The sequence below is a fragment of the Colias philodice genome, chromosome 3 (assembly GCF_061535455.1).
Source record: "Colias philodice isolate Cphi_HAF_F1 chromosome 3, ilColPhil1 Martin Lab GWU primary, whole genome shotgun sequence".
NCBI lineage: Eukaryota > Metazoa > Arthropoda > Insecta > Lepidoptera > Pieridae > Colias > Colias philodice.
Window position 1 is genome coordinate 5,815,382 of NC_143088.1, and position 470,917 is coordinate 6,286,298.

Consider the following 470,917-nt stretch of genomic DNA (forward strand, 5'->3'; position numbering starts at 1 on the left):
TCACGTATTTTTTTTAAACGACGAATGACGAAAAACGACCGAATCGCGGACGAAGTCGCGGGCAACAGCTAGTATAGAATAAACATCATGGCGGAAAATTGTTCATTGAGCTTATACGCGGATTAAACGCAAAAGCAGAACACAGCTAATTACAAGGCTTAAACCTGATTAAACATAGCCTGTTTGTAATTGTTTGTTACATAGAGATTATGAGAATTAAGCTTATTTGGTAATGAAAAAATTTTCCCTATTTGTTTGGGATGAAATATTTTTCGTCATAAAGCGGAGCAATTAGCGGAATTATAACGAACCCTGTTAGCTCTATTGTTTAGGGTTGATGAAAGATTTTATGTCGAGCAATCTGATTTTTAATTAACCCTTTTAATATTCTATATTCAGTGAACCTTTATGCTAGGATCCATAAAAATCAAAATTCAAATTTGATGTCGAGTCTATAACGCCTACGACCTATACATCCATTGTTCTTGATTGAAGCCACGTTGATACGTGTTGATATACTCCAATTAAGAATGGAAGCTATTAAGTAATTTTACTTAATAGCTTCCTCTTCATCTTTCACATGAATGTATTAAAAGACGTAGTATAATTTTATGAACACTCATACATTTCATTATAGTGCGTGTTTTATGGCGCTGGTACTTTAAGTACGAAATAGCTAATTTGTACGGTGAATTAGCTTTTTATTAGGGTTTTTACTGCTATTTTAGTATTGTTGATTTACAAGAACAAAATTTACAACAATATACATAATATATGTAATTAAATAAATGATGTGTTACAATTATTGTTTGCTGAAATAATAATTAGTACTTGAGACACATGACAATTAACAGAGTAATTTGTCACACACACATGACAATTATCTATCATTGAGATCGTTTATAAACATAATTAACAATATTTTTTATGATAAAATACGTTACAGGAGAATATGTGGACACTAGATACCAGTTTAGTAAAGAATAATAATAGATTACATTTTATCATCTATTAACATACAAAACAAAAGAAAATGCAATAAAACATGCATCTAGATCACGCCTTGATGACAGATAAGTGTTTTTAAGAACACCTCATTTCAATATCAAAAAGTAAATTTCCATAGAAAAGCTTTCGCAAGTCTATCTAGACGTAAGGTAAGAAATGTTAATATTATTTATGACATCTGAATAATATAAAGTATTGACTCGCCAAACTATTGAATAAAATATAAAGCAAAGAGAATAATGAATTAACTTTATAAAATCTTTTGTACATAATATATTCGCAATGTTCATTTTGAAGTCTACGTTATTTCATTTGATAAGGACATCACTTGGATACTTTATGTCTTCAATGTTATTTCCACATTTGCAATTTCGATTTGTATTCATTTTTCATCACAGTGCAAGCTTCGACCTCAACAATGAAGCGTTCCGCTTATGCTCCACTTGTTTTTGTTTTTATTTTATATTTCAATATCAGACGATGCGGTCGGTATTACGATACAGAGCTTCGGAGATGATTTATTTCCCAAAATATTTGCATACATTTGAATGGAATAAATTATTTATTAACGTTGTTGATGTCTTCATATATGTATACCCATAACCCAAGTCAAGTGAATGGATTCGGATATGGATAATGAAAAGTTATTTAAAAAATAATGCTCTAGCTTTTATCTGCTTGTTAATTAAATTCAGTTGCTTCTGTAGGAAATGTGCTATGAAGAATAGGTACTTCATTAATTTTTTTAAATCGTTAGTGTTAAACCGCGTTTTTGGCATATAATGCTTACGATAAAAAAATATATGAAATGTAATCTCAGTAAGAATACAATGGCATGCGAATATAATGTGGGTCTTTGGGGCATGTGGGTAGAGGTCGTTTATTTTAATGGTGTTTCATGTCAATTCGTTTTGAAGGAGGGAAAAATGAAACTCGTGATGTACGACTAGAATTAAATTATTTATTTAAAATTATCTATTTACACACATGGTACACACAATAATTTTGAGTTTGGGTAAAAATAAGAATATACAAACCAAAATACCGTTTAAATAATATTTTTAATAATTTTTAACATTATATCACAAATTTATGTTTAAGTGGTTCGGTCAGTATTGATTCAATATTTTATTAACCTGAAGGATTTGGTTAAATTTCAAGTCATCATTAATAATAAAAAACCTCCCCGTCATCAAAGCTCATTACAAGAACTGAAATTAAACTGAAACTCCCTTTTTGTTTCGAACCGTACTCCAGTTACTTAATCATTTAAAGTTCGTTAGCGGTAGGTTAGCTTATTCAAACAAAACTTTTCTTTGTAGTGACTGTACGCTATCGGGGACATTGATCATGAGGCATTGTTAAAGTCGACACACAGAAATATATATATATATATATATATATATATATATATTACTTGTATATACAATAGCTACTTATCCTAATGGTAACATTTATATAATCTTGATTCTATAGACAATTATTATACATTACTGACATATAAAACAAACTTCTCCATTAACACAGTATGGATAAAGTAAAAGATTGAAAACAGGTCATGATGTTGGCACATGATTGAACGGTAAACTTTCTATGTACATACCTACAATCTATATACATATTACCTATACATTAACCCTTTGGAAAGTTATTATGACACGAAGACTTGTAAATATATACTAATAAAATCGTGTAAACAACTTACTATCAATTATTTAAATGGTAACATTGCGATATCGTATCCGACATCTTATCAAGCAATTTATTATCGGAATGCTGTAATTCAAATTCAAGAGTGAGCTGAAGGCGCTTTTGAATTTGAATATATTACCGTTCCAACCTTCCATTGACAGTAAATTATACTACCTAATAATGATATTTCACAATGAGCTTGCTTACGCGCTATCGGTTATGATTCGAATGAGGTCGCCTTAAAATCACAAAGCAAAATTTAGAGAACGACTCGACGCGGATAGTTTAAATTATTAAGTATTGCCTTAAATTAAATAAAGCTCTTGTATGGAGGCACAGTTGAAACATTTCTCAATGTTAAACTTGTTAACGCTACAAATAAGTGCAACGTGAGATAAATTCGAGGCGTAACATTAACTCCATCCCCAAGGTACGGTTCGTGTAATCAGCGAGCTTTTTTGCCCTTATCTTCTCCACCAGCGATCTTGATAAGCCTCACAGCTGGAGCTTCGAAGGCGAGCGAGATGGCGAACGAAGCTAAAAACGCGAGAACTGCATATCCAGCGTATATTGTTATCTGTAACGAGATAAAAATTTGTTACTTGTTTGTCTTGTGAGAACGCGTTTGAGTTTTATTAGGTGTAGCGCGCTATAATAACATCTAGAAAGCTCACTTAGTGGATACTCATCTAATTCTTGCACAAACAAGAACATAATATAATATCTTAACACAATTCTAATTCTTTGTAAGTTTAAGTTGTGTGTATTTAAAATAATTTATGTATGCTTCATAATTAAAGATTCCCGCTTCCTAATTTTATTGTTCTAACTACCTCATTTGTTTTAAAATATAAAATGATGTATAATAATTTACTTCAAAGTGTCAAATAGGTTATCAGAAACATAATCAGCATGGGGTGAGCCGACCCCAAATGGTGATAAACTGGAGTACTTAAATTGGACAACGGTACACTTGTCGCCGTGTATTGCGAGCCCGCAGCCGCCCACAGATAGAATTGATTTCGCACATCAACATAATCTCAATTTTCAATTCAACTCCCTGTTCCAACGGTGCTGAAATTCTTTGATAACAAATCCAATTTCAGTTGATATGATTGTTACGGAAATTAAACGTGCAGTTTAGTTATTTGATACCTTCCTAAAATCTATTGCTATCATAAAATTTATTAATATAGTAAAATATATTGATAAGCTTGCCACATTTTTTATGTAAAGTTGCCGTCGCGAATCTGTTGTAGCTTAAAATATTCCGGAAATTTATTCGAAATTGAGATTTGCAATTAATTTATGGCTATTAACGAGCCAGTCCGCGATTCTTGACGGCGCTCGTAAAACTTAAGACGAGCCTGAGAAATGAGTTTAATTGTAAGTTTTAAATTGCTTTTATAAAAAGTTATCTCACTTGTTTTGAAAATGTTCTAGCAAAGAATAATATTTTAATTTAATTCTTGATAGTTTTAGTATAATCTCCGTATGTTACGGTAGATAGGAATTAGAAGGGGCTTAAATCCTGGGTCTACATTAACATAGTCTTAAGATAACATTTGCCCCACATATTGCGAGGCGAGGAGAGTTTATCGCGTTACGTTCATCTTGTTTATTATGAAAACGGTACTTTAAGCACTTCTTAAATTATTTTCGGAAAGTGTTTTCAGGCTTGCGGTTATTTACTTAGGAAGTCGTTGTAACCTCACTAGTCACTAGGCTATTGCGGGATAGAGATATCAATTATGTACAGATTTAGAAATTTCTGAATATACAATAAGAGAGAATATCTAACGTATTTTTATTTTAATAATATTTGAATAAATATGCATCACATATCCTTTATTACTTATTTTTAAAACATTTCTTACGTGATAGGAATGTGTAGTTTATTTTTTGTATACTATCAACACTTACCACTATAGAGTTTTGCAAGTGCAAAGGTCCATCTAGGAGGAAGGTCGTATACATCATGATGGTCGGGTGCACCAGGTACGCGCAGTAGGTGAGGCGGCTGAGCGGCAGGAAGCCGTTATAGGAGAGGAGCGAGTTGGCCAGGCCCCCGTACCCGCAGCAGCACGCTATTGACACCCAGGCGAGCGCTACTCCCCATCCTGAGAAAGTAAGAGTTTTATACTTATAGCGTTTATCAATGAATCATCAAAAATTCTTTATTGTGCACCATAGACTCATAGAGACAAGCACAAGTAAATATTATATTAAAGGACTTGAAATACACACTCTCCTTCACTCTCTTTGTATAGGTATATTTTAGAGGAAAATGCATAATTTATAAATGTAGAGTTTATTAGGTTAAATTTTTAAATATACTACTTATGTATTTTAAATTAATTAAATTCTAAATATAATATGTTATTTCTCAATCGGTATTAGGTTATCATTAAAACATAAGTTGTTTTAATGATAACCTAATAAAAGAAAAAAAAAAGTTCAAGATTTTAAATATTTTTATGACTTTTATAAAAAGTTATCGTGTTGTTACTCGTTTGTCTTGTGAGAACGCGTTTGATACATACATACATATAATGGATTAGACTGCTCGACACGTCATAATATTCGTATATATTAGGTAGGTATATCTTTGAGTAATATCAAATAACATTTGTGTATTATGTTTACCTTGAAGTGTCTAAACTGCATTATGAAACTTTTAACGCTTTCGCGATATTTCCTGTTCTTGTAGAGCTTTCAGTAACTAACTACAAATTAATGTAATGCGTTAATTCGCAGTTAGTCATTTAATATGACGTTTATTTAAAATTTATACCATTTATACTGTGTTATAGAATACAGTGCAATTCTATTAAACTTCACCGAATGTTAAACATAACTTGAATTTAGATTTGAGCTCGCGCCAACTGGGCATTGGCTAACCGTTTACGAAAATCGATAAACTTAACATTCTTTGTGATATCATCTATAGAAAAATGTTCTAACAAAAAATACATTTGTTTATTTTACTTAGCTTATATATTAAGGACATAAAGTAAATTAACCAACGTTGTAGGTGTTAAATAAGTGCTGAGTGAAAAGAAAATATAATTCTGGCCACGAAAAATATTAATTTATGTTCTCTGGCTTAGCTTTTATGTTCACGTTGGGAATACAAAATTAGCGAAAGAATTTTGTTATCCGTACTATTTCTAAATAAACATGAACATACATATATTTTTTGTTAACATTGGAACATTTTATTTACGTAGATACATAGAAGTAGATAGGTTTTAGCAGTTTTTGATTGGATAACAACTTATATGATTATTATCTATTCATTCACATACGTATGTAGTTTATTAAATATTTAATTAAAATAATGCTCATAAACTTGCAACCATAAAAGCAAATATTCTTCTTTAAAAGTGGAAAAGCTTAAAAATTTAATATTTAAATTTTATTTAAAAACTTCGCCTAATACACACCTGTATGTCCCACGCTGACGTAAAAAGCAGTGGGCCAAACTTCAAAGTATCCGTCAACCATGCCGAATATGAGGGAGGCGATGATTAGCAGCGACACCGGCCAGCCGATGGCAACCAGCCAATATGGTATCTTCACTTGACATTTCGTCCTATGTAAATACCAACCCACCATCATACCTAAGTGACAAATAATCCTTAAGTTCACTCTGACCTTTAGAACATTTTCGTAACTGACCTAATTTATTTCATTAACTCCATTTTATTTTACGGATTAATTAACATCTTCCAATCTTACGTTATAGGCACATATTTTTGTGATAGAAAATGCATAAAATATCATAAAATCTGTTTTACGAGCAATGAACCGGCGCGGCGCGCTCCGCTTATTGCTTCGTATGAAATTCTACTTTATCTTTGCCTTAGGTTTATGTTCTCCGGGTTCGTTTCTAATACATTTAAGTGCAATAATTTTTTCAAAATTTTAATCGTACTCAGTGTTTCTAACTTTATATTTATATTCAAACCACATTTTTATACAACAATAATTATGAGTTCTGGTTTTGAAAATATATATGTAGTTACCTATTAGTATATTCAAACGTAGTAATTATAAGGTGAAAAATTGCAGAGGAAAATGCGCAACAAATCGGAATTTATGTAGTTATTTTTAAACCTTTGTTATAGATGGTTATAGCAAAGACGGTATGAGATGAATATTTTAAATATTTAATACATAACACAAGTATTACAAGACCGACATTTCTGTTTTATGTCCACATAAAACTGAAAGTACTCGTATAAACTTACCAACTAAGTAGGGACCGATTCTTGACCACGGCTTGTCATAAAGCGGGTCAAACATCTCAAAAGGTTCCTGTATTCGGGCTTTGTACGCGTGCCACACTGATATGTAGATTGTGGTTACCCATGAGCTCACCAACAATAAAATTAGCGAAATCGTTGCGAATTTCACATGCCTGTCGAAATAAATATTACATTAGATAAATTATTCACAAGGGATAGATTAAAATGTCAGGTCAGGTGCAACGCAACACGCCGCAGCTGACATGGAAATTTACTGCACATTTGCACATTTACAAATACTTACTTAACTGATATTAATAATAGTATAATGCCGACGACGTAAAACTGCGTGTCGTTCGCCATATACCAAGACCAGACCATGCACATGTCTTTTTGTGGAAACAAATTGTTTATGTAGAGAACGTTTCTCCACCAATAGTGGTCACACGTGATGTGGTCAAAGATGGCCGGTTCGAAAACGGTGTTATTGTACGTGTATCGCAACGCGAGCTCGTTTATCCCGATAACAAAAGCGTACGCCGGAGTCAATCTAACCAAGCGATATGAAAGTAGGACTAGGAAAGATCTTATTGTTCTAGAAACTTCTTTCTTAGTATACGCGTTTGATTTCGGCTTATCGAGAATATCCTCGTAGAAGGATTGCTGGCTTATGGCGGATACTGATAGCGCGGAGTTGGTGTAGCCGTTGATGTTCTTGTTGAGGTCCTTATCGACAGCCTGCGCCATTTTATCATTTTTTCTTTTAGTTTTCTTATCTTCACTCCTCAGAAAGAGCACTGTTACTAATAAGCCACTGCAAAATATAAGAATGAGAAGCATGACAACATATAAAAAAAGACTTAAAATATATTAAAAAAGAAACCTCAAAATATTGTTTGTTTTCTCACCTTATAAAGAAGAATGTGTCCACACAATACGAAGCATTGCCGACTGACTGATATAAAAAGTTCCTTTCCGTTACTACTCTCATTTGCTTATTATCAGCTATGTAAAATATTGTAAGGTAAGTGTGGACCATGATTACCCACAATACTGACAAAAATCTGGAAAAGAATAACATCATTGTCATTAAATCTTTTTTGTTTCCATTGCAGAAGTATAAGCCGCATATTAGGGTCAAGATCATAACACCAAGCTGGCCAATTGCGGGTTGGCAAATGTCGTGTGTGGCCGTAAACAATTTGCAGATATACATATACATATATTAAACCATACGGATGTATGGATTTTCAATAAAAGTTACCTCATGCCATGCAGACAGGTGAGTGCTCCATCATTTGGCCGACGTGTACTCAAGATAGCCCGACCGTTCGATAAAATTGAAAACGAAAGTAATACTTCTGCCCATACACCTAGAAACAAAATATTATAATATTTCCTCATGGTTCAAGAAACACATTTTCCTTGATATGAATTATAACAAAAACTGTTTGTGAAAGGCTATTCTGAAGTTTACTTAAGGGGGAGATATTACGTATAACAATTTTGTAGTACCTATTTTTTTATTTCGGACAGGTTAATAAAAATATAATGATAATTACGGTAAATAAAGTCACCATTCTTACCACATCTTTCGCGTTTTAAGTCGCGGTCTTTATTTTCCTCTTCAATTGAGTCATTGCAGTCTGTTGTTTTTGCCTGTAAATTTCACAAAGAAGAGCATAACTTTAGTTAAATATTACAAATATATTATTCGAGAAATTTGAGAATATTTATTTTAAAAAAGTTGTAGACCGTATGCAAGGCTACATTCTAAGAACAATGGATATTAATAATATTACTTAGGGTATGTAATAATAAGCAAAAAGTATCACATAGATGTAACGACTTTATCAAATTAAGCGTTCCATAAATCGTACATATTTAACAAATAAATATATATATTTTTTTTATAATACACGCATTGTCTTACCCTTAACATTATTCTCTTTCTATTTACTTAATGGACAAAAGCTGCTTTGAGAAAACCTTTCATAGAAAGCATCTTTTAGTGCATATTTGTACAGTCTATAGTGTTTAGTTCTTGAAATATGCGATTTTACGCAACATAGCTGCTATATGAATTCATTAAAAATAACTATTGTGCACGCATAAAGTTTTCAGTATATAAATCTTCGTTTACAAAGTTATCATTCTGCATTTGTGTAAACTGCAATGCACACTTCGCACAAATCATTATGTTCGAATGTTGTTACCCGGCTTTATGTTTTGTAACTTGTTTTATTTTTATATAATATCATGTCTACATCTCATTTTTTACACCATAAACTAAAAGAAGGAAAGTCTCGCTTAATATATATATTTATTCATTAAGGAAAGCCGAAAGAAAGCGAAATTACGTCAAAATGCAAAGACCATTAAAAAACTGTTAATTGTCCCGTGTTATAAAGCTTGATCTGTGTCTTTACTATAAATGAGCAAAATGTGTTTAGCCGCTTTGGCGTAAAACTTGAAACATTCAAAAACATTATACGTATAGTGTACGTACGCTTTAGAAATAAGCGACTCTAATCTTCAATGAAGAGTCGAGGTTTTCGTGTAAATCGATAGACTTAACGAGCAGTATTCATCGCTTTGCACGTAGCGTGTCCCAACTTATCGTATCCGCCCTTTAATGCCATCCAGCGGACCAGTCTATACCCATATGCATGTAAAAAGCTTCAGTATATCAAATAAGAGTAATTTGATTTCCACATTAAACACGTTAGAAATCTTTGCTTGCAATAAATATTTATTTCTACACCCAACTAATTCTGAGCGGTGTGTTTACGCTCTTATAGATATCAAATATGTCACTAAATAAGATTATAAACAGTCTTCTTATTCTCTTTATAAATAACTTACCGGCTTTTGATTATTGTTAGCTTGCTCTAGATCTTGGCGTTGCGTGGATCGGTAGCGGCGTTCGAGGCGGCCTTCATACAGGGAAGCTATCATCATCCATAATGCCACCGCAAGTGTGACAGCCCTGTGTATGAGCATTTATTATTAGCGGTGTAATTAGTACGGCTGTAATCTGGCAATTACTATAGCTGCTATGGGCAGCTAGGTATGGGTAATCTAGTTTGTAATATTCAGACTATGACTAATTAAACTTTATTTATGCTTATGGTACAGGTATTGAAGCAATTTTTTTTCACTCTGTTCTCAATTAATAACGCGATAGAATTGAAAACTATATAAAGCTATATATTACAAAGTTTTTGTGAGAAATTTTTAGCAAGAATATTTGCATATTGCCTACAGCTATGATGCCTCCGTTAAAAAAGGTCTCTATGAAAATTTTGTTATTTTTTGGTAAAAATATATCTTGTTATAATAATTTACGATTGAATAATATTAGAAATCTTATCCCAAATATTATTATCTGTGGCATGTCAGATTATACCGCGACTGGATTGCTCAGATTCCATGAAAAGGTTGTAAGCGGTATGGTAATTGGGAAAAATTGGAGCATAGTTGTAGCGTTATGAGGAAAAGGGAATGTGTTATACACGTGTGCTTTTTACCTTGAAGCTTCACATTTTTGTTTGAAACGTAGAAAGAATTTATCGGTATACCTTTTACTTCAAAACAAAACTTATGTCGTGTAAAATTGTCACTATTTTGTTGTATAAAGGGTTATTGAAAACTTTACAACTGACAGCTTGATATAGTTCACTGCTGAGTCTGCCAAGTTCATAAAAGCCACGAAGCAAGTTTTCCGTAAATTAGTTTATCAAATATTATTAAACGTTGTGGTTTCGTGACTTACCCAATTTCGCTTAATTAAAGCTCTATATAATAATAGGAAATATGTATAAGCCTTTTTTCATCGCAATTCGCATCAGTCAACCGGATAATGCAAAAATATTGTAAATGTTCGGCTAATATACCAACAATAGCAAAAAGGTTGGTATTTAATTTATTTCACAATCTTCACAAGGCTAAAGGATATGTGTTCTAGAATTTAGAATCCCACAAGGTTAACATTAAATAATTAAATGGTGATCTAGATTCTAGATTATGACCTATACAAGAAGGCTATTAAATAAGTTATTATTAAACTAGTTCAATGTGTTTTTCTTGTCAATCACAAGATTTCAAAAGTTGTTCTAAGTATTTCAAGTGTTATTAAGAATTCTTTGTGAGAAGATAATTGTTTTCATTATGTTAACGTAGAGAACACTTAGTAAGAACGAAGTTTTGACATTTTTATTTCGCAAGTCAAACTTTTATAAACGATTAAATTAAACATTAATCAGATTTTATTAAGGTGTATTTATAATTCTTTCGTTTTTTATTATTTTTTATTTTACTTTTACATTTGTATACGTATAAAACAAACGATTTGTAAATCGATTGATAGGTATGAAAATCCATTACGCAGTTTAATTATTATCGAAAACTGGACGCAAACTGTGATCGATTAGTTTCCACAATGGGTTGGTCTATAGGTATAATGTATTGTGAGCATGTTCCGAACAGCGCTGTCGAATATTGACAAGATAGTTCCATTGAAATAGTCTTTTTATTTACTGACATTCTTGTACCAGACATGTGTTACCGAAAAAGAGAAATTCTATACAATTGCTAACGACATACGGTACATAACGAAAGGAGAAATACTTTCCAATAGATAGAATAATGCTTTAATAGTACATATTATATGAAATTGTGCAATATAATATGATATAATGTAATAATTCACGAGAGAGTTATTTGTTTTCAATAAATATTCTCTTCTTTCATGTGTTGAATAAAATGTACACTTAACAAAATTCTTTATTTATATATTTTCCTAAATAGTTATGATTTCTACAAGAGTAAGCTATACTAGTATTATAACTCATTATGCAAATTTCTCACAAATCATATCAATTCTCCATGTCTTCGTTAGATAGTCGAATCTAAGTTTCAAAATATCTAAGGATGAAAATTATCTAATTCAAATTTAGCTAATTATTTTACATTTTCCTCATATAGAAATGTTTTATATGAAATTACCATTTTAATATGAGCTTATTAGTACGTAAATGTGTAGAATGCGTGTCGTAGCCGAGATTCGCAAAGCAAGCTACGTAGGCTCGTAGATCGCGTCTGTAGATAGCGGAATTTTTTTGCGGATTGGCGTGCAATGAGGTCAATGACTGCTTACGTAAAAGATTTATGAATATCTTTAGATATACAAATAATATTAACAGTCTTATATTATAGGCATTCTTCTATTTAGCATACTATTTAAATTATTATATAAATAACTTGACGTAAACATTTCATTACTCTTTCTTACTTAACCTTTGCTAGAATGTATTGTATCCTTTACCAGAATAATCTGATTGCAACTAACCCCAAAATATGCGTCTTAAAGTCCATATAAACATTATACGGGCCAGGCACGGCTCGAACGTAGAGCGTGTGCGCGCTAGCCGCAATGCCGGCCGCCTGCGCACGGCCCGCCGCCGCCCTCTCTGCAGCAAGCAAGATGACGTGCGTCGCACTGCTGTTGCACGATAGCGGCATGCATTGTCCCACCAGCATTGACCTTGTCTGCAACACAATTGATTTCATCAGCTTTTTATAGCTAGCATCGGTTATTCGGTTTTTTTGGGCATGAATAGGCACGTGCATGAATTTTTTGGCATCGGTGGCGGTAATACTTCCTATAATATGATCATAAACTTTTTTGTGATCTTTGGTAATAAAATAAAAACGAACAATATTATACTTGATTAATTACAGTTCATTTAATCTACTTTGTTGCTCATAAACGTATCCATTACCTAAGAAATGAGGCATACTGTTCAAGTGTGCGGTAATCAGAACTGCGAACGCACATTAGGTTAGCGAATAAAGTAATAAAAGTCCCCTCGATAGCGTTATATAGCCTCCATGAGGTCATAATGAGGTAATTAAGGGAAATCACTTTTCTATTTGTGTATCACTTATGGCAGGTATTGAAAATCGGTAATCGATATATGTCATGTATAGCAACTTTTCTTTTTATAGTGTTTTCAAGTATACCTATCTATACTGATCATGATGATGATTATAATGTTAGATACAGAGAATTAATTATAGTATATCGACCGTAATTTTTATTACATTGTAACAAATTAATCTATAGACTGCTGTCAATAAATGAAACATATTTTCAGTATGTTTGATCATGAATTTATTCACGTACGTACTATTAGACCTAACTAAACAAACATCCAACTCTCGTTATAACAAATACCCGTAGAGATCATGCAAATATAATAAAAGGAAGTAACACGAACCCGCGACAGTTTGGGATCACTACAAGTTACATAAAAGGTTCGCGTTCATACGCTTTCGCGGCAATTTGCAAGCGAGTAGCTTCCCAAAACTTTTATATTAAAAGTTCTATGACATCGCCGCTATGAGTGCGACCGTCTAGAGCCGGGCCAAAATGTCACAGCCTTAACTTTGTGAGCAAGTTTGTTCGTAAATGGCCTGATGTCAGCTGTTTTAAATATTTTATTATCCGGCAATAACAATAACGATATACATAACGTTTGAGCCCGACGCAACGGTTTAATAAAACCGACGCTAAAGATATATTTGTTTCAGCTTATGTAGTTTAAACTTTAATGTAGCGATGTTTAATAATATGATTGTTTGTATCAAATTGTAATATAGGATATATTAGATTATATAACGATATTGTTTATTTAGCTCTACCATAGAACGATGGATTTTATACAAGTAAATTTTTAAGTAGCATTTTTAACCCGAGGCTTTCATATAGCCAAGGCATCTGATGTTAAAAACATAACAAAGAAATATCATAAATTATTGTGCTTTACAAATATTTTATGTTCGAGTAAATGTTGCTTACATAGTAGATTCTCGTGTAGAAAGGATGACATGAAACTTTTAGTAGTAGCTATGTGACCTTTACATCTGATAATCCTACGTTTTTTCCCTTCGTTTAATCGTAAATTCGCCGGGGAGATCGTGATATTTCCCTATTTTAAATTAAATTTCAAACCATTTAAACAATTACTTTTCTGGAAAACTTATTTTCTAATGGAAAAAGTTTTATTACTAATCCCTGATAAACATTATAAAACGAAAACAGAGTGGTTCGTCTTCTTGAACGTTTTTACTGACTACCTACAGTATTCCCTCCACGTATCGCAACGATACAAGTACCTTTGTTTTCGTATTGTAAATGCAGATTGTCAAATATATGTTTAACTGCAATATCTGCTATGGAGAGTCGTTTGAAGGTCAAATATTGATCACCAGCCGATTCTAGTATGAAATCGATAATATGCGAGTTTAAAACATTAGATTGTTTAGAATTTTGCAACATTAAATAACACTTATATATTAATTAGTATTAGGTATTAAGTAATAAAGCTGAAATTAACAAGGCGTAGGATTCAAGATTAACGTTCATATAACATGAGCTCGTCTCATATCACTAACCAGTAACAAGCCTGGTGCGAACTGCGAGGGAATTGTAGTTTCCGTAACGAGCTCTCAGCTCTAGATGCTTTGCAGTTAAACTCGGCCACAACTTTACTATTTTTAGAGACAAAAAATAGACCGGAGGTCTCTGTCCCTATTCGTGTATTGAGGTTATTTCGTTGAATTATTTTGTTTTTTTTTTTATGATTTATATTGGTTTAAATTTCCAGAGGATTTTCCTCATTTAATAATAATTAATTGATTGTGGTGCGTTTCGTGTTTTTGCTCAGACTTCAAGAACCTTGCTTTACAATGTAGGTGTTTTTTTCTTGAGAGAAAAACTTGGAAGTTGACTCCAATAGGATTTAACAATAATTGTATTTTATACCTTTTGGGTAGCCAATCGATATGTCGTAATGATTGATTACAATAAATTAAATATTTAAAAAAATATTTAAAAAGCGCTTACAATTGGTATGTGATCACCATCCACAGTTAGGTTGATTCTAGCAACGTAGAATGTGGTGGGAAAGGGCGGCACTTGGTCGTAATACTGCTTCAGTTGAAGGTCCTTGCAGGCGTTTATCGAACCCATCCAGTAATCGTTGCCGAACAAAATGTTTGGACTGTATTGACCGGACGCGTCGTAAACTGAAATATAAAATAATATAGATTAGTATTAGTGTATTGAGAGGTGATTGAAAGTAAATAAAAAGAGAGACTAATTTCAAATTGCTTTTTTAGGAAACTATTTTCGAAGATTGGCACTGCTTATATGCAGTCAGAATAAGTTAATCTGTATTTGGTTTTCGAATTTTTTTGATAATGGTCTAAATATCATAAAAATACAATGATTTATATGAAATAAGTATACTTTAAATATATCCTTCAAATGACAGTCTCAATATCAGATAGCGTGGGCTTACAATAAAATGATGACAGAAAACGCTTGGAAATAAATTCTTTAATATGAAGATTAAAGCATTCAAACTTACTTAATACCAGGTATTCAATCCGCTTGCTGAGGATTCCATTTCGAAGAAAGATTTAAAAGGAAGCTAGAATTATTCCATTTACGTATACGTAAGCGTTGGTTAGACATATGACAGTCGCATATTTTGCTGGATAAAATCTATGCAAAGCTTTCATTTGAATCATAGATGGATTTGTAGCAGCTAAAACTCATGATCAACATATTTAGAAACTTTGATCTGTTTTGTATAAAGTTAATGTCTTTCGAACCAAAAGTTTTGCCATTTGCAAACCGAATGTTGCTGATGTGGCTATAAAAACTAGCGCTCGAAAACGAATCAACCTAGAAAAGTTTTAATACTAGTTTAGTACTCAACCGCAGTAGTCCAAGGTGTATTCAGAGGTAACTAAGGACATTCTTAGAGATAACCATCCACATTTGCCTTACGTAAATGTAGACGACCTCGACATCGATAAACAAGCACTAAATAGTAAATATAGCCAATTACATAAGACCTAAGTTATTCATAATTGCAAACGAACGTACGGTATTGAGTTCCAAAACAAAAATTAAACAGCGCAGCTGGAGTCACACTATTTAAATAGGCAGAAGTTTACCTTCGCTCAGTAACTACTAACCACAGACATGTATATTTAAGTAGACAACGCAAGTACCGCGATCTGTATGAAAACCAAGCGTGTCATATTTTTTGTACTGACCTTGACGCGTTATGACGTCACGAGCGCTTTTTAGTGATGTTAATTTCATTTTACGCTAAATCGATTAGGCCGCCACTCGCGCGGCGATTCTAGTATCGTCCTATCCCATCGAAGTAAATCGAAAGAAATCAGATCAAACTAGATCTATGTCTAAGAGGTAGTCAAATAAATGAATCGTAATCGATTACTAAATCGATTCAAGACAGAAAAATGATAATTACCATAGACAGAGGGATGATAAAATAAAGTTATAAACCTTTTAATATTCTAACAAGTAAACTAATGTGTTTTAGCTTTTTCTTACATATGCCCATTGAGTTACCATGTACTACGTACTAGAGAGGCCATCGAAAGAAAGTAATGAAACTGTCAATCAATCAATCTTTATGTCCCGTTGCATCGATCCATTTTCCTTTTATGTTCGGGTTACTTGGAAAACTGAAAAAACAAACATAGTCTAAGCAATAAGGAGTTTTCTTAAAAAACTCCCAAGATGACACTTTAACTAATGGCGTCCATGTCGTAATATTTATTTTTAGTACCTTTGTATTAAAATACTTAAAAGTTCTAGGTCAAGTCGTATTAAATGACAAAAAAAATCTATGCCTTTTTTTCTGAAAAATTGCTCCTACAAATTATCATTTTTCTGTTCGATTATAAAATCGATTAGAATCGAGAACTGTTGCATCAAATGAACATCACTAACCACAAAATTGGACAGAAAAATGAGAACAGAAAAATGAGAAGACGCTATTCATTGCTTGTTATCATACGACGCGATCTTTACCGTGCCAAGTAAAAGCCGCAATGTATTCCGAATCATTTCGTATGATTTGGTATCCGTGTTTATCACGATCGTTTTCCACAAATATTCTTTATTTGATTTTAAAATAAATAGTGCATATTCTGATTAGAAAATTACTTACCGGTGGAAGGAAACATCTCTGCTAACTTGGCCACTCACAGCTGTGGAGTTTCTACAGTTTATAACGGCGCAATTCGGCATTTTACTTTATTCAGCTTCACGTCTTTCCTTGGCGAACTGCAAGCGCGGACTGAGTGTAGGCCAGCGTCAAGTAAGTTTCAATAACGTAGTTTGGACACGGGAAGTACATACACTCGCTTAGTCTATCTTGATACATGTCCGTGCTACTAACCCTATAAAAGCAGTGTAATGTATTAGGTATATGCTGGAAACTTCTTTAGTAGGTTAGTCAAGTTTCCACAACATCACTACATTAGTACATTATTAACTAACTGTTTTGTACTGAATATGTAAAGTAACGTAGCAAGCGTTGTTATGAAATATGAAAATATGCCGAGCAATAATTTCATTATGAAATATCAATATGAGAACATAAATAAATTTATTGAGTAATATTAATAGCTGTCCTTGGTGAAATTTCGTATTTTAATAGAAGTATAATTTGTCATAATTTATGAACAATAACGAATAAATAGCATAGTCGGTTTTGTATGCATAGGCAAGGATACTCAACACAATAATTAAGCTCAACTAATCTGAATTGTACCTGTTCATTCCTCATAATTCATGGTATATTCATAAAGGCAAATAAATGGAAGTGTCTCATATAAAATTCTGATGGACCACTCAGAGCAACAAGGATACAACGGATTACAAATCCAATCTTGTTTCCAGGGAGAATACTTAATAAATAATGCAATTGAACGAATGCTACATGCAAATAGCTATAGTTCGTCAGTTGTAAAAAGAAGGTTCGAGAACATTGTTAACATTAATGAAAGGAATGAAAGGTTTAATGGCAAAGTAAAACAAAAAGAAGGATACACGCACAGTTTTTATTGCGAACGTTTCCACGCTAGCCATTGAATCGAACGAACCCTATTGGAACCCTAATACAATGAAAAATGTGGAAAGTTACGACTATTGTGTTTGCTGCAATATAGTTACTTGAGATGAGTTAAATTTTACGTTTTTCTATTTATTTTTCGCACGTGAAATATTGCAATATTGCAAAAATTCATACGAGCTTTATTTGATAGAGCTCTACAATCACGAATATTGTAAAGTCGTTTAAAAAAATTGACGGATTTTCATTGTTTTTCTAGTTTTATAATAATACAAGTCAAGTGGTTAATCTTCACTAGGTAAATACAAAGCTGTTGTTCACAAAATAAATAACGTAAAAGCTTTCAAACTTCCGTTGTGAAATTTCAAATTTATTAATTAAAGCGTAAGTGTCAAGCGCGTCACACACGGTGAAGATACTATGTATAATATTTTATCTTAAGATACTGTAATATTTTATATTTTATATATTTTTAAAAATATCTTATTCACAGTTCTTAGTTCCATATAAATTACGTTTTTTTATATACTTGTAGACCTTCACTAGGTTACCTTTAAAACGTCATTATGTAATAATTACTCATCGCATTTAAATTCGTTACATTTTCTGAATACAAATCCGGAACGTACCTACTTTTTAATTACTTTCATATTTATGTATAAATAATAATGTTTAATATTTACGAAACTCATTCCAACTGGGTCGCCACGTTGTTTTATACTAAAAGATAAAAAATAGTTGTACTTAATTAAATTACAGTTGCAGTCTTTTATTTATTACTTCAATAAATTTTTCCCAATTAGTCCATTTCGAATATCTATTTCTAGACAAGGGTTTTATGCGATTTTTGAGGCAAACACATAAAATTTTAGGTAGTTTTGTTTGTATCACAAAGAGGCTAGACAGGCTTTTAAAACGCAGGACTTTTTGAATCAAACGTTGAGTGCTTGTACGAAACTATTGTTTTCACAAAAAAATGGTTTCCGTTCCTGTAGTATGCGTGTGAACAATGTATTAGACACCCGAGGCAATTGCCTCGGGTGTCTAATAATTAATTAATTAACTCAACCGATAAGTTTCTACTAACGCCTTGGACGACATTTTGTGAAATTTATTGTTAGGTATAATGTTTCTGTAATAATTAGCGACATAATTTCATGGCAATATTATCCTTTATACCTGTAGAGTTTAATTAACATAACAAAATATAAAAAGCTAAAAGAGTAAAAGTGTCTTATTTTAAGATAGGTATAATATTTTATTATGTCCAAATAGACAGTGTGTCTAGAAGTACATGCCATTCATTCATATTTCTTTACTTTAATTTTCAACACATATTTTTGACCTTTGTCTATATTCAATACTTCTAAAAACAAATCAACATTGTAACTGACATTTTCAAATGATACTGAAATAGTGAGGTTTTCAGTTAATTTAATTACCGAGTGGCAGTGCGATTCAATCGATAAAACATACGTGCAACGCAAACTATTCAGCCCGGCTTGTTCGCTGCAGCTGTCAGCAAAACTCGTGGAACATGTATTAATCTGTTATTTTGCCACGTGTAATTCGTTTTAATACATATATATTTTAAAATGTACATTGATGTATTATTATTGTCCTTAATAGTGTTTAAATAATACATTAAAATTTAAAGAGAAAAATCGGTCCAATGAATAGCCGAGTATTGCGAAACAGCTTATTAATATAAGGTAATTTAATCGGAACTCACGCTCCAACACACTCACCAAAATTTATTAGAACTCGCATTTATTAAATTTTATGAAATGCTCACTGAGGAAGTCTCTGCGATCACCCCTTATGGTTCAGGGGAATGAAAAATGTTTTAAGAATCTTCATTTTAATAAGAACGTCAGATATTTCTCATAATTTTCATTGATCTACATCAAAGCTTCGTCCGGTTGTATCTTACCACTTGAACAAAATAATATCAGCTAAAGCTAAAGAGACATTTAATGAGTTATTGCAAAGCAATCGACAAACTTAATTACGTTTTGCGGAGATATTCCTTTTAACCGATATCAAAAGAAGAGGTCATCAATTTAAGTGTATTTAGATACTCTATTGCATTGCAATGAAGATTTTTATCATCTGTGCAATGTTTCTGTATGACCACAACATGATGTAGCATATTTTTACCTCAGGGGACTTGCAGACGTGTCAAGGTTTCCAGTTATGAAATATAATAAAGCGCAAACATTTATATTCACTTGATATCTGGAAGCCCTTAGCATATTTTATAAACCCTTGTCAATGTCGCGGCAAGGAATGACGTTAGTCATAGGATTAAAGCCAAACAGATTTCTTTGAGGTGCGAATAATTTGTGGTCAATGTTTTTAGACATTCACCGCGCTGTGGAGGTGCGTCAGTCATGGCCGGTCGGTGACCCACTTCTTGCAATTAATTATTGCCCGTAAACGAATGTGGAAAATAACAAAATTATCCTTCGAATAGCATGCAAAAAGCTGAAGTAGAGAGAGATAAAGAACTTAATGATGTTATAAAATCTGAAAATGCTACTTGAATGCTTTTCAATACAGTAAATGATTTCCCTTAAAATTTTCTGCAGAAAACATCTTGTAGAGAATTCTTTAGAAAGTATTTCAAGTATTAAATAAGAAGTCAGAATTCAATGTGCAATCTGTCCGAATAAAGTAAATGGAATTCAATACAACCATGAACCAATGAAGGTATAATAATTACTAATTAGTGCAATATAAAATTTTGAAAGAACGCAATTATTAGCGAGCAACTTTGTTTGGTTACAAAACAGTAGCGTTTCCTTTTACAACACATATCCGCATCTGCACGTGTTTAATATTTACAGTTAATCGCGTATTTATACAAGTCAAAACACAAAAAGATGTATGCGTTTTTGTGGGGATAACTTTATTAATCATTTTCACATTGTTATTCTTCCATGTCACATGAAGGCATGTAAGCAGATGTGACACTATCCATTAGCGTTCACAACTAGGTATTTATTATTGTTAAGTTTTAAGGGCTTGGTCTAGTAGTGCAAACAAATGCATCTTGTCATCCTATATGTAAATAATACAAATGTACTAAGGGAAAGTTGCTCCACTTAATTTTTAAAAATTAAATCATTCGTATGCATAATTTAATATTCGTAATAAGTACCAAAAATGACAATTTGAAACAATTTTCGTGAAAATTACACCGGGTGATTTTTTTTTATCAGTACACAAAATTTGCGAATACTTTCTATTGATATCTTCAACTTCATGTTTATATAACTGATCAACTTTTACAAAGAAATTTGGACGAAATATAAAAAAAATAAGCTTTCCATACAAAATGCATAACTCTATACATTTTTTCCGACCTAAGTTTCTTAGTGAAAGTTGTTCAGTTTAACTAATAAAACGGATAAACAAATTTTGTATATAATAAAAAAAATGTAATGTTTGTGTTAAAAAATTATAAAATAGAAAAATACGCAAATGAAAACAAAAGATAATTATTTCTGACTAGTTTCCGCCCGCGACTCCGTCCGCGCGGATGTCAGTCTTCGCGTCTTCTACAGATTTATTATATTATGTGTAATATATAGATTTATATTGATAAACCTAATAAATCCTTTGCTAGCATTCTGATGCTTTATCGGTTGCACTGGATTTATCTCTTTTTTTCAATCGCTTGAATGATATAGGATGGGTCCTTGATGGGCATCGAATGCTGAAGTCTCGAATCAATCAATTCTGACAGTAGGCAATTTATGGCAAATGTATTCACTCCAGTCCAAACAGCAAATAAGCAGACTTCTGCTTCTGCAACGTTTAGTTGTCCCTGAATTTAGAAAAATAGTCATGATTCTTATCTATGACAAAAGTGTTATTTTTTGCATTGTATTTCAAATATTAAATTATTTTTTTTAACCGCATCTTCTGCATTCATGTCTTTTGCCGGAATTAGACATTTAACTTCTACTAGTCCCATTTTCCCTTTTTGATATGGGAGTGTATAAAGTAAATTTTTTAGATATTTCTCGTTATACTTTTAAAAAGTTATTATTGTCATTTTGCTCATTAGGTAAAGTAATTTCGATATCAGTTTTAAGTTTTTTGATACCTGCAATAATAACGTCAAAATCGCCTGCACATACTTATCGTTTACACCCTGTATACAATCCACCATCCACATTCATAATGTTTTCCTGTCCTCCTCTCCTTTACGCTGTTCACCGATACATTTGAAATGAGGAAATCTGCTACCACTGAAGGATGTTTCATTGTGATCAGCAAATTTTCACCACTGTTGTCGATTATTTGTTTTTCATTTTTAATCAGCAATTGGGAATCATCAGTTTTGTTTTTTGCAGATTGGTGATGTACCCTAACAATACGTCGAAAAGGGAAAGCATCAACGAATTATCGTTTTCGTCCTCTTTTTTTATTCTTCGCGTCTCTGTTACTTCTGTTTGTTTAGTTCTCAACACCCACTGAATTTTCTATGTTATTGTGATCTTCCATTACATCTGAGTTTTGATGATGTGATAATAATCCATTCGTTTTAATATTGGTACTTAGAGTTGGTAGACTAAACTAGAAATGGCGGACTAAATTTGTCAGCGCGTCTGTAAGATCAGAATATAAAACCAACATCCTGTATTTAAGTTACAAAATTAATAATCAAACAACATGCCGCTACGTTGAAAATGACTAGAAGAAAAAATTAAAACACCTCGGATCAATTTTGGAGTAAACAAATCATTTTCCCCGTATGGGGATTTCCCCGGATGAACTTGGGAAGTTCAAGTTCTCAATACAAGTTTATATTATATTTCGTATTTCTCAAACGAAAAATAAACATTTTTGGAACTTCAAAAAAATTATATGTATTATAAGAAAATTTATGAGCTTACTTTAGTTTTAAAGAAATATACATCCCCTTACTGACACCCCGTAAAATAAAGAAATTGTTGCCAATCACCTTTGCAATCTATTTGGTTTCATTAACTTTATGTTCGAAGATAATTTTTTTTCTAGTAGTTACACGCGTATTTTTTTCGTTTATTTTCCATATCGAAATCAAATGTTTAAAAATACGAATATTTGCACAAAACTAAGATAAAAATAATCAATTAACAAAAATATTAAATTTAATGAAGTAGAGCAACTTTCACTTCGGTATGAAGGAAAATCGAGCGTAGAGCACACGTCAGAACGCTCCGGCCCAAGGAGCGCGACTAAAGAAATTCGCTAGGATTTTTCATAATTATTTTAAATATTTTTTTAATATTTAAAGAATTATCAAAATTCAAAAAAAAAATTTTTTAAAGGATTAATATTCATTGGTCTTCAACCAACTCGAATAAATTAATGGAAAAAATAACTTTTAGCAGTATTTATCAATAGATTTTGTAAGGCAAAAAATGGGAAATTTAATGAATTTATAACGTTCTAATTAAGAAAATCATAAGTTTTTCGGCAATTGTATTCAGCAGTTTTTAATAACGACTATATAAGGATAATAATGCGCTGATCAGATTGTGTAAATTGTAATCGGTTGCAACGTAGTGAGTGCACAAACTTAGCTCGAAATGTCTTTGGGGGAAAGAGACTTATCTTGAAGGCCTGATTAAGGTAACATAAAGTAACTTTATAAATGTGAAAAAATTCACGCGCATTGCGTATATAACACTTATTGATAAACAAGAAAAAAAAATTCAGTTTATCATTTCATTAGCCGGGAAAAAATTGTCAAATAACTTGTTGAAAACGCAATTTTGCTAGACTGCAGCCTTAATGAAATTTCCAATCTGTGACTGAAAATATGTAACATTTTAATACGTATGATTCACGAATATTTATATGGAAATCAAATACTGTAACGAGATTTATTCAATTGTGTTATTTAACTCTACATTTCTACTACTTTTCAGAGAGCGTGATTGTAATCTTGTTATATCTCATGTTTTATAATAACATTACAAGGTTGTGTATGATTTAATAATAATAATATGTTTCTTTTTATAAATGTATATAATATTGTCCTTGTATAAAAAAATAGTACCTAAATTAATTGTATTAAACCTATTATTTTCATCGATTATATTGTACATCTCATCATATTATTAAAAATAAATATAATATCTATATTTATCTTAACTATCAGTTTTATTTTTTATAGATTTATCTTTTAACCTGTATAAAAATACTATACAAGAAAGAAAACATAGCAGAAAGCTTGATCTGAAACAAATTCTAAATATGCGGACTAAAATATTACGCCAGCCTTTGCATTGTTTGAATTGGCAATGTAAGCATGTGAAAACTCTAGAAAAGTCTTTTTAATCTGAGTCGTGCCGTCTAGAATATGCAGTGGGACTTTCTGTATAATTGCAAGATCACTTGCTCGTTTGTTGTTAATTCAATATTTACTATAGGTACTGTCTTTATAAAGGGATGCTCACTAGAAGTTGTCAAAGTAGGTCAGTTTCACAATGGACAAATTGAAATCAAAGTTACAGGTAGTTCAGAAGCTTTCTCTTCCGCTGTATTTAGATATAAATGAGCATTGTTCTACGAAGTGGACGGGATCGGTGGTATGTTTGCATTTGATGTTCTAATGAAAGATGAGATGAAGTTGTTGTTTGAATTAAAGGTTTCAGATGTGCTAATTGAGATGACTCGATAATAAAATCGTAGTTTTTTTAGGTGTTTCTGTTTGTTGAGATGAATTGTTTCTATTATAATACCTAAATATCTACTTATGTGTTATTCGATTCGATTCTTTAGACTCCTTCAAACTAGTTATATGCAGATACAGATAGAAAAACAGTTACCTGCTCGATTTGATAGAATTAATACATTTTATAAATTTAAATAATATATTGCATTGTAAGTTTTTTAAACACTGGCAACATATCAAACAACAAGATAAAAAGTAAAACAACTAAAACCCAACTACGACAAAAAACGACGCTGAAAAAGTATAAAACAAAAGTTAAATTGATGAACTAATAAAGAAGCTATGAACGAAAAGATGTGAATTATATGCAATCAGCCCATGAATACAGGTAAAGTCACAAGCAAATGCTAGTAATATATATATATTCAAAATGTGCAAGTAAAAAGCTTTCAAATGATACCAAACACGGCATATTTATCTTAACTTTATTTTTTTACTCTGTATGTTTTGTCCGCTAGAGGGCGCCACATTAGATTTTGTGAAACCCCATATAGCCTATAACCAGCGGACAATTAAGACGCTTCTAATGATATGTCATTTGTCGAATTCTGATAAGTAGTTTAGAAGTTACGAGGGAACAGATGAACATACATACATACATACATACATACATACATACATACATACATACATACATAGCCTGTCAAAATCATAACCCTCCTTTTGCTTTGCCGTAGTCGGGTAAAAAATCGTTAGAACTGATCTACTACACAAGTTTATTCTTATCGTACCATCACCCATAAAAACATTGTTTAACAAAAAGGAAATAGTTATGGTAATTTGTAAATTGCAATAAAGTACGTAAGGTCAGAAATATTTTAAACATATTCATGCAAATTTACTCTTTGTGGTAATATTTGTTATAAACGTAATCTCTAGCTAAACTGGCATATTTAAGAGGTTTTTATGAGCGAGTAGCCTTGACTTTCTAATTTACACATAGATATGTGTTTCACTTATGAGATTTAGTAATAGTTGCGTAATTGTTGTAAAATATCAATTTACAAATTGATTGTTGAATCACAATTGGTATCATATGATCGGACAGTTCAACGGAATCACATCAGTGTCTGTGACATCTAAGGCCACGTGATATGATCAAATTACTGTATGTCAGTATGTAGCAAGCCCATTATTGTAATAAATTGAACAAGATTTCGCTATCCATTAATAGCTTTGATACAGTACAATATAAATTATGGGTACCTAATAGATTTCTATGAAAAATTTATCCTAACACTAGAGCGCACTAATTAGATGTAAATGAATTATTATGTCTTGATATTATATCATAATTGACCTAGTTTCTTTAAACAATGTTTGTAGAGCGTTTTGCGTCTAGTCGACTAATAAAATAATAACATGTTTTTACGCAAACTCTTAATAACAAGAAGGTAAGTCCATCAAGCCATGTAATTGTCTCTTAAAACAAGGACCTTGATGTTTTAAAGAGCGTATAACATGGTTAGCGTAAACGAACAAAATATTCCGTTGAAATTAGGTCATCTATGTCAGGTTACGGGGCTTCATGAAAAAAAAAGCACGAAAAATATAGCAGAAAGGTAGAAGGGAGTTGACCGTATTGATGTCTCTTTTACTGCTATTTTAGTATTCACAGTCTCGATTAATTAAACTTTGGTCGTAACGCTAACAATCTTCGATATTTGTTGGGAATTGTAGATTTGTGGAAAAATATTTCGGCGTTTTAAACGCGCTACAATCTATAATGCTATGAAGTTTCATATCTGTGATTCTAATTTATACTAGAGAAAAATATCAAGTTTTCATTAATAATAGCGATCAATAATATAGTTATAAATAGGTACATGGATATCGATTTAATTCAATGTGATGAATTATCTAATACTAGGTTTCAAAGGTATGGTAAAACCAGGTAATATTGCATGAAAACGTGTAAAAATTATAAATTAAAACTAAAAGAATTATAATTATTAAACTTTATTGAATACATTCCAATCTATACCTTAATATTTCAGAATTCTCTCGGTTTCATTTTAATTTGTACGAAATCGAATCTTATCTACTAATTGGATTTGCCACACCCCGATGTTCAATTGAACTAAAATTTGCATATACATGCATGTTGGACGACAATGCACTAATATTATCTACATCTACCTCCTACATCTGTAGGTAGATCCCGGCAAGATGGCTACTAGTAAGAACACGATATACCCTAACAAACGATGAATTTCAAATAATAGTTAAAACAGTGTAACGATCTAAGTAAAGTTTACTAGTGTTTCCTCAATTTCAGGCGCAAATACATAATGATACGTTTGTAATATTTGCAAGAATTTTTCTTTGTATAAATACGCAAGAGAATTCGCGCTCGCAAAAATTAGGAGCGGAACTAGAAGTTGACGAATTACGGAAGCTCGTTATGTACACCGTATAATTTCACGAGCATCTCAAACGAGCACCGTAAAACTGCAATTGATGACATAATTTCTCATAAAAAGGTATTACATAAAAATAGACGTAGAGTTAACGGCGAATTTATATAAGGCATCATTGCTGGAAATTCTCGTTTGACTAGGCTATGTGTTCGGTGTCAACACGGAGTCGGCGTACGGTGCGTGTGAGTGAAATGAATCGCTTACTTTCACGGATTACTTATGAAATTTGCGATTTACACATTATGAGGGTTTGCGCAAGTGCCTGCTGCAGCTAGCCGCGTGTGTGTCTCACGAGCGCGGGTCGCCGCCGCGTTATATCACAGGCCACCGAGCGCGCAATTGCCCAATGCCCGACGCACCTGTAAGGTTCATCTCTTTGGATCATTATTTTTTAATTAAAATATTGTGCAAGTCACTTCTCTTTCACAGTTACCGCGCTCTATTTTAAACGTTAAAACGGTTATTTTTTTGCTTCATGGTAGAGTACTCATTCGAAAAACGTAACATTGTAGGAAGCGTAACGATATAGATATTTAAATACAATGGAATGTGTGTTAGGCAAGATAAGTGTTAATTCATACTACTAAACGTTTCTTTAATGAACAGATAATCTTGATAAATAAGCTCTATTATCTTATCTGTCCAATAGATGCAAAAATTGCTGAAAATGTTTTTATTTGGTGGATTTATTTTACGGATAGATTTTTAGCTCAGAATAACACGTCACATGAGTAGACGTGTTAGAGTCTTGTGTTTGATTTCGTGCAATATAGTTATAGCGCGATTTTTTAGGTACTTTATCGCTCCGAATATGTACTTTCAAGTGAACTATGGTCACGAGTAGTAAGTCTGCAAGCTTTGTGTCTAACCATTAGACCCTCTTACAAATACAAGGAAACTAAAACAATGTGGGTGTTTGCATAATTTAAGTGCTAACAGGCGGCGATGCTTGTAGCGTAGGAGCGGAAACGAAGCTCACCGACTTTGGGTTACCTAGTTCATAGAACTATGCACTAGTACCTATACCTACCTACATTGTAAGCGACACGGGAGCGTCTTACTATAGACACTCAATTACTTTCATCACAAAAGTAGGCCGTCACTGCGATTATTTCATTCATAAGCGAATAAACTAGTTTGATTTAATCAGCTCCGCTGGTTACGTAATAATTACCGCTTCAACCATAGAGATTCTATTCGAAAGCGCATTAGAAAATTCTGTTATGTGACACTAAATATGTAAAACGATGTAAATTACGTTTTTTTTGCGGATAAATTTTTGAGCAAACACGTCTGGGGAATTTTTGAGTCATTCATTCTATACGGTTTTGTAAGTTTCGAATGAAGAATGGGCAATAACATGACAGTAACCCACAAACGTTTTGCGTTTACTCAAAAAGCAAGATAATGAAGCAAGCGTATATACAAATCTATGTATGTATCTATATATATTCGCGATTGTAGCAATAACACGTTGACGGCTGTTGTATATCGAAATATGCTCGAATTACAACGGGTTGTGTTCAATACACACATACACCTTTAATGAACCGAGCCGATGTGCAACACGTCCTAATAAATGTCGTATAAACAATATATAGTGTAAATGCATCGCGGTGAAAAGGTTAACGTATGAGTCGACATTTTATATGAAGAAAATAATTCTTCTTGGAGGACGTTAAGGTCAATAATATGTCACATGTATGTAATAGGTCTGACGAAGAATTACAAATAAAATATTTTCTTAACTTGAAAGTGAAACGCATTCTCTGCAAAATTGTTATTACAATTAGTGCCCTTAGTACAAAATAGTAAATACTGAATAATAATATTATAATATGTATATAGATAGATAGTATGAAATAGCCCTAATGATCGCCAACCTCCCAAAGGAGAAGGCACTTTAAGAAGAAGAAGATATAGATAGATATATACAATTTAGCTTTAGTACTCTACATGAATTTCTATAATAATACCTACCTACGAATGATCTTGGCTGTCAATCTGTGTGTCTATTAAGATTACATCAAATCCGTTGAATCGATTACTAAATAGTTCGGAAATTGAGTAGATTCTGAATAGAGAATATTGATAAAGAAAACAAAACTTAATTTAAAAGTTCACAAAACGTTACAACTTACAACGTAATCGTAGATAATTAAAAATATATAAAAAAAGAGTTTAAACGGATCAGATCGTATCGAATAATAGGATAAGCCCTGCTCCTGACGTTGATGATATAAAAGGTTTTTTACATAATATATAAATGCTGAATTTATATCGACTTCAAGATCTAGGTCCTTCGCTTTTGTCACAGGTTTAAGCTGAAATTCAAAATTAGTTGTATGTAATATTTTTATGTAACCTTTTGTTTATATTTATTTAAATACTAGATATTATTCTGACCAATTATTTCTGTAATATTTCATCAGAAGCGTATCGCTATGGCTATAGGCGGGCCGCGGGTCACAATGATATCTTTGATATTCCGGTCAAAAGGTAATTGACAACATTCTTGAGTATATAATATTGTTTAGAATTAGATCTATTCGAATTCTGGTATAAGTATTTTATTAAAGTTCAAGTAAGTAATAAAATATAAGAAAGGTTATCGCGATCATTAGAATAAAAATAATTTATATTACTATGACTATAAATGCGGCACTTAGATATTATGGTAAAACTATTATAGACTCGAGTTTTATGTATAAGGTGTATATGCACTTATATCAGAAAACGGCAGCGATGTAATCATAGCATTAGAAAATTATGTTTATGTGTACAATTTATATACCTAGTTATTAAAAATAATTACCAACTAGGAACAAAGTATAAGCCATACACTACTTACCCAGGGAAAGTATGAAAGTTTTATTACGTTAGCTAATAAGTATACAAAATCCATAAGTTTTATGTTTGTGTAACATTCTTTCAAAGATGTTCCGCGATCGTAATATTTTAATCAAATATTAAACAACCATACCATTTTTCATAGAGCATTAAACACGAATGGATTGTATTCAACTTTGGCTTTGTAATAAGAAAATATTATCTTTGTGCCAGCTACATAAAATAGGTTAGTAATCTATTTTCTTGAGTTATGTATATGTACATATTTTGTATATCTATTATTACGTCTATATTTTAAGTATTAGTTGAAATGTGTCAAGTTCATTATTAACATTAATGAAACTTATATAAAAATTTAGACGAGGGCACCCATTATTAACAGTCAGACTTATTGATTGTTTTCACAGCAGGCAGCTACCCATCGAGCAAAGGGAAATCTTATCTCGGCCAGTAATAACGCGCAGGCTAAGAAACAAAACGACCTGATAAGGCTTAAACGGATAATTTATCGGATGTATCCTATGCGAAGCGTGTTTATTTCCTCGGCTAGGTTAACATTGCTCGAACAAGCAGAATGATAGTGATTTTGCAGGCGCTAATCTAATGCTTTTTGCTGGCGTTTTCCGTAAAGTACTTCAATTTGCCTTTTCATCCGAATGCAACAGCACAAATTGCTTACCAATACCTTTCGCTTGTATAAATATTCTTTATCTGAGTTAACTTCTTTGCTGCATGATTTTAAACAAAATATTTAATAAATATTGAAAAAAAGAATTGTCTTGATCAATTTTACTTTAATTTTGCTATATGTAACTGAGCAAAAAGTAAATTTTCCAAGAAAGCTATATAAAGAGATTGTAACATATTCATATTGTTTTCATTTTGTTACTTTTAATACAATTATTAACTCAAAGTGTAAGGATGTAAACGTGTTTCACATTTCGTCGAAATTTCTTCAAGCGTCTAATTCTCTCATTGTTCACAAAGAATTCAGAGAGGCTCTTGACATACAAAACGATGTATCAACGCCCTACGGCCTGTATTTTATTTTCATATCCGAAATATTATAATATTGAAATATGAAAATATATTCCCTATATATATATATTTTTATTATTTACTTTACAGGATTTTATTTTGTATACAGAGTAAACAGTAAGGTACATTGTATATTTACTGACGTAAAAAAATACCTCAGCATACGAGAATGTGACTTTCCTTATTAAACCTCACATTCTATTATAAGATTCTTTGTGACAAACGAATTAAGTGTAATGTAGATAATATCGTATAAAAGACGGTTGCAAAAAGCTTTTTGTAGAATGATGAATGTGTTCTGTCGGATGTGTTTGTTTTATGGCTTTCTGTTTATGTTCCTCTTCCACTAAGTAAATACCGAAAAATACGCTTTTTATAAACACAGTTCAGATTTATTTCCTAGCTCTTAAGTCTGAACTAACTAAAGCACACAATTAATGCTTGAAAGTGGTGAATACTAATGTCATAGATTCAGTCCTATGAAATAGGTATAATTTATGGGAGGGATCTCAGAGCAATGAATGAGAACGTGATAAAATGGAAGTGAAGCAATGTAATTTAAAAGTAATTTGGAGACGTCTTTAGTTTGTCGGCCGCAAACATTAATTATGATTAACGATATCTCATTTGTTGAAAGCGCTGGATAAGAATTATGGGCTCAACAAATATACCTAATAGGATTTCTCTATATCAGAAAGCGTTAGGATTGCTACAATGTTTATTTTGATATTGTGTGATTTGCCCTCTGTTGGATGCCGGTTTAATAAGCTTCGTGCGTGCGGCTCATAATATTAAATGGGTCAACAGTCTCTTTACGTTATTTATAGCGCTTAAATCATGCATTTATAAAATATTGCATTAATCAACTTATATTATTTTTGCACGCCTCATAAGCGAAGCGTTGAGGTGGGTACTACTGTCACTTCGCGCAAAACATCTGATTTTTCAAACTTAAAATGTCTTTATGTATCATACATTGCACTTGTAAGATAATACATACACACACATATTAAGAAAAAACACTATTTTTAACGTTCATGATATTTTTGATGTCATTTTTGTTACTTAAACTAGTTAAAAAACAGTTTAAAAAAGTTCTGTCTTGGACGTCCGTGTGTCTGTATGTGCGGATCCTTTTTCTTGTTAACACGATAGCGACCGAAATACTTTACTAATCGAGTCTTTATTTTTCTCTTACGCTTGAGTATGCTCAGAAATAGAACCCTTTCATTTTTCAGGGTCTGATTCGATGTGGTTTAATTGTTATTAAATAAACAAAAATAATAATTAATAAATATTTATTAAAAAAAATTATGAGGCGTGCACTTTTGGATTTTCCAAATTATTTAATTTTATTAGGTTCGACAGTGACACATTACAATAGTGAAGATACGTTAGATACTTTAAGAAGATACCATGTATGATGTAGCATTATTTTGTTGTCATATATTATCTATTATTGAACACGACTACCTACTTACAAATTCCAAAACTATTCAATTAATATTATTTTTAAGTCTCTTCAAAATAATCCATTTTTGAATCATAGTCACTATTGAATGTCATATTTTCTAGGTACCTTTAAATGTATCGTATTTTTCATGGTAATTAAATAAACAATTAAGTTCAAATTTCTAAAAGGCTAACTTCGGACAGAAAGTAATTAGAACTCTAGTTAAATTTTAATGAATCTTTTTAAATTGGTTTTACAAATTCTTATTAAACGTCCCAATAAAATTAGTATAACAAGAGTCAATTAATTCTATACATTGTAATTATTCTTATATATTGTAATTATTAAGAACATAAGAAAATATTTCCTTGGCATTATTCTTTCCCTTGCGGTTGCGATTGCAATCAGTATAAAATTCAACTGAACTTCATTATGTTGATACTTCATAAGTACTGAAATCTCCAGTGTATTAGATATAAGCTTCTTAAATATGTATAATGTGGCTCTTGTCTGTAGAAACAGAAGAAAGTATGAATTTATAGCGATTCTAAAAGAAGTTTGGTCGAATGAATTTATTGTGCATATGAACACACACAAAAGGAACATAATGCAGTGTACCATGCGGCATAAGTACTTGCAAAGAATACATACCTAATATAATGACGTTCTCGATTGTTTGTTATGTATGGTTTGATAAATCTTCGTTAATTTGTTTGTACATACAATTAACGAAGGAACAAATGAAGAATTGGCATCAGCATTCATTTTTTAATTATCATAAATTGATATTGTAATATTTTTATGGAAGTTATTTTGCATAATTAGCAGCAATATTATGAAAGAACGTCAATGTCAAATAAACAGGGAAATATTATAGTGGTTTAATTACGAAATGCATAGGTCAGCTTTTCTGGAGTTGCTCTAAGTTTTATAGATGTTGTTATTACTAAATCAATACGTAATTCTTGATAAGTTAGTTTTTTGTGATATATAATAACGTTACTACAAATTGATGTCACAATAATTATACGCCTCATTATTTTTATATTTCACAATCGACTTAAATATTGCATAGTACGTACTTCAATCATACGTGTGGCTCTTTGTAGCCGTTTATAGTGTTAGACATAAAACAAACATTTACGAAAACAATAACATATGAAACTTACTCTTGGAGGCCCAGAGTTGCCCTTCGTTCAGTGCCTCGACATACGTCTTCATGTCAGCAGCACACTCGGCGGACACAGTGCTGTTGTCGCTTTGCATATACTCGAGCCAGTCATGATGATCAAAGAGGTTTTTCATCCAGGCCATTCGCGAGGCAGTCAATACCGCGGTATTGTTCGCTGTAGCACCCACAGCACTCACTAACACTAAGACTGTCACTAGCATCATTGTCTGCATTGTGTAGTACATATCGACACAGATTTCTAATTGAACATATCCGAATTGTCCGTTTAATTGCTATGACGACGGCCTTTAAATCTTCTCACGCATGTTGCCGGCCTCTGTAACAAAAAATATGTTTAGTAAAATTAAATTGTACGTTTATGCAATCTTTTATCTATTGTTGTAAGAGGATCTTTTGTTGAGCCTTATGCCTATACTTGTTTGAAAATAATATAATAAGAAAATCACAACATAAGAAAATAGACTAAGGAAATTTAACGTCTTTTGTAGCCGATATCGGAGAAGGTTTATAATTTTTTATTTACAGTGAACGACATTTAAGCGAGCAACACAAAGCTTTTAACTGAAATTTTCCATGTAAAAATGCATGATGTATTATAACTTATAGAGCTTCTATTCAGAATTTTTCGCTTTATGCTTTCAAAGCCTTTTATTAAAGTTTTTCGTACCTGTGTATAAGATTTACTCTTAAGGGGTCAACGTCAAGTAACATTATTAACTCGAACCGAAAATGACTATGTAACTAAGTATTCTAAGTAATGACAAAGAAATCGTGATTTAATTGTTGGAAAATTCAGTAAATTAGCAAAATAATGTAGAAATATAAATTGAATGTGTCATAAAAGATGTTTTGCTTTTAATATTATAAATCATGGTATCTAACTAGGTCAATCTATAATTATTTCAAGGTGAGCGTGCCATTAAATATACCTATGTATTACAATTAATACATTATATTCTTTGGAAAATAATTACGAATATTGTTGTAGTAAAAGGAGAACAATATAAAGAGTAAAGAACCAAGATATTTAAAACCAATCAGTTATTAGTGAGTGTATGTATTTATGTAATAATCATATTACAGGCACTTTGTACGCATATTGTTGTTAAAGAAAGAGCCTGGCATACAAATGCGTAATCATTTAAGTAAGAGTTCAAATGGTATATAGCGTTAAAAATGGGTTTGTGTTCTCGTTGTTGCGAATTTATGTAATACTTGATTTTCTTATTAACATAATACTGACATAACACCAATACCTACAGGTGATTGACCTGATTTTAAAGAGAAATCAAGTATGGTTAATGATATTTACCTACATACACAGTCCATGTTACTACGTGAATAATAGAATATTATTTCGGCTTTCGAACATAATGAGCTCAGCAAATATCCAAGTATTTCATCATCATCAGCCTTTCGATGTCCACTGCTGGACGTAGGCCTCTCCTAATGCATCCCACTGAGCCCGGTCGTTGGCTCTTTGCCGCCGGTTATGGCCAGCAACCTTGCGGACGTCGTCACTCCACCTGCACCGTGTAGCAGGGCGTCCTACGCTACGTTTGCCGAGTCGCGGTCTCCACTCTAAGACATGTGTTCCCCAGCGGTTGTCCGTTCTGCGGCACATATGATCGGCCCACTGCCACTTCAGCTTGCTAATTCGTTGAGCTATGTCGGTTACTTTTGTTCTCTGGCGAATTACTTCGTTTCGGACTTGGTCCCTCAGAGAAATACCGAGCATAGCTCTCTCCATAGCTCGCTGAGCGACTTTGAGTTGGTGGACCAGTCGCACTGTCAGTGTCCACGTCTCGGCTCCGTAGGTCATGACTGGTAGGACGCACTGATTGAATACCTTTGTCTTGAGGCATTGTGGTAGTGACGACGAGAAGACTCGACGCAGTTTACCAAAAGCTGCCCAACCCAGCTGTATCCTCCTGTTGATTTCTCTCTCGAAATTGTTCCCACCTAGTTGGAGCGTTTGTCCTAGGTAGACATACTCTTGAACAATCTCGAGAGAGACTCCTTGGATGTTTATCGGCTCCGGTAAGATATGAGCGTTAATCATAACCTTGTTTTCTCTGCGTTCATGCGGAGTCCGATGCGTGAGGAAGATTCAACTAGGTCGTTCAACATTTGCTTCAGCTCTTGCAGCGATTCAGCCATAATGACAATGTCATCGGCAAATCGTAAGTGTGAGATGCACTGACCGTTGATATTGATGCCTCGTCCTTTCCAATCCAGCGTCCGAAACATATCCTCTAACGCGTTGGTGAACAATTTCGGCTAGATTACGTCACCTTGTCTCACGCCTCGCTGTAGATGGATACTTATGTACGCTGGTTCTGGATTTGGACGGACATGGTTGCGGCCTCATACAGTGATCTCAGCACTTCGATATATCGCCAGTCAACCTGGCAGCGCTGCAAAGACTCCAGAACAGACCAGGTTTCAATGCAGTCGAAGGCTTTCTCATAGTCCACAAAAGCAATGCACAGGGGCTGATTATACTCTTGGGTTTTCTGTACAATCTGCCGCACTGTGTGGATGTGGTCTATGGTACTGTATCCACTGCGAAACCCGGCCTGTTCAGGGGGTTGAAATTCATCGAGTCTCCGTTGAAGACTATTTGTAATAACCCTGGAAAACAACTTGTAGATGTGGCTCAAAAGCGATATGGGCCTGTAATTCTTTAAAAGGGTTTTATCGCCTTTCCCAATCCAAGTATTTAAATGTCTAAATTATAATTCAGAGTTTTTTCGTTAATTCTATAAAATCCTTTCCAATTAGTGTTGAGAAATATGAAAGGGATAAAGCGTAGTCGGTAAATTCCGACCCTGGAGCGGCTTTGTTCTTATTAGTACAATATCTTGGACAGGAGAACAATGTGTTTCTGACCTAATAAGCTGGCAACAAATGGCCGTACACGAGCTTAAAAGAACCTAATCTGCGCAACTACTAACGCCTATTTACCACACATATACCTATACGCAATATTTAATGGAGCATGTTCAGATTTCTAGCTTTAGTGTAACTCAACCTTGATTTTATCGTCTGCTATTTCATTTATTTGTTATACAGCATATTTTAATATAAATTATAAAAAGTTTCGAAGGAAATTGTTAAATCCATAAAGTTTACAAAGTAAAATAGTTTGCTTAATTTTCTTTTTTTTGTTTTACATTCCTAACTTCGTAACAAGATACTGGAATCCAAAATGTATTTAAAATTAATAAAAAAACCATTCGCCTTTACAAAGTTACGAAAACAATTCGAACTGCTGGCTCAGTTAGGTATCTTAAAATTTCTAATTATTGACCTTTCGTAAATCAAAAAACCACAGAACAGAAGACCAATCTGTAGATAAATTCAATAATTTGGAAAATCCAAAAGTGCACGCCTCATAATTTTTTTTTAATAAATATTTATTAATTATTATTTTTGTTTATTTAATAACAATTAAACCACATCGAATCAGACCCTGAAAAATGAAAGGGTTCTATTCCTGAGCATACTCAAGCGTAAGAGAAAAAAAAAAGACTCGATTAGTAAAGTATTTCGGTCGCTATCGTGTTAACAAGAAAAAGGATCCGCACATACAGACACACGGACGTCCAAGACAGAACTTTTTTAAACTGTTTTTTAACTAGTTTAAATAACAAAAATGACATCAAAAATATCATGAACGTTAAAAATAGTGTTTTTTCTTAATATGTGTGCGTATGTATTATCTTACAAGTGCAATGTATGATACATAAAGACATTTTAAGTTTGAAAAATCAGATGTTTTGCGCGAAGTGACAGTAGTACCCACCTCAACGCTTCGCTTATGAGGCGTGCAATACAAATAAAACTTATCTATATTACAACTAGCGGTACGCCCCGGCTTCGCTCGTGATACCTACATGTTTAAACTATCCTATCTCTCAAGTTGGATCGAACTGCACATGTTTTGCGAATTTTATTATAATCGGCTAAGTGGTTTAGGAGTCCATTGAGGACAAACATTGTGACACGAGATTTATATATATTAAGATATGCACTTAGGTACAATATTATGTATAATGTACTTGCGCGTTTCAAACATTTTATATAATTTTATGAATTTAATTGTAAAGTACGGGATATGGTAGGTATCTACTTATTATAATTTCACCGTAATATTCAAATGTAAGAAAACGAAAACGTATTTAAATATTCCTTGTAAATGAGTCAATAAAACTCTATTTATAACTTCAATGGAAAGAAATAAATTCAATTGAAACAAATATTTTCTCAACCGTACCTACAGACCTACTATAAAAGAAATTCAATATTTGGAAAGTAAGATTGAAGCAATTTCTATTCACTCAATTTAAGTACTAGGTTTTTATTAGAAGTAGGTACTCTCATCTAATTGATTTTGCCATTTTGCAAATTGCAATTCTTATAGAAATGTATCCTTTATTGGTTTGTGCTTAAGAGGCGTTAAGAGGGTTTTCTCTAATTTATGACTTTTAGGTTCATTTGCAATTGCAAAGTAAATTGAGTATGTATAAAAAATGATGCAATTTAGTTCAAAACTTTATAAACGTGAATACTATTCCAAAAAACGTGGATTTTCGTTAAAATTTAGTATAAACTTATTATAACTTGCCATCCGCCCGCGGTTTCACCCGCGTAGACAAAATATGGGAATGAAATATTGGAACGAGACAATTTACCAACGTAGAAAGTAGCCTGTGTCGTCATTCTCTAGTTTCCTAAATATCTTCTGAAATTAAATCATAACATAAAATCGCTTAATTGGGACCTGAAAGAAAGACTAACAAACAAACAATACAATTTCACGTTTATGACATTAGTATAAAGATTCATTGATATATTTCATTTAAAAATACAAGAAAAATAATTATAACTGACTTTGATATCAAAACAATAAAAGCAATTCGTATCATCACTGTTCGTTTTGCGAACAAATTGCTTTTCTCATATAGGTATACGTGTCTGAGTGAAAATAACAGCTTCCAGGCTTTTATTTGGGAAGTAAGATAAAAGCTATTTTAGAGATAAATTCTATTAAACCTAGATATTACAAATATTCCTATATTGATGTCAAATCTTTTGATTGTACCTATTGACCATACCTACACTAATTAGGCGACGCTCACATACATTTTCATGAAAACAAAAACAAAAGCAAATTGCCTAACTCATAATTTATTTAAATTAGGGCCGGTCAGAGACAATAGAGAAGTCACGTCTACTCTTTGTCTGGTTAAATAAAGGGTCTGAAAATTATTTTTTATTGCGAGAAATTTAGGCGATCTTGTTTGAATATATGTATAAACTGACACCTAAAATCGATATTTAATGAGATTAGTTATTAAATTGGCCATTACTTTATTTATCGTTGATAATAACATACGATCGAAGTTAAATTTACGGTTCCACAACGCATTAAAACAAACCCCGCGATGCTGGTAGTAATACCAACGAAAAGATTAAAATGAGCTCCCATTGTCTTGCTGTTGTTTAGCATCACAATAGAGACTTCAAACGAACACCAATTAGGAACCATTGGGAAAGGCTTTCGAGTTTTAGATGAACGTGGTTTTGTGTCGCGAATACAAGATGAGGGATCAAACGGTTTATTTTTGCCAATTTTTCTTATTCTCTGTAAATGTCCCTTATTTGTTCATGAACAATACGCTTTATTGTTATATTGACGCTTTTCATATTTGACTTATTAAATCACATAAAAATAAATATTATTAGCTATCAAATCTTCTACATTACAAACAGAACAGTCATATTAGCAAGCATAACATTTTACTATAATAATTTAAACATGCCTTGCCTGGCCGTGCCTATCATATCTCGGCTAATTCAACTATGCGGTTAGTCGTTATTACGTGGTATTTTGCATTTGTCCGCCACATCTCCTATGGAATTATGTGTTACCTAAATATTTCATACAGCATTCGTGTTTGTTTATAAAATTACTAATTTGAGATTGAGAATTCTACTGGGAACCACCGCCCGAAAGTACCTTTCCTAGCGTTTTTAATTTACTACAATATCTACAATTATTTTCTTAATTTCTGCTTAACACTTAGACTAAATTCACAATTTTTAATAATGAAAATAAATTGAAAGGGGTCGTAAGTTAATCAGTCTCCTACTTTGAATTCCGAACCTCTATATTCTATAACATGATAATTGATTTTTGCTTCAAGTCAATGATAGATAGATTGGTTCTAAAATTCGTGACTGAAAAAAAGTCAATTTGACTAAATACTTTTAAATTGTTATAGACTAGAGTAGATAATTTTTATTTATTATTTATTTATTTTTTACATACATAGATTCCTTACAGCTATTTGTATTACAATTTTTATAATTAACTTTAACAAAACAATACGCCAATAAAAAGGAATACCAATAATAAGACAATTAATGTGACAGTAGTTTAACATTAATTATAACAATGACAAAGTGGAAAAAATTAATATATATATATTATTTTTTTTTTTTTTTTTTGGACATGGTATTCAAAAAAGAGGAAAACGTACCCATTATAGAATGTTTGGCATGGATGTGTGAGTGTGTGTACTGTGTGTGTAGTGTATAATGGTGTAGTGTGGTGAGATTGTGTATGGTAAACTAAGAAATTATTGAATTGGTGATGTCTGTTACTGCTTTTTTAAAACTGTTACGGGAGAGATGAAATTTTTTTTGAAACAAAAAAAAATCGCAGTCGGATGAAACCCATTAGAAAAGGAGGGGAATATGATAAAAATGTAAGGAAAAATAAATTACGGTCAATCCGAGTTCGGGAAGCGAGAGGGGGGAGCTTTTAAGAGAAAAAAATGGTTTCTCTCGATTTCCGACAAAACTACAAGTCCTATAGAAAAAAGTTCAATGGCAAAGTTGTAGGTAATTAAAAGTTCTACAACTTTTGTATTCACAATTTTTCACATAACCTAAAAATTTAGGTGAAAAATTCAAAAAACCAAGTTTTTGGTCTTTTATTTCTATCTACTTCAAAATTATTTTTTTTTTCTACGAAATTTGGTGGAAACTTACTTTATTATGTCCCAAATACACTGTAATTTATTTGATTGAAAATATTTATTTTTTCGCCTTATTTTGAATTAATACCAAAAAAACAACCTAATTTTCAATCGAAAAGTCACCCGTCAAAATATCAGCTTTTTTCAAAAACTTGGGGTGCCTTTTATTCATTGAAATCTCTACTTTCATATGGTGTAAAAAAAATAAACACCACCATAGTAAATGTTCTCAGGAAATGCATACAAACAGTGTGAAAATTAGCTTTTACTAAATCAGGCACACTTATCGAACTACCTGAAATGTTTTTATCGACATCATTTTGCTTTTGAATATGCTGTAAAATATTAAACTTAGAACAGATAATTATTATTCTTTTGAAATATTACCGAAAAGCCGATACAAGAGAAGATATAGAGTTCAAGAAGTGTGCCTGATTTAGTAAAAGCTAATTTTCAGACTGTTTGTATGCATTTCCTGAGAACATTTACTATGGTGGTGTTTATTTTTTTTACACCATATGAAAGTAGAGATTTCAATGAATAAAAGGCACCCCAAGTTTTTGAAAAAAGCTGATATTTTGACGGGTGACTTTTCGATTGAAAATTAGGTTGTTTTTTTGGTATTAATTCAAAATAAGGCGAAAAAATAAATATTTTCAATCAAATAAATTACAGTGTATTTGGGACATAATAAAGTAAGTTTCCACCAAATTTCGTAGAAAAAAAAAAAAAGTTTTAAGTAGATAGAAATAAAAGACCAAAAACTTGGTTTTTTGAATTTTTCACCTAAATTTTTAGGTTATGTGAAAAAATTGTGAATACAAAAGTTGTAGAATTTTTAATTACCTACAACTTTGCCATTGAACTTTTTTCTATAGGACTTGTAGTTTTGTCGGAAATCGAGAGAAACCATTTTTTTCTCTTAAAAGCTCCCCCCTCCAGCTTCCCGAACTCGGATTGACCGTAATTTATTTTTCCTTACATTTTTATCATATTCCCCTCCTTTACTAATGGGTTTCATCCGACTGCGATTTTTTTTATCTTTTCATTATTTTCAAAGGCTTCTTCCCCAGTCTATTATTGCATTTGCAATTTATTTTATCTCATCTTTGTTCAACGCTTCATTGAAAATAGAATTTAATTTACTTACACGTACTTTAAATGCATAACAGTATTAGAATAAAATGAAATCTTTTGTAATAAACATGAATCGTTTATGAATAGCCTAAAATTTTAAGGGTCTGCAGAATATTTGCCCGAGGATACAATTTTGTATACTTTACGGTTTTAGCTTCTGTGAAAACATTTATATATCCTCTGGATACAGTAAATGGGTGTTTGAAATCCTTTCGTTTTACTCTATTATAACTTTTTAAAGACTCCCTCGGAGCCCATTTCAAAAAACAGGCAGAATTTTGCTTCAACTTAAAGTTCTATCTGTTTGTAAATATGCTGCCATAAATTATGTAATGCAAAAATAAAACAAAAATATAGTAAATTTTCGTTAATGTGTGCCGAATAAATTGCGAGAGTTTTTCTTTTTTACGATCATAAACAGTTCAATAGGGAATTATATTAAAAGCCCTATTATTAAAACTAAAAAACACTAGCATTTTCATATTTCCGCTGGGAAATAAATAAATGTGTTCAATGAAGCAAGCGACGGTCCCAAAGCAGTGGAGGGTTATTGTAGAACTGGCACAAGGGGACGGAAAAGATCCTTATAGGAAATTTATGATTGTTTTGCCTTTGTAAAGTAGTTTTGTTTATTACACAGGGTTGCCATGTTCAACTTATTTAAGATTTATGATCCCATATTAATAACAATGGAATTAAATGCCTTTACATATAAGACAAAAGACTCATATTATAACTACAATTTAAATTATAGGTTTGATTGATACCTACATTACTGAGATCCCAAATTATTTAAGCACATGTAGAAACCTTTATTATCTAATAATTACAAACTGTGCCTTTACCTGTATAACTAAATGTAGTGAAAAAGTTTATTTGTCGAAAATTTTATCTTTATCTTTCTCATAAGTATTCTAGTGTCGATTTATTTTCCTCAAAACCGATGAATCGAGATCATAAAGAGGGTTCTTGTGCGTGAGCTGAAAGCCACGTGGACAGGACTCGCCGGCGCGGAGTGTCGAATGTGTAAAATTACGATCCATCGACCAGTCGCATAATGGGCTGATTCATTGAACCTCTCTGCGATCGCGCCTTAATGGCTAATGGCTGTCATCCTTCATTGTGTTCTATAGCCCATTGTTTGTATTGTCCGAATAATTGCTGTATGGAATAGGGCACATGCTTGTTATAAAGTAAAGGTTTAGTGCGACAATTCCACGATTCCTAAAAACAGGTTTATGGCGCGTATGATGTAACAAAACGTGACATACCCGATGCGCAAAGCTAACAAACGGTGAAAGTTCATCTCTGTAAGCGTCGTGACACGTGACCTCTGTGAAGAGATAGCTTCGTTTGCCAATGCTTTATGGGTTTGAATGTCAATGAACAAACCGTTCGATATATCTCGCGTGCAGAATATGCAACTAATCAAGCTAACTGGGAATTGGTGGATGTGTATTTCACGATGATAATTCCCGATGTTTTTTTATTGTTTACTTTAAGGACATTCGTTATCCTATCTTACCTAGTATAATATTCAATTTGATACTCTAACTCTACCTTTAATGGATCTGATTAATAAAATATGTCTACATCATCCGGTGTTTCCTCTTTCGTAGCAATAAAAAATATGCCATCACTGCGGCACACATAAATATTTCCTCATAATTGGTAAATATCGTTTTGCATCTGGTCCTTTCGATATTTCTCCACTTTCCACGAATACTTAAGTATATAAATAAACATATAGGCAGAAATGGAGCGGCAACTCTGTAGGACCTGTTCTTTTTGTGTTACTTTACGCAACTCATTCGATGCAATGTTTTTACGTCGGTTCCGTGGTACTGATTAATTCGGTTATGATAGAATTACTTTTCATTGCAGACACACAATACTATGAAATACAGACGGTTTGATGCAACGTTTAATCAAGTGCTCGTAATCTATATAGTATCTATACAATTTTGAAATATCCGCTCTAGAAAACTTAGGTTTTCAGAATTCTAAGTAATGATGACAATGTTTTTTCTAACTTCAACCTACTTATCGTTAAAACTTGTACGTGACATTTAGTTTTTATTGGTAGTGAGAGAGTTACTTAGTAAATGGATATTGAAAATTTTCAGATAAACATTTTTCATTATAAATGCCAAGATTATACCAATTTATGGACCAATTAAAATCATTGTAATAACGTTTCGCTTCATTAGTTGTAATTGTTTTAGTGTATTAGACAAACAATTATTTTCAGATTAATGTTGTAATTTAGCGAAAAATACTGAACTACGTGAAAACACGTTATTTATACAGGCTTGAAAATTTTGAAAAGCGAAAATTTAATTTAGAGCCCTAAAGAATTTTATAAAAATTGATAATATTATCTGCCAATTTACTAAATAACTTTTTTACCATTTTTAAAACTCTGTAAAAGGTAGCACTAAGGCTTAAGGAAAACCAATTTGTCTTTTATACTTTAGAAGATTAATGGGATTAATTCTTATCTGTATTATAAAAACGCTTCAAAGCTTTTCCGATAACTCGGTGTCTTGTTTCATTATAAGCTCTTCAGCTTATTGAAATTAAAAGCTTTTATACAATTTTTTTCTCAGTACATTTTTATATTAATATCTTTAATAAAAATTATCATACGAACCTTAATAATTTTGTCAAAGAGTTCAATGCACGCGGAAAACACTTCCTCCTAAACGAGCTCTTATTAGGAAAACGTTACGTTTGCGATGTAAACATAAAATATACGCGGAATGCTGTTACCAGCTGGCACAGAGTTGCGCCGGAGTCGACGGTCGTGCGGCCACTGCGGCTACCACCAGCCACCACCACCTGCGAACCGGTATGAAAGTATGCTACATCAAATTAATTTCATTTACTCTGCGTTGCCCTAACATTTGCCACCTATTATGACAACAACGGATTTGCGCAAGCCTTACCCATCTTGAGCGGTTTCGTAGTACAGAGTACTCACTACAAACGAACGTTAGACATGAATTGAACTCACTGTCATTTATTTAGTGTACCGACATTCATTAATTTATCAATTTGCGTAAGACGTTATGTGATATCTGATACTCACTTTAATATTGCTGGTAAGTACCTACTCAAAAGTAAAAGTCACCAATTTTTATTGCTTCGTGGGAAATCTTTTTTTTTACAAAATATAATATATACCATGTAAGAAAGAAGGTATATTAAACGAATTATACCTAATTATGTAATTTAAAGAGTTGAAATAATTGTGTAACTATTGGTAATATTTCGTTCTAACATTTCTTTCTACTTTATCTCATTACAGCTATACAATATTATTATAATAAGCCTTTGGTCTGATGAATAATAAATTTTGCATAAAATTAATTAATTAAGGAAATGTTTTGCATAATACATTCGTACTTATACCCAGACTCTTGAACAAAATCACGATTGTCATACATTTCATATCGTATAGATATATGTATTTCAAGCAGGTGAATTCCTGAACATGTGGACGAGTTATGCCCGAGGCTGATAATTGAAATCCAATTTTTCAATGTACTTTCGTATCTGAGAGGCACCTGTTTGTGTTCAGGAAACAAATTAAAACAGAAGTATACCTATATGTGCTGTGATTAAAACATGGACCTATGCAATCTAAACTTATGTTACATCTCTTGGGTCTCTACCTTACAAACAGTTCGCCCATCCGAGTAATTCGCACGCATTTAATCATCAATTTAATAACATTCCCAGCGTTTCCTTTACGGATTAACAAATAGAATCACACAAAGATGTGCTGAGGGACGCGTGGGGTGTGACAAATTATACGCCCTTATTGCCTTCGAAGCGCTGGGCACGTATATTGAACGTCACAAAACCAAATTTACAAAAACTGTGTCATGTTCCCATTCACCTTATCACTTCACCTTCACCGCCGCTCATTATTTCACCGGGAGAATTTCATTAGGCAGCTGTTATTTAATTTTATTACCAGGCCGTTAATACACTTTCATTTCATCATTCGTCTAAATTTAAACTTAGCATTAAGCTAATTGGTGTCGAATATTAGAGACGACAATTTATGTGGCACACCTAATACATAACAGCACATTTTGAGCGATAACAATACCGGAAAGGCATAAAATCTTCGAAATATGCTGACTGTTAAATATAAACGTACAATCCGAACGCGTAATGGTGCCTAATTAACGAGAAAATAACCATTGAATTGCAAATTTTCAAATTCTACTCGAACAAGCTCAAATGATTTTACCCTATTTTAATTGCTACTTAGGTTACCTACCTACTAGCTGACATTTAAATATTATGCTATGTCATACAGCATACTGAAATAATTAAGCTTTCTTCTAGTAGGTAAATAATGTTTAAGAGCTGTAGATACCTATTTGAGTTACAAAAATATATTTGATCATGTCCAATCTCCACAAATGAATTTTTCAACAATCTGACCGAAACAGTGTCATTATTAAAAGTAGATTAAATACAATGACACTATTTTGAAATGTCTCGCAGTGAACCAACAACAAGCATTTACATGTTATAAAGATAAACGGCGACAGAAAGTCCTTGATGTGAATTCTGTAACACAGAAGGTAACGCAATATTGTACTGCCTGCACGATGCAACAATTATTTAAATGTATAATTAGTAATTACTACAAATGATTGCATAAGTTAAACAAACACGTCAGGTTAAGTCACTGAAATGAGTTCGTTGTTCGTTATTAATAAACCACGGGTTTTAATATTATGAACTAATTTACTAGATTCATAGCGGAGTATTTTAATTAGGGATGCTTCTACGATTTTCATTACATCAGAAAGCTTATTTACTCATCTCAATTTATATTTGCTAGCATTTTAGTAAGAGTCATTTAGCTACTAATTTAATATAACGTTAAAAGTAAATATATTTAATTTGCATATTATACCCAGGTTGCCGTAACCTAGTAGGTAATTTAAAAAGTTTTAAATTCAAATTATTCCAATTTAACATTCTTAAATAACCTACCTATCTAATTCTCATTAAAAGCTCTATTTTCCTAGCGCGAGTCAGATCGTTAATACTAACATGATTTAATTAAATATAAACACAATTTGGAATGCTAGCGCCTGCTTCAATCCTCAGCAGCTGTAACTAGGATGATTATTGATTATGCTTTACGGGTAGAAGTTAAGACATACATAAATATATGAAATATCAATAGAATATTATAGTATCTATAGATAAGTTTGGATTTTCCAACTTATCGCATGATGGACAAGGGCTAATATTATGATACAATGTATGTATCCACTTATGCTTGAGTAACTTATTACAGATAATTATTTTTATTAGTGTTAATTATTTGAAGTGTATATTAACCGACAATTTGGCTTAATAAGAGATTAGTTCTGCGTTAGTAAGAGGAAGCTAGAACAGACAGCTTAATAGAATATCTATAGCCTACTAAAAGAAGACGTCATATAGGTACCTACTTAAGTTGATGAGGTAATATGATTTACATTTTGAAATAATAAATAGAAAGAAATTATTCCGTCTTAATATATTATTTTTGTCTAGCAAATTAAATCTAGGAGACAGTAATTTGAAATCGGTGTTTGTATCACAAACTATATTCTCAAACAAACATTGACTTTAACTAACTAATCATTCAAACAAATTAAATCAGAAGTCTATGTTTATTTCAATCAAGTAATAAAACATTGAATGCATCATGTATGTAACTAATGTTCCTCATAGTTTTTTGCCAAGCACTGTTACCGTCGTTTCATGTAGTCATATTTCATTAGAAAGCTATAGATAACTTGACTAAGTAGCTTTTAAAAGTTCCACAGACGCATGTCATAGATATAACCTAATTGCAACTTTTCCATTATCAAATGGCAAAGTTGTAACATAGGCTTACTATCAATAAAGTTTAAAGGTCAAAGTCTGCGACACTGGGAGCATTTTAATGTAAGACCGTAGTTACACGCTTTCCCACTTATGGGTAATTAATTACTGTTCCTTCCGATAGTTACTTTTCGTATAATTGCCCACTCATCGTGCGAAGCGTAAATTGCTTACTTAACAATAGATAATTACAGCACGTAGGTACTTGCTTACGAGATGACTTTATAACTACTACCACCTTACTTTTGGGCATTGTCTCTCGTATATTCCCACCATTGTTACGTCAGCTAATTTTGTATTGACATCGTTTGATAGATATATTATTAGAAACAAAATTTTATGTTGCGAAGATATTTTTGTTTTCTTCTGCAAAGGCTGTAAACGTAACTAGTTACTCGTAAGACAAATCGAATTCAAAATAGGAAAAATTTTGAACTTTTATCTATTTTAGGTTCCTCAAGGGCAAGCTGACTATTACCTGCCTTCAGCCTTCTTATGTTCCTACTAAAATGTTCAGAAGAATGTAGCCGGTTTTACGGCCTAAGTACACATAGACAATATTATATTATGCGAACGCTCAGTCTCTATAATCTATATTTTCAGTAATTTTAATATAATAGTAAAGTTGTAAATTAAAGACCCATAAATAAGTATTTATGTAGATATTTACTGTTGGTATCGTACCAATGATATTTCGAAGAAAAGGAGTATTATCATTTAACTGGTCTTCTACCTACTAACTACTAGAAATTGCAACTTTACTTATTTTTTTACAAATTCAAGAAAAACGAGGGCGGGTCGCCTTCTTAAATACGGAGACACTCCCTCACAAAGCAGGAAAACTATTAATATACGCAACCAGCGACCTCGGGATGGTGTAATTCCCGTGTAACTTGTTTTGTCAAAGGAATTGCCAATCGCGTTCAATATGCTTGCATACCTACCTTTTAGTGTCCAGTAATTCAAAGCCCTTTGCTTAGTAGTGTGGGCGTTCTGTAGCGTATACGAAATATATCCAGTTTTATAATAAAAAAAATACAAAAATATCTTCGAATTGAAGCCGTTTAAGAGAATGTTGTTAAAAATTATGAATAAAGAGCCTGAAATAATGTCTAAAATATTATGACTTCATTGCTAAAATAGGACAACGCGCTGTGTTCTAGACATACATGCTTAAATCTGTTTGGACTTTAGTTTCAAATAAAATCGTTTCGAGCCAGAGAAATTGAGCGGTCAATATCCCGATGTGGACATAGTTTAGCTAAATATCTATTGAATCAAGGTTTAAGTTATGTTTAGTTCGATATTTAGTGTTTATGCGGTTTTGTTATGCAACGTTGCGTGGCAAGACGCGGAAGGCGCAGTCGGGCAATGGAGCAGCCAGCAAGCGCAACGTAAACACGTTTACATGCTATCTTGAATTATTGTTTTTTATTGGAACTCATTATGTGTAATAGCATATAATTTCAATGCTATTTAGATATTGTTATAGGCAGATTGTAATTTAATGTTATATTATTACGATTACATAAATCAATAACGATTCCAAAATTTAGTATACATAATCGTAATTTTTTACGATTTCAAAATAGTGGTGTTAAGAAACTATGGTAGAAAGGTCATGAATAAATCAATTTTAAATTTTCTTGACCTATGTATTGCCTTCATAAGCCGGATATTATATGCCAATATTTCCAATAATGTCATACAATACATTTTAAACGAAATTATATAATTCGTTTTAAATATACAATAATTTCCTACAATAATAATGCATATATTTTCTGCTATTATAACAATATTTTCATAATATTTTATTCCCAAGCATACATTTTTCTACTGCTATGAATCTGCTGCAATCTAATCAAACATAGCTATACTCAAGGAAATCATTAATCGGGGTCAAAAAGAAACGCATGAGGTTCTGTCATCATATATTTTATTTTATATAAAAATCAAATGCACTCATTCATCCATCATCTCACTATATATAAATACATTGATATTTCTTGCATACGGCAAATATTCATAAAGTAGCATTGGCTAGTTACGAAATTTAGCTAGCATTATAACTAAGTAAGATTCATTTAACATTAGCATTTATAATACATTTGATAACGGATACAGCGTTACATTTACTCATTAATGCATATACGTCAGTGAAATGAGTACTCTCTTAATAGAAATACATTAAAGTTTACATATATTACACGTGAAAAATTAATTAAATTAAACTTATTTTTGCTATAATTTCGAATAGACAATGGCGGAATCACATAAAAGCAAAGTTATTTCTATACCATAAGTACGAAAAATACCTTAACACATAAACATCTGGCACAACGAAGATGACGCGTTACAAAAATATTACATTTTAAATTACACCCTAACGTTACACGAACATACATGAAAAATATGTACGCCACATAACAAAAAATAATAAAAAAAATAATATACACAATAAATAAGATCATGGAATGTTATTATGATTTCCCCGTTCTTCTCGGCGACCTAAGGCGATATAAGGCATGCTCGAAAACGACAAATTATAGCAAAAATATCATTATATTATGTAGGCCACAAAGAACGTTTACGCAAAGCGCGGCACTTGGGGTTCCGGAGCGGCGTCACGCGTGCGACCTGCCGCCTGCTCTAGCGACGGAGATCGGGCGTTGGCTGGCTGGAACATTAAAAATATCTTAATAAAAAAATCAATTTACAGTAAGTTTACAACTGTTACCTAATACTGACAATATATTTTGTATAACATTGTTAAATTGTTTTATTGAAACGTACGTGTGGACATTGGCAGAATCCGTCTCTATTGGAATCGGGAATGCCATAGACAAAAAAGAATGAGAAATTGAATTTGGAAGCGTCATAAAAAATAGTGTAGTACGTTCATATAGAATTGTCGTTCCGCTTTTTATATTTCACTTGATAATTAATTCAAAACGAATTAATTAGATTACTAATGAATTTCAAGTAAAATTGTCCGTATTTATGCAAAATGGAACCACTCGACAAATTTCGTTTTTTGCTTTTATTGAAGAATACTCATCCAAAAGTGGTCTAAATTCTTATACAAACAAGAACCACATGATTTTTACGTTGGAAACAAGGTATACTAAAAGCAGAAAGGAACCACCAGCAACAACGAATAATACCATATTAAGCAAAACCGAACCACAGCACCACGGGACTGCTTTGTTCAAACAAATAAACGATATTACTATCATGTCATTTTATACAAAACAGATCCACACCTACTTGGTACCATTATACATTACACATATTTCTATTAATAACAATTATTTTTAATACACAAAATGGAACCAGGTTTCTGTGGTATGGTTATGCGTAAAATAAATACATAATTTAATTGTAATTTTTTATTGCAAAATAAAACCACAAGCATTCGGTTCTATTATGCATAAATAAATATTGTAAAACATTCTGAAACCCATCATCGCTATATGGAACCAAATGCCTTGACTTGTTACAATGCTTCTCATCTTTAAACAACGTATTTCATTACTTAAATAGCTCAAAGTACAAAACTCTGTGACAAAACTCCAATTTTTAAAGTAAAACGTCGAACACCTGTCAATATAGGTGACATTCAGCGAAGTAGTTCGAATACGTGACGGTGTTTTTTTCCTCCACGAAGTAAGTTCTATTGTTTTTGTTAATTACCTTTAAAATTAAATGTGAAAATGTTTAGTAATAAATAAATAAGCAAGCAATGGGTAAGAAAAGCATTGGAGACGAACACCGAAGATAATAATGAAGATACAACGGGTAAGTAGTTTTATTTAATGCATTTAAGTACTTATTGAATCTGAGATGCAGGTACGCTTTATCCACTTTTGATTCATTCCCGATTGTGGTGTGATTTTAAGAAAGTTTGAAAGTTCATTAAGTAAGTACAAGAGGAATCCTCTGTGGATTTACGTATTTTAACGACAATGTCGTTGTTCACGAAGGCGCGGCGAGTCGAATTAAGAGATCATTTTGTTACGATTCATCTGTCATTGTGAGATGAAACTACTAAAGTCTAAACCCTGTTTTAAAAATAACTGTCGATGATCTAGGTACCTACCTACTATTTTGGTAAAATACGTTTAGATGTATTTCTGATGCCGCTGTAACAACAAATACTAAAAAACAGAATAAAAAAAGACGTGTGGCACTCGGGGACTGCCGCGGTAAAGCTATTGCATAGCATGCCTTCAAGCCACACCTCCGAGCCCGTCGGAGTGAGGTTTTTTCGTTACGGAATTTCTCGATTCAGTCCCCGCGCTCAAGGCCCGCGATAGAAGCTATGCAATAGCTTAATAAATATTTAAGAAACTCCCATACAATAAGCCGTGATTTTTTTTGCCGGTACGGAACTCTTCGTTGCGCGAGTCCGACTCCCACTTAGCCAGTTTTTTGTACATGGCGCATGTACATACAACATACTTAGTCGTCTAGTAGGGACACGGCTTTATAAGAACTAATAATATTTTGCTGTCGCCATATTATACCTACGTATAAAAGCCACGTAGCTTTATTGTTTTGATTTAAAGCTTTTTTTCTTTTTATTACAGAAGATAACGAAGAACCTTATACGTCGCTGCCTCTGGAGAAGCTTTCTTCACCTTCTAGCGATATTCAGTCCATATTACATCTCATTCCACAAGATGCACAGTTTTTATAACGGTCTCATTAGTGATGATGCAATAGAAAACCACATAGATGGACTAGACACGGTGGATTTCGAAATCCAATTTGATGATAACGTCGAATAAACGTCCTATATAAGTATTATTTTATATATTTTATTAATTAAAGCTTTAATTACGATATTATAAATACATAGTTTCATTTATATCATTAAATCCCTGGGATGTGGTTCCTTTTTGTATAAGAGAAAACCTATCAATGGATAAATGTTAAAAGGAACCACATGCACATTTTCTTAATTATCTAGAAAGTTTAAGAATATTCAGAGCAAATTTATATACACATACTTAAATAAGTAATTTATCAATGAATTTAAATGAAATAAATTTTAATTTTACTTCATCTGACAGAGCTGCAAATGTTTTTGTAAATCCTTTAATATCTCAGAAGTGCGTTTTTGCTGGGTGGTTCCTTTTTGCTTAAATACGGACAATTATGTAATAGGAAGTACATACATATTTTATTCTAGTTTAACAATTACGAAATGGACGATATTTATGTATCTGTACTTCGTAATCCTTCTCCTAATATTATAAATGCGAAAGTTTGTGAGAATGGATGTATTTGTATGTATGTTTGTTACTGTTTCACGCAAATACTACTTAACCGATTACAATGAAATTTAGCACACATAATAAAAGTGGGAGGGTAACTTGAATTAATGAATGTAATCCCATGAGAACGGGAACTATGCGGGTTTTTCTTTGAAACGCGGGCGAAGCCGCGGGCGGAAAGGTAGTATTTAAATAAGAGTGTAAGTACTAAAAAAATCAAACCAACCAATCCCCCGTAAAAATGGAATCCATAATGAAGAATATATTTAGTCCAAAATGATGATGATGATGACATCAAAATTGAATTAAATTATAGAGTAAGGTCAATGTCAGTTGACATTAAAATATAATCAGATTCTGAAAGTGTCCATGACCAACGCAATAACATTTTTTATCCACAAATTGAATAATGAATGTGAATGAAATTATATGGGACAATTTGTAATTAAGTTGACTCAACTTGACCTTAAATAAACGTCATATTTGGAGTAATTCTTTTAGGGAAATTATTATATTATCCGTATTGTGTAATCATTAATTTATTCATAGATAGATAAGATCAAATTGCATTTAATGGATAATAAAAACTCATCAAATTTCTATTTTGTAATATTACTTGAGCATAAAATTACAATGCTCATTCTTAGTTGAATATTAGAAGTATTCTAAAAACCTCATTACACAAAGACATGTTTGTGTAGTACGCCTCCAAATATTCACAAGAGGCTATGATAATAAGGTGTTAATCAAAACAACACGTACGAGTAAGAGAAAGTAATGTTACTATCTAGGTTTGTTTGCTTGCTACGATTTAGCTCAAATGATGTTGATTGATTTTAAACATTATTTTACGTAGAAATCACAATAAAAAAATATACGTAATATACGTAAAAATAAAAAATAGGTTTTATGTATTTATTTTTCAATGGGGTTTAGACTAGAGTAGATAATTTTTGAAACAAAAAAAAATCGCAGTCGGATGAAACCCATTAGAAAAGGAGGGGAATATGATGAAAATAAAAGGAAAAATAAATTACGGTCAATCCGAGTTCGGGAAGTGGGAGGGGGGGAGCTTTTTAGAGAAAAAAATGGTTTCTCTCGATTTCCGACAAAACTACAAGTCCTACGGAAAAAAGTTCAATGGCAAAGTTGTAGGTAATAAAAAGTTCTACAACTTTTGTATTCACAATTTTTTCACATAACCTCAAAATTTAGGTGAAAAATTCAAAAAACCAAGTTTTTGGTCTTTTATTTTTATCTACTTCAAAATTTATTTATTTTCTACGAAATTTGGTGGAAACTTACTTTATTATGTCCCAAATACACTGTAATTTATTTGATTGAAAATATTTATTTTTTGGCCTTATTTTGAATTAATACCAAAAAAACAACATAATTTTCAATCGAAAAGTCACCCGTCAAAATATCAGCTTTTTTCAAAAACTTGGGGAGCTTTTTGTTCATTGAAATCTCTACTTTCATATGGTGTAAAAAAAATAAACATTACCATAGTAAATGTTCTCAGGAAACGCATACAAACAGTGTGATAATGAGCTTTTACTAAATCTAGTCTAGTTTATGGGTCAAGGTTTATGTAGTTATCCTTAACTTACACGGTAAAGAAACTTTGTTATAGTATGTGACGGCACTGGTAGTTTGTGTGTGATAATAGTGCAGCGCGTTCGTGCTTGCATGTGTGTACAAATGACCCACAAAATTTCGGGTCATTTGTAACAGGATGGCGGTTCTACAGGGGTCTTAGTACGCAATGACAATAAGAAAAATGATGGTCAGAACGCTGATACCGGATACCTTAAGATACTGTGATATAAAATATTACAGTATCTTAAGATAAAATATTATAGTATCTTCACCGTGTGTGACGCACTTTAGCGTTCGGTTGTAAGAGCGTGTGCCTATGTCTGTGTGTGAGTTTAGCACCGGACTGAGCGTTAGCGTTATTGTGTTTTGTGTAAGTGTGTAGGTGATTACGTGCGTTTCTTTTTGCACAGTTAGCGGCTAGAGTATTAGTGCGCGAGTGTGCATGTCCGTTATTGTAGAGAAACTTCTTTAAGGGCGTTGAGAGTAAAATTTCAAGTTCGCGTTATGGCAATACCGTCACGTCATGGAGTAGGGTGACGATTTTGGTATCTTTGAATCTTGCCAAAGAAGTTCCACTTCTGACACGTGTGCTCTTCACACACGCTCTTTTATATTATACGTCCGTTTGTTGTTACATGCGTGCGCGCTCGTATTCGTATGTGTTATTTTACTGTATTTTGTTATGTGTGTCAACACATAACAAAATACGTGAGAGTACGTGAGTGAGGGCGTGCTCGTATACTCATTATAGGCACGTGCAGGTACGCGAATGTGTGTGTGCATTATTGTATTGTAGCTTGTCATGTGTGAGTGCCTTGATGCGTCATTGTGTGTGTGAATGCGTGTGTGGGTGCGTGTCTACGTGTCTACGTGTATAGGTGGGTAGTTACCGGCTAGTGCGCATGCACGTGCGCGTTCGGGTACAGCGTGGTGCATGCATTGTAGTTTCTTACGTGTGTGCGTGTCTATGTGTGTATGTGGAGGTGGCTAGTTACCGGCTAATGTGCGTGTACATTACAGTGTATTGTAGTTTGTCACATATGTGCATGAGTACATGTGTGAGGTGGGTAGTTACCGGCTAGTGCGCATGCGCGTGCGCGTCGGCGTACAGCGTGGTGGCGATGTATGTGGTGGGCACGAAGCCCTCCTCGCGCGTGTGGTGGCGGCGCACGCGCGTCCAGCCGTCGCCCGCGTCCGTCTCCAGCACCAGCAGCCGCTCGCCGCACTCCATGCGCATCGTGGAGCCCGTGCCGTTCGCTGCGAGTGGTATACGATTAGTAGATGACACTTTTGGTCTTTAGTTTGGTCAAATTTAATTGGGCAAAATGTATAGACATATAAAAAAAAAGAAAGTTGTAAACGTTTACGATTAAAATTATATAGTCCGTGATTATCACATTAAAGTTGAAATATGCAGGTTATTATAACAATTAGGATAATGTCTATATTATATATTATGTATACCAACTTAGAGGGGTAACATTTGTTGCCTCAGTTTCATTCAATATTTATGTTACAGCCAGTGAAAGCATTATAATTTAACTAAAAATCAATAATTAGAGCATAAATGGACATAAAATCAATAATTGGTACAAACCTTCAAACGCATACAACGCTTTGCAGTACCCGAGGGGCTGCAGATCCGGCTCGTAGTAGTAATCAAAGTCCGACTCGTGATCGTGATCGTGATCGTGGTCGTGGTCGTGGTCGTCGTGGTGGTCGTCCGCGTGGTGGTCCTGGTGGGCGGCGGCGAGTTCCCCGCCGAGACCGGACTCCGGCGAGCCACCTGCCGCTCGGCCGACCGTGGCCGTGCCCGCGGTGCCCGCGCACCCGCCCGTGCTGACGGACGACTCGGACGCGGACCGCGATAGGGACTCGCTGTTTGAACCGATACTGTGTAGAAATATGATATTTTAGTATAAATCGATAGATTAAACACGTTAATACCACAAAATTTGACCTTCATCTGCGTTCTATTTCAGATATTGAGATGAAACATACATTTGATAAATTTACAGGGCACACAATAGCAACAAATGTAGCACATGTATTATGTAGCAATTATAATACCCGATAAAAAGGATATGAAGATTAAAGACGCAACACTTAAAATCTGCTGACTACTTTAATGAATTGTTTATAAACAATTTAAATGTGATACAGGTAAATTAGCTTGGAGAAATTTTTGCGTTTGTAGTAGTGTATGGTCAGCAAATAAAATAAAACAACATTTTATTTTATACAGGGTTACTTGTAAAACACCAGCAACCTCGCAGGACAAGATAGCTAACATCATAAGTAACAACATTTGTTCTACGACTTTTGGCATAACGCAATAAATTATTTTTAAATGATTTTTTAAACTTTTATTGTACTCTCCTTACATTTGTAAGTCTATGTTCTATTAATTATCGGATGGACGACGCGACGCCCCCTTCCCCCTCTCGTTCGCTTTTTGTTTACGTAATTTTTGGGAGGCGTAGAGTTTATAATATTCAGACGGAAAATTAAATGAATATTTATTTTTGTATGAAAATAAAATCTAACAAATTATCAAAAGTCGAAATGTTGTTACTTATGATGTTAGCTATCTTGTCCTGCGAGGTTGCCGGTGTTTTACAAGTAACCCTGTATATATAAGGGATTTTAAATTAAACTATATGTGTTTCTCCTCTGAAAAAGATGAGACTTTATTTTAATATTTGCACATTTAACATACATATAACTTTTACATTAACAATGTTACTAAAATGAAAAATTTACTAACCTGAAAAAGAAACGACATTTAAAGTTTAATTCTTTAGTTTGAGAAGTCAAAGGCTTGCCTCGACCATGTTTTAACACTGGAGCCATATTGAATTAACAATATAAAGTTACAACACTTACACACAAATTAAACACTAGTTATGGCCCTGCCTTCATACAAAACTGCTGAATACGCCGTTCGCACGGGAATAGAATGTGGATGCGATTTCCCTTAGTTAGCATCCAAGCTTACGTCTTTATAATTATTAAACTGTATAAATTCATTCTTTAACTCCGGTCTGCATCGTGCAGACATGGGTGTAAAAGTCTCATTTTAGCTATTAAATGTAGTTTTTAAGTACATCTGAGTTTTCATTTGGGGCCTCCGGCTGCGGGACATGTAATTCACTTCAACAAATATTATAACAATAATAAAAAATAATAACAACAATCAACAAATACAAAATTTATCAATTAAACTACGTACATAATAATTATAATTTTTGAATGAAATGTGCTTTATGTTCTAACGGTACCAAACGACTGCACGTGGCACCTGCGGACAGCGTAAACTGGTTTATTCTGGTTTTGTGCGTGTTTCCACTTTCCACTATCAAATGACGATTTATTTATTTGTTTTGTTTCGTAATTATTATGGTCAAATATTAATTATGAAACAAATTATTATGGACACGATATTTTATTGTTTCACGGTAGTCGCCTTGTCGTTTGCTCAAGGACGTAAAATTGAATGATATATTTTTTTTTATAAAGTCAAAACCATTTTCTTTCAAATAAAAACTTGTTTTTATTGAAAACAAAAGTGTTGCTAGGAATAAGTATAAAATTAAATAGTAATGTTAGGATATCGAAACATTTTTGTATAGGCCAGAACGATATAGTGGAAACGCGCTCTAAGATCTGAGTAATATACACACCACTACATATGCAAAAATTTCTCCAAGCTAATTTACCTGTAGATATTTTAGTTTTATAGCAATCAAAATGCTTTATAAATATAAATTTTTGAGTATGTATTAGGAAAATTGCTACAAAAGTAACGTTCATATCAATTTAAACAGAAAGTATTACATTAGAAAGCAACTCATCTATTATGTTATCACCCAGACTTTTCTTTTATTTTTCTTCACATTATTGATAATGCTAAATAAAAACCGTACCTAGTCGCCTGATTAGGCGCCGATCCGTTAGTTCTAGCGGTGGGGTGTAGGGGCGGCGCGCACACTTGGTTGTTCGCTTCTGCGAGCAACTCTTCGTATTTGCTCAGTTGTGCTTTTAACTTCTTTAATTTATCGCAGCACTCATTGAGTTGAACTAAAATACAAATATACATCATATTATATGATAATATATCAATCATTTTCGTTGAGATTTATAGAACACCTTTCAGAGAATATTTCTTAATAGATATGGAAAACTTTGTAGAAAAGTCAAAATTATATGCAATTCAGTTCTCTTTTTATTATTGTCCAGTAAATAATATTACAATACCTTCTACTGTCATAGCATTTCCTAAACTTGGGTTTGTTTCATATACTCCTTTCATTTTCATTAGACCTTCCATAGCGGCTTGTTCTTGTGCAACCTAGTTAAGTAAAAAAAAAAAATATTATTATGTTATTTTATATTTATATCACAATCTACACTAATATTATAAAGAGGAAAACTTTGTTTGTTTGTTTGTTTGATTGTAATGAATAGGCTCATAAACTACTGGACCGATTTTAAAAATTCTTTCACCATTCGAAAGCTACATTATCCACGAGTAATATAGGATAGGTTTTATCCCGGAAATTCCACGGGAACGGGAACTATGCGAGTTTTTCTTTGAAACCGCGGGCGGAGCCGCCGGCGGAAAGCTAGTATATTATATTTCAAGACTAAGTTAGTTTACCAGCTATTGTTTCAGTAAAAATAATAAAAATGATCGTCTGAATCTTGTAAATTACATGTTCAAAAATATTTCGATCATATTATGTGTAACATACTAACTTGTTTAGTTAATTCTGATACTTTTGCTTGAAGCTTCTTTTTCTTCTGATTCGGCGGCAAATCTGAATAATCCTCCTTTCCATCCATCGACATGTTATTCTGTTAAATATTGATAAAATACAATTAGATAATTTAAAACATGACATTATATTATTACTTACAAAAAATCTTATTAATTACACGATAAAATATATAAAATTAACTCATACATCTAAATTATTTTTTGTGGATCAAACTTGACAAGATTTCGTTTATTAGCGGTGATACTGTGAATGGATAAAATTAAAGAAACCAAATTAGTAATAGCATTAGTAGCATAAGTAGCAAATAAGGCTAAGTAAGTACTTAAAACTAAATAAATCGGCAAGGTTTAGCGACACAAATACAGAATGAAAGTAAATAGATGCTACATAAATGGCTACAGAAGAATTTTACATGTTTCATGGTAACCAAGCCATATTTACTGATGTCATTACGTATTACAATGAACGATAGCAATATGCTTCAACATTGCTTACTAAAAATTTTCCAATCTTCATATTCGGGATTCCGGAAGATGAAAAATAAAAATAATTTTAGTTACGTAAAAAAACTGCACAAAAAGAAATACATTTTGAAATATAACCTAGTTAATTTTAGTGATTTCAGTAATTAACAATATTTATTTATAATTTAGTTTCTTCTTCAATTAAAAATCAAGTATTTGTTATTGGCTACGTGACCTCATGTGCAATACCTACGAACAATAACAATATAATCAAGTGAAAAGTGAATGTTATCAAACATTTGTACTGCCACGCCGACTGACCTTGATCGAGTTGCACGCCTCAATAATCTTCTGTAGCCGAAACGTACGGGAGCGAAACAAAAGCAAACAAATAATATTAAACAAAAATTCAAATAAAGAGAAATGAAAATGTGGACTGATCGCCATATTTAGAGTCCAGATGTAAGCACAAATAAAACATTAAAGTGAGGTGATGAATTGTCTTAGTAATTTCGACTCGCTGGTGACAGGACAGTTTTAGTGATTAGGATTAGTGAGCTGGAGACTTGAAACGAGTTTAAATTATTTAATTAGCTCATTTGTACCATATCTTATAGTACATCTATAATAGGAAAATAATATAATTAAACTTATGATCAATCAGAAACAATAAAAACTAGAGTCAATAGTTTTGCTTCGTGTATTAGGGCTGCCTTTAAAATTATCAAAAAAAACCTTATTTGAAGCGTAAATTCTAGCGACATTCTTCAGTCGCTTTAATTGGCATTGACTTAAGATTAACTTTTTCTTAGAAACAGAAAAAGACTATTAGTATTAAATTCATGTAGAAGTAGTTGTAGTCATGGTTTCTCCTTTCTTACTATTTCTTAATGTCTCCAGCAAATTTGTGACAATGACGATAGGAAAGGTTCAAAGGTTAGGAAACGACGAAGCCTCATGCTTACAACTTACGTCCCACCACCGCGGGTCGACTTACTTTTTCCATGAAAACACCGGCCGCCGTCAGCCAATTATATCAATTGGTTGTATATATACCCGTGTTAGGTAGGGATCATAGGGAATAACAGATAAAATCATATTAGTACCTCCAACTTATACCATACACAAATAATAAACAACAAAAGTATTGAACAATGAACATTAAAGAAACGGGAGATGTAATACAATCATAATGTGTAAAACATGCAATCTAAATAGACAAACATAGCATCTATCTAACTATCTATAAATAAAATATTAAGTTTCTGAAAGTATAAAATTCTCTATAAAATAAATTGGCTATAAATTTTGCAGCTGAAGTAAACATTCAGGTCAATCATAAATCAAAACTATAAGAGCAGAACGCGACCCAATTGGCAAGCGGATTTCCTGGCGAACTTTTAGCTTAAGCCAGATATTGTATAATACTTTGCTTAGCCCAAAATAACTGTTATAAATATAATTAAGAAGAATAAACATTGCACCAATACCCACTTAATAATATAAAGCATTTTTAGTAACCCACAACAGGCAAAAATATATTATATTCACAGTCCAATTCATTGTAAAAAAGAAAATTATTAATATTTTCATTGATCAAGAAAATTGTAATAATAATAATCATTGAGTTCCACTAATACTTTAAAAAATATTCGTCAGCACTGTCGCATTCCACAACACTGCCAACCATTACTAACATCAGTCCCCCCTCTAACAGCTACATGCTTAAAATACCCCTTATCAACGTCTCAGACACCTAAATTAACCACAGAACATATAAAAGAGGTTAGAATGGCAATAATTCGCCGTTCCTATAAGAACTGGTGTCGCCTGTGGGTGTGGCCAAGTCCACGCAAGTCCGCTTACGCACATATTTGCAATTTCAAATCTAGCCAATCATAGCGCCGCGCGATCACGCGATTTAAAATGGAACGAATCATACGCATGATGATGATGTGAGCAGTGCTCATATCCTTGGCGCGTCTGTCCCGCCTACAATGCCTTTCTAACCTCTTTTATATGTTCTGTGAAATTAACCAACTACCCTCCATTCTTAAACTCCTCCCTATTAAAACCTCACCTTATTGGAACTGAATATGGACAGTAGCCCGCCCCTCTTCTTGATCCTGTTCCCTGACACCGTCCCCCTTGCTGCTGTGAGGTGGTTATGAGTTGGATGCGGTATCGCAGAGTCTGTAGCGTCCGCACCGGTGGCCGCTTCGAAACGGTAGTCGTCGGGCGGCATAAAGCCGGATTTATACCTCTCTATTACTAGCTGTGTGTCCTGGAATCATAAAATAAATTATTAAAATTCTCTTTTGCTTATTGGATTTTAAAACAATCTCATAATTTCTGTGAGTAATTTTCATTTGTGGTAGTAGGCGCTTCTTTTACGTGGCAATAACATTTAATTTGGAATAAATTCAGTTCACTTGTGTTAGGAGACGTAAAAAATTACGTGGCAATAAAAGGAGAATGACCACGGGTGGTATCGGTAAAATTTTAGTTGTGCCACGTATTCGTGATATTGTTAATTCCTATCTGTATTTATAATGATCATATGTATCACTATTAAGTCTTAATTATACCGGATATATTGAAATAATAGTAAAAGTTTGTGTTTTGAAACATGTATGACCACGTATGGAACCGGTAAAATACTAGTTGTGTCACATGTTTGTGATATTGTTAATTCCTATTTGTATTTATAATGATCATATTTATCACTATTAAGTTGTAATTATACCGAATAAATAGAAATAAAAGTAAAAGTTTTTGTTTTGACACATATATCTATCTCTCTTGCAAGCGTCCTGCGTCATCTGTCATTGTGTTCGACGCATTGTTCGATGTTATTTATTTTGAAATAATGTTTATTACGATTTACTTTTCACATTTGTCTTGTAAATTAAAATATTACCTATGTAATAAATGTAAAACTTAACGTTCATCGTTAGTTTAAACTCGATAAACTATTTTTTTAAAGTGTTGAATAACACTATTGTTTTATTTTTATTGTCGCGAACTGCGGCTTATTTACATAAAAACTTTAATCGTTTCTAAAAGTACTAACATCAAGCTTTAAATTGAGCTATATTTCATCTTGACACAATAAGTTTGATTGCGATACCAAGTGCCATAGTAACTTGGGCAATCTCCTTTGGAAGAAATAAATAATGATTATTGCAACAACTGGATTTATCACCTTTTTTATTTATGCGCACGTACTCATTTCTCATTTAATTTGGAAGAGATAAGACACGCAATTGGAATAATTATGTAATTTATTGTAATAACCGTAATAAAAAATTAAATAAACATGAACATCAGCACCAAGAATGTATGTATTTAACTATTTAGTTTAAATTTTAACGAGAGCATATTTTTGCACGCCTCATAAGCGAAGCGTTGAGGTGGGTACTACTGTCACTTCGCGCAAAACATCTGATTTTTCAAACTTAAAATGTCTTTATGTATCATACATTGCACTTGTAAGATAATACATACACACACATAATATTAAGAAAAAACACTATTTTTAACGTTCATGATATTTTTGATGTCATTTTTGTTATTTAAACTAGTTAAAAAACAGTTTAAAAAAGTTCTGTCTTGGACGTCCGTGTGTCTGTATGTGCGGATCCTTTTTCTTGTTAACACGATAGCGACCGAAATACTTTACTAATCGAGTCTTTTTTTTTCTCTTACGCTTGAGTATGCTCAGGAATAGAACCCTTTCATTTTTCAGGGTCTGATTCGATGTGGTTTAATTGTTATTAAATAAACAAAAATAATAATTAATAAATATTTATTAAAAAAAAAATTATGAGGCGTGCACTTTTGGATTTTCCAAATTATTTTTTAAATACCCTCGATTCGGAAAAGTAATTCTAAAAGTAAAAGGAGTGCAATAATAATATTCTATGTGAGCACCGAACAAACATACTATGTAAACCATTGTAAACATTCACGGTCATTTATGATAATGAAATTGCAAATTTGGATGCATAAGGAATTATATTATAAGTCACGTTAATTTTTAAATTAATAGATATTCATAAGCATGTGATACAAAATGGAAAATAGGAAAACCTTCCTACATATCATACTGGTATCATAAAATACTCAGTTCAATATGCTATATAAAAAAAGAGTATTTGTGCCGAGCACGCGTGTCAGAAGTGAAACTTCTCAGGCAAGATTCAAAGGTTCCAAAATCGTCGCCTTACTCCATGACGTGACGGCATTGCCATGGCGCGACCTTGAAATTTTATTCTCAGCGCTCCTAAAAAAAGTTTCACTTCAAAATCAATATCTGGTTATCACTCTTAACTTAGTTGAAGACATCTATTGATTCATTTTAGGTGACAATAAGCGCCATTCGCATTGGGTCAGCGATTGTTTATGCGCTATTGTCATGTATATAGTACATAGTTACTTCGCGTCAACAAATGTATTGTACAAAATATGCTACAATATGCGTTTTATAATGGCCATTTAACAATTGTATTAATTGGCAAAACATAGGCGTTAAAACAAGGTTAAATGTTTGAAACATAACTACACTCATGTTTAATTAGCTATCCTAAATATTTATGATAAGTCTAAAAACTCTATTTACATATTTTAAACGGTTATGAGTTCATGGCGTCATCTAATATTAATATGTATTTTTTAAGTTATAATATACGAGAATCTCGTCTCGTCGTATATATCTGATATAAGTCTCTGTCAAAAAGTTATCTAACTATTAATATGGAGATTAATATATTGCAAAATTACAACACTAATGCTTGCTTACAATGGCTTAAAGGAAGATTTGCGGCATTTAGGTGACCTTGAAAAACTCGTATGGCTTGATGAATGTCGGTTATCCGATTATCCTTAATCAGTTAAGCTTCTAAACAAACGCGATACTAAAAGAAGGCACTATCTTGGCGTATTTAAATTTTAAGGTCATACAAATACAAAAAAGTGAAACGACAAAAGGTCATACGTGTAGGTCAGAAATAGTTGCTTTTTTATACATAAAAAGTGAAATTAAATTACTTATAAGATAAAATCAATTTAAAAAGTAGAACGCTTGTATATTTTTCGTTCCGTTTAAAACGAACATTGCATTACATAATATCATTTGTTACGGATAAAAAGGTATATTGGATAGACGTATGCTAAACACATTATTGTTGTGAATACACATTGTATTTCGATACTAACCTCCTTCTCGTTAATACTGTTGGCAGCATGTTCCATACCGTCTAAACATTGCATTATAATTGGAAATACTTTTCTCTCGACGTCGACTGAACTTAACATGAAATTTTTGATATTTTTTATTCTCTTCTCGTCTAGGTCCTGTAACAAAAGGTTGTTTTAAAGCTCGCGTTGTCGGCTAGTTTATTTGTGTACAAAAATAGAGTTGTTTTACAATTTGTGGCTTTCCACGCGACCTAGTTGGCGACGTGCCGAAGTGCATGGCGCCTACACTTGAACGTTATTTTAATAAGGAACAAGTTGGAATTATTCGCATACTTCAACTGCTAATAGCAATGGTTAATTGAATAATTAAACGTGTAATAACAAATCATATCAGTTACTTTGTTTGTTCTTGTTAAGAAGTAAGTTACGTGCTTTGCATTCTACAACTATAAGTTAATACTATAATATCTCACGGGAGTTAAACATTTCAAATACATAATGTAGTTACCTGTAACTGTTTAAATACATGAGGCAGCCTCTGTTCGTAGTGTTGTCTCTGTGCTTCATTTGTCTTTCGTAATTGGTCCATATATTCTTGTTTCGCATCTTCGCACGCTTGGCTTCTTAATTTCATATTTGTCTTCTGTTTTTCAACCTCTGCCCGACTGTAATTTAAAAACAGAAACATTACTAACCATTACATAATTTTCAATTAACATGGTTAAGAAGTCTTGTTTACATGTTGCAGAAACGTTATCGCAAAAATGTGAATATATAACGGTACAATAAATATGAAACGTCGGCCTATAAAACGCTGCACATTTAGTGGCGTTCACAAAAATGCCGTGATGTTACATAGTCAACAAAAAAACGCTCTCTTTTTACGCAACTCCAGTTAGGCGCTTTTCAAAATTCAAAACTGCACGTTCCGATGCATTTGTTAACAATCCAACAATGAGATAGTGACTTGTGGGTGAATAAACCAACGCAGCGCTAAGCCATTGTAATATTGTATCGTGTAACGTGTCAGACGGCCTAGATTTTCTTTAATGGTAGCTAAACGAACCGAAGACGGGCATACTAAATACTTAATTGAATGTCTCGAATTTGTAAACATTTCGGCCGTGATGTCATGCTGTTAAGGAAATAACCGTTTTCGAGATGATATTTCATGTCCATTGCGGCCAATATTCGATACTAATTGACGTATATAATAATAATCAATATCCACCCACATAACCGTATTGGAAAAAAATTATGGCTATTGTTCTCAGAGCTCTGATCATGGTATATGTCGACTAGTACCTATATTTTTTGTGCTTGTGTTGTAATCAAATCAACTAACGCTATAAAGATGCCGTATTTGGTTTGAACCATAATATCAGAACATAAAAATAGCTCTAAAGCTTTTAGGTAGTACTGACGAGTAATGGAGAACAGTAGTTAAAATGCTGGTTTTTAAATGGGCAACATAAATGTATGAAAACATGTAGGCATATAGCATATAACATATCAAAATAACTGTTGCTACGTCGTTACTACACGCTGGTGGAGTGCAGACATGAAACGATTAAAAAAACAGCTTTAATTCACCTGGGGTTGGAGTCATCGTCCGCCCTCTGGGAATCCGCGAGATTCACAATGTTTACTCGTCAAGTGCCAGTGCGATATAAATAAAAAGGACTCGATTTTTCGCACTCAGTATTTTTTTGTCAATGATCGATAAAAACAAATATAACATCGCTGTTACGATAACGATCTGAAATATTTTCGAATATTCGTTTGGCGCTATTGTAAATAAAAAAAAAAGTGGCGAAATCGAGACAAGCGAGAAGTCCATAATTTTGTGCGACGTGAAAATATAACAGTTTTAATATGTTTATTATTATAACACCTATGGTGTATATTTTAAGTAATAAGAGTGTTGTGCATGTAAATAACGTCAATCGATGAATGAGTTGCTTCATTGCGTATAAAATTTTTCCATATATTATAACTGTTTACAACGCAATAGTAGATAACATTCAATCTACCTGTTTCCACTCATACCCACTGCCCAGAAATAAAACACACCACCATAGACCAACAAACAAAGGTACCTAATCTATAACATAGTGTAACATAGTATAGTGACAGATTAGTGAAACCACCGCTACAGCACATTACCTGAGGTTGAAGTCAGCGTCCGCCTTCTGGAACGCGTCGAGCGCCCGCTCCGACTCCCTCGCGGCGCGCTCGTACGCTCGCCGCGCGCGCTCCAGCGCGCCCGCCGCCGTGTTCAACACGGCCATTTGTTTCGCACCTTCGTTCAAGTGTTGCTGGAACGCGCCAGTACATAGGTTTACACTTTTATACGATTAACTGTGGGGTACATTAATACTGTAATGCGTTTACAGATGTGTTAGGTTGGGATAATCTCGACCTACGTAATTTGTTTATATAACTACTGCCCATTGCGCACGTATGGAATCAATCAAATCATCCTTTACTCATGAAACAAAGCAACGAATAGCGTTGATGATGATATTTCACGTTTGGGTGACCTTCCAACGCTAAAAGGATTAAATGTGTAAACTCACAAAATGTACCAACTTTAATATTTTCAATAAATAATATTATGTAACAATTTTTAATTTGGCTACCACATAACCTATATATCTAGTTAAGTTCGTAATGTTTTCAATTTTTACGTAATGCTGCGTTTACCTTCAAATCCCATTGACTCAAAATTTTAGGTTACATTAATTAATGAAGCTATAAATGTTGCTATTAGCGAATTCCTAATAAACGTTGCAATGAATGCCAAGGTTGAATAACAATCGTTTCTGCTTTGTTCGAATGGTTTCCTTTTCACAATATTGACGTAAGAAAACCAACCGCAGATTTCCAATCCTGAACTTAGTCATCGTATCCAGAAAAACAGGCGTAAGCGGTATATTTGACTCTTATTTTTTAGCAATTTATTCTATACAATAGTAGGTACATTACATAAAATACTTAGATTAAAGGAGCACCAGCTAATATAATTAAAGGGATAATTATATACTAAACGTTGATCAGATTTAGAGATTAAACTTGCACTCGGAGTAAGACAGAGTTTATACCAAAAAAAGTAACGTATTCATCAATCAGACGTCTTAATTATACGAGGAATGATTAATTATTTGCAGTATGCACGAATGAGTAATGCAACTAAATGTTGTGCCGGTGCCTCGTGGAATGTCGACCCGTAGAGCTGTAGCGTGAAACTTTTAAGTATTGTGATAAATGTACATAAAAACTCGGTTTAGTTGCACCATTCATTTAAGAACGACTTATCCAATAAATAAATTACGCATTCTGCTTGTACAATTTTCCAATATATAAACAGCTCATATAGTAAGCGGTAAGAAACACGCCCGATCAGGCAGTCCTATTCTATCCTACTGCTGCCTTATCTATTCTTCGAAACTTTACTTGACACAGATATAGATTGCGATCTCCAGCAGTTTAGCCTATTTATATCGCGATAAAAAGAACCACTGCTTGTAGCTAGTTTATAACAAGCAACAAACCTTTCGTTCCTCGCGCAACTCTTTGGCGAGCAAGTGCAACTCCCGCACCACGTTCGACTGCAAGTTTTCCGCCACAACTTCGCGCTGACCCGCGAAGTCGCCTAACTCTTGGAGCAGCTTTTTAAATGCCTTACATGGTGTGTATCTATAAAATAAACGTATGATTGTACATAATTTATTGTTATTGATAATCAAAACTCAGAAGTGTAATCTTCTTTACATATATTTTGATTTCGGAAATAAGTGTGTTTGTCTGTTGGTACTTGCTTAGTTAATTATTAAATGAGTCTGTATAGAGAATTAGTTTGCAAAACTTACTGATACTCATCCTCTTCTTTTCTTTTAGGTTGATAGTTTTTGACCAGCCTCCTGTAGGTAAACAAGGACACGTTTATAAAAACAGAAATAGTCATACTAAAATTTCCATTAAAAAAATCATATTAATAATCGTCACATTTTTATTGTTGCTAATTTTACTAACAGAAGCAAATAATACGCATCCTTAAACAGCTTGTAAATAAAAAAAATATGGGCTTATAAAAAGTTAATATCATAGCTTCTTGATCATCCGTTCTGTAAAATTGATAGCGCATCATAAAACATCGTTATCTATACATATAATAAAATCGTAGGAAAGTCAAAACTGTACATTGAATATTTTTTTAAAAGAATACTTGGGCCGTGATCTATAATCGATATAGAAGCCAAAAACATAGTTTTTAGAATTTTTGTCTGTTTGTCTGTTTGTCTGTTTGTCTGTATGGTTGTCCAGGCTAATCTCGAAAAGTACTGCATAGATTGACTTCAAATTTTGCATGAATATTACTAACAGGTCGGGTGAGGCTATAGGCTACATATTATCAAGCTATCACCTACGCGGGAGGAGCTTTGAACCTTTATTTTTCTTACGTATTCCGTGTATTACGACAGCGTACAATCTAAAGACTCATGTTTAAATGTTGTTTTTGAGTAAGCCACGCTATTATCTAGCTTTACACTATAAAAACTACGTCATTTACGTAATTTTGGCAGAGAAACAGTTTAATGAATCTTAGTAATATAAAGACAAATTTGAAACAGCGCCATCTATGAATTGTTATAAAAATCAAACACACGTTAACTATTGGAAATTAATAATCAAATGACGCATATATAAATGTTGTTTGACAATATCTAGATTGACACTATAAAAATTATGCCATTTAAGTAACTTGGGAAGAGAAACATAGTTTAAAGAATGTAAGTTGTATAATGTTAATTTTGTAACAGCGCCATCTATGAGATTTCATTAAAATCAAATAAATATACACATTAACACATATTGGAAAATGATAATTTAAATATTTTTTATTTATTTAACTCTTACAAAAATACAGTATATGTATTAGGCCACGTAATTAGTTTGTTGTTAGTTATTTGTATGCATTTTGCATTGCATAAAAATTTTAATGTAACACTTAGTTTTGACGATTGCAAGTTCCAATAAAACCCTCATAATCTTGAGCAGATTTGAGCAAAATAATTTAAAAAATATGCCGTCTTATATTATTGTATCATAGAAAAGGTAAGTTTTTTAAATGATAGTTATCATTTCTTCATCAATTACATGTCGTTAAGTACGAAATAAACATTGACTTTTGTTAAGTATTTATTATCTGTATGATTATTGCATGGTAATTAATATATTTTCATGTTGCTAGCTTGATTTATTTTTACACACCCACAGCTATATTCTATTATAAATCATAATAATATTTTATCACCATATAAAAATGTTTCCTTTTACCTAACTAGATAGCGTTAGTATCGAATTAGAATTATCGAAACGCGCTATCGTTTCGTTTGCAAAAGGTGATATTATAAAGACCGATGGAGCCACTTCTACTTACGGAAACGCGAGTAAAACCTACGTTATCTGTTAGTTGAATGCTCATTGCTCAGTTGAATATAACATTACTTCTCTTATCTCTATCTCATCATCATCTCATAAAGTTATTTGTCTTTAGTAATTAATTCCAGTTTTGAGTTTATTCATTATTCTTATTTAGGTGTAATTTATTTATTGTTTTGGTTTATTTGTTTTCATTTTAGGATTTTTTTTGGTATATTCGGTTTTTTTTAGTAATTTATTTTTCTTTTATATTTATTTCTTTAGTCTATTTTTCTGTTATTTTTTTCTTCACTATTTTATCATCATCTCATCAAATTATTTGTCTTTAGTTTATTTTGTGCAATTATTTTTTTGCAATATTTGTTTTCATTTTAGGATCTTTTTGGTTTTTTTTAGTCTTAAGTCTTTTACTTTATTCATATTTAGGTATACTTTGCCTAATTCGTGTGTAATTTATTTTTCTGTTATCTTTGTTTGCTTAGTAAAAACAATCAAAATGCCCAGAAAACGGTCTAACCTATCTCGATCCTCAAATGATTCCCGAAGGAAGAGATTGGCTCGATCTGTTGAAACCGCCGTTGAGCGTGAGGCAAGGTTGACTGTTCAGCGAGAACGCAATGCTGAAAATCGACATGGAGAAAGTAGTACATCGCGCCAGTCGCGATTAGATACTATGCGCACTCAAAATGCATTGTCACGTTCGCTTGAAAGTGTAGGAGCATACGAGATGCGGCTATTAAATGATCGGGAGCGCCATGCTGAGTCTCGCGCGTCAGAGACGTACACGCAACGAGAAACAAGATTGAGTACACAGCGCAGCCGCACTTATACTGCTCGATCGTGCGAGAGTGCTGAAGCGCGAGAAGCTCGACTTGAAAGCGATCGGGAGCGCCATGCTGAGTCTCGCGCGTCAGAAACGTACACTCAATATGAGACAAGATTGAGTACTCAGCGCAGCCGCACTTATACCGCTCGATCGTGCGAGAGTGTTGAAGCGCGAGAAGCTAGGCTTGAAAGCGATCGGGAGCGCCATGCTGAGTCTCGCGCGTCAGAGACATACACTCAGCGAGAGGTGAGGTTATTTTCGCAGCGGAGTCGTACTTCTTTTGCTCGGTCACTCGAAAATCAAGAAGAGCGCGAAACTCGCTTGGTAGCAGATCGCTCTCAGCATGCTCTGTCACGTTCGTTGGAGACAGACGAGCAGCGTGAAGAACGTCAAGCAGCTGCTCGGCATCGGTACCACGAAATGCGTGGTGATGTTGAAGCTCATTTATCGCAAGAACGTAACAGAATCCAAGAGATTCGGGGAACTTGGTCGGAAGAACAGCGTGCGGCACAGGTAGATCAAGATCGCCTTCGTCGTGACGTAAATCAACTTTTGACGTCTGATGATGAATCCATGGTTTACAATATCCAAGAGCAACCGTGGCTAAATAAAGAAGGGAGTGGGTTTCACTACAATGTCGCGATTAACTACGCCGCCCATGGAGATATTGGTGCCTTAGAAGAAGTGTGTGCCTACTGCCAAGCACGCAAATGGAAAGGGGAGCCCAAAGGGATGTGTTGTGCATCTGGTAAGGTACGCTTGGAATCTCTGCAAGACCCGCCAGAACTGTTAAGAGTGTTACTAAATGGTGAGCATCTGAAATCCAGCCATTTTTTGAAAAACATTCGTGCTTATAACAGTGCCTTCCAGATGACATCGTTTGGTGCAAATCAAATCATAGAAGCAGGGTTCATGCCGACATTCAAAGTCCAGGGGCAAGTTTACCATAGGATCGGTTCCCTGCTACCTACAGACGTTCCCAAATTTTTGCAAATTTATTTCGTAAGCGATTTTGAAGAACAAGCAAGCTTGCGAAGTAGACACATCCCCAATTTGGACTCTGGTCTGGTCAGAGGATTGCAGAGTATGTTGCATAATGTTAATCCACACATTAGCAACTTCAAAGCCGCCCTAGCATCGGTGCCTGAAAACGAGCGCAATCGCTTTAAGTTTATAATCAGTGCAGATAGAAGGCCGATCGCAGCCCATCCAGGGCGGTATAATGCGCCAACAACGAACGAGGTAGCCGTAGTCTTAGTCGATCAGGAGTGTGATAAAAGAGACATCGTTTTGCGCACGCATGATGACCGGCTTCAAAGAATCAGCGAGACTCACCGCGCGTACGATTCTCTGCAATATCCGCTCCTGTTCTGTCGCGGAGAGGATGGCTACCATTTCGCCCACTATAATGTAGACCCCCAGACAGGCTCCCCAAATTACAACAAAAAAACATCCGCCATGCAGTTCTACAGCTTCCTGATCCAGCTAAGGGTAAACAACGTTTCTTATCTCCACTATTATCGTACGCTCTTAAGTCAGTTTCTGGTGGACATGTACGCCAAAATCGAAACAGAGCGTTTGGTATTTATAAGGTCCAACCAAAGGAAGCTGAGAGCTGAGAATTACGTCCATCTTAGAGATGCCATGCAAAATGATGTAAATGCGCAAGATGTAGGAAGGATGGTCATTCTCCCCTCCACCTTCACAGGAGGTCCGCGGTACATGCACGAGAGGACCCAAGATGCTTTTTGTTACGTGCGAAAGTTTGGTCGCCCGGACCTCTTCATTACCATCACTACCAACCCAAAGTGGCCTGAAATAACAGCTGAACTCCTTGCAGGACAGGCTTCGTACGACAGGCATGACTTGATCTCTCGCGTATTCCACCTGAAGTTGAAGTGCCTTATGGATCTTCTCACAAAAGCAAAAGTGTTTGGTGCAGTACGATGCCACATGTACTCCGTGGAGTGGCAAAAACGCGGCTTGCCCCACGCACACTTGCTTTTGTGGTTGGAAGAGAAGATCAGGCCCAACCAGATTGATCAAGTCATAAGTGCTGAGCTTCCGGACCCTGACGTCGATCCTGTTCTGCATCAGATTGTGAAAAGTCACATGGTGCATGGCCCCTGTGGCACGTTAAATCCAAGTTCCCCGTGCATGAAAGATGGACGATGTACAAAGAGATTCCCGAAAAAATTTACCATTGAAACCATTACTGGTGAGGATGGATATCCATCATACCGGCGCCGATCACCAGCAGAGGGCGGGCATTCCACTGAGCTGAGCGTGCATGGCCAGGCACAACCGGTCGATAATAGATGGATTGTTCCTTACTCACCAGTACTGTCCAGGACCTTCCAGACACACATCAACGTCGAGTCGTGCACGAGCGTTGAGTCGATTAAATACATCTGCAAATACGTCAACAAAGGAAGTGATCAGGCGACGTTTGCTTTACAGAGCTCTGATAAGGACGAGGTCACCAAGTATCAATCTGGTCGCTACATCAGCACGTCTGAAGCGGTTTGGCGGATACTGGCGTTCTCTATACATGACAGGCATCCAACCGTCATGCATTTAGATGTCCATCTAGAGAACGGCCAGCGCATATATTTTGATCCTGACAACGTTGCTGACCGCTTGGAAAATCCACGCCAAACATCTCTTTTGGCATTTTTCAGGCTCTGTGAAGTCGACCAGTTTGCAAGGTCCCTTACGTATGACCAGGTGCCTTCGTATTACACATACGACAGACAAAGGGGTGTATTTAATCGACGTCAACGAGGAAGTGCTGTGGAAGGATTTCCGGGAATCTTCAAAGACACCGCACTGGGTAGGGTTTATACCGTGCATCCGAATAATGGCGAATGCTATTTTCTGCGGTTATTACTTCACACGGTCCGAGGCCCAACGTCGTTCGCCTTTCTGAGGACATATGATGGCGTGGAGTATCCCACTTACCGCGCAGCCTGCGTAGCACGTCACCTTCTTGACGACGACCAAAACTGGGATGACACCCTCGCAGAGGCGAGTGTCAGTGACAGTCCGAGCCGCATGCGACATCTGTTTGCCGTCATCTTGGTGTTTTGTGGAGTAGCGAACCCGGTTACTTTGTGGGAGAAGTATCGCCATCATCTGTCTGAAGATTTTCTACGAGCTTTGAGGCGTGCTACTGGAGATGAAATCGATGTAACAGATGAACGCGTGCTGAACACCTGTCTCAGTTCACTTCAAGATGTGGTCATTTCTATCGGCGGCAATCCACTGATCGAATATGGGTTACCAGCTCCCCAATCATCAGAGCATCAAGACCGTGGAAATCGAGAGTATAACACTGAGACAAATTACGATCCGGGCGAAATGACCACCATACGAAATGACCATGTCGCTTTGTTCTCTTCAGAGCAAAAACAAATTTACGACACCGTTCTTGAAAGCGTTGGGCAAAACCAGGGTAAAATGTTTTTCTTGGATGCTCCTGGTGGAACAGGAAAAACATTTGTTACCACTGGCATACTTGCAGAAGTTAGGAGGCAAGGAAAAATTGCTATTGCTGTAGCGTCGTCGGGAATCGCTGCCACACTGCTTCCGGGTGGTAAAACAGCACATTCCATGTTTAAAATTCCCATCGATTTAGAGAGAGCCGAAACGCCTGTTTGCGGTGTGTCACGTAACAGTGATAAAGGACACGTGCTCAAGGATTGCTCTCTGATCGTATGGGATGAGTGTACGATGGCCAATAGGAAGGCAGTTGAGGCCGTGGACAGAACCCTGCAGGACATCCGCAGGAACGAAAATTTGATGGGTGGTATCACAGTTCTGTTCAGTGGCGATTTCCGACAAACGCTTCCCGTGGTGACGCGAGGATCGAGGGCTGATGAGGTGAATGCTTCTTTGAAACGATCTTCGTTGTGGTCACGAGTTCATACGCTGCGCTTGACCATTAATATGAGAGCTCGGCTTGGTGGCAATGCACGTGCTCAAGAATTCTCCGATGTCCTTCTAAGTCTTGGCGAAGGCACTCTACCAGAACAGATAGATGGGCAGGTGGTGCTTCCTGAGTCTCTCGGTAGAGTGGTAGCCAGCTTAGAGGAACTCATTCGCTGTGTGTACGGGGACATCAGTCGTATACAACACCAGCAGAATTCTTGGGTGTGTGAGCGGGCCATTTTGACGCCCAAAAATGATCAGGCTGCAGCAATAAACGAATGCATTCTCTCTAAAATTGAGGGTAATGAAGTGGTCTACACCTCTATAAACACTGTCGTCGAGCAAGATGACGCCACACACTATCCCGTTGAATTTCTAAACTCCCTGTCAGCAAGCGGACTTCCAGCGCATACCATCAAGCTGAAGGTCGGTGTCCCGATTATGCTTCTTCGGAACCTATCTCCCCCGAAGTTATGTAACGGGACCCGCCTTAAAGTTATCTCGCTCCACAGACACACCATTGAGGCGGAAATTCTTACGGGTTGTGGAGTTGGCGAAGCAGTATTTATACCACGCATTCCCCTCATACCTCATAACTTCCCGTTCCAGTTCAAGCGTGTACAGTTTCCCGTGAGTGTTTGCTTCGCGATGACCATCAATAAGTCGCAGGGGCAGACACTGAGGGTAGGGGGTGTCGACCTCAGGACGAGCTGTTTCTCACACGGGCAACTGTACGTCGCTTGCTCCCGCATCACCAGTCCTGACTCTCTGTACATTTTGGCTCCTGGCAGCATTACTACTAACGTAGTTTATAGGGAAGTATTTTAGTATATAATACCTTTGTACTTTTTTATGTTTTTGTGTCCTGGAATATATTTCTGCATAATTTTCTCTATTTTCTTCAGTCACAAAATCTTATTATAACTAAACTGAGCAGGATTCTCATATATCTCTCTTCACTTCCTTCGCTTGCAAAAAAAGAGCGTGTGTGCCGAGCACACGTGTCAGAAGTGAAACTTCTTTGGCAATTTTAAAAGATACCAAAATCGCGTCGCCTTACTCCTTGAAATTTTACTCTCAACGTGCCTAAAGAAGTTTTACTTCAAGAACATATACTTATATTTTAATGCTATTTAAAAGTTGTTTCCTTATAAGTAATGCTATAGCGACACTGTCATCTTTAGATATGTTTGGTACGTTTCTGTGATCTGTGTTTGGTACTGACACGCCGTGGTGGTGCAACATCGCGGGCAGTGGTAGAAAATAATATGCTAAGAAAGGGCATAGGGTACTTTTTACCATGGGAAAACTATCCAGTCACTTTTCCACGCGGACGAAGTCGCGGGCACAGCTAGTTATTGATATACTAGCAATGCCCTGCGGTTTCACCCGCATAGATAGCGATATCGTGACAGTGAAAAGTCTACTATAGGTCGGACTATAGGTTTAATTTTTAATCACATGAAAATCACCTTCACCCCGTCCCGCACTACGCCTGCTCATTATACCTACTATTTTCTGTATTTTGACACTTTTAAAAATTCGTTATATCTTTTGAATGGAATATCCAATTTTTTTTTATTTAAAAAGTATTTTGCTGGTATTGAAACAGTCTATAATAAAACATCATTTAATGGTATAAGGATTAATATATTATGTGTATGGATAACATGGTTTGATTACTGTCGGCACTTCTATTTACTTTGAAAACGTAAAAAAGTTGTTGTAGTAACATAACTACTGAAGATGGACATATGGTATCGCAGACTTTCTTGTAGATATTGATCCATTCTATAATACCGTAGAACATTTTTTTGTTCTATCTTCAATAGATTCCGCAGCGCACGCGATGACAGCATTTTTATTAAGGAATTTTTTACATCTTGGGTTACATTATTGCATTTTTGGTAAGGATCTCTAATTTTTTTGAAAATGCAATATAGCCTATGTTGCTCAGTGAAGATGCAGCTTTCTAATGGTGAAAGAATTTTTGAAATCGGTCCAGTAGTTTATGCGTGAAAACCATACATACATACATACATACATACTTACATAATTACAAACTTTTCCTCTTTATAATATTAGTATAGAAAACCATACATACATACTTACATAATTACAAACTTTTCCTCTTTATAATATTAGTATAGATGAACATCGAACATCTCATTTGGGAAAAGCACATTAATAAAACGAACATGTAGAGATATGATATAGATTCGGTAAGCGATAATATATTTAGTGAAAGTGGACATTCTAGACATTAGTTAATATATACAAACATAGCCATACAGGTTCTTGTGACTTTAACTTATCCTTACCGATTCATTATATAAGACTGTTTAACATTTAATTTTATGTTTAACACACATCACTCTCTCACCGTGTGCTTGAGTGAAAGGCTCTGCATGCTTTCTACTGATTTGGAAAACATAAAAATATATATTTTGTAAACAAGTCAACAGCCACTCCGTATTTTTCACGTATCAATATCGACACCGAATCATTTATCGTGAGAAACAACTCATAAATACTTTCTTTTTTTAAAGACAAATACAAATTACATTTTACGGTATTCGATGCAGTGAAAATTGAAATTGAAAAAAACTATCAATTAAAAGCAGTGTTATATATAATTAAAAATAAAGTAAAATTTCTTACCTGAGTTTGCCAGCGTATTCTAATTCTATCGCGCATCTCTCCTTAACAAAATTACCGTATTTATCTAGGAACTCTATCCCTTTGTGTGTGTGGGCGGCTAAGTTATCATATTGATCCTGTGGACAAGGCAAATAATACACATTACAGCGAGCTCTCGGTCATCACACAACAGGAGGAAGTTGATCGCGATAGTTAATGTCGACGGAAACTGACGCAAAACTGGCGATAAACGAAACGATCACAATATGCGTTTGCAGACTTGTATTTATCATGTTGCTTAATAATAAATAATGGACCCTAAAAATACACTATCTTTGAATAGAAAATCTCGATTGAACCATTAATAAACTTGGTAACATTTAACTTAAACTAAAAATTTTTTGTTTCCCGTTAATGTATTGCCTTAATTAATTTGTTATCTTTAACCTATTAAATTCTATAAAAACATCATATTTGTCACGAATATGCAACATTTAATAACTACAAATTAAAGGAATTCCAATATAAAATGTGTCTTCAAAGTATTACTTTCACGTATCATATTAAAAAAAAATCATTCCCACAAGACGTAAAAGATTGCGTGCAAAGATGCGCACGCGACTTTGACGTCTCCGTCAACGCATCGAAACGACGCGACGCGGCCGCCCTTGACTCTCGCGCGATTCAACGGGTGCAACGACACCTATGAGACCGCTATCCTTGCTTGACAATATTATCAGTAGAACCTTTAGGAACACCTCATAAGTGCTCCGATTAGCCTTACTTCTAAACACGAAGTGTAATTTTAGTATAATTACGGTTTAATAACAAATATTAAGCAGACGCCTTTCATAGTTTACAAAACGCCTGCATTCGATCAATATCAAGGGCTAGTCTACTAAACAAGTGGCCACAAATAGCACGGAAACGTGCGCTAGAATTATAAGCAAAGCACTTCTCTTCCCAGCGCGAACGGCGGACGACGAAGTGTTTGTAACTGTTAATTAATCGTGGGCCAAACAATGCTTCACCCTGCGCCTTATACCATCAGTTACTTGAAATAAATTTGTCATAACAAAAAATAATAAAAAATATAAAAAAAATATCTTAAAACCTTATAATAATTCCGTAGAAGCAGAAACCTAATTAAAAATTTACGGTGACTTAAAATTGGGCTTTGTAAAATTTTTATCCATGCGTGCATCGCGTGTTGATTGGTCGATAGTAAAATATGGCTGTCAGCAAACACAATGCCAGTATTGTTAAGTGATTACTATACAGAGTCCTTTATGCATCCTGACTGTAATGTAGTGACATTTCGTGTAATAGCGCCCTGTTAAGGATACTGCACACAATTTTAATGCATGCATGTATTCATGTCGATAACCATCATCATATTGCTAGAATTATTATTTCTAATGTTATAAATTCTCTATAATTTTGACATGATAACATTACAGGTTAAGATCAAGTGAAGTTATGTAATGAATATAATATCTAATCTAATAGCATGTAGGTAATTATATTTATTTATGCCATTTTAAGTTGATCACCTAGAACACATAACAGTTATTTAATTTTCTGCAATTAATAATTATTATAGCCATCTGTCTTTAGATATAGGCTGCGACAAGCGTTCATTATCTATACTGGATGTACCGTTGGCTCACTCGCCTCTAGAATCCCGTCTAACGAGGTTTCGTTCTGTCATAATTGCGAGTCAGCTTGTACGCATCATCAACGGCAAACCATAAAAAAATAAATTGCTTCTCATTATGTTTTTATTTAAAATTGACTTACGACCATAGCCAAATAGGTAACTAACTATTATCCATTTACAATTGTGATTCTTGTGTGAATTTGCGTATTGATGTCATGAAGAGTGAAAGGTTCGTTTACTCATTTGTTAAATTCTTTAATATAGACATGACACGGTTCATTGGCCATGTTGTGGCAATATCGACTCTGTGGGAGTTTCTCGGCTGGACGTGGGAGAACTGGAACGACAACTATGATCATTTTCCGAGATACGGCAGCGCAACATGATCCGAGTGCGAATACTTAGCAGATAATATTTAAAACACCATTCGAGACATCAATGATTTAGTCCGTTCAAATGGAACAATTCCTTAGAGGAACATAACCACCATACCGCTATAAAGTTGTATTCGATTCAAACTTCTGACGATGTGTTTATGTTCGAATATAAAGTTTTAAAATTATTGAAAGATGATCGGTACCATTTTTTACATTTCTAATCAATTCGTTGCGATCTTACGATTCCACTACACCCGTTTTATAATTCACATCACGACCCGTTTTTGAGACATCAAAACTATGTTCAAACATATTTGAATACCTCCATTAGTTACAAAATTAGCTATAGGCTATAGCGCCACAACCTCGGAATGCGTTCACAGTACGTTAGAATATCATCAGTATGCTGGACACATCACAGGCGGTTACCGACACGTGTACTGCCTCCCGGCTACCTTGGCTAATTATTGGAATACCAAATATATTGACCGCTAATACGTGACGGATTGTAGTTTTTATCTCACTTTCCGCAAGTCAGTTTAACGAACGGCTGTAATGTGGGACACATCACACAGGCTTAACAAACTGACAGTAATTAAATAACCTGTTCCAAATGTTTACATAGAAACGCCGCAGGTTGTCCGATGTTGTTAAACCAAAACGCACAAACACATACCTAGACATTGATGTGGCGTGTCTATTGTTTAGTGTCTAAGATAATGGTGTTGTTAACGATACTGTTGACTATGATTACATCGCGGCTCTCGAGCAATGGCCTTGCTATCTATGTTTAATAATATGTATATGCATTAGTACCTATGTTCACGCCTCAGTTGAATGTCAATGCCATATCTAAATATTGCGATATTAACATGGACGGCTAAATTATTTTTAACCTACTAAAGATTAAGATACTCCGTAACACAATCGTTTCAAGCGCTGAATTCAGCAAGATATGTTCTCCTTCCGGCTCCGATTTCCTACTTATTATAGAATGTTTCCACTTATTTGCATTGATATTAAACTTACGTAAATGGTAGCGCAGAGTTCATGCGCCAGCGATTCGCTTAGCATAACCTCTCTCATGTTATGCACACAAGAACAAAACAGAAATTACATAGCATTAAAGTTTCTTTGTCTGCAATCGGCAACCTTTCACACGCTGTTCAACGTTTATTTCCGTTTCATCTTGAATGCGCCGACATCGATGCGGAGTCACACCGGAACCTGGTGCGACCAATCGCTTTTATAATAATGAGTCACGCAAGAGGAACGCCCTAGCCCCGGCCTTAGAAAATTAAATCTCATTACTCATCCATACTTTATCGCAGAACAATACAATCGGCCTGATAAGATTGTCCTGTGTTCACGGAATCAATAATAGCCTGTAACGACTTTGTGATACGGTGTTTTATGATAATACTTTTATTGTACGACAAATATGAATGAGTTTCTTGAATGGGACAGGACTTTTTAATATTAAACTTATATGATTCAAAGACAAAATTATTTTTTTAACATTATATACGCTAAATGGTGATGTAATCATGTACGCAACATGAAACATTGGTTAAGATGATTTAAGGCTTAAGATGCCAACAATGCAAGAATACCACGATACAATTCCTACGCAAAGGTCCATGTTTTAGCCCAATTTGATCAACCGGTCAAACTGTATAATACTTTTAAATATGCACGTATTAATTAACATAATTTATATGATATAGACTCGGTATGGAAAAATATGGACAAGACGCAAATATAGATATATCTTATTTTAAAATATTATGATAATTTTATGTATAAAAATAATCGATACAAAGATTGAATGTATTCGCATTTGAAATTGTACTGTAAACAAGATAAAAAGTAAAACAACTAAAACCCAACTACGACAAAATACGACGCTGAAAAAGTATAAAACAAAAGTTAAATTGATGAACTAATAAAGAAGCTATGAACGAAAAGATGTGAATTATATGCAATCAGCCCATGAATACAGGTAAAGTCACAAGCAAATGCTAGTAATATATATATATATATTCAAAATGTGCAAGTAAAAAGCTTTCAAATGATACCAAACACGGCATATTTATCTTAACTTTATTTTTTTACTCTGTATATTTTGTCCGCTAGAGGGCGCCACATTAGATTTTGTGAAACCCCATATAGCCTATAACCAGCGGACAATTAAGACGCTTCTAATGATATGTCATTTGTCGAATTCTGATAAGTAGTTTAGAAGTTACGAGGGAACAGATGAACATACATACATACATACATACATACATATATACATACATACATACATACATACATACATAGCCTGTCAAAATCATAACCCTCCTTTTGCTTTGCCGTAGTCGGGTAATAAAGTTGTATTTTTGGATACTATGAGATCAGAGATAAATGTAGAACTTTGATAGATTATTACTTAAAAGTACAATTCCGACTTCTCGAGATGAAAGAAACAATGTCCTCAAACAATGATCCGTTCTGTGTCAAATGGGCTCTCTAAAGCCCTACAAGTAAGTGTACAAGGCGACGAGCACTCTTGTTTCACTACGACACGCACTCGACCCAGCTACAGGTGACATAATTGTATCTAAAACCGGTAAGCACCGAATGTTTTGCAATATAATATTTATTAACCAGTAAATTGAGATACGAGATACTTTTCTGGTGGCGATTATTCATCAATAATGAATCAGCGCAGCGCCGCTAATTATTATTATTCAGTTCAACTGATAATAATTACTTTTATGTTATAATGTAAATGTATATGTTCTGCTACGTTTATGAGGAACAAATACTATATTACTCAGTTGCAACAAATAACTTTTCCTTTTTGTATAGGTAGGTATTGTGTATTTGTTACGCGCGTAATTATTATGTAGGACTCATGCGTACCCTTTATCATACTTCGTAATAGGAAAAATAATTTAACGTCAACATATTACTGTTCCGTAAATGAGCTTGGAACCATTAGCTGGCCCCTGACTAGGTACGTATTTATTCTCTGCTCTTACGTTACAATATTGATACCAATTCGAACAGCACTCGTGCTCTACAAAGGTTTATTCTATGGATGTATTTAAACTGTGTATTAAACGATCGTTTATGCCAGTGATACAATTATTAATTACGTTTGTACTGTATAACATAACTTCACGTTTTATATAATTAATGGAATCCTTTATGGAAGTACATAATAGAGGTTGTTAACTGTTACATTAGTGTAAATATCGTCACGCTTAATTGAGTAAGATTACAGAAAACTTTTCATAATACATACATACTTTTACTCTTTTTAAGATAAACTCTTATGGAAATAATCTTTTTACAAAACGTTATTCCAAAACAATAACAATTGAAAAATACAAAATTTAAGACTTCCTAAAAATTACTATAAAGTATAAACAGTTTCATATTTAATATCACTTTGCAAAATGCAGCAGGTAAACAGACTAATTCTTTGTGTAAACTACAATGCGACATTGTATGATAGCATACCAAATATTGCCATTGTCACGTCTTTTAAGTACAAAATAAGGTGAGATCGTGTAAACTGTAAACATTAGCTGTCGTCTATTCTGGCACAGACAGACGTGAGTCACGGTGACGTCACAGGGCGTCGGGGTCGAGCGGCGGGGTGGAACGCACCCCGGTCACCCTTCGTGACTCAATGCCTTACCTAGCTGTTTTCGATCAAACTATATAAACAATTGATTGATTTCAAATACACTTTAGAGCCCCCGCAGACCACAGACTTTTTATCGGCCGATAGTTTAGTCGGGTTGGCCTGCTAGTACGCACACCGAGCCAACTAAACAGTTCAGTCGGTTATGAGTGCGCAAACTATCCAACAGTCTGCCGACTATTTGCTAGTTTCTAACCAACTGTTGAAAAGAGTGGTCACACCGCACAATGAAAATTAATAAAACATTGTATAGAATTGTTATTATTGCTCTCATACACCGGAGGAGGAAAATTAAAAAGAGAGCCCGAGAGTATTGGGTGCATCCTATCTTTAGTGATAGATTAAAATGGAAAATTTTACACTATGCATTCCAAATTACTCCATTACCCGAAAAAATTTTCGCCTTTTATCGAATGAGCATAACTAGCTTCAACCAACTTGTCAAATACAGAGTACCTACTCTTTTAAGTCTTTCTTATAAAGTGGAGGGCGTTTTTCGACTTCCTCGATCAAAGTTACGATCGAAAATTCCGAAATAAGCGACTGAGAATTGAGCGACGCCATTTTACAAAACATGCGCGGCCGACCATTCGCTGTCAAAGCTCGGAGCGAACTGAACTATTGGCCTAGTCGGCCGACTAAAAAATCGTCGTGTTTGCGCGTGTGGTAGGGAGCCAATACTGATTATACAGTCGGCCGATAGTTTGCCGACAGTATAGTTTGAATTGAATCGGGAAGCCCATCAAACTTGTTTATCGGCCGATACCTAATCGTCATAGTGTGCGCATTTGCTTATATCTGCGTACTGATTAAGAGCCCGACCAAACTATCTGCCGATAAAAAGTCTGTGGTCTGCGGGGGCTCTTAATGGCAGTGATAAACCTACTTTGATGGAGGTGTTAGTTTTTACCGGCAAGAACATGTAAATGATGAACTATAAGAGCCCCCGCAGACCACAGACTTTTTATCGGCCGATAGTTTAGTCGGGTTGGCCTGCTAGTACGCACACCGAGCCAACTAAACAGTTCAGTCGGTTATGAGTGCGCAAACTATCCAACAGTCTGCCGACTATTTGCTAGTTTCTAACCAACTGTTGAAAAGAGTGGTCACACCGCACAATGAAAATTAATAAAACATTGTATAGAATTGTTATTATTGCTCTCATACACCGGAGGAGGAAAATTAAAAAGAGAGCCCGAGAGTATTGGGTGCATCCTATCTTTAGTGATAGATTAAAATGGAAAATTTTACACTATGCATTCCAAATTACTCCATTACCCGAAAAAATTTTCGCCTTTTATCGAATGAGCATAACTAGCTTCAACCAACTTGTCAAATACAGAGTACCTACTCTTTTAAGTCTTTCTTATAAAGTGGAGGGCGTTTTTCGACTTCCTCGATCAAAGTTACGATCGAAAATTCCGAAATAAGCGACTGAGAATTGAGCGACGCCATTTTACAAAACATGCGCGGCCGACCATTCGCTGTCAAAGCTCGGAGCGAACTGAACTATTGGCCTAGTCGGCCGACTAAAAAATCGTCGTGTTTGCGCGTGTGGTAGGGAGCCAATACTGATTATACAGTCGGCCGATAGTTTGCCGACAGTATAGTTTGAATTGAATCGGGAAGCCCATCAAACTTGTTTATCGGCCGATACCTAATCGTCATAGTGTGCGCATTTGCTTATATCTGCGTACTGATTAAGAGCCCGACCAAACTATCTGCCGATAAAAAGTCTGTGGTCTGCGGGGGCTCTTAGATTGATATAGGTATCAATATTTTATGCAATACCTATGTTTGGTGTTTATGTAAATCGCAATGAATAATAATCAAAATTTGTTATTTCATCTTCTTTTTTATTTATTCGGCATTGATCATTCTGTAATTATGATTATTTTTAATCTGTATTTTTATTTTATAAAACATATTGTATTAATTTTTAACACGAGGTACTAATACACTTAAATTAAGAGTGACAAAATGAGATACCGACACGTTTTGTAGATAAATGTTGCGTGCAAATGGCTTGGACGTGTTAATGTCCATTGGAGATAATTTAAAAGCACAATACGAATCGATGAATAAAAGCAATCAATATTAAATGGTGACATTCAGTCCAAGGCAAATTATACTGTTTTGTCATTATTTGCAATACATCATAGTTTTCACTTAATGACGTAAATACCTGCAGCTTGATTAAACGATATACTCGTGAAGAGATTAAGGAGAAATCATGATCTTAATCTATTTAATAATCGAAAGTAGCGTCACTCCAATAAATTCGATTTTCATTCACATAACATGTGATATAAATACTATTTGATGATAATATTATCGTGATGATACATGCATATCATCACGATAATTTTGTTTAGTTTGTTAAATATTTATTTACATATTATATAGTCAGATATTCGACATTAACTTCTTAATGTTCAATATCTAAATGGCAATATTATAGCAAGTATTGCATTTGACGAGACATATAAGCAAGAGCATTATGATTTGATGAGATACAAAGGCGTATTATTTCATTGCGCTTTTAGTATATGATAATCTCATTCAAAACGCTGTCTTACAATTATAGCAACAGAATATATTTAAATATATTTGACGACTTATTTATATGTATACTCAATACTCTGATACATTACACAATACACCTTTCTATTTAAATGTTACAGGAATATTAAATAACGCAATATAAAAATTCAAAATCGTTCATTGTATATAAACAAACAGTGGTTTCTGCGCGTTGCATGGATATGGATAATTACAATTTAAATTCTGCAGACAGGTAGAGTTGTGAAAGTGGCGCACCACGAGATATCCATACTAAAACTGTGTTACAGTGAAATGTTACATAAGGTATGATCGATTGGTTGCTCAATTAATAATTTAAGAATTGAACGACCCAGCTTCATTGCTTCGATTACATCTATCAATGAAGGCTTAGACCATTTACTATTCTCGTTCACGTCATATACTCCTCTCATGTTCGGTCTCGCGCAGACATATTTTATTATAATAACACGCAAGAATGAACTCACGCTCATTTCTATTCTAGGCCAGCTGGAGAAAACGTTGAGTCGTTATTTCATACTCTCCTATGTAGCCCATATGGGCATATACAGCAGCGACATCTTAAAATTCACGTAAACCGATATAAAGTAAAATGCACGTGCTCCTTTAAATGTCTGTCATGCTCGAAAGTATGAAAGTGAAAGCAATGTTAAACGATGTAACTGTGTATGTTATTACGTTTCGATTGTATATAATTTGCCATTAAAGTATTAGAAGATATCTCTATCGTAAATTTGCTTTTTGTACTACTATTTTTGCCAATTCATTATTCTTGTTATTCGTTAATAGGAGTTTGTGTGTAACTGTGTAGCTTAGGCCCTGCGCAGACGGCACACTTTTTGTGCGATCGAGTCTGCGGCGCACAAAAAGTCTGCATGGCGCGCAAAAAGTCGGTCGCGGATTTTTCACAGACTCAACGCACACGACGCACATCTTCGATCATTTTGTCGGCAGAGCTGTAGGGACGTAGACGCTATGGAAATCGTGTAAAGTGTGCGCCGTCTGCGTTAGCGCGCGTTGAAGCAAACGTTCAATTCTTTTCACACACTTTTGTGCGGAGCGGCGCGGTGCGGTCTGCCCGAATTACACGGATTTTTTGTGCGCCGGACTTTTTGCGCGTCGTGTGCGTTACTGCATATAATTTCATAGGTTCTATTTTCACGGACTAAAAAGTGCGTCACGGATAGTCTGTCGTCTGCGCAGGGCCTTATCGTAGCAAACGCATGAATGGGGCCGAGTCAATCGAAGAATAAACTAAGCGTCAATATTACATGTTCCAATTTACATATTTATACTTCAACCTGAATATATATCTGAAACTACTTCTAAAATAGTAGTGTTATACAGAATGTTATGAAAACTTTGAGAAGTCGTTATATGTATGAGTAAGAACTACTACATGATCGTAAATAAATAAATTAATGACGAGCAAACTTACTATTGGTATTATTTTAATTCCCTATGATTAAAACAAAATTGAATTGAAAGGCAAAATTATTTAAGAATAATTTTGTGTTTTAAAATAAATTAAAAGCGCCTTCAAATTGTCAGTACTATTATAGACAAATTTTAAATAGGATCAAGCTAAAGGCTGTCAAATAAAATAAAGAATCATCAAAATCGTTTCACTTTTAGTCTAAAGTTCTGAGGTATCAAACCCGAACAGTCGATTTGAGAACTTCCTCCTTTTGTAGAATTCGGTTGAAAAAAAAGGATTATTATTGTCTTCTGTTTACATAATAACTTAACAAATGAAACGCAAGAAGTCATTACTTCATTAGGTGTTTAAAATTGTTTATTAGCAAACGACTAACACATTCAGTTCTCACAATTTCCAAAGTAACCACTTTGGAAATTTCCTTGGAGAAGTTTGTTTGTGATTCACGAAATACAAGTTTAGTTATAAGTAAAATAATGACAGTTTTTACTTTATACAGTTAGCTTATGCAGCTTTTGTGTTCAATTATAACCCAGACAGGTTTTTGTTTAGCAACTAGGTGAAGATATTCTCAGGGACTTTATTGAAATTATTTGAAGTACAGGTTCAGACTCATTAATTGTAGTTTTTTTATATAAATAGCAGTCAGAATTGTTATTTAGATGCACATTAAGCTGTTCATTTAATAGCTAGTATAGGTACGTGGGAAGTTAGCGAAGGCGCGGGCGTATTGTGTTGAACCTGGATCATGAATAAAAACTTTTTTGTCATTTACTGCCCATTGTAAGCTCGGAGAGGGGCTTGTATCCTGTCATCGTTTCATCCGCACTACAATTTTTAAATGTACAAAAGTTTCATTTTCTATATCACGAAAGTACCTACTTTATAAAACAATAAAGGTTTATATTTTATGTTTGTTCTGAGTTGTAAATACCTTTTAATATTCTTAACAGCCATTGGAATTCAAGAAATCGATACGATCACCCTCGTGTGAGGGATACCTACCTACGATTGGATTATTTTTCCCAAGCTTCCCCATGAAACACACGCCCTATGGGATTTGTCTAGAAGATTTACACGCAGAAAACGGATGCAGTTTTGCTAAATTGCCCATCGACGTCAGATTGGGAATACTGGAATAGTAATAACACTCCACCTGCATGCCGGCACTTATCGGTGATTCTGAGAATAATATACAATAGCAACGTAGAATGTGGCTCAGCTCGGTCTCCAGCCATTGTTGAGACACGCGCGTTTCCGCTTTCTCGTGGAAAAATGCAAGCGCGTTGTTGGAAAGTAAACGCATAAAACGATTTCGAGAATATTACACATTATAATTACACGCTTATTTTAAACTGCTCTCGTTCGCTTAATTTGTAACTTATTCGCTTTGTCATCGTTAAAATATTACCTACTACATTTCAAACGTCGTCAATGGGGAAATCCTACGGTTTTGATTCATCTTGGTGTGCATCGTAGGCGGCGTGTCATACCAATAAATGACAACTAAAATAACAACGAGTGAATACATTAGCAAAGGCGAAGCACGACCACAATTTAATCACGATTTCAAGGCAACGCATTTGGAATCAATGGTGAGTTTCGTGCGTGCTATGCTGACATTTTGAAAGCATGCATATTGCATATCATACAGCCTACCAAGTTATTTTCCAATTATGTAATTTAATCTATTCAAGAAAATACATCAACCGATTTGGAGAAATTAGATAACTAATCTAAACTATGCAATATGCATACACTAAGTGTAACTGTAATAGTATGATACAATATGTTAATGATAGTATAATTTTAATAAAAAATCATAAAGCACAAACACAGATTACAAAAAATATGTTCCTTATTATGATTGGGCATTTGGCAACGACAGCTAAGGCGTCAGACTGGCGCCATACAGAACACAAGAGCTCACTGTTCTTCTGACTTCTCGATATAAACAATAAGTTCCCTAGTACCTATAGACCGAACATTAACTACACACAATAAATATGTATAACAAACTGCGTCCGATTCACTACTACTAAAATTCAAGCGACGTCAAAAAATCATGCAAAAATACCTCACGTTACGGCTTCTTCCACGAAACCAGAACAGGTTTGACGGTATTCGATAATCAGAATCTTTATCGTAGGAATTATTGTATCAATAACGAAGACTCGGAATCGACTATTGAGACAATGGGTGAACAGATGTGTATAATTTCACCGTTGAGTGGATTCAGCAGTCGCCGGTCAGAGGGCCGACCGCAACAGGTGAAGCGTGGCGAGTTTGACGGGCCCCGACGGTACTTATCAGCCATCTTTCGCTACCGGCTTTCATTTACAACTTATAGAACGTCCTAGAACCGGATGGCATGGTTGTACATTAATAATTATGAAATTGAAATGTAAAGTGATTGTCTCTACATGGACTTTACCCATGTACAGATTTAGTTCAAATTTCCGATTGCAAAATAAAGTATATCCTGCATTTTAATAAGCAGAATTACGTGCAAACCGTAAGAGAAAGGTAAATAAAAAATGACATAACCAGATGTGGGCGGCTGTCAGATACGGGATGTAGAGGTAGTTTCCTTCCTACCTAAGTTGCATTCAGAATATTTTTAATAGAAAAAAACGTAATCAAAGCTATTTTAATTTTTAAATAAATAGTTTTGCAAGAACATCATAGTGCTGAATCTTTATAAATAACAACACACACACATAAAACTATTTGTGTTTTTACATTTGTAACTTCTTCACATCAAAACACCTGGCTGAACTTGAACTACATTTAGCACATGAATGGGTAATATTACTTATATTATGTGTACCTCTATAATTTATTTTTATTTTTTACTGATAGAATATTTTTATTGTAGCTCAATACCCCCTCGGCGTTTGATCAAATAAGCAACGTAATGTAATGATAAGGTAATAGTAATAAAATTGCCAAATTAACAGGTCAGTTAGATGTAAACTTTGAACATTGGGTAAAATTATTTATTTAGGCACTTTTCGTTTGAACACACTATAAACCATAATATAAAATCATATGTTCATAACACCATTGTGTTTATGAGTTCTCCACTGGTTATAGTGGTTTTACTTATGTACGTATAGGTATATATGTGTAAGAAATAATACCTCGTATGTGCGAGTAGGTACGTATTGAATGGCTTGCTACCGGGAGATATCGTATAACATTTTCTATATCAATGGTTCTGAGTAATATAAGAAAACACATTACGATGTACAAATATAAAATATTTGTACAAACTATTCCGGTGAATATCATCAAAATAAGTAAAAGCGTATAAAGATTTTATTAATTTAGTAAATTGATTGAAGTTTTGTATCATTATAAATAGAAAGAAGCAAACAATTATATTAGAGAAAGTGTGTTCATTAGTAGAAATGCATGACGTAAACTTCGCTAAGCTCATTCAGCTATTTTAGTTTCCTACATCGCTCACTATACGATGACTGAACTAGCAAAATCGCTCGGTATTCGAGTGGAATCTGAGAATAGAACTTTGAACAACAAAAATCGTATCAAACGATTTCAATATATAGGCCACGACTTGAGATTACGGCCACAATTCCGTAGCAACCCGTGGAAATGTTTAAAGTTTTCTCGATATTTACCAAACATTATTGTCAAATGTTTAATATGTTACACGCTTAAGCGCGACGTTGAGCTAGGTAATCTACTTAGAAGCTATACGTCAATGGACATAAAGAGATTTATATAATCTGTTTACCACTTACAATGAAATCTGAAGAACATAAGGCAATTTAGTGAACAAGAGTGCATTAACCCAACCTCGAGTCGAGCTCGTTACTCACAGTACCTGAGACTAAATGCGTACCACGCGAGTTCCCGGACGACCAGACTCTTGACAGATGCATGAGTAAACAAACCAATTTAAAAATTTATTCAACAAATCGATTAAATTGAATAAAATTTCAACATGTAGCATTTGCATTAAAAACGCAAATTACTAATTCTTCTGCTGTGGCTGAACTTTCTTTCTTCTCTTCTTCTTTTAACTTCTCTTCATTACTTTCTAATGTAGTTGTATCTAGATTTGTTGCATCATTAATAGATGTTTTTATGTGTGCATACAAATGCGTATTAATATACTGCTTATAGTTAATCATGGTTCAATTAATGAGTTAAAAGTTAAAACAAAACTCAATCAATCATCATTCGAAAAGTTCGATCACGAACATGGAATGCCTCTACGTGAAGTTATGCACACTTTAAACAAACGATTAAGTCATACTTCCACTTCAATACGTAATTAATTATTACATTGCTTACCTAGGCACCTAGCAAAGGACAACCACTTGAACTGTGAATTTGAGGTAGGTATGCGCATATATACATGCATATTATAAAACGTTATTTGCGTACCAGCTCCACCCATATTATTTAGGTTCATCTGTGTGAGTGAAACCTAAATAATGTTATTAACGACACAAAGGGCTTCCTTTTAGACGCGTCTAAAGATGAATAAAGCAGGGTGTCGTCAAAATATACCACGAAATAATTCATATTCGAGTCTGAATCATAAAACGAAGCACATGCACTTGTGCAGTTAACAGGTGACGCATTCAATAGGAGTACAACTTGCGAGTTGCGCGAGGGGAGCGCCGCTCGTTTCTTATATTGCAGGTTTACTTTAAGGGGACGAATTGGCTATGTCTAATGTAGCTCCGCTACTACTACTGCATATTTCATGTTTCAGAAAAATAGGGAAAACAAATACATACAGAACACGTATAATTATCAAAAAGAGTTGTTTATTTTACACAATTTTCAATATGATGAAAAATAAAATGCACTAATGCAAGCGTATGATATTCAGAATGTACCTAAAGATCTTAAATCCTTTCGCGAGGAAACCTTGACTCGATAATATCGTTTAATAACAGCATAATATAAATATTTAGCAAACAGTTGCGCAATACCAAATTATTCTCACGAAAATACTTCCACTGAAGAACTTGTTATTTAAGGATTCTGTATATTTCAAAAGTCGTACAGAGAAAGAGTACTTAATTGTGACTTTGGAAACATGTCAATTTGTCGCAAATAAGAATTTACGATGGTAGAAACTTGGCAAGGCCGCAAATGACTACTCTTTATTCTAAGAAAGTGGTCATATCCGAGAAAAAGCGAGTGGAGCGCGACATATTACCCACTTGCTATGGACCCGCGAAGGTCCGGTCCGTCGACTCTGTCGAGCAAAACGCAACGACACTTTCGCTGCACAATGTGTGCGAAACCATACAATAATCATTACGTTCGGGTAAAACTTTTGATTTACGCTTACGGTGAGGATGTAAGTTTCTTTCATAATATAAACGCCTACAAGATAAAAACGAAAGCCTGAACACAATAATGTAAATGACGATTCGTTAACAATACGAACGTTTCACGAATCTTTACAATATGCCATATTATGAAATGCAAATTGGCAAAAAGACATCAGGAAGAATAATATGATAATAAAATACGTATAATATTAAGTCAGTAACTTGTTTCATGCTTTAAAAATAAATCAACGTTCATGTTGGAGGTGCACAAAACGAAATGCAGCGCTTCGAAAATTCAAGTTATCAGATACACTCAGCATGAATTTAAAGTGCAGTATTTTTTGTAGAAACATATTTAAATATTTTTTATGTTAAAATTACGTGAATTTTGGAGTGTTGGCAGGTGGTAAATATTAACAATTAATTATAAACATTAATATGGGCGGCCATACACAATCAAAATATTTAAATTGCATTTACTTTTACCAGGAACAGTTTATTAAAATTGTATTTTAAATTGGATCTAAGTACGTCATCGTAAGATACACCTGCATTTTTTTAATTCAGTGTACTTAATACATACCTACTGATATGAATTACAAAAGCACTTGTAATGATGTTATCTTTATAGCCCATGCTTGCGCAAATACCAATGAAATCAGCCATCAAAACAACCAGATGTGTAGCTACACAACTAGCTAGTCAACTTCAAGGACTTTTAGACATTTAGATCTTTCGGAATGTTCTGCTCATTAGAAGTCTGATTGAACGGAAAAATTAGCACAAAGAGTCATCATGATTACTATTGCTCATGGCTTCTGAACGCCAAAAAGTATATGACGTGATTCATATTACAGTATCCTTATTTGGTTTCTAGGTAGACAGGTCACCAGACCTTTTGACGTATAAAATTTGAATCAAGCAACATTTGCAGTTATTAAAAATAAAAACATGATTACTGTGTACTCTTTTGGACCTATCTTAATTCCCTTTCATAAATGTATACTAATATTATAAAGCTGAAGAGTTTGTTTGAACGCGCTAATCTCAGGAGTCAGGAACTACTGGTCCGATTTCAAAAATTCTTTTATCATCACACTAAGACATAGGAGCGGAGCACTGCGGGTAAAACCACGGGGCACAGCTAGCAAATAATAAAATAAGTTGAAAAACTAAGTACATAGGTATATGAAAGATAATATGATAATAAATGCATGTAATGCATAACATAATCGACACTGAATTATTTCAAGACAGTTAAGATAAACAAACGTATGTTATCAGTTATTATTGAAGTTTTATCTTATCTATGCAGAGCTAATCAAACGTAGCTAAGGATTCTCACGATTCAAAATGATATGACTGTGATACTTAACATTAAGTTATCAATTAATCTAAAATAATTTTATAACAAATTTAACTTTCGTTTTTGACCGATAAAATTATATCTACGAAATGTATAGAAAGCAAGGGCGTCAGTTAATAAAGGTCATGGTAATTTTTTTTTGCAACGTTTTTAAATACATAGTTAAACTTTTTTTTTGTTTAGGTGAAACCTCACAAGTTTGAAATCCTCACAAGGGTTATCAAAGATTTAATCTATTATCTTATTAGTAAATACTCCCATGTAAAACAACGTATTATAGACGTATAACTGAGAAATTAATTAATTTCTATTACGGTATAAAATATCTTTAGCACTAAATACTATTAGGCCTAATGTAGTCTGAGTATGACCGTAAAAGTTAAAACGACATAGTAAGTATACTAAAATTGATTCTGTACTGGTATCTGTACATGTGAATGACCTCGAACTTGAAGAAGCATTAACGATTGTATGTAAACAGATGCGATCTGGCAAATGAAATTTCTAATGAATCTTACGCTTCCGCCTCACTACGTCGATGACCAACAGGCGGGCGGAGAAAATCTGAATGTAGTTACACATTATAAGTTCATACATGCAACTTAACGATATTTACATATCATATTCAATATTTAATATCTTTATTTGATGAACATTATTTCTCATAAAACGGTAACAAATTCCAGATCAAATACTTATACAGGGTGTCCCAAGAAGTATGGATATACTGAAGCCAGGAGGTAGAGGACCTAGAGGGCTATCCGAATCACCCACATGTACCTATGTTATGCGATTTTTCGTATTTTCAGAGTTATGACGTTTTTTTTTTTAATTTTCACATATTGCCGAGTACGATGAGATTTTTATTTATGGTGACGTGACTTATGCGGTAGATGCTTGATTTTTTTTGTGTGCTCTTATATATATCTTATAAAAATATTCAGATCTATAGATAGGAACTTTCTACACACGACGAATACGTCTAGATTTGATTAAAAATATAAATAAAGATATACAAATGAGGCATAGAAATATACGGTAAAATGAAACCACAAAGACGCTAGCCACGAATGTAGGTGTAATTTGAGCGGTGTTGCAAGACGTCGATCGGCGTTTCGAGAGGGTAAAATAAATCTATACGTATTTATAATGCTAACATGATTAACCTATCTTGTTAACTCACGTGCCTATTGACGATTTCCTGTTTTAGCATCATGTTATTAGCCTATAAAGCACAAGTAAGTACTATTAATAATGCTTTTCCACACAACATAGTCTGCAGTCGGCCAGGATAGGGAATATTTATTATTTAATACGAGTGTAACTATATACATGTTTAATACTTTATAAAAAAAATGAGCAATTAAAATTGGTACAGTACGATTAAGCACATAAGTATTTAAAACTTTATCACACATGTTTATTCCGAGTATATTTTTTAACCAAGATAGCGTTGGCGGTAAATAAAGTTGACTTGGCTATGGCATCCATTTATGGAGCATGGAATTTTGGATTAACTAGTAAGCAATAACATATTATTATAATTTATAATATTATATGTGGGCAGTGATGGCATATTATAGACTTGTTTTTTAATGTGTTGTTACATATTTTTTGTGCAATTTGCTGTAATGTGCGCCTCGGTTTTATCTTTGACGACAAGGGTATTTAAAAGTTGAAATTCTTTGTGGAAATTAAAGCAGGTTTGCATGTTAAGAGTTACGTAGGCGTGCGACGGTGGTGGCAGGACTGCAAAGCAGAGTTCCATTAAACACGCATTTAGGGATACTCAAAAATAGCCCAAAGAGATACTTTAATAACGCTTATGAATTGCGTACATTTCCGAGAATTTGCAACCTTAATTTCATGAGGGAAAGGTCGAGTTTGCTTTACACAGTTGAAGTGTCGACGCCATTTTATTTGGTGTAGCTCCGCGTATTCTGGTCAAACCGGTTACACGCTGGAGTCCGCGAATGGACCTGCTGCCAATCGCCATATGAGGCGCACGCCTGCATTGCAAATAATGACAACTCGTACTGGCTAAGCGCCAAGATCCAGCAAACATGCATATATTTCGTCACTCAATTATACGACAATTTTCGAAAGAGAATCATCAATTTATTCATTTTTCAGAGTACAGACTAACCTAGGTAGTTTAGAGTTCTAGTTAAACAATAATGTTTAGCTTACTCATAGATGCAAATGTAAAATTATAATCTTCTTCTTCTTCTTCTTCTTCTTATATATAAAAATGAATCGCAAAATGTGTTGGTAAGCGCATAACTCGAGAACGGCTGAACCGATTTCGATAATTCTTTTTTTATTATATTCCTTGAAGTACGAGGATGGTTTTTATGTAGAGAAAACGTAAATATGTACCACGGGCGAAGCCGGGGTGGACCGCTAGTCTTATATATAAAAATGAATCGCAAAATGTGTTGGTAAGCGCATAACTCGAGAACGGCTGAACCGATTTCGATAATTCTTTTTTTATTATATTCCTTGAAGCACGAGGATGGTTCATATGTAGAGAAAACGTAAACATGTACCACGGGCGAAGCCGGGGCGGACCGCTAGTATTTAATATTTATTGATTCGATATTATAACATAGAATCAAATTTTTCTCACGTAAGTAAATATGTAATTACATTTCAATTTACGTTCGTTCTAGAAGAAATATTAAGACTGAATTAACTATACAATTTACCTCATGTATAAAAATTAAATTTAAATACATGATTATTTATTAACAGGAAAATGTAATATTGACCTGTTTTATCATTGTATTGGCTTATTTTTAACGCATGTAAACCATACTAGGTAGGTATGTGTCTACCTACCTACCAAGTACATTTATAAATTTTGTCTATAGAATTAGGAAGTAAGGCTTGGATTTGTTTTTGCTTGATACATATACAATTATGTACCAACTGCTTCAATGGCACTTAGACAATCTTTAGTTTAATGATCTCTGTATCTATTGAAGTATGGCGGGTATCCAGGTCGCGATTACAAAACGCTTAGCGAACTAGTTCACGGACAGCTGAAGATAATTCAATTGTTTGCTACCTGCCTTTTTAATATCTGATACCTGCTTTTTGCAACAGTCAATTAGCTGTATCTATACATAACGATAACAACATATAAAACAATAATAATAATCTACGATTTTCCTCATGTTCATGCAATTTCCGTTCTTATTTATATTACGCGATATGCGATATTTCTGCGCGTTAGGTTTATCCCCACAACATTTACGCGACTGCTCAAAACAACCTCCCGCGACCACTTCATATCCGATGAGTGTTTAAACCCTTCGTTTTCCCTTTTCCGTTTCGAAATTAAAAAGCGCTTCAACGCATCACGCGTGTATGTTAGAAACAGTTAAAAACCGAGTTACGGCATGGTAATTGCACATAAGTAATAAACTCATTTCACAACAAGTACCTACATAGACTACGGAATGTAAACCGGCCGCAGCTATCGGCCTTGCATCTTGCCAACTGACCACTCACACTCCTAGATTTAAAATGAACGCAACACTATCGTACGCGATTAGTATGATAGCAGCAAAATATTTGTACATTCAACACAGCAGAGGTTAAAGACCTTATAATTGAGCCGTTTAGCTAAAAAATGTTCTTAGTGTGTCCTGAATTGAACCCTAAAATAGAACCATCTAACATGTGGCAGACATTAGTATTAGGCTGATTAAACACTATCAAAACATGGCATACAATAATTATATAAAGAGTTTTATAATTTTTTGTATTAATTAAACTATCATTAACCTATAAATTTTAATTGTAATTATCATTCATTTTACTTTAGTGGGCATGTATAATAATTAGTTAATGAGAAATCATTTACTAGATATTCATAATTTAATAAGATCTTTAGTAAATTGTGCACCAAGTAATATTTCTGAAATCAGTTAAGAGTTATTTATTGATTATTTCTCTATATATTTTTTTGCAATATGTAGTACATATCCCACAGCTCAAATTAATTTCCAACAAAAGCATTTGGTGATGTGAGTACAGCAAGGTATACAAAAAACAAAGCCTAATTTGATAAATCTCCACCAAAATATTTAAAATTATCAGGAAATAGGTACTAAGTATTGTAATCATCTATACTAATATTATAAAGCTGAAGAATTTGTTTGTTTGAACATGCTGTTCTCAAGAACTAACTACTGGTCCGATTTGAAAAATTCTTTCAGTGTTGGATAGCCAATTTATCGAGGAAGGCTATATACAACAGAAGCAGAGCCACGCAAGTGAAACAGCGGAGCGCAGTTAGTTAGAGATAATTTTAAAATTCTGAAACATGTCTTTGACTTCAAGCTTTCCCATTGGAAATAACTTAACATTACTTAACATTAGATAACCTATTCAATTGAAGAATTTGAAGTTCAAATTTTGAGGCCTCAATTCTCTAGATAATATAATTTTAATAATGTTATTTTTCTAATTGTGAACAGGGGTAATTGGAAATACTCCACTTACATTTTGCACGCCTCATAAGCGAAGCGTTGAGGTGGGTACTACTGTCACTTCGCGCAAAACATCTGATTTTTCATGTCTTTATGTATCATACATTGCACTTGTAAGATAATACATTAACACACATATTAAGAAAAAACACTATTTTTAACATTCATGATATTTTTGATGTCATTTTTGTTATTTAAACTAGTTAAAAAACAGTTTAAAAAAGTTCTGTCTTGGACGTCCGTGTGTCTGTATGTGCGGAGGATTTTCTTGTTAACACGATAGCGACCGAAATACTTTACTAATCGAGTTTTTTTTTTTTCTCTTACGCTTGAGTATGCTCAGGAATAGAACCCTTTCATTTTTCAGGGTCTGATTCGATGTGGTTTAATTGTTATTAAATAAACAAAAATAATAATTGATAAATAATTATTAAAAAAAAATTATGAGGCGTGCACTTTTGGATTTTCCAAATTATTTAATATCTATTCTAAATAAGTCTTTTTTTACAACCATTAACAATATTTCATTTTGGAGATCCAATTCCAGTTGTTCGTTTGGAAAATGATCTGACTGATAATAGAAAAGTAAAAAATGGTATCTAAACATGTTTCTATACATTTTAACTTTCTCAATATCTCAACGTCTTTTTATTGTTTATATATTCATCTAACTGCATGAATAGTCCGGGATACATCGCCCATTTTTGCAAGTGATTACTATCAAGCTAATTTTTCGTGAGTAGCTTTATTTTGATGAGATGCCCAATAATTTCATGTACGAAACTCTCGATTGTGGTAGCTTACAGAGGTAACAAGGATAAAAATTTTTGATTTGACGGTTCTCAAATATTTATTACGCAATTTGTAGGACAATATGTCTGTTGAATTATATAAATATTAAATAAGTGAAAATAGAAAAATCAGCTGGTTAGTAATCATTTATGATGACTTCGTTATCGATACACATTGGAAAGGGGGACTCTTTGATCAAACCATAGATTTTGTAGGACAAATATTTTTTCGAATAATTTAGATAATTATCTTGAGATTGAACAAAAAAAAACATTCAGTTAGTAATTAATATTTGAGAACCATCAAATCACAATATTTTATCTTTGTTTCCTCTGGTAGCTACCACAATCGAGAGTTTCGTACATGAAATTATTGGGCATCTCATCAAAATAAAGCTACTCACGAAAAATTAGCTTGATAGTAATCACTTGCAAAAATGGGCGATGTATCCCGGAATAGAATATCAAATATTATCTTTTATTTGCTTAAGTTATCATCATTTTTAGCTTTGATGTTACAAGTTAGAGATAAAAATCCACATCCTATTCAAAATTGGGTCATATACTTTATTTGTTTAGCGTCATGTAAAAACTTGTACTTATTGATACAATTGTGAAAGGCATAATTCATATAATAACATACTCAATTTATTAATTCTGTATTTACAATAATAACACTCATAAATATTTGTATTACGTATGATATGAAAGTACCACATTGCTTCATACAATATATATTATATTTTTAACATATTTTAAAGATTAAATTATTAATGTGAGTACATCTAGAGCTTATCCTAAATTCCCAAGGCAAAAAATACTGTTTCAACAAACTTTATTTTCAATTAAAAATCTTGACTCAGTATCCTCAATATTCGTCATCAATGATCGAGTACAAATATTATTAAGTATAATTTCTAGACTCATTCAAATCTTAAGATTATGGAGAATCGGTTACGTTAATTACAAATACGTACCCAAAGCTCAGTTCCCCAATTCATTTTTACAGCAATATCACACAACTTTCACAAAAAACATTGAAAACTCACTAGCACTTGTTTAACAGTATATAATTAAGATTATTTCCTTAGATACATTAATTTCATCACAATAATAATTGTACAAATAACACCACTTTATACACAAAACATGGCTGACTGAAGTCTGAACCAAACCACAGATTACTTGAGACTAGATTTTGACAATTGACAATCGGTAGTATCGACAACTGTCAAGAAAGAGAAACTTTGAGAAAGTGAAATAATTTGTTTGTTTATGGTTTGTATTGCCAGTTATAATATTTTGCTAGTATTTGAGGAAATTAAGAATTATGGTAGAAGAAGAACAGAAATATGTCTAATGATCTGGATCTGGAGAACAATAATCAGATGAATAACCAAAGAATGTATTCTTACATTGAATATTTCAAAAAATATTTCGTTCATAACTATATTCTTTCTATAATCCAAATAAAACAAACTATTGATATTCAATTCAAGTATATTTTTGTTCTGTTAATTGTTATGTTCATGTGATACAAATATTTTGATGTGTTGAGATACGTCACTAGCTAATGTTTGAAGAGAGCCATCTGATTTTCGGCGTTTTAATTTAGCATACTGCAGTTCCTGTAAATATAGGGTGTAAATATTATGACACATACTAAAAGAATTTAATTGTGAATTTGACTGTATCAAAATTATTAAAAAAAATTAACTTAAATATTTTTTGCTCTATCACTATAACGACATAAGAACCTTGTTCCTCACCATTAATCACTACTTTATTTTCTATTACATATTAAGATATAACATTTCATTATAATGACGTAATGTTAATTAAAATACAACTATTTTATTATTCTTAACCTGTTCAGGTTCTAAAATCAAAATATGGTGACTTAATCTTCTTGATGTTGAAGGGCCAGAAAACGATGCATCGTAAGATGAAGGCAGTGGACTCTGTTTAATAAAATTGAATAATTTAATATATTAATGACCAAAACTCACTATAAATAATAAATAATTAGTTGGATAATGTACCTTTATAGCAGGAACAAATCCAAAATGCCTAGGTAATGGCTGTGTTTGTATATTGTAAATACCATCTTCTGAAGCCACCGATACAATCGATGGCCGTGCTGAGAGTTGTTGGGCGAATAAAATTGGGTCCGCATCTAAAAAAAATATAAACAAATTTAACGGGAACTACTATTTAATTTTCACTTATAACTTTTGTGAGATTCTGTCCTGCTCTTTTGTGTTTCTGTACTCTATATACCAGGTTCCAGTCAATAGTAATACGTTAAGACCATTAGTGATATTGCAAATGTAACTAAAACTAGTTTTTTTTTTCGGGAAAGAGTAACAACTAACAACCCACACAAAAATTCTAAAGAAAATAATAGCTGAAAAGCTCTCGTGTATATGCTGAATAAATATTTGGCCACCCTCTGCTTCTGTGTATATTCCTGTGAAAGGGAGAACTATTTAAGACGAGATGTCGCTACTTTAAAAAAGATAAAAATATTAAACAAAATCAAGAAGAATAATTTTTACATACCATTTTCCCCGACCGTTCTTTAAAATTTTAGGACGTAACATGCAAAAAATAAGTATTACTTGCCTATATTCATTCCTTTAACTACTCTGTGAGCTTGAACTACTCTTCCAGCACTTCGTCTGAATCGGATACCCTTTTCGGATTCTCTTCTCAGCCGTTGCGCCGCTGCTGCAGATTCAGCAATGGCCATTGCAATAGATCCCATGCCAGATCTCTTAAGATTTATATCAATAAGATAACTGAGGCATATAGCGTTGGACAATACCATATCACTCGTCTTAAAAACAAAAGCACAACCAACTTCTAAATTTAAACAATAGATTTTTTTAAATGTGGTGGGTAATTAAACGTAAAGTCGTTTAAAGACGACAACACGTATAAAAAAAAGTTATTACCGATCCCAAATTATTAACACTTATATCAATAGACCGTAACGGTGTTTTCACTAATCCAATAGCTCTTGCTAACAGATCACCACATGTAGGTGGATTTGCAGCATTAATAGCTGACCATACACCAGCTGGTGGCTTCTCCAGTGGATCTGGTGTTATCCCACATCCAGAAATATTCAAGCTTAAATAAAAAAATATTTAGAAGAAAATCCGTTATAAATTTTGATTTATGAAGCATCAATACTTACGAGGTCAGGTTACATCCTCTTGCCAAAGAGACGGCAATATGAGCAATACCTTCAGATCCTAATTTATTATTCAATCTTAAATCTAATGTACGTATTTTACAGCTTGTATAATTCAATACTTGTGATATTGCCTCAATGCCAGTTGGACCTAACGATAAAACAATATTTCGTTCAGTCAGATGACGTTTGTATTCGATATTTTCTTAACAATTTATTAGTTTATAAATATTGTATCCTTATCCGTATAAACATTTATTAGACACAAATCATTTTTTTTATGGAAATAGATTTCACACTTACCAAAAATATTATCGGCTAGAATAACATTCCGTAACTTATCATGCTTCGTTATAAATTTAGCTATGTAACTAGTACCATCGTTACCAATCTTACAGTGACTGAAGTCTAACGTCTCCAATTTCTGGCTATCTGATATTCCACGAAGAATATATTTTACTTTTTGACAATTCATATCGGTTCGTGTTATTCTACAGGAACATTTCAAGAATACAAAAATATATTAACAAAACTTATATATAAACACTTGTTAAATTAAAGCAACATCTATTGTTTATAAATTGTAAAATACCTTAAGATTTTTAGCTGTATACATTTTTCAAGACCTCTAGCTAAATTTTTTGCATCATTAAGAGTAAACTGAAATTGATCTCTACGATAGTCAACACCAGTATAACGCAATTGGTAAGTAACATGTAATTCTACTAAATTATGTAAACTGCTTAATGCTGCATGTAGCGATATGTGATCTGAAATATATACATATTAATATATATCTATTGCTCGTACTGCGTACATACACACACACACATGTTATAGAAAATGTGAAGAGAAATTAAGATTTTTTGTAAAGGCTACTATTTTTTAACATAGTTAAGTAGAAATATAAAGTTATTAAAATAATAGAAAAAGTGTTTAGAAGTTTTTGAAGCCTGAATCATGAAGCATGAAACATTTTCATATTCATGTCTTTAAAATGAAAATAACGAGGTACAAATAAGTATGCACTGAATATATATGTAATTTTAATTACAACCTCTAGTAATAATTTCTCCGCGCTTGGAAGATAGCTTGCTTTCATTTGGTTTGTATGATGTTATTAAGTCAGCCATCTCTGGGGAAGTTATCCTTTGTGTAATTATATCAGCTGGTACTAAGCTCCGTATCGACAACGAATGTATATATGGCCCGCACAATTTTACCAAGTGTTGAATCTGCAATAAAATATTAATAGACTTTTAATTTACATTCTACGATTATTTGGTAAGTTTGTTAACATGCGTAACCTTTTCTGGGTCGTATTGACGTGGATTCATATTTTCAAGAATATCAGCATAATATCGCTCCATAAATATATTTATCCAAGGCTTATTCTCCATACTTTCAATATAATCGGACCATTTTGAATAATAGCATCGTTTCCAAAAAATATCATTCTTTATATTGTCTACTAATATTTGCAGTGGAATATTAGTGTCTAATATTTCCAAAAAATATTCACGATCCTTCGGAATGAATGTTTCTAATTTTGGGGTGCCTGCAGAAAAAAATAATATTTTTCGTTAAAAATATTATAAATATATTATACTAGCTGTTGCCCGCGACTTCGTCCGCGATTACGTCGTTTTAGGTCATTCGTCGTTTAAAAAAAATACGTGACACTTTATTTTTGAATGTTCTTAATTGTCTCTTATAAAATTTAACTACATTAAAATTGAACACTCTGAAAATCTTAAAATCGGAGAAAATTGAAAATCTGAGGAAAACATGAAGGAATGTGATTTAAATTCTACATTACTTAGTATTTCAAATAATAATCTAAATTAAATGTAGATTAACAGTTTGAGCGCACCGTTATAGAATATGTACCTAAGTATTAAATTACGTTAGTTTACATAGTAACAAAACAAAAACACGATGACTTTCTTTCGCGCTCGGTACCACAAACTAAGCATGTTAATGGTACGTGGCCCGCGTCACTTGACCCCCCGCGAGTTCCCCTCCTTTGCTATGCGAAAATACATTCGTCGCCCTGCTGTAGGAAAAATTGTAATACTGTGGCCTGGGCGTTATACACGCCCAGGGAGTTCCTGAGTGCCGATAGACATTTATAACAATCTTATATTAATATAACCATCTTGAGGAAAAGCTTCTAATGTCGATTTAAAACTGCATACATACGAATTAACCTGATGAAACATGTTCTAAAATTGTGAAATGAGTTCAGTTTTAAATTCGAGAAATATTGATAATTCTTGTATTCGACTATTCGTTGTAGTCGAATACAAAATATATTTAAAGAAACTTAGGTTGGCCTTCAGGCAAAAGGGATCCTATCAAATGGTAAACTTGACCTTGTATCTTAAAAGTAAGCATGAAAGGACCTTCTGATAATTGTTGAGCACCAAAGGATCATTTGAAACGCACTACTATAAGAGCGAATATTGTCTAAGAACTGTTTAGATTGCACGTCATGTTCCTCTAAAAGTAGTGATTTCAAAGGTTCCGGTGTATCTTCAAACGAAAGCCGACTCCTTACTCCACTTTAACCTCCTGAGACCCAGGATTATTTTTTCTTTCTTTTTTAATAAAAATTAGCTGTATCTGTTCTAATGCAATTATAGATATTAAAAAAAATGAAAAAAAAAATCTTTCGTGGAAAACTTGGATTTTCTTTATGTCATTTATATATTACAGGGGGTCCCAGTTCCAAGTGTAATAAGTTTATGAAAATGAAGAAAAACTACATGTTTTTTTAGTTATTATATATTTTTAAACTTGAATCTAAATATTTATTATTGTATCCATTACTCTGTGTCTATTTTTTGCACCTTGGTTCAAAGTTAGGTATTTTTAAGGGTGAGAAACGACCAGTTCAAGTATTTTGCACCGGCGCGGCGGTGTATTTATATTGTCACGTCCACCCCTAGGTCTAATTTCTAATCCATCTTCTTAGTCAGCCTCCTCTAATGCTTGGTCCACGTCATGTGCGTCCCCGAGATGGTCTGCCAACAACAGAATATCACATACATAGTGACGATTCTGTTCTGAAATGACTCAATCTCATTGGACAAATGGAAGAAGAATAATTTTCTGGAATTTGGGCGGCTTCATCGGTATCATTTGGGGGATTATCTTCATCTCAAACATTTATTTATTCAATTAGACTTCTTCTAAAAGCAATTTTGAATCGTCCCAACAGTATTAACATTTACCATCGATTCGGAAAGCAGTATCTATGGAGAAGAACCGGCAATAAACTCCATAGGTCCATCATATTGGTCAATATTTGACTCATCCAGGTGTTGGTAGATCTCAGTATCTTATAATCCTTGAAAATTATAATAAAATCCGTAACATAAACTAAATAATGTCATATAGGTAATACATGGGGCCCTTGTAACCAATAACAATTTGGCAAGAATTGAGACCAAATGTCTTACCAGTATGACATAAAAGAAAACATTCTTATTTTTCACAAGTTTTAGATTTATCTTACAAAATAACTATTGCTGTTCCTGAAATAATATCTATTATCATTAGATATACAAAGATATACTGCATTAAACGAATGGTTCCACTAGAAATGTAAGATTACTGACCACGTGTTTGCCGTCGCACAGCCACCGTCAACTTCTAAATGAGAATACTTCAAATCACTGTCACTTATAAGAACAAAAACCGATTAGTATAGTGGCTGACATACCACTACATCGATTTGAGGTATTATTCCCGCATATACGCAAAAGATGGCGTTGAAATATTTTTTTATTGTTTATGTAATATATATATGACCGCAGGCTCCAGGAGGTTAAAGCATTACAAAAATAACATACTACGTTAATATCGCCTATACAGAAGATGATCTGTAATCAATTGTGAGGTTATAAGAAAACCCACTTTTATATTTGTCGGACCCCACCACCGAATTCGTAGATTGATCTTCTATGTTTACCTCTAAGTCATTAAGACTATGCGAAATCTGTCTGCAGTAAGAGGGGCCTCTCGCTATTCGTCCGTTTCCAGAGACCGAATAGTTTCAATTCTTAATCTTTCATAATCGTTTTTGTCTCAATTAATTGTAATATTCGCGTCCCTACTCTAGTCATTGCTTATGCTCATGTTCATCTTCAAGAGATCGAATAATATTATGGTGCACCCTATCATTTGTCAAACGGTCTTCATATTGAGTAAAAGTTTCAGATTCTCGAGATAAAATGTGACGGCCGTGATCAGCTGTGAGACGTTATACCCTCTCAGTGAAGGTTTCGGTCTCACGGGATAGTACATGCCGTTCGCGGTCAGCTGTGAGCCGCAATTCTCGTTGTGAAGCGGTTTCAGGTTCTCGGCATAACACGTGTTGTTTTCGGCCTAGAGTATACCTCTAACGATTCTTGAGAACTCTTATTTCTCATTTTCTTAGCTTTGCTCGAATTTCGAGATAAAGATTTTTTAGGTGGCACTGATGCATGAAAATAAAAATTGAGTTAAAACGGACTGAGAGTGTTATAGACAAATATAATCAGAAAGCTTCGAACTCCTAAGCTATCGGAAGTTACACGTGTTATTGTGAGTCAACCATAAAAGATAGACATTTATGATGTCGGGAGATATTTTTTATATAATAAGGAGAACATTTCTTTCTGAATACATGATTTCTGTGTAGCTTTAACCATTAAGGTTGCACACGCGACGAAAGCTTAAAAAATGGAGTTACTGCTCTGCTCAGGAATATGAAAAATAATTGTACCAAGTTTCGTTTAAATCCGTCGAGTAGTTTTTGTTTCTATACCGGTTATACGGACAAAAATTTTACTGTTTGCTTCTTTGGCATCAGTGTCGATCCCTAATCACCCCGTGATAGTTATTTAGGAAATATATTTCATGTACAGATTTAATATACCTAAGTATACATAATATATTTAGATTCCAATTTCCATGTAACGTTAAATTCGACTATACAATAACTAACAGACAACGCAGGTTACTCTCGTTTCCGTAAGTTGAGGTGGCTACATATTCGGTCCTCATAACATCACTTTTAGTGAACGAAACGACAGCGCGGTTTAATTCGATGCCAACACCATCAGAAAAAAGGAAATATTTTTAATTGTGAAAAAATATTATGATTTACACTATTTTAATATAAAATATATGGCTGTGAGTGTGTAAAAATAAATCCAGCTAGTTTCACATCACACTTATGTTTATAATTAGCTATACGACATGAAAATATACATATTAATTACCAAGCAATAATCATACAGGTACTGAACAAAAGTATTAACAGTCAAAGTTTATTTTTACTAACATTTAACAACACCCATGTAAATGATGAAGAAATGATAATTATCAACGAACTAACCTTTTCTATAATACTTAACACAGCACATTTTTTAAATTATCTTGCTCAACTCTGCTCAAAAATTTGAGGGTTTTGTTGGAACTGTAATGTGTCAAAACTATGATATATCTAAACTACGATACAACTTGCATGCGGAAATGCTCATTACAATCAGTGAATTTAAAGAATAACTAACAACAACTATTCAATTTTATTGAGCTGATGAATATCTTTTGCCTGGAAGAGATCACCGCCGCCTAATAAATATACTGTGTTTTCTTATAAAATCGTAACATAATTTCTTTTATCTACTAAATTTTAATAAATAAGTTCTTTTTGTTATTTTTATCTAAAAATGATCTTGAGCTTATATTAGGCAAAAGTATACATTAACTTTTTATAATTTCAGGACCGCACCTTAAATGGGGTGCTCGGAAAATATGCCTACGGATTATTAATAGAGAAATGATACCTACGTAACAAAGTTATGTTGGTTCCATTTTATTTATAAAATATAATGAAAATGGGCAAATATAAAACATATTATGTAAAATGATTAAAAATAAATAAATGAAGCAACTACGATTCAAAGAAAACATCTTTTTCAGTGTGAAAATGCTCTAAGCAATCCTGGATGATGAGTAGGTATAATATCATGTACTCTCATCCCAGTACGGTCGGTACCTCGATAGCCATAACGATAAATATTATAATCAGATAACAGCAAAGTCAGAATAAAAATCATAACTTGTACAGTTGTGAGTGCAAAATTTATGTTTCATTTGGCAATAACATTTTTTTCGGTACTAAAACGTAGTAGTTTGATATGTGGTTGGCTGCCCCTCCTCTCCTTCCTGAAAAATATCCTCCAAAATTACCCGAGATACTTCCAATGATTGAACCATTGGACGTTGGACATTAACTTCAGTCAAAAATTGACGAAGCGGATGATTACTAATTTCCACTTAATCCTTGCTGCCACTATCTTCATCATCAAATCATCAATTTTCAAGTGTTGTTGTAAAATTGTCAGCAGAAATAGTCTTCCAAAGGCGATATAATTTTATGAACATTGAATCTGTAAATAAAAAATCAAACGTTAATAATTGTAAATCAATAAAAAAAGCTACTTACATATAAAATTTTATCAACAAACTACTGTTCCCAACGCACCTCAAAATCTTGTAAAAGTCAAAAAGAATTCATCATTTTAGTATTTCATTCTAAAAGTGTAATATAAAACCATTATAAAACTAATAAAAAACATGAATTGCTATCATTATAAAAATAAATACCTATAAAAGTAACAACTTACCTTTTGTGGGAACGCATGGTGAAAATTCACAAAACACGAAGATTGAATTTGATATTTTTGGTTTTATGACATTTATTTTAATTTTATTTATTTATTTATTCAAATGCTTTATAAATATAAATTTATAAATAATAAATTTATAAAGAATAGAAACATTCGATCACGAAATTATGTGGGTTCGAGTCCCGCCTCGTGATCGAATTTTTTCTATTCTTTATAAATTTATAAAACACGAAGATTAAAAATGTAACCAATGAACACAATCAATATTAGATTAATTGTAATGGTGTCTAGTTTGACTTAAAATAATAAACATCTACCCTCACTTTTAAAAATGTAGTATATTCACACGAAATATAAGCGCACCTTATAGGGAAGGGAAGATATGGGTTAAAGAGTTAAATAAATAACATGATTATATTTAAATTATTAATTTTCAACAGTTGTTCAGTAGTGATAACATGTAAATTGATTTGATTTTTACGAAATCTCATAGATGGCGCTGTTTCAAATTTGTCTTTATACTACTAAATTCATTAAACTGTTTCTCTGCCCAAATTACGTAAATGACATAGTTTTTATTTTGTAAAGCTAGATAATAGCATGGCTTACTCGAAACCAACATTTAAACATGAGTCTTTAGATTGTACGCTGTCGTAGTACACGGAATATGTAAGAAAAATAAAGGTTCACAGCTCCTCCCGCGAAGGTGATATCATGATAATATGTTTAAACTATCCTCACCCGACCTCTTAGGAATATTCATGCAAAATTTGAAGTAAATCTATGCAGTACTTTCTGAGATTAGCCCGGAAATACATACAGACAAACAGACAAACAGACAAACCGACAAACAGACAAAAATTCTAAAAACTATATTTTTGGCTTCTATATCGATTATAGATCATGGATCAAGTATTCTTTTAAAAAAATATTCAATGTACAGTTTTGACTTTCTTACGATTTAATTATATGTATAGATAAACTTTTATAGGAATCTACTCACCAGACCAATTAGTATTTAATCTTTCAATACATATTGTAACAAGGGATTTTGGATGTTTAATATCCCAATCAAAATCCTCGGCTTTTAATACACGTTCCTTTTCTAGTCTTGCAGTATTTTTATACGTTGAATAAATTTTTTTATTAATACTTTCCGGTAATTTCATAGTTACCAATTAAGTAGGTAAGTATTTTATCAATAATTGCCGTTTACATTGTTACTATAACAACGTCTATCGTTTAATTGATCGAGTTTAATTGATAACAATTTGAACGCAAAAGTGCGTTCTGCTCTTAATTTCATTTTTATGTGCACTTATAATTTCGTCAAAATATTTAATGTCATATTTTAATTCTGAAAATCTACCATATTTGTCATTAAATATGAAAAAAGTTATACAGCTTAATAAAATGGGAAATTAGGAAATGTATATCAACATCGTGGCAACCTCAGAGGAATAATCCTATAGAGTTCTTATATTGAGACAGAACAAAATACATATTTTCTAATCTACTTACTCTTAGTCAATAACAGCATAAGTCAGATTGAGATAGCGATAGAGTATCTGCACTGTCTTCAAACGTAGCGCGCCGGCAGTCAGTTTGTTTTCCAACCAGCTGGTGGGCTCAGTGCGTCAAGTGTTTTTAACGAAATATTTAGAAAATATAAAGTGTATAGTGTTTCTTTTTATTTGTCAGTGTGCTAAAATGACTATTGTATGTTTAACTACCGGCTATTACTAGTCGAATGGGAGTTTTGGATGAAAACAATGAAAAAATATCTTTCCATCGGTAAGTGATTTTCAGCAAATTGATAAATATTTATGTTCTAACCCTATTTGAAGGTTATATCAAGCGCTTTTTTATAAGTTTATGTTGTAACTGTAACATTTACCCACTTTATGGGGTTGTGGAATACAAAAGAATTAAATAATTTTTAAAAAATGTCACAATATTATCAAGTTTGGCATTTTGTTTACCACCGTAGTGTTGTAACACATCTAGCGTATATTATCGATTTATGACAAAAAATCTATTTCATATTAACGTTGATTTATTTATTTTGTTTCTTATATCAGATTTATATGTAGTTGTTGTAGCAAATAATTGATGTATATTTTCTACAGCAGGAAAATAAAAAATACCACGTGGTTGTTTTATTTTACTTATCTGTTTAGTTTGTTGTTTCTCTTTTAGATTATTAATAAATTCATTTTGTTTTAGATTTCCAGAGCTAAATAAGAAATGGGTATAAAACATGAGACGTGTAGATTGGACGCCGTCGAAATTTGCTAGATTGTGTTCACTGCATTTCCAGCCTGCGTGTTATCAAGATGGATACTCTAGAAGAATTGTGCAATCTTACGCTTACGTTTTTTTGTTCCTTTAGATAATAAATACATTTGTGTGTGAGTGAATTTTTATTTGGAAATTTTTTTACACATTTACTATAAATGTGTAACTATGTGAAAATTAAACGGTTGATTAAATGACAGTTCTCATAGATGAGAAACTACTATTGAAATACATACTTAATTGCGTTTTCAAAGAAAAACCCGCATAGTTCCCATTCCTGTGGGATTTACGGGATCAAAAGTAATTTTTCCAAATTTCATTGTAATCGGTTTAGTAGTATTCGCGTGAAAGAGTAACAAACATCCATCCTCACAAACTTTCGCTTTATTAGTAGGATGTAAGGAAAATGTTTTCTTTAAAACTGTCCTTTTATGAACTTGTTAAAATTCATGCTGACTGTGCCTTTCTCCTCACTCCTTTAACTTTATTGATCTTTATTTTAAATTATGTAGTTATATTTCAAGTTTTATTTTAAAATATACTAGCTTTCCGCCCGCGTTTTTAAAGAAAATCCCGCACAGTTCCCGTTCACGTGGGATTTCCGGTATAAAACCTATCCTATGTGTGTATGTACAAAATTTCATTGTAATCGGTTCAGCAGTGAAAGAGAAAGTTATCCATTCTCGCATAATTTCGCATTTATTATATTCGTAGGATTAAACAAATAATGTATTCAACTGAAATTTATGATTAATTTTGTTTTTTTTTTTATTATTTCACGAAACCGTAAATGCAAAATGCATTCACGATTTTATCTATTGAAGCACATCCCATCACTATCACCTTCTATCTATCTAAATACGTACCTATAGTAAAAATGGTGCCATGACTATGTTGAAACGTAGCTTGTAGTCTATAGCTATCTCATTCTTTCTTACGACGTTTTCTTTAGATAGAAAGAAACAAATATATGTAAATTGTATACGCTCGATACAAGTACTCTATAGGCTCAGAGGAATAAACCTATAGAGTTCTTATATTGAGACAGAACAAAATACATATTTTCTAATCTACTTACTCTTAGTCAATAACAGCATAAGTCAGATTGAGATAGCGATAGAGTATCTGCACTGTCTTCAAACGTAGCGCGCCGGCAGTCAGTTTGTTTTCCAACCAGCTGGTGGGCTCAGTGCATCAAGTGTTTTTAACGAAATATTTAGAAAATATAAAGTGTATAGTGTTTCTTTTTATTTGTCAGTGTGCTAAATAGACTATTGTATGTTTAGCTACCGGCTATTACTAGTCGAATGGGAGTTTTGGATGAAAACAATGAAAAAATATCTTTCCATCGGTAAGTGATTTTCAGCAAATTGATAAATATTTATGTTCTAACCCTATTTGAAGGTTATATCAAGCGCTTTTTTATAAGTTTATGTTGTAACTGTAACATTTACCCACTTTATGGGGTTGTGGAATACAAAAGAATTAAATAATTTTTAAAAAATGTCACAATATTATCAAGTTTGGCATTTTGTTTACCACCGTAGTGTTGTAACACATCTAGCGTATATTATCGATTTATGACAAAAAATCTATTTCATATTAACGTTGATTTATTTATTTTGTTTCTTATCTGTTTAGTTTGTTGTTTCTCTTTTAGATTATTAATAAATTCATTTTGTTTTAGATTTCCAGAGCTAAATAAGAAATGGGTATAAAACATGAGACGTGTAGATTGGACGCCGTCGAAATTTGCTAGATTGTGTTCACTGCATTTCGAGCCTGCGTGTTATCAAGATGGATACTCTAGAAGAATTGTGCAATCTTACGCTTACGTTTTTTTTTGTTCCTTTAGATAATAAATACATTTGTGTGTGAGTGAATTTTTATTTGGAATTTTTTTTACACATTTACTATAAATGTGTAACTATGTGAAAATTAAACGGTTGATTAAATGACAGTTCTCATAGATGAGAAACTACTATTGAAATACATACTTAATTGCGTTTTCAAAGAAAAACCCGCATAGTTCCCATTCCTGTGGGATTTACGGGATCAAAAGTAATTTTTCCAAATTTCATTGTAATCGGTTTAGTAGTATTCGCGTGAAAGAGTAACAAACATCCATCCTCACAAACTTTCGCTTTATTAGTAGGATGTAAGGAAAATGTTTTCTTTAAAACTGTCCTTTTATGAACTTGTTAAAATTCATGCTGACTGTGCCTTTCTCCTCACTCCTTTAACTTTATTGATCTTTATTTTAAATTATGTAGTTATATTTCAAGTTTTAAAATTTATTTTAAAATATACTAGCTTTCCGCCCGCGTTTTTAAAGAAAATCCCGCACAGTTCCCGTTCACGTGGGATTTCCGGTATAAAACCTATCCTATGTGTGTATGTACAAAATTTCATTGTAATCGGTTCAGCAGTGAAAGAGAAAGTTATCCATTCTCGCATAATTTCGCATTTATTATATTCGTAGGATTAAACAAATAATGTATTCAACTGAAATTTATGATTAATTTTGTTTTTTTTTATTATTTATTATTTCACGAAACCGTAAATGCAAAATGCATTCACGATTTTATCGATTGAAGCACATCCCATCACTATCACCTTCTATCTATCTAAATACGTACCTATAGTAAAAATGGTGCCATGACTATGTTGAAACGTAGCTTGTAGTCTATAGCTATCTCATTCTTTCTTACGACGTTTTCTTTAGATAGAAAGAAACAAATATATGTAAATTGTATACGCTCGATACAAGTACTCTATAGGTTTATTCCTCTGAGGTGGCAACATTATAATGATTGTCTATACTCTATAATCTATAGCATGACTTCTGAAATCCGAGTCTAAAATTAATTTATTATGAAGCATTGGTGTTTTGTGTTTATTTACATAGAATAGAAGTAATACATTTCATTGATTTAGAAATTATTAGAAAACGATGGATACATTAAATACTATAAATATATTTTAATAAAGAATTAATTAATATGAATGCAATAAAAATTTTGACGTACCAAATTACTTAAAGATTGTCAAAAAATATTTGTGTCTTTTGTCAATGTCAGTTGCAGATTTCCAATTTCTTGTTTATATAAAATATTTATCAAATGTTGATAACATTATCTTAAAGAAGAACATTTTAAATCATTTTGTAACTTGAATTAAACGCGTTCTTACAATGGATAAACATAATAGTTCTGAATTATTAAATTCTGATTTTTCGCTGTCCAAAAATGCTAGTTCCGATTCATTGGATTCGGACTCCAAATCTAGTTCATTGAATTCCAAACACGGACAGGAATCCGTAAGTTTCCTAATAGGCCTAATTTATTCTTAAGACTGTTATTTATGCTTTGCTTCCACTTCCTGGATTCATTAAAATTAAGGTCCAAAGTGGAAACATTGCCAGTATCCTTATAGTCTTTCATTCTGCAACAATGAGTAAATCTATGCATGTTTGTTTGTTTATAAATCGTATACGCAGTCAAAGGCAGCACAAGGAATTTTCTAAGGCTTGTAATCTGCCAGCACTTCTGATAGAAATTAATCTTTATATAATATGTGTGTATATTCAACTGTTTTTTTCTTTACAGGCTCATGTCCTGGGAGATATTCAGCTTTTGGATGGAGAGAAAGTGATGGGAGTTGCTCGCGATGTAACATATCTTTGTCCATATAGTGGTCCGTCTAGAGGAGTTCTCAAAGTAACAAACTATCAACTGCATTTCCGACCCACTGATGCTACATCCTTGCAGAGTACATTGAGTGTACCCCTTGGTGTGGTCAGTATAAATAAAATATATATATATTTGTTTTATTTAATAGAATTTCATATGAATTTGAATGTTATAATCATATTATTAACGTTTATCTCTTTACAAAACATTCATAAATAAATAAATTACTGTTTTCATAGTAGTTACAGACTGTCTTAGAGTTATACAAAGGAATATACTCAAAAACTTCATTTTTTATTGGTACAAAACATGTGATACTATGATAATATGATTTAATTGTCTTTGCAGGTATCTCGGATTGAGAAGGTTGGTGGGGCATCATCTAAGGGTGAAAACTCATATGGCATTGAAGTATTTTGTAAGGTAATAGAATAATGGTAATGTTTCAGCATTTTATTATTATTGCAATACACTTACGTATGCATGACATTAATCAGCTCCAGAAGGCTGTAGGAACCCCTGTATAGACAGGAAATATTAGTTAAGGTGTTCTGTTGTTATCTAAGATCAATTATTATAATAAAATTAATTTGGTTTCTATTCTATTATGTATTAGGTGTATCAACCACATAGCTTGTTAACAGGAATTAAATTGTAATATTAAAACTTAGAATAATTTATATGAATCCATACATATTCATTGTCTTGTGTGGAGCAGCAATTTATATGCTTATAAACTTATTTTAATGTTTCATATTATTTAATTAATTTTTAGGACATGCGTAATTTGCGCTTTGCCCACAAACAAGAAAATCATTCTCGACGCGGCATTTTTGAGAAACTACAGCAGCTTGCATTCCCTTTGTCGCACAGACTGCCAATGTTTGCATTTAGCTACTCTGAGAGTTTTCCTGAAGATGGATGGCATGTTTATGAACCAGTTGCAGAGTTGAGAAGAATGGTAAGCATAAGTAGTGATGTAGCCTATTGTTCAAGTTCAATAAGTTTTGAATAAATGTTTATTTGAGTTTCTTGCTGGTTCTTCTCCGTAGATACTGCTTTCCGAATTGGTGGTTAATGTTAAAATATGTAGTTAATGATGTTTCAAAGGTGCTTCTAGAAGAAGTCTAATTGAATAAATAAATTATTAAGTTTGAGTTTGTTATTACTTAAAAGATTTATTGCTCTATTTCTATAGCAATGTAAAGCATCAATATCCATCAAATAATTCATTCAATTTATAAAAGTACAAAACCTTATAAAGGTATGATTCTCAATAGCTTAAACAATACTACTACCATTTTATACAAATATTTGCAGTCACAAAAAATAAAGTTTATTAATACTATCTATACTAATAATAAGCTGAAGAGTTTGTTTGTTTGAATGCGCTTATCTCAGGAACTACTGGTCCGATTCGAAAATTTATTTTGGTGTTAGATAACCCATTTATCGAGGAAGGTTATAGGCTATATATCATTACGCTAAGACCAACAGGAGTGGAGCACTGCGGGTAAAACCGCAGAGTACAGCTAGTTTCTTATAAGAATATACCTTGCTGTATTTCTATTCATCAGTATCCATCAAATAATTTATTTAATTTTATTTAAATACAAAACATTATAAAAGTATGATTGACTAAAGCTTCTACATTAATTTTATATTACCATTTTATACAAGTACTAGCTGTGCCCCGCGGTTACAGTTACAGTCCCAATTTTTTTTAATTTCCTACGATTTTATTATCTATACTTCTATACTAATATTATAAAGAGGAAAGGTTTGTATGTATGTATGTATGGTTTTCACGCATAAGCTACTGGACCGATTTTGATGAAATTTGGCACAGATAATCTTTAGATCCTGAGAAAGAACATAGGCTACCTTTTATTGCGAAATATGTACCACGGGCGAAGCCGGGGCGGACCGCTAGTATTAAATAGATTTGCAGCAATAAAGCTAATTATTTCAGGGGGTAAACAACGACATGTGGCGTATAACACGCATAAACGACAAGTACGAGATATGCGACAGCTACCCGTCCGTGTGGGCGGTGCCCGCGGCGGCGAACGACGACCTGTTGCGGTCTGTCGCCGCGTTCAGATCGCGCGGACGTATACCCGTGTTGGCGTGGATACATCCCAGCTCGCAAGCTACTATAACGAGATGCAGTCAGCCGCTCGTTGGGGTATGTAAACATAAATTCTGAGTTGGACTAAGAAAAGGGAGGGTAGTTTGTTTTCTATAATTTTACTGCTCTTTTAAATTGGTGGTGATGTATTTAGTTACAGTTCATTTTTGTTTGATGTATCAATTTTTAAATATATGTATTAAGGGCTGATTTTTCAATCCTTGGTTAAAACTTATTCATCGAATAACATATTAAACTACCATTTGAAAAATATATTACATTTGTCCGTATTTGACAGTATACAGGTGACATTTTAAAATGTTCGTGTAATACTTTATATTGGACGGATAAATTTTACCCAACGATTGAAAAATCTACCCATAAAAGATAAAAAGTAATAACATTTTTTACCATTACATGATACATTTATATTTTATTCATATACAAATATTAATAAAGGTGCATTTACACATTCGTGTTCACTATTCGCCTTGTGACTCGACGATAATTTGCATAAGTCCTACTACTGTTTAGACATTCGCAAGTAGAACAGTAAGTTCGTGCTTTTTGATTACGTCCGAAAAACCGCTACCTATTAACGCGACTACACTAATCTCAAGGCGAATTATAGCGCGTGCACTGTTTACTTATGCGTGTTCGTTATTAGCACGAATGTGTGCAAATTACAATTTTTTTGAGGGTTAATTAAGAATCTACATTTTAGGTGAGTGGCAAGCGCAGCAGAGAAGACGAACGCTACATACAGTTAATAATGGATGCCAATGCACAAGCTCATAAACTGTTTATCATGGATGCAAGGCCCAGTGCTAATGCTATCGCTAACAAGGCGAAAGGAGGCGGGTAAGTTGTATAAACTTATTGTGAATGTATTTTGAAAAGGTTAATTTAAAGAAAAGTTATATGATCAAAAATGTTAATGAACATCAATTAATCTGCTCCAGTATAATTATTAATTATATAAACAACGAGTTATGTATAAAGCTATACTTTTTTTGTTACTTATATATTATTTCAAATAATTTCGCACTTATTTCTAAAGCGTACATATATTTGGCTGAGATGAAATTGAGATGAAATATATAATAATATATTTTTTTTAATTATATTATATTTGAATGCTTTAAAACTAAAAATAAATTGATATGATATATTTTATACAACAGTTATGAATCAGAAGACGCGTACCAGAATGCAGAACTAGTGTTTCTCGATATACACAATATCCATGTCATGAGGGAGAGTTTACGTAAGCTGAAAGAACTGTGCTTCCCGCAAATTGATCAAACTAGGTAAGTGAAGGAAATACGTGTATAGTAACTTTAAAATAAAAGCAACTTATATGGTATGATAATGACAAATAACTCGTACCTATTGTGATCTATACTCAGAATAATGTACATATGTATGAACAAAATAATTATACTAAATATTTTTCTGAGTCAATGTGAGTGTTATAAAGCTCACAGTTAATAGTATTTTGAGTTCCTAATTTTAAATTTATATACCTATTTGAAAACAAAATGTTATCGATACATTATTTATATTTTTAAAACAGGTGGTTTAGTGGAATCGAGGCAACCTGTTGGCTAAAGCATATAAAGTGCATATTAGCGGGCGCCGTTCGTATCGTTGATAAGGTTAGTTCATTGTCTTTTTTATCTAGTTTGAAGGTGACTGGTTAAAATATATAAATATATTATATTAATATACATATAGAACAGATATTTCCAATATTATATTTCTGTACTTAACATAATATTTGTGCAGTAAAAATATTTGTTTTGATAATGGATGTTTGTATTATGCCATTGGATATTATTTCAAAATTCAACTGTTTTTTACAATCAAATAATTCTTTTCTTTTTCAATTTGGAAGAGCGAATTGAGCTCGAAATATTTTCAAAATCAACATGTTCACGACGTAATAAGAATAGGTATTTTTGTGAACTGGTAAAAGCATTTTCGCTTCTATGTATGTAATTACTAATTATTTAAATAGTGAATAGTCAAGGAAAGGTATAATGGCTCCAAAGCTAAACAATAAGAATGCAATTGAATTCGCATGATTACTCTATAATTATTTATATTTAGCACTCCTGATAATGCAAATATAATTTTAGGTGGAGAATCACAAAACATCAGTATTAGTGCATTGTTCTGACGGTTGGGACAGAACTGCACAGCTCACGGCATTGGCAATGCTGATGCTTGATCCATACTACCGCACGCTTAGAGGATTCCAAGTTCTTATTGAAAAGGAGTGGCTATCGTTTGGTCACAAATTCCAGTTGGTAAGATATTATACATTTTTTGGTTCCATTCTGTTTATCTTACTTCCTAAAAAGACAAGTGTATGAAAATATATGTATTATATAAATTTGTAATCAGGCTATATCATCAAAATAGCTATTATTATTGTGTAATTTTTAAGATATTTTATTCTCCTACACATGAGCCGAAGTATGTAGGGAAGGATAAACAGTAATGTAAGAGTTCCGCAATAAGGTTTTGGTCACTGTTAAGCATTCCATAAGTCATTTTTTGTCATTGTAAGCTTCGTATTCAAAATTCAAGATGTATTACAGAATATTTATTATTGTATAGCTTTTATAGCTGATTAGGATTGTACTTATATTTTATTTTTATATTTATATATAATTATACTTATCGCGGGCACCAGTCTCTCACAAATGTTAGTGTTAAGATATTATATAGATTAACAATGTATATAGATAACAATATTGTGCATTTGTGATGAGAAAAATAAATAAATTTAATTCCAGCGTATAGGCCACGGTGACGAACGTCACTCCGACGCAGACAGATCACCCGTATTCGTCCAATGGGTGGATTGCGTGTGGCAATTACAGCAACAGTTTCCCACGGCGTTTGAATTTACTGAGAGACTTTTGATAACAATAGTAGATCATCTGTATTCCTGTAGATTTGGGACGTTCCTGTTCAATACTGAAAGAGAGAGGGCGAAGGAAGGTAGGAGTTTAAGTGTTCTTGGTTAGATATTGTTACATATCTATACTAATATAAAAAGGAAAAGTTTGTAATTATGTATGTATGTATTGTTTTCACGCATAAACCTCTCAACCAATTTTGATGAAATTTGGCACAGACAATCTTTAGACCTAGAACATAGGCTACCTTTTATTGCGAAATATGTACCACGGGCTAAGCCGGGGCTGACCGCTAGTCCTTTATAAAAAGAGATAATTGAATCAATCAATCAATTCCGTATTGTATTGAGTATTTTAATGAGTTTCTATCGATATAAATTTTCAGTCTTTAAAGACTGAAACTATTTTATTCCTGAAAGTTTTAGATGATTATTTACTTGCAAAATAAGACCCTGAAATGAATAATGTCCTTATCCTTAATAATAATTTAAAAAACAATGGTGATGACAGTCTGTGTTACATTGTTAGTTTGTATTCCTCCTAGTACCATAAAACATCTCAACCCTTATCTATTTTTACAGAAGTCAAAACCAAGACAGTATCACTGTGGTCTTATATAAACAGCCGTCAAGATTTGTACCTTAATCCCTTGTATTGGGGTCCATCTTCCTTTGGACCCAACACACCGCTGTCGCCATATTCTAGGCCACAAACTGTTTTGGTACCTGTAGCTTCTTTGAGAATCATCAAGTTGTGGAAAGCGCTATATTGCAGATGGAATCCAACAATGAGGCAACAAGTAAGATTTTGCTTAATAATGATTTCCTGAAGTGAAGAACTTGATGCAGATATTATAACCTCTAAAAAGAAAGAAAATTAAAAACATTTATCACATATTATTATAATAAAATAGATACAAAATCCATTATTATTAACTTATAATATATGAAATATTTGTCAAATAAGTCATACGCATTTATTAAATAAGTATAACATCAATAATACATAATATTTTGTCAGCTTCATTTTCACTTTTTACTTTTGAGTAAGGTACGCGTCACGTAAAAAGAACGCTGGATGAAAGTGATGGGGTGTGTTTGCGCATGGATCGAGTTTTGCACGAAAGCTATGTGCCGATTATTTTATTTTTGAACTAGGCTCGTGAATCGTGGCTTCGCAACTACCTATTTGTTATTCTTATACCACCTCAGAACACCAAATAGACCGATAAATCGCCAATGCGCGGCTTCCGTCAGCGTTCTTTTTACTTGACACGACCTGTAGTCTCCGATTTTGATAAATAATTATATTATAATATGTAATATATTCGCCAGGATCCTATATTCCAACGTACACGTGAGTTGGTAGCGCTCCGTGCGCAGTTGGAAGCAGCCGCGGCCGCTGCGGCGGGGGACCACGCGGCGCGGCAACACCGCCTCGCGCTCACACCGCCACGCGTTGCCAGTCCGCACCACGTTTGAATGAGGTACGCAATTTTTTTACTAAAGAATTTGCGGTGGCATATGCGGGTGGCCACGCGGCGCGGCAACACCGCCTCGCTCTCTCAGACAGACTAATTAGCCACATTTAAGCCTTTCTTCTTATAATTATTTTTTTCATCATATACCTACATTTTTTTATATTGTTTCAGATTATTATGAATATAAAACAGAAACGAAATGGGAGTAACACTAAATGTAAGCAGCACATATAAAAATTTAATTATGTATCTAAAGTAATTAATAAGGATTTTTTTAAAGATTTAGTACAAAAAATATGATAGAAAAGTGGTAAGAAAATTCTTTAATAAAAACTGCCATTGATTAAGTATTATTTTATATGTTTACCGTAAGATATTTAAATATATTGTGTTTTTTAAGTAATCCAACTTTCTTCAAAAACTTCGTCAAAATTATTTTATCCTTATATTTATGTTGTAGTTTCTTAATTGACTTGGAGAAAATGTCATATTGTATTACGCACGTCTGTCATCCATTGAAAAGGTATCTATTAAAATCGGCTCTTTTTTTCCAAAGCTTAAGGGGACAGGACTAGATAACCAAAAAATTCCAAGAGAGTATTTATGTCTTGGTATAATATAAATAATTTGAGAAAAATAGTTTTTTGAAAACACCAACAAATTTCACTTTTTTTATATGTGTGAATCAGATGCAGAAATGGCGAGGCTTTATTTTTACCATTAAGGTGTTGCCTCTAGTTAGAAACTAGGATAAATATAAAAAAATTGCCTTTAGATAGAATAGGTTAAGGACTTCTTAATTTAATTCACGAGGTGATAGGTTATGAGGTATATTAAAGTTCCCTTTTTTAGTTTTACCACACCCCGGACACTCCATACAAAATTATCGTTTTGACAGTCACACTGTAGAGACTGCAAATGTGTGTGTTAACGCTTTATGGTTGGCACATTTGTGACTAGCGTAAAAAAAAATCGCGTTTTTCTGATGAAATACATCCGTAAACAGCACAATATCTAACCATTTTCTACGAAAAACGATAATCACAAATCCAAAATAATAAAATTACTTTAAGTCAATTTGATTAATGTTGTCAATCTTCGTTGCGTATCGTCCTTGTAGAAAAATGTGGACCATTTTTAGGCTGATCGCGCGGGGTGAGGTAAATGTTTAATTTGGGCGGGAGGCGGAGAGTGTCCGTTCCGTAGCGTTTAGCTACTATTATGTATTCTGTGGTTTTACTATAAACCTTTGTATTAAATTGTCCTCACTACAGAATCAATACACATAGATAGTTGTATGTCGGCTATAAATATCCAAACTACATTTTTTTTCTCAAGTATGACAATAGTAGAAATAAATTTTAGCGCATTGCAATTTGAATGAGTAAGATTTTTTACTTATTATGGCGACTATCGACTCTTGTTATCTTGAGTTAGACCTAGTAAAACTATTTTCTTTTGTTATTAGAACTCGTAGAATTGTATTAGATTTAACTTTTCTATACGTCATTCCTGGAACAAATTTAATCAGTTTTTAGTTTTTTATTGTATTGATAAATGATAATTCCAAAGAAACAATAACGCTTGAGCGTCAGAAAGGAGACATTATTGTATTTCTTCATTATTGTGTTTAAAACTTTATTTCAGTGGGTATTTGAAATTTAAATAAGGTGCTTTACTTTACCTTATTTATTAATGTATTTTTATTACATAGTTTTAAGGTCGCGTATGAAAGAAAATATAGTTTGAAAATTGTTTAAAAAGATTTGGCATGTTATTATTGTAAAATTATTATTTTAAACGCGACTTGTTGTTTAAGAATGAAATATAATTTAGAGTCGACTATATGTAGCTTTATAAGAAATGTATTATACGGCATCATTTATTTTGTACGCAAAACGTTATAATTATTGTAAATAAAATAATAAAAGATTGGCGGTTATCTAAGTGTGTTTCTTTATGTATTTTGTTTACATGCTCAAATTACTCGTAATTGGGATGAATGAACAATGATTTATGGTTTCTTTATACTAAGTAATTCTTGCAACTATGAATGAAAATCTGGTGGTCTTCATTATTTTCAATCTGTTTTTACTATAATTCATAGTATTTAAATACCTATATATTTCTCTGTCACTTTCGATTTAAAATCTTGCCAATAGGTTTAATGTAATCAAAATCTTTATATATTTTCCTCTACAAAATATGCATGACGACTTAGTCGAACTTTGACTCGTAAGCTAACATCTGATAAATGTGGGCCGCTATTATTATGTTGTTTACTTCTTGTTACTATCGGTTCAAGTTTGCTCACACGTCAACAATACGTAAAACGAGCAATTAAAAATCATTGTGATAACGTAAGGTTGTTTAACTTTAAGCTGTAGAGAAACTGGAGATTTAATTTCATAATTCAGCGGATCAAAATAAGATCTTATTGACTAGTGTCGAATGCAGCTTTCCTTGAGGACTTTAAATTTTCAGAATTTTTAGAAAATACGTACCTATATAATAACATCCGAACAATTTCATATTTCTATACCTTTAGTATCTAGGACCAGGCAAACGTTGTTGGGCCCGGAAACCCTTATTAGGTACCTACATATGGATATAAAATAGTTTTGTAACGTATCCTCCAACCTACCGAATGCACACAAAATTGTCATATATTACTATACTAACTAGTCTTTCGTAAATCGTAGCTTTGAAATGCTCGAAAAGATACATAATGTTTTCATCTTAATATCTGCATATAAACAGTATTTATCAACTTGAGAATGATAGGAGAGCTCGTTATTAAATATTCAATAGATAAACTGAGTGTCAATCTGTACGGTCATCTCCAAACGAAAATGATTAATTAACATAATTAAATTATTTAATAAATAATTTTACGAATAGAAAGACGCGTATAGGTACATATAATAAAAGTTTTTGAGCTTAACCGGGAATTCCATTAAGTTGGTAATTAATAAAGAAATATGTTTAAAGTGGTAAAACATGGTTATTTAAATCCAAAAAGTAGATATTTAAAATCGGTGAACCTCCGAAAGAACTATACGACGAAAGGGGAAGTAGTGACGTCGGCTGATGTTGTAGTGATTGGTGAGTACGTGATATAAAACACATACCTATGTTTATTATCATAATATTTAAAATTTGTGCAGTATCTATGATTTATCGCATCTAAATCTGTTGTCCTCAGATCTGTGTTAATGGAGGAAGTTTGCTTTACTTCAAGTTTATTATATTTTTAAATGTGGTGTAGTATAGAGAAATGGGATATTTAAATGTAGAATTGTTTTATCCTGTTAGTTAAAATTTAAATAATAAGTTTATATTTATGTTTAACTTTGAATGACCTTAATGAGTCACTCTAAATACCAAATTTAATTGTCTTTTCCTGATGTTAAATAGGTGGTGGAATAGCAGGATGTAACACACTATATCAGCTATCTAAAAGAGGAGTCAATGCTGTACTCTTGGAAAGAGCTAAAGTTACCAGTGGCACAACATGGCACTCTGCAGGTAAAAAGACGTTAAAATATATAATGGAAGTTAATTGAATATCAATTATTGAATGATATGAAGCGGCGGTTACGGTTTAAAAACACTTTTACTTGTGCTTTATGCTAGTTAAGTCATTATTTATGTAGGTAATTTGATGTAAATACAGGTCTGGTATGGTCTCTAAGGCCTTGCGATTTGGAGATAAAACTGTTGCAAGATTCAAAGAGTGTGTACAGAGGCCTCGAGAAGGAAACAGGCGAATATGCTGGATGGATTAATAATGGTGGCATGCTAATTTCGCGGAGTGAGGTAAAACATAAAAAATATTATAAATGCAAAGAAAAACTAAGTTGGAATAAATACCTATGCCTTAAATTGGCACGACTCAAAAAGTTCTTCGGAGCAAGTGGATTACCTTAATATAACTAATTATCTTCTTTCAGATCCGCACTCAAGAATATTATCGTCTACAAACCCTGGGAAAAGCTATGGGAATTAATAGTGAAATCCTTGACCCAAAAGAGGCTCAGAAAATATTTCCTCTTCTGAATCCTTCTGTGTTTCAATCAGCTCTTTATTCTCCACAAGATGGCGTCGTTGATCCAACAATGGCTTGCAATGCTCTTCTTAAAGCTGCAACTATGAATGGCGGGAAAGTAAGACATCATCACATTAAAATTATCTAAATGTTTTATTTTACTAATCAAAATTGTGCTTGGTCTGCTAATATCATACTGTATTTTACAAAATCTTGTGGTATATATCTACCTATATTAATCTTAGTTTCTTTATAGGTATACGATGATTGCCCTATCCTTGATGTGCATTACAAACACAACTTGTTGGGAAACAAAGAAGTAACAGGCGTTCATACTGAAAAGGGATTTATCAAAACCAAGTGTGTTGTTAATTGCGGAGGTAATTATGAGTTTTAAAAATAAGTTCATAATAACAATATCTTATATCTTCAAAACTTCTGCTACGCAGGATTTATAACTCCTTCTTCTTTTTGTTGTTATATTCATAACTATCTTACGAGTGGAAAGATCTTAGGATAATAAATAAATATGTCGTAATTTTTTTCAGGTGCCTGGGGCCCTCGTATAGCTCGTTTTGCAGGCATTCCAGCATTACCCATAGTACCATTTAAACATGCCTACGTCGTATCTGAAAGTATACCTGAAATTCGGAATTGTCCCAATATAAGAGACCATGATGCGAACCTCTATATAAGAATACAGGGCGAATCCTGCCAAATCGGTGGATATGAGCATAATCCATTAATATTAGATCAAGTAAGTTCTAAAAAATTTAAACAATAAACTGTTGCTAGTGTTAAATATTTATTATGATTATTATTTGAAAGGTCAAGGCAAAGATAAATCGCGATATATTTATCGTTTCTTTTAAACAAACAGAGATGCACTCAAATTCTGATTCGTATCTAAAGTCTTGAAGTTGATTTAATTGTAAATACTAAAACTAATGATTGTCGAGATTACTAATAGTACTTTTCAAATATGTTTTCAAGGGCCGATCGTTTTTTCTCAAAATGTTTTTTTCCCGCTCTTAGCTCCCTGACAATCTCCAATTCCATCTATACGACTTGAATTGGGATATATTTAATGTGCACATGGAAAGCGCTGCTTCCCTTTGTCCTAAGCTCGCTAATATCGGTATAAAGAGCACAGTATGTGGGCCAGAGTCGTTTACACCAGACCATAAACCTTTGCTTGGAGAAGATCCCAATCTTTTTGGTAAGGCTTTTTACTTCATTTTACTCTAGAAGAAGCAATTTCACCTTTTATTGACATGATTTTAAAAGAGAATTATGGAGTTTCTTGCCGGTTCTTCTCCATAGATACTGCTTTCCGAATCGGTGGTAATCGTTAAAATATGTAATGACGATTCGAAAGTGCTTCTAAAAGAAGTCTAATTGAATAAATAAATGTTTGAGTTTAAGACTTTAGATTTTTTTTAAAACTCCCTAGAATTTGACAAATTTTTTTAATGTTGTATTTTTTCCCGATAGGTTTATATCATAATTGCGGTTATAACTCTGCTGGTATGATGTTTTCTGCTGGATGTGGAATACAAATGGCTGAATGGATAATTAAGGGAAGGTCAGTAGAGTTCATTGAAACGTTTTCTCGTGACAATTTTTAATCATAGTCAGGGATACATCGCCCATTTTTGCAAGTGATTACTATCAAGCTAATTTTTCGTGAGTAGCTTTATTTTGATGAGATGCCCAATAATTTCATGTACAAAACTCTCGATTGTGGTAGCTACCAGAGGAAACAAGGATAAAATATTTTGATTTGATGGTTCTCAAATATTAATTACTAACTGAATGTTTTTTTTTGTTCAATCTCAAGATAATTATCTAAATTATTCGAAAAAATATTTGTCCTACAAAATCTATGGTTTGATCAAAGAGTCCACCTTTCCAATGTGTATCGATAACGAAGTCATTATAAATGATTACTAACCAGCTGATTTTTTTATTTTCACTTATTTAATACTTATATAATTCAACAGACATATTGTCCTACAAATTGCGTAATAAATATTTGAGAACCGTCAAATCAAAAATTTTTATCCTTGTTACCTCTGTAAGCTACCACAATCGAGAGTTTCGTACATGAAATTATTGGGCATCTCATCAAAATAAAGCTACTCACGAAAAATTAGCTTGATAGTAATCACTTGCAAAAATGGGCGATGTATCCCGGACTATCATTAATACACAACCATTACAAATTATGAGTCCTTAAGTTTTAATGTCAATTTCTGTTATTAACTTGGATAAACAAGATATTTTCTTAAATTCTTATTAATAGTTATATACGCGTAATCTTACAGCAAAAGTTAGCAGTTAGCAGTACATATATTCAACAACTTCTTTTCAGACCAAACTACAACATGTTCTCTTTCGACATCCGTCGTTTCACTCCATCCCAAATGTCCCGAGCGCATTGGGCTCGTGAGAGTAGTTTCGAGGCATATGTTAAGAACTATTGCGTAGTTTTTCCCAATGATGAGCATCTTGCCGGTCGTGATTCAAGTCACGATGCGTTACATCAAGAGCTGGTGGAGGATGGAGCTATTATGCAAGCTAGGGCTGGATGGGAGCGTCCGGCGTTTTTCATGCCAGGGGAAAAGGTTAGTCTTATGGTCTATTTAAAGCCATTCTGTTGTGAATATAAGTAAGGAATAAATGTAGAGTTGGATAGCATTTTTCTCTATCGTATCATCGATGATCGCACAATTTACTGAAATGATATTCAAGTCATAAGAATAGCAATATTTATTAAATTTTCATATTATATATTTGCCATTTCATAAGAACTATATTAGTATTTGTTTTCAGATAAGAGTTCAACAATATGACTGGGGCGGTGCTCATGATTACCCAAAGAACACTGACACCCGTTACGAAGAAATTCTTAAAGGAGAATACACTTTCGGATTCTCTAAATATCACGATCTGGTAAGATATATCGATATCTTATATATAAAAATGAATCGCAAAATGTGTTGGTAAGCGCATAACTCGAGAACGGCTGAACCGATTTCGATAATTCTTTTTTTATTATATTCCTTGAAGTACAAGGATGGTTCTTATGTAGAGAAAACGTAAATATTATGTACCACGGGCGAAGCCGGGGCGGACCGCTAGTATTTAATGAAATTAACATTCCGTTATTCTCAGTACTAGTACATAATATGATACCTAACTATCAAATATATATAATATATTTATTATTTCTAGATTGCTAAAGAGGCACTGGCATGCAGAAACGCAGCAGCTCTATTTAATATGTCCTACTATGGCAAGTTCTACCTGACTGGACCGGATGCACAACGTACTGCTGACTTGGCATTCACTGCTGATCTAACGAAAAAGGAAAATAGGTATACATAATAATAAAATATATTAAGGCACTGGGCACATAAAAATACATGTATGTCTATTTTGTTGAGTACAATTTATCGTATTTAAAGTGTCGGATCTGGGGTTGATTCTCTTTCACTTAATATGCATAAAGTTCATATTATTTATATACATAAATGCAAATGAGTGTTTATTTTGATTTCTAGTGTCGTGTATTCTTTGCTATTAAATGAAAAAGGAGGAGTAGAAGCTGACTTGACCGTTAGTGTTCTTGATGGTGGGAGTGGTCAATTGCACGAACCCATCTTTAAAGTGAGTATTATAATCGATACTAAAGCTTTATATTCCTACTTCAAAAAATGATGAAGTTCTGATTAATCCAGCGTTTATTTATTTTTTATGTATGTTCACTTTTCAGTCAATTGTAATCTCATTTTCATTTTTTTTTATGTAATACTTCATAGGGTCGTGGCTACTATGTGGTGACGAGTGGATTCAGTGCTAACCACACTCTGGCGCATCTACGACGCATTATACAAAAGCACAAGCTTCGTGCAACTATCACGGATGTAACTAAGCAACTCTGCGTGTTGGGCATCCAGGGACCTGACAGGTAATTTAATTATACATAAATTAATATAATTGCAGCTAGTTTAAATACTTCCTTTAATTTAAATTTTATACAAATAACAATCCTTTTATTTCTTTCCACGAACTTCTTGTAAGATTACAATATATAAATGTGGTATTAATATTTAATTTCAGCCAGCGTATCCTTCAACGCTACACTGACGCAGGGCTCTCCAACGACGCTTTCCCAATGAACACACACCGCAGCATGCACGTATCAAAAGCACCTTATTCCGCACAGAATAAGGCCTATACTTGCAGAGCGTTGCGTGTAGCCTGGTCTGGGGAACTTGGTTGGGAGTTACATGTACCTTCATCTTCCGCTATTGAAGTATATAAGGCTTTGCAATCTGCTTCTGGATTGACTAATGCTGGTTGGAGAGCATTGACTTCTTTGAGTCTTGAAAAAGGTAAGTGCAATTAAATCTTACATTAATAAGATTTAAATGGTATAGTTTAATGTATTCAAAAGTTATTGCACATAAAAAGAGACAATAATTTTTTGAAAAAAAAATGTGTAGGGACTTTGGAAATCTGGTACAACTTAAATTTAAAAATTAAAATGTTTATTCATATTTTAATAATAATTTATAGGGTCGAGCACTTTTAAAGAATTTTTTTTTATTTCTTTCCTAGGTTATCATTTATGGAACGCGGATTTGCGCAATGACGACAACCCAATAGAAGCGAACCTAGGCTTCACGTGTCGTAAAGGTGGTGATTACATCGGAAACGATGTTGTCGCAAAAGTGAAGGACCGAGGAGTCACTAAGAAATATGCTTACTTTACCCTTGATGAAAAGGTAAATTTTGAGATTTGTAGATAGGATCTTATCAAGTATTCGTAAGCCTACAATTTATATAATAATTAGATTATTACCCTATCGATGGTAACTAGAAATAAACAATAGATTTAAATTAAAAACATGCCAACAGGAGTTCCTAGAAGTTTTTGTGATTCCTAGTTAGTATTTGAATGAACACCTTTCAAAAGTATGTTGTAATTTTCAGGTTGCTTTGTTTGGCATGGAAGCGATATATAGAAATGGTGAGGTTGTTGGCTACTTAAGACGAGGGGACTATGCATTCTACTTAGATAAACCAGTTGGTGTTGGCTACATCACGAACAAGGGGGATCAGGTTACGAAAGATTATTTGAAAGACGGAAAATATGAAATAGAAGTTATGGGAAAACGGTATAATGCGAATTTCCACTTCAAATCACCATTTGACCCAACCGGTCAAAGATTATTGGGTAATTATGGAGAAATGGGCATGGACGAAAATACTCATGAACCACATGCTGGTCAGAATGAAAGAGCAGGTGGTGTTGAATAAAAAGAAGTTGAAGTATTTGGTTGCTTGGAGAATTGAGTTATTAAGAAAATACCTGTTATCCAACATGTAGTTTTGGTTATGTATTAAAATAAAGTATTTAATGTGTAATATTTGTTTTATTTTGGACTCTATTACTCCACTACTCTATATTTGTACGATTAGAAATATGAATTTATTTGTAACTAACTGCTCGCTTCTTATCCGCCAGACTTGAATCGAGTTCCAAAAAACACTGGCTGATTTGAGCTCATAGACTAGCTATTGTATATGAATAATAAATAATAATACAAATGCAAAGTAAACAATCTGTAGAACAAAAAATATGTAACCACCTGTTGGTTACATATTTTAATATGTAAGGAAAGCAAGACGAGATACTGATATATTCGTTTAAACCACATCTACAGGTTTAAACTGTGGGTTTAAACTAAGGTTTAAAATTTAAACTGATGTTGGCAAAAAGACGCACACCATATCAATAAAAAAAGAAAATGAATCTGATATTTTGACACATGACATTGACATATTATTAAGTTTGAAAAGTGCACCTACAGCGAGCATAAGCATAAAGTTTTTAAATTATAATACTGAAGAAAATGTCTGTTACTTTACACACGGATGTAGGCGACATCAAAATTGAATTATTTTGTGAGCAGTGTCCAAAAGCATGTGAAAATTTTCTAGCCCTGTGTGCCAGTGATTACTATAATGGTTGTCTTTTCCACAGAAATATAAAGGTAAAAACAACAAAAATCCAAACATAATATGTTTGCAATTTGTAACTACTATTAAATATTAATTATTTTTCATTGAAGGGCTTTATAGTACAAACTGGAGATCCTACTGGTACAGGTAAAGGTGGGACATCAATATGGGGCAGGAAATTTGAAGATGAATTCAAAGAAGAATTAAAGGCAAGTTTTTTTTTTAATTCTATACATATAACATTTAAATATTTAAAGTGAAGAATTTTATTTAAAATGTTTCATTAATTTTGCAGCATAATGCTAGAGGAATATTGAGTATGGCTAATAATGGACCAAACACAAATGGAAGCCAGTTCTTCTTTACATATGGAGAACAACCACATTTAGATTTAAAATATACAATTTTTGGAAGGTAATTAAAGGATATTACTCAACTTTGTAATAAAACATTCTTAGTATTTATTGAAGCTAATAATCAAGTAGTTTATATACAGTACCTACATATTTCTTTCATAATAAAATCTCAATGAATAGGTCCCCAGATTCTAAAGACTTAGATCTTCTCAAATGCAAACTGTTGAAAAATTTTGTTTCATAACTTTAATTTTTTTTTCCTAGAGATCTTAATATTTTAATAACTATTTACTTAAAGAAATTAAAAAAATAACTATATTATTTCAGAATCATTGACGGCTTTGAAGCACTTGATGATCTAGAAAGGATGGCCGTCAATCCAAAGACATTTAAACCAATAACTGAAGCAAGAATAACATCAGTAACTATACATGCAAATCCATTAGCAGGTTAATAAAGAGACAATTATATGTTTCTGTGTTTTATTCCTTGCAGGTCACTTTACATAACATTAAATTTATTTATTGCGCACTTTTACTTTGGTTCAGTATATTTTAAAATATAATTTATTAAACAATTATAAATTACATGATTATAGATTTCTGTAAGTTTCAATGTTTACATGTTAAAATCTTGATAATAAAGATAAAATATTTTGAATTATCTATTCAAGTCAATGTGTAATTTAATTATGGGCAGTTGTGAGATATATTAAAATTTTAGAGCAAACAGGATTTCATCAATTTACATAAAATTATTTTCAAGCGTCATTATAGCATTGTTAAAATTGGTGCCATTACAAACAGTTGTATAACTATGATTCTAAAATAATAATTGAAATTCAACAGTTGTTCTTGACAAACATTAATTCTATATCCTCAAAATATTATATTGTACTATTTATTATTGCAAATATTACATTTTCCTATTTTTAAACACTGCATGAGTTAAGTACATACATTCATAAAAATGGACATTAATAAAAGTTTTAAACTAAGCAATAATAATATATCCTTATTAAAGTTAACAATAGGTACTCAAGTTGCAAAACATAAATATTGTGTACATACGAAATTCTATTTTAATAAATACATGTGATAATTATGTATTGATATAATACATCTTAGGTTTCTAGGTCATAATAATTGTCATCAATAGGAAAATCTGGTTCTTGCTCCTTTTTTATTTTTGGTTCAGTCATTTTATCATCAAAATTGTCAGTGAAATGAGACTTAATATGGGCAACTAAATCAGGTTTTTTCTCAAATGTTGCACCACACTCGATGCATGGCATATTAACCACAAGACATTCATGAGTTTGTTCGTGCTTATCAAGTTTGTCTTTTCTCATGAATTTCTTATCACACTGACTACAGTCAAATGATTTTGATGCAGCGTGTACAGTGGCATGCCGATCCAGTTCTCTCTTGCGTGCAAATTTCTTAAAGCATACTTTGCACTGGAATACCCTGGATCCCATGTGTGCTATTGACACATGTGTCTTGTATGCATCAAGTGAGGAAAATCTTTTAGGACATTGATGACATTTTATATTTTTTGGTTTGTTTTTGTTTATAAGTGGAGATTTCTGTTTAGGAGGTGAATTAAGTGTTTGCTTACTGGATGTAGATGGTGCTTTTTGTAAGTGATTCAAAAAACTACCTTCACCAGAAATGTGATCAGGTACTCTCGGGAGATCATATTCATTGGGGTTCATATTGTCCGTCGGTGGGGACATCAAACTGCTAAAAGGATTGACATTAACAACCATATCATGTGATTCTTGATCATGCTCAAAATCTTTGTTAGGTGAAGTTATTCCATGTTTCAGTTCATGCTTGACCAATTTATCTTTTCTACCAAATGATAATGGACATTTACGACACACATATGGCTTCATTCCAGAGTGTATTAAAACATGACGTTGAAGGTCGCCTTTAGCAACAAAGCTGCGAGGGCACATTGGGCACACATGAGGCTTGTGGCCAGCATGTATTCTTAAATGTTTACTTAAATTGGTATTACGAGAGAAGCTTTTTAAACAAAAATGACACTGATAAGGTCTTATACCTGTATGAACTATAGAATGTTTTCTTAAATCTGAGCGACGACCAAAGCATTTATCACATTCTGGACATTGGTATGGCTTATCATTACCATGTACGGCTTTAGTATGGCCAATGAATAAATTTCTTTCTGCAAATACTATACTACATTCAACACATTTGTATGGTAAATTGGGATCATGAACATTTTGTTCATGTTCATTACATTTTTCATGAGATATAAATGCTTGATCACAATACTGACACATAAATACATTTTTTAAGTATGATTCTGAGACTGGTTCTGTATCTGGAATATTGTCCTGCTCTGCATTCTCAACTTCAGCCTGTTCAACATTTTCAGAATCTTCAGATGAATCATAGTCAAGGCTTGGGTCAACTACCATCACAACACTGTCTTCTACTATGTAATTGTCTGTTTTAGGTTTCTGCTCTATGTTATTATAATTAAATTCTGAAGAATTGGAATTATCAAGTTCATTGACGCGATTGGTGATTTGTCTTAATCTAGCTTCACTTTGAATACATAGTGATCTAAATTTGGAGCATTTGTTTACTTTAAATAAGCACTTATAGCAAATCCTATTAGGGAGGCCATCGTTTGGATCCATCTGCAATTAACAATTTAAATGTAAATATTTTTTTCTTTCTTCATAATTCATATAAACTGAGTAACAGGAAAATATATACTGACCTGCAATTCAAAGCATTCAGCGATTTTTGAGGTTAGTGATCCATTTTCTTCATCATCAGGAACATTACAAAAAATTGAAATAGTTAGACCACTCTTACTTAAACACAAACGACACAACGTATGGAAATTCGCAATAATATACGAATCATCCATTTTTGTTGTGATATGACATCAAAACAGTACAATAGACAGCGATCAAAATGTTTTAGAATTATTTTATATTTGACACTATTAATCCTGTTATTTCATGATTTGGAATAAAAACGGTTCTACCACACTCATTTACAAAAAATTTGTTTGAATTAAATTTTAATTTAATATTCACACCATTTCTTCATTCCATCAACATTACTACGTTCTACGGCGGACTAGGCAGGGCTGCGCTAAATGATCGTCGCGCCGCCCCTATCTGTCTCATAAAACATTACACATAATTTTACAAAGTTAAATGAAATTATCATAAAAATTACAGAGCAAATCGACTCAAATTAATATCATTATCGCAAAGGTAAATAGAAGCAAAGCAACATCAGGTTTTGAATTCGAAATTTTAAAAATAATGAAAATCGCGCTCGTATTTATCGTCATCGACTAAGGGTGCATACTCACTAATAAACAAACACATTTTATGTATTGTTAATTTGGTCTTCACTAAATTTAGGATAGTGTAATCACATTTAGCGAGTAATGCGCCTAAAACAATAATAATTAAAAACTTCTACTATTAGTCCAATATTTTAAGAGATATCACAAACATAATATTATGGCTGGCGTCCACTAGGCGGATCGGGCCGGGCCGCATCGCAACGCAAAAATACGCCGGCCTATGTTTTGTATGAAACATCGTCCATTAGCGACGGATCGGGTCGGGGCGGGCCGCAACGCATTGGCGGATATGGCTTCGCAGGCGGATTTCTGCCAGCGGTGCGCTGCGGCCCGGCCCGCCCCGACCCGTCTAGTGGACGCAGGCAGGCGGATGTAAGCGGCGAGCGTCTGTTAGATAAAATCCGCCTAGGCGGTCCGCCGCGCCCCGTACAGGTGGACGCAGGAGCAAACAGCGCGTCCATTAGAGACGGCCCGTTGCGATGCGGCCCGGCCCGATCCGCCTCTAATGGACGCCTAGCATAAGAGGAAGTTGTATGTCTGTGGGAAATAATAATTATGTAGTTTTTGTTGGGGGTTGGGTAAGAACTGAAATATAAATCACAGATTAGACGACCTATCTCTTTGAATAAATAGGATTCTAGGAACTATTTGACTTCCTCGTAGGATACAAATATCTTGCTTTTGAAATAACGATGTCATGATATTTTAACAATATGTAAAACGATGTTGAATTAAATCGTAGATAATTATCTCATAATCTAACTGATTTATTTATTAAATTTACGATAGTGTGAACAAAATCTTATAATTATTAAATGAATGCGCTAGTCATTCAATAATATTGTGTATCTTGTAGAGGCTAGAGCGATAAATCTGCTCTGTTCAAAGAGCTGTGTTACAATCCGCTAACAATGGGTGTCTTCCGATATGCACTGCGACCACTGTAAGAGCGTTTTCACATTATCCGATCCGATATCGGATATCGGAAGCCGATAGCCGATATCCGATATCGGAGGGAAGTAAAATGTATGAAATATGTACCTGTCTTTCACATTGTCCGATCCGATATTGGATATCGGAGCCGACACCGATATTCCCAGTGGCTATCGGACGATAATGTTCAGTGTTGCCAACTCAATTTTCGAAAAGGCAGTATACCAACAGCAAAAAAGCACTAGTTTGTGTATTTTCAGTCTTATATAGCGCTAAATCTTTAAAAAAATTCTTTGCTTTAACCTAAAATCCTTTCTATTAAAAGAAACCTTTTTTTATTAAGAAAACACACATTTAAGTATTTATAGGCATTAAAAATACGATTTATACGGCAGCTATTTTAATTACCGTATTAAAATATACGGCAATTGGCTGAACTGAAGTAAACAAAAATATATTGCGTTCTTAAATTCAAATATCTATCTTCGAAAATATTAGTGTCTATCATCTTTATTTTAACTCATTCTGCCTCGCTCCTCCTCCTACTCGGATGTTGGTTGTGCTGTTTATTGTATTGTTGTCATTGAGTACTTTGTTTTTAACCGACTTCAAAAAAAGGAGGAGATTTCACACCGATTTTATTTTTATTTTGAATTAAAAGAATATTTGAAAACTCTTAATTCTAAAATAATTGCTTATGACAATAAAATAATTTATGTATCTTTACTTACAGGAAATTACAACAATCATATTATAAAATATATATTTGAACGGGTGACAATATTATTTACAGTGTAATAAGAAAAAGAATAGAAAATGTGAACAAAGATTGTATCACTTAATAAATTTATCATAGGTACTACATGAACTTTTATAAATGTATATAGTGAAAAAATGACTAAATGGCTAGGTACGTCTTGTTAAAAATACATTTAATAGATTTTGAAAGGTATTTACTGATACATAATATGTATTACTAAAACTATTAACTAATACTAGGTTGTAGTAGGTATTGATATAAATTTACTTAATTTATAATGTGTTAACATATACTTTACAAATGACCGATATCAAAATTCAAAACTATTTAGTAAATAGCACATCTAAATAATATGCAGTAATTAAATATCAAATCTTTTTTACATTTTACTTTTCTTTTTTTGAAGTTGTTTTTTTTACGTAGTTATTTTTAATAATAATAAATAAATAATAATAAAGACAACACTGATGATCATATCGGAAGAATTTTATCGGACAATGTGAAAGGGAAAATTGTATCCGATATCGGATATCGGCTATCGGCGTCCGATATCCGATATCGGATCGGATAATGTGAAAACGCTCTAAGGTGTGACGTCAATTCAGTATACTGTGAAGCCGTTCCTTTATAGCCAGTTATACTGGTTACGATTTAAAACGGAACGCAATCCAGTATACTGTCAGCCGCATTTTTTGACGCAGCATTCAAATGAGTGTATTAAAGTTTTCTAGAACATAAAAATAAACTGTTTTGGAGTACTGTCCAATTAAAAATATTTTAATTAATATTAATTGTAAATTGAATTTATAATATAATAAAAGTAAGTACTTTTTCATAAAAAAGAATAAAAAAGAACTTTCAGCTCGTATTGAACATTTTCAACACAGTCTATTATAGTTAATTTTTGCAATTCTTCCATTGTTTTATTTATTAATCCAAACTAATTACAGATCTTTAAAATTTTCTGATTATACTGTAGCTTTGTTTATAAGACGTTAGGCACTCGAGTGGTTTTGACTGATCATATTACTTGCTCTGTGGACTGATCACGTGATCAAAGTACTGCGAGTACCTTACCTCGAAAACGCCAGTGCTCACAGTAGAATATGGCGGCGATTAATGACGTCATAAATTTCCCTAGGGTACTGCGGCAGTATACTGGCAGTCCATAACGGAACGAATTTTTCTACAGTGATAGCACTGTGCAGTGGTTGCAGTGCATATCGGAAGACACCCAATGTACCTAGTTGGACGTCGACTGTTGAGTGACGCTTGTTAAATCAACGTTCGGCCTAGTCATTCGATTGAATGTCGTCATTAAATCGAATGATAACGGCGACATGGATACTATTGCACGCCTCATAAGCGAAGCGTTGAGGTGGGTACTACTGTCACTTCGCGCAAAACATCTGATTTTTCAAACTTAAAATGTCTTTATGTATCATACATTGCACTTGTAAGATAATACATACACACACATATTAAGAAAAAACACTATTTTTAACGTTCATGATATTTTCGATGTCATTTTTGTTATTTAAACTAGTTAAAAAACAGTTTAAAAAAGTTCTGTCTTGGACGTCCGTGTGTCTGTATGTGCGGATCCTTTTTCTTGTTAACACGATAGCGACCGAAATACTTTACTAATCGAGTCTTTTTTTTTCTCTTACGCTTGAGTATGCTCAGGAATAGAACCCTTTCATTTTTCAGGGTCTGATTCGATGTGGTTTAATTGTTATTAAATAAACAAAAATAATAATTAATAAATATTTATTAAAAAAAATTATGAGGCGTGCACTTTTGGATTTTCCAAATATTTTGCTTTATAATTTGTTTAATATTATTACGTCATGGCCATATCGTAGATTTGCTCATTTCATGAAATGCGCTCGATATGGCCAACTAAACGCGCGGTTTTTTCATGAAATGATCAAAATTATTTGATCACTAGCTGTTGCCCGCGACTTCGTCCGCGATTACGTCGTTTTAGGTCATTCGTCGTTTAAAAAAAATACGTGACACTTTATTTTTGAATGTTCTTAATTGTCTCTTATAAAATTTAACTACATTAAAATTGAACACTCTGAAAATCTTAAAATCGGAGAAAATTGAAAATCTGAGGAAAACATGAAGGAATGTGATTTAAATTCTACATTACTTAGTATTTCAAATAATAATCTAAATTAAATGTAGATTAACAGTTTGAGCGCACCGTTATAGAATATGTACCTAAGTATTAAATTACGTTAGTTTACATAGTAACAAAACAAAAACACGATGACTTTCTTTCGCGCTCGGTACCACAAACTAAGCATGTTAATGGTACGTGGCCCGCGTCACTTGACCCCCCGCGAGTTCCCCTCCTTTGCTATGCGAAAATACATTCGTCGCCCTGCTGTAGGAAAAATTGTAATACTGTGGCCTGGGCGTTATACGGGAGTTCCTGAGTGCCGATAGACGTCCGTCTATCGGCATTTATAACAATCTTATATTAATATCACCATCTTGAGGAAAAGCTTCTAATGTCGATTTAAAACTGCATACATACGAATTAACCTGATGAAACATGTTCTAAAATTGTGAAATGAGTTCAGTTTTAAATTCGAGAAATATTGATAATTCTTGTATTCGACTATTCGTTGTAGTCGAATACAAAATATATTTAAAGAAACTTAGGTTGGCCTTCAGGCAAAAGGGATCCTATCAAATGGTAAACTTGACCTTGTATCTTAAAAGTAAGCATGAAAGGACCTTCTGATAATTGTTGAGCACCAAAGGATCATTTGAAACGCACTACTATAAGAGCGAATATTGTCTAAGAACTGTTTAGATTGCACGTCATGTTCCTCTAAAAGTAGTGATTTCAAAGGTTCCGGTGTATCTTCAAACGAAAGCCGACTCCTTACTCCACTTTAAAGCATTACAAAAATAACATACTACGTTAATATCGCCTATACAGAAGATGATCTGTAATCAATTGTGAGGTTATAAGAAAACCCACTTTTATATTTGTCGGACCCCACCACCGAATTCGTAGATTGATCTTCTATGTTTACCTCTAAGTCATTAAGACTATGCGAAATCTGTCTGCAGTAAGAGGGGCCTCTCGCTATTCGTCCGTTTCCAGAGACCGAATAGTTTCAATTCTTAATCTTTCATTAAACAAACTTAATAATCGTTTTTGTCTCAATTAATTGTAATATTCGCGTCTCTACTCTAGTCATTGCTTATGCTCATGTTCATCTTCAAGAGATCGAATAATATTATGGTGCACCCTATCATTTGTCAAACGGTCTTCATATTGAGTAAAAGTTTCAGATTCTCGAGATAAAATGTGACGGCCGTGATCAGCTGTGAGACGTTATACCCTCTCAGTGAAGGTTTCGGTCTCACGGGATAGTACATGCCGTTCGCGGTCAGTCAGCGGTCAGTCGCGGTCAGCAGTGAGCCGCAATTCTCGTTGTGAAGCGGTTTCAGGTTCTCGGCATAACACGTGTTGTTTTCGGCCTAGAGTATACCTCTAACGATTCTTGAGAACTCTTATTTCTCATTTTCTTAGCTTTGCTCGAATTTCGAGTTAAAGATTTTTTAGGTGGCACTGATGCATGAAAATAAAAATTGAGTTAAAACGGACTGAGAGTGTTATAGACAAATATAATCAGAAAGCTTCGAACTCCTAAGCTATCGGAAGTTACACGTGTTATTGTGAGTCAACCATAAAAGATAGACATTTATGATGTCGGGAGATATTTTTTATATAATAAGGAGAACATTTCTTTCATACATGATCTCTGTGTAGCTTTAACCATTAAGGTTGCACACGCGACGAAAGCTTAAAAATGGAGTTACTGCTCTGCTCAGGAATATGAAAAATAATTGTACCAAGTTTCGTTTAAATCCGTCGAGTAGTTTTTGTTTCTATACCGGTTATACGGACAAAAATTTTACTGTTTGCTTCTTTGGCATCAGTGTCGATCCCTAATCACCCCGTGATAGTTATTTAGGAAATATATTTCATGTACAGATTTAATATACCTAAGTATACATAATATATTTAGATTCCAATTTCCATGTAACGTTAAATTCGACTATACAATAACTAACAGACAACGCAGGTTACTCTCGTTTCCGTAAGTTGAGGCGGCTACATATTCGGTCCTCATAACATCACTTTTAATGAACGAAACGTCAGCGCGGTTTAATTCGATGCCAACACCATCAGAAAAAAGGAAATATTTTTAATTGTGAAAAAATATTATGATTTACACTATTTTAATATAAAATATATGGCTGTGAGTGTGTAAAAATAAATCCAGCTAGTTTCACATCACACTTATGTTTATAATTAGCTATACGACATGAAAATATACATATTAATTACCAAGCAATAATCATACAGGTAAATACTGAACAAAAGTATTAACAGTCAAAGTTTATTTTTACTAACATTTAACAACACCCATGTAAATGATGAAGAAATGATAATTATCAACGAACTAACCTTTTCTATAATATCTATATATATCTATATCTTAACACAGCACATTTTTTAAATTATCTTGCTCAACTCTGCTCAAAAATTTGAGGGTTTTGTTGGAACTGTAATGTGTCAAAACTATGATATATCTAAACTACGATACAACTTGCATGCGGAAATGCTCATTACAATCAGTGAATTTAAAGAATAACTAACAACAACTATTCAATTTTATTGAGCTGATGAATATCTTTTGCCTGGAAGAGATCACCGCCGCCTAATAAATATACTGTGTTTTCTTATAAAATCGTAACATAATTTCTTTTATCTACTAAATTTTAATAAATAAGTTCTTTTTGTTATTTTTATCTAAAAATGATCTTGAGCTTATATTAGGCAAAAGTATACATTAACTTTTTATAATTTCAGGACCGCACCTTAAATGGGGTGCTCGGAAAATATGCCTACGGATTATTAATAGAGAAATTATACCTACACAACAAAGTTATGTTGGTTCCATTTTATTTATAAAATATAATGAAAATGGGCAAATATAAAACATATTATGTAAAATGATTAAAAATAAATAAATGAAGCAACTACGATTCAAAGAAAACATCTTTTTCAGTGTGAAAATGCTCTAAGCAATCCTGGATGATGAGTAGGTATAATATCATGTACTCTCATCCCAGTACGGTCGGTACCTCGATAGCCATAACGATAAATATTATAATCAGATAACAGCAAAGTCAGAATAAAAATCATAACTTGTACAATTGTGAGTGCAAAATTTATGTTTCATTTGGCAATAACATTTTTTTCGGTACTAAAACGTAGTAGTTTGATATGTGGTTGGCTGCCCCTCCTCTCCTTCCTGAAAAATATCCTCCAAAATTACCCGAGATACTTCCAATGATTGAACCATACGTTGGACATTAACTTCAGTCAAAAATTGACGAAGCGGATGATTACTAATTTCCACTTAATCCTTGCTGCCACTATCTTCATCATCAAATCATCAATTTTCAAGTGGTGTTGTAAAATTGTCAGCAGAAATAGTCTTCCAAAGGCGATATAATTTTATGAACATTGTATCTGTAAATAAAAAATCAAACGTTAATAATTGTAAATCAATAAAAAAAGCTACTTACAAATAAAATTTTATCAACAAACTACTGTTCCCAACGCACCTCAAAATCTTGTAAAAGTCAAAAAGAATTCATCATTTTATTATTTCATTCTAAAAGTGTAATATAAAACCATTATAAAACCAATAAAAAACATGAATTGCTTTCATTATAAAAATAAATACCTATAAAAGTAACAACTTACCTTTTGTGGGAACGCATGGTGAAAATTCACAAAACACGAAGATTGAATTTGATATTTTTGGTTTTATGACATTTATTTTAATTTTATTTATTTATTTATTTATTTATTCAAATGCTTTATAAATATAAATTTATAAATAATAAATTTATAAAGAATAGACACATTCGATCACGAAATTATGTGGGTTCGAGTCCCGCCTCGTGATCGAATTTTTTCTATTCTTTATATAAATTTATAAAACACGAAGATTAAAAATGTAACCAATGAACACAATCAATATTAGATTAATTGTAATGGTGTCTAGTTTGACTTAAAATAATAAACATCTACCCTCACTTTTAAAAATGTAGTATATTCACACGAAATATAAGCGCACCTTATAGGGAAGGGAAGATATGGGTTAAAGAGTTAAATAAATAACATGATTAAAAAAAATAAAAATAAAATAAAAATCATTTATTGAACAAGGTTCCTTACATCAAAATATAGACCCCAGACTCCCAATATAGCTTTCGCTGTGTTTCAGGAGTCTGTGCCTTCCCGATACAATACATTAGAATAGTTCAATAAAATACATTAAAATAGTAATTAGTTACAAAGAAAATTTTACTTAAAGTTGACACAAGAAGAAAATTTATAAATCATAATATTTAAAAAAAAATTAATAAATTAAAATATTTAAAACAATTTACATTTCATAACATAATATTTAGTTCCACAATATTTACTGTTTAGCAATTAAATAATTAATAAAATTAAAATAATTAATACAATTAAAATAATTATTTGATTAGTATCATTTATAATAAACGAAGTAATTAAAGATTAAAAAAAAGTGTATTTTGAAGACGTAGTGCAAGTAGTGTGTATGTGTGTGTGTGTGTGTGTGTGTTTGTATGTGCGTATGTATGTGTGTGAATGTGTTCCAATGTCGTTTTTAAAACATAAAAGAAAGCTGATATAGTTAAAAAAACATATTTTAAACTTATCATTATAGGTAGATAAATAAAATTAAAGAAAATAAAAAAATAAAATAAAATAATTTATAGGTATATTTGGTAATTATTTTGTATATGTGGGCATTAAAAGGTGCTCTATTTCAGAATAATCGAGTGGTAAAAGCCATTCTTTTAGTTTTTGTAATATTTTATGATTAGTGAGAGCAAAAGCATTTTTAATATATAAACTGAAACGATTATAAAGAATGGGTGCTAGATAATAAAACTGCCTTTGTGCAAAACGAGTCTTAGTGTAAGGTACTGGTACACGATAGGTTCTTTTAGTATTCAAGGGATTATTATTTTTCGGTACCTCAGTGCGGTGAAACCGTTTAATTATTTGAAGCACAAAAATCTTACGAACACTCAATACATTAGCCCTCTTGAATAGCAGCGATGTTGGAAATTGGAACGGTAGTTTGAACGATACTTTGAGCAGAGCTCTAAGCGCACGTTCTACTTGTATCATGTATGTTTTCGCAGCTCCACCCCAGTTAACAATACAATATGAGATCACACATTCACCCAGTGCTTTGTATGTTCTAATAATTAACTCTTGGGTTGCAATGTCTCTTAGGGTTTTAAAAATAACTATAAGTTGTCTGAGCCTGCTCGACGTGCTAATAATTTGTTCTTTCCAGTTTAGTTTCTCATCAATCCAGATACCCAGGTATTTCATATTGACGGTCCTATTCAGTATTGGGCAAGAGCATACGCTAGATTTGTTATGGCGGTTACATGGAAAGATATGTAATTTAACATTGACGTTCCCCCTTGGCTTCATAGATGAGGTTTTGCTAAAGCAAATATAATTAGTTTTCCCCGTATTTAAAGTCAATAGACTGTTTTCTAACCATTTGCTTATGCATCGAAGTCCATTTTCAGTTCTATCAATGGCTTCAGACCAAGTCTTTGCATTAAAGAGAACAACAGTGTCATCAGCAAACATAGTAACTTGTCCACATCCAATATTGAGTTTACATAATTCGTTGACATAAATCAAGAACAGAGTAGGTCCTAACGTACTGCCCTGCGGTACTCCGTACGTACACTTAATTATATTTAAATTATTAATTTTCAACAGTTGTTCAGTAGTGATAACATGTAAATTGATTTGATTTTTACGAAATCTCATGGATGGCGCTGTTTCAAATTTGTCTTTATACTACTAAATTCATTAAACTGTTTCTCTGCCCAAATTACGTAAATGACATAGTTTTTATTTTGTAAAGCTAGATAATAGCATGGCTTACTCGAAACCAACATTTAAACATGAGTCTTTAGATTGTACGCTGTCGTAGTACACGGAATATGTAAGAAAAATAAAGGTTCACAGCTCCTCCCGCGAAGGTGATATCATGATAATATGTTTAAACTATCCTCACCCGACCTCTTAGGAATATTCATGCAAAATTTGAAGTAAATCTATGCAGTACTTTCTGAGATTAGCCCGGAAATACATACAGACAAACAGACAAACAGACAAACCGACAAACAGACAAAAATTCTAAAAACTATATTTTTGGCTTCTATATCGATTATAGATCATGGATCAAGTATTCTTTTAAAAAAATATTCAATGTACAGTTTTGACTTTCCTACGATTTTATTATATGTATAGATAACATTTTTTTCGGTACTAAAACGTAGTAGTTTGATATGTGGTTGGCTGCCCCTCTTCTCCTTCCTGAAAAATATCCTCCAAAATTACCCGAGATACTTCCAATGATTGAACCATACGTTGGACATTAACTTCAGTCAAAAATTGACGAAGCGGATGATTACTAATTTCCACTTAATCCTTGCTGCCACTATCTTCATCATCAAATCATCAATTTTCAAGTGGTGTTGTAAAATTGTCAGCAGAAATAGTCTTCCAAAGGCGATATAATTTTATGAACATTGTATCTGTAAATAAAAAATCAAACGTTAATAATTGTAAATCAATAAAAAAAGCTACTTACAAATAAAATTTTATCAACAAACTACTGTTCCCAACGCACCTCAAAATCTTGTAAAAGTCAAAAAGAATTCATCATTTTATTATTTCATTCTAAAAGTGTAATATAAAACCATTATAAAACCAATAAAAAACATGAATTGCTTTCATTATAAAAATAAATACCTATAAAAGTAACAACTTACCTTTTGTGGGAACGCATGGTGAAAATTCACAAAACACGAAGATTGAATTTGATATTTTTGGTTTTATGACATTTATTTTAATTTTATTTATTTATTTATTTATTTATTCAAATGCTTTATAAATATAAATTTATAAATAATAAATTTATAAAGAATAGACACATTCGATCACGAAATTATGTGGGTTCGAGTCCCGCCTCGTGATCGAATTTTTTCTATTCTTTATAAATTTATAAAACACGAAGATTAAAAATGTAACCAATGAACACAATCAATATTAGATTAATTGTAATGGTGTCTAGTTTGACTTAAAATAATAAACATCTACCCTCACTTTTAAAAATGTAGTAAGTATATTCACACGAAATATAAGCGCACCTTATAGGGAAGGGAAGATATGGGTTAAAGAGTTAAATAAATAACATGATTATATTTAAATTATTAATTTTCAACAGTTGTTCAGTAGTGATAACATGTAAATTGATTTGATTTTTACGAAATCTCATAGATGGCGCTGTTTCAAATTTGTCTTTATACTACTAAATTCATTAAACTGTTTCTCTGCCCAAATTACGTAAATGACATAGTTTTTATTTTGTAAAGCTAGATAATAGCATGGCTTACTCGAAACCAACATTTAAACATGAGTCTTTAGATTGTACGCTGTCGTAGTACACGGAATATGTAAGAAAAATAAAGGTTCACAGCTCCTCCCGCGAAGGTGATATCATGATAATATGTTTAAACTATCCTCACCCGACCTCTTAGGAATATTCATGCAAAATTTGAAGTAAATCTATGCAGTACTTTCTGAGATTAGCCCGGAAATACATACAGACAAACAGACAAACAGACAAACCGACAAACAGACAAAAATTCTAAAAACTATATTTTTGGCTTCTATATCGATTATAGATCATGGATCAAGTATTCTTTTAAAAAAATATTCAATGTACAGTTTTGACTTTCCTACGATTTTATTATATGTATAGATAACATTTTTTTCGGTACTAAAACGTAGTAGTTTGATATGTGGTTGGCTGCCCCTCCTCTCCTTCCTGAAAAATATCCTCCAAAATTACCCGAGATACTTCCAATGATTGAACCATACGTTGGACATTAACTTCAGTCAAAAATTGACGAAGCGGATGATTACTAATTTCCACTTAATCCTTGCTGCCACTATCTTCATCATCAAATCATCAATTTTCAAGTGGTGTTGTAAAATTGTCAGCAGAAATAGTCTTCCAAAGGCGATATAATTTTATGAACATTGTATCTGTAAATAAAAAATCAAACGTTAATAATTGTAAATCAATAAAAAAAGCTACTTACAAATAAAATTTTATCAACAAACTACTGTTCCCAACGCACCTCAAAATCTTGTAAAAGTCAAAAAGAATTCATCATTTTATTATTTCATTCTAAAAGTGTAATATAAAACCATTATAAAACCAATAAAAAACATGAATTGCTTTCATTATAAAAATAAATACCTATAAAAGTAACAACTTACCTTTTGTGGGAACGCATGGTGAAAATTCACAAAACACGAAGATTGAATTTGATATTTTTGGTTTTATGACATTTATTTTAATTTTATTTATTTATTTATTTATTTATTCAAATGCTTTATAAATATAAATTTATAAATAATAAATTTATAAAGAATAGACACATTCGATCACGAAATTATGTGGGTTCGAGTCCCGCCTCGTGATCGAATTTTTTCTATTCTTTATAAATTTATAAAACACGAAGATTAAAAATGTAACCAATGAACACAATCAATATTAGATTAATTGTAATGGTGTCTAGTTTGACTTAAAATAATAAACATCTACCCTCACTTTTAAAAATGTAGTATATTCACACGAAATATAAGCGCACCTTATAGGGAAGGGAAGATATGGGTTAAAGAGTTAAATAAATAACATGATTATATTTAAATTATTAATTTTCAACAGTTGTTCAGTAGTGATAACATGTAAATTGATTTGATTTTTACGAAATCTCATAGATGGCGCTGTTTCAAATTTGTCTTTATACTACTAAATTCATTAAACTGTTTCTCTGCCCAAATTACGTAAATGACATAGTTTTTATTTTGTAAAGCTAGATAATAGCATGGCTTACTCGAAACCAACATTTAAACATGAGTCTTTAGATTGTACGCTGTCGTAGTACACGGAATATGTAAGAAAAATAAAGGTTCACAGCTCCTCCCGCGAAGGTGATATCATGATAATATGTTTAAACTATCCTCACCCGACCTCTTAGGAATATTCATGCAAAATTTGAAGTAAATCTATGCAGTACTTTCTGAGATTAGCCCGGAAATACATACAGACAAACAGACAAACAGACAAACCGACAAACAGACAAAAATTCTAAAAACTATATTTTTGGCTTCTATATCGATTATAGATCATGGATCAAGTATTCTTTTAAAAAAATATTCAATGTACAGTTTTGACTTTCCTACGATTTTATTATATGTATAGATATCGTAAAATAGTTACATTAATATTATTGCGCTGCAAGCGCTGTATTAATTATATGATAAGATGGCGGACGCTGGCGAACATTTAATTATTCGCAGTTAAAAACTTCATAATTTATAACGAAGAGGTCTTATATTGAAAAAAAATGCGTCTAAAATCCTATAACTAAGTATATTTATATATCCTACTAGACTATATTATTATAATTGTTTCTTTTTTAAAAAGCGATTCGCTTCTGGCACTCGCCGGCCGCTGCCGCGGCACGCTCGCTTTGCTCGCTTGGGTCGTGCGTTGTTTATCAAAGTCTAACCTATTACCTAACCTAACCTAACTGTTTTCTATTGCAAAAACCATTCGCTTCTGGCATTCGCCGGCCGCTGCCGAGGCACTAACTTAAATGACAATAAACAAGTTCTTAAAATATTCTGAATTTTTTAAATATTTTATGGACTCTCTATATTTTATACGATCTGGCCAAATGTGGATGACCAAATCGTGAAACATTGACGATTTAACGATCTGATCAAACTGTTGGCAATTTCATGAAATGCGACCATTTCGTGAAATGACCAATCATTTCATGAAATGAGCAAATCTACGATATGGCCATGACAATTAGGTATACTTCTTAGGACATCGACGAGGCACGGAAAAAAAGAAGTTAATTGTTTTTCATGTATTTTAATAAGAGTGTTAACATAATAATGGTATTTATTTATGTACAATTTGTGACCAAATCTGAGTCAATGCAACTCTGGGTAGCATCATCGTAAGAGAATCCATCATCACAACTGAGCAGACTTTGCTTCCCTTGTTGACACGCGATGTAACGTTTGCAGCTTTTGCCTTGTCTAGAAAAAGGTTTAATCGAATTAGATGTGAAATTATTACTTTTACATACCAAAATGTTGTGGCGTACCTAACAATATAAATTCATTATATTAAAGTAAAAAACTACCTGAATTTGTAAATGAAGTCTGAAGCTTTTCCGTTTTCATCAATTTCTGGTGCAGGACATATAACTCCATGGAAATCTGTAATAAGAATATAACGTATTAGTTTATACTTATTTAATTACCTACCTAGTAGCCGTAAAAAGTATGAATTACTTTTTATTAATAAGTAGTATAAAATAATAAATACCATCTGGATTGCAGGAAGGAACGTTAGCTGGCCAATCACATACATCGGTTACGGGGTTAAATGCGAGGCCAGCTGGACAAGTCATTTCTGTAGCTTTGCCTTTTTGGCAATTGATATAATTTCTGCAATCGCTAGAAGGCGATGGGAAGTGACCATATTGTCTAGGGCAATCAGCTGTAGGCGCAGGTACCTCTGAAAGAGAAATATAAACATAAAAAATTGTAAACTCGTTTCTTGATGTCAATTGTATGTAACTCGTAATGTTATACTTAATGGGCTTGAATTACTCCAACCAGTATTTTGAGCATTCCTTGTAAAAAAGACTCGGTGGTAAATAACAAAAATATATGTTGTTTATATCAGTTTAAAACTCACGTATAAAACTTACCGAATGCAAGCAGTGGTAGCAGTTGCAGTGCTAGCAATAATAATTTAGTTCCCATCATGATAATAAATTATAATTGGACCTATGCAAGGCGCAAAGATTCTCAACTGATTGACATTGCTTTACGAAATACTATTTTTATATTCCATTTATTATCAAACTTAACCACAATAAGATTATTTATTAATAATTACAGTCATCAGCAAATGACCGATAATACAGAGTAGGTATCACTGAAATAGGCCATTAACAAACCGCACACTCACCATACGTCATAAACAGTTGACGACATAATATTACTATCCCACCAAAAATATAAATGTAATAAAAAAGGGGAGCCAAGTTCAATCGTCGACTTAATTGCCGAAAAAAGAAATGAGATCTAAATGTGTGCCAAGTTCTGTAGACAGTCCAGAAATTTATTTACAAAGATGTATTAAATTCTGAGGTGAACTGAAAACTCAATTTTTTTATTTTCCCTTATAGAACAAAATATGACTTTTTTAATTTGAATAATAGAATTATTTTCACAAAGCAAACAACTAATGGCTTATTGAACCCCATAATTTGATCAGGCTAGTTTTTACCTACTATTTATATATATCTTCTCAAATTGATGTTATTGAACGTTATTATTTGTAGTAGCCGTAAAAAGTATTAATTACTTTTTATTAATAAGTAGTATACTTAAATAATAAATACCATCTGGATTGCAGGAAGGAACGTTAGCTGGCCAATCACATATAGCGGTTACGGGGTTAAATGCGAGGCCAGCTGGACAAGTCGTTTCTGTAGCTTTGCCTTTTTGACACTTGATATATTTTCCGCAATCGCTAGAAGGCGATGGGAAGTAACCATATGGTCTAGGGCAATCAGCTGTAGGCTCAGGTACCACTGAAAGAGAAATATAAACATAAAAAATTGTAAACTCGTTACTTGATTTCAATTGTATGTAACTCGTAATTGTATGTAACTTAATGGGCTTGAATTACTCCAACCAGTATTTTGAGCATTCCCTGTAAAAAAGACTCGGTGGTAAATAACAAAAATATATGTTGTTTATATCAGTTTAAAACTCACGTATAAAACTTACCGAATGCAAGCAGTGGTAGCAGTTGCAGTGCTAGCAATAATTTAGTTCCCATCATGATAATAAATTATAATTGGACCTATGCAAGGCGCAAAGATTCTCAACTGATTGACATTGCTTTACGAAATACTATTTTTATATTCCATTTATTATCAAACTTAACCACCATAAGATTATTTAATAATTAGTCATCAGCAAATGACCGATAATACAGAGTATCACTGAAATAGGCCATTAACAAACCGCACACTCACCATACGGTATAATACATACAATCAGCGATAACGGCTCCCCGGAGGAAATATTAATTAATGAGCAAATAGTAGTGATTATCTACGTGAATACCTCGGTGAGCAATTTATAAAGTACATCAAATAATTTCTTTAACGTAAGGCATATTCATTTTAAATCATCATCCTAAATAATGTTTCTTGCAAAAAGTCAAAGCAATTTTTTTTGGTTTACGTAGTTACGAAGGCATTGAATTATGCATATTCTTAGTTTATGTCGTAGCCGATTAGCTTTAATCAGCCAATGCTATTTATTAAACGGCCCCGTTTAATTAACTGCCTGAATTGTTGAAATTGATATTTTGGTTTTATGGCATTCAATATGCCTTTATAAATATAAATTCATAAAGAATAGAAAAAACTGCCTGATTGATATTTAGCGATTCAGTCAAACAGCTACTTACTAACGTTCGTACATTCATAAATTGAATGAATCTTTGCACGCAAATGAGTGACCCGGGTTAGTGAATGACAAAACATAATATATTATAATAATGATATTTGGAAATTTGAAGTGAATTTTCTTTTTGAAAAGTAGGTAAACGAAAAATGCTTAGGGAGCGATTCTTTAAAAAAATATTTTTAAATGATTTAAATCAATTTTATATTTTACCCCAAAGCAAAAAATGCTGCCATCTGCCATGTTATGGACGATCAAAAACGGGTCAAGAAAAATTTTTCATCACGCGCCTTAAGGGCAAATTAGATAATAAATCTTACGGTTTTTTTACTATCTTGGCGAAATAAGAATAGGTAAAGATAAACTACGATAACATGGCGCGCCCCTCCAAATTACTGTTTCAATGTGTGTAGTGACATCCTTACGAAGGAGTTTGTATGTAGTTGTACGTATTCGTCTTTAGTAATTAGTAGCAGGCCGGCAGCGGTCTGAGACAGTCAAGTTATTAATTCTACGTCGCTCAGTAATACGAAACTACTGATTGCAAAACAAGTTAGTAATGGAATATTCAAGAAAAAAAATGAGCAAGAATTTATTATTCACGTAGGAGAATCCGATTCTGAAAATGACACATCAAGCTTCTATGACAGTGATGAAGAAAATTTTAGTTCCAGTGCCAATAGAGATCAATAAGATTTAAGTTTGTTTGATTTATGTTTTATTAAATAAATAAATAAATAATAAATAAAATATCCTTTATTGAATTATTATGTAGTCTAGTATTATGTAGTTGTGTAGTAATTATTATGTGTATTAATGGACGACTAAGATCCGTTAGGCAAAAATAAAAAATACAAGAGTTACACAGCTATTGAAATAATACAAAAACATATCAATTTAGTTCATTATTAATGTTGTGGGCCAAGTGATTAATGAGGATATTATTATTAATGCCCAGGCAGTATGAATAATGCCTTTGTTATCACTTGGCTCGTAACATAATATTATAAACTTTCTTATAATAAAAAATAAATGATGATTACGTATTTTTGTAAATGATTTTGATGTCTTAACTAGTCACTAAAAATAAATGTGTTATAAATATATACCTAATAAAGATTTCATTTTATTGAAAACATTAAACATGCAAGATATAGAGTAAATAATAAAATTACATTTCAGTATTTGAGCACAATAAAATTATCATAGTTCTTTTGCAATCAGTACTCGTAATATCTCACTTATTACCAGATTTGTTGGTCAACTAATCATAAGTTGCCGAGCGCCCAAGACAACGCACGTGTCGTTTTCATAGAATACGTCAGTGCAGCGCCATTACTAATAATAATGAGCGATTCGAGCGTGACTAGTCGAGCAACAAATATGTAGGTGTAGGTATTTATTGATTTAACTGTATTTTATGTGATTTATTGTATTGTAGCTATATTGATGTGATATTTATTTGTACTATGATTTAGATTCAATGTATTTAATGACATGTATGTTAGCGCGTTTAAATTAAAGATAAAATTATATTTTAAAAGTAAATCAATTGATGAACTTAATTCAATTATTTTAATAATAATCAAATGGATAAAAGTATTAATAATCATTTAATTATCAAATAATAATAATATTACATGTCATATTCAAAATAACGATCAAAACAACACAAATAACACCTGCGCTGACTCACACAGTCACGCCACTCGAATAATCGTCCTATAAATGACGGTCGTCTGCAGTTGCGAGTCATTCTTGTCTTGACTTTGGTCGAGTAAAGATGTCTAAGAAATATTATATCAGTATTTAATTACGTAATACAACCACGCTTTAACATCAGAAGTAGAAGATGAACCAGCCCTTACTCGGAATCCTGGCAGGCTGGCACAAATTCTTCCATCATACTACGTGACAGTATGCAACTGTCACTGTCACCATCATGACAGTATACCACTGTGGACTTCAATCTACGAAAAATTGGATTGAATTGACTTCAAGTAAACAAGGATGAAGGAACTCGCACATTGTGTGTTTTCTTGTGCGTTGTGTGAAGTAAATGTTTGTGGTGTGGAATATTGTAACGGTAATGTAGTTCATCAATATTATAATGTGATGTGCAATCCGGGCGGTTGTCCAGGATATTTGAGCCTTTAATTGTGGTAAGCGAACGACGTGCTTATGTCACAAATAATAAGTTTTTGATCCCATGGAATTTGGATCCAATGTGGTGCCTTCGATGGCGCCCAGTGTAAGCTATTGTGGTGGTAAATTATTATTTTTCTGTATTTTGACGATTGAAAAACGCTTCTAAGCGAATTCCAGTTGAATAAATCAATATTTGAGTTTGAGTTCATCATGTGGATATGATGGTGTTCTATAAGGTCAGTTTGGCCGAGCGGTTATGTTTGTGTTATAATACATTGTGTTTTGACATCACGAGATAATTAATTACCGTACTCATTTCAAATGAACGTACGAGGACGTTATTGTGTTATTGTTTTACTATGGCCAAGCCGGATATAACTTATGTTTTAACTTTTAATTATGTTCCAGGACTTATGGTTATCATTTGAGAGTTGAGATACAGATGAGATACAGAAGCCGCTGTTCGCAGCTGGAAAAACTCGTGGAGCTATCGAATCCTATGTAAATCACAATAATACTCGACAATGATTGCTATGAAGCGAAAAGTACAAGCAATTGCTAGACTACTATTGTGTCCTATGTACGTGTAAGAATAGTACCAAAGCCAAATTTAGATGACCGTGTTAGCGGTAATGGAAACTAATTATGATAATCGACTGCCACTTGTCTGTACGGGTCTTCTATGACTTAGTCTGACAACTGGGCAGATAATAATACAATCGAATGCCACTTGTCTGTACGGGTCTTCTGTGACTTAGTCTGACAACTGGGCAGATAATAATACAATCGAATGCCACTTGTCTGTTCGGGTCTTCTGTGACTTAGGCTGGCATCTGGGCAGATAATAATAGAATTGAATGCCACTTGTCTGTACGGGTTTTCTGTGACTTAGTCTTACAACTGGGCGGAAAATAATAATAACCTGATTGTCACTTGTCAGTATGGATCCAGACAGTGGTTTAGCCTGACAACTGGACAAAGAAACAAATAATTTGAATATAATGTACTACTTAAAACAAGTCGGAATGTCACCAGCTGAAGTGAATTATATCATTGATATTTTGAGTTTTGAATTACCGCTCAGAGCACGAGCTTTTTTCAGAATGGCCGTGTTAGCGCGTTTAAATTAAAGATAAAATTATATTTTAAAAGTAAATCAATTGATGAACTTAATTCAATTATTTTAATAATAATCAAATGGATAAAAGTATTAATAATCATTTAATTATCAAATAATAATAATATTACATGTCATATTCAAAATAACGATCAAAACAACACAAATAACACCTGCGCTGACTCACACAGTCACGCCACTCGAATAATCGTCCTATAAATGACGGTCGTCTGCAGTTGCGAGTCATTCTTGTCTTGACTTTGGTCGAGTAAAGATGTCTAAGAAATATTATATCAGTATTTAATTACGTAATACAACCACGCTTTAACATGTATATTTTAAAAAGAAATATTTTACTTGATCTATGAATTGTTTGAATGAATTGTTGATAATTTAATCTTTGACTTCCATAGTTCTTAGATACTTTACTGATTGTTAGACATAATTTATTGTTATACTGTGATGGAATGTAATGAATTTTATTTTATGTGATTGAATGTAACATAGGTATTTATTGATTTAACTGTATTTTATGTAATTTAATGTATTGTAGCTATAGTGATGTGATATTTATCTGTACTATGATTTAGATTCAATTTATTTTATGACATGTATTTAAAAAAATATTTTACTTGATCTATGAATTGTGCTAAATAAAGTAATTTTTAATAATTTTTTTTTAACCTCAATTGTGCTGTGTACATACAATTTGGCTGGCATTTTACCGTAACATGTGATTAAATTTGTGTATAATTAGTCAAAATTGTCAGCTGTGATGTGTACCTATTTAAATAAATAAATAAATAAATAAATAAATCCGTGGATTTGTTTTTGTTTGACGGCCGTCTCATTACGCACATGTCGTGGCCATATCGTAGATTTGCTATGGCCAAATGGCCAACATAGTTTGATCAGATCGTTAAATCGTCAACGTTTCACGATTTGGCCATCTACAGTTGGCCAGATCGTATAAAATATAAAGAGTCCATAAAATATTAAAAAAATTCAGAATATTCTAAAAGTCATTTAAGTTAGTGCCGCGGCAGCGGCCGGCGAATGTTAGAAGCGAATCGTTTTTGCAATAGAAAACAGTTAGGTTAGGTTAGAGTTTAGACTTTGATAAACAATGCACGAGCCGAGCGAGCAAAGCGAGCGTGCCGCGGCAGCGGCCGGCGAGTGCCAGAAGCGGACACATAATCCACATTTTCCATAGTACTCGAACCTAACTTCGTCGTAAATTCTTTGCTATGACTTTCTTCATAATGTTATTAAACGAATTATGAAGTTTTTAACAGCGAATAATTAAATTTTCGCTAGCGGCCGCCATCTTATCACATAAACACAGAGCTTGCAGCGCCTATACCAATGATAAATGAAACTATTTTACGATATGATCAAATCATTTTGATCATTTCATGAAAAATCCGCGCGTTTAGTTGGCCATATCGTGAAATGATTTCTTATCATTGATCTGCTCAAGCCACATCATGATGTGGCTAAACTAAATTGGCCATTTCACGAAATGCGACCATTTCGTGAAATGGCCAATCATATCATGAAATGAGCAAATTTAAGATATGGCCACGACACACACATGCGTTGTGAATCTTGGTGGTGCATTGTAAATACTTTCACAAATACTTTCAAACGTTTTGAATTTTGGAGGGGCGCGCCATGTTATCTTAGTTTATCTCTAGGTCTATGTAAAAAGTTCATGATTATAAATGACAACTAATGTAAATGCTGACTACTCTGATTATTAATAATTAGATTGTATATTAACTACGGATCAATAACTTTACGAACACTTCCAATGAACACAGGACCTCATATTAATTGGAATAATAGAATTATTTTCACAAAGCAAACAACTAATGGCCTATTGAACCCCATAATTTGATCAGGCTAGTTTTTACCTACTATTTATATATATCTTCTCAACTTGATGTTATTGAACGTTATTATTTGTGAGGTACATATTATATGTATTCAATAATATACATTAACTATACACTACACGTAGAAAAGGAGATCACTAAATTAATAAATATTATGATAAGTTTGTATCTGAAGGAGCAACGTAACACGTCCTAATCCCTAAAGCGTGGAGCGCGGTCTGCCGTAACAGTTTGCGCTCTCGTATATAATCGAAAATTCTAGAGAACTTTAAATGAACGCGCTAGTCATTCAATAAAATTTTGTATCTTGTAGAGGCTAGAGCGATATCTCCGCTCTGTTCAAAGAGCTGTGTTACAAACTAGTTGGACGTTGACTGTTGAGTGACACTTGTTAAATCAACGTTCGGCCTAGTCATTCAATTAAATGGCGACATGGATACTATTTTGCTTTATAATTTGTATAATATTATTATACCTACCTGTTAGGACATCGACGAGCCACGGAAAAAAAGAAGTTAATAATATTGTTTTCATGTATTTTAATAAGAGTGTTATCATAATATTGGTATTTATTTATGTACAATCTGTGACCAAATCTGAGTCAATGCAACTCTGGGTAGCATCATCGTAAGAGAATCCATCATCACAACTGAGCAGACGTGGCTTCCCTTGATGACACGCGATGTAACGTTTGCAGCTTTTGCCTTGTCTAGAAAAAGGTTTAATGGAATTAGATGTGAAATTATTACTTTTACATACCAAAATGTTGTGGCGTACCTAACAATGTAAATTCATTATATTTAAGTAAAAAACTACCTGAATTTGGAAATTAAGTCTGAAGGTTTTCCGTTTTCATCCATGTCTGGTGCAGGACATGTAAATCCTTGGAATACTGTAATAAGAATATTACGTATTAGTTTATACTTATTTAATTAGTAGCCGTAAAAAGTATGAATTACTTTTTATTAATAAGTAGTATAAATAATAAATACCATCTGGATTGCAGGAAGGAACATTAGCTGGCCAATCACATATAGCAGTTACGGAGTTAAATGCGAGGCCAGCTGGACAAGTCATTTCTGTAGCTTTGCCTACTTGACACATGATATACTTTCCGCAATCACCAGAAGGCGATGGGAAGTAACCATATTGTCTAGGGCAATCAGCTGTAGGCTCAGGTACCTCTGAAGAAGAAATATAAACATAAAAAATTGTAAACTTTGTTACTTGATGTCAATTGTATGTAACTCTTAATTTATACTTACGTTTAGCGAGGTTGGCACCACAATTTACTCGTGAAGGATAATCACACGGATATTCAGGCCACACTGCATTAGGATTGAAATGCAGGCCATCAGGGCATTCAACTTGTATAGCTGTATTACCCTGTAGAAAAGAGAGATTGCATTATAGAGAGAGTTGTATTATAAATTATTTTTATGTAGTATTAAATTTAGTGGTGAATAATTACCTTGCATTCTATGAAGGCATCGCATTGATTAGGTACAGAGAAATAGCCATTTGGTTTTGCGCATTGATAGTCCATTAACCCCGTTAATTGTCCAGAATTAACGGGACGTTTTGGAACGGGTGCCATCGTAGGAATTACAATGATTCCTGACGGTTTTGGTGTAGCGATTGTTCTAGAGGGTAATGGAATAGGCTTAGCGGTTGTTGGCATCCAGGGATATGGATGATTGGGAATCGTAGATGGTTTTGTGTATTGAGGCCAACTTGGCTTAGACCAAGATGATCCGGGTAGATACCTAGGTCGTACATCAGTCGGACTGGATAAATGTACAGGTTGTGCTTGTTGGATTTGAGGTAAAACAGCTTTTGGCACCGGTTGAGGGGATGGTTCAACTTGCGGTGCTTCATCTTTTGGTTCTAATTGAGGAGATAGTAGAAATTGTGGTGCCACAGCTTCGGGTTCTGGTTGAGGTGGTGGTGGATATTGTGGTGAAGCAGCTGCGGGCTCTGGTTGAGATGACAATGGAACTTGCGGAGCTACAATTTCTGGCTCAGGTTTAGGAGATGATGGAACTTGTGGTGCAACATCTTCTTGCACAGGTTCAGGAGATGGTGGAACTTGCGGTGCTACAGCTTCAGGCTCTGGTTGAGGAGATAGTGAAGCTTGCTGTGGTACAGCTTCTGGCTGTTCTTCAAACGAGGGTTGAGATGATGCTTGAATTTGAGGAGGTTCAACAACATCTGGCTTTGGTTGAACCGAAGATTGCGCTGGCTCCATATCTATTTGCTGTGGTGCAGGTGATGGTTGAATTTTACGTGGAACAAATTCTGGCTCTGGCTGAGGCGATGGTTGCGCTGGCTCTGGTTCTGGTTGATTTTGGTCAAGTATTAGTGCTGGTTGTGATGGAGTCGCTGGTTCAGATTCTTGAGGCTGGTACCCTGGCTGGGGCTGAGGTTCTGAACTTGGAGATGGTTGTTCAATTGAAGATTCCTTTGCGAGTTCATCTCCAGGATTTTTATGATTTGAGGGATATACAATTGTAAAACTAGGTTTTGGCGTATTCGGTAAAGAGTGATCACCGGGAAGAACTATGATGGTAGGTTTTTGAGCTGGTGATGCCGTAGAAAATTCAGGTGGACTTTGTGTATATGGTCTTGGCCTAAAGAATGTTGGTAATCTTTCGGCTGGTTCAAACGAAGATGGGATCAGTGGGCTACGCGTCGAAGGATATAAATCCCTGGGTTGTGGTTGCTTTGTGATTTCAATCCTAGGTGTAGCAGGTTGTGTTACTGTTGGAGGTAATGTTGTTTGCACAATTGTAGGTTGATGGTAGACAGGTCTAGGAATATATCGAGGAGGGAATCTTGCAAAGGGGCTTGAATAACTCCAACCAGTATTTTGAGCATTCCCTGTAAAAAAGACCCGGTGGTAAATAACAAAAATATATGATGTTTATATCAGTTTAAAACTCACGTATAAAACTTACCGAATGCAAGCAGTGTTAGCAGTGCTAGCAATAATTTAGTTCCTATCATGATAATAATTTATAATTGAACCTATGCAAGGCGCAAAGATTCTCAACTGATTGACATTGCTTTAAGTAATACTATTTTTATATTCCATTTATTATCAAACTTAACCACCATAAGATTATTTATTAATAATTACAGTCATCAGCAAATGACCGATAATACAGAGTATCACTGAAATAGGCCATTAACAAACCGCACACTCACCATACCTACGTATAATACATACAATGAGCAATTACTTAAGCTCCCCGGATGAAATATTAATTAATGAGCAAATAGTAGTGATTATCTATGTGAATACCTCGGTGAGCAATTTTTAAAGTATATCAAATAAGTTGTTTAAAACGTAAGGCATATTCATTTTAAATCATCATCTTAAAATAATGTTTATTGCAAAAAGTGAAAGCCATTTTTAATTGGTTTACGTATGAAGGCATTGAATTATGCATATATGTACTTAGTTTATGTCGTAGCCGATTAGCTTAATCAGCCAATGCTATTTATTAAACGACCCCGTTTAATTAACTGCCTGAATTGTTGAAATTGATATTTTGGTTTTATGGCATTCAAATGCTTTATAAATATAAATTTATAAAGAATAGAAAAAACTGCCTGAATGATATTTAGCGATTCAATCAAACAGCTACTTACTAACTTTTGTTCATTGAACATTCATAAATTGAATGAATCTTTGCACGCAAACGAGTGACCCGGGTTCGTAGAGAATGACAATCTTCTTCTTATATATAAAAATGAATCCCAAAATGTGTTGGTAAGCGCATAACTTGAGAACGGCTGAACCGATTTCGTTAATTCTTTTTTTATTATATTCCTTGAAGTACGAGGATGGTTCTTATGTAGAGAAAACGTAAATATGTACCACGGGCGAAGCCGGGGCGGACTGCTAGTATAATATAATAATGATATTTGGAAATCTGAAGTGAATTTTCTTTTTGAAAAGTAGGTAAACGATAAATACTTAGGGAGCGATTCTTTTAAAAAAATATTTTTAAATGATTTAATTCAATTTAATATTTTACCCCAAGGCAAAAAATGCTGCCATTTGTGGACGAAAGCGTCAAAACGGGTAAAGAAAAATTTTTCATCACGCGTCTTAAGACGATACACAAAAAAAATCCACTGCTTGGCGGGCGGAGTCTAATAGTTCGCTTACGCGAACGCGGGTGTGCGCGAAGTCATTCTTGCAAACTCGCCGCGCTGCCGCTGGCCGACTCGGGACAAACATGTATGGAGTCGTCATACAGTTATAATATTGTTATACATTTATTTAATTGTTGATTTATTGGTTTTATTTTCTTGCTTATAAACAAATAATCTTCTTTTTAACAACTACTTAGACATTATTAATAATTATTATTATTTCGTAATGTTTACTTTATTACAAAATAATACAGGTTATAAAATATAATCTTTAAAATAACAAAAAATATTATTACTCTGAAAAAATGAAATGGTACTCAATAACGCGGACTACTGAATTGATTTAGATAGAATTTGATGCTGACGTAGATATTCATCACATCATGCCCAGAAATGAAAGGTACTATTTCTGAAAGAAGTTATAAACCCTAATTCTTCTCAGTCAAAGTCAAGAGTGCAAGTGCGAAACTTTGGATGTTAATTTGTATATTTTTTTGTTAGTTGTTACTTAATCACGTCAAGACTACATTACCAATTTTGATAAAATATAGCTAATTGCCTGGATTTACACATGGGATACTTTTTATCCGAACTGAACACTTCTGTGGGATAAAACAGGATTCACGATATAACCTAATTCCACGCGGGCAAAGCCGCGGTCGGAATGATATTTTTTTAAATAAAAAAATTGTTTTAAAAAAAACACAAAATATTATATTGACGCATGTATTTATTTTTTGCACTCTATTATAATTGTAATTATTCATTACAAACAATCAAAATAAAATAGCCAGAACAAAGTTAGGCCCTGGTAGGGTAGGTAGGCAGGTACAGCAATGTGAGACGAACACTGGCTTATTTATACCAATAATAATGTATTATAAACATTAAGTTTACAACAAAAATACATAATATTAGCTAATGTGAAAACGAATCAACCAATCATCCCACAACAATGAAATGTGCACACAAATATTCATCCAAATCGGTTCATGTGATTAGGAGGAGTGACTGCAGCGCCATCTTCCAGGCCCAATTGTGTTTCCAGATCACCCAGGAACTCAATTTAATATACTTACACAAAATTTTTCGAAATGAAAACTCACATTACTGTAAATATGAATATAAACCTGTTTTAGTACTAAGCAATTTCCCGCACAGGTGTAGTAAGTATAAATGAAATAAATATCAACATCAAATTCTTTATACAACATACTTATCTATCACCTACTAAGAAATGTAATTCTTGAAATTTTTTCGTATTTTTTTAAATATAATACTACTCCAATGAGCTCCTGTTCCATATTACATCCACCATACTTCCACTAAGTTCACCATGATTTTTTATTTCTTTGCACTTTGTTGCTTTTTGCTAAAAATGGAATCATGCGATAAAAAAAAGTAGAGCGTTGATAACATACATTTTTGACTGAATAAAGGTACTTACGAAGGAGTGGGTTCACATTGTGAACAATCAGTGGGTTTATTTTCCTTCTGGATTCCGGATTTCTGAAAAGATTATCTATGCTATAAATGAAAAAATCTTACACATTCGTTATGTACTTAAAACAGGGGTACATATCAAACATCGTCTATAATACAATTATCATCAAATTTAAAATAAAACCAACTTACTTCATTAATTTGTTCCAATTGTAAGCATTCTTTTTCCTCCAACCTTTATGTTTCTTCTTCTTATTTTCTTTATTGTCCCCATTTGTCTCATTTTGTCTTATCGTGTGGTCACCCTTTGTTACCCTTTGCGCGAGCGACACAAGTTCCCCGTGTGACGGCCGTAGCGGGAATGACTCGTGCAGCGATCGGGGTAGGAAGGTACAGGGCGGCTCTCGCTATATTGGCTGGTCGCGCGCTAATTTCAAGTATTTCTTGTTTATTTCAAAACCATCGCATATTTCAAAATTCTAAATCGGTAGACGTATAGGTTGTATATTTTATAGTTAATATCCAAAAACTCGTAACTTTACGTTTGTTATTTTGAAGATGCCAGAGATTAAAAAAAAAATAACAATGACAACTTTGTATTTTTTTTCTATCGAGAAAATATCATGGAATCATGTTTCTAAAACGGTAGACGTATTGAGTTACTATTGAACTTTCTTGTCAAGAATTTTCATCACGACAACTTTAATAATATAAAAATTACGAAGGTTTAAAAAGGGCCGTAAATGTTAGAAAAATTAATTCATCACCTTAAGGGAATATAGGTTCGGGAAAGTAAATTCTAGGAATTCGGTGTTCGCATTTCTGTAGTGAAAAAAGGATATTCTGTTAAATTGCAAGTATTCCGGATCATAAATTGTCGACAGATTACAATCTCGCAAATTAGATAATAAATCTTACGGTTTTTACCACAGTTTTTACTATCATGGCGAAATAAGAATAGGTCTAGGTATGTAAAAAGTTACATTGACATGATTATAAAATGACAACTAATGTAAATGCTGACAACTCTGATTATTGTTAATAATAAGATTTTTGAAAAAAAATGTTGTGTGGTTTTATTAAACCACGGTAAAAGTGAAACTGTTCGAACGGTTCCGAACACTGCTTTGTGTAGCGCATGTCGCGTGACGGTCGGCTGCCGAGTAGGTATACCTACTCGGCAGCCGCGATACACGCGACATGCGCTACACAGACCAAAAAGTTTGAGACGATGTAATAAAAGTTTCACTTTAAAAACTTCCTAATTTTAGTCAATATTTATAGTTTTCTAACAAGAAATGAATATCCTTATCATCCAAGATTCCACCTCGGGGAGAACATGCTTAATTAGAATAAAAGAATACTGAATATGGTTAAATGTTTTTATTTTCATAGATTTTGTTGATGTGGTTATTGGCTAGATTTTTGGCTAATGCGGACTCTATTTCCTAGGTAAATAGGATTCAGAAGAAAATTTGAAATCTATGTACTACATATCTTTAATAAAATACTAACTACTAGTTGTATACGTAGTATATTATATATCACGACTCGACAAAAAAGTTTTTGTTCTTTGTCCTAAAGTTTATACTATTATTTTCCAGTTAGTTATGCACAAAAACGAAAAGAAAATACCTTTTTTCGGTATAAAGTTTGCTTTTGTGATAGTTATAATAATAATACTTTAAAAAGACCGCACGGTGAGAGTGGGGTATTAACGTTTACACTGTGCCGATAGATAGATAGATAGATGGCACCCGAGTGATAAACAACCATCAGGTGTTATTTACAAGCCTAGAATAACTTAAAATGTCGTCACGAAAGTGCAAATACGATGCTGATGCATTTTGTTTTATATGTGGTCAATTTATTAAAGTTCGAGACGTGAAATATGAACTAAAGACATCTCACGTTCTCTGTGAAGCCTATGAAGCATATTTTGACTGTCCTGTACGAATCAAGATAAGCCATGGGCTCCACATGTTGCTTGTAGATATAGTAAAAGGTGTTTGGAAGGTAAGGCAAATTACAAATTACAACTTTTAAGGCCATGGGCTGCAGGATGTCATTAAAAGTACATAATATGCTGCATGCTCATTTGGATAAATTTAAAAACAATATGGGAGTCTATTCCGAAGAGCAAGGAGAATGTTTCCATCAGGACATCATGAATTTTGAACAACGCTATCAAGGCCAATACAATGAAAACATGCGGCTATATTTGGGGTTTATTGAGAGAAAGTAGCTATGAACATAAAAGAAAAAGTAAAAGTGTGCACTTTTAAGGTATTTTCCACTTTTCTGTAAGTTAATTTGATAGTAAAACTTAATAAAAATAATACTTAAACATTTTTATTTCAATAGTTTTATTTTCAATCAAAAATTAAAATCCGAGATTTTTAAAAATTTCGTTCAATCAGTCTTCTAAGCACAAAAGCAAAGTTTTTCATGCCATATATTTTTTTTCCGTCTAATTACGACCTAAACTACCGAAATTTAATGCTTTGCAACGAAGTCAAATTTCATGGTGACCCGTTGTTATTATTAGTCTGTGCTACTAGTGATACCAATACTAGTGATACTTTTTTTTTAAGTAATTTTGAGAGGTGGTGAATAATAAATTCGCAAATATTTAATTAGCTGAGCTGTTATTGAAAAAGTTGTAACGGACATTTCTAATGTCTTTTTTAAAAATTGAATAGAGTAATTACAAAATAGGTTTTTTGCTAAAATAAACAGTTGACGACATATTACTATACGCAGTAAAAATCGTAAAAAAATGTAATACTTTTACCTCTTCTTATTCACTAAGCACAATATTTTGTGCATAGCCGTAGGCGGAATGCTAGTAGCTCAATAAAGTCATACATGGTAAGCAATACCCAGTTACTGTGGTGTTAGAGTACCTATATCATAATTCATAATGTACTTATTCATTATATACTAGGATTCTTTTTATCGTGAAAATCAGAAGATTGCAAGATTGCTTCCCAAATGTTAGCAAAGTGTATTCGTAATTTGAGCATTCCTGTGACCTAATAATATATTTTAAATATTACGTCTTAACATATACAGGCTGAGTAATTCCTAATTGTATAATATATTATCTAGTTCATATTTAAATTCGACTTACTACGTAAGTACCTACGTACTTCCATAATCCGTATACGAAAAATAATAATAGTTTAAAAAAACTAAAAAACACGCTTTTTATAGAAACCCGAACTAAAAAATAGAAAATTTTATCAAATTAGTGTATTGTCATCGGTCCTCAATAAATCTACAAAGTTTGAACGAAATCTGACCGTTTAAAGTGGGTCAAAATCGCGCCCAAAGAAGTCGGTTACAAACATACAAACATACAGGTGAAGCTAATATAAAGCGTGTAATAATAAATTTCATGAAAGGAAAAATTCAATGTCATTAGATATAAGTAAATGTTGAGACATACAAACAACTTACATAATGATCTAAGCAAACAACGCATACAAAATATATGATACATTACCTAATAATAATAATATTGGTTTGGGCTCAATGCTCATATTTAAAAGATAATAAACTTTCACGATTTAAAGTGATTAAAACAGGAGATGGAGTTGGGAAATGGAATTATTTTTACGAATATGCAAGGTGGAGCAATAATTATTTGTTTTTAATTTATACCTAATTGAATGTTTAAATATTAGGCAACCGATATCTTACAAAATAATCTCGTAATGTTTTCTCGTCTGTTTTGGGAAGGTTGACAAAACTCTTTAATCCAAGGTAGAGAAACATACCTATTAATTGTTTTCTATTAAATTTTATTTAATCGATTATATAAGTCGTTAAAAATGTCAATAAAAAGACCGTTTCATGCAAAATATTTTATTTAATTAGTACTTAAAAGAAACTTATATAATATTATAATAAATTCTTAATTGACTTATTGCGGTACAGCTTGAGCATTGTCATTGCAGGCAACCTTGTCAGCGTCTATGCACTCGCCAGAAGCGGGGTCGAAGGCAAACCCACTGTCACAGGACAACAGGCGAGGCTTACCGCTCAGGCAGGAATAGAAAGCGTAGCAGTTGTTCGCAAACCTGTGACACAAATACATTATTATGAAATGTTAAAAGATACGAACGTATGTTCAGTCAACCAAATTTTAAGTAGACATATTCTTACTTGTGGTTGGTTTTAATTGGGTTGCCACTCTCGTCGAAACTGGCCGCGGGGCATTGGTAGCCCAGGTACTCTGGAACAGAATTATTGTAGTATTTATTATAATTAAACAAATTGTAGGAGATAAGATGATAATGTAGCTCTACATAGTTGCACCTGTGGTTGCACCCAATATTGTGAAGCCTATTGTGTCATTTTTTTTACTCTTTTATTCTACTCTTTATTTTATGCTTTACATTACGAAATAATAATTTTAATAATATAGATAAAGTAACAAAAAACTTACTCTCAGCGTTGCAGCTAGCCACTAGGTCAGGCCAGTTACAGCGGTTGTTTGAGAAGTCAAAAGCAAGGCCAGTTGAGCAGGTCATCTCATAAGGTTTCCCAGAGATGCACATGCGGTATTGTCCGCAATCATTGGGCGCAGCAATTGGTGAGGGGAAGTAGCCGAATTGATGAGGGCAATCTTTCGTTGCTTGCGCAGGTTCTGGAAAAAAACAATTAAAAACTCATTTTAAACTGACGCTCCACTTAATGACAAGCTTAATGTCGCTTACGCAGAATAGCGCGCACAATGAATGGAAGATTATCATGATATTGGAGGAAAAATAGAAAGGATCACCAACGTAAGGTGTTTCGTAAACCTGGCAACGTTTGGGTGCAACTTTTAGGAGTCAACTATTTGAGGTAAAGAGCATTGTCGTATATATGCCTAAACGTTTTTTCAAGCTTTTGTTTCGCGTAGGTACTCTTGCAAGTTACAGCCGAGGGGTATCCACAGGGATAGTTGGGCCATGCAACTGTCGGGTCGTAGTGGAGACCGTCAGGACATAACTTCTGTGATGGCACGTAATCCTAAAAAGAAAATAGGTCATCAAAGGGAATTGTCATGAGCGAATTACATACACAAAAAAATCGCACTCTAATTTTAAAAAGCAAAGAATATCACAAGAAAATAAATTCTAAATTAAATTTTGATCGACCATAAGATTATATTTATGTGTTTATTGTGTATAACTCACGGTACATTCCACGTAAGCGTCGCACTGTCCATCTACAGGTAAGTAGCTATTTCTCCGCGCACACGCGTTGCTTTGAGCACTTTGTGGAGCTGGAGCATTAGCAGCAAAGCCTATCCAAAAGCACTGTTTAATTACATATTCGTTAAATAATTTGTAACTCTTAGGTCATTTTCGATACTTACTTGAAGCTACGAGAATTGTCGCGAGAACGGCGAAAAAATACATTTTTGGTGCTTTCCTAGCTCTACCCACTGTAAAATGTGATTGATAAATGATAGATATGTCGTCGAAAATTTTTCTTTTATATTTAAAAGACGTAATTGTTTATTGGCTATAACGTTATTCGTCTCGTTTTTAATGAGGATTGTAATTAATGTGGTTGTGGTTTTATTCTAACCAGAAAATTTTCAATGAAGATGTTAATATTATATCGACTTCAGTCTTCATTGAAATTAACAAATAGGGTAAACCACCCTATTATTGGCACTCTACCAATTTATTGGCATGCTCCAGTTTTTTAAGAAAATTAAGATTTTTTTGTAGCCAGTATAAATTTTGTAGTAGAAATTAATAGGTAGCGTATCATTCTTTACTCAACTAGCAAACAATGTTTTTTATTTCTTAAAACATTGCGGCGTATCAACCATCTGTTTGACAAGCCGGGACTTGTGTGGCAAAAATATTCAAAATATTCGTTTTTTTACTAAGGTAAGAGCTATCATGAACTTAAAAGAAATTGCAATTCCGTTGTGTTTTTCTTATGCATATTTATTTTGTCTTATTATTGAATGTATGAACTGCCTTTTTTAAACATTATTTTAAAATTTAATCGCCAACTTTTAGTTATTTGTGGTATGCCAACAATTGGGCTGTTTAAAATCCGTTTATCCATTTTATTGGCACACAAAAATGTTAATTGAAACTTAAAAATTACTTATGATCTCATTCAATCAGAGCTGTGATTTAATTAAATGTAAGATAAACGTAAGCTAAAATTGTTCTATGTTTTATTTAAGTAGGGTTTTTGGTTGTCTAAAACCATATTTAAAAATAAGCGTTCCAACTAAAATGGTATGTTCCTCTACAAATAAATGTGACATTTCTTTTAACAAAGTCTTTTATTTTGTTTATTTCAAAATTAATTTCTGTTAATTTATGAATGGTACAAATTAACTTTAAAATGTCATAGTACACACTTTGAAAGCCCTTTTTAAGATCTAGTAAATATTTTTCAGTCTTGAATAGTGACAATAATAGGTAACAATCACTGCCAATAAAAGGTTTGACTATGCCAGCAACTGGTATTTTAGGTTTTTCTTTTAAAGGTTCACTATATTAAATAAAGCGATTTAATTTAAAATTGAAAAGTACTTTATAATATTCTCCATAGATTAGAATACCAGTATAAATGTTTTTTTCTTAATTAAAACATAATTGTACAGGCAAATTTCACCGGTTTTGTGAAGTAGCTGCTTAAAGTGCCAATAATTGGGTGGTTTACCCTACATAATATAACATTCGAAATAGATGTCAATGTTTATACAGTTTTTATGTAACTAGTAATGAATATTCGTATGGTCATTAGACTTTAAACTCAAACTCAAACTCAAACATTTATTTATTCAATTAGACTTCTTCGAGAAGCACTTTTGAAACGTCAATACATATTTTTAAAATTTACCACCGATTCGGAAAGCAGTATCTATGGAGAAGAATCGGCAAGAAACTCCATAGTTGCTCTTTTAAATAATTTCAGTATTACAATTTTAATTTTACAAAATATGTAAGTAACTGTACAGTGTACGTATATATTATCATAATATGCCAAAGAACTGTCCTGTGGTTTTTACGCGACAACCCTCCATGGGTTTTTATCTTCCATATATTCCTTAATGCTGTAATAGGCTCTCTGAACTAATACGTTTTTTACATTATTTTTTAAATTTAGCACTACTAAACTCTTTAATACTATGAGGAATTCTGTTGTATAAAAGTATACCTTGGCCCATAAATGAATTTTTAACTTTAGCTAACCGGTAAAATGGCATTTCAATTTTATTTCTGTTCCTTGTGCCATATCGGTGTCTATCTCCTACTCTTGTGTGTAAGTCTGCATTTTTGTGTACATATAAAATATTATTAAATATATACTGTGATGGTACAGTGAGGATACCAGTATTCTTAAAGAGATCTCTTAGTGAGTCCCTAGCACGTAAATTATATATAGAGCGTATGGCATACCTCTTTTCAAATTATGTAATAATTGATATTCTTATCCTGTTGACGCTGATGTGCCGAAACTGAAATCCGCGACTTACCGACTTACCGAGTAAAATTTGTTTAGCTTGGAGAAATATTTTAGTATCTAATTGTTTTGTTTTAAATTTGAGTATCGATTGTCTTTGGTATGCATATTAATAGTCAATTCATATGTATGACTATAGGTATATTATGTAAGTACTATGTTCAATACGTAATTATTATTATGGTACCTAATGCTTATTTAATAGGACTATGTAATACTTTCATTTGAAAAATAAATGATATTAATTGAGACTAAATTTATGAAATGTTCTTTGAACTTCCTTGTTGATTTCTCCTGTAATACAAAAAATATATTGTCATAAATTAGGTTATCGATTTTGCATCCATTTTTTCTACAACCTATATACGTATTATAAAACACATACCTGCCATGATATCTAATTTATGATTATAAGAATAGTATTCTGTGCCGTTTTGTGACTTCATAGGTAGGTGTTAAATTTTTCATAAATACATTTCATTTCATTTCATTATAAAGATAAAAAAAAAAACGATCACGAGGCGGGATTCGAGACCGCCGCGTCTTTCGCCATTCCGGGGCGACCGACGCACCGACGCGGACGCACGCCTTACCACAAAATAACAGGGACTTAACGGAACGAATTTAACGATAACTCGGAGTGCGTCAAGTAGCCCTGAAAGCGAATCCTAACTGATTTTAATTATAATTATATATTATATAAATTATAAAAAATATAATTTTCATTTTTGTGCAGTCTTTACTGTGTGAGTATAACAGCGATAGAGAGTGAACGAGAATGCATGCGAGCGGACGCCATATATAGATCTACGGCCTTACTAACATAATGTTAAACAATGGATAAATTTCTACCATTTTCTACCATAGCAAGAGCTCACATGAAACGTCAATCATAAAAACAAGACAGATTATTGCAATAACTAATTCATTGCAAAGCGAATGGTTAACATTTTATTAGTAAGACCGTTATTCTCTATCTGTTCGGGTAATAGCTAATTTTATCTGGGTATTTGGGGGTGTTAAATAAAGCGTATTAATAAGTAAGACATGGATTAACATTTCAAATAGGTATGCCTATATTTTAAAACACAAAAAAAAGGTAGGCATATTTTACTTACTGTGCTGAAAGTAAGAACTGATTTAAGGATACAATTATTTTCAAGGGATTAATTTAAAAACATAAGGATAAAGATTGATAAAATCCACATAAAATCTTTTGATTAAAACTTTGAACATACTTTTATATACATTTTTTATTAGAATCTTAAGAATATAATAATATGTAGAGGCTGTGGTAGAGCCGCTTAATGAATGATTTATGAGAAGTTTGTTGTAAGTAGTATTTAGATAATATTTGCAAATGTTTCATTATAACAAAATAAATATGAATAAAACATTATATATTTGAAAGGAACTATTTATTTATATATTACTAGGTATATTACATTAAAGAAATATCTATTATGACGCATTAATAGGTTGATTTGCAGCACTTTGTTGTTGTGCGTTTGAGGCACAAGACACGGTGTCGGCGTCAACGCATTCTCCAGAAGCGGGGTCGAAGGCAAACCCAGAATCACAAGACAACAGGCGCGGATTCCCGCCCAAACAAGAATAGAACGCGTAGCAGTTGCCTTGGTAACTGAAAAAAAGAAAATCATGTTGTAATTCCCTTCATATGAAGAAATTATTATCCGTTATTATCTTTATCCTCAGACACATGGTTATTTTTTGTAGGTTATTTTTTTTTTGTATATGATGAAAGTAAAGTGACTGTTTTACCTGTGGTTTGTTTTAATTGCGTTTCCACTTTCATCAAAACTGGCAGGTGGGCACTGGAATCCGAGGTATTCTGAAAAAAAAAATAGTCGTCAATCAATCAGCATTATTTTCTTGATAATAATAAGTAGTAGATACGTAGTATATTATTATTAGTCTGTGGTAGTAGTAAGTAGTAATAGTAAGTACTAGTATTTGCAGGAAAAATCTATAAGTACATATAATAAATCTGTAGAAGGGTCAATTCTGTACATTGAAAATATTGAAAAAATAAATAGCAGGGGGTGTATATATTTGGGTTTGGTATCGATCCAGTAGATCGATACCAAACCCAAATATGTGATTAAAAAAATTTTTGTCTGTCTGTCTGTCTGTCTGTCTGTCTGTATGTGAAGACATCACGTGAAAACTAATGGTTCGATTTTGATGAAACTTGGTATAATTATACCTTATTATCCTGGGCGTAAAATAGGATACTTTTTATGCTGGAAATTCGTAGAAAAAAAACAATCTTAATTTTTCAGTTTTATCCATAGACGTTGTTCTGTAGAACCGCGAACACACGTTGGGTATTATTATAGGCATAGCCGTATTTGGGTCCAATAGATATTCATAAGATGTTATTGTCAGAGTTACTCAAAATGGAGAAATAAACCATCCACGCGAAGACCGACATCCGCGCGGACGGAGTCGCGGGCGGAAGCTAGTATGATATAAAATTCCTTACTTTCTGCGTTACAAGTAGGTACTAGATCGGGCCAATCACAGCGGTCAGATACAAAGTTGAAAGCAAGGCCGACGGGGCACACCATATCGTAGGGTTTGCCCAGGATACACATGCGGTATTGTCCACAGTCGTTCGGTGCGGCTACCGGAGACGGGAAGTAGCCGTATTGATGTGGGCAATCGGGTGTAGACTTTACAGGCTCTATTAACAGAAAAACAGAAACATTAGTCTAGATTTTGAGCTTTCCTACGCTTCAAAGAGAAGGTTGCGAAAAAGCTTCCTTCGATAGTATCTATTAATATAAAAACTATTATGGATAAATACAAATACGTACGAATAGCACTGTGATCAGCGCAAGTAACATCGGATGGGTATCCACATGGATAGATTGGCCAAGCCGCTGATGGGTCGTAATGGAGGCCCTCGGGGCACAGCTTTTGAACAGGCACATAATCCTTAAAAGAAACAATCGTTACAATTTTGGGCTATTTGTCGTTTGCTTCGTATTATACCTATTTGAATAATGACTGCTGTGCTATAATAAATATGTAGTAAGCTTTAATTTTTATAGAAATAGACGTTTACTTTTATAGTTAGGTACTTACTTTACATTCTATATATGCGTCGCACTGTCCATTTATTTTGATGTATTCATTTCTGCGAATGCAAGTATTTTGGTTTGCTGCGGCCGCTTGTTGTCCGATGGGAGCGTCATATGCATAGCCTAAAACAAAAAGCTGTTAGTATTTTGTAATTTTCTTCCGAAATATGTTATTCCACATTTTTTCTGACTTACTTATGCCTATGAATGCTGTCGCGACAATGATAATAAGATTCATCTTAGCCGTTGTGTGTTCGAATGTGATGAACAACTGATGAAAGTAATAACTACAGCTTCGTTTTTATATATTAAATGTAACAGCTGTTAGTTTGGCTCATTAGTGATCAATGAGGAGATAGGTGCGGTTTTCTGATAAGAGAATGAAAGTTTTTAATGATGTAATTATATCAATTTTATTAGTGTGAAATTACATTTTTCATTTTATAAAAGTTATAATGATGGCAACGCTAAGAATGCTAGATTTTATATAGATTTAAAATAGGTAATAAAAATATCTAATCGTATTTAATGAATATTATCACTTTAATCATATTATACATGAGAGCTTTCATGATTAATATATATGCCATCAAAACATCTTGTAAAAAAGTCAAGTCTCGCAGCTCAGTTTTTTTTCGGAAAAAGTTGTGAGATCCATGACATGATCATTTGAATACCAAGATGACATTGTAATACCAAGCATTCGGTTATATTATTTTGTCCCTATTTAAGGGACCTTCCGTCTTAAGTTATTCCGTAAATAATTATCATATAAATATTAAAAATATTTTACGTTTTAAATAAACAAATCGACTAAACCATCAAACCCATCGCTTGGAAAAGTTATACTATATTCGTTTTGGAGAACAGTTTCAATCGCTTGGAGCGCAATGTTTTCATGCGATGGCCAAGTCGTTCTACCTATTTAAACGTTTAAAGATTTTAAATCCTAAGTTATAGCGGGTTCAAAAAGGGCCTGAATTGTTTCGAGAAAAGGATGGTCGGCCGTGCCGCTTTTTTGCTCGACTTGGCGGGGCACTGCCGTGCCCCCAGATAAAACGACAATTTAAAAGTGAAAAAATAAGTCTGTGATTGTGGGATAAACAACAGAAGGCTAAACAGACGTGAAATAGTGTACCCAATACAAAATAAATCAAAAGGGTATAGGGGATATCCATTTTCCTTTTCCGATATTATTCAAATGACTGTAATTTGGTCAAGCATATCAGATTAAAAAAATAATACTAAAACCATGGACGTATAAAAAAAGACGGACGGTATATCGCCTAAACATTGAGTGAAGCCTAGTAATGGCGGCGAAACATCCATGTTTGTGTGCCATGTTGCCATGGCAACAGCTGTCCTGTTGACAATGGCGGCTGTATTTTTTTCTATAAATTTTGCCGTAATAATTTTGGCATTAAAACATAAAAGAAATAACTTGCTTCCCTATGGAATGTAATCCCTCGTGTTTTGTTATTTAAAATTGTACTGTTGCGACACCATTTAACCACGCAAGACGGCATTTTAAATATTTTTTGTGAAACAGTGACGCAGTTAATCAGTCGGTAGTTCACGACGTAATGGCGTCCGACTAGCTTACTATGGTGAGAGTGTGTGCGTGTTTATTGTCTTTACACGATCGCTAGCTTACTATGGTGGCTTCACGTTGTTTGTTCGTAATACGGCGTCCGTCTTTTTTTATACGTCCATGACTAAAACTATATAGTGTTTTTAGCTATCGTTGCTCTTAAAAATCTTTGCTTCTTTGTTTTTTAGTCGGGTGACATGTTCAGAAACTTGTGTCACACCAAAACCTCACGAACGCGATCGCAGGTATAACGAGAGAGAGACGGACCGATCTCCCGTCTCATCTCGAGCGCTGCCACTGCAATAAGTTATCACGTAAACATCTCGATCGTAAACCTACTTTACAAACAACCAATTTTTTGTTATCTATGAGTAGACACTTCAAGGCAATGTAGAAAAAATATTTGCTACATCGATCCCGATTAAAGAATCGTATATCCATACGATTTTTTTTATTTCATCTAAATTCTAATATCTAAATCTATCTAAAAATAAATTTAGCAAATTACTTAAATAATATCTTACTATAATAAGATATTTGATGAAATATAAAATATCTCTAGATTGTGTTGTACCTTCGAGTATAAATGTTTTTGTCTTATGATTTTAGTCTGCAGAGAATTATCGTTACAAGTATCTTCGAACAAAGGTACCTACATCGCGCCGTTTGTACTATGTACGGAGCGCTTCGCGATGTGTAACAGTATGGCGGTTCTTCAGGGGTCTTTAGTATGCAATGACAAAAAGAAAAATGATGATCAGAAGACTGGAACCGGGGGACCAGTCGCTTGGGCGTTAGTCGAACTCGTCGGGTAAATTACGATTTGTACCATAAAAATTTTAGAATTTACCGATAGTCCATAAAAAAGAAGTAGGCGGTAGTGTCATGCCATACTTCTCCGGTGTGACATACAGCCCGCCATACCGATGTGAATGCATTAATTTAAAAACAAAATTCAAACATTTGTATCAGACTAATTTTTGCACAGTTACCTAATCATCGTCCTGCAGCAATGTTTGAAAATCGACATGCAATACTTTTCAGACAGTTCCAAATGGTTGCCATACCGCCAAAAGAATTAGTGAATGATCTTATTATTTAATTGTATTACGATTACGCTAAAGATTAAATCTTAAGAATGTACAATCTGGATTAAATGGACCAAAATTTAAAAAAAAAATGCTTGTTATTTTAAATAACAGTGCTCACGTTACTCGATTTCAGCAACGCCTTTAGCTCTGTAGACTTCGACTTACTGCTGGGTTTGCTACGCTCGCTTAACCTATCTCCATCTGCGTGTAATTGGTTCCATAGTTATTTACATGGACGCCGGCAGCGAATTTCGCTTGATGACATTTCCTCGTCTTGGCGCAATATCAATGCCGGCGTGCCACAAGGATGCGTCTTGTCACCTCTCCTTTTTGCAATTTTTATTAATACCTTAACTCAATCTTTAACTTCTCTCTACCACATGTATGCTGACGATGTCCAAATCTACACCCAAGCGACTCTGGAAGACTTGCCCAATGCAATCAGTAAGGTCAACAATGATTTGTCTACCATTGTAAACTGGAGCAGGAATTTTGGACTATTATTAAATCCAGCTAAAACACAGACAATCATCATTGGGAGTGCGTCATACGTGTCAAGGATTGATTGGGCAGCTCTTCCGGATGTTTTGTTGGACGGCATACAGATCGGTTACAGTACCCACGTTAAAAACTTGGGTATTTTAATGGATCAAACCCTGTCGTGGGATGTTCACCTGAAGGAGGTCAGCAGGAGGATGTTTGCTTCCGCTGGCTCACTTCGGCGCCTGCGCAACTTTCTGCCTATCCCTACAAAAATAATGCTAGCTCATTCCCTTCTCCTTTCCCATCTTGATTATGCAGATACCTCCTACCTTGACCTTTCCGAAGCCCAGTTGAGTCGACTTGAACGCCTTCAGAATTTTTGCATTCGCTTCATCTTTGGCTTGCGTAAGTTTGACCACGTGTCAGACTATCGCAAAAAACTCAACTGGCTTCCCATCCGCTTCCGTCGTAACTCCCACATCCTTCATCTTCTCTTCTCCGTCCTGTTTGATCCTAAAGCTCCTCACTATCTCAAAGATAAATTTGATTACTTTACCTCTCCTTTCCCTCGCCCTTCCAAAACTTTACTTTTGCGTGTCCCTGTCACGAACACCAAATTTTATGGTCATTCCTTTGCTGTTCGTGCTGCCAAACTCTGGAATGAACTTCCACTAGAAGTACGTCAAGCGCAATCCTTAAGGAGTTTTAAACACCTTCTTAAGTCACACTATCTTTCTCTTGCTTAGCTTCTTCCTCTATTTCCTTACTGTTACCTTATTTTCTTCTTTGTTATATACCTACTACTATATTATATTTGTTCTTTATGATATACTTATTAAATATTTATAATTATGTTTTCTCTTGCTATTTACTACTATATAGTTGTTGTATATGATATTATACATATATTTATAATATATATTGAATATTTATAATTATATTTTTCTTTTTTCCTAAAGCCTTATTTTTTGCTCACCCACCTCCTTTTAACGTCTCTCCTTACTTATTACATACGGTGGCCTGGAAGAGATCGCTACTTAGCGATAAGGCCACCGTTTGTACACTTTTTTTCCTATTAGCTGTACTTTGTGTGTCTCTATGTCTTTTGTGTGTGCAATAAATAATAAAATAAAAAAATAAAAAATAAATAACATTGCGTTATATTTTCCGAGCCCCCCCCCCCCCCAAACGTAAGATAAGATTGAGATTTGACTCGACCCCCTGCTTCCTTTAAGCATCTCACGTTATTTATGGTCTGAAGGGATATTCTGGTTTTACCAGACTGCATCAGAAGGAGTATAATTTTTGTTGATCATAGGGATCTAGGCTGTATGCAGCAAAGTATTATTTAGCGCTGCCTGCAGCTTCACAGAGTGTTTAGTTTGATTAATTTGAAAAAAGGTAAGCAGATGCATTCTCTAGATTTTCTTGACTTCCTCTTTTTAGTTAATTAGTTAATGTTTGTAAGTTTGTAATTGTTGTAATATAGATTTTTTGTAACAATAGTTTCAGTCGATTGTTTATTAGTATTAACGTATAAAGCGCGTTACACACGGTGAAGATACTTATATATTTTATCTTAAGATAATGTTATATTTTATATTACAGTATCTTAACGCATCCGGTATCAGCGTTCGGACCATCATTTTTCTTTTTGTCATTGCGTACTGACTCTTGTAGAACCGCCATCCTGTTACAAATGACGCGAAATTTTGTGGGTTATCTTCACCGTGTGTCACGCGCTTTAACCATACGTAATATTATGGGAACGCTGTTGAAACATTTAAGTATTTAAAAATATTTAATTCGTAGCTGTTAGTAACCTACTTCTTTTTAAATAAAGAAGTAGGTACGTTAATCGTGTAGAAATAAATAAAATGTAATTGTATATTTTTTTATTTAACAAATATCTATAACATCTACATATTAATGCTATTATGGGGGAGTAAGAGCATCGTTATTGCAAGAAACCTTGTCAGCATCTTCACAGCGACCAGAGAAATCATTGAAAGCAGTTCCAGGGTCGCAAGACAGCAGGCGAGGAAGATCATCACCCGCTTGACACGAGTAGAAGGAGTCACAGCTGCTGGGGAACCTATAATAGTAAAATATTTTATTATAATTTGTTGATAAGAATAACAAAACCTTTATGTTGATACGCAGCGGGTAGTATTCTGGTACATATTTTGTAGTATATTATGGTTGGAAATTTATCGATTTTAGTAAATCCAAGAGAAATAATTTAGATAGTGAGCAATTTATTTACGACTAGTTAAGACTAGTAATCAATATTGCAAGTGTAATAAAAAATAAACAATAGAATGCTTAAATCGTAACTACTGTGGTTAAAAAAAGTATCTGCTCTAATGCCTATCACACTATCGACGAAAACCAAGTTTTGATTGAATTAATATGAAATGTCTTACTTGTGACTTGTCACGATTGCGTTACCGTCCTCGTCGTAGGTGACAGGAGGGCACTTGAATCCGAGGAAAGCTGGAAATGTTTAGATTTTTAATAATAAGACAGAAATCAGGTATGTTTTTATTGTGGAATTAAGGTAATAAGGTTCCTCAATTTTTCTTTGATATAATTATTATGGGACTCAAATTTATTACCTTCAACGTTGCAAGTAGGCACTAGGTCAGCCCAGTCGCATCGGCTGGTGGCTGGGTTAAAAGCAAGGCCAGTTGGACATTTCATCGCGATGGCTTTTCCATCCATACATAACTGAAATTTTCCGCAATCATTGGATGAAGCCGTAGGAGACGGGAAATATCCATACTGGTGTGGGCAGTCAGGTGTTGGATTCGGAGCCTCTGTTGATTTGTAAGAATTTATTATCTAGTATTTCAAATGCATACATACCTACCAGATTATTTCTTCTATAATATCCTCTTTTTTTACTTACGAGTTACGCCTGTGCATGTTTCGTCCATTGGATATTGACAAGGATAGTTAGGCCATTTAATATCCGGGTTGTAGTGAAGACCATCGGGACATGACATTTGGACAGCGATATAGTTCTAGATAAGAGGAAGAAGTTATAAATGAGTATTTAACTTCTATATTATATCATTATTACACGTGCTATATATATATATATATATATATATATATATATATATATAAACTTACTTTGCATTCTATGTAAGTATCACATTGGCCATCCTGTTTAATGTAGGCATTTCTATGAATACAAGTTCCTGGACCTACCGGGGCAACGACGTCCTCTATGGAGTCAGCGCCATTGCCTGAAATATACCTATGTATGTTAAGGATTTGTTCTTACTGGATTAGGTACAAAAGTAATATACATTTTTATACTTACAAGAAGCAATCCAGACGCTTGTCAAAGCCACGAATAAAAACATTTTGAATTGTCTTTCACCTTCTTTTGATTAGACTTGCAGAAGGCGAATGATGTCAATAGCATGGACAGCTTTGTTTTTATAATAAAGTAGGTACTAATTATTTTCCAACATCTTAAGATTTAAAACTGTTGATTTTATCTTTATCATAAATATAGAGGTCTTGTAGTTAATTAGTAATAATTGAGTAACTATTAATATTGGTAAAAATTGAAACACACATTTTGTTGGAATGTTATAATTATAAAAGTCATTAGATTATGTTTGACTGCTGTACAGACATTAGTAACATAGTAACATACTTAACAATATTGTAATACTTAGAGCTGTGCTGTACAGTAACTTAAGAAGTTTATTTACAAAGAAACTACACGAGGTGAGTTAGAAAAATATTTTATTGAGGTATTTCCTGCTCTTGTTCTGCTTCCGTTACATTCTCAATGTCTTGTTTTGGTTCGCTTTCATAATTATATTCTTGTTCCTGTAACTCTTCTTTACGGTCATCGTCATAGTTTGGATTAACTGTAGTAAAATCTCCAAGACGTAGTTTCTCGAATTTGTTTTGAGCGGATTGTCGTTTTGTCTCAGCTTTTCTGGATGTTTCCGCGCGGTTCCTTAATTCAAGAGGGCATGAGGAAACTTCGTCGGCCGCAACACAAGATTCGCTGAGATCATCAAAAGCGGTATATCCACCGCAGGCGAGGCGACGAGGCCTACCGTCGATACATATGAAGTATTTTTGACAATCTTCTTGTGATCTGTAAATAAAAATCAAATAATAAAGTTCAACAATAAACAAATACCTAACGTATACATAGTATTATTTAAGTCCGTCATAAAAATGTTATCGTACATATGTAGGTACTAATTTTCTAATTTAAATAATAAATCGATAAGTGAAACGGTGCATTTATGTAGTAAAAAAACTGGACTTTTGTTATTGCACTTTGACCGTTAATATGAGGGATAAAAAATTGTTTTTTGCAAACTATTTACTGCAGTAATCACATCTGGGTACTAATTAAGTATAGTTTTAAATTACCTCTGAGTTTCAGGGAATGAGTATCTTATTATGACCAAACAAAATTTTCCAAAACGATAATTGGATGCGAAAGTTCAGCACATTATTATCTAGGTATTTGCCTAAATTAATGCACGATAATTATTGATAGCTTTTCACACAAATCCATCGCATAATTTTCGAATTAGCACGAAAACTTGTTATGCTAACAGTTTTGGTATTTCTAATTATAATTACATAACGTCAAGGCCGGCGCTAATCGTTGACATTTAAATAAGAGACGACCAGTGACCGGCGCGGCGATACTAAAAGGTAAGTTATCCTATAAGGCATAGGTATCTTATACGATAGACAATTTACACTAATATTATAGTAATAATAGTAAAAAGACTGAAGTATTAAATGATAAATAAAGCTAGGGATTAGTAGGTAGGTATTTATTTGCATAAAAACGTACCATTGGATCCAAAATTCCAAAGCTAGATTCGAATATGGTAATTACCATAATAAGCACATAAAAATTCATACTGTTGGTGACATTGTACGTCAATAATTCAAGTTTTATTAATTTCATTAATTAATTATAATATATCGATGTGTTTATCATTTGAGATGATATGGTCATAATTATTATAATACTTAGGGATCGAAGTTTTTTGTCTTCTAATGCCAATAATCACAACATACATTATGATCTACAAAATATATAAAAGTCATCTTGACTCTGACCATTTTCGTACTAATCATATAATACAAAAAATCATACCGATAGAATCTGAATCCAGCGGGTGGTCCAAGTTCCTTGGAAATGGGGACCTCAGGACAACGGAATCCAAGGAAAGCTGGAAATAAAATTAACATGATGTTAATGAAAAGGCATCATAAATATTATCCGTAAATAGATACATTAAAAAATTTACATTTTTCATCCATTAATAGGAAATGTGATAATCTACGAAGTCTAGAAGAAGAAGTCTAGTCTCGAAGATTTTTGCTTTACATAAGTAGACATAGAGCTGTAGAGTTTGATTTTTTTTTATATTTCTACAATATTTTCAATATTAAAACTTACATAGAGTCATCGTAAATAAAAAATAGGGTTACCTTCAGCATCACAATCGGAAACTAGATCAGGCCATTCACAACGGTATGTATCAGAACTGAAGGCAAGACCCTCAGGGCAATTGAATTCGTAGGCGACTCCATTCACGCAGTTTTTAAATTTTCCACAGTTGCTCCTATCTCCAATTTTGAAGTATCCAAATTGGTGTGGACATTCATCTGTGGGTTGTGCTGGTTCTGAAATAATATGTGTTTACAAATTATAAACAAATGTATCATACGACTACGACATTTAAACTGTATTGGTGCTACATGCACCAATATAGCTTTAGGACAAACTTCTTCAAAACATTTTCAATTTAAGGATATATTTAAAAATCATGGTTACAAAAACATTTAATTAAATTATCATAAGCTTCATAAGCAATACATTAGCAATACAAATCCTTCAAAATATTTTTTGAAAATAGAAAACTAAAAAAACAGCTATGGTGTCAAGGCTTTTCTGATTACCAATTTTACAAATAAAATAAAAATTCCCCTTGCGAGGACATTTTATTTATCTAGTAAAATAAAAAAAATGTGCGTTTTTGATTAAATCTACAATAAAATTAGAGGTATTTCGAATCATAAGAAGGCGATATGGTTAAAACTATCTACTTATACTGTTTACATGAGATAAGATTCAATACTTACGAAGGGCTGATCGACCAAGACACGGCACGTCAATGGGGTATTGGCAAGGGTCAACATTGAATTTCACATTTGGGTTGTAACGAAGACCATCTGGACACGTCTTTTCCTCTGCGGTGCCATTCTGAAGAGAACAATTGTTATGCAATATGTTTTTGTAAAGAATATTACATTTTAATGTTAATAGATGACCCGGCAAAGGTTGTTATGACAAAGCACTTCTCATATAACTTAGGTGCATATTTGCAGACCAACCGAATATGAATTAAATTTCAAAAAGGTCAGACGTTTCAGAGACTTTTGGTTACAGAATTGGATATTTTTTATTATATGAACATACATAATAGATGATGTATTACATAAGTTTACTAGTGCATGTGTAGGGCAGGCGGTTTAATACCTATACCCAATGCATTGCGGAAGCTTTACCTTTCTAAAGGTTTAAATGTTAAATAAGATAAAGTCAAATACGAAAGACATTTATTGTAAGTGAAATGAACTGAACGATGAACTGCTATTCGTGCAGCTTCTAATAGAAAATAACGTACACATATAAAAATATAATCATGTATTTTGGCTATCATGTATTATCTAAAGTTTAATTAACAGATAATCGTTTTAAAACAAAACCTAATCTTATCATCAATAACATGTTAATGAGTGTAAAAATTAGCGCTAGGTCTTTATAGTTTGAATTATCTAATCTTTTTAATTGCCGATTGTTGAAGGTGAAGTTCAAGATTTCAAGAAGATTATCATTATTCAAGATAATTTTTTAATTTTGTCTGGATTATAACAAGACGATAATATTATTAATAAAAAGCACACTTACCAAGCATTCAATGTACCTATCACAGCTTCCAGGAATGGAGTAACGTTCGTTTTTCTCAATACAAGTTTTGCTGCTTAAAGATATTGGCGCAGATTGCTCCTCGTATTGATCAGCTGGCGCCCCACCATTCACGTCACCTTTGTCAGATATTTGTCTTCCTTCAGCAACATCACCGGAATTGGAACCATATTCGATACCGACGTCACTTGACTCTCTTAAGTTTGCAGAATCTTGACTAGCATCTCCGATGTCACTTGACTCTCTTAAGTTTGCAGAATCTTGACTAGCATCTCCGATGTCGCTTGACTCTCTTAAGTTTGCAGAATCTTGACTAGCATCTCCGATGTCGCTTGACTCTCTTAAGTTTGCAGAATCTTGACTAGCATCTCCGATGTCGCTTGACTCTCTTAAGTTTGCAGAATCTTGACTAGCATCTCCGATGTCGCTTGACTCTCTTAACTTTGCAGAATCTTGACTAGCATCTCCGATGTCGCTTGACTCTCTTAAGTTTGCAGAATCTTGACTAGCATTTCCGATGTCGCTTGACTCTCTTAAGTTTGCAGAATCTTGACTAGCATCTCCGATGTCGCTTGACTCTCTTAAGTTTGCAGAATCTTGACTAGCATCTCCGATGTCGCTTGACTCTCTTAACTTTGCAGAATCTTGACTAGCATCGCCAATGTCACTTGACTCTCTCAAATTCGCAGTATCTTGACTTGCGTCACCGACATCAGCGCTTTCTTGTAGTTCAGCGACATTATCCTGGTTTGCAGCGCCCACATCACCTGCTTCTTGAAGCTTTGCACTACTAAAATCATTGTTTTCCATCGCATCGGCTATATCTTCAATACTGAACTCATCATCCTGATTAGCATTTAATGAATCGTCAGTGAGAATTTGGCCATAAGCTGTTAAAATACAAATTACAATTTATATGTATGTTTTTTATAACTCAGACCATATATAAGCTTGCGCATAAAACATAAATCGGTAGACTGCTTATTTTTTTCAGTAATAACACTCACAATATTTTGATGTGCCCTACAAAGATGTCGTGAAAATATAAAACAAGACAAGAAATTAGAATACTCGATAGCAGAAACAAGGTTTGAATAAAGGAGCTCGAATTTAGTTTTCCAAATAAAATCAAGTTCTTTAATATTTATGAGTATTTGTGATCTTTACTTTGATTATTAAGTACTTCGCGGTTTTAATGTGCCATTAGGTTATAGGTACCTGTCTAAGTTGTACCCTTTGTAAATTACTATAAACGCTACATCGGTTAGGTAGTTACCTACTTAGTCACTAACACATTATTTAATTTATTTTGTTCATTAAGAATTGTCTCAAAATTTAGTGTATTCTCAGCACAAGCTTAATAAATTGGCTTCTTAATAACAATATCAAGGTCCATCAAATAAATTAAGTTTCTTGATTTATGATGACTGACATTGAGGCGTTAATTACTTATTTAAAAAAATGAGCCAGTTTTAAGGTGGAATTTATACGGATATTTGTCGAAGAGGATAGGTCACATTGAATATTAATTTGTAATCTTAAAGCAAAGATGACAATTTAATGCTGATTCCGTGCTGTTGTCCTTTAAATTGAATGTTCGGAGGTCAGTTAATATGACTATTGCATTGACTTATAAAATCACAGTATAAAATACACAATATGTATTTAGACGAAGGCACGAGAAAATTTGAAGTATGCAAATGTTTAAAGTGAATTTTAACAATAATTAATTATTAATTTATGCTTATTGTATAAAGAGGAAGCTAGGTACTATTATTACACGCTTTATATTAGCTTCACCTGTATGTTTATTTGTTTGTAACCGACTTCTTTGGGCGCGATTTTGACCCACTTTAAACGGCCAGATTTCGTTCAAACTTTGTAGATTTATTGAGGCCCGATGACAATACACTAATTTGATAAAATTTTCTATTTTTTAGTTCGGTTTTCTATAAAAAGCGTGTTTTTTAGTTTTTTTAAACTATTATTATTTTTATAATATATAGTTCCCAAAATGTTTTCATAAATTGTAATTAAATAGTAGATAACTTGTACATATGGGGCTTATATGTTATTGTTAGGAGTGAGATGTTGTAATGATCTGATATGATAAGTACGTATAAGTTTATAATAAAAGTTTATTATATTATGTAATATTTGTCATCGAGCAATTATGAACGGCAATAATAATTGCAACATGATGAATGCAATTATGTACTTATCCATGTATGGACATTACAATCAATATAAATTTTATTTACCTACGCATAATGTATTTATTTTCATTATGTTGAATTATTTTATAATAAAAATTATATTACGTATATAAAATTATTATGTAACTACCTACCATTAATTAATTAAATAATAATAAATTCCATACAAATATAAAAACGACAATTGAAAATATTAATTTGGTATAAATTTTTATTACTTATAGATAAATTATATAAGTAAATAGAAAAATTATATTTAAATTACATTATTTCCCTATCTATGAAAGATGTTTGATTTTAAAGTTAGAAAAAGCCGAAACTCACCCACGGCGCAGATACACGCCAAAAACACAAACACCCTCATTGTATGAACTGCCTGAAACCACACGTTCGTTCGAGCTTCGCACGACCAATGAATGACCGGTCAGAGGATGAGCATCTTGCGACCTTGGGGACAGACCGCGTTGCGAAACCTGGTCCCATCTCAACCACTCCTCGTCTTACAACAGGATACGCTAACAAGAAGCGCGACTCACGAGGTGAGATGCGAAGGAGCCATGCAACATTTGGTATTGGGCAATCGCAGTAAACATATTTACGATTTACATACATTGCATATTTCACTCGTTATGTATGTTTTGGGAACGCAATGGTGCATTGTTTGAGCGTCTCTAAATTTGAGATTTTGTCGTGTTTTCGATTTTAGTAGATTGTATAATGTGCAAGCAAAACCGATGCAATGAAATGATTGTGTAGACTGTAGACTGTATCGACTCGATGGTGCAATGGTTGATGTACCGCTTCTATTGTTCCAGAATGCTCTATAAGTTTGATACTCGTTCATGGGTTGGAAATCCAGTGTCTTGGTGTTCATATAATTATGTATATGTATATAGTAAATGTGCATACTAGGACTTTACAAAAACAATACGTTCAATGTTAATTGTTCTATACTTTTCCTTACTTTCCATTGCTTTGCTAAGTTTGGTACTAGATGGCGTTGCGTAGTGTAAAATGTGCATTGTTATATTATTACTAGCGGTCCGCCCCGGCTTCGCCCGTGGTACATGTTTACTTTTTCTCTACATAAGAACCATCCTCGTACTTCAAGGAATATAATAAAAAAAGAATTATCGAAATCGGTTCAGCCGGTCTCGAGTTATGCGCTTACCAACACATTTTGCGATTCATTTTTATATATAAGATTATTTTATCTTTTTATAAAAAGTAAAAGCTTGCTCCTTGCTTGTTCATTCTAATAGGTTGTGTCCATAGAAATCTAAATAACAAGACACATAGAAGTGCTAAAATGTCATAATTCGTATGAAAACCGCTGTCGCCAAAATCAACACATTCAAACCGAAAGCTAAACAGTACACACAAGTAAACTATGCCTTTTATTGGACAGCTTGATTTTAGTGAAAACTAACTTATCTATTAAATTAAGCTTTTGAATATGTATCCTAACGCACGAATTTACGGTTTATTTTAGAATAACATCCCTAAGTATATGAGACTTTTTGCTCCAATACGAACAAACGTGATAATAAGAATGGTCGACTGTGTCATTCATTGTTATTTCGATTACTATGGTGACGCTCGTAATACTTGTAAATATTCTATAATTTTAAGGAAAAACGGCATTATTTCTAAAAAAAAATATTTTCCGATGAAATATTATTCCTTTATAAGTATAATTACAACTTGTGGAAGAATTTCCGCATTGGGAATTGCTGAAACACACCATGTATACACTCATACGTCTCCAGAGCAACTGAACAGTGACGAATGCACTGGTGTTGTGCAAATCACCTGAGTGGCGACAAGGTCACGCACGCTTACGACTTCTAGTGTCTTGTTATTTAGATTTCTATGGTTGTGTCAGTGTGTTTTATTTATTAGTGTGTTATTTGTGAAGGTATGTTTTTTTTTTGTAAATTATGTAACAGTATGTAACTAGGTAGTTAGGTACCTAATAAATCATACGAACGAAGAATAGCGTTCGCGAATAACGTTTTAGTTTTAAAGAACTAAGCATAGGGTCATTGCGCCTGTTCGCGTCCACTTAGTGCAGTTGGAAAGTTTGAAGGAGAAAATAAAAATGTTCCAGAACAAATTTCAACGCAAAATTTATGTAACGTGTTCAATACTTAGTATATTTTAAGATTTACTTTCAATTGTGTTGGAAATATCATGTGGTTTTTATTTATCTAGACAAATAGCAGAATTAGGCGTTTTACCCAGTTCGCGTCCAAAAATTCCAGTTTGCGTCCACCCGTGGACCAGTTCGCGTCCACCAGCTTAGAAAAGGAATTGAGAGTGTATTGGGTGATATTTTATCAGATAAATGCAAATAAAAATTAGATTTTAATAAATTATTTATTTACGAATATAGTATTTAATAAAAATCGGCCAAATTCGAGTGGGACTCGCACACCAAGGGTTCCGTATTAACCTGTTTTTTTTCATATGTTTTAACTGTAAATGATTATTTTTTCAATGTTTCCCTTATTTGTGCTATAAGACGTTGCTTCGTACCAAACTTCAAGTGTCTGTGTTCACGTAAAGTACCCTGTAGGTTTTGATTCCCTTGCGAATGTCGAAATTTGCGAAAATTTGCAGCATAAACGGCTGTATCTTTTGATTGCTTTGGCTTATAAGTTTGATTTTTTCACTGCTTCAAGGGACCGTAGATTTGAGTATTCAATATAAATTTCAGCTTTATACCTCCACGTGTTACTGAGAAAAAGGGTCTTGACAGAAAGACAGACCGGCAGACGGACATACAGACGGACGGATATCAAAGTGATCCTTCAAGGATTCCGGATTTTCCTTTTGAGAGATTTTCTAATGAATTAAATTTCTTTTTTGTTCATATTATTTTCTTAACCACCGACTCTCATTCTCAAAGATACTAGTCTCATTCTTAGAATACCCATTTTAAAATGAAAAAATAGCATAAAAATTTGCTAATATAAATGAAAATTTAAATTATCAACTTGTAGTCTTAGTCAAAAATTTACAATCTATTTTAAATTACATATTTTAACAAACAATTCATTGCTAAGTAATGAAAAACAATGTGGACGCAATATGTTCTATTGTTATGCACTATAGGTATAGTTTGCGCCCACCGTGGACGCAAAATGGAAGTTGTACAAATTCGGTGTAGTAATTCGCGTCCACCTTATTTTAGCTATTAATTGTAAAAGAAATAAGCTGATTTATAATCCATACTATTCCATGTTTTGTTAGCAAAGTAAAGAAACAGTTACATATTCAAAAATTCACATTTAACAATAAGATACTTACCGTCAAACGCGACGCTACGCACTATTTTTTTCTCAAAATCCCGCGCGTTTTAGCTCTCTCGTTTAATAACCAAAATTAAATATTTTTTTTAAATAGTATAGGCAGTGTTCAGGCATATTTTGAATATGTGTGCATGTCTCTTATACATTGAGGTATTATCGGAAATTTTTCTTATTACAATTTTACTTAAAATATACTTATTTTCGTGAATTTTCTAAAAGATATCCGCAAAATGGACGCGAATAGGCATGTGGACGCGAACAGGCGCAATGACCCTACATACCTACAGACAAATGCGGGAAGCGACTTTGCTTCATACTATATAGTGATGTAAAGCAATCAAAAGCAATGACTAACCATAATACGTACTTTAACATTATTCTCCATTCAACCATTGTATTTATGTACAAACATGATACTTTATAAAATACTTTACAATGGAGATTGGAATGATAAGACACCTTGATATTCAGGCGCGACCAACATACAGATTTAAGCTTTGTATCGCAATTCATTTAGATCATAAGAGTAAATATAATCTCAATGACTATATTCTATGTATCCTAGATAATACTTAATAGGTATCGGTCACAGTGCAAGTAATATACGTATCGGTATGAATTCAGTGAAGAAACTGATCCTGCAAACTTTGCTATGCCTGGAAACCTTGGTCATCGCACGCCTCACATCTTCATAGTTTGGGGCCTATATTTTAACGACTTTTGTAGAGGGATAAGTTGTTCAGGTAATAAAAAATTGGTCAATCGAGTTCGAAGGCGTTTGGATGTGTTTTTTTTTTCATAAAATACCTACCTATCTGAATAGAATTTCAAATACGAATATTTAAATGTTGGCAAGATTTAAAAACTAATAATATTAAACAATAAACCTGTTTCAAGTCGTGCTTAGGCTAGTCATACTGCGTACAAAATATGTTGATAAACTATTTAGAATAGTGACTCAGTACAGAAGCTGTTCTCAATAGAATATGTATTACAGTTAAAAGATTGATACCAATATATTATATTTTAGTGTAGATGGAAAAACCGTTCGGTGGGTATAATGTAATGCACGTAGTTTAGGATCAACTTCCTTATCTCATCTGTTCGTTGAGCCGCTAACTCATCAGTATTCTGCAAGCGAAGCGTCTGGAATGTCAAAGTAATTTGGGATTTCGCGTTATTTGATTTCTCATTTTGTTAAAGGAAGGCACTGGAATTATTTTAGCATATTGTTTCTTTGTTATTTTTTTAGGTATATTTTATGTTAATATGTTTTATGACCGCGCTGCGCGCGCGTGTTTGAATTTACCTAAAAGTTTTTTCCTTAATGTTTTATGGTGGACATACAGAGTCTGTATTACAGACATATGTCGCAGGAAAACGACGAAATCATTAAATTTGCCTACGACATATTATCATACCCATATCATACCAATAATAAAATTGGAATGTCTGTTTTTAATGTTGAAATAACAAATTTTTACTCAATGCATATTACAATTTTTGTCTGTCTGTCTGTTTGTTCCAGCTAATTTCAAGAACGGCTGGACCGATTTTGACGGGAGTTTCACTGACAGATAGCTGGTGTTGTTATAAGAAGTAACTTAGGCTATTTTCTATACCGATATTCCCAGAGGAACGTTAGGATTAAAAGGAAAAACTCATTCACGCACGCGGGTGAAACCGCGGGGCGCAGCTAGTAGGTACATATATTAATAAAGCAAAACTTAAAAGAGTAGACGAGTATTTTTTTTCGGTATAGTTTGTCCGCTTTTTGTCCGTATGCAGTTCATTTTCTTTTATTTGGTGGCAATAGCATTAACATAAGATATGTAAATCTGTGTGTAAATCGTTTATGTATTATGAGCTTAAGAGGCATTTGCGATGGTTTGGATTATTATTTGTCTGTGTATCTTTTTCAAATTTAATTAAAGTTTAAAAAAATAGTTTTTTGATTTTTTGATGCTAAGTAGTTACTATTTTTTTTAATGATTTTCACCTGTGATTCTCACCTTAAGAGCGAGCGCGCACGAGCAACTTTGTCTCCGCAACTATTTTGTCTCTCCCACCTATGGGCTAGTATGAAAGTGCGCGCACGTAGCGACGCAACTCCCCATACAAATTGATGGGAGAGACAAAATAGTTGCGGAGACAAAGTTGCTCGTGTGCGCTAGCTCTTAAACCTTCATAGATACAGAAATATACATTCCTTTCATTGTGCAACAAGAACGTTATTATCTTGGTTATTAGGTATATAAATTGTTTATTATAACTGCAGTAAAATGCCAACTTAACATGACAAGTAAACGGTGTGTTGTTCCACATTTTTATCTACTTTCTTACTATAATATTTTTTCCTAAACATTTAGGAAATCTTTTAAATATAAGTCTTATCATAAGTCTCAAAAGAACCACCTAGAATCTGATCATTCGTCAGATGTACCTTCTCAAGAAGAACATAAGGACCAAAGTGAATTATCACCAGAACAAGATAATCCTGTCGAGTTTTCAACTCGTACTCGAAGCCGCATCGAGACCTACGACGAATTTGCTAGATTAAGGAACTCAAGCCGTCCACCAGACAGCCATTATCCACCAGGCCCAACGTATAGACGATCAAATGGGATATATCTTACAACAACTAACTTTATTATAATTTTTCCAGCGTACTTGAAGTGCATTTCATAGATAAAGTCATGGAAATTAGAGGATGCATCATAATTTGGTGCATTGCGTGCTACTTTCTTGACTTCAAGCATAAAAGCAATTTTATGTTGATTTAATTAATGCAAATCAATATATATATTTTATTCCTAAGTCCTTCATGCAGCAGCACAATATGTAAAAGAAGAAAATAAAATAACCAATAACTTTTGATTTTCTTTATTTCAGATTACAAGATACCTGTTAAATTTTAATGAAATGTCCGAAATTATGATCACATGATTAAAATTATACATTACTGATAAATACATTTTTAATGATCACATTGCAAGACTTTATATGTTGCTTAATCTAAAGAGGCACTTCGCCTAAAGTGAAAACTCACCACATGCATATACCGTTACCAAAACCCAGAGCGTAAAACTAAAGTAAGCATAAATAATTATATAAGAAATTGGCATAACGCTAAATCGTAACAAATACTTCAATCTTAATATGTATTGTTCTAAATTAATGTTCCAATACACAATAAGAGCATTACAAAATGATTTCAAGAAACCGATAGCAAAGAAGAAAAAAGATCTTAAACTAACTTAAATCCTAAGTCGAACGTGGTGAGTTTAAACACTTATACCAGTACCATAAGGCCCATTTTAAATATACAACTTATCTAATAGAATATAATTTTTGAACATGAATACCAAAGTCGATGCTTTATTTAATATTTATACATAAAATAGGCATTTTAATGGAAAACGGACTCGCACTTATGACTATATTTTCTAAGCAAAATAGTGACTTATTCGTATTATATTCTACGATTACAATAGCGTATCTATTAATTATTAATATTCATAATATAATAATATACCGTATAAAATGCGTATCAGGAATTTACCATGAAAATTTACGATTGACTTTGTGCATCGCATTATAAAATATCTACAAAATAATTTAGATTTTTCTGAGTTACATATACTGGAATCACATTATGCTATGTAAAGCAAGAACTTAAAAATATTAAGCAATATAATCATTAATTATTATTAAGATTAATAAAACTTATTCTGTAGTAAAGAAGCACTTAAATATCTCGGTCAAGTTGCTCCTTTACTTAAACAAAATGTAGTAGCGCAAGAATACTTATTTACAATAGCGATATATATTTTTTTTCTACTTAGACAAAAGAAATGACTTAAGGCCTTTAATATATTATACGAATAGCTTAGCAATTCCCTGGACTCGGTTTTGGGCTATCTGAATTTTCAGACCAGCGCGTTTATAAATTAGGCAATGTAAGACGTCAATTCAAAAACTAATCATATGAGTAACGACACGGATTGTTCACTGGATATTGTCTACGTTAAAATCATCGAATTAACAATATGATATGTTTCGTTTCAACTCCTCACCGCATTGTATAAAAGTGTATAAAAGGCAGGCGGAAAATCGCACCCTGTAGTCACAGATTATCTAAAAAAAAGTTAACGTGGCTCCACCAAAGCGTTCACACTCTATATATAATCATTTAAAATCGATTTAATGTAGCATCGTCGTTACGGTAATATGCCGATGCCAAGTTAGTATGTCAAGTATTCGAAGCGATTCCAATTAGCAACAAAAAATTGGCGACTGAAATTAATTACATCGTTCCACTGCGAAACAATTTAGTTTTATAGAGCTCAATTTAGAGTGCACATTCATGTATAATGTTTTAGAATCATTAACGATCGGTATAAGCCCGATAATGCTATAAATTGTTTTTTTTTTATGATTAGTCATTACGCTTTGGGGGATCAACACATCATAGCGTTGTGCATTCAAATTCTAGAGGTACTTTTCGCCTTCAAATATTTTCGTCACAGCGCGCAACCGTTTCTAGTTCCGAAAAGCTTCTTTAACTCGGGCATTATAACGTTTTTTACGAATGCGGACTGCCGGCCCGCTATGGCGTCTCTTTTCGCATTCTTCACGTAATGTTTGATACCGGGCTTGTGTATCAGGAAAGCGTTGTTTAATATCATAAAATCGTAGTCTTTCACACATAGCACGTAGCCCTGTAAACAAAACAATGATGATTAATAAGATTAATACTATTAAAAGTAATTTATATTTTGTAAGGTATGTCAAAAGCTACGGTATAATACCTGGGTCATTTTGTCTTTCTTCCCCTCCCAGCTGAGACGCTCATCATAGTAGGGATCTTGATGGGTTCCTATGAAGATTGGTTCCCAATGAACAAATTTTCCTCTGCGTTTTCCCACGTGAAATACATCCATTTCTGAAAATAACAATCAGAATAATCTTTACTCATGCCTTATCAAAATGATTAAATCAAAATTTACAACTAGAATTAACAGGTACTACAAATCGTTCAATAAATTTAAATGTGCAAACATAGACATATTCACATTGAACAAGCGTGAAAGTAATGACTCGTCGAGATTATCAAAACCCATGCAAATCGATCGGTTGCGTCAGAAAATCTTGCGCAAGGCTGCGGTAGCGAAGTTTGCGATTTTGCAAATTAGCGTAAGAATGGAGCCAACCGTCTGGGAACGACGGGCACTGCGGTCGTTGAACCATAATACACAATTAGAATGCCCCATACGCAGTCCACGCCATACTATTTACGGCATAAATAGCTCACGATACTTATGCCGTATGCCGATAGTGCTGAGATTAATTGCTTTTGTATTGCAATTACACGGGAAACGGTACTAATTGTGTTCCTAGGGACATTATTTTCCATAATTTTCATAATGTCCCCTTATAACCGCAAATGCATGCTCCGAGTGAATATGAGAATTAAGCTCTCGACGAGCGTCGTTGAGTAAGTAATTATTTAAGATTGTTGTAATAAAGTTATATTTAAACATTTATGATATCTATTAAAAATAAGTCCTCTGTGTATTTAATTACACACAATCTAAACAGGTATTTCCGTTGTATATGTTTGCTTATTATTCAAACCAAAGGCTTTAAAGTTTAAACGTAATCATGCGCAGTTCCTTTTAATGATGTTATTACGGTAATTAAAAGATAAAAACACTTTAATGTAGGTATAAAAATATATTTGACGTTTATCCTCTACCCGTTTTATCCTATTTATTATCATTATTTAAATGATTATGATAGAATTATGCAGTTTATAGACACTACAGATATTTTTAACTCTGAGAGGCAGTGTACCCACCCTACATAATCTTGCCATGGTTGCATCGAATCATCAAATTACGTGAAATATGAAGTAAAGGTGAACTTGAATAAGCTTAAGACGATACACAAAAAAAAATCTACTGCTTGGCGGGCGGAGTCTAATAGTTCGCTATCGCGAACGCGGGTGTGCGCGAAGTCATTCTTGCAAACTCGCCGCGCTGCCGCTGGCCGACTCGGGACAAACATGTATGGAGTCGTCATACAGTTATAATATTCTTATACATATATTTAATTGTTGATTTATTGGTTTTATTTTCTTGCTTATAAACAAATAATCTTCTTTTTAACAACTACTTAGACATTATTAATAATTATTATTATTTCGTAATGTTTACTTTATTACAAAATAATACAGGTTATAAATAATCTTTAAAATAACAAAAAATATTGTTACTCTGAAAAAATGAAATGGTACTGAAATGGATTTAGATAGAATTTGATGCTGACTAGATATTACATCATGCCCAGAAATGAAAGGTAATATTTCTGAAAGAAGTTATAAACCCTAATTCTTCTCAGTCAAAGTCAAGAGTGGAAGATATCACTAATACTTACAGTAAAACTGATGCGAAACTTTGGATGTTAATTTGTATATTTTTTTGTTAGTTGTTACTTAATCACGTCAAGACTACATTACCAATTTTGATAAAATATAGCTAATTGCCTGGATTTACACATAGGATACTTTTTATCCGAACTGAACACTTCTGTGGGATAAGACAGGATTCACGATATAATCTAATTCCACGCGGGCAAAGCCGCGGTCGGAATGATATTTTTTTAAATAAAAAAATTGTTTAAAAAAAACACAAAATATATTGACGCATGTATTTATTTTTTGCACTCTATTATAATTGTAATTATTCATTACAAATAATCAAAATAAAATAGCCAGAACAAAGTTAGGCCCTGGTAGGGTAGATAGGCAGGTACAGCAATGTGAGACGAACACTGGCTTATTTATACCAATAATAATGTATTATAAACATTAAATTAAGTTTACTTTCTAACAACAAAAATACATAATATTAGCTAATGTGAAAGCGAATCAACCAATCATCCCACAAAAATGAAATGTGCACACAAATATTCATCCAAATCGGTTCATGTCATTAGGAGGAGTGACTGCAGCGCCATCTTCCGGGCCCAATTGTGTTTCCAGATCACCCAGGAACTCAATTTAATATACTTACACAAAATTTTTCGAAATGAAAACTCACATTACTATGTAAATATGAATATAAACCTGTTTTATTACTAAGCAATTTCCCGCACAGGTGTAGTAAGTATAAATGAAATAAATATCAACATCAAATTCTTTATACAACATACTTATCTACCACCTTCTAAGAAATGTAATTCTTGAAATTATTTCGTATTTTTTTAAAATATAATACTACTCCAATGAGCTCCTGTTCCATATTATGTCCGCCATACTTCCACTAAGTTCACCATGATTTTTTATTTCTTTGCACTTTGTTGCTTTTTGCTAAAAATGGAATCATGCGATAAAACCAGTAGAGCTTTGATAACATACATTTTTGACTGAATAAAGGTACTTACGAAGGAGTGGATTCACATTGTGAACAATCAGTGGGTTTATTTTCCTTCTGGATTCCGGATTTCTGAACAGATTATTTATGCTATAAATGAAAAAATCTTACACATTCGTTATGTACTTAAAACAGGGGTACATATCAAACATCGTCTATAATACAATTATCATCAAATTTAAAATAAAACCAACTTACTTCATTAATTTGTTCCAATTGTAAGCATTCTTTTTCCTCCAACCTTTATGTTTCTTCTTCTTATTTTCTTTATTGTCCCCATTTGTCTCATTTTGTCTTATCGTGTTGTCACCCTTTTTTACGATTGCGCGAGCGACACAAGTTCCCCGTGTGACGGCCGTAGCGGGAATGACTCGTGCAGCGATCGGGGTAGGAAGGTACAGGGCGGCTCTCGCTATATTGGCTGGTCGCGCGCTAATTTCAAGTATTTCTTGTTTATTTCAAAACCATCGCATATTTCAAAATTCTAACACGGTAGACGTATAGGTTGTATATTTTAAAGTTAATATCCAAAAAGTCGTAACTTTACGTTTGTTATTTTGAAGATGCCAGAGATTAAAAAAAAATAACAATGATAACTTTGTATTTTTTTTCTATCGAGAAAATATCATGGAATCATGTTTCTAAAACGGTAGACGTATTGTGTTACTATTGAACTTTCTTGTCAAGAATTTTCATCACGACAACTTTAATAATATAAAAATTACAAAGGTTTGAAAAGGGCCGTAAATGTTAGAAAAATTAATTCATCACCTTAAATACTTGTTCTCTTAAATTTTAATTACGCCAAGTTGCCCAGTCTCTTTGAATATTGGCTGACGTCGCCAAACCTCAAGCAAGAGAAAATTGTTTGTATCAGTTTAATTATGTATGTATTATGGACACAGACTCTGGTGGAAGGCCCGTGTCCCTGCAGTGGGAATGAAATTGGCTGATGGTGAATGAATTTTAATACTAAGGGATATACATTGAAACGGTAAGTGATACGTACGATTGGTTTCAGCTGCATTCATCCACTGCTGGCCTTGGGGAATATTGTGACAGTTAGGGCATACGAATTTGTGAAATGGAATGGCAGTTTTGTTGGCCAACATCGCCCGCAGCTCCGTTTTAGTCGATGGCACCTGAAAGTTTAATATATTGATTAAGGTTCATAGTTTTCATTTGATTCACGAGTAAATAAGTTACCCATTAATATATAAAACATTTATGTCGAAATTTAATACATATATATGTTAAGGCACAGTGTTAAGGTATGCGACTTTAGCAGTTCATTAAACGTATCAAGTATGCTCATTTTCTGGCTCCAAACTCCTATGAAAGATAGAGAGAAACAGATCTGATAAATAAATTGAATAAAACTTACTTGAACTTTGGCATCCACTTCAAATATGCTTATCGGAAACACTCTGGGTTTAGTGGACGTGCTCAGTGGCTTAGCATTACGCGCAATCATATTCAAAAATCTTGGTATTAAATTCGGACTAGGATATAGCTCTATATCAGATGGCAGTATGAAGTGTGTTACAGCGGCGTCCCTGGCTATATTTCTCGCAACATTCACTGGATATAACAAATTCTTTTCCTTCATGTATGTTGTAGTCACATTTGCATATGGAGGCTTTCCGGTACAATTATAAGGTGTCTGTATAAGGACATCTGGATCAGGTATCTGTAAAGAAAATGGAATTTTAAGTTATATCTCTGGCCATTTCTTCTATGGTTAGCTCCTTGCTTTGGCAATAAGTCCTGATTTCTATATCTTAACTGCTAAAGATCACCATTCTGGCAGGGTACGGATTACTTATAACCATAAAGATAATATAGCATTAAACCAGATGCATCCAACTACTACAGATTATCATAAATAAAACAGGATATCGTCATCCTAAAATTTATAGTTCATTTCTGAGCTTGAAATAGACTGTAGCAGACTGACCTCTTTTTATATGACTCAGCTTTGCATGTTTAAATAATGTAATTTTTAGTCATGACAGACTAGGTTAAGATAACTTTTTCCTATAAATAAAAAACAACGAACCGACTCGTAATAGACGGGTTCACGTTCTACGTTTTTCATTTACTAGATTTTCTTTGTTATTCATTTTTACCAATATAACCTCTTCACAGATGCATAGGCTACGCCTATTGTTATCATTTTAATAAAGAGCCATAGAAAGAAGGTGACGACACTATTAACAATAAATGTTACAAGTAACATTGCCAAGATTTCAGAGGCCGATCTAACCTTGGCCTTGTTCGCCAATGACTTTAAAGAAAAAGGTGACAATGTATTATGGTCGTGTCTTATTTCAGTGAAAAGCTCTGTTACATTGCGGTTTATATCATACTGAAGTGACATCTCTTCCGCACAAAATAAAGGATAATACCAATGTTTCAAAAAGTACTTATTTTCCTGGTTTAAGCATAAAAGTTTCATCTTTATAAACATCTAGTTATTGATTAAAATTTAATGAATGCTGCTTATGTTACACTTGAGAGTTTGAGACCTTCTCATTGAATGAATGAAGTCACATTACACTTATGTCTGCAACGTATGTTATTACCTTAATTATTACACCATATAGCCATTTTAAATTACTAACCTTACTGGGTATATGTTTGTGGGAAAAAAATACGTGAAAGGTGACGAACTGCTTAACGAGCTCGTTACTAAGGCAATCTCGTAAGTATCTGATGCTGTTCACTGTAGGAGTCAGGTCAGCGCCCGGCGCGTGAATAGCCAGACTCACTGGTGCCATCCATCTGTAAGCAATTAAGATTATAACTAATTAGATATTTAATGACAGGACAAGCTTTACATTTTAAGACTTATAGTGCTGGAAAGATTTATTCATAGGATTTAGGGGTGATTATTTGTTTTTATATATAATATTATTTGGAATGAAGGAAATACCCAGATAATTATTATGATGGTAAATATATTCGAAAGTAAACATACGATTATTTTTTACCACTAGGTACATATTCCGAAAAAACGAGGTACATATTCACGAAATCTATCAACAGCTATCATTTTGGCGGAACCAAAGATTAGATAATAAATACTGCCGAATATAATATCTTATCGTAAACCAATTTACAAATCCAACCCAAACATTGGCATCGAAATGATGCATCCTCTGTATTATGATCCTATAGTCTGTCACTATGTATAATGTATATATCTATTCTAATATTATAAAGCTGAAGAGTTTGTTTGTTTATTTTTTTGAACGCGCTAATCTCAGGAACTACTGGTCCGATTTGAAAAATTCTTTTAGTGTTAGAGAGGATATTTATCGAGGAAGGCTATAGGCTATATATCATTACGCTAAGACCAACAGGAGCGGAGCCACGCGGGTGAAACCGCAAAGCGCTTCCCTATCACACAATAAAAAAAAAAAAAATCGCAGCATCATAATGTCCAATATAAATACATCGTAAAATTACTGCAAGCCTTCCTAGACTGTAAAGTATGCCGTGACTTCAAGAGACAATTTTATTTTAATCAATATAATGTTGTCAAGTCTCTGTGGGACCACTCGCGTGACCGGAGACATTTACGCCTGCTGGAGCTCTATCGAACATCAGAGGACTAACTAAGCTCCACTGTGCGACACTGATCGCTAACTAAAGAGCTTCGTTAGGAAAATAGGTTACGTACTAAAATAACCTACTAATTAAGCCGCATTTACGCTATAAAGCTTTTTAGAAAAAATAGATAATTGGATTGACTGTTGGCGCAATGAAAATTGGAGTTTGGCCAATAAAATAAATGTACTAAACACGCATTCTATGCGGTAAAGAACGCCTCACCGCATAATGGTTCGTTTATATAATATTTTAACGATTACAGAAGAAGTTATAATGTCGTTATTATTAAATACTAGCGGTCCGCCCCGGCTTCGCCCGTGGTACATATTTCGCAATAAAAGTTAGCCTATGTTCTTTCTCAGGGTCTAAAGATTATCTGTGCCGAATTTCATCAAAATCGGTCCAGTAGTTTATGCGTGAAAACCATACATACATACATACATACATACAAACCTTTCCTCTTTATAATATTAGTATAGATAATTTTTATATTATGCCTTTAAAGGCCCTAGGAAACCTTTATATAGTTAAAAGTTAGGAAGCAAGTCAACAGGATAAAGCTGTGGAGTGTGGATATTATGCTGTCGAGTTTAAAAGAGTAAAGACTGACTGATAAGAATCGACGGATATAAGGAAAATTGAAAACGGTCGTTAGAACTTAGAACCTCTTGCTCTATCTATAGTAATATTATAAAGCTGAAGAGTTTGTTTGTTTGTTTGAACGCGCTAATCTCGGGAACTACTGGTCCGATTTGAAAAATTCTTTCGGTGTTAGATAGCTCATTTATCGAGGAAGGCTATAGGCCACGCATCATCACGCTACGACCAAAAGGAGAGGAGCCACGGGGGTGAAACCGCGCGGAGCGGCTAGTTTTGTAATAACAATAATTTGTAACAATAAAAATTTATCAACTATTTGTACACTAAATATATATTTTGCGATTAAATTTTAAATTATCGGAGTTTTAATTATTTTTTAATGATTTAGATATTGGGTTACAATCAGTAACATGAAACGTACCTACTTGTATCGTATTGTGATAGTAAAAATGTTATCAGCATCTTAATTAACAAGCGTTTTGCATTTATTTTAATAATGAAAATTGGCTATTATAATCAACTCTATTATTTGGAAATGTCGGTTCAGAAAAAGCTGACAGAGTTATTGATGGTGCCAAAGGCATATATGTACAAATAAGGAATGACTTATTTTGGGTCACGGAGCGCTCGTGCAGCTCGAAATTTTATCCTTGACTTTACGTTTTTGGAGCGTGTAACCGATGACACCTGCTAATTATGACTTCATCGAAGCTCAACGAAGTGAATTGACCTATTTTAAATATTCTTTAACGTTTTCAATTGCCACAAAATATTTTAGGGAATACGCGATATTAAATGCAATGTAAGCATAGCCTCCTGCCTCGTTTTACATTTTTAGTATTGTTAAAAAGGATTCAAACTCTATCAATACTTACGCTACGTTTAATCTAATACAAAAATATAAACAAGGCGTGATATCGCATAAATAATAATTATATTTAGTTAATTAAATATATTTAAAAGGACGTTACGGAAATATTTGAAGAGCTTTCAATTTAATTGAAAACTAGAGCGCAATCAAAAACTTTGACGAGCAGTTTTTGATTGCGCACTTCTATGTTCTACAAAGTATACAGCATTTCTATTTACTTTGTGTCGTATAACATTATATTGATTTTGCGTAACGAAGTAAATTGCGTGAACAAATATCAAATGATGGTATTTGAAAAAGTGAGAATTGCCGTCGGCACGATATTTTGCTTTATGTAATATTCATGAAGGTATTCATAATTACGCAATGAATTTGCTTTTATAATATCATATCTATCGTAAATAAGAGTATTTTCTTTAAATAAAGTGTAAATAAACTGTATCAGATTGAAATATACCTATATCATATTTTATTTATCACACAAAGACTTCCGATAACATTATCAAACACAATATAAATCGGATTATCCATTGGATTGTCCAATACAATATATAAGTATTGGATAATCGTGATTTTTATGATTGCCATATCGGCTTCAACGTAATCGCTTACAACGTGTAATAAAAACAGCGGAAGTTTACAGTTCACTGGTAGCGTAGGGTAAATCCATATAACCATAGCCAGTCTCCTCCGTCGAGGTAATTAGTACGCGGAAACAGTAACTAAACGCATAATTTCATTGGCGGTAAATTATGGAGGGTAGACGCGGCGCATGTACCTGTGTTACGGGGGTTCCTAGTCTGGCCAAAGCTGTTAGATCAATAACGCTCGCCTTGTTTGTAAACTTATTTCACACCGAACCCAAACGTCTGTCTGAATGGAGTTGATCATAATAAGTTCACACGACACCGAGTGCGCTGAAGAGCCGTGAGAGCTAATATAAGTCAACACAAGGCCACTCACAAAGGGTTTAGTTTGCTTGAGTGTTATAGAGAAATGCATCCTTTGTATGCATTATTGCATATGAGCATGCATGGCTTGACTAGACTCGACTAAGTAATTCTGTTACGTGAATAGTAGCGTGGATATTGAATATGAATAATGAATATTGATTAAAGTACAATTTTGGCTTAATATCTTGTTATTATTAAAATTCATGTATATCATACTTTAATTAAAGACATTTAACATGAGAAACAATTTTTAAACTCAATCCAAATCACATTTAAAAACGGTTGGAAAGTACTTTATAATTTATATCTTGAAGGAAACATAAATATTCAAAGGTAAATAACAAAGCTAACATCATTACGCTTAGCAAATTAGCGGATATTTACATCCAAATGCGTTTTTTCCAACATCTTTATCAGTGGAAGATTTCACCTAAATCAATATTAAAACATCGCCCGCATTTCGTTATCAACATTTTACACAAGTGAGATTCAAATATTGTCATTGACTTAATTTTGTGGCGCTATAGGTACATATTTACAATCAGAGAGATAAAAATTTGAGTGGTTTTATCGTCTTCTTTATCATCATGCAATCTTTGCTAATATGTACCTATACGTCTGTTTAAATTGTCTGTAAAGGTATTTTGATATTTTTATGAATTCTTCATTTCGAAATACAAATAAAACCGGAATTATAAACCAAATTTCCATTTATAATGAAGAAATGTTACAATTTTATAGGGTTACCATTAGTAATATGAATAAAGATAAACTAAATACAACTCGAAACATCCAACATTTTTAATATCTTTCTGAGGAATAGAGCAAAAATGTGAAAATTTATTGATCACACCGATCCATAAAGGAATTAGTGCGACAAGATGATAGATGGGGACCGTCCCCTTCGGCAGCCTGTCGAAGTCTGCGAGTATTGCGCATTTTAGCATTTATTGACTAGAGTGCGTGTTTTTAATATTTATGTTTGCCTCATGAACATGGCTGCAAATTTATCAACAATGGATAGTTTTTGTCGTGGAAAATTTGCAGGGATGTTATTCAAATTTTATGAGTTATGTTAGGAAAGTGGACATTAAACAATCTAATGTAATAGTCGGTAATGATCAATATTTTAATGAAGTATAAAAAAATAAACGTTACGTTATGCAAGAGCGGGCATAGTGAAACATTTGGAATTATAAATAAAAGAGATAAAAAAGCACAAATATTTGTACATGCAATTGTTAGTCACTAAGCCACTTCACACCGAACAATAATGAATTAATGCTTTCAATGCTAATGCTCAAATTATGTTCCATATACGTGACTCGAGAAAGATGCATGCGATAAACATTCCGCTATCACGGCGAGCATCATCATCAAGCACTCTAATAACAAAGCACACGAAAATCAAAATTGCTCCACGGTCGCAGTTAACGTGTTCTCACAAACGATAGATTTAATTTTACGTACAAGTGTTCGACCCACATCTATGACCGCAGTCGCTATGCGGATAACTGTACAGGCATACTGAGATGGTGATTCCGTAATGGGAGACTGCACTTGGCTGCGACTCATCTGGGTTGACCGCAAGGCCACCCCCTGCCCGCGCTTGCACCTGCGACGCTACGTGCGTCTCAAGAGACTGCTAAATATTTATCAATCACGTATTTCCTGTCGTGAAACTTGACTGCTCACTTCACCTGAACTATCCTGCGATTGGTAGAAGTCGAGCCTTATTGCGCAGTCAGGCCGTGCAACTGTGATTAGAATTGACTCAACGTGTTTCAATCAGACATATGACTATGTAGAGAACTAGAGACTATACCTATATTTCTTGAATATGTCTGCTTTATATCCTAATACAACCTATTTTTATACATGTATTGCATAAAACTAATTGCTAGTTAATTGATACTATACCATGTTTAATTATTGTTAATTGTACACGGGACCTTTACTGGGTCTATACGACAGGTACAATGTACATATATTTTAATAGGGAACGCAGCAAGAACATTCGATATAAAACATATCCAATTGTATAAAAGTAATTATCTAGCTATTAATAGATTGGTAGTTAACAGTTATTCCATCCTGCGGTATATAAATCATACATATAATATTATGTAATTGAGTCATATACTCTATTATTATGAATATAACTTCAGGATATAAAACATAACAGACAAACGGAAATTACCTATCCCTAGACGATCAATAAATTTAAACTGCACAGCATATTTAATTAATTAAAATTTTATAGCAATCCAAGGATGTAACATAAAGGTTGGGATTTTGCAATAAAACAAGTTGGGAATAAGTATAGAAAAGTCTAACTTTACGACCCATCAACTCTCCGCCAATCTGAATTATAGGATCTATGTATATCTACGCAGAATTTTCTGTGGGAAATATGTGCATGTCTGCTTTCCAATAACTCATTCGATTAGCGAACAGGCAATAAACGTTTTCATGAGTGTAGGTAATGGGTTTCCGCATTCTAAAATCAATCAAGTTTCAGGCAAGGTTTCATCATTTGTAATAGAATATCCAACGGTTGGCCCACATCGTGTGTTGTGGGTTCATTAAAATAAAACATACTTCAATTTCGTGGCATCTCACGGCGTCTCATTACTCAATGTCAGAGCTCACGCGAACCGCTCCTTAGTTTTCCCTGGGTGTTACTATTGGATTATTCATCCATTTCTGTCAATGCCATATGAAATGGTGCAAAAACTCTTTATCAATTATACACAAACGAAAAGTAAACAAACGACTCTTTAATTTTTGTTCACTTCGTAATCCTCGTTATCGCATCTCTATATTTAAGTTTATGGCCGACGGTTACATTGAAGGTTTTGAAGAATTCGTGAGGCCATTATGCTGGCACTATGATAATAATGCACGGGTTTCGCAATGAATTTTCCAACCTTTTTATTTACACCTTATCAGATTTATTCGTACTACTTTCTTATCTGAATCGATTGAATTATCTCGTACTTATTTCTGCAAGATTATAACTTTTTGGCTATTATTATTACTTATTATGTTAACTAGCGCTACACATAATTTGGTTGAACATCGTAATAAATCAGAGTATGTTTTAATATAGAACTATTCGTCAACCATATATTTTGATGCGTATAATATACCGCATGGATAATCTCAAGCTCTTTAGTAGCTATAGGTCTTTGTTAACCCTCGTATGTGGTCTTCATTCTTCGCCTCAGCACAATGACTGAATAGAGCATTAGAATCAAGAGCAAATAATGCAGCACGTGGCTATGCCGTGTACGAAACAGGTTTAACCTCTATTGCCACCTCCACGTGGTAGCCATGATTAAAATCTTTCTTTGGAAGCTGGTTTTGTATCGGACATCATTTTCGCTCTAAATATATGATGTGATTGATGTATGCTGTTCATATGCTTCCTAATCTAGTTTAAGAGAAATGAGGACCCACATTTATTGATCAGTTGCAAGGTCAATTTGAATTTAAATTATTCATTTGTTTTTCAATTGCTTATACCTATCACAAATCCAAATAAATTTATTTTTCTATTCTAATCATCAAATATAACGAGTAACTCATTAAAATAGACGCCAGTACATGTTTCATAAAGATATTCTTTCTGGGATTATAATATAATACTAGCGGTCCGCCCCGGCTTCGCCCGTGGTACATATTTCGCAATAAAAGGTAGCCTATGTTCTTTCTCAGGATCTAAAGATTATCTGTGCCAAATTTCATCAAAATCGGTCCAGTAGTTTATGCGTGAAAACCATACATACATACATACAAACCTTTCCTCTTTATAATATTAGTATAGATTGATGTAATCACTCTTTGTACGAAGAATTTTAATAATCAATAGTACTCGTAAGAGCAGTAATCTAAAATTAATAAGCGTTAAGTACGGTTAGAAAAAATTCATTTATTAATGGATGAATTGGAAGTAATTCATATTTATTTTTATTTATATATTTCTATATTGATCAATTGATATTCAAATAATAATAAAGTACATTAATTATTCTAAATTATTGTACAGACATTTATTAACCAACATTACGATTTGTATATAATTATATGCCCAACATATCAAAGATTTTAAAAAGTTTTACAGATTAAAAAGTGGGTTTGATGTTTATCAAATATCATCATACTCGTAATTAAATAATTTGAGTAACATAGTTTTAACCACGTAAAAGCTTTTTACATAATTATATTTAGTTTATTATTACATTGCAGAACGTTTTGTCAATTGTGTACAAGTTAGTTACTTATATCACGAATAAATGATGGTGATCTCAAAAGTATTGCATTATTTGATTCAGATTGCATCGTTGAACGTTTCAAAATTACATCACTTAAGTTGCATCCGACAAAGCTTTGGATTATGAAATCGAAAGCTATAGCTGGTATCTTCCTACTCTTAGATACTGTTACTCTTAATGCTGAATTGATCGTTATGTAAACGGAAACAATGGACTATCTAATTATGGAAATTTAATAAGGTAACATTTATTTTAGTTACAGGGCAGACGTTTACGTCAGGGCAGACGTCGAACAGGAGTTCCTACCTACAGGCTCAAAATAACAAAATATAAACTACTAGAGGTCCGCCCCGGCTTCGCCCGTGGTACATATTTCGCAGTAAAAGGTAACCTATGTCCTTTCTCGGATATCAAAATATCTCCATACCAAATTTCATTCAAATTGGTTCAGTGGTTTAGGCGTGATTGAGTAACAGACAGACAGACAGAGTTACTTTCGCATTTATAATATTAGTATGGATAATATTTTATAACGCCAAGTCGAAATCACTGCTGTAGGTAATATAAATTTCTTATTAATAAGCCTCGTGTAGTTAGGGTAATTAAGAACCTCTTGTCATTTCCGAAACGATAATTTAAGATACCTACATGTTCGATATGAAAACATAATAAATTAAACAATGATCATTTAATAATTTATTTTTGGATTCTTTTAAAATTTATGCTTAATGGCTTTTCATTGTTTGATATTGATTTAAACAATTTCCTAGTAGTTTATCAGATAAATTATGCAGATAAATTTGAAAAGAAAATTATGTTTTACATTGCTATAAAATAGAGAGATATCGATAGATAAAAGAATTTTATATTTTGGTTAAATCACTATTTGATTATTATCTGATAGTATAGGTACCTAATAAAATACCTATAACATTAAAATCTATCGCACTGTTTATATTCATTTTAATTCGGTTATTTTTATTCAGTCCTACAACTAAACTAATGATTATTATAAGTATCACATATGCTATGCTAGAGTACCGATCTAACTACGGCTCTCACAATAGGTCAGTCAAGACACCATTAATGTTACTGAGTTTTGTTCAGTGAGTGGCAATTGTTGCGCTGAGGCAAAGGTCACATTCTCAAATACCATATACTATAATTCTACCTCAATAACTTATTCATCTGTACAATATAAAGATTAAAGACTACATACATACTCCTAGAATCATCGGGAAAATAACGGTTTGTCATCGTAATCGATAAATAGTCCGCACAACGCCTATTTTCACTTTTCGTCGCGGAATTATAAGAATGCGTATAATAGAGACCGGTTCGACGAATATAGGTAACTATAGTTATTCGATTAATTTGCCTGCAATCGACCGCATTGACGAGACCGTGCAGAAAATTAATGGCTTCGGGTCGAAACTAATTTACTTAAATGGTGTTGTACGTCGCTTTCATTAGCTTTTCCTCGTGTCTTCACATTATTGCGATGAACTATAATAGTACCTGTGATACTATCGCTAATAATTAATCTAATGTAATACTGAAAAATCACTAATATTTTCTTTCAATTTATAAAATTCCTTTTCAATGTATTATTAAAATGGAATTAGTATGCAAAAATAGCGTGCAACATAATACTCGTTTAGTAGAAGTGAAATAATGATTACGACAACAGAAACCTCAAAGTATGGGAATGTTTTAATACAATAATAATAGTTAATATTGTATTGGAGTTTATTCAACCATAAATCCGTTGTATACTTGCGTGCTCAGTGCAGCATTGAAAGGGGGCCGGAGTTGTGCACGCGCATAATTATTATTAATACAACCGGTGAGAGTTTCGGCTTCGTGGCAAATTATACAAGGCTGATACATGCTGATACGTTTTCAAACGATCCATTTTATTAACCGAGATTCTGCCCCGAAGCAATGATATGACCACTGATTATTATCTATCATTCGAAATTCTACATTGAAATCAATCTATACATTACCGGGTTAACATATTTTTCATTGAAATATGATTCCTCGTAATGTTTTTTTTAGGTACGTATTTAAAAGCATTTTGTTATTTACTACTTATACATATATCAATTACTACTTAAATAAAATAACAAGTATTGATTCTCAAAAGCGATACCTAATCACATTCAATTTTTTCAATATTGTAAATATCTATTAAGTACCTATTCAAATATTCATGTAAGGATATATCATATAATTAATAACTAGCTATCAACTCGAGTCGCTCTGAAAATTAGTCACATCAACATTCACTTCATTTTTACATCGATAAAACATTAATGGTCATTACTCAGTGCTTACAGTGTTATTTTTAAAGATAACGGTTATCAACCTGTTATATAGATGCTTACAAGAAATAACCATTAGCGAGGGCATCTAAAAGTTACAAAGTAGAGGAGCAACAAAATAGTTAACACTCTCGTACGCCTGACGCAAAATCAATAACCTGCAATATGACATTGTTCATAAATCACTTCTGCTTCACTTAAGTTCAGACAGTGTGATATATTACAGTAATGTGTGGAGTTAAATTGGTGTACAACGCAACGTCCGCCGGATTGGTGATATCAATCAACGACCACTCCACTGGCCGTCTATCGCCTCTACAATGAAATAATTAGATAGCTATTCTATGACCATTAGCACGTAGTTCGACCTTTTGTATGACAGCGTTGGCTTTGTTTATACTTGGTCAGATTTTTAATTCGTAATTAGTGAGTAGTGACCCTAGTGGGTCATTGAAAACAATAATCTGATGTCCCAAACTTTATTTTCGAAATGGATTGTACATTACATTTTTGAATATTATGATTATATATATTCATGTCTCTTTATTGAGCAGTAAGTTGCGACAAAATTTGACTTTTCTGCTTACAAAACTATATTTCTTTAAATGAAGGTTCCATAAAAAAAAATATTGCGCCGTTTACAGAACCAGTGAACAGATTAAGTTGTCACAAGCAAGGGCATCGCTACAACTAAAATAGGTGCATCCAAGAATAACATTGAAAATGAATGGTAAATTAACTCGGCATTTTTCATCCTATTAATAAAAGGTACAAGTTGGTAACATGATGTGAGAGGACAACCGATCACGGCAATTTATTTTCAATACGACGATAATTAAGCATGACATTGGGCATGTAACAGAATCATAATGACAGCAAAAAATTATATATTTGTCTACTACGCTGGACGGTTTGGTCAACAACTCGCTAGATGATAGATATTTTTAAGGAATTCAATAAAATTGCGAAATATCCTAGGTAATTGAATAATATTACAATTTTAAATCCCGTGGGGGCATATAATTCGATAATTCGATCGCTTGGTAGTGAATTGGATGTGTTTAAACATATCAAATTATTTTGCTCTAAAAATTAATTGGATTTGAACGAGATAAATGTATTTTAGCTCCTACAAATGCATCTTAATTATTAGACGAACATTTCACATCTTTCACATTTTCATATAATTAAGAGTTCATTAAACATAATATGAAAGTTTTTGATACAATCAGATACCTAATCCTCCTAAATGAATTGTTACAAACAGTACTTACTATGTTACTACTTCATACATGTATACGCGCCTACGCATGACTGTTGGCAATTGTATTCTAATAAATTACGAAATATTACATTTATTTAGATATCTAACTACTATCGCACACATGCTTCATGACTCTTTATGGGCCATGTCCTGATAACATTATAGTAACGATCCTTGTCCATTGAATGTCGTAGGCGAGATATTTCTAGGTACATATATTTGCATAACGTGTTTTACATTTTTCCTTATTTTTCATTATCTTCATAGTTTTATTGCACCAATTAAAAACAGAGTAAAAAAATTGTCAACAAAACTGGCAGGATGCTAGTTATTCCATCTATTACCGATGTACTAATACGATGAAGACGCCAAATAATTGCATAAATTTTTAAAGAAGTTCTATTCAGCGTTAGAAGTAAGACAACACCTAATTAGAAGATTCTTTGAATCACAGTTTGCGGTTGCAGGCGAGTGTTGCAATGGAAACAAAGGCCGGCAATTTACAATCAGATGGCTATGATTTCAAAGGTGTTATTAAGTGCATCAAGATTATTTGATGCGATGGATACACAAGAAACATAGATTAACTATCCTATGTAGCTTAGATTGGTTTCATAAATTTCAAATTTGTGAAAATTCAGGGTATAAATATAGGTCAACGTAATAAATGATGACTCGGATATAAAAGGAATCGTGAAAGACAATGGATACAATTAACCTCTAGTGGACGTAGATTTTCTAGAATTAAAATCAGGTTATATAATATTATGTATTTGTTAAACCAATTTTGATGGTGCGACAAGGATATTAATTTATAATATCAATATACAGCCTTCTCTTTAGACTAGTTTTCTAATGAATGACATACATAACCTTTGAAACGAAAAATGTGGTTATATTATACAAGTTTGATGATAAATGTAATGTTTAATATTGAAATAATAAATGTTGACTTCCGCAACTAATTCATTAATTCATTTAAATATAAACAGTTGTGCTTTTAAATATTTAAGAAGCAGCATTCAATCAGGTTTATCATGATTAATTAAGATTAATTTAACTTAAAAACTATTTTTATTAACGTCGGTATACCTAATTATAATACGGAAACAAATTAATGCTACCAATAAATTTGGACACATCAAGAAGAATGCTCCAGAAAATCTTAATATCATTGACTAGTAATTAGTATCACAGTATAGAAAATCTAGTATCGTAATTCATTCTTCATTTCGGTCTGATGATACTCACGTCTTGCGAAAGATCAGCGACAATGCATTCTCGATACTCATATTAAACGGTTAACCACCTATTGTGGTTGTTCTTCACTGACGTCTGATATCCTCACTCGGTGTGTAATTTGAGACCGATTGTTACACAATTTCACTGTCAACATATGGACGTGTATGCAATTACCGTAATTATCACTTATTGTTTTTTGTTTGAATAACTCGTTGGTGAGTACGTACGTATGTAACGTAAGTATTGAAAACATTATTAAATAATATTTAGGTACAATCATTATAGGCCTTATTTGTGAATAGTAAATTTAATTCTATAAATAATATTAATAAGTTGGATACAATACAGCAGCATCTCGGGTTAAGGGGATTCCAGGGCCCGAAGATGCCTTTCTAATTGAAATCCTCGTTTAGTTCAGCAAGAAAATATGCCACACGTGAAATTCAGAACGAAAATATTCCCCGCATAATTCAAGCAGAAAAGCTAGTTAATTGTAGTACTTAGTATCGATTTATGTTAATTAGACTGTTTGTCTAGCAATTTATTGTCCCTCATAGCACTTTGAATGTCAACACGCATATACTTTAGTGTTCTAGAAAGAGTTTTGTCAGCTCATTGTATTCTAGTGATAGGTGATGATAGGTCTCGTTTAAATGTGACCGCCATTCGCAGCTAATTTCTAGTTATTTACCACACTATCTCAGTACATATAGCGTATGATGTCATTGCACACTTGGAACCACGTCCTGTGATTTATCATCATAACCTACATTAGATTTCAGTAACGACGTAAGAATTTAATCAGAATTTTAGATTGCAGTATAAAATGACTGAAATAATGGAATGGTAACAGAGAAAATATAAGAGCATTCTAATTACAATATATATTAAACATCTTATAAGGAATTTAAAAACAAGAATCCCTTGAGGCCTTGTGATAATATTATGTTGATTGCACTGACCCACTGGCTTATATGATTTCGTACCGACTCCACCTTAATACAGAAATGATGACAAAACTAGTTTATAAGAGGTCAATCATAGTCACGTTGGATGCAATTTTCTTTTACAGAACGTGTGTAAGTCGGACAGCCGGAGTTCCGCGTGTATCATTGATATTAATATAAACCATAGATCTTGTGCTAGCTGGTACCCATTAATCGTATCCGAGATGCATCTAACTTATCATTACCAGCGAGTAATGTTTATTTGATATGCAATCGTCCGATATCCACTCAACATTTACATGAGTAGGGAACCGGACTTTCTATTTATTATGTTTACTTACTATTTCCGAGCTCTTCGGTATAAAATTATAGAAAAGAAATATTTTTGGATACATTAGCATAAGTAAAAGCAAGTTTACCTACAGAAGAATATATCACACGGTTTAATGCATTGCTAATTGCTATTGTTTTCTTTTTAATATTAAAAAAATTGGATTCTATTCTAACCTAGTTGGCATACCTAAATCATAACAAAATAAATGTGAGAAACATAGCATAAAAATTAGAGGCCTCTTTGTATTTTTTGTTACATTTCGGACAATTAGATATAAATTTAAATCAGAAATGTGCCAAAATAATTTAAAGCCAAGGTTAAGATAATTCTTCTATTTTAAATAGCGTTTGAAAGATCAAGAATACTGCAATTTAAAACATTGATTCAAAAGAAATGTAGTTGCTCAAACTATGTTGAAGTGAAAATTTTTGATATGTGGAGCGATTTTACTTTAAACTTGCTTGACAAGATGATCGAAGAAAGTTGTTTGTCTTTTCACATAATATGTATGTTTTGAGATCGGTATATATTTTCTATGATTATATTTTTGGTTATTGCACTGTTATGTTTATAACAATTACGTAATATTTAATCTTCACTATCAATCAATTTTCTTTAAAAACTTATAAAGTATCATTCGCGCTGATCATAAACAGACAGGTACATTGTATACTACGATAATATTACTACGTATGGAGGAGACACCACGAACAAAATCTGTGCGCCATTTTTTTGCTCTAACTAAGTTTTAAAAATTATTATCTAGTTAGGTACTTACCGATGAAAGTTATTCCTTTGCACTTTTCCGTATTATTTGTATTACTAGATTTCCGCCCGCGGCTTCGCCCGCGTTTTCAAAGGAAAACCCGCATAGTTCCCGTTCCCGTGGGATTTCCGGGATAAAACCTATCCTATGTGTTAATCCAAGTTACCCTCTATATGTGTACTAAATTTCATTGTAATCGGTTCAGTAGTTTTTACGTGAAAGAGTAACAAACATCCATACATCCATACATCCATACATCCTTACATCCATACATCCTTACAAACTTTCGCCTTTATAATAGTATTAAGAAAGATTTGTGCAATATCGTAACACACACGAAGGCATATTTGATGCGTTTCACTTTAAAACCATTAAAAAAACCGCTCAACATACGCCATATGGCGTATGTTGAGCGGAACATAAGTGATGTAGGCGGTGTCGTCTCCATATTAATATTATCTCAATGGACAGGTACGACTTAATAATATACCAATTTATTGCATGTATGAAACACCTAATAATAACAGCACTTTGCATACACTTTTACAACAATAAAAGTAAGTCGTACGTTGTGAAAACCATTGTTACAATGAAGGTAAGCCAGTCACTAATGATAAAGAATAAGAGAAGTGATATGACGACACATGAGATTAACGAAACTAAAAGTCAGTGTTGGCACATTACTTTAAGCGCCTACAATATTGTATTGGATATCAAATAAGTAATGACTTACCGTTCTACTAAAGGTTGCACGTTATCGAGGAACTCGTAGCCCGCGTGAGTTGTATATGTGACAGATTCGTGACACAATATAGTACCATGATCTGCTCGAATAAAATTCTTTAGCACCCAAAATTCTCCTCGTTGTTCCGTACGTGGCAGCATATCTCTATCATTGCAACCTAAAAGCGTCCTCAGATACGCTTGCGTCGTCGGCGACAGGTTGTCTTCATCATCGATATCAAGGCTTGATGCGTTAGACGCTTCAGCATCTGGTACTGCGCTCATCACTTTTCTTTCTGCTTCTGGTATAGTGGCCGTACTCGATGCAGTTTTATTCGTTGTCGCCATCGTGGATGGCGTCTTTTGAGACGTAGATTCTTCAAAGTTTCTTGCACTAGCACTAGAATCCAACGATCTCGTTTCAGTTTCATTTCGAATATCTTGGTTAATGTATCTATATTCAGCACTCCTCTCCGAACCGTCGACGGTCATGGGAACCCAGACGACACCCGGTGCCGTGTTCCCTGATAGTTGCATAGCCGCGTAAAGGAGCACAGCTATGTTTATCACAATACTCACTCTAAAGATAAAATTACGACGGTTAGCCACCATTTTGTAGCAATTTAGGCACTTGCTCTTACAATACTAGTGTTTGATTTGTTAGAACGTCCTCCGTCGTCCTCTAGGACGTAGTCTTCTATAAGGTCCTGTGCGTGTCAGCATCACAATTTATTGTGTCATCAGCAGGCGTGTGGAGGTAGGCGCCACGGTGGCGCCTCGCACTATTCCAGCTCCTGCAATAAGCAATAACATAGTTAATTAACATATCAGTACTCAACGATATCGATACGTGGATAAAAAGTTTAATAATAAACCCGTATTCACATTTTTACTGCTGAATATTACTAAAAATATTTAGACATGTCACGCAGGAGCGTGTTAGATAGTTATCTAAAATGTTTTCTAGAGACTTTCATGCGCGCATATTAGAAGACGTAATTAACCCAGTCGCAGATATTTTCATCACACAGGCCTATCCAACATTCCTGCACAGCTCCGCGATTAGCATTTCTTGTCACTCCTTAATTAGCAAGTCTTGTTCTGATCCACGCTTATCAGTGCAAGATCGTTGCTATTCCGATATTATCTCGCTGGAAAGGCGAGGATGGAATAATTAATCTCATACGAAGACTTGAGTAGTTGATGCGACTAGCGATTAATATTAAATGCGTAACTCTTGAAACTATGTACTCTGCTCAATCTTATAAGACGCGCGGATTAATGCTCCGCAGGAGTATTAAATCATACTGTTATCGCCATAAAAATGTGTCCCTTGGCTCGCGATAAACTTCGCGTTTATCCCGTTGCGATCTATAGCGTAGGTATTGACTAGAACGTATGTCATCCGTACATGGTTGTTACCGGAGTACATTTACAATCGAACGTTTTTATATAGCTGTTTTCTTATATACGACACGACACGAAGGTACCTTAGCTGCCTTAACACACTATCTTAGATTCTCAACAAGGGAATGTTATGTGAGGACGAACAGACGTTATACGGCCGTATATAGTTATTGTCGAGCCAATTTAATAGGCAACATTTGACGTCTATCAATTTTATCTTCATAGGGTGGTAACCTGCTTAAAAACGTCGATTAAAGTGAATTAATCGATACGGACTTGAAACATTTGTCAATCGAACTTGAAACACATGTCAATAATTTATGATCATTTTTTCGATTCTTATTCCCAAGTAATCAATGCATTCGATTCTAGATGTCAGATTACGATTTTTAGAGTAACGTCTCTGGTATTTAAAAAGAAAAAAGGTTTATTGACACAAAATTGTAGCGACGTCAGTTCTTTAAATCATAAGTTGTTTATTATGTTTAGAATGGTTTATCAGTAAAATCAAATCCTAAAATTACTTGTATCGGTCATTATTATTATAAATATGTAATCGTAATTGAAAAAAGTTAAGCAAATGTGCAGTTCTAACAAAACGAAATATCATGTTATTCAATGACGTCGTTACTAGGTTACGTTGTTGAATTTTGTTGAACTGTCAAATGTTGCCTATTAAAATGGCTCTACTATAAGACATGTGTTTACATGTTTATTGATATGTCTCTGAAAATAAAAAAACTGAACAGTAGTTTTGTGAAATCTCGAAACCTTATTGAAATACTATTAAAGTATCCAAAAAGGAGTACAAAATTGTATAAGACGTATTATTTAAAATTTAAATCAATTTGGATAAATTATTTTGTACTTAATTGAATAACATATTTATTACTTACCAGCTTCAAATGTATTTACTACTGATAATGTAATAATAGCAATGTGGAACCAATAGCGATTAATATTGCAATAAATGCACTATTTTCCTTCCTATTTCGTTTTCCTTGCCATTGAAATATACGAGGATAATCAACAACTTTATAATCGACGAGATTACTATTAAAAAAAGACGGGTTGCACTCCGGGAGTGCCGGCAGAAGTGAAAACTTGATTATTAACGTTCAGCGTGTTTGATATTTTGGAATGGTATCCGTCTTACGCATGAAATATAAGGGCTTAAAAAAAAAACATCCGTCTTACGCTTTTTCAATCAGGTTATTCAGGCCACGTGTCGTGACGCGAGTTTAGAGATTTTATACCCAACGCCGCTAAAGAAGTTTTCACTTCAAAAAATTGTAATTCGATAACCTTCTTCAAATCACGAGCTCTTGAATATTTCCGGAATATACTAATCAAATAAGTATTTAATCATAGAACATGATATTTTACTTAACTAATTGCTATCTTTAAATAAAATCATCACAAAATTGTGTAAAGGCTGTAATCGTTGATTGGTACATGGCTATTATCATTGCAATTAAGTTATCAAGGATATAGATTCAATTTTAAGATAAATTCAAGTTTTTACACCAATATTTAATTTGCGCACGTCGCATTCGTGCTAAAACAGGAATAAAGTCAAAGTACGAGAATCAAGAAGACGCTTTAAGAAGGATAAATGATACATGGTAAATAAAATAAACTATGACCCTGAGGGTAAACGCAACCAAGCGTGGAGCTGGCCTAGCTACCGTTGACGATGTAATAGCTCTTAGATAGGGTGACGGCAGACCGGTTAAGTTACGATACTATATTACTTAGTACTAAGTAATTCGCACAAAATGGACACGGATGGCTAGCGGGCAGCGGCTGCATAAGTGCAACAAAAACTGCACAAAAATACAGATAAAAGTATTAGAGCTGATGGAATAAATTTTTTTACAAACTGGTGCTTTCTGGATTATTAATTATAAGAGATACCTCACATGTAGATTGTAGAGTTTTTGATATACCTAATCCCAGAAATTATTGAAACAATTCTATTAAAATAACAGACCTCACGTGTAAATAATTTCTTGGATTGAAATAACTCATAGGTTGTTGTATTGTAGTAGTACCCCATCAAATCATAGGCGTCTATGGACCTTCCGTACTTACTTTGTCACAGTGGTCAGGACAATGGGTCGTAAGTCGTCGACCAAGAATGCCCCTACAGTGAATTTAAGTATTTAGTTTTCTCAGCAACGCAAATATATGTGAACGTTTGCGGTTGACGGCTCGACAATTGAAGTAGCTGTATTGGAAACTGTGGAACGATCGGAATTTCTACCTACGTGACTGTTTCAAATTTCCTTCGCATAACGAACGAACGGCATCTCGATAGTAATTCAAAGAAATAGTAACTTCTATTATGGATAATGCTAGAAACGACTCATTCAAACAACGCAATCTGCAAGTTATTACGTTTTGACGATCGATTTGTATTAACGATGTGCTTGTTCACTGTGTGTACGTATGGAATACGTGATTTATGTCACCGTGTTCATCTCATTATGACGGAATTGTCTCATGTTGATCGTAACCGCTTAGCAGTTAGTGAACACGCGCTGACAATATTCAAGGCACGGTGCCGACCTCCACTAGGGAAAGTGTTTCACTTTAATCACATTACGCTATTTTTGACACACATTCGATATACCAAAACATGTGGATATTTTTACCATAGACAGCGAATTAGTGTGATGTTATGCAATTTTTAAATCAAGTATTGTACATACTGTTATTTATTATTATCTCAGAGTATTTGTACCTATTATGTAATCAATTAAAGTAAACATAATTGAGGTAAACGTTTTTACAAAATAAATCGATACTAAACGCGTAGGTATAACTAAAATTGTCGCCCGATAGAAAATAATTATTGATGAGTGACAATGTAATTAGACAAATAATAAAAGACTTTTATTTTCAGGTAGATATTTTGTAGTTATAAAATAATCATCATTTGACTTGACCGGTAGAGAATACTGTTAAATATGCAAGTTTAACAACCAGCGGAATGTTCAAAATCATTCTAATTATGCAACTATCGTCGCATATGTAATTCTGTTAGACTAGAAAGTGAATTTAATTATGCATTTTTAAGGTAATTAAGTGGATATTTCCTACAAGATGTTTTGCTTACGTATTATGTCCATTCAATGCTATTGAAAGTCGTTTAATCAGGAACTTATTTAAGGTAAAGTAACTCATAATTAACTTCTTGTTGCTTTGGATTTGTTGTTGTTACATTTAGATTTTCTGCGTAGTCTTTTATTTGATTTTAAAATCTATAAAAATTGTAAGTAATGTTATTGTTACATGATTCATCTTATTACACGTGTTTGCTATGGAATTTAGAAATGTAATAATATTATCTAAATATAATGCCTATGTGAAACTTTCATTAATCGGTACCGCGATAACTTAATTAGTACCTAATACCACTGACTAATAATAATATACTGCTAATACCTACTACCTATACAAAATATAGCGAATAGTAGGTAATTATAATTTAGTTGTAACTTGATAAAATCTAATTTCCTTTATCTTTTAATGATTTCCGAAAACACAATTAAGGAAGAAAACCGATAAAATATTTTGTTTATCTTATTCGTCGAAGTGCATATTTTATTTTATCAAGATTGGAAAAACAGAACAGAAATTTTAAGAGCTCTTACAGCCGAAATTACGATTCACAATAACAAAGTAACGTATTTTCGAAAGGAAAATCACTTAACTGTTTGTAGGAAGAATGAACGTAATTCATTTAGGTATAGGGCGTAATAAACTAGACAGACAAGTCGTCCATTAACAGGAAGCATACGACGCGAGGCGCATACGCAATCACGTAACTAGCCATGTGGAAGCCACGAGTCACGACTCACGACGACCTAGCTTCGTAGTTCGTACTTCGCTTGAAGGTAAAAGGTAAAGGTGATGTGCCGTATGCGAACATCTTTATAGCAACGCATAATCACCATAAACCATTCTAGAAATGTATTGAAAGTAATAAAGATAAATTGGACATTTGAAACGAAGAAAATAATTAAAACTTAAATTTAATTAAGATAGAAATGAAATAAGTATAAAATGTAATCTATATATATAAAACTCAAAGGTGACTGATATAGTGATCTATCAACGCACAGCCCAAACCACTTTACGTATCGGACTGAAATTTGGCATGCAGGTAGATGTCATAACGTAGGCGTCCCCTAAGAAAGGATTTTAGAAAATTCATCCCCTAAAGGGGTAAAATAGGGGATGAAAAATTATACCATGAAAATTTATCTTTTCCACGCAAGCGAAGCTGCGGGCAACAGCTAGTAAATAATATAATCACTATCACCTGCGTTGTTTCTCACTGAGATGAATTTAAATAGCTGTACTCTGTAGGCAGGAGAGCTATTATAATACTCGTACGTACAGTGATGCAGGAGCTAAATCGAATAATTACAATAGTTGCACGAAAAGGAATACAAGTCACGTTCGCGAGGAACTCCATTGTCTCGCGAAGGATGCGCTTTGTTGATTTATTTTAATAAAACGATTAATGCGAAATACAAGATGTAGACTTTACGTCATAAGTTCAAAGACCTGTCATCCTCATCTAGTGCTTATAAAAGTGGGTCTAGAGATATGGTATTAAAATTAATCATGTAGTCGTGAGCCATCAATCACTAGGAAAGGTTCCATTACAGAAGCGTTACGACTTCCGACAATTCAGCTTTGATATTTAGCATTCGTCTTTCGACATGGCGTCATAGAAACTGTGTTGTTCTAATAAATAATAATCTATCGTAATATTAATAGTAAAGATTTTTATGCCAAAATGAACACAAATGTAAAAAATAAATGCTGAATGTAGTTGCGGTTCTCAGCATGGTTAATTTTTAAATGAATAATTATAATCATTTTCCTATAAAACATGCTTACCAACAACGTAAATTTAAACACGCATCATTACATTTATACCTTACTAGCGACCCGCCCCGGCTTCGCACGGGTGCAATGCTGATACTAAATACCACACTAAATACACTACAGAAAAATTGTGAACGTTGTATAGGTATAAAAATATAGCGGCCTGCTCCGGCATCGCACGGGTATAAAATACCTACAAAGCCGGGCGGCCGCAAACGCTACGTCCCGCAATTTTTAAATCTGTAATATCTTCGAAAATATTCACTTAAATCATACGGTGTAAAGGGCCATATAGATCTATATTAAATGAACAATGTATTGAAGGTATTTAATTGGTTAAGGATTAATGCTGTATTGGTTAAAATCGCATCGAAAATTAGCCATTATTTGTCGTAAAAAGTAAATGACAAAAAAAAGTTATTGTGGGTTATCCATAAGAGATAGACATATACCATCGCGGACTTTTCTGTAGACCTTTTCAATGTGTATAATACTTAGTACATTATTTTGATAAAACTCGTAGGGTTCAGCCTGCGTTTGCAATGTAAGCGGAATAAATGTAATTTTTTACGACATCACATTAGAAACCTCAAAAATAACAGTACTTCTCCACTACTTAATGGATCTTATTATACATATAAACCTTCCTCTTGAATCACTCTATCTATTAAAAAAAACCGCATCAAAATCCATTGCGTAGTTTCAAAGATTTAAGCGTACAAAGGGACATAGGGACATAGGGAAATAGGGACAGAGAATGCGACTTTGTTTTATACTATGTAGTGATGATACACATACATATATCTACTACGCACGTAAAGATTGAGTAATAATGCGGAAATTCACAAACCAACAAAATTTAAAAATTAAATAAATACAAATTTACTCACAATATAGTAGGAAAACTTGTTTTTAAAATTAAATTAAAATCATGCAATATAGTATAATAGTCATAACTTCATAAGTATGTCATAACAACATGTCAAACATTAATTGTCATTTGCACACAATATAATGAAGTCTTTATTACAAGTTGAGATGAACTGTTTTCATATATTATAATCATAATATCTAACGCGAACTGCTTTTTATCAATTATTATATAAATAGACGGTACATAAATCAATGCAACATCGATAAATTTTTAATAATTTAGTAAAAAAAATATGAATGACCCTTGAAGGTATAGCACGCTTAAGAAGGAGTATAAAGCAAAATTACCAATCTTCTATTAGATAATACGTGTAATATTCAAGACCAAATCTAAAAAATAAAATATATATCAAACTAGATGATATGTTCAACGATTCTGTTTAATCAAAAACATAAAATATTAAAATTGACTCGATAAAAAAAAATCACCAAGTTAGCTCTAATTTTCACACTTTTAAGTTTTCTACTTGACATGGTAATACTTATTATGATTTTTTTTTCATAAACAATTATATTAAAACATTTGCAAGATATTTGTCAGAGCATTTTGTGTAATTACTTTTAGTTTTGGTTTTATCTGCGATAAACCACTTTTATCGTGACAAAACCAAACGTTTTATCTCGAGAAAAAAAGAGCGCCAAAAGTGGTTTATCGCAGATAAAACCAAAACTAAAAGTAATTACACAAAATGCTCTGACAAATATCTTGCAAATGTTTTAATATAATTATTTATGAAAAAAAAATCATAATAAGTATTACCATGTCAAGTAGAAAACGTAAAAGTGTGAAAATTAGAGCTAACTTGGTGATTTTTTTTTATCGAGTCAATTTTAATATTTTATGTTTTTGATTAAACAGAATCGTTGAACATATCATCTAGTTTGATATATATTTTATTTTTTAGATTTGGTCTTGAATATTACACGTATCATCTAATAGAAGATTGGTTATTTTGCTTTATGCCCCCTCTTAATAGGAGTTGATGAAATTATTTAATTTTTAAATAGTATTTATAATTTACACAAATATTTTAAATTTCGGTCCTTTCCACATGTCTGTTGTACTAATTGACCATAGAGCATTAGAGTTGCATTTTATCGAGTTGTAAATAAATAACATTATGAATATAAGATGAATATGAAGAATGTTATAGTGAGTATAATTATTTATATATTAAAGTATATAAAATTATGTTGGGCTTTGTACATGAGAAGTAAATATAAGAATGAATGAAATGCAAACATTATTGTATCTAATTTATAAAATTTTAACTTTTCATTCCCACAATCCCACCACTGAATCCAATAAAATATCTGTGTAAATGTAGAGGTATGACATTAAACACGGCAGGATAAGCCATTTTGGTTTGGAAACTGGAAGGCATTGGAAGGCATTTTGAAATTATCATGATTACTTTAATTGGAAAGGGAAATAGGACTAATTATAAGTATTTTTAAATTGAAAATTAATCGTCATTACACAATTACACATTGTATCTTATTCAAAAAGTGAAATATTTACCGGCATATTATTTATATGTAATTACACCAAACTGTAACGCCGACAGTTTATGTAGCTGTAGTTATTTATACTTAACTTACAGTTATAATTTACCATAAAGTATAAAAATGATATACCTACTTACTAATAAAATTCAACCGTTTATTTAAATAATTCACGCTTGGCTATTAACGAAACGTTATATGAACCACGACAGAAAGGTACAACGTACTTTCCTAGGACCACTGGGATTTGTGCGAATTCAAAACATTATTTGAAAAATTAAAAGTTATTTGTGGTAATGAAATAATTAGAGGACATATAATTACAAAATTTGACTGACGCAAAAACGCACATAGCTTTATATTAAAACTAGCGACCCGCCCCGGCTTCGCACGGGTGCAATGCTGATACAGTTTTTCTGTAGTGTATTTAACACTACAGAAAAACTGTGAACGTTGTATATAAAAACATAGCGGCCCGCTCCGACTTCGTATAGATAGCCTGGCGGCCGGCCGGTACCGCCGCAAACGCTACGTCCCGCAATTTTTAAATCTGTAATATCTTCGAAAATATTCACTTAAATCATACGGTGTAAAGGGCCATATAGATCTATATTAAACGAACAATGTATTCAAGGTATTTAATTGGTTAAGGATTAATGCTGTATTGGTTAAAATCGCATCGAAAATTAGCCATTATTTTTCGTAAAAAGTAAATGACAAAAAAATGTTATTGTGGGTTATCCATAAGAGATAGACATATACCATCGCGGACTTTTCTATAGACCTTTTTAATGTGTATAATACTTAGTACATTATTTTGATAAAACTCGTAGGGTTCAGCCTGCGTTTATTGCAAACAGCGGAAAAAATGTAATTTTTTACGACATCACTTTAGAAACCTCAAAAATAACAGTACTTCTCCACTATTTAATGGATGTTATTATACATATAAACCTTCCTCTTGAATCACTCTATCTATTAAAAAAAACCGCATCAAAATCCGTTGCGTAGTTTCAAAGATTTAAGCGTACAAAGGGACATAGGGACATAAGGACATAGGGACATAGGGACAGGGAAATCGACTTTGTTTTATACTATGTAGTGACAATAAAACATTCAGTCTTTTATAAAGGCTTGTCCGCCTCGTCCGGTCACCCATGTTGGTACAATATAATACAATAGTTAAATGTTTATTTTGAACCTCGTGATAACCAGATGGTTTCGAGATGGATGAACAGAGGATGAACAATTAAAATAATTATAATTTGCATAGCATATTCCATACAAATTATGCAATATTTTTATGGTTTTCTATCATGATTTGTCACAAAGTAAGTTTGTTAGTATTTTCATTAAATTGTGCCTTCGATTTCGGATTGTGTTCATAAATATTTGTAATTTGTACTATTAATGCAAATTAAAAACGTAATGTCTACCTACAACAAAATATGTATAACTCTGTTAAATTAATATTGAGACCTGCCTCCTACCTACTGACCAAACAACTGAAATTTTATTGTATCTAACACGTATTTGACCCAAATACATTTCGAGGAATGGATAAGATACGGGAGAAGTGCCTATTCATAGATAGACTTTGAGGTTCAGAGAACAATGTCAGACCAGAGACAAAAAATAACCTTGAAAGTGCGCTTGAAACAGTTTAAAGACGATTTAGATTATCACCGCCATAATCACTATTCTTGCGTGTCGGCGTAATAAAAGTAATGGCCAGGTTAATGCCTAAGTAAATTTTGGAGCATTTCCACTTAAAAACCATGAAATGCATACTTTCGATGTGGGTCCGTAACCTTAGGCAATGTCAAAAACATAGACTAGTGAACGGAACAAAAGTTTTTTTTAAAACAGAAAGCGTGTGCCAGTTAATAAAGGTCGCAGGCGCAATTTATCTCCACACTGCAATCTGGTCGTCTGTTAGTGCAACTGGGTTTATACACAATCATTATATTTGAGTAAATATAATATTGTTTGAAGAATATTGAAATTGTTTATGTATATGATAAGTAAATAAATTAAGTGTAAGTTTAAACATCGTAAAATTACACATATTACCGATTTGATACAAGATTGTTACTTTCCAAATAAACAGTGATGATAGAGTTTAATTAAGAAAACGTGTGCTTAATCAATCGATATTGAAATGATTAAAAGTAGGTAACTAGTGCTAAACCGTTTATGCGCAATACATTTATGATTTATTTAATTTACTAAATAATTATAAAACTTTTGTTAGCGTTGATATTGTTGGCATTACGATACCGGAATAATTTTGCTAGCTATTACATCTGTGTTATTACTGAGATCTTTCAACAGCTTCGGATGTGTTTTTTCTGACGATTATTACGTTAAAACAGTGTAAATTATGATTGGATTCGTGTTGTTGGCGCGGGTTTTTTCGTAACTCGCAGTGGGTCTGGCACTTCCTGTAAGAAGCATCAATTTGCCGTGATATCGCTTCAAACGAACTGGGGCCGACGACCTTCAAGACTGAGTCATTTTTACGATCATTCAAAATTCTCAGAATCCAACCAAAAGATAATAGGAGAGCGGCTGGCCATTTTCTTAACGGTTGAATTAATACCCCCGTGTAGTGGATACTTTACAACTAATTAATGTTTAATTAATTTTCAACATGAACCTAAATTTTCGAAACCGCGTTACCTCAAACATAGAATTATTTTCGAGCGTAGTAAAACGCATACAACACAGATAATATACTATGAACATATAAACTTGATCGTACCTAAAATTAACATCAACGATGTATCTGTCATAGGATACAAGTGTTGTTGTTTTGTTGAAGCTGAAAGTAAACGACCTCAGTGAAATATTAAGCAAATTATAAATGACGGTTCCATGAAATCAAGTGAACGGTAGCTTATTGTAATTTGATACGATGCTTGTTGCCTTGCCTACTGGATCTCGTTCAATATCAGACTCATTGAGTCTGTAATTGATATAGCACTTGTAGATACAATACATTTATATGTCACCAATTAAATGAAATCATCTAACAAAGCCAAACAAATAATGCCATGACTCTCAAACTATATAAAACGTATTTTCGCATTCATTGTGTTAAATTTCGTTTCTATCTTGTAGTACCAAATGTCCCAGTTATGTCGATTGAAAATGGATGCTCAATAAATAATAGCATCGTAAAATTGTATTAATTCCGCATACAAGGCTCGTTCGATACATGACAACACTGAAACTTAATGTTGCAAATATTTATTGTAACACATGCGTCGAATGCACAATGTGCATGATACAAAATAATGTGAGGGCAATTGTGTCAATTGAAACACATTTACAACGAAATCCATGCTAATGTTGCCAAGGACATTTTTCTCAGAGTAAACGGACACACGGTCATATGTGTTAGGCATCTAAATGCCACAATTACAATGTTTTAAAGGAAGAGTGAATATGCAGTAACTTCTCAAGTGGAGAGCCGGGCGTCATTAATATAAACGTAGCCGCCCCCTATACGGGTAAGGATGTACAAAGATATCATAAATGCTGGTGGATAAGAGCTGACGAGTCGCTTAACAAGATGACGACTATGAAATTACGGGCCTACCTCAAATCTTAACCCTGTATGTGAGCGCCTACTTCAGGTTCAATGTGAACCTCCAAGACAATTATAACGGACTGAGTTGGACGCTTATTGTAAGAAGGGCTTTAATACGGTGTCCTTATACTTACCGTTAAAATTTAATGATGTAAGTTAAGGGATTGGAATTTTTCACTGGTATCTCGGACGCTTCCGTCGCCATTTTAAGCATGTTTTTATTTACATTAATAGTCTCATTAATATGGCCAACGGATTTTAAACAACAATTTTTGTTGATACTACTACGAAGTTCTTTTATATAAATAAAATCAAATATCTAATTTCGAAACGATGTAAGTGCATCAAAAGGACAATTGTAAATATTTCTGCATTCTATTTCTGCTTCTGGACGATAAATTGTTAAGACGTAAAGGAAATTTGGAAAACCCCTGTTTCATTGAAATATTAATGCATGATTAACCGGCCTCTTCAGTATGCACGGCGTTGCGTACTTCAGCCATTATTTCTCATCGTTGAAAATTGTTTTAAAGCAATTTCGTTTCCGTAGAGTACAGTTTTGTAAACATTCACGCTTGGATCGAATCCAAGTATGCCTTACCTGTATTCATGTTCTTTACGTGTGGCATTCTGCATACCTATACTCGTAATGCTAAGTGCAGAATATGTCTCAATAGCCTAACGATTTAACCTTTGTGGATTACAAACCCATTCCACGTTTTATGGCATTGCTCGGGAAATATAACGCTATGGCGTTTCTTGGAGTGGAATTGAGGACGCATTTATAGCTTGCTTGAGATGAATGAGATGTAAACGGGGATATTTGCAATATAATATACACTTTTCACGGAAATTATCTAAAAATATGCGATTAAAAACTAAAGAAGTGTTTTATATTTATTTTATTGAATTTATGGAAGATTGGCCTACAATTACCGGCATACCTATGCCTTAATTTTATAAACACGTTTTTATATTTTTGATCGACCAATAACATGATATTCAAACATCTCTATGTATGTAAAATACAACAACATTTTCAACAAATATTACATTATCACATCTTGAATTACAAGTGCAAACAACACAATAATAGGTTCTTTACTCAAGATTAGCCTTTAAAATGATCTAGTAACTCAACGCCCTTGCAGGGACGCTTCAGTAGACACATTGAATGTCATTGCCTAGAGTTGTATCAATTTATATCACAATTGGAATAGTTATACGGCCGAGTTCCTCGTCATGCAATTGGATATTAATTGAATAAGCGCTTGCAACTTCATTATAAGTAATTTAATTTGTCGCTTACGTTTCAATCGTTATGTAATGGATAGTTTTACATTAATTGTATTTTTAGTTTGGTTTGGTTTTACAAGATAAGTATCTAATATCACCATTAGCCAATTTTGTTGATTGCAATTTACACTAGTAGTACTGCATTTATTGGAAATCAAACTTTACTGCTAGAACTTACCTAAATTAAAAAACTGACATCCTTGCATAAAAGCCGTTAAACTTTACCTTATACGACACCTTCATTTCTAAAGATTACGTACACATTCTCATCTAAACCAATAATGTGTGAAACAAGATGCAAATTTCATTCTTATAGCCGTTAGTTTATGAACCATAGCAGCTTGGGAAGTAATGGCGGATAATTTTACCTGTACAAGCCTCTAGCTGCATGACGCACGGCCTAAGCAATGCATTAAGAATAAAGGATTACATATGATTCATGCTTTTTCCCTTTTTCAATACTCTGGGAATTCCCACGGCTGCGGGTTCAATAAAATGTTTGCGGAGGTCATATTTTGTTCTGAATATGCGTCAAATAATATTAAATAGTATAGAGCAGACACAGGAAATGTAGCGACGGCCCTCTGAGTTATCTGTGGCGGAGTTAGCTGATAAAGCATTGAGTAAAGCACGCATATGCCGCGCATATGGCTAAAATTAAAATTTTGATACCAGCTTTGGTGTTTGCGATTAATTCCAATAACACAATATGTTAAAACCTATTTTTAATTTACACTATTGCAAATTAAAAACATTGAAAAATCGTTTTAGGTATTTGAATTAAAATATTTATCAATAAACAATATATCAAACAACGTTACTAATAATTTAATAAAATATTCAAACATTTATAAAGCGACCGTGGTCACGGCCACGAGTCTGTGGGTAATCTGAGTTACCATAGGTTATGACCATAGCATAGTAATGACGATGATTCAAAATAAAAACTAGCAAAACTATCTCTGCCTACTTTGCGGTAGTGGATATATACAGGGTGGAATTTTGAAACGCCCCCTGAAGGGAAAATACAGGTTAGGAAATATGTTATTGTAAAAGAAGACGATCCATTATTATTGTTATTTTTATAAAGTTTGTTAGAAAGATTTCAATCTACCAATTCAATCTATTCGTGTCTTCTATTTTTGACATGCTTGATACGCTTTTAAGTTTGATTTTCTCTCTCTTTTTGATTTCAAGTTCCGCACGCATATAATATTCTATCTGATAATTAATATTATTTACTCTGGCAAATGCCTGTTTTTGAGCACTGAAACGAAACTTTATATTTCTCGTAAAGTGAGCTATCCAAATGTATAACGGTCTACAATAATCCGTACTCAATTTATGAATGCGTTTTATGTGAATCAATTTGCCGAAAGAAGCGCAGTTGCAGTAAAGTGCCGTTGAACCTTAAGGAAACGAACGGGACTGCTGTAAAATTCGATGGTCGTCTGGCGCCGGGCCAACATTTGCTCAGTTAGGATCCTCAGAAATATCCATCTATCGTCTCTTGTTTTAAAATGGTGCTTGTTTAAAAGTATAAATTTAGAACTCTACTACGATGTGCTTCGAAAATTCTTTGATGGTATCTGATGAGTTATTTAATAGCTTTATTTTATACTTGATTTGGAAGTCAGACTCTATTTCATCTGGTACTCGTTTATAATATAACGTCAATTTAAAACAGTCATATTCCAAATAGTGCGATGTTTTTTTGGCTACCGAAAGGTGAATAAATTAAAATACGTATATAGAGATGGTGTACTTGTGCGTGTAGGATTTCTCACGAAAAGTCAATTTCCAACAGTAAATTTTGCGCTTTTCAAGATTAAACAAACAACTAAGCGTTTGCGAATTCATCACTTGAACTTCGTTCCTTGTAATGCTTTGTGGAAGACAATTCACAGTTCATTCACATCCTCTTAAACAAGCCAAGTATTAGACATTAAAATCGAACGGGAAACACGTAAAAACATTAAGTAATTAGCGCGGAGTGGCCACTTACGCCACGTAGTGTAATTGGAGACTTAGCAAAGCTCATTCACTTTCAAATTAACTATTGCACTATTGTAAATTAAAATTTTCTACTTTCTTGGGACTCAAAACATTATTTTGCTCTACAGTATATTTTACAATAAGACCATGCAGCTAACAAAACTGAATACAGCATGTTAGCTACTGGAATTGTAAGTACTTGCCAGGATATTTTTAAATTTTATACAAGTGGATACATTATTATAGATAGATGACGTCATTAAACGCAAACATTTCGATCTATCATTGTTATCCTTTATTTTGTACACACGACATAGGTATGTGTGTCTCAATTCTCATGTTCAAGCCGTAATACCACATAATACCGCACCGTAGGTACAGCTTAATTTATTTTTAATGTATGCCTCATCATACTGTTTATTATGGAAAGTGTGTAATCATTATATTTTCATAATAATTTCATCCTTGACCTAATGAGCCTCTCATTTAAGATTTTTCAAATCTATTTCATGTCTACGATTGAATCTATTTGCATTAAATATTAAGATTTGCGTAATAGATCAAATCGTGGCCTTTGAAAACTAATATAAAAATATGTTATACATTAGGTAGGTATATGCCTGAATAATAAATTAGTTACAATAATTTTGTCACATATACCAGAAAACGACAATAATTATGCTTATTAGCTAATTAGTCACCGTTTAATTAAAAAAAAGATAAATTGATAAAAAAGGTAAAGCTGAAGAATGCCCATTAGCTATTAAAAACATCAGATCTGAATTTGATATTTTATGGCATTCTAATTCTTAAATTTATATGTACATCAGATCTGGATACATACATTATGCGTACGTATAATCATGATACCCATTGAGGTGTGGGGTCAAGGATTTCACTTAGTAACAAGGGGAAGTTCTGGAGTTTTAAGTAAGCCCCTTTACAAAACAAATATGAATTCGAGTTAAAAATGTAACTGCCATGTTTTCGAGCGTATGTATGAATTACCATATTCTTGCTAATAATAAAAGTGCTAGAAGAGTCGTCTTATGACAGGTAATTGACAGTAAAATCAGTTGCAAATTTTTAGTACAATCATACAAAGGAACAGCCAAGGCCGAAACGTTAATAGCTAATTTTCTCGAGGTTGAACATTGAGTACCTAAAACATTATACGATTTAGTTACAGAACATATATTTGTCATCAAAACAAAACGTGCACGTAATATTTTACCTGCATCTAGATTAATATTTATGGCTATCTTCGTGTACATGATATCATTAAAACTCTTAAGGAGTTTGAATTTTGAATAAAAATGTAATGTGAATTGAGGTACTCCAAATTTTTTGGGAATATCAGCTTGAAAAGCCAAATTGTAGAGTACCTATACAACATTTTAAAATTTCTATTATACTATAAGATTGGTATAAAAAAAGCAATTAAAATTTTTCCTTAAAGTTCAATGAGCTAACAGGTATTTATAAAACCCTTTTAACATAAAAAGAGCCTTTAAAAATAAATCGTATAGTACCTATCTCAGCACTTTGTATGGTGTAGGTAAGATACGCTATGTTTTGTGGAATCCGAGGTTTTAAAATAAAATATGGATATTTCTCAGAGATACGGGGGGTATCGTGGAATGCAGTCGTTGCAGGCGCATTGTTCAGTTATCTAAACACTACAAAACCAGTACTAAATAGTAAATACTATCGAGTATTGACTCTAGGAATCTTTCTCAATCTATGCAAGTCAGTCGACTAACCAGTACCAGAATGAGCGTTTCAATTATGGATATTCATTTCCAATGAGCAATGAGCATTTATATGGGGAATGCAACCTTGCAATTTATTCATCAATTATACAATCATTTAAAGGTTAATATCATTGTATAAGACTGCTCATAAAATAAAAGTTCTATCTGATTAATGCGTGTGACTTAACTTTATCAATTCATTTGTTTGTTATTTAAGGGCCGATTTTTCAATGCTTGGATAAAACTTATCCGTCCAATAAAGTATTACACGATAATATTAAAATGTCACGTAAACTGTCAAATACGGGCAATTAGAATACGTTTTTAAAATGGTAGTTTTATACATTATTCGACGAATAAGTTTTAACCAAGGATTGAAAAATCAGCCCTAAAAGTTATTGTTCTCGTATTTAATATGTATAATTGTAATATGTATACATGAACTAATTGAAGCATAGATCTTTGTAATATGTAATAATAATTTTCGGGTGGTCTTTATTATGGATTAACTTTTCCTTAGATATGTATTTGTTTTATTACTGGCATATTGGTTATAAATTCAACTAAGCTTAAACCCCTCGACACTTAAACGTGGCTTAAAAAGCCTGTGACGATGTTTAGAAAAAATGTAATACCAATATTTATTGGCCATAAAATAAGACAATCAACTCTAATTAAACACTTAAAAACCGTCATTACATATCCAGTTCTCTTATTCTACAATTGAGTTTACCGTTCTAAAACCTTGAGTAACTCATAAATGGTATTATACATTTTAAAGGTTTGATGTATGCCTGGTGCTTACAACTTGTCGAATGACGTTGTTGTCAAGGGGAAAGGGTTCAGCGACCAGGGTAACGTGATCTTAAATTTATTTAAATTGCAATTTATTGACGTGAATTAGATTACATACTGTGGCTCATGCTAAACTGGTCTTTTAGCGAGGAAACTTTTGAGTGGCCGTTCCATACTTTAAAATCCCTCAGGCGTACTCTATAGAGTGGAATTTTAAATTACATATAAAAGATCACCGAAGATATAAATATTTTATATTACTTCTGAAATAGTTAAGTGCCATTTATTACAAGCATTTATTGATAAACGTATTGGATTTTTTGCTTAGTATAAGAGTTACCGAAAAAAAATTGGTTCGTTAGTTTAGGGAAACTTATTAGGGAAAATTATTAGGGAATAATAAGTATACATTTAGTCCGTCTGTTCCGAGTACCTACACCAGTACTGGACTATTGATTTGAAACTGCGACAGAGGGGGCGTGATTCGACCGTAACGATAGGTATACCTACTAGTTATTGTTGTGCGAGGTATGTTGAAACATTTTTTGCTAAATTGTAACCTGCTTTACGAGTATCGTCTGCTTGCTATTACAATTAGTATGTGTGCCTGAACATTATGTAGTATCAGTTAATTTTTGGAATGTTACCGATCTGCTTATAAGTTATTTAATATTTAGCCTGTTGTAATTATTATTAATTTAAAAATTTGTGTTATTGCTTATAAGTTATAAGTACTCAAGCGTGCGTAATAATTAAATACTATGTCTGATGGTAAAAAAGTAGCTGGAGCTTGGTGATAGAAGAAAACCATAATATGGTATTGTATGAGAAATATAAAAGGTGGTAAAACAGAAACATATACACATACCATATATGATGTAAAACTGCAAACAGCTGTAGTTGATACTATTTGGAGTACCTACAATACCGGCAGTGACAGTCTTTCGTGAACGGACATTAGGGTATGTTGTAATGTTTCCATTTGAGATTAGTTCCATAAAAACTAAGAATAAAGGACACTAGTTAACTATACAGATGGTAAAAGTAAGTTTTAACCAAAATTAAACTGAGAATTGAATGTGTTAGGTAGGCAGGTATGACATAATGTCCCTGTTTAAAATTTAAATATTCAATTTAGGACACCAATATGTTATAAAGGTTAGTACCCATTTAGTACCTTTATATTGTCGCTATTCTTTGTATCACAAAAGTTACTCGATATCTATGATGCAAATGTTATGTTGAAAGCATTGTGGAGCAAACGTGTTGGGTCAAGAATTATAGATGTCTCACAAAGATTATTGCATTATGTCTTCAATATAAAATTCCGAGATTATCAGGGTAAATTACATTCTTATGTAGATGGCCAAGGATAATTTTGATAACTGCTACAGAAGTTTTATATTAATGCATATTTAAAAAACCACCAAAAAGTGGTGCCTTACGATCGCTCGCGACTCGCGAAGTCATCTACCTATTTTGTTAATGTGGACAAAATTATATTTTTATGATTGCTACAGCGTTCCCAACCGTACGATAATTATCGTACAAACACGATAATTTGGTGCCTACGTACGATGTACGATAGCATGTTATTATCGTACGCTGATTTTACGATAATTTCTATCAGGCAAAATTCGAGAATTTATATTATTTCACCCATACAAATATGAAATTTTGACGTGTTTCATATCGAACTTTCATGAGAACAGTGAAATTTTGTCAGATTGAATTTTAAACTTGGCGCGTTTATTGAAAATAAAGTGGAAATGGAATCGGTTCAGGTCTGTAGTCTGTACCACGCGTAAAACCAAAGAGTATAATGAATATAAAACGTTTGGGTTTCAGTGTCCCGTTGATTTGACAGCGGTAGTTAAACAAAGATTAACTATAGAGAACTTGCATACTTATCAATATTACAATTTATATGATTTATTTATTTATAATTGACTTTATTCTAAAAAGTACGATAATTTTGAACCAAAAACGCCTAATGTACGATAATTTTACGCCCCTGGTACGATAATCAGCTCACTTCAGGTTGCTAACACTGGATTGCTAACACATCTAGACATGAATAGAAAATTTAATGACAGCCGAAACCTCTAAGTGTTATAGTTTCTCTGCTAAGTGTACCCTCAAAATGCAAATGGGATAGCATAAGGCTTACATTGCCCTGATAAATTAAAGTTAAATTTTGAAGTAGATTAGTCTTGTTTCGCTGTAAAGACGACAAAGATCTCTGATAATAAATAATTATTTTCATTTTAATTCTAATTTCTAAACAACTAGGTACTCAGTTAAAGCTAAGTTCTCGACTTGGCGGGATTAACCCATTGAGCCCCGAACGGCCCGATCGGTCCACGACACAATAGATTTTCTATTGTGTCTGTGATTCCGGGGCCTGAGTTATTCAGGAACAAATAAGTATGTAAAAATTAATTTCTAGATTTAAATAAATAAAGTGGTTTCATACATAGGACAGAATGTTCTTAATCGTAGCCTATTCATTGGATTTTAGAATTTAGAGAAAAGTTGTTGGTAATTTGCATTTATTGAAGTCTAATAGGTATGTCCCAAAATTTCAGCCAAAACTGCCTAATAGGAACTTGGGCATGATTTGAACTAGGATATGATAACTTTTTAAGAAAATAAAATGCACATGGACATAGTAGACATGAAGTAGGTACGAACACTCAGCACTAAATAGACTTCGATTCGATCGTAAATATCATCCGTAATTTCGCTTTCACCTGCTTTTTTCTCCGAACGCTCAGACATTAAACATCGTTTAACATAAATAATTGGTATGCTTTAGAAATTTTCACGTCCTTCTATGTTACTGCAAAATACACTCGACTGACTTCTTTTATACTCAAGATAAAATCAAGAATAATAATGACATTAGACATCGAACGGATAACTTACCGGAGTGTTATGTTTATTTTTCTTTCTAAGGATGGTTCAAACACGCATGAAAAAATGATTCGTTTGGATAAGCGCTTTTGTTCCAGGACGCTTTATTTATAGTGGCACTGCATGTAATATACACGTAATAGTGATGTTGGTCACTTTTGTGCGAAATACAATGTCACGGCGATTGTGACACAATCGTATCGTGTGTTCAACACAGGCGCACCGGTTGGTGGCGCGCGGTGTACTGCCGTCTCTATAATATAGATACAAATGTATAGGTCGGAAGCAACGCGTCGCGCTCCGGAGTCCGGGACGAGGGACTTTGAAAGAAGGGCCACAAGCCCGCCGGCAATGTTTTTTGTCCCATCTAATATTAGCAACAAACACCCGTCTGGTTCTCCGAAGGGATTGAATTGCACTTTGTTGTCTATCGGATCGAGATTATTCTGAGACTCGGGAGAAGGCACATTGGCGGTGATAGTGAATGAAAGTAAAACTGGGTTTGAGTTTAAACTACCTACTATGGATTAAGAGTATTTTGACAAGCTCTCAATAGTTTATGAGGCCTGTAAAAGTTATTGAATATCAAAGCTTTTGGAAGTTAATAATTAATTGTTTTTCTTTTTTTGTAATCTCTTTAAGAGAAAGAGTAGACCTACTGTGCCTATGTATCTTTTACAACTTCTTATATTAATAAAGTACATTTTTTTTATCAAATAGGTATTAAATTGTCTAATCCCGTTTTATTTAAAAAATAAATTATAGTTTTTATTTTATCTTTGCTATAAATCATAAATTTTACTTTCTTTGTCAACTCAATTAACTGTTGGTTGTGACTTGTGACTGGGTTATTCACAATCAATAATAATTAAATATTTGTCTAAAACTTTAAATTGACGCATGATGATATAATTTACATTTATGCTCTCGTGGGCCGTGAACAAATCATGTACCCATTCGATATCGTGGTGCTTGCCATTTTTCGGTGGTCTATTCGAGCTGAATACTGGTGCTGAAAATAAGAATTTTCTACATTAAACCAATTCTTATATTTTGCTACACGCCCTTTAATATACCAAAATATGTACCTATTCCTGTTGGTGTCTCTTTGTTCTAATATCAAATACCTAAATATTGGGAAAGCGAAGCATGCAGCCATGCAGACAGCTAGGTATAATAAGTACTCTTTGTGACCCTTAGCATCGTCATTGCGACCACTGATCGCTTTAGATAGAATATTAAGAATAAGCCTGAGAAATGATACTTGATGTCGACATTTTCCAACTAGCTTTCTTCAAAGTATACACCATCAATTTGTTTGAAATAGCACGCGTAAATTTTAGTTATCTTTGCATTATGGATCGCGCACATAGGTCGACTGCCCGACTTCCTGGAGTAGATTATTACTACAAGGAAGCAACCCAATGTAATATAAGACGAATTGCATAATCTCCTCATCTGGTATTGTAACGGTTTTCCATATTGTTCATCATAATATTGCTTTGTGTTATTTGTTTAATTCAGACGACGCATGTTTATTGTTTGTAATTAGATAGAGACGTAGTGAAAGTCGCATAAAAGTATTTAAACATTCGTCCTGACATTGTCATTCATCGTTGTAAACAAGATAAAAGTTCCGCATTATGAAGCGTTTATTTGACCAAAATATTCTGATAAATAATTTAATCCTATATAGTGCACACTTGTTTAATAAAACAATCAGTAAAATCAGTCAGATTTTTGTTCATTACATTAATTAAAGTAGCTCGACCTGCTCGATGGACTTGGTCGATTTAACAATTTTTACCAGAAAATATCCTTATCGATGATAATACTTTTTAACTTTTTTTAATCGAACGCCTTTGTTTTGATTAGGATGACGTAAATTTTTTGACAGGACGGAATAGTCGTTTGTTTGGAACAAGAGTTTGGAAAAGGAAAGGTTGTAGTATATTGTCTCAATAAACACCTTCCTTGTGTAGAAACTAAATTAAAAAAAAATAAACATTGCTGAATTGGTAGAGCCTGAGCCTGAGAAGCCTTCTCGAGTATAACGCCAACAACAGAACTTTAAAGCGATTCATTATTTTTTTATTTATGAAAATAGAATAGGAGTGATTCTCCTTTCAATATTAAACTGAAAGTATTATAAAATGAGACACTGAATATGTCAATTTTTTTACTCATCACATTATATGTGAAAATCTACTTTCATGGATATCCAAAGATTTTTGCTATCGCACAATTGACATATCAATAGATAGGCATTTGATACGCCATAGATACATTTTGTATGTAATGTGGTAATACGAAGGTAATACGAAGGTAATCATCAGTACACCGCCCGCTCCTTTGTCGGTTGTTGTATAAAAAAAAAAATACTATTATGTTATCTGTGGTAGTACGCATGTAACGTGTTTATTTGGCATTTCAAGAATTTGAAGACCACATATTAATGCGTATGTTAGTATTAACTAACATACGCATCATATACACATTATATATGTCTTTTATATTTCTTACACTGCAATGTATAGGAACTTATAGTATATTAACAGTAGGTAAATTATTACTGTAACATCGGAAGAGACTATTTTCCCACAACTCAGAGGATGAAGGATCCTAGTGTGGGAGCTAGTGTATCTTTATAAAGTGCCCATTAGTATAATATGCAAAAATATTTGTATTCAAATCTTATTGTGCACTGGGTTATGAGGCTAAATAAACGAAAGAAGACCATTTCTAGTGATTCATTTTATCTCCCTAGCACTATAGGTATTCCTCTAAGGGTATTCCATTGAACTTCTCAATCAGTCTTACAAAAGTTTCATTATACACAGCATGGATTTTTCTACATGCATTGTATCCACGAAAAAAGACATCTGACAAAATTAAGTTTGGCATAATATTTGATCTTCTGTAAAATGAATAATAAAAGATTATATTAAGCATTTATACTACATTGTGTGTAATGTAATGTGTTATTTACAAATTAACACGATTAGCCCATTCATAACCAACACGTACCTATCTACCTATGCGGTTGATTTTACTACAAGATCCATGAGCCTAATTAGCAGAATCGCACGTGATTATTTTTTTTTAATAAATGCGTAATCGCTTAAGAATTTTATACCCTTGCATGATGTGAGATCATCTGAAGATTCTAAAGAATACTCATTTTTAATATAGAATCATATTATGTGATGCGTGACTGGATAGGTCGTTAGTAGCACGATTTCTGTTTCTTTTTAACAAACATGACTGTAGTTTTGTTTTTCTTCTAACACGATATTGTATTTAAACATACAAAACAAACAATTAAAATATAAGTACTGTAGTGATAAAACTATATCTTACAATTTAATTATTTTTGTGGGTACCTACGCATTATGGCATTGTTTTATTTTTTCAGAAATGTCTGATTTACTTGAAATTTAAAAAAGATAAATATTCATATCTTCTTATTATTGACATCTACCTATCATGATATATAAAATACATTCTTTTGAGTCTCTAAGAAGAGAAAAATCTGTACATATCTAGCCTTTAATAAAACCTACACTTAAAATGAATTGTGAGTTAAAACCACCAGGAAAAAAAAGTTTGACGTGATACACAACTAAGGTCGTAAAATTATCATAGTGCAATACTACTCTTTTTGGAAAATGCGCGAAGTGCGAAGTTTTTAGTGTGGTTTTTAGTCCACGCAAAGCCGCAGGCGGAAAGCTCTTGTATTAAATAAGTGACTAATATCACGCTAAAAAGTGTAAAAAAATGTAATAATTATACCTACCTCGCACTTAATATCGACATAAACTAACTTAATACGCCTGTTATAAAATACCTACGCGTAAGTATACAGAAAATTTTAAACTCTAGACTTAAAGCAAAGAAGTACAGTAACATGAAACCCGTTATGTCATTAAAACGCGGCTGAAATTCCGCGGTCAGAATTGTATCAAATTAAATTGCACCAATATTCTTCTCATATAATATATAGTACAATAATTTGTATGCAACGCTCGTCTCCTCGTCCGCAAATGAGAATGTATTTCTTCTATACCCACACATTTGTACAAAAACTATGATGAGAGCCGGCAAACGTACCATCATCACCCACACTTGTGTACATAAATTAGTGCATAAAAAAATGACAGCGCCGTAGCCGCTATGTCATATTATTAAAGAGATCGTGGGCAAAAAACTGTCCAGTTAGACGACGAAGGCAACGAACCTGTAATCTGGGACAAGGCACAAAAACATTCGGGAGTGGTAAATGATGTCGAACGCATCTAGGTTACTTCAAAAGTTTAATTATTGGCTCACGCACGTGTAATTGAATTTGTACGTGGAGTTCTTTTAAACAATTATCTCAAACTACGCTTTCGCGTTCAAAAAACGCAAGCTCACTGATCTAGATATTGTTTTGTATTTGATAGAGTTCAATTAGAAATTATTAATCGATTTTTTTTACTCAATGATTGAAATAAAAATGGGATTAAACATATGTAATTAGATATCAACAAATTAGAACTATGCGCTTTTTATTTTCTTTTATTGACGCCATTGCAGTAGGTATACCTATTTATTTGGAAGCCAGAAATACCTAATAGTAGCATGCAGGTAGAGCCAATCATTAGTTTATTATAATGACATTACACGCTCTTATTAGGTACCCATGTTTGTTATTTTTCCGCACTAATTCCTACCGTAATTCCTTTTCCTCTATTAGGTATATAGTTTCTTAGTTAATCTGTACCTATCTCACATATTTCACAAAATACATGTAAAAACAATATCTATCTACTAGATGTAGATTGCGTAGTAGGTTTTCAAATTTGTTCACTTTTATAGAGTAGGTACTTAATTAAGTTCACATTAATGTCGTAATTTCTAAAATATTTTCAGTTTTTATTCTTGAAATTTTCTTTTATTCCTATCGCTTCAATCTTCGATCCAATATTAAGAAGTATGGATTGTCTTTTACTACAGTTCAGAGAGACCTTCAGGTGCCTATATACTCTATTGTTTATTATGTGCATGTATTGTTTCATTCGCACTTGCGCGCTAACACTCAGTTAGGACACATGACGTAAAACTTGCTAACCATAGTTAAAAATTTAAGCAGTATGTCGTAAGTCGTAACGCGGGTGAGGACAACAAACATTAGCGAACGAACGAAAGCGAAGAAAACATTGTGACGTGAAAATTTAGATATACCACAGTAAAGTATTACCAGTATGTAATACTTAGAAGTTGGATACAAAAATATACGAAAAGAGAGCAAAGAAAATTTAAAACCGAAATCTACTCATCAATCAGTTAACTAGGTATTAGTTGATACGTAGGTACTTACTGATTCATAATATGTATTTAAGTCGTTGAGAAGACGAAAAGAAAATAGTAAACGAAGTATTATAAAAACACACACACAGCATCGCTTCAATGAAAAAGGCTAGTGTCCGTCTTTGGTTTATATAGAAGTATTTATAGAAGAACGTCCACACTCCACGGTCTAACAAGACAGTCCAAAAATACCTCCGTTAAGTTTAATTTTGATCATCACAAATTCCGCTGAAGAATATTACGTCATAATCACTTCATAAACTTAAATTTATTGTCAAATATGTACATAACAATAATATTCGATTTAGGTCAGCGATTCAATGCAATGCAAATGATTGCTTTGTTTATAACGCAAATATCACTCTAGTCGAGAACATTTTCTTACGAAGTGAATCTAATTTGAACTTTTGGATTTAATCAGTTCTTCATTGTTGATGGGCCCTATACAGCTTGTTACAATTAAATAAACGCATTCATAAGTAGGTACATTTGTATGGGTGTTATTATAACTGAAGTTTGTGCACCGAGGTCAAGACATAATTCTAGATCTATTTGCGTTGTCTAGGCCTATTTGCATATCTATTAAGACGACAACGGTTCAAGAACCGGTATACGTTTTATACTGAAATATGAATATTTATTTTATCACACAAGAACTTGCTATACCTATTTCATAATTTTGATTGCAATTTATTTTTGTGTTTGGGATAGTTAGTCAATGTATGGTTGCAAAACACACTTTGATGCTAATAATACTAATCTAGTTTTTAAATCAATATCAATAGAGGCTCAAAATAAAATAATTATTAATTACATACATAAAAAAGGATGTACATTAAATAAAATATAATGTTAAAAGAGATCTGATAAGGAAAAGTATGCATCGTGATTTCATCAATCAAAAATAAAATGATGTATGTGACTTATGTCACAATATCCTTACCATAAATTAACCTTACAATAAATTATTGCAAAATCACATTGCAATATAAATAATAATCTTTTATGGCGCGCGTTACCAGGATGGCTTTGGATGTAGCGCTTTGTAAGTTCAACATAACATTATATGTAGAAACAGTCCAAATCTCAAAGAAACTTTAGCAAAACAGATTATATAATAAAGGCAATTTTTTATATTATGATAATCAATAATAAACTAAATAAAAAATGATTTAATTTACATGTTTGTTTTGCAGTTTCTCTGAGAAAAGTTGGGCCTGTGGTAACAAAAGTTTGGTCTAGCACAAGAAATTACATCGCAAAAACGAAAGCTAAACCTATAGTTTGTAACCCGATTGTGAGGAAAACTGAAAACATACTGGATAAAATAAATGAAAAAGTCATTTCAAAATTTGAAGAAGCACGCGTTCGTTTACTTCCTAAAGAAATTGAATATTTAGAAAAAGAAATAGAGAGAGTAAAAAAAGAATTAGAGGACAAAACAAAATAAAAGAGAAACTACATTATTTTAAATAAATTATAATTGGTTTTTGTCGTGTTAGTTATACACAGCTTTTTTTTTATATTTTAGCAACAAGTAAAGCTTTAAAACCGGCTATTGGAACTGCTTGGCAATATGCAAAAGTTGAGATGATTCCTCCAATGACGTCACAAATTTTTCAAGGGCCATTCGGAAAACGTCTTGAAAACGCTGCTTCTAGTGTGGCTGATAATTTCATTGCAAATGTCAGTCAAAAAATAAAAGATATTGAAGAAGAAAAGGCCCGCATAATTAGAGAAAAAGAAGCTGCCATTAAAGCTGCTGCCGAAAAAGCTAAGGCAGCAGCTATCGAGAAAGCTGAGGAAAATAAGCGACTTGAGGCAGACAAAGCAGCAGCAGCAGCAAAGAAGGCTAAAAAACAAGTGGATCAGAAAAATGTTAAAACTGAGGCACCTAAAGAAAAAGTTGAAGTAAAGGCTGCAACTCAGACTAAAACAGAATCCAAAAAGAAAACAAACAGAGTGGAAGCAAAGACAAAAAAGGTTAAAAAGAAGACAAGACGCGAGGTTAAAAAGGGTTCTGCACCTAAACCTAAAAAGTAATACCTATTAATGATGTTGATGCTGTTCAAATGTTTTAACGAGTAAAACATTATATCTATACCTACAGAAAATGTATGAACAGTTACAAGATTTTTTTATAGTAATTTTTGTATAGTATGAGTTAGTAAAATGATTGTTATTATGATTCTATTGGCCAATAAATCATTTAAGAAAAAATTGTTGGATCTCTCCTTTTTTTTTAAAAATGATGCATTCATTCCTCATACTTAACAATAAGTCAGGATTTTATGGTAAACATTTTCAACATTCAATGAAAACTCTAAGAAAAAATTATTTAATCTCATTTTGCATGCAATGCAATTAATATTATTTTGAAAATTATTGTGCACCTATGGGATTATTCATCTATAATATACAATCATATGAATAAAATAAGGTACATAAGTACATGTACTTATAATGTACTAGCTTTGCCCCGCGGCTCTACCAGCATTGCTCCGAACCCCTAGATATAATAATATAGCATGCCCTATAGCATTCCGTTCCATGCATAATTTTTCAAATCGGGCCCATGGTTAAAATATACAAACTCACCCCCTTTAAAATATAAACAAAGATTTGTCTCATTCAGTTATCTACCATCAAGCAATGTGCTTATAACAACTCAAATAATTAATATACAGAGGATAGCTTTCTTTTATGTTTTTAATAAAACCTTGGAAAAGAGACAAAACTTGGACAAAACATTATGTGTGACAATTTTGACACATTATAGAAGCATTATAGATATGTTTTAGGTTATTTGCTGATTGTAACAGGAAACAAAAAGATTTTAACTTGATTTTAATTAATAATAAATAATTTCAACAAAAAGAAATACTTAATCTAGGATTGATAATGGTTGCTGGAACGAATGTGTTAAAATTAGCTATAAATTTATTACGTAAGTATACTTCTTTTTATCACTAATTAACTGAACATCGTTTCTACGTTTTTCTGTGAGAATTTTTTCTTATTTTATTCCATAGCTGAATATTGGAATGAAAATTTTTAATATTCATTATTTACCTAACCTACTATTTATAAATTATAAACATATAAATACGAAAGTGCGTTTTGTAGGAGTGGGATGAAGCTTTTGAACTAAGCTTTTGAAAAAGGGTTGAAATAGAAATTTAAATTTAATTGCATGTATAAATAATTAATCAGTTGAATGATAAAATATATGATAAGTGCTATAATCCTAACATAGTTCATTACTTTGATCATATTTTTCTTTTGCATTTTTACGTTAGGTATACGGACACATTTTACTGTAATTGATAGCATACCGGAACTACATAAACCATACTTTGGCAGAAGAAAGGAAGACATTCTTAAAAACATAAATGATTTATCTAATCGCATATCAAAATCAGAACTAGCACGCAAAATGAGAATTGCGAAGGGATATTATACTTTGGAAATGTCACCGCCTAAAAGTGATGAAATTGCGGTAGGTTGATATTAATTTAAAATATTGCAATGAAAATATATTGGAGTCACAAATAAGTACCTACATCTGCACGTTTTTTTTTGTCTTATGGCATGAACCTTGTGACTTTCGACTAAAAAGTATAAGTAAAGAGCTTCTTAGTTCTTACGATTTCAGGGATTAGTTCACTTTCATTCTGGTGTCAGATGCATAAAGCTAAGCTGGGAAAATGCACTGTTTGCTTGTCCTATAAAATTGTATGTTCAACTGTACATAGTTAAGTGTATACTGATAAAACAAAAATGAATAAGAAATTATGTTAAAAATAATTATTCTACCCCTTTTCTTGAAGAAAACGATTACATAGGAGCTCGTAATGCATTTGAATCATATTTACATTGGTTATTTTTTTTTGCTTAATTTACGTTGAATTTTTTTTATAGCAAATGAAAGACGACCTCAAACTCCTACAAGATTTCTTTAAAACTGGATCTTATAAGCATCTAACTGTAAAGCAAGCTTGGCTACTATTCTTAGTCTCTACTGAAGTCGGTTTATGGTTTTTCTTGGGAGAAACAATAGGCAAGATGCATATTGTTGGATATAAAGTGTAATAGTTAAAACTGTTGTGATATTTGGAGCATAAAATAGGTAACACAAATTCCATTGAAACACGATTTTGTTTGATATTAACGAAAAAAAATTATGAATTAAAGATATACTTATTTCGAAACCTGTATTTTTATCTGACCTACTTATCTGACTACCAAAAACTTTTTATTAAGATAAATTCGAAAAACTTACTGAATTTCAGGAACTGAAAATTGGGGTTCAGGTAGGTACTGGTAGGCACTCTCAGTCTTATTATGATGTCAGTCAGCATCATTATAATGAAAAAGGTATAATGAGGTGATACTGTAATAGCTCATCATAAACCTGTTTAGATACTTCTTGGAACAGCAAGCTTTTTTTTAAGCTTCGGGCATGGCGAGTTAGTTTCCAAAAATCTTTAAAATATGTAATAGGTTAAGAGCCCACGACGGCCAGACTTTCCTTATTTTAGGAAAGTTGAAAGTTTCTCTGTATATGTCTCCTATACAGATAAGAACGACCAGCGACTATCAAGTTTGGGTTGTGTCAATCAACTTTGGCAGGAAACAGGTAGTAAAGGTGTATAAAATAGTACCTTTTTTACCTAACTTTCATTTTTTTTACCTAACTTTCATTATAGTTTAAAAGCTAAATTTTATATATGTTACTTGGGGACCTATAAAAAGATGGTACCTAAGGAGCCGGACAGTTTTCATGGTTCTTACATCTTGCCAGACACATTTAAAAATAACTATCATATCATCAAATTCACATAACTACCTAAAAGTGTAACAAATATGAAATAACCCACTAAAAACATTAGTTAACTATAATTATTAAAAAAATAATAGTATAATATAATATAAGTAATAAAGTTATTACTTATCTTTTACGCGGACTTATGTTGATGGAATTTCACGTATCTCGATGACACAATAAGTAACTAAAAACTCATCGAGATACGTGGAATTCCATCAACATAAGTCCCCGTAAAAGATAAGTAATAACTTTATTACTTATACTAAAATAAGGAAAGACTGGCCGTCGTGGGCTCTTGATCTATAAGATTCTATTTCTTTTGATAAATAGAGAAATGTCTCCTTTCAGTAGGTACAATTTTCTGTCTCTAGTATTTTAAGTACTTTTCCTCCTGTTCCTGTTTGCATTTAAACTTTCCACCCTGTATAAATTCATAATGTTGTTTTCAATCTTAATTCTTTCATCTTAAACAAAATGAAATTATGTCGCCTGTAATTCTGAAAGATTTTTATTTACGGTGGGGACGTTTCAATATTAGAATGTTCTTGGTGCCCAACATTATTTTTATTGTGATATAATTAATATATTAAAATTATTAAGTACCTACATAAGTACATAGAAACATATATCTATTCAAGGAATATCAATTAATAAACATAAAAAATTTAAAAGAATATCAAACACATTATTTAGGTACGTTTTCATATATATGTCGCAGTCGGATTGTATAATCCGCCGTATTACAAACGGTCGGCATTTTAATTTTTAATATATGCCGAAAATTCGTCTTCTTCCAAAATTCTACAAAAAGACGGTCGCGAGCCGACAGAGCCCCACTACGTGGGGCTCCTATTTCTGTGGAGTTTTAAAAAACACGAACCTAACCTGACCCACCCCCTTATCCAAACCAAAAATTTCTGATTACGAATTTCTGGCATATTACAAAATGCCGACCGTTTGTAATACGGCGGATTATACAATCCGACTGCAACATATAAACGAGTTAACAACAAGTGCTTGCCAGTTACCTACCGTTAATTACAGTACAAAATCCAAATCACAAATCGCCGACAGTGCAAAGCTGCAGACGTGTAACTTGTTGTGCCTAAAATATGGTGAAAATATGTGTGTCTAGTGCCTGCATTTAAAATAATTATAGAAAAAAAGTTGAAACTGGCAATATTGACTAACTCTGTCAGCTGCCATTTGTCATTAATTTAAAAATTTGTGTCATTTGTTGTCAGTCGCTCCAACTCTCAAATGGCACAGAGCAAGTAATATGTCAAATGGCGTTAGAGGTGCAATGCGGTGTTTCTACGGAAACGCAAAGACGAGAATCATGATTAAAATGTACAAAAAAACTTTAAAAAAATGATTACAACTGTGAGTTTGTAGTGATCGATAAAACTAATTATTCTATTTGGAGTGTAATAGGAATTGGTTTATACTATTTTTAAATAGTAATGTTGCGTCGAGTTAACTTTTATTCAATATGTATAGCGTTCGGTCTCAGCGTACTGTTAATTCTTGCTGGAAGTCGATATACAGATAATACTTACTATCGTCCGTCCCCTGAAAGTCGTCGAATTATTGAAATAAATATACCGCAACAAATTCCTACTAATCCATATGATGGTTTACCGAATATCGACAATATATTGGAAAAAACACGATTAAAAATTAAACTTGAGTTACAAAACTATAATTTCACTGGTTCTGGTGTGGAAAAGTTAGAAGACTTGATTATAGAATCAGGTGGGCAACCAATTAGAAGCATTATAATATCTACTTGGAGATCAGGTACCACTTTTCTTGGTGAAGTCCTTAATTCAGTACCTGGAAATTACTATCACTATGAACCTCTCCTAAATTATGAAATAATTCAAATACGAGGTGCCCCACATGCTGAAAGAGCATTAAAAATGATAACAAAAATGCTAAAATGTGATTATGACGGAATGGAAGACTATTTTGAATATGGGAAAGGGCATCTACATCAATTCAGTCACAATACAAGATTGTGGGACCATTGTAAATATAAGAAAGAGCTGTGTTTTGATGCAGACTTCACATCAAAGTTTTGTAGACTCTTTCCCTTTCAAAGTATGAAAGTGGTACGAGTCAGATTACGTCTTATTAAACAGTTATTGGAGAATAAAGAGTAAGTATTTCTGTGTTTAATGTATCTAGAACTAAGGTTGACTGACCAGTGTCCTACTTTGAAATTAATTATTTTGAATGTAAACTCATATCAACTGAGCACCATCAATTATATCAACCTTAAACTTAATTGGGGTTTGGACCTAAATATTCATGTTATATTTTTGTCTGCATTATTATATAAATCTGAGATACTCTGTAATAACAATGGAATTCAAATTTATTCAATAATTTATATTCCAACAGAATGGAAAGTCATGTGACAGATATCTCATATCTGCTTTGAAATTTATATCATACTTGAAAACATTGCAATACATGAAAGAAAACATTTTATTATTGAAACATCAGTTTATTTATCAAATGTATATGTTTCAGGCTTAATATTAAAGTGGTATTATTGATACGAGATCCTCGTGGAGTAATGCAGTCGAGACAACATCGCAACTTCTGCCAGCCTTCACCAGACTGTTGGAAGCCAGAACTACTGTGTGCTGATATGATCAGCGATTATGTTGCTGCTGGCCGACTGCTACAGACCTACCCTGATCGACTCATGTAAGCACTTTATTTTAAACTTTTAGTTGTTGGGCACAATACTATCCTATTTTATAATTTTATGTGGATCTTATTCTTTTTTTTATATTAAGTAATACAAAATGTGGTCTGAATAAGATAAAGATTATTGTTATTTTATTGTTATTTATAATTTTAATTTTAATTTTACAAAATTCTGTCATGTGAAAACTTATAATGATGTAATATTTTGTTTATATTATTGATTAATACATCAAGAAGCAGATGAACTCATTTATTAGTTTTAATAGGCCTAACATGATTTTAATATAGTTATCACATTTCTCAGGTAGAAAAAATAGATGGGAAAAATATTTTTAATGTTACTTTGGCTTTTATCCAATAATCAATATACATATTACATTTCCTGTGTTTTAATTGCTATGCACTGTTTTAATATAAGTTAAAAAGCTCAGTGCTTTGATCACTTTTAAAAAGGTCTTTTTCTAAAAATACAAAATTTAATACCATTGATTGTCTTTGAAATCATTGAAATAATAATAGAATATTTTTTAATTTCTCTTACATTGAGATTTTTCCTGTGTATTGTAATATCTATAAGATGGGTAAAACTATTTACTAAAGATGTTTTTGGGCCAGGGCCATAACCACTGCATGCTATAAAGACTAGCTTAACCTTTGGTTAAACTGACAAAAGTCATTTAACCTTCTTAATAAAAATTTGTATACATCATCATGAACTTGCATGTGTTGTTAAACATTAGATATAGCTTTTATTTGTTACAAGGTTAAATAAAAAACAAATTATATAGATGCGGTAACTTTTTATTAGCCTTCCAATTTATATAAATTGAGGGAGAAAAGGGTACTACAGTAGAACTCCAATTATCCGAACTCCGACTATCCGAATCGCCGATTATCCGAATCCAAAAAAAGTCTGTGCGCTATTATTCTTCCCCCCGCGAAGCCAGTGTTGACTTTACTTGTCTTAACTTGCCGTTGTGCCTACACTGACTTGAGATGTTTAAAAAACAATGATTTTTATTTCTAAACTTGTACATAAGTACATTTTATTTATATTTAAAACATGTGAAAATTTCATGTTTCTTTCATTTAATTCAATAAAAAAATAGTTCAATATCAAAACATAGCTTTTATTCTCTCCAATGGCAATTTTTTTTTTAAATCCGATTATCCGAATATTTGATTATCCGAATGGGTCCCGGTCCCCATTAATTCGGATAATTGGAGTTCTACTGTATAAAGATTGTACTTCTGTTCTGTTTAACTGTTTGTTTTATGCAGGCCTTTTTTTTAAAGTGCGGAAATCTTCCAAAGATACCCACTGCCCCTGGGGAAGGAGCCGTGGGTTATGGCTGATTCTTACCGACTAAAACCCTACTGTGTTCCGTCGAGCCGCTTTAATGATGCGGTATTGGTTGGAATTCTTCCGCGACCTGTTTTACGCAGGCCTGTGATATTTGTATATCTCTTTTTTTATCACAATTAATATATATATACACACCGGCACAATTAGCGGAACAGAAAAAAAAGTGAGACTATGAGATAATAACGCATATATTTGACGAAAATGTAATTAGATACAAAATAACAAGTTGATTAACATCTTTTAACAACGACTTTGAAAAGTCTTCGTTGTTTTTTATTGAAAAATAAAGAAATTTGAAATAAGTGAAATTTTTAGATGATAATGAACCATCACAAAAAAATAAAAAAAGTAAGCATTAAATGATTTGGCAATAAAATTAAAGCAAAATTAATAACGAGTGTTTCCCCCTCTTGCTCTGATTACGGTTTCCATTCGTCTGGGCTTGCTACAGATTATGTTATCGATGATTTCTTGAGGCAACCGCTCCCACTTCTCAAGTAATGCGTTTCCAAGTTCATTCAGATTGTTGGGGGGTGGCATTCTGGATTTAACCCTTCTTTTTAGCAAGTCCCAGACATGCTTTATCGGATTCATATCGGGGGAATTTGCTGGCAACTGCATCACCGGTATACCTACGTCGCTCAGATATGCCTGTAACGATTGTGCACTATGAGCACGAGCATTATCTTCCATTAGAATAAAGTCGTCACCAATAAATGGGGCAAATGGTACAAAATGTTCTTCTTAAATGTCTCTGATGTATCTATCTGCTGTCATGGTCCCTCCTGTGACTATCGCTAACTCCGTGCGAGCTCTCAAACATATCCCTCCCCAAACCATAATCGAGCCGCCACCATAAGCCACTGTGTGTTCAAAATTAGACTATATTTGGCGTTCTCCTCTGTGTCTCCATATTCGCTGTCTCCCATTGATCTGTTTTAAAAGAACTCTGCACTCATCAGTAAAGAGATCCTGCTGCCATTCGTTCAAATCCCAGACGATGTTCTCGCGTATCGGTTTCTGTTCCGCTAATTGTGCCGGTGTGTGTATAAGGAATACAAGGAACACTTGATATGTCTCTTGTCTTGAATCAAACATCCTTAATGAATTATGATACCTACTTTTTGTACCTGTGTACCATATTTTTACCATTTTATTTTATACTTGGGTGCTCATGCATTAAAATTACGCGAGGTTTATGGAAATACTAATTTTACGTAAACTATTATTCTAATATAATGTTTAGTTAGTAGTTATTTAAGTACATAGTTAAATTTTCAAGGTATTAATTAAAAATTAGGGACATACCTACTTAATCTCTCTTTGCACTGTTAAATAGGGAATTTAATATTTGCATTTCAATTATAGTTTTCATTACGTTGTTGTTCTCAAAGGGAGTTATGCAAAAAATATGGCATACCCTCGTTTCTCTGATATTCATCAAGATAAAGTTTTAATTTTGTCAAACCAAAAGTGTTTTACCAAAGCCCTAAAGAAATCTCTATTCATGATTAAAGTTTCTGAATAAAAGAGGTATTGAATTTGGCTTTTTGCCAGCTCACAGTGAATGGTGAATTTCTCGGCCGCCTCAGTGTGCAGAAGTGCAATGCACAGATATACCTACCAAGTATCAACCGAGAAAGTAGTGCAAACATTTAATGCACAAGAGTGTATTTATAACCATTGTGCATTTGGCCTTGCCACGAATGCTACAATTACAGCGATGGCTTGCTAGATGTATTAATTATTAAATATCGCGCCATGTTTACTGTTAAAGGAATTATAACTTGTTTTGCGTCGTATTTTTTTTTGTACAGCTTATTTTAGTTCACAGTTGACAAAAAATATGCTTACGCTGTATATACAAGATAACGCTAACAATCCTGTGATAATGTTGGTCTAGAAGCATTTTTAGGTACCTATTACCTTAGCTTATATTATTATTACTAATCTTAGCTAATATTATTTGAATATACCAATCCGTTGTTCTCAATTCTTAACAAATTAATGTATTCGGCTTTATTTTTCCGCTAGTAAAGGATGTTTGAAGTACATTTTTTGTTGAAGCTAAAATCTTAATCCATTCCGGATTATAATAGAGCGGTAAATGTTCCGCTAGAAGTTTCAGCCAATGCTATTCGTACCTATCACGAATGTTTATGTATTTAACAGTCTATTTGTACCTTTAGCCAGATCTTAGGCAAAGCCAAGAGGCACGCACATCACACTGTATCGGGGAGATGGGAATGCTAACGGTTTTATTTAATTAGATAGGTACTAGCTTTCCACCCACTTTGTCTAAAACCTAGTCAATTATATGCTAAAAACGTTCCCTTGAATCACACTATCTATTAAAGTAAACATCAAAATCTGTTGCGAAATTTTAAAGATCGGAGCAAACAAACACACAGACAGCGGAAAGCGACTTTGCTTCATACTATGTAGTGATATGTTTTATATGCATTGTTTTTCAGAGTGCAGCGTTACGAAGAATTAGCATTAGATCCGAACAACACAACGCCCCGGCTTCTAAAGTTCCTAGGAATAAACCCAACGACGTCAGTCGAGGAGTTCCTCGTCTCTCACACGAATGTCGAAGTGTCCGGCGTCAGTTCCACATTCAGGGTCTCCCGCGAAGTGCCTTTCAAATGGAGGAATGTGCTAGATTACAATTATGTAGAAGAAATACAGGTTGGTTTTCAGATCGCTTTTGGCAGTGGATTTTAATGCATTCGTCCGACCTTTCGAGTATCATAGGAAGATACTTATATAATTTTTTATGCCTGGTACTGGTATAAATTTCACAAATCAACTTTATCAATAAAATAGATGTGGAGTATACTTGCTGCATACCTCACAAGGGGATAATGTACCTACTTCTTATTCACTGCCACCTTAACCCTCATAATAATGTACATATATGTATTATGCCTATACATTCAAAGAATTCTTAGCAAGTGTAGGTATCGGTAGTGTCGGTAGTTACCTGGTGCGTAATAAAATATCTATAAGGTAAAATAATGGAGATACAAGTATTACAAGCATAGAAATCTAAATAACAAGACACATAGAAGTGCTATAATGTCATAATTCATATGAAAACCGCTGTCGCCAAAATCAACACATTAAATAATAAATAAATAAAAAACACTTTATTTGCACACACAAAACATAACAAAATCAAACAATAATAATATACACTGGAGCGGTACAAATAGGCGGCCTTATCGCTAAAAAGCGATATCTTCCAGGCAACCTTAGGATATAGGAAAAGTTAGAAGAAAATGAACAATTGGATAGTAGAAGGAGCATAGCGAAGCATTATAAAAAGTGCAAATAAAAGTAGGAAATAGTTACATAAATACAAATATTAATACATATAATATATATTATATATATAGCGAATAAAGAAAAATAAAGAAAATAACAGGATATAAGTAAGTAAGATAGATAAGAACGTATGAAACATTTAAACGTTAGTTGTGAAGATAATGCTGTTTGACCAGATACTTGAAAGAGCTGATAGATTGAGCTTTCCTGATGTTTAACGGGAGCGAGTTCCACAACCTTACAGCTTGCACGGTAAAGGAAGCATCGTAAAAACGAGTTTTGTGAGCGGGCATGCGAAGCGTAAGGTTGTCCAAGGAGCGTAGATCGAGTTCATGGGAAGAGCCCAAGAACACGAATCTATTTTTAAGGTAGGATGGGGATCTAGGATCAAAAAGGATATTGTACAGGAGGGAAAGGATGTGAGTATTCCGGCGAAGTCGGATGGGCAGCCAATTGAGTTTCGAGCGATATTCTGAGATATGATCATATTTGCGCAAGCCAAAGATGAATCTGATAGCAAAATTTTGAAGTCGTTCTAATTTGTTAAGTAGCTCCTCTTAAGGTCTGGAAAGCATGCATCACCATAATCAAGGATAGAAAACAACAAAGACTGCGCCAAAACAGTTTTCGTAGGAACAGGTAAAAAGTTGCGCAATCGACGTAAAGATGACGTAACGCCAAAAACCTTACGGCTTACTTGTTTTATGTGTTCGGTCCAGGATAGGGTTTGATCGATATAAATACCAAGGTTTTTAACCGATGTACTATATGGAACTGGGACTCCATCGATCGAAATAAGAGTTAAATCCGGAAAAGAAATCTTAGAAAGCAAATAAGAACTGCCTAAAATAATAACTTGAGTCTTTCCAGGATTTAATGTGAGACCATAAGCATGAGTCCAGTCGACAATGGATTGAAGGTCAGTGTTGATGCGAGTAATCGCTTCTTCAAGATTTTCCATTGACGAATGGGTGTAAATTTGTAGATCGTCTGCGTACAGATGGTAGAGAGAGGAAAGTTTAGAAGAAATAGAGTTAATGAAAATACTAAAAAGGAGGGGTGACAACACGCCGCCTTGAGGGACGCCAGCAGAAACATCACACCATGAGGAATAGGATTCATCCACCCGGACGCGCTGCCGACGACCCTGCAAGTAACTACGAAACCAACCAACCACCGCAGGAGATACGTTAAGAGAACTAAGCAAAGCTAACAGGATATCAAAGTCAACGGTGTTGAAGGCATTGGAAAAATCAAGGAGAGCAAGGATAGTTAGCTGCTTATTGTCCATTGCCATACGAATATCCTCTGTAACTTTGACAAGAGCAGTGACCGTGCTATGGCCCGTACGAAAACCAGATTGTAAAGGATCTAGAAGGGAATTATAGTTAAGAAAGGAGCACAGCTGTTGTTGCACTAGCCTTTCAAGAACTTTAGATAGGAATGGTAGGATGGAAATAGGGCGATAATCGGAGAAATTGGATGGATTGTTTTTTTTAGGGAGTGGAATGATGAATGCATCTTTCCAGATCTGGGGAAAAGAACTCGAAGATAGGGAGAAATTAAGGATGTGTGTGAGGATGGGAAGGATAATATCAAGAATGGGCAGAATCATAGCACGGCCTATACCATCACAGCCGAGAGCATTCGAAGCGATGGCCAATGTATTCTTCTTAACGTCACTGGCAGTGAAAGGTACAAGAATGAACGGAGGAGAGACAGGAGTTTGCATGGTAGAAAGAAGAGAAATGGTATCAGTTTTAGTGTTACAGTCCAGAGTAGACTTAGACGAGGAGAAATGTTTGTTAATAAGATCTAAATTAATATTTACAGGAAAGGAGATATTCTGAGATTTACCAACTCCAAGTGTTTTTAAAAATTTCCAAGTGTCTGCAGTGTTGCCGCTCTCAACGGATTTGTGAATGTGGCGTCGTTGTGCATCTCTACACATCGTATTGCAGCGATTGCGAATTGCTTTATATTTTTCACGATTGGAGTCCGAGTTATTCAGTTTAAATTTGGCTTTCGCCAGATTTTTTTTGTGAACAATAGATCTAAGTTCATCTGTCAACCAAGGAGCTGGAACATGCTTCATTTTAACTGCTTTAATTGGCGCATGAGTATCGTACAGTTTAGTAAGTAGTAAATTAAAGGCTGCAACTTTGGAGTCTATACAATTGGCAGATGTGACAGGTGACCAATCGATTTTTTGAGCATCATCACACAGACGCTCAACGTCCATTCCACGGAAACTGCGCTGTAACAATACTTTGTGCTTTCTTTTGGGAGGACGAACACGGTAAGAAAGGAAGACAAGGTCGTGGTATGAAAAGGCATCGGCAGTGCACTGACCGTGCTTAGAGACAAGATTAGGAGAGGAAACAATAATCAAATCTAGGAGAGAAGGACAACAGCCAGGAGAGAAGTGAGTAGGATTAAGGGGAAGGATATTGAGGTTACAGGAGGATACGATTGTTGAAAGCTTGTCACTCCGGATGTCATTTTTAAGAAGACAGGTGTTAAAGTCTCCCATAAGAATGACATGGTCATAGAGAGGACGTAAATTCTCTAACGTTTTTTCAAACGCCGGAAAATAGTTAATAAGAAGGGAGGGGACATAGAAAACACCTAAAAGAAGTTTAGTGCAGGAAATCATGACTTCAATTAGCAAGTGTTCGGCCTCGTCGGCAGGTGGCGGTTGTGGAGATGTGCTGATAACGGTGAAAGGTAAGTCGGAGCGTAAGTATATAGCAACTCCACCACCCACCCGACCGGTACGGTCGTTACGTACCAAATTGAAGCCAGGTAAGGAGTAAGAGGTAGAGGAAAGACAAGGCTTGAGCCAGGTTTCGGAAATAAGGATAGCGTGAATGGAGTTAGAATTAAATGATGCATGCATATCGGTAAAGTGTGCCGGAATACTCTGTGCGTTGATGTGGATAACGTTAAAATTTTTTAAAACATCAGAAAAGGTAGAAGTCAAACATATATCAAGAGGTGGGCTGTCAAAACTCTGAAAACTATCATCACAACTATGAGCGCTTACGAAGGAATCACAGTCACTATCATTCGAAAACGAAATGGTGGACTAAATGTAATACTTATATATTAAATATTAATATATGAAACACATTCAAACCGAAAGCTAAACAGTACACACAAGTAAACTGTGCCTTTTATTGGACAGCTTGATTTTAGTGAAAACTAACTTAAATATTAAATGAAGCTTTTTAATATGTATCCTAACGCACGAATTTACGGTTTATTTTAGAATAACATCCCTAAGTATATGAGACGTTTTGTTTCTTTTTGTTCCAATACGAAAAAATTCGGCTTTTCTACAACAGAAGTTGTCAATTTTCAATAGATATAACTTAGAACATAAACTCATAGAAATAAGGTTGAAATTTGTGTTAAACGTGATAATAAGAATGGTAGACTGTGTCATTCATTGTTATTTCGATTACTATGGTGACACTCGTAATACTTGTAAATATTCTATAATTTTAAGGAAAAACGGCATTATTTCTAAAAAAGAAATGTTTACCGATGAAATATTATTCCTTTATTAGTATAATTACAACTTGTGGAAGAATTTCCGCAATGGGATATGCTGAAACACACCATGTTTATACACATACGTCTCCAGAGCAACTGAACAGTGACGAACACGCTGGTGTTGTGAAAGTCACCTGAGTGGCGACAAGGTCACGCGCGCTTACGACTTCTAGTGTCTTGTTATTTAGATTTCTATGATTACAAGCAACAAGGTACAAATGTATACCTACGGGGTTTTTTAATATACGTCATATTTTCGGTGAAATGTTTCATCTCCATATCTAGACAAGCTATTTACAAACAAGAAAAGATAAGATTCTATTATTATTAATTATCATAAACATGTATTTATTGTGCTTCTTATCTCTTATCACGTTTGTTAATTTAACATTTATCTATGACAACAATCAAATACTTATCATACAAATTCCCTGATTTAGTTTACATCTATACAATTAATGTCAAGTACTTTTATGTCAATTGCTTGTGCATTGTACGCATATCACTATCAATAGGATTGCGTAGTAAACATAGAAACTACTAATATATACGTCATGTTTATCTGTACTTTACGATTTACGATATTCTATATAATTTAAACGTAGTATTTTTTAAGCCTATTCAATACAAACATACAAAAATACAAATGTTTCCTGTTTATAATATTAGTATAGATCAATAAAATATTAAATCATGCATATAAGAAAGGATTGCATTTCTAAGATCGTCAATCGTTTCTAATTTATATGAATCATTGAGTAAGAAATTTTCCACAATGATTCTATAATTGTATGTATATCTTTAATAATGACTATTATGATAAATTACGTCTATCTTCTATATCAAATCAAAAAGAAATCGTCATAAAATATGGTGATCTGTGTACATATTTGATTATAGGGAATGACCTGAATTTTTAATTATTTTAATTGTGATTTTTATTTCAGATGGCTTGCAAGGAAGCATTAAACTTGTGGGGATATAAACTTGTCCAGAATGCAACACATATGACCAGCAAGGATTTTTATCCTCTAGACAATTACACCCTCACTCAGTGACTTATATTAACTAAGAAAGGAATAGGTACAATATTGTATGTGAAGATTGTAATACGTTTTTTATAAGGTAAGCTTCCTCTTCTTTGTATTCTTAAATATGTTCCTGTTATCAAATACAAGTAGTCTAATAATAATTTGTGAAGCTGTAAATTGAATTAAAGGTTAAAGGAAATGATAATTTTGGTCTAGGAATAAAGGCCTATTCAAAGTAGAGTGGTTACCGCTCTAGTTTGATTAAGCCTTTACCATGTTATGTATACTTTGTGTCAAAATAGTGGTTTCTAATAAGAACTGTTATAGTATAGTTCCCGTTCCCGTGGGATTTCCGGGATAAAACCTATCCTATGTCATATGTGTTAATCCAAGTTACCCTCTATATGTGTGCTTAATTTCATTGTAATCGGTTCAGTAGTATTTGCGTGAAAGAGTAACAAACACACACACATCCTCACAAACTTTCGCATTTATAATAATATTATAGTAGGAAACATTCCTCTATAAAAGATAAGCTTAAGTGTGTAGCATGTTTGTTGTAAATTAAATTTGTTTAAGTACCTATTTGTTAATGTATGTATATTATCGAAATACGATATATTTTATTTGGTACATTATAATGTATATTTTAACACTAGCTGTGCCCCGCGATTTTACCCACATTCCGCTCCTATTTGTCTTAGCATGAATCATCATGCTGAGACGAACACCTGCGGCGCCTACGGCGGCTAAAGGCCTGTATCAATAGGATAATTAATCTATATATATAAAAGAAAGTCGTGTAAGGGCGCGTTCCCACTCTGTCGTAACGACTAATTTATCGTTCGACGACTGTCGTCTCTACCTGTTCCCATTATAACGATTGTTTGTCGTCAACATTTTTTTATCGTGTAGCGACTGTCGTATCTAGCTGTTCCCATTGGATCGCGACGACATTTTATCGTTTCCTGGCAGTCGCTTTGTCGTTTACACATCATCAGCAAGCTACAAATCTAGTCGCCTCTGCGTTCGCTTGGTGATTACCAGTGCGTTTACTCTCCTGAGTTCAATGGACGTCATAGAGTTGCCGTCCACAATTTTTTATCGTTTTACGACTGTCGTGCTTGCCGTTCCCACTGTCACGACAAAGTGTCGTCACTGCAAAAACTGTCGTAGACGACAGTAAATTGTGTCGTTCTAAATGTGAACACCTCCATTTAAACATATAAGCCACGACACTTAAAACTACACGATTATCTGTCGTCACGACACGGTGGGAACGCGCCCTTAGTTACTCCACTTATAACTCAAGAACGGCTGAACCGATTTAGCTGAAAATTGGCAGGGAGGTAGTTTAGAGCCAGGAGAAGGACATAGGATACTAAATATGTACAACGGGCGACGCCGGGGCGGACCACTAGTACTCTATATACCACTGAAAGAATTTTTCAAATTGTTCTCTCAAATGGAATGTGTTTGTTGATGCTTCACTCCTATTGGCCAATGAAAGGACTAACATACACATATTTTTAATTTTATGGCTAATATATTATTTATTTTGTTTGTTACAGATCAACTTCATTATTTATCTGTCATGCAAGTTTATAAGGATAATAATCAAGGAATTTTAAATTCAACTTTATTTTATGAGACTAAAGGTACACATTAAAAGCATTTACTATATTCATTTATTTCTGAATATGGCTAATCATATCAGTATTAAATTGATTTCTGTGTTAACATTTCGACATTAAAAAAGTAGTGAAATTATTTATTTTTATTATAAACACATTGCAAAATGACTCTAATTGTATTTGTAGTTAATTTTTAGTGTAAATTATTTGGTATGTTGGTCTGAACAACCATAAGGTGTGTCTGCATTTTAAATTATTTCTTTATCTGTTACAGTGATATATTTTATTTAGATATAATTGTAACGTATTGTACTATTGAAAATGTGATTTTCTTAACAATTATTTTCTTCAAGAAAGTTTGAATGTAACAGTGATTCTCTTTTACCTATTTATCATGTTATTGTTCAAGGATTTATAATAGTTCTTATATTTAGTTTGTAATATAAATCGACGATACTTCAAATAATAGGGAATAAGGGAATATTCTAAGCAATTTTTAAGAATGTAAATGAATGCATTAGGACACTTATATATGTTAGGTTCAACACTAATAATTGTTTGTACCTATTGACTACATTATACTATATCTTAAATAAGGATTGTTGCTGTGGTATACTATGACTGTGTGGGTCTTGTATAAATTTTTATAATGTAAAATGAACAAGCGTTGGTTCTGCTAGCGATCATCCAACTTAAAACAATATGCACTCTTTGAACAAATTAAATTTATAGAAGATCCATTGATATTTAATAACTGAAACGTGTTAAAAGTATTAGTGCCTTTACCCACAATAATAACTTCGCGACTTTGCTTTTAAACAGTTTTACATATTTGCACACATTAATGCAAAAAGAACAATGCAATCGACTTCGAACATACACAAGGGGGGTAGTTTGATTATTTAGACATGCGGCAAACAATTGTTTATAGAACGGTAGGATATAGTTGTTTTTTCAAACATAGGTACTTAGAATTTATCGAACAAATTGTTTTAAAAAACAAAAGTCCTGGTTGTGTGAAACGCCGTAGGTGTTGAATATCAAAACGTAAAAGATGGACCATGCATTAGAGGTTAAAATTGCTTGATCAATAAAGTGTAGATACGATAAATTAGTGAGATTTTAAAAACAAACAATTTTTACCTCTTACACTTTCACATTGTTAAATTAAGGCTTAGTCGACTATCAATAATTTTAGCACTCACGGAATTGAATTGTATGCTTCCATTATAGTTGTCTTATTGTAGTTTAGATAGATATCGACATCTTACAATGTGGACTGAGATATTATAATGTCACGATTGAAACTCGGTTAGGCGCTACATCGGTGTGTTTATTGTACATATTTTAGTACTGTTCGAATAAAATAAAATATTGAAAATCGTATTCAAACGGACAATCCTGGCGTTATATTATAAAAGTGTGGTATTTTTGCACGATTATACACGACTTTTGATCATGGGTTTTGTGCGTCAATACGCTTGCAAAGCACAAAGATCTGAATTGTTATTGCATATCGTGAATAAGCTTAAATTTTAATAATGCTATACAAACACATTGCAAGTAGGGACACGAACAACTGCATTATATTATATGCTTGTTAAAACATTTGATGCGCATTGGAAGGGGAACGTTTATGAGAAAATGTGATCTCCGTCCAGATAAATCAATTGTGTTGTAATTATATGACAGTTCCTGCTGTGAAATGTATGAATGCAAATGCATAATGCCAAACATATACATTTTAGCTTTTATAGGATATAGAATTACTCTTAGGCGCTGACTCCACGAGCGAGAGAATCGCGACGATTCCGCCCTTATATCGTCGGATAATCTCCACGAACGAGCGATAATTCCGCCGCGTATCGTCGCGACTCGTAACGGTATCGCCACGTTTCCTTGAAGAGAACTACGAGAAGACCAGAGGCAACGCTGAAATGACGCTGCGTTTGACAGCGCGCCCGCTGCTAGTCGCGGCGGGCTAGCGACGATGTAATGACGTTTCGCACGCTCATTGCCACTCGTCGCATCGCGGCGATAATATCGCCGTGTGGAGACGGTTCCATAGAGAGTGTATAGAAATACGTGGCACGACGATAATATCGCCGCGATTCTCTCGCTCGTGGAGTCAGCCATACAGAATTGACAATATAGCTAACGATTTACTCACCGTTTATTATTTTAATTGATTTCATTTTTGGTATTCTTTAATGCAAAGTAATGAATTATTACGGCTATATTATGCCTTATTATCAATCGATCTGTTGTAACAGTGATGAACTTATTGTATGAAGATTGTAGGTGTCCTTAAGATAAATATTAAGCACTGTTGTAATTCAATGATCGTCCAATGTAACATTGATTTATCAATAAAAAAATTATTAACAATGGCGGCGGTTTGGTATAAATAGAATTGCGAATAAATGAGTGAAGTACAGTCGAGAAATTATTAGTCATTGTAATTTTTAAAAGTGTGCTCAGATATCATATCGGTAAAATATTAAACGCCTACAAGCGTATACGTTTACCTTTTAGTGTGTGTAGCTATTCGATACGAATAGACCACTTAGGTCACAATTTTGCTAGACTTAAGCGGTATAGACATTGTAACGAAACGACGTCATACCTGTAGTGAGATTTATTAAGTGCACTTGATTTTAAGGCAATTATCATTAAATCGTTTGGATCAAATAATTTTAGGCAAATCGTGAAGTAAGGCAACATTTCATGGACTAATGTGTCATCGAATATTACGTTAGATAGGTATTCATGTATTTGCAAATATACTACTATACAGCGTTGATAACTCGATATTATGTGACGATTATTATAAATGCATATAAAATTCCAGATGACATAAATCAGTTCCTAAAGTACGGCAACACCAAATTATTAAAAATATCATAAAAGTACATATTTAATATCTATAACAAATGTATGATATTATCTTTAGTGTAATAAAAATTAGTTTAGTTTAATATTTATAAGCTTAGAGTCAATTTGATTACATTTCTCTATACAAGGAAGTCGATCGAGTGCACTAGTTAACATGCAACGCATCAAAAGCTTTTATGTATTTTGTCAAATTATATTCTAAAATATTGTAGGATATGGAAAAATATCATGTAAAACGTTAGTTATTTTATAAACGAAAATATATATTAGTTTTTAAACGAATACGTAATCTTTTAAATTATTATTTTGTTTGAGTAAAATATTTTATTTTGTAGTCATTTATATTAGTTGTAGGTTTGATATTTATCAAAGGATTTTAGTCTTATTTCGTAGTACATACGATCTTTTATCGTTTGTGCTGGCGATGTACGCCCATATAATAATGTAATGACCAATAAATATACGTATTGTTTTATTTTCACTAGGTTTTGTTTATATTTTAAGAATTAGCTGTTTTAGTTTAAGTAACAAGGCAATAATGATGTGCTATCTTTTATTGTTAATTTGTTTAATTTACTTCTTCCAATTATTATTGTATGTTTACGTTTACTCTAGTTTAAACAGACTTCATTTTACTATGATCGTTGTGAATAATGGATATTATATCAAATCGAATAAACTATATAAACTATTAATATTGTAATCGAACCATTCGGCATCTTTACACGGACTGCATAACATAAGAATGCACGATTGTGTGTAATATACATCGGTATCTTGCCTGCGTAAATAAGTATATGTTATATTATGGTAAATATACATTTCATTTTAAAATAGATTTCACATTGAATTCATTCCTATAATGTGATGTTAATGAATATACTAGCGACGACGTTTCTAATTTCTCTTTTCTACGTAGGCTCGCTAATTTATAAGATATGAAAATAAATAATTGATTAAATTTAAAATTTTAATGTAATTAATAAAAGTACTGAGACTTAATGACATTTGAAATGGATTTTCTCAGTTTTGGTTCCTATCATAACCGCTAGATGTAATAAGATATAATAATACCATACAAGCATGGAACGTCGTCGCTAGTGTGTTCTCGAGAAAATGTAAGCCTCTGAAAGTTATCTCATTGTTAAGACACGGTTTTAGCCGAGCTGTGTATACTTAATACTGCAGTTATTATATTAAACCACTGATGCTTATGTAATAAAACTTTATACGAGTCAATGAAAATCATCAATTACTATTTAAGGTGACATGCTTCCTGATAGATTTGACAATATATTCGGTTATGCCTTTACATATTGTAGTGATATAGGGTAATGTATTGCATGATAGCGGTAAGATACTCATTGTTGGCTCTGTATCATAAAAATTACAAAATGCCACGTGACATACATACGCACAATTTACATTGTGAGGGGAAGTAGGGGATTGTTGGCGTTATCTTAGTGTTAGAGAGTAGTCGGAGGGGTTAATGTGATAATAGATACGCTTTGTTCTGCTTTTAGTTGTCACAAATACCTATTGAGTGCAATAATTGATATCAAGTACATGGCTCAGTATAGCAGCTGTAGTAATTGGTGCATTACTTTTTCAGTAACATAATCAATGTACTTAATAATCTCAACTATCATGGCATCGTAAACAGCTAAATAAATATTGATTCATATTTTATCAAACGATTATAAACATTCAACTTTAACATTTTACATTTAAAATTTCCATTAATGTTTTTGTTGTTTTTATGAACGGAGCCACTGTGACTGGCTGGAACCAGTGTAAATTTTATATCATATCATTAGCATATTGTTGTAAGGTTTAAATATGTTTTAAGAAAATTCTAAATATGTATTATAATTTTATGTTGACTATAATATGCACGTTGGCTTGAGCTTATCAATCGAAAAGGGTTTCAAATTAAAATGCTCGTATTTTAATATTATTATTTGTGTCGTTAATTTTTTTATGTTGAAATTATCTGTACTCGAATTGAAATTATATTCCAAAAATTATTAGTTATTAGACAGAATTTGCATTATAGTTAAAATGATATTTTATATGGTTCAATTAATATATTATGTCAATTTTGTTAGCGAAATCGAAAGCAATAATAAAATTAAAGTTAAGGATATTAATCCGAGGAAGTGTGAACTCGTAGGTTATAAGGGTAGCCTTATTAGAAGTAAGAAATACGAATGATTCATACAAGATGTTAAAATTTTATTCTGTAGTATTGGATTAGCACGGCCAGCGTTGTCGCATACAAATTACAATGTAATGTTTTTATTTAAATAAAGTTATAGGATCAGACTGAAATTTTGTTTTAATTTACAATATAGTATATTATAAAACCTTATAGAATTACCATATGTAATTATATTCCTATCGATTACATAAATATGGACGAGGACATGAATATTCAAACCATAATAAAGTTTACACGAATATTAATTTTCAATAGAAAAAACAAGATACCGGAAAGTGTTGTCTCCACAGTATAATAATAAATATCTCCTTTTTCACATAATTATATTTATTCACTTTCAGTGGGCACATTGATTTTATAACAAATTACTAAATACATCATAACGACTTTTAATTCTAATAGTTTCATTCTTATAAGGTTTTGATAAATTATCTAAATAATTTCTCATTAGATATGCCGTGTTCGGTTCTGGAAAAATTATGTCTGAAACAAGCAATAAGAATTATAGTGTGTCGAGGGAATGAGAACAATATTATCCTAAGCAGTAAATAACAATTTAAGAACCCTCCCACAGCGCTAACATCGAAAAGCGGTATGAAATAAATTTAGCTGTTGTAGGCGGAGTGAAGTATGCTGTATTGAAAAATTTGCTACCAAATAATTACGTAGCGCAAAATAATGCGTAAGGCAATTTACGTTTATACAAGTAAAGTAGGTTTAACCATGTGTAGGTTTCTTATAGAAAATACATTATTGTTTCTGAGAATTCTCACTTGAATATAAAGATCGCTATTTAATATACTCACTTAGGGCCCATAAACTCATGAACACTACGAGGAAGCAGCAAGTAATGACTCCGAAAATATTGAGTGTCAGCAGAAGTTTGGTGTGCCTGTCTAGCTCCCCATCGCTGTATAAAAGTAAGTTAAGTATTTAATACTTACTGAAAATATAATAAAAATCCTTTAGTACCTACCTACAAAGGTTTCCCAGAAACTTGTGTCTACATACCAATAAAATACCCATAAAAGGTAAAAATAAAATATGTAAGATAGTTCACTTAAAAAAACTAATACCTAACGTGTGAGACGCTATTCTATAAAATCAGCACATTATAATAATAACAATTAACAAACTTTTGATAATGATGATGGACTAATGGTGGTGGTAAGTGTTGTAGGTAATAAATTATACCAACAAATTATTACTCTGTGTCTATAGAAGGGTGATATTATTTGTTCATAAAGAAAATTAAAAAATGTATCAAATGAGCCTGTACCATAATTCTATTATTCTAATTAGTTATGAATAAAAACCAATTCCACGTGTGTTTAACAATACGATTACGATAAAAGGTTTGGCGAAAATAAGAAAACTCCACATTTTTTTCATGATCAGAATTTAATTCTATTTATGTGGCCGTTTGTAGAGTAAAACCACAGAGTAAAACACATGAAGAAGGTAGTAGACTTAGATAAAAAGGATGTATAGACCTTAGTATAGTAGGTACTACTTCTATAATTTAACGTTTCGAAAAGTTACCTGTCAACCGTAAAATGACAGATTTTAAAAAATGATTCTCAAGCTGTGTTCTCAACAGAGGCGGCTCGCCCTAAGGAGCGCTGGTGCAGTGAACTCCCATAAATAATTATAATAAAATCATACTCCTTAATTTAATTATTACCATTAATTAATACTATTTAAAATCAATCGTAATCTTTAAAACTACTGTTAATACCAATGAATATATCCATCATTCCATCATCCCATACACCTGTATAATACCTACTGTATTATGTAACGCGCGAAGCGGAGCGCTCACGATTGCGCTCCAATGAAAAAAGATTTAGTACATTTCCTAATACGAAATCCAATAGGAGTGAAAGAGAGGGTTTTGCCAGAGCCCTGCGCGTGAAACAAAAGATTTTCTATGGAAAAGTAGCAAAATTCGGAGCGCCGCACCCGCAAACGTTGCCGGTTCGTTTTTACCGCCAGGCAGGACAGCGATTGCGCGCGAGGTCGCCAGTTACCACTTCTATAATATAAACAAACACTCGAGTCAACTTCAATGCACGCGCGCGATTCATGCAATTTTCTAAGTAATTGGCTGCTATCTAATTCGTTGACTCTTAATTCTGATAAAACCAAATACTTAACTTTTGGCATAAACAAAAATTCTATAAGACATTCAAGTAACTTAACACTTAAAGCTCATTTCTGCCCTGATAAACTATCTTGTACATGTATAACTCTTCAAAATGTTGATTCCATTAAGTATCTAGGTGTTATTGTTGATTGCTATCTAAATTTTAATAAACATGCAACACTTCTGGCTGCCCGCATTCGTAAATTGATAATTATTTTTAAAAATCTCCGTCACATCATGAACTTCAACCTCATTAAACGGATATACTTTACATTATGCCAGTCCTTAATAAATTATGGAATATCTGCTTGGGGTGGCATGGCTAAGAGTAACATGCTTACCATTGAGAGAGCACAAAGATCAGTTTTAAAAGTCATGACCTTTCGGCCAATTGATTATCCGACCAAAGATTTATATAAAAAATGCCAAGTCCTAACAGTGCGACAATTGTTTTTGCTGCAACTTATTTTAAGAAAACACCAGGAACTTGAATTTGACTTAAACAGCACTGATAAACGTAGATCCTACATGGTATGTGAGGTTAAACGTTCTCAACACTATTTTCCTATGAAGTTTTATGCTATATTAGGAGATTATATTTACAATAAAGCAAATAAAATCTTAAACATATATTCTATGAATAACTATAAATGTAAAAAAACAGTCACAGAATGGTTACAGGAGTTGTCTTATGAATCCACCGAAAACTTACTAAAGAAAAAACTATAAAACTATAAATCTTGTTTCACATATAAATATTATAAAATATATATAATTTGTTTAGTATTTAATCAATTACATATAGACCGGGAGATACTGACACAAAATTTCGAGTCATTTGTAACAAGGATGGCGGTTCTACAGGGGTCTTAGTACGCAATGACAAAAAGAAAAATGATGGTGTGAACGCTGGTACCGGTGGCTTAGTCGCGTGGGCGTTTGTCGAACTCGTCGGAAAAATAGCGAAAGTCAAACGATTTGTAACACAAAAATTTTAGAATTTACCGATAGCCCATAAAAAAGTAGTAGGCGGTAGTGTCATGCCATACTTTTCCGGTGTGACTTACAGCCCGCCATACCGATGCGAATGTGTTGATTTAAATAAAACAATCATTCAACCATTTGTACCAGGCTAACTTTTGCACAGGTAACTATCGTCGTGCAGCCATTAACGAAAATCGCCATGCCATACTTTTCGGACGATTCCAAATGGTCGCCATACCGCCGAAAATCTGCAAAAAATTTTTATTTCGCCAAACTTTTTGTACCAGTATTGCATTTGGATTTTTGGAGAGTATTTGATAAAATGTGACCATTATTATATTTGCCATACTTCTAGTAGGGGGAAAAAGTGCTGTCATACTTGAAAACTTAATTAATTATTAATTTATATAAGTGAAGATTTCCAACACATAGATCTTTGAAATTTTGTATTTATATTTTTTGATCCTCAAACTTACAGGAAAAATAAGTGCCATACTGTTACAAATCGTTTGACTTTCGCTATTTTCCGACGAGTTCGACTAACGCCCACGCGACTAAGCCGCCGGTACCAGCGTTCACGCCATCGTTTTTCTTTTTGTCATTGCGTACTAAGACCCCTGTAGAACCGCCATCCTGTTACAAATGACTCGAAATTTTGTGTCAGTATCTCCCGGTCTAATACTAAATTTATTAAAATTATAAATCAATATTTGTTTATTTTACCTATTTTTTGTATTTTTATTTATTCTCTTATTTATTTATAATTTACTTGATATATTTACTTTATTTTGACACACATATACACGCCAACACACACACACACACACACACACACACACACACACATTACTCATAAATTTAAAATTTTATATTTATTTAGTAATCATATTTGTATAATATGCTTGCACATACCATTTATATAACTAGCTCACTTTTCAAGTTTTTTTTTTTTGTTTTATTTAAGTTCAAATGACTCAGGGAGAAGCTGGTGCCTGTATATACAGGCTAGTTCTTCGAACTAAGCCTAAAACGGGTGCCACTTATACTTTTTACTTGTGAACAAAACTATATTGAATATGTCCATGTTTATGTCTATGAAAAGAATAAGAAATAAACGATATATTATATTATTATAAAATACGTGTTGAAATAGCCTGTAGTTATCAGTATTACTTGTGAGTGTTAAAATGAACAATAATTATAATGTGGCGTTCATTAAAAAGTGTGATAAAACGTTACAAATTCGGCTTGAATGTAAAGCTAAGGGACCGCCACGGCCTGAACTTGATCTTACGCAAAAATGTACGACAAAAACGAAAACATATACGCGTGTGTTTAAATCTGAACAATATGTGAAAACACCGTGGTTGTGTGGTTGTGATGAAAGCAACAAACTATTTTGTTTTCCGTGTCTTTTATTTAAAGCGGGCGCGGCCGGCGGAGGTGAGAGTGCTTGGACTGAAACGGGCGTTGACGACTTAGCTCATCTTTCAATCAAGATGAAAAAACATTCACAATCTCGGTACCATTTGTTGAATGAACTGCAATTGGCGTCTATCGGTCTTGTCGCTTTAAGTTATAGATATTTTTGCACACCAAAAAGAAAGACGTATCACGTATGCATTTTCTTTATAAGTAATTTTTTTGATAAATTGTACTGCTTTACACCATGTATTTTCAGTGTTTTATTTCAAGTGAACACCCATAAAATTTTGTCACGAGCCGCCTCTGGTTCTCAAGAAATTTAATACTTATCATATGTGCACAGAAACATTCCATCATCTAATATAATATATAAGCTACTTGAAAGTTATCTAATACCTTGAAACAAAAGCATGCTCCATCTTGAGTTAAATAATATGTAATAAATAGTATTTCTTTAATTTCTGGATGTCCTCGAAAATTTCATAGAAGGTTTAGGTTGTTGTCACATGGAATCCATAGAAAAAAGGTTAAAAAAAACTTGAAAATGAGTTGAGTGAGAGTAAAAATGAGACTTTTTATTCGACCAAAATTAAAAATAACTTTCTTCGAAACAAACAATCATCTTGTATTTTTTGGCATCGACGCGACTTCACGTCACACGTGGCGTAAAAAAAAAAGATGGGTTGCACTCCGGGAGTGCCGGCAGAAGTGAAAACTTGATTATTAACGTTCAGCATGTTTGATATTTTGGAATGGTATCCGTCTTACGCATGGAATATAAGGGCTAAAAATAAAAATAAAAAAAATCCGTCTTACGCTTTTTCGATCAGGCCTGTCCTGACGCGAGTTTAAGATTTCATACCCAACGCCGCTAAAGAAGTTTTCACTTCAAAAATAAATTATTTTTAAAATAAATCTTATAATATAGTAATCGTAGGTAATTTTAACGTCATTGATTGTTGGTGCAAAAAATATACTGTTTTTTTACTGTATAAATAAACAATCATAACTAGTAGATATGTTTATTTATTATTAAAAATAAAAAATCTACAAGGCCATGTTGGATGTTAATATAAACAAAAATGTTAGGCAAGCAAAGTACCTACTTAATGATTATTAATTATTATGTAACCTTAGTTATAACTTATAAACTGAACATATAAACTGAAAGCAAAATAAGTAGATATGTACTTACCTAGCAATCCTTAAATCCTTCTAACTTCTTACTATTATATTAGTCTGTGCTATTATTGTATCGTCAGTGTTTAGTAATAAAAATTGTTTGTAACTATATTTCTTCACGTGATTCCGACGAGCATATTATGCATAGGAAATGATACCCTATCTATCATGCTAAAATTCGTGACGATCAAATATAGAGTAACAAACACTACCACAATTTTCGATAAATTATTTGCAAAAAATATGCCTTAATAATATAAAGATTATACGATACAATTTTCTAAGACGAAATAACCAATAACTGAATAATACCTAGATCACTGATGACTGTAATCAAAATTACGGAATCCCTCAGCGTTAATTTCGAAATAAAATTGCTTTTCCTCAAGAACTCATTTCAATCACCTTGTTGATATTTTAAAAGTAAATTCAAATAATATATTTTTCCAAAAAGAGCTTTGAGCGAAAGCTTCAGTTTGGTGAACTTTGGTAAAATGGAGAACAAATTAAATTTGTTTAAATTTAATTTGTTCTCCATACGCATAATATCTTAATGTATATTATGTATCTACTTATGCAGGCATAGGTTTATAAAATAAAACGGTTGGTTATCGAAAATAGTACTTAATTTATTTATTTTAAAAAATACACACAAAACTGTATGCTGTAATAATAATGTGCAATATTATTCTGTCTCGCCATTTAATTGTCTCGCTAAATATTTCGTAATCGTAATCAGTCTTTGTAGAAGTTATGACCCTTGTCAACATTATTAAATATCCTTGTCAAGTTCATACTGGTAGGTCGTGTTATATATTCACAGCTTTATAATGTTCCTAGAAATTTTATTTCGCACGTTGTTGTAAATGTAGCTTTTAAATAGCAAAATGCTTTCTAGGTCAGATAAATTTCAAAGTTACCGGTTGTTTCATATTGGAAATGCATTTTCCGTATCTTATGAGGCGTATAAACAATCCATATATTATTTGCACATGTAACTGAAATAGAATTGCAAGCATAGAAATTTATATTTTACCTCCAGTAGTGCCTTATATACAATTTGACTTATATTTAATAAATAATAAATGCATAGTTGCATCTGTGTTTTTAGATTAATACATTACGTATATTCAATCTGGTGTTGTATTGACTTTACAGCTCCTTATGCCCACAAAAATCACCCATGAAATAATTACAAAGTACATATTATGTCTGATGTGTTCTATAAAGAATTGAAGTCGACGATGTACAATTATTATTCAGCACTAACATAAGCCCTAATACATGTTTATACTTATTGCGTGGAACATAAAAAAGCCAATCGATGCTGAAAACATTTCTCTACGTGACGCTCGTTCAGACTGATTGTTAAAACGTATTCTATTCGTAATTTTTATTCGTAGAATTCACTGCAGAATAACGAATTGGATAATAAACAGTAATCATGTCGTGTGCGATGTGCCTCTATCAAAAGTAGGTATGTTAAGATTATACATTTTGCATAATATACTGAATATTGATTGACAAGTACTCAAAGTTGTTAAAACAAACACGTATATAGAATACTAGGTTTCCGCCCGTGGCTTCGCCCGCGGCCGCGTAGTCAAAGAAAAACCCGCATAGTTCCCGTTCCCGGGGGATTTCCGGGATTGCGTCATTTTCCCGGGATAAAAAGTAGCCTATGTCCTTTCTCGGGTATCAAAATATCTTCATACCAAATTTCATGAAAATTGGTTTAGTAGTTTAGGCGTGATTGAGTAACAGACAGACAGACAGAGTTACTTTCGCATTTATAATATTAGTATGGACTATGGATACATTCAGGATATGGAGACAATAGCTAATTAATTAAAGCATGAAATGGTTAATGGACCCAAGTATGTCCGTGCCATAAATTAGTACGAATATCTACTACCTACTTACGATGAGTGGGTATACGTAAAATATAATATAGTAACAAGAATCATTATTATGATGAAAACAAAAAACCCGACGGTTAATTTAAATAGCCCAGTCACTATATTCTAATTTCTAATGATGACACCTCATAAGTCAAAATCATCCAGACGTGTTTTGGGCTGAAGTAGGACGTGCCAAATTAATATCGCTAATTAAAGTCGCTTTCTCTGTCCCTATGTATTCTTAAATCTTTAAAACAACGCACCGGATTTTAATAAGTTTTTTTTTTAATAGATAGAGTGATTCAAAAGGAATAATAAAAGGAGGAAAAAATTTAGCAGGTATACCATTTGATAGGTTAGGTTAGGTTAGCGGGTGAATCCGCGGGTAAAAACTAAAAAGCTAGTATATAATATAATTATAATAGAAGTACCTAATAGGTATTTATTTACTAATGCAATGTATGAGATGGAAAGTAAGTATGTACTCTACGAAGCAACAATGTATAATTATTATTGTGAGAACTGAACCTAGATTCTACAATAATTCCAACTTGAATGTCTATTGTATTAGAACTATTGTATTTTAATCATTGTAAAAAGTTAAAATCAATTTTAAATTTTACCGGGTAATTTCACAGCTTTTTGTTTTATCTGCGATAAACCACTTTTGGCGCTCTTTTTTTCTCGAGATAAACGTTTGGTTTTGTCACGATAAAAGTGGTTTATCGCAGATAAAACCAAAACTAAAAGTAATTACACAAAATGCTCTGACAAATATCTTGCAAATGTTTTAATATAATTGTTTATGAAAAAAAAAATCATAATAAGTATTACCATGTCAAGTAGAAAACGTAAAAGTGTGAAAATTAGAGCCAACTTGGTGATTTTTTTTTATCGAGTCAATTTTAATATTTTATGTTTTTGATTGAACAGAATCGTTGAACATATCATCTAGTTTGATATATATTTTATTTTTTAGATTTGGTCTTGAATATTACACGTATCATCTAATAGAAGATTGGTAATTTTGCTTTATACGCACCCTTAAATGACCTTTGAAGAACAAAATATGCAAATGTGTTATATTCATTGAATCAGATTTACATCAATAAAATATAAATTCAATTAGAATTTTATGCGCAGCTTACTTTGGTTCGGTCCTCATTAAATAATATCGCAATTTATGAATGGAAATTCCAAAAACGTGTTCATAATATCATTCAATAAAATCATAGATATTGTCTGTTTATAGTAGTTGCGTTAGAGTATAATAATAAGTTTCATAGTTGTAGGAGCACATATACTTATAAGTAAGAATAGCTTACACATTATCGTAGGCGCAATTGTTTTATGAAACTTGTGGTGGAATAAAGCAACAGTTATCTCACAGCAACTGTCAGTATATGCGTGTAGTTGGTTCACATTCCTCGTTTATTCATAATCTCGAGTGCAACCGGTCAACGTGCATGCGTCCACGCATCTAGTCAAACCGCTTGTTTACAAACATTCCTAACTCAACTTTAATTGTTTACATTTGATACCTACGGATCCTCTAAAAAGTGAGTACCTTTTCAATTTTTTTATGTTCTTACAGAATGCGAATTGCAAAAATAGTTGTCTATTTTTAAATTGACACATTTAGGTATCCTGAAAATAAGTTGCTATTTATAAACGATTGTTAAATTATAAAGAAATAGTATAATTTTGCTTTTTGATTCTCAAAGATATTTTATCTTTAAATTATGTAGGTTGATATCATTGCGTTATTCCACTTTGCACACCGTTATCACAATCTTTATTTGTAAACTTTCACAATAAACCTATCATTTATAAATTTCAATAAATAAGTCAATATTATTCGTAGCATTAAATCTTAACAAAATATTAATCAATATTTTCACGCAAAATTTAACTATAAAAATAACTGACATTGGCTGGGTCAGTTTCAGTTATGAATTCTGTGGTATAACTGAATGTATATAATTATGATTTACTATTGTATGTAATAATAATGTGTACCTACATAAATGAGTTGAGATATAATTTTGGTGGTGAACGATGATCAAGTGACATTTAAACATTAATTATTATAAATCGTAAAGGTATTTAAATGTCTGTAAATCTTGAAGGTCTCTTTTGATATAATTAATAAATATTAGTTCTATAAAAAGATAGAATAAAAGAAACATAAAATATAAATATATTATATTTACAGTGAGTTCTTTGCTTTACTAGCATTTTAAAGTGCGGTCGGAAATTAGGTCAAAACAATGAAAATATCAATCTAGGTATCAATCGAAGAAAAATTATCTGATATCGATTGGACTATAAATATGCATTAAGCAATTACAATAATTTCTCAATAATAAATCGCAAGTATCAACAGAAACTGCACATTTTCGTAGAAGATGGAATTAGGACCTAGGTAATAAGAGACTTGAGGTTACCTTTTTCGATAATAACTTTTAATCGGAGAAGTTAATCTCACTAGAGTACTAAGTATTTTTGTATTTCAACGTCTAGTTTTAAACTGCGCAACCTCTTTAATACGTATTGCTACATCTGCATCGCCTACAGAAAACAAACCGAAAAAATTCCGTTCAAAATATCATTAGCTAGTCGTTATTATGTTATTGTTTAAAATATCGCCTACTAGATAGAATTTATACTTTTTAGGCCGTGTAATATTGCAGAGTGCATCCAACCACTAAGGTAGGCATATGTTTAATCATTTACTTCTCATAATTTATAATTAAAATAAAAATAGCAGTAGATACTATTTAAGAACAATGTAATATTGTTACTGTGTTCGATACGTGTAGTAATCGTATTATAAGATCGGTCAATGACCCATTAGCACATCTCAATTCTCACAGAAGCCGTGAGTTCACCTCGTGGATATACAGGTGCTACTGTATGTTGTTCCATTTTAACTCTTTACCCGTTGAAATAATTGTTTGTATTGGAATTATGCTTTTAATTTTAATTACAAAATTCAAGCAATTATCATAAGTATTACCTTTCTTAGGATCACGGAATGGTAAACCAATGTCAAATATAGTAATAATTATCACTGGCAAACGATTATCCTAGAAATCTATTGTTAAAACGAATTGAATATTTGTAAATCAACAGAAAGCAAATATCTATAGGTTTGTTATCTTTTAATATATATATAAATCTCGTGTCACAATGTTTGTCCTCAATGGACTCCTAAACCACTTAACCGAATATAATAAAATTCGCACACCATGTGCAGTTCGATCCAACTTGAGAGATAGGATAGTTTAAACATGTAGGTACCACGGGCGAAGCCGGGGCGGACCGCTAGTTTATTTTAAAATTTAAGTCAGTGTTTGAAGAAAGTATCAGAATACGATACTTTCTTACTTATTCGTTATATTATTACGTAATCTACGTATATGTATACGTTTCTTGACAAAGATACACATAATATTTCACAGTAGCCAAAATGTTTTAAATTATAAATAACATTTCTATTAAATCTACAAGTATAACAAAATACTTATCATCTTCAGGCTGTTTTATGTTAGCATTTTAAACGTTTTAATAGGATTTGAATTAATTTCCCCTTCTTGGTGATTAAATTTTCAAATTACTTGTAAAGATTTATTACATTGAACTTTCGGCACTTATTGTCAGTGCGTAAAAGCTCCTTCTAGCAAATTAAAACAAACACTACAATGATCTTACATTCTACTACTTACTATGTGGTTATTAACCACAGAGTAGGTACACACATGCAAACTGTTAAAACAAGTTCCTTTTATATCGTAATGGAACCAAGAACCTTGAATGTACCTAAAAGTAGAGTAATCATGTTGTAAATTTAAAACTATTTTATTGTATTTATAAATTCGATATGGAATTGAACCGGTATTTTCGTTTATTTTAAGATTGAGGCCCTTCACCTTGTTTGCAAATCTGGTAATTGGTGTTTCGATGTTTTTCAGTAAACTGTAATTAATAATTATAGAATAATGAGGCAATACATAATTATGCCGAGTTAAATTGAAATAATATTTATTTTATGTGCAAGAGAAAGTATAAAAATGAATTATTAAAAATGTAATATGGTAGAGACTGTTTATTTTTATTTTGACCTAGTTTAATATTGTATCAGCCGATTGGTATATGATATACCTACCTTTCGGATACGTAAAACTATCATAGGTAGAATATCATCTCATTTTACAAAAGTAATTAGTTAATTCCTATCGTATTTTTTTCTTTCGGTTTAAAAAAAAATAAAAATAAAAAGGTCGGTATTAAAAAGGCCTTACTTACTATCTCGTATTAATTACTAGCTTTCCGCCCGCGGCTTCGCCCGCTTTGTCTAAAACATAATAAATTATATACTAAAACCTTCCTCTTGAATCAATCTATCTATTAAAAAAAACCGCATCAAAATCCGTTGCGTAGTTTTAAAGATGGGACATAGGGACAGAGAAAGCGACTTTGTTTTATACTATGTACTTATGTAGTGATAAAGTTATCGCTTCTTATTGAAAACATATACAACGAGATATTAAGTAGTTTTAATAGGTATTCGCTTTCTTTAACATAATATGTGTCACCTTATGGTATGCAACATACACGCCCACAGAAACTCGTTCATTGGATGATTAGAGATAAGAGGTCAGGACCCAGGATAAATGATCGCAGGATCGATATAGACGATTCATTAATCGAATCTTTAATTGGTAACTGACCGCGCAAAGTAAATTAAATATAATGAACTTAAATTAATTTCGAGTAATTTAAATTAAACTCAATTACAGTAATGGAGTAGTAATTGATAATAAAGTGGTACCTTTCGAACAAACAAACGGTAAAAATACGTCTTCAAAATTATTAAATTGACTAGAAATTATCTATAGTTCTCTCTATTGACCAATAAAAAAATAATAAGATATGGCTTTTTTATTAGTAACATACATTGTAACGTAACAATTTGATTGATTGTATACTCTGTTAACAAGATATAAAGTGATTTAAATATTTGATTGACCCCCCCTTCATATGTTTATTGGGGGACTATCTTGACGCATTAGTTACGCGCATGATGCGTTGACGCGCGATCGTATTTTATTTTGTATTATATCGTGTGTGTCAGTATGCCGTAATACGCGTGTAAAACTATCAAGTGTAATAATTTAACCCTAGAACTACAACATCCAAATTTAATTAAATGAACCACAACATGGGTCCTGGGTGACCCCAAAATAAAAAAATGATTACTTACAAAATATTAAACTTTAATAAATTTAAACAATTATTACAAGGTTTTTTGGATATTAATGGAATGTTTAAGGGAAAAAAAATTAGTACAAATCTGAAAATCTAGATACAATAGTGACAAATAGGTAACCTGTGTTATGCACATATTTTTTTGGAGCACTTTACACATTTCTCTCTGCCCTTCCTATCTTTGGCTCTAGTGCATAAATAGCAGTGGGAACTTGAAGTTGATCGAGCTTGGGCTACCTGAGCACTGTTTTAGTCATCTACTCCCAAAACATGAAGCATTATCACTTTAAGAAATTGGGGCAAATTTTTGACCTCATCAAGGCAGCGTTTCACGTAGGGCTGTACTAATTGAAGGATTAGGTTTCTTAGAAAGTAGTTCCTTTTCAGTTTACTCTTGCGAATGTTTGCCTTGAGTATTACATAGGAATTTACACCTCCAGCATTAAGCATGCCGTAGAAAAATCTTAGCGGCCACCTTCGTGTTTTTCTTACTGTTGTCTTAGAATGACTTTCTTTTATGGTTTCAGAAAGTCTGTCAATTTGTGCATTGGTATGCATCACAATAATATCCAATATTTAGTCTGGAAAAAATAGCTTCCACGCTTCTAACTCGGTTTTTGCGTCGCGTGCGATACCTTTAGGCCCAGGTTGATTTATCACGATCTTTCTACTTGCAGTGCGTGTATTAGGAACAGTGAACGGAGTTCTTCGTCAAGTATAACCATTTTTGCCCATACAGAAATCAGACAGAAGAACATCATCATCATCTGATCCAGATTCAACATCAAACAAATCATCTTCATCGGAGTGTTCATTTTCTGCAGTTTCAGATCCATCTTCGTCCGAAAAACTGGAGGTTTCACCTTCATATTCCTCCAAAAGTTGCTCAATTTCATTACTTTCAAGAGCTCGTGACGTTGAGGCCATATTGAAAGACTATTCGTGAAATCACACAAAAATAATCACAAAAAAATAGTTTCGATAACCACAACACGGGTCGCGGGTGACCCCAAACTGCTATATCTCCGAACCTAATGGGCGTGGGCACCCCGCCATGCGTCACGGGCCACTGATTACCAATTACGGAAGGTACCTAGATGCACAATGTTGTAGGTGCAAAACTCGCTAAATTAAAATAAAAATACGTGTGCGTGGGGTCACCCATGACCCAATGTTGTGGTTCTAGGGTTAAGATATTTTACCAATGACAGATTTCCTACGTTAAATACTATTAATAATTTTGAACATTTCAATGTGGAAAGACGTTTTAACATTAAGTACAGTTATTATAATTTAAACCGCAACGTATAAATCGTCGTTTTATCAATAACCACAGAAAGTTCTTCAAACGTCAAGTCGATAAATGCGGTCCAAACCACAATTGAAAAATGAATTGAAATCGGTTTAATTAATAGACTTTATTTATAGGAATATCGTATGCAAAATACATTCATATCTGATTGGTTGAATCTTTAGGGGAACTTATTATTTATTTGTTAAGGTAATCAATAACAAGTGAAATAAAAAATAAATACCTCCTCGCGGAAAGGTAGAATTTACAATATTATTAAACAATAGACCCATCACAATGCATTATCAGAGTTTTATAGTTATTATACAGGTATGTCTCTCCTAGAGATTAAAGAAAAAATAAAAACCAACCACCAACAAAAATAAATATACAATTTTAGTTCAATTTTCATATTAATAACTAGCTTTCCGCCCGCGGCTTCACCCGCGTTGTCTAGAACCTAATAAATTATGCACTAAAACCTTCCTCTTGAATCACTCTATCTATTAAAAAAAACCGCATCAAAATCCGTTGCGTAGTTTTAAAGAATTAAGCATAGGTACATAAGGATATAGGGACAGAGAAAGCGACTTTGTTTTATACTATGTAGTGACATAGAGACAAGCATATAACGTATCGCACGCAGTCAATAAGATGAAATAAATACTCATATTGAACTTATTTCTAGTAAAATGCAGTTCTTGCTTGACAAGTTCTATATAAAGAACGCTAACCTCGATTGCCAAACTGAGAATTTAAATATAATATTTTAAATAGTTGTATAATGAAGTAGGTCGTATAGTTTAAAGTTAAAGATTTTTAATGAGGTATTTTAAGGTTTCCGTGCCAAAAGCTATGAATGGAAACTTAATAGCTATGTAGCTACTACAGCTACCAATATGTGTGTAGTTCGTAAATGGATACATGAACATTTAAAAGAAAAATGAAATTTAGGCATGATTACAAACTTTATAGTTTATAAGGTGTTGCGATTTATAGTATTAGGTATTACAATATTAGTGCTATAGGTAAGTTAATCTTCATGCGAGTAGGTATATTTTTAACCAATATCAAAAAAAGGAGGAGGTTATAAGTATTAATTTCAATAAATGTTTTCATTAAGATCTGAAATTAACCATTGATATCATTAATTGTTTCCGCTCCAATGTTCAAATGATCCCTGAAAAAACCTAATATGTAGTTCATGAATTTCCGCCTTTTAACACATCAAGGCTGACTCTACCTGTAGTATACAATAACGCGTAATTTTATATAAGTATCGTTTTTTTTGTGTAGTGAAGCGGATCCAATAATCCACTTACTTATTGAGTTACAACAAGTAATTTGTACCCAGTTTTTGCACATAAATTTTATATCAGAATTTACGTCCTACGTACGTACGTTCTACGTACGTACTACGTCGTTACGTTATTTGTGTGTGAAACATTTAAAGTTTTAATTAAAGTACAGTTTTTCTTTAGAAGAAATAATGCATAGTTAAAGGTAACTAAGTCATACCTATATGAATATTTATGTATATATGTAGTACCTACACGACTATGATTGTGCAGTGTGCTTGTTGTTTGTAACACCACTGCTCATTCTGCTGAGTATCATAGTAGGTATTATCTAGTATGTCTAGTACCTATTACATGATCTGTGGTATTATCTAGTTTATAAAATAATTTCATCCCAAATAACACAAGTCCTGAAGAATTTATGAAGTATTTGGAGCAGCCAAATGTCAAGCCAAAAACACGATAAAAAATATCGCTTGCTGTTTTCATAAAATTCACACTATAATAGCACTTATTTAGCGATAAAAATTCATGTTCGTAAAGTCGATAACTTAGAAAGTGATAATCAATACTATTACCGAAAACTGACAATTAACTTAAATTATCTAAATAGAATATTGCTAGTTGATTCAGCTGTAGAATGCGTGAAGGTCATTTCTATTATAGGTGATAATATTTCCTAATGGGAATCATTTCTAGTTAATAACCTACATTTAAAAATGCAGGTATATAAATGAATAAAACAATCGTATCATTTTACTCTATTCCCTCGTAAATTAGGTTCATGTTGAGAGCTTAATATTCCTTCTGATGTGTCAAATTCAAAATTCAAATACATAGATGTTAACAATTGAGTTCCATCATGTTCAGCCGTTATTAACAGCATGCAAATTATGTCACTTAATTATAAATCAAAATTTCATTTATTATTTTCATTATCATTACATTTCACATTCTACAATTCCAGTTCCAATTTCTGTTCCAATTTCCATCAGACTATGAAAGTAGCGACCTATGTAATTTTAAGCTAGCTTTTATTAAAATACGCCTTATAGGCTAGATATGTCGTACAAAATGAAAATTGTTTAAAATGAAAAATACAACACTTATAATTGTTAAAAGTTAAATTGTCTTTATAAAACTGATGCGAATTATCAAGACACGATATGAACTTAATTCAGTAGGTACTTTAAACGAAGACAACGTTTTTATAAGTTTAAATCGAATTTCCCCTTTGATTAAGGAAGACATTATATTACATGGATAGTATAGGTATTTTACCAAGCTTTTACTCTTACGTAAATTAAGTTTTCTATACGAGTATGTCACATAAGATTGTAAATACCATTCGATTATAATAATCTTTTACAAGAGATCGTAAACTGTCGAAAGATTATTAACTGAACCAAACTATTTACAATTCAACGCACTGTTATAACGAAGCTTATCTTTAATAATCTTACAGTGACATCAACATATTATACACAACATAAAATTCGTTTATCTGTTCAAGATAATCGAATTCTTAAACTAATCCTCCATAAAAATTAGTTGTCCAAATAATTAATTTAGTTAGTATGGTTAAACAAATTTACCTACAAGTTATCTGCAGATGTGTTCTGTGAAAGCTCATCTGTTATCTAGCCACACCTGCGTAGACAGAGCTTTAAAGCCTCTCTATTAGTAAATGTCTTACTGGCTTTCCGTAAAATAAATGATGAAATTGTTGAGAAAACCAAAATAAGGCTTAATACGGTTAAAGTTTTATTAATTAGCTCTCCAGTCTTGAGAATAAGAGAGCATTTAAATTGATAGAAGGTTAAGTAGCGTAAAATGTAAATATAAATAAACAAATGCAGAGGCAGAATTTTCTACCTCCGTCTGTCTATACCTTTATCATCGTGTACCTATTCAGAAAATAAAACATGACATCTTTTAAGTTTTACATCCTTTATATGTGTGGAGATAACGAATTATTTAAGAGATTAGAGAACTAAAGAATTTAACATATTGTTATACCAAAGTTTATGGCATAGATAAGAGTTATGTTGTCAGTAAACTATCAATCTTACAAAAAATAACTGCATCAAAGATCAGATATATTTGCCTATTATTTATGTGCTTAAACGATAATAAATTAAACTGTTTTGCATAATTACTGATAATTAAGTAAACATCAAATGGACACATTAAATTAGTTTGATAATAAATGACTTATTAGCGTGCTGTCACTGCTCGAACCAGCTTTTGCTGTTAATAATGATTGACTGTAGGTTATCATATTGAAATCTGGCATGGGCATCACGTATTTCTTAATGATAATTTAATAATTTTATGTAACATCTGCAGCACATGCCCAGATAAAAAAATATGTATTATTATTTATCTTTTATTATTAAGTATCATATTTTTATACAATACCTATACAGGGTGTCCCAAAAAGTAGTGATGAACGGAAGCTGGGAGGTAGAGGACCTAAAGGGCTATCCGAATCACCCCCATGTATGTTATGCGATTTTTCGTATTTTCGGAGTTATGACGTTTTTTTCAATTTTTCACCTATCGCCGAGTACGGTGATATTTTCACTCATGGTGACGTCAATTATTGCGGCAGGTGCTTGATTTTTTTTGTGTGCTAAGCTGAAAGATAGGCCAATTCAGTATGGTAACATTTACTATCGTTAGATCTTTGAATGGAATAAAAAAAAGAATTAAAATGCCAAGAAAGATAAAATTACCCAGTATGTTCTCCACTTCAAGGGCCCGTAAAAAAATAAAATCACATAAAAAAAGTTTTCCATTTGGCTTTTAAAAACTTGCTCTATCTATCAGGTAGCTACCCTGAAAATTTCATTTTATTATTTAGAAGGCTTCAATCGAAAAATTGAAATCTAAATGAGGTAAGTGCAAAAATTGAATTAACATGATGATTAATAAAAACAAATTAAAACCAATAACAAGGTGTTTAATTACCAGAAATTTTTAAAATGACCCCGCTATTGCTCAGTGCAAGTGCGACATCACCGTAAAAAGTTGTCTTTTAAATGTCTGAATGCCCTTTTATCATTTTTAATGGTTTCTTCTGCTACTATGAATTTCCAGGTTATTTCGTTCAAATTGTGGCAGTCTCTCGTCTTTGTAGTATCCCCACGGAAAAAAATCAATAGGGTTTATGTCCGGGGACCGTCGAGGCCAGGCTAAAGGGCAAAGATACCCTGAAAGATGGATTGGTCGTTGCAGCCTGCGCATGCGCTGGTGACGCCTGCCTTAAAGCCTGGCCTGCACGGTCCCTCGACCTAAACCCCATTGATTTGTTTCAATGGGGATACTAAAAAGACCTCGGCTACTTGAGAGAATGCTACAATTTGGACGAAATAACCCGGAAATTCATAGTAGCAGAAGAAACCATTAAAAATGATAAAAGGGCATTCAGACATTTAAAAGACAACTTTTTACGGTGATGTCGCACTTGCATTGAGCAACAGCGGGGTTATTTTAAAAATTTCTGGTAATTAAACACCTATTTATGGGTTTTAATTTGGTTTTAATGATCATCATGTTAATAAAATTTTTGCACTTACCACATTTAGATTTCAATTTTTCGATTGAAGCCTTCTGAATAATAAAATGAAATTTTTAGGGTAGCTACCTGATAGATAGAGCGAGTTTTTAAAAGCCAAATGGAAAACTTTTTTTATGTGATTTTATTTTTTTATGGGCCCTTGAAGTTGTGAACATACTGGGTAATTTTATCTTTCTTGGCATTTAATTCTTTTTTTATTCCATTCGAAGATCTAACGATAGTAAATGTTACCATACTGAATTGGCCTATCTTTCAGCTTACCACACAAAAAAAAATCAAGCATCTAGCGCAATAAGTCACGTCACCATAAATAAAAATCTCATCGTACTCAGCGATAGATGAAAAATTGAAAAAAATGTCATAACTCCGAAAATACGAAAAATCGCATAACATACATGGGGGTGATTCAGATAGCTCTCTAGGTCCTCTACCTCCCAGCTTCCGTTCATCACTACTTTTTGGGACACCCTGTATAAACTTTCTGCATATTTACTGCCGTCTTATTCGAATTTTTAGTAAGCAATTTGTTTTAGTATTCAAGCCTGGTCCAGACAGTCTCATATTGTATGTATCGTAACTGTGCAAGTAAACAATTATGGCCCACTCGTGACTACAAGATTTATAACATTATCTAAATAGTAGATATCTAATATAACGCTAAATATGATCTAAAAATATAGTCGATACTGACTAATGATTTCATAACAAATGGTTAGCGGCTAACGAGGTGCCCTTATGATATTTAAGATTAACATGAATTGATATCATTAGTGGGATGCATCTTATAGTATATTCTCGATCTAATAAAATATTTACTGTATAAGGTGCTCGTCACGTTTTACAATATCTATGTTACATACACTGTTGCGATCATCATACATGTTTTACCTGTATATAATATAATAAAGGTAAGCACAGGTTTAATCCTATTCATATAGCAATAAATACATATAATTTGTACTCCATGCAAGAACAATGACTTATTTCAGACGCACATATTATAAATTGTTTGATATTGTATTTTCTCGTGTTTGATATTGTTAATCAAATAAGATGATTAAGAATACAATTGCATATATGAAGTTAATACTGAGATATAAAAGATTTATATACAAAAAGAAAAAGTAAAGTCGTTTATAGCTGCCTAGTATTGAGTTTCCTGCAAAATTACCTCTGTTACATTGTTGTGTTGCATTTACGGATAGACCAGTTTAATGTTCAACAACATTTTAAAATAATAATTAATTTTGTATAAACAAACTCTAGAGACTAGTCAACATTGACCTGGTAATTCCTTCTTAATAAGCTCGCAATATATGTTTTAATATATTATTCTATGAACCTAAAGCACAAAACCAAATTAGAAAGATTGGTTAAATATTTGTCATTCATATAATACGGTACCTATTAAATAGTATAAGCAAAGACAATTTAAATCTATACTAATATTATAAAGAGGAAAGGTTTGTATGTATGTATGGTTTTCACGCATAAACTACTGGACCGATTTTGATGAAATTTGGCACAGATAATCTTAAGACCCTGTGAAAGAACATAGGCTACCTTTTATTGCGAAATATGTACCGGGCGAAGCCGGGGCGGACCGCTAGTCTTTAATAATTTCCGTTGTTATCTTCCGTAAAATAGAAATGTATGATTCGGCAAAATTCTCGCGCCAATTTGAATAGGTCGCGAAAATCGGTGTAATCTCCTAACGCTCTGAAGCTTTTTTGTGGAAATAGGTCAATAGCGCGAATCCCTCGATACCCGGTAAACGGTATTTCCAAAGATTTCATCGACAATTAAAGAGGCTTTTGAGATGAAATTGTAAATTCGATCAATGTAACGTAATGGTAATCCCCGTGGGATTCAATCCCTGTGTAGTACCTTAAAGTTTAATTAATATAAACGAATTTGAATCCTGTCTTGTCTTTTGTCTATTAAATGTTCTGTGTAATCCTTAACATCAACAATAATTATTTTAGTTTATTGGCCACAATTTTCTTAGTTTATTTCATGATTTCGCACTTCAGAACATCGAATATAATTAAAATATCACACAATACTATACACTATAATAATATAAGTAACTATATTATTTACGATACTATCTATAATACAGCTTTACTATATTTGTATTGATATGAAATTAATTGCAGGATACAATACAACTTGTATAAGATCATTAATGTCATATAGGGATACATCAATTAAAAATATCATAATATTATATGCATACTATATCAATAGTTGTCCATTGTTGTAACTTGTATTTATATCACGGACAAGGATTACATTATATAGTTATCTTGTTTAATGGTAAAATTATTTAATTTACGATTAATGTCTGCCTCTTCCACCTAAACAACAATAAAAAGACATACTTACATAAGAATGTCGTCTTTTGAATTTAAAACAAAATGAATGTGAATAAGATATTTCCGTAATCATTGTCGTAAATTACATTTACTTCTCTTTGTTTGAATAGGTCATAATTATTTTAAGATATCTCAACTCAATAAAACACGTCATTTTAACAGATTACAGATTACACATACATAATCAAGCATAAAAGCTTTGTGTTAGGTGCTGAAATTGTATTTGGGTAAAAGTGCTGAAATATTTCGTCAATCTACGATGTTTACATGAAGTATAAATAGAATATCAATGTAGGTCAACAACCTGATAACACACTGTAAATTATTAAGCGATTGTCATAGTTACAGAAGTGACTTTAACATGACCACTATAAATTGAACGATAGCCTTTTGTGTTACATTCTGATTGTTTTATAATAAGCATTAAACCATTAAATTTAATTTACTGATGTAATATATTTTACATTACGCTGGTTGTATGCTATCTGCTATCATCTTATTACTTTTAACACGAGCTGAGGTTATTAATCAGGTTAACAATATGACTTTGCTTGTTCCATAGCTTTTAAAATAATATAGGTAATAACTGTGATGATGGCGTGAAATATCAATAAATATCTTCATCGTTCCCACCAGCCAATAATAAAAAAAAACTTTCTGTTAAAAATTAAAAATAAATAAAATAATCTGGTTGGAGTGTTCTGCGGTATGAAATTTGCGTGTCATATTTCGATAATGGCCTACGAAGCACTTGCATTGTGTACCTTTTTACGCAACAAGTTTTCGCTTATTCGCGACATATAAAATCAAAGTCTCATCTTTTGTTTAGCTGTGTGCGTGCCATATAACAACGGTTATCGCTCATAAGATAATCCCGTAAATTCTAAACAAATGTAGTAAGAGTTATGTATGTATTTTGCAAATGATATAACACTATCTATAGATACATTATCTTCATAAAATTAGTGTTATTACTTCAGTCGTGTTTTAGCCAAGTTTATAACGTTAAGGAATTTTGAGTGCAAAATGAAGAGACAAAATAAATTGTTTTCAATAATAAAAACCGTATTCAAGTGGATTACAACGAGACAGAAAATAGCGCCGACACAAAAAAATAAAAAGGTCTGGAATATATTCAAAAATCTAATTAAATTGAAAGAGCCTTATTTTAGATAAAGATTTAGAACCGTAATCTTTTTAACTTATTTTTTTTTGTGATACTCGGTTTGTGTCGTCACTTCTGTATTACGTTCTATAATCTATTACGATATACATATTATATTACGTTCAATCGCAAAACGGAAACAATGTTATGACTTATGACTTACCCATGGGATAAACAATTAACATTTCTTATACCTGTCAAATGTAGGTAGCTAAATGTATGTACCTATTATGGCTATTAATTATTATAGATATTGCCATAGATATTTAAAATCTCTCATGAACGAAATACCTACACACCTTTTGCGTACCTAAATATAGAAAAACCCATGTTAAAATGTAATTTAATAGCAATATATTGCAGTTCAAATTAGAGATAATCTTGTAACAAAGTACCTATCGCTTTTGATCAATAAAATAGTCTGTTCCTATACTATCTGATTAATGGGGAAACAAAGCTAATCAGTACATAATTTAGTATATTTTGATATAGTTTTCCGTACACTATCATCTATTAATTTACTCATGTTAATTTCTAGGTACCACGTGTAAAGTCTGATAAAATGGCTCTTATTATCGAAGATATGGATCTCGAGAAGCAGTATTCCCCAAGCAGATGGTCAACAAGATTTAATACAGCACAAGAGGTGCTGCAGCATCACGTGGCCTTTGTAACAGCCGGTAGGTTATATTGTTTTTAAATCAATAATTATAACCAGAAAATAGACTAATATACCTACAGTATGGACTTACACTGATATTCGCATAATTGCAGAAATTACGAATACGAAAGAGAAACATTTTTAAATGATAACATTGTTATCTTATTACTTAATATACAAAATGCTCTACATCCAATAATAAAAACATTTGTCACCAGATTTTTATAACCTATAGAACCTTTGATAACAATATGTATAAACATGGTCTTGTTCTAGACAACGGCAATAACATAAAATGAAATGTCCAATCTGTTTTTTTCTTCTTTTTATACATATAGGTATATCTCTGTAGTCTCTATAATTATCTTAAAAAGTCTTAAAGTCTCTACATATATCTTAAAATTTATTCCGGATTCCATCGACTTAAAACAATGATAAAACTTCGATAATTTAATATTTACGAATATACATATTCTTATACGAATCGCTCTTATCGACCGAAATTATCAAAGGAATATTGAGCAATAGTAGAATCAAGAAAGGGGGAAGTACCTAGTTAAGACTTGAGTTTTAACTCGTTACATCCTTCTTTGTTGTACTGAATGACATGACGTAGGTAGTCATTTGAAAAGATAAATTTGGCATAATTGGGCCATTATGGGTATCGAATTTCCAATTCTATTTACAGCTTTTACTAAGAAACGACAACTTTTTTAGGGTGTAATGCAAAAATATTATATCCTCTACAAACATCTATAGTAGGTACATATAACATAAAATCATAAATAAAAAAGTCTGAGTCTAATCATCACATTTGAACCGTTTCAAAGAAATTAAAAACAATATCCATTTATGGCTCATTTGTCATGCTACTTCACGTCTAAATTAAATATTTTAAGCCGTTACTACACAAGACAAAAAACGCCGATATAATATCCTTATCAACATTTCATTATTCCTGCCTTGCATTATATCGTTTAAAGTGAAAATAAACTAAAATAACGCTTTAAAGAAAATGTAATGCTTTCAATTCAAATGTAATCTTGTGATCATTACCTACATTTGTGATCGATATTTATTTTCTTAATTCGTGTCCTTCTTTTATTATAAATTCTAGTACCTATAGACTACTTTAATATCTAGATTCAAGAGAACTAGAACTAAAAGAAATTTATTTTATAATTATTTATGTGGATTAATGGTTCACATAATTTTTCCTCTTATCTTGGTAAATTTAAACAAATAACGTTTGCTACTGCTATGGAAAATTAACATTGCTACCAATTGATAAATATTAGTTATACAAATATATTGAAACTCACCTAGGCTAGGTTTATACTACAAAAACATTTTGGGAAAGTTTCTTATAATTTTAATTTTGTCTAGATAAAGTGTTTATAAAATATAACTGTTATTAATATACATTTATATGTATCTGTATCGATTAAATTAAATTGTAAATAAAAGTACATGAGGTATCCCTTTAAGATTTAAATCATATTTTAATAAATACAAAATATACTTTATAACTTTATTTTAATTGGAAATTTTGTCATATCATATATATACAGGGTCTCAAACCCACACATTTATTTGCGTTTTATAAAACATGTATAAAGGTGTAACTGCGTAGAAAACACGTGTGATTGTTGTTATGACCTTAAAGCAAGTTACCAGTTGCGTGTAACGTCCCTTTATTTTATTTTATTTTATTAATGTAAACATATAAACATGGATACTTTATTATCATCATATTAATTATAAGTAAACTTAATCTTCTTACGGTTTATTTTTAAATGTATGTAAGTATGTAGTCGTATCATGTATCCAGCCGGGAATATAGTCCGATTTAAGGACGATTTAAGGTTTGTCGCTCGGTTTTTTGCAAATTCCTTTGTTATTAGCTGTGTTTTACCTGAAAATAAAACACATATTAAATACTTACCTATATTTGAAGCTTACTTATTGAGAAGGCACCTAGCTTTTTCCCGCCTATTTTTCCCTCTCTTTCCGTTGTATGTATGCTATCTCTCTCGCACACCTCTCCACCAGGTGGCGGGGCGCACGATAATGTGCGGGCGCTGGATGTTTTTCATTGAGTCGAAATCCACAACAGGTGGACGTTAAGTGTAAGCTTCAAATATAGGTAAGTATTTAATATGTGTTTTATTTTCAGGTAAAACACAGCTATTAAACACTTGACCGTAATTTGAAGCTTACTTATTGAGACCTGTCTGTTACCCACCTGGTGTACAATATATGGACGCCAATGTGAATTTGAATACATAAGTAATTACTTATTTCTTTATTTGAAAGAGTAAGGTGTGCAGATAGTATACCTACCAATAAATCACACAAATTTTTATATTATATAATATATTAACAATCCCAGATGAAAAGTTAATCAAATACTAAGAACCAAAAAGTTAATCATAATGATTAAAAGTATTAGAACTTATGAGATTGGTTCAAGTGTACCTTAGTTAACCTTTTGGGCTTGAAAAGTTAAAGTTACTACAATTTCCACTATCTTTAGCGTAAATCTGCGAAAGCGCCAGTAACGACTTTCAATTACGCATTTAGATGTTACTTACAAAATGAAGCAACAGCTGATCCCGACGAGGCAAAAATACCTCAAACTCAAACCTTTATTTATTCAATTAGAACTCTGCAGAAGCACAATTGTATCATCTTAACTTAGAATTACCACCTGTCTCAACTCACACAGTTTTAACCCAACCTGCTACAAGCAGACAAGAAGAGACCTTGGTCCTTACTTTTGGGGTCAGAAATAAATTTAAAAGGTCACCCCTTGAATAAGGCAATAAAATATCAAAACAGGTAAAGGGTTTTAATTATAATACAGATTTTTAACATCCAACCAAACCGTGCGGTATCTATTAATGTTTAGAGCCAACGCCACCAATCATAATCTAAACATGGATAGTACTTTCAGTACAATGCATGAATTATTTATTTAAAACTGATAGGTCATAAACTCTGTACTGGAAACAAATATACTGAACTCAAGAGACTAAAATGATAAGGAGCTTATCTGTGTCCCAAAACTGCAATTACGTTACTTTTAATCAATTCGGTTTTAAGATATAATTATGATTTACATCAGAACTTATATACCGAAAGCCTCGGGACTACATAACGTGACTTATTTATAATAATAGTGTTTGTGCATAACACTAGGCAGTCAACAGCTATATGAACGTCACATAGGAAAAGAGCCAAATTTATCCAGTCAGTAACAAATGATTTTAACTATAGGTACTTTATTCTAATTCAACCAACTACTACTAGCTACTCCGTATGTCTTTTGGGTAGACGGAGGCAAATAGGATTTTTATTCCAACTATATCATTTGATATTTTGAAAATGTACTCCACATTTTCATACCGTCAGAGTCATTTTGCAGATTATAGTGGTGCAGCACTGAACACTGTCTATTAGGTGGCTGGTGCTGCTGACCGGGCCTTCAGTTCCGCTTTCCAGAATACCTTCACCCTTCTAGGTGTTACTACTACTGAAATAGCGGTACTCTATCGCGTCGTTCAGGTCTCTAACTGACAGGATTTCTCATATTATCGTAACAACCTCGCTCGTTCTAACGAGAACAAATTATCGCCAAGGAATTCTGCTGCAGGATAATGGCAAGAGAGATTATAAGCTTAACTATGCATTATTATGTTCAGGAATATGGTGGATTTTGAATACTCGTCTGAAAGTATCTCCTTTCGATTAACTTCATTAAGGATGCAGATCTGATCCCATCTTTGTTCCGTAGGAATGCTACGACAGTCTAAACGTTACACTGGACAAAGAAAATTGCCCTAAATATAGTCTGTTGTTCCAACATCCGTAATATGGCTAGCCTACCTTGCTAGCCCTTGATTGTAACTGCTACCAATGGAGGCATTGCTCTTGTGTTGCCCACAGTTGTGCGAGTGCAAAAATGAAGAACTGAGCTCGTGGGGAGCTATGTCGAATGAATCTGTGTTAAGATTATGACAGTATAGGACAGTTAGCTGTGGATGCGAAGACAGGACATTACTTTATTCATCCGTAAACACGCGAGGCAGCCACGGACAGCGACATAGCAAGAACTAAACTAGCAAAGTTTAGTTCGCTTACCAGACTTTGTCATGTTTTAAATGCAGTATATCCTCTGTATAGCATTGCATTTATGACTATTGATAAACTTAATTCACCCGTAAACACGAAAAGCAGGCACGGATAGCGATATAGCAAGAACTAAACCAGCAAAGTTTAGTTCGCTTACCAGACTTATATTTTAAAAGCCGTATAGTCTGTACTGCATTTCATTTATTGCCCCCCCCCCCCTCAAAGCAAAGAAATGAGAAGTCATTTGGCAGAGCTTTCTCGTTAAGGGTAGGGGTTCCAAGTAATATCTAATAATAAGAGGCTTTTGTTTGGAAAGATTGACTTTCCGTTATTTATCCTCTATCCTATGTAACTCAACAGTCAGTATTCTCAGCATTCGTTGAGAACTTAAACGTTTTACGTTAATAGTTGTATATATGAATAACTTTATTATTTAATATAATAATCCTGGTGGGATGACAAGAAACTTGTCTAACAAACGATTATCCTAATCCCTCAGCGATTTATTGTTTGAGCCCCGAAGAAAAATCTCATGGGTGCAATAATGAGGTCAAATGGGTTGAAAAAACGAGTCAAATAAATTGCCTACAAGACCGGGCAACTAAAATAGGCCTATGAGAGGTCAACTATACGTAATCAATCGTCATTTGTTACATTCAATCGCTTTGCGATTAAAAAATCTCTTCCGATGTTTTTATATGAAAATTGGTCGGCTAGTGCCATTGAATTACGATACCAAACATACCGTTGACACAAGGCTTGGTGACAATCCTCGAAACCACCGCCACAAATCATCTGCGAGATGATATTTGATCCGACTCGCCTTCCTTTGTTGTGAATAGGCTTTGCATTGGTAAATACGATTTGTTCAATTCCAATTTCCATAATTGGTAAACCAATGGTGGTTTCCTGATTCCTGAAGCGTAAACTTTTAGGATACGAAGTATCAATTTCATGCGCCCATTATTTGACGTCTCTAACCTTTATTGTATTTATTAGGTCATATTACTATACTGCCCACTGTGAAGTAGATTTCAAAACCTTTTTCTACCTACCTTAGAAGAGTGAAGATCCGATACGGTCATATCCAAAACTTCTTTCGTGGGTCCTCGTTGACGAAAGCAAATATCTATGATCATTTTAATGATCAATCCTTTGTATATTTGCACCAATCGCCATCAAAGCCCCGCGAGGGCTGATATATATTTGCACCATTTCCCCGTGGGGACGGTTGTTATCAAAGCCCCGCGAAGGCTGATATATATTTGCACCATGTCTCCGTGAGGTACTGTTGTAATCAAAGCCCCGCGAGGGCTGATATATATTTGCACCATGTCTCCGTGAGGTACTGTTGTAATCAAAGCCCCGCGAGGGCTGATATATACTTGCACCATTTCTCCGTGAGGGACGGTTGTAATCAAAGCCCCGCGAGGGCTGATATATATTCGCACCATCTTTTCCGTGAGGGACGGTTGTAATCAAAGCCCCGCGAGGGCCGATATATATTTGCACCATTTCCCTGCGAGCGACAGCTGCGCGAGGGATGTTTGTAACTAGAAATAAGTAGGGCCTGCCAAAAAATGCTTAAGAGACACCCTGCGAGGGTGGATTTGACCTGGCTAACCCCTGCGAGGACTAGTGGCCACATTTATGTATTCTGCTTCGAGCAAGAATACACCTTAGTGCTAATATAAAATTAGCAGTAAATAATCATTTAAATAATATAGCAATTAACAAGGTCCTTTAACTTATTTTCCAATATTAGCGACATTTAATAAATTCATAATTCAAATCAATTCACTAAATTTTAAAATGAACTTCGATTCATATTTATTTTTGTTCATGCATTACAGTTGCTTTATATCCGTTAACATTCCTTACGAACGCAACCATACCGTCGTAGGACGTTATATTTAATTGCACAAAATAATCTCCACTCACCCGCAATTTTTTACTTTTTGTCAAGGTGTACAAGTTTATAATATCATTCTAAAACGTTAGAAGTGAATTGTAAATCCTTTGAAATAAATGTATCTAAATCTAATTTATATTAAGGTATCTCGATAATTATTATACGATAACCCTTTCAGCACAAGTTCAGTAAACCAAAGAATTTAATTGTAAAATTTTGGTACTTACTCGTTTTAACAAAAAAGTTGCATCATTTGAACATAGGAAACGTAATTTTCAATCAAATTAGCCGTGTGTAATATGTCTATTTTCACATAAAAACGGATCAGAATAATACTCATAAAAGGACACGTATAGACTACGGATAGTTTTGAATGTGTGGAACATTCATGGTACGTATCTACTATACATGAGCGAATTCCATCATTATTCAGTTGAGCGGTAACTCCCGTACGATTTATAAAATAATATCACAACATGTTCTGACATGTCGTGACTTCTTGGAGCTGACTCATCTCGTTCGATAATTTTTAGTAATAAACTATGATAGGAATTCCGAACCGTTCCTAGCGATAACGACAATGTAATAAAGTCGTAGCAATGGATTGTATGCCTGTAAAGCTTTGAGTTGGCTCATATCCATACTAAGTATTAATTGTAATTTTTCCACGAAAAATTCACTTGTAACCTTGTAATAAAAACACATTATTAAAAATGAAATAAAATATTAAAAATATCTATATACAAGAGAGGGTATTTGATATATCTAGTAATATCAAATAATCACAAAAGTAATATTAACGATTCGAGTAAAGCCGAACGGTAACACCGTTAAAATAGCTTAACTCACAGTATTAAAAATTCAAATATTAATTAGTACATATTGCATAATGAAATATTTCAAAAGAAAAGTTACTATTTCAAGTAAAATTTAACGGTTGTATCGTTAATTTTAAATATCTTTGGATTTATTCATGCTATTAAGTATTTAAGCATATTGAAAAATAAACTATTGCTGAAGGATTCATTAAAAACCTCAGCATTTTAAATAAAGTCCAACGATTATACCGTTGACTTTAAAGATTTTTACTCATTTTTAAGTAAAATATTATTAGAATAGATGTAAAAATAACTCACTGTACCGATCCGACGGGATACACTTTTTAACACTTTTAGCACTTGCTTTAAGCAATACTTAATACTTAATAGCACCAAGGTTGTAGTCTTGTAGACAACCTTCTCGCGGCGGAAGCTAGACGCCAATGAAAAACATCCAGCGCCCGCACATTATCGTGCGCCCCGCCACCTGGTGGAGAGGTGTGCGAGAGAGATAGCATACATACAACGGAAAGAGAGGGAAAAATAGGCGGGAAAAAGCTAGGTGCCTTCTCAATAAGTAAGCTTCAAATTACGGTCAAGTGTTTAATAATCATTTTGGAAGGTTTTATCCTCCATAGAAAATAAAAATAAACTTCTAACCATTTTTTATGTAATACAAAAATATTAATTAAATATTTAATAAGGAAAAGGCATATTTCTCATAGTATTTTAAATAGAAATCCAATTTGTTTCACTCTTTGTTAAATATTATTTTAGCACGCATTTTTGTTATCAAGGTGACTTCAAAGCGTGATTCCTTGCTCTCAATCATACGAAATCTTCTTCGTAATTACGACAAATAAATAACCGTTATGTTTAATTTTCAGCGAGCGAGGCTGCTGTCAACAGTATACCACATAAATTAGAAATTGAATACGGCTCCACTCCCGGACAAAAATTGGATATTTTGGGAACGGACCTTCCAGACGGTATGTTTCAGAGTTATGCTTTATTTACACCGATTTGTTTTAGCTAAGGAAGGTTTCGGTTCTTGGTGGCTAACAAAAAATGTTGCAGTAGGCAGAGTACAGAACAGTAAATATATAAAATCGAGAGAATCAAGGGAGAGACGCGTCATCAAATTCACGCATTCAATGAAAAACTTTTACGAAAATGCTTATCATTTATTCTAAATCATAATTCACGATTACCTTAATATACTTGACATTGTATACTTGAATGACATAAACATTTATTCATCAGGGACAGCACAAAACACAGACAAAGCAAATGAATTCAAAAATAAGCATAAGATGAAAAACAAGACAAAAATAAATTGACCCTGAGAAAAAGGAGACAGTTTTGTTTGTGCCGCAATGTCAAGTACATTGGTATCGCTGTTTTTCAGTGCCCCCTTTACATATTAAATATTATTTGCGAATTTGCTATAACGTCACTAGAAGTAGCATAATAAACGCATTTAAAAGTATAAGTAAGCCGAGGACTCATTTTATAGTTAACGTTCCACTTATCCCACAATTGCATTTTCATTTCAAATCTCTACAATAAAATCATCAATATATTCAAATAGAATCCTAGCTCTCCGCTTCGCTAGTTCAGTGGACATAAATTTGTAGAATATAATTCAATATGTATTTCAAAAGCTGAATTTATACAAGATAGACAACACAGTTAGAATGCGGAGCAAGGACGAGTTGAAATGCAGTAAGATATACAGGGTGGAGTCAACGAGATCGCTTTAATTAGAAAAACAAACCGTTGTGTGCGTTTGTGCAAACATGCAACAGCAGGAATATGCTTAAATTAAAAGTGCCGTATTTTAATTTTATTTCTTACTCGGTTTTGTATATTTTTAGTCTCTGTGTTGATACTTGATATTAACTTATTAATAATACTTAAAGTTATAATAAACGGTAGGTTGGATATTGCTTTCTAGACTTTAAAATTGAATTTTATCTAACATGATCTCTGCTTTTACAATAAATAAACAAAGTTGTTATATTAGATAATATTAAATTAATATGAACATGTCTATTTCTGAAGAAATATATTCCTCGAATTAAATTTGGACGATTCGTTTCGCCATACCTAATATAATTTATACTTCCGTATACCTAGTATACGAGTTGTCGAAATTGTTCTTATTTTTTTATGCATTTTAAATGTCATTGCTTACCTACATTTAAAAAGAAGAGTAGGTATACGCATAAGTTGTTGGGTATTTTTAGATCGTTCGTGACTCGCAGACCACCTTAAATGAGCACAATATACCTACTTATTGAAAACATTTAACATTACGAAAATATATGAATAATATAGATAGAATTTATGAATAATCAATGCATTGGACTTAAATACAAGTGGCGATTATAACCGATTTTGCGTAATTTACACCTTTTTTTTTTTAAGTGGGGAAATCTTGCATAGATACCCACGGCCTCCGGGGAAGGGGCCGTGGGTTATGTCGGATTCCTACCGACCAAAACCCCACTGTGTTCCGTCAAGCCGCATAAAAAGTAACTATGTATCAATAATTGGACATACATAGTTACATAAATCACTTGACCAATTACATGACAGGTACTGTACACCGCAGAAGTAATTATTTAAAGTTGTTGAACGAGTTTCAGTATATGGATAAACGGAATTATTTATTAGGTATTAATTTAAATAACTTAAACACTTACACAAATGTTACCTACTTAAAACGAAGCATATGCAATATGCATACCCACCATTCATATAGTCTGCTTGATAAAAATGTCATCTTTTTCTTATAACACAATAAAATATGATTGAAATAAAACTTGAAATATATTTGTGTTTATTAATATCTCTAAATACTGAAGTTTGTTTGACGTAAAACACAGCACATAAAATACATCAGGCCTTTTTTTTATAGTGGGAAAATCTTCCAAAGATACCCACTGCCCCCGGGGAAGGAGCCGTGGGTTATGTCGGATTCTTACCGACTAAAACCCCACTGTGTTCCGTCGAGCCGCTTTAATGATGGGGCCGCGGGTATTGGTTGGAATTCTTCCGCGACCGCGCGATTGTTTTAAACAATACAAAGTGCTAATCATATATTTTAATCAGTCTGTTAAAACAATATTATGGAGCAAAACAAACAAAGCCAGTAATTGGAACGTGAAAGATGACCACAAAATGATAAAAGTTTATTAACTTTCGACAAATAAATTATGAAATTCATCAATATGTTAATGACATTGGTAAATTCACTATATTAAATTTATTATTATTAAATACATTATATTAAAGTCAGCTTGAAACAGCAACTGTTTCATTTTCAAAGTAGTTGTACATGTGTCCTGGGTATATGCCTCGGGATTGTCTTCGCAACTCGAAGATTGGAATTGTAAACGATGATAGACGCATCTCCCACGAGATTTAAGGTGGCGAAGTTCTGTAGATCTAAGCCCACTAAAGTAGCGTATCAAAAAATATATTTATTGCTCAGATTAGATTATTGCATAGTAATAACATAAACGAGACTGATCAATGGAGAGTTTCTTGTATATCTATTTCACAGCTTCCCACTACCATGTTAAAACATTAGATATGGAAAATCTATTGTCTAAACAGACTAGTCACTAGATCAATTTAGACGATTTCATTTTACTTTAACGTTTTAATAAATTAAATGCCTTTTATAGAGTTATGCATTTATTTCTTCCTCATTTAATAGAGCTTTTTTCCTTCTATGTATCAGGCAATTTTTATACTCATCGAAAACTTAAACAGCTACTCGTACGTACACGAATAACATAACCCTCCTTGAACTCCACTAGCGCAATGGTAATAAAATTTTTTTTTCTTTTCAGATGCTCCAATCTTGGTATTTGTCCATGGGGGTTATTGGCAAGAACTCTCCCGGGAAGTGTCCCGATACCCAGCCCTGCCACTGTACCGTTCCAGAATCAAGACGATCGTGGTCGGCTATGATCTTTGTCCTGCAGCCACTCTGCCAGAAATCGTCAATCAAATAGAAAAGGCAGCCAAATTTGTCTTTGAATACGCTGAGAAAATGGGTTCTAGGTAATTCTTACATTTACATTACACTAGCTTTCATCAGCTTCAGCTTGACTACGTATATAATATAACTAGCTGCTCCGCGCGGTTTCACCCCCGTGGCTCCACTCCTGTTGCCCGTAACGTGATGAAATATTCTTCCTCGATAAATGGGCTATCTAACACCGAAAGAATTTTTCAAATCGGACCAGTAGTTCCCGAGATTAGTGCGTTCAAACAAACAAACAAACTCTTCAGCTTTATAATATTAGTATAGATAAGTCCCGTCATAAACTATTATATTTTTTGTTATTAATTACCTAACAATTAATTATTATCTGACAAATGCGATATTCTCTTCATATTATAGTCGACACATCCGTACGATCGCGATGTTCCCACGAGTATAATAATACTCTTGAGTATTTGCAATCCCATTAGAATTAAGTATATTTTAAAGATATGAAGGTCGGAAGGAAAATGATTTTAAAATATTGCAAAATTCAATCTGCAATATAAGTGAGATTAATTCGATCATATCGCAATAAATGAATTAAAATATTCTATTAAAATATTATGGTGTACAAAATTTTATGGTGTACCTAATGATGATACAATAATGATAAAGTATTGAAATAAATAAAAAATGTAATTATTTAAACCAGTTTTTTTTTTGAACGCCTATTGACGATCATTATAATAGTGACATAATTTTCCATTTCAGGGGAATATACTTCGCTGGTCACTCGGCTGGTGCTCACCTCGTCGCCAAGTTGTTATCAAACGCTGACTTCTTGGACAACACACCAGGAACGCAGCGCTTACAAGCAGCTTTCCTCGTCTCCGGCGTATACGATTTAAGAGAGCTAGTTCACACTTCTGTCAACGAGGCTGTTCAACTACCCAGGGAATGGGCAGCACCACTATCCCCTCAATTTGACTGTTACACACACTTGCAAGTCCGAAAAACTAGAGTATACATATTAGCGGGCCAGAACGACAGTCCCACGTTCAAAAAACAATCGAGAGAGTTCTTCGAACTGCTACACAACAGTTGTCTGATGCAAAATATGTATTTAGAGATAAAAGATGACTTGGACCATTTCGACATTGTCGAGTGTTTCGCTAACGACGACAATTATCTCAAGAATCTGATGGTGCACGACGTTCGTAAACATTTATAAAGTGTTTGTCGCTTGTTATTACTTCATTGTACATTTATTCTAAGTCCTTTATTTTATAGTCTGTTTTTATACAAGAGCTGAAGTTATGCTACAATCGAGTTATTCATTTTATACTGATACATCTTACTGCCGTGAAATTCGAATAAAGCTCGAATGATAGGATCGCTAGATAATAATAATTTAAGTTAAAAAATAACTGGTACAAAATTACTAGGAGTGGTTCAGTTGTATTGAATATTATAAAATGTTTGTACCTACAGTAAAGTACTTTTCTAATACTATACAATTATATTGTTATAAATTTATATTTATATACGTCATATCATATTGTCATCATATTTTTGAACTTTGATATTTAAATGTTAATATTGTTATTGTTCCTAATTATTAATTCATATTGTAAAGTCAATTATTAAGTAGATATTCTATATTTTACGTAGGTATATGTAAATGTTTATATGATGAATACATGTGTAGGTATTTTAATATTTAGTTTATGAATACCTAATATGTTTATAATAGACAATAACTATTACCTATAGAATAAATATTATATTTTATTGATAAACATTAAGAATAAAATAATATTCTATAACTGTAAGCATGTTTTTATTCACCCTACTGCAGTAGTTTACACAAACAGACCTTCCTTTATATCATCAATATTTTTACACAGACTCAAAATTAAAACAAAATCAACAAAAAAACAGTTAGGTATCCAAAAAAATGTCTATGCTTTATGTACCAAAAAAATTAAAAACTATTTCATAGTTTTTAAGTCCACATTACTACACCTATATGGTTACATTTTACAAATAATGTTCATAGTGACATAGCATAAACAAAATGTTACCGAATATAATATGTAGATGTATTTTTAGTGACAAAGTACCTATATTTTTACGTAAAGGTATTTTTCAGACATTGAAGGTATTGACGTCTGAAAGCTACAACAGGCAAAAAACTAACACAATACAAAGATATGCCAACTTGTCTCCCACTTTGTCTTCCCACATATTTGTATAGGAACGTAAGAGTTTTTTTATTTTTTTTTTCATAAAATCATAAGTAGGTGTTAATCTAATTCAAAACCGAAAAATATAGCTACCTATAAGATTTTTTCTTTAATCTCCCACGAGGTTTCGAACACAATCACGCATAAGTCTTTCCTCATAAATGCTCTATGATTCTGTATCCTATCTGTTAATATAAATAATTCAGACGTAAAAATACACGTTACTAGGTAGGTAGTTACCTACTTATAGATAAATTAGACATATTATAGTATTTTCTTGTTTGATTTTACATGTAACAGCGAGCGTGGCCGTATTCGTTGTTAAATTACCTACATATTCCAAACGTTGCGTCAGTTAATACATAACAATAACGCCTGTTTAAAATCGGCAAAAACCTCTGTAATTTCTAAAAAAATATTAGGTTATAAATAGAAGAGAGAGTATCTATACCTACACACAAATATTTTCCACAAATAAGGGCAAACATAGCGCTGTTATAGATACCTACGTAATTGAAGCATTAAGGCTAATGAGACCAGAATCTTCACACTCCTCCGCTTACTCGCTTTCAAACAACAAAAGCCGCATTGTCTGGCCAGTCTGGGGACGGTTTTTTACTTAATTACCTTTCAAGATTTCGACCCTCGATCAAAAGGGACATCACAAAGTTTTTGCATTTAATATCCGGACGAGTGAACCATCAAAGTTTTTGTGCTGAAAGGATTTTGATAGTCATTCAAGCAGAATATTTTGTCTATTTGAAAGGCGGTGAATGTGAATATTGGAACGTACAGCTAATGTAATTATCTTTTAATATGATTGCATTTGCTTTTAATTTAAGTAAGTCTGTATGTAACTTTTTGATAAAAGAAGCTGTGTCGTGAAAAAGATTGGTCGCCCACAACTATTACTCCTTTAAAAATAAATAAAACTTCATAAAATTATAAAAATAAATACTTATGTGTTTATTTTTAGTATGCAATGGATTTAATAGATTTAATTATTTAATTAACACATCGTACCACAGGTAGATAATAATTTGTGCTGCAAATGATGCAAAACCCACGAGAAATATTAGCTCAATGACTAGTTCTTATTACTTCACAATGCTCAAGAAAAGTAATTTAAATATTCTATATTTCTAAAGCTTGTTTATGCACTTTAATCAATTATTTTGTAATACATTTTCTTTTACTTTATTTTAATACTAATCCAATATAATTTAATTTAAAAAGTTATCATTTTCATGTTCAGATTCTATAAAATGTAGGATAGGTAAGTAATTTTTAATTTATATAATTTTATTTATCAATCAAATTAATAACCTACGCGGTAAGACAGGTATATACTATGTACTATTATATACGTGTATTTTATACTATATTTATTACTATAAACTAAACACAGAAAAACATTCATACTTAAAAAATAGGATCTGATAAGAATACAATAAAAAGCATATACCTACATTACATAATTAATAATCTTTTAATAAAAACGTCTCTTTCTATCGAATTATCACCTAGTAGATATAGGAAATTCGTTTAATGGATATTTTTTTCCTATCTCTATATTTTAGTGTTAATTTTCCTCCATTTCAATTGAAATACAATGAAGTAACTAGCCGGTGTTTGAAATAAAAACAACTTCTTTTAATGGAACTTGAAATGATTCCTGTATGAATTTATGCTTAGACACGGACACCGCTGTCAATATTACTTATATTGAATGGGTATGAACAGAAATAAATTTACACCCATTGTCCGTGTGTACATCCAATTGATAAATATAGATAGTACCTGTCTCGGCAAACGTTGTTCTACCTTACTCTTATCACTTAGGGGTATGAAAAATAGATGTTGACTGATTCTCAGATCTACGTAATAGATACACAAAATGTCATGAGAATTGATCAAGCCGTTTCGGAGTAGTATGGTAACTAACATTGTGACACGAAAATTTTGTATAAATAGAGTAAATTAAGTTACAATTAATTGTTTCAATAGGTAAGTGGTAAATTATACACTAGATATTGCACCTAGACTCTTATTTCGATTCCTATTATAGATATATTATTTTCATGCAATCGAAACCTTTATCAATGTCTGTAACATTGTTCATTATTTATGTACATAATAAATATGAAATTCTAGCTCTATCTCTAACAAACTGATGGAATTCACTTACTGTATGCTTTAGCAATGATACAATAATCTATAATTATATAGAATATGTATATCTATATATATATAAAACTCAAAGGTGACTGATATAGTGATCTATCAACGCACAGCCCAAACCACTGGACGTATCGGGCTAAAATTTGGCATGCAGGTAGATGTTAGGACGTAGGCATCCGCTAAGAAAGGATTTCTCGAAATTCTTGTGGGAACGGGGAAAAACGGAGATGCACGTAAAAAGTCGTGGGCTGAAGCTAGTTATAAATAAAAATGGACATCTTATAATCACGATCTCCACGATCCCAGATAATTATAATACCTACAACAATGTAGAGGACAGAGGTGAAATAATCTTAAATGTCTCTTAACACTTTGCCAAGATATAGATCAAACAATTGAAGTCTTATTCAAAAATCTCTTCGAAAGCCTATTGTTTTGAGATTTAAATTGCTTTAATGTTTGTTTGTTTCGACCGCCTCCTTGGTACAGTGGTTGGCGCTTGAGCGTAGAACCGAGGGGTCCTGGGTTCGATTCCCGGTGGAGACGAAGAAAAAAAAAATGTCTCGGTCTGGCAGGACACAGAAGGCTGATCACCTACTTGTCCCTAAAGAAAATCGATCAGTGAAACAGATGTATGAATAATGCATCTGCCCCTTACCCCAATTGGGGACATGGGACTTCACTTTTTGTTTGTTTCTTTTAATTAATAAATTCTTATCGAGATTAAGAAGCATTATTTAAATAAGGACATTATTTACATTTCAACGAGAGCTTTCGGGTCTGTCACCTTTTAAGTTGATGAATAATTATTATTAAGCTGATAGTTGACATTGATGCGTTCCATTCAAAATTTACTCTTATTTTGCGTTATATCTAACAACTCTATTCGCAAATAAGCTCGTATATTTATTTATTTTAATTCAGATTATATATGCATGAAAGGACCTTATAGCTATGTTAATATTAAAATTTTTGAGTACACATTTAAAACAAGCAGGCAAATTTTATAACATAAAAGAAGCAGTACCGCACTACCTAGTGCTTGCATATCTAATTCACTCAACTGGAACTAGAGATCGCCGCTAAAAATCTTTATCATCACATCATCATACAAATAGTGAAGAAATTTCAAAAAGCTTTAAGCTATATGGCACGCAAATAAACATGATCATTTTTACAAGAAAGATTGATTAATATTATTACTTAGATTGAAATTTGTACTAATCTCAATTTGTTGATTACGATCCATTCAATAAAAATCCCGTTTGATGAAATAAAACATTAATTTGCCATTGCACAAAATTTATCATAATTCAACACGATAAATTGACAGAACCACTTTCGCTGGCATGTAATTAATAGACCAAAAGCGTATACAGCAAACTTAAGCTGAAAAAGTTGGTTGCAAGTTAGGGCGGGCGGGCTCACGGAGGCGCATAGCGTATCGCGCTGTCGCCTCGGTAGCACCTATCCACCATGTGAGGCTTTCCGACACGCTACGTAACTTTCAACTTTTACCTCGACATTAGAGGCTCTAAAGCAATATAACCCTAGTGTTAGTTCTCCAAATAGTTTCAAGTAGTTCCTGTGTTTTAGGAAAATATGAAGGTAAGAACTTTTTTATTTGTATTTTTAAGTGCGTCATTGTTATACCTATATAAATTTTTAATTATTTTTTTTCTTCGTAAATTAGGTAAAGTAGGTATCAGTGGTATAAAGAATTTGTCTTTAAAAAAATAGACAATACGTCAAAAGTCAAAACCTTGATAATTAATTATTTGAAATAATAGTCATTAAAATAATGATTAAAGTGATAATTACTAATTTGTAAAGTTTATCTAGTAACTAAATATAAATGATAACGAGGAAAATTTAATATGACGTTATTCGTATAGTCTATAACTTTGAACGCTAGTATGAAGGAAAAATAACAATATTTTGATGTTAATAAATTACGACGCATTAGAATCGATACGTTACGCAGAAAACAAAATTGTCAAATATAGAAAACGGCATTTTAATCGTGTGTGAATGTTGTACAGAAAGTATTTTTTTTTTTATTATTCATATAAGTTATGCGGACATGACATTTTGTTTAACTTTCTGAATATATTGTTAGAAATTTTGAAGAAAATAAAAATATATGGGTGATTATACAAAAAAACCGGCCAAGTGCGAGTCGGGCTCGCGCACAAAGGGTTCCGTAGCAGCAAATATAATAAATTACAGTTAAATCAACCTATCTCAAAAACTATAAGAGATACTTTGATCAAACCAAAAATCGTTGAAAGAGTTAATTAGCATGCATCACCTCTATTTTTTTTAGAATTTTATACCCCGTAGTTATAAAAATAGAGGGGGGGGGACATACTTTTTACGACTTTGAGAGCTGATATCTCAAAAACCGTTCACTTTAAGAAAAATGTTTTTTAGAAAACTTTATATCATTTTAAAAGACCTTTCCATTGATACCCCACACGGGTATGTACATCGAAAAAAAAAATTTCATCCCTCAGTTACATGTATGGGGGGCCCCACCCCCAATTCTTTTTTTTACTATTTAGTGTCATATTTTTGTAGCGGTTCATACAACACATATTCCCATCAAATTTCATCACTGTAGTACTTATAGTTTCCGAGTAAATCGGCTGTGACAGACGGACAGACGGACAGACGGACAGACGGACATGACGAAACTATAAGGGTTCCGTTTTTGCCATTTTGGCTACGGAACCCTAAAAATGGGGTAACTCGATGTCATCAGCCAATTTAAACAAAGTCTTATTATATTTTATTCAAATAACAATCTATTTTAAAACAATGAAGCGTCCTTTATTTGGTCACTCAATTTCACTTCTTTATTTAAAATACAAATGAATAAAAAAAATTAATTAATACCTCAAATGTCAGTACTTTGGCATGTCACAACTCCGAAAACCAACAATCAAGTGACTATCGTTTAAACATTATCATCGATTTAAGAAAACTTACAAAAACACTACAATCTTTGATGTACATAGTATTATATACTACAAATTTCATAACGCAATGTTTTCCATTTTATTTAAAAAATAAAATTAAACTTTGTCATCGTTTTCACTAGTCAGTCCGTTGTGTGTTTTTTAAATTCGAAATTCTCGCTAAATATTACCAAGTCGAGGTCAAATCCCTGTCTAAGTATTAATGTTGGTAATGAAGTTACTTGTGCACCGTATATTTTGACGGCCGTCATAACTGTACCAGCGCTAGGGTTGTGTTTGTCCTCTAAAATCTTGCTGCGCCAGTCAACATTTCAGTCCTATGGTGAGTCGTTATTTTATTGTTAATACGATTTTTATTTTCATTTATAAAAGGTTAACTATGATTTGTAAAAATATAGATTGTTGATATTAGAAATTAGGCAAAAAACATAATTTGTGATTATAACCTCATATTAAGTCCCTTTTCATCAATCCGCTGGCATCAGTCCTTTGTCAGATATCGTGCCAGAGGACTGACGCGACCCCATAGTACTGATGATTCTGTCGTTTTTGAGAACTTTTATCTTGATTGCTATTGGTATAAGCATTTCTATTTTATATTTCAGTTTAAAACATCATGCGCCACGCTAAAAGAACCTGAATTTGACTAGGGAAGAAACATTTAAGAAAGAGTAGCAAATAAAAGAGCTATTGAAACAAACTACTAATAATTTTATTAAAAAAGATCTTATTTTATTATAATTATTGATTTTGATGCTTTCAGGGCATAGCTTTTTATATTTATCAGATAAATACGTATACGTATATTACTGTGAAGTAAAATTACCTCAAAATAACATAAAAGTTAATTAATATACTTAATAACATTATAAAAATGTCAAGGGGCTCTTATGAAAACTCAGATGAGACTTTCATTCGAGACTTTGGTTTTTAATTTTACTATAATTAGTACTTTTAACATAAATATTGGTAGATTTTTAGGGCTCCGCACCTCAAAAGGAAAAAACAGAACCCTTATAGGATCACTTTGTTGTCCGTTTGTCTGTTAAGACGTTTTTTTTGGAACGCGTGGATCAATCTGAAATTTATATTGGATACTCAAGATTAAGAACCCTTGGGGCTGTAAAAAAATCAAACTTATAACGCAACGCAATCAAAAGATACCTACATCTGTTAATACTGCAAATTTCCGCAAAATTAAATATTCGCAAGGGAATAAAAAAACACACAGGATGCTTGCCGTGTATACAGTCTACTATAAACTGCTATATAGTTTACTTCTACTTGGTAAATAGCAACGTCTTTATAACACAGATAAGGAAAAATTGCTAAAAGTGTAAATTTTTAGTTACAAACATAATAAAAAATAGGTTTTTTAGGACTCCAACTCGCACTTGGCCGTTTTTTTGTTTCTATTGTTTGTGAATTACTTGAAATATCAAGTAAAACTAAGTCAAAGTAGAAAAAGTTAAGTAAGAGAGTAAGAATATTCACGTAGCGTTAAATGTCAGAAGGCTGTTTTGAAACTTGAGACATTGTTTTTTCCCAGTATCACATATTATTAATTATCATTTTTAAACGTAACTAAGTGATTTTAATACTTAAAAGACATGTGCCATTATTAAAACTGAGAGATTTGTAGTAATTTTCATTCAATTTCTTTAAGAATATTACAAAATTGTGTTTTTTATCAGTACCATGTTAGCCTCGTCAGTCCCCTGGAGGCCAATTCCAGAAAATTTAAAATATCTCACAATCTACTTAAAAAACTGGCTGGCCCGATTTGGAACAATATATTCATTAGATTAGCTATCATATACACCCTAATTTGTAACAATCTGATATAAAAAATATAGTAAACAAAATATCCTCAAAAGTTACCCCATTTTTGTATAATCACCCATATACACTATACAGACTGTTTATATTTATTTAAGGACGGTACAATTGGTTAAGGTGATCGTGAAATTTAATTTATTTTAAATTTTAACTATCTTTGATTATTAGTTTATCAATCTAAGGTTTATCACTATTATTTTAGACGATTTATTTTTTTAATCACTTCAAGTTCAAACGTCCAGAGGGTTATTTACCTACTGATTTGGCCTTTCCAAAAGTTGAGTGAGGGGTTGATAAACTTCCTAAACCCTTCTCAAATCTCAATGCAGATTTTACCTACAGATTTACCAAGCTTTTAACGAGAATATACTCACATTTTCTCTTCAGCATTTGCCACGTCATAACGTACACTGAACAAATAAAGAGAGAGCTATCCTAACTTTAATATTAACTTTTGAATAGGCTTTTTCATTTCACAGCCACGGATCTAATAATAAACTAAAGGTAATTAAGTACATTAAAATCTTTACATTTAATAGTTTCCGTTTCGCTCATAAATAAAACGAAATAAAATGCTCATTCAAACTCCTCATTAGATATCATTATAAAGCATAGAATTTATCAAAGGCAGATAAATTCTGTTCATCACAATTTTTTTTAATAATTACTGATTTAATTCCGGTCGTGGTATCAATTTAATATAGTTTTTATCCTAAGGTTTATATTATTCGACACGTAACACGTTCTAGTTCTTTACGGTATGTATGTTCGTTAAAATATTACAAAAATAATTATTTTCTTGCTTGACGATGAACAATAGGAAGAAAATAATATTTTTTTTTGGTCAATGACTTGCCTAACTGGATTAATTATTTATTAGATGAATACTCAAGTAATTAAATAGTTTCCCTATATCAGAGATATTCCAATGCTTTATATGAAGTATCTTTTTAACTTATAAAAATAAGAAATTGTCTAATCTATGTCTACGTTGTGAATTGTGATATCACGCTTGATACGCTGATCGGATTTATATGTATTTTAATAATTTATAAATAGAATGAAGGGAGTGAAATATGAGATGACATATTCCCCTATGTGTATTGGAATATGATTTACCTACATAGAATTTGTATGAAAGGTGGGAAATAGCTGGCTGTTATGTATACGCGTCGATTGATGCAAAAAAAGTGTATAATACAATCAGTGTAGGTTATTCAATTTTTATATCCTGTTTTATTTTTTTATACTAGTATAGTTCAGTTCTGACTTATGAAGAACTTATGTTCCAGCTTATGATAGTTAAGTTTACATAAAAACAATGATAGCGCCTAAAAGCTCGTTCTGTAAATGTTAATACTACGCCCTATTTATAAACCTTTCTGATAAAAAAATAAAAATATGTTCTCTTTTTGTAAATTGTAATATTTACTCATTTATTAAAAAAAACTCCGAAAAATAACATAGAAAACGATTGTGATATACCGAAGTAAAACACACGCTCTACCTTTAATAATTTATAGAAAACTACAGCATTACATTTTAATTACATACAATTTGTCAATTTGTTAAAAAAGATATCGAATTCAAAAACAGAAATGAAGAAATGCTGCTTTGAAAATAATATCAATTAATTTTGACAGCAAATACAGTATAATAAAATATTAGTGCCTTTATTTAGTTTAATGTTTAACTTTCTAATATTTGTTTTTACCAATACTTCAGTAAAATCTATCAAGATAATTATTTTGTCAAATAATAAATTACTTATACCAAATACCAATAAAGTAAATCGATCGATATCTATTTTAGTTTCTGACATTTTATACCTATGTACTAATTTAAATACCTTCTACGTTATAAATATACTTCTCAAAGGTATTAGAAATTATTAGGTACGTAAAATATTATAATAAGCAGCTATCAGCTTTACTGTATGTAAAACTATTAGTAAGTATTTTAATTTTTAATGAGTACCTATGTATCACTCAAAAAGTATAGATATATAAGAAAATTAGTTAATATGTCTAAGTACATACATACTTAAAACTATTTAAAAATATGTATCTTCTGTTAAGTTTAATTAATAAGTACCTATAACTAAAAAAATATAAATTAAAAATCAATATTAGGTCGATAGTATCTTATTTCTACTAATTTTAGCAATTATGAGTTTTCGGATATTTTAAAATTATTATTTGTGTGTCATAATATACATTGATACAGCCTACAGGCTATAGTATTATATTATCTGTGATACAGGTATAATAATTAATCGTTCAGAAACACTGCAATTTAACTTTCCAACACGTGCGGTTTTTCTGGAAATCGCGCCTGGTATTACTGTCTTCAATTTTGATTGTTTCATTTTCGCACTAGTCAATACCATTCAATGCTTAATTATTATAACACGATTGTGTTTTAATATACGAAGTTGAATTTGTGGTTAATTTTGAATACAACTAAATTAACTGAATAATTTCAAATTTCAATGGAATTTTATGCGGTCAAGTCTTTCTTGAGTTTATAATACAATACTAGCGACCCGCCCCGGCTTCGCACGGGTGCAATGCTGATACTAAATACACTACAGAAAAACTGTGAACGTTGTTTAAAAACAAAGCGGCCCGCTCCGGCTTCGCACGGGTATAAAATATATAGCCAGGCGGCCGGCCGGTACCGCCGCAAACACTACGTCCCGCAATTTTTAAATCTGTAATATCTTCGAAAATATTCACTTAAATCATACAGTGTAAAGGGCCATATAGATCTATATTAAATGAACAATGTATTCAAGGTATTTAATTGGTTAAGGATTAATGCTGTATTGGTTAAAATCGCTTCGAAAATTAGCCATAATTTGTCGTAAAAAGTAAATGACAAAAAAAGTTATTGTGGGTTATCCATAAGAGATAGACATATGCCATCGCGGACTTTTCCGTAGACCTTTTCAATGTGTATAAGACTTAGTACATTATTTTGATAAAAGTCGTAGGGTTCAGCCTGCGTTTGCAATGTAAGCGGAAAAAATGTAATTTTTTACAACATCACATTAGAAACCTCAAAAATAACAGTACTTCCCCACTATTTAATGGATGTTATTATACATATAAACCTTCCTCTTGAATCACTCTATCTATTAAAAAAAACCGCATCAAAATCCGTTGCGTAGTTTCAAAGATTCAAGCGTACAAAGGGACATAGGGATATAGGGACATAGGGACAGTGAAAGCGACTTTGTTTTATACTATGTAGTGATGATTCAGTGGGTATCATTTATAAACATACAATAATAATATCTAGGTTCTTAATATACAACAGATTGATGTACTCAAAATCGAATCTTTCTTCGAATTCGTAGTCTTATTATGTAGAGTTGTGTTTTATTTAGTACTAGATTTCCGCCCGCGGCTTCGCCCGCGTTTTCAAAGGAAAACCCGCATAGTTCCCGTTCCCGTGGGATTTCCGGGATAAAAACTATCCTATGTGTTAATCCAAGTTACCCTCTATATGTGTGCTAAATTTCATTGTAATCGGTTCAGTAGTTTTTACGTGAAAGAGTAACAAACATCCATACATCCATACCTACATCCATACATCCTTACAAACTTTCGCCTTTATAATATATATATATATATATATATATATATATATATATATATATATACATATATATATATAATATATATATATATATTAGATAATTACTCCTTCGTTCTTAAAATTCCACACATGTACCTACCATTTACAAATCCTAGTCTTATACCTTCGAATTTCGTCTACTAGATACTTTCAATACTTAAAATAATAAAGATACTTTCAATTCCTATCAGCGGTTCAAGTTAATGAGTCATTTAAAAGAGTTGCTACCATTCTCTTCATAATCATCTATTAAACTAGAATTGCTGTCTTTACATCCATACCGTACTTTACTAACATGATAACGTGATGATAACTAATCCTCCCACATTCAATTCTGCTCGATTAGACGTTGCAGATACCTATTTAACACAAGTTAAAAAGGATATTGCAGTCCCGCCTACGAAACGCGAATTTAATAGAAATTTTTTATTTATTTATTTATTATAGAAATAATATTGAAGATTCGTAAATTACTTAGAAACACAAATATCTAAATAAATTTTCTGATGAGTAAACTGAGATTGATTCTCTTGATGATAAAGTAGCCAACAAACATGGCCAATTTGTAAGTAATATTTATTGTACAGTTACTTTTAATTAATGTGTATTTAAATGATATTTATCAAGAAATGTTAATTATATATATATTGCATCAAAGCGTAGCCAATTCTTGCGGGTATCAATGGGGTGTTATGAAGAATTCTTTAAAAGCCAGCTATTTTGTCTGTTCGCTATTCATTTTACGATCAGCAATTAGTACGCTTTAATGACTGCTATAAATTATTAAAGGGAATGTCTGAAATTTGATTAATTAACACTTTGGTAATTATTTATAGGCATAGTCACTGAAAAAGAAGCTCAGACATCGTGTATAATATTTACGATTCTATATAATAGTGGCCATTGGGTCGATTTTGTGTTTTTTTACAGCTCAGTTGTAGCAATTTAGTCGAACCAAGGTTTATTAATTAGGTACCTAGTAGAACTAAATATAGGTACTAGGTACCTATTGCAATGAAGTATTGTTTACATACCATTTGAGCATATTATTCATTTAGGTACTAACAATGAAATGCTCGCAATTTTTTACCACAACTAAAAGCTCTATTTTGAATGCAGTCGGCTTTCATTCATAAATAATCTTTAAATTAAATTAGTTGAATAGGAATTCTCATAAAAATAATCCATAATACGATTAACGAGTAAGAGCCAAGAACAAAATAAATACAAAATTAGAATAACTACATGAATCATACTACATACCTACGTATAAAATATTTCATATTATCGATTCAGTGCAATTTTATCAAATGAAAGCATTTTTACTATGGATCACTGTCATCAGTCGTTTTTATTGTGCCATTAAATTAAAATGCATTACATACACATATCGATTTTCAGCTAGATACCTACTACAAAATATAATCATATAACTATCCACAGTAGAGATTAGATGTAGAGTGGGGAACTAGTTTAGCATTTTGATCTCTTGTTTAGCATCGTACTATTTGAAAACTAAACACTATCAAATCTATATCCTCAATTGTCAAATATTGCATGTTTGAAAATGTATAGTTTCACTGAAAACCAAATTATAAAGTATCTATAATATAAATTCATCAAAATATGAGGATGTGTTACAAAAATTAATACTATTAAAATGGGGTATCCTAATTGCATTAAGTACATAAATAATACATATCAAATATATCCTACTGAAACCTAAAACTTTACTTTCCGTGATTACGAGAGAATAACCGTAGCAAAAGCGTAGCGGTATTCGTTCACTCAACATGAAAACTGAGCTGAAAATGTTTTATCGGTTCCACATTCCGTAAAACATTAAAAACGTTAAGTGGCAATACAATCCACAATCCCCAGCATTTGAGACATAAACTTTAAGTGTTGCGTATTGAACAATTCCCAGCTCACCCATCAAATTTTACGGGTTATGTCGCCTGCTGTAATCACTTTATAACAAAACCTCAAGGTATTGTCGGAACAAATAAAGCACTGCAAGCTAAGCCCATAAAAGACAATACATCCATTTTCCGCAAGCCAAATGGCGTCGGTCTTTATGAAACCATTAACTGACATTATTGTCAAAGCTTTTATTTCTTTTGAGCATTATATTTTTGTAACATTGTTCAGGATACATTTGTTATGGCTTGGTTATGGCTGCGAATACGACATTTTAACACCATAAGATTTGTAGCTTGTGAATTTACACAATGTTTTACAATTGGTTATTTTTATAAAATGCATAATTTTGAAATAAATCAAAGAACTTTAGTTGGACAGCTAGATGGAGAGATTATGTAAATTTGAATTAATTAGGACATGATTGGCGTGTTAAGTATATTACTCAGCGTCGTGATTTCCATCATAATCATGTTTCACGGAATGATAATTCCCTATTATTACGTGTATACCTCTAAAATCTTTCAATAGATAAATTGACTTCAGTGTTACTTACAATTTTACTTTGTAATTCTTCAAAAAATATCATTAGGTAATTAATAACAAAACTTCAAGAGCAATATACTAATTGCAAGAGCTTTTTGATGTGGAATATAGGCACCTACGTAGAATTTGAGACAAATTTAATTCATGCATTCGAACTATGTAGTCGTGACTACGCATAAAGTAAAAAAATTAAACGATTTTGATTTTGAAATATGTAACTCGGCTTATTTCTGAAGTGGCCTTACACATATCTATAGTTAGTACAAATAGACTCCAAGATGTATAAATAAAAATACTTATATAAAAAAACGTTATTTTTATACTCCCAAAGTTCCTTAGTCAATCAAAATAATTGTAAACAGGGATGATTGGAAGCAACTCTCAATAAACTTTTAATAATGTAAATAACTCTTATTTCCAACTGCCAATATTTTTTATAACCGATTAGATCAAAAAGTATTTTTAAAAACGTTTTGCAATCACGAAAAAAGTTTATTGGGAGTTGTAACCAATCACCCCTATGTAGGTACACAATTTCCCTGATTAACGAATTTCAACCTAAACGTATACCTATATCTCCAGACGAGAAAAAGACTTATCTATACTAATATTATAAAGCTGAAGAGTTTGTTTGTTTGTTTGTTTGAACGCGCAAATCTCGGCAACTACGGTACTGGTCCGATTTGAAAAATTCTTTAGGTGTTTGGTGGTGGTTGGTTGGTGGTATCGAGGAAGGTTATAGGCTATATATCATCACGCTACGGCCAACAGGAGGGGAGCCACGGGGGTGAAACCGCGCGGAGCAGCTAGTAAAAAATAACTTCCGTAATAATCCATAGCGGATGTGAGACGTTGCGCCATATTTACGCGTCAGTACGTCGCCGATATAATATTATGTAACAACATGCTTGAATGACCCCTTTTTAACGTAAATATACCTAATACTTTTGAAATACTCAAGTCCTAGTAGTACGAAAATACTCAGGCAATTGAAAATAACAAACAAACTTGAACTTTCCGTGTTCACAAAACTTAAAAATTTATATGAAAGTAAATAATAATAATCGAAAATTGACTTATTATTTCAGCTAATTAAATGTACATTCTAATCTATCATCAGTCCACATTGGTATTATTTTTCTTAAAAGAAAAGTTTTGTATTAATTTATGTACACAACAAAATGTTTGAAAAATATACTCACCTGCCAAAACCTACATAGAATCATAGAGTAAAAAACTTAAAACTTAGCATTTTAACAAAATTGCCATATTCAACTGAAATAAATCATAATTTGTTGAATTAATTAGATCATCTCAATTTAAAAGCTACCAATGCTTTTAGTGGAACACAATATTTCATTTATAAAACTTATTATTCGTGAGCAAAATTAACTTCATGAAAGTCCGTGCTATTCATTTCATTAACCTAATAATATTCATTAACCGTTCACTTTTCCTTATCGTTTACACCTCGTGCACTTTGCTCCGTAAGTATTTAAGAGTTAAGACTTCTCTTCACAGCTAGGAGATAATTTTTAATGGTCCGGTTTAGTTGCAATCTGCAAATTATTGTATGATTAACTATAAATATATATTTTCCAAACACTATAACTTTCCATGATACTTTGGATATGCTCTCTCGAGTTCAAAAAAATCCTAAATTTCTGTTTTTTTTTTCGCTACTATGCGTACAAACAATAGCTACGGTAGTAGGTATTATAAGAAGTTCATATCATTTATAGATCATTCAATATACATTGAGATACAATTTAGTTATTAATTAGTACGTTGCAAACACAGAAAATTCTCTCCAATAATAACGAATTTCGAATAAGAAACCACTCAGCCATAAATTCTACATAAAAATATGTGCAGCCAACAATTGACTATTGATCTGAAAGCCAATCAGCTGATTTTATTTCTTACAAAACTCATTCTGATCGGAATCCAATAGTGTACCTTTAACAAAGTTAAATATTTGCCTTAAAAGCCTCCAGTGGACGTCAAGCTGCGGGTACACAAATAAGCTAGATTGTCCGATGAGATTTGCCGACGACTGATTTAGTAGAGATTGCACTTAAGTGCATTTGAGCTAGAAATGAACCACCCGACCGTCTGCTTCCTATGCCATGTTCATTTAAAAATTTCTTGCTACTTTATTTAGTATTCGAGTGAAAATTTTTGAAACAAAACATTTTTAAGCGTTTTTCGCAGAAACTAAGTTAGGCCGCTTGCACAAAGTTTGTCATAACAAAACTTAAGTGTTCTCATAAAATATAATCTCATTTCAATTTTATTTTCTAAACAAAAACTGAAGAAAATCTGGTAAAATTGTTTATACATTAAAAAAATATTCAACATTACTCACATAAAATGGATAGAAAGGACAAACTATGTAAACAAGTGATTTTATGCCTACAATATCACGGGTCTCCAGCTACTACTATAATTCAAAATTTGTTTACGCCATTCTCAATACATATAAAAGGCGAAACCCCTATTTATTTACTGGGTTAAGCGGTGGTTATGTCGCGTGTTTCTTTATGGCTCTGTCCCGATTACAAGGTTTATAAAAAGGGTAAAGATTTTTTGATGTTCTTGGTTAGTACTTCCGTCGACCCTTGTGCACTTTGCAGAAATTGCCGAGGGTCGGGATAAGTGCTGTTTCTCACTCGATACACACTAGCTTAAACAAGTTTTATGTGTATAAGACAAACGGTATAATACAATCGAGGAACTTTCTTATATTGTAAAGAAACACGATTTAAATATTACATTATTCAATTTGCACTAAATCAGTTTAACGTTTACGTTTTAAATCTATATCTAAAGGTAGATATTTGTTAAAAACTTAAGCGGTCTAGCGAAATTATATAATTTTACAATAAAGTAAGCGGTAAATTATACCGCTTACTACATTTATTTTAGCACATAACTCGAATTATCAAAATCCACAACACCTGTTTGTTATGTTTTCCTTTTATCTTGTCACATTGTTTACCTAAATGTTAAACGCATCTAATCAAACACAACCTGCTTTTGTGTAAATTAGGAACGCAAACACACACACTTTATAGAGAAACTTCAAACGTAGAGCAATTTTGTGCTTGATTAAACACTTAGATACATTCCACCACGACCCAACGCGAATTGAAAACTTGAGACATTTACACATTCAGCATTCAAATAAAGGCCAATAATAATTATTATGTTATCTACTGAATTACTGTTTCAAATATGAAATATCATGACATGAAAAACATTTTGTGCTTGTATTTCCGTATATAAACATATTTTGTCAATTTATTTAAAGGTTTTATAGGGACTTTCATTTAAATAATATGTTTTATTCATCAAAAAATGCGCAAAATTATTATTCGTTACCGATCTCTATTAATTTAATCATCTCTTAATATTATAAACAAGAAAATAATGAGAAATTCTTATATAAAAATACACACAAATCTTTTTTAATTATGCTTCGTATCACCAACGTGAAAGTGACTCGTAAGGGCTTTTCAGTTATAATTACGACGGGTCTATGGTACTTCACCATATATTATGTTTGCTATGCCTGTTTAAATAGACCTAATAATTTAATGGAATTAAATTTGTCCATTCCAATTAACGGTGACATAAAAATGTGATCATTATCTACCTATTTTTATAATTCTTATTTCTTATAGGCTGGTAGCTCTGTGTTTGATCGATAGATGTGCGATTATGTTTTTCTTTGATAACATGGCAAGAGTTATAGTTAAGGTAATTTATGTACCTCACAACCTACTTAGATATTTCATTAAATTAGTCAAAAAAAATCTATTCTTTTCAAAATTGCTTTTAATACTGACAATATATGAGTTAGGACAAGAGGCACCAAGAATTATCAAATCAAAATTTTAGTAGGTACAACATTCTTTTCTAACATTTTGACTAAAGGTTAGCAATTTGTACCTACACGTGGACGTTTCTTTGACAGAGTAAAATACCCATGAGGGCGATATAAATCGATAGTGTAGTAGCGCATTAAATTTTTACAGTCCGTTGAATGGTCAGCCACTTCGACTAAGTCATATTGATTCGACATTTAATGATTTTCCTCAAATATTTACTTTCTTATTGTATTTATTGAACGGCTAACCCTCTACTATCACCCAACTAAATTGAACATACGTAACGGATTGACTGTCTTTTAAAACGTTTCAATTTTACAAGGGAATCCTATTAAAAATTTATTAGGGATAATTAGCAACTGGAATGTCTACTAGTTGTTGTACATTAACTTTAGATAACAAAAAATAGAGTCATACAAAAATATGACACAAATAGAACAATACGAGAATCATGTCATCTTAAACCCATACTGCAAAAGGTACCTTCATCTTCTTAATTTATCAAGAATTGAATAAATAAAAAGGTATTTTTTTTTCAACAAAACTCATTTCTAATTGCGTAGGTATACTTCATGAACAATAAAACATTTATCCACGTTAATTGTTTTCAAATGATTTAATTTAAAAAGCGTATTTCATTAAGCAAAGGAAGGGACAGTTCACTGTCGCGAACCATTGAAATATTTTAAGTTCGATGGTCTCGTTAACACTTCGTTAAGTAAAATCTACAACATCAAAGACTTGTAGGCAAGGCGTTATGATACAGCTCTTGGAATTTCTATAATTATCCATCATACTTACAATAAAAGTGCATTGTTTACAAAAAAGGTAAAACAACGAAATCAGAATTTAAAATAACATGGACATGTATTAGAAACTTAATAGATAATTTACTGTATTAAAAGCTCTCGGTCTCATTTCACCCAACAGAATTATAATTTTAATCAAAATACCTCATGACTGTGCAATGTAGAGTGTAGAGTTCATACATTCTTCGAGATAAATGATTAGCAAAATCTGAACATAACGGTAGATAATATTATATTAATAGTAATTACTAATTACTAATTACCCACCTACCACAAAAACTTTACATGACAATGGAATTGGAAAGAGAATTTCCATGAGGTAGGTATATAAAAATTTTTCGTAGCCATACATAAACCTCGTTTTTCAATAACCATACATTGAAATACATAGATAATATTATAATTTAATTATGCGTGCATTGCATTTTCTACCCTGGCTAGAAAATTAAGATGAAATATATGAGTTAGCAAAAGCTATTAAAAAAAGTTGAATACCAGAAACGTCCGAGTAACATCTCTTCAATTATACCCGGAAACGAATTTATAGCTTGTAATTTGGCCTGCCACTTGGTGCACAAGCTGACTAAATGGATTTTAAAGTATCTTTATATAGAAATTTATTACTTCATCTATTTTCTGAGGACTTGTTTTATTACGTTTAATTTATGAATCTTTTCTTTGCTCACTGAGTAATAAATGTCTATAGAAATTTCTTGTTATAAGCATGGTATGTAATCGTATTCTTTAAATTTGGCTTAAATTATTAAGGTAATTCGTAAGGTGTTCATACGTATAAAATACAGATAATGTGTGGTTACATAGAATCTACCCTGTCTCCGAAAAATGTCAGCTTGTGGTAAGTACCGTGTCAGTTACGTGTAGATATTAGATTTTACATTGGTGAAAATATTTTTAGATGTTATTTCAGACTTTAAAGTGTGATATTTTTCGCCAAAATTAGTTTAACATTTTTAGAATCAACTATAGTTTACTAAATCCATACTAATATTATAAATGCGAAAGTAACTCTGTCTGTCTGTCTGTTACTCAATCACGCCTAAACTACTGAACCAATTTGCATGAAATTTGGTATGGAGATATTTTGATACCCGAGAAAGGACATAGGCTACCTTTTATTGCGAAATATGTACCACGGGCGAAGCCGGGGCGGACCTCTAGTACATTATAAAATAACACCTAACAAATAAGAAGGATATGTAGATACCTACTTCATTTATTGTTGGAATCAATGACCTCTTCAGTGGGTAGGTTATTCATGATTTCATGAACTCGTTTTGTCTCTGAACCCGTTTGCCAATAATAAACACTACAGAAACTGTATCATTAGTAATTTGAGAGAGATTAATAATAATAATTAAACAACGCCAGTGTTTGATATCAAATATTGGATCATTAGTTCATTACATATTATTGATGAAACATATGGTACCTGATCTGAATATGACATTCACGCGTTAGATGTAATAATTATATTTTATTACGTTGCCATCCAATCAAAGAACAGACATGTAAATAGGCTATATTTAGTGGTTGATTTTGAGAGAATACTTCAACAGAAAAATATCGCATGTTCGTCTTAATATTATCTTTAATATCTTAATGTCTATTATCTATCTTTATTGTATCTTTCTTTTATCTACATCTCATTGATAGTCATATAAAAAATCTAGCTGCAAAGTAAACTACCCGTTGTCTTGACAAGAAATTGGGTCATCTGTTAACAAAAATACTTGGGCCTTTTTGCCCAAACTGTTTCATTCTTTGAAAAATTATAGAATTTCGCATCCAACGACTAGTGACATTTATATTCACACAATGAAGGAGTTTTCATTACACGAGATTTAGAAAGCGTATCATAAAAATCTTGCACAAATATAATAAATACTCTCAGGACGTAGCTGAATGTTACTATTGTTTATTTCGTCTGAGCTTATGAGCACAATATTTACTGTATTATTATGAAAGTACATGACGTACAAGATTTGCTATCTGAAAGTAGACACTGAAAAATGACTATCTAGCGAGATCTAGCGCGATTACTAACTCAGTCAAATAAATCTCGTGTAATGAAATGTTCTTATTTTTTACAAGCACATATTTTTTTATGTAAGTATTCAATTCTCCTAAACAAGCAGAAAAACCTTATTACATAGGATATAAGTGCTCATTTTGAGAAGTCCTTCCGAATATCCATGAACCAATATATATACATATTTACCCATGCGCTATAGGAAAAAAATTGATTGAATTAAATGGAATATGAAGCGAATACGTTTTGAATCTTCAATCCCTATGCTGTATGTTGATATATTCATACAGACAGTACACAGGTCATAGGTAGACATCTATACATCATATCCATTCAATAATGCTCCACAACTGAGGGAAAAAGTAATCGTTTTAAATGAGAATTAAAATAGGTGCAGATCGTTAAATCCCTTCAAAATATTTATTAAAATATTGTCTGTGTAAACTGCAAATAGAAAAGCAATAAATTATACGAATATAACAATATACATCGACACACACTTGAGCTTCGTATGAAAAACAGAAACAATGTGGTCGTATTTGCGAAGAACAAATACAATACGATTAGAGAGATTTCGACAGCCCTCAAGTTTATCTATAGTCCTTTTCACCTAGGATGATTCCTGTGACACTTCATCGTGTTCCGAATTACGTATTTTATGTTTAAAAAGTCAAAATAATTTTAGTGCATAATATTGCACGCCTCATAAGCGAAGCGTTGAGGTGGGTACTACTGTCACTTCGCGCAAAACATCTGATTTTTCAAACTTAAAATGTCTTTATGTATCATACATTGCACTTGTAAGATAATACATACACACACATATTAAGAAAAAACACTATTTTTAACGTTCATGATATTTTTGATGTCATTTTTGTTATTTAAACTAGTTAAAAAACAGTTTAAAAAAGTTCTGTCTTGGACGTCCGTGTGTCTGTATGTGCGGATCCTTTTTCTTGTTAACACGATAGCGACCGAAATACTTTACTAATCGAGTCTTTTTTTTTCTCTTACGCTTGAGTATGCTCAGGAATAGAACCCTTTCATTTTTCAGGGTCTGATTCGATGTGGTTTAATTGTTATTAAATAAACAAAAATAATCATTAATAAATATTTATTAAAAAAAAATTATGAGGCGTGCACTTTTGGATTTTCCAAATTATTTTTATTTTATGGCGGCATTATTACCAAAAATATAAAAATGAAACATCGTAAGCTTATAAATAAAAAACAGTATTGTTTACTTAAATATAATGAAAAATAAAATAAAATAACACAAAAATATAATACCTACGCAATTCGTGTACATGAAATGGATCGTTGAAAAATCATAGAGTTGGAAAATCATATAATCGGCGCCCATCTTGTGATCGTTTGTCAATCGAGTCAATCGTCTGTACGAGTGCGTCAGCCTTGTATACAAGTTGCATTTTTATATTGATACTTTACGTGGTATTCTGTTATTGTTACTAATTGTTATTGTTGACTTTTTGTTGCTGTTGTTTGCTAAGTTTCCTTAGTTAATTGTTGGCGAAATGCCGAAAAAACTAATTTTGGTACTTTATTCAAATCGATTTCATTTCCATATAGAATATTATCGATTATCGGAAACAATTGATACGATTTCAGTAACCGACATCTCTATACGTGTCAAAAATCGATGTGTCGCAGAAATCATCTTAGGTGGAAAGGACTATAGTCGTTGGACTTTGAATCAAGACAATATAACATATCTGTCTACAGGGTGTCCCTCCATTGGTATACAAAGCGCGGAGGGACTTGTAGTTTTGCATACACTGATCACGTAAAAAATACTTAAACAACAAAATTACACCAAAAAATTTTTGCTAAATTTTTCCTGAAAATCCATGTTTTCTCCTCTAGCTTCGTGCAGCCGGCAAATACCGCTTCGCTAATGTGAGCATTTTGTCTATGAAAACATAATCTTCAACGATAGGTCACGTGCTGGTAGCAAAGCTGGGCGGGTTGCTTGATATGGGTGTACACATAGAGTTTTAAGAATTCATCTATTTGAAAAAAAACTGTGTCTGGAATTTTATAAGTATTTTTTACGTACTCAGCGTATGCAAAACTATAAGCTCTTTTGAGCTTAGTATACCAACAGTGGGACACCCTGTATATCTTCAAAGCAGCTAGCTCTATATGTATATTTTATAATATTCATCTCCATGTTTAGAGAGCCGCTTATCTGAATACTTCAATGAAGACATAGAGTGAAGACGTGCCTTATCATCGAATAATTATATCTCGTGTTTGCCAAAAAATCGAAAAACGCCGTCTATATTTTTTTAACTACGTCATACCAATGTCGCCTGATTTAAGAATGACATTATCTATGACACGTATTACTACAAAAACATCATCAGTAAGTACTGAAGGTAGATCACGGAAGGATCAAGGCATAAGAAGTCCTTTTCCGTCGTGATTAACGAACTGATAGTACTTAAAATTGTTACACTAATGAGTGAATCATTACAAGATGGTAGAATTTGGTAAATACAGTACTTTACCTAATGGTATTTTGATTCGAACATGCGTATTTAACCAACGTCGACTATTACCGCTACGTGGAAATGTTCAGAAATGTATGCATCGAAATTAGGCGAACAGTTTAAAGCACATTTCCAAACCTTTTCTTATTGTAATTGTAAACCAATGTAGTAGTAAGCATTCATGACGCAAATAAAAAGAAATTAATTATGTACAAACATTGCAACTAAGCATTGCAATACATATATAAATCTACTATTTTAACCTATAGTAGTGCAAAAGTTTATACGTGTTTTGAGTGATTGGTCTGAGATTTAGAAAGGTTTCTGAATAGCTTTTCAAGTTACCTATATCTCTTGTCGATGCTATTTTGGTGTATGCAAAAAAATTATATAAATTGATCATTCACAATTAAAATAAGAATTTATTATTTTCCATCAATTTTAAACATTATGGTCGCATGGAATGGTTGAAAGCGTTTATTTATCAAACTCGGCAACTGGCGTGAATTTCGTATCAAAATTGACCTTAAATGGAATCAAAAGACTTATATTATCACCGAAGTGTACGCTTAAATTGGTTTATTGAGTAATGTTGGGTTAAATCAAATTTACCTATACTGAGTTACCCTAAGGAGTAAGGACCCGAGCTTTTAAAGCGGCAGGTCAACTGAAGGGACCGTCGTAATCATAATGTGGTGATAATTTATAGGAATCTTCAATATCAATATCCATAAACTCATTTATTAATATCTTTGTTTTTGGGGCGTCCGTCATCAGTAGGAATTGTAAACACATTTATTCTTTTTTAAAACCGGCACATTAAACCTCAAATCTCTAATGATTTCTAATTTTTTAGTGTTCAAATTGAATTCCATTCCTAACTTCCACAAAATTCCATTACAATCATTATAATAAGCCATGTAGTTCCTATAGGTATACTCGTATATTATACAATGTATAAACTAATAAAAATATACTTACCTACTTTTGTAAGTAACTCGTTACCCATAGATATCCCAATGTTGGCACCCAATCTTCGTGAATTTCATTCGAAATGCGATTTTTATCTGACTCGAGATTGAGTGAACACATTTGAGACCCGAATCGATGAGTGACAAAAGGAGCAAAGAATTATAGAGAAGAGGTTATAGGTCTATCAGAATCTGATGGCAAATTTATATTTAAGAAATAAAAGATTTTCAGGTGGCAACTTTATTTGAAAACTATCAAATTGGTTGTCAAATTATTTGTCTTCTTCGTAGTTGATGAATAATTTTTAGAATTTTGTCTAAATAATCTTCGAAAATGTCGAAAAAGCCGCAGCGATCACAAGCAAAAGGTGTTGTTTACAATGTGTATAGAAAAATATTCGATGAAGAAGGGTCAAACACATCACAATTTTCAATTTTGTAGATTTTATTGGTAAATTGGACTTACCCGTTTTGATACTTTAAATTAAAAATATTATGAGTAGGTAACTATAATGTTGTTTGTTGATTACAATATAATTTTATGAAAACTTATTACTGGAGTTTCCAATACGGCTATTCGTCAAGTCCAAGCTGTCCAAGTCAATTTTATAATGTGTGTATCTGTTAATACTTACGAAAATAAACATAGTTTTATTTTATTTTTATTTCATTTTATAAAAAATTACAAGCAATCTAGTTTTGATCTGCATTATCATTACATCCATATTTTCACATGGCATAATGATAATGATATATTCAAATATAGGTATGTGTAAATAATAATATGTATTACCTTGTTAAAAGTAATATGTAATGTATATATTATACATGTAAGTATGTACCTACATGATATTAAGTGGATATCTCATTATTAAGTACAGTATTGTCCACTTATGTAATGTGACTAATGATATTGAGGACAAAATCAAAAATAAGCAGTATCAAGATCGTTCAGTCCATTTTCCCTAGGGTTGCACACTCAAAATTTTGATTTCCCTAATTGCCATCAGATTCTGGTTTACCTATAGGTAAACCAGAATCTGATGGCAAAATGTATAGATACATTATATGGAATTAAATCACCTTACATCTTTGACCTTCTAGTTAAAATAATTTGCATTGTTATCGCTTCATCGCGACTGTTATTCAAATCTAAATACCTAAATCTGCATCGCAAATACTTGATAAATTGATTGTCATATTGTTCTAGTCGATTCTTTGCATACCGTTTTTGAGCAAAGGTGATTTCTTTTGAATAGATTTCAGGAAATAAGCAGGAAATGTTGTTTGAGTGCTTCGAAGTGGATCGAGTAGTTCTTTGCTCATTTATACTAATAAGTATTAATGATTATAGACATTCAATTTTATATTATAAACAACTACATTTAATAAAATTTAGTCAGTATTTAAAAGTATCTATAATAATAGCAAAGAAAATAAAATAGCGTCTATATAATGCCTCACTTTTATCCGTGTGGTTAGAATTTGCCATGATTGATGCCAATCATTTCCTAGCATATGAAAATCACAAGAAATACTCCTCCTTCTAAATATAGTATCATATTTTACATGCCGAACATCAACCTTTAAATTATATTTTACTAGCTTTCCGCCCGCGGCTTCGCCCGCGTTTTCAAAGAAAAACCCGTTCCCGTAGGATTTCCGGGAGAAAACCTATCCTATGTCCTTTCTCGAGTATCAAAATATCTCTATACCAAATTTCATGCAAATTGGTTCAGTAGTTAAGGCGTGATTGAGTAACAGACAGACAGACAGAGTTACTTTCGCATTTATAATATTAAGTATGGATGTCTAAGCGAGAAATGTCAGAAAGGTAATGGAGTGAAAAATTCATACAATATTGCATGTCGCTTTTAAGGCTCTATTTGGAGTATATATTGAAGAGTTTAAAAAAGTTACATGTATGTAGGTATTGATAAATAGGTATGTTACTGTCTCAGACGTCACAGACTCCTCTGTCGGTAGTTAGTTCAGGGATCAGGAGAAAGGGTGCGGAAGAATAAAAACAACTTTTTCGGCCGGACATAATTTATTACAGTAATATTACATTACTACCCTATATATTTATTTATTTATTTAGTAGAAATACCAACGTTTGTTTACATTGTTTCATTAAGTATTAATTACAGACTTATTATATTCTTCTAAATGTAACAAACAATTATACCTAGGTATTCACAACATGCAAATATAAATTACACAAAATAAAAATAATTATTTTTAATAACTAGGACTACATGCTATCCATTAAGCTTACATACAAACAATTTACGAACAGTTCGGAGAGATGTATTATTAATATCGATGATATCACCCATATTTACCATCTTGCACAGTCTTGGAATAGGAGAGTTGGCTCCGAACTTACACCTACACCTATACCTAAGTACTATGAAAATAAATCACGAGTCGTGAATAAACAATCGTATACGCAAGGTAAATAAATAGTTACAAAACCTTCGTTGGTGAATAAAAGCAATTTGAAATCAACGGCAATAAGACGAAACTTTTCCTACCGACTAAGCTTGTTCCATCCCTACAAATTTGGAGATTACTATCACAACGGTTTGAAACGTAATAAGAGTTTAGGCAGCTTACTCTTGACTATTTTCAGACTAGATTGTATTACTTTATTTGCAATGTCTAATTGATTGAATGGTTTTTGATAAAGATCGCTTAGTCGTTGACACGTCACACGATAGCATTGAAAAATAGTTTGGAAAATCCAAAAGTGCACGCCTCATAATTTTTTTTTAATAATTATTTATTAATTATTATTTTTGTTTATTTAATAACAATTAAACCACATCGAATCAGACCCTGAAAAATGAAAGGGTTCTATTCCTGAGCATACTCAAGCGTAAGAGAAAAAAAAAGACTCGATTAGTAAAGTATTTCGGTCGCTATCGTGTTAACAAGAAAATCCTCCGCACATACAGACACACGGACGTCCAAGACAGAACTTTTTTAAACTGTTTTTTAACTAGTTTAAATAACAAAAATGACATCAAAAATATCATGAATGTTAAAAATAGTGTTTTTTCTTAATATGTGTGTGTATGTATTATCTTACAAGTGCAATGTATGATACATAAAGACATTTTAAGTTTGAAAAATCAGATGTTTTGCGCGAAGTGACAGTAGTACCCACCTCCGCTTCGCTTATGAGGCGTGCAAAAGGGAAAAAGATTTTTAGAGATGTAAAAAGTTGCTTTACCTTTTTATTTTGTGTGGATTAACAGGAAAGAAGTTTAAAAATCCATTTCTTTCACAATTAGGCATATTTAAAATATGTAACGTAGTTGAACATGTATAAAAGCGGAAAACTACTTTTATAATTCCAATACACAAAAACACGAAAAAACTTGCTGGCAATGTGAGGTTGATAATGGAGGGTTCTATGTTTGGGCAAACACTTCCAACGTGTTTCAGTAAACCGAAGCAACGCTCGATGCAGTTCCGTGCTTGCACATGACGAGTAGTGAGTCTTCGTCTCTCGACCCAGGTGCAGCATTCAATACTGGCGTCATTTTAGCCAGCGCCTTTGGGGCTATCCAGAATCACCTAAAATTTAATTAATTCGTAACGCAAGCTGTCTGTGCCAATTTTTTTTAATTATTATATTAGTTATTTACCTAATAACCAAGACTGTTCCCCATGCTGATTAAGTGCACGCATGTAGTTTTCTACTTTACTGGACGAGAATATGAAAGCATCGTGTGAAGCTCCACAATATTTTGAATTTACATTAAAAATTTTGAAATTATGGTCACAGATCTGAAAATTATTTAACCATCTAGTTTTATATACCTAACTTACTCAATTTATTTACTATCTAATATTTTACTTCTGTTGTCAATTAATTTTCTCATATCAGAATAAGTATAATTCAGCCGTTGCAAGGCATACCATTTAAACATTGAAGGAGTGGTATTCCTTTCCTGTTAAAATAATGATGTTCGTTGATATCTGCCTTGATTATGGCTACATGCATGCAGTCAAGTCATCAGGAAAATTAAATTTTCTTTGAAATCTAGAAAAATTAAGGGGAGAAAAGTAAGATTTGTAAGTCTATATACCTATATAATGCATCTTAATTAATGTTACTTACTCTTGTCGTATTCATGATTTTTCTTGTGATGTTTTCATAGTGGTGGTGCCATCATTTTACCCCCTCGTAAAATGCGGATTGTGTGCGCAAATCATCGCATAGCTTTTAGCTTTATAAAAATAAGTTTATCTAAGCGGTATCTTTTTGTAAATATTGTATCTGGAATTTAAAAAATGCTTTCTAAATTCTGCCTAAAAAAATTTCTGCGCTTCTGCCTAAGCCACACTTCCTCATTATGCGCCGCCCATAACAAATTTAACCTATGCATTTTAAAAAATGAAAGAAATATAATACTTACTTAAAACATGAAATTTACAGAGAAATGTCGTTCAAATTTTTATTATCGAGTGCCTTGATATTTGTTTAGTTTCGTACACTTACCATCTAATTCCTTTGTCATAACCTGCCATTTGCACCATTTGGCTACGGTTTCGATTCATGAAGTTTAAGATATTCTACTATCGTTAGTGCCGTTTGTCTCGACCTACTGTTTCATTTAAGTTGACATCTCTAACTAGTAGGAAACCAATGTTAATGAGGTTTGTATATTACTTACCATAATCTAATTTAATGTGAGTTTCGTTCAGCATCAAAGTACTCTTAAATAAACAGGAAACCGAACTAGACAGATCTGGATAACAGTAATTACATTAGATAAAACTTGCTAGGTGTGAGCACAAACTTTGTAAGGTTCATTAGAACTACATCAAACTGATTTCGTCCTAATTGTTTCATGATTAACACCGCGTACGGAGCTCCTTATAGTTATTAATAATACTTAGGTATAAGTAGGTAAGCTTGATATATAATTCTTATGCTAACACAAGCTAGCTTAAACACGCATCTTCATCAAGCTTCAGCAAATCTGTCATTTAACAGCAATGAAAACATTTTTTTTATCCTGGATGTTGTATTATTTTTTAATGAGACACGACTTTATTTAAAAAAAATACTTTATGAAAATATAATTTAATTGTATACCAGTCTATTTCTTATTTAAGGCTAGTAAAAATTTAAATTAAAAAATTCAGAAGATTTTCATAACCACAATTGGCACAATAACTGCCTGACCGTTCCATAATAATAATTTACAACGAACCCTTGTAGGTACACATGTGACGCCGTACGGTTTGTCATAAAGATTTGGAGTCGTCTTTCTTTTTATTATTCACTTTATGTTTATCTGGAATGTGTTATTCCAGTTAGCATATTCTTATTGCAGAACATAATAAATTTTTTATTACCGATGTATCAAAATTGAAACTACAAATGAATGTCACCAATATTCCTATAGAATTTTGACCTAAGCTTCGGTGTTCGTTGCCCCTGCCCATTCTACGTATATTCCTGGAAGTTGAAAAACTAAGCTATTGTTAATTTCGTACAAAATGCACTTATATATACCTAAACTTAAAAATCGTATATTAAAGTATTTCTAGGAACTATGAGTCGGCGAGCTTTATGGTGCTATTAATGTGTCAATTTTGATCGCGTTCCATTGTTATATTGCTACCACATATTTCATGTACGGATGACCCGGCTACCTTCATATTTTCCGGCCGTAAACTACAAGTCGGTCAAGGCAAAAAGAAAGACGTTGGTATTGAATTTTCCACGGATTTCACTCTCTCAAATTATTTTTGTAGTTTAATTTTTACTAGAGATTTCAGGCTTGACATTCAGTTAATTTATCGTAAGTATAGCAAAATTAGTGATCCTTGAGCTTAAATTTAACAAGAATATTTTTAAATCCGACATAAATTAATTTGAAAAATATTATCAACATATTAAATACGTTGTATAGGTAGGTATCTAACGTAGCCAATAAAGGATATTATAATAGAGTGAAATAAATTTTGTATAGAGATTTTTAAAGAATATAATAAGAATATCTTTTAGGCTTTCAATATACGATGAAACCGAGATTACGTATTAAGTAATCAATTTAACTTAAGTTCGTCAGATGAATAGCCATTAATTAAAGTCAAATCAATTTATCTCTAGGCTTATCGATGTCGACAAATTTTAACAGTAGGTACTCTTGTAACGGCGACAATTTCGATTATACCAAGAGTTCTACTTGATGGCTAAAATATAATGGTACTCAACTATGTATTTAATTAATTACTACCTACTGAAGCAGCCTTCAGTGTTTGTCGAGTATTGATTAAAATACAGCAGATAGGTACCTACATAATAAATTCATAGCGTTTGGAAAACGGTACTGTTCAAGTCCAAAAAATAAGTCATAAGACATTTATTGATTTCACGTTAACTGTATGCGTTATAAAATTACAAAATTCAAGGTACCTACTTCATAAATAATATTAACTGTGATTATAATCGCTACGTATGTAAATAGTAAGGAAACTTCGCTAATCAGCTGACCGATTTCCATACAAAGTCCAAATTTTTTTCTACGAATTCAGCAAAGTTGTAGAACAAAAGTTGTTCAGTTTCATGAGAAGAAGCTCCTGTCAAAATGCGTCTGACGTCTTACCAGTCACCCTGTATAATAAACGTTCAACTTTTACAGTTGTTTCCATTTGGTAGCCTGAAAGTACCCCTATATGACTATCCACATTCCACAGTAAAAGTATGTGACACAGTTCCACGCTTTCAGCCCGCTGGCTCAAACGACTCGTATCTCAAGTTTCCTTCAGTAAATGTTCAATGTTATCGAGCGTCAGAACTATACTTTTATGGGTCCACATGTGTGATACCACGGTGTCGTTTCATTTGATTACTCTTTCAATTTTAAGCACATTTTATGCAGTCTGCATGTATTTATATAACGTCGCGTTAGAGTATAATATATTATATGATATAACTGGGCAGTATACTCGTATAGCTACTTAAACTTCCTTGAGTAAGTACCGATAGATATATCAAACATTACATTAATAATACTGTTGAAATGTATATAATTGGAAGGTTGTTAAGCAACCGCCTAACAAGTACAAAACGAAAAGAGTGAATAACCCATTTATCATTTTAAACAATTATTTTTCCTAGCTGTTACGAAGGAACCTTGTAAATATAAGCAGTGAAAAGCAATTAGGTTCTGTTGTCAGTGGTCGTTAATCAGAAGCTGTTTTCAAATGCAATTTAGTTTCTTTAACGACATCTTTTGAAACTTTTATAGGTTAAAGCTATAAAAAATGTATCAGATAGTAAGTAGATAAATCTAGAGTTACTAAGAGTAAGTACCTCTAATTCAGTTTACACCAAACGAAGTCGGTATGAAATTATAAAAAGTTGTTCTTCATCAAACGGGGATACAAGGCCAAAATATAATGCTCATAGTTATAATCCACTGCTGGGTATTTATAACCTTTAGATTCAAGGATTTCGAGTAAGATCTACCCTCTTCTTTATGAGCAGGAGCGCCGAGCGATAATCAGAAACTATTGTATATCAAATATTTACGTGATTAGCCCACACGCAATAGTTTTCAAGAATTCATTATTTTTACATTATTGAACTACTTAATGAAACACAATCCTCAATATAAATTATTTATTTGGATACTACGTAATACTTATATTATGTATGTCGTGGCCATATCGTAGATTTGTTCATTTCATGAAATGGCCAATTTAGTTTGGCCAGATCGTTAAATCGTCAACGTTTCACGATTTGGTCATCCACATTTGGCCAGATCGTCGATCTGGCCAAATGTGGATGGCCATTTCACGAAATGCGACCATTTTTGTTTATTTTTTAAAAAGCGATTCGCTTCTGGCATTCGCCGGCCGCTGCCGCGGCACGCTCGCTTTGCTCGCTCGGCTCGTGCGCTGTTTATTAAAGTCTAACCTAACCTAACCTAACTGTTTTCTATTGAAAAAACCATTCGCTTCTGGTATTCGCCGGCGCTACCGCGGCACTAACTTAAATGACAATAAACAAGTTCTTAAAATATTCTGAATTTTTTAATGTTTTATGGACTTTTTAAGATATACACACACCGGCACAATTAGCGGAACAGAAACCGATACGCGAGAACATCGTCTGGGATTTGAACGAATGGCAGCAGGTTCTCTTTACTGATGAGTGCAGAGTTCTTTTAAAACAGATCAATAGGAGACAGCGAATATGGAGACACAAAGGAGAACGCCAAATATAGTCTAATTTTGAACACACAGTGGCTTATGGTGGCGGTTTGATTATGGTTTGGGGAGGGATATGTTTGAGAGCTCGCACGGAGTTAGCGATAGTCACAGGAGGGACCATGACAGCAGATAGATACATCAGAGACATTTAAGAAGAACATTTTGTACCATTTGCCCCATTTATTGGTGACGACTTTATTCTAATGGAAGATAATGCTCGTGCTCATAGTGCACAATCGTTACAGACATATCTGAGCCACGTAGGTATACCGGTGATGCAGTGGCCAGCAAATTCCCCCGATATGAATCCGATAAAGCATGTCTGGGACTTGCTAAAAAGAAGGGTTAAATCCAGAATGCCACCCCCCACCAATCTGAATGAACTTGGAAACGCATTACTTGAGAAGTGGGAGCGGTTGCCTCAAGAAATCATCGATAACATAATCTGTAGCAAGCCCAGGCGAATGGAAACCGTAATCAGAGCAAGAGGGGGAAACACTCGTTATTAATTTTGCTTTAATTTTATTGCCAAATCATTTAATGCTTACTTTTTTATTTTTTTGTGATGATTCATAATCATCTAAAAATTTCACTTATTTCAAATTTCTTTATTTTTCAATAAAAAATAACGAAGACTTTTCAAAGTCGCTGTTAAAAGATGTTAATCAACTTGTTATTTTGTATCTAATTACATTTTCGTCAAATATATGCGTTATTATCTCATAGTCTCACTTTTTTTTCTGTTCCGCTAATTGTGCCGGTGTGTATATTATACGATCTGGCCAAATGTCGATGACCAAATCGTGAAACGTTGACGATTTAACGATCTGATCAAACTATGTTGGCCATATCATGTAATGAGCAAATCTACGATATGGCCACGACATATATATATATATATATATATTTTATAGGCAGTAAAATCGTTTGCGTATAAATAATGTGTTGAGTGAAATTATTCGGCAACAAAAATATAAGGAATTTTCCTCTTTTATATGCTTGGTACAAACATAGTTTCCTTTACCTAGGTGCTATAGGTATCAACAAAACAATAATAAATAATTTATTAGACCCTTACTTCCTACACAATGACTGATTCAGTTTCAAGTTATTTGACCTAATAAGATTCCAAGAATCGATATAGTGAACAAAGAGTGAAGTTTCAATTATCATAAAATAAAATATCTAAGGGGTTGACTTCTCATTTTCACAAAAAAGTCTAAAGATAATTAAATTTGTGACGAAAGACTACATGCGCGTCGTTACAGTTAAAGGAAATTTAGAGCGGAGTCGCTTCGTCCTTTTATCTTAAAAGCATAGGAGCCATGTTGCTGACTGTGATTCTAAGAGATAATTTTATTGCATTTGTCTAGACACTAACTAATGCCGGTTACGGATTTAGCGTCCCGTATGGAGCGATTCGTATGTAACCGATAGTACTATAATGCTATCTTCTATTGGACGTTTTCAGAGCTTTGTGTCTTACAATCTAATAGATGGGGCATTTCACGCGAAGCGGACATAGATTTCAGGGTCAGGTTTCAGATTTGGTTATATTTTAGTATGTTACACCTGTATAATATAATATATATCCTCGGTATGTATACGAAAAATTTTTGCATTTAGAAGCTTAGTTTTCAAAATACATGTCTTTGAAGATGTCAGTAAGCGCGAGGTATGGGCGACTTTGAATGTAATTATCAGTTCAAGAAGAGTAATTTTTAAATAAATTGATGACTGAATAATATACCCCATTAAATAAACTAGGTACTACTATATTTCGAAATAATATTTAAATTCCTTAGAAAAATAAAAAAATATTTTTCTTTGTCATTTTTTACAAACTGCGTATTTTTATATTTTTTTAAGATAAATGGCTTATATTATATTTAAACTTCATGCAAAGTTCTAGAGTGGCAGCTTATATTTTTGTAATATGTATATATATATATTAACATATGATAAAATGCAATCAACACCTCATATCTTGGTAATAGAGATAGGTAAATAGATATTTAACTTCTTAGGTACCGCCTCTGGGAAAATATCCACATGTACAGATATTGACTTTCATAAGTTATAATGAAAACGTGGTAAAACCGTTTTATATCACCTGTATTCAAAACGTCGTCGCCCGAATGAAGGTTACGCCCGTATTTTTTCTGAAGAATCCGCCCTCACAGTGTAAACATTCAAATAATTTAAAACCTTAATTCACATTACGTCCCTCGTCGAGATGAAAATGTTTTCACAAATTACTCTCGTAACGTGTCAGAGGAATGCTTCATTTGGCCTCCTTTTATTCAGAGCCAAGTTCATTTTGCCAAAAATTCAAAAAATATTTACATTATCTAAACTTGACATCAACAATAGGTCTTTGAAGTGTTTTGGAATATTTCATGAATTCAAAACCAAGAACATTTTTATAGAAGGGCGTTACAATATTACAACAAGCATAATGAAACGAAACGAAAAACGCTTTTTGTAAAGAATCCGTTTGAAAAAGTCCACTTACCTACTATTTTGTCATAGAAGGACCCAATATACATAGTCTACCGAATTTAAGAAGGATTGCTTATATCATGGAAAATAAATAGTTATAAAAAATTTACAAGAAGTACAAAGAGTACTTCTTTTAAGAATAAGAGTTTTCTGAATTAGGTCATTATTAGTAGTTTTAAATACCCCGACTTATAACTACCATAGATATGATATCGTAATGCAAACCCACTCGTGTTGAAGAATAGATATATTTTTAAAATAATACTTCGATGAAATTGAAGTAGTACAAATATTAACTACGGTGATTTTCTTTTCAGATGCAACACTCCTTGCTTCCATTATTATTACTCGCCATCGTAACAGTTTGTTCAACAAATGAAATTCCAATGATGAATCGTCTCGAGTTAGAAAATTTCTTCGAAAATCAAGACAACGACAATACATTAAATAACAGATTACAAAATAGAGATACTAAAAAAATATTTTTTAAGCGATTACTCAACCGGCTTCCACTATTAAAACCCGAAATTACAAATCTGATTTATGAAAACAAAGAAGATAATAGAGACAGCCACATTTTACACGATCGCAATAATGAATCATACAATTTGGACGATTATTTAACTCAAGAACTACGGAGAGAATATCCGAAGCAGACAAATAGTATACCTGCGCAATTTGATAAGAATTCGGAGACGATTACAGCATCTAATCAAAATGGATTAGATAAACAACATGAGGAGAGCGATTTTGAGAAAATTCTTGATAATCGTTTAAATTTTTTTGAGGATAAACAAAAATTCGCCCCAGATAGCCCATTATTGATCTTAAAAATACGTTTATCATATTTAGCCAATGATATTAAGCCTAAACTTCCAAAAGATTACACATATACGCAACTAGTACCGCTTCATTCAGAAGATAAAAATAAAGAAGACGGGGCATACGATAAAATACTGCAAAATGACCTCGACTCAGCTGTAAAAGTTAAAAGGGAAGAAGCTGATAACACCAATGAAGCGGGTAAGTTAATTTAAATTAAAGATGTGACATTATGTAACTCTATTATAGAATATTTCATAGATTTAAGAATCATTATCGTTCTTGATAATATTCTTGATCAGATAGATTAAAAGCCACATCTAAATTACTTATACAAATAAACAAAAAACAAAAGTACCTAAAAATTAAGTACATATTTTTTTATTGTTTAATAAAAAATATATACTTATACCTATAAGAAGAGCTGGAACGTCAACACATTTACACATTGCACATGTTAGGCCAGGAGATACTGACACAAAATTTCGGGTCATTTGTAACAGGATGGCGGTCTAGAGGGGTCTTAGTACGCAATTACAAAAAGAAAAATGATGGTCAGAACGCTGGTACCGGTGGTCTAGTCGCGTGGGCGTTAGTCACACTCGTCGGATAAATAGCGAAAGTCCAACGATTTGTAACACAAAAATTTTAGAATTTACCGATAGCCCTTAAAAAAGATGTAGGCGGTAGTGTCATACCATACTTTTACGATGCGACTTACAGTCCGCCTTACCGACGTGAATGCGTTGATTTAAAAAAAAAATTCAACCATTTGTACCGGGCTAACTTTTGCACAGGTAACCATCGTCGTGCAGCCATTTACTAAAATCGCCATGCCATACTTTTCGGACGATTCCAAATAGTCGCCATACCGCGGAAAATCTGCAATTTTTTGAATTTTTTTTCTCGCCAAACGATTTGTACCACCCTACATTTTTTTTTTCAACAACTCCTGAATAATTATAAGTAGAAGTGTGATAATGCCATACCTGTGGGAGGTGGCGAATGTGTACCTATAAGATTTTTTTCTTATTGTAAGATTTTATTCGTAGTTTGAACGATTTGTAGCAGTATGGCACTAATTTTTCCCTCTATTAAAAGTATGGCAAATATAATAATGGTCACGTTGCATCATATACTTTCCAAAAATGCCGTACTGGTCAACGGCAAACAACCGACCGACCGACGACGACAAATCGCCAATTCTTTTCATTTTTTTTTACGTCTTGGCTTAAGTCTTACAATCATCCGCCCCATGTTTGCAATCTGCGATATTTTTTTCTAGGTAGAATTGTATACAAACAAACGGAATATAATGATCCCATACTGTAAAAAATTATTTTACGTATTGTACAGTCGTATTTTTGAAACGTGACGAATAAATTAATTTTTCTAGTATGGCAGCACTTTTTCCCCCCACTAGAAGTATGGCAAATATAATAATGGTCACATTTTATCAAATACTCTCCAAAAATCCAAATGCAATACTGGTACAAATTGTTTGGCGAAAAAAAATTTTTTTTGCAGATTTTCGGCGGTATGGTGGCCATTTGGAATCGTCCGAAAAGTATGGCATGGTGATTTTCGTAAATGTCTGCACGATGATGCCTGTGCAAAAGTTAGCCTGATACAAATGGTTGAATTGTTTTTTTTTTTTTAATCAACGCATCGCGTCGGTATGGGGGGCTGTAAGTTACACCGGAAAAGTATGGCATGACACTACCGCCTACATCTTTTTTTATGGGCTATCGGTAAATTCAAAAATTTTTGTGTTACAAATCGTTTGACTTTCGCTATTTATCCGACGAGTTCGACTAACGCCCACGCGACTAGTCCGCCGGTACCAGCGTTCTGACCATCATTTTTCTTTTTGTCATTGCGTAATAAGACCCCTGTAGAACCGCCATTCTGTTACAAATGACCCGAAATTTTGTGTCAGTATCTCCCGGCCTATGTGTAGCTTTTATTTTGCAATTGTTTATAAATACAGGGTGATGTAATTGGTGTAGTACGAATATCTAAAAATCTATGAAGAATTTTGTGATACAGTAAATGGAAGAATTATAGACTATTTTACAGTATTTAATAAAATCATTTAATTTTTTGTTCATTTTCATTAGAAATGTCAATTTTTCTCACCAATGTGGAAATTTGGATGATAATGTGAGATGTGTTGGGACTTGGGAGTGAGCGTACACGTGTTATTTGTATTGTTTTTATGACCAGAAATTTAATTATTATTTGATAATTGAATGATTATTAATACTTTTATCCAATTGATTATTATTAGAATAAATAATTAAGTTCATCAATTGATTTACTTTTAAATTATAATTTTACAGGTAAATTATGAGAGCTTTCATAATTATATTTGCATATATTTATCTACAACGCACCATTTTACAATTCAAGTCTAAAATGAAACTAGTCGCATTTATTTTTGAACATACTGTAAGTAAAATTGCATAAGTGTGAGTACTGTGAACATGCCAGCTTTCCTTAATTGACCGATACGCCATTTAATTTGTTGTGTCTTACGACTTGTATTTTGTGAAGTGTTATTTCATTTTAATATAAAATAAAATAAAACTGAATCACTTCACACTGTATTTTTATCAAATTATTAATGAAACAAATTACTTAATTCCAGAAACGGATACGGACAAGAACAAAAAAATAAAGAAGAGGATATTTTCGCTCTGGAGCAGATTACAAGGTCTCCACAGGGGACACGAGATGCACCATCGCAGGCATTTACACGCATTCTACGGCCTTCCCGACGACGGCGGCGGCGGCGGCGACGGTGGCGCCCTCACAGCCGAGACACGAGCGACCTTCCTGCGACCACCCGGTTCACCCTTAAGATGGGGTTAATTAATGAGTTCCCAGACCAATAGAACCTCATTATATTTTAACATAAGTATCCATATATTGGACGGTACACGGAGTAGGCGTAACAAGCTGAATAGTACAATAATTTGAAGAAGGTTTTACCCCGAATATTGACAGTATGTACCAACTGTTATATTATTCCTCAAGGTTTTGAATTTTGTATGAACATTTTCAAATGTAGATTATAAGGCCCTTGTATATTTTTATGTATCGCTTAATATAAGATAAATATTAAGACCAATGTTCCAAGCAATTTAAATGACGAAAAAAATATTTCGTATGTTTTTCCATATAAGTTAATAACTTTTATATTTAGTTAACTGTTAAGTTTATTAATTGTAAATATTTAACATGAAGTAAATCCGAACTATTATAATAGACTTGAATATGTTTTTATTGTCTTATAATTACACATCAATTAGTTAATTTCCTTATTTTATAAGTTGGCTCAAATAAGTTGTACCTAAATGTTAATAGCTTCCATGAAAATTGATTAAGTTTTAACAGATTTATATTAGAAGATATTCTGATATTCTATACCTATATTATAAAGGTTTCCTATTAAATAATTATACTTACTCATATCTAGATAAACACAAATAATCATCTTATAATAATATCGATAAATATATCTATACTGTCAACTATGATTCTATAATATGTGTAAATAAAACAAAGCATACTCTTCTTGAGTTTTATTGAAATTTATCCTTTTGCTTAGTTATAACGCCATCTATTGATGATCTACGGATCAATACAAAATGGACACATCACACAGCTCAATAGTGATATGTCAGAAACATAACCTTTTAAATAAGGTACATATTCATATCACCTGATATCTTTATAAAACTTATATGGTTTAATATTAATTAGAATAAATACAATTAACTTAATTTGTGAATAAAAAATTGATGCAGGATGGCGGTAAGTAGATCATCATATTTACTTGATCATCATAATAGTATAAATATGTACTATTTTATCTTTCGAAATATAATTGTTCCCATCAACAATTCAAGAGAATTCTATGTAAACAGAATAATTTGTTTTCTTAAGTAAACGTGAAATCTACTACTTGCGCGATAAGCGAAAGATGTTTTTGTTTATTTTGAAAATAATAGAATTTACTTTTGGCAGCTACAATGATGTTGCTACATTTAATAAAATAAATATATTTTCGAATGTCTAACATTTTTTCTTTAATATAAGTCTGTATCTTATCAAAACAATTTACAAACAAAATTATTACATTAATGTTTTAGAAAGATTACAATTAATATAATACTTATATATCTAAAGTCTATAAAACGAAAGAACACCACAAGACTCAAAATTGTATTAGGTACCTGTAAGGCTGTATGTCAAAATTAGTTCCGAAAATATCCGTAAGGATCCGTAAGGTTCGTAAGGTTCCTTGAGCAATCATTGCTCAAGATATCGCTATATGAGCTCTCGTTAGAGAGTAGTATATTCTTTGTATATGAGACTTCTTAACGCCAGATTTGAATATTGTATACTGATTATAGAAGATTTTGGCCTTATCCGTTTCTTTAGGTAAATGAACCACTGCTGACTCCGTTGATTTCCTTATTGGCAATAATTATGAACTCATGTTGAAAACGTTATCTACATTTTCTACAGCTGAATGAAAACGTAGATAACGTAGTTAATTAGTAGATTTGTTCATTATATGTATTATCTATTATCCCGACCATGAAATTTCGCACACTTTTGCAGCGAGCATGAACAACGGGAGACACGTAAAAGTCTTTAATTTCTAAATGTATAATACTCACGTAAAATCAAACATAAGAAAGTACTAAAGTTATCGTTTTTAAAGGGTAAAACACCAACAATTTTATATGGATTTTGGCTATCGTCATGCACTTGGCGAGTCCGTGCTGCCCTACATTTAAAGAAAATTCCTTATGAGGAGCGCTCTGTAGACATTGTGCAGAAACAAGCACACTTATCGGAACAATTTCGAGCCATCCACCCGTCTCAAAAGGTCCCTGCGTTGATTATTGGTAAGAATTTGAATAAAAATAACTAATATGGTATGCAAGAATGAAGTGAAGTCCTATATCCTCGTATGTTTATAGGTAGATCTAGATGCATCTCATTACTAAGAAAGAATTTACCTGTATTACGCTTTAATGACCATGTGAATATCTTTACTTCTTCGGATGCTTACTTTACAATTTTATACTTACATTAATTTTATAAAATAAGATAAAAAATAATTTCAAAGCTATAGACAATAGACACGTCGTGTTCAAACAAATTTTAGAACAAAATGATAAAAATTCAAAGCGCTGCAGAACGTGTATTCATCAAACATCATTATAAATTATAACTCAACGCAACCCCTGAAGTGTCCTTACATGAAAGACGTGGGTACAACTTTTGTCACGAATATATTAATAGGCACGTCACAAAACGGGTACGGCCAAAAGGCAATTCCCTCAGGCATTACGAATAATAACTTCCTTCTTGCAGAAAATATTTTGTGACGAAACCTGATTATATGTTGGCAGCACGCGAAAATGAATTTCAGATATTCCTTTCAAATTTTCACATACAAATTGCCAGCAAACGGTATGATATTGGTTGTTATAACACATCTATATGTTCACACGACGATAAAAGGTTCTAATACTTTTCAATATCCGCACGATTCCACCTAAACGAAAAGCTTTGATTTCAGATTCTCACCATGATCTCATTTTATTCGTCAATCTCGTATAAAGGGCCACTTAAAATTTTGTCTCGAGAGTACAGATTTTTAAAACTTAAATATTAATTTGTTTAGTTGGGAACATGGGTTGGACATAGGTGGTATAATTGTTTATATTCTATTATTACCAATTAAATAGATTTACATAAATCATTATAGCGGCAATAATCTGCAATTAAAATTTAAAATATTGCCCACACAATATTTAATTCCAAATATTTTATTATTTATACCATCTCGATTTGAAACGTTAAAAGAAAACACATTTCCTCATCTTATTCAGCCTCACGATTTCAACTCAACGACCATACACTCGACGTAGCTCGAACAGATTTCTAATTTGCACCGTCCGCGTAGCAAATAAAACCGTGTCCCCAAAACCAGCGCGGTTCAATAAAAATAAACAATAGTGTGATGATTGAGGTTATTAACTGGAGCACAGTTCAATAACTGCTGATGTCACCGCGCTGTAGTGCTAGCTCCGAACGCTCTATACCCCCGAGTACTGACACTTCACATATGTACTTCACACGATTCTAATTACCATAGTGGTGACTGTATTGCGCACTGAATTAACAAGTGTATGTCTCCAATGGGTGCATCTTTCCAAAGGACAACTACAAAGTATAGCTATAGTGCAAGAACCTGAAATTTTTCTTTGAGATCATCCCACTGTATTCTTATTTTTAATATAGTTTTAGATATAATAAGTAAATCGTATTTTAATAATAATTCGAAATCATCAGAATGTTCCCTTTAAGTACATATATTATTCAAGTCACTAGTCAGAATTTTTGTAAGTATTTGAAATAGTTTTATTACTTAGATTTATTTTTATACTGATATCTTTTCTAGACCTACCAAATATACAGCTAGCTTATCCGACACCTACTTATGTAGTCGTATTATCGTATAGGCATGGTGAATTGAGTGAGTTTCAAGGAATCATGAGATACACCGAGAAAAATGACTACCGTTTTAATTTTTAATTTTTATGTCATCTTATTTTAGCAAATTTAGGTATTTCAGTGCTGATGCAGTTACATAGATTCGGCTATTTTTCATAAGATACCTACCTAATCTTTATTATAAATAAAATAGTTAAAAAAATCTTATTCAAATAAATGAGGGTGATGAACATAATAATTTGGAAAATCCAAAAGTGCACGCCTCATAATTTTTTTTTAATAAATATTTATTAATTATTATTTTTGTTTATTTAATAACAATTAAACCACATCGAATCAGACCCTGAAAAATGAAAGGGTTCTATTCCTGAGCATACTCAAGCGTAAGAGAAAAAAAAAGACTCGATTAGTAAAGTATTTCGGTCGCTATCGTGTTAACAAGAAAAAGGATCCGCACATACAGACACACGGACGTCCAAGACAGAACTTTTTTAAACTGTTTTTTAACTAGTTTAAATAACAAAAATGACATCAAAAATATCATGAACGTTAAAAATAGTGTTTTTTCTTAATATGTGTGTGTATGTTTTATCTTACAAGTGCAACGTATGATACATAAAGACATTTTAAGTTTGAAAAATCAGATGTTTTGCGCGAAGTGACAGTAGTACCCACCTCAACGCTTCGCTTATGAGGCGTGCAATATATCTGCGTTAACATCGCAACAGACAGGTCAATAAGGGCGTTTGTCCACTACAAGGAATTTTACGGTCCGGCATTCCGATTTTTTACGGTCCGGTATGGCACGCAATTAATCTAAATACTAGCTTGTGCACTATACGTAATTTTACTGTCCGACATTTTACTTTTCCCTATTCCGGATGGTTTTTGAGTTTACGAGTCGCTGTAGGTATAATTGTTTTCGAGTGCCCACTTGCTTGGATTTTACTCTTTTTATTGCATATGCCAATTGAAAGCAAGCTCTTGTTTTACTTTCTTTTAGCGGGCAATGAGATTTGAGAAGTCGGTATTGTTATTTTATATACATTGACCAAGCATTGACCTATAATTATTATCTAAGTAAGTGTTGGTAAGTTAAAGTTCAAGTGGGAATCGATTTAGCTCCTCGTCACCGATTAAAATAAATAAGTGAAACACGCATTTCAAATCTCTTACGGAACTTTACTTTTTATTATAACGAAGTAATATAATATTTCACCTTCTATATTACTTTACTTACTCGTTTCTTGTAAAATGCGAAAACAATCATTTATGATAGCATTATACCGCCATACTTCCTTGAACTGTACCGCACTGATCCGAGTAAAGACGGACAGGTGCACAAGCAATTCATCGGTTTTTTCATGCCACACCGGACCGTAAAAAATCGGAATGCCGGACAGTAAAATTCCTTGTAGTGCACAAGCGCCCTAACTCCTTCAGATACGTCGTATACAAAAACCTCTTAATAAATTACCACCTATTTGGGTCAGTCTATTGACTGGAAACATTACAACATATGCATATGAAATGCTTTCAGACTTCGTTGTTCATTGTTGCTTTATTATCCACTATAAATACATAAATTTAAGAGATTCTTATTCAGATTATGAATGACTTTTATGCTATGTTTACATATTGTGTACATTGAAATAATGGAAGCAAACAGGATTAAATACTTAAAGCTTATTTAATTTTGATTAATATAAGTAACTGATGGAAAAAAGCTTATTTATTTTCTTTAATTGTACTTTTATATAAGTTCTTATTAAGGAGTATTAAATACGACATAAACATATATATCAGATCATCCAATTTCAAGTTTCAACTTTAAACAATATATTTTAAGAGAGTATATATATGAATAATTTTGTAGTCACTCCTCAACCTATTAATTATAGGATCGTCACCTATATATTATATGTACCTATCTGTAATAGCCCTTCAGCCAGTTATTTTATACGTAGCATTAATACGCAGAAAACCTGTAGTAAATTAGGTTCACTAAGAGAGAATATCTATAATTTACCAGATGATGATACTATCGTGGAGTCAATGGCTATAATTAATTATCTGGAAGATACTCGACCTACACCAACTTTGACACCGCCTACTCCGTTATTGAAGGCCCGCATGCAAGAAATTTGCGAGGTAAGTAAATTCTGAACAATTCTATGCATAAATTTGTAAGAACTCAAGCGAGCTCGTTCAGAAGTTAATAGAAATTTGACATGTCCCTTCACGAAGTTTCCTACTTTGCACTGACTTTTTATGTAATATGTATATTAATCTGTCAGGATTGCGAGTTCCATTTGTTTACCTTTTACGCAATAAAGTTAGTAATAAAATTCGGATTAATTCAAATAAAAATTATTGTATAAAAAACATCAATGGAACAAAGTTCGAAAGTTCGAATCCCACTTGACAAGCTTCTTCAAATTTCTATTGCTTTTGTCTAAAATTTCGTTCAGTTTATTTTCAGTTATTGCGAGGTAAACATTTTTTTAATTTTTGATAATGAGAATCAGAAAAGTATCAAATCAATCTCCGTTACATATTGTTTGCACAAAGCTAAGTGGCATAGGAAATACATTTTAAGCCTAACAAAAATATAGTTAAAGTTTTACAATTTATACAGACCGTGGTTTCCGGCATTCAACCGCTGCAAAATATTGGCTTAAAGAGTTATTTTGATTCGGAAGATAAATACAAAGCGTTTACTAAACACTGGACGAAACGCGGACTTCAGAGCCTCGAAAAGCTTCTCCAAAATTCTGCAGGAAGCTTTTGCATTGGCGACCAACTGACGAAAGCTGATTTGTGCCTGGTACCACAAGTCTTTAATGCAGTCACCAGGTATTGCTAATTTTTGGATTAAAAGTGATAGTGAAAAGTTAAACACAAGCAACTCATGATATTTTTGGGTTTAGTGGATAAAAATCCTGTCTTATTCTCGTTGAATATGAATAACATTACCTAACGGTGCGTTTATATCAAACGAACAGAGAGCTAGAGCTAGAGCAGGAGCATTCTTTCGCGATCTTTTAGTGTACAAAAGAAAACTTGTATTCAGTGTTGTTCCGTATGAACATATACCTACGCAGTAATGAACAACGACAGAATGCCTGTTCACACTAAAATAATTGGACATAATGGGGTTAGAATAAGCATTAGCTCGTTTGATGTAAATGCACTGAAACCTGTCAAAATCGAATTTACTCGTTTAGAAATGACGTGTCATGTAGGTTAATCACAAGGTTAATAAATATATTATTGTATAAAGGTATATGCAATATAGGTACCCTTTTTGCCTGGTTGGCAAAAGTAACTCGTAAGAATCCTTATTTAGCTAGTGGTAAAATAAAACCCATTAAGACCGTTAATGATAAAACTGGTTTTATATTAGTTATTGAAATATCTTGTGAGTCACAATGCCACCTAGATTACTGCGAATCAATTTTCACAATACGCTAAAGAAATTGATATTTAATAAATATTAATAGGATTGTTTCGTGTTCCCTCTGGGGAAATTTTGAAGATATATCATTATTGCTTATTAGAAACGATTTACTTTGGCTAAGTATATTTAAATAATTCTGTGTGCTGATAGTCTGAATGTGAATTTTTAACTCTTTCTATTATTTCTAGCTCAAGTCATGGCAAAATATAAATATAATATGAAAATGCTAATATTGATAGATTTCCTTTGGATGTAACTATGTTTATATAATATATCATTTAATGAAACTGTGTTATATTCAATTTTTCCAAACCATCTTCATGACGATAAAAAATACTTCGCCCAATTGTATATGTAGGTATGTTAAGTGGTTGAAGACATTTGGCATTTCTAACGAGAATTGGTTACGAGTTATACAAAATAATAAAACAAGGATAAATTATTACAACATTCCTTGAGAGAAAAAATATTGGAATCTTTGGAACATTATAATAGAAAAACATAAAAAATATATTTTTGACATAAAACAATAAAGAGTAGACTATAGAATTATGTTTAATAGTAGAAATGAGAGAAATATAGTTAACAACTTTTCTTCCAGACACGAGTTGGAACTCGGCGAATATCCGATACTTTCTAAATTATATGAAAAACTATTAAAAGAAGAAACTTTCGAGGAAACGCACCCTAACAATGTTAGGGGCCGAAAATAAATATGTACTTACTTGGCTTTAATAAACTTTTTGATTGGATAACGTCTTTTATTTCGCATGTACAAGTCATATTTTTCTAAGTATAGTGGCTCTTACTAAAATTATGTGTGACAATAATCATCAATAAATTATGATAATACCTATATCGAGTAAGCAATAAAATAACTATCTTTGATAATTCGGATTAAGAAAGACTAGGAAGAAGGTTGCAAGAGTTAAAAAAATTACATCAATATCACTTCATTCTTCTTTATTTAAATAGTTTTAGTGGTTGTAGTAGATATACCTCGTTTAATGTTGATAATTATCTACCTACATACCTATACATGGTGTCCCACTATTGGTATACTAAGCGAGAAGGGACTTGTAGTTTTGCAATTTGCATACACTGATCACGTAAAAAATACTTGGACAACAAAATTACGTCAAAAAATTTTTGATAATTTTTTTCTGAAAATTCATGTTTTCTTCTCTAGCTTAGCGCAGCCGGCTTATGATGCGCCTGGAAATTTATAAGTATTTTTTACGTACTCAGCGTATGCAAATCTATAACCTCCTTTGAGCTTAGTATACCAACAGTAGGACACCCTGTATAACATATAGATAAGGTAAACAAACAATAATCCCTATAACTTCACAACTAAAGTTATACGACGTATTTTAACGACGGAAACTTTGATAGTAAACAATTCACAGCAACCTAATTAATTATACTGCTTATTCAAATAGAATACGGCGGTACCTATCAGAACTTGCAAGTTCAGGTAAGGGTTACCACTTACCACGTTATTAGTCAAAGTTTTATCATGCCGCCCAAAACATACTTAGATGACAAACGATTATAGAATACTAGATACTTTAAGAAACGTTTTTAAGTAAATACAGTAAAGGCTTTTTCTTACTTGTAGGTATAGCTCAATAAATGCTACAAAATTATGTATTTGAAAAGTGTTTGCAACCCTAGACTTACAGCTGACCTACATTTACTCTACTCCATTCACGTCAAAATCTGGGAAGTCGCAATTAAATCTGAACGCGATAGGCATAAATGTCTTAAGTTTGCACATTCACAAAACATTATATCTTATCGCAAACTAAAACTATAATATTTTATTTTCAACGACGAAAGCTTGGTTATCTGCCCCCGCTAAATGGTTTATGATATACACTAATATTATAAAAGTTCCTTTACTTATGTACTTAACTTATAAAGCTGAAGTGATTGTTAATTTAATTGAATGCGACAATCGACATAGAGTAAGGGAATTTTTGAACAGAGGATTTTCATCGATATTAAAGGCTATACATACAATAAACATAACTATGACCATAAGAAGTAGAGTAGAAGTATGGTTATTTTTTTTTTACAAATAAGGTAAAAGCCTTGTCTTATTGGCTCCGCTATTTTTTTATTAATAGGTATTTTTACACACAAAATCTAATAATATTGTTCACTATTGTGGTTAACTATACCAACATTATTTGCACCCGTAAATAAATCACAAAAATAAATTCCACAGTGGGTAAATTACAAAAAAATGGAAATGGTACTATTTCACTGTAATGACATTTAAATGTCAATCCAATTCAAAGATAGAGTGATCCGAAAGCTATTGCTAATTGGTTATTGTTCAATTGATCGCAAACTAGAGTAGTTCACATCGCTTAAATATCTGCTCGAGCCATTAAGAACAATCTGTTAGACCTTCATTTTGTTAATTTATTCTTAGAATTTATTTATAATGCAATCTTTTATTAAAAAATAATTACCAATAAGTATTCATTTCGTTATATACCTACGTAATATACCTATTACGGATTACCTACTGACAAATTACTGAGACGTAGCATATAAACTCTCAATAATTTAATCTAAAAAATTTAAAAAACTAACCAACCATGAACCAACCATTCCCATCAAAATTATGTGTTAGAGATTATTGCGAAATTAAAAACCACTTTCGTTAAATTATTATGAACCAGTAGGTATACCAACATTCGTAGCGTACCTATTTGAAGTCAAACAATAAGGAAACGACAAGAATAAATCTGTGCCTCCAGTGAATAAGGGAGTAAGACGAGTTATTCCCTTTGGTTTTTATTGCACCATTGGATTCAGCTCGTCAAAATACACAACATATCAAAAGGTCATATCTCTAGCTGCGTCCTAACCCATTTTTTCGAATGACCCAAACGGTATAAGTAGGGTGTGATTAACGGTATAAGTTACCTTATCCATCATTTTAGGCAATCGCAAAGGAACTATTCGTCTCGAGTCAAAAGTACCCACGAACACAAAGACGTTGTGTAGTTATACTTTTTGAATAAAGACTTAATTCATTTTGTTCCATCAGTCCTAACACTATTTTAGTATAAGCGCATTTGTGTCATTTTTCTAACATGAGCATAAAGGAACAACTCTGTTAGGGCGTATTCAGAAAGAAAGCTTGAATACTCCCTTAGTGTCATTGGTTCAAGTGACGACATGAGACAGTTTGGCATTAATGCCGTGTTGCTATTGGTCTATTAATTGAATACTGCACGGAAACAACACACACTATTCCTTAATATTTTTAAATCGTTTTTTCAATAAATCTGCAACAACAAATCTTTATATTTTTTAAAAAAGGTATTTATCAGTTAACTTGGGATACTAATATATTTCTATGGAAATTAACTATTTTTTGCAATAGATATTAAAAATACAGTTAACATATTAAGTGCATTTAATGATATTATACTCTTTGTTTATATAAATACAGAACGATAATTGAATCATCTAAAAAAAGCCAACAAAAATGTTAAACTTATATTTTCTTCTTATAATTGGGTAAGTTTTTAAAAAATAACTCGTTTTTAATCTTTTTTCAAATAAATTATCTAACTACAATAATCAAGACAATAATATATACTATATATATAATAGTCGCATAAAAAAAAAGTATTTATAACCAGTCTTGACAATTATGAATATTGTTTTCTCCGCATATAGCGTTTTAGCCACTGTGCTTTGTTAAAGCATCTACAGACGCTCCGATTTGGTTGGTGCCAACCATATCGGAACCGACAAGGCAACCATTCCAACATTGCTACAGATTGTCCGACGGTTGGCCTTCCAGCTGTCAGTTGACCATAGAGTAATATGTCAGTTGACCATAGTACGAAGAGAATGGGCTAAATTCTACTATAGAAATAGAGAAAATTACAGTCATATGCGGCTCTTACAACTTATTTTTTAAGGTTTTTAATGTAGCCGCACTGTCAATTTTTTTTAATACTTCTAACATAATAAAATACGCTTGATTTCTGGCATCTCTATTTGCGTATTCTTTGTTACTTAAGTCCCACAAACAGGGAAAGTCTTTATATAGTTCCAGCAATTTTATTAATATGTCACGTTCGGTGACCGTAACTCCCTCGGCGTTCATGTTGACGTCCTACACCGGCGGCGTTGCGAATGTGAATGAGCCAATTACCTATATTACTCTATGGAATGAGCCGATTTGGTCGGAACAAAGCTTCCAGACGTTCCAATTTGGTTGGATCGGATAGGAAGTTGGTTTGGTCGGTATCGCCGGCGCATCCGACCACGTCAAACCAATATTAATAATAATTATGTCGGACCGACCGCTCTCTACACTTTCCGATTTGGTCGTGGTCGGATGGTTGGCACCAACCAAATCGGAGCGTCTGTAGATGCAATTAATTTGCCTTTTTTATAGGAAAAAAATCCGCAATATCGATACTTCTTTGGTCCTGCATTTTCGTAAAAATTTTATGGATACTCTGGTACCACATATTTTGAAAAAATTGGGCTATTGTCACGTAGAGTCTCTTCAAAGTGCGTGCCACAAGTCGTATTTGCATCTAAGGCACCTTCAAATCTGTGCTTAATTTTTTCATAAAATCTTTGCGGTATTTTCTTTATTTATCTACATTATTTTGATATTATATGATATAGAAATTGTTAAAATTCTATATCATGCCGTAAAATATCGCCACTGACCACCTATAACTTTTCCTGTATTAACTGAACATACAGGAATATGGTTTTCGGGCTTCTCTTATCTCTTTATAGTGCTTGTATCCTCAATGTATACCACCATGACATTGTGGTGTTGCCACTTTTATTATCTATATTTTATTATCTGTGGCGTTCCGAAACGGAACGCACTTGATCGAATTTTAAATTGATTCGACGATTCATTTTCACTAGGACAATTAGCTGTTAATACGCAAAACGCAATACGCAGTTGATACGTAATTAATACCAATACTCAATGATTGTCTCCTGCTAACCTGTACAGACTAGACTCATTGACTCATAACAACATAGTACTGTATTATTGAAAGATCGATTAAAGGTTTATTTTACAATCTACGACTTTCATTATACATGGGTAACAAAACCCCATAACATATTCGGTTTTAGGTACTCCGGACAACATCTTCAGCCACCCAAGCCCTTTGCTTGAAGTCCAAATCCAGCGGAGGACAATAATCGTCATTTACTAAAATTGAAGGTTTTTCGTCCTAGTATAAAAGTTGTCTGGATCCCATTTTATACTCAATCTATAGTATAATACTATAGATATCATGTGAAACGTGATTTGGAAAAAAATATTCAAATAAATCACAAAATAAAAATTTGAAACAATTTTAAAAGTTACGAAAAGCCCAATTATACGTCAAAATGACGCACAACATCCTCTTTACAACCAAATGGCGGAATTTACCTGGATGAGCCAACTATGTACTGATGACTGCTAGGTCTCGACGGCTAATAAGTTGGTTCTGGATTTTGCAGCGATTCAATGATAAATATAGAAGAGTTCATACGTCAAATTTACGTAGATTGGACTTCTAGGGTTAAATGCATAAATACCTAAATGTTGTTTTGTTTTTATTATCTAATAACGATAAAAAAAACCGTTGATTTCATTCGTTTTTCAAGCTCCGTGCATAGTTTTTCCACTAAAATGCCTCAATTGAGTCATAAAGTACACAAATTTCAAGCATAATAAGTCACATCATTTCTATAAAACCAAAACTGGCAATAATATAAGTCGTGTTGTGCGATTATGAACATAGTGCATAAGGGCATAAGTCGTTATATTGCAAAGAGTAAAAAAAAATTATGTGAATACATTGAGTTATTCCATGAAGTACTCGTTCATAAGGCCACAACTACAAAAAAACACGAAAAAAGTATATTTATGGGGTTGTTACAATATGTGTTCATATGTAAAAATATAGTCTAACATCATATCTTACACATACAAGCTTAAAATTTTGAATTAATAAAGATTTAGTATTGATATATAGTTTTTTGTCTCTCCTGAAAAATGCTGTTTTTGAGTTATTCCCTTATTCACTGGAGGCACAGAAATTTCACCTGAGAATTTCACGATACTAATGTTATTCCTACACATGTTATCAAATCTCAAAAGATATTATAACACAGCTTCCTCGAAACGGTCTTTGGGAATTTAAAATAATAAAGCTTGCCATTTCCAAACGAAACATCAAAGACAGAATGGATCGCACAGGTATGTTTAGAATATATGAATATTTAATAATATCATGAAATATATTTATATGTGTAAAAGCATAAAAGATTATTATTTTGGTTGGGTGTCTCGCTATGGTACGGGAGCTATTAACGTTAAAAAAAAAGTCATTTTAGTATAGTTGGTTTTTTGATATACTGTTCCTCTTGCTATTTCGGTTAGAGTCCGGGCTGTCTGGCTGGTCGCAGTGGTTGCGTTTTTTAGTGCGCATCTTATCTGCACAGGATAATTTCCTTAATTTAAAGTCATTTTTTAACGCGTAATTTTTAATATTTTGCCTTTAGATAGATCCATCAGACATAATTTTTTTATTCCAAGACGTTTTTTTCGTTGTTAAATAGGTGCCAGACGCAATTTTTTATTTCGTTTTTATAGAAAATTCAAATTATTTTAGAATGTCTGTAAATTTCATATTATGTTCTTCAAACATAATATAATCTAAAATTAATTAGCCAGACGCTAATTCGATTGTTAAGTATTAAATATGTACAAATAAAAACGTAGTGAAAGTAGGTAAGTATAACAATTTGATGATTGTGTATATGGAGAGATAGTTTAAAGTGCAAGAGAGATAGAAAGGGTCGGCCGCGAAAATTAAATAACAATAAAAAATAACTTTTTTTTTCGAAAATATAAGTTGCATAGAAATTGAATTGTTCCTACTCTAGGATTCCCTGTGTTGTGGGAACAAGTACCTTCCATTGGTACATTTTATTCCTTAGGCTAAAAAATAAACTATTAGGGTACATCAACAATCTTCTATACAAAACAATTTTTTTATTACTTAACTATTAAGTTATGGGTTTAAATGAAAACAGCGATTACTTAACTTATTTATATTATTTCCAATAGCACATTGCCTAATACCATACATTACACACCGCGTACAAGAAGAAAAAGAACCACAGACAAAATACAGTGTTGCCAATACAAGTTAAATTTTCTAATAAATATATTAATATTAATATTAGATATATATATCTAATATTAACTAGCGACCCGCCCGGCCCTGGCTTCGCACGGGTGCAATGCTGATACTAAATACACTACAGAAAAACTGTGAACGTTGAATATAAAAACATACCGGCCCGCTCCGGCTTCGCACGGGTATAAAATAATATATAGCCGGGCGGCCGGCTGGTACCGCCGCAAACGCTACGTCCCGCATTTTTTAAATCTTTAATATCTTCGAAAATATTCACTTAAATCATACGGTGTAAAGGGCCATATAGATCTATATTAAATGAACAATGTATTCAAGGTCTTTAATTGGTTAAGGATTAATGTTGTATTGGTTAAAATCGCTTCGAAAATTAGCCATTATTTGTCGTAAAAAGTAAATGACAAAAAAGTTATTGTGGGTTATCCATAAGAGATAGACATATACCATCGCGGACTTTTCTGTAGACCTTTTTAATGTGTACTATAGTTAGTACATTATTTTGATAAAACTCGTAGGGTGCCTGCGTTTGCACTGTAAGTGGAAAAAATGTAATTATTTACGAAATCACATTAGAAACCTCTAAAATAACAGTACTTCTCCACTATTTAATGGATGTTATTATACATATAAACCTCCCACTTGAATCACTCTATCTATTAAAAAAACCGGCCAAGTGCGAGTCGGGCTCGCGCACAAAGGGTTCCGTAGCAGCAAATATAATAAATTACAGTTAAATCAACCTATCTCAAAAACTATAAGAGATACTTTGATCAAACCAAAAATCGTTGAAAGAGTTAATTAGCATGCATCACCTCTATTTTTTTTAGAATTTTATACCCCGTAGTTATAAAAATAGAGGGGGGGGGACATACTTTTTACGACTTTGAGAGCTGATATCTCAAAAACCGTTCACTTTAAGAAAAATGTTTTTTAGAAAACTTTATATCATTTTAAAAGACCTTTCCATTGATACCCCACACGGGTATGTACATCGAAAAAAAAAATTTCATCCCTCAGTTACATGTATGGGGGGCCCCACCCCCAATTCTTTTTTTTACTATTTAGTGTCATATTTTTGTAGCGGTTCATACAACACATATTCCCATCAAATTTCATCACTGTAGTACTTATAGTTTCCGAGTAAATCGGCTGTGACAGACGGACAGACGGACAGACGGACAGACGGACATGACGAAACTATAAGGGTTCCGTTTTTGCCATTTTGGCTACGGAACCCTAAAAAAACCACATCAAAATCCGTTGCGTAGTTTCAAAGATTTAAAGAGACATAGGGACAGAGAAAGCGACTTTGTTTTATACTATGTAGTGATGATGATAACAATATTAATTCATTAATCTTAATTCTTAATATACAATATACATGTATATACATAAATCTCGTGTCATAATGTTTGTCCTCAATGGACTCCTAAACCACTTAACCGATTATAATAAAATTCGTACACCATGTGCAGTTCGATCCAACTTGAGAGATAGGATAGTTTATACATGTAGGTACCACGGGCGAAGCCGGGGCGGACCGCTAGTATACCTATATTAATTCATGCTAACTACTTTAGTTAAATTCAATACAAACTTAAACATGCGAGTGTGTGTGTGTTCACGTGTGTGTGTCGTGTGTGGTGTGGTGTGTGTGTGTTGTGTGTGTGTATGTGTGTACATCAATATTGAAACAAATTTTCTAGTTGTTTACAGATGATGGAATATTGGAAAACAATAACAATTCCTTAGACGATAACATAAATAATTCTGACAGTGTGAAGATGATGATGATGATGATGATTATGAAGATGGCTTTTTAAATTTAACAATGTAATTGTTTAACCTTCATTGATATAGTTTTTATTTCATTCTTTTTAATGTATGGTAACTTTAATTTCTTTTCACTTTTATGTGTTTTTTTTTTTTCATTTTAGCTTTTATTTATAAGAACCAGTGTAAATAATATTGTATTCTTGCAATTATTTCCTGTCGCATAGTTAAAATACACTAGCTGATGAGCTGCATGCTTCATTACTTTTTTTTATTTATACACATTATTTAATACTTAACAATCGAATTAGCGTCTGGCTAATTAATTTTAGATTATATTATGTTTGAAGAACATAATATGAAATTTACAGACATTCTAAAATAATTTGAATTTTTTATAAAAACGAAATAAAAAATTGCGTCTGGCACCTATTTAACAACGAAAAAAACGTCTTGCAATAAAAAAATTATGTCTGATGGATCTATCTGAAGGTAAAATATTAAAAATTACGCGTTAAAAAATGACTTAAAATTAAGGAAATTATCCTGTGCAGATGAGATGCGCACTAAAAAACGCAACCACTGCGACCAGCCAGACAGCCCGGACTCTAACCGAAATAGCAAGAGGAACAGTATATCAAAGAACCAACTATACTAAAATGCTCTCTTGTCAACGTTGGTAGCTCCTATACGACTAGTAGAGTAGCGACTAGGGCTAATTTGTTACGGACGTCAAATTTAATTTCATATCTCAATACAGATGTCAAGAACCTTTTCTTTAGAAGATGAGTTCGATTCAGTCTGGTTCAATTAACAAAAAAAATATCCAGAATATTTATTTTACTTTTGAACATAATAATTACTACAAATTCACTTCCGTCTACGGCATGTATATTCCGTCTACGGCAATCTCGTAGAATACGTACCTAACTGTTTTTATTTAAATTGTTTGATAGTACCTACTAATCGTACGTATTGCGAGTGGAGAAACATAGACTAGGACAATATTAAACAAAAAAAGAAGAGAAACAAATAAAGGAGGCAGTTTTCAAAGTTGGGCAAAAGGACTAGGTATGCACTTATGCAGTTAAACAATATGAAGACTACATCTAGTCTTCACATTATTGTGCCTTCAGAGTCCTATATATGTGTATATATGAGAAAATAAATAATTTTTTATCTAGCTCATCACCGCGAAATAATCTTTTTAATAAAGAAGTAATTTTATTTATGGACTGCTAATGTAATGACTGGTCGAAGAGTCGTCAAAATTTTAATAACCATTGTTTTTAACATTCATAGAAAACAATTAAAACCGTAAACCAAAAGGTTGTTTGAAACGTACAATATCTCTTGGAATTCAACATGTATAAATGGTAATTGATCTTTATTGTTTTGACACCAAAACAGTAAGGATTTTAATAGAGAAGCAATGTGTTTAAGTGGCGTCAGTGAGAAATCAGTACCATCCACGGCGACAGCGCAACGACATGTCTTGTCCACAGGGGGAGAGACCACATATCTAGTTCGTATATACCTTTCGGGGTAACCGGGATGGGATCTTTTGTATATAACGTATCCCCAGTAAATTTCTTCGGGCCGCGATGCCTCTACAAATGATAGGACGGTTACTTCTGTTATTATTTTATGTACTTGCAGAAGGAAAAGGGGATGGTAAGTTAATTTAATTTTTTATGTTGTTGTTCTTGCTCTACATATTTTATGTTTTTGTGTAAACTTAATAAAAATTTCTTATATTTTTAATTGATTACAGTAAAATCAGTAAAAGACCTGTGTCTACATTTGTATAGAAAAAGTTAAAATAAGATACTTCTTAATAATGCATGTTTTATATCAGGTTTCTTTGATATTTGCTTGACTAGGTTACTATCTAGTAATTGAATTGTTTGTCTCCAGATAAATTGGAAATCTTCGACGTACTTTCCATAATACGCGATGGCGAATTGCCAGACGGAGTATCCCGGGCTCCGGGTCGCTGTCAATCGCCTCACACAACTGAGAATGATCTATCCGCGTTTTCTCTCAACGAGAATGCGACCATCCATCAGCTCGCTGCGGGAATGTTTTATAACACCTTCCCGGAAGACTTCTCTATACTGGCTGTAGTTCGACTTAAAGGTTGTGATATTGTTACTTATAACAGTTACAATTATTTAACAAGTTACATTGCTAACATGTTAATAATTATGCAAGGAATTATTATGTAAACCATCGTAATAGATACTTAATAAAACCTATAAACTTTTTTTTATCCCAAATGACAGAGGTCATAATATACGACTTTTTTGTATCCCTTATTTATCCGATTATTTTTTTAATTGTTTGTTTTTCCTGTATCAGGGACAGACCAAAACCCGCTTTTCGTGTTATATTCGGACGCTGGTGACGAACAACTGCAACTAGTGTTGGGAGAGCTGATCGAACTTTATTATGAAGACACGAGAGGCGACCCTGAAGACCACGAGCTTCTTACATATCGCATCAATATAGCAGATGAACGGTGATGATAAAGATGCTTTCAAATGCCCAGAATACAATACTCATGTAGTTTTAAAACATTAGTCAAAGAGTTTTAGTTACATGCTTTTAAAACTATAATACTTATTTATAGGTGGCATCGAATTGGATTAAGCATAAAGGGGGATTCAGTGACGCTTCTTGTTGACTGCGAAATCAAAGGAACTCTACCACTCCTGAGAAAACCGGGGAGCACTTTTAATTTAGCTGGAGTGTTAGTAGTCGGCACACAAGTCACGCCGGATCAATACTATGAGGTTGTATTCATTGATATTTTTTATCAAAATATTAATGTAGTTAGTTTAACTGCAATTTCAAATATCGCAACCATTTTTGCAACTTTTATGAAAATGACCTTTACATGGATAAGTCTTAACGTTACATCAATGTTTTCTATTATAGGGCGATATCGAACTGCTCCAATTCGCTAATCAACCAGACCTTGCATATGACATGTGCTTGAACTTAGCAACAGATTGTATTAGCGGATCATACCAATCCGAATTATTGGCAAGGACCATTGAGAGACAAGAATCTGAACGAAGTAATATTATTCCCGATATAGCAACAGTGTCTCCTATAAATTACTTACTGGAAAATAACAGGGAATATGGCAATAATAGATTCCAAGCTGAAAACCAATCTGCAAATTTATTCGCCTCTTTGAGTAGAGATGTCACTACAGTGAATCCGCATTGGCAAATACCTGAAAGTTATGGATTCAATATACCATATCCAGCGTCGACCGACAGTGGTAGGTTGACAATTTATTCTAAAAATATTAGGATTTTTGCTGAAAAATACACGATAAATCTTGTATTTTGTAGCTCTTTATACTTTTAGAATATGTACTCTATAAAATTTACATACGAGAGATTCTTACATAAACTTATAAAAAGACATTGATTACGTTTATTGATTAAAATAAAAAAAATATTTTAATCAAAATAAATTGTCACGTCATAATAATTATATGAATCGAAAAGCTTTACAGTAGGCGGAAAACTACAACCTGTTTGTTATAAGAATGATGTATCTAACATAAGATTTACATTATATTTATTTAATTACTTTTGTACGAATTTTAGATGAGAACAGTATTTTTGGAAGATTTACGGGTGTTGACGAGTTTATTTCTACACCACCAAGTCAGTATGAAATTACACAACCTAGCGCTTTAGAAATCGGATCGCCACTGGTAAATAAGCAAATTTATTACATAGTGCATATTTGCTCTACTATTATACTTTGTACTAGGCACGTTAAATAGTCCATTAATGTGACACATGAAGCAGATGTGATGTGAGCACAGCTGATGTGGTTATATATTTATTAACAAACCCACATAGTGTCCACAAAACGATAATTAATAACCTATAGGCCCATATAGCTACGTCCAATGTATAACAGCAAATAGTTGAGTAATTAGACGTTAGCGCGAAGGCGTATTTCCTTTGGGACATCGATGACCGTATTGCTGTGAGTTGGTATTACTTATCTTTAAAATGATGAATATGGGTCAGAACAAAAGAAAATACAAATCAAATTAAGACTATTAAAATTCATATTTTAAAAACTATTTTAGATTACCATTTAAAAGGAAATGAGGTTTAATTACTATTCCTTTCTAAAAGAATAAACAAAAAGGCGATTACACATCGAGATATATGTACTACGTACGTACATACTATCTCTATGCGATTACCTATATTTTTAATACTATTCAGAATAAGACAAATAATGTATTTATTTAGCATTTTACTTTAACAATTATAGACCGGGATCCCTCGCCCTTTTTCGTAAGTGATTACTAACAAGCTAAATTTTCGTCAGTAGCTTCATTTTGGCGAGACGCCCAACATTAGCTAGTACAAAAATTTCGTAAGTGGTAGCTAACAGGGGTAATGAGAACATAATTTGTTGATTTAGTGGTTATCAAAAATTCATTACTAACTGGTTTTTTTATTTATAATTCTTATAATAATAATCTAAATTAGCCGAAAAAATATTTGTCCTACAAAATGCTAGGTTTGATCAACGAGGTCCCATTTTTGCAACATGTACTATTTACGAGGTCATGAAAAATTATTACTAACCAGCTGATTTTTTTTTTGTTGGTTAGTTAATAATTATATAATTTAACGCCCACATTGTCCTACACATTACGTGGAACGTTTTTCTAGTCCTAGACTCCTAAGTTGTCCATACCACAGGACCATTTTTTTTATTAGTAACTGTAGGACAAAAGTATCACGTGATACATTAGTGTGTTTTTTATCCGAATAAAACAATGTCCTACAAAAAAACTGGTATGCATCCGTAGTCCTACAATAATCGTAATTTTCCTTTTTCCTATGTGCAACATGAGGTAAAGTGAAAATATATTAATTGAAATAAATCAACTTTATTATGTAACATACATGAAAAAGTAGATATTTTTATATAAAAAGTAATTAATTTTCATCTGACTCATCAGAAAAACATTCATCCTCACTACTGGCATCACTCTCCTCATCTTCATCAGTATCTTCTTCATTCTGATCTTCCGTGGTATCTAAATCTGTAATAATATGAAAAAATTAATTAATGTCGCCGAAAAATTAAAAACCAAATTTCAATAATATTAATAGGGTACCTTGCAATTGAGAAGATAATTCTTCAAAGGATGGGCTTTGAGGACCATCAAACCAATAATACTCGTATTTACCATCAATTATTGTCCATCCATAATTTTCAGGTACTTTATCTGTGGGGCACCGCATGTGTGCATTACACCATACATTGCTGATGAATACCGTTCTTTTAATTTGTTGCAACAATTCTTGTTTTGTTGGTGGCAAACTGGAAGGATCATAGGTATCCTATAATATTTTTTTTTAATACTTTTTCACTTCCACCTTTTGATCTATAGCCTTTTTCAAATAGTTCATACCATCCTCTGTTGATATCATTTTTGGTTTTTAATGAGTACACTCTACATACATACTCTTCAATAATTCGAACTATTTCATTTGACAATGATAAAGTATGTGTATACAAAATACCTATATCGATAAAGTATGTGAATACAAAATATATCGATAAAGATATCGATATACAAATTTACTATGTCTCATCTCTAGGACATTTGGTGACCTTGAATTAGCCAATGAGAATGCAGCGCCCCGCTTCACCATACCTCAAGTTGTTGACAGATTGAACTTAGTACATACAAGCTAACATTAGGCGTCTAGTGGTTGTGTGGTCGATGTTTCAGAGCGTCCAACACGTGGTCAACAGAAAAAAACAGCACGGTTATAGTCGGCTTCAGCATGGAGTAACTAAACACAGTACGCAGCATCGCGCGCATGCGTACTAATATAACTAAACTCCAATAGAAAAATGTACAGAATGAATAGATTTTTATTGTTATGAATTTCAAATTCCATTGGAGGATCAGCAAAATATACCATGCAATTTGTAGGACAATGTGGGCGTTAAATTATATAATTATTAACTAACCAACAAAAAAAAATCAGCTGGTTAGTAATAATTTTTCATGACCTCGTAAATAGTACATGTTGCAAAAATGGGACCTCGTTGATCAAACCTAGCATTTTGTAGGACAAATATTTTTTCGGCTACTTTAGATTATTATTATAAGAATTATAAATTAAAAAACCAGTTAGTAATAAATTTTTGATAACCACTAAATCAACAAATTATGTCCTCATTACCCCTGTTAGCTACCACAATCGAGCATTTTCGTAAAGGAAATTCTTGGGCGTCTCATTGAAACGAAGCTACTCACGAAGTTTCAACTTGATACTAATTATTTTTACATCTAGTATTTGTACTACAACCTAAGAGTGTCGGACTAGAAAAACGTTCCACGTAATGTGTAGGACAATGTGGGCGTTAAATTATATAAATATTAACTAACCAACAAAAAAAAATCAGCTGGTTAGTAATAATTTTTCATGACCTCGTAAATAGTACATGTTGCAAAAATGGGACCTCGTTGATCAAACCTAGCATTTTGTAGGACAAATATTTTTTCGGCTAATTTAGATTATTATTATAAGAATTATAAATAAAAAAACCAGTTAGTAATGAATTTTTGATAACCACTAAATCAACAAATTATGTTCTCATTACCCCTGTTAGCTACCACTTACGAAATTTTTGTACTAGCTAATGTTGGGCGTCTCGTCAAAATGAAGCTACTGACGAAAATTTAGCTTGTTAGTAATCACTTACGAAAAAGGGCGAGGGATCCCGGTCTATTACCTATATCCAAATTTGATATTGTCTTGTGAATACGGAAAAATGCTTGTCACCTTCTAATTTGATGATTCATACAATTTTTTTAAATTCCGTTTTTAATAATTGTTATTGTAGACAACACAAAGTGATGATGATGAACAAGATATAATCACTTTGGTGACAACGGAATCATCATACACTCCTATGACAACGACAGAAGACACAGAATGGCTAACACATCCACCTGAAGTTGCTCGGGTATGATTCTTATTAATTGTCAAAACTCAAAAACTCAAACTCAAACACACATTATATTGAATTTAAAAAATAAACAATTAAAAATTGTTACTTCAGTAATAAAAAAAAATAGGGACTTGATTTTTTAGATAAAAATAAATGCTTATAAAAACTTACTCAGTCCCCTACTTTTAAATAAAGCGTTTTTAATAAATTACTGTATAACTACCTAAATATTATATATTTTTTTTATTTTAGCATAATGACTCGACAAATTATGATACATCGGACACATATTACGATTATGGTGGTTCAGGAACCTATATGGGGCCTAGGGGATATCCGGGTCCACCAGGGCCACAAGGGCCCCGCGGACCTAAAGGGGAACCGGGTAAGCCAGGCATTGAAGGTCAGCAAGGCTTTCCTGGAGCACCTGGTCATGTATTTGTAGTGCCTGTGAGTAGATGAAAATTATTTCTATGTATTTTTAATATAGGTTTGATAACAATCCATATCCATACTTACTAATATTATAAATGCGAAAGTAACTCTGTCTGTCTGTCTGTTACTCAATCACGCCTAAACCGATACCGACCGAACCGATTTTCATGAAATTTGGTATGGAGATATTTTGATACCCGAGAAAGGACATAGGCTACTTTTTATCCCGGGAAAATGACGCAATTCCGGAAATCCCACGGGAACGGGAACTATGCGGGTTTTTCCTTGACTGCGCGGGCGAAGCCGCGGGCGGAAACCTAGTACATATTATAAATGTGAAAGTACTCTGTCTGTCTGTGTGTCTGTTACGCTTTCCCGCTTAAACCTCTCAACCGATTTTGATGAAATTTGGCACAGACAATCTTTAGACCCTGAGAAAGAACATAGGTTACCTTTTATCAAAACACCACGCGGGCGAAGCCGCGGGCGGAAGCTAGTGTTTTTATAAATGAATGTTAGTTGCAGCAATCCGGCAACGAAAAAGGTCCTGATGCGCAGTCTGAAGCATTGCGGCAAATTCTGACTCAGCATATGGTAAATATTTTTATATGCATAAATATTATATACCTACGTTAAAATTAGTTTTTAAATTTGATACAACATTTTTAAGGCAAAAACTTACTTTGAAAACGGCAAAATGGACGTATCTATGAGCTAAGTATAATTGAAAATATTGAAAAAAATTTTTCGCACTGAAAATTCTAATATGTACCTATTACTTACAGAACGTATGTGTGATGGGATGACTGTTTCCAAAACACGATTGGAAAAACTTTGATCGATAAAAAAAATCCTGAAATTACCTCTAAAATATCATATAAATTCTCATTAAAACCGTATTTTACGATAATAATTCGTATAAAATCACAAATACATAGGTATTTACCTTCTCGATTTCGTGACTGTTTTAGATTTAGAAAATACTAAATATTTTCATTCGCTTTTTGATAAAAATGTGAATGGCGCTTACGATTTTTAGTTTCGACTTTCGAGCACGTTGATTCCATACTAAACGCGGACCCCCTCACCTCTCACCTCAGGCGCGAATAGCTGAATTTTCGCTAAACGCCTAACCCCAATAATATTTATCAACAGGCGGCAATGCGTGGCGCAGAAGGGCCAATGGGTCTCACAGGTCCAACGGGTCCAGAAGGTGAAATAGGACCCGAAGGCTCTAAAGGTGAACAAGGAGATCAGGGAGAACCGGTAAGTTTTATTATTCATTTATTTTATAAACATCACTTGTAATTACAAGACATGAACAATGTGACAACGATACGCAACTATATTCGTGTAGTTAACTAATTTTAATGCTTTAAGCGCATCACACACGGTGAAGATACTATAATATTTTATGTTAAGATTTTCTAATATAAAATATTACAGTATCTTAAGGTATCCGGTATCAGCGTTCTGACCATCATTTTTCTTTTTGTCATTTCGTACTAAGACCCCTGTAGAACCGCCATCCTGTTACAAATGACCCGAAATTTTGTGTCAGTAGGTATAAGTGTGTAAGTCTTTGTAACAGGATGGCGGTTCTACAGGGGTCTTAGTACGCAATGACATAAAGAAAAATGATAGTCAGAACGCTGATACCGGATACCTTAAGATACTGTAATATTTTATATTAGAGAATCTTAACATAAAATATTATAGTATCTTCACCGTGTGTGATGCGCATTATTCATAGTTAACCGGTTTCCTATTACATATTTACGTTTATGTATTTAGACATAGTTAGCTAACGATCTTGTATAATAAAATTACCTAATCAAATCGCAAAAATGTTTGTTAATCAAACACACTTTAATGTTTAATATGTTATGATACTTTTTTGATTCCAGGGCCCTCCAGGGCCAAGAGGTATACAAGGGCCACCCGGTCGCTTAGGTAGGCGCGGTCATGCCGGTCGAGACGGTGAACGGGGTGCACCTGGACCACCCGGAACGAAAGGAGAACAAGGTTATCCTGGCCAAATTGGAATACCGGGTGATAAAGGTGAAAGTGGAACACCGGGCATCCAAGGTGAACCTGGTGCTACCGGTGCAGATGGACCGCCGGGCGATGATGGCCCGACTGGACCACCAGGCTTATCAGGAGAAATGGTATGTCAAAATTATTATTAACAAAGAAGATTAAAACTCTAAAATTATATTTTTTTCACATTAATGTATTATTCAGATCAAACTTAAGTAAATTAAAGAAACATAGTGAAAAACAAAATATTTTAGATAAAAATTTCCACTTTGTATGTGACCTATCTCGATAAAAGGCTATAGGTTTAAAATGCGCTTTAAAAAGCAATGAGAAGAAAAAAGAAATGTATGTATAATCCGTATTAACTTCTAATTTTAGGGCCCAAGGGGGTTTATGGGACCGAGAGGTTTTCCTGGACTCATTGGTTATCCAGGCATTCCTGGAAATGAAGGCCCACAAGGTTTAAAAGGAGCCTCAGGTCAGCCAGGACCTCCAGGAACACAGGGGCAACCGGGTATCATGGGACCAGCTGGTTCGCCTGGACCTCAAGGACCAATGGGTGCACCTGGACTTCAAGTAAGTTGAATTTTTATTTCTAAACCATTGTCGCACATGATCACGACCTCTATTCGAAAAGTATTCGACAAAGCATATACATATATGGCTATCATATAATACGACAACTTACTTTAATGTAAGGCTATTCCAAAATTGCAGTAATACTCAATACAAACAACACAACAGTTGATTTAACGCGTAGAAAAAAGTGATAATAGTCGTTCCAGCTAAATGTGACTATTTCACTCCTTAATAAATAAAACGAACGAATACGAGGGTTTACTCGTATTCGTTCAATCTGACTAAATTGCAAATAAAGAATTCCTTCTTATCTATATTTTAACGAAATGAAGAAAAAATATGGGGAAACGCAAAAACTTAAAAAGCTTATACCACTTTATTCGATGCGAAATATGAAAATGTGTAAAAATACATATATGAAAATAAATATTAATATAATCATGTGTATTATCAGGGGCCTCAAGGCAAACCAGGAATGTCAGGTCTTCCAGGTCCAGAGGGGTCACCTGGAACACCTGGTAATCCAGGCCAGCAGGGTTCATCGGGTGAGGCAGGGCCACCAGGGCCACAGGTAAGAATACAATATATCTGAGGCTTAAAATTAATCGATAAATTAATAATAAACAAATTGTATAACATCAAATTTTCGATTCATTTCCTTTATTTATTTATTTATTTATGATAAGGTACCTTACAGCTAGTGATACAATTATTGAGATGAATAAATACTAAGCTACGCCAATTAAAAGGTACTTACACCAATAGGTAGTAAAAATAATATACGTATGTGAACAAAGACTAGTATAAGAATTTTACAAATGATAAGAGAAAAGAAACAAGACTTAAACAGAAAATAGGAGCTGCGTTAAAATTAACTTAATTAAATTGAAAATCTAATAATACAACGATAAACATTATTCGTTTTCAGGGTATGTTAGGATTTCCCGGTCCTCGTGGTTTAAAAGGCGATGATGGACCCCGAGGATTGATTGGTGATAAAGGAGATAAAGGGATAAGAGGTAACAGGACATGCTTTAGCTAAACGTTATTGCTTTTATTGAAGTGAAACTTCTAGGCACGTTGAGAGTAAAATTTCAAGTTCGCGTGACGGCAATACCGTCACGTCATGGAGTAAGGCGATGATTTTGATCTCTTTGAATCTTTCTTTGAAAATTGTGTTTCGATAATTTTATTTTTCACCGTTTATTTAACAATTATGTTGATAATACATATGATTTGATGAGGAGAATTATTTTTTAAAGTAAAGTGTATTTTGTAGGTATCGAGGGAGAAAAAGGAGATATGGGATTAAAAGGAGAGAGAGGTCTAACTGGTGAACCGGGACCGCCGGGGATTGAAGGGCCTGAAGGGCAAAAGGTAACAAAAAACTATTATTAATTATCTATATTCAGGCTGATAACTATCGCTCCAGAATGGCGAAAGATGCGGGTTCGAATCCCGCCAGCTGATCGAAATTTTCCTATTCTTTAAAAATGTATGTACTGATTACTATTGTTCATTATAAAAATTATATACTTATACCAATTTTAGGGCATGGAAGGTCCTAGAGGCGAAACCGGCTCAATAGGTCCGTCAGGTGAAAAGGGATCTATTGGACCACAAGGACCGCCTGGTTATCCTGGCACACAAGGAGAGAAAGGTGACAAGGGCGCTTCAGGTAGACGGGGGAGGAGAGGAGCAAAAGGAATTGCTGTAAGTGACATGATTCAAACTATCAAATGTTATATAAGACTTTTTAATGGATATTAATCATTTGGCACATTCACCATTTCTCTGAACTCAACCATCTTGTATTCAATTTCAGGGCTTAGTTGGAAATCCTGGTGATCGTGGTGAAAGTGGTCCAAGGGTACGTATCTTTTATTTATTTTATCCATCATAAAATTACATCACATTATATATGAGTCTCCAATGATCATTATTTAATATTTGTATTTTAGGGTTATAGAGGCCCACGTGGAAGAAGAGGTTCTGATGGACCTCCAGGACCAAAGGGAGACACTGGCCAACCTGGCCCACCTGGTTCTATTGGTGAAAGAGGACCACAAGGAATTGAAGGACCACGAGGATTTCCAGGCGCGATTGGGCCACCTGGAGGTGATGGAAAAGCAGGTTTACCAGGATTACCAGGGGAACGTGGACCAACGGTAATTTTAACGTAAATAAATAACAATAAATACAATGAACACGATTTCAGGAATATACAAACCTAAATTAAATTTAAACAAAAAAATTTAATTTTTGAAAATTTTATTTTAATGAATGGCAATACTTCAACTTCAGCTACAAAATAACTGAAACCACAATTATTTATTGAATACGAAGTTTACTGTTCGTGGACAACTGCAAACACGAACTCTGACATTCAGCCATCTATGTTTATTATCCATCGCTATAAAATTGTTATAATTTTTCATATTAAGTCACGCACTAAATATGCGATACACAATATAGGGTGAAACAGGAGCTCCAGGTCAAACAGGACCACCAGGATTAATGGGTCCACAAGGGCAAAATGGTGATCCTGGACCGCCTGGACCTCAGGGAACGTCGGGCACACCAGGCGCACCTGGTGAAATGGGTGCAGCAGGTGAAATGGGAAAGGAGGGACCTCCAGGACCGGCTGGACCAGAAGGGAAACCTGGACCTGTTGGATCTCCGGGGCCACCAGGTCAAAACGGAGAACCTGGTCTTCCTGGAACACCGGTAAGAAAGACAGAAACTGTAGTCTAAAATCTAAAACTACATTACATAATGAAAAAATAATTACATAATGGTTTTTAACACAGGGAATACCAGGTCAAAAAGGAGATGTTGGGCCTCTAGGTCCTCCTGGCATTAGAGGTGATAAAGGCGAGCAGGGTGAAACCGGTTCACAAGGGCCACAAGGGCCGACAGGTCGTGAAGGACCTCGGGGATCTCCTGGACATGGAGGTCAAAAGGGAGAAGTTGGAGAACCAGGGCCTTTAGGTAAATAAAGAAAGAATTTATAGATTTTAAATGCTCTAATATTTATTGGTATAATATTCATTGTTATAGTTTTTACTGTTTATTTTATTAGTTCAATTGTACAGTAAAGTGTAAATAAATATGAATAATGTATTTTATAAACCATGACGTCATTGTATATACCAAAACTATCTCTCCCGGCAAACGTTGTACTGCCTTACTTTTATAATTTAGGGTTATGAAAAATAGATGTACAAAAGAAAAATACATAATATTATACAGTATACAAAAAGGCGAAAATATATAGGTCAACTAGCTTCGGCCCGCGGCTTCACCCGCGTGGTGTTTTGATAAAAGGTAGCTTATGTTCTTTCTCAGGGTCTAAAAACTGTCTGTGCCAAATTTCATCAAAATCGGTTGAGAGGTTTACGCGGGAAAGCGTAACAGACAGACAGACAGACAGACAGAGTTACTTTCGCATTTATAACATTAGTAGGGATAGTAGGGATTATTTGCGAAAGTGCGTCAATGCCATAACGACTCTCCTTTTGTTGTGAAATACCTCCTCTTTTAGGGCCTTTTTTCATATTACATAAAATATTATAAGTTTTTGAGTTTACTAAATAAATAGGTAACATTTTTCATCCTATCTTGTCTTAACAGTTGCAATTGTTATGTGCTAATAATTAATCATTAATAATTTTTAAGAGTTACAGTAACGTTACACATATTTTTAAGAGTTTGCAATAACATATTTTAAAGCTTATTTTTACTTTATCTATATCTAAATAATGATTTGTAGGACCGGTTGGGCGCGATGGTTTACCCGGTCCAAGAGGTTTAGCCGGTTCTCCTGGTCCTGTGGGTCCCCCTGGAGAAGATGGAGATAAAGGTGAAGCAGGTCCACCTGGAGAAAAGGGTTTCAAGGGAAATATCGGTCAACCTGTACGTATTATCAACAACATGCGTAGTTTTAATTTATTAACCGACTTTTATTGAATAACAATCTAAAACTGAAATAGTGGTTGAACTGAAAAGCATGGCAATTTTTTCTATCGGAAATTAGAATAATCTAAACAATACTGTAATACTGCAGGCAATTAAAACCGCTCTTCACCCCCTCGAGTAAACAGGACAATACATATAATTCATCTCATCTGCCAGCCATCACTCTATTACTGCGTGTTCCTCCATACGTCACACGATAAGGATGAGTCTACAAAGAACGCCACCTCTCGATAATGTTAAAAGCGGTAGTGGAAGTGGTTCATTTCCTGATCTACGCAAATTACAACTGGAGGAAAATTATAGTAAGCAGAGATTGAAGAGAAAAATAATTGATACTGATTCGGAAATTAGACAAGACATATCAAATTTTAGAACCGAAATGATGAATTTTCTTCAAAAATTTACCGAAAAGCAGGATGAAAGGGCAGAAAATCTGTTGAGACAATATCCGAATTTAAAAAGGACTTAAATAACATAAAAAGTACTACCGAAACATTATTATTGGAACAAAATAAAATGAAAAGTGAAATTGAAAAATTAAAAACTCAAAATTTGGACTTCCACGAGCGAATTAAATATTTAGAAGACACTATGTCAAAAAATAATTCAATAATTCCCGCAACTTCGGACTCACCCCAGCGCGTGTATGAGAACATGGCCTTAGAATTGCAAGAACGGAGTCAACGGCAACACAATATAATTATTGTAGGAATACCCGAGTTAAATAATAAAAAATCATCTGAAAGGCGTGAATATGATTTTAAATGTGTATGTGCTGCAATTCAGACTATATACAAAGAATGTCCGTCTCCAGTAAAATGCATACGCTTGCTCCAGTAAATATCGTCCGGGCTATAATAGGCATATTAAGGTATGTTTCGAAAATAAAAACACTGTTTTAAAATTATTGCGCAACAAAACATCAACAAATCAATGCAGTGAAAATATTCGCATTTATGCGGACCAAACGCCAAAAAGTATATGCATGATTTGCGCAACGAAATGGCACGGCGATTGAACAATGGTGAGTCAGATTTAGTAATTAAATATGTAAAAGGTGTGCCGAAAATTATCAAAATTTCAAAAAACTAATCGACAACGTCAACGTAAGCAATGATTTCTCCTCTATAGATATAAGTTACCAGAACGTAAATACTTATACAGGTATACGCACTACTGCTTCATCCTTACGCTTTTTTTATGCAAATATGCGCAGCCTCGTCAAAACTGGAAAGCTTGAAGAATTAAAATGCATTTTAAAATCATTTAATTGTTTGATTCACATTATTTTACTTACGGAGACTTGGATAAAATCGAAAACCGAAGCAGATTTCTTAGAAATACCTAATTATGTACATATTTACAATATCCGAACTGGAAGCTTGGGTGGTGGCATATCTATATATATTCACAATAATATTAAATTTAAAATAAAGGAAACTGTTAATTATAAACAGGGAAATCATTTTTTATTTATAGAACTCATTAAGTTTTCTATGTTAATCGGCTTAGTGTACAAACCCCCTAGTTCCAATATAAATGATTTTATTCAAACATACTCTCTGTTATTAGAAAAAACAAAACAAAAATCAATTATATTTGGTGATTTTAATATAGACCTTATGAAAAAGAATGCAAGAAGCATGGATTATGTTGACACCATTAGCGAATCAGGCTATCACATTATAAATAATTTAAGTGAAAACTATGCTACCAGACAAACAGCATTAACAAAAAGTATTATAGATCATGTTTGCACAAACTTGCAACAGGCTCAAATACATATGGCGTTGATTAGTTCATCACTGTCTGACCACAGACAAGTGTTCATTGAACTCAAAAAACACAAAACGCCCGTGAAACAAAAAAACAAATACATAGCTATTGATTACAATAAATTATATAAAAGCATTGAATTAAGTAATTGGAAAAATGAAGATAATAACTATACTAATTTAGAGACGTTTATTAAAGAAAAAATTGTAAGTGCCGAAATAACAAAATACAAAATGGCCAATTTACCTAAATCTGACTGGATTAATAAAACAATACTCAATTTGATTGAAGATAGAAACAGAATTTGGCATTCTTACCTATGTGACCCACATAATACCGCTCTGCACATGCAACATAATGCTGCAAAACTAAATGTTCGTACAACCATACATAACACAAAGAAAAAATATTATTACGATTCTTTCAATAAATGTAAAAATAATCCAAAGAAGATGTGGCAGCTAATCAATACCTTGGTAAAAAATAAAATAGACTATAATTGTGCTCCTCCAAATCTAATTATTGACGGTAAAACAATCCAAAAAGGAACTGAAATCTGTAACTGTTTCAATCATTATTTTGCTACTATAGGCACTCTTTTGGCTAGTAAATTACAAAATAATAACACCGCATCAACACTGACACAAAATATTATTAAAAATTGTAAGACTTCTACAGAAATTGGGCTTGATAAATTTGAATTATGTACAAAAAATGAAATATCTAAAATTATAGATAAATTAGACAACAATGCAGCTGCTGGAATAGACGGCGTTACTACCAAAATCATAAAATGTATAAAGAATCTTATAATAGATGACCTCACTAATTCTATAAACAAATGCCTAGCTGATGGTGTCTTTCCCGACAGTCTAAAAGTTGCTAAAGTGACACCTATCTATAAATCTGGACCTAAATCTGACCCTGGAAATTATCGACCTATTTCAGTACTGCCTATTGTATCTAAAATTTTCGAAAAGGTTTTATACACTCGTCTGCTCAAATACCTAAATAAGATAAATTTTCTAATTGAATATCAATACGGTTTTCGTCCTAAATCAAACACACTATCAGCTACAATTGATCTTGTTTCCAAAATTAAAGACAATATAGATAAGAAGCACTTGGCCTTAGGAATATTTATAGATCTTAAAAAGGCATTCGACACCGTCAGCCACCCCATTCTACTAAATAAATTAAAAAACATAGGTATAACTGATTCAGCGTATAAAATACTTGATTCATACCTAAGCAACAGGTATCAAATAGTAAAAATTAATAATTATGTATCAAATCTCGCCGAAATCAAATATGGAGTCCCTCAGGGCTCTGTCTTAGGACCGTTGCTTTTTTTGGTCATCATATCAATGATATCAGTAGCGCTGGATTGTCTGGGAACATATCACTGTATGCTGATGACACTTGTCTCTTCTACTTCGGGGATTCAGCAGTCAACTTAACTAAAGTTGCTCAAAATGATCTTAATCTATTAAATAGCTGGTTTAAATTAAATTTATTGACAATTAATGTAAAAAAGACCTCTTATGTAATCTATGCAGCCAAAAATAAAAAAATATCTTATTTTCCACCTCTTACAATAGACTCGCAACCTTTAAACAGATCTAATGAAGAAAAATATCTTGGCCTAATCTTGGATAATAAATTAACATTTAAATCACACATAAACCATGTGAGATCTAAATTAATACCACTTACAGGAGCTTTAAGAAATGCGGCTAAATATATACCATTTAAATTACGTTATAGTATCTATAACACGCTTGTTAAACCACATCTAGATTATCTTATCCCAGTTTGGGGGCAATCGGCGCCTACTAATTAAAAAAAACTACAAATTACGCAAAACAAACTAATAATAATTTGGAAAATCCAAAAGTGCACGCCTCATAATTTTTTTAATAAATATTTATTAATTATTATTTTTGTTTATTTAATAACAATTAAACCACATCGAATCAGACCCTGAAAAATGAAAGGGTTCTATTCCTGAGCATACTCAAGCGTAAGAGAAAAAAAAAGACTCGATTAGTAAAGTATTTCGGTCGCTATCGTGTTAACAAGAAAAAGGATCCGCACATACAGACACACGGACGTCCAAGACAGAACTTTTTTAAACTGTTTTTTAACTAGTTTAAATAACAAAAATGACATCAAAAATATCATGAACGTTAAAAATAGTGTTTTTTCTTAATATGTGTGTGTATGTATTATCTTACAAGTGCAATGTATGATACATAAAGACATTTTAAGTTTGAAAAATCAGGTGTTTTGCGCGAAGTGACAGTAGTACCCACCTCAACGCTTCGCTTATGAGGCGTGCAAAAATCCTTTTTAACTTTAATTTTTTAACGCCAACTAAGGATCTATACTTCCGTACCAAATTGTTTGATTTAAATAAATTATATAAATATCACACATGCATACTGATTAAAAATATTCTATCTAATAATATAAAAACACAAATAACACTAAACAAAATATCCCACAAATACCACACACGAAAGAGTGATAACCTTGAATTACCATTTATAAGAACTCTATACGGTAAGAGAAACTTAAGATTTGAGGGAGCACAATTGTACAATAGCTTGCCTAAAGCAATTAAAGAATCCTCATCAATTACTATTTTTAAAAATAAATTAAAGACATACTTAACTAATTTCGATAGCTGATTGTGTTATACTAACGGCAAAATTGTTATTTCTCATATTTGTAAAAGATCATGTTGTATTGTTCTTGTTTATGAGATTAATAAAGTTCTTTAAACCGAATTAACTATATACACATATTTTTTTATGTTTTATTGACCACTATTCATCATATTGTTTTAGGGACCACAAGGATCGCCTGGTATTCAAGGACTGCGAGGTGAAATTGGTCCAGTGGGATTGCCTGGAGAAAAAGGGCCTCCAGGAGAGTCCGGTCCTCCCGGTGCGTCAGGAACAGACGGAGTACGCGGCCCTCCAGGGCCAATTGGTAAAACAGGTCCAGAAGGCAAAAAAGGCGAACAAGGATCAAAAGGAGACAGAGGAGATATTGGGCCCACAGGTAATTATAAGTGATTCCATTTAATTTATATTTAAATTTTATAAGTTATTACTTATTCTACGTGATTCAACCTTTGTTAGTTAATTGCAAACACGGTTTACTAACGTGATTATATCATTATAGGTCCACCTGGACCAATAGGGCTGCCTGGGGCAGCAGGATTACGCGGACCTAAAGGAATTCAAGGCGAAATGGGCCCAAGAGGCCCTGAAGGTCAACATGGTGAAGTAGGCAGTCCTGGTTTACCTGGTCCTCCAGGACTACAAGGTCCAGAAGGAAAAATGGTAAACAATACAGTTATCAATACTCCATATTATAATTTCAATAACTATAATTTTTTTAAAAAGAAATTAGATTTACATTTTACATATTTACTACAATAATCCAGAAAAAAAGCAGTAGATTTTAAAATTAACCATAGCCGAAAATATTAACCTGTTACTTGTACATATTAATTACTTACTTTACCTGTTACTTGATACTTATTGAACATAGCCATTACTAATTCATTAAATTATTTTGAAATTATAAAAAAAATATGTCATCAAAATACATATTAAATATTTTCGAGCTATAATTAACTACTATCTACATGAGTTTTCTATAAAGTCATGATAACAAAATGTATTGTTTGCTGGCTAAACTATTGCGATAAATTTAATTGATTTTTGTATTACACTAACAGATGTCATCATGGAGGTATACGTAGTATAAGTTATTGTTGTATAGTTGTCTCCACTCAGTAATGTATTAATTTATAAACAATAATTATTTTTCCTTTTTAAAAGGGACAACGAGGTCCTATGGGTCAGAAGGGTGATGATGGTCCATCAGGTATACAAGGAGATGCGGGTCCTAAAGGGCTTCCTGGTCCAGAAGGACCGAAAGGTGATATCGGTCCAGACGGGTTTCCCGGCGATAGAGGTGAACCTGGTCCGCAAGGAATAAAAGGAGAGCCTGGATTAGATGGCCCTGAGGGCAGTCCAGGTCCACAAGGCCCGATTGGTCCGACTGGCCCCATAGGAAAACCTGGTGAAACTGGAATGCCTGGTAATCCCGTAAGTATTTCCCTTAATATATTTGTCTACAAATACAGCAACAAGTTTCATGGTTTTATTTTAGTCTGCAGTTCCGAATTAATGAAATCATAAACAATATGGCGAGTTAAACCATACGTTTTTCTTATTAAAATAGGGTTCTGAAGGACCAGCAGGAGCTCAAGGAAGTCCTGGAATAACCGGTGAAAAAGGTGACTCTGGACCCAAAGGTTCTCCCGGTGAACCCGGCCCTGTTGGTCCACCTGGTCCCCCAGGGAATGAAGGTCAGCGAGGAATTGTTGGATCACCCGGCCCTACTGTAAGTTTTACATATATATAAAACATAAACTACAAATATGTACTAGAAACGCATTTCTAGTACATATTTGCAACTCTCAGCTCAGCGCTCAGCAACGCATACAGCAGCATATCTACTATAGAAATAAATTATATGTTATTCTGGGATGTGGTTTCCGCATGAAAGAAGAAACTGTGCCGCACACCAAGTTTATCTCTAACAAATGTAACAGCTGTAAAAGACGTCTGTTGTTTTATCGCAATTAAATAGCCATCAGTCCTCGGCATCATATTATGGGCTATGATTTATGATGAAGAATTTATTTCGAATTTGAACATACGTACGTGCGATTTAAGTCGAGAACACAACATTATTAATTGTTAAATGTTTTAGGGTGATGTTGGTGCCCCGGGTCCTATGGGCATGATAGGTCCACCAGGACAAATAGGCGCTACTGGTCTTCCCGGAATGAAAGGTGACAAGGGCGATAGAGGGCCTAAGGGACACATTGGTGATACCGGTCCAGTTGGTTTAAAAGGCGATCAAGGAGAAGCAGGGAAATTAGGACCTCCAGGTCCTCCTGGAGGACCAGGTCTTAAAGGCGATACGGTAAATTTCTGTCTATTTTTGAATTGAAACTTCTTTAAGCGCTTTGAGAGTAAAATTTCAAAGTCGCGTCATGGCAATACCATCACGTCATGGAGAAAAACGACGATTTTGGTATCTTTGAATTTTGCCAAAGAAAATTCACTTCTGACACGTGTGCTCGGCACACACGCTCTCTTTTTTAATCTTATATATAAAAATGAATCGCAAAATGTGTTGGTAAGCGCATAACTCGAGAACGGCTGAACCGATTTCGATAATTCTTTTTTTATTATATTCCTTGAAGTACGAGGATGGTTCTTATGTAGAGAAAACGTAAACATGTACCACGGGCGAAGCCGGGGCGGACCGCTAGTAAGAGATAAATATGGCTTATTAAAACAAATATTTTAGGGACCTATGGGGCCGGCAGGAGCTAAGGGCGATATGGGACCACCAGGTTTACCAGGACAAGAAGGTCACACTGGTCCAAAAGGTCAAACAGGGCCAGAAGGGAGACCTGGATTACCTGGTCCTCCAGGTCCGCCTGGCCCTCCAGGTCCTCCAGCTCCCATGCCACAATTACCACCTGAACTATTCACAAGGAATAGGCGTCGCAGAAATATTGAATCAGATTCATTCGAAACTACAACTGATGATGTCATTGATGAAGGTAAATCCGATACGAGACTTAATTAAAAGTAAGTAAGTATATAAAATTCGAGGTGCATAATAATAACGAATTGTTTTGCAGATGAAGAAATAGATTGGGCTCGAGATATTCTGACAGGAGTTTTGACAGCAAGATCTGCATTAGAATCGTCAAAGCGACCTTGGGGAACGAGATCAAATCCATCATTATCGTGCCGTGATTTAAGGATGTCACACTTAAATTTAACAGACGGTAATACCTAATCTAATAAATATTATAAAGGCGAAAGTTTGTAAGGATGTATGGATGTATGGATGTATGGATGTATGGATGTTTGTTACTCTTTCACGTAAAAACTACTGAACCGATTTCAATGAAATTTAGCACACATATAGATGGTAACTTGGATTAACACATAGGATAGTTTTTATCCCGGAAATCCCACGGGAACGGGAACTATGCGGGTTTTCCTTTGCAAACGCGGGCGAAGCCGCGGGCGGAAATCTAGTAAATAATAATATAACGGAGATGGTGGCCATACAAAATATTGAATGACAATTCATTATACAAATAATTGTTTTCTTGTAGGGTATTACTGGATTGACGCTCGAGGTGGAGGGGCACGACCAATCCGTGTCTATTGTAAGGGACACAGCACATGTCTTTACCCCGATAAGACTGATCCATCGGCTATTTATGTGGAATCCAATGGACAGAAATTTTCCCATCTTCATAACGGATTTAAGGTAGGTATCTAAATTTTAAAAAAAACTTGAGAGATCATGAGCCATCCGGATGGAACGAAGTTACTAAAATAACTGACTTGTAGTTTTATGAGAGAGGAAGAGACAGACAGAGAAACGCGCACACCGCACAGTTTACAACTATAGCAAAAAGTGTCGTTACAACTTTTGGTCTTAATTCCGTATAGCCCCCTTTCGCAAGGCGCGATAAGGAGCTTCGTTCCAATCTTCTTTGTACATATATAAAAATGAATCGCAAAATGTGTTGGTAAGCGCATAACTCGAGAACGGCTGAACCGATTTCGATAATTCTTTTTTTATTATGTTCCTTGAAGTACGAGGATGGTTTTTATGTAGAGAAAACGTAAACATGTACCACGGGTGAAGCCGGGGCGGACCGCTAGTAATTAATAATTTTATTAAACTTACTTTATGTCCTAACTTGTCGTTAAATTTTAGATTTCATATGATGCTGATGGACCGACTCTGGTACAACTGCGATTTTTAAGACTGCTCTCTAATGGAGCCAGGCAGAATTTTACTTACCTTTGTATTAACGCAAAGGCTCCGCAAAGGTATATTTTGTTGGTGACTAACAAATTAAATATTAATATTTACACGAAAATACGCATATTATAATAGTGCTGAAATATAGAATTAATTATATAATAGATCAGTAACTCGATTTATGATTTCAGATCTGACATTCCCGCTGAGTTAATACGATCAAGTAAAATTAAACTATTTGGACAAAGCTCTTTCGAATTTCGCGAACCACAAATAATTAAGGACACTTGTGAGGTAGATTTTATTACAAGTTCTTTTACCCAAAGGTGATAAATTTATGCTATTTAAAATATAACTTTTTTTTTTATTTTACAGGAAGGATCCGGGGAAATCGTTTTAGAGATAAAAACATCGCGTATTGATCGATTACCGATATCTGACTTCCAACCCTTGTCTTTCATAGACACTGAACATGAGTTTTCGTTTATTCCCGGACCAGTATGTTTCACGTAAAGTGAAACCGTAACTAGATAAATAAATGTGTAATAAGGCTCAATTACATTTATGTACTTAGCTCGGACCTTGTAAATATTGTAAATAAAATGTTGTGACGACAAAGTTGCTTTTATTTTAATAAGTTTACTTATTTATAAGAACGTACATATACGTTCAGCGATATCTACCTGCTATTAGGTAGAATTACAAACCTGTGAGATGTTGCCTGTTGCATTCTTATTTAAGGAAACAAAATATATAAATGAAAGAAACTTCTCTTCACTTATATAAACGAAATTTTAATGATTACAAACAAAAAGTAATAAAGGATCATGCATAATGCAGATGATGTGCATCAAATATGTAAGCAAAATATCATATCAGAAATAATGATTTTTCTAAATCCTAAGTCATGACAATTAAAGTATTGGGTAATATTAAATTATATATGTACACAATACACATATTATACCATTAACCTGTGATGCAAATGTAATTAATTCTAAACAGGATAATATTCATTTGCATATTTATAATTTGCCAAATAATATTTATTGGAAGCTGAATATTGGTCAGTCTTTAATTCAGTTTTCTGTTTAGAAATTGTGAAATATTGGCCTTAATTAAATTTATATAATTATATATTTTCTGTGACTGACATAGCCAAATCTTCTTGATCTATTTTGGTGTTAGTATTTTCCACATTTGAGTCACTTTTTTCTATTTCGTCACTGCATAGTGAAGGCACAATATTTTCATTTTTATCGTTTTCTATGAGACCCTTCTCTTTATCTTCAATATTATTTTCATTTGGTGTTAGAATACCTATACATGTTTCAGAGATGGATATATTATCATCTCCTAAATTAACACACGCATCAACTTCTTTGTCATTAACTATGTGATCATCATCATCAGATGAACCAAGCAAAATATTCTCGTTTGCTTCTTCCGCCTCCGGTGACAGCAGAGTCTGCTCAGATTGGGTAATCATATTATTATCTTCTTGGGTGGCTTCTTTGGTGTGTGTCATATTTTTATTATTTTCACCATTACAATTATCAGTAGTAGACTGTTTCTGGATATTATTACAATCACTAGATAACATTTCTTCTTCTCTCACTTCTCTAACTTCATTAATGTTAGATAATTCTTCCACTTTATTTTCGATACTCACTTCAAAATGTATATAATTATTAGTATCTTCAAGGGTATTTTCGGATTCAGAGTAACTTGAGTTTTCAATACTTATAACATCCATAGCATTCAGAGTAGAACTTTCCGCATCATCTCTTGGGTTTTCATTATCAGAATCAGACAGACTTATTAGCGATTCTGATTCTGAATCTACTGCAGAGGAATTAGCTTCATTTTCCGAATATAATTTTTGCAAAAGGTGTAATTCATCAACGTCTGATTCAATATTATTATCATCACTAATAGTCTGTAATTCATTATCGTCATTATCTTTAGGTTCGGAATCACTATTTATTACTTCATTATATTTCTCTTTCTGAACATTACTACCGCTTCCGCCGTCATCAACCTGATCCGATTTTTCTTTATCGCACTCAATCTGATCCGACTTTTCTTTATCGCACTCAATCTGATCCGATTTTTCTTGATCATCTTCTACATTCTCAGGTACTACTTCTTTTGTGCTTTCATTAACCAATTTAGACTTTTCCTGGATAAGCCTCTTTAAACGACTTTTTCTCTTTTCTTTATCTTTTAATAAAGTGCTGTCTGCATCATCATCTTCCTCACTCTCTATTGGAGATTCATTAGCTTCTTTATCACCTATTTCTACTGCTTCTAATTTTAATTGAATCTGTCTATCAGCATACCTAAAAAAAATCAATCAATTTAAAATCATTTTGTAATAATATTAGTAAAATTTCAAATACTGACTTTCACTTTATGAGTATGCAAATGAAGGTTAAAATAACTTTCTTCTAATGAAGAAACAAATATACTAGTTTACTTTGGATACATAAATTATAGTACTTACTTGTTGAAAACTTCTGACTCCTTTTTCGAAGCTATTTCTTTGTTTTTCTGTAGAATCTTCTTAAGATCTTCATCCTTTTCAGCAGGGTCTTCATTTGTTGGTAGTCTAGATGCTGCTATTCTCCATTCATTCTCCTGTCGACGTCTTTGTAATTTTTTGCCACAACTTGTAAATATAGCTCGAGCTGGAAATATAAAGATGCTCTATATTTTTTTCTTAGTTCTTATTTTTATACTAATCAAGTAATGACAATTGACTGATAAAAGTTATGAAAACGCGACAATACATAATAAATTGTATGCTTTATTTATTAAAATTAGATATGTTTCCTCATTCCTGCATGTAGACTTATGACGAGTTAAATTAAGTAATAAATACATGTCATTATCATCTCTTTAATAGGGTTAAAACAAATTTTACAATTTGAATGAACAAAATTCTTTTTATTTTGTAACTATAGAGTATCTAATAAATCATATATACAATCTTTAAAGTATATTTACCTTCTTCTATAATTTCCATTTCAGTCCAGCCAAGTTTATCTTCCTGGTTGGCCTCTCTTACACAGCGTAGCACATCATGGAAATCAGGAAACGGTAGTGGCGCTCCAATTGGCACTTTAACATTGATAAGCTTTTCAACTTTACGTACAGGGGCGGATGGTCGGCCAGGACGAACCTCAAGTTTAATACTTGGCTCTGATGGCATTTTAGTGTTTGTCAACTGACAGAACTTTGCGTGTACTTTGACTAATCTTTCTTTATACCTAAAATATACATAAGTTATTAAAAAACACTGTCCTCCTGATATCCAAGTAATTTAACAAGAGGAAATATAAAAACATGTACATGTTATTTATTTATAAAATTAAAACAGGCAAATTGATTCTTATGGGAATCATAAATTACCATAATTAATATTATTCTCTATGCCATATGGTAACTTTTTATTTATACATGTACAAGCAATTTTAATAAAGTTCCTATTATAGATGGAAGTCCTTGTATGATTTAAATATAATATGTAAATGTATTGGTAAGCAATAAATTATTTGAATTTGAAAAAAGTGTCAATTATTACTTCAGTATTTAAACAAAAGAAACAATAAAAGAGAAAATTTTAAATTTATTAAATTAGTATTTAAATTATTTACCTCTCAGTTAACAAATAAACTGAGTCATCATCATCATCAAAGTCAACTTCCTGTTCTTCAAGCTTTTGAATAGCTCTATGTAATTTCTTCAGTGTTTTTTCCAACTTTCGAATTTGTCTCTGACGCTTAGTGTCATATTCACTTCTATCCATTGTGTCTTCATTAGAGTCTGAAAAATAATTTTAAGTATGTAAAAATGCTCCATGACAAAATTCAAAATGTAAATTAAGTTTAATAAAAACATAAAAAATCAAATTAAATAATAATAGTCTTTCACAAATGATTGAATGTTTATGTACAAAACAAAATACAACCTGAAGATGATGATGATTAATGGATTTGAAAATTAAGAATTAAAAAAATATTTTAAGGTTGGATATACACATTCCAAGTGAATAATTAAAAAAGAACTACAACATCAAACACAGTAAAGAAGCATCAAACCTTCATAGTCATCTTCATTCTTTATATTGGCTTTCGTCATTTTCCGCTGCATATTTAACTCGTCAACAACATCTTTAATATAAAGATACATTTTGTCTGGTGATGCTTCTATAGCAAGAATCTTTCCAGACACCAGGTCTGTGAACTCCTCTGAATCAACAAACTCTTTAGAACATTGTCTATAATATGCTTTGATTTTCTTTTCAACTATCTTTTTCATGTCATCAGAGTTTTCAATACGAAAACATGTATCAATAAACTTTTGATAAGTACGATTGAACTCTTTGTCTTGCATAGAGTTGTCAGTTTCCCTTGTTTCAGTTTTACGCTGGTCATTCAAGTTACTCGGCTTTGTTTTATTCGCTCTATATTCATGGTTAATTTTTATTACATCATTCTCTTCCATAGGTTGGATTTCAATTTCTACCATTCCATTATTTTCAATAGGTATCTCATGTGGATAATCAAGTTTCTTTTTACTATTTTTATCTTGCTTTGAGTTTAATGTTGGATTATTTTCATCTTTATTCACAATAGCTTTTACGGGGCTATCTTCAATAGTGATAGCATTGCTAGCTTCACCAGTATGTTTAGATTGGGCAGGTTTTATTGGACTATCTTCAATAGTTATTTCAATGTATCTGTTTGGTTCAGGTTCCTTGTTATTTTGTTCTTCTAACGATTCAACTTTTTCTAGACTTGTGTCTGTCTTTAAACTCACCCCATCATCTTCCTCTTCAGGTCTTTTGTACCACTGAGGTACGGATGTAGATGCTACCGGCACATCTTCATCATCAATTTCAACTGTTTGTATTACTTGAGGGGAATGTTTTTTAGTTTTCATTTTCTTTTGTTTACATAATTGAGATATGTTCATTGTAGGAGAATCATTTGTTCTTTTAATTGTAATACTTGGAGGCAAATTATTTAAGAGCACCCTACCAGGTATAATACCCTTTATTTTGGTCTTATTTGAAATTGTGGCTTTATTAGCAACATTAGTAGTTGCATTAGCAGGCCTAATGGGCTTACACATTTTAATTGGTATACAGCTGAGCCCTTGTTTCTTTGCTAGAAGACATTTCATATTTGATGGTATCCTTACAGTTTCTCTAACATTACTATTTACAAGCTGTGGCAAATTAATTGAAGCATTTTTGTTTATTTTATTTATGCCCTGACTTTTCGCCGGCGCTTTTTTAGAGGGCTTTATAGTTAAACCTGGGAGTTTCGCGTATGGATTTGGTATGCGTACCATAGCATTAGGTATAGTTTTTTTCTGTGGACACAAATAAGAACACTATTAGTTTTAATGAAAGCAGAAAAAATGCCAATAGATTGGTTACATCTTATACCTTTTTTGGTGCAGGTTCCTTCTCTTCATCGGAAGACCCCAATTCAATAACATCTTCGTTAGACATTTTAATTTATCTCAGCAAAATAATGTAAGAAAGATTATATGTTACCTATACAAAGTATTTGTATTTAAAGTTTTCACAATATTTAGTGTAATTTTGGCTTCCTTTTACTAAGTTATTATATTCTTTAAACAATCAAAACCGCTACGAAAATACTTAATTACAAGCATCAACCACAAGAAGCCTGTGCAAGAAGCTAGAACTCAAAGTCAAGTTTGGTCAAGTCTCAGATGTCATTATTTTGTCCAATGTTGACAGTCTTCACTCTCCACAGAGTAACTATAATGCCTAGCATTCACTAATGGCCACTGGCCTTGTGCCTTTTCGAAATTTGAGTTGGCAGCACTGCACGTCACGGCACGACAAGATTCGGCAAATATCCAAGCAAATATCATTGAATTATGTTACGCCGTCACGCCCGTCACGCGTCGCGTCATGTGGTTTCGTGGTGGTGGTGGTTTCGCCTAGAGAGCGGACGATCCATCATGTAACCTTTACAGTCCATCAGAGTTCAGAGATTAAAAAATAAATAATTTCGTGAATTACTAACAGCAATTCCAATTTTTCATATAATCTGATAGCTATTTTCTATTTTTCTCCGCCATTTTACGGCGTCCCATAAAAAAAAACGTGACTATGTATAGTAGAGCCATTTTAATAGAGAACATTAATTGACAGTCAAGAAGCTTATATCTAATACACTGGAGATTGCACTATGACCATTAACTTGTCACAAGAAAATATAACCTTGAATGACGTCAGTGTTGTTTTTTGTCTCTTTCTGTGGGTGACCACACTGGTTTGTATATTCAGGATTTTTCGAAATAAAAAAAACTAAAAATCATGGTCTATAAATAATTACGACATATATTTTTAACAGTATTTATATTATAATATTACTGGTCAACTTACATGAATAATTATCATCTTTATAGGTACATACCATTTTAATTGGTAGAGAATGATAGTTTTAAATAACGCTTGATAACTTTTGATCTCATACTACGATTTTTTAATTAAAATGAGTGCTACGTATACATTTAAACATCGTTTTGGTTACTCAAGCTTCAATATAAAACTTTTCAATATTCCAAAGGGAGAGTTGCATCGCTAGTGTTGATGTGTGGTAACGATATTCCAGTTCTCAGAAATTCGTATGTCTTTCAGGAGCTGTACTTACGGTTACTAATGGTTTCATGGTAGTTAATTATAATATAATTAAAATTACTTTATCAGTTGAGACGCAGTAACAAGAATGTGGTAAATAAAAAGGTATAGCACTTTTCAAAAGGTATTTTTTTTCTGGACCGTAATCCTCAGGCTTAAAATGCAAACTGCATATTCTGGCATGTTGATAAATTTTACCCTTGATAGGCACTATGGACAGCCATTTATTTCTTTTTATTTCATTTTTGGAAAGCTGAAATACGTAAAACAAAAAAATATTAGGTTAAAAAGTATAAATTTCAATGTAAAAAAGAACAAACCACAATATGTGAGTACAATACCGATGTCGTGTGTTGTTTCATTACTAGTATAAAAAAATTTAAAATGGTGTACTAAATGTTCATCATAATATTGTTTAGCAATATATTATCGTCGCTATCCGTAAAAACCCATCATCATGGTTACCTTACTTGTTAAATTTGTTTGTTGAAAACTTGTTGAAAAATGATGAAAGTACATATTAGGAAAAGAACTTATTTAACATGATTGCTTAGTAAAATGATGATAAATTTTACGATTTTTGCCATTAAAATGATTCTAAACAGGTAAATGCACGAGTATTAAGGAATATTGTAAATAACGTAAATATACACTTGCCTGTGAAATTATAGGCCAGAATTTGGTGTCCAAAAACTTCTGCAATTTTTCACAATGCAATACATTATTAATATTCGGAAAATATTTATTAAATACGCAACAATATTAACTTAAATATTCGAAGCGACGCAATTTTTTTGACACTTATGTCATATTGTCAAAGTGAGAGTTGCTACAATAGGCTATTTGACAAGGTTTTGAAAACTGTCTCAAATTATTAAGATACGTTTATAGAGCACACAAAACACATGTTTCTTAATTTTTTGTAGTTATTCATTGAGAAAATGGAAAATAAAAACATGATATTCAAATATGCCGCCAAAACACAATTTTGAAGAATATGGCGTCTCGCGACCATGGTGACGTCACAGCGGCGTAAACATCAACTTGCTCCTAGTACTTATTGTTCGTTTTTGTTTTAATTATAGTATAATTAAGTTAATCTGTTTAAAAACAGAAAATGAGTTCTTATAGGTGGTGTGTAGTTCCTGGATGCAGAAATACAACTATTAAAACCCCTGACGTACTATTTATATGTGCTCCAAAAGATATAAAAATGCGTAGAAAGTGGTTGCAGTTAGCTCGCAGAAATCCAAGTGATATTAGATATTGTATCATTTAAAACAGTTTTTTTTTGTGAAGTCCACTTCGATGTAAGTATGGTGTTGAATACCTAGTAGGCAGTTTATTTTATTTGCAATACATAGTACCTATAAATCGTCTCATTACGTATATAAATATAAATCGTTACATATAAATTGATGATGACGTGTTTGTATTGATATTGAAAATAATCAATACAAACACGTCAATCCTATAAACTGGATGGCTGAAATGAAAAACAAAGGGCATAACCTAAAAAATGTATACTTCATAATTATTGTGCAATTGTGATTCCTGTTTGTAGGTACATTTAACTAAAAAGGTACCTAATGAATGACGTTTGAAATATTAACTTACGTAGCTGTTTTCACATTTCTCAATTCAGGAGCGTAAAAATCTGGGTTGTTTTTAAAGAACATGCCGATAATTATAGCGTCCACTTAAAGGTAGATTTCTACTGTCTGCTTTTTCGAAATAAGGTTCCATGACAAACAAAAATAACACATAAAGAACAAAACTGATTACAGACACCTTGAATCACAAGAAATAAGTTATACAAGAATCAAAACCAAAAGCGAAATTCAGCAACGACGTGAGTAAAAGTTGGGATCACTTGTTATTTACGCCGCTGTGACGTCATGGCAGATGCAGCCAATCATGGATGTTTTCAGTCACGTGGTAATTTTAAAAAATATGATGTTTTTTCTCGACGATTTATAAATAAATAAGTTATTATTTATATCATTTATTAATTTAAATCGCTTCAAAAACCTTATATATATATATGGATTACACAAAAAAGTAATTTATTTTTTATACTGTCAAATAGCCTATTTTATTATGGTAACTACCCATAATCAGGGAATATCGCTTTTTAATAATTTGTTCAGATACTTATTTTATTTAGCATAAATAATAATTGTCTCATCCAACAATGCTTCTGAATGACGTTGTTGGCAATTTATCAACAAACTCATGTACAAAAACTAACCTTTTGCACAGAATATTACAGCATACATAGTAGCCTTGGGAAAACTTCGTATTAACAGTGGCAATACCAAGTTAGGTGTGAAAGTGATAGAACACAACAATTTTCTTGTTACACGTCAAATGTTCATACCTGTGGTTCATACCGAAATCTCCAGTGTATGAGATATAAGCTTCTTGTTGACAGTTCAACTAAATTCAACAACGTAACCTAGTAACGACGCCATAGAATAATATAAACATAAACATAAATAAACATATGTTATTTCGTTTTGTTAGAATTGCACATTTGCTTAACTTTTTTCAATTACGATTACAAGTTTATAATAATAATGACCGATACAATTAATTTTAAAATTTGATTTTACTAATAAACCATTCTTAACATAATAAACAATTTCTGATTTAAAGAACTGACGTCGCTACAATATTGTGTCAATAAACCTTTTTTCTAGTGTCCGACCGAAACTGGTTTCCAGGCCGAAACCGAAACCGAAACCGAATGTTCGGCCGTGGCTTCAGTTTCGGCCGAAACCGAAACCGAAACCGAAACTCACGTGGTCAAGTATGAAATTTCTAAAAATACTGAACTTTGGTGCATTTTACCTATTATTTTGCCTTAAATAATAATACGGGCATTTCTCCGCAACTCGACGTCAAGCGCCTATTTTGCGTGAGAGAGGGAGGTGGGGGAAACCAGCTAAAACTGAAACCACCCGAGCTCCTCCATGAAGCCAAGCAGCTTGTGAGGGCTGCCAAAGGCTTCGGGGAGGGACCCGGGAGACCCCAGGTGTCTTGCCCTGTACTCCGCAACCCCCTTACATTCCATGATGACGTGGGCTGCCGTTTCCTCGGTCTCCATGCATGCTCTGCATAGCGGACTGTCTGTGATCCCTAGATTGAAGAGATGTTTGTTAAAGGGGCCGTGCCCTGTGAGGGTCCCTGTTATTACGCGTAGTTGCACTCTACGTAGGTTGAGAAGCCGACGTGCAAGTCTCGAGTCAATGTCCGGTAGGGCTTCTCTGGCTTGCTTGCAATCAGATCTGCATGACCATTCCGCTCTCTGAGCAGTGCTAGTGAGCTGGGTAATCATCATCCGGGTCCAGCTAGCAGGTAGCGGTATAATGGGAAAAGGTCCCATGACCGGTGTTTCAGATGCCCTTCTGGCTAGTATATCAGCAGCATCGTTTCCACGTGAGCTACTGTGTCCAAAAGTATTTTGCCTTAATTAGGACATGAAATGAAAACACAGTAATTTGTTGTATTCATTTATTTAATATAAAATAAAAAAATAATATTTTAAAAATATTAAGTAATAATAACAATTTTAATTTTTATTATTTTTTAAAATTAAGTTCTCAGTAAAATCAGTCATCTAAATCAAATCAGTAATTGTTACTGTTACTTTAAATACTAAGAGCGTTTTCACATTATCCGATCCGATATCGGATATCGGAAGCCGATAGCCGATATCCGATATCGGAGGGAAGTAAAATGTATGAAATATGTGCCTGTCTTTCACATTGTCCGGTCCGATATCGGATATCGGAGCCGACACCGATATTCCCAGTGGCTATCGGACGATAAAGTTCAGTGTTGCCAACTCAATTTTCGAAAAGGCAGTATACCAACAGCAAAAAAGCACTAGTTTGTGTATTTTCAGTCTTATAGGGCGCTCAATCTTTAAAAAATTCTTTGCCTTTAAACTAAAACCTTTTCTATTAAAAGAAACCTTTTTTTATTAAGAAAACACACATTTAAGTATTTATAGGCATTTAAAATACGATTTATACGGCAGGTATTTTTATTTGCCGTATTAAAATATACGGCAATTGGCTGAACTGAAGTAAACAAAAATATATTGCGTTCTTAAATTCAAATATCTATCTTCGAAAACATTAGTGTCTATCATCTTTATTTTATCTCATTCTGCCTCGCTCCTCCTCCTACTCGGATGGTGGTTGTGCTGTTTATTGTATTGTTGTCATTAAGTGCTTTGTTTTTAACCGACTTCAAAAAAAGGAGGAGATTTCACACCGATTTTATGTTTATTTTGAATTTACAACAAAGAATACAAAGTTTGAAAACTCTTAATTCTAAAATAATTGTTTATGAGAATAAAATAATTTATGTATCTTTACTTACAGGAAATTACAACAATCATATTACAAATATATTTGAACGAGTGACAATATTATTTTAGGATATTACAGTGTAATAAGAAAAAGAAAAGAAAATGTGAACAAAGATTGTATCACTTAATAAATTTATCGTAGGTACTATATGAACTTTTATAAATGTATGTAGTGAAAAATGACTAAATGACTAGATACGTCTTGCTAAAAATACATTTAATAGATTTTGAAAGGTATTTACTAATATGTATTACTAAAACTATTAACTAATACTAGGTTGTAGTAGGTATTGATATATAATGTGTTAACATAAAGTATATTATGTTATACAAATGACCGATATCAAAACTATTTAGTCAATAGCACATCTAAATAATATGCAGTAATTTGTGATATCTTTTTTTACATTTTACTTTTCTTTTTTGAAGTTGTTTTTCTTTATCGTAGTTATTTTTAATGTACATGTACAACTATGATTTATAAAATTTGATTTTTTTAATTATACCTTTTTTATCAACTGGCAATTTAGTTTAGTTTTCTCTAAAAATTTCTGGCAACACTCATGATGATATCGGAACGATTTTATCGGACAATGTGAAAGGGCAAATTGTATCCGATATCGGATATCGGCTATCGGCGTCCGATATCCGATATCGGATCGGAAAATGTGAAAACGCTCTAAGAGCTAGCGCGCACCACGACTTTATGCAGCGTGATTATTTTATCGCAGAAATACAACGTATGAGTTACTATGACAATGCGCGCACATGCGAATAAATAATCGCAGCGATTTTAAAATTGTGATTTGTCACATTTTGCTGCGACTGCTCGCGACGCGATTGTCGCGAAAATGAAATGCAGAATATGAAATTGTATGGTACCGCGCGCACTGCGATCATAAAATCGCACACTCGGGCCCGGCCGGCACTTCACTTGTGTTTCGTCTGTCCAACAGTAAACATCATAGTGTTATATTAGGTATTGTTTGGTAAACATAAACTCAGTAATCTGTCAAAAGTTTGAATTTATTTATTTATTTAACACTTTATTGTGCAAGAAACAAAATATACATAAAGGTTACAATAATAAAAAAAACAAGCACAAAGGGTGGCCTTTTGGCGGAATTTTCATTCTATAATAGCCAAAGAATTTTTTGGGATACATCCATATCAGAAATATATACCATACATGGAAGTTCATTGTATTTCTGATAAAAGAAACCTTTGACAATAATTTTATCTGCTGTAAAAGGATGAGTCTAATATTGACGAATTTTCTTTTTTTTTCTTCTTATCCTCCGAAGTAGTAAATAAAGACAAGCAACTTGTACGAAATCCATGATGAAAGTGAGTAATGATCACTATTAAATTATCGCTGTGCGCGCACCGTACTCTCTGCGATTTTCTACAGCGCGATTTTGAAATCGTGTCGCAAAAATTAAAATCGTGGTGCGCGCTTGGCCTAAGTTTTGGTATTTTGAGATCTTTCTCTTTATTAAAGAGTCTTTAATACTTTGGATTGGTATTTGTACTTAGAAGAATAATCAGTCTCTTTTAGGTACCTCATAAATAAAAATAATAATGATTAATTACTATTACACCCAGTTCCAATCTCAACATAGATAATCAAAAATTGTTTCCACCAGCGTGGGTCAACCAACGCTTTGACAGCGTCCGTCAAAGCGTTGCCGAGGAAAACGAAGTATGGCGAGCGTGAACGTGTGTGAACTAAGTTCACTGAACTTGCGAAATAAGTTTCGGTTTCGGCAAAAGTTTCGGCCGATTTTGGCCGAAACCGAAACTGCGGCCGAAACTTGATTTTTGGCCGAAACTCGGCCGAAACCGAAACCGAAACCGAAAGTTCGGTCGGACACTACTTTTTTCTTTTTAAATACCAGAGACGTTACTCTAAAAATCGAAATCTGACATCTAGAATCGAATGCATTGATTTCTTGTGAATAAAAATCATCATAAATTAATAGTGTCCGACCGAACTTTCGGTTTCGGTTTCGGTTTCGGCCGAGTTTCGGCCAAAAATCAAGTTTCGGCCGCAGTTTCGGTTTCGGCCAAAATCGGCCGAAACTTTTGCCGAAACCGAAACTTATTTCGCAAGTTCAGTGAACTTAGTTCACACACGTTGTGACACACGTTCACGCTCGCCTAACTTCGTTTTCCTCGGCAACGCTTTGACGGACGCTGTCAAAGCGTTGGTTGACCCACGCTGGTGGAAACAATTTTTGATTATCTATGTTGAGATTGGAACTGGGTGTAATAGTAATTAATAATTATTATTTTTATATAAGAGACTGATTATTCTTCTAAGTACAAATACCAATCCAAAGTATTAAAGACTCTTTAATAAAGAGAAAGATCTCAAAATACCAAAACTTAGTATTAAAACTAACAGTAACAATTACTGATTTGATTTAGATGACTGATTTAACTGAGAACTTAATTTGAAAAAATAATAAAAATTAAAATTGTTATTATTAATATTTTAAAAATACTATTTTTTTATTTTATATTAAATAAATGATTACAACAAATTTAATATACTGTGTTTTCATTTCATGCCCTAATTAAGGCAAAATAATAGGTAAAATGCACCAAAGTTCAGTATTTTTAGAAATTTCATACTTGACCACGTGAGTTTCGGTTTCGGTTTCGGTTTCGGCCGAAACTGAAGCCACGGCCGAACATTCGGTTTCGGTTTCGGTTTCGGCCTGGAAACCAGTTTCGGTCGGACACTATAAATTAATAAATGCGTTGTGTTTTTTTAATTATGTAGATACTTGTCTTATTTTGCTCCTTAAATTTACGAAAGAAAGTATATTACTGGGACAGGGATTCGCCTGATGAATTTTAAAATTGACAATGTGTTTCAATTTCGATTGACAAATGTTTCAAGTCTGTGTCGATTAATTCACTCTAGTCGATGTTTTTAAACAGGTTACCTCCCTTCGAAGATAAAATTGATAGACGTCAAATACATCTACCTGATGAATTCCTATAAACTCAGAGCCTATAAAGATATCTGATTCAGCTTCTTAATATGAAAGAGATCATTAGATATCCCCGCACTCGGAGCAATTAACTAGCCTTGCTCCGAGTCCCCGCAGGAATAAATCTGTCTGCTCAAATCGAAATTTTGGCTCAAATCGACATGGCTCACATTTTTTTTATCTATGTCACAGATACAAAAAAGCAATACATAGCTGTCATTTCGCCTATAGATAAAGGAAAATTAGAGAAAACTATATTTTTTGCATTTTTTTTTATGAAATCCTCTAAAATACTAGTGTTTTTTCTGTTTTCATTTTTTTTCTGCGAACATTTTGCAGTTATTAGTTATTGGAAAAATAAATAAAACATTTTTATGTCTCGTTACTTGTAAAGTGTATTGATATTTCATATTTGATTGAAGCTGTCAAAATATATTGTGTTTTAATCAATTTCATAAAAGTATTTAGATCGAATTAGGACAATGATTAAACTTTTTTCTTTAAAACAACAAAAAAAAGATGAAGAAGGATCATCACGAGCAGGCGGTTCACAAAAAAAGGCGTCAGCAGCACAATTGCGGATCACAAAAGGTAGGTAAAGAGCAAGATTCGAATGTCTCATAATAATTATATCTTTATACCCAATTCTTTTACTTTATACAAAAATTTATTACCTATATCTTTGCTTGTGAGTATTGTTTATAGAATTTGTTCACGGTAAAACTATAATATACTATCCTTTCTTTTTTCAGTTCTATCATAACTTTATAACTTCTTTGATTTACAGATTTGAATGAATTAAATTTACCCAAGACATGTAACACAGAGTTTCCAGACCCAGATGATTTACTCAATTTCAAGTTAATAATTTGTCCAGATGAGGGTTTTTATAGAGGAGGGAGATTTGTATTTAGCTTTAAGGTAAATCAATATTATGATGGCTTTAATATCTAGACAATAGAGGCAGTTATTCAAAATTTGAAGCACATCACTGTAAGAATCTACTTTTTCTACAACTTTGGTGATTGAGGAAAACCTAAATCTTTCAGGTGGAGTTATTTAGGAGCAAAGCATTATAGTTCTTGTCAATTAATTCAATGATAGTTTTTTTAAACTTAATATCTTCAAATATATTTAAAGCAATCTGTAAATATATTTGGATGAAGCAATTAAACTGAATTAAATTCAGTACTGTAAAAATTTATATTCTTGTCTCTTGAATGATAATATTCTTAAATCCATTTAAAATTCAAATGTCTAAGACAATTATTAGACAAAGTCCACTGCTACATCATCTGGTACTTAAGCCGAAAGTAGCCTATGTGTATATCCATACTAATATTATAAATGCGAAAGTAAACTCTGTCTGTCTGTCTGTAACTCAATCACGCCTTTACTACTGAACCAATTTGCATGAAATTTGGTATAGAGATATTTTGATACCCGAGAATGGACATAGGATAGGTTTTATCCCGGAAATCCTACGGGAACAGGGTTTTCTTTGAAAACGCGGGCGGAAAGCTAGTACTAAATATCTAATTGTGTCAAAATTCATACAGTGGATTTTGCATAAAAGAGTAACAAATATAAATTCACACATTCTCACAAAGTTTAATTTTATAATCAAATTTTATCAACAAAACTATGAAATTGAATAAGTGCATTGATGCACAGTGTCGTAACTTAGTCTTAGAAATACATTTTGATTATGCATAAAAGATTAAAAAAATAGTGAAAATGTTGGTACTAAGTATGTAAGTAGTTATTTTAGTACTAGTTGTACCATGCAGTTCTGCCTTAGGGCAAAAGCAAGTATTTTTATTGGTTGTGTTGTTTGGTTGGTTACAACCTAGTGTTCACTATCAAGTATTGTCATCAAATCATAATCAAAATACAATTAGTGGTGTTTGTGTAGTAATTTTATAGTTCCTAAGTTCTAGTAATTTGTTGTGTCATAAAATAATTTACTTTTTAGGTAGGACCAAACTATCCTCATGAACCACCCAAAGTGAAATGTGAAACAGCTGTGTATCATCCCAATATAGACCTAGAGGGCAATGTATGTTTAAATATACTCAGAGAAGACTGGAAACCAGTGCTCACTGTTAACTCTATAGTTTATGGATTACAGTATTTATTCTTGGTAAGCATTTAAACTATATTCACACGAAAATCTGACAAGCCGTTTAGGCTCTAGGGTATGCCGAAGAAATATACATATTCCTTCTGTTGCAGTTTCAGTTTCCCAAATTTTAGTACCATTTTACAAAATTCTAACATTAAACATTTTTTTCAATGAAACATTGGTAATATGAAATATCATAGTAGGTATGTATTCAAAATACGATAACAAAAAAAGAAATTCTCATTTCTAATTTGGAAAAATTGTCTTAAATTAGAACTTTATTCAATAATAGCTCTGCTGACTGATTACAATTGAAAATGCTTTCAATTGAATTGACATTTTGACCAATTTTAAATTAATTAATTGTATATTGATGAGAAACAAAGTGTAGGTGTAATTTATAATATATTTATACATATATAGGTAATTTATATATAGGTAAAGGACTTTCAATATCAGTTTTAAGGTTTTTGATATGTGCAATAGTTACGAAATAATCGCCTGTGCACACATAACGATTACACCCTTTATATTACTGTGAATGTCTGAAACGAGAAAGATTAAAAAAAAGAAGAATTACCAATGATAATTAAAAAAAATACTATAATATGTATACACTCTGCCCTAATAAAAAAATAGGCAGAATTAGGTTCTGGGACTCGCTCAGCTAGTGCGTTTTGGGGTCACGGTTCAAATAACATAACGCAAATCTAACTTAGTCTTGTTAAGTGCATATACATATTTATAAAATGTATGCATAATTCTCTCATTATGTACCAAGTCGTCGCGTCGTGGTGTAAGATAACCGTAACCCGTGAATGACGGAAATCATCATGAAAAGGATAAATGACGGTCATTTACCAATGATCTTAGTGAATGTTAACAGTCACCAGTGTATCATTACATGTAACACATCATTTCGGACATTCACGCTAACATAAAATACACTAAGAATAATTAAATTATTACCTACATATTGATATGAACAAAAAACAATGCCATAAGGAGAGGTTACTTACCTCCGTTAATAAATAATATGCAATAGTGCTAAGTTTTGGAAGTTAAAATATGTATACTGTACAGAATGTACACTCTTCAAAATGTCAAGACAAAGTCAGCCCCCCTAGTCAAGTGGCTTTCTGTTAGCGTAGCGTTCAATAGAATAGACTACGAATGTATGAGATTGACGTAGGCTGTAGAAAAACGTATCTACAGGTTACGTCAATCTCATACATTCGTAGTCTATTCTATTGAACGCTACGCTAACAGAAAGCCACTTGACTAGGGGGGCTGGTAATGGCCCGACTAGTGTACGCTTGCAAGTGAAATGTAGTCTGTGAAAGAGCGCGCCTTATTAACGGCCATTACTTTTTAAAATAGATACTTACAATTAGGGGTGCATCCGATACCGATACCGATATATCGGCGATACTTCGGGTTAGCCGATATATCGGTATCGACGATATTTTTATGACCGATACAACGATACTTTTTAATTAAAAAATGTACATGTGTGTCACTGAATAAAATTTACTATTTTATTTTTAAAACTATAAAAATTATCGTGAAAGATGTCAATGTCAACGTTATATTACAGGTAAATTAGCTTGGAGAAATTTTTGCGTTTGTAGTAGTGTATGACTGTATGGTCAGCAAATAAAATAAAACAACATTTTATTTTTAGTTTTTATTTTATACAGGGTTACTTGTAAAACACCAGCAACCTCGCAGGACAAGATAGCTAACATCATAAGTAACAACATTTGTTCTACGACTTTTGGCATAACGCAATAAATTATTTTTAAATGATTTTTTAAACTTTTATTGTACTCTCCTTACATTTGTAAGTCTATGTTCTATTAATTATCGGATGGACGACGCGACGCCCCCCTCCCCCTCTCGTTCGCTTTTTGTTTACGTAATTTTTGGGAGGCGTAGAGTTTATAATATTCAGACGGAAAATTAAATGAATATTTATTTTTGTATGAAAATAAAATCTAACAAATTATCAAAAGTCGAAATGTTGTTACTTATGATGTTAGCTATCTTGTCCTGCGAGGTTGCCGGTGTTTTACAAGTAACCCTGTATATATAAGGGATTTTAAATTAAACTATATGTGTTTCTCCTCTGAAAAAGATGAGACTTTATTTTAATATTTGCACATTTAACATACATATAACTTTTACATTAACAATGTTACTAAAATGAAAAATTTACTAACCTGAAAAAGAAACGACATTTAAAGTTTAATTCTTTAGTTTGAGAAGTCAAAGGCTTGCCTCGACCATGTTTTAACACTGGAGCCATATTGAATTAACAATATAAAGTTACAACACTTACACACAAATTAAACACTAGTTATGGCCCTGCCTTCATACAAAACTGCTGAATACGCCGTTCGCACGGGAATAGAATGTGGATGCGATTTCCCTTAGTTAGCATCCAAGCTTACGTCTTTATAATTATTAAACTGTATAAATTCATTTTTTAACTCCGGTCTGCATCGTGCAGACATGGGTGTAAAAGTCTCATTTTAGCTATTAAATGTAGTTTTTAAGTACATCTGAGTTTTCATTTGGGGCCTCCGGCTGCGGGACATGTAATTCACTTCAACAAATATTATAACAATAATAACAAATAATAACAACAATCAACAAATACAAAATTTATCAATTAAACTACGTACATAATAATTATAATTTTTGAATGAAATGTGCTTTATGTTCTAACGGTACCAAACGACTGCACGTGGCACCTGCGGACAGCGTAAACTGGTTTATTCTGGTTTTGTGCGTGTTTCCACTTTCCACTTTCAAGTGACGATTTATTTATTTGTTTTGTTTCGTAATTATTATGGTCAAATATTAATTATGAAACAAATTATTATGGACACGATATTTTATTGTTTCACGGTAGTCGCCTTGTCGTTTGCTCAAGGACGTAAAATTGAATGATATATTTTTTTTTATAAAGTCAAAACCATTTTCTTTCAAATAAAAACTTGTTTTTATTGAAAACAAAAGTGTTGCTAGGAATAAGTATAAAATTAAATAGTAATGTTAGGATATCGAAACATTTTTGTATAGGCCAGAACGATATAGTGGAAACGCGCTCTAAGATCTGAGTACCTAATATACACACCACTACATATGCAAAAATTTCTCCAAGCTAATTTACCTGTACTATGTTGTAAGCTATTTCTTTTATTGGTAACACTATTGTACGTTTTCATTAACCTATTAAATGGACTATTCTTTTTTAAATTAGTACGGGATAGACTTGGGCAGAAAGTACTAGAAACACCGTAACGTGGAATAGAGGCGCAATGACGTTTTATACCCAAACTTGAAAAAAATTGCGCAGAAATACTTAAGTTTCCAAATGAGTTCTGTTGCATCTGAGAGACTATTTTCCAGCGTAGGTCTTATTCAAACAGACTTGCGAAATCGCCTTTCTCCGCAAAACTTTAGATTATGTACTTTGTTTTTTAAACAAAAAATCTTATGAATGTTAATTTTAATTACTAAATCTCTCTACTTTTTATATTAAAAAAAGACAAAATCTGACTTGTGATTTATTTATTATACCTTCATTTTTGAATTCACAGTAAGCGTATCGGCACAGTATTACAATATTATTTCCTACAGTAAGGAAACGCCTTTGATGTCGCGCGATGCCGCCGCCAGCGTAGGTACTTACGCTGCCACACGAAAATATTGGGGAAATATAAATACGGGTTGCAACAAATGGGAAATAAAACAATTGTGATTATTAATATTATGATGAAATCTTTTATTCATATGTACATTCAAAATAATTGCAATTATTAAATCTGATGTAATTATTTGTTCATAAATATATAATTACAGATATTGCACTGCTAAATATTATTTACGTGGACACTTTATTTTTGGATGTTCTTAATTGTATATTATACCATTTAACTAAGTAATTCATTATAGCATTCGCATTGGGATGTACAATCTGATTAGATAATAATGAGGACAACATATACATAGCTTTGATTTTAATTCAACAGATACAATAATTAACACAATCTGTCTGAAATATTGTTTCCTTCTGGGATTTCAATGTAGATTTACATCCGTAAACGGAACAGTTTTTGCGCCCCATAATAGTATATATAAGTACCTATGTATAATAAAATTATTACACAAAAAATACGACTGCGTCGTCCTTTCGCGATAGTTAATGCAAACTCAGCGTGATTGCATTAAGCGGCCCGCTTCGCCCGACCCCCCGCCAGTTCCCCTCCGTTTCTCTGCACAAGTACATTCGTCGCCATACTGTAGGAAATATGGTAATACTGTGGTATCGGTATCGTATCGGCGAAAAGGCGTATCGATGCATCCCTACTTACAATATTGTTGGTGTATAAACTGTCTATCTTTTTGATACGTGATTGCTGTAGTGTATATTTAATTGGGAGTAAATTCGGGACTTAAGCGATCTTCACACTGCCCCGCATCATGCTGCATGTTGCGTGTCGAAGCACCTACGCGCGTTCCTGCAGGAGTGCAGATCTGCATCATCGTGCGGGTTTTTTGCGCACTCACGCGCGTAGCTGCGTTTGTAGATTCACGCACGGCCGCGGCGGCTCTCATTTATTCGCCGTTCACTGTGGTGGTCGTGCAATACTGAGCATCACGACGCGCGGCACTGCGGGATTCGGTGTGCCATACCTTGCGTCTCGCCCCGCACCTATGCGCGGGGATGCATGTTTCTCCGCGTGTATGCGCGTGATCCGCATGAACGCGAGTGGTTGCATTTTCAGTGTGTTGGACTGTGCGTGTTTTCTATACAAACGGAGATACTTACAAGTAACGTTAAACACGCAGTCACGCAACATGCAGCGTGGTGCGGGGCAGTGTGAAGATCGCCTTAGTAGTGTATATTTAATTGGGAGTAAATTCCCGAATTTTCTCCCTTGACCTTGATTATTTAAAGCTATTGAATGATGAATCACATCACCACAGTTCTCACCATTGGCTATGCAATGTGTAGTGTGTACTTAATAATTTAAGTAGTTGATATTAAATAAACCATAAACTGTTGTATTTAACTAATAACCGACGCGACATATCAAAAAACGGAGGTTATCAATTCGTTCGTAGCTTTTTTTATTTTATTTTAGGATGTACCTAACTATAACAAAGAAATTAATGTATAAACGTCTGAAAACACGCCGTGCATCAAATAGCCGATATAATAAAAATGGATATATAGATCCAAAGATTTATTATTTCGTCAAAGTTTAAATATAATTCTTAAGAACCCACCGAACTTAAGTAAATCGGTCATATAAATTGATAAATATAAAGTGTTGTGTGCTATATTTAGAATATTGGTCATTTAGTAGAACTAGGTATGATGCGCGGGCGAGTTTGCTTACCCCAGTGAACTACTAAGATCTATTATCACTCCAATAATAACATCTGAAAAAACTAATTGTATTTTAATTAGTTGCGACTAATTCTAATTAAAATGCTATTTGCATATCGCTCGGACTTCAAATATTCGGTTTCAGAAAGCCTGGTTCTTAGAATATTATGTAATGATGATTAGGTTTAAATCGATAATTTGCATTCCATACATATAAAACAATAATTAGGTAGGAATACAATGCATAATTAGCAGACCTTCCGAATGCCGAAATAACTTGTTTTATGGGTGGTAATTTTGTTTGTATTTTTAAAGGAACCAAATCCCGAAGATCCTCTCAATAAAGAAGCAGCGGATGAGCTCCAGAGCAACCGAAGACTATTTGAACAACATGTGCAGCGCGCCATGCGCGGCGGCTACGTCGGATCCTCATACTTTGAACGGTGCCTCAAGTGAACACGACTCATCTGTAAATTATATATCAACATTATACAAATAAATAAATCTCACAATTACATAATATACGTATCTTTATTCTTTGCTTCTGAAATTCTATGCAATTTTTTAAAATTTAATTAAAAACTGATTGAAAATGTTGTCTGCTCTCAATCTTTACTAGATAGGATTGGTATAGAAAATTCAAAATAGTAAGAAATTATAAAGAAAGCGCCACATGGGAAATACGATACAAATACAGAGTTGACATTGTATCGTGTACGTAATATGGTAGTGGCGCGAAGTGAGCAGCGGGTGAGCAGCACGGCCGCGGCTGAGTCACAAAGCCGCGAGGCACGAGTCACGACCAGCGTTCCCAACCGTACGATAATTATCGTACAAACACGATAATTTGGTGCCTACGTACGATGTACGATAGCATGTTATTATCGTACGCTGATTTTACGATAATTTCTATCAGGCAAAATTCGAGAATTTATATTATTTCACCCATACAAATATGAAATTTTGACGTGTTTCATATCGAACTTTCATGGGAACAGTGAAATTTTGTCAGATTGAATTTTAAACTTGGCGCGTTTATTGAACATAAAGTGGAAATGGAATCGGTTCAGGTCTGTAGTCTGTACCACGCGTAAAACCAAAGATGAAAGAGTATAATGAATATTAAGGCACGTAAAACGTTTGGGTTTCTGTGTCCCGTTGATTTGACAGCGGTAGTTAAACAAAGATTAACTATAGAGAACTTGCATACTTATCAATATTACAATTTATATGATTTATTTATGAATAATTGACTTTATTCTAAAAAGTACGATAATTTCTATCCTTATTCGCCAAATGTACGATAATTTTACGCCTCTGGTACGATAATCAGCTCACTTCAGGTTGCTAACACTGGTCACGACCAGTCACCAGTCAGTTGGTGAGAGTCCAGACACGCACCGCGCTCGCGAGCCGCGCTAGCCGCCAGTATCGCTCCGGACGTTGAACGGTTGTAACGTTGCCACGCTGCCGACGCTTTCTCCCCAGTGTGTTCGAGGCGGTGCGATTTCGACACAACACGGTTGCGAAAGTCTGCGCGATGATATACAAGTGAGAGCTAACGGACGGAGGGTAACGCTCATCGCGCACGGTGAGCCAGTTTATTAGACTAAAAGACATTCGAAACTCGCATCTGTGAGGGACGGGGGGCGCGCGACGCCGTCGGCTCGTACACGCGGGAGCAACGAATCCTAACATATTACTCTGAAAGAGCAACGGAAACCAATTTTTAATGTGTCAAGTCAGTATAGCTTATTGCTGCTACGTCAGATCGCAGAACGCCTCGAGTAGGAACTACAAGGTTATGCAAATGAGTTCTGAACGCTTCTATACCAGGGGTAATCAAAAGACCATTCACAACTTTAATAAACTTTAACGTACGGTTTCGTGCCGTGTACCATAGTGCTTATCTGTATCGTATCCTATTCTTTTGTTATCGTTCGGTGTCACGATCGCTAATTGCTAATTACCTGCGAGAAGTCGTGTGATAAAGCGCAAGAGTGGTGCTAGTGTTCAACGAGAGCAGAACAACAGCAACGAATTCGACAATGGCTGCCCCGAAAGAGGAAACCCTGCTCGCTCGCTGCGAGATTCCCATTATTGACCTGGCGCATATAGGTGAGCATTCAAAACAAATACTGCACTAGTCGATCATACCTAAATAAAGTAACAAAAACCTTTTACCTGCAATGGAAAGCATTAGTAAACTTAAAATCTTTAATAGTTTTTAGTTTCTTCCAATCCTCAAAGACACAAAGAAGCGCATGTTTTACCTGCGTGCATCCTCAATTGTTATAGGTGGTCGAACTTGAATGCACCCGACAGCTGTGCAGCGAAGATTCCGATATTATTTGTAAGACAATCTTAGATGGATCATGGATCAGATTTGAACCCAGTCGAGTTCAAAGACCCGAACTTAGCGGATCATTTGTTGCCGTTCTTCCACCTAGTTCCCCTAAAACGTTAAAAACGGTTTCTTACTCATGCAGCTGCATGAAATCACTGAAATTCCCAGTATCTAAGTTATTCACCAATAATAAGTATCAAATCATTATATATCATCATGATTTAACAACACAAATTTTAATATTATAATTAAGTATTTATGTCGAATAAGGATTTATAGGTTGTCATTTTTTTATTATTTTAATGCTAGGTTTTTAGCCAAGTAAATAAAAGAAATAAAGATAAGGCTCGCTAGAACTCGATTCTTGAAGGTTTTTTTTTATTACAATTAAACATTACACCTCCATAAACATGATAATTCTGATAAATCCAGTAATATGGTTCGTCACTAGGCAGCTACTAATAATGAAACTTTTGACAAAGTACATAGATAGATAGATAGATAGATACATATACGAGAAATTAATCATTAAACACTATTAGGTACTTTGTGAATTAGTAAACCTAATATGAATAGATTTAACTATAGGTATAGGTATTTTATCTTTATTCAATTATCAGAAATAGGTGAACAGCAAATGAACACCGATTGTAGGTATTTCCTTGAAAGTAGACAAATACAATATAACGTATTATAAGCTACGTACTTATATCATCAATCATTATTGTTCTTTGGTATTTTAAAATACCATCGATCAATCAATTTGATACTGTTCAAAACACTGATACAGTATCGCTACAATTTGTTTATGTAACGACAACGATTTGAAAATCCGAAGTGACATTACTTATGCTTTTTGAAAAATATATAACAATCATAAAGATAGGACTGGTTCGCGTAAAAGATAGTAATTTGAATGAAGCGGATGAAAAAAAAAGGTGACTTTGTATGCGAGGGCAACGGCCGAGCCGTCCGAACCCTTTTGTATAGCCCTCTTTTCCTTCACACGCCATACGGTACGTCGTCGGCAATTTACCATGGGACTCTATCCGACACAATTCCCTAATCACCTTATTACACTACAAAATACGTTTAAATTTAAAAGGTTTCCTATATTTTCTTTTTTATTAGTTTTTTTTTAAATTACCATGCATAACTCACATGCTTTTGAACAACTACTCAACTTTAAACTTATCATGAATATCGAAATTCTCAATTTATCTGAATGCTCTATGAACATCATTAGAAATAATCCGTGCTAGATAAATTCCGCAGTACCTAACTAGTTATTTTTCCTCTAACATCTATAAATGCATAAAATATGCATTCCACGTTGCAACAGGCAATACCACATAAGAAATACATTCAACCTTTGCATTTTATTTCACGACCGCTTACGTTCGTCAAATGATTGAAGGCCACATATTACGATAAGATATAGAGGCAAGCTGTCAAACTCGTTTGCAAAATATTATCAATATATTATCTAAATTGAGGTCAAAGTTTCACAAAAAGTTCATTTTATGGGGTAAAAACACCTACACGTAGGTATATCACTAAATTGAAACAAATAATTTATGCCACAAAGTGGATATTACCTTAAAAGGGAGCGAAAATTTAAACAAATTTAGCATTAACGTTAATTAGCATACCTACTACATAAAACCATAAAACATACCTTTTTTTTTAACGTTGGGAAATGCCTTTACGCATCCCCCTCGCCAGTTTTACTGTCCAAGGGGGTATGTGGGACTCGCACGAAGCCATACCCACTAAAACCCAACGGTAGCCGTCTATCGGCTTGATCGGCGGGGGTTAACAGCCAGGCCTTATACCCCCGCCGTCTGTGGCGACTGCCGCTTCTTGGCGGCCCTTCATCATAAAACATACCTATACAATAAGCTTGCCTTAAAAATTTAAATGAGATAAGAAATATTGTGCCATACAGTACAAAGAATAGTGTTTCATAAACGTTTTGTTTTCAAATAGGTATTCGATAGAAATACATATAACTGTTTTAATTATGTAATAAGCTATTTTTACTATAACTGTAAATACCTTGAGTAGTTTACAAATCATACCGTTACCAAGCCGTTACCTATAGGTGTCATAGTGAAGCCATGGTGTTAATTGGTCTGTCACAAATGCAATCGATCACAGACGTTATGACCGATATTCTGTGCATGTTTCTTAAATTACGGAGATAATGTCAAAACTGTAAACTATGATTCAGCGGATTAGATCGCAAGCTTGCGCACTTACTTGCGCAAGTCAGTCGTTAAAGTTTAGAAATAAATTCCGGAAAATACCCAAATCTACCCGTTTGTACTTCATTTCTAAAAACAAAATGGATTAAAATATTATAACAGTTCATCAGTTACTTCCAATCCCTATAGTAAAAACAATTTCATTGGAAAGTCCCAAGATTAGGACAGTTTTTACAGTTTACTAGGTAGGGCATTAAAATATCTAATGAAATTTTTAAGTGTTTAAAGCTCTAGAGAAATATAAATACATATACAGGTATATTAAGAAGAGCTGGAACGTCAACACATTTACACATTGCACATGTTAGGCCGGGAGATACTGACACAAAATTTCGGGTCATTTGTAACAGGATGGCGGTCTAGAGGGGTCTTAGTACGCAATGACAAAAAGAAAAATGATGGTCAGAACGCTGGTACCTGCGGACTAGTCGCGTGGGCGTTAGTCACACTCGTCGGATAAATAGCGAAAGTCCAACGATTTGTAACACAAAAATTTTAGAATTTACCGATAGCCCTTAAAAAAGATGTAGGCGGTAGTGTCATGCCATACAGTTACGATGTGACTTACAGTCCGCCATACCGACGTGAATGCGTTGATTTAAAAAAAACAATTCAACCATTTGTACCGGGCTCACTTTTGCACAGGTAACCATCGTCGTGCAGCCATTTACTAAAATCGCCATGCCATACTTTTCGGACGATTCCAAATGGTCGCCATACCGCGGAAAATCTGCAAATTTTTGAATTTTTTTTTCTCGCCAAACGATTTGTACCACCCTACATTTTTTTTTTCAACAACTCCTGAATGATTATAAATAGAAGTGTGATAATGCCATACCTGTGGGAGGTGGCGAATGTGTATAAGATTTTTTTTCTTATTATAAGATTTTATTCGTAGTTTGAACGATTTGTAGCAGTATGGCACTAATTTTTCCCTCTATTAAAAGTATGGCAAATATAATAATGGTCACGTTGCATCATATACTTTCCAAAAATGCCGTACTGGTACAAATCGCCAATTCTTTTCATTTTTTTTTACGTCTTGGCTTAAGTCTTACAATCATCCGCCCCATGTTTGCAATCTGCGATATTTTTTTCTAGGTAGAATTGTATACAAACAAACAGAATATAATGATCCCATACTGTAAAAAATTATTTTACGTATTGTACAGTCGTATTTTTGAAACGTGACGAATAAATTAATTTTCAAGTATAGCAGCACTTTTTCCCCCTACTAGAAGTATGGCAAATATAATAATGGTCACATTTTATCAAATACTCTCCAAAAAACCAAATGCAATACTGGTACAAATTGTTTGGCGAAAAAAAATTTTTTTTTGCAGATTTTCGGCGGTATGGTGGCTATTTGGAATCGTCCGAAAAGTATGGCATGGCGATTTTCGTAAATGTCTGCACGATGATGATTACCTGTGCAAAAGTTAGCCTGGTACAAATGTTTGAATTGTTTTTTTTTTAATCAACGCATCGCGTCGGTATGGGGGGCTGTAAGTTACACCGGAAAAGTATGGCATGACACTACCGCCTACATCTTTTTTATGGGCTATCGGTGAATTCTAAAATTTTTGTGTTACAAATCGTTTGACTTTCGCTACTTATCCGACGAGTTCGACTAACGCCCACGCGACTAGTCCGCCGGTACCAGCGTTCTGAGTTCTGACCATCATTTTTCTTTTAGTCATTGCGTAATAAGATTTTTGTAGAACCGCCATTCTGTTACAAATGATCCGAAATTTTGTGTCAGTATCTCCCGGCCTATGTATGTGTCATATTTTGCAATTGTTTATAAATACAGGGTGATGTAATTGGTGTAGTACGAATATCTAAAAATCTATGAAGAATTTTGTGATACAGTAAATGGAAGAATTATAGACTATTTTACAGTATTTAATAAAATCATTTAATTTTTTGTTCATTTTCATTAGAAATGTCAATTTTTCTCACCAAGGTGGAAATTTGGATGATAAGGATCTTGTTAGAAAAATATAAATTTTGACTAAAATCGGCATTTTTTTTTTCAAAAATCAAATTACTAATTAATAATCAGAGTTATCACATTATTAAAAAAAATAAGCCAAACTATACACAATTTTTACCTACTTGATGCAATCCTCAAAGATCATGGACATAGTGTATTGCGCCTTCCACCATACCATCCAGAACTCAACCCAATAGAGTTACTATGGGGCAAGGGAAAGTAGCATCACAAAATGTGAACTTTAACTTGAAAACTGTGGAAGAATTATTTAGAAAGGAAGCAAATGCTATTAGTCTGGATATGTTTAGTGACGTTTGGAGAAAGACGCGAGAACATGAGGAAAAATATATTCAACTAGCGGTCCGCCCCGGCTTCGCCCGTGGTACATATTTACGTTTTCTCTACATAAAAACCATCCTCGTACTTCAAGGAATATATTAAAAAAAGAATTATCGAAATCGGTTCAGCCGTTCTCGAGTTATGCGCTTACCAACACATTTTGCGATTCATTTTTATATATAAGATTAGAACCAAAAGTAGATAATTACACTGACTCATTTATAATAACATTAAGAAATTCCGACAACGAAACATCGAGTTCTTCGAGCGATGAAAGTTACAGTGAAGTAGAAGATTACGATTATGAGGTGATTGCAACGATCTGTTCCCAGCCAATATCCCGCTAGATGGCGCTGAATTCTACATTTCTAGTTTATTTGAGTTTTTGCGTAATTGGAATAGTCATCAAACCTAGGAATAGTCATGGCGGTTACTGAATATTATATTTTATTGAAATATGTTATATCATTGCCTTAAAATCCACCCAATTCGGTAAAATTATGCGTTTTAACATCTGTCATTGCATACAGGGTCGTTTACACACACAGACGTATACAAAAATGATAAAGATTTAACTCTAGATGGCGTGAATGCAAAGCGCGTCACACACGGTGAAGATACTACCTATAATATTTTATCTAATCTAGTAATATTTTATATTACAGTATCTTAAGGTATCCGGTATCAGCGTTCTGACCATCATTTTTCTTTTTTCGCTGTAGAACCGCCATCCTGTTACAAATGACCCACAAAGGAGAATGACCACGGGTGGTATCGGTAAAATTTTAGTTGTGCCACGTATTCGTTATATTGTTAATTCCTATTTGTATTTATAATGATCATATGTATCAATATTAAGTCTTAATTAAACCGGATAAATTGAAATAATAGTAAAATTAAAAGTTTTTCTTTTGAAACATGTATGACTACGTATGGAATCGGTAAAATACTAGTTGTGTCACGTGTTCGTGATATTGTTAATTCCTATTTGTATTTATAATGATCATATTTATCACTATTAAGTTGTAATTATACCGAATAAATAGAAATAAAAGTAAAAGTTTTGTTTTGACACATACCTATATCTATCTCTCTTGCAAACGTCATATGTCATAGTTTCTATTTGAAATGTCAAATGAATGTGTTCGACGCATTGTTCGATGTTATTTTGAAATAATGTTTAAATTACGATTTACTTTTCACATTTGTCTTGTAAATTAAAATATTACCTATGTAATAAATGTAAAACTTAACGTTCATCGTTAGTTTAAACTCAAACAACATTAATGTTTTTATGGTCATAAATTACATTTAATTTTGAAAACTATGGAATAAAATTTATAAATTTGATGATACAAAACCAAATATACATTTGTAAAGAATCTCAAATATAAAGTTGTGTTGCAAATAACAAATCATCATTTAAATATTTAGTTTATTTCTTTATTTAAGAAACAATTAACAATTACAAAACAACATAAAAAAACACGCATGCATTTATTGAAATGTTCATTCATCATCACTATCGTATGGCGTTGTGTGACTCGTCTTCATAATCCATTGAATCGGATTATGTAAAAGTAAAACGTAAATTATATAATAAAAGAAATGAGTCATTATAAACTTACCTAGTAAGGCAATGCCTTTGATGTCGCACGATGCCGCCGCGCCGCCAGTGTAGGTACTTCTGCTGCTACATGAAAATATGCTAGGGTTGCAACAAATGGGAAATAAAACAATTGTGATTATTACTATTATGATGTAATCATTTATTCATATTATGTACATTCAAAACAATTGCTATTATTAAATCTGATGTAATTATTTTTTCATAAATATATAATTATTATTAATTACATAATATATTGCACTGTGAAATATTTACGTATCACTTTATTTTTGATGTTCTTAATTGTCTTTTATAAAATTTAAGTGACGCATTCGCATTGGGATCAACAATCCGATAAGAAAAGAATGGAGACAACATATACATAGCTTTGATTTCAATTCTACAGATACAAAATATACAATCTATCTAAAATGATACAACGGATGTTTCCTGCGTTTTCTCGTCAAAATACCGAAACAACGTAATTATTGTATAGTAGTTGGGCGTGAAAGTAAAAAAACAAATGAAAAGTGTTTTCCATATGATTATTTATTAAATTTACGCGATTAAGAATAATTTCAACGATACAATTTAGTAACCGAGAATTCAGAGGATTAAAGAAAATACCTGCCTGATCATTTTATCAAACTCTAAAAGAATTATGGTTATTTCGCATCACTCGGTTTATTAGTTTGGTAATAATTATTAAAGGTAGTTACAACCCTAGCCATTGAGTCGAACGGTAGGCAACACAATATCGACTTTGTGCGGGTACATATGGTACATTTCTTCTTGCTGTGAAGCGTAATTATTATTATTAAGATTTTTTAGGCTATTTTGAATCAGCTGTTCTAATTTAATTCTAGAAATTTTTTTAAAAGTATATTATGAGTTTATAAATACCTCAACCAATAGTTATTGTGTCCTATCCTCATTTATTTATATCTTGGTAGTTAACTAAAGTGTTAAATTTACATAACCTCAACAACAACATTTACACTGCCACTGCACTAAAACTAAACTAACTAGCTCTCTAGCTATAAGAACCATCCTCGTACTTCAAGGGATATAATAAAAAAAGAATTATCGAAATCGGTTCAGCCGTTCTCGAGTTATGCGCTTACCAACACATTTTGCGATTCATTTTTATATTAGACTAGCGGTCCGCCCCGGCTTCGCCCGTGGTACATGTTTACGTTTTCTCTAGTATAAGAACCATCCTCGTACTTCAAGGAATATAATAAAAAAAGAATTATCGAAATCGGTTCAGCCGTTCTCGAGTTATGCGCTTACCAACACATTTTGCGATTCATTTATATATTTATATACTAGCGGTCCGCCCCGGCTTCGCCCGTGGTACATAATATTTACGTTTTCTCTACATAAAAACCATCCTCGTACTTCAAGGAATATAATAAAAAAAGAATGATCGAAATCGGTTCAGCCGTTCTCGAGTTATGCGCTTACCAACACATTTTGCGATTCATTTTTATATATAAGAATAAGATTATGTGAAAATAACCAGGAAGGTGAAAAACATATTTACGAAAACATAGTAACATAATATGGCTGTCGCTACAATAATTATATTTCAATTTTATCTTTTTATACCTAGTAGAACTGGCCGACGAATAAAAAAAATCGTATTAGAATAAATACAATAAATTACGGAACAAAAAAAGGATTGTAACTGAATTACACCGTTTTCGACGACGCGCGACGCGCGACGTAAGCGTATAGGTATAGGTACCTACTTTGCTAAAACAAACTAATAAAATTGTGTGTCTGTCTGAAAATTCGGAAAAGCATATTTTGCAAGTTTGTAATTACTTTGATAGTTTACCGATTTATAATAATTGTAATTGTAATTGTATAATATATAATTTGCAATGTGGTGAAATTTCATAAAAATCACGGGCCAATTTTTTGTTTTGAATCCCACCGAAAATATAATTGCGTTATTAGAATAATTAATTACTATACCTACCCACGATCAATTATTACAATATAGTCTCAAATGCATACTAGAGAAATATTGCAATTTGATTCAATTAAAATGCATAGCATACAAAAATAAATTCACAACACAAGAAATTCCGCGCGCAAATCATAGCGCGTGTCAATGAAATCAAGAATGTTTTATATCAAGCCGACGCGGACGACGACGCGACGCCGAACAAAAGTACCTACGACGGACGACCACGCTTCGAGTTGCCAAACAACATGAGTAATAAATTGTTTACAAAAAAAACAAGTTTTCCATTTTTCTGTATGAGTAGACAGAACTTCAAAACGCCACCTGCTACGGTTTATATTATGAACGATTGTTATAAAAATAAAAGTTATATTTGTTGGTGTAAACTATTTTATTGATCAATAATTTTGGAATTTAAAATTGTCAACATTGATTACAATAAAACGCAGTTTTATTTTATTACACTATTGTTTTTTTTATCAAAACATGTATTTGAAGTACCATATAATATTATGCTGATCCAAGCATTTTCACTCAAAACTTATATCACTAATGATTTGTAAAAGTAAATTATTTCAATATACATTTCATAACCAACATGTAAGAATAATTATTATTATTCCTACCTACAACAACAAACCTAAAACACTATTTACTATGGGAAAATAACCAGGAAGGTGAAAAACATATTATTATTTACGATTTCGACGCACTCGACTTTTAGTAAAATATAGTAGGTAAACATAATATTATGGTTTTGATTTTTGCTACTAATATAAGAAAACTGCGTGTTCAAACTACCTACTTGTTTGTCTGTCTGAAAATTCGGAAGTACTTTGGTAGTTTACCGATTTATAATAATATTGTATATATCGTTGTTTAAAAAATATTCAAACACAATAAAATATGATATACTGATTTATCACTGGTTTCAGTGATGAACTGATGAGTCAATTATAGCCACTATACTTTCGTCATACGTGTGTATGATTGATGTGATTTGCAACGTGGTGATATTTCAGAAAAATCACGGGTCAAATTGTCCCACCGAAAATATAACTGCGTTATAAGAATAACTATACCTACGATAAATTATACATAATACAATATAGTCTCAAATGCATACTAGTGAAATATTTTATTTGAATCAATAAAATAAAAAAATAAATAAAAAATAATAATAATACAAAAATAAATTCACAACACAAGAAAATCCGCGCGCAAATCATAGCGCGTGACAATGAAATCAAGAACTTTTGAGCCGACGCGGACGACGAAGGAGCCTAACAAAAGTACCTACAATCATAGGCGGCTCGAGACAAAATTGTATGGCCGTGTTCACTTGAAATAAAACAACGAAAATAGGTACCTACAATAGCGTTAGCAGTACAAAAAAAATGAGCACCACATTATAAATGTCTATTTATACACTAAAAATTATAGAGTATTTCAAAACGAATTCAATTATTATTTAGCAATAATTAGAAAATCCCCGAATTTGCATTCGTGATCGTATTCATAGTGTTTGTCTACACTAATATTATAAAGAGGAAAACTTTGTTTGTTTGTTTGATTGTAATGAATAGGCTCATAAACTACTGGACATTTTACCAATGTTTGCAAGTTTGTGATTACTTTGATAGTTTACCGATTTATAATAATTGTATACTTATATCATTGTTTAAAAATATTCAAACACAATATGATATAGGTACTGATTTATCACTGGTTTCAGTGATGAACTGATGAGTCAATGTTAGCCACAATACTAATCACTTTCGTCATACATGTGTATGAACTATGATTGATGTGATTTGCAATGTGGTGAAATTTCATAAAAATCACGGGCCAATTTTTTGTTTTGAATCCCACCGAAAATACATATATTACTAATTGCGTTATTAGAATAATTAATTACTATACCCACGATCAATTATTACAATTTACAATATAGTCTCAAATGCATACTAGAGAAACATTGCAATTTGAATCAATTAAAATGCATAGCATACAAAAATAAATTCACAACACAAGAAATTCCGCGCGCAAATCATAGCGCGTGTCAATGAAATCAAGAATGTAATTTTATATCAAGCCGACGAGCGACGACGCCGAACTAAAGTACCTACAGTACCATTTACCTTCAGTGTACAATACAGTTTACAGACCTACGACGGACGAACAATAATGAGTAATAAATAAAAAAAAACATAGTTTCTAAGGTCATTAGTTTTATTTTATTTTATTGTTATTTTCTTTGAACGATTGGAAATGAAATTACTCAATTTTTACACAGAACTTTGATTTATTAGAATTATGCTCATTATGCATAAGATAACGAACGCGAATGCACGACATCTAGCGCGTCAATGTCTAAACATCGCCTTTCGTTTAGACATTGACGCGCTAGATCTGTAATAAGTATATAGTCTATGCGCTAGATGTCGTGCTTTATGTCGTGTTTCGCTTGGCAAAAGTCACGCACACTACTGTAGAAGTGTCAAATTTTTCCGGTATTTTACTGTTGTTTTTCTAAGTAAATATTGTAAATTATTGATTAAAAAGGTCGAACGCGCACACATTTCATTATAGAGAAGTGATAAAATGATTAGTTTTAAAGAAATAGTGTCTGTGTTAAGTGTTTAGAGTAGGGTTGTAACGGAACTCCGCCTCCGCCTCCGTTACTGCGGAACTTCCGCAAGAATTTAACCTCCGCCTCCGCATCCGCCTCCGCAAAATTTATGCGGAGTCATATCGGAAGTTCATTTACGATCACAAACAACGCGCAAGGAGCGACGCTAGGCGACGCGGCCGCTCGGCTGCGTGTTTTCAAGTGAAATGGTCGAGAGTTTGCTAATTGCTTAAGCCGCTGCCGCGGGAACACGGCCAAGCGGGTGGTGGGAGTGTGAGTGAATGAATAACAGGAATCAACTTGTCAAAGCGTTCGGTACCGCGTAGTTGCAATTGAGCCGTGATTGTTTTAAGTAATTTTGTGCGTAATTATTAGGTATTGTTATTTAAATAACGTGATGAAGCCGAAAACTAGTGAAATTTGGCAGTACTTTGTAGAAGTAGACGATAATTATAAATTTTCCCAACAAATTTCACCTCCGCCTCCGCCTCCGTTAACCTCCGCATCCGCGGAGGCGAACCTCTTCACCTCCGCATCCGCCTCCGCCTCCGCTAAGTAGGCCTCCGTTACAACCCTAGTTTAGAGGTAATCAAAAATGTATGGAGGGACGGTCGGAACATCAACCTTAATCTTCTTCTTCTCTATAGATACTGCTTTCTGAATTGGTGGTAAATGTTAAAACTGTTAAACTGTTATGACGATTCAAAAGTGCTTCTAGAAGAAGTCTAATTGTATAAATGTTTGAGTTTGAGTTTAAAACCAATAGTGTGAAAATTATACAATAAACATGTAACACATATTTGTTAGCGCGTATTGGTAGGTATTACGTACTTACTACAAATATAATATTTCTTAGATATCTTTACTCGACCAAAGTCAGGAATTTAATTATTATTTGATAATTGAATGATTATTAATACTTTTATCCAATTGATTATTATTAGAATAAATAATTAACTTCATCAATTGATTTACTTTTAAATTATAATTTTACAGGTAAATTATGAGAGCTTTCATAAGTAATTATATTTGCATATATATATATATATATATATATATATATATATATATATATCTACAACGCACCCATTTTACAATTCAAGTCTAAAATGAAACTAGAGTCGCATTTATTTTTGAACATACTGTAAGTGAAATTGCATAAGTGTGAGTACTGTGAACATGCCAGCTTTCCCTAATTGACCGATATGTATAAGTAATCTATTACATATACATACCTATATTTCAGAAATACATACTTGTACAAAGAGACACTAAAACACTAAAAGGACTAAACTTGAAAAAAACATAAGAAAATACTTGATTATCAATGGTACGTTCACCAGTCGCACAAAACAACATCTTAAAACATGGAACATTCCAAAATTGAGAAATCGTTCTGGTGTTGATTGCTCTACAATCTAAACAAACAAATCGATTGGGAACGTGTCTCAAAGAATACAAACAAATATTTGTATTACCTACCTCTGACGTACATGTTCTGAGGCATTTCCTAGTATTGTCAGGAATTGAAACTCACATTGTTATGCATTTATGTTTATTTCTCTATCGTGTACGCTCAGAAATATGATTGAATGTTTAAACTAACTAGAAAGATCCAGGCAATCAAATTACCTCGAATGTATGAAATTACGTTAATTATTATCTAAGCTTATTGTTTTAAAAACAATGTTTTATAATAAACCCCCAATTATTAATTTTAATTTATAAAAAATCACAAAATGCTAAAATTGATCCAAAACACATATTTATAAAATCATTTAAATTATGAGATATCACTCCAGCCACACAGCAGAAAAATGGAATTAAAGATCAACAGTTCCACTCAAATTGATGGCGTAAAATCTTGCTTATCAAAATGGTCTGGTCTGTACCAATTTTGTTTAGTTTAGCTCTCTATATTGATTTATAATTTAAAAAAGCCACATCACATGAATATTATAAGTTACAAAACTTGAATGTTCCGGTACTTCCACGAATCTGTACTCGTTTTTTAGTCTGAGCTGGCAAAATGTTTTTAAATCGGTCAGTCGGTCAGTACATATACAGTGTACACATACAGCATACCTATAAAGAAAATTATTATCCTTCCTACTAATATTATAGATGCGCAAGTTTGGGAGGATGGATGTATGTGCAGGTGTCTATGTTTGTTTCTCTTTCACGCAAATACTACTGAACCGATTACAATGAAATTTAGCACACATATAGAGGGTAACTTGGAATAACACATAGGTAGTTTTATCTCGGAAATCCCACGAGAACGGGAACTATGCGAGTTTTAAATGCGGGCGGAAAGCTAGTATGATATATTCCAAAATTACAGTGCAGGCAAGTAATACATGTTAGTAAATAATAACAATACAAAGTTACCTATTTAAGACCTGACTATAATGATGAACTATGTCATGACGCAATTTATGCTATACGTATGCGGTATAATTCAGTGTTTACTGAACCTTAGCATAAATGTATTGCCGATATTTGGATATTGAAAATTTGAACAGTCCATAAAAGATGGTATGATATCAAGCTTCTCAAACAATGCCACCCATAAGCCATTGTACGACAAACACGCCAACAGCGCGTGATAATTACAGGCATTGTGTATTGCCAAAGTATTGTCCCATACCATATGTGTTAAACAAATTCGCTTGACGATTCCTTTATTTGTGTTATATATGCGTCAAAGCTGTGGTCAAAGTCGACGCCACGATAACACAAAAAGTGATACGCAGATATCTTATTCAATATTATATTCAGCTACGTGTGAAAACATTAGGTACTGATTGGTTACGAACATTTGATATGCTCGCATGCAAATGCAATCAGAATGCTTGATAACGACGTCGATGGTTTATTTAGCGAGGGCTTCTTGAATGGCACGTGTAAAGTGTGTGAACCTGAATTAGTATTTTATTTTATAATAACTCACTTAAAGCTCCACTTGCTTGTTCTTTATTTTAAAAATCATGAGGCTATATGATTTTTCTGTTCTTCTTTAGAGATAAATCTAAACACAAAATCAATTACACATGAGCCATAAAAATTACCTACTAAAAGAAACAAGATTTATGAATAAAATTAAGACAATCTTATCTTATAATTTATGATAGGTATGTAATTAATTTGCTGTTGATATAAAGTAACTACAGCCTTATTTACTTGTTATCAAAATTATAATTATTATTAACGAAAATAATGATGATTCTGTAATTCTAAATGGTATGAAAACACTCGACATTTTCAATTTCATCGAGGAAAACCACCAAGACAAAGCAATTACGCAAACTTGTTAACCTAATTGTCTTCGTTAAACGTGTTAGGGGTTTCCTCTACCAAAACATCGTATTCATCATTCACGCGAGACGAAAATCATCGTTACTAAACGTTCTGAAAACCACCATAATTCGAGAATAAGAAATCAAGGATTTTAGGGAGATAATGGGTAACAGTCATTCACTGCAGGGCAATAGGGAAAGAACATTTTAGATAGTATACCTATATTCGGACTGAAGAAGAAGATGCCAATAATGTACCTTAATCATTTAATGTAAAGTCTGTGAACTTTTATAAGATTGTTTTATGAATTTATCTGTGGGTATCTTCGCTACTACAAAAGCGAATAGAGCAAAAATAACTTAGATACCTATGAGTCTATATTTAGGTAAAGTTTACCAAAAGGCCGAAGTTACCGATCCATCACAAGACAAAAACATGTTACCTAAGTGGTACAAACAATAAGTGCAAAAAAGTGATTGCTGAATACCGACAGCAAATATAGACTGCGTTACGTTCGGTCAAATGCAAGAAATAAGAGAACGGCACTTCTAAAATAGATTTCACTTTCTATCCTTACCTTGGCGGTTTTAACTTTGACTAGGTAGATAGTAGATAGGTTAGTAGTAAAACTTTCTAAAAACGGTTACCTTATAACTAAAAGCTATGTAACTAATTATACGTCTTAATAATAGGGTAGATACTACTGATATGATATTACGTAGGTAAGTAATAATAGAAATTCATGTGCTCAATGAATAGCAATAATTGAATTATCAAGAAGTTAATATAAATAAAAATAACGATTTTCATAAAGCACTTTTATCACAATTTTGATAAGGCTTAGCAGCTAATGCGATAAGTCCAAAATAAAGCAGGCAAGTTATTTTATGTGGTATCTAGGTACCTACTCGCCTGTTTTATGCCGTCACTGATAATTCCATCGGAATAGTTCTACTATCGTGTAAATAAATGATGAAATAATAACACATTTTTAAATATCCAAATATAATACATACATTTATATTTAACTAAAACAATATTTCCGAACTCCGCGATACAGTAAGAAGCAAACAATGAGTTTCTGATAATGTTACTTTAAAAAGGACAATGATTATTAAACCGTCCTCAAATTCCTTTGTTATAACTTCACGTTTAAAATACACGTGTGTGTATCGTAAAATAATTGAACGTAAACACACTTTTATGGGCTACTCTAATGCATAATATCAACATTTCGATATTTATAAACAAAATCATATTAGAATCTTAGACCGGACTCTCAGAGCAGTTTCGTTTGCAAAAATAGCGGACTTAAATCTGACTTCTGATATATATTGTATAGATCCCAGACATCCTATAGACAGATGTTGCCAACCAGTTTTGTGGTCCCCTTCCCCGCACCCCGGTAATTAAATATGGCATACAAAGAAAAAAATAAACATTTCCAAAACATGCCGCGTGGGGTATCAAATGAAAGAGCTTATTGAGTAGATCACGAATATATAGCATACTATAACATTTCTTACACTTTCTCTAAGATTTTTTAGAAAATTTACGAAAATGGTCCATTTTTGAGTTAACTTTAAACCACTTTAGATTGAAAACCCATGAATATATTTTTTTAATTATTATTTTAAATAATTAACAATAGTCCATTGTTTACGATTCAATAGTTCGTACAGTGAAATAGTTGCATGGGGGAGTGGGTGGAGCATTCAAAGATGGCGAGTATATTTTCAAGTTTATGCCAGAAATAAAGGCCTAATACAAAAGTATCGGTGTCAGGGCTTGGAATAATTATCTCTGCACTGTCGTTGTGTTTGACAGAATGAAAAATATGGCAGAACATTCTTGAATCAGCCTCTTCTAAACTTAAATATACTCGCCATCTTCGAATGCTCCCCCCACTCCCCCATACAACTATTTCACTGTACGAACTATTGAATCGTAAACAATGGACTATTGTTAATTATTTAAAATAATAATTTAAAAAATATATTCATGAGTTTTCAATCTATAGTGGTTTAAAGTTAACTCAAAAATGGACCATTTTCGTAAATTTTCTAAAAAATCTTAGAGAAAGTGTAAGAAATGTTATAGTATGCTATATATTCGTGATCTACTCAATAAGCTCTTTCATTTGATACCCCACGCGGCATGTTTTGGAAATGTTTATTTTTTTCTTTGTATGCCATATTTAATTACCGGGGTGCGGGGAAGGGGACCACAAAACTGGTTGGCAACATCTGTCTATAGGATGTCTGGGATCTATACAATATATATCAGAAGTCAGATTTAGGTCCGCTATTTATGCAAACGAACATCTCCTTGGAGCCTGCTCTATCTTGCGAGAAACTCAAAATTTCGCTTACAATGTCATTATAATACCTTTATTACAAAATATAGGCAGTCTTTATTACAAAATATAGACATACGATGTTGATCTAAATCATAATTACTCTCAAGAATTAGACCAAATAAAACAGTTAAGGACCTACGGAACAAAGTGATTATGATTAATTGGTTGAATGAAATAATAAGAACAAGGTTAAACGTTATACGCCCATTTTTTAAACTGAGTTTAATCAGATATACAAACATTATCTACATAGTTTTATGACATTCTTTTATTAAATTAAATAAAGAGATGAGGTGAGTAGTTACATTGACGTTGATAAGATATATACGTAGTTGGTATATCTAGGTTTAGTTCAAACTAAATTTCAAAACCAACTCGAAATATAGTTTATCTAACTAAATTGGAAGTGGATAGATGGCCTAATTTTTTTCAATGATATTTGTGTAGACTAAGGTGGTCAATTAGAACAGTAAAGGCAAACAAGACTAAAAGATAGCCTATAAAGTGTGATTAATATAATGTAAGTGGTTAAATAGACAATATAGATTATATAGACAGTAGCCCAGTAACACAAATACAGTAGATAGACATGTGCTCGTTACCTCGTTACAGTATGAAAGGGGACAATGTTCGTCTACTTCAAATTTTCAATTTCTGACATCTATTTAAAAATCTTGAAAGGTTTTTGAACGAATGACACTTTTTTTTATTTTTTATTGCAATTTGCAACCCCGGCAATGGAGCAGGCGACCCACGTGATGGAAGACACTGTATGTAAATTACCAACTTTACAATTTATAAAACAAATATTTCAACAAGATTCCTTTTTGTTCTTAGCTGAATATTTGACGAGGATTTTTAACGATATACTTCATCTTGAGGTAAAAAGCAAAAGGAAGGAATCAAAATAGTATTGCTAAATTACAACCACGATATAAATGTAGAACTATGAATTTATATTTACATAAGTATTCGATACGGGTAAATATCTGATTCATATGTTTAGAAACAAATTTCTGACGTACACGAAATTTCCACAAAAATCCCACGTCAAACAAACCTACATGAGTTGGTAGTTGGTCATGAGATCGTCATTCGTTTTCCTCTTTCCTTGACCACTTCACAGTGACTTGTAAAAACAGCCAATTCTTTTTCCCTACAAAATTTAGTCTTCGTTTTCCTAGAACCATTTCAAGCATATTTTATTCACATATTATGTTATGGAGTAATTTTTGCAGGAAATATTATATACCTACCTAGGTACTTAAATCGTATCACGAATGACGTTATATACCTACTGATATTTCGTGCATTTATCACGCTCATAGCTAACAATCACGAATTGTGACGTCACCATCCTGTAATTACATTAAATGAATAATTATTAGACGTTTGAAAAAACTGTGAAACAAAGGATACATGACCTTCATGATTTCGTCAGAGTTCTAAGACGACCTAAGATTCGACAGAGGCTAAAGCGAAGCGCTTCCGCAATTTATACACGTCTATATTACGTTGATGTATATTATATATTAATGATATTAAACTCGGAAAGAAACGTATTCATGGAAAAAGACTACACTTTTATTTATCTTCAGGTTCTTAACTGTTGCTACGTTTCATTATCACAAAACAAGTTCTATAATCTACATAATATGTAATTCACCGAGCAAAATATAGGTACACCATTCTAACATTAAATAAAATATAAAAGAAAAATAATTGTCACTTCTTGGTTTAGCAATTGAGTCTACGATTCAGCATTTTAATTATCTAGAATCTAGATTATAAAACTTTATGTAATTACTTACTTAACATAAATTTCCTGTCAATCAAATGATTACAATAACTTATATATCTTAGTATGCAATAGTGCTGTAATAAAAAAATGTTGCAATGTGTCATTTTAAAGTACATACACAGAATACATAATACACTAGCTTTCCGCCCGCGGCTTCGCCCGCGTTTTCAGAGAAATAAATAAATAAATAAAACCCCGCATAGTTCCCTTTCCCGTGGGATTTCGGTAATAAAACCTATCCTATCTCTCAAGTTGGATCGAACTGCACATGGTGTGCGAATTTTATTATAATCGGTTAAGTGGTTCAGGAGTCCATTGAGGACAAACATTGTGACACGAGATTTATATATATTAAGAAGATAGTAGCTAAACGCTACAGAACGGACACTCCCCGCCAAAATTAAACACTTACCTCACCCCGCACGATCAGTCTTTTTCTACAGGGACGATACGCAACGAAGATTGACAACATTAATCAAATTGACTTAAAGTAATTTTATTATTGCACGCCTCATAAGCGAAGCGTTGAGGTGGGTACTACTGTCACTTCGCGCAAAACATCTGATTTTTCAAACTTAAAATGTCTTTATGTATCATACATTTCACTTGTAAGATAATACATACACACACATATTAAGAAAAAACACTATTTTTAACGATCATGATATTTTTGATGTCATTTTTGTTATTTAAACTAGTTAAAAAACAGTTTAAAAAAGTTCTGTCTTGGACGTCCGTGTGTCTGTATGTGCGGATCCTTTTTCTTGTTAACACGATAGCGACCGAAATACTTTACTAATCGAGTCTTTTTTTTTCTCTTACGCTTGAGTATGCTCAGGAATAGAACCCTTTCATTTTTCAGGGTCTGATTCGATGTGGTTTAATTGTTATTAAATAAACAAAAATAATAATTAATAAATATTTATTAAAAAAAAATTATGAGGCGTGCACTTTTGGATTTTCCAAATTATTTTGGATTTGTGATTATCGTTTTTCGTAGAAAATGGTTAGATATTGTGCTCTTTACGGATGTATTTCATCAGAAAAACGCGAATTTTTTTACGCTAGTCAAAAATGTGCCAACCATAAAGCGTTAACTAAGGCGTTAACATATACATTTGCAGTCTCTACAGTGTGACTGTCAAAACGATAATTTTGTATGGAGTGTCCGGGGTGTGGTACATAGTTAATTATTTGGTATACTGCGAGTTTTAAAAGTACATCTATGGTTTTTCTTGTATTAACCAATATGTTACCTAACAAGTATATAATATTCTATATATTAAAGACTAGCTGTTCCCCGCGGTTTCTCCCGCATTGCTCCGCTCCTGTTGGTCTTAGCGTGATGATATATAGCCTATAGCCTTCCCCGATAAATGGGCTATCTAACACCGAAAGAATTTTTCAAAACGGACCAGTAGTTCCTGAGATTAGCGCGTTCAAACAAACAAACAAACAAACTCTTCATCTTTATAATATTAGTATAGATTTCATTAAATGATTTAAAACAAGTATAGAGAATTTAAATAGTAAAGATATCTCATACTAGGTTTCCGCCCGCGGCTTCGCCCGCGCAGTCAAAGAAAAACCCGCATAGTTCCCGTTCCCGTGGGATTTCCGGGATTGCGTCATTTTTCCGGGATAAAAAGTAGCCTATGTCCTTTGTCGGGTATCAAAATATCTCCATACCAAATTTCATGAAAATCGGTTCAGTAGTTTAGGCGTGATTGAGTAACAGACAGACAGACAGAGTTACTTTCGCATTTATAATATTAGTATGGATTATATCTAAGAAGCACCAAATAGAGTGTACCTAGATACCTATATTGGTATATTTATGAAATAACTAGCGGTCCGCCCCGGCTTCGCCCGTGGTACATATTTCGCAATAAAAGGTAGCCTATGTTCTTTCTCAGGGTCTAAAGATTGTCTGTGCCAAATTTCATCAAAATCGGTGGTGGCGGGAAAGCGTAACAGACAGACAGACGGAGTTACTTTCGCATTTATAATATTAGTAGGATTTGCTAATGATACCATTAAAACCTTAGACATCTTAGACAGATTTTGTTGAGATAGCCAAGGCAGAAATATTTATTACAAAGTGACCAAATGCAAGTCGAACTCACACTCAGTTTGGCAATGCTGTAACGGGTAACCAATAACTATAGTATTAGAAAATTTAATTTCATAATATCTGTGGCCGACGCAGAGCCACAAATACTGATTTTTGCATAGTACCACAGAAATTTAAATAACAATTTAGATTTCCATGAATAGTAGCGGTACCTAATACATACATCACAGCCTCAGAAAGTAGTGTGTGTGTGTGTGTTTTTTTTTTTTTGTTATTATGTTAATAACTTAATAGGTACCTACCCTGAGGGTGCGTTGAGTTTGATTACACGAGGAAAACTATATTATCACGTCTCCGAATGAATACGTAGGTAACTTTAGCAAATTACATACTGACATAAGACAAATTAAAGGTATAGCAATGGAAGATAAAAACAATCGAAGTTAGAACGGATTTCCTTATTAAAATAATAATTCACATTAAATATGAATATGACGGAAAAATTATAAATGATAATAGAGAAAACAATACACATATTCATCGAAACAATGGAGCAATATATTTTCTACATCAATGGACTTTTTACCGTCTAAAGAACATCGTTTAAACTGAATTCACATCAATCTTTTCCCATTCTTTATTAGTTAAGTTCTATCTATTAATTATTCTGCGCTAAGATAATACAGTGAATTTAGCAAAGTATAAACCTTTGAATATAAATATTTTGCACTTGCAAAGATTGCTACAACGATGACTAAGAAGTAAATAACTACTTACTAATAAACTCAGACAGATGTGATAGCGATTATCGCAGTATGATTAATACAGTATACCGCAGTCTTCCTGTCATATCCTCACCAGTCACCTAATCACAAAGTACATACACAAATTACGGATTACTTTTATTAGAGCAATGCTCTTTGCGTGCTCATCTCGTGTTCTCGCTTGAGTAGGTACACTGTGAATTAATCATTGAATATGGGTCAAGCGTTTGTTCTAAATTCATACCCGATAAAGCAATAAAATTAGTACGCGCACCTACTCATATATTAGCTTATACATAAATCAGTTAACAACTTTAGTTAATAGTTTACCATAACATGGTAGCCACCTTCTAAAACGCAAATTACCTAAGATTGAAACTATAGCATGCGTAATATTAGTTCAACATCAGTACAATACGCATGTACCTACTACGTGCATCCATCATATTGTATATCAACGATCATGTAAGTTGGAAAATATTAAATTATTAGGAAATATTCTTTGAATTTTCTAACATAAGTGTCATATTATATTGTAAAACGCGAATTCACTGAATAGGTAAGAATAAACATCATAATCGTAACTCACATCTATTTAACAACGGCGATTATATCAGATAATTTATTTTATCTAATCCAACTTCCAAAAATCATATCTAAAGTTGCCTAAAATGAAATTATCATTGACCAAACAGACGGTTGATTTATCTTTTAATTGTATGTTCCAGTAAATTACTAAAAGCATTCAAAAATGCCTCTGATGTCAATTACCAATTTTGTATATATGTCGTGGCCATATCGTAAATTTGGTCATTTCATGATATGATTGGCCATTTCACGAAATGGTCGCATTTCGTGAAATGGCCAATTTAGTTTGGCCACATCATGATGTGGCTTGAGCAGATCAATGATAAGAAATCGTTTCACGATATGGCCAACTAAACGCGCGGTTTTTTCATGAAATGATCAAAATTATTTGATCATATCGTAAAATAGTTACATTAATCATTGGTAGAGGCGCTGCAAGCTCTGTGTTTATGTGATAAGATGGCGGCCGCTGGCGAAAATTTAATTATTCGCAGTTAAAAACTTCATAATTCGTTTAATAACAATATGAAGAAAGTCATAGCAAAGAATTTACGACGGTTCGAGTACTATGGAAAATGTGGATATCTTATATGTATTGAAGAAAAAATGCGTCTTAAATAAAATAATTTAAGACGCATTTTTACTAAAGTATTATAATTGTTTGTTTTTTAAAAAGCGATCCGCTTCTGGCACTCGCCGGCCGCTGCCGCGGCACGCTCGCTTTGCTCGCTCGGCTCGTGCGTTCTTTATTAAAGTCTAACCTAACCTAACCTTAATGTTTTCTATTGCAAAAACCATTCGCTTCTGGCAGTCGCCGGCCACTGCCGTGGCACTAACTTATATGACAATAAACAAGTTCTAAAAATATTCAGAATTTTTTAATGTTTTATGGACTTTATATATTTTATACGATCTGGCCAAATGTGGATGACCATATCGTGAAACGTTGACGATTTAACGATCTGATCAAACCATGTTGGCCATTTCATGAAATGCGACCATTTCGTGAATGGCCACTCATATCATGAAATGATCAAATCTACGATATGACCACGACATATACATATTTTAACGATCGACTGACTTGTATGCGGATTGAGGATATACAGATTTTGCATATGCAATGTGATATTGAAAATAAATGGAATTGGGTTCATTGTAGTAGGTAATAATATTAGTTATTTAATTAATCAACGTTTAAAAGTAGACCATTATGATGTTTCTAGTAGACAAACAACAATATAATAAAACTGGTCTTCATCTAGATTATAAACAATGCACAGAGATGATGTAAACATTAAATATATATAATTATTAATTATTAACAATTAATTCAATTCAATTTATACAATCCCGATTGTCAATAAAAATAAAATATTGGAAGGGAGAATCACAGATCATTTTCAATGGAAACAATGGATATATCAATAGACAGTACCTATGGGTTAGTAGGAATATTAAACCATACCTTTGTGCTTATATTATTATTTTTTTCATCATAAATAGCTATTTATGATGAAAAAAATACCTAGCTAGGTATTTTAAATCTTATGAATAACTTCAATAAGTATGAATCAAGCAGGTAAAGATGCTTTATTGAAAGTAAGTGTAAGTAAATTTAAATGCATTTGACCTAGACGCATCAACAAAACAAAATACAAGTAAGCATAGGTCGGTGACAGAATCGTGTCATGGCCGGACCTTTACTAACTCTGAACGATTATATTTTATTTAAATACACCTTCTCACATTTTTAAATAGAAACATATTTATTATGGGTGTTTGACGTTTTAAATTATGTAAATAATTTGATCTCTATTTTTATTTTTGGCGTAAAGCAGCTGCTTCGAAACCTGTGGTTTTTTGCATATTAAATCGAGTACATAGGTATTCTTTAAATTAATTATGCAAAAATATATTTTTTGTATATCCATTTAGACATAATATTAAATCTTGTTCAAAAGCATTGTTAAAAAATCAAATGTCTACACCATGGAAGTTTTTATTGCTGATCAAATAACAAAATGTATTTTTAATAACATTGATATCTTAAATGGAGAACATTGAACTGAAACAATTTCTAATAACTCCACAAATATTTTGTTTGCATGACGTAAATGTTTCATCACTATTATAAAATCTTAAAACATAACAATCGAATGGAGCGTAAAGTTACTTGTGTTTTATTGAATCTTGTGTAAATTATAATTGATACACATGTCTTACGCTTAACAATAAAGAAGAGGATAAAAATAATACTTTTTGACTTCATACATCGTCAATTGTACGTTATTGTAGTGACCTTATTATATCCTTGCATAACCCCTGGCATTTTAATTAAACTGTTACTTTCGAGTTTTTGCAAGACATCTATGAAAATCAATATTGTTGCAGACGGTAGAAACATAATTTAAAATTTAACGTTTAAATTCAAAAAATATTTTATCGACACACACACACTAATTCATCTTGATTTAAATCGTACTTTAATTTTAGAGAACAATAAGAAAATAAAAACACTGAATTAGGTGGACGATAACGATCTAGACACTAGACTTAGACCTTTTTAAAACAATGATAGACTCATTTATTATATTATGTAGAATTTTTTATATGCATTGGATTTTTCTTTCGTACCGTTTCAAATTAAAATAATTTTGATTGCAATTGTCTTCAAAAAAAAAATAGCAGGCAAGCTTCTTCAAAATCAACTTATAACAAATTATGTATTATAGTTTAACATCTTATTTCAGGTACGGAAATATGTCCTATGAAATCTGTAGTAAAAAGAATCGGACAACAGTTGTTTGCCGCTCTTAGTACCAAGGGCTTAGCAATGCTTGTTAACCATGGCGTCGCTGAGGATAAGGTAATTAAAAATCAAAGTTTTCAAAGTAATCGACACATAATGCATGTTTAATGTTTTTCCGTTAGATAAACAATCGTTAACATTTTTCTCTAACGCTAACCAGTTTAACATGGGAATAGCAATGAACATTGCATGTTACTGAATTTGTGTAAAAATGTAGATGATACATATTATGAAACACCTTCAGAAACTGGAACAGATCGTCTTATATACAAAAAACACCTATCAAATTAATAATGCTTCAACGTATTTTTCCAGCTGAAGGCGGTATACGCTGATCTAGACAACTTTTGTGCCCTCCCTGAGGGCTGTCAGGCGCAGTATCTTCGCAACCCTGTCAACAAACATGGCTATGTTCGTCCCGGAACCGAGCAATTCGATAATACTAAAAAGGTATAAAAAGAGGTATACTAACAATAACTTCTAACATAAAATTATTCTCGGCTACGAGAGGATAAGAAACAAATTAAACTTTTTATAATGCGGTAAATCATTTTCTTATTACTGTATCTACATATTTATAATCGATACGATTTTAAGCGTACAGTCATAGAGCATTTTCTGATCTGTAATTTCCATCAAACTTTATTTTTATATAAATTGTTAGCAAGTTGTTCATATTCACAATCGCACTTTTGTTTAACCATTGATACAATTCCTTTGAATGTTCTGTATACCAGGAATAAGTTTTGCAAGTAGGCAACAGTATAGGTACCAAATCATAGTGATTTGAAATGAGATAAAAACTTGTTTAGAAATTTTAATCTATTTCTGTATGAACCAGTTGCAGGATCAATAATCTAACTATAATGTAAATAACTCCCTAACGGTTCCAAAGCCTATTCCTCAGTAGTATCTAGAATGGAATAGAAAATAATGTATAGGTAACCGGTTACACACGTAGTCACGTAATCCTGATGTTACTGTCTCGAGGAAAATTACACTGTTAAGTTTTAATGGATAATGAATGGATTCTGAAACTTTCCGCATAAAATTACATATATTCTTTTTTCTATGTAAATATTTCATAGTCGCCTGTAAATTGTAATACCTAGTTCATATCCAGAACTGTATTTTTTTATGACACCTGTTAATAATATTCATAACAGTAAAGGTAGTAATAATTTACACGCGCTTTATTTTATACAGCGATAAAATTGCCATTATTATACCTTATAAAAAAAACAATATTATGTTTTTCGCGACATTTAATATTATAATATTATTGGAAGTAAATAACATTTTCTCGAACAATTTTCTTAATAGGCAAAATAGTTTTCAGTATACCTAGGTATGTGTTCAAATGATCGCGGAACAACACATGGAAAACTTGTTCAAGGAAATATTAGCGTACAATAACTCGCTATTGTTAATTGCGTTTTTTTTTATTAATACAGGAATTACGTCATTCGTTCAACATCACGACGCTGTCGGCTGCGTCGATGCCTGCGCAGGAGGAAGTCCCGGAGTTTACTACACACACCGTACCCCTGGCTCATGACCTCACCAATCTTTCTAGAGTCCTCTTGCAAGCTCTGGCTTCAGTCTTCGGTAATAATTATAAAAATTAAAATATACACGCTCGTCTTGTTCCTCACACGCGTAGTCTTTATAAGTATAATAACCTAGATACTAACACGCTTTTCCTCGTTTTATAGTTGTTTACGAGTAACCTAGAAACTTATCGAAACGCCATAAAAGTTGCAAGGATTTTGTTCGCACTTATCATGATTATATTTATGATCATACTTACTCGTGAGTGAAGGATTGCCAGAAGTTTTGAATTGTAAACAGTAGAATCACTCAATGGAAATGAATCTACACATAATTATAATAATAGATTCCTTTCCAAGAAATAATAAACACAGATTACGTTATATGTGCTATTCTATGAATCCATAGTATAAATGCTGTTTGTGTTTCTTGATGTTTGTGCTGCATGCAACATGGATTGTCACACTTTAAATTCCAATATATTTTTTAATCTTGCATAATATTTTGCTTCGTCTCGTATTACACCTTATTTATTTAATATTTTATTTATAAAAAAAAAACAAAGAAAGATGAAAATATCTGTATAACTCTATATCTAAAAAAAATCTTTAAATAAAAAAACATAATCCAACTGACTTCATGTAAGGCGCGCCGCACACCAGGCATACACTTGTGTCTCGATAATTGTGGAGCCACATTTGAAACGCGACACATTTATCGCCCACATATATTTGTACGCGAGCACGCACACCGAGGAAACATTTGTAGCGGGCGCACTTTGTGGCGAGACGTTGTCCGCGCTACACGAATTCAAGATCGAACACGTTCGTTATTTGTGGCGCCACACCAAGAAATCGTCGTCATCAGACGATGATGTTGACATTCTCAAAGCGGTGCAACGCTACAAATGTGCTTCCGATGTGCGCATATACAATACATTTGTAGCAAGCTGAATTGTAGCGCATTGATTGTGGCGACGTAAATGTTCGATGAATGTAGCATGTGGCGCTGGTGTGCGGCGCGCCTAACGCAGTCCATATTCATAATACTTGTCAAACCAGAAATTACATTTTTGTCTTGTTGGTTTAAATGTTTTAAATCTTGTAAATTTCCATTATATAAATATTTTAAACAAATGATAAGGTATCTAAATAATGTATGTATTTTTAAATAATATTGAATGCACCTTTATTCAATTCACACAACGTTTCTTAATCTAGGTAATTCATAGACTTCATAACATACATGCATATATTATGATATTAAATAAATGTTATAAACTAGTTACTAGATAATGTAATCATTAACAACATAGGGACTAAAGTCTAAACACACCGCGCCGCCTTAAAACTAACGTCATATTATTATACAGGATTACCAACATCAGCCCTGTTGGCCTGTCACTCCGGCATGCTAAAGAGCGACGCGGACAGGAACAACCCCTCGTGCATGCAACTGCTGTACTACCCGCCCGTGCCCCCCGAGGACAAGGGGCCCTGTTGCCATGACGCCATCGCCTACACCCGCTGTGGGGCTCACAGTGATCGTTGTACTTTCACGCTCGTGGCCCAGGACTCGGAAGGTGGTCTTGAGGTGAGTTACGATAATATTAATGGATTTCAACGTTTCGATGTTGTACCGACAAATATTTGTGAACTTTATATAATTGGTTAATACAAACATTTTGAAAAAAAAAGATTGATCGAATCTTTTAATCAATTTAAACTTATAATACGGTCTATTAAATTATATTCCGAATTAATAAATTTTGTGAATATTTTCAGGTGAAGTTGAATGGCAGTGAAAAATGGCAAGCCGTAGGCCATCTTCCTGGAGCTATTCTGGTGCAGACTGGAGAACTTCTCGCTAACTGGACTTCCAATTTGCTTCCTGCTATGGTAAGCTATTATTTTGAAAATAACGCAAATCATGATAATGATAAACGCAATCCCAAGTACTTAAAATTTAATAAACGCGTGATAAATATTTATATTACTCTTATTGTAAAGAGGCTTATCATGCAATTTAAATTGCTCCACTCTAGAAATCTATATTCACAGAATATAAGTACCATTACAGCATTTTGTGATAATTATCGCATTATGACGCATCACACTGATTACATTATACTTCAATAAAAAACCGCTTTCAGACGTCATTTGATGACCATCTTATAATAAGTTACAGTCGTTTCTGGCATATAATATGTTATATTGATAATAGAGGATTGTAGAAAAATCTACTCATCCATTCCATACCATGCAACCCAAAACCCCTGCAAACGTATAGGATTGTGTGGGCACAGTGTCATGGTATGTTTATTATGACGAATCCTGCTCTATTTATGTACTCATAACACTACTTTTCTTCCAGATGCACCGCGTGGTGATACCTGATGGTACATACGCGCGCGCTCGCGGCCGGCACTGCGTTGCGTTCTTCTGCCACCCCGACGAGGGCGCCACCGTGCCGACCCTCGCCATGGCCCCCACGCCCGCCCCCCCGACCTTCACTCCCCACACGCACATCACCCTCCACCACCGTCTCCTTAACGCGGCCCATCACATCCAAAAGCGATTCAGGGAAACGTACGCGTGACTAGTACGCGGTAGTGGGAAGAGCGCGACCGCGTCGCGCAAAACATTCGGATGATTCACGCGTTTCGCAACAGCTGCTTTCGCCGAAATGTAATTATTTACTTATTGCGCGCTACGTTTGAAAGTTTGAAGCGACGTTTTATATTTGCATTTATAATAAACAGCTGAGTTGTAGAGACTTCTAGCGGAGTTTATTATGAGAGATTCGCATTGAGTTACTATGTACTACGTGTACTCAATGGATATTCGTGTATTGATAGGACGTTTGTTTATTTCAGTATTGGCACGCGATTCTTCCCACTATTGTAGTGTTTAAATGCGTATAAAGACAATTGAGTTTATGTTACGAAAAATGTATGTGTTACTTTAAGGTACAATTAAAAGAGCTGTTTCGCAAGATAATTAATGTACTTCATAAAGTATTATTACGTATGTACTTACGATGCTTATAGTATTTTTGAAAGTTATAAAATAGATATAAGACGTGTTTGTTTATTTTAGTGCCTATTTACTATATAATATATTTATAGATATTCATATTCGGAGATTCGTACCTTCTTGTGAGACAGCCTTATGATTTTACTACGAATTAAGGTAGCATTTGCGACTAACTTGCCGAAAAAAAATCTAAGAATAAATATTCATCATTCCCAAGTACTTTAAGGCATTTGTGTACTGTATTAAAAGTTATATGAGAATTTTGCTTTTAGGGTCTTTTGATAATTGTTTTCTCTCGACATTGAATTATATCATGTTACGTAATTTAGCAATTAGCGATGTGATTACAGTTAGGCAATTCTAATTCTAAACTCTAGTACCCATTGTTTTAAATCTATATAATCACGCCTTTTTGCTTCTGCATTTTCTAATTTTAAGATTTTATTGGTATCATTTTACATACTTATTTTCTATGTATACCTATTCCTAATATTTATTATGCGTATACACGACTACATACTTATAATTTAGTTTAATCGTGTGATAAATGTATTAGCTCAATTAGTATCTGTACTTAGATTACAAAATATAATTTGACAACGAATCATTTAAATCGATATTACCAAAACAATGTACTTAATTAAACCCCAGTTTCGACGAAAATGTACGATGACGGATAAAAATAATTAAATGTTTTTTACTTTGTTAATTTTGAACACTGCCAAAAGTACTTACATTTTAGTGAAGATATATTTAGTGTACCTACTCTTTTATCAAAATGCTTTATTTCTACGTGTTATTCAGGCCAATTATTGAAAATGAACCAAACCATCTAATGGGCCAATTAAGAAGAAAAGTGGGTTAGGGGATAAAATGCACAAACAAAATGCGAGTGGACCAATCATATACCTCTGTTATACAAATTACTACAAATTAATGTACTTGATTATTTGCTTTCTATCACGAGTTATGTTATGTAAAAGTTTTTTAAATTTTTTGAAATAAAAACTGATTAGGTACAAAGCGACTATTATTTTTATTCCTTATTTCGGTTTAATTCTATAGGTACTAGCTGCGCCCCGCGGTTTCACCCGCGTGGCTTGAAACCTAAAGAATGTGCAGTCATAGTCGTTGGCAGGTATAAACAGGTATGTCGGTACCAGTTACTTTCACTTGATAGGATGATGAAAAAATAATTATGTCAGCGCTGTTTTATTACAAAATTGTTTTATTATCTCGAAACTGCAATTAATAAAACATGAAAATAAAAGATTTTTTAATAATTAATTAAAAAATATCCTGTCCAGGAATTTCCCAGTCAACCCATTTTTAATACATTTTTAATACACTAAATTTATTATAAAATTGGTCTCATTCTATTATCACGCCGGTGCAGGTCGACTTATGTTCGGATCTTAGACCATAACTAACTAGGTATCTTCTTTCATATTTTTTCAGCCAGCACGCCAATAATTAACTACCTAGTAAAAGTATTAAACTGATTAACCAACCTGAACAACCTATTAATGTGATATTAATATACTTTAACAGTTAACGAGCTATCCCGGCAAACCTTACTTAGGGGTATGAAAAATAGATGTTGACCGATTCTCAGACCGATATGCACACAAAATTTCATGACAATCGGTACAGCCGGTGGCAGCATTGACCATGGTCACATTGATCGGTAACACGAGAATATAAATGAACAGAAAAATCATTTAATACCTACAATTTACAAATAAAATTGATTATAGATAGACCTTAGAGGAAAATGCTTGTCACAATATTTGCTACACATTGTATGTAGGTACAGCTAATTCATTTAGGCCTTTAAAAGTTGCCGCCAGCGAGGACAGTTCTAGTGGTGGGCCTGGAAACGGGTATCTGCTGGGCGGGACACGAGTTGTAATCGTCAAAATTACCACAAAATCTGTTGACATTCGTTGTACAGGCCCTTTTTAAAATAATGTCTATAATTGAAAGATGTGTTCCTAACCAAACTTTTTGTCTTCCTCCTGATCGCATTCACAACTAGCTATATCTACTGAAATATATTGATACCACGCTATTATTACAAATCCACCCACGTAAAACTTACTCATTGCTGCGTGTGATTAAGAACGTAATAAACCATAATAAACTGATACGAAACTTCACGCGTTTTCAGTGTAGTACAGCAAAAAACGAATGATACAAAAGAATTAAATTAAAATTAAAAACACATTTTTTATAAAAACAAAGTGCAAAGTAACCATTGCCCTCTTGTAATATGTAATATATCTTTTTCAATAATAATTATTTGCAAAGTAGGCAACGTAATATTATTGTACAATATGTTAGTTAGGTCAATTTTCGTATATCACTAGGTATGTAAATACATATATTATGTACTTTTTAAAATATGTATATTTTAATTGAAACTCATCGGTGTGTTTAACTCTGTTGGGGGGAAAGTCGAATCACTGAACTTGTGCACGCAATGTATAAAGACGCCTATTTTAATTTCGCTGCGACACAATCGCCACGTTATTTTTGACTTTTTATTTTGATATAGTTCGCGTGTGGTCGGTCCCGTCAACCTTTTGGCGGGAAAGTCAATATTAGTACTAAGCTGACGGTAGCCAGTGCAACACTTTATAGATAAAAAAAACAATCAATATATTAGCCAAATAACAACATCAACGTCTCAGGACAATATATGGTAAGAAATATATATTTTTTCAGTTTTTCTTTCATTTTAACTAGCAGAACAATTAAAAAATTTCGGGAAAGTAGGATTTTAAACTAATTTTGAAAGAAACTTCTAAAATTATACTCTCATAAAAAAATAATATACACACACTTGATGAATTGTACAAGCAAAAACTCCAGCAATCGTTTTTACTTTCATAACGTAACTATATTTTATGAACATGTACGCATAAGGTATAAAAATAGCATTTTTTATTTCAGAAAGCACTTTCTAAAAAATTATAAACTCTTCACGTACCTCTATAAGTACATTTCATTTTCGAATATCTCGTGTTATTAACTCTACGCTGAGAATATACCTACGATTCGCTCTACGATGAAATTACAGGTCCAATGCACATTTTATTAATTTCTAAAGGACAATAATATAGTGTATGATGTATCCTATAGTAGGTACCAGAGGATAATCTTCGATATTTTTATAATAAAATTATAGTGAAAATATTAATAGATAACATGATTTAATTTTTTTACCCCTATGAAAATTGAATTATTTCAAAATTTTTATGGAATAGTTACTGCTCTAACTTGGAAAATTTCAGTAAGTATCCAATAACAAACTATTTCCGTAATCCGTAGTGATGTCTTGACTTTTATTTTATCAAAACTTTATGAAAAGTCTTCGGTTTGAGGTGCCCAGGGGCGGCGCTTAAGTTAAATCTGGCTTAGGAGAGTTCAATCCATTTTACGAATGTTTGCAGATTTATGGCTATATGGTTTATTTAACCTGCGACCAAAATGAGTAACTTCTTAGCCTCATATTATTAATTTCGAATAAATGTTTGAACTTTTTCTATAGCTATCTTATATTAGCTTCTTCTTATGCTAGCTTCTATTTAACTATTACTATCTTAAATAATAATTGTGCATCAATATGTTTTTGTTTTTATTGGCTAAGCATATTCAAATGCATAACATTGGACATAGTAAATATGTTGTAATTGTAGATATTCATTTTTGTTATCTCTCACTGTTGTTGCAGATGTTCTTGAATTCAATGTTTTAATTCATTTTACGTTATTGTTAAAATTTTCTCATGTTAGGTATTAAAATAATATTTTCGCCGCCAGTTCGTATCGTAGTTTTTAAAATATTTAACTATTGTTGGTGTTGTGATAGTTTTCATATTTGCGAAATGTTTGAAATGAAATCGATATTATTTCTCAATCACTCTCCTCTCTATTAACGGTGTATCACGCAGAGGACACGTGAAACTCACATTCATTACGTGTTCGGGTACGGATTACCCGCTTTTATCAATTATCACGACTATCGCAGTCGTATCAACATGATCTGATAACAATGTCTGGCAATATACGCCAAAAATAGAGCGACGTTATTTTAACTATCGTAAGTAGCTACTCTACAGGAATCTCAAGTGTGTTATGTGTTTGAGGGAATTGATGTCACTATTCCTGTCGAATATCGTTAATTAGCTGTAAAATAATTGAGAATTTTATTCATTACATCTTTACGCGTAACAGGCAGGTATAATATTGGACCTACTGACCAGGTAGTAAAGGATTAACTAGAACTAGTTCTATTTAGTGAAGACTACTTATACCTACGCAAAACACGACATAATAATAGAATCGTTTGATTGAAATAAAATACATTGAAGAATGTAGCGTGAACGCATGATTCCTCTAAGAAGCGCCGAAACAATTATTCAATTGAAACATTTTGTAACAATCGGAAATAAATTAATGATTTTCATAAAGATAGTACAGTCAAGTTTTGAACAACATCGAGTTATTACTCTGAGTTCAGACCAATGAACAACATTCAACTGCCGAAAAATATGCCTTTTTCTCTAGTAGTAGGTACCTAGTTTTTCCTGTCTCTATACAATCGATTAGGGAGTACTTAAAACACTGCTCACTCCTTTATATAAACTCCTAATAAAATCTTTATTATAATATAACAACGTTTTAATTGGACTTGGATACAAATATTTCTTGATAACATTTAACTGGTTTAATCTAGGTTTAAAGTCAGACGAGTGCAAAAGATGGACTCATTTGCGTTTGATATGTAAACAAAGTAAATATATTGCGCAAGACACGTTTCAACCGACAGTTGGTTACTTCTAAAAAATTGAAAGTAATACTGAAAATAAACCCAATGCTTTATCTATGATGAGATGATATTATAATATATCATTTTTTGTCGAGAATCATCTCTTTGTCTATAAATTATTCTTCAGTCACAAATCTCCACTAAATGCAAAGCGTATTAGGGACCTACATTCTACATTGCTGTGTCGGCTGGCCAATAAAATTCAACGGTGATACCTACCTACCTAGAAAAGATTTTTTTTTCTCCATTAATAAACTATGAACAATACTGCATTAGAAAACGTTACCCTTTGTGTGCTTTTTTCAACCAATTTCAAATAATATGTAGCTGACCGATTTAATTTCAGGGCGACAAAATAAATTCCTAGAAAGGGCAAGGATTAGCCCTATTCCTATACCATAAACCCAATGTATTGCAAGATTTTTCCATAATTAATTTAGGTATAAAAACAACTAACAATTCAAGCAATTTTATTTCATTATATCGATAGACGTCGCGTCAGAGAATACGAGTAGAGAGATAAGGCAACCGGCTAAAACCAGCGCACGCACCGGCCGCAGGGGGCCGCGCACCGCTTCACACAGCGCACACACGCGCACACGCACACACACCAGCGCACACGCGCACGCTGATAACACTCACATAGTATACTCGTTCAAACAAGATAGATAATGAGTGCAATGTGTGTTATGACGCGCTGTTTTGCAGTGTTTATTCTGGTGACTTTGATGTCTATATGCAATTGTTCTAGACAATAGACTTGTGTGTACATTCCAAAACGCAATTGGCAACAAATGCGTATAGAACGCAGTACAGCATTCTCATGAAAGTGCAAGAAATACATAGTTATACATATTGAAATAAGTTTTGTGTGCAAAAGTATAAAATATTGTTTTAGAATCAATTAAATACTTAAAATTAAAGATATAGCTTTACATATCTAGTAGTAATTGTTATTTCTTATTAAATATTGAAATTTTAAAAACCAAGGCAAATAAACTGTTATCGCAAAATCTGAGTCTACAGTGACTGCCAGAAATTCATAACAATATCACGTTACATCATGACAATACGGAAAAAATCTGCCAGAAAAGGTACCTATTGCTAATAAAGTCGAATCCCCAGTGAAGACTGAGGTCGCATCGCATAAACACGACGATATCAGGCACCTATTGAACTAAGGCCTATCGTTCCGGTATTTACTGGACACCGGCCGAAGCGAGCGGCTGCTGATAACGTTACCACATTATTTACTTCACACCACATTCTCAATCAGGCATCTGCTTAGAACGCGCGAATTTTTAACTCATAAAATTTCATCGGTTTTACATAGTCTTTCAAAATAGCAATCCAAAGAGAAGTGCGTACAATCTATTATCTAATTGTCGGTTTAATATTGTACAACAAAAGCCGCATTCGCAGGGGACGATCCCTTATCAGTGATATCAATATAGGAGACGTTTTATAAGTAGGTAACGCGCTTGCCACACTTCATTAGACACAGCGACCGCGCAGTGACCAGTAGTAAAAAAATCTATTTATCATACCGTAAAAAAAGTGCAACATGTTGGTATTTCCGCAATGGAGACCGGAATTGTCTGGAGATGGCTGTAGGGTACAACGTTGGATATCAACTGAAAGATTCGCACCTTACTTAGCCAGACCTGTGCCACTACCACCTTTACCAGTACAGGTGCTTAATTATTCAAAACAAAAACGCAAGTACTTTTCAGCGACTTCGAATTTTTTTTATTTATTTTTATTTTTTATCTATTGTAGATTGAGGACGATGAATCATCTGGAAGTTTATCACCGGAACGGCCCAATGATCTTGGGACAAAAAACGAGTGTGTTTGCGAGTGGAGAGGCTGTGGAGCGAGGTTTGAAAGCGTTGCGCGTTTGTCCGCGCACGTAGCACGTATCCACGCGCACCCCCACACTGATGGCTTCTTCTACTGCTGCTGGAAGGGATGCACACGATCGCAAAGAGGCTTTAATGCAAGGTAAATATTTGTGTAGTTTTTTGTGATCGATAAAAAAAAATATGAATCTCCCTAGTTATGCTAATCTTTTTTTTTTCAAAAAAACATTAACAATATCATTCATTAATTTCTGTTTTCTTTTACAGATATAAAATGATAGTTCACATGAGAATACACACGAATGAGAGACCTCATACGTGCAACCAATGTCAGAAAAGTTTTTCAAGAGCGGAAAATCTCAAAATACATTTACGCTCGCATTCCGGGGAAAAGCCATACGTGTGTCCATATGAGGTGAATATTTCCTAAAATTCTAAATGAATCTGCTGATATTTTTGTTAAATAAATAAAAAAAATAAAATATTCAAAAAAACTAAAATTATTATTCTTTTTACAGGGTTGCGGTAAAGCGTACTCCAATTCGAGCGATCGCTTTAAACATACGCGCACGCACAAAGTAGACAAGCCATATTGTTGCAAAGCACCCGGCTGTAACAAACGCTACACGGATCCGTCCAGTTTAAGAAAACACGTAAAAGCATACAAACACTTTACAAATGACAAAGAGAATCCCAAGCAGGAAACACCAAATAATAGTACTGTTAAAGGTGTATCACCCATGCGTGAAACCATTTTCGTACCGGAGCCCACATCACCACACCACAGGGTAATAAGCCCACAAAGAATTATATCACCGACGTATCCTTACGCACAAGTACCAGAAACATTTACACCAATCAATTACATGACCATGATGGACCCAGCCGCTTATATTCGCTCGGTAGAACCCGTTTACACCAGAGTTCCCTCACAAGAAATGTCCTTTACCGAGTACTCATCAATGTACGACCACGCATACAGAAGCTATTACTCGTCAAGAAACGAATACCCCATTTTAAGACCAATTGTCAATGAAAATGTTTTTCCCTACGAAGAAACCAGATTAGATGAATCAATGGAAGAAGTGAGGTACATAAAGAATTCAGATAAGTTAGAATATGATTATGAATCTGCGCCCTTGAATTTGATGTGCTCGAAACGCTCAGAATACAAACCCATCGATGAACTAGTCAGGCCAGAATTACCTTTAGATTTAAGTACCAAAAGCTGACTGTTAGGTTATTTATTTGCGTAAATATACACTTATTTATATTTGATTGTTTTATTATCCTTACTCGTCTATTAATTTAAAATTAGATGACAAATATTGGTGTAACATTGTTCTCGTTCATTGTATTCAGTACATTATAACGTTATCGAGAAGTTATCGTTGTGCAAATTCTATTAAATGCGTTACAAATTTCGATACGAATGAGTTATCATTCTAAAAAGTTATTGCAATGAAACAATAGAATTTGGTACAAAATATACTTTATTTCCTTCAATTGGTTACAGCGATTATTGTACATATATACAGATTTCTGAAATTTATTTTTATCACGTTTTCTAAGTGTAGTAATAAAATAAAATTCACAGAAAACTAGAAACACATTAAGTCATCGATAAAAATACTTTCTTAATAAGTAGCATAACAAAAAAGATTGAAAATAGTCATAATCGTAAAAACCTTTCAATATTATACTTTTTATAAGAAATTACTAAAAATTATTATGAAACATACATGTATCTAACTAGGAATTTCGAGATAGTGAAATATATTTTTGCCTTCATATGGCTTTCCCGCTTTATCAATATGTTTTAGTTTATAACTGTAAACTATATTGACCATAACAGCAAAGCCACTTTGGTCGTACATTATTTTAAATGCAGAAATAAAAAACTATAGTAACTACATAGTACGCCATTTTAATAGGCAACATTTGACAGTTCAACAAAATTCAACAACGTAACCTAGTAACGACGACATAGAATAATATATTACATATTTCGTTTTGTTAGAACTGCACATTTGCTAAACTTTTTTCAATTACGATTACATATTTATAATAATAATGACCGATTCAAGTAATTTTAAGATTTGAGTTTTACTGATAAACCATTCTAAACATAATAAACAATTTCTGATTTAAAGAACTGACGTCGCTACATTTTATGACAATAAACCTTTTTTCTTTTTAAATACCAGAGACGTTTCTCTAAAAATCGAAATCTAACATCTAGAATCGAATGCATTGATTACTTATGAATAAAAATCATTATAAATAAATAAATGCGATGTGTTTTTTTAATTATGTAGATACTTGTTCTATTTTGCTCCTTAAATTTACGAAAGAAAGTATATTACTGGGACAGGGATTCCCCTGATGAATTTTAAAATTGACATGTGTTTCAAGTTCGATTGACAAATGTTTTAAGTCCGTATCGATTAATTCACTATAATCGATGTTTTCAAGTAGGTTACCTCTCTTCGAAGATAAAATTGATAGACGTCAAATGTTGCCTATTAAATTGGCTCGACTATAATAATACAAATATTTTCTTGAACAAAACGTGATTTCAGTACAAGTCTTTACAATTAAAAAGGAAACAACGAACCAAACTATTCAGTACAAAACATCAATTTACTTCCAAAAAAGTAACCAAATAAAAAAATCCGCAAATTCTTCCCACTATACGTGATACGTTAACATTTCTTGTACGCTACGCGCGCACGAGTTTTGCCATCCCCTCCGCGATCGTGTTGAGCGCAACGAGATCCTTCTTGGCCGTTTCCATGAGATGCGCCATACCGCGCTGTTGTAGTGACAAAAATTGTTTCACGTCTTCTTGCGCACCTGTGTTGACGAAAATATATTTAAAAACTAATATATTTAGATACAAATAAAATAGTACATAATGTGGCAAATGATAAATGAGTATTTACTATTTACTACTATTACATTAACGTTAACTTGTGAAATGAATACTCGTATAAATTTTTCTTGAAACAGAAATCTGGGTTAAACACAAATGTTGTGTATACTTACTTGTACTGTTTCAGTGCTTCGTGTTAATAATTTAAGTACTTACATAAAATAAGGTTATTTTTAATTTGTTTCTGAATTATTTCGTCTATGCTTTATAAGATATAATATAATTTATTTTTGTATTCTACCTTCAAGTATGTATTATTTTATCAGTCCAAAGTCCATAGCTCAGAAATAACAAAGACATGTATAACTTTGTAGCAAAATTTTGTATGCGTTTTATCAGTACCTGTTTCGCTGTATTGGCTTTTTACAAAGTCGCTTTTAATAACATTATCTATGTAAGGACGTCTTAATTATTATAAGACTATTCTAGGAAATAAATAGAAAAGCTGTTGTCCTCAATTTAAAATACTCTTATTCCTTTTTGATCGACAAAGTGCACTGCGACTTTCCTTCGAAAACAAATTTAAATACAGGATAGTTAAGCCAAAATGCCGTTAGCAGACAATCCAAAAGTGATAATCATGTTACTTTTAATGGCCGTTGATCGGAAAATACGCTTGGTTTAACCCATTATATTTCGTAACCGTAATATTAAGGTACCTACTTACTAAAATTAACATTTAAGAAATAAGCAATACACATCGAATTGTCGTTTATTTTTCAGTGTCATGTTTGATTAATCACAAAGCAGCAAAATATATTATAAAACGAAGCCAAAAAATCGAAGTGTGATAGCCTCGTTACGTGTGTTCGAAACAGTTTCTTTTTCATCATTATTAATTAGACAGAAATAACACTGACATAAATTAAAACTAAGCTTATCTTTCTAAAATTTGTTTATGTTATGACTATCCTGAGAATTAAATTATGTTGACTTATGTTGAATATAACACAATTACTTCCGAGTTCCGACGTATCAACTTAAAAGATAAAAAAATATTTTCAACTCAGTACTTTTTATGGTAAAACAAAACGTAGTTTTTATAGTCAAATTAATCAAATAAATATGGTTAGTATTATTTCAAATATAATAGGTACTACTCCAAAAAATATCCAAAGAATACTCCTCACCACCCTAACAAAAAGGAACATTAATATGATTCATTCAACTACTTTCCTGCTGTACAGAGTACAATGTCCATATTCGCGATAAAATATAACATGGTGAGTTCTTAGTAATTGCTTACCCGGATCCAAATGATATCTTTCGTGAGGTGCGCCCGCACTCGCGCTGCGTTGTAAACGCACCGCGCACAAGAGCTCGTTCAAACGACCCTAAATGCAACAAAAATATCATTAATCGTAACTTTTTTGAAATATTGTATAAAACAGTTTGTATCTATATAATTGTTCTATTCCCACGCATACTTGAGATTCATAAAGACCACTTAAACACACTTTAACGACCGCAGTCGGACCCCTTTCGCGTAACACAAAATTTAATAATAATCAATTAGTATTATTTTCAGTCCACTCATGTTTTTTTTTTCTTTCCCATTTAGTCACAATGACATTACATAATTACTTTAATCAATCTAATTATAGTGTGCTATTTTCAAAACTTTGGAGTTTTAACTTAGATTATAAGCTAACGATTTTTTTTAGTTTATGCATCTAAATGTTCCAATTTCAACAGAGAAGAAATATGGGCTAGCATTAAGTCCATAACCAATGTACTAGATATACAAAATCAGTTGATGTTGACCAGGAGTGGTAGTCTACCAGGAGTGGTACTACCACTACTACCACTGGTAGACAAGTTCTTAGTACGGTAAAGTTTAAAAAGCAACTACAACGACAAGTTTTGTAGAAAACGTGGTAGATGGTATAAATATGAGGTTTCAAAAAGTGCTAAAGTCTAATCCAATAAATAAATGTTTGAGTTTGAATTTTGCGTTTGCGCTGTATAAATGCATTTAATTTTCTAACAGTGGTTCTTTCTGTTTCGAAATTTATATCTGCACAATACCATAGAGACATGTGGGGTCATCAAATTGTAGAACTGATGAAATTCATTCTTTTTTTCATGTGCTTTATTTATTTATTTATTTATTTATAATACTTCATTGTACAAACATGAAAGGACAAAGCAGAAAAAAAAAGAACAAAATTACAAAGGCATCATTTGTACAAAAGGCGGCCTTATTGCTGAACAGCAATCTCTACCAGGCAACCTGGTAGGAAAGGAAATGTAAGAAGGTCGTGGGATAGCGCAAAATAAATGACTATAATTACAATTACATAATATAACAATACATTGCAAATAATGTAAAATAGACACATTTACACACATATTTATATAAACTAAATATTGCATATTATATACTTCAAAAATATGTAGGTACATACTAAAATACATACATAAAATATTACTAAAATACATATTGTACATACACATACATAATATTAAATACATACTAAACATACACATACATATTACAAAATACATACTATACACAAGCCATAGTACACAGATGATAAGACATTCAAAAACAATGGTTACAGTTACAGATGTCAGCAAGCAGAAACAGAAAGGTAGGGAAAAAGCTACAGTAAGGAAAGGTAGTGATCTTTTAATAGTGATTTAAAAGAGGAGAGCGTTTTAGCGCGTCTAACACTCTCAGGTAAAGCGTTCCAAAGTTGGATAGCACGAACAGTAAAAGAGTTGTTGAAAAAATTGGAATGGTGGATAGGAGTGCATAGTAATAACAGGTTGGAAGTGCTTTGTGTTCAATGCTTACAACTCGGTAAAAGGGTTGGCAGATAATGCAGTCAATTCAAACTCAAAAAATTAATTACTCACATTATATTTACAGGTGCCTTCTTAGTTAAGAATATCTCCCTAGTAGGTATTATTAATAGTAAATCTTGAACAAAAATATATAATATAAAGTGTCATGTTGATAAACAGGAATACTCTTTAATTCCTTAATTATGTAAACTCAACATAATTGTATAAAATATATTAATCCGTTAATGATTGAATTGTGGATGTTTCCATAGACATATACGATGTATGTGTTATAAAAAGATCAAGAAATTGATAACAATCGTTTATTCGTGACATTCACCTGCAATACCAGTTACAACCGGTTAATTAGATAAGAATATTATATTAATACCACTACACGCGTCAAAGTGGTGGCTCTAATGCAATTAAATACCAATAAAGGAAACAAAATCACTAGAGGATTCCAATTTCCATTATTACGATAGCAATTATTACACGAATATATGTAAACACAACAAATTGACGAAGCTTTGACTCAGTTTTGACTCAAACAAAAATTTATATAATAAGGGTGCTTTAAACTTTCGAGCAATTACTCATTATGACTGATGAGAGGTAATTCTGATAATGTAAAATTAATACGCAGCTGGTGATTGCTGTTGTAACTTGTAACAATTATGAGTCATATTATAATTGACCATTATAATTTAAAGTATCATAATGTATCTTAATTCGATAAACGAAGTACGATACTAAAATCAAAATTATCCAAGCTCACTATAGGTACGTGTATAGTTCACACTTTGTACATAACTTAATGAATTTTTTTGGGTAAAATTGTTTCCTAGTCAAAAATTGAATTTCTTCTCCGTCATATATCCTGAACATACATTCCATATTTTCAAAAGCAGTTCCTTTATTTCTCGTTATTACTCAAGTAGAACTCAAATTAAATTTAGAACTGCCACTATAACCTTCCTTAAAAATAGCAGATAATTTAGTATCTCATAAAACTCGTGGATCGGATTTATAGACTTCAGGCGCTACGCACAGCCCTACCACGTACTACATACAATGTCTAAGCACACGTCTGGAGATAGCGACTGATAAGCATCGCGATAGTGAACACGCGGGCTGCGAGTGTAACCAAATATTTCAGCCAAGGTCGTGTAAAGTCGCCGATTTATTGCTGATATGTCTGCCAGACTATCTGGTGCAATCGTTTACTACGTCACCGACTTTGTAATTCAGTGAATTAATTCAAAAACCCAAAAATTTAAAGTTTCATACGATAAATCCGTATCTGTATCTGGTGCGTCCGACCCTAAATTAAAGGTGCATGATATATTGAAGGGAAAATAATAATTTAATTCCGAAGACTTGCAAACAACCCCTCGTCCGCAATTGCCTTGCCCCTCGTTCAAAAAATGAACTTACCTCATTAATAGATCAATTATAGGCAGCAAATATTATATTTTTTATGTAACAAATGAAAATGAAAAGGTGTACAAAATTTCAAACCGAGTATTTACAGAAAATGTGTATTAATTTAATCGTCTAATGACTAAACAATATTTTCGTAATCATTTTACGAAAATATCAATGTTGAAGGATATGATGAATATTGGTTTATACGTATTTGCAGATCACAATGATTTTTTTACACATGCTATCTATAGGCATATCAATTCAAGTACGTGAACAAAAGAGTTTTAGTTAGTCTACCTACTCAAAGATAAAACACCGATTTAAGTTTTTTTTTTAACATTCCCACATTGAATGATAGACGAATGCGTGATAGAATGCGAAAATCCGCGACACTTCATCATATTATTATGATAAAAATATGAAAGCTAGATCTATCACCAAGTCTCTTGATTATATATTTAGATGTAGATCGTTAGATTAGACTAGTATTTTTAGTTATTACTAGCCTACTAGGGGGTTCATTATTACTGATATTATAAATGCGAACAGCGAAAGTGTGTTTGTTTGCCTTTCTTTTATGTCGTAATGAGGCGATTTTATGATACAATTTTTTGTTTAGAGATAGTGTTAGATATAGAGGTTAATTTTTACCACGGTGAAACATCTCTTACACATGTAAACTTTATCTGGATATTCGGGCAAAGGCCTGGGCCGAAATCTAGTCTCAATCTATATTATATTGTGCTTTTATTATGCGGCTCAGTGTATCATGATGATGATCTTCAAATTGCTTTCATATTATGTACTGATAAAATATAAAATTTGTCATCTAATTTTTATAACACAACTAGCGGTCCGCCCCGGCATCGCCCGGGGTACATATTTACGTTTTTTCTACACAAGAACCATCCTCGTACTTCAAGGAATATAATAAAAAAAGAATTATCTAAATCGGTTCAGCCGTTCTCAAGTTATGCGGTTACCAACACATTTTGGGATTCATTTTTATATTATAGATATAGAATGTATAATGTATAACACAATGATATAAAAAAATACAGTTTCTTTATTTTGCCAACCGCAGATTTTTGAATAACTTTTTTATTATTTTAAGAACATAAATTAAAACGAAAGAGGTGGTGATGACGTCATACATATGGTAGGATAAATATGTATATACCTTTACCAAATTTTGACCAGATACGTATATAGAAAGTTCAATTTTGACCAGATACGTATATAGAAAGTTCTAACCTCTTTATTACTATGACACATTAATTTTTATATTAATTTACTCGATTTATTAAAGTTTCTTGTAAATTCACAAATATACGACTATAGTCGATATCCGACCCTTGGGTCAAACAACTACCTTCACTTATCTAGTTTCACTGGTTGTGTAGTACACAATAGGTACATTTCTATTGCTATCAATCTTTTTGTACTAATTATAATTTTCACCTACAATTCCTCGGTACATATTTTGTTTTGCTACCTTAATTGAGAGGGTCTGGAAGGTACGGCAAAATCGTTTTTTATTTCTGCACAATTTTTTGAATTGTTTATTTTTTTCTGCAAAATAGTTGTCTCAATCCTGTTTCCCCAGAATAACTTTGAATTAAAAAACTAGTATAATTAAATTCAGTCTCTGTCAACAAACAATCCTAGAATAAAAGGTGACTCGAAAAGAGGACCAAAGGAAAATTTACCAAAAAATGTATGATAAATATCTACAAAATATCATAGTTACATTATAAAGAGGCGGAGCAGCTAACTGTGAGGCTAATTCTTGCAGTCTCGCCCGCGAAGCCTCCTCCTCTGGACTGAGAGCCGCACCAACTCGACCCACCACTTCTTGGCGTGCAATAATCTGCAAATGAATAATATTAATCGTACTACGTTTTACCGCAAATTATATTTTTATATGAACATTCTTGATTAATTTGTTATCTGAATAAGTGTTATAAATATCTTTTTTTTCAACATTCTTGTAAAATGAGCTTTCGCTCAGCGTGTCCGACGTGTCCGCCACTGCTAACACCCACACATACCTGCAGCAGCGTGTGCCGGAGCGAGTGCAGTCTAGCGGCTAGCTGCGCGAGCGTGGCGGCGGACGCGGCGCGGCGCGTGCGCAGCTCGCTCAGCGTGTCCGACGTGTCCGCCACTGCTAACACCCACACATACCTGCAGCAGCGTGTGCCGGAGCGAGTGCAGTCTAGCGGCTAGCTGCGCGAGCGTGGCGGCGGACGCGGCGCGGCGCGTGCGCAGCTCGCTCAGCGTGTCCGACGTGTCCGCCACTGCTAACACCCACACATACCTGCAGCAGCGTGTGCCGGAGCGAGTGCAGTCTAGCGGCTAGCTGCGCGAGCGTGGCGGCGGACGCGGCGCGGCGCGTGCGCAGCTCGCTCAGCGTGTCCGACGTGTCCGCCACTGCTAACACCCACACATACCTGCAGCAGCGTGTGCCGGAGCGAGTGCAGTCTAGCGGCTAGCTGCGCGAGCGTGGCGGCGGACGCGGCGCGGCGCGTGCGCAGCTCGCTCAGCGTGTCCGACGTGTCCGCCACTGCTAACACCCACACATACCTGCAGCAGCGTGTGCCGGAGCGAGTGCAGTCTAGCGGCTAGCTGCGCGAGCGTGGCGGCGGACGCGGCGCGGCGCGTGCGCAGCTCGCTCAGCGTGTCCGACGTGTCCGCCACTGCTAACACCCACACATACCTGCAGCAGCGTGTGCCGGAGCGAGTGCAGTCTAGCGGCTAGCTGCGCGAGCGTGGCGGCGGACGCGGCGCGGCGCGTGCGCAGCTCGCTCAGCGTGTCCGACGTGTCCGCCACTGCTAACACCCACACATACCTGCAGCAGCGTGTGCCGGAGCGAGTGCAGTCTAGCGGCTAGCTGCGCGAGCGTGGCGGCGGACGCGGCGCGGCGCGTGCGCAGCTCGCTCAGCGTGTCCGACGTGTCCGCCACTGCTAACACCCACACATACCTGCAGCAGCGTGTGCCGGAGCGAGTGCAGTCTAGCGGCTAGCTGCGCGAGCGTGGCGGCGGACGCGGCGCGGCGCGTGCGCAGCTCGCTCAGCGTGTCCGACGTGTCCGCCACTGCTAACACCCACACATACCTGCAGCAGCGTGTGCCGGAGCGAGTGCAGTCTAGCGGCTAGCTGCGCGAGCGTGGCGGCGGACGCGGCGCGGCGCGTGCGCAGCTCGCTCAGCGTGTCCGACGTGTCCGCCACTGCTAACACCCACACATACCTGCAGCAGCGTGTGCCGGAGCGAGTGCAGTCTAGCGGCTAGCTGCGCGAGCGTGGCGGCGGACGCGGCGCGGCGCGTGCGCAGCTCGCTCAGCGTGTCCGACGCCTTGCGCAAGTAGCTCGCTTGCAGCTGCGACTCCGAAGTTTGGCATTGCGCGCGGAACTTTATCTGGAATTTCATTTGCGTCAAAATACTACAAATACATAAATTCAAATTCGTTGAACTTACATGGATTTGATTTTGCTAGTCATTAATATGTATAATTAATTTTACCTCGGAAAATCCAACAATAGGCACGGGAATGTAATTTTGTGGATCGGGATTATCAGCTTGGGCTTGTTTCCATAGCCTCATATCCATTCCTGAAAAAAGGTATAACACATGTTAATTGATTTTGCTAATAATGCACGTCTATTTTTGTAACCACTTAGGGATCCATCACGACTTGAAATCTCAAGTTTTATAGTTACAACATTTGGATTTTATTTCAAATCAATCAATTCACGTTTTGATTCAAGATATTCTATAAATGAAGTAAAGCGAAAAAGCATGAGAATTAACAAATAAGCTATTATAAATAGCTAGTGTACCTGGCGGAGGCGTCTGCAAGTACTGATCCAACATCTGCGGCGTGGGCCTAGTTACGGGCGTGACCGCAGCGCAGCCCGCCCCCGTGAGCGCATTACGCGCAGCACCCGCGTTCAGGAATGCGCTCAGTTCCGATGCGCTAATGTGGGACCCGCCCGCGCCCTTGTCCACTACGTACACTACCACCTGGGGATGGGATGGTGATCCTTACTCATATTATAAATGTATAGTGTTGAACGTGAAAGACAGACAGTCTTTCACGTCGCAATGGAGCGATTTTATGTTATTTTTGTGACTGGACCTCCAGTCCTATCTAGGTTAACGAGTGATATAGGTTTCTTTTACCATGAAGAAACATCACATTCCTATGGGAATTTCATAATTTGGAAATGTGTTGCCAACAACAAAGACTTAATCAATAAAACTAAACTTTATTTTTGAGTTCTGATTTTTACACTGCAAATGCTGCTCTGAATCTTTTTTTTATCAATTTTCCCAACTGCACATACCTGGCATTTTTTATCTGAAACAGCTTTTACAGTTTCAATGTTCACAGCTAAATTAGGTTTGTTCCCCAGGAGGCCAGATAGAGAAGTTATAAAACCTTGCTGATTATTTCTGAAATAAAATAAAACAGTTATTTTCTCTTATCCTCATATCAATGAATGGTTTTTAAGTGATAGTTTATATGTTTCATAAATTATAAAGTTATATAATAATTAAATCAAATCTATGCAATTTAAACCTTTGTAAAATATACAATTCAATACATACTTGATTTCCTGTTCAGGCTTTGAAAATATCATAGCAACATGTCCATCCTTATCTTCCTTCCCACCAAGTCTAGAATACCCCACAGCTTTAAACCGACATAATGGGTTTTGTTCATTCAATTCTAACGGTTGTGCATTGCGGCTGTAGTAAGCTTGGCCTAAGTAAAAAAATACGAAACTTAAGTTCCAAAAATCTTCCACTGCAAACAACTAAGCATCAAAATATATAAAAACTTAAAAATATGATCTTCCATGTGAAAATGTTTAAACATAAATTTTGTAATAAGTTCTCAATTCCAAGATAAATTGCTATTTTTTAAATAAAAAATTATTAGGAAATTAGTATCACCAGTTCCCCATTGTGCTTGCAAAAGATTCCACTTTGCCAACACTTGGTCTCTCTCATCTCCAAAAACATTGCAATTGAACACTGCTGCAACAAGAGCTTCATGTGCGTTTGTTGGTCCTTGAGGTTGTTGCTGTTGTTGCTGTTGCTGAAAATCAATATAATTTAATTTAATCAAATAAAAAGCATGATAAACAAAATTGAAAACAACTTTTTTCAATCAATTAAATATGATCATATTTTTAACCGACTTCATTACCTTTTATAACATGGAGACAGAATGTGTTAGAGATGATTAAATAAAATAATAAAAAATCATTGAATCAGTAAGTTCTGAAGTAATTAAATAAATTCAAACCTGTTGTTGCTGTTGCTGACCAAACGCCGGTGTTGTTCCAAGACCAGTTCCAAACCCACCAAAACCTGTTGTAGCAGGTTTACCAAATGTAGAACCAAATGATGATCCAGTACCAAATGTAGATGTTCCAAATGTTGGTGCTGTACTGCCAAATGTTGGTGCTGTACTGCCAAATGTTGGTGCTGTACTGCCAAATGTTGATGTATTTGTGCCAAATCCAGAAGTGGTACCAAATGAACCTGTACCAAATGTGCCAGTTCCAAACCCTGTAAAGATATAAACATATGAAAACAGAACCATTCATTATCATCTCAACATAATTCATCCTTGTTTCACAATACCTCTCTATTTCTGTCAGTTTATATCAAACAAAAAATAGAATAATAGTGGTAATGATCACAAACTTATTTTTTGTAATATTAAACACACAGTTTATCATTGTTTTGCCTTCTATATTAGTGAGAGAACCTTTCTTCTTACCATTAAATAAGAATGAAATTACCTGTAGTTGGCTTAGCTGCAGTTGAGCCAAAACCTGTTCCACCAAACAATGATGGTGCTGTAGATGCAGGAGTAGTGCCAATACCACCAAATGGGGTTGCTGGAACAACCACTTCAATTGAGCATATATAATTTATTTAATTTATCATCCTTAAATATTATTCATTATAATAGTAAAAAGTATACAGTATAAATATCCAAAAATTATATCTGTATAATTTGTATAGTAAAAAATGAAGCAGTTTTGCAAGATTTAGTGTGAAGCATTAGAACTCTCTATTCTCTATGATTCTCTTTCTATGACTGAAAAATTTAATTTGCCTCAGTTCCTACATTTCTTTTTATCTACATACAATACATGAGCAAACATCAGAGCATACAGTGATAATTCAAATGTACCATTTAATAAAAGTGCAGCTATATGCCATCTCGCTGATATAAGTATGAATCCAACTGATGACTAAGGTTTGAATATTCATTGAAACATATTTATCTATTTTATTAAAATTATTAAATTAAAATTATGCATAGGTACCAGTATTAGTAGTGCCAAAGCTACCAAATCCTGATGATGTTGTGCTTGTTCCAAAACCACCAAATCCTGCAGTGCTTGTTGTAGCAGTATTTGTACTTCCAAATGAAAAGGACGCTGCAAGGAAATACATATAATAAATATATAGCATAAAATATGAAGCATAATTGTATAGTGGATATCGACGACATGAGTGGGTACTAAACTTGACTATATATTATCTGAATATGAATAAATTGTATTGGTCTGCTTGTTAAAAGATTTTTATATTAGTTACTCAATACTAAAATGGTAAGATAAAGAGCATAAAATAATATATATTGTATTATAATACATACATATTTGGTTCAAAAAGTTTATGTATCAACATTCATTTTACTGCACTTACGTTTAGCTGCTGATCCAAACGGTGCGGCTTGTGAAGTTGTAGCAGACCCAAACGAAAAAGACATTTTTCTAATGTGGGTCTGTTCCAATATTAGTTAGAGGTTCGCCAATTATTCAACAAACGCTGTATTAAAAACTTTCTTAACGATACAGGTTTTCTTTTAATCACTAACAGTTCAATATATTTTACTATTTCTTATTTGCAGACTGAAACACAACAAATACATAACCACAAATTCACAGAGCAAGTAATATGCACAAATTTTAAATTATCAATTGACACTTGACAGCTTTACTTTCAAGCCACAGATTACTATATATAGGTTTCAAGCAAAGAGAATACAAATACTAGCTTTCAAGCTCAGATTGCCATTATAAATCTCATAGAAATGATGGTCATTATGCCTTTGGCAACCAAATAGAACAGTTAACTACGTAATAAGTAGTAATGAAAACTCCTCTAATCTTAGATCATTATGTAATGGATGGAGTACGCTAGCAAATGTTCTAACTAAACTTTCTGCTGATTTTGGTGCGGGGAGGGTAACTCACACTATTGAAACACAATCACACATTCACAAAAATAATTTGTGTCACGAAAGTCGTAAAAATTTACGACCTTTTAAGCGACGAGTTTTTAAATTCAACTCTATCCCTAAGTTCATAAAGATTAAATTTGTATTTCATTCCAAGTTGTCTCGTGAGGAGTGCGGTTCAATGTCGCGTTCTAAATTCAACTTTATAACTTAGATTATAAAGATTAAATTTGTATTTCTTTAAAAGATAGTCTCGTAAGGAATGCGGTTCATTATCGCGTTTTAAATTCAACTTTATCTCTTAGTTCATAAAGATTTAATTTGTATATTTTCTTTCCATGATAGTCACGTGGGGCCGCATCAATGATCGAGTAAACATGACTCGATTATTTGTCTTGATCATATCGCTAAACGATACATTGACGATTATTAGAAATTGCATTTAATTAGAAATGTACGTTAAAAAAATAAAAAAATATACACAAATGAAAGGTTATTCCATCTTTTTTAATATTCGACATGTTTGAATTGCTTCTGCAAGTCTTGACAGTGCAAAACGGCATTTTTAGCGGAGCACTCGCAGACGTCCTTTCGATGTTTTACGAATACGCAGAGTGTTTGTAATCGATTGCGCAAGTAGTTTTTATGAAAGCATAAGATTTTTCGATTCGAATAATCTTATACCTCGGCAAAAGGGGAAACGCCTGCGAGTGTTATCCATTACTTAATGATCTAAGCCTCTAATTAACGAACTAAAGTCTAATTAAATATTCGCTAAAATATACATAATTTTTATAATTTAATATTAGAAATAGCAATTTTAAAGACTATAATATATATTATAGACTACATATATCATCTGTGTACCTCATACCTGTCATTCGCAATTGCACATTGTGATTTTAGGTTTTTGTCACTTGTGATTTTTCTAAAAACGCTTATTTGTGATATCAAAAAACCCAGTAATTAATCCGTAAAGTTTTTAATTCTGCCAAACAAAATGTCGGATTGGGATACAGTAACAATTCTTCGTAAAAAGCCACCGAAGGCATCTGCTCTAAAGACTGAACAAGCTGTAAATGCAGCACGCCGTCAAGGAATTCCTGTAGACACTCAACAAAAATATGGTGCAGGAACTAATAAACAACATGGTACTACAAAGAATACAGCAAAACTAGACAGAGAAACTGAAGAATTGCGTCATGATACAATCCCGCTGGATCTTGGCAAATTGATAATGCAAGGACGACAAGCAAAAGGTATGAGTCAAAAAGATTTAGCCACAAAAATTTGTGAGAAACCACAAATTGTCAATGACTACGAAGCAGGTCGTGGGATTCCAAACAATATTGTACTTGGTAAAATTGAACGAGCGATTGGAATAAAACTTCGCGGAAAAGAAAGAGGCCAACCACTACAGCCTCCTGGAGTAAAAAAATAGCGGGATCTCTGGGAGAGAAGACCTTTACACCGAATACTTGCATAATTTTCTCATTTGTGCTGTTGAATGTTATAAAATATGTGTATAGTTCATATAGTTATAAAAAAATGATGTAAGCATTTATTATTTTGATTCTGGAATATTCTATAAACTTCATGTGTTACCATCGTGAATATGTTTTGGAAATATAGCGAGCGATTGCAAAATGATAAATAATTATGCAATAATAAAACTCTTTATTCTCCTGCAGTGTTTACTTAATTTCCTGTTCCTTCAAATGTTTAGGCTATTACTATTTTTAAATTAATAAAATTTCACAATCGATCGTAAACAACACATATTTAGGTCAACATGTACCTATATTACAACTCTCTTTGTCAAGTGTCAACATGTCAATTTCAAAATCATCATAAAGACTACAGATTATGCCTTTACAGTACAAAAATCTTAGATTAAGGATTGGTCTCCACGCGCGCGCTACGACTAGATGCCGCCGGCGTACTTGAAAAATGCGGCAACTAAAAGTACGCCGAATTCGGCGTACCCGAGCCAGTCGTGTCACAAGCATTGTGTGGAGAGGGCGAACCGATAGTTTATAAAGATTTTGAACAAAATCTGAAGTAAAATGCCTATTTGTGCCATAAAACTATTTAAAAATAATACAACAAAAAATAAGAAAGACACTGGGATCACGTACCATCACTAAGTATCGTATTATTCGAAATTTCTCCTTTACTTCGAAATTTTTTTCTACGAAAATACGACGCCATTCAGTGTTGCCGTATTGCATATCCAAAAAAATACACGTGGTTGAGGAAATCTTTTAGCAATAATTTGAACTTTTTTTTTTCAATACTATTACTAATACATATATATAAAAGAGTATAATAACAATAATTTATTTCTGTTTAACCATGTTTAACTGACTCATTTAGTATGTTATTTTTTTATTTCCGCTTTTTTACTTTTAATCAACCTTTGTGACTATAGTATAGTAGCGTCGCAAGTGGATTTGAGTCATGCGACTCAAATCGTTCATGGATTCGATTCCCGGCCAGGTCAGGATGAAAAAATATATTTTTCAAACTTCTGTCCAAGATGGCAGATTTCCCATTTATGAGGTAAAATTTATGTAGCTGGCAGCCCAATTCTTCACACACACTAGCGTCTTTACAAATTGCCTAACACACACTACAGAAATGAGTTGCCGCACTCACAGAGCTATTGTTTTTAGGTGGGGCGGTATCTAGTCGTAGCGCGCGCGCGGAGACCAATCCTTAATCTAAGACAAAAATGTATGGAATAGTGGAATATTGAACAATAATAGTAATATGTTTAACTTGCTAACTAATTTCTAATATCCACTTAGCAATAGATAAAATTAAGAAGATTCGATTCTTGAAAAATGTGTGATGTAATTTGCTCTTTTACGGTACCATTTTGGGTATTAACTTTTTAGGCAGGGACTTACAATTAATGGATATATGTACGCTATTAAAGGTTACAGTTTATTTTGTAAAACCTATAGCTTTACATTAGTTAATATTGCGAAGATTGCGAACCTATCGGCTATCGGCCATTGCCAAAATATGAGAATAATTCCGTGGGCTTTGGTCTAATAACAGCTGACGTTGTCACTTGTCACGTTTGTTATGTCAAAGTCAAAATTCAACACGATATGTCACCATTCATATGTTCATAGATTTTCATTTTTCAGAGATGTACATTTTCAGAGATTTTCAGCCTATAAATTCTTTATAAAGAAATAAATAAAATTGAACTCGAGAATATTTACAGAAAAAAATTGCTAATTACACTAATTATTTATAGACTAGGTACTCATTAGCAAACATGATAGTGCAGTAATTTTTCCAAATTTCATTATACCAGGCAAACTACCTATGTATACAAACGTAGTAACTAATACTTAATCTGTGGTATACAAGGTGTATATAAATAAGCCATTAGCCATACAGTGTTTGATTTATTTATAGATATTTTAAGTGAGTATAAATAATACTATGAATGAGAATGAAAATGTATCTGAAACAGAAGAAGAAATCTATGTTTATGTTGAATTTGATGAAAGTGTCAGTATTGAAAAATATGGGAACTTGCATGTCTTAGGAATTGATACTAAAAATCCAATAATACAATTGGATGAAACCTTTTGCTCTGGTAAGGTTCTAATGTCTTCTATATAATAATGTTACACATAATATGTATGTAATTACACTATTAATTAAAAATCTAAACTTAAATTTTTTAGGCAACTTTGAGACTCCCTTAGGCACATACATGTTTTTCGAAGATGATCCATCTGCACATACAGATGACCCTCTATTTGATAAGTTACCAGAAAAAAATTCGAAATATTTTTTAAAGACACGAAAATTTATTAAAGCTGAACATGTATATGTCAAACAAAAGGATGGTATTGGTAAGAAAATGTTCCCTATAATATATACGATATGCCCAGCCCTATACGGACTGCTGGAATAGTTAATGGCTGAGCAATATACACAGACTGGTCGAGCGGTCGGTCGTTGACTGCTGGAGTTGTTGCTGCAAACTGCGCAATTGGCAGCTTGAAGTGGTCGCGATTGCTTGAAAAGTCTGTGTATATGGCAGTCAATGAATGTCTATAGTTCACCGTGCGGTCGCGACTTTAAGCCGTCTGTCTCAACTGCTTGAAGCGGTCCGTGTACGGCCACCCTTAAGAATGATATATTTTTAATAATTTCTTCTGATCCAGAGAATCCACTCAAGTTTTTAAGAATATAATTCATACCATTTTTAAGTATAAAGCATCTGGCTATTGTATAGTGATTGATTCAAAAAAATTCAATACTTTATATTTCTCTATACAATATAAAAGTTTTGTTAATTACCTACATTACTTTTAAAAGAGGAATATTGTTAGTTTTTGTTTGTTCCTTATATGTTTATCATATATTTTTATCTTTCACAGAGAAAGAATTTCAAGAAAGGCATACGGAACCAGAAATAAAACCGGTTACATTCACATCCATCACAGAAGCTATTGAAAAATTTAAAAAGGAGTGGATAAAATCCGAAACATCTACTCCAGGGATCCCAAATAATAATTAACACATCATTATTTTATTTATATTATATGCACAGAATGTGTATTATAATATTATATAAAAAATCATATTATAATAAAACACTACTAAAATCCAAATTTGTACTAAATAGAATCTAATCTTGAATCTTTATTATGTAAAGTTACGATTTTTATGAACCTATAGGTAGGTATGCAATGTCATAATTTTGTAAATAGTGTAAATAAATTTTCAACATCATATATTTTTTTTAATCTTATAATTTTTTTAATTTGTTCTGGACAACAAAAGGACTTTAGAAATTGAGTATGATGCATGGTGTATTATGCTTAGATCTAAGGTTGTATGGAATAATTTAAAAAAGTAGATAACTGTAATTTAAAACGCCGACACCCATGAACGTTTTGCCCTTAAATGAACTGCGCTCTCACTCTCACGCATAAATTTATTCTATCAGCTATCTCGCTCGTTCGTAGATATAAGTCAGGCAATTTCCCGGCTTTCGTATTGCCCTTTTGGAGCCTGTACCTGGAACTTCTTAAACGACTTTCATTACCTATAGTTTAAATTAGTACATTTTAATATGCCTATCTCTTATACCTGGGTAACACGCGAGTGACACCGCAGGTTACAGCTAGGATGCTAACCTTACATTTGCTTCCACCCACTTGCCAAGTTAGGTGTGAAAGGGATAAAAAAACATACAGGTGTCATTCAAGGTCATATTTTCTTGTTGCAAGTTAATGTTCATACTGAAATCTCCAGTGTATTAGATATAAGCTTCTTGGCCTAGGTACATACCTATACATTTTCCCGACCATATGCAATGGATGAGGATACGATAGCCATAGGCAATCTGCAATATTTTCGACTTAGCTTTAATTAAAACTGTTACAATTTAATAAAACTTATTCAGTATAATTATTAGTTCCTTAAAGGTATTTTTTATTAATGTTGTAGGTTAAATTTTAGTTGAGTTTCAAAATTCGAAAATCAAAAAAAAAATATTTAATCTGTTAAATGTCTTATAATCTGTATAGAGGCGCCATTTTACTTGTATCGCCATTTCATTTACGCAGTGAGATGGAGAATTGGGAGATTGCAAAGAGAGATAGAAATAATACATTGAATTCTTGATTTTATATTTTATGAAAATTTATATATATCTATATTAAGGTAAGAGTATTTTAGGTCATTAGATTGTTAAAAGTAGTATTTTCTCGTAGTTTCATAATACAATAGATCTTGTCGGTTTATACAACTGATGATAACTATACAATGGCGTCCACGGTTTACTTGAAGCGCGTCTATAGATATTCCGTCATCCTTTTCTTTCATTATATCGGCACTATTTACGGAGACACTGCTTTCATCGAACGAATCTTTTTACGAGTAGAGTAGAACGATAAGAGGTATTTCCCGTTACCTTCGCACGATATGTTTTGAAGTTTCTCTTTCGCGTAAAGATTTAGCCGCGCTTTTAAATATAAAAATGATTGTATGCAATTTCAGAATACAACATCCAGTTAACCATATTTTTCCCTAGGAGTTGGAATGGAATAAGAAGACAATGTTTACAACTAATACTGTCCAAGCCGGGAGCGTGCCTACTTTACAATATCAGGAACACACTCAAAAGTCGCAAGGGAAAAATATGGATAATGTTCAGCAAAAAACTGCTCAACAGACACAACAAGCTCAGCAGGTTAATTATTTTGAATATTGAGCTATAAAATTAATTAAAATGATTAAACGAAAGGTATTTTGCAATAATATTGTCTAGATCAGGGAACTTGTAAAAAAGTTTTATCATCAGTTTATAATAATTAATTTATAATTGTATAATGAATTAATACATATTTTCACATAATAGCACTGCTATTAACGATTGCAACTGCAATTTGCCTAAGTCAAAAAATGCTAGACTTTCACTTAACAGTCAACAATAATATAACTTTTCTCTTCTAGGAGTTTCCTACATTTTGTTACACTACAAATGTTAACATGATTGGGAAAATAAATGCTGGGACGGCAACAGGAGCAGGCGGTGTTACAGGGGGTGTTAATATTGCCCAGTTAACTACCAATGATGAGAAAACATGCTACATAGCGCAGCCTTTCTCATACAACTATGCTTTGGTCAACCAAATGCAAATAGCCCCTAATGGAATACAAAATACCATATCCAATATTAGTTTTAAATGTGATGTATGTGGACTGATGTTTGGACATTTAACACTGTTAAATGCCCATAAAAGGATACACGCCCAAGATACAGGTAAATACTTTCAAACTATCATAAATGCATTTACACTACATATACTTATTTTATTATGTTTTTCAATATAATGTTTATGATATGTTTTGTAGATTAATAAATAAAAACTTTTATCTATGTATCAATGCTTAAGCTTTAGAGAAATTTTTTTGAAATATTCTGGTCTGATACCATTATGGTCTGGTACCTTGTTGTGTATAATTACATGTATTATAAATATAATATGTATTAAGTTCTGTTTAAATTGTAGATAACAACATCACTGTAGTAGCAACCGGAGTTAGTACATCCAATGAGGTGGCGATGCCTCCGCACATACAAATACTTTCATCAGACCCCAGTGAACAACAACAGCATCATGTGCAACTACAGGATAGTGAGTAATAATATTTCATTAATATTTAAACTGAAACAAACATATAATCAAATTTTTATTTCATTCAAAAGGCTTTTCATAAGTTAAAAATTACAATATAATTGATATTTTCCTCATTTTCAGCAAAACCTATTTTACTAGATAAGGTTCAGAAATGCATAACATGTGGGAATGTCATTCCAAATAATCCAAAAAGAAAAGGACCTAAACTTATAAGATGCGAAAACTGTATAGCACAGGGTCCAGTGGAACATAGAAATAATCAAAGTAAGTACTTAATGTTTTCTTGCATAACTAATATTATATATGAATTGCAACTATTATTACCAAAAAAAAAATTCTATTTTTAAATAGTTGCAATGATGCGATTAACTAACATAAACTTCAGTCACTCTTTACATTACTCAATGTGTTTTTCTCTATGTAACCGAACTGAAATAGCTTAAATAATTCTAAAGTACATATTCAAGTAACCAGAAACCTGATAATAAATATAGTTAACATAAATTCATCTGTTTTCCACTTTCATTGACATTACTTATTACTTTAACATGTTTGAAAATAACAACCTAACATCACATTCAGCCACTACACATGAATTTTACATTTGTGATTTGTGATTAACCATCTAACACTAAATTTGTGCTTCATTAGTGAATACAACACAAATATTTGTGGCCGCAGAAGACAATACCAAGTTTGAAGTTAGCGGAGTGAGCGGGGTCCAAGCAAGTGTTGATCCATTGTCCACAACACAGAACAATCAGCAACAGAAACCATGTGAGTTTTTTTTAGTAGTATATTTTTACTTTTTTATTTCCTAATTATTTTTCATTTTTAAATTATCCTTTGTTATATTCAATTCAAGATATCTATTAACAATTCTTCTATTTTTCATTTTCAGTGCCCGGCCATCATCCTGTGAAAAAAAGAAATTTAGCATCAGTGACAAAATGCCAAAACTGCAATGGGTCCGGTATTATATTTGTGGGTGGCAATAAAAATAAAAGTAACCAACAAAACTCGGACAAATCATATCATTGTAATATTTGTGGAGGTTCCTTTTCAAGATATTCCTCGCTATGGTCACATAAAAAGTTACATTCTGGCGAGAAAAACTTTAAATGTGGTATATGTGGAATTGCATTCGCAAAGGCTGTTTATCTTAAAAATCATTCTAGAATACACACTGGAGAAAAACCATACAGGTAAATCTATATTATACTAACTGAAAACAATATTCTTAGTTGTCCGTTGGTTATTAAAAAAATGCTTTTTTTCCTAGGGCATCTTTATCTGTAATTTATTCCAAATGTCTTTATAACCCCATATACCCTTTTTGGTTTTTAATGTGTATTTGTTTTTAGATGTAATACTTGTGGTATGCAGTTCTCCCAGTCACCTCATTTAAAAAATCATGAAAGGACGCACTCTGGAGAAAAGCCTTATGTTTGTGAGGTAAATATTAAAATTGAATTACCCTCTTATTAAAGAAATATTAAACAAAATATCTGTTTTTAAATGGTGTTCTTTGCATCACATGTTTACATTGTTTGGATTGTCAATTGTTCTCTCTACGGTCAAAGTTTATTGGATTTGTCTATAAATAGAAATATTTATTTTGTGTAATCTGCTTTGTGTTTAGGTCTGTGACAAAGGCTTCGCGAGACATGCGACTTTATGGAACCACCGGCGTATTCACACCGGCGAGAAACCTTACAAGTATGATGTTTGTTCATAAATTTTCTTGATAAGTAGAATCATATAAGATAAAACAATTTAATTATACTAGTACATATAAATGTAAATATAAATATTATTTTTTGTTGTATAAATATAGTATACAACAAAAAATATTTTTGGAAAGAAGTATTGATAAAATTAACAATTGATTATTTTTAAAAGGTGTTTGAATATTTTTCTCTTTATTCTTTACATAAATAAATTGTTTTATAAATAGGAATAAGAATGTATTGAATTTTTTACTGTTAGGTTTAAATATATAAACTCATTATATTTATTAGAATGTATTAACTTTAATATTAATTTTCCTTTTGTTGCACAGGTGTGAAACATGTGGATCAGCCTTCAGTCAAGCGGCTCACCTCAAGAACCACGCTAAAGTGCATTCCGGGGAGAAACCGTTCAAATGTGATATCTGCACCGCGGCGTTCGCGGACAGATTCGCGCTCAAACGACACAGAGGAATTCATGACAAATATGGTAACATATATACTAACAACTTATAAATACTTGTAACAAATAACCAAAAAATATCATTGTTATTTTTCCAAATGATTTGATGCAGTTTTTTTTGTTCAGTAGTATAATATAAGATGTAACTTTTACGTTAAATATTAAATCAATTTATCTAATATTTTAATGTGTCTGAATGTACATATTTATTTATTACCATTCATAATTACATACTTAGATTACAAAATAAAATACAGATAGAGCATGTCAATCATTCATCGCCCTTGTCAAAGAAAATACGAAATCAAAAACGAATACGTTCCTCCGCTAGTGCTATAGCGATTCTAGTGTCATGCAATACGTCAAAAGGGGTTTGATATTTTAGTAAAAAAATGCTGTCTTGTGATATTAAAACGCTGTAAAACTTGTTCCCGAAAACAAACTAAAAGATAAAACATCGTTTTACAGATTTTCTGTAGAATATTTGGCTTATTTAATTTTGTATACAAATAATAATTTTACAAATACGAAGGAATTCAAAACTTCAACGTATGCTGCCAGTATTTTGAAAATGAATTTGCCATTTTTAGGGGTAAAATGGTTAAAAGATATTCGGGGTAGTGCTGTTGGATTTTTCGATCGTGAATGTGATTATTTGTATAGTGCAATAAAAGTTCATGGTCATTATTAGATTATTTTAAAAAGCATTATACATTTTTTTGTTACTTTTATAAAAAGCGTCGTTTTCGCTTGCGATTTAATTCATGTGAACTCCATGATGGATATGATGAAAATAAAATGTCCCGCATTCTCGACTAAAAACTACCGCTATTCGCATTCATATGTTTTGAAAAATAAAAACTTTTTTTAATGTAATTTATTTAATAAATTTAATGTAATTTATTTAATAAATTTAATGTAATTTATTTAATAAAAATTGAATAAAATTATTTTGTCCATGTATAACTTTAGTAGATAGGTGCTTTATGTAACAAAATAATTTTTACAATATTATAAAATAATATCAAAAACCCGAATTTATATTAAAATAAAAATTAAAACATGACTGCTAATAATTTATGTAGCCTACGTCACTACCACCACAGCTACCTTCATAATTCAGATGATTGCAATGACACCTCACAAGTCACAACTCAAAATCGATCCAACAGTTTATACTGCAGGGCGTGTCAAAGAAATATTATACGTACACACCTACACTCGAAAAACATAACCCTCTTTCTTCCGTAGTCGGGCAAAAATTTGGGAAATTTTTCATTAACTGGTAACATAACACGCACACAGAAGCACCGTGTTCGTACAGTGCAGCGGCGAAATGACAGCACACATAGCTTTATGGAAATGACGATAAATCTTTCGGTTTAGTTCGGCATCGCTCCATCTGTCTTTTATTTTGTAATCTAAGATTACATAATTACTTATGTAATATACATGTTTAAGGGAGGTCATATGTCAGTTTTATATCTTATTATAATCAATTATATTTAAGGCAATTACATGGTTCAACGACCTTAATGATTCTGTCACTATATTTGAATTTGTTTTTTTAACCGCCCTCTATAATATACATCATTGTTGAAGTAAAAGTGACCAAAGATTATGGAATTGTAAAATGTATCGTATTGTATCGTGTGTGTGGTTTCTACCTAATTTATGTTTTCTCTGAGAGGCAGTATCTAACATATTACATTTATGAATAGTAAATATTGTGTACTATGTATGTTGTAAATGTAATGTAGGAAGACTCATCTTTCAACATTAACCGTTATAAGCAAAGTCTCTACTACATGACTCATTCTGGAGACCTTAAGATCACTAAGCAAGTAATTATAAGTTCTAGAGTGGGGAACAGTTAAGAAAACACCGATTTAGAAATTAATTTTATTCAACACGGACTCTACTATATTCTGGAGACCTGATGATGGCTAGGGTGGAGAACATCTCACCTACAGAGATATAAAAGATGGAGTACATTATTTGACGTAATTCTATAGAACGGCCTCTACCATGTCATGGTGTATCGAATGGTAATGTTGACCAGGCAAATGTATTTAGCGTTCTCTGTATATCTCTTCATACCTAGTAGGAATATATGCATGCAACCTACACACATCGAAAAAAATAGGGGAACGGACAAGAAATCACGTTTTTTTCGACTTGTTATGTATTTTGTAGTTAGTTCGGGGTTAATTTTTTAAATCCTAATTTGAATGTTGGGTTGTAGCATAAAAACGCCTTCGTCACAATTCATATTTTATTATTCCTTCACTTGGTACATTCACTTGATAGTTTTCTTAAATCTTACATAAATCACAAGGCACGGCTATGGCACTTATAGACCGCACTGGTCGGCTGTTTAAGATCAATTGGCTCGCTGATCGTCTCTTCAAAAAATGTAAGCGATCGACTGACAACTAACCAACTGGAGGGGAGGTTAAGTTGTAGATTATAAATTATAAGGCGATAGATTATAAATACCAGAAAACCTTGTCGATGGAAATGTTCTATGTATGATTTTAAAATTTGTAACACGAATCTATTTCTTTTTTCCTCGGAGAGTCACTGCAAAGGAATTATTGTTATATAATTTATATTTTTATGAATCACTAGCTTTCCGCCGGGGGCCCCCCCCGCGGTTTCAAAGAAAAACTCGCATAGTTCCCGTTCTCGTGGAAAATCCGGGATAAAACCTATCCTATATTACTCGTGGATAATGTAGCTTTTGAATGGTGAAACAATTTTTAAAATCGGTCCAGTAGTTTATGAGCCTATTCATTACAATCAAACAAACAAACAAACAAACAAAGTTTTCCTCTTTATAATATTAGTGTAGAAGAAATCATCGGTTCACCCAGTTAAAAGTGCGGAGGTAACGGAACCAACAAAAAATTCAGTTGAATTGAGAATTTCGTCCTATAATGGCGTCGGCTAAAAATGTTGCTATACGTTTAGGTAGTTATGTCAGTTTTGACTTTCCTACGATTTTATACAATAATATAAAATTAAATGATTTTGTACAATATAAAAAAAATGCTGATTTTCGGCTGTATGGCGACCATTTGGAATTGGAACTGTCTGAAAAGTATGGCATGGCGATTTTCGTACATGGCTACTGGACGATGATTACCTGTGCAAAAATTAGCCTGGTACAAATGGTTGATTTTTTTTAAATCAACGCATTCACGTCGGTATTGTGGGCTGTAAATTACACCGGAAAAGTATGGCATGACACTACCGCCTTATGGGCTATCGGTAAATCCTAAAATTTTTGTGTTACAAATCGTTTGCCTTCCGTAATTTATCCGACGAGTTCGACTAGTCTGCCGGTACCACTGTTCTGACCATGATTTTTCTTTTTGTCATTGCGTACTAAGACCACTGTAGAACCGCCATCCTGTTACAAATGACCCAAAATTTTGTCAGTATCTCCCGGCTTTGGATTGTTTTGGACCCTTAAAATATACGATAGAACAGAAATTAATCTTTTTTAAAAAATATTCAAGACACAGGGAAAGTCTGGTTACTGTTTTATAGGTATGTGTTTTCTGATAATATTTTACTGTCAAAAATTATCAACACTGTATGTTATTCAATGACGCCTTTCAAAAACAAAACTAATTTACAAACAGATTTTTATATCTTTACATACCTATTTTTAACTTTCATTTCATGAACTGCTCATGTAAATACCTATTACAATCTGGTTTAATTTAACAAAACATTCAATTCGGTGAATTTTAGCGTTATTTTGCAAAAAAAACCGCACGTACAGTCCCCCGTCCGAGTCGAACTGACACCGTCAAATTTCGTCGAAAATATGCAATAGAGGTGAGGTTTTATGTGGGTTTTATTATAAATTCGAGTTTTTTCTTGATAATTTAACGATAATAATGAAAATTGAAAAAACAATCAATACAAATTGTTACAAATATCATAACATATTTTTTGGTATAAATTTCATGTATAAATATGTAGCCGTTTTCCTAACAAAATGCGTTTTATGTTCAAAAAGGGGTTGATTTGTATGTATTTTTTTTATGTTTAGGCCGTTCTAAAATGAAAAGTAAACAATACACTTTGTTAATTATATCCTTGAGTATCACATATATTTTTTTTAACACAATCGTACCAACAGTTTCCTCAACAAAATTCAATATGTATAAGGTGTTTTTCGGTTTTGACCATAGTAATCCCCTTAATAATAAATAAACAATAGCTCAAGTTACTAATTAACAATTTCCATTACCAAAGGTCAAACTGCACCATTGCCAGCAAAAATACAACAGAATCAACATGAGCAACAACAGCAACAGAACTCGCAACAGACCAGTGGTACGAGCCAGCAACAAACAAACACACAACCAGCTGTAGAAGTGGAACACTGTCCAGAGCAGGCGCTATGAGTCGCGGAGTATCCCTTAGTTGCCTCTCCTGTCCTCACATAATATTTCCTTGAAATATTGTTAGCACCTACTCAACAGACAAATAATTTATTGTAAATATTAAATGACATTATTGTAGTATACTTGTAAGATACTCAATATTGAAGTTAATATAAAATGTGCTTAGACAAACACTGCCAATTCGCATAGGAAAGTACATAGAGAATGTTTAGTTAATTTTCATGGTAGAATTTGGATTTGTATAGTATTCCAATGTTATGAAGGCGGGTCGTCCGCGATTGAGCGTATAGAAGAGTGGACTATTATTAGAAGCAATATTTTCAAATCATTTATCAAGTACTTACAGATTTTGTATTGGTCTATCCGCCTATAACTTGTAATGCTATTGGGTAGAAATACAATGTTTACATGAATAATTGGCTGTGGAATTAGCAAATACTTTTATAACAGCACAGTTTACTTGTACTAAACTAATTTAATTATACAATGAACCTTGTAAATATATTTCCAACAAGACTAGATGTAAAAATGTGATTTAGTATTAGCTTGTAACATGTTTTAATGGATGAGTTGCTATTTACACTAATATTTTATGCAATAGATTAGTACTGAATCATGTAGGCATTATACTATTAGGTTTATATATGTTTAAAACAGCTCATCCAGAGAAACTATCCTGCATCAAAATGATGCATTTTGTAAGTTAGCATTTTTAAATAAAATAAAGAAGTAAAATGTGAAAATTAATATTTGTTTTATTAATATATGCTCCATATAAACGTGTGCTTAGAATGACTCGGTAAGTGTGGTGGGACGATCTATACATAGATTTGATTTAGCTGAAGATGTTTAAATCTGAAAAAATATAATTAAAAATGTGCGATTTTTAGGCAGATGACAAAACATTGCTTTGTGTCTTATTCTTGTTTTTTTTTAAAACACATCCTACTATAGTTAACAAGATAACATTCAAGAGATCAAACAATAAAAAAAGATCAAGATTAAGAAAAAAATCTGTAAGTTATCATACAAGTTAAAAAATTTTCTCTACTTATGTATGGAAAAAAATACTAACATTTAATTTTGAAACTAATACACATTATCTTATAAATACATTTCCTAGGTGTGACAATGAAATAGCTTGGGAAATTAAAATTTACTATAGGTAGAAGAAAAAAAACGAAATATGTATAATTTATAACATATTTTATTGAGTGAAGCTTACATGATAATTGGAATAACACAGTTAAATAATTTATTCGTAAACCCAGTTTTCAGCAGCTGGGGTCCAGCCAACCAGTTCCTTTTCAGTAAACCAGAGAGCGATTTCTTTTTTAGCAGACTCTACGGCGTCGGATCCGTGGATAATGTTGCGGCCAACTTGAATGCAGAGATCACCACGAATAGTACCGGGTAAAGAATCAGCTGGGTTTGTAGCACCGAGCATTTGACGTCCAGTTTTAACTACGTTAAGGCCTTCCCATACCATGGGCACGACGGGTCCAGAGCTCATGTACTTCACTAGACCGGAGAAGAAAGGTCTCTCAGAAAGGTCGCTGTAGTGTTTCTGCAAAAGTTCCTCTGAGGGCCACACGAACTTCAGGGCTACCAGTTTGAAGCCTTTCTTTTCGAAACGTTCAATGATGGTGCCGACGAGACCGCGCTGTACGCCGTCGGGTTTTACCATGATGAAGGTTCTTTCACGTGGTTCTGCCATTTTAAAAGAAGTAAAAATTTAAAGGTTATCAAAAATACCGACGGCAATGTGGAGTTACAACGTCGTCGACAGCCAGTCAGTGACAGAATAGGAAGAGGAAATTGTTATTTTTAGAGATGACGTAACATACGTCATAGACAACCGGTCTTATTAAAAAATCGATAATTTAAAATAAATCTGACCATTCAAGTACGGATGAATCAAAAATCAAAATACACATTTAAAAAAAATACCTGTCTTTCATTGTTCATTTCTATATGATTTCTTTTCTATATTCTTTAAAAGAGATTTTAATTATGATTCAGACCACACGAACATAAAGCTAGAGCTAGAGCAAGAGCATTCTTTCGTGATCTTTTAATATACGAAAACTGTGACGAAAACTCATATTCAGTATTACAAGATTGCAAAAAATCTTTTCGAACGCACTATAGTAGAGCCATTTTATTAGGCAACATTTGACAGTTCAACATAATTCAACAACGTAACCTAGTAACGACAACATAGAATAACATGATATTTCGTTTTGTTAGAACTGCACATTTGCTTAACTTTTTTCAATTACGATTACATATTTATTATAATAATGACCGATATAAGTAATTTTAGGATTTGATTTTACTGATAAACCATTCTAAACATAATAAACAATTTCTGATTTAAAGAACTGACGTCGCTACAATTTTGTGTCAATAAACCTTTTTTCTTTTTAAATACCAGAGACGTTACTCTAAAAATCGAAATCAGACATCTAGAATCGAATGCATTGATTACTTGGGAATAAAAATTATCATAAATTATTGACATGTGTTTCAAGTTCGATTGACAAATGTTTCAAGTCCGTATCGATTAATTCACTTTAATCGATGTTTTTATGCAGGTTACCACCCTATGAAGATAAAATTGATAGACGTCAAATGTTGCCTATTAAATTGGCTCCACTATAAGTGAACAACGAAAGATTGCTCTACTACGCCTGTTTACTGAAAGAATTGGACGTAGTCGGGTTTTATTCAGCATTCGCTCTGTAATTAAGTAATAAAAAAATATATATTTTTAATAATTATAGTACGACATAAAAGAGATGAAATTAATTATTTTGGAACTAATTCGTTTTTCATTACCTGGCAACCCTGAATTGGCAATGTAGCTGTCAAGTTGAATAAAAATTTGTTGTTTTTTTCGTGAAGTGGAGAATTATTGAGATAAAATTGTTATTTAGAACAAGAAATTTAAATAAAAAAGGAGACATCATGAAAAAGGTTAAACGTAGCGGTGTCCGTGATGTGGTGTATAAAGTTTTTATTCGGTGATTGTCCGAATTTCAAGCTGGAAATTTATTGACTGATTTGGAAAACGTTTACAAACGTACAGCAGAATATACCGGTGAGATTCCATTTATTTTTGCTCAGTACTACGTAAAATAGAATATTCCATTAGTGACGAGTGTTTAATGTATGTATGTATGGCGATTATTACGTTTTCGCAATTTAATTTGAGGTTATTTGTATGTAAACAAAAACTAGTTTTTATAGTGCGACCAGCACAATTTGAGTCAAGAAGTTATATCCAATCCAACCAGCCTCAAATAAAGTACCTAGTTTAGATTTTACTACATAGTATAGTGATAACTGTTTTCATACAGCTATCTATCTATTTATCAATCAAACCATAAGAAAAAAAATCATATTTACTGTATCATATTTACAGATACTGAAGATGCCCCGTACCCTCTTGCCAGTACTTCGAAACAGAGTGATGATCAGTCCTTTGAAGGAGTAGAATATTAAGATTTTGATGAATTATATTAATGTACAAAATTTATCTACAAAAAAAATAAAAATATGTGGTTTTCAAATCGCCTTGTTTTTTTCTACCCGACGGACCCAGAAAGAGGGTAATGTGTTTGAGCTGCATGTATGCTTGTTTGTTTGTATGTTTGATTCTATGTGCGCCTCTGCAGTCTAAGCACTTGACCGATTTTTATAAAATAACTAATTCCAAATACATTTAAGTAAAATTTGACCTAGGTAGGTCAATTAAAATACTAATGTATTTTTGTCTTAAATTTACACTATTGCTACAATGAAACAATTATAACGGTTTAAATCGCGGTATTTATTTTAGATTATATATATATAGATTTTTGGATTTTTATTCTATAGTATCAAGATCGCTTGCGTCGCAGTATCAGTGTTGCTATATGAGCGACGGTGGCGCCCTCATTTATTTTCATCTCTTTTGTGTCGCACTGTAATTATAAATATCATTTCCTGGATTTTCCCAGGAAGCTCATTTTAATACATTTTTTAAAAGACTAAATCTTAATATATATAAATCTCGTGTCACAATGTTTGTCCTCAATGGACTCCTAAACCACTAAACCGATTATAATAAAATTCGCACACCATGTGCAGTTCGATCCAACTTGAGAGATAGAATAGTTTAAACATGTAGGTACCACGGGCGAAACCGGGGCGGACCGCTAGTTTATTATAAAATTCGTTCCATTATATTATCACCCTGGTAAAGGTCGACTTAAGTTCGGATCTTAGACTAGTAGAATATTATTACTGTTGTCTCCAAGTTGTCTCTCTGGAGATTTTACTTAAATGATCGTAATGCCAAATTTCATAAATTTTTTGTTCAGAGGATTTTTGCAACAAATACTGTGACACGAAAATTCCATATTTAGATATGGAGATATTTAAATAGGTTCTTATTAATATAAATAAAATGCGATTATCTCAGAAATATGTATATTTCAACAATTTTTATGTACATTAATCATATCCCAAAAACTTATTTTTACAGCCATTATAACCTTTTATGAATCTAATAAAGCTACTTATTTAGTTTAGATATACAATAAAAGCTTAAAAGTAACATTAACATTAACTTCTGAAGGATCCACAATGAGCTATAGTTGTAAAATTAAGACTACAAAAAAATATTATTAAACAAATTTCTCTAAATAAATTAGTGGAGATAGTATAATTATATCTAAAATAAGATTACGTTAGGTTGTTCAAGCAACATATTCCACAATTACTTTATGTATGGCGATGTAAGAAAAAATGCACGATGTAATTAACTGAAACTTTCATTCCTTTCTTCGTATTAGGTTCAAAAAATTTATTGTACTTTACTTTTTACGCCAAGTTACATATAAAAAAATATATGAGCCGCGAGACACATTTTAAAGAGCGCTCTTCGGTCAGCCAGCAACTTATTGTCTCTTAATGCAAGCTCCACATTACTCAATTTGGTATGATTCATTACTCATTTATCCTACTTTAACTTATTATCTAGAGTAACAAAATAATCTTATAGTAAATATAAACTTAAAGATAAATTCGTACATAAATATGTTATATCGTAAGACAAAACACCAAATATTTTTATTAACATGTATGTATATTGTAGAATTTAGATTTTATATTCAAGGACAATACAAACACAGGGAAAAGCTA

The 470,917-nt window shown here is 33.0% G+C and overlaps 32 protein-coding genes and 2 long non-coding RNA genes across 47 annotated transcripts; 18 read left to right on the top strand and 16 right to left on the bottom strand.

Annotated features, from left to right (window-relative positions):
• Window positions 1-1,949: 1,949 nt before the first annotated feature.
• LOC149489649 (nose resistant to fluoxetine protein 6-like) lies at window positions 1,950-44,630 on the bottom strand. Its single transcript, XM_089714338.1, has 13 exons — window positions 44,443-44,630; window positions 33,581-33,919; window positions 14,860-15,041; window positions 12,301-12,500; window positions 9,816-9,939; window positions 8,537-8,609; window positions 8,215-8,323; window positions 7,859-8,014; window positions 7,255-7,764; window positions 6,954-7,123; window positions 6,147-6,323; window positions 4,624-4,820; window positions 1,950-3,277 (listed from the first exon to the last, which is right to left on the bottom strand). Exons 2-13 carry the CDS (start codon window positions 33,825-33,827, stop codon window positions 3,146-3,148), a joined length of 2,277 nt encoding a protein of 758 aa, XP_089570464.1. The 5' UTR covers window positions 33,828-33,919; window positions 44,443-44,630; the 3' UTR covers window positions 1,950-3,145.
• Window positions 44,631-49,618: 4,988 nt separating this feature from the next.
• On the bottom strand, window positions 49,619-100,824 carry Cip4 (formin-binding protein 1-like Cip4). Of its 3 annotated transcripts, none has more exons than XM_089714341.1 (15): window positions 100,578-100,824; window positions 77,887-78,002; window positions 68,897-68,947; window positions 68,579-68,723; window positions 67,191-67,342; window positions 65,533-65,689; window positions 65,043-65,180; window positions 61,906-62,109; window positions 60,147-60,176; window positions 59,339-59,437; window positions 58,838-58,931; window positions 58,507-58,660; window positions 56,178-56,473; window positions 55,656-55,837; window positions 49,619-50,372 (listed from the first exon to the last, which is right to left on the bottom strand). In XM_089714341.1, the coding sequence occupies exons 1-14, from the start codon at window positions 100,599-100,601 to the stop codon at window positions 55,659-55,661; spliced, it is 1,839 nt and encodes a 612-aa protein (XP_089570467.1). In that variant the 5' UTR covers window positions 100,602-100,824; the 3' UTR covers window positions 49,619-50,372; window positions 55,656-55,658. The 3 variants fall into 3 exon arrangements, with proteins under 3 accessions (XP_089570467.1, XP_089570466.1, XP_089570468.1); XM_089714340.1 differs by having other exon boundaries at window positions 49,619-50,376; XM_089714342.1 differs by lacking the exon at window positions 60,147-60,176 and having other exon boundaries at window positions 49,619-50,376; window positions 100,578-100,822.
• On the top strand, window positions 51,359-53,022 carry LOC149489651 (uncharacterized). Its single transcript, XR_016318315.1, has 2 exons — window positions 51,359-51,497; window positions 52,289-53,022. It is a non-coding gene; the product is annotated as an uncharacterized LOC149489651 (long non-coding RNA).
• Window positions 100,825-101,092: 268 nt separating the features above from the next.
• On the bottom strand, window positions 101,093-110,799 carry LOC149489652 (uncharacterized). Its single transcript, XM_089714331.1, has 11 exons — window positions 110,486-110,799; window positions 104,107-104,357; window positions 103,857-104,034; window positions 103,392-103,569; window positions 103,103-103,290; window positions 102,803-102,950; window positions 102,558-102,735; window positions 102,226-102,439; window positions 101,643-101,776; window positions 101,469-101,561; window positions 101,093-101,228 (listed from the first exon to the last, which is right to left on the bottom strand). The coding sequence occupies exons 1-11, from the start codon at window positions 110,649-110,651 to the stop codon at window positions 101,115-101,117; spliced, it is 1,842 nt and encodes a 613-aa protein (XP_089570457.1). The 5' UTR covers window positions 110,652-110,799; the 3' UTR covers window positions 101,093-101,114.
• A 2,216-nt stretch (window positions 110,800-113,015) lies between these two features.
• On the top strand, window positions 113,016-113,658 carry LOC149489653 (uncharacterized). Its single transcript, XR_016318314.1, has 2 exons — window positions 113,016-113,131; window positions 113,468-113,658. It is a non-coding gene; the product is annotated as an uncharacterized LOC149489653 (long non-coding RNA).
• A 1,197-nt stretch (window positions 113,659-114,855) lies between these two features.
• mtm (phosphatidylinositol-3-phosphate phosphatase) lies at window positions 114,856-123,955 on the top strand. The gene is made up of 13 exons (XM_089714333.1): window positions 114,856-115,099; window positions 115,389-115,577; window positions 115,821-115,895; window positions 116,248-116,433; window positions 117,445-117,660; window positions 118,328-118,464; window positions 118,788-118,913; window positions 119,180-119,261; window positions 119,745-119,915; window positions 120,408-120,615; window positions 121,115-121,332; window positions 121,868-122,019; window positions 122,185-123,955. The coding sequence occupies exons 1-12, from the start codon at window positions 114,974-114,976 to the stop codon at window positions 122,012-122,014; spliced, it is 1,881 nt and encodes a 626-aa protein (XP_089570459.1). The 5' UTR covers window positions 114,856-114,973; the 3' UTR covers window positions 122,015-122,019; window positions 122,185-123,955.
• Window positions 123,956-124,827: 872 nt separating this feature from the next.
• On the top strand, window positions 124,828-131,485 carry Sardh (Sarcosine dehydrogenase). Its single transcript, XM_089714334.1, has 16 exons — window positions 124,828-125,118; window positions 125,431-125,541; window positions 125,690-125,832; window positions 125,967-126,179; window positions 126,318-126,441; window positions 126,610-126,818; window positions 127,097-127,280; window positions 127,556-127,646; window positions 128,436-128,688; window positions 128,897-129,016; window positions 129,299-129,441; window positions 129,628-129,733; window positions 129,886-130,034; window positions 130,187-130,461; window positions 130,688-130,854; window positions 131,063-131,485. The coding sequence occupies exons 1-16, from the start codon at window positions 124,995-124,997 to the stop codon at window positions 131,387-131,389; spliced, it is 2,739 nt and encodes a 912-aa protein (XP_089570460.1). The 5' UTR covers window positions 124,828-124,994; the 3' UTR covers window positions 131,390-131,485.
• Window positions 131,486-131,913: 428 nt separating this feature from the next.
• Window positions 131,914-132,919, top strand: LOC149489656 (peptidyl-prolyl cis-trans isomerase-like 3). The gene is made up of 4 exons (XM_089714353.1): window positions 131,914-132,126; window positions 132,205-132,303; window positions 132,390-132,508; window positions 132,778-132,919. Exons 1-4 carry the CDS (start codon window positions 131,986-131,988, stop codon window positions 132,902-132,904), a joined length of 486 nt encoding a protein of 161 aa, XP_089570479.1. The 5' UTR covers window positions 131,914-131,985; the 3' UTR covers window positions 132,905-132,919.
• Window positions 132,920-133,259: 340 nt separating this feature from the next.
• LOC149489657 (uncharacterized) lies at window positions 133,260-135,697 on the bottom strand. The gene is made up of 2 exons (XM_089714343.1): window positions 135,211-135,697; window positions 133,260-135,127 (listed from the first exon to the last, which is right to left on the bottom strand). Exons 1-2 carry the CDS (start codon window positions 135,361-135,363, stop codon window positions 133,574-133,576), a joined length of 1,707 nt encoding a protein of 568 aa, XP_089570469.1. The 5' UTR covers window positions 135,364-135,697; the 3' UTR covers window positions 133,260-133,573.
• Window positions 135,698-149,680: 13,983 nt separating this feature from the next.
• On the bottom strand, window positions 149,681-151,641 carry LOC149489658 (protein obstructor-E-like). Its single transcript, XM_089714969.1, has 5 exons — window positions 151,587-151,641; window positions 151,196-151,387; window positions 150,109-150,300; window positions 149,924-149,999; window positions 149,681-149,816 (listed from the first exon to the last, which is right to left on the bottom strand). Exons 1-5 carry the CDS (start codon window positions 151,639-151,641, stop codon window positions 149,681-149,683), a joined length of 651 nt encoding a protein of 216 aa, XP_089571095.1.
• Window positions 151,642-158,009: 6,368 nt separating this feature from the next.
• Window positions 158,010-160,442, bottom strand: LOC149489659 (uncharacterized). The gene is made up of 6 exons (XM_089714967.1): window positions 160,394-160,442; window positions 158,908-160,316; window positions 158,702-158,822; window positions 158,429-158,620; window positions 158,253-158,328; window positions 158,010-158,145 (listed from the first exon to the last, which is right to left on the bottom strand). The coding sequence occupies exons 1-6, from the start codon at window positions 160,440-160,442 to the stop codon at window positions 158,010-158,012; spliced, it is 1,983 nt and encodes a 660-aa protein (XP_089571093.1).
• A 1,870-nt stretch (window positions 160,443-162,312) lies between these two features.
• On the bottom strand, window positions 162,313-163,988 carry LOC149489660 (uncharacterized). The gene is made up of 4 exons (XM_089715022.1): window positions 163,962-163,988; window positions 163,236-163,450; window positions 163,048-163,109; window positions 162,313-162,972 (listed from the first exon to the last, which is right to left on the bottom strand). Exons 1-4 carry the CDS (start codon window positions 163,986-163,988, stop codon window positions 162,932-162,934), a joined length of 345 nt encoding a protein of 114 aa, XP_089571148.1. The 3' UTR covers window positions 162,313-162,931.
• Window positions 163,989-166,971: 2,983 nt separating this feature from the next.
• LOC149489661 (protein obstructor-E-like) lies at window positions 166,972-170,929 on the bottom strand. The gene is made up of 6 exons (XM_089715024.1): window positions 170,923-170,929; window positions 168,233-168,342; window positions 167,945-168,065; window positions 167,497-167,697; window positions 167,214-167,283; window positions 166,972-167,128 (listed from the first exon to the last, which is right to left on the bottom strand). Exons 1-6 carry the CDS (start codon window positions 170,927-170,929, stop codon window positions 166,972-166,974), a joined length of 666 nt encoding a protein of 221 aa, XP_089571150.1.
• Window positions 170,930-171,998: 1,069 nt separating this feature from the next.
• LOC149489662 (protein obstructor-E-like) lies at window positions 171,999-173,902 on the bottom strand. The gene is made up of 6 exons (XM_089715025.1): window positions 173,840-173,902; window positions 173,649-173,767; window positions 173,378-173,498; window positions 173,044-173,244; window positions 172,320-172,389; window positions 171,999-172,179 (listed from the first exon to the last, which is right to left on the bottom strand). The coding sequence occupies exons 1-6, from the start codon at window positions 173,880-173,882 to the stop codon at window positions 171,999-172,001; spliced, it is 735 nt and encodes a 244-aa protein (XP_089571151.1). The 5' UTR covers window positions 173,883-173,902.
• Window positions 173,903-178,738: 4,836 nt separating this feature from the next.
• Window positions 178,739-180,270, bottom strand: LOC149489663 (protein obstructor-E-like). Its single transcript, XM_089714336.1, has 6 exons — window positions 180,141-180,270; window positions 179,948-180,063; window positions 179,721-179,835; window positions 179,428-179,628; window positions 179,236-179,305; window positions 178,739-178,904 (listed from the first exon to the last, which is right to left on the bottom strand). Exons 1-6 carry the CDS (start codon window positions 180,181-180,183, stop codon window positions 178,745-178,747), a joined length of 705 nt encoding a protein of 234 aa, XP_089570462.1. The 5' UTR covers window positions 180,184-180,270; the 3' UTR covers window positions 178,739-178,744.
• A 132-nt stretch (window positions 180,271-180,402) lies between these two features.
• LOC149489664 (uncharacterized) lies at window positions 180,403-186,491 on the bottom strand. The gene is made up of 6 exons (XM_089714335.1): window positions 186,347-186,491; window positions 183,789-184,696; window positions 182,960-183,080; window positions 182,306-182,500; window positions 181,968-182,043; window positions 180,403-180,938 (listed from the first exon to the last, which is right to left on the bottom strand). The coding sequence occupies exons 1-6, from the start codon at window positions 186,384-186,386 to the stop codon at window positions 180,575-180,577; spliced, it is 1,704 nt and encodes a 567-aa protein (XP_089570461.1). The 5' UTR covers window positions 186,387-186,491; the 3' UTR covers window positions 180,403-180,574.
• A 5,712-nt stretch (window positions 186,492-192,203) lies between these two features.
• Window positions 192,204-236,049, bottom strand: LOC149489665 (beta-1,4-glucuronyltransferase 1). Its single transcript, XM_089714345.1, has 7 exons — window positions 235,806-236,049; window positions 214,702-215,485; window positions 199,397-199,556; window positions 198,157-198,462; window positions 197,782-197,914; window positions 194,148-194,281; window positions 192,204-194,057 (listed from the first exon to the last, which is right to left on the bottom strand). Exons 2-7 carry the CDS (start codon window positions 215,301-215,303, stop codon window positions 193,860-193,862), a joined length of 1,533 nt encoding a protein of 510 aa, XP_089570471.1. The 5' UTR covers window positions 215,304-215,485; window positions 235,806-236,049; the 3' UTR covers window positions 192,204-193,859.
• On the bottom strand, window positions 196,034-197,759 carry LOC149489666 (uncharacterized). The gene is made up of 5 exons (XM_089715026.1): window positions 197,746-197,759; window positions 197,586-197,605; window positions 196,971-197,220; window positions 196,783-196,844; window positions 196,034-196,708 (listed from the first exon to the last, which is right to left on the bottom strand). Exons 1-5 carry the CDS (start codon window positions 197,757-197,759, stop codon window positions 196,668-196,670), a joined length of 387 nt encoding a protein of 128 aa, XP_089571152.1. The 3' UTR covers window positions 196,034-196,667.
• On the top strand, window positions 233,618-243,322 carry LOC149489667 (uncharacterized). Its single transcript, XM_089714355.1, has 2 exons — window positions 233,618-233,839; window positions 242,674-243,322. Exon 2 carries the CDS (start codon window positions 242,733-242,735, stop codon window positions 243,183-243,185), a length of 453 nt encoding a protein of 150 aa, XP_089570481.1. The 5' UTR covers window positions 233,618-233,839; window positions 242,674-242,732; the 3' UTR covers window positions 243,186-243,322.
• Window positions 243,323-244,043: 721 nt separating this feature from the next.
• On the top strand, window positions 244,044-245,234 carry LOC149489668 (ATP synthase F(0) complex subunit g, mitochondrial-like). The gene is made up of 3 exons (XM_089714970.1): window positions 244,044-244,089; window positions 244,442-244,641; window positions 245,064-245,234. Exons 1-3 carry the CDS (start codon window positions 244,044-244,046, stop codon window positions 245,232-245,234), a joined length of 417 nt encoding a protein of 138 aa, XP_089571096.1.
• A 2,024-nt stretch (window positions 245,235-247,258) lies between these two features.
• Window positions 247,259-261,379, top strand: LOC149489669 (carbohydrate sulfotransferase 3-like). The gene is made up of 5 exons (XM_089714337.1): window positions 247,259-248,131; window positions 248,509-248,688; window positions 252,532-252,748; window positions 257,893-258,070; window positions 259,548-261,379. Exons 1-4 carry the CDS (start codon window positions 247,434-247,436, stop codon window positions 258,001-258,003), a joined length of 1,206 nt encoding a protein of 401 aa, XP_089570463.1. The 5' UTR covers window positions 247,259-247,433; the 3' UTR covers window positions 258,004-258,070; window positions 259,548-261,379.
• Window positions 261,380-273,747: 12,368 nt separating this feature from the next.
• On the top strand, window positions 273,748-300,698 carry KFase (kynurenine formamidase). 6 transcript variants are annotated; one of them, XM_089714346.1, is made up of 6 exons: window positions 277,409-277,533; window positions 287,166-287,307; window positions 287,889-288,030; window positions 295,763-295,864; window positions 298,739-298,952; window positions 299,650-300,698. In XM_089714346.1, the coding sequence occupies exons 2-6, from the start codon at window positions 287,212-287,214 to the stop codon at window positions 300,107-300,109; spliced, it is 1,014 nt and encodes a 337-aa protein (XP_089570472.1). In that variant the 5' UTR covers window positions 277,409-277,533; window positions 287,166-287,211; the 3' UTR covers window positions 300,110-300,698. The 6 variants fall into 6 exon arrangements, with proteins under 6 accessions (XP_089570477.1, XP_089570472.1, XP_089570473.1 ...); XM_089714347.1 differs by having other exon boundaries at window positions 277,436-277,533; window positions 287,152-287,307; XM_089714348.1 differs by having other exon boundaries at window positions 277,453-277,531; window positions 287,177-287,307.
• Window positions 300,699-304,756: 4,058 nt separating this feature from the next.
• On the top strand, window positions 304,757-339,407 carry LOC149489671 (uncharacterized). The gene is made up of 3 exons (XM_089714352.1): window positions 304,757-304,913; window positions 335,533-336,238; window positions 338,688-339,407. The coding sequence occupies exons 1-3, from the start codon at window positions 304,908-304,910 to the stop codon at window positions 338,909-338,911; spliced, it is 936 nt and encodes a 311-aa protein (XP_089570478.1). The 5' UTR covers window positions 304,757-304,907; the 3' UTR covers window positions 338,912-339,407.
• A 292-nt stretch (window positions 339,408-339,699) lies between these two features.
• On the top strand, window positions 339,700-346,792 carry LOC149489672 (putative maleylacetoacetate isomerase 1). The gene is made up of 5 exons (XM_089714357.1): window positions 339,700-339,856; window positions 340,773-340,959; window positions 344,610-344,728; window positions 345,216-345,433; window positions 346,639-346,792. The coding sequence occupies exons 1-5, from the start codon at window positions 339,851-339,853 to the stop codon at window positions 346,748-346,750; spliced, it is 642 nt and encodes a 213-aa protein (XP_089570483.1). The 5' UTR covers window positions 339,700-339,850; the 3' UTR covers window positions 346,751-346,792.
• Window positions 346,793-356,479: 9,687 nt separating this feature from the next.
• On the top strand, window positions 356,480-378,379 carry LOC149489673 (uncharacterized). The gene is made up of 32 exons (XM_089714358.1): window positions 356,480-356,710; window positions 356,954-357,175; window positions 357,398-357,557; window positions 357,669-357,831; window positions 357,977-358,328; window positions 358,663-358,772; window positions 361,955-362,077; window positions 362,315-362,512; window positions 363,017-363,091; window positions 363,653-363,763; window positions 364,405-364,665; window positions 364,916-365,113; window positions 365,571-365,687; window positions 366,045-366,135; window positions 366,396-366,493; window positions 366,668-366,829; window positions 366,942-366,986; window positions 367,078-367,284; window positions 367,592-367,843; window positions 367,927-368,107; window positions 368,889-369,031; window positions 373,723-373,939; window positions 374,063-374,223; window positions 374,728-374,997; window positions 375,134-375,295; window positions 375,668-375,883; window positions 376,274-376,532; window positions 376,614-376,763; window positions 377,100-377,257; window positions 377,714-377,829; window positions 377,953-378,055; window positions 378,137-378,379. The coding sequence occupies exons 1-32, from the start codon at window positions 356,641-356,643 to the stop codon at window positions 378,272-378,274; spliced, it is 5,289 nt and encodes a 1,762-aa protein (XP_089570484.1). The 5' UTR covers window positions 356,480-356,640; the 3' UTR covers window positions 378,275-378,379.
• Window positions 378,380-378,537: 158 nt separating this feature from the next.
• On the bottom strand, window positions 378,538-383,510 carry LOC149489674 (uncharacterized). Its single transcript, XM_089714359.1, has 6 exons — window positions 383,220-383,510; window positions 381,865-383,143; window positions 381,421-381,589; window positions 380,771-381,033; window positions 380,268-380,451; window positions 378,538-380,103 (listed from the first exon to the last, which is right to left on the bottom strand). Exons 1-6 carry the CDS (start codon window positions 383,283-383,285, stop codon window positions 378,894-378,896), a joined length of 3,171 nt encoding a protein of 1,056 aa, XP_089570485.1. The 5' UTR covers window positions 383,286-383,510; the 3' UTR covers window positions 378,538-378,893.
• An 8,721-nt stretch (window positions 383,511-392,231) lies between these two features.
• On the top strand, window positions 392,232-399,883 carry UbcE2M (NEDD8-conjugating enzyme UbcE2M). Its single transcript, XM_089714369.1, has 4 exons — window positions 392,232-392,423; window positions 392,620-392,753; window positions 393,808-393,975; window positions 399,677-399,883. The coding sequence occupies exons 1-4, from the start codon at window positions 392,315-392,317 to the stop codon at window positions 399,815-399,817; spliced, it is 552 nt and encodes a 183-aa protein (XP_089570495.1). The 5' UTR covers window positions 392,232-392,314; the 3' UTR covers window positions 399,818-399,883.
• Window positions 399,884-400,723: 840 nt separating this feature from the next.
• On the top strand, window positions 400,724-431,834 carry LOC149489676 (uncharacterized). Its single transcript, XM_089714368.1, has 7 exons — window positions 400,724-401,479; window positions 426,166-426,281; window positions 426,540-426,674; window positions 427,679-427,832; window positions 429,148-429,368; window positions 429,560-429,673; window positions 430,149-431,834. The coding sequence occupies exons 1-7, from the start codon at window positions 401,410-401,412 to the stop codon at window positions 430,371-430,373; spliced, it is 1,035 nt and encodes a 344-aa protein (XP_089570494.1). The 5' UTR covers window positions 400,724-401,409; the 3' UTR covers window positions 430,374-431,834.
• Window positions 431,835-433,299: 1,465 nt separating this feature from the next.
• Window positions 433,300-438,777, top strand: LOC149489677 (uncharacterized). 2 transcript variants are annotated; one of them, XM_089714367.1, is made up of 4 exons: window positions 433,300-433,514; window positions 437,423-437,646; window positions 437,772-437,919; window positions 438,023-438,777. In XM_089714367.1, the coding sequence occupies exons 1-4, from the start codon at window positions 433,512-433,514 to the stop codon at window positions 438,734-438,736; spliced, it is 1,089 nt and encodes a 362-aa protein (XP_089570493.1). In that variant the 5' UTR covers window positions 433,300-433,511; the 3' UTR covers window positions 438,737-438,777. The 2 variants fall into 2 exon arrangements, with proteins under 2 accessions (XP_089570493.1, XP_089570492.1); XM_089714366.1 differs by lacking the exon at window positions 433,300-433,514 and adding an exon at window positions 436,535-437,336.
• A 205-nt stretch (window positions 438,778-438,982) lies between these two features.
• Window positions 438,983-451,624, bottom strand: LOC149489678 (putative nucleoporin Nup54). The gene is made up of 13 exons (XM_089714374.1): window positions 451,392-451,624; window positions 451,007-451,120; window positions 450,473-450,571; window positions 449,971-450,236; window positions 449,616-449,760; window positions 449,268-449,424; window positions 449,003-449,111; window positions 448,496-448,679; window positions 448,179-448,267; window positions 447,906-448,073; window positions 446,408-446,527; window positions 441,686-441,773; window positions 438,983-440,360 (listed from the first exon to the last, which is right to left on the bottom strand). Exons 1-13 carry the CDS (start codon window positions 451,453-451,455, stop codon window positions 440,227-440,229), a joined length of 1,737 nt encoding a protein of 578 aa, XP_089570500.1. The 5' UTR covers window positions 451,456-451,624; the 3' UTR covers window positions 438,983-440,226.
• Window positions 451,625-452,793: 1,169 nt separating this feature from the next.
• mbf1 (multiprotein bridging factor 1) lies at window positions 452,794-453,611 on the top strand. The gene has a single exon (XM_089714373.1). It carries the CDS (start codon window positions 452,927-452,929, stop codon window positions 453,365-453,367), a length of 441 nt encoding a protein of 146 aa, XP_089570499.1. The 5' UTR covers window positions 452,794-452,926; the 3' UTR covers window positions 453,368-453,611.
• A 1,496-nt stretch (window positions 453,612-455,107) lies between these two features.
• Window positions 455,108-456,695, top strand: LOC149489680 (uncharacterized). Of its 3 annotated transcripts, none has more exons than XM_089714370.1 (4): window positions 455,108-455,283; window positions 455,329-455,545; window positions 455,637-455,807; window positions 456,339-456,695. In XM_089714370.1, the coding sequence occupies exons 2-4, from the start codon at window positions 455,389-455,391 to the stop codon at window positions 456,476-456,478; spliced, it is 468 nt and encodes a 155-aa protein (XP_089570496.1). In that variant the 5' UTR covers window positions 455,108-455,283; window positions 455,329-455,388; the 3' UTR covers window positions 456,479-456,695. The 3 variants fall into 3 exon arrangements, with proteins under 3 accessions (XP_089570496.1, XP_089570497.1, XP_089570498.1); XM_089714371.1 differs by having other exon boundaries at window positions 455,108-455,266; window positions 455,311-455,545; XM_089714372.1 differs by having other exon boundaries at window positions 455,108-455,202; window positions 455,362-455,545.
• Window positions 456,696-457,495: 800 nt separating this feature from the next.
• On the top strand, window positions 457,496-466,468 carry LOC149489681 (transcription factor Clamp-like). 4 transcript variants are annotated; one of them, XM_089714361.1, is made up of 11 exons: window positions 457,496-457,629; window positions 457,966-458,158; window positions 458,422-458,731; window positions 458,982-459,107; window positions 459,231-459,374; window positions 459,762-459,887; window positions 460,012-460,315; window positions 460,475-460,565; window positions 460,753-460,829; window positions 461,173-461,330; window positions 465,576-466,468. In XM_089714361.1, the coding sequence occupies exons 2-11, from the start codon at window positions 458,024-458,026 to the stop codon at window positions 465,725-465,727; spliced, it is 1,623 nt and encodes a 540-aa protein (XP_089570487.1). In that variant the 5' UTR covers window positions 457,496-457,629; window positions 457,966-458,023; the 3' UTR covers window positions 465,728-466,468. The 4 variants fall into 4 exon arrangements, with proteins under 4 accessions (XP_089570487.1, XP_089570491.1, XP_089570489.1 ...); XM_089714365.1 differs by having other exon boundaries at window positions 459,792-459,887; XM_089714363.1 differs by having other exon boundaries at window positions 457,517-457,629; window positions 458,000-458,158.
• A 448-nt stretch (window positions 466,469-466,916) lies between these two features.
• On the bottom strand, window positions 466,917-467,546 carry awd (nucleoside diphosphate kinase). Its single transcript, XM_089714360.1, has one exon. It carries the CDS (start codon window positions 467,442-467,444, stop codon window positions 466,983-466,985), a length of 462 nt encoding a protein of 153 aa, XP_089570486.1. The 5' UTR covers window positions 467,445-467,546; the 3' UTR covers window positions 466,917-466,982.
• Between the last annotated feature and the right edge of the window lie 3,371 nt (window positions 467,547-470,917).

Coding starts and splice junctions, on each gene's coding strand:
- LOC149489649 (XM_089714338.1), bottom strand. CDS start 33,827: ATGTACTACACAATGCAGACAATGATGCTAGTGACAGTCTTAGTGTTA. Junction 8,324..8,536: donor CTTAAAACGCGAAAGATGTG/GTAAGAATGGTG, acceptor TTTTGTTTCTAG/GTGTATGGGCAGAAGTATTA. Junction 6,324..6,953: donor AATCGGTCCCTACTTAGTTG/GTAAGTTTATAC, acceptor TTTGTCACTTAG/GTATGATGGTGGGTTGGTAT.
- Cip4 (XM_089714341.1), bottom strand. CDS start 100,601: ATGAATTGGGGAACTGAGCTTTGG. Junction 65,690..67,190: donor GACGCTGACTTCAACCTCAG/GTAATGTGCTGT, acceptor TTTAAATTACAG/TCGGGCAGAGGTTGAAAAAC. Junction 59,438..60,146: donor AGGCGTGCAACTCGATCAAG/GTCAGTCGGCGT, acceptor AATATTTAACAG/AATAACATGTCGATGGATGG.
- LOC149489652 (XM_089714331.1), bottom strand. CDS start 110,651: ATGAAATTACCGGAAAGTATTAATAAAAAAATTTATTCAACGTATAAA. Junction 101,562..101,642: donor GATTTGTTCCTGCTATAAAG/GTACATTATCCA, acceptor TTTATTAAACAG/AGTCCACTGCCTTCATCTTA. Junction 101,229..101,468: donor TGATTTTAGAACCTGAACAG/GTTAAGAATAAT, acceptor CTATATTTACAG/GAACTGCAGTATGCTAAATT.
- mtm (XM_089714333.1), top strand. CDS start 114,974: ATGGATAAACATAATAGTTCTGAATTATTAAATTCTGATTTTTCGCTG. Junction 116,434..117,444: donor TTGCAGAGTTGAGAAGAATG/GTAAGCATAAGT, acceptor TAATTATTTCAG/GGGGTAAACAACGACATGTG. Junction 119,916..120,407: donor TTGGTCACAAATTCCAGTTG/GTAAGATATTAT, acceptor ATTTAATTCCAG/CGTATAGGCCACGGTGACGA.
- Sardh (XM_089714334.1), top strand. CDS start 124,995: ATGTTTAAAGTGGTAAAACATGGTTATTTAAATCCAAAAAGTAGATAT. Junction 126,819..127,096: donor ATCCATTAATATTAGATCAA/GTAAGTTCTAAA, acceptor TCCCGCTCTTAG/CTCCCTGACAATCTCCAATT. Junction 127,647..128,435: donor GAATGGATAATTAAGGGAAG/GTCAGTAGAGTT, acceptor ACTTCTTTTCAG/ACCAAACTACAACATGTTCT.
- LOC149489656 (XM_089714353.1), top strand. CDS start 131,986: ATGTCTGTTACTTTACACACGGATGTAGGCGACATCAAAATTGAATTA. Junction 132,127..132,204: donor TTTTCCACAGAAATATAAAG/GTAAAAACAACA, acceptor TTTTCATTGAAG/GGCTTTATAGTACAAACTGG. Junction 132,509..132,777: donor AAATATACAATTTTTGGAAG/GTAATTAAAGGA, acceptor ATATTATTTCAG/AATCATTGACGGCTTTGAAG.
- LOC149489657 (XM_089714343.1), bottom strand. CDS start 135,363: ATGGATGATTCGTATATTATTGCGAATTTCCATACGTTGTGTCGTTTG. Junction 135,128..135,210: donor CTGAATGCTTTGAATTGCAG/GTCAGTATATAT, acceptor TGTTAATTGCAG/ATGGATCCAAACGATGGCCT.
- LOC149489658 (XM_089714969.1), bottom strand. CDS start 151,641: ATGATGGGAACTAAATTATTGCTAGCACTGCAACTGCTACCACTGCTT. Junction 151,388..151,586: donor GCTACCACTGCTTGCATTCG/GTAAGTTTTATA, acceptor TTTCTCTTTCAG/TGGTACCTGAGCCTACAGCT. Junction 150,000..150,108: donor TCCTTCCTGCAATCCAGATG/GTATTTATTATT, acceptor TTCTTATTACAG/ATTTCCATGGAGTTATATGT.
- LOC149489659 (XM_089714967.1), bottom strand. CDS start 160,442: ATGATAGGAACTAAATTATTGCTAGCACTGCTAACACTGCTTGCATTC. Junction 160,317..160,393: donor GCTAACACTGCTTGCATTCG/GTAAGTTTTATA, acceptor TCTTTTTTACAG/GGAATGCTCAAAATACTGGT. Junction 158,329..158,428: donor TCCTTCCTGCAATCCAGATG/GTATTTATTATT, acceptor TTCTTATTACAG/TATTCCAAGGATTTACATGT.
- LOC149489660 (XM_089715022.1), bottom strand. CDS start 163,988: ATGATAGTAAAAACTGTGGTAAAAACC. Junction 163,451..163,961: donor TAAAAACTGTGGTAAAAACC/GTAAGATTTATT, acceptor CAGCCAATATAG/CGAGAGCCGCCCTGTACCTT. Junction 163,110..163,235: donor AATTGGAACAAATTAATGAA/GTAAGTTGGTTT, acceptor TAATCTTTTCAG/AAATCCGGAATCCAGAAGGA.
- LOC149489661 (XM_089715024.1), bottom strand. Junction 168,066..168,232: donor ACGCTTACGTGGAATGTACC/GTGAGTTATACA, acceptor TTTTCTTTTTAG/GATTACGTGCCATCACAGAA. Junction 167,284..167,496: donor GGCTAGCTGCAACGCTGAGA/GTAAGTTTTTTG, acceptor ATTCTGTTCCAG/AGTACCTGGGCTACCAATGC.
- LOC149489662 (XM_089715025.1), bottom strand. CDS start 173,882: ATGAATCTTATTATCATTGTCGCGACAGCATTCATAGGCATAA. Junction 173,768..173,839: donor GACAGCATTCATAGGCATAA/GTAAGTCAGAAA, acceptor TTTTTGTTTTAG/GCTATGCATATGACGCTCCC. Junction 173,245..173,377: donor CGCTGATCACAGTGCTATTC/GTACGTATTTGT, acceptor TTCTGTTAATAG/AGCCTGTAAAGTCTACACCC.
- LOC149489663 (XM_089714336.1), bottom strand. CDS start 180,183: ATGTTTTTATTCGTGGCTTTGACAAGCGTCTGGATTGCTTCTT. Junction 180,064..180,140: donor AAGCGTCTGGATTGCTTCTT/GTAAGTATAAAA, acceptor GGTATATTTCAG/GCAATGGCGCTGACTCCATA. Junction 179,629..179,720: donor AACATGCACAGGCGTAACTC/GTAAGTAAAAAA, acceptor ACAAATCAACAG/AGGCTCCGAATCCAACACCT.
- LOC149489664 (XM_089714335.1), bottom strand. CDS start 186,386: ATGAGGGTGTTTGTGTTTTTGGCGTGTATCTGCGCCGTGG. Junction 183,081..183,788: donor ATAGGTACATTGAATGCTTG/GTAAGTGTGCTT, acceptor TGTTCTCTTCAG/AATGGCACCGCAGAGGAAAA. Junction 182,501..182,959: donor TCTTGGTCGATCAGCCCTTC/GTAAGTATTGAA, acceptor ATATTATTTCAG/AACCAGCACAACCCACAGAT.
- LOC149489666 (XM_089715026.1), bottom strand. Junction 196,845..196,970: donor AATTGGAACAAATTAATGAA/GTAAGTTGGTTT, acceptor TAATCTGTTCAG/AAATCCGGAATCCAGAAGGA. Junction 196,709..196,782: donor CAATGTGAATCCACTCCTTC/GTAAGTACCTTT, acceptor TTCCATTTTTAG/CAAAAAGCAACAAAGTGCAA.
- LOC149489665 (XM_089714345.1), bottom strand. CDS start 215,303: ATGGTGGCTAACCGTCGTAATTTTATCTTTAGAGTGAGTATTGTGATA. Junction 198,463..199,396: donor ACAAACATATACCCAGTAAG/GTTAGTAATTTA, acceptor TTTTCTTTACAG/ATACCTGATCCAGATGTCCT. Junction 194,058..194,147: donor AGAAAGACAAAATGACCCAG/GTATTATACCGT, acceptor TTTTGTTTACAG/GGCTACGTGCTATGTGTGAA.
- LOC149489667 (XM_089714355.1), top strand. CDS start 242,733: ATGATTCCTCCAATGACGTCACAAATTTTTCAAGGGCCATTCGGAAAA.
- LOC149489668 (XM_089714970.1), top strand. CDS start 244,044: ATGGTTGCTGGAACGAATGTGTTAAAATTAGCTATAAATTTATTAC. Junction 244,090..244,441: donor ATTAGCTATAAATTTATTAC/GTAAGTATACTT, acceptor TTTTTACGTTAG/GTATACGGACACATTTTACT. Junction 244,642..245,063: donor CTAAAAGTGATGAAATTGCG/GTAGGTTGATAT, acceptor TTTTTTTTATAG/CAAATGAAAGACGACCTCAA.
- LOC149489669 (XM_089714337.1), top strand. CDS start 247,434: ATGTTGCGTCGAGTTAACTTTTATTCAATATGTATAGCGTTCGGTCTC. Junction 248,132..248,508: donor CAGTTATTGGAGAATAAAGA/GTAAGTATTTCT, acceptor TATATGTTTCAG/GCTTAATATTAAAGTGGTAT. Junction 248,689..252,531: donor ACCTACCCTGATCGACTCAT/GTAAGCACTTTA, acceptor ATTGTTTTTCAG/AGTGCAGCGTTACGAAGAAT.
- KFase (XM_089714346.1), top strand. CDS start 287,212: ATGAAGAGACAAAATAAATTGTTTTCAATAATAAAAACCGTATTCAAG. Junction 287,308..287,888: donor CGACACAAAAAAATAAAAAG/GTCTGGAATATA, acceptor GTTAATTTCTAG/GTACCACGTGTAAAGTCTGA. Junction 295,865..298,738: donor GGGAACGGACCTTCCAGACG/GTATGTTTCAGA, acceptor TTTTCTTTTCAG/ATGCTCCAATCTTGGTATTT.
- LOC149489671 (XM_089714352.1), top strand. Junction 336,239..338,687: donor TGATAACACCAATGAAGCGG/GTAAGTTAATTT, acceptor ACTTAATTCCAG/AAACGGATACGGACAAGAAC.
- LOC149489672 (XM_089714357.1), top strand. Junction 344,729..345,215: donor GCATGCAAGAAATTTGCGAG/GTAAGTAAATTC, acceptor CAATTTATACAG/ACCGTGGTTTCCGGCATTCA. Junction 345,434..346,638: donor GTCTTTAATGCAGTCACCAG/GTATTGCTAATT, acceptor CTTTTCTTCCAG/ACACGAGTTGGAACTCGGCG.
- LOC149489673 (XM_089714358.1), top strand. CDS start 356,641: ATGCCTCTACAAATGATAGGACGGTTACTTCTGTTATTATTTTATGTA. Junction 363,092..363,652: donor AAATTCTGACTCAGCATATG/GTAAATATTTTT, acceptor ATTTATCAACAG/GCGGCAATGCGTGGCGCAGA. Junction 363,764..364,404: donor AAGGAGATCAGGGAGAACCG/GTAAGTTTTATT, acceptor TTTTGATTCCAG/GGCCCTCCAGGGCCAAGAGG.
- LOC149489674 (XM_089714359.1), bottom strand. CDS start 383,285: ATGTCTAACGAAGATGTTATTGAATTGGGGTCTTCCGATGAAGAGAAG. Junction 381,590..381,864: donor GAATGAAGATGACTATGAAG/GTTTGATGCTTC, acceptor ATTATTTTTCAG/ACTCTAATGAAGACACAATG. Junction 380,452..380,770: donor AATGGAAATTATAGAAGAAG/GTAAATATACTT, acceptor TTATATTTCCAG/CTCGAGCTATATTTACAAGT.
- UbcE2M (XM_089714369.1), top strand. CDS start 392,315: ATGATTAAACTTTTTTCTTTAAAACAACAAAAAAAAGATGAAGAAGGA. Junction 392,424..392,619: donor ACAATTGCGGATCACAAAAG/GTAGGTAAAGAG, acceptor TTTGATTTACAG/ATTTGAATGAATTAAATTTA. Junction 393,976..399,676: donor GATTACAGTATTTATTCTTG/GTAAGCATTTAA, acceptor GTATTTTTAAAG/GAACCAAATCCCGAAGATCC.
- LOC149489676 (XM_089714368.1), top strand. CDS start 401,410: ATGGCTGCCCCGAAAGAGGAAACCCTGCTCGCTCGCTGCGAGATTCCC. Junction 426,675..427,678: donor AATTCGATAATACTAAAAAG/GTATAAAAAGAG, acceptor TTATTAATACAG/GAATTACGTCATTCGTTCAA. Junction 429,674..430,148: donor CCAATTTGCTTCCTGCTATG/GTAAGCTATTAT, acceptor CTTTTCTTCCAG/ATGCACCGCGTGGTGATACC.
- LOC149489677 (XM_089714366.1), top strand. CDS start 437,208: ATGTTGGTATTTCCGCAATGGAGACCGGAATTGTCTGGAGATGGCTGT. Junction 437,337..437,422: donor TACCACCTTTACCAGTACAG/GTGCTTAATTAT, acceptor TATCTATTGTAG/ATTGAGGACGATGAATCATC. Junction 437,647..437,771: donor CAAAGAGGCTTTAATGCAAG/GTAAATATTTGT, acceptor TTTCTTTTACAG/ATATAAAATGATAGTTCACA.
- LOC149489678 (XM_089714374.1), bottom strand. CDS start 451,455: ATGTCTTTTTCGTTTGGGTCTGCTACAACTTCACAAGCCGCACCGTTT. Junction 449,425..449,615: donor GCAAGCACAATGGGGAACTG/GTGATACTAATT, acceptor TTTTTTACTTAG/GCCAAGCTTACTACAGCCGC. Junction 446,528..447,905: donor TCCGGCACACGCTGCTGCAG/GTATGTGTGGGT, acceptor ATTCATTTGCAG/ATTATTGCACGCCAAGAAGT.
- mbf1 (XM_089714373.1), top strand. CDS start 452,927: ATGTCGGATTGGGATACAGTAACAATTCTTCGTAAAAAGCCACCGAAG.
- LOC149489680 (XM_089714370.1), top strand. CDS start 455,389: ATGAATGAGAATGAAAATGTATCTGAAACAGAAGAAGAAATCTATGTT. Junction 455,546..455,636: donor GGATGAAACCTTTTGCTCTG/GTAAGGTTCTAA, acceptor TAAATTTTTTAG/GCAACTTTGAGACTCCCTTA. Junction 455,808..456,338: donor CAAACAAAAGGATGGTATTG/GTAAGAAAATGT, acceptor TATCTTTCACAG/AGAAAGAATTTCAAGAAAGG.
- LOC149489681 (XM_089714361.1), top strand. CDS start 458,024: ATGTTTACAACTAATACTGTCCAAGCCGGGAGCGTGCCTACTTTACAA. Junction 459,108..459,230: donor TCATGTGCAACTACAGGATA/GTGAGTAATAAT, acceptor CCTCATTTTCAG/CAAAACCTATTTTACTAGAT. Junction 461,331..465,575: donor AGGAATTCATGACAAATATG/GTAACATATATA, acceptor CCATTACCAAAG/GTCAAACTGCACCATTGCCA.
- awd (XM_089714360.1), bottom strand. CDS start 467,444: ATGGCAGAACCACGTGAAAGAACCTTCATCATGGTAAAACCCGACGGC.